A 549355-nucleotide genomic window follows, 5' to 3' on the forward strand; every position below is an offset into this window, starting at 1 on the left:
GTCCCCTAGTGCAAGGCTGTGCAGACTTGCTGGGATTACAGGCCGCAAACCCTCACACTGAGTAGTGCTTACATCAGTTGTTTTATAAATATTCATTTTATTTGAAAACTACACTCCTGGAAATTGAAATAAGAACACCGTGAATTCATTGTCTCAGGAAGGGGAAACTTTATTGACACATTCCTGGGGTCAGATACATCACATGATCACACTGACAGAACCACAGGCACATAGACACAGGCAACAGAGCATGCACAATGTCGGCACTAGTACAGTGTATATCCACCTTTTGCAGCAATGCAGGCTGCTATTCTCCCATGGAGACGATCGTAGAGATGCTGGATGTAGTCCTGTGGAACGGCTTGCCATGCCATTTCCACCTGGCGCCTCAGTTGGACCAGCTTTCGTGCTGGACGTGCAGACCGCGTGAGACGACGCTTCATCCAGTCCCAAACATGCTCAATGGGGGACAGATCCGGAGATCTTGCTGGCCAGGGTAGTTGACTTACACCTTCTAGAGCACGTTGGGTGGCACGGGATACATGCGGACGTGCATTGTCCTGTTGGAACAGCAAGTTCCCTTGCCGGTCTAGGAATGGTAGAACGATGGGTTCGATGACGGTTTGGATGTACCGTGCACTATTCAGTGTCCCCTCGACGATCACCAGTGGTGTACGGCCAGTGTAGGAGATCGCTCCCCACACCATGATGCCGGGTGTTGGCCCTGTGTGCCTCGGTCGTATGCAGTCCTGATTGTGGCGCTCACCTGCACGGCGCCAAACACGCATACGACCATCATTGGCACCAAGGCAGAAGCGACTCTCATCGCTGAAGACGACACGTCTCCATTCGTCCCTCCATTCACGCCTGTCGCGACACCACTGGAGGCGGGCTGCATGATGTTGGGGCGTGAGCGGAAGACGGCCTAACGGTGTGCGGGACCGTAGCCCAGCTTCATGGAGATGGTTGCGAATGGTCCTCGCCGATACCCCAGGAGCAACAGTGTCCCTAATTTGCTGGGAAGTGGCGGTGCGGTCCCCTACGGCACTGCGTAGCATCCTACGGTCTTGGCGTGCATCCGTGCGTCGCTGCGGTCCGGTCCCAGGTCGACGGGCACGTGCACCTTCCGCCGACCACTGGTGACAACATCGATGTACTGTGGAGACCTCACGCCCCACGTGTTGAGCAATTCGGCGGTACGTCCACCCGGCCTCCCGCATGCCCACTATACGCCCTCGCTCAAAGTCCGTCAACTGCACATACGGTTCACGTCCACGCTGTCGCGGCATGCTACCAGTGTTAAAGACTGCGATGGAGCTCCGTATGCCACGGCAAACTGGCTGACACTGACGGCGGCGGTGCACAAATGCTGCGCAGCTAGCGCCATTCGACGGCCAACACCGCGGTTCCTGGTGTGTCCGCTGTGCCGTGCGTGTGATCATTGCTTGTACAGCCCTCTCGCAGTGTCCGGAGCAAGTATGGTGGGTCTGACACACCGGTGTCAATGTGTTCTTTTTTCCATTTCCAGGAGTGTATAACTACAATTGTGTGTCTGTACAGAAGGAGTATTTACACAACTTAATATGAAAAATGACACACTATTGCTTTGATGTTTGTCTTAAATTTTGTTGTAGCTAAGTGTATAATTTGTTCTGAACTGTCAATAGTCAAGTGGTTGTTGTTAATTATGGGAAAGGTTTGTCCACAGATTTACAATGACCCAAAGAAGCAAGCGTATTTGGAGGTATTATGTAGAAATGACTTTTAATTGTTTCTATCAAAGCAATGATAAAAATTCAGCAGATTTGTTTCATTGAACTTACTGTGCAATGTATCATAGTTTTGCATGTCAATGAGCTCGAGTTGCGCCAGTTCTGGTGCATTTTCAGGTAAAATGGCAAAAGCTTTGCTGAACAAATCCAGCGATAGCTTTACCCTGTGAAAATCAGTGTAATAAGCCACGAACATCAATATCGCTTTACCAATTTTTTCATTGTATATACTCAAAAGTACTGCTATTGGGTTTCTGCAACTCAATTGTTATGGAAGTGTGCAAAGTTTAAAAATAATTTTCTATGAGAATAGTTAGAAGAGACCAGCAGATAAATAGGGGCCATCATCTGCGTACGTTTACAGTAGAGCACACAGTTTCAACAATGCCCCACGAACATGGGCACTCGCAAGCGCTCATCGCTTTGCATGCAATTTAGACTATCCTGCCAGGCAGTTCTGTTGCAAGTGTTCTCTACATGTGCGAGCCACTTGTGCACTTCCATCCACAGACACACGGCCAGACCAGTACTATCAAATGTGCTACAGCCTGGTTGTCTCTCTCTCGCTCTCTCTCTCTCTCTCTCTCTGACTCTGTGTGTGTGTGTGTGTGTGTGTGTGTGTGTGTGTGTGTGTGTGTGTGTGTGAGCGCACCAGTTGTTTGGTCACCGCTGCCACTTGAGCTGGAACAGCATCCACTAGATAGTTCAGATTCAGCTTCATCATCATGTGAACATCTCCTTTTTATTGGCACAAGGTGTATTAGATAAAAAAGAAAATGTCCTTGATTTTACAACGTTTGTTGCCAAACTTACTATCAGTTTATGTCCATAGAGTTCTTTTATACTTCAGAACTTGTTGAGACAATTAAGTGACCTAATAAAAGGTAACAAAAATGGAGAAAATAAGCCAGCATAGCAAAAAAGTCTCTAATTACTGGTTTGAAAGGAATCATTTTTATTAACATCCTCTCCAGTTAATCAAATAACTATATCATTTTGACAGGAACATAAAAAAATTACACTGTTGAGCCTGTGACAAGTATGAAAGTTACGACTGACGAGACTTTTTTCCACTGTCATGGACTTACTGCAGTCTCCGTGTATGGCCTCAACATCTGCCCTTAATGCTATTCCATCTAGAAAGTTACTAGCTTCACATGAGTCCTTACTATGTTTTCCATTGAACAAGTAATTTACAATTTTTTTGTTACTTGTTTTCCCTTGTCAGCACCTCAGCTGTGATTGCTTGGTGAGTGCTGCAAGCAGGCATTACTAAAATTAAATGATAACCAACAGTAGCAAATAGTGTTGTTGGAGTAACAATATTAAGCTCAAATAAATGTTTTATAACAGCAGAATTGACAGCAGCAGCACTATCGTCAAGAGCAGCAGAAGACCATTAAACTAAAATATCTGAATTGTTAAAAAAACATGTGCATGAAACATTAAGAGTCCTTAATAAATAAATAAATAACATGTGTCTCCCAGCCTGGTACAAATGTTCCGATTTTGGCAGTTTGCTTGTCAGTTTCACTACTTTTTTTAATTTAACCTCTTTGAGGTTGTGTATATGCTGTTCCACCACAGAAGAATCTAAGATCATTACCAGGAATTGAATCCAGGACATCTATGTCTGTAGTTAATAATACTGACCACTAGAACACGGAGGTGGCAAAGACTATAATGAAAACTAGTCAGGTATAGGTCCCCACTCAGAAATTTTCAACTATTTTTGAAGAAATTGATGCTTTGTTGTGCTATCTGTCAGACAGACAGAAGCAAATTATTGTTTTTGGGGATTTCAATATAAATTTTCTAAAAGAGTCTGATAGAAAGTTTGACTATGAAATATTACTTGGTTCTTACAATTTGACTTCAGTTATTGATTTTCCTACTCAGATGGTGCAGGAAAGCAGCACACTGATAGATAATGTTTTTATAGACCAAGATAAATTTAATCAAATAAAAACGTTTCCTGTTAAGAAAGGTCTGTCTGGTCATGATGCACACTTAGTTACAGTATACGACATAGCTCCATACAGTAATGCAAAACAGTTCTCCAATTAATGATTTAACAATTGAAAAATTTAGGGACAGCTTGCAACAGTTACACTGGGATGAGGTGCATAGGGAACCTGATGCTGATTTCAAGTTTAACCTGTTTCATGATACCTTTGGGAGTACATTTCAAAACAATTTCCCTAAGAAAACAGTGAAATATAATTGTAAGAAATCATCTAAAAAAACCATGGCTTACGAAAGAGATAAAAATAGTTTGTAAACAGAAAAGGGAAATGTATCCTATAGCTAGGAGGAATAATGATCCAGAAATAGTCAAACATTATAAAAACTACTTCACTGTATTAAGAAAAGTAATTAGAAAGTCCCAAAGTATGTGCATTATGTCTGAGATTATCACATTTGATAGTAAAATTAAAACAGTTTGCAATATTGGTAAGAGGGAAACAGGGGAACCAAGAGCACATGGAGACTGTATCACCCATTGGTATGCTTCGTGATCTCTCAAAGACTTGTGACAGTGTGAATCAGTGAAATTCTTCTAGATAAGCTTAAGCATTGTGGTATGAGTGGGACAGTGCACAAATGATTTAATTCATATTTAAGTGTAAGAATGCAAAAGGTTGAAATTAAGAGTACAGAGAGTCTGCAAAAATCAGCAGAGCCCTCTAACTGCGGAGGTATCAAGAATGGTGTCCCACAGGGTTCAGTCTTGGGTCCCTTGTTGTTCTTAATATATATTAATGACATGCCACTCTATATTCATGAAGATACAAAGCAAGTTTTTTTGTTGTTGATTCAAGTATAGTAATCACACCCAACAAACAAGAATCTGCCAAGCAAATTGTAAATAACGTCTTTCAGAAAACTTGAAAGTGGTTCTCTGCAGCTTGACTCTCACTAAATTTTGAGAAAACAGTATATATAGAATTCTGTACAGTCAACAGCATAACACCATTGATAAATAGAGACCATGAACAAAAGTATGTTACTGAGGCAGAATATTCATAATTTCTGGGTGTGTGCATTGGTGAGAAATTGAATTGGAAGAAACACATTGATACTCTGCTGAAATGGTTAGGTTGGTTGGTTGGTTTGGGGGATCAAAGGGACCAGACTGCTACGGTCATCGGTCCCGAAATGGTTAGGTTCAGCTACTTATGCTATTAGGGTTATTACAAATTTTGGTGATACAAACATATCAGTGAATTAGCCTACTATGACTATTTTCATTCACTGCTTTCGTACGGCATCATATTTTGGGGCAATTCACCATTAAGAGAAAAAGTATTCATTGCACAAAAGTATGTAATCAGAATAATAGCTGGAGTCCACCCAAGATCACCTTACCTTTCAGACATTTATTTAAGGGACTCGGGATACATATATTCACTTACGAAATTTGTTATTAATAACCCATCCCAGTTCAAAAATAACAGTTAATTGCGTAGCTACAAAACTAGAAGAAAGGATGATCTTGACTAGTCTGGTTTAAATCTGCCTTTGGCACAGAAAGGGGTGAATTATACTGCCACAAAAATCTGTGGTCATTTACAAAATAACATGAAAAGTCTGGCAGATAACCAACCAACATTTAAAAACAAATTAAAAGAATTTCTGAATGACAGCTCCTTCTACTCAATAGATGTATTTTTAGATATGTTGTAGTAACTGAAAAAAATTAATTATTTTTGTATAAAGAAAACTTATGTTAAAGTGACACATTCCACATCATTATGAAATGTTATATTTTTTATCTATGGAACAAGTATTAATGTATGTATAAGTTAAATCTCATTAACATGATGCACAACATCTTACTGCCAGAACTGATGCAAGAAATCGCTATATGATACAAGCAATCAGTTAATTATTGATTGATTGATTGATTTTTATTGTTGTAGAGACCTCAGAGATCATCTGAGGCATTACAAAAGTCAATATTACATAGTATAAATGTTACACAAATAATTACAAAAACAAGAAAAATATTACACAATATAAATATTACACAAATAATAATGGTACCTTCACACAAAAACAAAACAGAGAAACTTCTGGTACAAATTGATATTGCATAGTAAATGTAACCAATTACAGACTTACTGATATATAGGAGCATATAAAAACTGATCACAAAATGTAGTATTCTTTGCCTCCCTTAAAAATTCATCAGTTTCATAAATGCTGAGCTCAAGAAGAAATTCTTTTACTTTTTATTTGAATTGTTGAATTGGAAGATCCCTGATATGTTGGGGTATGGCATTAAAAATTTTTATGGACTTGTATAAGAAGCACTTTTGTGTTTTTTTAATAATTACATCAGAAAGAAACTAGGTCCTGCTTGTTTCTCGTGTTATAATTATGTCGCATGTCATACTTTTGATAACTCGGATAGTTTTCCTTAATATGCATTACACACTGTAGTATAAATATTGACGGCAGGGTCATAATCTGTAATTTAATACAAACAAAGGATCACTGTAAATTTTGGAATGGAAAGAGTAAATAGAAATAAATTCACCATGTTTGGTTTCCACATAAACAGATATGGCTTTTCTCAATGGTATGAACAAATAAAAAATACTAATTGTTACCAGTCAGTCTCAGAAAACTACTGATAGGTGGATGAAGAAAATAGAAGTCACAGGAGAAAAAATGATCAAGACAGTACCAACTACAATAGACCAATGAATACCAAAGAAAAATACCAAAATACCTAGGAAATAAAACCATGAAAACAGTACAAACTACAATTGAACAGTGGTTCAGGGTACTAAAAAGAGGAAATTTGAGGAAATAATGGCAATTTGGGCCAACCAATCACAAAAAAATAAGATATCAAGACAGTCATCAGTGCAATTATGAAACTCTTATCATTGCAACTGTGAACCTGTTACATGTCCATAATTTTGTCCCAATGAATGCAGAATCTTACACTGATAGACCGGAACATTATGACCACTGCCCACTGCAGGACCGGATGTCACCTAGAAGTGTTGTGAGCAGGCGCAGAAAGGAAACCGTATAGAAGGATCAGAGACAAATAAGTGTCATATTAGCAATGATAAAGGTGAAAAATGGGGAACTCTGCTGATATAATTGACTTCAACAAAGGGCAGAGTTTTATAGTCCTGCACCGAGGAACTAGCATCTTAGAAAGAGCAAAGCTGGTCCACACTTCATGTCTTACTGTCACGAGCAATTGAAAGTGGTCGAAAGACAGCGAAATCACGATCACCCTATAACACAGGAAAGGCAGCGATCTGTGGCAGATCTGATAACAGAGTACAGTGACGTTAGAAGTGTTAAGTATTCCAGAGCACTCTGTCCAATACATTGTAGAACATGGGGGTCTGCAGCAGGTTACCCCTAAGTGTTCCCATGTTGGCGCAATGACTTTATCAACTGATTTGTGTGGCACAGGATCATCAAGGTTGGGTCAATGGAAATACGAGGGCTATCCACAAAGTACATTACGTTTTGGAATTAAAAATAAATAAAGTACTGGAATTTTTTTTATTATATACAGATGAAAGCCACACTTAAATACTACTTTTCTACATAGTTGCCATTTAAATTAAGGCACTTATCATAGCGATGGCCGAGCTTGTAAATTCCTTCGTTGTAAAATTCGGCCGCCTGCGCCTTCAACCACGTGGTTACCTCTTCTTGAAGCTGTGCGTCATCATCAAAACGCTGCAGAGCCAACCACTTCTTCATTGCTGGGAATAAGTGGAAGTCACTCGGTGTCAGGTCGGGACTGTACGGCGGATGAGGAAACAACTCCCACTTAAAAGATTCGAGAACTTCACGAGGCATTTGCCGTGTGGGCCCGGGCGTTGTCGTGAATCGGCAAGATCTTTGAGCCCAACTTTCCCCTGCGCTTGTTTTGTATTGCTCTTCTGAGGTTGTGCAGAGTTTGGCAATACCTTTGGGAGTTTATTGTTGTGCCTCTCTCCAGGAAATCCACAAAAATCACACCTTTTCTGTCCCAAAAGACAGTCGCCATCACCTTCCTTGCTGACATTGTCTGCATGCATTTCTTGGGTTTCTGGGGGGAATTTATGTGCCCTGTAGTGGGACGAAATTGAAGCGTCACCCATCCACCAGTGTCAGCCCAGTTTGCAGGTGAATATAAGTTTAATTTAGTTTTGTTTATGTATTTTTGTAATATTTGTAATGGTTGTGAACTGTCTAAAGTTTTTGTATTTTTTTTTATGTTTCATGTACGGAGAGGGCGGCGCAACGAACGGAGACAGCATCTTCGCTGCCGGAACCAGAGAGAAAATTGCTGGCCACTATACGTCGTGGGTCGACAGCCAAAGAGCAACAGAAGATCCTGAAACCGAGTTGTTGCGTTGTGCTTCTAAAAATTTAAAATTAAGAATTTGTAATGTTTTGTACAACAATGATATCATAGGAAGTTTAATCTTATTGAAAATGTTAGTCTTGTCTCGTCAAGGCTCAGGTTCACGTCTGTATGTAGGAAGATAATAAACTAGTGGATGCTACTAAAGTTGAAATACGTTTTCCGAGGATTTATTTATGAAGAATTATGTGAGTGAATTAATAATATATTTGACAAGATTATTGAATTTTGACAGCGTTCATCGAGACTTTGAATCTCAAAAAGTTTATTCAATGTGGTTCTAATATCGATTAAATCAGATAACGTGTATCAATATAATTTCTGAGGAGAAACAAACGACATCTAAAATTGAAAAAGTTTACACAACCCAATTGGCCCGAGTGACGTAATTCTGTGCAAATGACTCAAATGATGTTTTACAGTTTCATTCAAGAACCATTCTGAGACAATTTAAAAAGAATATAAATAATTTTGAAGTGGGTTGTAACTGACGTAGGTGACGAAGTCTACACATGGTCAAATGTCGAAAGAAGATCATTTAAACAAATCTATACATCGTTACACTACAGCCCCCACTGCATTGACTGCAATTTTGTCTCGCAGTTCACACCCTTAAACCATGTTTCGTCACCAGTAACGATGCGATCGAATAATGAGTCGCCATCTTCCTCGTAAGCATCCAAAAACGTTAACGCTGCAGCTATTCGCTGATTTTTGTGAATCTCTGACAAGATTTTTGGTATCCATCTTGCACAAAACTTGTGGTAACCAAGCTTTTCGGTAATGATTTTGTGCAACAAACTTCATGAAATTTGTGGAAAACTCATAGAGAGTTCCGTTATTGTGAAATTACGGTTTTCACGGACCACGGTATCGACTTTATCGACAAGTTCGGCAGTCACTATGCTGGGTCTTCCACTTCGCTCTTCGTCGTGAATGTTAGTTTGGCCATTTTTAAATTTTATGACCCATTGACGCACTCCACCTTCAGTGATTATGTTGTCCCCATACACTTCACAAAGCTGCCGATAGATTTCTATCGGTGTACAGTTTTTTGCAGTCAGAAACCTTATTACAGCACGCACTTCACACTATTTTCAATTAACGCTGACATATCAAACTGTCACAGTAACTCAACCGAGTACATCATGAACCTCTCACTAGCAGGGCAGGATGCCGACTGAGCGGCAGAATGCCATAACACCAAGATGGCCGCGCTAGCCCCGCCCCTAACGGACACAAACGAAAACGTAATGTACTTTGTGGATAGCCCTCGTATGTTGCCTGTTCAGATCAATCATGTTTCTTGTTACACTAGGTTGATGGTCATGTCCAGATACGCTCTCCTCCAGGTGAATGGCTTCTCGAACCACGCCACACGTGCAGGCCAGCAGGGATAGTATTATGCCATGGGAGAATTTACGTGGACTTCCGTGAAGCCTGTGGTAGTAACCAGAGGTGCCATGATAGCTGTGGACTATGTGAATATTATTACTGATGATCTGCATCCCTTCATACTCGATACCTTCCTTCAGGGCTGATTGTCTGTGTCACAAGGCCAGAATTGTGCAACAGTGGTTTGAGGAACATGATTTTAAAACCATGCAGATGTCTTGGCCATCAAATTTGCCTAATCTGAACCCAACTGAACATATCTGGGACACTATTAGGCACCAACTCAGCGTCCTAAAACACCAGTCCATAATTTAAGTGAATTGCATGATATGTGTATCAACAACTGGTGGTAGATAGCTCTGGAAACCTACCAATGACTTGTTGAATTCGTGCCCTGCAAAATCACTGTAATATGGCATTCCAGAGGTGGACCGACATGCTTTTATGAAGCTGGTCAAAATGTCCTGGCTCATCATTGTATAAAATGTTATTATATTATAGTAATAATGTATTTATGTCAGAACTCAGTAGAGAATAACATCCAAGAATTTATAATCCAGAGAAATGCATCATTTGTAAAGCATACATCCAAAAATACGAGTACGTGAGTTGCGAAGTTAATTTAAGAAGTATAATAGCAGGAAACTCTCACAATTTTAAAGCAAAAATTCACAAACTATAACAACTGAAGTGTACATTCGCCATTATAAGCATATCAGGAACCCCTTGAGTGTGAGGATGCAAATGGTCAATGATGTTAATGGCATTCTACAGTGTTAACAGTGTTGCTGCAAAGCAGAGCAAAGAAAATGATAAACAAAGCAAGCATTGCATTATATCTACCACAACAGTTTTTGAAGTTGTCATTTCATCAGAAAGGAACCCAAGGAGTTTCACAGATTGAGAAAGAAGTGACAGATAAAATGTTGGCATTTCTGCAAGGTGAATCAGTGGAATGTGTGGTGTTGCATGTGCTCGACTGTGCAGACAATGTACACGAGGAGTACAATGACGACAATATGTGCTTAACGATTGAAAGTGATACTGAAACAGGTGCCGAACCATGCAGTTCCTCATCATTGTCGGACAGGGAGCCACAAATCCTGTCTGCAGTGAAAAGCAGTAAAGGACAATCACTGTCCAAGGAGTGGGTACTAAAAACAATTATGAATATGGAAGATCATCCACAGCACCCTGAAAAAAAAAACAATTATGAACAGTTCAAGTATGTCCACAGCAATATGCATAAGAAAAAACGCAGATGTTCAAGGGAGGACAAGGCACACTTGTTACAAAATCTGCTGTTTGCGTTTTTCAAGGATGCTCAATACAGTTTACAGAATGTGCATGATAGTGACCTACTGTGTCATGGACATCAAATTGCACGAAACATAGATTAGAGTGATTTCAAGGGAAGCAGCGGATGGTTGTCTAACTTCAAACTGTGCCACAGAATTGGAAAATGTAAGGTGACAAAATTTCAAGCAAAGCATCAACTTGATGGTGCACAGCAAACTGCGAAATTGGTCCAAAAATTTGTAAATGAAATAAACAAACTCGTTCAGTAAGGAATTTGTTTTCAGTTCCAGCCAATCAGGATTTGAAGAGGAAATGCTTGTGAAAGGACCCTGGAAATTATAGGTACCAAGAGAGTTGCATCAAGATCAACTAACATCAATGGATTAATGCATTCGTATACAGTTATGCCTACTGTTTGTTAATCTCGATGGTAAACTGGCTGAAAAGCTATTTATTGTGTTGTGAGAAGTTGAAGGTACTCTGCCGCCTATGGTTCTTTCTCACGTGCATGATCTTGCAAGGGCAGTAGGGAATATTTGTGTCACAGCAAGAAAGAGTGGGAAAATGGGTGTAAGAGAACTACAATTATAGTATGAGCACTGCTTTTGGCCAATAGCTTTTTGCTCGATTCTGCTCTACGTATAAAAATCATGCTTCTTTAGAGAAAACTATATCTCTTTAAAAAGTATGTGACATTGCAAGTCATGCCACCTGGAACCACTGGACAAATTCATCCACTGGATGTTTTTTTCCATACCTATAAAACACTGAAGAAGGGATTGGTTGATAGGGCTTTTTTCTGAGGCATCAAGGGATCACCAATTTAGCATTGGAGGGCAGCGTGGAGGGTAAAAATCGTAGAGGGAGACCAAGAGATGAATACACTAAGCAGATTCAGAAGGATGTAGGTTGCTGTAGGTACTGGGAGATGAAGAAGCTTGCACAGGGTAGAGTAGCATGGAGAGCTGCATCAAATCAATCTCTGGACTGAAGACCACAACAACAACATAAAACATATTGTTGCACTATCTGCAGCTCTGCCTTAAAGGATAGTCAGTTTCATGATAAACTCCATGACAGACTATTTCACATTCAGTTGCATGCCATCACACTCCATCAGTTCTCATCATCCCTTTATATCCATATCATTCTATATGTGTTCCTTCAAAGCTGATACCTAGCTGAGTGCCCTGCACAGTTGTAACTCCCAAGCCGTTTGCCTTCGATCTTGATGGTGACCTTTGTGGTCATAGTGGCACACCATTTTTTTCATTCGGTGTTAATGGTAAAAGTTAATGGTTCGTTCTGAACATTTCTTGAATGTTGACAAGATCCATTTCGTGAAGTGTAATACATACATCCCCTAGAAGGTCGATCTCTGCACCACCCAGACACACATTTTCTGTCACCCTCTTGATGCACATGGTGAGTAATTAGCATCTAATATTTTTTCTGTCATAATTGTCACAACAAATTCCAATGAGAATTACTAAAGATTGAACTCGCGACCTCGTACTCGAGGGGTTCCTTGCAAGTGTCATGACTATGACCACAGGCCAGCAGACTACAAGCCCCATTACCAACACGTAAATGAGGTGAATGCTGCTTCTTTCATCTACATCTACATCTATGTGATTACTCTGCTATTCACAATAAAGTGCCTGGCAGAGGGTTCAATGAACAACCTTCGTACTGTCTCTCTACTGTTCCACACTCAAACGGCACGCAGGAAAAACGAGCATTAAAATTTTTCCGTGTGAGCCCCGATTTCCCTTATTTTATTGTGATGATCATTTCTCCCTATGTAGGTGGATGCCAACAGAATGTTTTCACAATCGGAGGAGAAAACTGGTGATTGAAATTTCATGAGAAGATCTCGTCGCAACGAAAAACACCTTTGTTTTAATGATTGCCACTCCAATTCATGTATCATGTCAGTGACACTATCTCCCCTATTTCATGATAATACAAAACGAGCTGCCCTTCTTTGTACTGTTTCGACGTCATCCGTCGGATCCCACACTGCACAGCAATACTCCAGAGTAGGGGCGGACAAGCGTAGTGTAAGCAGTCTCTTTGGTAGACCGGATATTACTTCTGTTTTACTCGATGACTTTCCGTCTATTACTACGAACTGTGACCTTTCTGATAGGAAATCATGAATCCAGTCACACAACTGAGGCGATACTCTGTAGGCACGTAGTTTGATTAGAAGACGCTTGTGAGGAACGATGTCAAAAGCCTTCTGAAAATCTAAAAATATGGAATCAATTTGACATCCCCTGTCAGTAGCACTTATTACTTCATGAGTGTAAAGAGCTAGTTGTGTTTCACAAGAACGATATTTTCTGAATCCGTGCTGACTATATGTCAACCAATCATTTTCTTCGAGGTACATCATAATGCTCAAATACAGTATATGTTTTAAAACCCTACTGCAAATCGACGTTAGTGATATAGGCCTATAATTCAGAAGATTACTCCTACTTCCCTTTTTGGGTATTGGTGCGACTTGAGTAATTATCCAGTCTTTAGGTACGTATCTTTCTGCGAGCGAGTGGTTGTATATAATTGCTAAATATGGAGCTATTGTATCGGCATACTCTGGGAGGAACCTGACTGGTATACAATCTGGACCGGAGGCCTTGCCTTTATCAAGTGATTTAAGCTGCTTGTTACACCGAGGATATCTATTTCTATGTTTCTCATCTTGGCAGATGTTCTTGACTGGAATTCAGGAATATTTACTTTGTCTTCTTTGTTGAAGGAGTTTCGGAAAACCATGTTTAATAACTCTGCTTTAGTGACACTGTCATCAGTGACTTCACCGTTGTTATCGCACAGTGAATGTACTGGTTGTGTCTTGCCACTGGTGTGCTTTATGTATGACCAGAATCTCTTTGGGTTTTCTGTCAGATTTCGAGACAGAATTTCGTTGTGGAAATTATTAAAAGCATCTCGCATTGAAGTACACACCATATTTCGAACTTCTGTAAAACTTTGCCAATCTTGGGGATTTTGCGTTCTTTTAAATTTGGCATGCTTTTTTCGTTACTTCTGCAACAACGACCTGACCCGTTTTGTGTATCATGGGGGATCAGTACCATCACTTATTAATTTATGTGGTATATATCTCTCAATTGCTGTTGATACTATGTCTTTGAAAACATTCCACAACTTTTCTACACTTACATGATCAGATCGGTAGGAGTGGAGACCGTCTCTTAAAAAGGCGTTAAGAGCATTTTTATCAGCTTTTTTTAAATAGATATACTTTGCATTTCTTTTTGATGGTTGTAGGTGTTACGGTATTCAGCCTAGCAGTAGCTGCCTTGTGGTCACTAATTCCTGTATTCGTCACAACACTCACTATTTGTCCAGGATTATTTGTTGCTAAAGTATGCTTCCGCAAACATTTACGCTTTGAGTGGGCTCATGAACTAATTGCTCAAAATAATTTTCTGAGAAAGCATTCAGTACAATTTTGGATGATGTTTTATGCCTGCTGCTGGCTTTAAACGTATAATTTTTCCAGCATATTGAGGGTAGATTGAAGTCACCACCGACTATAATTGTATGAGCAGGGTACTTATTTGAAATGAGACTCAAGTTTTCTTTGAACTGTTCAGCAACTATGTCTTCTGAGTCAGGGGGTTGGTAAAACGATCCAATTAATAGTTTAGTCCAATTGTCAGGTATAACCTCTACCCATACTATTTCACATGAACTATCTACTTCAATTTCGCTACAAGGCAAACTACTTCTGACAGCAATAAATACTCCACCACCAACTGTATTTAATCTATCCTTTTTGAACACTGTTAGACCGTTTGAAAAAATTTCGGCTGAACTTATTTCCGGCTTTAGCCAGGTCTCTGTACCTACAACTATTTGAGCTTCAGTGCTTTCTATTAGGGCTTGGAGCTCTGGTTCTTTCCCAACACACCTACGACAATTTACAACTACAATACCAATTGTTTCTACAACTACCTTACTGTGTTTTACCTGCCCACTTTCTGACAGATGCCCCTTTTGTGCTTCCCTGAGACCCTCTAACCTAAAAAACCACCCACTCCCTTCCACACCGCCCCCGCTACCCGTGTACCCACCTCCTGTGTGTAGTGGACTCCTGACCTATTAACCAGAACCCGGAAACCCACCACCCGATGGCGCAAGTCAAGGAATCTGCAGCCTACACGGTCGCAGAACCGCCTGGGCCTCTATTCAGGCCCTCCACTCAGCTCTGCATCAAAGGACCACAGTCGGTTCTATCGGCGATGCTGCAGATGGTGAGCTCCGCCTTAATCTCGGAAGTAAGACTGGCAGTCTGAACCATTTCCGCTAGCCACCCGAGACCAGACAGAATCTGCTCCGATCCAAAGCGACACACGTCATTGGTACCGACATGAGCCACCACCTGCAGTTGGCTGCACCCTGTACTCTTCATGGCAGCCAGAAGCACCCTTTCCACATCCGGAATGACTCCCCCCGGGATGCACACAGAGTGCATACTGGCTTTCTTCCCCTCCTTGGCAGCCATGTTCCTAAGGGGCCCCATTACGCACCTAACATTGGAGCTCCCAACTTCCAGCAAACCCACCCTCTGTGAATGCCCAGACCTTGCAGGCCGAGAAGCTTCCTCTGGAATGGGGTGGACGACTGCATCTGGCTGAGAGACATCGCCAGCCACAGATAATGCCCGAAACCTGTTTGTCAAATGAACCGGGAGGCCCTACAATCGGCCCCACGGAAAATTTTTCGCTGCCTGCCAGACTTTGGAATTATCTCCCACTCGACCACGGGTGAGGGGTCAACCTCAGTGCAGGCAGTAGCCGGGGAGGTCACAGCAGTGGACCGACCAGAGGACATGTGGGATCTGCTCGACGTCCATCGCATCCCTGCATCCGATCCCCCACAGTGACACCCCTTGGCAGCAGCCTCAAGTTGTGTGACGGAAGCCAATGCAGCCTGAAGCTGTGAGCGAAGGGTAGCCAGCTCAGCCCACATCTGTACACAACAATCACAGTTCCTATCCATTGCTGCATTCTTCCTGTTTGAAGCTCGTAAAAAATATGTAACAAGCGAACGGTGTACTCACCTTAGTAGTAGCAGGAACTAGCGGTGCGCTCTCGCTGACGGTCTAACTGACAGACGAATCTGCATACATGCACAAATTGTCTTTGTATTTATATTACAAAAAATATTGTACAACATCAATAGTCAATGTCCTTTCAGACATGACATGCAGCCCCTTGCGTTATATATTACTACTGATCAGTATACAAAAACTACTAAATCTGAATTCAGGAGGGTAGTTAGTGGTAGTGAAATTATTAGTTTAGGAAACTCCACCAAGACATGAACTGGAGAGATGTATACAATGCCTACAATAGAAAGAAATATAACACATTTACTAACGTAGTCCTTACTGAATTTGGAAACTGTTTTCCTTAAAAATAACTAATATCAGACCACTGTCTCCAAAAAGCCATAAATGTCGATAGGAATAAAGTTATCTTGTGATATATAAAGGGAGCTGTTTGTAAATGAGAAACAGCTATGATATTGATGCTACAGCTCATTACAACACACAATACTGCAAAATATTAAAGATAAGCAACACAAAAATTGAAATACAGTAGTGCTAATTATAAGTCTTTATTATATACATACTGCACACTTCAGGAATTATTACAGGAAGCATAAAATGATCTGCATTGTCAAGTAAAAATGAATGATTACATACATGTGGAAAGCCATGCCTCACAAAAAAGATGAAAGTTTCCCTCCTCTTTCTGTGTTCCTTCCTCTTGTGTCATCATTTTCACAATATTGTTGTAGTTAGATAATCAAATTAATCATCTGCCATCCATTCTGTGATGTCTTATGCATCAACATCCTCACAGCCCAATATATTCTTGAGCAATTAAACAATATGCTTTCAGCACATGTAAATAGGGACACTATGGAGAGAGAGGAGGAGTTGCCATATATGTTAAAATTTATCATAGTGTAAGAAATTTAGAAACTAAAAAAAACATATAGAAGCATGTACATGAGAGCCTAAACTACATAATGGTGCTTTTATAATTGTAGCTGTGTGTAGGTTCCCATTGGGAAATTTTCAGCTATTTTTGAAAGACTTGGATTCTTTGTTGTGCTACCTGTCAGACAGACAGAAGCAGATTATCATATGTGGGGATTTCAATAAATATTTACTGAACGAGTCCAATAGAAAGTTTGACTTTAAGTATTACTCGGTTCTTTCAATTTGATGTCAGTTATTGATTTTCCTACTCAGGAACTACAGGAGAAAAACACGCTGATAGATAACGTTTTTTTAGACATGCTGATAGATAACGTTTTTATAGACCAAGATGAAGTTAGTCAAATAAATATGTTTTATGTTAAAAATGGTCTGTCCGATCACGATGCACATCTAGTTGCAGAATATGACATACAGTAATACGAAATAGTCCTCCAGATTAGAGATTGGATTAGATTAGATTAGTTTTTCATTCCATAGATCCTTGCTGAGGAGATCTTCATGGATGTGGAACACGTAAATTTTTTTAAAGCTGAAATAACAATACTAATAGTATGAGTATATACAAGACATCATTTGTTTCTATTAAAAAATTTGTCAATGGAGTAGAAGGAGCTGGCCACTAGTAAGTCTTCCGGGCTCCTTTTAAACTGATCTTTATTTGTAACTAAATTTTTTTATGTTTGCTGGCAAATTATTGAAGATGAGTGTTCCTGAGTAGTGGACCCCTTTTTGAACTAAAGTAAGTGCTTTTAAGTCCTTGTGCAGATCATTTTTGTTACTGGTGCTGTATGTATGAACTGAGCTGTTTGTTGGAAAAAGAGATATATTATTTCGGATAAATTTCATTAAGGAGTAAATACACTGAGAGGCAGTAGTTAGTACACCCAGTTCTTTGAAGAGGTTTCTACAGGACGTCTGTGAATTTACTCCACAAATAATACGTTTTACACGCTTTTGGACTCTGAAAACTTTTGTTTAACTTGAAGAGTTACCCCAAAATATTATACCATATGACATTATGGAATGAAAGTATGCAAGCTTTTTCATTTTTATGTTGCCTATGTCTGCTAACAATCGAATTGCAAGTACAGATTTGTTAAGGCATTTCTGCAGTTCTGTGGTGTGCTCCTGCCAACTGAATTAATTATCAAGTTGTAATCCCAGGAATTTGAGACTGTCAACCTCTTCTATCTGCTCATCTTTATACTTTATGCATATGCTGGGTGGAAACTTCTTACAGGTTCTGAATTGCATATAGTGAGTCTTTTCGAAGTTTAATATCAGTGAGTTGGCTTTAAACCATTTATTAATGTCCTTAAAAATATCATTAGCAGATCTTTCTAGAACTACACTCGACATACTATTTATTGCAATACTTGAGTCATCTGCAAGCAAAACGAACTCTGCTTCTGGCAGTGTAACTGATCAGAGATCATTAATGTACACAAGAAAAAGCACTGGCCCTAAGATGGATCCTTGTGGGACACCACATGTAGTTTCTTCCCATTCTGATGATGACTGATGACTTAATTCACTAGTCCCTTGCACTGACACCCTTTGTTTCCTGTTAGCGAGGTATGACTTGAACCATTTTGCAGCACTGCCCGTGACACCATAGAATTCTAATTTATTTAAAAGGATGTTGTGGTTCACACAATCAAATGCCTTTGACAAATCACAGAAAATACCTGCTGCTTGTAATTTGATTTTTAATGAATTAAGCACATTTTCACTGTAGGTGTACATAGCCTTCTCAATATCAGTACCCTTCAGAAATCCAAACTGTGTTTTTGATAATATGTTATTTGTGGTCAGATGGTTGAGAAGCTGCCTGTACATTACTTTTTCAAAAATTTTTGAGAATGCTGGAAAAAGTGAAATCAGTCTGTAGTTTGATGGCATCTCTTTATCCCCTTTCTTGAACAGAGGCTTAACATCTGCATATTTTAGCCAGTCAGGAAATGTCCCAGTTATAATTGACTGGTTACACAAGTAACTTAGAATTGTACTAAACTCACAAGAACATGCCTTAATTAACTTTATTGATATTTCATTGTAACCACTAGAATGCTTTGTTTTTAAAGATTTTATTATGGAAGTTATTTCTTTTGGTGAGGTGAGTGACATATTCATGTACCTGAAGCTATTTGTAAAGGCTAGTTTCAGATATTCAAGGGCATTATTCACTGATCCTGACAACCCCATTCTATCAGTAACAGATATAAAGTACTTGTTAAATAGATTTGCCACACTATGCCCATCGGTTACTAATGTGTCATCCACCCTTAATGCTATTTGCTCCTGTTCCTTTCTGGTTCTACCAGTCTGCTCTTTCACTATATCCCATATTGTTTTTATTTTGTTTCCTGACATTGCTATCTTCTTCTCGTAGTGCATTTGTTTAGATGTCTGAATTACTTGTTTTAATATTTTACAGTATTCCTTGTATTTAGCTAAATCATTAGCATTGGAGCTATTCTTGGTCCACAGGTACATTTTCCTTTTTGTCTTACAGGAAATCTTTATTCCTTCTGTAATCCATGGTTTTATTTTAGACTTCTGTTTAATTTGAGTAACTTTTAGAGGGAAACAGTTTTCAAACATGGTACTGACATTGTTGATGACTGTGTTATATTTTTCATTCATGTCATGAGCACTATAAACATCTTTCCAGTTCATATCTTTGAGCACAAGGAGCTGCATGTCATGATCTGATAGTCCATTTATTACAGGATGTTATGATATGATTTTGTTCCTTTGATTTGTCTATAAAAATGTGTGTTCAATTAACAATTTAACAATAGCAAATTTTAGAGACAGTATGCAACAGTTACACTGGGATGAGGAGTACAGGGAACCTGATGCTAATTTAACCTATTTCATGATACCTTTGGGAGTACATTTGAAAACCGTTTCCCTAAGGAAACAGTGAAATGTAATTGTAAGAAACTATCTAAAAAGCCATGGTTTACTAAAGGGATAAAAATATCTTGTAAACAGAAAAGGGAAATGTATATTACAGCCAGAAGGAGTGATGATCCAGAGACAGTCAAAAATTACAAAAACGACTGCACCGTATTAAAAAAAGTTATTAAAAAGTCCTAAAGTATGTGCATTGTGTCTGAGATTAGCACCTCAGAAAATAAAATTAAAACAATTTGGAATATTGTTAAAAGGGAAACACGGGCAACTGAGGACACAGGAAGACTGTATTTCTATCAAACTCAATGAAAAATTTGTTAACAAAAAGTCAGAAGTTGAAAACATCTTTAATAAACATTTTTAAGTGTTGTAGAGAAAATAAGATCCAGATATAGGGTACATCAGAAAATGCAAGGCAGTATATGGAGGGGGCAATACCTATGCAACGTGATTAAACTGAAATTCAAACCACCTCTTCTACTGAAATTAGGAAAATAATAAATTCACTCAAAAGTAAATGCTCACATGACATTGATGGCATTTCCAACAGAGTACTAATAACTTGTTCCCAACAAATATGTTAGATACTCAGCCACATATATAGTAGGTCACTGAAACAGGGCATTTTTTCCAGATAGACTGAAATATGCTATTGTTGAACTGTTGCATAAAAAGGGGAATAGGTCTGATGCTAACACCTACTGCTCAATTTCACTTCTGACAGCTTTATCCAAAATTCTTGAAAAGTAATGTATTCAAGAGTATCTTCACATATTTATACAATTGAAGTACTAACAAAATGTCAATTTGGTTTTCAGAAAAGCTTTATGACAGAAAATGCTCTATGTGCTTTCACTGATCAAATATTAAATGCTCTGAATAACTGAGCATCACCCATTGTGATGCTTTGTGATCTCTCAAAGGCTTGTAACAGTGTGAATCAGTGAGATTCTTCTAGATAAGCTTAAGCATTGTGGTATGAGTGGGACAGTGTGCAAGTGATATAATTCATATTTAACTGGAAGAATGCAAAAGGTTGAAATTAACAGTACAGATAGTCTCCAGAAATCAGTGGAGTCCTCAAACTGGGGAGGTATCAAGAATGGTATCCAACAGGGTTCAGTCTTGGGTCCCTTATTGTTCTTAATATATGTTAATGACTTGTCATTCTGTATTGATTGATTTTTTTTTTTTTTTTGCAGTCACACCAAACAATTCTACTGGAGAGGAAATCAGTAGCAGGTTTAGATGACGTATACTGAAAGACTGCATTAGCAGCATAAAAGAACCCTTAGCAGGCATTATAAATGAGTCGTTCCATCAGGTTGCTTCCCTAATTACCTAAAGATCTAAAGAACGCAAAAATTCTTCCCATAAAAAAAAAAAGGCGATACAGAAAATATAGAGAATTACAGACCAGTTTCATTGCTGTCTTCTTTTTCAAAAATAATGGAAACTATTATGAAAAACAGACTTATGGACTACTTAAAAAATACCAACTCCTATGCAAAGAACAATTTGGTTTCAGGACTGGAAAGGGAACAGAAGCAGCTATAGAAAAATTTACAAGAGTGGTTCTAGAAGCCATAGGTGAGGGAGAATAAGTAACAGGCATTTTCCTAGATCTCAGTAAAGCATTTGATACAGTTAACCATGAAATACTACTAGGTAAACTTGAAGCGCTAGGAATCAGGGGGGTTGAAAAAATGGTTTAAATCTTACCTTGTGGACAGAGTGCAGAGAGTGGAGATATCTAAAATTTCAAGTAGCTCAAATTATTTAGTGAAACATCTTTCAGATGAAGAATATTTGAACATTGGAGTACTTCAAGGGAATGTGTTAGGCCCAGTACTATTTCTTATTTACACTCCTGGAAATTCAAATAAGAACACCGTGAATTCATTGTCCCAGGAAGGGGAAACTTTATTGACACATTCCTGGGGTCAGATACATCACATGATCACACTGACAGAACCACAGGCACATAGACACAGGCAACAGAGCATGCACAATGTCGGCACTAGTACAGTGTATATCCACCTTTCGCAGCAATGCAGGCTGCTATTCTCCCATGGAGACGATCGTAGAGATGCTGGATGTAGTCCTGTGGAACGGCTTGCCATGCCATTTCCACCTGGCGCCTCAGTTGGACCAGCGTTCGTGCTGGACGTGCAGACCGCGTGAGACGACGCTTCATCCAGTCCCAAACATGCTCAATGGGGGACAGATCCGGAGATCTTGCTGGCCAGGGTAGTTGACTTACACCTTCTAGAGCACGTTGGGTGGCACGGGATACATGCGGACGTGCATTGTCCTGTTGGAACAGCAAGTTCCCTTGCCGGTCTAGGAATGGTAGAACGATGGGTTCGATGACGGTTTGGATGTACCGTGCACTATTCAGTGTCCCCTCGACGATCACCAGTGGTGTACGGCCAGTGTAGGAGATGGCTCCCCACACCATGATGCCGGGTGTTGGCCCTGTGTGCCTCGGTCGTATGCAGTCCTGATTGTGGCGCTCACCTGCACGGCGCCAAACACGCATACGACCATCATTGGCACCAAGGCAGAAGCGACTCTCATCGCTGAAGACGACACGTCTCCATTCGTCCAAGACGACACGTCTCCATTCGTCCCTCCATTCACGCCTGTCGCGACACCACTGGAGGCGGGCTGCACGACGTTGGGGCGTGAGCGGAAGACGGCCTAACGGTGTGCGGGACCGTAGTCCAGCTTCATGGAGATGGTTGCGAATGGTCCTCGCCGATACCCCAGGAGCAACAGTGTCCCTAATTTGCTGGGAAGTGGCGGTGCGGTCCCCAACGGCACTGCGTAGGATCCTACGGTCTTGGCGTGCATCCGTGCGTCGCTGCGGTCCGGTCCCAGGTCGACGGGCACGTGCACCTTCCGCCGACCACTGGCGACAACATCGATGTACTGTGGAGACCTCATGCCCCACGTGTTGAGCAATTCGGCGGTACGTCCACCCGGCCTCCCGCACGCCCACTATACGCCCTCGCTCAAAGTCCGTCAACTGCACATACGGTTCACGTCCACGCTGTCGCGGCATGCTACCAGTGTTAAAGACTGCGATGGAGCTCCGTATGCCACGGCAAACTGGCTGACACTGACGGCGGCGGTATACAAATGCTGCGCAGCTAGCACCATTCGACGGCCAACACCACGGTTCCTGGTGTGTCCGCTGTGCCGTGCGTGTGATCATTGCTTGTACAGCCCTCTCGCAGTGTCCGGAGCAAGTATGGTGGGTCTGACACACCGGTGTCAATGTGTTCTTTTTTCCATTTCCAGGAGTGTATATTAATGACTTCCCACGGTGGGTAATGCAAGGTGAAACAGTGTTATTTGCTGACTCCATGCGACACACATGCCTGTACCACTGTAATTTCTTCCTATCCATTACGTTATATATTCTTTCTTTTATTTCCATTCTCCTTATTATTTCGGTGTTCCTTATCTTCTCTTTGCAGGAGAGTCTCGCTGATCTTCTCCAGATGTCCATCTCTAGACCTTGTAATTTTTTAATGTGCTTCAGGGTAATTGTCCAGGTCTCCTTTCCATAAAGAACCACACTCTCCAATGTAGATTTGTATATTAATTTTTTAGTTCTACTCATTACATTCCTGCTCCATAAGACTGAGTTAAGCATCCCAACGAGCTTCCATCAGCTACTAATTCTTTTATTGATTTCTGACTCAGATTTTTCCTCAGTTTCTAAAATGTATCCCAAATAACAGAAAGTGTTTATCTTTTTGATTTCCTTTCCTTCAATGTATAGCTCATCTGAATCATTAGTCAAGGATTCTGCTTTTTGGTCATTAATCTTCAAACCCCAAGTTTTGTATGCTACTTCTAGTTGATTGCACATAGAATCCTCCCCATCTTGTGCTACTACTACTACTTGATCATCAGCAAACAATAAATGATGTAGGTAAACTCCATCTCTTATTTCCAATCCCATACTATTACATTTACGAGACCATGTTCTAAGGCTAATATCTATACAGGTTTTAAATAATGATGGTGACACGGGCCAGCCCTGTAAAAGGCCTTTGCTTGTTCTAAATTTCTGTGAAAGTTTATTACCAACTTTCACTTGGCAAATATTATCTTTATACATCTGTTGTGTTATTTTAATTAAGGAAGGGTTTATGTTTGCCATATGTAGTGCTCTCCAAAGTAATTTTCTTGGAACAGGGTGACAAAAAATATATAATTTAAACAGAAGCAAAAAAAAAGTTTGTTGTGAAGGGAGATTGGAACTGGAGACCATCATAAAATGTAGTTTCTAAGCTATGCATTTAATAAGAGAATTGACTTAGTATTAAGTATTGTTTTACACGCACCAGAGCTGTCTCATTTTCAGAGGCAACTATTTGGGATTTTTTGTTTTTTAAAATTCTGTCACACAGTTTTAGTACATGAAAGTCTGGCACAGACTTTCAGATCCTACAAATGTACATAAAGGAAATCGTGCAGGGACTGCCCAGGTTGCCTCGTCAGATAAAAGCTCATATGTACGCTGACAGTCATTAAATCTATATAAGCTGCTGTTTTACCAGGGTACGAATACATACAGAGCATCTAAGAAATCCAACAATAACTCAAATACATTTCAGGCGTTTCCAAAAGTCTGGTAAAGAATGACTAGAGCCTATAGTATATACTTTATCTTGTATCAAATTGACAAAGCCCATATCATTGTGAAATGATTTATGGTGAATAAAGATTCTTGATTCTATATACAGGGACTCTATACAGGCTCTCTAAGAATTAATTGCCAAGTGTGCCATCTAGTGGTAGCCTTAGGTACTGGGTGGCGTGACGTCATGAGCCACCACGAAAAAGGCCACGCTATGATCCCCAAAAAGCTCAGGAATTAATGCTGAGTAATTAGGTTCCTTTCACACTTAGCAATATTACACAACCGTTTGCTCGACAAAAGATCTGTATTCAAAGACTGGAAAGTAGCATAGGCCACACCAATATTCAGGAAAGATAGTAGGAGTAATCCACTAAATTAACGTCAATATGCAGCAGGATTTTGGAACACATATCATGTTCAAACATTATGAATTACCTCAAAGTCAAGGGTGTATTAACACACAGTCAACATGGATTTTGAAAACATCATTCTTGTGAAACACAACTAGCTCTTTATTCACATGAAGTGTAGAGTGCTATTGATTTAAAATTAATCAATATTTCTAGATTTTGAGAAGGCTTTTGACACTGCACCACACAAGCAACTTGTAGTGAAATTAAGTGCTTGTAAAATATTGTCTCAGTTATGTGATTGCATTTGTCATTTCCTGTCAGAGAAGTCACACTTCATAGTAATTGATGGAAAGTCATCAAGTAAAACAGAAGTGATTTCTGACATTCCACATGATAGTTTTATAGTTCCTCTGCTGTTTCTTATGTACAAACACGATTTACAAGACAATCTAAGATGCTGTCTTATGTTGTTTTCAGATCATGCTGTCGTTTATCGTCTAGTAAAATCATCAGAAGATCAAAACAAATTGCAAAACGATTTAGAAAACATATCTGTATCATTTGAAAATTGGAAATAGACCCTAAATAATGAAAAGTGTGAGGTCATCCACATGAATACTAAAAGTAATCCATTAAACATTAGTTACATGATAAATCAGTCAAATCTAAAGATCGTTAACTCAACTAAATACCTACGAATTACAATTACAAACATATTACATTAGATAGAAAACATTGTGGGGAAGGCAAACCAAAGACAGTGTTTTACTGGCAGAACACACAGGAAATGTAACAGATCTAGTAAAGGGACTGCATACAATATACTTATCCATCCTCTTTTGGTGTACTGCTGCATGGTCTGGGATTCTTAACAGATAGGACAGATGCACTACATTGAGAAAGTTCAAAGAAGGGCAGCACGCTTTGTATCATCACGAAATGGAAGAGAGAGTGTCATTGAAATGGTACCGGATTTGAGGTGGACATCATTGAAACAAAGGAGTGTTTTGCTGCGGCGGAACTTCTCATGAAATTTCAGTCACCCACTTTTTCCTCCGAATGTTAAATCACCCTACAGAGGGAGAAACGATCATCATAATAAAATAAGGAAAATCAGGGCTCACATGAAAAGATATAGGTGTTCGTTTTTTCCACACACTGTTTGAGAATGGAATAACAGAGAACTATTGTGAAGGTGGTTCGATGAACCCTCCGCCACACACTGAAATATGATTTGCAAAGTATCCATGTAGATGTACACTATGTGATGAAAAGTATCCGGACACCCCCAAAAACATACGTTTTTCATATTAGGTCCATTTTGCTGGCACCTACTGCCACGTACTCCATATCAGCGACCTCAGTAGTCATTAGACATCGTGAGAGAGCGGAATGGGGCACTCCACGGAGCTCACGAATTTCAAACGTGGTAAGGTGGTTGGGTGTCACTTGTGTCATACGTCTGCATGCGAGCGTTCTGCACTCTTAAACATCCATAAGTCCACTGTTCCCAATGTGATAGTGAAGTGGAAACGTGAAAGGACACGAACAGCACAAAAGCGTGCAGGCCGACCTCGTCTGTTGACTGAGGGTCGTAACGTGTAATAGGTAGACATCTATCCAGACCATCACACAGGAATTCAAAACTGCATCAGGATCCACTGCAAGTACTATGACAGTTAGGCGAGAGGTGAGAAAACAAGGATTTCATGGTCGAGTGGCTGCTCATAAGCCACACATCACGCCGGTAAATGCCAAATGACGCCTCGCTTGGTGTAAGGAGCGCAAACATTGGACGATTGAATGGTGGAAAAATGTTTGTGTGGAGTCACAAATCATGGTACACAATGTGGCAAACCGATGGCACGGTGTGGGTATGGCGAACACCTGGTGAATGTCATCTGCAGCGTGTGTAGTACCAACAGTAAAATTCGGAGGCAGTGGTGTTATAGTGTGGTCGTGTTTTTCATGGAGGGGACTGGCACCCCTTGTTGTTTTGCATGGCTCTATCACAGCACAGGCCTACATTGATGTTTTAAGCACCTTCTTGCTACCCACTGTTGAAGGGCAATTCAGGGAAGGCGACTGCATCTTTCAACATGATCGAGCACCTGTTCATAATGCATGGCCTGTGGTGGAGTGGTTACTAAATTCTTTGCATAAGAAGACCTTTTTCCGTAGAACATTTTCCCTAATGGCAAAAATATGCTGGAATTAAGCCTTTATATACAAAAGGAGATAAATCTACAGTATTTTCACTACTGCCAGTATTCTTAAAAAATTCAGTCAAGGTAATATACAAGCAGCTTCTTAACCAGCTGACAGCTAATAAAGTATCATCTGGATTCTTAAAGGTTCTGATATTGATAATTAAGAGAGTAGTTAATTCATTAGACAATAAATTGACAGGGTGGTGGTATATTTTATACTCTGTCAAAGGTATTTCACTATTTAAATTACAATGGCCTTTAATCAAATTAGAATGTGATGGTGTAACAGGAAATGGCATAAAATGGTTCAAAATGTATCTGTTTAATAGGACACAAAGGATAGAAGTAGGAAAGAGTCTTGTGTTAAGCTTTCAATCATCATCCAACAGGGAACTAATTATATGGCGTATCCCATGAGATTCCATTTTAAAACCCTTACTTTTTGTGTATATTAAAGAAATTCCATCAATCATATTAGCAGGGGCCATATTTGATACAAACACTGCAATAAATAACAAATCAATTACTGTGTTTGAAAGTGTGGATAATGTAATTTTGATGAACATTAATAAATGGTTCTTAGCAAATTGTTTCTCACTGAACTTTGAAATGACCCACTACATGCAGCTGAGAACATGTAAATGGTTTTCTCCCAGTATAAGCCTATATATGATGACAAATAGACAGAAGAAATTAACAGGGTTAAATTCTTGGGATTTTATGTTGATAAATTCAACTGGAAGGAGAATTCAGCAGAACAGCTGACACATCTAAACAAATCTTTATTTGCATCATGGATGTTGTTGGATATATGTGATATAAAAATAAAATAAAGGTGTCATACTTCAGTTATTTTTATTCAATAATGTCCTATGGGATAATTTTTTGGTGTTACTCAGCAAACCAAGTTACAGTTTTATTTCTAGTGTGAAGTCCTACAGAAGGCTGTTAAAGGAGCTGTGGAGGTGCTAACTACACTTTCTCAACATACATGTACCTTAATAAAATTTATCATAAATATCTCTCTTTCCAATGAGAGGTCAGATTAGAGATTAGATTAGATTAATACTTGTTCCATAGATCATGAATACGACACTTCGTAATGATGTGGAATGTGTCAGGTTAATAAAAGATGTCTGTACAAGATATTACATTACACAAAATATTGCATGACACTAATGTTTGGTTCCCCCCCCCCTCCCCCCCCCCCCTTAATTTATATCTAAAAATTCAGCCAATGAGAAGGAGTTGTAATCTAGAAATTCTTTTAATTTATTTTTAAATGTTAGTTGGCTATCTGTCAGGCTTTTGATGCTGTTTGGTAGATGACCAAAGATTTTTGTGGCAGCATAATTTACCCCTTTCTGTGCCAAAGTCAGATTTAACCCTGCATAGTGAAGATCATCCTTTCTCCTGGTGTTATAGCTATGCACACTGCTATTACTTTTGAACTGGGTTGGATTATTAACAACAAATTTCATAAGTGAATATATATACTGTGAGGATCCCTAGATCCTTAAATAGATGTCTGCAGGATGACCGTGGGTGGGCCCCAGCAATTATTCTGATTACACGTTTTTGAGCAATGAATACTTTCTACTCAACGATGAATTACCCCAGAATACGATGCCATACGAAAGCAGGGAATGAAAGTAGGCATAGTAAGCTAATTTACTGAGATTCTTATCACCAAAATTTGCAATAACTCTAATAGCATACGTAGCTGAACTCAGACGTTTCAGCAGACCATCAATGTGTTGCTTCCAGTTTAACCTCTCATCAATGGACACACCTAAAATTTTTGAAAATTCTACCTTAGCTACAGACTTCTGTTCAAAGTATATATTTATTACTGGAGTTGTGCCATTTACTGTACGGAACTGTATATACTGTGTTTTATCAAAATTTAAAGATAGTCCGTTTGCTGAGAACCACTCAATAATTTTGTGAAAAACATCATTTACAATTACATCACTTAGTTCTTGGCTTTTGGATGTTATTACTATAGTTGTATCATGAGCAAAAAGAACTAACTTTGCATCTTCATCAATGTGGAATGGTAAGTCATTGATGTATATCAAGAACAGTAAAGGACCTAAGACCGAACCCTGTGGGACCCCGTATTTGATATCCCCCCAGTTTGAGGAATCAGCTGTTGTTTTAACATTACATGAACCACTTATTTCAACTTTCTGCATTCTTCCAGTTAAGTATGAATTAAACCATTTGTGCACTGCCCCACTCAAACCATAATGATTTAGCTTATCTAAAAGAATTCCATGATTTACACAATCAAAGGCCTTTGAGAGATCACAAAAAATACCAATGGGTGATGTCCGGTTATTCAGAGCATTTAATATTTGATCAGTGAAAGGGTATATAGCATTTTCTGTTGAAAAGCCTTTCTGAAAACCAAACTGACATTTTGTTAGTACTTTATTTTGACAAATATGGGAGGCTACTCTTGAATACATTACTATCTCAAAAATTTTTGATAGAGTTGTCAGAAGAGAGATTGGGCGGTAGCTGTTGACATCCAACGTATCCCCCTCTTTATGCAATGGTTTTACAATGGCACATTTCAGTCTATAAGGGAAAACACCCTGCTCCAAAGAGCTATTACATACGTGGCTGAGAATCCTACTTATCTGTAGGGAACAAGGTCAGTTCATGGAATCTATACTGGAAACAAGTCACTTACTTTAGTCCAGAAAAGTTTGCACAATTCAGAAACACACATTTTCAATGACTTTCAAGCAGCCATAAAAAGCTTACCTTTAAATAAACTTCAGTTTTAGAGGAGCCTAAAAGATTTATTGGTGACCAACTCCTCCTGCTCTGATGGCGAATTTCTTAGAATCACTTTATGTATGTATTATTAATAACATCAAATAACTTGTGTCTTACATAAAATCTGTCTTGTGCATATTGTGTTTGATGATACATGGTTCCAGTGCCCAAAGAATTACCTTATTTACATCACTGTACATACATTTACATAAATCTGTGAAGTTTGTTATTACCTCATAAATAGTGTGTTTAAGATATTCTCTCTCTCTCTCTCTCTCTGCAAATATATATTATGTTACTTGTTTGATAACATGTTGTACATTCTTGAGAATCCCATCGGTATGGGTCCACGGAATAAAAAGTATATCTAATTTCATCTACACTAGTCCAAAGAGAATATCATCACTGAAGAAACAATACCACATAAGTAGTAAAACATGAATTTTATAGTAGAGACAAATACAAGCATATAATACCAGACATGTTTCATAGGGACACTAAATTTGTGTTGTAGTACTACAATGAAATTTCAGATAATGTCAAAAAGGGAAACAAAGAAAATTATTGTTAGAAAGCTCAAACACAGCATATAAACAGAACTGACTGAGTATTTATGGTAGGATATGTTACTTATGGGGTATTTGTTTCTCAGAGTTTCCTGTATGACTTACCAGTTATATGTTGTTTTGGTGCTGTAAAAGCTAGAAAAAAAAACATACTTTTTTTATTGAAAGAATCCATAGAAACAACTTAAAATACACAGACCATTCACATAGTTCTGATACTGTGTGTATACTTCTTCAGGGAAAAAAGTGAAGAATGTCATTCAAATAGAAACAAAGAACTGCATTGCACTGCCACTCCTGAAACACTGCATCCTAGATAATGTTTATCAGTATGGGATGTTGTCGTAATAGCAATGACAATCCTTAAGAATAATGGCTTGGCAAACATTTCCAAGAATTTTTCTCAGATGTCTTGGTATTTCTTGCCACACTTTATTGAAAGTGCACTGTAATAAATAATACCATTTGGATGGTCCTGTATCAGCCTCAGATCTGAAACTATAGGCCAATTTTTTCTTTTTTTTCCCAGCTCTTCCAGGCCTAATTGAGCCACACCTCTTTAGATGTCAAGGTGTATTGCCTAGCACGTGTAACTTCACGTCTGTTAAGCTTGAACTCGATGGGAGTGTGTGACCTTCCTTCAAAAACTTCTGCTTTTCCAATACCAGTACTCCAATATTAATAGCTTATCTTAAAAGAGCATCTGATTATATCAAGTTTCTGTTTTGACGTGTGCAGCCTTCAGAATACAAAACGACTTGGACAGCATTTTCCCTAACTGCTTTGGACAGGATTTCCAAGATACATGAGGCGCAACTTTCTACAACCAAGATCTTTTTGCAGTCTTACCTGTTCTTTACATTCTATGTGCTGCATCCACATTTTCAGTCATTTTTCTGAGCCTATAACAACACAAGTTGCAATGATCATTTATGGGGAGGGAGGGGGGAGGTAAGAATAGGCTATGATCAAGGTAAAGGTAAAGGTAACACGACTCAATGGTGGAGCCTTCTCCATATTAAATTTTTCCTTGTAGAGTCTATCAGCTATTGTCTGCATTGCAGAATAGGCTCAAGGTATGGCTTCCACAAGCATTTCCTGCAATAATGCGCTTGCAGTTTCAGGAGGCAGTCTAAAAATTCTTTTACGAAGGATCTCTTCATCTTTTTTCTCATTTGAGAATGTGATAATTACAAATAAGAGTTCACCCTATGTGTGGAATTATCCAGTCAATGTCGGACAATCAGCTCTTTAATCCCAAGAGTATTGTGAAACATCTTTTTGCATCCCTTGTTTTCCCATCTCATTTTTCAAATGATACATCAGTGTACCTTTTCTCGCAGACTCGCCACACATTTGATTGAAACTATGTTCACAGAACTGATTACATACATCATCTTTGACCCCATGACATTCCCCCTACTTTTTATTATATTTATAAATGATCTCCCTCTCTCTACGGAATATTGTAGATTCACCATTTTCACAGATGACACTACACTACTTATTGATAATTCAGTAGATAAACTTGAGGTAACAGCAAATAAGGTTTTAAATGAAACGGTGAACTGGTTCAACATTAATGGTCTTTCTTTAAATTACTGTAAAACAAACTACATTCAGTTCCACAAAACACCCAAAGATGAGGAAATAGTAGTAAAAATAGGTGAGCAGACAATAACCAGGGTAGATTCCTCAAAATACCTAGGCTTGCATATTGATAGCAAACTGAATTGGTCAAACCACATCGTGGCTCTATGCAAAAGACTAAGTTCAGCAACATACACATTGCGCATTGTTTCTTCTTATAGAAATATGGAAACCATGAAGTCAGCGTATTATGGTTACTTTCATGCAATTATGGCATTTGGAATTATATTTTGGGGAAATCAGTCACTGGCTAAAAAAGTACTGTGTGTACAAAAAAAGAGCCATAAGCATCATGTGTGGAGTCCATCCCAGAGCCACATGCAGGAATCTTTTTAAGAAGTTTGAAATACTTACGTCCACTGCGCAATATATATTCTCGTTGATGTGCTTCACAAGGAAAGAAAAATCCATCTTTAAGCTGAAAAGTGTATATCACAGACACAATACTAGAAGGAAACATGATATCCACTATGAACAGTTAAATCTAAGTATGGTGCAGAAAGGAGTCCATTTCAGTGGCTGTAAGATTTTTAATGCCCTCCCTTCAAGAATTAAGTGTTTGGTAGATGATGATCTCTTGTTTAAAAAAACCTTAAGGCAGTTCCTATTGCAAGGATCATTTTATACAATAGAAGAGTTCCTGAACTACAGTGCTTAACATTTCTTGTATTGTAAATTGCAAATGTATGCCCAAATTCGTATTTGTAATACCGAATATTTTTATTGTAAACATATATTTTGCAATATTTATTTCTCTGTAACACTTATTATTTTGTAATCTTTATCTATCTCTAAAATGTATTTTTTGTAGTGGGACCTAAGTTACTATTTACTGTTTTTTTGTTTTGTAATCTCTATCTATGTCTAAAATGTATTTTTTGTAGTGGGACCTAAGTTACTGTTTTTGTTTTGTTTCATGTATTACCATAAATTCTGGTCAATAGCTTGTAAAATTGACACATTCCATATCCTGTGATAGTGTCACAACATGGGTCACCAGAACAAGAGATAAATAAATATATAAATCCCAGAATGAGTTAAATTCTGACTGCCTATCTCCAGCAGAAAATCAATGACTCTTCCTTTGAATGGATTTCCAGCATCAGTACACCTCTGGCCTAATTTTCATGTCTCTCTTGCGGTATATTGAAAAATTGTGAACTTCAACTTTTTTATATCCAATATATGCTTGGCCATGCATTCTCAGAATTGTATTGGTGTTTTTCTTCCAATCTTCGGGGAAGAACATTGCACTTCCTTTTCCTGTCACTGCTTAAGTCACCATAAAATTCTTGGCCTCAATCTTCAGCATCCTTGCTTCCATCATATTCCAATAATTTATCTGAATTTTCTGATAAATAATGAGCATCACTGAGGAGCAATGAGTGTGAAAAGGTACTGTTGGCTGCAGTGGTAACTATGACTGCTACACCATTTTGAGCATTACTGGATGCAGTCAGCGAAGTTTCTACACACGCACATATATATGTCTGCCTGTGTGTGTGTATGTGCAGATGGATATGTGTGAGTGCGCGCCCAAGTGTATACCTGTCCTTTTTTCCCCCTAAGGTAAGTCTTTCCACTCCCAGAATTGGAATGACTCCTTACCCTCTCTCTTAAAACCCACATCCTTTCATCTTTCCCTCTCCTTCCCTCTTTCCTGATGAAGCAATCGTGGGTTGCAAAAGCCTGAATTTTGAGCGTGTGTTAGTGTTTGTTTGTGTGTCTATCAACATACCAATGCTTTTGTTTGGTAAGTTACATCATCTTATATATCAACTTAAGAGAAACAAACCTGAAGATCAAATTCATGCATTTACAGTAAAGATGATATCAATAATGTTGTTAGTGTGGTGGTCTGACTAACACCACGATACAGCAGCTGTAATACTATCAGGTTTCATAGTTTTAGTGGTTTGGTGGTAATGCCAGATAAATAATGAAACAATCATCTTACTAGTGTCAATCACCGTCGGAAAGGCATCTCTGCTTTCATTATCTACTTTCAGCCAAGATACTAGGAGATAGACAATAAGCAATAACAATGTGCAGTGGCTGTGCATGCTTTTGCATTTATGCAGTATTTCTTACCACATCAAAAACTCTTTTGTTCCATGGTATTTAGATTTACTTTTTCACTGTGTCACATACACAGTATCATTTTAGTTAATTTTCTTCGTAAATAATTACAAATTCTGTATTCTAGTGGCAAGAGCAGATGTGCTGAAAATCATGCATCTCAACCAACTGAAAAACGTGTAATCAACAATTTATCAGTTATGTGATATTCTTCAACAACAATATGTATCTGAATGATATAACACTTCGCCTGTGTTGTGGTTAATGCCAGTTACCCTCATTAGATGGGTCCTTCATTTCTTCCTGACCCATGGAAGTAGGCCATTTTACCTCCATTTTGAATATTAGGAAAGATTCTATATGCTCAAATAACTATCGTGTGTTCCTCTAACTAGTTTCAAAAAAGAGACAACAATAACAATAAAAAGTATGCAGTGAGTACTGTTGTGTTGCTAGTCTGTAAGTAGACTAGAGTTGATATGAGAGATGTTGAGATAACACGGAGAGAGATGTACTTGATCTTTTATGCAATAATCTCTAAAACCATTCCAAACAGAAAACCAAAAATATACAAAGAATATCTGTATTTTCCACTGGAACATTTATACAACCATAAAATAATGTATCTGAAATCCACATTACAATGTTACATTATAATTACTCAAAAATTACAATAATTTTCTCTTTAAATAACATTTAATCGAAACTTAGCATTATTTGTACAAATTTGTACCTTTGAGCAGGACCACTCACACAGTATTTTGCTTCTACACATTACTAAGAACTCCTGTAAATTTTTCAAAACTTACCACTGTACACAAAAATGACAGCAGTCTGGGCATGACATGACACAGCCGTTTGCTAAACTACTTATGGCAAATAAATTTAGAAAAGCCTGTCTCCAAAATACCGGTATGAATATAAGGCAGACAGAAACAAATTTCCATGTTAAATTTAAAAAGTGACAATAAAAAGGAATTCTAACAGATCATTAGTTAGGTATTACACATAAGCTTGTCATTGGAAGCAGCAGTTTGTTGTGCCATTTAACATCAATTCATGGGAAAAAATTGCACCACCTGATGAGAAAGAACAGCATAATAGTGGAATACACTATTTAACAGCACACTTATAAAAACAAACATTTAGTTCCTACAGTTTAAAAGTCAAGTGCCAAAACTAACATGAAATTCATTGAGTTTTGGAAGTAAATTATGTTTTTAATGTTAGAAGATCAGAAATATGTGTATTTACAATGTATTAAAATATATTTAAGAAAACTTTAACACAAAACAGAAGGATCCAAATATTGTAAATATACAAATGAAAACTGATATCCTGGTTTAGAATCATGAAAGTGTTGCTGAAAATTAATGTACAGTAGAAAAATACTTTTCTTGTTAGCTTCAGTACATTTAGATACAGAAATATACATTCTTTCTTTGTTAAATATAATCTTTGGTTCACAGATATTTACTGATAAATAAAAATAAATGTAACATACATTTTATAAAACGCAAACTTGGAACTGATTGTGCTGTCCTCAGTTTCCTACAAAATTTGTCTTTCTAGTATATCTTATGTTTAACATGAATGTACAGGATTGAAAAAGATTTATGAAATATAGGTACTTATAATTTTTCACACATGGGTTCAATTTTGAGTCACAATTAACTACATCACATCAGTTAGCAAGTGACACTAAAGGTAATATAGCTAAAGGCTTAAACTATCTGTTTAAAAAAATTGAAATAATATGACATCTGTATTTATAAAAAACCCATCATGAAGTTGACAGCTTCATAGTGCATAACATAGTTAATTCACAATACATGCTACACAGTCTAATTTGGAAAGCTGCGAAGATATGAAAAATTGAAAGCTGATACCAAAAAGCACGATTATTCAATAAATTTGGCAGAAAAGTGAAAGACAGGGTCATTAGCATTTCAACTTAAATGGCACTAAATGGATCACATATCAACAGAGCTATGATTAGAAACAGTGTCCACTCAAAATCACAATAAATAACTTAAATCATTTGTCTATGTGGAGATATAGCAGCTAACTTTGATGATTAATCACTAAAAACTGGAAAATTCTAATGCTGGATAACCTAGAATAATATGAAATAACTCGCAGCTGATTACAGCAGACAAACTAAAAGGATGCCGCAGTAATCATACAAACTCAAGTAAAAAAGAAGAAGCATAGAAAAGTACTAATCTCAATGACTAAAAATATCAAAATTTGTAATGGAATGGACAGGTATAAGGTGTAGGTGAATGAAAGAAGGGAGAAATTTTGATAAAATTCATTTTGAAAAAGGGCAATACACAAATTTGTTATTGTAATACTGAATATTATAATTGACTTCCTTCCTTTAAAAATTTAGATGGTGAATACACACAGAGAAACTTGAATATAAGTGAGTCACAATTTTACATATACAGTAATAAAAATAGCTCCAAATGAAACATAAATGCAGAAATACATATAACAAGATATGTAACAAATGTGAATTTTTGTACAATTAATATCGGCATAAAGAATTTTATAATATGCAGGTACAGCTCATCTTACAAAACTTGAATACTTCAGTGTTTTCAAATTTTCTTGGTAATACTAATGAAATCATTAAATATTCATATAATGTTATCATGATACGTCAGGTTCCAACAATATTTGTAATTATTATTACTATCATCATTATTATTGTTGTTTATTGGTATAACAAAAACTGACAGTTGTCATAATAAAAATAGTCCACCAATATGAAATAAAATGATGACCGTGTGCATAAAAGATGTGACATTCACTTTTCCCAAAATAACACTAAATGAGGAAATAAAAATTAAACAGCCAATTGTAAACGAATTACACACAATAACCATATCTTATACACCGGTTTAACAAAAACTAGCTCAATGTAAGATCCAATATGTTTAGTTATGTCATTCTTCATACCTTTGTAAGAAACATCACTCAAAAAAAGGCATAAAAATGAACAATCAAGTCAGAAAATTATTAAATTCACATAGAGATATAAAGGCTAGCCAATATTTATCTCTGCATAAGAACTGATGGATATGCTGATAAAAGCATTTAAAACAGATCATGGAACTAAGTTTCAACCCAAAAAGTGCCCCTCTAGGGATGATGAGAGAAACTGGTTGGGGCTTTATCTTTGCCTCCAATTTCAAATATGTCTGAGGAGAAGCATGTTAGAACTGTAAAGAAGCAACTAACCAATTTAAAATGGGCAACAATTTCTTAACACAACTACCAGACGAGCAACCAATAATGAATGCACAAAAAGCTGATAATACTTCCAACAGAATAATTTAATTGGATAGAAAAAATCTACTCACCAAGTGGCGGCAGAACACACACACACAAAAGAAGGTTGTAATTATGCAATCTTTTGGAACCAATGGCTCCTCCTTCAAGCAGAAGGGTTGAAGGGGAAGGAAGAGAGGTGAAGGAAAAGGACTGGGGAGGTCTGGGAAAATGGGTAGATTTTGGGAAAGTTACCCAGAACCGCAGGTCAGGGGAGTATTACCGCACAGGATGAGAAGGAAAGGACAATCAGTCTTTCCTTCTCATGCAGCGCAATAAGTCTCCCCTGACTCGTTGTTCTGGGTGGCTTTTCCAAAATCTACCCCTTTTCCTAGACCTCTCCAGTTGTTTTCTTTCACTCCTATTCCTTTCCCTTCTGCCTGAAGACGGAGCCACTGGCTCCGAAAGCTTGCATAATTACAACCTTCTTTTGTGTGTGTGTTCTGCTGCCACTTGGTGAGTAGATTTTTTTTATCCATCCAATTAAATGATTCTGCCAAAAATTCATTGTTTTTGATATTCCAATAGAATAAGTTTCAAGAGCAAAGATAATTGTAATCTGATTACTTTACGAACAACAAACTCTTACCTTCTTACAACGAGGGCATAACAGGTGGGTGAGACGGTCACAACTTAAGTTTCTTACATGTGAATGGTAAAATTATGGTAGTGATGCTAAAATTAGTATTGAAGATAAAGATGTAGCAAACTGATAACAGTAATAGTAGTAGTAATAATAATAATAATAATAATAATAATAATAACATAAAACCACTAATTTTGTAAAGAGATGTAATGTGTGAGGAAAGACAAAACTCATCATACAAATGTATATTAATCAGTGAATTGGAATATTATGTCAGTGATAGTTGTAGCTCAACTTTAAGTATGAAACCTTAGCTAAATGTCTCAAAACCTTATTTATGAGTTTATCAAGTCCTCACCAATTCTTTTGTTAGGTCAGTTGATGTCTTTCCATACACATTGAAATGGAAAATCCTTGGTGGAATAAAAAAAATAAATGGTAAGAATCCTTGGTGGAATAAAAAAAATAAATGGTAATTTTAAGTAATAACTGCCATAGTTCTGAACAAACAGAATAAGATGAGTAATAAATTACCTTTGAGTGTTGATTCATTCAAATAATATGAAAATGACATGGTTCTGTATATTCAGATTTGATTATCAATATAATTATGAGTATATTTCCCAGCAAAGTCTATGATACCACTATGGAAACGATACAACTCAAAAAGAGCTAGCCCCTATAACAAACATGACACTGAAGTCTTTATTATGATTGTATTGAAACTTACATTTTCCACTGCAAGTTTATTAAATTTTACGTCATTTCCTTTTGTACTGCATGCAAGCCACAACTGTTTTCATAGCCACAGCACCAAAACAAAGACAACAGGGGTGCATGTCACCATATGCATGTCTCATATTGGTGTTTTAAGATCTGTGGTTTAATTATAACAACAACACTTGTGAGTGTTTGTTGTATGTGGCAGATAAAGGAAGAAATTAACAGAATTGACACACACTTTGAGCAGCTTCTTTAAACTCTTTAAACCAATGAAAACTTCATCTATTAAATGCAGAAACCTCTCCTACTGGGTAAGTAGAAAATTAAACCCTACATTTTCAAACAATTACTGTTAAATAAAAATGAACTTTTAATTAAAATGTGTGTTTAAAAATAATCTATTATTTCTTTCTATTTCTATGAAGATATGTGCAGTAAGATGTATGTGAACTATTAATTGTATCGAGATTTTCACAAAACAATACTGGTAATAAGGCATCTTTTATGTATCTATCTAATTATTTCTGCCTAAAAATTACATTATAATGTTGTAAATACAACACACTGGCATTTTCACTCTATAAACATAAAAATATATGTCTCTAAAACAATGAACTGCAATGAAAATATAATTTATTAAATAAAATCATTTAAATGTTTTTTTTTCATTTTTGAAACAAATAATTTATAAATGCAAAAACATTTACACAAAATACGACAATTTTGTTTAACATTTTTTACTTCTTTAAAATGCATCATTATTCTTCAAACACACATCACTAATATATATGGAGCTCTTAAAATAGTATCACATACACACTGAAGAATGCATTCTCTCCCCCCCCCCCCCCCCCCCCCCCCCCCCTCTCTCTCTCTCTCTCTCTCTCTCTCTCTCTCTCTCTCTCTCTCTACCTGACACACACACACACACACACAATATGAACAATATCAAAACTATTTTGTTGCAATGGCAACAATGAGGACAATTGAGGATGCCATAATGTTCGCAACTGATATGTATTACTCTAGGATCACAGCATTAAATTAACTTATGTCAGAAGTGTGTACAGAAATGCCTTTAATTTCTGGACATATTTAAGACTCTTTCCAGGGACATTAAATGTTGAGATTACAAGAGAATAACTAATCTTGTCTTTTAATTTCACACTGACAAGTATATCCAAACAACATTCAATGTGTAAATAATTATACAGTCAACTTACACCACACAATCTTTCTTTCTTATACCATTCAATGTGTAAATAATTATACAGTCAACTTACACCACACAATCTTTCTTTCTTATACAATAGCACTTCACATATACTGAGAAAAAGTTAAATCCCCCCCCCCCCCCCCCCCCCCGTCTCAGCACATTAATGGCAGAGATTGGTGATATATGTTTAATATCAACAATTTCCTTCAACAGCAATCATTTATCTACCAAACACTATTAACAAAACAACAGTAATTCACATTACTCATAACATAAATACAGTAAAATGAGAATTACTTTTTGATAATTCTTTAACAGGTCCATAAAGTTTTTGATTAGTTCAACTAACAAAACTTCAGCATCCGCTTATTTACAAAATGTAATAATGAAGGGTGGAATCAATGAATATGTGATACTGGAGCTACGTAGTCGTCTATTAATTAAAAAAAGGTGATGTTATTCTGATCACACTGATTGGAGGCAGCACTTACTAACAACAATACTGAATACTCTACTTAGAGTACAATCTCTTATAAGTAAAGACTAGTGCCAGACTACATAATAACAATTAACTAATTGGTAATTTCAAATGAGGTCGTTTTGGTGGTGGTGTTGGTGGTGGAGTATTCCTGTCAGTTGGCTCAGGAATTCGAGGAGGCTGTAGGTAAACAAAAAGAAAAGAACATCAAAATTTTGCTAGCTCCAATCCAATTCAATCATGTATATGGAAATCCTATTTCACAAAGTTTTTACATACAACTATCATAATAATTCGTTTCTTGAAACCAATAAATCATTTTACTGACGATTTTATTTATGCTTTTCTTCTCTTGGTGCACTTCTGGTGAACTTTATTATGAAGCTTAAGTCATAAATGAAGAGAATTACTTCCACTTTACTGATTTGTGGAGGCAGGTCATTTACACATAGCAGTAACATACAAGTAGTAGTTATTTTCTGTATATGATTACTTGTATAAACTGATTAAATATCTTGTCGCAACTGTCCACTTTTCATTAGTTAGACATTAAGGATACTAGTTACTACCTGAATGTTCGACGTAATAAACTTTATGTTTCTCCAAAAGAACATTATGATTTGTGTTTTAAGTAGATAGCAGAAATTAATAACAATATGAATTCCTTTTTTTTATAGGGTAGCTAAACATTTCCATTGTTTATTTTTTCTTAAAAATACATTGTAAAAGTGATGCAGTGCGTACTTTATATGACAGGCTTTAAACTGTTTGTTTGAAAGATTACCAACCCCATGAGAGTTTTTCTTTATACATATTTAACTACTTTCTTAATTTCACATGAAGTTATTATACTGATGTAAAGCTGACTGGATCTTTGTAGTACTATGTGATGCTATAATTATTTTTATTTTGATCAGAATACACCATTTTCCTGCGTTGTTAAAGATGCTATTGTTATAAATGTTTGCTTTTGCATGTTACTATGGGCTGCTTGGCTATTTTCTTTAACAACTGAATTGTCCTCATGATTGACAGGCTTCCCAATTTCTGTTTGTACTAGGTCTCTTGTTGTTTTTACTGTACACTCAGGCTGATTAATTTTGTCTCATAACATTAGAATTTTGAACTTTTTGTAATTTTTTAAAAATTTGGCAGTAAATTTGTGATGTGAAGGCAGTCTGTGATTGTCTTATCCATTTTGTACCGGGTCTTTTATTGCAACATGGTGCTTTAACTTCCTTAATTATCCATGTCTTTAAGTTAAACACACAGGGGATCACACAAGGCATCCTCTGTGGGAGAAAAGGAAATGCCTTGTGACACACCACAAGCTTTAAAATATTATGTTATGATGAGTGGTAACAGTGCAGTATTATGTGATCACAGAACACTTTTGCACAAATTCAAGAGCAGAAATGAAAAGGTGGCAGACATAAAGTTTGAAATATACAATGGCTGTTTAGTGAAATAAATATATTACCCCAGCAATATTACAAATGATGCATTGTGAATAGAATCAAAATGTGGTTAGCAGGCAGTGAAAACTGGATAAGGAATTATCTGTCACAAGAACTGCAACTATAGTTGCAGAAACATCAAACAACACTGAGGACACCAATAACAGCTGTGGAGAGGTGACTCGTAATATCTGTGAGTAAGCAGCTGTGTGAAGAGTGTAACCATAACTGAGCAATAAAGGCCAAATGTGATGCAGAGGTGCATGAAGATGTATGTGCAAGAGGTCTCCAGATCAAAGTACGGGCAAGGTTCTGCCATACCAGAGTCAATGCATCAAGTAGAGAGAGCCACTAGAAGTAACATACAGCTAAATGATTTAAGTTATGGTTCAGAGCCACAGAGAGTGTGATGTTATAGACAAAGTAGTTTCAATAAAAGTTTTAATTGTAATCGAGTTTAAATTTTCTTTCACGTAGTGTACCCTTAAGTAAGGCTGAAGTAAGAAAGGGAAACCCTAAATTTATTGTATCTAATAAGGCACATTTTTGAGGATTGTAGCAAAAGGCCGAGGAACCTTTTAGAAATGGAAAAAAAGAATTGATTAAAAGCTTATTAAATTACTGAATGTATGTGTATAGAAAGGGAATGATATTGGCTGTATACCAAAACAGAAACGATTTATTAAACACAACAGAAAGACATGAAAAAGTACTGAAGTTAGTTGTTGATCAACTGAAAGATGAAAAAGACCAATTGGTGATATTGATACTGATTTGTCAAAAGATAGAAAAAGTTCCAAGACATGATGAACATTGATTCTAAAGTTGCATTTTTAGCAGAGAAAAGCCAGAGGGTTTTCATAGTATGCAAAGAGGAAACAGTCATAAGAATGACTGCATGTCGAGGAAAGTAAATCAACGCAAGACACAGTCCCTCACGAGAATTCCGAGGAAGGAGAAGGTAGAAGCCTATTTCCTACATGTTAAACTTGATGTAACATAAGAAAAAGTAGAAAAGAGAGCCATTAATATATATTTGTATCTAAATGTGAAAATGAAAAAATGATCAAAATGCAAATTTCACATACAAATGTGACTAGAGCCAAATTAACAGCATATAAAATTAGGACAATTTTTTTTTTCAATAAGTCAGTATTTGAAAGGAACCTAAGGTGGACATGACGCTGTACTCAGCTTCTTCAAGGAATATCATTTGATCTGGTGAGAGGATCGATAGGTTCTCTTTCCATAATTCGGTGGTTTGTAGGGAAAGTATTTGATGGAGATAAATGGGGAGGGTGCTGCAGTGGGCAGTGTAAAAGATTCATTTTGGCCTCTTGCAATGAACACTTCTTGTGGCTACTCACAAAGATCAAACAATGTAAACTCCATGTAGGAATATCAATAATGTAGGAGAAGATAGATTTCTACTTACCACAAAGATAACATGCTTAAGTTGCAGACAGGCACAATTGAAAGACACTTACATGTAATCTTTCAGCCACAGCCTTTGTCAGAAAAAGACAAACACCACCATTCATTCACACAAGCAAGCACGCCAGCAGCTCCGGCAAGAATGCCATCTGGCATTCTGGCCGTGCTGCTGGAGTTGGTGGCCATGTGTGCGTGTGGTGTGCTCACTCGAGTGAATGAGTGTTGCGTGTTTCTCTTATCCGACAAAGGCTGTGGCCAAAAACTTATGTGTAAGTGTCTTCTAATTGTGCCTGTCTGCTACTTAGCATGTTACCTTTACAGCAAGTACCAATCTACCATTACATTGTTAAGGAATAAAGCTCATTATCTGTTCTTCAACATAAGGTTGGAATTTACTGATGTTTATTCAAGTATACTGTGACAAAGCAAGTGGGATAATTTTAATTCCCCTCTTGTTTTGCCATCTGCCTCCTTAAATTTGTTTTGTTACTTGTAACTATTTACCATTAGCATAAGTGAATATCCCGCGTCCGGCCATCCTGATTTAGGTTTTCCGTGATTTCCCTAAATCGCTGCAGGCAATGCCGGGATGGTTCCTTTCAAAGGGCACGGCCGACTTCCTTCCCCGTCCTTCCCTAATCCGATGAGACCGATGACCTCGCTGTCTGGTCTCCTTCCCCCAACCAACCAACCAACCATAAGTGAATATTATCCGCATTTTCATAAAAGAGAACGATCGGCCCTCAGTTTTAAAGAATGTAACACCAGATCTTATTTTTTGTTTAGTTTTATGTATATAATTGATTTTCTAATTTATTTTGACTATTACTAGTTAGTATCTTTTATTATAGGTTGAAATCCGTAATTGTTTCGTAACTTAAATTGTATTGTTGGCATATAAACAAGTATAAATTCTGTAAAAATTGTAAACATTTGGAAGACAAAGTACTAGTAATCTTAAAGTATCTATTTAGCTCTATTCAAAACATGTTAGCAAAACCAGCCATCCATTAATTCCAAAGTAATTGACAGTTTTGTCAAAAGTATTGTACGCGTAACTATATTTGTTAATTTCATGATTTAAACAAACAATTCGCCACAAACCTCACAGTAGAAGAAACTGTTAAGAATATGCAATTTTTCGACGTATTCAGTTAATTGAGCGAGTTAAGTTTTAATTGTAATTTCTGCAAATTTAACTTTAAACAATGTGTAGTTTCAGCACCTATTAGTGTGATGATATATAAGGGCCCAATTTTTGGTCATGAGACAATCAGTCCACAGCCGAGTTTCTGACGAGTAACCTGTGCTGGTTAGAACAACAACAATGCTTCAAATTAACTGTGGAATAAGTGTTAAACAATTAGGCTGTGTGTAAAAACAGTGACGGTGTCTGCTCCATACGTACCTGATTATTCTTCAAGAACTGTGAACTTTGTGGTAAGTCTTCCCTGACTCGCAGCTGTGGGTGACTTTCCCAAAATCTACCCCTTTTTCTAGACCTCTTAAGCCCTTTTCCTTCACCCTTCTTCCTTCCCCTTCAACCCTTATGCCTGAAGAAGGAGCCACTGGCTCCGAAAGCTTGCCAATCTCAACAGTTTTAGGTGTCTGCTCTGCCATCACTTGGTGAGTGAGCTTTTTATATATCTGAATAAATAGTTTATCTAAAAACACAGATGATGTGACTTACCGAATGAAAGTGCTGGCAGGTCGATAGACACACAAACAAACACAAACATACACATGAAATTCAAGCTTTCGCAACAAACTGTTGCCTCATCAGGAAAGAGGGAAGGAGAGGGAAAGACGAAAGGATGTGGGTTTTAAGGGAGAGGGTAAGGAGTCATTCCAATCCTGGGAGTGGAAAGACTTACCTTAGGGGGAAAAAAGGACAGGTATACACTTGCGCGCGCACACACACATATCCATACCCCTTCTTTCCCCCTAAGGTAAGTCTTTCCGCTCCCAGGATTGGAATGACTCCTTACCCTCTCCCTTAAAACCCACATCCTTTCGTCTTTCCCTCTCCTTCCCTCTTTCCTGATGAGGCAACAGTTTGTTGGGAAAGCTTGAATTTCATGTGTATGTTTGTGTGTCTATCGACCTGCCAGCACTTTCGTTCAGTAAGTCACATCATCTGTGTTTTTAGATATATTTTTCCCACGTGGAATGTTTCCCTCTATTATATGAATAAATAGTTTTATCAATAATTCACTGTTTTCATGATTATGATGTAATTAACTTATAATAGTGGACTGTTAAATATATTTAAGCAGTATTTGGCAACTGACACATCACTCATCTATTTTTGCTAATCTATACAAAACTGTATGGTGGAAAGTTTCATTAAGAAATAGGGAGCTGCATTTGTCTTTAGTTGAGTGACTGTCTCCACATGAGCAAACAATGGTGCTGACACAGTTATAAAACACTTTAGCGAGCAGTAGGATAATGAAAAAAGAAAGAAAACCACACACACAGTTATGAGGGGTACAGGAAAACTCTCATATAAAGATGTTAATATTCAGATAGTTTACAAATACAGTAAAAGTGTTTCAAATGAAACAGTCAACTGAAGACACCTGAAGGCATCTGAGAGTATGCAAACACCAATTTGATATTATTTTGGCTGCCAATCCATCCACTAACATTAAGATTGAATTCAGATTATGTCTTAATCTTAGACAACTGTCTTGTCATAGTTTACTTTATTGCTAAAAAAGTGAAATTTGCATTATATTGTATGTTATCGCAATACACAGTCAGTATGTTTACCTCTGTGAAGTCTAATCAAATTTACAATTCTGAATAAACATAATATTATGGTATCCTGATTTGACCATTTCATAGTTACACAAGAAACAGCTACAAGATGATAGAACATGGGTTAAGACAGAGATTGGAAAACATCCAACAAATAGTTGACGACATTGGGTGCAAGTTCTACTCTGGGATGAATAGACTGGGGCAGGAGAGGAATTTGTGGTGAGTCACAGTAAGAGTATTAACGGAGGTATTAACAAAGAATCTTAGCTGTACCAATTCCAAATCAGAAGACCACCAGCTACCTGTTTCTTATTTAGCCTCAAATTAATGTATCCACCTGCAGGGACATCATCAGAAGAAAATAAACTAAAAGAATACTGATGTCTACTTGACAGCAACTCAAAGGTTATGACCACAGAGACATGATTCTCACAAGAGGTACCCCATGATACAACTTCACCAGGTACAAGTTACAGCACCATTATCATGGGTGAATAAGTGTGATATGGGTGAGTAAGTGTGATTACCATACAGAATAACTGCACAGAAAGAGCTGACACCACCTTTTGGAAAAGGACGGAATGCTACACACGGTAAAGATGGGGCGTTGATGTGCAGACAAGCACAACAACAAGACTGTTGCACATTGTAGCTTTTGGCCAAACCTTCTTCAGCAAAGAAGACACACACACATTATTCACACAAGCAAGCGCATCTCGCCCACACATGACCACTTTCATAGCAGCTCCGACCAGAATGTGACCAAACTGGAATGGGGCAGGGCAGGGGGGTAGCAGTGTACAGGTTGGGGAGAGGAGAGTACTGTAAGGTGGGACAGGCATGCAGGGACTCGAGACTACCAGGTGCAATGTCAGGAGATGGTGCATGTGTGTGTGTGTGTGGGGGGGGGGGGGGGGGAAGGAGAGGAGCAAAAAGGAGAGGAGCAGGGAAGGGGAAAGGATGGGCAGGTACACTGGCACAGGGTGAGAGAATGTGAAAAGGGAGGAAGTGATAGGACAAGGGGGCAGAATCCTTTGGGTGGAGGGTGTGGGGACAGTAGGTTACTGTAAGCTGGGGCCAGAATAATTTCAGGAGCAGAGAATTTGTTGTAAGGATTACTTCCATCTGCACAGTTCAGAAAATCTGGTGGTGGAGGGGAGGATCTGTGTGTCTCGTTAATGAAATAGCTACTGAAAACAAGTATGTGATATTCAGTTGGATGTTGTGCCACAGGGTGATCTTCTTTGCTCTTGGCCACAGTTTGGCAGTGTCTGTTCATCCTCCTCTACAGCTGTTTGGTAGTCATAGCCGTACGAAAAGCTGTGCAATGGCTGCAGCAGTGCTGGTATACAACATGGTTGCTTTCATAGGTGGCGCCACCTTTGAGGGGTAAGATAAGGCAGTGGCAGGACTGGGATACGAGGGGGTACCCCTTCTCTCCCTCCCCCCCCACCCCTTCCCAAAAATGGAATAACATTGCTGTGGGTGGAGCTTGTGTAGTATGCATTTCAGCCACTAGGCTTGTATACCGCAACTCATTGTCTGTTCAGTGCCACCTGAGTTGTCAACCTGGCTTGTTCTGTTCCTCTGTAGTGACTGTTTTTGCTAGCACTGTTTCGTTCTTGTTTGGTTTTTTGTAGTGGTTATTTCCATGCATGAAAAGGGGCATGAAAGGACACTCATTTGACAATACTGAAGAAGTCAAGAAAAAATCAAGGGAGGAGCTGGAAGCCATTTCTAAAGATGACTATAAAAAATGTTTTGAATAATGGAAGCCCAATTGGGACAAATGCATTAGCTGTAATGGAGAGTATTTTGAAGGGGATAAGGTTGTTTTTTAAACAATTTTAAAAGATATTTTAAAAATAATTTTTTGGGAAGGAGGGACACTCTAGTAGGATGTGCTGAACGGGTGGATTGGTCTGGTCTTGAACCTGGGTCTTCCACAGGGATATGATCCCTGTGGCAAGGAGATGGGATTGGGAGTACATAAGGATGGATTAGGACGTTGTGTAGGCAATGGAACCCCACTTTAGGAGGGGTAGGAAGGATCTTCATTTCAGGGCAAGATGACAAATAATCAAAGTCCTGATGAAGGAAGTGGTTCAGTTTTTCCAGTCCGGAGTGGTATTGGGTGATGAAGGAGGCAATCTTTTATAACTGGCTGTTGTGGGTGCTGGGAGAATTGGGGGTATGTGGGGAAATGGAACTAGAAATCTGTTTGTGGATTAGGTTCATGCGATAGTACCCATCTGTGAGGGTCTTTGTGAGACGTTCAGCATACTAGTCAAAAAATTTCTTGTCACTGGCAATACACCATCCTTGTGTGGTCAGGCTATATGTAAGAGATTTATTGATGTGGAAGGAGGTAATGTTAATGGTTGGTGTGTTTAATATGAACATAGGTGTGGATGGAGCCATCAGAGAGGAGGAGGTCAACATCTAGGAAGGTGGCTTGCTGGATTGAGAAGGACCAAGTGAAGAGGATGGGAGAGAAGGTGTTGTGGTTGTGATGGAATTAGGATAGGGCATCTTGGCCCCGAGCCCAGATCATGAAGATATCATCAATGAAACTGAACCAGACAAAGGTTTCCTCTAGATGGCCCCCAAACAGGTTGGCATAGGAGTGTGGATTGCAGGTGCCCATGGCTGTGCCAAATAATTGTTTGTATACCTTCCCTTCAAAGAGAAGTATTTGTGTGTTAGGGTAAAGTTAGTTAGGCAAATGAACAATGAGGTAGTGGGTGTGGAGTCTGAAGGATGTTGGGAAACATACTGTTCAATTGTGGCAACACCGTGGGCATGAGGGATGTTGGTGTATAGGGAAGTGGCATCTAGAGTGACTAGGAGATAAAGGGGTGAGGATGGCGAAGAGTCTGTGAAGGAAGTGGTTGGTATAGCTGATGTGGAAGGGTAGATCATGAAAATTTGCTGGAGTTGTTGATCAATGAGGTCTGAAATACTTTCAGTTGGGGCACAATAACCAGCTACAATGGGGCACCCAAGACTGTTGGGTTTGTGAATTTTTAGGGAAGTTTGTGGAAGGTAGGTGTGCAGGATCTCGTAGGGGTGAGGAGGGAAATAGATGCAGGGGAGAGGTTTTGGAGGAAGAGCCTAAGGCTTTAAGCGGGGCTTTTATTATTTGCTACCATGCCCTGAAATGAGGGCCATCCTACCCAAGATTCTTCCCACCCCTTCTAAAGTAATGTTCCATCACCCACCCATCCTCCACAACACCCTAATCCATCCCTATGTCGCTATCAACTCAAACTGCTTGCCACAGGTGTCATATCCATGCAGACGACCCAGCTGCAAGGGCTGCCTTATCCACCTAACCAGCACTTCCTATTCCAGTCTTGTCACTGGCTTATCTTACCCCATCAATGGCTGGGCCACCTATGAAAGCAACCATATTATATACCAGCTCTGGTACAACCACTGCACAGCTTTTTATATTGCTATGAATACCAACCAGCAGTCCACCGGGATAAATGGCCACCGCCAAACTGTGGCCAGGAGCAAAGTAGATTACCCTATGGCACAACATGCAGCTGAACATCACATACTTGATTTCAGTGGCTACTTCACTACCTGAGCCATATGGATCCTCTCCTTCACCATGAACATTTATGAACTGTGAAGGTGGGAGTTATCCTAGTAACATATTCTCTGCTCCTGAAGTAACCTGGACTTCAATCTATAGTAACCTACTGTCCCCACACCACCACCAAATGGTTTCTGCCCTCTCCTCTTCTTTTCTGCTCCTCTTTTTCTCCCCTCACATCCCATGTCCTGACACTGCATCAGCAGTATGTAGTTCTTGCACACCCCACAAGACAGAACTCTTCTCTCCTGCCATCAGCAACCCTCCGATCCCACCCCCTTCCCTGCCCTACTCCATACTGCTATTCAGGTGTCAATTTCATTCCAGTGGGAGTTGCCAGTGGAAACAGTCACGTGTGTGTGACATGTGCTTGGTTGTGTGAATGTGTATTTGTTCTCCTTGCTGAAGAAAGCTTTGGCCGAAAGCTATAACCTGTAACAGTCTTTTTTTGTGCCTGTTGTGGTGTGTAGGCATCTATCCTTTTCCTGATATTGTTGAAATTCCAATCTGGAGTTTCCACTGCTTGTCTTTATCTAAATATTGATATGTTAAAGGTGCCTGATCAAAAGAAACAAGCAAATAAGTTGATTATCTGTGTGTGAGTAAGAGAATTATCAGACATTTAAACCAAAATGGCCAGCCCATCATTTTAAACACGTCTCTTCTGAATACCATCCCAAGGAATGCAGCATCTCACTTAGCAAACAGTGAAACATCTCACTTAGCAAACAGTGAAACAACGTAAGTATTTAGTCTCCAAAGCAACTTGAGACCGGAGAGAACACAAAGCAAAATATACACTGCTTCATATGAAAGCGGATCAAATATAAGCAGGATTTTATTTTTTATTTAAATTCATTTATAGAAAAACTCAAGGCAATTATAATGTATTTTTCCACATAGTCTCCTGCTTTGGAAATGCGTTTGTCCCAGTGTATGGGCAGCTTTTTGATGTCCTCATCATAAAAAGAGCTGGGTAGTGTCACCAGCCAGATGGGCACGAAGTCTTCCACACTCAAATCATCTTCAAATCGTCGCCCTCCTAGAGCTTCTTTACGTGGTCCGAATAAACGGAAATCGCAGGGTGATAAGTCTGGGCGGTAAGGATGATAATCAAGTGTAGTCCAGTGCATTTCCTGTAGCTTGGAGATAAAGCTGCAGTATGGGGTCACATATTGTCATGAAGGATGACCTGTCAAATCAATTGGTCTTCTCATTTGCAGCGATATATAACTCTTGCCTTGTTCAACAGTTCACAGTATTAAGCAGAATTGATTGTGCATCACTCATGCAAAAAATCAATCAGCAGTATGCCTTGCTGATCAAAAAAAAATGGTTGAAAGAACCTTGTCAGCTGACAGTCGAGTCTTGGCTTTCACTGCTGCTGCCTCCCCTTTCCTCCGCCATTCCTTACTGGCTTGTTTGGATTATGGAGTGTAGTGGTGAACCCATGTTTCGTCACAGGTGACGATTCGACTCAAAAATGTGGCACCTTCTTCCGCAAACCTTGCTTTAAGCCTCTGACAGACCTCCAAATGTCTCAACTTCAGATTTTCAGTCAAACATTTAGGGACCCAACTGGAAAACACTTTACTGAACCGTAGGTCATTTACGGTGATTGCTTGACGGCTCCCTTAACTGATTCCAACTTTTTGTGCAATTTCTGATACTATAGCCCATCGATTGTTGTCAATAATGTCTTTAACAGCATGGATGTATTTGTCTGTAATGCTGGTCTGAGGACAGCGTACGTGTTGCTGATTTTCCACACATTCTTGTCCTTTCTTGAACTTTTTATGGCAGGCAAACACACACATCCTTGATCGTGTTTTCTCACCAAACTGTGCAAACAATATTTGGCAAATTTACGCCACTGTAACTCCTTCATGAGCAAGAAATTTGATAATTATGTGTTGCGCAATGGAGGGGTGCACCTGTTGCCCAGACATCATGAGCGTTGCTGACGAAATGGCAGGAAATATCTAACAGCACACTCTCCTCATTTCTAATGGTCCCGCCTAAGTGTAGCACAAGCGCGGGGCCAGTCCTACCAACTGTTGATGTTCAGAAACACAAATCCTGTTTACATTTGATTCCCCCTCATATTGGAATAAAATGTTAATGTTTTAAATCAATTTGTTAATTTACAATGTCATCAGCACCTTGTTTGAATGTTTGTAGATTTCTATCTCTTCACATACATTCATCATTAAACCTTTAGGTAATATGTGTAAAATTTTTATTGTTAACTCCATTCATTCCGCGTTGTGGTTATCATTCTTTAAGTGGTTGAAGAATGTATACAGACTATTTTTGCTAGTTCTCATGTGCTCTCAGTATCTGGATAGTTTTATGTCCTTGTGAAGTTTTGGTTATGTAGGTGTAGATCTTCTGTATACATGCATTACTATGTTTGGGTTGAAACCATTTTGTTGTGCTACATATCATAATGTTTCAAGTTATTTTTGTGTGGCAACTTGGTTTAGTGGTAAATTTGTATTCTGTTGACTGTACCTTGGAAGTATGCAGGCCTGTGTGCCTTTGGGTGGCATGAAATAGCATGTATGATGCCGTTAATTGTTGTGTGCTTTTTGTAAATTTCAAAAATGTGTGAATTATCGTTGTTAGGATTTTTAGGTCTAGGAAATTAATTGATTTGCTCATTTCTGTTTCCATTATGAAGTGCATTTTAGTATGTAGTTTATTTAGTGCTTCATGGATATGTTTGATTTAAAGTTCATCTCCACCTATAAGGACAAGTGTGTCATCCACATATCTAAAATAATAGATAATTTTCTTGTTTAGGGAATTTGCGGGAGCAAAAACTTTTTCTTCTAATGTATTCAAGAAAATATCTGCCCAGGTCCCAGAAATACTGTAACTCATGGCTACACTGTCTAATTAGGAGTATGTATTCAAAATAATTTTGCACTGTATTGAGTAGGCCTATTATTTCTAGCATGCCTGTGACTGAAATTTTTCAATATTGTGAGAGGTTATTCTTCATGACTGTAATTACCTCTTGGCCTGGTATAAAAGGTCTGTTCAAAGAATTCAGGAACCCTGTCCACAAAATTTTTCCTATGCTTACCTTTGCTTATTGTGCATGGTCTCCTTTGAAATAGTCTCCTCGACAACTAATTCATCGCTCTGTTTCCACTTCCAGAATCAGTCTTGGTATGTCTCTTGCTGGATCGTGTGAAGTGCTGTCTGCCAACTTTCTTTTATCTCATGTATCATTGCAAATCTTCATCCTTTCAATGGGGTTCTCATTCTCATCTGTGCATTCCGAAAGCTCTTCACAGACTGTGAGGCGAAGGTCTTTCTGGCCTTGACTCATGAGCCGTGGGATGAACTTCGCAGCAACACGATGAATTCCGAGATGCTGTGTCAGGATTTCATGACATGACCCAACTGAAACGTTACCATAACATTCTTCTGCAATCTCGATTGGCACATACAGTTTTGTTGACATTCCTGACATGAGCGTTGTCGGTAGACATCAAAGGGTGTCCTGCATGAGGATCATCTTTAACTTCTTCCTGGACATTCTTAAACTGTGCGAACCATTCATAACACTGAGTATGGCTTAAGCACTCATTACCATAGGCTTCCTGCATCTTTTGGTGTGTCTCTGAGAAGATTTTATTGAGTTTCAAGCAAAATTTAATGCAGACACACTGCTCCTCTAACTATGCCATCCTGAAATTTACAAACTCGTGGACACAATATTTTATTCAATACAACACCGAACAATAACTAACAGATGCACAACAATGACACTTCTGATAGTTACACATTAAACACAGGCTTATGCAGGGATTCCAACTGCATTTCGCTCCAACACACCATTGGCACAAAATTACGAATGTTCCAAATTTTTTGAACAGACCTTATATTTGTATACAGACTGGTAATATCAAAGGGTACTAGTTTGCCATTAGCTGGAATTCTAGTGTCCTTTATTTTTTGTGCTAGTAGATGAGAGTTTTTTTACATTGAATTTGGTATTGAATGTATATAATTTTTAGAGTAACATGTTCAGTTTCTTGCTGATAACGTAAGTGGGACTGTCAATACTGTTAACCACTGGCCGAGTTAGAATAAAGGTCATTGAAGTTTTGGTTGCCTATGTAGTTGTAGTATCCTCGAGTTAATTACAATACTTTGTCTTTTTCAAAATCTGTAAGTATATTGTTGCAACTTTTTATTAACTTTTTTTGTCTTTGATGCGTATTTGTTAGTAGGATCTCTAGGAATTTGATTTATGTTAGTTGTGAAAAGTCTTGTACTTTATTTATATAATCATTTTGATTGATTATAACGATGCTAGTGCCCTTGCCTGCCTCAAATTGCTATCGCTTGGTTTTCATTTGACTGTCCTTTATATACATAGACATTATTGTGTGACACTATAAGACAAAAATACTTCACCTACATCCCAAGAACTGACTGTGTTTACACTTAAATAGCTATTTATGTACTTCTAATGAACATCAAACGTTGGCAGTACTCAAATAATACATAACTGAAAACCTCTGTAAGTACAATCTCAACAGCAGGGGAACAGTTACTTCTCTTCCAATGAGTAAGAAGTGCTCTTCTTGTATGTTAAATGATGTTGAACTATTCTTGGTTAAATGGAGGTACCGATCTAATTATAGAGTAAAAAAAAAAAAAAAAAAACCGAAATGGCCCTGCATTCCAAAAATACTACCAAATGTATAAAAACACATATAACAAATTTTATTAACAGCAAAAAGATCTCAAAATGATAAAATTATAGAAAAGGCAGAAAATAAAATAAAAACAGCCGGGAGAGTCACTAAACAGGATAAAAATAGAAAAAAAGACAAAACAGGTAAACATACAATCACAGTGCAATGGTACCAAAATACATGATCCCAAAAAAATTGCAGACTTTTTGCAAATCAATATTTCAGCAACATAGCTAGTAAGCTACAACACAAATTTGACAAATTATGTTCGAAACACAATGATGTTGTGACCCACCACTTCAGAAGAAATAAACAATGTTGTCTGGAATCCAAAAAATATAACCTCAGCAGGTATAGAAGAAGTGCCAGTGTGCTTGCTGAAGGACTGTATAGACAGTATTGGAGATCCTTTAGCGCACATTATAAATGAATCATTCACCACAAGTTGCTTCCCAGAGGCATTAAAGCACGCAAAGTTCCTGCCCCTAGATACAAAACGAGACCCCAAAAATATAGAAAATTATAGGCCCATCATTTTCAAAAGTAATGGAAACCATAATGAAAATTAGCCTCATGGGGTATCTAACAAAGTATAATCTTCTGTGTAAAGAACAGTTTGGGTTCAGGTGTGGTAAAAGCACACAATCAGCTGTAGCTCATTTTACAAATGTTGTTCTGAAAGCACTAGATAAAGGAGATCATACAACAGGCATCTCCCTTGACTTCAGCAATGACTGCAATACACTAGACCGCACAGTTCTGTTAAATAAACTGGAAGCTCCAGGTATGAGGGGGGTATCAAATAACTGGTTTTGTTCATATCTAAAAAAACAGAGTGCAATGGTTAGAGATCTCTCAAACAAACTCCAAGCATACCATAAAACACCTTTCTGACCCAGAATACATTAATATTGGGACTCCCCCAAGGAAGTGTGCTTGACCCAATACTCTTCTCTTGATATACATCAATGATTTTTCCACAGAGTGTTAAACACGGTGAAACAGTATTGTTTGCTGGTGACAGTAAAATTCTAATCAGTGAAACATCACGAGGTGTACTACAGGACAAAGCTGAAGAAACACTCTTGCATGCATGTAAATGGGTAGGCAATAACAAATTAACTTTATATGTAAAAAGTATTAGTTTCCACATAAGCAGAAAAGTAAAAAACAATTCTTTAAAAGATGAATTCACAGAATGTGTATCACAAACAAAACTTCTAGAGATGCACGCTGAGCCATGATATCTTGGGAACCACGGATGAAGGGTATCAGACGGATGCCATATTCCTTGACTTCCAGAAAGCATTTGATTCGGTGCCCCACTGCAGACTCCTAACTAAGGTACGAGCATATGGGATTGGTTCCCAAATATGTGAGTAGCTCGAAGACTTCTTAAGTAATAGAACCCACTACGTTGTCCTCGATGGTGAGTGTTCATCGGAGGTGAGGGTATAATCTGGAGTGCCCCAGGGAAGTGTGGTAGACCCGCTGTTGTTTTCTATCTACATAAATGATCTTTTGGATAGGGTGGATAGAAATGTGCAACTGTTTGCTGATGATGCTGTGGTGTACGGGAAGGTGTCATTGTTGAGTGACTGTAGGAGGATACAAGATGACTTGGACAGGATTTGTGATTGCTGTAAACAATGGCCGCTAACTCTAAATATAGATAAATGTAAATTAATGCAGATGAATAGAAAAAAGAATCCCGTAATGTCTGAATACTCCATTAGTAGTGAAGCGCTAGACACAGTCACGCCGATTAAATATTTGGGCGTAACATTGCAGAGCGATATGAACTGGGACAAGCATGTAATGGCAATTGTGGGGAAGGTGGATGGTCGTCTTCGGTTCATTGGTAGAATTTTGGGAAAATGTGGTTCATCTGTAAAGGAGACCACTTATACAACACTAATATGACCTATTCTTGAGTACTGCTCAAGCGTTTGGGATCCTTATCAGGTTGGATTGAGGGAGGACATAGAAGCAATTCAGAGGTGATCTGCTAGATTTGTTACTGGTAGGTTTGATCATCATGCAAGTGTTACGGAAATGCTTCAGGAACTCGGGTGGGAGTCTCTGGAGGAAAGGAGGCGTTCTTTTCGTGAATCGCTACTGAGGAAATTTAGAGAACCAGAGCATTTGAGGCTGACTGCAGTACAATTTTACTGCCGCCAACTTACATTTCGCGGAAAGACCACAAAGATAAGATAAGAGAGATCAGGGCTCGTACAGAGGCATATAGGCAGTCATTTTTCCCTTGTTCTGTTTGGGAGTGGAACCGGGAGAGAAGATGCTTGTTGTGGTACGAGGTACCCTCTGTCACGCACCGTATTGTGGACTGCGGAGTATGTATGTAGATGTAGACTAAAATGGATCGAGCATGTTACTGCCCTTGGGAAATGAATAGCTTCAGCATGCTTTGCACTTAGAATAGCTCATGCACCAGAACAACATATTTTGCATATGTTCATAGTGTGATGAGTTATGGGATAATGTTCTGGGGAACAAATGAGCAGAACATACAAACAATATTTAAGCTATAAAAAAAGGACTGTACACTGCACTGAGTTGTTTAAAGCTATGGGAATCTTGACCGTTCCATGTGAGTACATTTTTCAAACAGTGATCCACACTAAAAAAAGACATAGATCAGAACCCCACGAACAGGTCTCTACACGAACATGGAACCAGATCCAGCTACCATTTGCATCTCATCAGTTGTAGAATTTTGGAACACTTATAATGTTCAAGTATAATGACTTTTCTGGAGACTAGAAATCTACTCTGTAGGAATCAGCATGGGTTTTGAAAAAAATGATTGTGTGAAACCCAACTCATGCTATTCGTCCATGCTATTCGAATTGATGTTCAAGCGGGTCATAGATACGTTATGTTGGGGACAGATCTGAGGATTTTGTTGACCACCGGAATACCTCAGCATCACTTAGACAGCTTATAGACACACGCGTCATGTCTGGACGAGTACTGTCTCGTTGATAAATTGCACCACGGTACTGTCACATGGGAGGCAACATACGGGGACGCAGGATGTCTGTGACGTACTGCTGTGCAGTCAGAATTCCATCACCTACTACCAGTCGCGATCTGAAGGCATACCCGATTGCTCCCCACATCACGATGCCAGGAGTAATACAGCTGTGCCTCTCCAAACATTCTAAGAATGGAATTTCTTCCCATGTTGTCGCGCGGGGTAGCCGCGTGGTCTAGGGGAGCCATGCCACGGTTCGTGCTGCTACCCCCCCCCCCACCCCCCCTCCCCACCCCCGAGATTCGAGTCCCCTCTCGGGCTTTGGTGTGTGTGTTGTCCTTAGCGTAAGTTAGTTTCAATTAGAGTAAGACCAAGGACTGAATACCTTAGGAAGGTTAAAATGGATGAGGATTGCAGTAAAGCAGAAATTATTCAGAGATGACGAGACTCAGACTGAATAACGTAGGACTGCTGTGCCAACCCAACTACTGAGTGAAGACTTCAACAACAGCAAGTGACATATGTTACTTTATTTACTTTCAGATATCTTGACCACACTTTTTATTATTTCCAAAATCGTCTTACGCATTTCGACATTCCGTCATTTTCAAAGGCTATAAAATGCAACACGAAATGTATGGAAAAGGGAGCAGGTCATCCCTGTTTTCAAGAAGGGACGTCGAACAGATGTGCAAACTATAGACCTATATCTCTAACGTCGATCAGTTGTAGAATTTTGGAACACGTATTATGTTCGAGTATAATGACTTTTCTGGAGACTATAAATCTACTCTGTAGGAATCAGCATGGGTTTCGAAAAAGACGGTCGTGTGAAACCCAGCTTGCGCTATTCGTCCACGAGACTCAGAGGGCCATAGACACGGGTTCCCAGGTAGATGCCGTGTTTCTTGATTTCCGCAAGGCGTTTGATACAGTTCCCCACAGTCATTTAATGGACAAAGTAAGAGCATATGGACTATCAGACCAATTGTGTCATTGGATTGAAGAGTTCCTAGATAAGTATCTCATTCTCAATGGAGAGAAGTCTTCCAAAGTAAGAGTGATTTCAGATGTGCCGCAGGTGAGTGTTGTAGGACCGTTGCTATTCACAATATATATAAATGACCTTGTGGATAACATCAGAAGTTCACTGAGGCTTTTGCGGATGATGCTGTAGTATATCGAGAAGTTGTAACAATGGAAAATTGTACTGAAATGCAGGAGGATCTGCAACGAGCTGACACATGGTGCAAGAAATGGCAATTGAATCTCAATGTAGACAAGTGTAATGTGCTGCGAATACATAGAAAGAAAGATCCTTTATCATTTAGCTACAATATAGGTCAGCAACTGGAAGCAGTTAATTCCATAAATTATCTGGGAACAGGCATTAGGAGTGATTTAAAATGGAATGACCATATAAAATTAATCGTCAGTAAAGCAGATGCAAGACTGAGATTCATTGGAAGAATCCTAAGGAAATGCAGTCCAAAAACAAAGGAATTAGGTTACAGTACACTAGTTCGCCCACTGCTTGAATACTGCTCACCGGTGTGGGATCCGTACCAGATAGGGTTGATAGAAGAGAGAGAGAAGATCCAATGGAGAGCAGCATGCTTCGTTACAGGATCATTTAGTAATTGCAAAAGCATTACGGAGATGATAGATAAACTCCAGTGGGAGAGACTGCAAGAGAGATGCTCAGTAACTCGGTACAGGCTTTTGTTGAAGTTTCGAGAACACCGAGGAGTCAAGCAGTATATTGCTCCCTCCTACATATATCTCATGAAGTGATCATGAGGATAAAATCAGAGGCATACTGACAATCTTTCTTTCCACAAACAATACGAGACTGGAATAGAAGGGAGAACCGATAGAGGTACTCGAGGTACCCTCTGCCACATACCATCAGGTGGCTTGTGGAGTATGGATGTAGATGTAGATGTCAATAGGGGAAAAAAAACCAAAATAGTGTGCTATATAATGGAACTGAACTGTGCAATTAACTATCTCAAGAGATCAAAGACAAAATTGAAATACATGCCTTCAGGAATACCTTAAAAATTATTTGTTAGGAAAGTGTTTTTATACCATAAAGGATTGTCTAAAATGATGTTAAATTTTGTTGACAATTACACTAATGATTAATAACTGCAATTAAGAGGCATTTTACAATATGTTCAATAGAACAGTGAAATGCAATGTCCAAATGGGTAACTCAGTAAGGCAAGAAATGTATGTATCTATTTATGTGTGTAATTGTGCACATTTATGTATCTCTATGCCTGTATTTTATTTATTTATGTGTTGACAACATCCGTACAGTTTACAATGTCTACAGATGGATAAACAAATAAATGACTTCATGGCCATAGCACCAACTGAATAGTCATGTCATTTAGACTCTTCCATAAATTAAACAGGCTAAGAAGTTCTAATGAAGCCATTTCTGACCAATTTATTGATACATATTATTATTCATGGTGTTTTAATAAGCTGAAAGGCAATATTTGACTAAATTTTCTTTTTGATCAATTACAACCCATTAATCACTGTCCAAGTTATATGTGGAGAATTTCTTTGTTCTATTTATTTGTAATTTGAAAATGTGCCCAGTCATTTAGCAGGTAAGGTAGAGTAGTGTAGAATCAGATTTCAAAGAGTACAAGTTATTTAATTTGCTAAAATAAAAATTAAACAACACTGACAAAGGTGTTAGAAAACATACAACAAAATAAAAGGTACCAATCATTCTAGATTCCAAAACCTTTGATTCTAAAATGAAAGAAAATTGCAAAAGGAAATATGATTATTTATGAACTATATAAGTAGGGAGCCAGACAGCAAAGCAGATTAAAAAGCATGAATAATTTAATTCCAGCAAGAAAACTTTAATAAGATGCAAGAAGCAGTCAGCAAGTCAGAAAAAGGGAAGTACAAACTTGAAATAGCAGCATCAATGAAACAATAATGAGTAGTTATGGGTAGCATTGGTGAAACAAATAAGGGCAGTGACAAAGAAGAAAAGAAGAAGAAGCAAACAGTTGAGAGGAAGTCACAGGAAAGAAAAGATATGAAACAAATTGTCTGTGGCCATCCATTCTGAGTGAAAACTTGATGTCTAAATTAATTTTTGTCATTAGTGGCAGCAGACTATGTGGTAAATGAGACGGACTCTTTGCCATAAGGACACTTGATCTACCGACATCCTGTTGTTAAATGTTTTGTAAAACATAACAGCAAGTATTTGTGTATCTGTTTCACCAATGACATAATCTAGATCCACCACCCCTCAATTAGTGCTTTTGAATCCTCGAGCTAAACACTAACTCTCCATCATGTTTTCGTTAATGCCAGTTTCCTCTTCTCTGATTTTCATTCCACAAAATTTCTTCCTTCCTTTCCAAACTTGCATACCACATTGTTGTTCTCACTAACTGCTTCTATTCCTACTCTTATTACCTCATCTGATGCTTGTGTAGAATTACTCTTTCCTTCTAATTACCTTTTGTCTTTGTTTCTGTCTTAATGTCTTTCTCAAATTATCACATAATACTCTCTCATTTGCAATAATATTAATATTTTATTTCTTTCATATTTACTACATTTTCAAGTAGCTCTCATCTTTAAGCTGAAAAATATCACAACATAAGAGAATTTTGGATTTTGAATGTTGTCTGTCTATCATTAGACCTATTCAATTCTTGTACTTTAAGTGTCTGCTAGTCTAGGGTTTCAAGAAACTTTAATATCTATACCCTTTGTTTTCTTGATGCCCATCTAATATGATGAAATAACTCTAGAAATACTGAGAAAAGTACTGATAGCTAGGGACTTACATTTTTTTTGTTACCCCATTCATGCTACAATTGTTTTCATTTTGGACTGGTAAGTGGATTCTCCTCTTCTGTTATCAATATTGCTAACAATCTTTATAGAGCACCAAAAATTAATTTTTGAAAATATAATGTAATTGGATAGATAAAAAAAATCTACTCACCAAGTGGTGGCAGGAGAAAACATACAAAGGGTGTTGAAATTTGCAAGCTTTCAAAGCCAGTGGCTCTTCTTCTGGCAGAAGGTTTGAAGGGGAAGGAAGAGAGGTGAAGGAAAAGGAATGGTGAGGTTTAGGAAATGGGGAGAGTTTGAAAAAGTCGCCCATAGCCCCGGGTCAGGGGAGACTTACCAGATGATATGAGAAAAAAAACTACTGATTGTTGGGGACTGCAGAAACTTAAAGGTGGAAGTAACGGTAATACACAACACAGAGATTACTGACAAAATGTTGTACATGAACTAATAAGAGTGGAAAGCTAAGTGCAATGTACTTATTAGAGATGGGAGAAGAGGAAGAGGAGGAGGAGGAAGAGGAAGAGGAGGAGGAGGAGGAGGAGGAGGAGGAGGAGGGGGATGGGGGTGGGAGGGAAATACACAGGTCAGAAAATAAAAGATATAGAAAACTAAAAGGGTATGAAGAAAGAAATAATTACTGAGAAGGTATGCTGAGACCAAAGAAATAAGTGTAAATTAAGGCCAGGTGGACGTTGAGAACTGAGGACATGTTGTAATGCCCGTTCCCACCTGTGGAGTTCTGAGAAACTGGTGTCTTTGGAAAGAATCTATATGGTATTGTGGTGAAACAGGAACTGAAGTCATTGCTGTCATTCATTACTGTCATACTGCAGAGTATGCTCTCCAAGAAGATATTGTGTGTTGCTGGTATACCCCTCTGCCTAAGCCCATTTGTCCCAACTGATAACTTGGTGGCAGTCGTGCCGATGTGAAAGGCCAAACAGTGTTTGCATAACAGCTGATACACGAGATGTCATTTCACAGGTGGTGCTTCCTTAGATAGTATATGTTTTACGAGCTACAGGGCTGGTATAGATGGTGGTAGAATGGTGCATAGGGCAAGTCTTACAGTGGAGACAGTCACAGGGGTAGGGGCAAAAGGAGCATAGGGTCTAACAAGGTTACTGCAGAGATTGGGAGGGCGACAAAAAGCTATGCTGGTTCTCGCCAGCCTGCTGGACTTTATTTTCTTAATGTATTTGGTCTCGGTATTTCTTCTTGGTAACTATTCCTTTCTCCACTCCTTTTTAGTTTCCTACATCTTTTATTTTCTCACCTGTCTATTTTTCCCCACTCCTTCACCTCAGATGTCTATCACGTATAATGCACTTAGCTTTCCACCATCATCAAGTCTTGCACGGTGTTTTGCCAGTAAGCTCTCTATGCCCCAATGGGTAGGAGGATCCTCGAATAATGTGCCTAAATAATTTGATAGTCGTGTCCAGTACTACGCGTGGTGGCAGAACGCCTCACGGGTCATCGTCAGGCGGAACTACACGGCGGGAGTACATTCAGGCGCGGCTTGCAAAACGTAATACAGCATCGTGCCCTTTAGCCAGTTGATTGCGTTTGTTCTGGTGGTGGGTAAGTAAACAGTATCTGGGTGTCAGAGTTCATCCAGCATGACAAGACCCTGGCTGTTGTCACAACAGGAATGCCAGCATATGTTGTATAAGGTAGCAGCAGCAGTCCCTCGTGGCACATGTCAAGCAGTGCATGTACGAATCAATATGACTGTGCAGTGCAAGCACAAAGGGGCATCTGTAAGATGGATGAAATGGAGGCACTGGCATGTGGATAATTTACTGTTCACCACCACGTACCACAAGGAACGAGCATACGTGGCCAGGTATGGGGTGTGGACAGCCTGCCACAACCTGCTCCAGTGGATTGTCGGGTGTTGTTGTTCGACTTTGCTGTGGGGTTGTCACGCTCGATAGACGCAGTAATAGTCTCTCGTGCTTGGCGCCCTCAGCACCACTAGGTACTCGGTCATAAGCTCTCAGATTTTCAAATCTCATCCGGCAAGTCTCTACTGACCCTGGGTTTTTGGCAGATTTTCTGAACTCGCTCCATTTCCTAAGCCTCACCAGTCCTTCCCCCTTCACCTCTCTTCCTTCCTCCACAACACTTCTGCCAGAAGAAGGGGCCACTAGCTCCAAAAGTTCAAAAATTTCAATATTTTTATACGCGTCTTCTCGTGCCGCTGCTTGGCGAGTAGATGAAGAATGTTTGTAATTATTCCTGCTTAGAGAACTATGGGAACAAGACAATTAATCATTATAATTATAAGACTAAATATACCTTTGGATCAACACGTGGGACAGATGGCAACGTATGTTTTGTCTCGGACTCAACTTCTCCTGTATCTGGGAGATTACAATAATCTGGCTCGTTGCGTACTTTCATTGGGAGAGGCGGCGGAACCATGTCCTCCTCACTCGCTGTGGAGTCTGTAGTACCTTCAGTGACAAATTCGTGCATTAAATACCACTTACAACATTTAGAAAGAAAGAACAATGATTACAGAATACAACATTATTAAACATGATAATTCAATAATAGAACATTTTTGCAAAATATAAAACCCAGCACATCAAGGACAGGTCTAGTTTTCATACATAGCAGAGTAACACATAAAAGGAGAGCTAACAATAATATTAAAAACTTTGATAAATTACAATGTTCATTATCACTGTTTCACTACCAACTGTAAGCAAAAACTGAAAAGAGGATGAAAGTTGTTAAGTGTTTGTTAATTCATTATTTTAATGTTTTTACATGATTTATTTGCTATTTAAGATACAAAATTGTGAATAAAATGCAACAGAATACAAATAACATCAATTATTATTATCATTATCATTTCACTGAAACCCACAAAACTCAGACAAGAGTAAGTGAGGTGGTTTACTTACTTTTAAATGCTTACAAAAATTGAATTATTTAGAAATAAAAGAGACTATTTGCCAAAAGGCAGATGTGCTGCATTGTTGTTAGGCACACAAATAAAAGATATGGAGCTTCGCTAGCGTTTGGAATGCACTGCATTTTTCCAGCTGTAGAAAGAACATGCATATGACTGGCAGTCAACTGAGCATAATGTAAGGAGACAGGTGTATGCATGTAGTGAGTGTGTGTGTGTGTGTGTGTGTGTGTGTGTGTGTGTGTGTGTGTGTGTGTGTGTTTACGTGCACATATTTCCTACAGATAGAAAAAAAAAGTGCATTCCGGAAGCTAGACAAGCTCCGTACCTTTTGTTTGTGTGCCTATCGACAACGCAGTGCTTCTAACTTTCACTGCGTCATCTCCTTTATTCCTAAATAATTTGTAATTTTCAACCAGAACTTTCTGAAATACTGAATTATTCATACTCGGAGCAATTTTAGCTAGTTCCTACTTCTAGATTTGAGTTGCTTTGAGTTTTCTTTGTGCACTTCCCCAAGCCATCTTCTTACAAACAATTCACTTGGAATTAGTTCTATAACATTTGATTTAAGAACTTGACAATTATGACTTTTCTGTAGTGTTTTGTCTTCATTTTCATTTCTATCCTTTTATAATATCGTGGTCCAAATAAGTGAGCGACTCTTCACATATTCAGTACATAGTTCCTTTGCAAGTGGCTGAATAAAATATCTTCTTCTGATCTCCTTTCCAGTAACAGCCCTGAATACAAGATATGCATTTAATCCTACTAGATCAAGAATATTGTAGGAGGGTACTGGAAATATTCTTGAGGAGGCCTCGACTGAATATTTCCTGGCCCCAAACTTTGTCATATTGTAATAACTTACACTCTTTGTGGAGTGTTTTCTAATTTAAATTTATAGTAACAGTAGGATGAAGGAAATGCATCACTAGCACATTTTTTCTTCCTTTCCTTGACAAACTGTCAAGGAAATATCATCATGTTTGATGATTTTTGATGAATAGAGAGGGCCCTTCAAAGACTTCAGAGCATGTGATATTTCTCCTATTGCTCTTTTTACTATTACTATGTTGGAAGTTGATTTTTCTTTCAGTTTCTTGGAAACTTTGAGGGAAGTGAAGAAATTATCTATATTAACGTTTCTGCCTTTGGACAGAAATGGTTCCATAAGCCACATCACTACACAGTCTCAAACCCTTTCACTACAGGATCATACAATATCCTTACCAAGATAAGGGAAACCATTGAGAATATACTAGCCATCAACTCCGAGAGCTAACCAGTACTTTTGTCCATACCTGTCAGGCTTCAAAGCCATGAACTATGTGAACAGGCACCTAGTTTTACTTAGGAAAAGTTGCTTGTCTATCATTATGTCAGATTCAGGATGGAACAATGACTTATTCTGAAAAGTATAGTTGCTACTCACCATATAGTGGAAGAGATTCTCTTACGTTTTGAGTGGCTGTAAGAAGTGGTGAAGGCTGTCAGTCTTGCTTGCAAGATGAAAGTAGAGCTCAGCGTAGTCAACAGGACCGATTGTGGATCTCTGGTAGAGAGCCGAGTGGAGGGTCTGAATAAAAGGCTCAAACAGTTCTGCAACTGTGTAGGTTGCAGATTCCTCGAATTGCATCATAGAGTGGCTAGATTTCAGGTTCTGGTCAATAGGTTAGGAGTCCACTACACGCAGGAGGCTGCTACACGAGTAGAATGGGCTGTGTGGCACGGACTGGTTGGTTTTTTAGTTTAGAGAAAACACAAAAAGGGCTTCAAACTCAAAGGATGAACGTAGATCCAGGAAGTATTGGTATGACAATTGTAAAATGTCATGGCTGTGTTGGGAAAGCACTAGAGCTCCAAGCACTAATTGAAAGCACTTATTCTCAAACTGTTATAGCCATTGAAAACTGGCTAAAGCTGGAGACAAGTTCAGCCAAAATTTTTGCGGAAGTTCTAACGGTGTTCAGAAAGGATAGGCTTAACACAGTTGGCTGTGGCGTGTTTGATGCTGTTGAAGTAGTTCACATTGTAGTGAAACTGAAACAGATAGTTCCTATGAGTTTGTATGGGTCATTCTTGGTAAACAGAATAAAATAATAACTGTATCCTTTTAACGACTTCCCAACTCGGATGATGCAATTTCTGAAAGAGTCAAAGAAAACTTGGGTCTAATTTCAAACACACAATTATAGTTGATGGCGACTTCAATTTACCCTCAATATATTGGTGAAAATACATGTTTAAATCCGGAGGATGACAAAAAATATTGTCCAAAACTGTGTAAATGCATTCTACAAAAATTATTTCAAGCAGTTAGTTCACGAGCCCTCTCGAAGAGTAAACAGTTGTCAAAACACACTTGACCTCTTAGCAACAAAATAATCCTGAGCTAATTACAAGCATCAAAATGGATACAGGAATTAGTGACCACAGTGTTGTCACAGCAAGAATGAATACTCTAACTTCAAAATCTTGCAAAAATAAATGAAAAATTACCTATGCACAAAAGCACGTTAAGTATACACTTGACGCCTTCCTGAGAGACAATCTCCACTCCTTCCAGATTAAAACTGTAAGTGTAGACCACATGTTGTTTGAATTCAAATAAATAGTAGGAACAGCAATAGAGAGACGTACATCAAATAAATTAACAAATGATGGAACTGATCCCCCTTGGCACACAGAATGGGTTGGAACACTACTGCAGAAACAATGTTAAAAGCAAGCCAAATTTAAATGAATTCGAATCTCCAAGATTGGCAATCTTTTACAGAAGCTCAAAATTTACCATCACCTTCAATGTGAAGTACTTATAATAGTTTCCACAGTGAAACTTCATCTGAAAACATGGCAGAAAATACAAGTAGATGTAAAATATGCTAGCGGCAAGACACAAGTCATGCCTTCTCTGCATGATAGCAATGGAAAAACTATTGATAACAGTGCTGCCAAAGCAGAGTTACTGAACACAGCTTTCCAAAATTTCTTCCTCCAAAAACACAAAGTAAATATTCCAGAACTCAAATCAACAACAGCTACCAACATGAGTAACTTAGAAGTAGATATCCTCGGAGTAGTGAAGCAACTTAAATCACTTAATAAAAGCAAGTCTTCCAGTTCAAATTGCATCCCAGTTAGGTTACTTTCAGGGTTTATTGCTGCACTAGGTCCACACTTAGCAATCATACTCAATCACTCGCTCTACAAAAGATCTGTACCCAAAGACTGGAAAGTTGCACAGGTCACACCAATATTCAACAAAGGCAGTAGGAGTAAGCCACTAAATTACAGGACCATATTGTTAACGTCAATATGCAGCAGGATTTTAGAACATATATTGCATTCGAATGTTATGAATTACCTTGAACACAATGGTCTATTAACAAACAGTCAACAAGCATTTAGAAAGCATAATTCATGTGAATTACAACTAACTCTTTACTCACCCAAAGTGGTGAGTGCTATTGACAAGGGATTTCAAATTGAATCCATATTTCTAATTTCCAGAACACTTTTGACACTGTACCACACAAGCGGATTGCAGTCACATTGCATACTTATGGAATATCGTCTCAGTTATGAGACTGGATTCATGATTTCCTGCTAGAGAGGTCACAGCTTGTAGTATGTGAAAAATAGTCACTGAGTAGAACATTAGTGATTTCTGGCATTCTACAAGATAGTTTTATAGACCCTCTCTTGTTCCCTATGTATATACACGATTTACAAGACAATCTGACCAGCCATCTTAGGTTGCTCCCAGATGATGCTGTTGTTTATCACTAGTAAAGTCATCAGAAGATCAAAACATATTGCAAAATGATTTAGAAAAGATATCTGTATGGTGTGATAATTGGTAATTGACCATAAATAATGAAAAGAGTGAGGTCATCCACATGAGTGCTAAGGGGAATATATATCAAGGCTGTAAATTCAATTAAATACTTAGGTATCACAATTATGAACTACTTAAATTGGAAAGAACACACAGAAAATGTGAGGAAGGCGAACCAAAGACTGTGCTATTGGCAGAACACTTAGAAGATGCAACAGATCTACTAAAGAGACTGCCTACACTACACTTGTCCATCCTCTTTTGGAGTAGAGAGAGAGTGTCACTGACTTGATGCTTGTAATTTGTAGAGTACCCATGAAGATGTAGATGTAGATGTTGATGTTGATGCTGAGTCATAGATAGGCACAACACAAAGACTGTTAAAAAAGTAACAGCCAACATGCCCTTCATTGGGATTAGGAGACAGACAGACACACACACACACACACACACACACACACAACACACACGACAACAGCCTTTGGCTGCAGTCTGGCCTCAGCAACCAGAGACTGCGGTACTGTGTGTGTGTGTGTGTGTGTGTGTGTGTGTGTGTGTGTGTGTGTGTGTGAATCCCGATGAAGGCCTTTTTGCCTGAAAACTTACTTGTTTGACAATATTTTTGTTGTGCCTGTTCATTTTTGACTCAGCATCTCCGCTATATGATAAGTAACAATTATCTTTCTCATAATAAGTTATTATATCAGATCCAGATTTGTAACATAGAGTGAAGTTTTGTATGAATTTGTTCCAAACAGCAGAAACCTTCGCAAAACATACAGAGCATATAGACTTCTTCTATTTCCACTCATGGTTTACATATAATATGGTATGCCCCAAGAGTGTGGCCATATCTGTGGAGGTCTCTAACTCCAGCTGTCCTTTCCTGGTAATCTGTGTGCCTCTGTTAAAGTACATTTCAAAATATTATATGTTTGATTATATAGTTGTCTATGAATAAGTGCCATGCACTTGATATTGCATTGCTGTTTGTTCACATCACAATAATAGAACAACAGTTAATTATTGCATCAAAAGGAAAATAGCTGAAGATTGGGAAGTACATATATAAAAACAGTTAGTTGTCAGATAAGGCAGAAAAAGACAAAAAAGAAGAAGAATAGGGCAATGATGTGCTGTTCTTTTCACAGTATTAAGAATTTCCAATACTCTTCTTTCTTATCTTTTACATCTTCTTTCTGATCTCTAAAAGGAGGGATTATGATTTCAAAAGTTCCAGTTCAGGTAATTATATTTTGTGCAGTTAAATGGATGTAACATGAGATGCAAATTCAGTATTTTATATAATTGTTTTGCTACCATTCATTTATTCTTTTAATGACACAGACAAATCTCTGACATATCCAGCTGCTCATATGTATTATTACTGCAAAATATGTGCCTTATAAGAGAATTTAAATAGTCTATTGGACTATCTCACTAAATATCTTAACAGCAGATTTCAATTTATGTATAATGCAGTTCATTTTTTTATTATATATTTAGGCACAGTGTTATCCTTGTTGCTCACAAAAATATTTTTTGTTAGATAATCTGGAACGGTTAATCACAATGTCAGAGCTCTATATGCACAGGGTGGCCAAATTTATATAGAATTAATTTCTGTTTCACATATTAAGGTAACTGTAGGTCACGCATTTTACACATGCACATATATAAGCACTGGGATAGATGCTTCAGTGGATTTCTAATCTGGGGTGCACACTGAAGACACTGTGAAAAAGTCTTAAAAAATCAAAATGTCAACCTGCATGCTTTTGGTAACAGCGTTTGCTGTTACATGGACCCTGTGCTGCTTGCTTTGTGCCACATTAAGAAACACAGTGACAGAGCAGAGAATGAACCAGATACATTCACTATCTTGAGTCACTGTCAGATATAGTATAGAAAGCTTTTAGTATATCTATTCATTAATGTGACTGGAAGTGTAAACATTCATTCAAGATTTTTGAAACAGTTTATGAATTTCTTTTGTGTTCCTATTTCAGTGGTAAAGTTGTGAAGGTTACTCCACCAGGCACGCACAGTTTTATGTTGTATTTTCATTTATTGGAGAATTAACGTAGGTATCTTTACTGTATAAATTCTCTATTACCATATATTTGAGTGACATAACTCTCTGCAACACTAATTGCTGTTCTTTATGATGTTCACCACAACACTAGTGTTATTGAGTGGTTACTTATAGAAATGAGATGATGGGAAACATTCATCACAAAGTGAAAAATGTGTTATACAGTTGGAGGTTAAATATGTGACTGTCACATATATATCAATGACACTGGAAATCAAGAAGGATGTATGAGCAAAATATCAACATAGTGGAGAGTTGAAAAAGGTCTGTACCAAAGGGCTTCTGGAGAGGTTGACATAGTGACAGACACCAATAGACAAGCCAAACTGTATGCAGAGAACCCTCAGCAGAGTATGATATTAGTAGAAATTTGCCATTCTTGCAAGGATTTTACAAGAGATGACAGAAGACTCCATCATATCAAACCTGAGTGTTAAGACACAACTTTGGCAGGAAGGTCACATTCCCACTTTTTTTAAAAAATCTTTTTCTTCTTGTTCTTGTTCTTGATGTCACACCATGCAAACTCAGATGCACTAAACTGTCCACTGTATTTGACCTTGCACAATGCTATTTCATTGGCATACTTTAATTCTTAACCAGAATGATATTTTAAGGCGATTCTACAATTCTAACAGCTGAGGTTAAAGTGCATTAGTGTAGAATTTTACTGCACTGCACAAAGGCTCTAATTCAAAGGTGATGTAAGGCAGTCAAAAACGTGCATGCTTTGTAAAGAAGTAATATACTGTTTTAAAGACATTCCTCAACAGTATGTGAAGATATGAGACAGTCAAAATCAAGATGCATGCGTAAAACATGTGCAACTTCTAGGATGACCCAAAACTTTGCCGATACCTTATTTATGATTTGTCTATAGAGAAATAGCAACATCATTGAGGAATGATATTTTCTAACATTAAAACCCCCCCATGAACCATGGACCTTGCCGTTGGTGGGGAGGCTTGCGTGCCTCAGCGATACAGATGGCCGTACCGTAGGTGCAACCACAACGGAGGGGTATCTGTTGAGAGGCCAAACAAACATGTGGTTCCTGAAGAGGGGCAGCAGCCTTTTCAGTAGTTGCAGGGGCAACAGTCTGGATGATTGACTGATCTGGCCCTGTAACATTAACCAAAACGGCCTTGCTGTGCTGGTACTGCGAACGGCCGAAAGCAGGGGGAAACTACAGCCGTAATTTTTCCCGAGGACATGCAGCTTTACTATATGATTAAATGATGATGGCGTCCTCTTGGGTAAAATATTCCGGAGGTAAAATAGTCCCCCATTCGGATCTCCGGGCGGGGACTACTCAAGAGGACGTCGTTATCAGGAGAAAGAAAACTGGCATTCTACGGATCGGAGCGTGGAATGTCAGATCCCTTAATCGGGCAGGTAGGTTAGAAAATTTAAAAAGGGAAATGGATAGGTTAAAGTTAGATATAGTGGGAATTAGTGAAGTTCGGTGGCAGGAGGAACAAGACTTTTGGTCAGGTGAATACAGGGTTATAAATACAAATTCAAATAGAGGTAATGCAGGAGTAGGTTTAATAATGAATAAAAAATAGGCGTGCGGGTAAGCTACTACAAACAGCATAGTGAACGCATTATTGTGGCCAAGATAGACACAAAGCCCATGCCTACTACAGTAGTACAAGTTTATATGCCAACTAGCTCTGCAGATGATGAAGAAATTGATGAAATGTATGACGAGATAAAAGAAATTATTCAGGTAGTGAAGGGAGACGAAAATTTAATAGTCAGGGGTGACTGGAATTCGTCAGTAGGAAAAGGGAGAGAAGGAAACATAGTAGGTGAATATGGATTGGGGGGAAGAAATGAAAGAGGAAGCCGCCTTGTAGAATTTTGCACAGAGCATAACTTAATCATAGCTAACACTTGGTTCAAGAATCATAAAAGAAGGTTGTATACCTGGAAGAATCCTGGAGATACTAAAAGGTATCAGATAGATTATATAATGGTAAGACAGAGATTTAGGAACCAGGTTTTAAATTGTAAGACATTTCCAGGGGCAGATGTGGATTCTGACCACAATCTATTGGTTATGAACTGCAGATTGAAACTGAAGAAACTGCAGAAAGGTGGGAATTTAAGGAAATGGGACCTGGATAAACTGAAAGAACCAGAGGTTGTAGAGAGTTTCAGGGAGAGCATAAGGGAACAATTGACAGGAATGGGGGAAAGAAATACAGTAGAAGAAGAATGGGTAGCTTTGAGGGATGAAGTAGTGAAGGCAGCAGAGGATCAAGTAGGTAAAAAGACGAGGGCTAATAGAAATCCTTGGGTAACAGAAGAAGTATTGAATTTAATTGATGAAAGGAGAAAATATAAAAATGCAGTAAATGAAGCAGGCAAAAAGGAATACAAACGTCTCAAAAATGAGATCGACAGGAAGTGCAAAATGGCTAAGCAGGGATGGCTAGAGGACAAATGTAAGGATGTAGAGGCTTGTCTCACTAGGGGTAAGATAGATACTGCCTACAGGAAAATTAAAGTGACCTTTGGAGAGAAGAGAACCACTTGTATGAATATCAAGAGCTCAGATGGCAACCCAGTTCTAAGCAAAGAAGGGAAGGCAGTAAGGTGGAAGGAGTATATCGAGGGTTTATACAAGGGCGATGTACTTGAGGACAATATTATGGAAATGGAAGAGGAGGTAGATGAAGATGAAATGGGAGATAAGATACTGTGTGAAGAGTTTGACAGAGCACTGAAAGACCTGAGTCGAAACAAGGCCCCGGGAGTAGACAACATTCCATTAGAACTACTGATGGCCTTGGGAGAGCCAGTCATGACAAAACTACCATCTGGTGAGCAAGATGTATGAGACAGGCGAAATACCCACAGACTTCAAGAAGAATATAATAATTCCAATCCCAAAGAAAGCAGGTGTTGACAGATGTGAAAATTACCGAACTATCAGTTTAATAAGTCACAGCTGCAAAATACTAACGCGAATTCTTTACAGACGAATGGAAAAACTAGTAGAAGCGGACCTCGGGGAAGATCAGTTTGGATTCCGTAGAAATGTTGGAACACGTGAGGCAATACTAACCTTACGACTTATCTTAGAAGAAAGATTAAGAAAAGGCAAACCTACGTTTCTAGCATTTGTAGACTTAGAGAAAGCTTTTGACAACATTAACTGGAATACTCTCTTTCAAATTCTGAAGGTGGCAGGGGTAAAATACAGGGAGCGAAAGGCTATTTACAATTTGTACAGAAGCCAGATGGCAGTTATAAGAGTCGAGGGGCATGAAAGGGAAGCAGTGGTTGGGAAGGGAGTGAGACAGGGTTGTAGCCTCTCCCCGATGCTATTCAATCTGTATATTGAGCAAGCAGTAAAGGAAACAAAAGAAAAGTTTGGAGTACGTATTAAAATTCATGGAGAAGAAGTAAAAACTTTGAGGTTCGCCGATGACATTGTAATTCTGTCAGAGACAGCAAAGGACTTGGAAGAGCAGTTGAACGGAATGGACAGTGTCTTGAAAGGAGGATATAAGATGAACATCAACAAAAGCAAAACGAGGATAATGGAATGTAGTCAAATTAAATCGGGTGATGCTGAGGGGATTAGATTAGGAAATGAGACACTTAAAGTAGTAAAGGAGTTTTGCTATTTAGGGAGTAAAATAACTGATGATGGTCGAAGTAGAGAGGATATAAAATTTAGACTGGCAATGGCAAGGAAATCGTTTCTGAAGAAGAGAAATTTGTTAACATCGAGTATAGATTTAAGTGTCAGGAAGTCGTTTCTGAAAGTATTTGTACGGAGTGTAGCCATGTATGGAAGTGAAACATGGACGATAACGAGTTTGGACAAGAAGAGAATAGAAGCTTTCGAAATGTGGTGCTACAGAAGAATGCTGAAGATAAGGTGGGTAGATCACATAACTAATGAGGAGGTATTGAATAGGATTGGGGAGAAGAGAAGTTTGTGGCACAACTTGACTAGAAGAAGGGATCGGTTGGTAGGACATGTTTTGAGGCATCAAGGAATCACAAATTTAGCATTGGAGGGCAGTGTGGAGGGTAAAAATCGTAGAGGGAGACCAAGAGATGAATACACTAAGCAGATTCAGAAGGATGTAGGTTGCAGTAAGTACTGGGAGATGAAGAAGCTTGCACAGGATAGAGTAGCATGGAGAGCTGCATCAAACCAGTCTCAGGACTGAAGACCACAACAACAACAACAACAACATTAAAACTAGCCGGCCGAAGTGGCCGCGCGGTTCTGGCGCTGCAGTCTGGAACCGCGAGACCGCTACGGTCGCAGGTTCGAATCCTGCCTCGGGCATGGATGTGTGTGATGTCCTTAGGTTAGTTAGGTTTAACTAGTTCTAAGTTCTAGGGGACTAATGACCTCAGCAGTTGAGTCCCATAGTGCTCAGAGCTATTTGAACATTAAAACTAAACCATGTGAAAGCTGAGAGACATAAACTGAGTCTGCATCTCGAATACAGTATGAATCTGTTATAATGTTTCATTCCAACAAACACATTACCGCAGTGTAAAGGAACTATTCTAGACGTTGAAGAATGTTTCACAGAGCTGTGAGAAAATGAATTCTGATGTCATGTACAGAAAGATGTAAATGTAGGTGAACAAGAATAATCCATTTTGGATTCAACTGCAAATGAAGGTTGAGTACCAAAAAATAAGAGCAAGCAGAAGTATCTTTATCTGTGTTTCAACAGATAGAAATTTTCTGTTTAACAATCACAGCAACTTAATTTACAAGTGATACAACCTTCAAAGTCACTCATGGCCTCTGTTTGTCAGAGCACCCAATACTTTTATCTTCTGCTTTCTTCTCATACGTTATTTGAGGCAGGCATCTTGAGCTCCAAAAACTCAAAATTCAGCATGAGCTTTTTATGTAACTGATGTCTATCCAAAAACCCAACAGTGATTTACAAATACGTTGGCTGTAATGTACATGAGTAGCCAGAAATCAAATCACTATGAAAAAGTCTGAAGGAAACAACAATGAGGAAATAATTAATAACAGCTACAATCATGAGACAGATCGAAGAATGGGCAGAGTAAGAAGAGATAAATACTAATAATAACAATATATATTTTAACATACCCACTGAATCACGATTGCTACTAGTTCCAGAGCTATTAAATTTGTAGCTTGTACCAAATTTTCCTGGTACAAACTGACCACTAGATGGTCGGCTTAATCTTCTTTCTCTTTCTACCTCTGACCGTAAAGGACGTTTTGGTGTGAGCTTGAACAAAGAATGCATATTTTACACATCGTGAGTAAAAGCACAACACAGAATGATGTGAACTACATGAGGTCAACAAAGTTGATTACATAAGAGAATAAATCACACAGGCACACAAAAGCATTTAGATTGTTGGTTGAGGGGAGCGGTTAGAGAGAGAATTTATTAACTTTACACACTTATATTTATTTGTTACAAAACACTCACAGGCGATTACAGACAACACAATGGAGGTTATTGAAACTGAGTTAATGTTCAGTCTAATGGTCAAAATATGAGAAGCATTTGTTACCATAAAAAGTACAGCCTACAATGCTATCTTAAGCATAATTAGAGGAATTTCACAATGTCTTAAACTTGTTTGTAAAACACTGAAAGTGACACGATTTATGTCAAAGACAAACTAAATACATAACAATAATGGAAATTGCTGGGTGTTTGTTATTTATTGCTAAACAGAACTAATCACAAATACACTAATATTTACACTAACTATTGTAAAAATATGTGGATGGGTTGGGTAGCACTTTCTGAAGGATTACATTAGGCATACATGAAAAGAACACTCAATGCTGAACATATCATCCTGCTGGCCATAAACATAGCATAATGCACCACTATGCATCACCTACAGCAAACATTCCACAAGACAAACTGCTGGAGTTTCAACAAGGCTGAATGGTAAGCCATACTGTATGAAACTGAAATTAACTTAAAATTACAGTTTATGCATGGTATTACGTTGCTACAGTGAGGTAAGTATAAAGGATGTGGATAAAGAAAATCAAAATGAGTCATGAGCATAGCTTTAGATAAGAGTGTAGCTTATTCTTGGGGCAGTAAGGAAAACTCAGATACAGATGTACTTTTGTGTGCTTCAGGAATTTGCTGAAATATGGTGCAGCACAAATTATGTACACAAAGTACTTTATACAGAATATCCGCAACGTCAAACAAAAGTCACCTTCAATTATAATGCATTTGCCAAGACAAACGTGGTAAACCAAATGACAGTAAATCCCCTGTCTTATGATTTGTGCTTCATTTTCTATCCTTTATGCACATAATGATACACAGGTAGTTGATGAAAGTATTTTTTCTGTGTAGTTTGTGCTTTTATTTTGAAATACTTTATTTCATTATGCCTGTCTAGCAGTTAAGTGAAGTCAGTCATCTGGGCCATACAAAGCTACATCACAATACAAACAGTTATTTTTATAGCATGATACATTCCATACATCATCAGTGGCAGGGATATCATGCACTTAGCTTTTCACTCTTCTTAACTCATGCACAATGTTTTAGTAGTAATCTCTGTCTTACATATTACCGTGTCTTCCATCTTTGAGCTCACAGGTTTTCAAATCTCATCCGATGCAGTCCCCAACAATGTCTTTCCTTCTCATCACGTATGGTATGTCTCCCTTGACCTGCGGTTCTGGGTGACTTTCCCGAAATCTACCCCTTTTCCTAGACCTCTCCAGTCCTTTTCCTTCACCCTTCTTCCTTCCACTTCAACCATTCTGCTTGAAGAAGGAGCCACTGGCTCCGAAAGCTTGCCAATCACAACAGTCTTTTTATGTGTGTGTTCTGCCACCGCTTGGTGAGTAGATTTTTTATCTGTCCAATTAAATAATTTTATCACAAATTGATTGTTTTCATTGTTATAATAAGAGTTTTGCTCAATCACAGTAGGCAGGGGCACAATTATCCAAGGTGAAAGTCCATATGTGAAATGGAGAAAGTGCAACCCTTATGCAAGTTATATAATTGACAGCACAAATAACAAACTAAAATACAATGGTATAGTTGTTAAATTGATTCTGTTTTAAGAATGTTGGTTATGCCATGTGTGTTTTTGCTTTAATAGTTAGGCTAACATATTTTACTGTGTAATGCATGTTGGCACACTGAGAAAACTTGCATAAGGGTTGTGCATTTTCCATTTTAAATATGGACTTCACTTCTGGGCTAGTTGTGCCTCTATCTGCTAAGACTGATTGTTGGGGACCGCACCGAACAAGATTTGAATACTCGAGAGCTTAAAAGTGGAAGACAGTATAATATGCAAGACAGAGATTACTGCCAAAACATCACGGATGAGATAATAAGAGTGAAAAGCTAAGCGTATTGTATGCTAGCTCTGGAAACAACAGTTCAAACAGCAGCACAAGCTCATGCAATAGCTGACATATCTGACACATCTACAATTACTTCCGACACTCCCAGCTTTCTAGCCAATCAGTGAAGCTCAACAGCACTGGCAAGTGTATCAAAAGCGTTTAGCGCTTCATATCCAGGCGAGTGACCTTAAGTGCCCTGCGCAACAGTGAGTCTTTCTATTATCAACAAACCCACAGCTCTATCGTCTCGTGCAAAAATTGGTCCCACTGTCTGACCCATCAAGTCTGACACTCACCATTATTCACTCTCTCCCGAGTTAACATTTTGCTACAAAAATGCATTTGGTGACTGCTCATTTAGAACCGCTTCAACACTGTAGGACAAAGTTGCTCAGTTATGCATCACAGATAGCAAACCTACAATGCCTTGGTAAAAAACGCAGGTTTACATTGTTCTTGTTCAAATGGCTCAAATGGCTCTGAGCACTATGGGACTTAACATCTTAGGTCATCAGTCCCCTAGAACTTAGAACTACTTAAACCTAACTAACCTAAGGACATCACACACATCCATGCCCGAGGCAATTGTTCTTATGGACTATCATACGCAAAATCATTAATACGTGATGTGGTAATTAGATAAGCAGTGGACAGTGAAGGGCTTTGCAGTGGCTGCACACTTTGGACATCATCATAGTAGCGCCCACTGCACTGGCATTCCACTTTACGTCCAATCATCGTGGGATGCCCGCATCCCTCCAGGAAAACCTACGTCATCTGTGTTGTCAAAAGAAAGACTTACCCGCAGCCACAACACAACACACCATCCGATCTCCACCGACGAATGCCAGTGATCGCTACCCATTTGCGGAGCCTGCAGAACAGCTTCATCAGAGATTGAAGCTAGGCTAGGAACTACTTTGCTATGCCAGGCACATTATCACAAATAGTTCCAGCATATACGTCTACCAACAGGCTTTATAAGACAGTGCACTGCTGACAAAAGGCAGTTTGATGCACCGCTTCAAAGGATACAGAGATGCCACCCCAGCAGCCACAAGCAGATACCTCTTCTAGCTGGCTGATCTCTTGGTATAGTCAATGAACCTCCTGACGTTGTACAACTTTTTGTGTTCACTCCCGTGAAGAGATGGGTCTTATTATTATTCTTTGTTATTTTGTAATCGATCCGCAGTTGGGATCGAGTCGGTTGTTCTTTTAGATATTGTATTATTATTTCATTTTGGTGAGTACAATAAATTGTTTTCAGACTTGTGGATGTCATTTTTTGTTCATCAGGTGACCTACCTCGGCCACATTTTGAGCGCTAATGGCATTTGACTGACGCTCCAGTATGTCGAGGTTATTCAGTGTTTACAGGTGATGTGCACCCCTCCTGTTGAGGTGCCAAGGCAGGGGTCCCACCCGACTTCCCCACTTCCGGGGCTCCGTGCCGCGCCCCCTGTGTTTCCGACGTTCGACAAATCCACTGTACCTCGGGGCAACTACGTGGCTCATTTGGAGCAACACTTTATTGCTTATGATGTCACTGGTAACGTTCGGCATCACACATTTTTCCTCACCTATGTGAGCCCAGAACTTCATCACCTTCTGCAACAGTTGCATCACAATACGGAACCTCATGCTCTCTCCTATGGGGCACTGGCCTCTAGCCTATTGGACTATTTTGACTCTCAGGTCCACGTGGTGGTGGCACATCACAAGTTTTTCTGTTGTCAGATGCTTCCCACACAGTCACACAGGTAATGGATGCTATACTGCAAGGTCTCTCCCATGACTGTCATTTTTTCTGTGGCAACCCCCACTGCAAGCAATCTTATGGTTCGGCACTCATTCTTGATGTGATTCTTGTCCATGCCCCTGATGATACATTATGGACTGATCTTCTGAAGCTGAAAGATCCCTCTTTAGACACCCGATTATCCATTATCCGCACTCACGAGCAGTCCTTTCGCTCTGCTTCCACGCTGCAGTCCCCGGTGCAGGTCTTCACAGCCCGCACCTCGCATTACCGGTTCCCATCACTGCAGCTGCTGCAGCGGTGCCGGGGGCCCCTCCTGAGGCCACACCTGCCCTCCAGGACCAGGGTGCTGATCCTCACCTGTGCAATTGGCAGCTGCAGCAGCATCAGCAACAACAGTTGCCCTCATGTAGTCAATGCTTTGTCACATATCAGAGGCAAGATTGCCACTTCTGGAGGGTGACCAGTTTGACCTACGGAAAGTAGGGTCACAGAGCCGAGGTTTGTCGGTCATCTCCACTGATGGCCATGGACCACACAGCTGTCGACGCCTCCAACTCTGTGTCGGATGAGATTTCCTCCGTACAGTCGGTTTTTCCACACACGATGGCAGTGATCACTCTGGCTGTACGGTTGAACAGCTCTCCTATCCCTTTTCAAGTGGATACGGTCTCCTCCGAGACCATCACCGATGGGGATTCCCACCGCCAGCTAGGTTCACCGCCACTTCGACCGTTCCATTCTTCTCGGAACAGCTACAGCAACGACGTCATCTGACTACAGAGGTGGTTCTCGGCTCGGGTCCAGTACCTCACTCACGATGTCACAGCCCGGGTTTCGGTCCTTGCCGCCCCCGAAGGACATCTTCCAGCTCAAGTCAGTCCTGGGTCATCTCAATTACTACCGCTGTTTCATCCCACATGCCGCAGCTCTGGTGAAAACCCATCACTCCCTCCTCTGTAAGAATGTTCCCTGGGAATGGTTGCCAGCTTGTGATAGAGCTTTCCACCGTCTGGAGCCTTCTCTCCTGATGCCGGCTTGCCTTGTCCCTTATGACCTCAACAAGCCTCTCATCTTGCCTGCCGATGCATCAGACTACGGTGTGGGGGCCGTCTTGTCAAACATCATTGACAGAGTCGAGTGCCTGGTGGCCTTCACCTCCAAAACGCTATCCCCGGCTCAGTGTAACTACAGCCAAATTGAGAAGGAGGCCTCGGCCATCATCTTTGGGTTTAAGAAATTCTACAATTTCATCTACGGCCATCGCTTCACCTTATACAAGGATCACAAGCTTCCAGTCTCGTTGTTTAGCACTACAGCCGCCATCCCCAAGAGGACCGCTCGCCGCCTCCAGTGCCGGGCATTATTCCTCGCGGAATATTCCTACGACATCTGTTTTCGGGCCACAGCTCTCGATGCGAATGCGGATCTTCTCTCTCGTCTCCCAGTGGGTGCTGACCCTGAGTTCGATGCTGCCCGGTTGCCAGTTCCCACCCGGATGTCGCCGCTGCTGCGGGAGTCGTCGATTTGCCACTGGATGCCAAGCTAGTCACACGGCAGAGGACCCGACGCTCCAGGTGCCGATGCACCACGTTCAGCACGGGTGGCCGTCAGGCCGTCACCGGCTGCTGCAGGCGGAGGCCCGGGGGTACTGGCACCGCCGCCAGGACCACCTGTCTGTCAGAGATGGGGTCCTCCTCATCTAGGGTGATCACGATCGCTGGCAGGTGGTGCTGCCGCCCTCCCTCCGCCTGTGGGTCTCGGAGCTCCAGCACACTGGTCATTGGGGGATCGTCCTGACGAAATGGCTTGCCTGCCAGCATGTCTACTGGAGGGGGACGGACGCTGCCATCGCCCGCACGGTCGCCTCGTGTCCCTCTCGTCAACAGCACCAGTCGGCGTCTCCTCGCCGCCTGTTCCCGTGGCCTCCTGCTACTTCTCCTAGGTCCCGTTTGCACTTAGATTTCACGGGCCCATTCCTCAACTCCTCCTGGTTTACCCTTGTGGACGCTGGCAGTGGGTTTCCTTACGTCTGTCGCACGTCCTCCGTGACCTCCGCCCGTACCGTCCAAACTCTTTCCTGCATATTTGCCACTGAGGGGCTTCCGGAGACGTTTGTGACCGGCAACGGCCCTCAGTTTAAATCTTCTGAATTTACCTCCTTCTGCACCTCCCAGGGCATCCGGTTGATTCATACTGCTTCCTTTCGTCCTTCATCTAACGGATTAGCCAAACAGTTTTTCCGGACAGTCAAAAGTCCAGATGTTGAAATTGTATCCCCAACACTCCCTGGATGATGCCCTTACCATCTTTCTTTCCTCCTGCCAATCCACTGCTCAGGAAGGATCATCCCCAGCTGTAAAACTTCACGGCCATTCTCAACGGTCCCCCTCGTCTCTCACTGTTTCCGTCTTCTCCTCGGCCAGCTCCTCCGCATTCGACACGGCCCCGTTATTCTCTACAGGATCCGGTCTGGGTGCCGGTGTTTAGCCGGCATCGTCCCCAGTGGGTCCCTGCCACGGTCTCACCGCTCATCGGCCGTGCTACGGCGGCAGTCACCCTCGACAGTGCCACAGTGTGCCGCAAGCGTACCGACCAGCTTCACTCGCGGCGTGGTCCACCACCGTCTCCTCTGCCGTCTCCAGGGCTGCCGGCCCTCGTGGCTGACGGTGCTCCTCTCCCCGCCCGACCGCCCACCGCCCCCACAGTTCACAACCCGTGTGGCCCCTCCAGCAGACAGCCCTACGTCCATGGAGGTGGATCCTGCACCTGCGACTGCCCCCCCCCCCCCCGCCCCCCCGGTCTCCTTTCGCCCACAGCCCCAGTGCCTGACATTGACATGAGCCTTCCACTCCCCCCCCCATGGGGGTGGAGGGTCTGCTGTGGCCCGGTAATTCGGATATTGTAACGCTTACTACATCGGCAACACACTTTATGTCCAACCGCCACGGGATGCTTGCATCACAGGGTGTATATTCACCAGGAAAACCTACGTCATACGTATTGTCAAAAGAAAGACTTACTGGTGGCCACAACACACCACCAGGTCTCCTCCAACAACCGCCAGGGACCACTACCCATTCACGGAGCCTGCAGAAAAGCTTCGCCAGAGGTTGCAGCTAGCCTAGGAACTACTTAGCTACACCAGGCATGTGTTCACAAATAGTTCCAGCTTTATAAGGTGGCGCACCACTGGAAAAAGGCAGTTAGAAGCACCGCTCAGAAGGATACCGAGCTGCTGACCTGGCAGCCGTGGCCAGAGCTGGCCGGTCTCTTGGTATAGTTGATGAACCTCTTGATGTTGCAGAACTGTTTGTGTTTGTTCCCTGTGAAGAGATGGGTCTTTTTTATTATTATTATTCTTTGTTATCGTGTCGATCCGCACTTGGATCGAGTCGGTTGTTCTTTTGGATATTGTATTATTGTTTCGTTTTAATGAGTCCGATAGATTGTTTTTGAACTTGTGTTTTCTGCCTTTCTATTCCACTGGCGCAGATACATCAGGCTCACTTTAAGCTTTACAGCAGTCAGATCCTGCTTTAGCTGAAGTTTTGCATACTGTTAGAGCTTTTGAGATTTCTCAAGCAGCTCAGGTTACCATTTCCATGGCTTTGTGATATCAGTACTGTCAACTCAATTGGCAAATGCTGCACGACCTAGTCTGGCTGATACTGAAACTGCAGTAACGTTGTGCAGTCCAGGTGTCAGTGGAGGGGCTCCCATTTGACTAGACTGAAATGAATCCCAGTTCCATAACAGTTTCTCCACCTGACTTTGGCGAAATTTTTGCATACCGCCCAGTTATCTTGACTGTTTTTCTTCACAGGCTAGATGTACTTGCCTACATTATATTGATGTATGTCAGCAGTGTTTTCACCAGGGTCACATAGCAGATGTTTTTCAAAGCCAGCCATACTATCAGCAATCCAGTGCACTGATGGAAATAAACAATATTACAGATGTTAGGATAGTACAACACCATCTTATGCTGTCAGCAACAGTTCGTGGTATTCACATTTTAGTCCTTTCTGATATAGGGGCCTCGGTCTCAATTATTAATCAGACTTTGTATCTCCGAATGCATTCTCCACTCTTAAAATCTTTGGCAGTTAAGCTGTGAACTTACTGTTACTAGACCATATAGTTCTGGAATTAATGTATAAGCAAGTAACCAAAACAATTCCTTTCTTTATAGTACCAGAAACCTCGATGGAAAATATTTTTGGCCCAGATACTTATTCAGCCTTTGGGTTTTCTCACCAACTCTCAGTTCAGGAAATTTAGAATACCATTTCGTTTGCAAAAGTGTCGTATTTGTGTCCCAATATGTACCCTTCCTTTCTACAGGCCTGAGACTGCTTTCTAATTTTTTTGCTTACATTACATTAAAAGAGTCAATAGTACCAAAATTTTCCCAAGCCCACCCAATACTTTTAGCCTTTTGGAATGAGGTTTAAGTAGAAATGCATTAGCATCGCTCAGAGGAGTGAAAAGTGTTATCTTCAATTCCTTATAGCAGATGGGCATCATTTTTAGACATATTCAGAAACCAGGTGGTGCATTCATTTTAGTGGGTACTTCAAAAAAATGGTAGATGCTCAGTTGACTGTGGACTCAGTGCCCCTTCTCCATCCTGATGACTTACTTTCAAAGTCAGCAAGGGTCATCTTTTCTCCAAGTTTGCTCTTTCGGAAGATTATTTTCAGCTTCCTTTGGATGAGGTTTCCAAAGCCATTCTAGTATTAAATACTTTTCATGGCATCTATCAATACAACATGTTATCTTACAGCATTGTTAGTGCTCCAGCAATATTTCAGAAATTTACAGAACATGCTATTGACAGTATTCCATAATGCACCAATTACTTGGATGATATAGTGGTCACAGGATAGAGTCAGAAGGGTCATATATTGAATTTCCAAGTGGATATTTTCCATGCTTTTGCAAGCAGCATTTAAGTGCTACTTGACAAAATGCTCATTTTTCATCTTTACATTAGTTATACACAGTACATCCTTAGCCACGATGGCTTTAAACTGACATCAGAGGATGTGGCACCCATTTCTCATTTTCCTGCATCAAATAAAGTAAAGGATCTGCAGATTTTTATCTGCAGGGTTACGTATTATGCCTGATTTATCTCCCAACACCACATTTGTTGACTTGATTGTGGAGAAGTGAGGGGTCCTTTACCAATGGTCCACAAGCTGTTGCTAAGCATTTCGTAAGCTGAAGCAACAACTCTAAGCTGATTATTACCTTGCCTTGTATTAGTCTCATTTATCTCTAGTGTTGGCCACGAACACAACGCTACATGGGGTCAGAACTTTTCTATCGCGTAAGTACCTGAATGGTTTGGAACAGCCTATGATATTCTTATCTGAGACCCTCACCATGGAACATGAAATTTATTCCCTGATAGAAAAGGACATTCACAATTATCTATGGTATCCAGAAGCTTCACAATTTCCTGTATGGCAACCAATTTCGTCTTGTCACAAATCATTAGTCGTTGTCCATATGTCAATGTGGCATGAGCAGACATCTCAGAGATTACAACTCTGGGCTCTTTTCTTATAGGATGCAGATGTGCTGTCATTGTTCTAACCTTTAAGCACTAATAATTTGCGTGGATATGCACAAGTAGAAACACTAGTGGGTTACATACTACTGACTCCGCATCTGTCATTCCACTGCCGTGCCGTGACATGCGGCCGGCGCTGTTCATAGCCAGGTGGCGCTCCCGCGCTCGGCCGAGCTGCGGAGCGCCTCTATCGCCGTGTTCGCGTACTAACGTAGTGGCACTTTTGAATGTCGTGGCACTGTCACAACAGTCATCATCACTAGTTTTGGGCCCTGATGATGAATTTCATAAACAAGAGAATGTCTAATTTATCATACTTTGTCATTGTCAAAATACTGTGCAAATATGGAAATACAAATTCGGATGAACACTTAGGAGTACACCATTAAGAGACTGTTTACTTTTACACTGAATTGGAACAGTTGGTGGAAGACGTTCCCATTGCTTCCAGAGACGTTGCAGCAGGAGTCACTCTGGAGACATCTTTGTCAGTTCATACAAACCAGCTGATTGGAGGCCCTTCCTCTGCCAGCATTTGCAGAACTTCATTGTTTCCTTACATGATGCCATGACCTTCATCTTTTCAAAGGTGGCTACTACTGAACTAAGGCGATCATCAATGTTGAGAGATGATTCCAGAGGTTATGCATTCCCAATATTGTGATTCTTGCATCAATGCCGTAGGGGCATTTCCAAAGTGAAGAATCTGCAAATAGTCAACAAGAATCTTGTGTACATGGCTCAGCACTGCCAAGCTAATCAGACCCAGCAACTAGCACTGCCCCAAGACTGCCATCCATTGTCCGCACCTACCCAGTCGTGGGATCAGGTGCGTGCAGATATTGTATGTCCATTCCGTGGGGGCCTGTGGTTGCCTGTAAATCATCAAAATGTGACAGATCACGGTGGAGAATACCGCTAAGGCCCTGACCACTGTTTTTTTATCTAAAAATTTCTTGTCGCTGATAATACACCACAATTTGCATCTGTTGCTGTCCAACAGTTTTGCATCCAGAATGGAATCAAGCATATTACTCATATCATTTCACCCCGCCTCTAATGACATGGTCAAAACCAGAAATACAGCTATACACCTAGTCCAGTAAACAAAGAAAAATCAGGGTAAAAAATTTGCGTAGTCACAAATTTAAATTACAGCACACTGGAATGAGGGAGTGTCATCGACAACATACCACAAATCCTGACCAGTGGATTGTGTGTGTGTGTGTGTGTGTGTGTGTGGAGGGGGGGGTTAAAGTAAAGGGTACAGTTTTAGGCTTTTCTTGAATTTCTAACAAACTGCAGCTGCTGGAGAAAATGTTTCCCAGTACATAATAGAACTACAGTAAATTTACCACGAAAAGTCCTGTTCATTCTGTCTCTTAGGAATAATAGTTACTAGAATGCAGGGGACAAAAAATTGCAGTTTATAAAAAATAGTGTTTTAATGGTATAAAATTAATGTTTATTGTTAAATAAAGTGGGTTAGTAACAAATATTAGATATGTATACGACATCTAAATGCAGCAGAACTGTATTAAGGTATAAATTTTGTTCTGGGGGTGTAACAGGGTGGAAGGGAGGGGGGGGGGGGGCGTTAGGTTAGAAGTTTGAGGGAAGGCAGATCCCCAGATTGTGGTCGTGCACTTCCCTCCTTCATAGGTCTGCAAATGAAGAGTGTGCGATCAATTATCCATTCTCTCTACCGGAGTATATCACAAAAAGCAATTACAGGCTAGTTCACAAAGTCATACCAACCCCTCCACTGCTCACCTTATGAATCACAGGTGATGCAGTATGCGCACATGCTGGTGGTTTTTATTTTCTGCAGAATGCATTTATTTATTTATTTATTTATTTATTTATTTCTTGTTCCATAGATCCAGTTAGTGAGTCAATCACAAGGATATTGAACGTGTCAAATTGTACAGGTTTCAATTTAAACTTACAATAAATACAAGGGCAATTCAATGCCAAACTGTACATAGTTAAAGTAAGACATACTATAAATACAGTAACAGATACAATGTCAGCTAGATAACATAACAACCGTTTAACAGAAAAAGTAGTTTCAAATAAAGGTTAAAGATAAGAGCACAAAGTTAAATCAGTTATTAGGCCTACAAGAGTAAATACTGGTACAGCCAATTTGTTGTTACAAACTGTAAGCTAATGCCCAAATGCACAATAAAATCAATTGAACTACTTCTAGACACAATAAGTTTAGTGATTAACACTACATGGAATACAGATATCAAAGAATGGAAATCCCAGGATGGAATAACAACAATATGAAAAGGAAATATTGTTACTCATCACATAGAGGAAGTGCTGAGTCACACACGGGCACAACCAAAAGACTGCTAAACTCTTAGACTTCGCACAAAAAAGTCTTCTTCAGAAGCAGAAGACACACACACACACACACACAAAATGGCTGTGTGCGAGTTTTCTGCTTTTGAAGCACTTTTTTGTCTCAAAGCTAAACATTTAGCAGTCTTTTCACACACACACACACAAAATGGCTGTGCGCGAGTTTTCTGCTTTTGAAGCACTTTTTTGTCTCAAAGCTAAACATTCAGCAGTCTTTTCATTGTGTCTGTCTGCAGTTCAATGCTTCCTCTATGTGGTGATTAGCAATGTATCCTTTTCATATTGCTGGAATGTAGATATGTGTTATTAATAATATATATGACGATAGTACCTGTTCCCGAAAGAACATTTACCGTGGATGACCATGCAGCTTTGCTAGAAATGAAATGATAATTAAATAGACACCCTAGCTGCAAACAGGCATTGATGTACTTCATTGGGGACATGTTGAAAATGTGTGCCCCAACCGGGACTCGAACCCGGGATCTCCTGCTTACATGGCAGACGCTCTATCCATCTGAGCCACTGCGGGCACAGATGGATAAAGCGTCTGCCATGTAAGCAGGAGATCCCGGGTTCGAGTCCCGGTCGGGGCACACATTTTCAACATGTCCCCAATGAAGTACATCAACGCCTGTTTGCAGCTAGGGTGTCTATTTAATTATCATGTTATTAATAATATGAATACAGATAGAATCTATGTAAATTCCTGCACAATGTCCTACACTGCCAGAGGGCAGTTGAGCCCTACTCACCCTGTGTGGCAGTTCCAGTGTTATACCAGGAAATGCACTTTCCCCTGCCACGAGTACTGCTTGATTTTCAGTTTATAGAGAGACTATAAGTCCCCAACAGTTCCTGTCCGGTTCTCTCATGTGAGTAGACAAAATTACTTCACTCAGCTCATGTTCATATAGTGGCGTTATTTTCAATTTATTTAGTGAGCACTTATTTGCTGTTGTCAAGTGATTTGTTACATAAGAAAATCTCCACAGCTGGAGCTGTCAGCTGTATCAAGCTGCAGAGCCCACCTAAGTGTAACGTGTTGGCAACATGCATTTGACAATGTTGACTTTATTGTCTCCACTATTAATAGCTGGAGTACTTTTTGTAGCACGAGGGACATAAAACGAGTCACATCGGCGTCTGCTCTCCCGAGATCTGAAGAGGCCGAGATCTTAAACTGGCTTCCTTTGCAACAGAAGTATGTCACCTCGCTGTTATGGAACTTCAAATATTTCGACATAAGTCACACATTGTATTACAGCAAATTACTGTTCTAAATTTGAACATGATCAATCCTGTTCCACCAGACATATTAACACACCTTGCAAGATACATTGTGGATGTGTGGCAAGGGACTCCAGTCAGTTAAGCCCAGTCTACAAGTGAGATTTATGCTATCTATCAGTAATGTCTATTTCTGCTGTCTATCAGTAATGCAGTTAATGATGGGACAAGTGTGGTAAGTTTTGGTCATTCATTAATTGACAACCAACTGACTACAATTCCCTGCAGCACTACACTCACAAATTAGGCACTTCTCAGTCATTGTTTACAGGGGCTTTTTTTCTCAATAAACTGAAAATAACTCTACTATATAAACACAAGCTCTGTTAAATAATTTTGTCTCCCTAAATGAGAGAACTAGACAGGAAATGGTAGGGAGGTCCAGCCTGCCTGTAAAGTGATAAACAAGCAACACTCCTGTTGGAGGAAATTGCCTTTCCCATAATACCACCAGAGCTGCTGTACAGAATGGCTAAGAATCAATTTTGACTCCAAAAGTGTAGAACAGTGTGCACAGATTTATGCACAGATTAACATCAAACACAAACTGAAATGAGTACATTTGCATGGCAACTGCTTTAACTCCACAGAATTTTTTTAAAAAAAGTATATAATGCACGTATGTATGTGTGTTTGACTGTAAAGTGCAAATCACTGTGCATAAAAGAGAATTACTGGTAGCAAAAAGTAATGAAAAATACTATCAAGTAATTGGTCAGTATGTTGTCATATTTTTCACTGTCAATGGGCATTATGGGTGTAGCTAACTTGCAATGAGAGACCGCATTTATGATCCATTGAACAAGCAAACAATTTTCTGTGAAAAACTCGAGGGAATGGTTACTGATAACCACCATTATCTTGACAGGCAACCCCACTGTCATTATAAGGCATTTTCCAATTTGTATTTTGAAAATGGCACAGGCTTACTTGTCAAAATATCAGAGTTCTTGAAGGATTTGTCCAGCTGCATTCTTGCAAGTTATCAGAGTATATACACTTAACTTCTCCTTGGGCAGTTCACTGAATGCAGTAATCTACTTATTTCATAGGATACAAATTCCTAATCAATAAATGCTAGGAAGTTCTCACATACTATGTATGTAATTACTATGTTGACAAACTTATTTTTTAAACCACAAGTCTTCAAACAAAAGCCTACATCATAATACTATCGTAACTGCTATCCAAATGTCCATTACCTAGAACTCCACGCCCTCCCCTCGCCACCTCTCCCCTACCACATAGCCTTTAACCCGTGCCCAAATTAATTCCATCGGGCTATACTGACAGAAATGTGTGAATACATGCAAAACTGTGTGACCACATTCACGTGCAAGAAGTGAAGATTGTATGTTCTGTCACATAACTTGTATGAATAAATGAGCTGAAGGAGTTTGGCATGAGTCTGGTTTATACTGAATGGAATATTTTTATTTTTAAGCCAATATCCACTTTCCTGGTGTTTGTACTTGGTGTTTTCTCTGTAATGTCTGAATGATAACTGGCACGATACATCACATGACTACCTTTGAAGCAAGAACTGTTCAGTGGGCCACTCCTTGAAATTGATAGTATCCATTTCTAAATGGGAGTCACAAACTAATAAAATACAAGTTTGCTCTCAGGAACAAAACCAGAAGAAGAGCGAGCATGCAGAATAATTGTCCGAGAACCTTTCGTAATGGGAACTTTCGAACCACCAGTACCATCACTCTTTTTCCAGCAGGTATTTCTGGTATGATTCTGATTCACCCATGTTTCATCATGGTAATACACAGTTGGAACTACCTGCTCCTCTTTATTGTGCATCTTTATAAGGTATGTGGTTTGTTCTGCATCTATCTCACTTCTTTCAATTATCTATCTCACTTCTTTCAATTAATCTATCTCACTTCTTTCAATTAATCTCTCTCTCTTCTCAACATATTTGAAGCCAATGCCTTCTAAAATTCTTTGCACTGACATAGCACTACTTTCAGAGCCAATTTTCTCATGCTTAATTGTAACAAGTTTTTGTGATGTTGGATATTTGTCATTTATTTATTTTCAGACATGGACCATTTTAAAATATTGTTGTCAAAATCATCAATTTGTGTTACAGGTTTCTTGTGATTCTGGTGGTTTCCAGGCTACATGCAACCAATGTTTCTGGAGGTTTCTATAGCTCTGACACTTTTGTTTACAATCCTCTCTACAGTTCTCTTGCTTACACCACAGGATTCTGCAGTCTGTTGTTGTGTCTTCAAATAAACACAGTAGTAGTTCTGCTTTCAAATTCACATTTGAAAAAGTTATATATGTGGTAAATAATCCCTCTCACTTGCTTGTGAAGCACTTCACATTTCTTGCCATAACTTGACATATATATTAGGAAATCACACTAACACATAGAACACATAGATACACGTTCACGGCTTTATTGCTACAAGAAAATAGCAACCAAAATTGGATGAATAATTTGGTTGTCACAAAGTGCAGCAACTGCTATTAGCATTATTGCAAATTTTGGTGATAAACTTGTGAGTAAATTAGCCTACTATGCTTACTTTCATTCACTACTTTTATATGGCATCATATTTTAGTGTAATTAATCATTCAGAGAAAAAGTATTCATTGCACAAAAGTGTGTAATTAAAACAATAGCTAGAGCCCACCCAAGATCATCTTGCAGACATTTATTTAAGGAACTAAGGGTCTTCACAGTACCTCCACAATACATATATTCACTTATGAATTTTGTTATTAATAACCCACCCCAGCTCAAAAACAATAGAGAAGTATGTAGCTACAACACCAAAAGAAAGGATTATCTTCACTATTCTGGGCTAAATCTGATTTTCACATGAAGGGATGAATCATACTGCCACAAAAGCCTTTGGTCATTTACAAAACTGCATTAAAATCTGACAGATAGCCAACCAGCACTTAAAAATACATTAAAAGCATTTCTGAATGACAACTCCTTTAACTCAATAGATGAATTTTTAGATATGAAGTGGTGATTGCAAAACAAAATATTAATTACTTAATTATATCACATAAAGAAATCTTATGTTAAAAGACATGTTCCAAATCGTTACAAAATGTCATACTCAGGATCTATGGAACAAGTATTAATGTAATGTAAAAGCACACATGCAGGTGAGGGATTCTTGCAGTCTAGCTGTAGGTCATGGCTGTCCTCTTGGAGAGAGTATGACTGTTATTGGCTGCTAGCGGTTAATGGAGGGGAATGCGCAGAACAGCTGAAAATTGGGCCTCCTTCATACGTGACGTGGACTTTAGTCCTCAAGAAAAAATAAGCAGGACTTTTTTTTGGAGAAAATTTAACGTAGTTTAATTTTATACTGGGATAAATTTTTGCTGGAAGCTGCAGTTTATGAGATATTCATGAAAAACACTCACACCTTAATGGGCAGGATTTTTGGTATGTTCTTCATGACACTACACCCCCCCCCCCCCCCCCCCCTACTACAGCACAAAAATTTGTGACTACATTTTGTCTTTTTTGACTCAGTTATCAACAATCAGAAGATGTTCAGCCCACAACACTCCTTCCTTTCTTCAGAGGGAGGGGGAATAGGCATAGTCCTGGGCAGGCACAGTATTCAGCCAGTTTTCCAAGGACACAAGAGAATTTAAGAGCCCTGCACACACTAAAAGACAGCTTTTCTCTCAGTGTTTCTAAAATTTATAAAATAGCTTGTGAATGTGGTGACAGTTACATTGGTCAATCAACATGAACAATTTTAGAACACTGCACAGAGCACTGACTGCACATTAAATATTGCAATTTCGACAAATCTGCTATTGTCAAACACAGCCTCATGAACAAACATACAATTATGTTTGATAAAACTGAAATATTATCCTGTGCATCAAACTATTGGGATTCTGTAATCAGAGAAGCTTTTGAGATCAGATTATGTAACAAGAACTTTGAGCTTGACAGTGGCTACATCGTTAGTGGTGCATGGAAATGGGTGTCTGATGCTGAAAGGTAACAAACAAAGCAATTTAGTCACCCACCATCTAACGGAATCAGCATCACTACCATTGTTCTTCAGTCACAGATACTGGCATAATCCCTGGTAGCATACAGAAGTTCCATGCTTTACGAAGTCACCATGACATAATTCAGCAGTACCTAATGTCCTACTGAAATCCAATCTCCTTTATTTATTTATTTATATACTTGTTCCATAGATCTGTACATGTGAGCAAGTCACTCAGATGTGGAACGTGTCAATATACATAATAAAATACATTGAATAAAGACATTGTTATAGTATTAATAACAGTGCACAAAAGTCATACTTATTAGCTTAAAAACTAATCAACATAAATGTGAAGATAGCAGTTTCATATTTAGGGCATTATTGCATTTATTTTAACCTTGAACAGTAATCAAGACTTCCCACTTTGGGTTTAAAAGTGACCCAAAAATGGAAATGAGAAAAACAGGAATTTTTACATTAGGGCATTATTACATTAGTTTAACAGTAAACAGTGTCAAAAAATTTAAAAACATCTTTCCAATCTGGGTTTTACTTATTTCTCTGAAAGAATTCCTCTAGTGAGTAAAGTGAGGTCTCAAGTAAATAATTTTTCAAGCTACGTTTAAATACTGATGTACTACTCCTTATACTTTTGATGCTGTTGGGTAGGGAATTGAAAATTTTTGTTCCAGCGTACTTTACCCCTTTCTGAATAAGTGTCAAGTTCTTTAACTTACAGTGGAAATCCTCTTTTCTTCTGGTGTTATGTTCATGATGTAGGCAATTCGTTTCATACAGAGTGGGGTTATTTATTATGAAGCACATCAGTGAATATATGTACTAAGATGTTGCTGTCAGTATTTCAAGTCATTTAAAAAGATTTCGACATGAGGTTCATGGGGGTACACCACAAATGATTCTTATTGCTCTTTTTTGTGCTGTGAGGATTTTCTTTGAGGCAGGTGTATTGCCCCAGAAGATGATGCCATAACACATGACTGAATGAAAATAGCCAAAGTAAGCTGACTTTGAGATGGTAATGTCATTGAAGCGTGACAAAATTCGTAAAGCAAATGTTGCCGACGTCAGCCATTTTTGTGTTTGTAGAACGTGATGTTCCCAGTTCAGCCTACTGTCTACGTATACGCCTAGGAATTTTGATAAGTACACTTGCTTTATCATCTGATCATTCTGTGTGATAACTTACACTGATGATGCAGTAAGTCACTGATGCTCAAAATGGACAAATCTAACATTGTAAGAATTCCACCAAGCATTTATTCAAAGTAAAAGTTGCTTGTCAAGAATGGATTAATTTCTATGGGTATTTTATGTAATTTATGTTGAAAACCACAAAACTGTTATTCATGGACAAGAAGCAACCAACACACTGAAGACATGTAATGAAGGTAAACCATACACTGTGATAATGTGTGTTAGCTGGAACAATGAATAAAGCAACGTATTTAAGTTACTTCACACACAGAACAACAATTGCAGGAAGATTAGTTATAATATGGGTAGACTAAAATGAATGAATGCTTTCAGCACAAATACATCATATACCGACCAAACAGGAAAAAAAGCATAAAAAGGGACAATACTGCAGAGATTCCAGCACACCAACACAGAAGAAAAGGCACACATATGAATGTTATATGCCAACATCTTCCCTCTGTGAGGTAAAGTAGATAAAAAATGCTTACATATGACTGAATTACCTCCTGATGCAATTCAAAAACTGGTGTAGTCCTGTTACTAACAGTATCCAGTTCCGATGTGTACCATTGACTTGCTGATTCACGCTTCTCTGCTTTATTACTAGTCCGACGTTTATCTTTCCCTTTATCTTTTTTGCTTTTCAAAGTCCCACCTGAAGCTTTGGCAAATATTGGACCACCAATTGTGGGAGATGTTACAGGCGTCTTACTAGCTGGTTGATGCATGCTTGTCGATCTGTGTAAACAAAATTGGGTTGCAACTTTATAATTATTGTTCATTCTGAAACTTCTTCTTTTTACATAAAATATATTTTTATTCATTTAATAACCATATTTCACTTAATTTTGCTCAAGAATAAGCCATAAGTCTAGGAAGAAGCACATAACGGTAATGTGCCACTTAAATATTTTCAGTGTATACCTCGTTCAACAATTAGTAACTTGCTACTAAATTGCTAAGTTGATGAATATATTCTATATCTCACGTAAATCTGTAATTTTTCCACCATCTAGAGTACTTGACTATTTTATTCAAAGAAATGTTATGCACAACAACACATTTATCCTTAATTTTGTCACATGTGTTTAAATATGAATATGGGCAAGTAATTAATTTGTGAACACAATTTCTTCTACATCGATGATAGTCCACTACATAATTAAGGCTACCCCTTTTATACAAGGTGAAGAATCAGTACATAATACCATTAAATAAATTATCTGTAATGATTTATAGTGTAATGACAAATTCATGACATCTGTAACACATTAGCTGAAGTTACAATAAAGGGTTCTAGAATGTGACAGGAAAATTATACTAATTAAGCACAGCCTTCTCTTTTCATTGATTAAGACTGACAACAGCACATTAACTGGATTATTGTAAATTATTATTTTCATTAGTAATCTCAAGCAAAATTTTATAAGAACTGGCTTACACAAACAGTGAAGCGCACTGCATAGAGTAAGAAATTATTTATGAACAGTCACATTCTTATATGTAGATATAGCATGCTTGCTAATCATGTACAAAGATTCTGCTTACAGGAACTATGATAAGCTGATGGAACAATCATTATGGAAACTACTAAACAGAAATAATAAAATCATCTACAGCCTGCAAGATTTGATTAGGTTAGGTACTTTGTTTATTCCACAAAGTCAGGCTTTGAAACAAATCAGAGGAATTTAATACAGTTTTCATATATAAAGTTAAACAATAATTGTCAAAACAAATACTTGCACAGTAAAGTACATAAAATAATTCTTATGCTATTGTAACCATCCACTGTCAACTGAAAAGAACTTACCATGCTTACATAATCAGGTCATGTTACTGGACTGACAATGAGCTGAAATCTAATTTTGAATAACACTCACATTATGTGACATCATTAGTAATACATACACTGCTTAGTTTCACTGAGCTGGAAGAGTTTGCTGCTGAGAAAAACTTCACATTTTTCTTAAACTGTAGGTAAGCTTTCCACAACTGATGACAAATTATTGAAAATGCGTATTTCTGAATAATTGACAGCTTACATTTTATACCAAAATAATCACCTAATAGTTTTTATGCAGACTGTTACCACCTTCATAATAATTTTGTGAAAATAGTTATTGGTTGGAAGTATGAATAATTAGGTTATTGAAATATCTTTGACGATTAAATAGCTAAAAAGCAGTAGTTAATATACACAATTTTTCAAAACAGGCTATGCAGAATTTCTTGGATTGAATACAAACTTAACTCCACGATCACTCTCTGGGCCTACACGATGCCTACCAGCTGCTGTGTCATCTTCTGCCGTATGACGTAATTCTGATGTGATGTAGAGGGGCGCGGGGTCAGTGCCCACTCTCCTGACCATTGTCGGCTTTCCACCCTCGGAGTCATTACTTTTCATTCAAGTAGTTTGTCAACTGGTAACATGACTGAATGGACCCTGTTCCAGTTCTAACACCAAGGTAACATCCCTGGGCCTTTGTGTGGCCATCAACCTGCTGATCACGCAGTTACATAATATTCTTTGATTCACAAAACATTTTCACTGTTCACCATTGATTTCAGACAGAATTACAAAAGACACAATCTTTGTTTAACAGTGTTAAGAAGTGTAGTATTAAATTCCATGCAGAAACCTGGTTGTGCATTCCTCCTCCTGTGGTACACCCAGGACAAACTGAGCAATGACACTAGGGATGGGAATATGAAAATTTCAACTATAAAAGCAAATCTTTTAAAATAACATTTAATGAGCTTCAACTCATCTTCCTTTACAATGATTCCTCTGAAAGTTCCATACTCATATTCAGAGTGTGCAGTGCATTCAACATTTCCTCAAGAATTTTTGAGTAATATCAAATACCATCGGCAGGTGGTAAACTTTGTAGAAGCTTTCTAGCACAGTCCTTTGAAGCCCCTAGCATGGTTAGTTCACAGCTTAGCTTCTCACAGGAAGCTATATGGCAAAGATCAGAAGAATAATTAAATGCAAATCCCACATTACTAGATCTGAAAAAGAATATTAAACTGAAGAATAAAAATGTGTGCATGAATTCCAATACTGGAAAGGAAGGAAAGTTTGAAATGGATTCTGTGTTACAGAATAGCTGGATATTTTTCAAGGAGCTCTTTGCGGAATGGAGGAGTGGCCATGTACACCAAAATATTTCTGGTAAAATACTGACCCTTAGACAATGTGACTAACAGCGTATTTTAAATACGACAGTATGCCATCTTAGACACTATATAACATTAAAACACTTGATAATGGCATTTTAAGCTGAAATCATGATCGTGTAAATATAACACTGCAAATAAAAAAACAGTCTAATGGCGGTACTGACTTTAAAGAAGTACTCTCCTTCTGACAATAATTTCAAATTTTTATTCACACCCCTCAAGTTAACTATTTTCCCTCCAGCATCACTTCATTGCATGAGGATTCAATGTTCACCTGCCAACTAGCATATCTTCAGTTGGAGCTCTGATGTCTTGCCTCTTTCAACTGCATCTTCAGTAACTTAAGTGTGATTTTTCAGTTAAAACCAAACAAATTAGTGTAATGCTGATATATGACAGTGTGAAATATTCAATAGGACATAGGAGCTGATTTAGTATCTGTTTAACAGTAGCACAAGCCCTAATCACTAAAACACAAAGAACAAAAATAATGAACTGCATGCCATTTACCTACCTGAAAGGTTTAACAACAGATAATGGTGCAAATTAATACTGTAAAAATCATTGGCAGACCATTATAAATACTTTCAGGCAATAAAAGATTATTGTTGTTTATGTTCTTCCATGTACACTACTGTAGACCAATACTGTTGTTTCAGTTACGATCAACCAATATTTGAATATAGCTCGCCAGTCTGGGATTTGTATCAGATAGGACTGATACAGGTAATACAGAAGATCCAAAGAACAGCAGTGTGTTTCATTACAGTTTCACTTAGGAAGTGTGAAAAGGTTGTGGAGATGCTCGGCCAACTCCAGCGGCAGACACTACAAGAGAGGCATTCTGCATCACAGTACGGTCTAAGACCATGGCGATAAAATCAGAAATGGAGGCGTAGCAGTAATCATTCTCCCTGAAAACTATATGTGCCATCAACAGGAAAAGAGGGAAGTGACACTGGTATACCACACACTGTAGGGTGACTTGCACAGTATAGGCATAGATGTAGAAGTCTTAACAAAAGTTACCATCAGTGTTCTTAGGTTGTCAAATTCTGTTTTGCAGCTGTCAACATTTGTAGCAAATTTTTATTTTTTCCTTAGTGAAGTTGAGTTACTCGTGTTGTAGACTGTTTATTTTTGATATAAATATACGATTTCACACACACACACACACACACACACACACACACACACACGAGGTGGACAAAAATATGGAAACATCAAAAACACAACACATTACCACAGCTAATACACTGTAGGAAAACCTCTGGCATTCAAAATAGCTTCCAGTCATCTCAGAATGGATAAATACACGTCCTGTATGGTTTTCAAGGAAATCTTATACCATTATTCATGCAAAATAGTGGTAATTTCAAATAACAATGATGAAAGTGGATAGTGATCACACGCCCTTCTCTTTAAAGTAGCCTACAAAGGCTTAATAATATTATTATTATATGGTGCTTGTGGTGGCCAGGGGACTGTGACAATTTATTACAGTGCTCATAAAACCTGTCCCAGACGATGTGACGATGTGAGCTGTGTGAATAGGAGCTCTATCATCTCCTAACACAGCATCACCAGTGGGGCGCACACTTTCTATCATGGGATGGACCAAATCAGCCAAAATACTCACATAATCTTTGGCAGTAACGCAACCTTAGAGTAACCACAGGGCCCTCAGAATACCATGATATGGTTGCCTGAATCATCACTGAACCCCTGCCATCTTTCAATCTTGGGATGCAAACTCAATCAGAAGTTGGAAACGTATGCAACAAGATTAAAACTGTGTGCCCGACTGAGACTCGAACTCGGGACCTTTGCCTTTCGCGGGCAAGTGCTCTACCATCTCAGCTACCGAAGCACGACTCATGCCCGGTACTCACAGCTTTATTTCTGCCAGTACTCGTCTCCTACCTTCCAAACTTTACAGAAACTGTCAAAATACTTTTTAGAAAACTTTGAATATTGGTGCCATCAAAACTGGCTAAACAAAATGTAACTAAAACCAAAATGAAGCAGTCTGAAACTAAATTGTTAGAATCAAGTAAAATAAAAATAACTTGCAATGATCAGTATACCATATAAACCAACCTTTGTTAAGTTCGTGGGCCTCAGTTTTGATAAAAATTTAACTGGAAAGTATGCATTGATTACTTACTAAATAAACTAAATAGCTTACCATTTGCAATGGGTATTTTGTCATGTGCCACAAATATTGACACCAGAAACATAATCTATCATTGCTACTTTGAGTCACTTATTTAGATGGTATAATATTCTGGGGAAATTCAGCAAATAATTAGGTTGATTGGTTGGTGGATTTAAAGGGGAAGGAGGGGTGGGATGGGGTGGGGGAAATTGCTTGGTCATCGGTCAATTAGGAATATGTGTGTTGCCAAACAATGAGAATTTTGTCAACTGTCATTAAAAAATTTAAAAATACTAAAATACTACCCCCCCCCCCATCCACACACAGAGTAAATAACTGAAGCCACGGTAATGATTGAAGCAGAAGAAATGAATTAAAATTTGTGCTGCACCTGGGACTCGAACCCAGGTCTTCTTGCTTACTAGGCAGAAATGCTAACCATTACACCACCACAGTACAATGGTCAACATTGTTGCATGAACTACCCAAGTTGAGTGCCCTCCCAAACACAAACTTAAATTCATATCCTCTGCTTGTTTTCCCTTACATTGTCACTATTGCCAGGGCTCTCCTACATTGGAATAGCACCCCAGCACTGGACGTAATGGGAAAGTCCTGTACCATAAGAGATCTTATAATTAAATGTTTCCCTGAGACATTCAAGTCCCTTCATTATCTACAATAATTGATAAAATCTTCTATGGTACAGGACTTTCCCATTATGTCCAATGCTGGCGTGCTATTCCAATGTAGGAGAGCCCTGGCAGTAGTGACAATGTAAGGGAAAACAAACAGAGGATATGAATTTAAGTTTGTGTTGGGGAGGGCACTCAACTTGGGTAGTTCGTGCAACAATGTTGACCATTGTACTGCAGTCATGTAATGGTTAGCATTTGTGCCCAGCAAGCAAGAAGACCCGGGTTTGAGTCCCGGCCACGGCACAAATTTTAATTCATTTCTTCCACTTTGATCATTATCATAGATAATAGAGAGACTTAAATGTGTCAGGGAAACATTTAATTATAAGATCTAACTGAAGCCATTTCAAAAAATCATTGTAACTAGTTTAACTGACATATCACAAAATTCAACACTTGTATGGAAAAACTCATAAGTATCATATTGTTGCAGCCACACTTGAGATTTCTGCCAAGAGAATGCAACAGTGAGCAGTTATGTAAGGTAGTGACAGGTGCTGAGAATGTGTATACTGTGCTTGGAATACATTCACATCAGACTGCCATAACAATGTAATGACACTTCAGAAATAGGCTCAACAAAGACCCACCAACTGCCAACTCCATTTGACAATGGTATGCACAGTTTAAAGCTTCTGGTTGCCTCTGCAATGGAAAATCAATGGGTCAGCCTGCAATAAGTGAAAAAAAAAAAAAAAAAAAAAAAAAAAAAAAAAAAAAAAAAAAAAAAACAGTTGACCAGGCACAAGCGAGTTGCCCCACGTAGCCCACAGAAATCCAAGAACAGAGCGAACAGAGAGTTGAACACACCACAATGACCATTGGGAGATTGTAAGGAAACAAATGAAACTAAAGCCTTATAACTTGCAATTGCTACAAGCTCTGACTCCGAATGACAAAGCCAGAAGCTTTGACTTTTCGGCACAGCTTCAACAGCTTATGGAAGAGGATGGGTTTGATTCACCAAAAGTCAACATGTTCTGCACAGTCTCGCAGCTTAAAGTTTACAGTCCAATTTTCTTCCGCAAAAAGGCATGAGACATGTGTCTGGACATGCTGGAAAATTGGCTCATGTCATAACTAGAAACCAACAGCAAGAACTTCATCTACCAACATGATGGTGCTTCACCCCATTTCCATTATGATGTTCAAGAATTCTTAAACAAGAAATTCAGAAACCAACTGATGGGGTTGATGATCAGAAATTCATGTCATCGTCTCCACTCTCTCCCAAACTCCATTGTGAGCTTGCATGAACAGTGCTTTTGAATGGACTGATAGGGACATGACGCACCAAATGTGAAAAGAACTTGACTATTGACTTGATATCTGTAGAATCAGTAGTGGGGCATATATGGAGCATGTGTAATATGTCAAATGAACTGAGTTGTTCTATGTGGGTGCAAAGCCCTGTGACAATATGTCAAGTAATATAGCTACAGCAAATCTGTGAAATTGCTTCACACATTTATAATGACCTTGTATTTTTTTTGTGTACTGAAAACTATAGTAAGTATTTGTGTAGCTGCATCTAGAAATGTATATAAAACACTGTGAATTTTTGTATTGCTTCTAAAATGTTCTCACTGTAAAAATTGAAATATCTCCTTTATATCAAATCAAAAGATTTGAAATTGTATGTAGCGAAATGAATAAATCACATGTCACAGTTCACATTCTACCTTATTTTTACTGATATCACTGTAATATTTGCTTTTAATGCAGTTAACAATGAATGGAAGAACTTCATAATGTAAGTTTGACACTAGGTCTAGAGATCAATAATTGATATGAGTGTTATAACAAGGTAAAATAATACACAATGAACACACTGAAAAGAAATTGCACACTGTAATTCAAAAAGCTAGTCTAGTTTTGGTGTTTTGTCTTTACAGCAGTTGAAGACAATCATTGGACTAACTCAAAAATAAATAAACAGGAGAATCACAATAATTTGAAGACCTATTGGTCAATATCTGACGACTGCAATGCACGGCAACATATCGAAGAGGCTGTTACCAAGAAATGGAGGCAACTGACTAATGTTGACGACTATCTTACACAAAGAAATATTATACACCCTTTGTAACTCTCTTTATAAAAGTTCTATGTAAAACAAATGATACACAGTTGTTTTACATGGTAATGATGTTGTTGTATGAGTTAAGTGCACCTGGAAATGAAGTCATTTGCACACCATAGATGCAGTATGAAAAGATCTCAAATAAGACATCCAAAATGTAAGAGCTGTTTGGTTAAATCAGTATAAATTGGCCAAAATCACCTCAAATATGGCAAATAGATAGCTGTGTATCACATGTGTCACACACTGATGGGTTGTGTCATAAAGGAAAACGTGTGTAGAATGACAATTCCCTACATGGAAGTAACATAATAGTTTTCATCCTACCATAGTGACTATTTTACACTGATTAAGTCAATTAGACTTACAATTTAAAGTAAGTACACAAATTTTGCAAGACACACTAAGAAAGCCAGAGAATTGTGAACATATATAAATATTTGCTTCATCCCCATGCAGAGAGCAGCTGTGTAGAGACAGAATGACTAATCTGCTGCTGTCGCTGCTGCAGCTACACAATAAAATCTACAGCATGGAGCCAAATGTCCCCACACACCTAGCACTGTCCACACAGTAGACATCAACTATGTGTATGACACATAGTGTGTGGCCAGTGAGCTAATACACACCCCATAGAAGAACCCCACAAATTAAAAACCATGGACTTTATATTGCAGACATTAAATTTCAGATATGATCATAATAATAATTCATTACCTTAGACCGTGCAATAGTTTCAAAATTGTACAAAGTGAAGTAACAAAATAATTTAATACGTGGGTGGTCAAAGTTTTAATCATCATCTTGAATAAAAAATAATTTTTTTTTTCTTTCCAGGTACATGTCTATGGTCCTGGCATAAATTGGAATCTCTCTCTCTCTCTCCTACCAAAATGGTATCCTATCACACACCCAACCTACACAACATTCTGATCCATCCCTTCACTACATCACTCCCACTCCTAACCTCTTACCACAGGAACCACAGCCCTTGTGGAAGACCCAGGTGCAAGATTTGTCCAATTCACCCACCTGACATGCCTTACTCCATTCCTGCCACTGGCTTATTCTATTCCATCGGAGGTAGGGCCACCTGTGAAAGCAACTTCCTCAAATACCAGCTCTACTGCAATTTCTGAACAACATTTTATGTGGACATGACCAACCAGCTGTCTGCCATAATGAGTGGCAACTGCCAAACTGTGCCCAAGAACAGAGTTGACCACCCACTGGCATAACACACTGCCGAGACCAACATACTCAAGTTCAATTGCTGCTTCACACCCCATGGCATCTGGATTCTTCCTTCCAGCACCAGTTTTCCTAAACTATATAGGTGGGAGTTATCCTTGCAACACATCTTTGCTCCCGTAATCCTCCTGACCTCAGTCTCCACTAATCTACTGTCCCCACATCCTTCACCTAACAGAGTTCCCTTGCCCTGTCCTGCCACTCCCTTCTAATCCACATCTCTACATTATCTCCATCGTGCCCGAACAAACTCATCGGCTGGTGGTGCTTGTACGTCACATGCTTAGCTCTGTGCCTCTGCCGCCCGTCCATCACACGTCTCTATTTTGGTACCTGCCATCTACCTCTGAGCAACTAGTTGCTTGTCTCCAACTCCTCCCCCTGCTTCCCACCTCTTTCTCCCTCCAGCTACCCTATGAGCCCTCACTCCAGTTCACCTACCAAATCACAATCCCCAGCACTGTGTATCCAGCCAGTGCAATGCACGTGTGCAAGGGTGTGTGTGTGTGTGTGTGTGTGTGTGTGTGTGTGTGTGTGTGTGTGTGTGTGTGTGTGTGTTTTGCAGTGCAGTCTGAAACTATGCCATTAACATACACTATTACAGAGCTATGTAAAATTACACATATTGTTTGTGATTGCATGCATTTCATTTTAAGAATTCCAATGTCACACCAAAGCCTATATAGCAACAACTATAATACCAGAAACTCAAAATGGTAAGTTGCTGTTAGACCCATGACTGACTGAAGTTACATTTCTATCTTCACTTCCTTATTTTTCAAAACCATTTTGAGTTTGTGGTGTTATGATTGTTCCTACGTAGGCTTTTGTGCAATATTGGAATTCTTAAAATGAAATGCATTTGGTCACAAACAATATGTGTATTTTTACATAGCTCTGTAATAGTGCATACTTTCAGATTGCGCTGCAATGATAATTTACTCATTCTAGGCCTTTCTCTTTTCCATGTGAACAGGCTTCTTTCACATCCAAGGTGTTTAGTTCAACAAGAAACGCCTCGGACACAATAGAATGCCATTTACTAAGTGAGCAGACATGCTTAGCAGTGAGTTAACTGTCACTGCAGTGCATTGCGAAAGACGTGTAATAATTTTGCTGATTCAGAATCCCTTATCACAAAGTGTAACAATTTACACAGAACGAAAGGTAAACAAAATGACCAGTATCCCTTAGAACAACACACTTAAATGTGCAGTATCTTAAAAATAAGCTCAATTTGCTCCAAGTGTTTGTGACAAGCTTTTGTGACACTTGATAGTAATAACAGAATGTGTACTACAAGTCAATAAAGTTGTGATTAACAAATTAGATGATTACGTATTAGCAGCTAGTTACTGCAAACAACAACATAGAAGGGGTGGCATGACAATATTTGTTAGTGAACATCTTTTACATAAAAGAATTTCATTTCTTGAAAAGTACACTAAAAATGGAACAACTGAAATGATTGGTATTGTGGTTGACATAAATATTCACTCAACTGGATAGCTAAACTGAAAGATACTGAGATGTACTGTCCACCATGTGATGATGCTTCATGCTATCCTGATAGACTTAACAGGACAATTTGGCAAACAGGCCCCACAGAGCTTAATAGAACTGGAGACTTAAATATTGATGCAAACTCCTGTAGGTATAACCTACACAAAACTGACAGATGTATTAAATTTGTATAATCTCAAAAATGTAGTAAGAAGTTCTGACACTAGGGTAACATATGAAGCACCAGTAAAAGTGATTATGTAACAGAAAGTACAGAGACAATGTAAATTGCCAGAGTGTTAACTTTCATAACTCAAATCACTATTGTCAGTTGCTGGAGTACTTAAGCTTTGCTGTACCAAAATCAGCTAAAATAATTGGAAAAAAAAAAAAAAAAAAAAAAAAAAAAAAAAAAAAAAAAAAAGATTCTGAGTAGCACCAATATCAGCTCCTCCAACATTAAGCTAGCAAAGGAGATGTGGAACACCATTTACCAAAGAGTCAAAAAGCAAACTGGATAAATTTTATAGGACTCTGTTTAGGCATTTTGACTACTACTGCTGCTTCCCACTAGATAAAAACATCCACCTAGTCTAATTAAGTTAAGGCAGAATACACATGAGGTTGACGTTAGGCATAAAGAAACAAAACTGCACACAGTTAAGGAAAAATACGTAGGCAACAAATTAAACCCACATGAAAATTTACGTAGGATATTTTATTTTCCATCTAAGAACAGAATACTCAGTAGAACATGAATCAAACAACAAAAACTTAAATATCTGCGCAGTACCCAGGATGAACTGGTACTTAAATATGAATTGTCTTCCTGGTCTCATACAGACAATTCGTTGCTGCGAAGGTGTGGGAGCCAGTGTGGACTGCTGTGCTGTGACTCCGTGACATCTCAATGTGTATTCTTCTGCTACATTATGCGCAGTGCACTCCAAACTGCGGTCCTTCTCTTCTGGTCGAATGTCATCATAGTTGGGTTCCAGTAAGACCCATGCTGGCTTTACTCTCTCTAAGGACACACTAATGGTTTTGTTCTTGTGCACGACATCTATAGTATTGGTGTTGCATCGTACTACTCAATAGAGTATATTGAGGTTGCAGTGGGGCTCTGAGTGCAGTTGAGTGAAACAAGACATGAGCACAGTCTACCAACGCCTTATATCCAAGAATTGGGCATTCACTGTGCCTAGATACTGTTGGTCTTCTCACTGTTTCCACATGACTGCAGATTTCACATATCAGTGATAAGAGATTTGTTAACATTGGTGATGAGGCAGTGCTTAGATAGTCAGCTGGGACACCCACGGTTCTCCATAAACCAATTCCGCCACTGAAGCTCGATGTCTGCCTTTTACATGGTCCGTAGTCCAAGGAGAAACAGAGGTAATGCGTCTCTTCATCTTCCTTGATGACACATGAGAAGTCCAACCGACATCCTATGCCACCTCTCTACCGTAACATTGCTTGCCGGATGGCAGCTTGTTGTATGGTGATATTGGAACCTGCAAAAGCTGTCAATTTCTTGAACAGGCTGGATTTGAACTGGCAGTTTTGATCAGTTGTGATATGAAGTGGGCACCCAAAGCAAGCTACCCAGTGAGAAACAAACGCCTCCACCACTATTTCCACTGCTTTGTCAGTGATCGGAATAACCTTCACTCATTTCACGGACATGCGCGAGTCTGTTGCCGGGTGTCTCTTTTAATTGAAGACCACACAAAACATAATGTCAGTGACTTGATCATGGCATTTGCCCCTGGGTATGCCAGACCACAAACACTGTCAAATGCCGCATTGCGAAATTGTTGTGTAATGTATGGGCACGGGTTCTGCCGTGCATATCGCACTGCCCGCCATTGGTATTAGCTCTAACTGTAACTCTGTTGTGTGGTCCATCAATAATTTCTGTAGCTCTAGATCTGCTTTCTGTGATGCCGCAACTTCTTCATAGTTCAGAAGTGCTGGCTATGCTGCAAACACGAGGAAAGTAATCTGCAACCACATTCTCCGCACCTCTGGTGTGCCTCATATCCGTGACGGACAAACCCCTGTGCCAAAACTGTCTCAGTGAGCAATTATCGCTGATGCTGCCAAAAGCTGAAACTATAGGTTTATGGTTGGTGAAAATTATTACTCGCCTGCCTTCAAGATATGGGCAGAAATGTCTGACACTTTCATTTATCGCAAACTCTCTATCCTATGCACTCCATTTTGGCTGTTGGAGTTGCGGCTTCTCTGAGAAGAGACTAAGAGGCTGCTGTTTGTCTAACTGTTGTTGCAAGGCTGCTTCAATTGCAACCTGACTGGTGTTTACTGCAATACTCATTGGTGCTGCAGGTATGGGGTGTGCAAACAAGACTGCCACTTCTAACATTCTTTGTGAATCTCTAAAGCTTTACTCATTTATAGTGTCCATTGCAGCTTTTGCTTTCCTTTATAATTCTTACATTCTTGCCAGCCAATGCATTCATAAGCAGTGCCTGGTTGTGGCAGTAATTCGCAAATGGTGACAGTAAAAGTTTAACATATCCAGGAAATGCCTAAGTTGTTTGTAGTCTGCAGGTTTAGGTAGATTTTGCAGCATATCTGTCTTCTCCAGCAATTGCTGCATACCATCGGCTGAAACTATATAGCTGAGAAAAGTTACTCGATTTCTGCGCATTGTGCACTTATGTTCATTTAAAACTACACTGTATGTATCCAGCCTCTGTCGTACCTCCTGAATATGTTTATCATGTAATTGTGCATTCTCTGAGAATATCAAAATATCATCCAGGTATGCATAACTGAAAGGTAACACCTGAAGCACCTCATCCTTAAATATTTGCCAAGATTGGGCCACATTTTTTAGTCCACATGGCATAAACAGAAATTCAAATATCCCAAAGGGTCTGATCAGTGCTGTCGTTGTCATATCAGCTGGAGCCACCAGAATCTGGTTGTATGTCTTATGACAATCCAGTAATCAGAACATTTTCGCACCTGCTACAGCACAGTAAATTCTTGAATGTTTGGTATGGGGTATTTACCTGGAATCATTCTCATGTTCAATCAGCATATCCTCCACAGGGACTCCATGTGCCATCTATCTTGCATCGTAGATGGAGAGGGGATGCCCAAGAGCGAGCTGTCTGGTCTTCTAATTACTCCTCAAAAATCACTTTCATCTCTGTTAATTACTCTGTCACTAATCTGTGGACACGTGTTGATATTGGCAGGCATGGTGTGGTGTGTATATAATGCACTGTATTGTGCTTCACTACTGGAGTCTTGATGGCTTCTTGCTGCAGAGAGAGTATCCCTGGGCTGCTCACTACTCCTATTACGATCTCGGCTCCACTGCACTTAGAACCTTTTATCATGCCCCTATGTGATCTGGTAGTAAGGTAGTTATTTGTCAAGTCCACAGTGATCACGAAATGAGACAAGAAATCTGTGCGTAAGATAGTCTGTAAAATATGTGCCACTTTATAAAGTTCCATTTGTAATTGGTAGACAAACCAATATCAACTGTGAGCTCTTTATAATAAGACATTTTTATGCTTGAATTGTTAACTGCTAGCAATTTCAAAGACTTGCTAGTGTCCTCTGTAAACGAGCTCGAACTCGCTTCCAAATCTGTGCCTATCATGAAGTTGGGACCTGGGAGTCTATCAACCACGTGTAATCTGTGCAGTGTTAGCTAATTCTCCACGATGTCACAAAACAGCCCTTATCTTGAATGTAAATGTTGCCACCTACAGTTGTCACCTGGTTTTTCATTCGTTTACGGCTGCCCTTCTCATTCGAGAATCCACAAGATTTTGTTTATCATGCAGCTCACGGCCTGAAACACCTGCGGTACCAGCAAAAATCATTGCTGTGAGCCTGATCCTGTTTGGAGTGTGACTGCATTTTGTTACTGGTGGAAGTTTGTCATTCCAAGTTATGGCCGAGAAGCCATCTTTTCCATCGTGGTTTGCAGCTGTCCGATCCCCTCAGTAGTGCATGGTTTTTATTAGGCCTGTAATTTGAAGCAGCACAGCTTCACATGAATTTTTCTAACTTCTCCAAAGAGTTACTATTGGCTTCCTTTGCAGAGGTAACCAATGATTTTGCTAGGGATGCTAAGAGCATCGGCTACAGGGTAGCGAAAGCTCTGTCTGGTATTTACAGCAACTTGTCTAGAGACTGTCATTCATATGTGATCAATGTTAGCTGAACTTAGTGAGGAAACTGTTGCCACCAGACATGTAGTAATAATTCATCGGGTATTATGCTTGAGTTGACTACAGGGCACAAATGTCTCCAAAATTCAGATGGACCTCTGCCCCCATGTTTCTCCTGTTACACACATGAGAAAGTCACTGCTCAGAAAATTTCATGCAGCGAGTGATCAATAATGTTTTAAGTGTGACATATGCCCGACAGAGTGGAGGATTTAGGCTCACATCGGAGACTATCGCTGTTGTCCTTCGATCCCAGTTGCTAATTGTGATAGTGAATTTTTCACAGTCTTCAGTTATGCACTGTTGCTCGGAGATATTCTCTAGTATTGCATACCATATGTCTGGTTGCGTAGGTGTGAATGGAGTTGTTAACTGCAGCCGTGGCACGGTTGATAATGACGCGTTCATATGCAAAAAATCTTCAGCACATATGTATTCTCATGTCGTGACTGCTAGTACCAAAACTAGTAAATTTATGGAATCTGTTCTCCTATCATCCTTCGGCATTGCAACCTCCAAAACCTCAATCTCTTGCTTTAGGCACTGTATCTCTTCATTTGTGGCTTGTATAAGTCTGTTAGCTTCTTCCACTAAACGTATCTGCCACACAATAATATCATTGTGAAAGTTGCTTTCTTCTCCCGGGTCACCAATTATATGGGCAACAAATTAAACCCACATATAAAATTACTTAGGACATTTTCTTTTCCCAATTCAGAACAGGATACTCAATAGAAGATGGGTCAAAGAATAAAAACTTAACTTTCTAACATTCGTTGCACTTGCATGGTGTAAATATACTGCACATCAATCGTTATTTCCGCATTCCCACAAGTATGCCCTATCTTCAAGGCAGATCTTTTACACTTGAGGAAAGAGGTAAACAATGATGCAATAGAGTACTGAACCAACACGGATAAGGCATCCTGGACACTAATCAATAAACATTGCAAAACCATCAGCAAGGTGCAAATTGAACCAGTCAGTATTAGGCATGAAGGCTGCCTACTTAAAGGTCCAAATACAACATGTAATTTATTCAATAAGCACTTTATCTCTTATTTTGACCAATCATCCTCCATTATAGATCTACAGGCTGAGAAGCCAAATAATATCACAAACTTTGCAGGGCTCAATTTTGTTGACATGAGTCAACAGAAGGTACTGAACACAACTCAAAAACTAAAGAACAAACTTTCATTTGGATGGGATGGTATCTCAAGTATGATGTTAAAGAAGTGTGCCAATGAAAGAATTCAACCCATTACCTATCTTACTTATTGTAGGATAAGTTGGAAAAAAAGATATCACAGAGCTTAAAAATAGGTGATTTTAGCGAAAAAGTGAAGCAAGGAAGAAATTTCAAATTACAAACCAATGTCACCAATCCCCACCTTCTGTAAAATACTGGAACTAGTTACCCTATCCCAACTCAGAGCTTACTTATCAAGTCTTGAAATGCTTACTGAATAACAACATGGATTTATGAAAGACCTAGCACACCCCTGTTGTTGTCAGTTTCTTCCATAAAGTCATACAGTAATATAGAACTGGGTATGCACAACACTGAAATATTTCCAAACCTGGGCAAAGCTTTTGACTCACTAAACCACTGACTTCTCTTTAAAAAACTGCAGCCATCCAATATCCATGATGCATCTATGAAATTTCAAGCGACATGCCTGATGAATTTGAAACCATGTATCAAACTTACATATGAAACTGATCATAAGGTTTTGGTTTTAAGTTGAAAAGTGATACAAGGAGGCCTCAAGGGTCAATTATTAGTCCTTTCCCTTTTCTTCGATATACATTAACGACATTATACATCTCATTAACTCACACGTTGTAATTTGTGCTTAAGACACATCAGTTTTATTCTACAGCAAAGACTATAAGGAAGTAGAATATTCAAAAACTAATAGGATATTAGAATTATGGACATATTTCGATGCTCAAGGACTAATGATCAATGTAAGTCAGTCCCAGCTGCTAATATTTGCACTTGGAAACTCGTAGTTCTCACGCATGAAAGATATTTGTGATAATGGTGGCGGAAGCAAACAGCTTTAAATTTCTAGGTTCCATCTGGACTAAGCCTTTGGTGGAATAACCTTATTAATGCTGTGTGTAATAAAGTCAGTAACAGCCTGTATCTTCTTAGGCAACTGTCCAAAATGGGGTCCACTCACACACTGAAAAATGTGTGTTATGGGACAATCTATCCCTATCTTAGGTACCACACAGAAACATGGGGTTGCACTGCAGATGTGAACCTTAACAGAGTACTGTTGCTGCCGTCAAACAAGTGGCTTAAGGATTATAAATGGACTGGGCTGTAAAGATTCTTGCCATACAGTTTTCATACAACACAAATATTTCACCATCTGCTTGTTGTACCACTATAATTTAAATACTTTTTTGCCTCCCAGAAAATTTAAGTAAATGGTTGGTTGGCCGATTTGGAGGAAGGTACCAAACACTGAGGTCATCGGTCCCTTTTGATGGGGAAGGAAGTCGGCCACGCACTTTCACAGGAACCACCACGGCATTGACCTGAAGCGATTTAGAGAAATCATGGAAAACCTAAATCAGGACGGCTGGACAGGGTTTTGAACCATCATCCTCCATAATGCGAGTCCAGTGTGCAACCTCGCTTGGTACTTAAGTAATTAAATGTAGTGATATACAACAACAACATCAGATCCAAAGGTAACTAGATAAAGAATGATATTACAAATGACATACCCGAACCCGTACACTAATGGGCTGATATGGTATAATAAGCTAGCAGAGTCCCTGAAAACTAATATAAAAAAAAACAATGTAAATCAGAATTAAAAAGAAAAAAAATAACTGAAAGATTTATGTATTCACTTAGCAACTTTAAAGCAGTGAACATTATGAGCCAAGTGATGTATTGTAACATAATGTACAGTATACTGTATATGCAAGTTAGTCATAAAATGTTTCAAGTTTAAAAAATTTTTTTTTTAATAAATCAACCACATTATTTTCTAAAATATAAAATTTATGATATGTGGTAAGCTAATGATTCTTGTTGTAATAATATATGTAAAGAATGTAATGTATTTTGATAGGCATTATTAGTTGTTGTAATTATTACCTGTAATAGTAAGAACTACATGTATCTGACATTTGTAACAGCCCAATGACTACATGAAAGAAATATCTAAAGAAATAGAGGAATACTTCTCATTTGATGTATAAGCACTTAACACATTACAGTACAGGTGAAATGTTTTCTGTATGTGAATTGACTGGGAGTAACTGGGTCTTCATATTTCTGCACGTCTGTAATTGCTACATATTTCAGCAGTTTTATTAATAGTACAACATGCCAAAGAAGACTCTTTTCAAGGTTTACCATGTGTAACCATCTGTAACATTAATGATCTACAAATTGTCACTACAATGATGGATGATGGAACAACGCGTTATCATAATAATGGAAGCACCTGAACATTATTAATATAACATTCAACAATGGAAACTCCAGGTTGGAATATCAACAATGTTGGAAAAGATAATGTAAATACGACACGTTAAGTTAAGCTGAAAACACATGTGTAAGTTAGTTTTAATTGGCACCTGTCTGCAACTTAACTTGTCATCTTTACAGTAAGTAGCAATCTGTCTTTTCTGACATTGTTGATATTTCAACCTGGAGTTTCCATTGCTTGATTTTGTTAAACAGCTTTTTCTCCATCTCACAACCTTGGGATGTTTTCCTTTGTTACTATTCCCTACTGTATTACTCTTCTCAGTGTCCGTTCTTTCTCTTCTTTCCTGTGTTTATTCACCGTCTTCCGAATCACATCGACTTCAGAGTCACACTGTATCAATGATCATACACACACAACTATTTGACAACGCTAAGTTGCCAATCGTATGTGTGAGGTGTGGTCGCTGGTGTAAATGAATGGTGTGTGTTTATCTTTCTTTTTCTGATGAAGGCTGTGGCCGAAAGCTTATGTGTAACTGTCTTAATTGTGCCTGTCTGAAGCTTAACATCTCATCTTTATGATAAGTAGTAATCCATTTTTCTTTACATTGTTACTATAACATTGAATGGCCTTAAGCTTGTGATTCCATGCAGGATGGACAAATACACCTGAGTGAATTATTTTTTAAAGGAATTTTCCAGTATCTGTTTAGCAATGTAGCACTTTGTTCCATTAGTGATGTCAAAGCATAAATATGAATCAGCTTCCCAAAGTTCTGACACCATACATGTTGCATTACCTTCACAGTATTTTGCAATTTTTTATTAGTACAGAATTTTAACTAAGAGCTACTGGACATCCATTAGTTTTTGACTAGTCCGTAAAACCCTTCAGATACAGTAATTTATATATGATGATATCAGTGATAAAGAGTGTATGACATGCATCTGGAAATAACGTTTTATATAAAAAGTTGAGAACAGGTAACTGCCAACCACACCCCTACAGATTAATGTGTTGACACATAAGCACACACAAGGTTCATAAGATACTCACTAAACAGAGAGAGAGAAAGAGAGAGAGAAATTCAAGAAATTTTGGGCGGGAGCAAAGGAGAGGGGTGGAGAGGGGTGGAGGGGGGAGGGGGGGGGGGAACATGCAAGTGAGGCTTCAAGCAATACTCAAGTAATTACAGTACATGCAGAAGTATTCTGGCAGATTTCTCCGCCTCCCCTGCCACCCACTCCCTTTGCAGTGTGTGTGTATGGGATACAAAAATGAATCGTGTTTTATTCATCTCATGACGTACATCTGCAATCCATTTAGTTTGTGTACAGGAGACAGTGATAACAGATGTCCACTAATACACTGTTGTTGTTGTTGTGGTCTTCAGTCCTGAGACTGGTTTGATGCAGCTCTCCATGCTACTCTATCCTGTGCAAGCTTCTTCATCTCCCAGTACCTACTGCAACCTACATCCTTCTGAATCTGCTTAGTGTATTGATCTCTTGGTCTCCCTCTACGATTTTTACCCTCCACGCTGCCCTCCAATGCTAAATTTGTGATCCCTTGATGCCTCAAAACATGTCCTACCAACCGATCCCTTCTTCTAGTCAAGTTGTGCCACAAACTTCTCTTCTCTCCAATCCTATTCAATACCTCCTCATTAGTTACGTGATCTACCCACCTTATCTTCAGCATTCTTCTGTAGCACCACATTTCGAAAGCTTCTATTCTCTTCTTGTCCAAACTAGTTATCGTCCATGTCTCACTTCCATACATGGCTACACTCCATACAAATACTTTCAGAAACGACTTCCTGACACTTAAATCTATACTCGATGTTAACAAATTTCTCTTCTTGAGAAACGCTTTCCTTGCCATTGCCAGTCTACATTTTATATCCTCTCTACTTCGACCATCATCGGTTATTTTACTCCCTAAATAGCAAAACTCCTTTACTACTTTAAGTGTCTCATTTCCTAATCTAATTCCCTCAGCATCACCCGACTTAATTTGACTACATTCCATTATCCTCGTTTTGCTTTTGTTGATGTTCATCTTATATCCTCCTTTCAAGACACTGTCCATTCCGTTCAACTGCTCTCGCAAGTCCTTTGCTGTCTCTGACAGAATTACAATGTCATCGGCGAACCTCAAAGTTTTTACTTCTTCTCCATGAATTTTAATACCTACTCCGAATTTTTCTTTTGTTTCCTTTACTGCTTGCTCAATATACAGATTGAATAACATCGGGGAGAGGCTACAACCCTGTCTCACTCCTTTCCCAACCACTGCTTCCCTTTCATGCCCCTCGACTCTTATAACTGCCATCTGGTTTCTGTACAAATTGTAAATAGCCTTTCGCTCCCTGTATTTTACCCCTGCCACCTTCAGAATTTGAAAGAGAGTATTCCAGTCAACATTGTCAAAAGCTTTCTCTAAGTCTACAAATGCTAGAAACGTAGGTTTGCCTTTTCTTAATCTTTCTTCCAAGGTAAGTCGTAAGGTCAGTATTGCCTCACGTATTCCAACATTCCTACGGAATCCAAACTAATACACTATACCCAGTGAATATAGCGTTACCACAAAGCAAGTACTGGCCCTAGGCAAACTGCATTCACTGACAACATGTACATTGTTCTCACCATCCATGTGGCCAATGCTAATGAAAATATGTCATTACTTTGGTCTCTTTCTCTCTCTCTCAAATATAAATATATGTTCTGCATTCTTTGACTCACTATTAACACTGCCTTAGTTAAAAAAAAATTATTTTTATCTTTCAATCTTCTCCAGATTCACACACACACTTTTGCCAGTCTTGTTTTAAATCAATCATTTTTGTCAAGACCCTATCCACTCATTTTTCTAAAATTTGTGAAAAATAACAGGAGAATGATTATTGAAGAAGGAAGGAAAGAAAGAAGATTAGAAAGAGTTTATTGTCCTATCAACAGCAAAGTAATTTGAGATGCAGCAAAAGCTTGGGTTACAAACGGATGGGGCAGAAAGTCAGCTATGCACTTTTCAAGATACCATCCCGACATTTGCCCCAGGTGATTTAGGGAAATCATGGAAAACCTAAATCTGGATGGCCAGACATGGGTATGATCCTTCATAATCCTGAATGCAATCCAGTATCGTAACCACTGCTCCACCTCTCTCAGAGTGATTATTGAAAATATAAAAACCAAAATCTGATTTTTTCCTTAATTAGAACAAATATTTTTTTTGGAATTACACGAATGACTCATGTCTTACTGCTGGAAGACAATGTGGACCCCAATACCACTGTCTGACAGCCTATAAATATTTCATCTACAGGTAAATGCAGGGACTTTAAGCTTGTAACATGGACAAAGTCAGTTTCTTGTCTGTATGTCTGCTTGGCCCTTTCCTTACAAGCAGAAGGTCAATAATTTCCAACTCGCTTAAAACTGACAGAAAAAGAAAATCACTTAGATTTTCTTCTGGGACATTTCCCTTCAGAATTCTTGCTCAGTGTTTGCTACGGAATGAAAGCATACCCCCGAGGTATGCATTGGTGATCATATTTTTCTAATCATCGACAGATCTCAGTAATACTATGGCTTCTCAAATGTATAGCTGACAAGTGAATGTTAAGGTATTTTGCATTTCTCATTGTTGATGAAGTTTTGGATAATTTACTTGTGGTAGCTAAATTATACATAAATTTAAAATTTGTTTGTCTAATGAACAAAAATTAAATATCTTTCAGAAAAGTTAAAAATGGTGAGTCTGTACTAAAACTTTCTAATGATTATGGGATGGGCATATAAACAGTGTGAGACTCGTACAAAAACAGTGGCCAGAGTGTTGAATTTTATATTCCTTAATCAGGTAGATAGCTTAGTAGTCCAGTAGGGTTAAAACTAAAAATTAGACAAATTGGAAATAATTACTACAAAAGGTTTTATTGTTTTAATGGCTTCATTTGTGCCCAATATGACTATCCTAGGTTTTCCCTCTTGGCGGAGTTGTGGAAAAGTGGTGGTGGTGGTGGGGGGGGGGGGGGGGGGGGCAAAAATGTACCCGAAAAAGGGGTATTTTTCGGTTTTGTGATTATATCTCATAAATGACTCACAATATCGAAAACATAGTGGAATTAAAAATTGTAGGGCATAAAATTCTGCATTGAATGAGACCATCCGCATATTTTTTGGACCATCCGTTTCAATACTAGTGCTCTTCAAAATTGGACCAATTTTACATGTTGATGAAAAATTTTCATTTTGACCTCTGTTTTTTAGTAATATCGTTGAAACTAACACATCTATGAATAAAGTGGTTTATACAAACGATATAGAGGAATAAATTCTGCATTTTATGAGACCAAAAGTGAAATGGACCACCCATTTCTGTACGGCTAAGTTTGTACTTTCATTGCTATGCATGTAAGGTACTTCACATTTACAAATCTAGGTCTCTAGATCAGTTTTATGCAGATAACTCAAAAATAACATTATCAGTAAAGATTGGAAAAAAAAAATTAAAAGAACTATTCAAAGTCAGGGGTAAACTCCATGACAAAAAATTTAAGGTCGACTTTGGCAGTCCCTTATTAAATGGCAAAGCCTTTTTGCACCTTGTTATTCTGCCTTTGTGTATATATTCTGCCTGGCAAGCCAGTGTAATAATGACAAAAGCGTATCTTTTGTAATTCCTAAGGTAATCGTCCAGAAAGTTACCTTAAAAAAATCAGAACACCACATTTGACCAAATTTGGAGGCAAATATATTTGTATAGGTCACCTCTGATTTTAATTTAACATGCACCATTAAAGAGACCTTTGGAGAAAAGAGAACCACTTGCATGAATATCAAGAGCTCAGATGGAAACCCAGTTCTAAGCAAAGAAGGGAAAGCAGAAAGGTGGAAGGAGTATATAGAGGGTCTATACAAGGGCGGTGTACTTGAGGACAATATTATGGAAATGGAAGAGGATGTAGATGAAGATGAAATGGGAGATACGATACTGCGTGAAGAGTTTGACAGAGCACTGAAAGACCTGAGTCGAAACAAGGCCCCGGGAGTAGACAACATTCCAGTAGAACTACTGACAGGCAAGATGTATGAGACAGGTGAAATACCCTCCCTCACATTTCAAGAACATAATAATTCCAATCCCACAGAAAGCAGGTGTTGACAGGTGTGAAAATTACTGAACTATCAGTTTAATAAGACACAGCTGCAAAATACTAACAAGAATTCTTTACAGACGAATGGAAAAACTGGTAGAAGCCAACCTCGGGGAAGATCAGTTTGGATTTCATAGAAATGTCGGAACACATGAGGCAATACTGACCCTACGACTTATCTTAGAAGATAAATTAGGAAAAGGCAAACCCACTTTTCTAGCATTTGTAGACTTAGAGAAAGCTTTTGGCAATGTTGACTGGAGTACTCTCTTTAAAATTCTGAAGGTGGCAGGGGTAAAATACAGGGAGCGAAAGGATATTTACAATTTGTACAGGAACCAGATGGCAGTTATAAGAGTCGAGGGACATGAAAGGGAAGCAGTGGTTGAGAAGGGAGTGAGACAGGGTTGTAGCCTTTCCGGGATGTTATTCAATCTGTATATTGAGCAAGCAGTAAAGGAAAGGAAAGAAAAGTTCAGAGTAGGTATTAAGATCCATGGGGATACTTAAAGTATTAATGGAGTTTTGCTATTTGGGGAGCAAAATAACTGATGATGGTCGAAGTAGAGAGGATATAAAATGTAGACTGCCAATGGCAAGGGAAGCATTTCTGAAGAAGAGAAATTTGTTAACATCGAGTATTGATTTAAGTGTCAGGAAGTCGTTTCTGAAAGTATTTGTATGGAGTGTAGTCATGTATGGAAGTGAAACATGGACAATAAATAGTTTAGACAAGAAGAGAATAGAAGCTTTCGAAATGTGGTGCTACAGAAGAATGCTGAAGATTAGATGGGTAGATCACATAACTAATGAGGAGGTATTGAATAGAATTGGGGAGAAGAGGAGTTTGTGGCACAACTTGACAAGAAGAAGGGACCGGTTGGCAGGGCATGTTCTGAGACATCAAGGGATCACCAATTTAGTACTGGAGGGCAGCGTGGAGGGTAAAAATCGTAGAGGGAGACCAAGAGATGAATACACTAAGCAGATTCAAAAGGATGTAGGCTGCAGTAGGTACTGGGAGATGAAGAGGCTTGCACAGGATAGAGTAGCATGGAGTGCTGCATCAAACCAGTCTCAGGACTGAAGACCACAACAACAACAACAACAACAACAATGCACCATTTGGAAATGCAGCTTTTGCTTTAGTAGAATACTGTGCACGATGTGAGTGCACAGTCACCAGGCGGCAGCATCCTGCATCCGCCCACTGGGCGACACAAGTTTATTGCTCTCTTGTCTATTGCTCAGTTCGTGCACATATCTTTTGCAATTTGGCTCTCACACATGTTATCCTCACAAGAATGAGTGACAGTGAGAGAACTGTTCAGCACCTTGAAGAGGCGTCTACCTCATCAAGTTCCTTGGAAACCCTTGATTATGAAACTTTGAAGCACATGTTTGCACAGAAACTTGGAGAGCTGGAGCTAAACGGTCCCACTGCCAAGTTATGGATTCTCTACTTCAACACGATTACTCTGACGAAGCAGTTCATTCGAGCTGAGAGGAGTGGCGACTGGGAACTGCACCTCACCACTGTTAAGAAAATGTTACCCTATTTTCGTGCCAGTGGACATTTTCTGTATGTTAAATCTGCACAGACGTATTTACAAGACATGATGAGCCTTGAAAAGAAAATATCAGAAGACTGTACACAGTTTGCACTCAAAGGCTGGTTTACTATCAGAAGGTCTGATAAGTTTTCGAGTGGGATACGGTCTGACATGAAGATTGGGCAAACACTAATTCGCTCGTTGAAAAGTACCGGAGGGCTCAGTCACGGTCGGGGCATTTCCGACAGTACTCGGAGTGGATGGATTCTGACCGTACCAACTGTTACTACAGTGACCCAGCAGGTTGAAGAGTTTTGTGGGGTATCACTCACTACCTCAGAGCAACATGTTGATGCGAGGGATGCCAGAGTTCAGCGTGACAATGCAGACCTTCAGCAATTTATTGAGAGCATTCAATCCCGTGATCCTTTTCCTGTTACTAAATTTGTTATGTCCATCAGCACAGGAATCGTCGGAGATGACACAATCGACTGTCACAGAGCCTTTGAAATGAGCAAATCCTCAATGCTCGCCCTAGTTGGTCAAACCTTTGACAACATCAAGTTTGTCCGAAAGAAAAGAGTGATGAGTATACAGGGATTTAAATCTAAGGTGACCATTCGTGGGGAGTATGTACCAGTGAACCCTGAAACGTTATTCCACTGGATAGCACTTCTCAGCTTAAAGAATTCTTCCGATATGAGCTGGCACCCTATCCTCCCTCTTTGTTCGATGCATCTGGAACGAGGAAGACTCACCAAGTGTTATGTGACTTGTTCACACCACTGAATGATGTAAACCTGGAAGAAGCAGCATTTGTCTTCGATGGTGGATTTCTTCTCCGCCAGCTTGTATGGAGGAATGGTGAAACATTCCAGTTAATACTAACGAAATACGTTGAATGTTTAAAAAGACAATACAGCGGACGTGTGACAAGTGTGGTGTTCGATGACTACCCAGCAGACCTGTCCACTGAGAGCATAAAATAAGCTGAGTGCCTCTACCGAAGCAAAACGCACACTACTCCTGAGGTCATCTTTACCGAGTTAATGATGGTGACTATGACTCAGGAGCAATTCCTTTCCAATGACAGAAATACAGCACGTCTCATTAGCTTGCTTATTTTGAGGCTTGAAGATGAAGCCTTCTCCATAAAGCAAGCTAATGAAGACGCTGACCACCTAATTGTTGCCAGAGAGCTTGAGGTATCACAGGAACATGAGAAGGTTGTGGTTGTTGGTGAGGATACAGACCTTCTCATCATGCTCAATGCCCTAGCCACACCATCAGCAAATATATATTTCTTGAAACCTGGAAGAGGAAAGACCTCATCAAAAGTATTTCGTTCCGGCAGTTTCAAACTGGCAAACAACATCAGAAGGTCACTCATATTTCTCCACATCATAAGTGGATGTGACACAACTTGAGCACTCTTCGGCCAGGGCAAGTAGAAGGTGGTCAATCTACTGGTCAAAAATAAATGTCTTCTGGAAGATATCAAACCTTTCTTAGAGCCTGACACTCAAGTTGAAGCTATTGTCAAAGCTGGCCTCCGATTTTTAACAACCCTCTACGGAGGTACGGCAGGAGACACTTTAGACAAATTGCGATTCGACTTGTTTTCCAAAGCGAATGTGAAATCCAGATTCACCCTAGCATCCCTACCAACTCGCCAGCATTGCTTGAGGACCTACTTACAAGTACAAATGTGGATAGGACACCAGATGGATCCACTCCTCTGGGGATGGCAGGCTTCAGAGTTTGGTCATGGCCCCATTCCTACCTCCAAAATACCAGCTCCACAGTCTCTTCTCTCAACAATTTCCTGCAAATGCAACAAGGGCTGTGCAGGTAGTTGTAGGTGTCAGAAGACTGGTATTAAGAGCTCATTAATTTGTGTCAACTGCAAGGGGAATTCATGCACTAACTCCCTCCAACCAGAGGAAACTGATGAACCAGATGTTGACGAAGACCTGGACTGTATATATGAGGTGACTAAAATTACCGACTTTGAGGAGCCGAGCGACAGGGCGTCGGACTTGGAAATAACAGACTTTGAGGAGCCGAGTGATACAATGACATTCAACAAAATTGGTCAAATGTTGACGTATGTGAAATCTGTGTACATACCTACTTTTGTCCTTTTCATCTCATACATTTATGTAAAATTCTGTAATTACGAAATATAATAACCACTACTTAACTTCAAGGAGTGTCTCTCTCTTCTTGCCTCCTTCATATCAGTTGAATGGGTATCACTATATTATATTGAGGGTTATGAATGGAGACCACGTATCTGACAAAAAACAAATTTTACAGGGGAGCTAAAAAATGTAACTTTTAATAAAAATTTTGATTGTTTTGATTTTTTTATTTAGAGAATAATCATGTATTACTCTCAGGTTGTGCAGTGTCGTTTTTGCACCATTTTGTTGTAACATATTTTTTTTTCACTTACAAGTTTTTTTGAGCCAGGACTTTTTCTGACATCTGTCAGACACAAGGTCTCAGTTCTTAACCCTCGATATATGAAAAACTTTTTTAATATTATTTTTCAAATTTTACAAAATTTTAATATTTTATTCTATTACTATATAAAATAAGTACAAGACAATGGGTTGCTACAGTTCTGTATTTAAAAGAGAGTACATAAGATTACTGAAGAACTACATTTGAAATTGTCTTCATTGATGATGAGAAATGGTCCAACTTTAATGAGGAGCTGTACACAAATGGGTGGTTCAATAAATTCACTTTTGGTTTCATCGAATGCAAAATTTATCTCTTCATATCTTTTTTATGAACGACATTATTGATAGGTGGGTTAGTTTCAACAATATTGCCAAAAAACAGAGGTTAGAATGAAAATTTTTCATGAACATGTAAAATTGGTCCAATTTCAAAGAGCACAGGCATGGAAATGGGTAATTCAAAAAAATGTGGATGGTCTCATTCAATGCAGAATTTCATGCCCTACAATTTTTAACTGGACTATGTTTTTGATATTGTTAGTCATTTACGAGATATAATCACAAAACCGAAAAAATACCCCCTCTTTGGGTACATTTTTACCCCCACCACTTTTCCACAACTCCACTGAGGGGGAAGACCTAGGATACTCATACTGGGACACAAACGAAGCCATTAAAACAATAAAACCTTTTGTATCAATTATTTCCAATTTGAATACTAATTCTACTGGGCTATAGAGAATATGAAAAGTGAAATGGATAGAGAAATTGCATGTCAAACAGAGGAGAATCCTCAGGAAGATCCTAGGCCTGGTAGAAGATGATGGGGAATTCAGAAGATGACATAACTCTGAGGTCTACAAACATATCGAGAGGCTCTCTGACTGTGCAAGAAAAAGAAGGGTAGCTTTCTATAGCCATATTGCAAAATTGCCTCCAAACAGACTGACCAACTGTCTGTTCACCTTCTGGCAAAACAAGAAGGTTTGCACCACTTGGCTGATAGAGACTGAAAGGGACATTAAAGAATTGGGAATAACTAATCTCCAGAACAGACAGTCTGTGAGACATACCCTGAAGGAGGTCCAAGGATTTCAGGCAAAGCCCCGAAGTAAAGGTACACCCTGGATAGAAGAAAGGAAGGAGTCACATCAGCAGAGGATGCGACAGTACTGGGCAAAGATCAAAGCCCAACAGTTGAACAAGCATGGTCCAAACAAGAAGAAGAAGAGGATGAAATGGATAGACTGAAGTGAAATACAGTGAGAACAGAAAAGTGTGGTGGCAGGAAGTACCTGATTTTTGGTCTGTTCAGTAAGGGTTATCAATACAAAAATCATATGCAGCTAATGCAGGGGTAGGTCTAATCAGGAATAAGAAAACAGGAATGCCTTTGAACTGCTATAAGCAACACAGTAAACACATTATCAGAGCCAACATGGAAATTAAGTGTTTCCGGACACATGTCCACATAATATCTTTTCTTTATTTGTGTGTGAGGAATGTTTCCTGAAAGTTTGGCCATACCTTTTTGTAACACCCTGTATATGGAATGGCCATGTATAAGAAAAAAGCTTTTAGACATTACTAGGGAAAGGGAAGGAGTGGCTGAAGATGAGAGGGGGGAATGCAACTCTATGAGAAGAATTTGAAAGCACACCGAAAGATTTAAGCGAAAACGAAGCACTCATAACAGACTACAGAATTGTTAACAACTTTGGGAGAAACAACCATGACAAAACGATCCTACCTGATATGCAAGATATAAGAGATAAGTGAAATACCATCAGGTGCGAATATTACCTAACTATCAGTATTATAGTCCTGGTTGAAAAATACTAATACAGAATGAAATTTTCACTCTGCAGCGGAGTGTGCACTGATATGAAACTTTCTGGCAGATTAAAACTGTGTGCCAGACCGAGACTCGAACTCGGAACCTTTGCCTTTCGCGGGCAAGTGCTCTACCAACTGAGCTACCCAAGCATGACTCACGCCCCGTCCTCACAGCTTCACTTCTGCCAGTATCTCATCTCCTACCTTCCAAACTTTACAGAAGCTCCCCTGCGAACCCTGCAGAACTAGCACTCCTGAAAGAAAGGATATTGTGGAGACATGGCTTAGCCACAGCCTGGGGTATGTTTCCAGAATGTATGTCTGCCAGCAAGTTTCAATACTAATACAAATTATTTTCGGGAGAATGGTTAATTGGTAGAAGCTGACCCATTGGAAGATTAGTTTACATTCCAGCAAAACCATAGGAATATGCGAGGCAATGCTGACCCACCCTGCATCTTCTCTTAGGAAAAGGCCAAAAAAGGAAAACTTACATTTAGAGCATTTGCAGATTTAGCAATAAGCTTTTGACTAAGTGGACTGGAAAACACACTTTGAAATTCTAGAGGCTGAGTGGATTAAATACAAGGAGTGAATGATTATCTTCAATGTGTACAGAAGCCAGATTGCAGTTATAAGAGTCTGGCAATGAAAGGGAGACAGTAGTTGAGAAAGAAGTGACAGAGGGTTGTAGTCAATCCCTCATGTTAGTCAACCTGTACCTCAAGCAAATAGTAAAGGAAACCGAGGAGACATTTGGATAGAAACTCGAAGTTCAGGGAGAAGAAATGAAAACTTTGAGGTTTCTAGATGACATAGTAATTCTGCCAGAGACAGCAAGGGACTTCGAAGAGCAGCAAAACAAAACAGATTCTGTCTTGAAAGTGGGTATAAGAGAAACTTCAATGGAAGTAAAACACAAATAATGAAATAATGTCATATTAATTAATGCCATTCTGAACTAATAATGTTAGATAGTGAGACTTTAAGAGCAATAAAGAGTTTTAGTATTTTGGAAACAAAATAACTGATGATGGCAGAAGTAAAGAGGATATAAAATGCAGAGTTACAATATTAAAAACAGATTTTCTAAATAAGTAAAAATACATTATCTAAATTGGAATAAATATGATCTGGCTGCGTGCAGCCATAATTGAATATAGACAATGGAGCAAGGACAGCAATCCATCACAAATCTGTCATTTTATTACAGTAGATCTAGATTTCAACTATTACATAGTCATCTTCAGCACATATAACAATAGGTGGTATTAGTCCAAAGTATAGCTTTGGATTAAGGTCACCTGCTGTTATACATATTGAAGATGACTGTGTAATAGTTGAAATGTAGGTTTGCTGTAATAAAATGATGGCTTTCATGACAACTTGCTGTTCTTTTCTCCATTGTAAATATGTACCATCAAGTATAAATTTAAATGTTAAGAAGCTTCTTCTGAATGTATTTGTCTGCAAAGTAGCATCCATAGAAGGAAATGTGGACAATAAACAGTTCGGAAACAGAGAGAGTATAAGATTTTGAAATGTCGGGTTAGAGAAGACAGCTGAGGATTAGATAAGTACATCAAGTAACTACAGAAAAGGTACTAATTGGAGATAAAAGAATTCAAGAATTTTATCAAACAATGGAAAATGAATGATGAAATGTAACAATTTTATGAAAAGGTTAGTTGCTATTCACCATACAGATACAGAAGAGGTGTGGACTTGCAGATAGGCACAACAAAAAGGCTGTCAGAAAGTGAGCTTTGGCCAACACAGCCTTCATTGAAAACACACACACACACACACACACACACACACACACACACACACACACACACACACACACAGTCTCTGGCTGTTGAAGCCGAACTCCTTTAACAGCCAAGAGTCTGTGGTAATGTGTGTGTGTGTGTGTGTGTGTGTGTGTGTGTGTAGGGAGAGAGAGGGGGTGGGGGGGGGGGGGGGGGAGAGAGAGAGAGAGAGAGAGAGAGAGAGAGAGAGATGTTTCAAAGTTTCAGTTCTTTCAGAACGCCATCGCTCATTTGTAAATTACAAACAGTTTATCATGCAGTCACAACAGGTCAAAAATGATTCTACATATTTAAAAAAAATTTACTCTCTTAACAGATTTCTTTTTTCCCCTCCATGCTGAAAATATATAGCAAAATGTAAACAATCTCCAATAACGCAAAAGATGCCAGCAACGAAACAAATTGGATTGTCCACTAAGTCAAATGCACTGAAAACTGACACAAGGGATTTAAGAACATGCAACAAGTCAAAGGAAAGTGCAATATGATAAGATAAAGTAAAAGAATGAATAGAGCAGTGCAGTTATAAAATACAAAGATGATGGGAGAGCTGGAACGATAAACAAATTACACTACGATGTCAAACGTTCCCTCACATACAGCCTCGGCATCCGAGGCAAATGTATTTGTTCGAATGCACACTCTTTACAGCAATACACCACCATTCTCGCCTCAGCCTTCACTGCACGTAATTACCCCACCAGCCTAGTTAAAAAGCAGATTTCCCAGGCCATCACATCCAATCATGGTACTGCTGATTCCTCCACATAATAGCTACGAAGCACACCGTTAGTGACTCAGTATTATCCTCGTCTGGAATGTGTTAACCAGCTACTTCGACAGGGCCATTACTTCCTAAAATCATGCCCTGAAATGAGATCCAATTTGTCTGAAATTTTGCCCACGACACCTGGAGTAGCTATCCATTGCCCTCCCAATCTCCACAATATTCTTGTCGGGACCTATGCTCCTTCTGCACCCATCACCCTGCCCTATGGCCCAACCCCTGTGACCGTCCACACTGAAAGACTTGCCCTATGCACCCTCCTGCCACCACCTACAATAGCCCTGTAACTGGCAAAACATATACTATCAAAGGGAGAGCCACCTGCGAAATGACACTTGTCACATATCAGCTATTATGTAAACACTGTTCAGCCTTCTACATCGGCATGAGTACCACCAAATTATCAATTAGGATGAATGGGCATAGGCAGAGGGTGTATACTGACAACTTGCAATATCTTGTTGCAGAGCATGCTCTACAACATGACATTTGTGACCTCGGTGCCTGTTTAACTGCATGCACCATCTGGATTCTTCCGTCAGACACCAGTTTCTCAGAACTCCGCAGGTGGGAACTTGCGCTACAACATGTCCTTGGTTCTTGCCACCCACCTGACCTTAATTTACATTAATTTCTTCCATCTCAGCATTTCTTCACAGTAACTAGTATTTTCTTCACTCCATTATATTTTTATATATCTTTCATTGTATTTCCCGTTTATTTTTCACCCCCCCCCCCCTCCCATGTCTGTTACGTACAATGCACTTAGCTGTTCACTCTTATTAACTAATGTATAATGTTTAAGCAGTAATCTCTGTCTTGCATATTATTCTGTCTTGCACCTTTAAGCTCTTAGGTTTTCAAATCATGTCCGATGCAGTCCCAGCAATCAGTGTTTCCTTCTCATCCTGTATGATAAGTCCCCCTGACCCACAGTTCTGTGTGACTTTCCCAAATTCTACCCCTTTTCCTAGACCTCTCCAGTCCTTTTCCTCACCCTTCTTCCTTCCCCTTCAACCTTTCTGCCTGAAGGAGGCATTGGCTCCAAAAGCTTGCCAGACACAACAGTCTTTCATGTGTGTGTTCTGCTGCTGCTTGGTGAGTAGATTTTTTATCTATCCAATTAAATAATATCAATATAATAGAGGGAAACATTCCACATGGGAAAAATATATCTAAAAACAAAGATAATGTGACTTACCGAACGAAAGTGCTGGCAGGTCGATAGACACACAAACAAACACAAACACACACACAAAATTCAAGCTTTCGCAACAAACTGTTGCCTCATCAGGAAAGAGGGAAGGAGAGGGAAAGACGAAAGGATGTGGGTTTTAAGGGAGAGGGTAAGGAGTCATTCCAATCCCGGGAGCGGAAAGACTTACCTTAGGGGGAAAAAGGACGGGTATACACTCGCACACACACACATATCCATCCACATATATACAGACACAAGCAGACACATTTAAAGACAAAGACATCTCTGCCCAAACTCTTTGTCTTTAAATGTGTCTGCTTGTGTCTGTATATATGTGGATGGATATGTGTGTGTGTGCGAGTGTATACCCGTCCTTTTTTCCCCCTAAGGTAAGTCTTTCCGCTCCCGGGATTGGAATGACTCCTTACCCTCTCCCTTAAAACCCACATCCTTTCGTCTTTCCCTCTCCTTCCCTCTTTCCTGAGGAGGCAACAGTTCAACAGTATGTTGCGAAAGCTTGAATTTTGTGTGTATGTTTGTGTGTCTGTCGACCTGCCAGGACTTTCATTTGGTAAGTCACATCATCTTTGTTTATATATATATATATATATATATATATATATATATATATATATATATAACAGAGGGAAACATTCCACGTGGAAAAAATATATATCTAAAAAGAAAGATGATGAGACTTACCAAACAAAAGCGCTGGCAGGTCGATAGACACACAAACAAACACAAATATACACACAAAATTCAAGCTTTCGCAACATACTGTTGAACTGTTGCCTCCTCAGGAAAGAGGGAAGGAGAGGGAAAGACGAAAGGATGTGGGTTTTAAGGGAGAGGGTAAGGAGTCATTCCAATCCCGGGAGCGGAAAGACTTACCTTAGGGGGAAAAAAGGACAGGTATACACTCGCACACACACACATTTCCATCCACACATACAGACACAAGCATATATATATATATATCATGGGGGACTAACTGGATGGGATGAGAAGGAAAGACTGATTGTTGGGGACACCCCAACAATTAGTCTTTCCTTCTCGTCCCATACAGAAGTCTCTCATGACCTGGGATTCTGGGCAACTTTTCCGAACTCTACCCCTTTTCCTAAACCGCTCCGACCCTTTTCCTTCACCCTTCTTCTTTCCACTTCGACCATTCTGCCAAGAGAAGGAGGCACTGGCTCCAAAAACTTGCATAAATAAAACATTTTTTTAAAAGTGTGTGTTCTCCTGCCGCTGCTTAGTGAATACATTTTTTTATCTATCTACTGACATTATACTGTCAAAAATTGATTATTTTCGTTGTTAAATTACAATATGAGGAACATTACTGGTGAATGAATTTGACTTAGGAAGAAGAGAGATGTTTGTATAGAGAGAATGTGGACACAGGAAAATACAGATATTAAAAGAAGAGTGTAGCAATATGAAAAGGATCAAAGACACGAACAGTGGAAAACTGATAAGAAAGTAGAAAACAGACTAAGAATGACATAAGCCAACCAAGTGATGAAGAATAAATTCCAGTTGTGCATTTCCAGCACATGTGTCCTACATGACATAATCACAACAATGGGCACTGAAACTTTTAATTGATTTTTACCATGAAGTCCCCCCCACCCTCCCTCCCACCCCCACCATTTCTCAAACATTTCATGCACTGATTTTTCTTTCTTTTTAATTTACTAACCTTCTTCATACTCCATGTCAATTTCTAACTGTATGAAAGCAGTCCATGATCTGTGCCTGGATAGCTCCATCAGTAAGAATATTGCCTGCAAAAGGCATGGTCCTGTGTATGAGTCCCATTCTCACATACAGTTTTAAGCTTCAAAAAATATATAGAAAGTGCACACATTGCTGAAGAGTGAAAAAGATTCATTCTGGAAATACATTCTACATTACATTTCTTTCATTACCATTATGCTCATTTCCTATTCACTTTCTCCTATGAGTCTACTGCCTTTTCCTTCACATTGCATTATTAACTGGTGTGCTTTCAAATACCACCTGTGTCATACTAATAAAATATTGGCCTTGCCACGTTTCTTTCCTTCAATATAGTATACCTGTAGTTGTGTTCTTCAATCTGAGGACCGGACTGTTGCAGCTCTCCATGGTGTGCAAACCACTTCTTCTCTGCATAACTACTGCAGCCTACATCCAATTAAACCTGCTAACTGCATTTAACATATCTAATACCCCACACTTTCATCTACTACCAAAATGACAATTCCTTGATGCCTCAAGATTGTTTTCTCCCAGTTGGATCCAGTACCCCTTCATTTGTTATGCAATCTACTCATCTAATCTTCAGCATTCTTTTGTAGTACAACAGATTAAAAACTTTTATTTTCCTGTTGTCTGATTTGCCTATTGTGCACATTACACTTCTGTAAAAGGCTACATCCAGAAAAATACCTTAGGAAAAGACTTCCTAACACCTAAGTATATATAAAATATTAACAAATTTCTCTTCTTCATAAATTCTTTTCTTGAAATAGCCAGTCTAAATTTTAAGTCTTCTCTATTTTGACTAGTATCAGTTATTTTGCTGTCAAAATAGTAAAACTCTTCTACTACTTTTAGTGTGGCTTTACTGATCTAATTCCCTTGGCATCACCTTACTCGTTTTGGCTACATTCCATTACCACTGTTTTGCTTTTATTTATGTTCATCTTTTCAAGATATTATCCATCCATTCAACTGCTCTTCTAAGTCCTTAGCCACCTCTGACTGAATCACAATGCCATCGGTGAGCCATAAATTTTTCGCTTTTATTCTATTTCCAAGTTTCTCCCTGGTTTACTTCACTGTTTGTTCAATTTACAGATTGACTAACAAGGTGACAGGCTACAAATTTCTCTCACTTCCTTCTTGACCACTGTTTCCCTCTCATACCCTTGATCTCTTATAACTGCAGTCTGGTTTCTGTACAAACTGTAAATGACCTTTCAGTCCCCATATTTGATCCCTGCTGTCTTCAAAACTCTAGTTCAGACTGTCTAAATCTTTCTCTAAATTTACAACAACCAAAGACGGAACTACTAATTCCAGAATTTCATGACTCTGCTGTGGGTAAAAAGGCTCTTTTTTCTATTTTCTGGAGGGTGCACTTGTCATTTTACACTTCTTAAAATTCTGGGTCATTATTGAACTACGTAACCAAAATACCTTTAAGGACATGAGACATTAAATCTCAGTATAGATCAGTAATCATTATTTCCAATACTTATTACATAAAAATAAATACTTCACTTTGTTTCACTACATTCACCAACAACAGAATTGGTGGTATACTGAAACAACAATGATCAGCACAAAGTACTCAAATAGAAATTTTAACTAAAGAAAGAGAAAAGTTAATGGAAATACATTCTTGACAAAAGTATAATGTCAACAAGTCCAGCATGCATGGAACACAGCTGTTAACTGCCTCAGTGTGATGAAAGTCCCAGAAGAAAGGAACCGTGTCCACTAGATGGAGACCTTTCAAGAAGATGTATGTTTCTATGTTTATTTAGGTTAACATTTCTCTTTCTGTTTTTAATTTTTATTTAACTATTCTGTGCTGATTTTGTTATTTCAGTGTACAGCAGTATCCAATGGTGGTGTGACCACAAGGAAATGCACATATTGATGGCATATGAATGATTGTGCAAGTAAGAATTTGGTGTACACTTATGTAGCTGGTACATATCCCCCAACCAGATATTCATATTCCTAAATCAAAACTGCTGCATTAGTATACCACTAACTTTTCATAAACACTGTCATACAAATTATTTCAGTTTAACAATATTAGCATAATCTCATTTGTCATCACACTTGGTTTATTTGTTTGAAAATTATTTTCAATCAATGACTGTTTTAATGAGCCAATTCCTGTCTTCCTCTACCCTTACAGTCGATGTTCTACTATAGTTCAACTTTGAGTTTTTTTCATATCACCATTAACTGAGAATAATGAGGATATGGCTAAAACAGTTATTTGCACAATTTATTCTTTTAAATGAGTGACAGTTTCCTCAAAATTTTAATAAAATATGTGAGCCTGTGACTTGTTTGCTATTCAGCTATGTTCTTGTGAGTGTGCCTTTTTCCAACCATTCATACTCTTTTCTCTACATGTGAAAGTTCATCTCTGACCTTACAGTCAAACGTTGGAATCAAAACATTATTATAAATCAAAAAATGGTAACATCATGGATCTTTGGTAACTGAAACTACTGGCACACATTAGTTTTGTCACCCACGCACTGTGCGCGTAGGGTGAGGAGGAGGGGAAGGGGGAGAGGGAGAGAGAAGCACATGCACTGAACACCTTTGTAAAATTTAGAACCAAATGAAGGATTTTTTTTCCACTAACAACCAATGTTACTAAGTGTATATGGATATGTGGTTCTCTTAATTGATAAAGGTCTACTTTATTTATCTTACTGGTATCTTATTCTCCACCACACTCCCTAAAAAATTTATACAAAAATGAAAATGATTAACTAGGCAATATTTCAAACAACAAACAAGACACGACCCCTCCCCCCCCCCGCACCCCCTTCACCCACACCCACTTGCGCATGTGCTTCTTCCCCCCCCCCTCCCCCCTCCTCTCCACTCATGCACAGTACAGCATTATTTGAAAAACTAGTTTAATGTCTTGCTTGACTGACAATGTTTCAGATTTACTGATGAAGTAGATGGGTTTGAAGTCATAGTTAAAAGTTATGTCCCATTGTACATTTCTGGATAAGTCAGTTCCAAGATCTGAGTAAGAGAAGAGCACACCACCTCCAATAGGTTAATACACAGTAAAGCACTGTGGTGATAAAAAAGGGAAAACATTGACATCATCCATCCCCTTGTTAGTAACAATTTACTTATTAAAGATGCTATTTTTTGTATATAACTTGTTAAAAAGATGTACTGCACTACTCAAATGACCATTTCACCAACTTTTGAAGATACATTAAAAAGAGTAAATTTGTTAAACAAAATGCTACTCATATGGTTATGCTCTGTATCTCTTTTTTTTTTTTTTACTGCAATTGCTATTTGCCTTTAAACCTTGTAAAGTCAGGTTCTGAAATGAAAAAAAGAAAGAGGGTTTGTTTCTTATAAGGATATGTTTATTTAGTTCTCAGTGTATATAAAAGGTACAAAATTTGTCCTTTGAGCACCAAATTTCAATAAAATACATAATTCCAATATTTTCACAGTACATGTTTTTCTGTGTTCAATTGCTAACTTGAACTTGCATGCATCCAGTTATACACCATACCACATACATTTTTCATTTTAAAACACTTCCAGTCTAAATAAAATATGTCATTTTCTAATGAAAATTTCTTCATTCAGGTGAGTTAGTATAGTAGCTGCAACAATAGCTCATTCTAAATAAGTTTTGTTTCCAGCATATTAAAATACGGAAAGAGCAAGAAATCAAATACCAACACCAGATCCTCACAACATTCATCAGTAAAACTACCCACACACTGTTAGTCAGGTACACAACAGTCTGAAAATTAATAATCTGAAGCAGATCTTGCAAGTAGAATAAAACTGGAAACTCAAAATTCTATATTTTTAATATATTACAGATTTCATATAGATAAAACTTGGCATCTCTGACAGAATAGTTTTTCATGAAACCCCCTAGCTTATATCATTCAGAGACACCTGATGTCTGTTACAATAATCTTACTTTCCAAATCTTTCATACACAACGTTTAAAAAAAAAAAACAGGAAATATATTTGCTCATAATAACATTATAGCTAATCTTGTGACTGAATAAATGGATTAATGTGTCTCAAAATTTCATTTAAGAATCTCTCAAAATGTGTTGTTAAGTTGTTCAACTTAGCAATCCACTTCTGGAAGGAAATTAAACATACTGGACTAGGTAAAAAGAAAATTCTAAAGAATACCACAGAACTAACAGGATTGCAGAAGGAACATAAGAAATGGTTACAGAAATTTTATAAATACACAGCTGAGCAGTAAGGGAGATACACAATTCCAAAATAACAAAGGTACTTGAAACTATGAACAAAGGAAAGTCACAAAATGGCACATGAGAGCTTTGGAGGATATACCTTGTCCCTTATATTTATTTCTACTACTTCTTTGCAGTACATGATGTTCTTATGTGGCTATTATTTCCCTTCCTCATAACCTGAACTATGATTCAACCTTTTCCTAAGCCTCAGCTGCAGAAAACAGCAGTAACACTGCCCCTCCCCCCCCCCCCCCCCCCCACTTTTATTTATTTATTTATTTTTTTTTTGTGAAAAGAAAAGCGAAGTTTTGAGACTACTGAAACATGTAATTTGTTCAGTATTTTCTCCTTGTTCATTACCGCAAATCTATTTGTAACAAGAATGGTTTCTCTGTACTCTGTTTATTTAGAGGAGGTATTCATTGAAATTTTATAACTGTTTTCACACTTCTTCATTGGTCTACTTATATACTTCCAAATTCTTGTATTTTTTAATCTGTTTTTTAATTATTGAATCTGGAATACAGTCATGTTAATTCAAAATTATTCCCCTTTACCAATACTTTTGAAGTCCTCTGTTTACGCAAAAGCTTCTTATGGCTACTGCTTTCAAACACTTGACCACTACCATTACCACTCTAAAGAAAGGTTTCATGTGCTTAATAATATTTTCTCTTTTCTGGGCGTCAAATATCTCTATAATACATGTCTATTAATAATTATTACAGTACTTTGAAACAATACCTGAAAAATACATTGTACTGACGTCTACACTGGGTTACGTTTCTGAAGAAAACATTAAAAAATAAGCATATAATACCGCACAGAAATATTGATGAGCAAGTGCTGATGTTTGTAATTTTTGACAAGAGGCTCAGAAAGACTTGTCCAAAGCATGTTATACCACTAAAATCCACATTTATATTTTCTGTTTTCTCAAGTAAAACGACACCTCCTACACTGTTACTGGGTGTCTGAGAAAAACACAAGAAATTTTGTTACTCCATTAAAACAGTTGAAGAAGAATATACTTTGAAAAAATGCAAGAATGTTGCTCAAAGATCAGTACACAATACGGATATCAAAGGTTGGTTCACACACAACTGTGATAAGACAGTGACACAACCTTCTCTGATTCCATCAGTGCTAACCTCATATTAAGACACAGGGTGTGGTGGGGGACTGTCCAATGCAAAATTAAGCAATGTTCTTCATTTTACACCTGAATGTTCCAGAAAAAAATTATTCTGCAAGACATAGGTGCTCTGTTCAATACATTATTGCAACTGAGGTGGTTTTTCCTCTTAAAAGATGCATGGTGCAACTTTATCCAAGCGATAATTTAGATGATGATAAGGATCACTTTAGCTACATTTTAGTCATGCCGGGAGGACATCAAAAAATACTTTTGATATTAAAACAAAAATTTAGACCTTACAATAGGTGGGTTCACCTTTTCCAGAACATACAGATCACATAATTTTGGCAAATTCAGCAAATTTCTCCAAAAATTTATTAAGAAATACAATACAAATACATACAATTACCTTGGTCAAAAAATGAATTTTAGGAGTGGGTTCATAAATATAAAATTCATATTTTCAAGGAGGAATCTATTACACCTGCATTTTGTGTAAGAGAAATATTCATTGAATATTGTAATTATGATGCTAAGTATCTGCACTGGTAAGGTAATACCTAGCTATGAGGAAATTTAAGTTTAAAATATAATGGGTTAAACAGATGGATAAACTTTAAAAATGTTAATAACCTTGCTTCATAAAATGTCACTTTTAATAAAGTAATAAGTAGTAACACAAAACAAACATGATTCATATAGTTTGTCTCTATTTCCACTTCAAGTTTGCTTCAGATAGAATTCTTAAAGTTCATGCCCATCTATTTTGAATCGGACAAACTGTACAGCCTTGGATACTACACACTGGCTCAATAAGATTTTCATCATTCACATTTCTGATGATAAATGAAACAACATACTACAAAATGAAATCTCAAACACTTCATAAGTAGCATTGTCATGAAAGAAAAATATTGTCCACAAGAAAGCCAACTATCATATAAAGGTGACGGCAACAACACTGTTACCATGGCATAGTAATGGAATATTGTTAACTGTGCAGAAAGAAGCACAGATTGATCTCAGTACTGTCACATCACGGTTGTGTGTGAACTGACCATAATGCAGTATAACTCGATTTGTCCACGTTTCAGTATATCCGTGACACTTCATAAAATATCTAAGTAATGATTATTTCACATTCTGTTGTGAATTCAGATGAGTTTCTCATTAACATTTGTGGAAGATGAAGTAAGCTTCATTTCAAACCACTAGATACAAACAGAACAAGAACTTTTGCTACCAGTTAATCAGAACTATTAAGTGTAGCAAGGCTAATGGGACTGGTAAAGGAAAATTTGTCATACCCTAAGTTTTCTCATGGTTCCTTAATTAAGTACAAAAGACAAATCAGAAGAGATGACAATGTTAAGATCAAAAATATGCCAAGATTAGAGAGAGGTAAAAGTCACTTAGATAATTAGGTCAGAATGATACGTAAGAGACATGGAAAATGTCATGTCACAGTCCTGATACTTGTGTTCCACTTCATGTAGTTTGGTAACACCTTAAAACTGACTACTAAGTTCAATTTTGACCTCTTTATCCTTAAGTCTTTCTGTTATCCTATCTGGCCTTTTTATTCCAATAAAGGAATCAATAGTTCAAAAACCATGATCCAGTGTTTATAAGTTTCTGCCGCTTGTGTTTTAGGTCATCCAATTTTGATGAATAGCTAATTAGCATTATTTTATTACATTATGTGTTCCTAATTTTGAGTACTTACATTAGCATTTTGAATCTATGGTTTACTTTCACTTTAAGGATAGAAAAACTTGTGATGAATGATACTTATATGACAATATGAAACAGGAAATGTTAACAGATTCTTAAGTTTTGCTATCTGAAATGTAGGGAAAGGAAAAAAGTTTTCAGCTAGAAAAATAGTGAATCCAATATGCACTGTAGAACAAAATTATAACATCTGCAGAGAGATAATTTAAGATATTCAAGAATATGCACTTAAGGAAACAGTCAATTAAAGACTAGTGGTGGAGAAATTTTCTTATTAGGAAAGGAGAGTGGTAGGAATTTTTTTCAAAACAAAAAGAGTTGTAAAATGATTCCTACTATATGCCCACATAAATTACATATCAAAGAAGCTAAGTTTCTTACATCTGCATTTCATTATGTTATACATTACTCATTAGTTTTGATACAAATAGGTTCTGAGCATGAAGAATTAAAAAATTGCTTTTAGCATTAGGTGTACTCCCCCCTCCCCGCTCTCGTTCCCCTCACCAAAAGAAGCGAAACAAATACAGATTAACACTTGTTAGTTTGTAGCTGTAGCAGTTAAGTCACCCTGTCACAGTATCTTTTTAGTAAGAAATCGTAAAGCAATAATGAAATGAAACAGTTACAACATTGCCATTGCCCTGGACATTTTTGAATAGCAGGGAAGATTGCTGTAGCAAGTACAGAAAAACTTGAAGAATCAGTTTAACTTTAAAGAAATTCATCTCCACAAATTCATTAATATAATTTTCAAATCTACAACATTAACTCAGAAAGTCTTATATGTTACAGGTACGAGTGACAGGCAGACAGTGCTTAACATTACTGGCTCGTACAAAGATTCTTGTCACGTTCATGTAATCGATGAAAGTAATGTAGGATACAAGCGACCAATTAAAATAGAGAGAAATGTTCATGTAATTTACAATGGTTAAAGGTCTGCATGGATGTGGGAATCCATAGATGCAGACATAGGCAGGTATGTCTGTGAATGTCCATAACCAAAATTACTTTTTGGTCAAAAGACAGTCTCAATATGTCATGATTTTTATTCACTTACATTACTTGTGATCAAAGAATGTGATTTCTTGAAGCAGCTCAGTACTTCAACAATCTCTTCTGTTTAAAAGTATTTTACATAATGTAATGTACATAGTGCACCTGCAGAATTAACAAAATTTAGTACGAAATTTCTTCTAACTAACTTGTCTCGAGCACAAATTAACAAAAAAAAGTTTCCGTGCTACTTTCAGGCACAAAGAGAAATGAGTTTACATTTGATATGATTGTTACTAGAGTATATACAGCTGTTGATTCACACCAAAGCATCAAATCTAAATGAATGGATTTCAGCAGACTAGAATAACCCAGGAGACACACAAAGATGCCATTAGAACTGTGGTATACTGAACAACTTGAAGTCTTGCACAAAATTTTAAAATCAACAAATGCAGATCAAAGACAAGTGGAAAATGAACTTATAGAAGAGGTGCAGATGGAGGCAGTATTTTGCTTTTCCATGCAGACCTCGTGTAACAACATACATATAAATGGCCAAAGAAAAAGAAAAGTAACATAGATGTTACTAATCTTCTACAAAAGGTAACGTAACAGAATAAACATAAACTTCCACTGAGTACCTCTTTCTGTGATACTAGGGTTGTCTGTAAATTAATAATCTGTGTAAAAAAATGTGTAAAATACGTATTATTTCCATGACAAGTAACTGAATACTACTACTAATACTACTATAATTATGATGATGATGAAGACAATGCAATATTATTTCACAAAAGTGCTGCAGACCAGTTTAACAAGTAATACGAAGAGCAAAATATAACCGTAGCTATCATCTGAAAAACTAGAACTACAAGCTGTCAACATACATCAAAACCTGTCCCTCAACCCCAACACACTGACAATTATCATATCATAAATTCAAAATACTCAGTTAATTTTTAGTTCAGAATGAAACTGCTTCATGAAAGAAATTGTATCAAAACAATATTTGGCACAACAAATCAATTAAAAATGTTTTACAGAAGCACCGTTCAAAATTATGTGGAGTAAGAAAGACACTGCTAGTGAATTATGACTCAAACAAATTACACTTACACTCAGAATTACAAACTTGAAATCCACAGATCACACACACACACACACACACACACACACACACACAAATATATACGTATGTTCTTACATTCACTGAATATAAAAATAGAGAGAGTCCTAACTAAATGTCAGCTTGTTTCTGTTAAAAGTTACAAAGGCCACAGAATTGGATTATTTTACACAAATCAGTCTGCAAAATGTCAGTCATAGTTTTGAAGGCACACTATACAATGTTTCCTATTCCTCTGGCATAGAATAAGGTATTAAAATAGGCTATGTTACATTTGGCATACTGACACTCAGTCTGAAAAAAAGTATGAAACAAACTGGTCACAAATTCCTCTGCTTCATACAACACATGATCATTCCAAACAACTTCTTCAAATTCAATGAGGCTGACATACTAGCATATCATGCAGGGGAAAAAAAAGACTGACTAGCTAAAAGAGAGAGAATCACTGAAACACTGTGAGAAATTTCACAGTATTTTCTATCTGACACGTAGTGAAACATATATTTAGAATTTGTAGTAAAGAAACAGTTACAAATGCATGAGGTAGCCAAATTTTGAGTGCAAAATGAAGACCAAAATTGATGTCTACTACAATATTAGTGACAATAATTGTTTACATATTTAAGTCAATGCCACTCAAATTAAAAAGCTCCAAGCTCACAAATACTTAACCATCCTCTTTTAATAGTAGCAGTCGATAGTGAAATATGATTTGTGAATCTCAGAATCTCAAATATGAACCATCAAAATTGGCAACTTCAGTTGCAGAAATGAAATATGAATTTAAAGATTATAAAAATTTAAAGAAAGATGAAATCTCTAACTATTCAACCACAAACCCATTCCATCAAAAGTGAGGCAATAAGGGACTCTGAAAGAAGTTTGTGTTTTGCCTTTTTAATATTTCACAGTCTTATCTCCTGGGGAAGAAGCCCTACCAACAAACAACATGAAATATGTTTCCCCATTGAAGGAAACAAAGGCACAAAAGTAAAATTGTATAACATACATAATAGTACCACACACACACACACACACACACACACACACACACACACACACCATGCAGCAGAACTAATTCGACTATGTGGTAAGTCACACTATCATTTCAAAAACTTCTAAACTGTGGTTTGTTTTGAAACATTTAACAGCTCTCAAAGCCTATTTCCTTTGTTCTTTGTTGCAGAACTGACTGATTTCATCAACATGGCTACTGAACAGGAGAAGGTGCAGCATCCAAATATGTGGCAATGGTACAACAAAGTTATTGATGCCCGTGTGGGATGGCACCACCAGTAGAAGCAAGCATAAAGAGGTGGTTCAAAAATTTAAGAGAGACAGTCACTGTCAAAGACCTTTGTCAGAGTGGACATCCTCCTGTGTCGCACGCATGTGTTGATGGACTACAAGGTGCATTTCAACACAGCTTCCAGTAGTTAATTCATCACACATCATGTGATTTGTAGAAAGCAAGACCAACTATCCATAATGTTACATATGCAGTTATGCCTTTTTACGTACAAACTACAAATGGTCCAAGCACTGCACCCACATGATCATTCTCTGCAGTATGCATCTGTATCTTGCGTGTTGCTCTCCATAGATGCTGAAAATGATTACCTCAAAAAGTGCCCATTTTCAGGTAACATAACATTCCACATTTCACTGCGAATTGCCACAAAATTACGATTTGTGACACAAAATCTCACACAGCACACATGAACCCATCCGTGACAGCCTGAAGCTTAATATTTGGTGTGACCGAAAGCATGCAGGTTGACAGGCCCACTTTTCTTCTCAGAGAAAACCATAAAGGGGCCCAGCCATCCATTATCTTTCAGTATGATAGTGCACTCTCATATCAGAGTTGGACCTTTGGGACTGAATGGCACATTTCCTTAGAGGTGGATGGGTTCTGATGGTCCCATTGCATGGCTCCCATGCACTCCCAATGTCATGCCACTGCACTTCTTTTTGTGGGAGTTACATCAAGGCTCATGTGTACACAACATCTGTCAATGACACTGTTACCCCTCGTGCAGGAGTCAATGGAGCAATCAGAGCCACTGATGCTGTAATGCTGATCCCTGCATAGGTAGAATTTGAATATCACCTTGACATTCTGTGACTGGCAAATGGAGCACACACTTCTGAGAGCTGCTAAACATTTAACAACAAAATATTATGCACTCATTTAACAAAAAAATATTATGCACTATCTCTAATAGTCTCCAAGTTATGATTTTTATGAAATGACAGCAGGACTTAGGGATGCCCCGTATCTTACAGCTACAGTCCTTAGCCAGAATACAAAGAAACCTGTAATGAATACTGCAAACTACCCTGCTTATGATTTTACAGGTCATGTGCATGCCACCACAAGTAACCTCAATAATGACAGAACAAGTCCTGGTACTGATGGAGCAACTGCATGCACTTTGTGAGCAGGTGGCAGCTATCTTTGGCACTGTAGTTAGTCATGTACGTAAGAAAGATGATATACTGGTGACTTCTGTGTTATGTCATATGGTTTGACAAGAATATAAAGCCAAGCTGTTGCCAGCGTTATAAAAGTAGTAACATGGGCAACAGGCATTAGGAAATCTAAGTGCGAACTGAGTTACAAGCTGAATTATAGTAACATGGGCAACAGGCATTAGGAAATCTAAGTGTGAACTGAGTTACAAGCTGAATTATAGTATCATCCTACCCATACTGCGGCCGAGGGCAACACTCATTTACAAAACAATCTTTAAATGCGAAAATGGGAGTTTGTTAATAGCTGGCAACACTATGGTGGCCCAAGAATGTTGCTTAAGAAGAGAAATTAGTTATTCACTTCCTAGTACCTTTTATAAGGCAGGACTTGATGCATTCGTGTGCTTAACAGATAAGTCCCTAATAACATTAGTAGCATGAAGCTTGATCTCCAGTGCAATCAAACTCTGGCCATCCATTTTATTTCAATTTTCTTTTATTTTCCTTTTCTTCCTTCAGTTTTTATTTATTTATTTTTGAGTAATCCACAATAACTGAAAGTTGTAATTAGCCCTCTGACATCAGCTTCTCTCTTGTAAATCCTTCTGCTTTTACATTTCATATGTAAAGGATCAACAATATTTTCCTGAAATGTTCTTGTTCTGTATCTTATCATCCTCTCTCCAATTTCCCTCATTGGCATCAATTTGATATTTAAAAGAATTATTATTGCTTCTAATGTTAGTGAACAGTCAAGACTTTAAATGTTCCCCTCTTCATTTCTTAATGACTAACTCTTGTATTTCTTATCTGAAGCTTCCATAACTGATTGTGTTGCCTACATATTATAAAACACATGATATTAATGTAACAATTTAGTTCTTTACTTGAATGACAGTTGACTTTTAGCACAGTTTTGGTTGTCATTGGGTGTGGTAACCACTAATGTTACTGTCACCATCGTGAAGATGTCAGTGTGATTATTGCTTTTTCTATCATTGAAGGACTTATAATTTATTTACCACTACATAAGGAGTTACTCTGATGAGAATAGTTTATCACTATTTTGAATTTTACAAATACTATTTCCTCGACCACGTTACTTCCAAATAATTCTCTCGATGTATTTTTGTTCAGTATTTCATACCATACACCACTGAAAAAAATACTTTTTCCACATATCAGTCTCTTTCTATGTTTGTTTATATCATTCTTTGTAAATCTCCATTCTGTCCCACGTTTTCTTTTTCCTTCTTACACTCTTTATAAAATACACATATTATGCAAGTTAATAATTTAAATTCTTCTATCTGTGGTGCAAAAAACTGACAGAAAACACAGAACAGGCTACATACAATTCCATGAAGCTGACAAATCAATAGAGATGAGGCCAGATGTGAAGACTGCAAAATCCCAAGAATATGTACTGCTTTCTTTTATTTTCCAATAAACAACTCTTTTTCTGAAGCAGTAATTTTTTTGTTATTAAGATAGTGTGCTTGCTCCTTTCTAATGGCAATGTCCTCCTCTGATTTGACCAAAGAGTGTTTTTTAATATTCTATTCATCACTGATAACTTCAACTATATGAAGAGTTAAAATTCATTTGGTCTAAAACAGTAACTATCATGATTGTTTGGTACATCTTTCTTTTCTTTTTGTAATCTCTGTTATGAAATCTGTTGAATGCCATTATATTCATCCACTTTAGAGAAATATTAAACTGAGTAAGGCAAGCCACCTATTTACAACTATGAAAAGTAATAAAATACTTAAACTAACACTCTGACAAAGTAAACATAGTCAGTATAAATTTTATCCTACTGATGACCAAAAGATATGTTAACAAACATCATTCCTCAAAAATAACAGTAACAATAACAACAACAACAAAATTTGCTGTCTTTTCATGCTACATAACTGGTACAGACTTTAATAAAAATGGAGTGCATACACATTTTGTTTAGCCCTTTGGCCTCAGTGCTCAATCATCCAACATTACTAAGCTTCAGAGATGTTCTGTGCAATCACTTATATTTTTTCAATCATCATATTCTTAGATATCATGATTGGTTATTTTACACATTACATTACAACAGAAGTGAAAGAGTTCTATATCACTTATTTAGTTCAACATATCAGAACTTTTTGCAGCCAAATTATAGCCCCAATCACTTATCAGAAGCAATTGATTTCCAATGTGGAGAAAAGACTTCCTGCCTCCCAATCACAGTAACTATGAGGGCTACAGAAAATGTACACACATAGTGTTTGGATAGTTAGTTACAAAATTTTTCCTGAAAAAATTTTGTTTAATGGGACAGTTATTGATGAACACAACATACAGTGTTATTACAATTCTACAGCAAAATAAATTAGTGGCAAATGCATATTTTAAACTTCTTCAGTTTGTTGAACCCCATTTTATCAATAACTGAGGGTTATATTTCTGCTAGCGAATAGCAGCTATCCAGTAATATATGCAGTTAGCTTTATGAAATTTTTAATGTAAATGTATCATGGCATTTCAGTTTGACTGCTTGAATACTGTTCTTTTTCTCAAAGTAGTAGAGGAAGAGGAGGAGAAAAAAGAAAAAGCCACTTATTATTAATGAAATCAAGTTATAGGCAATTTGTGTTACTTTTAAAAATGCCACATCAAATCATACCAACATAATTCTTTCAGAAATTGAAAATTCAATCTATAGTTTGTATTTCTGAAATGTGAACATTCATGTTAATTATAGTTCTTGTTGCAAGGATGATTACTTCTTAAAATAAAATGTAAATTATGTAAGATTACATACTGTTATGGCACAATCTTTTTTTCTCCATTTTCTTTGAATATAGCAAAGAAAGAAGCATAGTGTAGTCTACTTCGAATGATATGATATATATTCAACCTACCAATAACATGCTGCATTACTAAAATTAATTATGAGGACACTACTCCAATTCATTCAATTTTTTTTTACACAAAACCAAACATTAAATAGTGTACAAACTTCATAATTGTTGTTTAAACCTTTACCAGATATTAACAATAAATAAAATGTTAAACTGTTATTACAGAAAAAAACATTTACACATTCTCTGTAGAAATAACTACTTCACCAGCTGTCTCTTTCTTACAATAAAAGCCACAGAAACCTCAAGTTAGTATCAGAGAAACAGTACCACCACAGTAAGGCCTCATACACATGTGAAACAGATACACTAAATAATTTTACATAAAACTGTGATTAACAGTACTCTCTCATAATTTCAGTGCTTTTGCAACAAAACACTTAGATACAGAATGATTTGTTAGACAAAAAGATACTTTACAAACAATATTATTGACTACCTTGCATGTGTGTGGTTTAGTATCTTGAGAACAGTATGTGAAATGAAAGTTGCCAATTCATATACAATTAAACAGAGGAATACTTTTGTGCAGGAATAAGTAAGGTTTTGATTATTAGTGTGCCTGTAGCCACAGCCCACGAAAGGTGACGCAGTGGTGCCGATGATGTCATTCTTACCTTCCCAACGTGTTAGTGGAATTCATAGTTGAGAAGTTGAAAGTAGCGAAGCTTTTTAGTGAGGCAACTTGTGACCTGGTTAAACTGGAAACACGGGATCTACTGCCCCTGAGGAGAGCAGCAACATGCAAAACAGAGAAAGACCAAAGCTGACACCAAAGACAAATACTAACACACACAAAGAGGAAAGAAGTGATAGTAAAAAGTATAATTAGTAATGTATAAACAATTTGTAAGAATACATAACAGTTAATAGTAACAACATCAGAGATAACTGTTCCAACCATTTTGTTAAGCCACACCAATTATCAAAAAATACGTTAATATCTACTTTGTAATAGAAACAGGACACTTTATTCGCCCAAGCTGCACCTCTACAGTAGCAAAAATATCATTCTTTTGACAAAGATATAAACCACAAGGGGACAGAGCACCTGTATTACACATTTCCAAATAAAAACAAACAATGAGTATGCAATATGGACTACAAGAATATGAAAGAAGATAAGACTGCTGCTCACTACACAGAGGACATACTGATTGGCAAACAGGCACATTGAATGGAGATTGCTTGATGTGAGCAGTCCTCCATCAGATTTAGACACAACATACATGCACATTCCCACACCCGTAACTCAGACATTTACATGACCTCTGTCTTCTCCGGGCACTAAAACCTGACTATGTGATGAGCAGCAGTATTGGCTGGGACAGAAAATGGGGATACAGAAGAAGAGGCCTAAGGTTAGGAGGAAGAAGGATAGTAACAGGGTAGGGGTGGGAAAAGATGCTCTAGGGTTGCACATCGGATGTCGCAGAGACATAGAGGGGCGCAATGGTATCTCTATGCTTCTATCCTCTCCTGTTTTGCCACTACAGCACAGCCTACCAATGCTGCACCAAGCAGTCCACCATCCTGTCCCGGCCACATCTCTGCGCTCTCCCACAGGCACCACTAGAGCATCTTCCCCCATTCCTAACCTGCTCTCCCCGTACTACACCTCTTCTGTACCCTCACTACCTACCCCATCTTAGGTAGCTGCTCACTGGAGTCGCAGTCGGGTCTTGGTGACCGGAGACTATTAATCGTGGTCACGTATGTATCCTAGGGAAACATTCCACGTGGGAAAAATATATCTAAAAACAAAGATGATGTGACTTACCAAATGAAACTGCTGGCAGGTCGATAGACACACAAACAAACACAAAAATACACACAAAATTCAAGCTTTCGCAACAAACTGTTGCCTCATCAGGAAAGAGGGAAGCAGAGGGAAAGATGAAAGGATGTGGGTTTTAAGGGAGAGGGTAAGGAGTCATTCCAATCCCGGGATCGGAAAGACTTACCTTAGGGGGGAAAAAAGGACAGGTATACACTCGCGCGCGCACACACACATATCCATCCGCACATACACAGACACAAGCAGACATTTGTAAAGGCAAAGAGTTTGGGCAGAGATGTCAGTCGAGGCGGAAGTACTGAGGCAAAGATGTTATTGAAAGACAGGTGAGGTATGAGCGGCGGCAAATTGAAATTAGCAGAGATTGAGGCCTGGCGTATAACAAGAAGAGAGGATATACTGAAGGGCAAGTTCCCATCTCTGGAGTTCTGACAGGTTGGTGTCTGTGGGAAGTATCCAGATAACCCGGACGGTGTAACACTGTGCCAAGATGTGCTGGCCGTGCACCAAGGCACGTTTAGCCACAGGGTGATCCTCATTACCAACAAACACTGTCTGCCTGTGTCCATTCATGCGAATGGACAGTTTGTTGCTGGTCATTCCCACATAGAATGCGTCACAGTGTAGGCAGGTCAGTTGGTAGATCACGTGGGTGCTTTCACACGTGGCTCTGCCTTTGATTGTGTACACCTTCCGGGTTACAGGACTGGAGTAGGTGGTGGTGGGAGGGTGCATGGGACAGGTTTTACACCAAGGGCAGTTACAAGTGTAGGAGCCAGAGGGTAGGGAAGGTGGTTTGGGGATTTCATAGGGATGAACTAACAGGTTACGAAGGTTAGGCGGATGGCGGAAAGACACTCTTGGCAGAGTGGGGAGGATTTCATGGAGGATGGATCTCATTTCAGGGCAGGATTTGAGGAAGTCGTATCCCTGCTGGAGAGCCACATTCAGAGTCTGATCCAGTCCCGGAAAGTATCCTGTCACAAGTGGGGCACTTTTGGGGTTCTTGTGCGGGAGGTTCTGGGTTTGAGGAGATGAGGAAGTGGCTCTGGTTATTTGCTTCTGTACCAGGTCGGGAGGGTAGTTGCGGGATGCGAAAGCTGTTTTCAGGTTGTTGGTGTAATGGGTCAGTGATTCCGGACTGGAGCAGATTCGTTTGCCACGAAGACCTAGGCTGTAGGGAAGGGACCGTTTGATGTGGAATGGGTGGCAGCTGTCATAATGGAGGTACTGTTGCTTGTTGGTGGGTTTGATGTGGACGGACGTGTGAAGCTGGCCATTGGACAGGTGGAGGTCAACGTCAAGGAAAGTGGCATGGCATTTGGAGTAGGACCAGGTGAATCTGATGGAACCAAAGGAGTTGAGGTAGGTGTCCAGATCATGAAGATGTCATCAATAAATCTGTACCAAACTTTGGGTTTGCAGGCCTGGGTAATCAAGAAGGCTTCCTCTAAGCGACCCATGAATAGGTTGGCGTACGAGGGGCCCATCCTGGTGCCCATGGCTGTACCCTTTAATTGTTGGTATGTATGGCCTTCGAAAGTGAAGAAGTTGTGGGTCAGGATGAAGCTGGCTAAGGTAATAAGGAAATAGGTTTTAGGTAGCGTGGCAGGTGATCGGCGTGAAAGAAGTGCTCCATCGCAGTGAGGCCCTGGACGTGCGGAATATTTGTGTATAAGGAAGTGGCATTAATGGTTACAAGGATGGTTTCCAGGGCTAACAGACTGGGTAGGGATTCCAGGCGTTCGAGAAGGTGGTTGATGTCTTTGATGAAGGGTGGGAGACTGCATGTAATGGGTTGAAGGTGTTGATCTACGTAGGCAGAGATACGTTCTGTGGGGGCTTGGTAGCCAGCTACAATGGGGCGGCCGGGATGATTGGGTTTGTGAATTTTAGGAAGAAGGTAGAAGGTAGGGGAGCGGGGTGTTGGTGGGGTCAGGAGGCTGATGGAGTCAGGTGAAAGGTTTTGTAGGGGGCCTAAGGTTCTGAGGATTCCTTGAAGCTCCGCCTGGACATCAGGAATGGGATTACCTTGGCAAACTTTGTATGTAGTGTTGTCTGAAAGAGATATATATATATTAAAAAAAAAAAACAAAGATGATGTGACTTACCAAACGAAAGCACTGGCACGTCGATAGACACACAAACATACACACAAACTTCTAGCTTTCACGACCAACGGTTGCTTCGTCAGGAAAGAGGGAAGGAGAGGGAAAGACGAAAGGATGTGGGTTTTAAGTGAGAGGGTAAGGAGTCATTCCAATCCCGGGAGCGGAAAGACTTGCCTTGGGGGAAAAAAGGATAGGTATACACTCGCATTACCTCATTACCTTAGCCAGCTTCATCCTGACCCACAACTTCTTCACTTTTGAAGGCCAGACATACCAACAATTAAAGGGAACAGCCATGGGTACCAGGATGGCCCCCTTGTACGCCAACCTATTCATGGGTCGCTTAGAGGAAGCCTTCTTTGTTACCCAGGCCTGCAAACCCAAAGTTTGGTACAGATTTATTGATGACATCTTCATGATCTGGACACCTACCTCAACTCCTTTGGTTCCATCAGATTCACCTGGTCCTACTCCAAATGCCATGCCACTTTCCTTGACGTTGACCTCCACCTGTCCAATGGCCAGCTTCACACGTCCGTCCACATCAAACCCACCAACAAGCAACAGTACCTCCATTATGACAGCTGCCACCCATTCCACATCAAACGGTCCCTTCCCTACAGCCTAGGTCTTCGTGGCAAACGAATCTGCTCCAGTCCGGAATCCCTGAACCATTACACCAACAACCTGACAACAGCTTTCGCATCTCGCAACTACCCTCCCGACCTGGTACAGAAGCAAATAACCAGAGCCGCTTCCTCATCCCCTCGAACCCAGAAGCCCCCACAGAAGAACCACAAAAGTGCCCCACTTGTGACAGGATACTTTCCGGGACTGGACCAGACTCTGAATGTGGCTCTCCAGCAGGGATACGACTTCCTCAAATCCTGCCCTGAAATGAGATCCATCCTTCATGAAATCCTCCCCACTCCACCAAGAGTGTCTTTCCGCCGTCCAACTAACCTTTGTAACCTGTTAGTTCATCCCTATGAAATCCCCAAACCACCTTCCCTACCCTCTGGCTCCTACCCTTGTAACCGCCCCCGGTGTAAAACCTGCCCCATGCACCCTCCCACCACCACCTACTCCAGTCCTGTAACCCGGAAGGTGTACACGATCAAAGGCACAGCCACATGTGATAGCACCCACGTGATTTACCAACTGACCTGCCTACACTGTGATGCATTCTATGTGGGAATGACCAGCAACAAACTGTCCATTCGCATGAATGGACACAGGCAGACAGTGTTTGTTGGTAATGAGGATCAACCTGTGGCTAAACATGCCTTAGTGCACGGCCAGCACATCTTGGCACAGTGTTACACCGTCCGGGTTATCTGGATACTTCCCACCAACACCAACCTATCCGAACTCCGGAGATAGGAACTTGCTCTTCAATATATCCTCTCTTCCCATTACCCACCAGGCCTCAATCTCCGCTAATTTCAAGTTGCCGCCACTCATACCTCACCTGTCATTCAACATCATCTTTGCCTCTTCACTCCCGCTTCGACTGACATCTCTGCCCAAACTCTTTGTCTTTACATATGTCTGCTAGTGTGTGTATATGTGTGGATGGATAGGTGTGTGTGTGTGTGTGTGTGCGCGAGTGTATACCTGTCCTTTTTTCCCCCTAAGGTAAGTGTTTCCGCTCCCGGGATTGGAATGACTCCTTACCCTCTCCCTTAAAACCCACATCGTTTCGTCTTTCCCTCTCCTTCCCCTCTTTCCTGATGAGGCAACAGTTTGTTGCAAAAGCTTTAATTTTGTGTGTATGTTTGTGTTTGTTTGTGTGTCTGTCGACCTGCCAGCACTTTCATTTGGTAAGTCACATCATCTATGTTTTTAGATATGTGTGTGTGTGTGTGTGTGTGTGTGTGTTTTGTCTACATGTGACATAGGACTTACAGTCTGTCTGACAGCTGATTATATCAAGTAATCTTCTTTCAATGTGACTGTCCAGATAATTGTTTGGTCATGATATTATTATTTCATTCTCTTTTCAGAAACTTCATGAATGTCAAACATTTCAAATAGCAGTTATGGAAATAATGAAACATAAATAACTAGCAGCAACAAATAAAAACAGACATTGGATCACACATTTGGAAGTGAAGTTTTCCACCTTGAAAGGAGTTTCAAAAAGGCAGAATGCGTGAATGCAACAACATACTGAGGAAGAGGCCGAACACACACAAAACAATTCTGTGCTGGATTTTATTTACAGAAATGATACCGAATTTTGCTCACATCGCCATAATCACATAGAATACAAATTAATTCTGTAGCTCCAAGACAATCTGAGACACTGATTACATTTTTCCTCCTTTGATACAAAAGCAACTAACAAATACATTATTTATTATAAGTAGCAGAAAACTTTTCAGACTGTGTCATCAATAAAAATAAACACTGCAAAACAGCAACAAAGAATATAAAAGGAACTCTGGAATCAACAAGATTGTTTACAATGTATGTAAAGCACTGCACCTACAGACATCAAACTGGAAGAACTTATCGTGAAGTAATTGACTCTAAAACTGCGCAACGTTAGTATTATCACACACAAGGCAAATAGGCTGCACATTCACCAACAAAAAGTTATTAAAACACACTATTCAAAATTAGTATACGCCACAATGGACTCTTACTAACACTTAGCCTGCCTACATTATGTGCGACATATACCATATTCAAGTACACATTGAAAAATATATTGTCATCATCTGTCATGCACTGGTGAGTGAGTAGAAAAGACTGACGGCAGTGTACTAACAATTCAAGGCAGGTGCAGCCATCTATTAGATACTGGACAACTTCGAAGCCAAAAGATAAGAAGTACAAACTCAAACATCACATCGCCTCAGCCGAAGTGTCTATGAGATCTGCCTACCCATTATTACAAAAAACATGTCACAGCACATCATACATAAGATGTTATGTAGTTAATTATACTAATCAAGCACAAGTTTCATTATATTGATCTATTGCCAGATGGGGTTTTACGAGTCCCGGCCTAAATCTCATCCCGAAAGGGAAACTGGGTGGATAGATGGAAGAATCTTTAAGAGAAAACAATGCCAATTGTAGAAATATCCCTGTAGGTGCTGCTGTGAGGGCAGCAAATTAGGGTAAACTAAGAGTTCACTGACACTTTTAAGGCTTAATCATGTAAATATAAATATGAGGTTAAGGTAAACACATTGCACCAAAATATTACAGGGTTAAAAGATGAAGTCTATCTATATACTTCCTATTTGTTTTCATGAACTCTACAAACCATGGTGATGTAATATTGATTTCTGAGTATCATGTAACAACTGAAATTATACAGCTGAACATGGACGGATACAACTTAGCATTCTGTTACTCGAGATCATGTATGGGAGAAGAAGGATTTGCCACTATCATTAACAATGGATAAAAACTTTCTCAGATTTTGCAGTGTTTAGCATTTTGAAGTTTGTGCTGCAGATGTAGAAATTCACTGAAAGTTAACAGGAATAGTACAGGGCTCTAGCCAGGAATTTTTAATTATGATTTACACAACTTGATATGTTATTAGACTTTTTAACTTATAAACAAAGTTAAGTAATACTAATTGGAAATTTTAATTTACATTATGTAGAGAATAGCTATTCTAGAGTGATACTCGAGTCCCTCGTTGTTCTGTAAATACAGTTTTCTATCACAGCACTGGCTCCATCATATATACACCAAATTGCATTAAAATTATGAAGAAGGAAAAAGCATTACAGGAATCAGCAACACTGAATTGTAGGAATCAGTAGAGATGCTACTGGCCATATTTTATAGGCACAATTAAAGTTTTAGGAAACTTTAAGGGAAAGTAATAGAAAATCAATTGAGAAATTCAATAAGTACTATATTTCTAAAATACAGGATGTGAAGTTGTACACAAAACATCTGGTTTTGAAGAAAAATTAATTATTTTGTAACGGCATTCCAGGAAAATTCAACTAAGAAAACTAATAAATTATGAAACAGAAATGCTGGCCAGCACTTACCTTCCAAAGGTGAAATGTAATATAGAAATGCCAACTACACACATAAACATAAAAATACACATACTACTCAGCTTTTGGAACTGATGTTTCCTTTGAGAGGCTGGAGACAAGGATTTATAGGGAGAGGTTCAAAAGGAAGGGCAGGTCACTCAGACCCCAGGATGATGACAACCCACCTGTTGTGAGAACGAGGGCAGACAGCTGCCACTCCATTACGGATGAAATGTACAAATTTCATCTTTTAAGTATTACGCATATCCACACACAGCAGTTTGAAGAAATACACTGGATAAAGTGTTCTATAGTTTAGTTTACAGGGAGCAAAAGGCTATTTACAATTTACACAGAAACCAGATGGCAGTTATAAGAGCAGAGGGGCATGCAAGGGAAGCTGTGGTCAAGAAGGGAGTGAGACAAGGTTGTAGCCTATCCTCGATGTTCTTCAATCAGTATATTGAGCAAGAAATAAAGGGAATGAAAGAAAAGTTTGGAGCATGAATTAAAAGCCATGGACAGTGTCTTGAAAGGAGGATATAAGATGAATATGTAGTCTAATGAAGTCAGGTGATGCTGAGGGAATTAGATTAGGAACTGAGACATTTAAAGTAGTAGATGAGTTTTGCTATTTGGGGAGCAAAATAACTGATGATGGTTGAAGCAGACTGGCTGTGAAGGAGGGAAATTTGTTAACATCGAGTATAGACTTAAGTGTCAGGAACTCTTTTGTGAAAGTTTTTGTATGGAGTGTAGCCATGTATGGAAGTGAAACAAGGACAATAAATGGTTTAGACAAGAAGAGAATAGAAGCTTTCAAAAGCTGGTGCTACAGAAGAATATTGAAGATCAGATGGATAGACCATGTAAGTAATGAGGATGCACTGAAAAGAATTGGGGAGAAGAGGAAATTGTGGCACAAACTGACTAAAAGAAGAAACCAATTGGTAGGACACATTCTGAGGTATCAAGGAATCCCTAATTTAGTATTGGAGGGTATCGTGGAAGGTGAAAATAGTAGAGGTAGACCAAGAGATGAATACACTAACTACTGCAACCTACATCCTTCTGAATCTGCTTAATCAGAGATGAAGAAGCTTGCATAGGATAGAGTAGCTTGGAGAGCTGCATCAAACCAGTCTCTGGACTGAAGACAACAACAACAACAACAACACAGTTTAGGTGTTGTTGGCAGTCTAATCATTACAGTGATAATTTCTAGAGGCTGTAACTAACAACTAAAGAGCAGCAAATTAGCTAGTAAGTATTGGAAATGACCATGTGTTGATACATGCAATCCTGGAAGAAGTGCTTTTCTGCAAATCATCTATACATGAGTGGAAGCCTGTTTTCTTATTTGAATTATTTTCATTATCGACATTTCTTCATTATAATTAAATATACAAAAAAAGTAAAAATATTAGCAAAAATACAAAATCATAGCACTGAAAAAATAAGAGAAGTCTGTCAATTATTAAATATAACAACAGTTTGTGACTATATTATTAAAAGGATACATTGCTACTCACCAAATGGTGGAAATGTTAAGTCAGAGACAGGCACAACAAAAAGACTGCTAAACAAGTAAGCTTTCAGTCAAAAAGCCTTCTTCTGAATTAGACAAAAGACACACACACACACACACACACACACACACACACACACACACACAAAGGGTGTGTGTGACATTCAAGAAAGCTTTTTGGTTGAAAGCTTACTTCTTTTTATTGTACTTGTCTGTGACGCAACATCTCTACTATTTCATGAGTAACAATTTATCTTTTTCACAATATTGTCATTACTCCATCCTGCATTTTCCATCATTTTAAAAGTTCGTTACTGTTGACAGTAGTACTTTCAGGCTCATTTTTAAAACTCTATTTAGGATCTCAAAAACAAACTTTGTACAAAAAATTAATGCAGTCACAAATTAGTTGGAAAATTGCCACAACTGATTTTTTACTCACATTGACCTCATATAGTATACATGAGGTGAATGGCACATCCCTAAACTATGTGACTATCTCCTTTGCATTACTATTAGTTTAAATTTTAAACTGTATCAAATTTAGCCAAGACTACTGCAGGGTGCATAAGACTTTTGCAGCCTCATGACTATTTTGTACCTTGAACTTAAATTTTTCAAAGCTTTATTGTATTCTCTGTATACAGAACATATGTGCAAAATTTCATCAAGTTGGAGATGGTCAGCTGGAAACAAGTCCTAAAATTGAAACTTCCTGGCAGATTAAAACTGCGTGCCAGACTGGGACTCGAACTCGGGACCTCTGCCCAACTTTGACGGCGAAAACCTGGGACACAGCGTGTATCGAAAACCGACACACACGGACCGATACCTGCACAAACTGTCAAACCACCACCCGAGCCAGAAAAGAGGCATGATTAGTACGCTCGTAACGAGAGCAGGACGAATATGTGAGCCTCAACACCTCAAACGAGAAATGCAACACCTTGAAACTGTTCTGAGGAGCAATGGGTACTCCACAAATTACATTAGAAGTGTAACAGAGCTAAACACTCGACAAAGTAAGGAACCAGAAAAAGAAATGTTGGGTACGGCCTTTCTGCCATACATTCCCAGAGTGACGGACAGAATCGGCCGTATATTGCGCAAACACGGCGTAAAGACGATTTTCAAACCGACAAGGAAGATCAAAGAGTGTCTTAGATCGGCGAAGGAGAAAAGAGACCCACTTGCAATGTTGGGAATATACCGTATACCTTGCACATGCGGAAAAGTTTATGTCGGAATGACTGGACGATCCATTAACACCAGGATCAAAGAGCATAAGCGACATTGCAGGTTGGGGCAGGTGGAGAAATCGGCCGTGGCAGAGCACGCACTGAATGAGACCGACCACGTAATAAAATTCGCCGACACGGAAGTTCTGGCTGTAGAGAAGCACTATCACACGCGCTTGTTCAGAGAAGCTGTAGAAATCCAAAAACACGCGAACAGTTTCAACAAGAAAGAGGAAAGCCTTAAGGTAAACGGATCCTGGCTTCCCGTACTGCAGCGAACGACCGTCGCAGGTAGCAAGAGGAGAACCGCACCGGAAACGACCGCGGAGAAGCCCTCGGACGTTGGCGCGCCAGGTACATATAGTCTGCGGCCGCGAGCTCGCCTCCAGTTCACCACCGGCAATGGAGGGTGAAGCTTTGACAATGCCAGCCACTCGTGCTGGCGAAACGTCAGAAAAATCATTAGATGAACGTCGGCCAAAGAACCCGAGACAGAAGCCAATAGGCAGTTTGTCAACAAGTGGCCACGAAAGCCTTAACAATTTTGTACTTCCACTAAACTTCTAAAAGCCTGCTCCAATCAACTGTGTATAATTTCAGCCCACAAATTTACTGCTTCTATGATTTATGACTTCCCAGAGACAATGCTACAGTGAAGTTCCTCCATAAAAATGGACACACAACACAAGTCATTAAAAGTCACCTCACCTCTCTCAATCACATTCACAAAAGTCCTCAAAAAAGTACTGTATTCCAGAATTTTGAGGCATCTCAAACCTGAAAGAGTGTTTGGATTCCATAAATGTATGTCCACAATTGACACTGTGTTTTCTTTCACATATGAACCCTAAACAAAAAAAATGAAAGCAGTTGGTATATTTTGTGACCTTTCAGTGGCCTTCTACTATCACACCTCCAGAGGGCAGTGGGGAAATAGATAAAGTCCTGTCTTCATGACTAGAAGCAGAAAGGTAGTGTTGGATGTGATCACTAATGTGGGTGAAGGGGGTAAGAGTCCAAGTGGGGCACTGTACTCCACACAGTCTCCCAAGAATCTGTCCTTTGTCTATTGATTTTTCTCATTCCTTTGTGATACAAATCATGTAATTCCAGTATATTTGCTGATGATACTATGATTGTTATACACAACAAATGTTCCCTCAATTTAAAAGCTGATGCTAACAAATTACTCACAGAACTAACCTGGTTCAAAGCAAACTCACTCTCAATAAAACTGAGCAAAACAAATTATACCCAGTTTGGCCCCATCAGGAAATGCCACAGGACATGCTTACTGTACATGGCAGTCAGCAAACGCAAAGGGTACATTACACAAAATTCTCAGGATATCACATAGATAGCAGGCTTGGATGTGAATTTCATGTCCTCTATACCATACAAAGGTTGCCCTTGACTACTTTTGTCATTAGGAAATCTCACACATCGAAAATGGAATGATGGAAGACAAGATTTAATGTCCCATTGACAATAACATCATTCGAGAAGGAAGACAAGCTGGAGCAAAGAAGGAAATCATCCATGCCCTTTTCAAAGGAACGATCTTGGCATTTGCCTAGGGCAATTTAGTGAAATCTTGGAAAACCTAAAACTGGATGGCTGGACGGGAATTTGAAATGTCTTGTTTCTGAAAGTAATTCGAGGGTGATAACCACTGTGTCACCTAGCTTGGTCACAAATTGGAGACATCAGACACAAAGTCCACTTACTTTGGGTACTTCCATCATATTATATACTATGGAATTGTTTAAAGGGTAGTTCACCCACATCAAAGAAAATTTTTGTTTTGCAGAGATAGGTGGTTGAATGATGTGTAGCGTTCCCCTGAGTACCTCTGGTCGTAATGTTCTCAAGAAACTTGGGACACTTACCGCCACTTGTCAGCACACTTCGTCCACTATGAGATTCATGGCTGACAGCACTATGAGACCAATGATATATCATGATCATAATACAGAAGAAAATTTGACCTCCATAATGACTTCAAAAATCTAACCCAAGAAGAGGAAGGTGTACAGCATTCCAGTATTAAAATACTTAAGTCAATGCCAGGTAACAACAAAGGTCTACGTAGGGGCAACTATCAATAACATATGGATATATTTACTTGATAAACTTTTGTATTCATTACACAGAGTTTTTAACACATTCACACACTTTTCATTCATATCTTTTTGTTTGTTTGTAATGTATTTTTGTACAACATGGTACTCTGTGTAGGATGGTTTTTCCTACTTTGCTTCTGTTTTTCCTAGCTTCATATTTGTATTTTTCCTGTGACAGTTTTGCAAATTAACTGGATTTTGCCTTGTAACATGTGCTAAGTAATTTACATTTATATAATCTTTGACTTATTCCACATCCACCAGGCCTCAACCTCCGCTAATTTCAAGTTGCCGCCACTCATACCTCACCTGTCATTCAATAACATCTTTGCCTCTGTACTTCCGCCTCAACTGACTCTACCCAAACTCTTTGCCTTTGCCTTTGTCTTTGTCTTTGCATTTACATATCTTTGCCTTTACATATGTCTGCTTGTGTCTGTTATGTGTGGATGGATGTGTGTGTGTGTGTGTGTGTGTGTGTGTGTGTGTGTGTGCGCGCGCGCGAGAGAGAGAGAGAGAGAGAGTGTAAACCTGTCCCCCCCCCCCCCGCCCCCCCCCCTCCCCCAAGGCAATCAAATGAGTCGCATGTGCCTGCCACTATTGTAGTGATGCACTCTAGACATAGCGACACAAAGTCATACACATTTCCTCATTCACTAGTTTAAAAAACATTGATTTATTTAAATAATTTACACGAGGTGAAAATGAATTAGGTGCAAATTTGTGTCAAATGTAGAACAGCCTATCTGTAATAAACACATCACTAATAGTTATACCAATTTCAGTTAGAGCTGCAACAGCCTTACTCCTTTCATTCAATTTGAAATCTTGAGAATATTCATGTTTATAGTTGTAGAACTTATTACTGCACATACAAATCGCCCAAAACGTCATTCTAAAGCATAATTTCATGTTACTAAACCAGCATATTGTTAAACCTAATAACTGTAGCTGCAAGTGCTAAATTATTTCTTTGCTTTTAACCAACAGCTAATTTGTTGCATTAAAAAAAAATCACTGTCCCACAATTTCTTGAAAATGGAACAATTCTCAACTTTCCTTACAACTTCACTACTGTCATACCTCTCCCCAATTTTCCAAGTGTTACTTGCTAAGGTAGCACCTCTAAGCGAAATGCTGTCACAGAGAATGGTATCACCATAGGGTATTTCACTGAGACATAATACAGACTACCTATACATGAATTCAGAGGACTAGCAAACATTAAGATAAATGAAGTGGGAATTGTGTTCTTCAAAAGTATACTGAAAATTGTTTCTGTCCAAGTGAAAAGTATAATAAATTAGAGCAACATGCCTACCATACGTGCAATGTCTACACTTGAGACTTCAGAAAAGGGTAGGGGCACAAAACTTCATGAAGAAATAATCTTTCACCTATTATTTACTACAGAAAAAGATGGAGACAGGTTACATTACAAAATGGGGGCAAAGATAATAAAACTGGTTAAAAGATGGCACTACAATATAAATTATGGGAGTTCATTAATAACAGCAAACATTTGTTACAGAATATCTACATGCATGCCAATGAAATATGTGGAAGGTGGTCCACTGTACACAGAAACATCAACAAAAAATAATGTACATAAGAACTAGTTTATTTACATACTATTATTTCTTAGTGAGCAAATGAAGCAGGCAAATGGGAATACAGACATCTTAAACAACAAAACTAACAGGAAGTACAAAATGGCAAAGCAGCAATCGCTAGACGAGAAATGTCAGTATGCAGAACATGCATATCTAAGCGAAAGACAGATACTGCCCGTGGGAAAAGTAATGAGAACTTTGGAGATAAGACAAGCAGCTGTATGAATATCAAGAGCTCAGCTGAAAAACCAGAACTGAACAAAGAGGGGAAAGCTAAAAGGGGGAAGGCATATACAGAAGAGCTATACATGAGAAACAAACACAAAGGTAATATCATAGAAAAGAAGTAAGATGTAGATGAAGATGAGTTGGGAGATGTGATACAGACATAAGAATTTGTCTCTATGCCCAAGTCACTGAAGGGGCGTCAACTCAAAAGACTTGCACCAGGTGACCGGTCTACCCGACAGGAGGCCCTAGCCACACGAGATTTACCTAAGAATTTGTCAGAGCACTGAAAGATCTCAGTCAGAACACGGCCCATGGAGCAGATGAAATTTTCTCAGAATTACTGAAATCCTTGGGAGAACCAGCCACGAACAAAACTATCCCATCTGATAAGCGAGATATGTGAGAGAGTCAAAATAACCTCAGACTTCAAGAAGAATGTAACAATTCCAATTTTAAAGAAAGTAGGTGCTGACAGATGTGAATATTAGCAAACTTTCCAGTCAATAAGTTATGCTTGCAAAATACTGACATGAACTTACAGATGAACACAAAAACTGGTAGTAGCCGACTTCAGGGATGATAAGTTTGGGTTCTAGAGAAATGTAGGAACACACAAGACAATACTGACCCTGTATTTTTCCTTAGAGGATATTGACATTGTAGACTAGAATACACTATCTGAAATTCTGAAGGTGGCAGGAATAAAATACAGGGAGCGAAAGGTTATTTACAACTTCTATAGAAACAAGATGTCTGTATTCCCATAAGAGTCAAAGGACATGAAAGGGAAGCACTGGTTGAGATGGGAGTGAGACAGAATTGTAGCCTATCCCTGATGTTACTTAATATATAACTGAGCAACCAGTAAAGGAAAACTGAGCAAGCTGTAAAGGAAACCAAGGAGAAATTTTGAGAGTGAATTGAATTTCAGAGAGAAAAAAATCCTTTGAGGTTTGATAATGAAATTGTGATTCTGTCAGAGACAGCAAAGGATGTGGAACAGCAGCTGAATGGAATGGATAGTGTCTTGAAAAGAGGTTACCAAATCAGAATCAAAAAAAGTAAACAAAGTGTAATGGAATAGAACTGAATTAAAGCTGTTGATGCCAAAGGACTTTGATTAAGAAATGAGACACTGAAAATAGTGACTAACTTCTGCTATCTGGGCTGCAAAATAATTGATGATAATCAAAGTATAGAGCATATAAAATGCAGACTAGCAACAGCAATAAGTCATTTCTGAAAAAAACAGGAATTTTTTAACATCTGATATTAATTTTAAGTGTTAGGAAGCCTTTTTTGATGGTATTTGCCTTGTGCGTTTCTCATGGAAGTGAAACATGGACAATGACAAAAAGAGAATAGAGGCTTTTGATATATAATATTACAGAATAGTGCAGAAGATTATGTGAGTAGATTGAGTAACTAACAAGGAGGTACCGAACCAAATTGGGGGAGAAAAAATTTTAAGGGACAACTTGAAAAAAAGAAGAGATCAGTTTTTAAGACACATCTTGCAGCTTGAAGAAATTGTCAAGGTGATGATGCAGAGATGTGGCAGTAAAATTGTGGACAGAGCTTAAGGGATGAATACAGTAAGCTGGTTGGAATGGATGAAGGCTAAAGTAGTTAGTCAGAAATAAAGAGGCTTGCACAGGAGACAGTGCAGTGTGAACAACTGTGACAAACGAGTCTTCGGACTTGAGACTATGACAACTATGACGAGGATGACAACGAAGATAACAGCAACAAGATTACTTATTTCCTGAGACACTTCAACAATCACAATTAGATTAGCAATTACAAATAAAAATTTATGAACAACCAATTAAACAAAAAAAAAAAACTGAAAATTAAAGATCAATGTTTGGGTTTCCAGTCCCGCAACTGCTTTCGAGCCAAACTGATGCAGGTGTATGATGGAATTTGTGAATGCACACAAGGAACTCTACTGAAGGACTTGACGTTGTCTGTGCCGCCCTGCTGCAGTCACAACTTTGAGAGTCCCGCAATTCCCCCCAGCTGTAGAGAGTAGATGCTCTTCCTGTTCCACATCTGTTTTGGTCAAGTCTCTCCCATATGACATGGGGAAGACTGGGTTTCAGTCTGATAGTTTGATTTTCAATTTGCAAGAAGCTCTGCTGCCGTGATTTTCAAACGAATCATCTAAATTTATGAGAATATATATCTTTCACACACATGCATATACAACCTTGGGGCATAGTTTACAGTTCTCTTTAGATCACAGTTTTCAATTACTTTTCTCAAATGCTCAATATACCCCCCCCCCCCCCCTGCCCCCTCCCTCACCAGACATATGAAAAACATTCAGAAGATAGCCCAACGTGGTCCAACTTTGTCAAGTGCCTATGTTATTACATTCACTGCTGTAGTTATGAAGTGTCCAGTTCACATAAATTTGTTCAAAAGGGAGGCACACAGAGACTTCCCCACCTAAACAGACTACAGTGCAATGCAAGATCCGTATACCAATTACACTGTAGGAGCTTCAGTGACACACTCTCAACAAACATTACTCCACAGAGCTATAACTGAGCTGCACCTTTTGAAATGGAGAACTGAAAATGCCATTTGTTGCTGTGCTATAGTCATCTCAATTAAATGCACACTGAGAAATGAATGACGCAGCAGGAGCTAGCTGCACCAAGGAAGCCACCTACTACTTAGAACTGATGCCAAGGTAGACATTTAGTTTCAATGAATAAAGTAAAATCCATCCTGAGCTTGTGACTTCATTCGAGTAGAATATATATATACTGGTGAAATTGGTTCAGCTCACTGAAACTCCCATTATTGTCAAATATGTTGAAAATATTGGAGGAGGAAGAAAAAAAAAAAAAAAAAAAAAAAAAAAAAAAAAAAAAAAAAACACACAACCCCAAAGAACCCATTCATACAGTAAACCAAATGTCCAAATGTGTGTGTGTGTGTGTGTGTGTGTGTGTGTGTGTGTGTGTGTGTGTGTGTGTGCATACAGTGGAGGCACAGTTAGAGATGTTTTCTGAAATGGACTGACCTGCTCAGAGTCCCGACTGAACACAATGGAACACTTCTGGCACGAGTTACAATATTATGAAAAGAAAAGTTGCTACTCACCATATAGTGGAGATACTGAGTCACAGACAGGCACTACAAAAACAGTGTCACAAAGTAGCTTTTGGTCAGTATGGCTTTCATCAAAAATAGACGACACAAACACAAACACACACACACACCTGCAGTTACTGGCAACTGAAGCCACACTGTGAGCAGCAGCATCAGTGCATGATGGAAGTGGTGACTGGGTGGGGATAAGGAGGATGCTTGGGCGGGGAGGGGGAGGGAGAGTAGGGTGAGGGTGGTGGACACTGAAGAGCTGCTGGAGAGCACGCAGGGACAAGGTGGAGAGAGCGTAAGGCAGCTATGTGCAGTCGGGAGGTTAGACGGAGGGCAGAGGAGAGGTACATTGTGGGGGGGGGGGGTGTAAGCAGAAAAGGAGAGAAGTAAAAAGACTCAGTGCGATAGTGGAATGAGGGCTGTGTAGTGCTGGAATGGGAACAGGGAAGGGGCCGGATGGATGATGAAAAAGACTAATGACGGTTGAGGCCAGGAAGGTTCCAGGAACACAGTAGGATATATTGCAGGGAAAGTTCCCCCCTGTGCAATTCAGAAAGGCTGGTTGGCAGCATGCTCAGCAACAGGGTGGTCCACTTGTGTCTCGGCCACAGTTTGTGGGTGGCCATTCGTGCAGACAGACAGCTTGTCGGTTGTCATTCCCACACAGAATGCAGCACAGTGGTTGCAGCTGAGCTTGTAGATCAACGTGTCTCGTTTCACAGGTAGCGCTACCCTCGATGCGATAGGTGATGTTAGTGAGCGGGCCGGAGTAGGTGGTAGTGGGAGGATGTATGGGACAGGTCATGCATCTAGGTCTATTATAGGGATATGAGCCATGAGGTAAGGGGTTGGTAGCAGGGGTTGTGCAGGGATGGACAAGTATATTGTGTAGGTTCGGTGGACGGCAGAATACCACTGTGGGAGGGGTGGGAAGGATAGTGGGCAGGACATTTCTTATTTCAGGGCACAACGAGAGAGAGTCGAAACCCTGGCAGAGAATGCAATTCTGTTTATCCAGTCCTGGACGATAATGAGTTACGAGGGGAATGCTCCTGTGTGGCCAGACGGTAAGACTTTGGGAGATGATGGGAGACTGGAAAGACAAAGCAAGAGAGATTTGTTTTTGTACAAGGTTGGGAGGATAATGTGAAGGCTTCAGTGAGAACATCGATATATTTCGAGTGGGACTGCTCGTCACTGCAGATGCAACGACCGTGGGTGGCTAGGCTGTATGGAAGAGACTTGTTGGTATGGAATGGGTGGCAGCTGTTGAAGTGGAGGCATTGCTGATGGTTAGCAGGTTTCACATGGACAGAGGTACTGACGTAGCCATCTTTGAGGTGGAGGTCAGCATCTTAGAAGATGGCTTGTTGGGTTGAGCTAGAATGTCATCTTCACTCCAGACACCAGTATCCAACATCACATGTTCAGTGGTTCAGTTATTGATGAAGAATGTGCTTCCATTTCTCAACAGACATTCAGACACCATATTGGAAGTGTTCCCAGCATAGTTCAAGCCATCATAAAGGAGAAAGCTGGGCACAACCCATATTAATATCCACTAACAGATTTCCAGGTATTTTTGGGCAGATAGAGTTATGATACATAGCAGCCAAAAATTACGCTTATTTCATATTCTGTACAGGACTTACACACAATCTTCCTTCAAACAAACAAGCATCTTTTATTATTAGAGCTGCTGCCAATACCTCTTTTCTCCTTGTTATATACATTCAATGCAATGAGATTTCATAAAAACAGTTCTCAAAAACACTATGACTTCAACCAATACGGTTTCCAAAAATGACATAAGAGTGATCTACATGACATTTTTTACAAGAAAGTGAACACACAGTTTTTGAATGATGATCAAATCACTAGAACTGTCTTACAAACAATATTATGAAAAGGATAGCTGCTACTCTCCATACAGCGTACAGCAGAGATGTTGAGTTGCAGATAGGCACAACAAAAAGACTGTCAGAAAGTGAGCTTTCAGACAAGAAGGCCTTCATTGCAAATAGGCAAAACACACACACACACACACACACACACACACACACACACACACACAAATTTCTGTCTTATAAATGTACTTAATGTTCTGAGAACTACTATGTGTAGCACAGCATAGATGGCAGTTGCAGTTATTTAACAATTAGAACTCCCGTTAACTTCATTTATTATGATTAGTGCCGTTTGTGCTGCTTAAGAATGGCAATAAACCAGACATTGACAACTACAGAGGAATTTCTGTGCTATCATTTGCATCTTCTTGTTTTCCTTGCTTGCGCCTTTGTCCCCCATTGGTGCAGGGTCAGCATGATTATTGAAGGATTTGGCATGAATAATTTAATGGGTGGTTGGACGCTCTTCCTGAGTGTGCAAGACAAAACATGCATTCCCCAACTATCTGCGTGTAGGTTACACATGTCAAAGTGATCAAAAGTTTCCTAAATGTTTGTGAATCATGAAACTAAGGTGGGACTTCGGTATCAGCCCGGTTTTCACCGAATGGAACTTGGGAAACCACCAGAACACCCCATCCAGGCTGGCTGGCACACCAAGTCCTGTCATTAATCTGCCAGGTGAATTTGATCAGGGACCAGTGCAACTTCCCATCCTGGCTATCTGCAAAGCTATCCGGCTGAGTTTGCTACCAGTCTCATATAAAATACTTTTCTACACCAAAAAATGGAAAATCCATGATGGAATGTAACCTTATAATGAACAGGTTAGTTGGTACTCACCATAAAGCAGAGATGATGAGTCACAGATAGGCACAAAATAAGCTTTCGGCAACAAGGTCTTTCTCAAAAATTCGAGGGCAGTTCAATAAGTAATGCAACACATTTTTTTTCTCAGCCAATTTTGGTTGAAAAAACCGGAAATTTCTTGTGGAATATTTTCAAACATTCCCGCTTCGTCTCGTATAGTTTCATTGACTTCCGACAGGTGGCAGCGCTGTACGGAGCTGTTAAAATGGCGTCTAACGGATGTGCGTTGCAAACAACGGGCAGTGATCGAGTTTCTTTTGGCGGAAAACCAGGGCATCTCAGATATTCATAGGCGCTTGCAGAATGTCTACGGTGATCTGGCAGTGGACAAAAGCACGGTGAGTCATTGGGCAAAGCGTGTGTCATGATCGCCGCAAGGTCAAGCAAGACTGTCTGATCTCCCGCGTGCGGGCCGGCCGTGCACAGCTGTGACTCCTGCAATGGCGGAGCGTGCGAACACACTCGTTCGAAATGATCGACGGATCACCATCAAACAACTCAGTGCTCAACTTGACATCTCTGTTGGTAGTGCTGTCACAATTGTTCACCAGTTGGGATATTCAAAGGTTTGTTCCCGCTGGGTCCCTCGTTGTCTAACCGAACACCATAAAGAGCAAAGGAGAACTATCTGTGCGGAATTGCTTGCTCGTCATGTGGCTGAGGGTGACAATTTCTTGTCAAACATTGTTACAGGCGATGAAACATGGGTTCATCACTTCGAACCTGAAACAAAACGGCAATCAATGGAGTGGCGCCACACCCACTCCCCTACCAAGAAAAAGTTTAAAGCCATACCCTCAGCCGGTAAAGTCACGGTTACAGTCTTCTGGGACGCTGAAGGGGTTATTCTGTTCGATGTCCTTCCCCATGGTCAAACGATCAACTCTGAAGTGTATTGTGCTACTCTTCAGAAATTGAAGAAACGACTTCAGCGTGTTCGTAGGCACAAAAATCTGAACGAAGTTCTCCTTCTTCATGACAACGCAAGACCTCACACAAGTCTTCGCACCCGAGAGGAGCTCACAAAACTTCAGTGGACTGTTCTTCCTCATGCACCCTACAGCCCCAATCTCGCACCGTCGGATTTCCATATGTTTGGCCCAATGAAGGACAGAATCCATGGGACGCACTACGCGGATGATGAAGAAGTTATTGATGCAGTACGACGTTGGCTCCAACATCGACCAGTGGAATGGTACCGTGCAGGCATACAGGCCCTCATTTCAAGGTGGCATAAGGCCGTAGCATTGAATGGAGATTACGTTGAAAAATAGTGTTGTGTAGCTAAAAGATTGGGGAATAACCTGGTGTATTTCAATGCTGAATAAAACAACCCCTGTTTCAGAAAAAAAATGTGTTGCATTACTTATTGAACTGCCCTCGTAGATGTCGGACACACACACACACACACACACACAAATGCAACTGACACACACATGACCACAGTCTCTGACAGCTGAAGCCAGACTACGAGCATCAGCAGCAGTGCACAATGGAGAGGCAACTGGGTGGGGGGTAAGGAGGAGGCTGAGGTGAGGAGGGGGAGGGATAGGAGGGTAGGGGTGGGGGACAGTGAAGTGCTGCTGGTGAGTGTGCACAGATGAGGTGGAGAGTGGGTAGGGCAGCTAGGTGCAGTTGGGCAGTTAGACAATGGGGGAGAGAGGGGGGATAGCAGAAAAGGAGAGAATTAAAAAGCATGGGTGTGTTGGTGGAACAGAGGGTTGTGTAGTGCAGGAATGGGAAGAAAGAAGGGGCTAGATAGGTGAGGACAATGACTAATGAAGGTTGAGGCCATGAGGGTTACAGGAATGTAGGATGTATTGCAGGGAGAGTTCCCACCTACACAATTCAGAAAAGCTGGTGTTGGTGGGAAGGACCTGTATGGCACAGGCTGTGAAGCAGCCATTGAAATGGAGAATGTTGTGTTGGGTGGTGTGCTCACCAAGAGGGTAGTCCAGTTGTTTTATGGCCACTGTTTGTCGGTGGCCATTCGTGCGGACAGGCAGCTGTCGGTTGTCGTGCCCACATAGAATGCAGCACAATGGTTGCAGCTTAGCTTGTATATCACATGACTAGTTTCACGGGTAGCCCAGCTGTTGATAGGATAGGTGATGTTTGTGACACGACTGGAGTAGGTGGTGTGAAAGGATGTATGTGACAGGTCTTGCATCAAGGTCTATTACAGGGATATGAGCCATGAAGTAAGGTATTGGGAGCAGGGATTGCATAGGGAGGACAAGTATATTGTGTAGGTTCGGTGGACAGCAGAATACCACTGTGGGAGGGGTAGGAAGGATAGTGGGCAGAACATTTCTCATTTCAGGGCACAACCCTGGCATAAAATGTAATTCAGTTGCTCCAATCCCGGGTGGTACCGAGTTACGGGGGGAATGCTCCTCTGCGGCCCGACGGTGAGACTTAGGGAGGTGGTGTGAGACTGCTGGAAAGATAAGGCCAGGGGGATTTGCTTTTGTGCAAGCTTGGGAGGAGGATAATTACTGTCTGAAAAGGCCCGAGTGTGACCCTCAGTATATTTTCAGAAGGACCACACCTCACTGCAGATGTGACGGCCACAGGCAGCTGGGCGGTACGGAAGGGACTTCTCGGTATCGAGTGGGTGGCAGCTGCCGAAGTGGAAGTATTGCTGGTGGTTAATAGGTTTGATATGGACAGAGCTACTGAGGTAGTCATCTTTGAGGTGGAGGTCAACATCTAGGAAGGTGGCTCATTGGGTCGAGTAGGACCAGGTGAAGAAAATGCGGGAGAATGTGTCGAGGTTCTGGAGGAATGTGGATAGGATGTCCTCACTCTCGATCCAGATCGCAAAGATGTCATCAATGAATCTGAACCGGGTGAGGGGTTTAGGATTGTGGGTGTTTCCAAAAGATTGCTGTAGATGACCCGTGGACAGGTTGGCAGGTTGGCATAGTATGGTGTGAAGTGGGTGCCCATAGCTGTGACCCAGATTTATTTGTAGGTAATGCCTTCAAAGGAGAAGTAATTGTGGGTGAGCAAGTAATTGGTCATGGCAACTAGGAAGGAGGTTCTTGGTTTGGAATTTGCCATTTGTTGGGAGTGGTAGTATTCAATAGTGGTAAGGCCATGGGCATTATTACTGTTAGTATAAAGGGAGGTGGAATCAGTAGTGTTGAGCAGGGCACCATGTGGTAAAGGAACAGGAGCTGAGGAGAGCCAGTTGAAGAAATGGTTGGTATTTTTTATACAGGATGGTATGTTTCGGGTAACAGGCTGAAGGTATTGGTCTACAAGGGCAGAGGTTCTCTCATGGGGTATCCTGGATGGTTGGGTTTACGGACTTCAGGACTTCAGTAAGCATGTAGAAGGTAAGCGTGCAGGGAGTGGTAGGAGTGAGGAGTGAAATCATTCGTGTGATCTACAAGCTAAGCTGCATCCATTCTGATGCATTCTATGTGGGCATGACAACCAACAAGCTATCTGTCTGCATGAATGGCCAATGACAAACTGTGGCCAAGAAACAACTGGACTACCACATTGCTGAGCATGCTGCCCAACAAAACATTCTTCATTTCAATGACTGCTTCACAGCCTGTGCCACATGGATCCTTCCCACCAACACCAGCTTTTCTGAATTGTGCAGGTGGGAACTTTCCCTGCAATATATGCTACTTTTCCATAACCTTCCTGGCCTCAACATTCATTAGTCATTGTCCTCACCCATCTAGCCCCTCCCCTGTTCTCACCCCAGCACTACACAGCCCTCTACTCCACCAAGGCACCCAGTCTTTTTAATTCCCCCCTCTTCTACTATCCCCTCCCCTCTCCTCCACCCTCCGTCTAACCTCCTGGCTGCACCTTGCTGCCCTGCCCTCTCTCCATCTTATCTCTGCACACTCGCCAGGAGGCATTACAAAAGAGAGAGAGAAATTGAGACTAAGGGTCAAGAAGGTCTCTGAGAAAATAAAACATACAGTAAAACTACTGGTGTCAAATGGTCAGATGGGAGGGGGAAAGCTCATTCTGAGAAAATGAAATAGATTTGGAGAAGGATGAAGGAAAAGAGAACTATATAGTTATATCCAAAAACAAAGATGATGTGACTTACCAAAAGAAAGCACTGGCAGGTCGATAGACACACAAACAAACACAAACATACACACAAAATTCTGGCTTTCGCAGCCAACGGCTGCTTCGTCAGGAAAGAGGGAAGGAGATGGAAAGACGAAAGGATGTTGGTTTTATGGGAGAGGGTAAGGAGTCATTCCAATCCTGGGAGCGGAAAGACTTACCTTATATGTCTGCTTGTGTCTGTATATGTGTGGATGGATATGTGTGTGTGCGCGCGCGAGTGTATACCCGTCCTTTTTTCCCCCTAAGGTAAGTCTTTCCGCTCCCGGGATTGGAATGACTCCTTACCCTCTCCCTTAAAACCCACATCCTTTCGTCTTTCCCTCTCCTTCCCTCTTTCCTGACGAAGCATCCGTTGGTTGCGAAAGCTAGAATTTTGTGTGTATGTTTGTGTGTCTATCGACCTGCCAGCGCTTTCTTTTGGTAAGTCACATCATCTTTGTTTTTAGATATATTTTTCACACGTGGAATGTTTCCCTCTATTATATTCAGAACTATATAGTTATTTTGACATAATTCTTCGTTGGCCTGGACTGAAATTTTTTTTAAAAAAACCATCAGGCAACAACGAATAGGAAATAAATATCCTTCTACGTTTTGATGGTTCTGCTGCTAGACAATGTGTCACTCAATTAACTTTTATAATGAAATCTCCAACCGGAAAAACCCATAAGGAAAACACCACTGTTATTGTAGCTACTCTATAGCTCATTTTCCTCTACAGTTACACTGAAGCTCAGGAGGCAAGCAAGAAGAAGGGATCAATCTATACAATATGTATGTGGGGAATGGTAATTTGTGCAGTTTCATCACTGTCACTGATGGAACCACAGAATGAAGAAGAATTTAATGTGTAAGAAATGATATAGCAGCAATAGATATGAGCAATGCACAGCAGAAGCAAAGCTAGAGCCAGAAAAGAACTGCAAGCTTGGAGAAATCATTTCCTTGCTACAAAAATTGTTTCAATGACATTTGATTGAACACTAAGTACCTGATTTTTCACTGTAAAGCTTGACATGAAAGCAACTTGCAAACAAGTTCCTGCACATAAATTTGTAAAAAGCTAATTTCAGCTGAAAAAGTTGCAGTGGAGTTTTTCATTCATTAATGTTAATGTACGTTTTCAGTGCCCATGTACAAATAGAAAAGCATTACTTCTTTTATAAAATGCATTCACATATAAAAATAATGTTTTGAATAGTTTAGGTACTCACTCAGATGACGCCATGCTTGTTCCTGACAAACGATGAAGATCAATGGTCTGAGAAGTACCACTGAGCTGCCTTCTAGCTTGATTTTGCAGTGGTGTATCAAATTTAATATCACACACCTACAAAAAAAAGAGAAAGTGACTTTACAATAAAAATAAAAATGATCATTAACAATGTTACAACTGAAAATAAATGACTTATGGAAAATTGTCTTTTTGTACACCAGACATGAATTATTTGAGGGAAACCATTTTGTTCATCCCCATGGTACAAGAAACAAAGAAAATTTTATGTTTCCCACCCACTGCCTCAAGCTGTATTGCCAGGGTTTTCACTACATGGGAATGAAAAATTATTATAAATAAAAAGAAGCAAGTTAATGCAGATGCATTTAGGTCCACTTAAATGAAAGCCATATAAGGCACTGACAAGGAAATGTTATTGCTTGGTGGATGAATTCATTCAGAACAAACTGGAAATTTGAGCTGAATATAGTACGTTACATATTCCAAGAAATATTATTACAGTGTTTTCATTTATTTTAGTACTATAATTTATCAGTGCAAAAATCACTGTAAGACAATTCTGCAAATATGGTAAGTACCTCATTACCTCACAACTACGAGTTCCCATGGGCAAACTGAAGGCAAAAGCAAGTATCGGTAATAAAATGGAATTATTTGATTAAAAAAAAAAAAAAAAAAAAAAAAACCTCATTTTATAATGAATGACACTTAACTCTTACCTTCTTTCCATACTTTTCTTCAACATGACTTTGAATTTCAGAAAAGCAATCTTCCATCCTTTGCTGAATTGGTGCTAGAGATGGAGGAGCTCTCTGCCGATGGAGGGCAATAGCAATTTCTAAAAGCGGTACCTGATATGCTATCAAATCTTTCAACATTTTTACACTCGGGCCATCATCTGGATGACTTTCGAGGTACTCATCAGTGAAAAATGCCTGAAAACCATCAATAAATTAATTTAAATTACTGTTAAATTGGAGGCAAAACTAAATACATGATACAATGCAGTGAAATGTACTTCGAACGCTTCCAGCTTGCTTCACTTTGTTCAACAGCTAGTACTGGTAGCAGCAGAGAAAGAAAGAACTACGTATGTATCCATGGAAGACCCAGGACAGAACATTATTTGTCTATGAATACAAAAGCACGTGCTAAGTGGAAAGTTGCTGAACTTTTAGTCACATATATGACTGGCCTCCCCCACAAAACACACACACACACAATTTCAGCCATCAAAGACTCTGCTGGGGCTAGGCTGACACACCAAGATGCTTGTAGATGGTCACATGAGAATCTGAACTTACACAATTTTCCATCTTGGCTGCCCTTACACTATTATTCATTTTCTGGCAGGATTTAAATGCAACAACCATTTTATTATTGTTACATTGCACACATTACAAACACAAATGGCAATCAGTCATAGTAGTAAACACCGAAATACTGTGTAGATCTAGATATGATACATGAAACAAGAAATGTGTAATGGCAGCATGCTAGTTCAAGAAAACCTATGAAGTACAAGACAGGTACACAGTACATTTGTGAGTAGAAGGTTGCTAAAGCTTGGGATGGATCAGTAAAATAGTACTGTAAGGCTCACTGCTTGACTCTTGGCTAGGAGAGCATGATCATCAGCAAATCCCAAGCAGTTTAAACTTTTATAATATTTTGCACTTCCAATTCTTATGGTCTTTGAGTTATCTTCGTTCCATTCTCTCATTATACAATAAAGTGCAGATCTGAACAGTAATGGTGGTAGGGAGCAACCTTGTCTTAAGCCTGTTTTTACAAGGAATGGTTCAGAAATTACTCCTCAGAACTTGACTTTTGATTAAGTCTCAGTTAGAGTATGTTCTACTACTATAATTACATTTGGGTGGAGTCCTAGACTCCTTAGAATTTTTAGTACTGAAGGTCTATGGAGACAGTCCTATGTCTTTTTAAAGTGTACAAATGTTATTGCCAGATGTTTATTCCATTTCCTGTTTATATATTTAGCTTGCAGACATGGGATCATTTGAAACAAGGGCATGGTATAATGATAGACAGTTCACATGCTGGATATGGCGAAGAAAGTGTTTCTATGAAAAGATGATGACCCTAAAATGTGTGTACAAAAAACTGAGGATGTTGAGGATATCAGTCACATTCATGGAATAATAATTTATCCATACTACTCACAATGTGTGCATACTCAATAGCCACAAAATTACCGTGCCAGATTATAGAACAGACAATGGCTTCCAACCCAGAGACCTGAAAATTCACAGTTGATGGCTTGTGTTTTATTAATGGAGACAGACATAAGAGTTTAATGTACTGTTGATCAAATCCTTGGAGAAATATTTCACTCACAAAGTGGGATTCACACACAAGGTATAACAGAATTATCACAATCACTTTGTGTCAGTAGTTGCAAATCCAAGAGCAATCACTGAACCAAGGCATTAGATTGACTTAAGTTTCAGTGTGTGGCAAGAAACTATAGCTGACAAACTCAAGAGACCACGAACATCAAAAGGTGGTGTTGATCAACAACTTTTGCACGGCATATTACCCACACTAACGGAGGTTCTGAGAGTTCCGTACAAAATTAGTGCTGTATGCAGACAGTTCACCCATTACGGGAATCAAGAATTGCTACAATTTTTGCCTGTTATCTACATTGATACAGGTGAGATATCGGACCCAGGTATTCCAAGATTTTTTTGGGAATATTTTAATTTGAATAATATACAGTGGAACTTAGATTTTACATTTTTCGTGATTCTGCACCATAAATTCGTAGCCCCTGTGAAAAACCCATACCATCAAAGCAAAAAATTCCCCAATTTTACATTTCTTCTTAGTAAGATTTACCTTGATTCTAAGTTCTTACTTGATGTCTCACTCGACTTCATACCATTTTCTTCCTATTGAAATTTGATGTGAATGAACAAGTTATAAGTTTCAGAAAAGACTGATGGTTCGCACCACGGATGGTGGCGGAATTCAGGAAATACACTCCTGGAAATTGAAATAAGAACACCGTGAATTCATTGTCCCAGGAAGGGGAAACTTTATTGACACATTCCTGGGGTCAGATACATCACATGATCACACTGACAGAACCACAGGCACATAGACACAGGCAACAGAGCATGCACAATGTCGGCACTAGTACAGTGTATATCCACCTTTCGCAGCAATGCAGGCTGCTATTCTCCCATGGAGACGATCGTAGAGATGCTGGATGTAGTCCTGTGGAACGGCTTGCCATGCCATTTCCACCTGGCGCCTCAGTTGGACCAGCGTTCGTGCTGGACGTGCAGACCGCGTGAGACGACACTTCATCCAGTCCCAAACATGCTCAATGGGGGACAGATCCGGAGATCTTGCTGGCCAGGGTAGTTGACTTATACCTTCTAGAGCACGTTGGGTGGCACGGGATACATGCGGACGTGCATTGTCCTGTTGGAACAGCAAGTTCCCTTGCCGGTCTAGGAATGGTAGAACGATGGGTTCGATGACGGTTTGGATGTACCGTGCACTATTCAGTGTCCCCTCGACGATCACCAGTGGTGTACGGCCAGTGTAGGAGATCGCTCCCCACACCATGATGCCGGGTGTTGGCCCTGTGTGCCTCGGTCGTATGCAGTCCTGATTGTGGCGCTCACCTGCACGGCGCCAAACATGCATACGACCATCATTGGCACCAAGGCAGAAGCGACTCTCATCGCTGAAGACGACACGTCTCCATTCGTCCCTCCATTCACGCCTGTCGCGACACCACTGGAGGCGGGCTGCACGATGTTGGGGCGTGAGCGGAAGACGGCCTAACGGTGTGCGGGACCGTAGCCCAGCTTCATGGAGACGGTTGCGAATGGTCCTCACCGATACCCCAGGAGCAACAGTGTCCCTAATTTGCTGGGAAGTGGCGGTGCGGTCCCCTACGGCACTGCGTAGGATCCTACGGTCTTGGCGTGCACCCGTGCGTCGCTGCGGTCCGGTCCCAGGTCGACGGGCACGTGCACCTTCCGCCGACCACTGGCGACAACATCGATGTACTGTGGAGACCTCACGCCCCACGTGTTGAGCAATTCGGCGGTACGTCCACCCGGCCTCCCGCATGCCCACTATACGCCCTCGCTCAAAGTCCGTCAACTGCACATACGGTTCGCGTCCACGCTGTCGCGGCATGCTACCAGTGTTAAAGACTGCGATGGAGCTCCGTATGCCACGGCAAACTGGCTGACACTGACGGCGGCGGTGCACAAATGCTGCGCAGCTAGCGCCATTCGACGGCCAACACCGCGGTTCCTGGTGTGTCCGCTGTGCCGTGCGTGTGATCATTGCTTGTACAGCCCTCTCGCAGTGTCCGGAGCAAGTATGGTGGGTCTGACACACCGGTGTCAATGTGTTCTTTTTTCCATTTCCAGGAGTGTATTTTAGGCTGTTGTTGAGAAGGGACATGTGAGAGAGGGAATGCTGACTTAATCCATATCGGTGTTGCCAAAACAAGTTGCATCATTCAGCTTCGCTGTGCAATTATGATACAAGTACTGCTAGGTTGCAGCGGTAAAGGAAAAACAAGACAGTCAACGTGAAGTGTTGCGGACCGAGTCAACATGTGATGTAGGGGGCCCAGCCACCGCCTTTTCTTGTGCCACTTATAACTCAGTTCCATCTTTTTGCATGTATATCAACCATCAACCTCTTAAATGCAACACAGAGTCTTGAAGAATGTGCTCAGTCATAATTACAGGAACATCACTGATGAACCTTTAATTGGCTGCAACTTGTTCAAGTTGCCCAATAGCCACACCAACGCACGTAAAATGAGCTCGCCTAACGGATGTGTGGAGGGGAGGAGTGGCCCTTCAGTGATGGGATGCAGGTAGGGGTGAAAGCATTATGTGAAGTGTTGAACATATACTTTTTGTGCAAATAATGTGCTATGACAGAGATGGCAACAGTTGCATCAACTGTATATACTTCTCATGTACATACTTTGCACCGCACACACCACACAATGTAGATCATAAGGACTGGGAGCATTGAGAGAGAACATTAAGCGAAACTGTGGCACCTGTGCTTTCTTTCAAATTTACATTTTACACAGAGTAAGAAATTTACTGAGCCAACTTATAATAAATTTGTAACATCAATCAGGCAAGTAAACTCATTTTTTCACATCCCTGCTTCTCTCATCAAGCCTAAAATAACACTTTAGTGGCAGTGAGCATATGATGTGTGGCTCATAAGAAAAGCATTAAACTATAACAGCAATGGTGGCAAAGTGTACCGTTATGCAGATGTCCACATTTATGCTTATGATTCAACCATTTAGCTGCTGTGATGGTTTTGGTTTAATTCAACATGTGCATCAATTTTTGCTTTTTCCTGGATGAGCACAAAGGATGAGCTCTCAAAAACGCCAGTTTTGAACATATAATTTCTTGTCGTAGCATGTCGGAAAACAGCTCAATTATCTTGCACCCAGATACCAATTTCACTTTTTTGATGAGTTTTTACTTGCTGTTACACATCTGTGACTTTTTAAGAACTGATGAAATTCACTACCACAAATTAATGTATAAACATTGAATTGCACATTTAATTTCCTTCACTTGGACAGATTTTACACAAAGTATTGGAGAGGATTGCTATTTTTAATCAGATATGCCAATTATTACAATTGAAATTTCAAGGGAGTATGTTCCAGAAAGAATTAGACAACATGTAACTTCCTCCCAGATACGTCTTGTGAAATGACCACAATGAGAAAATTTGGTAAATTAGATCTAATACACCCGCATGCCATTCACCTAAGAAACAGGGATGAGAGGACCAGCTAGCATCCTTGCAATTGTGTGTGTGTGTGTGTGTGTGTGTGTGTGTGTGTGTGTGTGTGTGTGTGTGCGCGCGAGCAAGCGTGCACACGTGGAGAGGGGAGGGGTGGGGAGGGGGGGGGGGAGCCACGCACACATGGCGCTGTACTGGTTAGTCATGAAAAATGATGGACACTATCTGCATAATTTTCAGTTTTCAACCACTCTACACCTCAGCTGTAAGGTAAGTTGTTGCCTTTACTTCTTCTATTAAATGCAATATGCTTAGTTACTAATCAAGAAATGTAACAGAGATTATGGCTCCAGTAAGTGAAGTAACAACTAAGTTAGGCATGCTCTTTATTGGAAAATTAACCAAAAGTAGATATATTTCACACCATGTTTTGTACAAAAGCCAGTGTTATGAACATCATCACCACATGTCAGACTGTACAGCAGCTCCACTCCTGGCACTTATGCATATTTAAAAAATAAATAAATAAATAAATTTTCAGTTAATGTTTATAAATTTACAATTAATGATTAGGAATCTCGTGTTGCTTGCTGACAGCGTACCACAAAAACGTCAACCATAATTTTTAATTCAGAATTTAAAATTCACTGAAACAAGCGTATAATGATGAATAGTAAGATACACAAGTGATATGTTAGATTACAAGAAACTAACCTTTTCATAGTTGACGATTCCACCCATTACTTTTGCATCTACAATGCCCATAATCTTCATAGTTAATGGATTTAAATGCAAGGTGCTATCAGCTCTGTGAGCAACAATCAGATCTTTCAATGATTTGTTTGTGGCCTCCATTGTTTCAATAGCATTTTGTAATGGGCTCACATAATACACCTCTGCAGAAATAACAGGAAACCATTGCAGAATACCAGGAAATGGATAAGATGTGACAAGAACTGTTCTTTCAAGCCATAAGTTGGCAAATTCATTGTCAAGATCACCACTAGCTCCATCGCGTCTGTAGAAAGGTCTGCTGAACCTAAATTTCTGTACATCATTTACCCTGAAAATGAAATGTAAAGGGAATGAAGTGAGAAAACTAACCAATGGTTATTACAAACAGAAAGTCATAATGTACATTATTAATGATTTTCAGAAAAACAACTAAATTTGAATAACGGTGCCAGGAATGACAAAGGCCACCATATTGAGGTAGTGTTAAGCAATAGATAGTTATAAAAACAAGGTGCTGCTTAACACTTCCCTGTACACAACAGTAAGTAGCTGCCTTTTCTTACATCACATTTTTTATACAAAAAAGTATTTTCCATTGGGGTACCAATTATGAGATTTGAAAGCACAGTAGCATCTAGTAATAATGTCATATAAGTGTGACAACAAGAATTTTTTGAATGCCATGTAGCTACTTTCCATTTTGTGAGCTGGTTGTCATACAGTTTGATCAGTTTGCTGAAATAGTTTGTTAATTATCAACATTTAAAGATTTTTTTTGTGTGCACAGAAAAATGAATATGACCAGAGAACATTTCCAGGCTATGCTATTTTACGATTTTAAATCATCCTTAATACCTACACAATGTGAAGATCACCTTAAAATGCATCTGGCAAAGGACCCCTATCTAAGGCAACAATTTCTAGTTGGTACAATGAATTCAAAAGAGAATGACTTTTACTTAGTGATGAATTTCGTGAAGGTCACCCACTGATGAAAATATTGCAGCTGTTTGAGCATAGGTTGAAGAATATTGACGAACATCTTATGAATTTACTCAGGCAACACTGAGCTTTTGTATGAGTCAAATCCAAAATATTTGACATCAACAGTAAGATGTTAGAAAATTTTGTTGTCTATAGTGCAAAAAAACTCTGGAAAATTTTCAAGGTGTCACTTCAGATTTGCTTCAGAATATCATTATTTGTGGCAAATCTTTGATTTATTGTCATGACCCTGAAAGGTCAATTGGCTCAACAGATCTTTCAAACAGCACCTATTGCTGCAAAAGTCTTACAGATTATTGGTATTGGTAAGAAGATGGTAACTAGATTTTTTTCCTAGAATGGGCCATATTGCTACTACAGCACTAGAAAACAGTTCTACTGTTGCTGCAGATTGGTAAACAAATGACTATGTTATTTTATCCATGTTTGATCTTGTGAATTAGGCAGCCATTAATGACAAACAAATGTCTGTTGACTACAAATTTTTAAAAAATATGTAGAAAACACACGAAAGAAACAATAGAAACTCCAAGTTGGAGTAACAATGAACCTAGGGACAAGATCGATTGCTACTAACTATGACACATTAAGCTGCAGACAAGTACAATTAAAAACGCACTTACATATTAGCTTTTAGCCATAGTCTGTCAGAAAAAGAAAGGGAAACACACAAGAACTAATCCTTGTCTAATTTTCAGTGTCACCCCTGTAGTGCCCGAGACACCATCTCAATTCCTAACTTAGGCAGAAATACAGTGTCACCCTTAAAGTGCCCGAGACATACAGTCTGGATCATCACATCAGTTCCTAACATAGACAGAAATAATCAATGAAATTCACGAATTGTACAGCTCAGATACATTATTCTGCATTACAGCAAGCTCCCGATTATCCATGTTAATCAAGGCCTGAGATTACACGGATAATTGAAAAACATAAATAATCCAAAATACAGTTGTTTTTACCAGAAACTGCTACACATCACATTTGAATTGACTAGGTGTATTGTCCAGTGAAAAAACAGCCTTTTTCCCTTTCTTTCTTTCTTTTTCCCCTATTTGACAGCAACAAGTGACTTCAATTTGTTTCCACTCACTGAATTTCACAGAAATTGCTTTAACATGCTTACATTTGCTAGCATGTTCTTCAGTCTGAGAGGCTTAAGGTCACATGGGCACACCCTAACAATACAACCCAACCAGCATTGTAAATCTGGTCTAGGAGACAACTACCAGCATTGTAAATCTGGTCTGGGAGACAACTACTATATTCAAAGTAACCAAAGAACTGATCATAAAAATCATCAGCTGTGTCTTCATTAGCACAAACTTTCTCGCTCTTAACAGCAGCTTCTCATATCTTGTAGAAATGTTAAAACTGAGTCAGCAAATCTGATGAAGCATCTCTCCGAATTTTTCTATTAACAATGGACCTGATGCGGTGATGGCTGTCAACTTGGGTTGCAAAATTTATCAGCTTTTCTTCATTTATTTTTAAGTCTCTTACTGTATGCCTATCCCATAACCCAGAGAATTAATGCAGAGTCGCCATTTTCTAACTTATCTATACTTTTCAATTTATTTTTGAACATTAGAACACCACATTTGTGTTTATCTGTAATCTTCCTAACACATGTAAACTGCCTGTATCACCAGCAATAACAAGAAGAGTGAAATACATTAACAAACAATTTCAATGACCCACTGAACAAATTACAGTATTATCGAGATCTTTCAGCAACTAGAAAACTACCAATAAGAAAACCTAAATCATTTTATTTTACTATCAACTGCCAATGAGTTGGAAACTACCAATTTTTAGCTCTTAGCAAAAAGGCTAGGCAAATATACAGACAGGAAATTGTCCAAGAGTAGAGCCCCACATTTACCTGAAGGTGAAATGCGAAACACCAAGAAAATATTTCAGGAGTGTCAGATGAAGCGATTAGGATCCACATTATCTTCTGGTGATAAAAGATGTGTCACATCCATAATAGTGTATTCTCAATGAAAATATTCATTTTAATTATTACAGAATAATTCAAGCTGTGTTCTTTTATTTTTTTCAAAAATCACTGAACTATTCATGAATAAGCTACAAACTGGATAACTCGCACCTCAACAATTGTGAGTTTCTGTAGTTATGGAAGAACTGTATGCACTTAATGATTACATCACTGTTTTGTCAACAGATAATGTAAGTGGCTGAAAGACATACATCTCCTATGTATAATAAGAAATAAGCTGCATTTTTAGAACTCTACCTACATCTGGGAAAAAGCAACTTCATACTGCCTTGTACAAAGAGGAAAACAAATAGTTTGTTAAGTGACTGTGTAAAATTATTTTCAATTCACAGGTAGAACTCTATGCTACCAGTTAGAAGACATAATTATAATCAAAAAAAGGTGTCATTTACAAATATTTATAGATTCTGTTTATGATTTTCCTCAACTGCCCTACACCAAAAAAAGAAATTTTTTTGTTTCAACATCTCTGTCCATATTTTCTACATAATATTTTGCTTATGAGCATTAATTGCCTTTTTTATGATAAATTAATGGTACAGAGTCATGTGCAAAAATCAAACTGTTCAGCCATTAAACAAGCATCACCAAAAGAGAAAAATGGAGTCAAGTGCAGTCGCAAATTATAGCGTGATTTCAAAATTAAAAGACTGACTGGTGTTTTTTTAAACAGCTCTCTATTTCAATAATCAAGTAACTATTTTACTATGTACCTTCTCTGTTCTTTCAGCAGTCAGTTTGTCTGTGTACAGAAACAATCTATCTTGCTGCTATCTTTTTGCTGTTCAACAGTCAGTCATGCCTTTTTCTTAAACCAATCTCATCATTCCCAAAACACTATACGTCAATACCTACACTCCTACCACAAAAATTTCACCTACATAGCCAAACAATAGTTGCACATATATTTCTTCCTGTCTGGTTTCCCCTTTTGTATTGCTCCTCAAGTTCTCACATTAAAATGTTCCCTTCTCTTGCTGTAATCAATTTTTCCACTAATATCTGTTTACTTTACAGACTGATCAATCCCTTACCCTCAGCCACCTTGTCCTTGACAAAGATGACCATACCTTTCAGTTACACATAACTATCTTGGCAAACACTAGCTTTACTTCTCACTTGTCTTTCTTATTCCATATCTTCACGTCACTTGGTGATGTACTTACACATTTGGCTAGGTAGAACTGTTTCTGGTAATAACTTTACTACTTTTTTTCTCATCTTACAATGAAAGCATCTTTGTTCTCAACTGTTTCACCAAATGCCTCATCCTTATTTTACATGTGTTGGTCTTCACCTTAGCTTAGAAGCTTAGAACTGAGCCACACTTTTCAGTAAAAAAAAAAAAAAAAAAAAAAAAAAAAAAAAAAAAAAAAAAAAAAAATTCGACATCTCTCCCTTCTTTCTCACTTTCTTCTGTGTTTTTGAAGCCAACCTCAATGGCTTGCAAAAAGGCAGATTTGATACCATTTTCATTTTCTGTTTACAAAGTTAGAAAGTATTTCTTAACTATTCACAGACAACAATCTTCCATAATTTGACATACTATATATTTGTTGGATGAAGAAGATTACTTCAGTATAAAACAGATTTTTCTTTTTATACATATACTAGCTTAGTGCCCACTGCTTTGCTCGCGTAGATTGTATGGCCTGCAGAGATGTTTTTGTTTTTATTTAATCATATTTTTATGTTGTTTAGAAATTAAGACCACATAGGCATAGTCTTTTCTGACTGCACGAGCTTTAAAAATACTGTAGTAATTCTTTATTTTTCAAATAAAGGCTTTCACCCACTACTTCACCTTCATGGGGTTAAATTTCCAAAATTGCTTTAACACGCAATTTTGAAAAATTCCTTCTTAAATGACACCTACAGTATAAGATCCAAAGCTTCTGTAAATTTCTACTTTCTATCCTTAGGGGTTTGGGCTGCACAATGAGGAGTCAGTCAGTCAGTACATCACATTTTATATACAGAGAAGAGTGGTCTGCAGCTCAGTGGCTCTTCTGTTTTGAGATTGATGACCTATTCTCACACGTGTTATGAAGAAACATTAATACTATACAACAAAAGCAAGCAACTAACAGAGATAAATTTAATGTCAATCTCATTTTAAATACTTAATGAGAGTAACAAACATACCTGAAATACCGCATTATTTGATCACTGATTGCCTTGCCTGAAAACCTTTTCCGACGGTCATCCATCACTGGTTCCACTTTATTTATCTGAATATCTGAAGATTGATATTAAGGATTTATCAGTAAAGGCACATTCCTGTAACTTATAAGATTACATGTCATCTCACTGTGTGTTATTTGTCTGTTCTTACTTCTTCTCAATTCTAACATATGCCTGGAGATGAACATAATGGCCTACATGGGTTTGAAATGTCAACAAACAAACCATCAGCTATAATTTCATTTTTACATGTGTCTGTAGACTAGAAAATTTTTGTAAAGTATAATATGGTCCGTAGTAGGCTGTAATATTCTTTATTAATTAGCTGTTCACACAATTAAAAAATAATATTACAACCTACTATGGACTACATTTTCCTTTACAAAACATCAGCTACTTTCACATCTATACTTTGGTGTACACTGGTATTTAAGCCCATCCTATCACATACACAGGTTGTGTGTCAGTGCAACTCTCTGCCTACTTTTGAAATTTGGAGTAATTCTTTACAGGTTTTGTACAGTTCTTCTCTCAACTAAAATTGTTGAACATTTCTGTAATGCTCTCAGACTAACTAGATAACTCTAAATTCAATTGAAAAGGACTTCTTTGAATTTTCTCTTTCATGTCCATTATCACATACTTTAGTAAGCTTCTCATATAAAGTGAAGATTTGTCACAGATTTAGCTATAAAAACAAATTGCAGATGTTCCAAAGCAAGGCTTTATTTTCTGATATAGTTTGCTGCTTATCATCAAGTGGCAACAGACTATGACCAGAGAAGTTTTGTTACTGATGAGCAACTTTGAAACAGATATTATGGAAGAAGAGTGTGTTTCAAAAACAGAGTAACTGTCTTCTTTGACCGAGCAATTGTGACACAGTTGTATATAAAATCATATCATTGAATCATGAGATGTAGATAACCTAATTCCACCCGCCACCTTTTCAAATGCATTTCTGCCAATAAAGGAAATGTGCCATACATCGAGCACCAAAATGGTTAAAATTAACACGGGGACTTAGCATGTGTCAAATTATTATTATACATAGAATGAATATGGATGTTTTTCTCTCTTATTTGAGCTAAGCCAGGAACAGCTTCACTCACTCACTTTCTCACAAAATACTCTCAGCACAACACAGAAAATGGAAAACAGTCTTCATTAAGGGGACTGTGGCTGATACTCATTACATTAAGGTTTTATAATGGCGGTTAGCAAGCATACAGTTTTATATAATCTCTTCAGATGTCTAGTGGTGCAAGATCTGAATAACTGAAAAACAAAGAAAAAGCATGCAGATATTGTGCAATACTGGGATTTTAGCAAGTTACAATGACAAACTTTGGTTTTCATACTGTCACATCTGGGATTTTGATTTTCATGACAGAATATAGCTTTTTTTTTTTCTTTTTATTGCTAACCTATGGTTCACCTCTTACTAGGACTATCACATGTCAGTGGAATGGGAAACAAAACCTCTCACACCTCCTCATGTGATCACAACTGCAATTAGAACAACCTTAGAGCAATTTCTTAATAATACTAAACGATAGCTGCTGTACATTTATAAGAATTAAACAACATGGTTTCACATGACAGCAAGAAAAATTATATGCAAGGATACATTGATGTGGAGATTCAGTGATATCATCACTTGGTGCAGAAAGGCGATTCATGAGTTCCGCATTAGGTAACTGATTGATTGTACGACTAGAAAAATCACTTAACCTTTCATATTCCTTTCCTCTATATACAAATACCTGTAGGATGGAACACAAAATTAGTACCTCTTCCAAATGTCCTAGTAAGAATTATAACGAAACAGTAATAATTTTTACTGTGTTCTACGATATTTACCCCTGCGAGGTGCAAAACACTTACCTTATTTTGCAAGAAGGCAGGAAATCCCCGGCCATAGTATGCCACTCTAAAATATTCAGGTTCTGGTCTAATCTGCTTCATAATACTGTCGTAAAACTGTGACATACGCTGGTGTATACAACTTAGTTGTAAGTAATCGTATGTCTCTTCTTCGTACAAACTAATCAACTCTTTACATATACTCAATGCACTTTCCCACATCTACAAAGAAATCAAAAACTTTTAAAAGGACCTTTATAGTTTTATTACAGCATATAATTTTTCATTCAGTCTACACTAAACCACATGAAGCTTTAACTACTGATTATGTTTCACAACTTAATTAGATGTCTTGTACCAAATGCCCATATCTAATCAAAACAGAAACACCTTGTGCTTGATGACATCAAGGGCTGCTGTAAGCACAGTTAACACTACAGAAGTTAAAGAAGAAGCAGGGAAAAAAAAAAAAAATTACAAGTTGTGAACAACAAAGTGACCAATAATTACAGCTTTGTTAACAAAAGACACAGATACAGAGACACAGTTCTAAAGTAAAGAGGAACATGCGGGTAAGCAGTGGGGAGAAGAAAATCCAAAATCTAACAATGGAAACTCCAGGTAGAAATATCAACAATTTAGGAAAAGACAGATTGCTACTTACCATAAAGAAGACGCGCTAAGTTACAGACAGGCACAATTATAAGACACTGACAAAGATTTCAGCCACAGCCTCCATCAGCAAAAGAGCAACGTGCACCACTCATAAACACAAGCAAGCACAACTCGTGCACATATGACTGACAGCTCCAGTATCTCGGGCCCACGATGTTGCAGCTGGCAGTCATGTGTGCATGGGATGTGCATTCCTGTGTGTCTGAATGGTGTGTGTTTAACTGATGGAGGCTGTGGCTGAAAGCTTTATGTAAGTGTCTTTTGATTGTGCCTGTCTACAACTTTACTCGTCTTCTTTGCAGTAAGTAGGGATCAGTCTTCTCCTATATTGTTGACAATCTAGAATTTGTTACACAATAAATGCGTATTGAAACATTAGATATCCTGTCTTGAAGGCTGAATGCTCTGTCACAAACAGAAACAATGAATTCTCAGAAAAAAATAATGGGAATGAGTGTACGGCATCGTTGGCCGGGAGTCCCCTATTCGGGGAAGTTTGGCCACCAAGTGGAAGTCTTATTTCATTTGACGCCACATTCGGTGACTTGCATGCCAGTGATGAGAATGAAATGATGATGAGGACAATACAACACTCAGTTCCTGAATAGAGAAAATCTCGACCCTGGCTGGGAATTTAATCCGAGCCCGCTTGCATGGGAGGGGAGCATGTTACCACCCAGCTAAGCAGGTGGACTTGAATTCTCAGAGTTAAAGGAAACACAGAGGTGGAAGTGGAACTACATTAAGTGTTGTGTAAGTAATCTGAAAGCTAACTCTTACATAAATATTCATACAAAGACAACATTATAGAGAGAAAATTCTCCTAAACCTGTTGTAGAAAGATAAATGAAAGTGACTAGTTAGATTCAGATACATGTTTCAATTGATAGTCACTGTTATACTAATATAAGACACACATTAAAAATACAAGACTAGAGGGATGACCAGAAAAAAGTATCTTGAGGGATGAAATCCCATTATGGGCTTTTGCACAACCCAGTGTAAGGAAGAGGACTACTGAATTCTCAGTATGTTCAGAACCCTATATTGGGCATTTCCTAGCATAATGTTGTGGTCATTTATTGATAATAATCATATTAATATAGAAAGTGAAGCAGAGTTTTTATTTATTTTTCCCTGTTACTTGTTGCAGCCTGGTGCAACACTCTGTGTCTTTGTGATAGGTAAGTAGGTGTTCTGCTCTGCATCATATTGAGCTACAAATCTTATATTTATACTTCTCATTTAGGTTTACACAAAAATATCTATATGCAGAAAGTACAAACCTTGCCCTTATCAAAATAATGAATGATGTCATAGTAAAGGGCTTCCTTAAGTTCACGGTGTGTCTGACAAGTGGGATGGCGCAGACTGCGAAGCAACGGTGGCAGTGGCTCAGCTGACCATTTCAACAACTTACTGTGAAGCTTCAATGTAAATGCAGCCTCTGTATAGTTATCACATTCTAAATGCAGTTCGCACAATTTATTTACATAACGAATATACATTTCCTTCCTATTAATCTCACTGTAGAAATCCTGCAAAATACAAACATTCATGTTAAATATGATTAATTGCAATCTGTTCCCTATAGTTTAAGGTTATTCTATATTTCATTGAGCACATTCTCATCTTTCCCAGAAATGTAGTGAGACCATAACATGTACACTATGTGATCAAAAGCATCCGGACACCCCCACAAAATGGTTCAAATGGCTCTGAGCACTATGCGACTTAACTTCTGAGGTCATCAGTCCCCTAGAACTTAGAACTACTTAAACCTAACTAACCTAAGGACATCACACACATCCATGCCCGAGGCAGGATTCGAACCTGCGACCGTAGCGGTCCCTCGGCTCCAGACTGTAGCGCCTAGAACCGCACGGCCACACCGGCCGCCCCCCCCCCCCCCCCCAACCCTTACAAATATGTGTTCTTCATATTAGGTGTATTGCGCTGACACCTACTGCCAGATACTCCATATCAGCGACCTCAGTAGTCGTGACACATCGTGAGAGAGCAGAATGGTGCGCTCCACGTAACTCATGGACTTCAAGCTTTGTCAGGTGATTGGGTGTCACTTTTGTCATACATTCGTACGTGAGATTTCCACACTGCTAAACATCCCTAGGTCCACTGTTTCTGGTGTGACAGTCAAGTAGAAATGTGAAGGGACACATACAGAACAAAAGCGGACAGCCCGACCTCGTCTGTTCACTGACACAGACTGCCTACAATTGATGAGGGTCATAGTGTAATAGGTACACATCTATCCAGACCATCACACAAGAATTCCAAACTGCATCAGGATCCACTGCAAGTACTACAACAGTTAGGCGGGAGGTGAGAAAACTTGGATTTCGTGGTCGAGTGGCTGCTCATAAGCCGCACATCACACCGGTAAATGCCAAACGATACCTCTCTTGGTGTAACGAGTGTAAACATTGGACGATTAAACAGTGGAAAAATGTTGTGCGGAGTGACAAATCATGGTACACAATGTGGCAATCCGATGGCAGGGTGTGGGTATGGCAAACACCCGGTGGATGTCATCTGCCAGCGTCTGTAGTGTCAACAGTAAAATTCGGAGGCGGTGGTGTTACGGTGTGGTTGTGTTTTTCATGGAGGGGGCTTGCACCCCTTGTTGTTTTGTGTGGCACTATCACACCACGGGCCTACATTGATGTTTTAAGCACATTCTTGCTTTCCACTGTTGAAGAGCAATTCGAGGATGGTGGCTGCATCTTTCAGCACGATTAAGCACCTGTTCGTAATGCACGGCCTGTGGCAGAGTGGTTACACGACAATAACATCCCTGTAGTGGACTGTCCTGCACAGAGTCCTGACCTGAATCCTAAAGAACACCTCTGGGATGTTTTGGAACGCCGACTACATGCCAGGCCTTACCGACTGACATTCGTACCTCTCCTCAGTGCAGTACTCCAAGAAGAATGGGCTGCCATTCCCCAAGAAAGCTTCCCACACCTGACTGAACGTATGCCTGCGAGACTGGAAACTGTCGTCAAGGATAACGGTGGGCCAACACCGTATTTAATTCCAGCATTACCGATGAAGAGCACCATGAATTTTTAAGTCATTTTCAGCCAGGTGTCCAGATACTTTTGATTAGTGTTTTTCAAATAAAAAGTACAGAAGTGATAATAAAACATAGTTTTTTATTTTATTTTTTTATTTTCCTGTAGTATGGGTCCACAGCTTCTATAAATTTTTTAAAGAATTTCCTCCCACTTTCAGCTGTTTGAATTTTATTTTGTGATTGCAATTTTGGCATTAACCCATTTTCAGCCATCTACGAGCAGTAAAAACCTAACCACAAAGTTCACAACTCTTGAAGAATAAACAGGTACGTATGGAAACAGACAATGTCATTGTTTTCACACAAGGCCAGTTGGTGTAACACTTATTTCAGTGTTAAGTTGATGCACTGTTGTCATTTTAACCAACACACGTTACTCGTCTGAAACTTGGCCGTGGACTGACTGTCTCAGCATGAAAAATTGGGCCCTTATATATCATCACAATAATAGGTACGGAAACTACAAATTGTTTAAAGTTAAATTTACAGAAATTACAATTAAAACTTAACTCATTAAATTCACTGAAGACGTCGAAACTTTCCTTCCTTTTATCAGTTTCTCCTGCTATGAGGACTAAGCCAAATTATTTCTTTAAATGATGAAATTAACAGATATCATTACACAGACAATACTTTGGGCAAAAATATTAATTACTTTTGAATTAATTAAGGGCTGGCTTTGCTAACATGTTTTCAAACAGAGACAAATAGATCCTTTAGGAATGCTAGTGTTTCATGTCCCAAACGTTTACAATTAGTACAGAATTTATATTTGTTTATACATCAACAATATAATTTAAGTTATGAAACAATTACTGATAACAAAAGATACTAACTAGGAATAGTCAAAATAAATTATAAAATCACTTACATACATAAAACTAAGCACAAAATTAGATCTGGTGTTATATTCTTTAAAACTGGGGGCCAACCTTTGCAGATTATATTCACGTATGTTAATGGTACTTAATTCAAAATTGAAAAAGTTAATTTTAAGGGAGCACATGGCAAAACAAGAGGGGAAGTAAAAATATCCCAGCTCACTTCGTCACATCTGGGATTAACAGTAGGTAAAACCAGATTTGTAGTTTTTCAACATTCATATATGGTGTACTTCCAACATTTTGACATATTGGTTAATATTATGCAGAAATAACAATGTATAAGGGTTTAACCAAAAGCAAGGTTCCCAATGAGCTGCAGCCTCGAGGGAAAGTGCTAGGCTAAATCCGACAACAGTGCCAAGCGCAGTGGTTGCCCCACTCTCGAGCCCGCCCGTCCACAATTTGCTACGTTGTTCACTGTTGGCTTGGCAGCCATGAGAGATGGAAGTGTTGATCGCTGCTCCTGCCAAGTGCAAGGTTTGAGCAGTAATCTGGTTTCTCCACACAAGGAAGTTATCGCCCATGGAGATTCATTGGCAACTGACAGATTTATGGTGAAGAGTGCATGTCCATTCAGCACGTCCGCAAATGGTGCAGGGGTTTTGCTGATGGTTGCACGGAAGTTCACGATGAAGAATGGAGTGGAAGACTGCCAGTTTTGGATGAGATTATCCAGAAGATCAACAGTGAGCCTCTCAAAGATCAGAGGGTCACTGTCTGTGAAATTATTGAATGCATTTCTGAAGCTTCCAATGGCACAACTGAAAGAACTTTAACAGAAACGTTGGGTGTTCGCAAGGTGTGTGCTCGCTGGGTCCCCCAGATGCTGACTGACGGACACAAGGAGCAACGCCCTGACTGTGCTCGCAAGTTTCTTCAACTATGTGAGGGGGGAGGCAACAAGGAGAAGTTGTTGGACTCTATCACCACAGGAGATGAAACATGGGTGTTTCATTACACCATCCCCCCCAACAAAAAAAAAAGAGGGTTATGGCGACTGTGTTTAGGGATCGGAAGGGTGTACTCCTCATCGATTTCATGCAACCTGGGACGACAATAAACTCAGATAGATATTGTGAAACTTTGACCCAACTCCGGCGAGCAATCCAGAATCACCAGAGAGGACGTCTGACGGAGGGAGTAGTGCTTCTTCATGACAACACTCGACCCCCCGTTTCTCATGAAACTCAGGAGCTTTTGAAGAAATTTGGGTGGACTATTATGCCCCATCTCCCGTACAGCCTGGACTTAGCCCCCAGCGATTATAACCTCTTCCCCAAGCTAAAGGAACACTTAGGTGGCAAACGCTTCAAGAGCTGAGCAGAGGTCACACGCTTCCTCAACGGGTTGGCAGAAGACTACTTCGACTTAGGAAGACAAAAGCTGGAGCACTGTCTTCAAAAGTGTGTTGAAAAAAGAAAAAAAAGGAGACTATATTGAAAAATAGACAAAAGTAAGCTTTTCAACAATGTATAAATTAATAATAATAAACAATGTTTTCTATTTGTAAAAAATACGGGAAACTTACTTTTGATACAACCCTCGTAATATGCACAATTGCACATCAAAGAATAACTAGTCAGTGATACTACTCAATATTACATTTCATGTGCTGTAAACTGTCCACATTATGTTGTATTATGTTTTGTGGATGCTTGAAAACGGCTTAATGCCAAAACAGCAATTGAAAAATAAAATTCTAAAAGCTGAAAGCAAGATGAAATCCTTCAAATAACACAGTTTTTTATTCCTAATTCATTACTTAAGCCTATTTATTCATTATCATTACTGTTATAAACTGAAACAACATTGCAGTTTCCCTTCGGAAAGACCCTTAGCTGCCATTTCTACAGAACAGTATAACAGAGAAATAAGGCTCTAAATGTGAAAATAAGGTTGTCTTTGTAATCTACAGTATGACACTACCAATGGTGTGCATAATTTAAACATTAGTATTCTTTGAAAGACAAATGTCTGGAGATATATTTAATACTTGTAAGGTCATTAACATGCTTAATTAAATCTCAGACTGATATTCCAAACATGCACGTGTGCCTCCCCCTCCCCCACATACATATATTCACACACACACACACACACACACACACACACACACAGTAGCCAAGGGCCAAACGGACCACCCAACTCCACATGATGCAGCACACAACAATGTAGCTGACTTTCCTACTTGTTTCACAATCTGTTAACTGAAGGTTACTCCTCAAGACCATCTTTCCTCAATTTCTCAAGTAGGAGACAACCTAGAATGCATCCTTTGCACCAACAATTCCACTTGGACTCTATACACTTTTTTACTTTTCTACTATGTTGTCCTGTCCTGTTCTCTTTCACCTGCATCTTCCTTTCCTTCACTACATGTCCACCACCTTATCCCTGTACTATTTCTTATGTGTTTAATCTAGCGGACATGTACCTCGCCTCCTGCATACGTGCCCCCTCTCACTTCCTGTACACAATCTTCTCCATGCCCCCCCCCCCCCCCCCACAAACCCCCTTTCTCTCTACTGTCCCTTCTTCCTCCCCCTGCCCCCCCTTTCCAACTATCTGACACTGTAACCATGCAACTCTAACCCACCTCAGGCCTAGATTAAAATTTATGTAATTGGGTTGTAGCTCCCCCCTCCCAAATGTTACATTGTCATAAAATTACAAACATCTTCAGGGGATTAAATGTAGTACTGTCAAAAAAAAAAAAAAAAAAAAAAAAAAAAAAAAAAAAAAAAAAAAAAAACCACACAAACTATTCCTAGCTTTCATAACTATTAGATTCTTTCTTAGGGAGGAAAGGTGGATAGATTGGGAGAAGGTTATAAAGGAGGGCATGTCAAACATACTCCACAATGAGAGGGGGACACCCAACAAACTGATGGTTCCCTTTCATCCTAAAGTCTGAGTAACCCACCCTTCCTTTTTAACCTTACCATTTTTTGACTTTGAAAAAGCTAATTGTTCTGAAACCTAGTACCAGTTTTTTTTTCCACTTTTAAATGAGTCATCTTGTGAAAAATGATTTCACTTCCAGAAGGCAGTCAATTTCTCTCTTTGTAATTTTATCATTTTCACAATATAGTTACCATCTTATTTATTGTGTTGACAGCAGTTATTGAAATAATACTATTAACAGATACTAATAGAAATTTTCTGCTTTGCTTCAGGTGCAAAAGTAATATGGACTACCATAGGCAAAATCAATCAAAGCAAACTAAGCAAAATTCTTTATTTCAGTGTTTGGGAGAACTAATGTTCATACAGAGTTAACAAGATGAAGTTAAATCCTACAGCAACATCTACAGGTAATTTTACTGATTGCTGTGTAACTCCTTGGACATGCACAAGATTAAAACAAAAACACATTCTCTTCCTGGCATTAACAGATGTTACGATACATACCAGTAAATTCACAGTACAACTCATTCGGTTTTCCTTGTTTTCATCTGTTATAATACACCTGTATTCCAGCAACCGCTCCATCAGCCGAGCCACAGTATCTACAAATTTTGTACCCTGCAAAGAGTGTAACAAATACCATGTTGATATGCTGTTAATAATTTCAAACAAATAGTTAAGAAGACATTTTCTGCTGTGTTGACTGAAAAATACCCATAATCTATTAACCTAGTCACAGATGATTGTGCTCATAAACCTCTCTAGGTGTTTTACAATAAACATATTAACTATGTGTATGTTTTAATAATACACCATGTAAACTAATGGCAATGCAACCACTCACCTATAGCAGATCAATATGTAGAATTCTGTAACATACAACAGAAAAAAGCACTCACACTAGCTTCTGAGCACTAGCTTTTTTCCCCCCAACAATAGTACACACATCCATACATCGAACCAGACATACATCTAAAAGCACACTCCCATGGACACAGCAATACTAATTATTTATACTTGATTATTGAAAGCAGTTGCCTGAGCTGATGGAGGTGGAGGGGGCGAGGGTGGGGGGGAGACAAGGAAGGAGTAGCCGGAAAGAGGCAGGTCTTTTGACAGATGACCTCACGGTCACACAACAAGACGAAAAAAGTTACAGAGGGTACAACAAAAAGAGATTTAGGAAGACGGTGAGGTGGGGGTGGAGGGTGGCACTGCAGAGGGTGCAGACCTGAGAGGGAGGAGCTGAGGAGAGGGGGAAGAGGAGAGGAAAAAACGAGAGAAAGGTGTAGCTGAAGAGGGAAATGGAAGGGAGAGGGGTTAAAAAAGGAGAATGCCTATACAGTGGGGGGATGTGAGGAAGAGTAGTGGCAGAAGTAGCTGCACGATCTTGATGGACAAGGAGAGAGAAGGGAAAAGGCAACGTGAGGCTATGGGAACAGGTTAGCAGAGGACTAGACCATGGGAATTGCAAGAGTGCAGGATGTGTTGAACAGACAGTTCCCATCTTGTACGAGGTCTATTCAAAAAAACTCCGGAACATCGACCACGAAATTTTTCTACTCTTACCTTTTACTTAGTGTACAGGGTCTCCTTAGAAATACTCTCTTCCACAATTTATACATCGCTCCCAACTCCATTTCGACTACCGGAAGCAGTCTTGGTGTGCCTCTTTCTGGATCGCGTGAAGCGCCGTGTGTGAATTTTCTTTTATCTCATCTATCACTGCAAGCCTTCATCCTTTCAACACGTTTTTCAACTTCGGAAATAAAAAAAAAGTCCACATGGGCCAGGTCTGGAGAGTACGGAGGATGAGGCAGCACAGTGATTTCGTTTTTTGTGCAATAGTCATGCACCAACAGGAGTGAATGTGCAGGTGCGTCTTTGTGATGCAAGACCCATCAATTGTCTCACCACATTTCAGGCCATTTCCTTCTCACATTTTCTAACAGGTGTCCCAAGATGTCCCAATAGTACCATTGATTAACAGTTTATCCCTATGGCATGAAGTCATAATGAACTAATCCTCAAAGTCAAAAGAAAACTATCAGCAGGGCTCTGACATTTGACCTGACGTGACAAGCTTATTTTGGTCTTAGAGAAGCTTTTCTGAGCCACTGTGAAGGTTGAACCTTGGTTTCAACATCATAACCGTAGACCCACATTTCATCACCAGTTACGATTCTCTTAAGGTATATCTTGTTCTCATTTATGCGATCCAATAGCTCTTGTCAGATTGCGAGGTGAAGATCTTTATGGTCTTCACTCGTGAGCCATGGGACAAACCGGACAGGAACATGATGCGTTCCAAGATCCTGTGTCAGGATTTCAGACATGATCCAACTGAAATGTTATATTCTTCTGTGATCTCTCAGGCAGCCAGTCTTTGATTAGCATGCACAATTTCTCTGATGTTCCCGACATGAGCATCGTCAGTAGACATCGAAGGGTGTCTTGAACGAGGGTCATCTTTAACTTCCATCCGGCCATTTTTAAACTGTGTGATCCACTCGTAACACCGAGTACGGCTTAAGCACTCATCACCGTAGGCTTTCTTCATCATTGGGTGTGCCTCTGTAAAGCTTTTCTCGAGTTTCATACAAAATTTTATGCAGCCACGTTGCTCCTCTAAATCTGCCATCTCGAAATTAGCGAACTGTGTGACATGACATTCTACTCGATACAGCACTGAACAATAACTAACAGACATACACGTTGAAACTTCCGACAGTTACACATTATACACAGGCATGTGCAGGGATGCCAACTGCATTTTTTGCCGACACACCACTGATGCGAAATTGTGAATGTTCCGGAATTTTTTGCACAGACCTGTGTATACTGTGCTGAAAGCGAGTATCCAAATGGCCTGTGTACTGAAGCAGCTATTGAAGATATTTATGTTGCGGTGTGCAGCATGTTCTGCAACTGGTGGTCAAGTTTGCAGTTTGCCGCAGCTCGGTGGTGGCCATTAACTCACGTATACAGATGGTTACTCGTCATGCCCATGTAGTATGTTGTACAGTAATTGAAGCACAGCTGATACATAACATGGCTGCTGTCACATACTGCCTTGCCTTCTATTGGATAGGAAATGCATGTGACTGGACTTCAGGAGGAGATGGTGGGTGGGTGTACGGAACAGGTCTTGCACCTAGACGGACACAAGTGGAGGACCCATGGGGAATAGGATTGGGACGGAAAAGGACTGCACAAGGATATTCTGAAGGTTGCGTGGGCACGAGTGTGTGATTTTAGGTAGTATATCCCTCACCTTAGGGCACGACGTAAGGTGGTCGAAGCCCTGGTGGATGGAATGGTTGAGCTTCTCAAGACCAGGGTGATACTGAGGGATCAGAGGAGTGCTGAGCATTGGCTGGTTAACAGGTTTATCAGCATCAGAGGAGCAGATGACACAAGAGAATTGCTTATGGGTGGGCTGGATAGGATTGCATCTGTTAGTAAAGTTTCTGGTAAGGCTATTGGCATATTTCAACAACTCCTCCATTCTTCTGCAGATGTGGCATCCAAGGATGAGGAGGCTGTAAGGAAGAGTTGAGAAGGACGAGATGATGTGGATTTTGGAGCAGGTGTTGAAGTTATGGTAGAAAGAGCAAGGTTCATCCTTGCCATGTGGAAAGACCATGAAAAATCGTCAATTAATCTGAACCAGACAACAGGTTTTAGATTATGACTGCATAGGAAGGATTCCACCAGATGGCCCATAAGTAAGTTGGCACAGGATGGTGCTATGCAAATACCCATGGCAGTACTACAGATATGTTTAGAGATTTGGCCTACGAAAGTGGAATAACTGTGGGACAGGATGTGGTTGGCTAGGAGGATTAGGAGAGAAGTGGTGGGTTCGGTACCAGGAGGACATCGGGAAAGGTAGTGTTCCACGGTCGCTAGGCCACGGGAACGGTGTCGTCAGTGTACGAGGATGTCCCATTTGGAGTCTGGTGGTAACGGGACAGGAACTGTGGAGAGGTGGCCAACGAAGTGAGCAGTGTCTCGAATGTAGGATGGGGAGTTGTGGACAATAGTTTGGAGGTGTTGGTCAACAAAGGCAGAGGCCCGCTCTGTGGAAGCATTGTACCCAGCCACTAGGGGACGATCAGTAGGGAGACCTGTGAGGTTGGGTTTATGGAGTTTGAGGAATAGGTAAGAGGTAGTAGTGCATGGGGTTGCTGGTGTGAGGAGGGAGACGGATTCAGGTGTCAGGTTTTGAGATGGACCTAAGGCCTTGAGAAGTTGTTTGAGGCCATGTATGGAGTGGAGTATTTTCTTTGGCATTCCCCAAAAACTTTCCCCATCTTTTATGAAACACACTGCTCCAGAACATCCATTCTATAACAGTGTTGTTAACCTTTCTGATAAAGCTCTGACCCCTAAAGAAGTCTCAGTACCTTTTAAATGCCTCATCTTTAGCCCAAAATCTAATTTCAAGTACTTTTTAATGGCCTCACCTTCAGCCCCAAATCTAATCTCTATCACGCAGCACTTGTACAGGACACTATTTCGTTTACTTCTTCTTTGCAGTCAAAACAATTCTTCATAACACACCCCACTGATGACAACCAAATGAAACCACATACAGTACCTTCTTTACAACAGTTCCAACCTACTGCCACAAAAAAACTTTTTTTCAGGAAACTGCCAACAGCATCGATATAGTAAATAGTCTTCACGGGTTTGCCTCCGCATCACGTTGCGCAAATTCCACAATATATCCTCAGAGCAACTGTCCAACATCTTCAGGTGGTTCAATCTTCCTCGTGGCTAGGTACGAGTGACGGTATTCGAACACCGATGCCCGTTTTTAGAACATGCGCATGAAGAATGCGCAGCTGCGGAAATCGTGCATGCGCAGTGATTTACCATATTCAAACTCCCTCTCCTGAAAATCGCAGAACGGCTCTCCTGCACGTGCGCTGTGTACTGTGTTTGTCAACAGCGCGGCCACACGTTACGCACCAACGGCCATACTAGGCCAGTGTTATGACGGGCCTGTTATCAAAGAATCTTGATTTTCATGTCGTGATTTAATAGCAACCAATCCAGAGGAAAATTGTGGAACTCATCATGAAGAGATCGATTCCAGCAAAAGTTGCTAAGGGTTGGCGTCAACAGGCTGCAGTTCCTCCTAGACTCTATGGCCTACCCAAGATCCATAAGAATGGGGTGCCTCTCCGTCCGTCCCATTGTAAGTAACATAGGAGCATCTACTTATTTTGTTGCCGAATACCTGACATCACTATTGGGACCTCTCGTAGGCAAGTGTGACCATCACATTCGAAATTCTGAAGATTTCATAGGTCGCCTGAAAACCCTTAGAATGCAATCATTGGATCCGTTAGTAAGTTTCGATGTTGTGTCTTTATTTACAAAGGTGCCCTTGCAGGACTCTTCGGAGCTCATTAGCAACAAGTTTGAGGAGGACATAGTAGTATTATTCAAACACGTGCTTACTTCAATGTACTTCTCATTTCAAGACCAATATTTTGAACAAGTGGACGGTGTCGCCATGGGAAGCCCTCTGTCTCCCTTGGTGGCCAATTATTTTATGGAGGACTTTGAAGAAAAAGCACTACAGTCAGCCACTCTCAAACCCTCTTGTTTTCTGCCATATGTGGATGATACATTTGTGGTGTGGCCACATGGACTTGATACTCTACCTACATTTCTTCAGCATCTGAATTTGCCCCATCCAAATATAAACTTCACAATGGAAGTGGAAAAAGATGGTACTTTACCTTTTCTTGATGTCTTGGTACGGAGGAAAGCAGATGGAACCTCGGGACACAGCGTCTACCGCAAGGCAATGCATACAGATCTATATTTGCAGGCCACAAGCTGCCATCATCCTGCACAATGCGGTAGTGCATTACGTACCTTAGTTCATAGAGCACATGTGGTATCTGACCTTAGAGCCTGTCGAGTGAAATACAACCTTTGAAGACAGTGTTCCGACAAAACGGTTCTTCTGAGAGACAGAAATGTAATGCGTTCAGGCCCAGGTGAATTCAGTCTATGGAGCAGAATGAAGGTACAAAGACACCCACCACATTGGCCTTTTTGCTGTATTTTGGTGCCATGTCATCAAGAATCAGAAGTCTTCGGAAGATACGGAATTAAGTGTGTTTTTCAACCATCTGCAAAACTGAGAAACCTGTTGTGTTCGGTAAGGAAGCAATACATATCCGTATAGTCAACAATCTCATCAACAAGGATAGAGGATTTCAATTGAGCACAGCCTGGAACCCTGCATTGGCTGCTATTAAATCACGATGCAAAAATCAAGATTCTTTGATAATAGGCCCGTCATAACATTGGCCTAGTACGGCCATTGATGAGTAATGTCTGGCCACACTGTTGACAAAAACAGTGTACAGCGCACTTGGGGGAGAGCCGCTCTGCGATTTTTGGCAGAGGGAGTTTGAATATGACAAATCACTGCATGTGTGATTTCCGCAACTGCGCATTCTTCGTGCACATTTTCTAAAAACCGGCGTCGGTGTGCGGATACTGTCCGTTGTACCTGGCCACGATCAAGGTTGAACCACCTGAAGATTTCGGACAATTGCTCCGAGGAAATATTGTGGAATTAGCACAACATGATCCGGCGGCAAACCCGTGAAGACCATTTACAACACACCTGCCGGGAAAGCTTGAAGAGTCAGCATCGATATACTCACGGAAATGCATGATACACACTGTTCTGTCTTAAAAAAAATTATTCACTATTGGTTATGAAATGGATCATCTTCGCAGTGCTAGAACAAAAATGAAAGCAAAGTGAAAACTGTGAATCTCTAAACACATTACATTTTATGACACACAAACAAACACAAACATACACACAAAATTCAAGCTTTTGCAACAAACGGTTGCTTCATCAGGAAAGAGGGAAGCAGAGGGAAAGACAAAAGGATGTGGGTTTTAAGGGAGAGGGTAAGGAGTCATTCCAATCGCGGGAGCGGAAAGACTTACTTTAGGGGGAAAAAAGGACAGGTATACACTGGCACACACACACATATATCCATCCGCACATACACAGACACAAGCAGACATTTGTAAAGGCAAAGAGTTTGGGCAGAGATGTCAGTCGAGGCGGAAGTACAGAGGCAAAGATGTTGTTGAAAGACAGGTGAGGTATGAGCGGCGGCAAATTGAAATTAGCGGAGATTGAGGCCTGGTGGGAAACGGGAAGAGAGGATATATTGAAGAGCAAGTTCCCATCTCTGGAGTTCTGACAGGTTGGTGTTAGTGGTAAGTATCCAGATAACCCGGATGGTGTAACACTGTGCCAAGATGTGCTGGCCGTGCACCAAGGCATGTTTAGCCACAGGGTGATCCTCATTACCAACAAACACTGTCTGCCTGTGTCCATTCATGCGAATGGACAGTTTGTTGCTGGTCATTCCCACATAGAAAGCTTCCAGTGTAGGCAGGTCAGTTGGTAAATCACGTGGGTGCTTTTACATGTGGCTCTGCCTTTGATCGTGTACACCCTCCGGGTTACAGGACTGGAGTAGGTGGTGGTGGGAGGGTGCATGGGACAGGTTTTACACCGGGGGCGGTTACAAGGATAGGAGCCAGACGGTAGGGAAGGTGGTTTGGGGATTTCATAGGGATGAACTAAGAGGTTCCGAAGGTTAGGTGGATGGCGAAAATACACTCTTGGTGGAGTGGGGAGGATTTCATTGAGGATGGATCTCATTTCAGGGCAGGATTTGAGGAAGTCGTATCCCTGCTGGAGAGCCACATTCAGAGTCTGATCCAGTCCCAGAAAGTATCCTGTCACAAGTGGGGCACATTTGGGGTTCTTCTGTGGGAAGGTCCGGATTTGAGGAGATGAGGAAGTGGCTCTGGTTATTTGCTTCTGTACCAGGTCGGGAGGGTAGTTGCGGGATGCAAAAGCTGTTTTCAGGTTGTTGGTGTAATGGTTCAGGGACTCCGGACTGGAGCAGATTCGTTTGCCACGAAGACCTAGGCTGTAGGGAATGGACCGTTTGATGTGGAATGGGTGGCAGCTGTCATAATGGAGGTACTGTTGCTTGTTGGTGGGTTTGATGTGGACGGACGTGTGAAGCTGGCCATTGGACAGATGGAGGTCAACGTCAAGGAAAGTGGCATGGGATTTGGAGTAGGACCAGGTGAATCTGATGGAACCAAAGGAGTTGAGGTTGGAGAGGAAATTCTGGTGTTCTTCTTCACTGTGAGTCCAGATCATGAAGATGTCATCAATAAATCTGTACCAAACTTTGGGTTGGCAGGCCTGGGTAACCAAGAAGGCTTCCTCTAAGTGACCCATGAATAGGTTGGCGTACGAGGGGGCCATCCTGGTACCCATGGCTGTTCCCTTTAATTGTTGGTATGTCTGGCCACGAAAGTGAAGAAGTTGTGGGTCAGGATGAAGCTGGCTGAGGGACTGCGTCAGCTTTCAGACAACACTACATACAAAGTTTGCCAAGGTAATCCCATTCCTGATGTCCAGGTGGAGTTTCAAGGAATCCTCAGAACCTTAGGCCCCCTACAAAACCTTTCACCTGACTCCATCAACCTCCTGAGCCCACCAACACCCCGCACCCCTACCTTCTACCTAAAATTTAGAAACACAATCATCCCGGCCGTCCCATTGTAGCTGGTTACCAAGCCCCCACAGAACGTATCTCTGCCTACATAGATAAACACCTTCAACCCATTACATGCAGTCTCCCATCCTTCATCAAAGACACCAACCACTTTCTCGAACGCCTGGAATCCTTACCCAGTCTGTTACCCCCGTAAACCATCTTTGTAACCATTGATGCCACTTCCTTATACACAAATATTCCACACGTCCAGTGCCTCGCTGCGATGGAGCACTTCCTTTCAAGCCGATCACCTGCCACCCTACCTAAAACCTCTTTCCTCATTACCTTAGCTAGCTTCATCCTGACCCACAACTTCTTCACTTTCGAAGGCCAGACATACCAACAATTAAAGGGAACAGCCATGGGTACCAGGATGGCCCCCTTGTACGCCAACCTATTCATGGGTCACTTAGAGGAAGCCTTCGTGGTTACCCAGGCCTGCCAACCCAAAGTTTGGTACAGATTTATTGATGACATCTTCATGATCTGGACTCACAGTGAAGAAGAACACCAGAATTTCCTCTCCAACCTCAACTCCTTTGGTTCCATCAGATTCACCTGGTCCTACTCCAAATCCCATGACACTTTCCTTGACGTTGACCTCCACCTGTCCAATGGCCAGCTTCACACGTCCGTCCACATCAAACCCACCAACAAGCAACAGTACCTCCATTATGACAGCTGCCACCCATTCCACATCAAACGGTCCCTTCCCTACAGCCTAGGTCTTCGTGGCAAATGAATCTACTCCAGTCCGGAATCCCTGAACCATTACACCAACAACCTGAAAACAGCTTTCGCATCCCGCAACTACCCTCCCGACCTAGTACAGAAGCAAATAACCAGAGCCACTTCCTCATCTCCTCAAACCCAGAACCTCCCACAGAAGAACCCCAAAAGTGCCCCACTTGTGACAGGATACTTTCCGGGACTGGATCAGACTCTGAATGTGGCTCTCCAGCAGGGATACGACTTCCTCAAATCCTGCCCTGAAATGAGATCCATCCTTCAGGAAATCCTCCCCACTCCACCAAGAGTGTCTTTCCGCCATCCACCTAACCTTCGGAACCTCTTAGTTCATCCCTATGAAATCCCCAAACCACCTTCCCTACCCTCTGGCTCCTACCCTTGTAACTGCCCCTGGTGTAAAACCTGTCCCATGCACCCTCCCACCACCACCTACTCCAGTCCTGTAACCCGGAAGGCATACATAATCAAAGTCAGAGCCACGTGTGAAAGCACCCACGTGATTTACCAACTGACCTGCCTACACTGTGAAGCTTCCTATGTGGGAATGACCAGCAACAAACTGTCCATTCGCATGAATGGACACAGGCAGACAGTGTTTGTTGGTAATGAGGATCACCCTGTGGCTAAACATGCCTTGGTGCACGGCCAGCACATCTTGGCACAGTGTTACACCGTCCGGGTTATCTGGATACTTCCCACTAACACCAACCTGTCAGAACTCCAGAGATGGGAACTTGCCCTGCAGTATATCCTCTCTTCTCGATATCCGCCAGGCCTCAATCTCCGCTAATTTCAATTTGCCGCCGCTCATACCTCACCTGTCTTTCAACAACATCTTTGCCTCTGTACTTCCGCCTCGACTGACATCTCTGCCCAAACTCTTTGCCTTTACAAATGTCTGCTTGTGTCTGTGTATGTGCGGATGGATACGTGTGTGTGTGTGTGTGTGTGTGTGTGTGTGTGTGTGTGTGTGTGTATGTGTGTGTGTGTGCGCGCGCGCGCGCGCGAGTGTATACCTGTCCTTTTTTCCCCCCTAAGGTAAGTCTTTCCGCTCCCGGGATTGGAATGGTTCCTTACCCTCTCCCTTAAAACTCACATCCTTTCGTCTTTCCCTCTCCTTCCCTCTTTCCTGATGAAGCAACCGTTTGTTGCGAAAGCTTGAACTTGGTGTGTATGTTTGTGTGTCTATTGACCTGCCAGCACTTTCGTTTAGTAAGTCACATCATCTTTGTTTTTAGATACATTTTTCCCACGTGGAATGTCTCCCTCTATTATATTCATTGCATTTTATGAGAATTATTAGTCCGAAAAATTAAGTGTACTTACAAAAATATCTATTGTAACAACTTCACATGGCATACATGCTATTTAACCAGGAAAGTATACGCCATTGCTGACTTGAAAACGTAAGAAAGTTGATACTTAAAGCTATAACACAAGCTTAACCAAGCAGGAGTGAAACTGTTGCAAATGATTAATAATATATACAGGGTGTATCAAAGGATGGGGCAAACTTACACAGCTGAAAGCACACGATATTAGAAGCACAAATGTCAAGCAAACATGGGTTCTATAATGCGTACCTAAAGAGCTATGAGGCATTCTTGATTTTCAATATTGTGAAACAAACCTCTTCTACTGTAAGCTCTTTGCTTTCCATATTTTGGGAAGTGGTAGTATGGACCAAAGCAAGAAAAAAATCTCCACTAAACATGTGCTCTAAAATACATACCGTAGCAGCTACGAGCACCTGTTCATCTTCGGTGCTTTGGAACACAACTATTCTAATGAACAAGTGCTGATAACTTTTAAGGTATACCTTTTAGAGCACACGTTTACTGGAATTTTTTTCTTGTTTTCCCTAAATATTGAATGCAAAGAGCTTGCAGTAGAAGAGATGTGTTTCGCAATACTGAAAATATCTCATAGCTCTTAAGGTATGCATTTTAGAGCCCATGTTTACTTGAAATTCGTGCTCCTATTACCGTGTGGTTTCAGCCATGTAAGTTTGTGCCATCCTTTCTGATACACCCTTTATACACCACTGTTTGTGTCACGGGTACCAGGATTTCCTCACACCTCTATCCTCCCCTCTTTTTAAGCTCCTACACTTTTATGATGTAGAAATAATTTCACAGCTACGGTCATTTAGTTATGATCACAGATGTGTACATATTTTCTGATAGTTAAATTCACAGATTTTTTATACCGATGCTGTGGGATAATACAAAGTATTTTGGGCACATGCCAGGTTCAGATTATACATAAATTAATTCAATAAAATTGACTAGTGATTAATATGATAGAAGGGTCACATTTGTTGCAATAAAATGAATAATTACAGTTTTTAGAGAAGGAAAGTTGCTACTCACCATATAGTGGAGATGCTGAGTCGCGACAAGCACAACAAAAAGATTCACTCAATTATAGCTTTTGGCCATTAAGGCGTTTGTCAGCAATAGACGCACACGCACACACACACACACACACACACACACACACACACACACACTCTGAGATGAGGAATGTACTACCCAAAATCATATGCATATTTCCCTTGGGTTCTGCTTTCCATTGTCCATCCAACCAACAGAATATTCTTGTCCATCCCTTTTCCAACCCTACTCCCAATCCTACAACCAATGGGTCATTCCCTAGTGGTCGACCCAGGTGCAAGACCTGCCCCATATACCCTCCCACCACCTCCAACTGCAGTCCAGTCAGAGGCATTTCCTACCCAATAAAAGACAGGGCCATGTGTGAAAGCAGCCATGTTGCAAATACAGTGCAGCATTCTCCATGTGCACGACAAGTAACCAACCGTCTATTTGCATGAATGGTCACAATCAAATTGTGGAAAACTGCAAACTTGATCATCAAGTTGCTGAACATTCTGCACACAACAACACAAATGTCTTCAACAGTTGCTTCACTACACATGCCATCTGGATACTTGCTTCCAGCACAAGTTTCTCTGAACTACAAACTTGTGACTTTTCTGTCCAACAAATCCTGCTCTCTTGCAAGTCCCCTGGTCTAAACCTCTGATAATCTGCTCCCACTGTCTCACTTTGCCTTTTCCCTTCACTCTTCTGTCCGTAACACTCCTGCTCCATCCAGATCATACACTGCCTTCTCCCACCTTCACTGCCCCCCCCCCCCCCCTCTGCCGCCAATGTGGGTATTCTCTCTCTCTCTCTCTCTCTCTCTCTCTCTCTCTCTCTCTCTCTCTCTCTCTCCCCCCCCCCCCCTCCCTCCCTCAATCCTCTTCAACCCTTCTCCCTTTCCTCTCCCTCCCATTCTCCCTCATCTTCCCCTTCACCTTTCACTCTCCCCCCCCCTCATTTTTCCCTACAGTTTCTCCCCTCTCCCTACATTTATATTTGTTGCATCCGCTGTACATTTTTTGTCTTGTTGTGTAGCTGTGAAGTCATCTGTCCATAGACCTGCCTCTTTCTTGCCACCCCCTCCTTGTGTCCTTCCCTACTCCTCCCCACCTAGTCAGTTCAGGCAACTGCTTTCAATAATCAAGTCTATAATTAGTCTTGCAGTGGTCATTTGAGTGTGTGTTTGGGTGCCTGTCTGGTTTGGTGTGTCAATGTGAGTACAATTGTTGGATAAAGAGCTAGTGCTTGAAAGCTTGTGTGGATGCTGTTCTGTTGTGTGTTACTGTGCTCCATGTATTTATCACTGTCAGTGAGAGATTGCTTTTCCCTTATTTTATATATTGCTCTATCCAAGAATTTCAGTTATTGTTAATACTACCTAAGATAAACATATTAGCTATGAAACTTTCCAACCTATTAAAACTGTGTGGCACCACGGCACCTGGCCTCAAACTGCAACCACTGCATTTGACTCACACAATGACACACAGTTTTTCTGTATCAGGCAGTTACGTCACAGCATACACACTGCCTCATAGTGAAAACTTCATTTGGGATACAGAATAAGTGACACAGTTATAGTTCGTATTCCACTTTACACAAAGTGTGTTTGTTTATGTAACAGTTACAGAAATACCAACATCCATGCAAATGATGAGACATAAAATATTTTAAGACTATACAAAAGTATTAATATAGAATATTATGTTCTACTGTTGACGCAGCCACCTTTTATCATCCAACTACAAATCTGCAGCAGAATTATCCAACTGTTTCATTTTTTTTTTTTCTAATTTTTGGCAAACTCTAGAATAACTGTGGGCATATTCTTCCTATAAACAAAGTGCAAAGTCCACAGAACACTTTTGATATCAATTGTTAATTTGGATTCCTGACACTAGATTAATTGCATAATATGGTACTCTTTTGTGGTCAGCAAAACAATGCAATACTGCTTACAATATTCATTTTTTTCTTTTTTCCTTCACTCCTTTGTGTTTTTTTCAATTTTTTATTTTTGTGTGAGAGTAACTTTCCTCCTATACAACAAGCAAAACATTGTCATGTTCTTACAACTGTATGAAAATAGCAGTTTCAATAAAGAATTATGATTATGACACTCATACAACAGGCCATCCACAGCTATCTCCATATACAATTAAAAAAGACAATAATTAGGAAAAATGTTCTGTAATTGAATTATTCGACTTTTAGTTAATTATTTTCTTTATTGTTGTATATGCACATTCTACAAGATGGTTAATTGTATAACAAACTGGTTTCCAATAAAGAATAGTGATATGATGCTGTATGGATGTTATACCATAATTTAAAATTGCAAATCATTGTCTCCTCAAAATTTAAAGCTGCGAGATGAGGCGGTTAATCAAACGTTTGAAATTAGTTTTCCTGCTCCTACACTTAAATCTACATAACAAGCCAAGTAGTTTCGTATAATATAATACTTCATGTCCCCCTGCCCCATTCTCTTTTCTCCCTCTCTCATCTCTTTTTCTCTGATAATCATACTAAAATTAAGAATTTATCCTGAAAAGAAAGTATCTGCTAATGTTAATAACAGTATCTTAGCTTGTTATTTCCCCCTGAAATACTAAATGGTAATTTTCACTGAAAGAAGTTTGTGGTGTACTGGTAACATGTCGATTCTGCAGAATAACATATTCCACTTCTAACCACTTGAGCCAATGAAAGATGTTCATGGAAACCAGAAAGATTGTTTAGGTAGTTGTTAAGTGTGGAACATCCCACTGTGCATGCTCTGTTTGCCATATGTGCAGATGGGTGTAAAAGATCTCAGCTCAGAACACTGAGAAGGCACCACAGTAAGTGAGCATCTCCACCTGCTGGGGAGGCCCACTTATGCTTTGGCATTGTGGCTTAGTGGTGCCTTGGAAGTCATAGAGCAAAGGGCACAGGCAATAATGTCAACACACAACGATTGGTGATTATGCATGAGAACTGTTAGTCTTTAATGTGAAACCAGTAAATCAATGCATGTTGTGACCTTTTCTGAGCTACGAATTAAAAGAAATCTGTTTCATCCACAATTTAAATGAAGTTCTACAGTGGAAACATTGCTCTTATAATACAAAAGAGTTATCATAAAAGTGATCATGTCATTTTAGCAGTTTGAGTAGATCCGTGTTCTCCTTCAACATCACCCCTGCAAAAGGTTAGAGTCCACTGTCAAGAGGACATGTCACGGTCTGTTGGCACTGCACGGCAGGTCCACTACAGTGAATTATTTGAAGAATGGTGACCACAAGACATTTTTAAGATAAAAGTTGGTGCACACACACCAGTTGGGTGACATACCGTTCATGGAGTGGAACACATCATGCTACAAAAATCAGACCGTTACACTCCAGGTTTATAAACAGTGTCCAGTGTATACCAACAATCATGTTACAACTTACTGATATTATTAAGAGGAATAATCTAAACAGCCAGTTCAGATTTATTTAGTAGGCTACCTGTATTTCTTAAACAGACTGCCTCATGCACTTAGCCACTGTCCCATTTGTGTTCGCTAGTGTCCAATATCTTAGATAGTATAATACATTCAATTTTTGACTAAAATGTTACAAGCAGAACTTGACAACACTCTATTCTTTCAAAACATTACGAAGACATCACCATGTTTTCTTTGAATCCATTAAGTGCGGATCTGGTTTTACGACTGACATAGTATACATTGTCGACGTCTTCAAATTTAGCCCAGTACGCAGATTACCGATTACTTAAGGTCACTGAACTGGGATTTCGCTTAATAGAATCAGGTAACACTGATCGAATGTTTGAAAAAAATGTGGCATACATCATAAGCAAAATAGCCTTGCCGCTTAATTATATTGACATTTAGGCATTAAATTATTCTGATAAAACAGCTATCCACACCTTTGAACTGCAAAGTGGGATGGAAGACATGTGTGATGAGAACTGACATATACTGAAGTGCCAAAGAAACTGGTATAGGCATTTGTATTCAAATATAGAGATATGTAAACAGGCAGAATACAGCAGTGCGGTTGACAATGCCTATATGAGACAACAAGTGTCCAGAGCAGTTATTAGCTTACTGCTGTTACAATGGCACGTTATCAAGATTTAAATGAGTTTGAATGTGGTGTTATAGTCATCGCATAAGCGTGGGACAAAGCATCTCCGAGGTAGTGATGAAGTGAGGATTTTCCCGTGCAACCCTTTCACGAGCGTACCTTGAATATTAGGAATCCGGTAAAACATCAAATGTCCAACATCGCTGCAGCTCTTTCCTATGGTGAGCCAGAACTAGTCTGAACATTTTTGGTGGCACAGTTGTTTCATGCTGGTGAGGTGGGCACACCACAACTGTCCGCTCTGTCAATATGGGAAATTGCTGTTGGCAGCTACCCAGCTTAACTTTGCTCTCACCTGTCTACTTCTTGGCCTCCCGCTGTGTTACCAATGCTATTATTCATTTCTCCTTCCGTCAAAGGAGGATAGTTCAAGCTAAACCCTTCTGACAGCACCAGTTCACTGTGTGATCTCCCCAGCCATATTTACTGATTCACCATGCTTCCCTTCTTACCACACTCAACTGGTCCCATTCCTGAGGCTCTGTCATTAGGAATTGAGTCCTCTCACCTACCAAGTGATGTAGTATTTTGTGATTAACATGGCGTCAGATCACTCTTATCTTCATGTTTGTTAATTTAGCGGAATATTGGTATTAGACCTTTGTTTAGTGAAGCTCTAGGGGACAGGTGGGCAACTGGTCACCTGCAGGTAGGATCTGGCCCATGACTAGTTTCAATCCAGCCTGCAGAAGAAATTGGCAAGAGAGCAAGGTGCTCCACACTACTCTCTGCCCGGGACACTTTTTCAGATATTTCCACCAATGCTCAGCTTGCTACACGACTACTGCTTTTTACTGGCCATACAGTCTGTTAAAAGTTTTATTGAGCTCTGCTGTAATAGGTTTGAGGAGTTTCGGGCATTTCATATAGTTCTAACAACATACAATTTGTGCCTACCATTTGCTATGAAAGAAATGTCACACATAAGTTAAGGGGCCATCACATGTTGAATATTATTGTTAATACATCAATACAATGACCATCTGAGGATGAGTATTAGTGTATTGTCATCAGTAGAAATACTAACTAATGGTACTGATGCCAACCGAAATATTCTCGGTGTTACCAAAGCGTATTGAGCATGTAGGGGTGAGTATTAACCATTTGACAATTTGCCATTCTGTTATTTGCATTTTCCCAGTTTGGCTTTGATATAATACAGTGAACATATGATAAGATCATGTGATTTAGACTTTCAAACTTTTTTTTTTTTTTTTTTAATATATAGGTTTAATTTATTTAGTGTTAAAGAAACTACCAACGCTTATGCAGTCAGTAAAAAGTATTTTTCGACAACTATTTACAAAACACTTGCAAATAATGTTTGTGGATATTAACAAATTAAATTTCAAACTCTCGAAAGGCCTGCATGTGGTCAAAAATCACTGAATTACTCTTAATTTCTTGTTGAATGGGATCACCTATCTCAGTGCCGTATTTTGTTTTACTATTATTTCCTGTATTACCATTAGTAAGTAGTTCTTGTCAGGTGTGGATATACTGTATTGTTGCAACTGATAGAATTTATTATAAATTAGCTGCAATCAGTTGCCTTTATAGGCATTTATTATTCTGTGATGATGTTTCAAGATGCCTGGTATCCCATCTTCAGAATTTTATGAGCGCTATTCAGAAAGTAGGGAATGTTTTGGCATTTAAAAAATAAAATAAAATTTAAAAAAAACTAAGTATAAGAAATACAATTTATTATATACATCTGAAAGAGCGACTGACATACCACTTTTCCACATAGTCACCCAACACACAGGGGTACTTATCATAGCGGTGGACAAGCTTTGAAAGACCTTCGTCGTAAAATTCTGCCACCTGAGACTTCAACCAGTGAGTCACACTCACCTGGAGTTCCGTGTCATCATCAAAGTGCTGCGGTGCAAGCCAGTTCTTCATCTTGGGAAACAAGTGGAAGTAACTTGGTGCAAGATCGGGGCTGTAGGGCAGATGAGGGAAAATTTCCATTTGAATAAATTAAGGAGTTCTTTAGCGCAGTTTGCTGTGTGAGGTCGGGCACTGTCGTGCAAAAACCAAAATTTTGGATGTCAGCTTTCCTCGGCATTTTGAACTGCTCTTCCAAGGCTGTGCAAAGTTTGACAGTACCGAGCAGATTTTATGGTTGCTCCACGTTCGAGAAAATCAATAAGAAACACATCTTGCCTATCCCAAAACACTGTTGCCATCAACTTCCTTGCTGACAAGGTTAGCAAAAATTTTCTTGGTTTCTGTTGGGACCTTGTGTGCCCCCACTCCATGGACTAAAATTTTGTCTCGCAATTGATGTGTTTCACCAAAGTCTCATCACCGGTTACGATTCAATTCAGTAATGAATCACCATTTTTGTGGTAGGCCTCCACAAATGTCAACACTGTCCCCATTCGCTGTTCTTTATGGCGCTTTGTAAGCATTTTGGCCACCCATTGTGCAAAAAATTTGTGGCGGCCTAGCTTTGGAGTGACAATTTCATACAACAAAGTCTGAGAAACTTGTGGAAAAGAAAATGAAAGCTCCGTTATTGTGAAGCGACGGTTTTCACGAATCATTTCAACAACTTCAGCGACAAGATCGTCAGTCACAATGCTCGGGTGTCAACTCTTCTCTTCATCATGAACGTTGGTTCGGTCATTTTTAAACCGATTGCACCATTTCCGTATGGAACATTCACTCATTATATTGTTTCCATACACTTCGCACCGTTCATGATAAATTTCTGTAGGTTTTAGGTTTTTTGCCAACAAAAACCGTACCACAGACCACACTTCACAACTGGCAGGATTTTCGATTGCAGCACACATTTCAAATTCGAATATGGAAAAAACAAGATGCACAGAGACGTTCCTGCTCTCACGGATGGATGTCGACTGAGTTGCCAAGCATGCACATACAAAAATATAGGCGATCGGCACGCGCCTAGCAATGTCAGATGTAAACATTCCCTACTTTCTGAATAGCCCTCATACATTGATTTAAATATCATGAACATCGCTTTCTTTGCTAATGACGCTGCACAATTTTGAAATTAAAGTTTTTAAGGCAGCCATAATAAAACATCGTAAGTGAACAAACAATGTACATAATGCATAAATAAATGTAAACATCTGAAAATGGAAGTGAATGTACACTTGAAAACGTGTTTTGAGGCACAATTTGCTGGCACTGCATGTCAAGAAAGGAATGCCATTCATATCAGTGTGTTACCCCTTTAGCATTATCATCATGGACATTACAATCTAGACTTTATGTGATAGTTCAGCTGTTGTCGTGTCACATGACAAGGCAGTACTCAAGCTTAAGTAAGTACATAGATGAGGTTCATGGGTCACCAACGGTTGCCCATGCTTGCTCTGGGATACATATATTTTGTGCTCTAGTAGTGAATCTAGATGCTGTGACTTTAATTAAAGAATGAAGTGTCCTACCTCACAGAAAAATTAGTACATGGTGAATAACAAACTCCTTTTATTTTCTCCTAGCAAGATAACTGTGTGGAGCAGACAGCAATTTCATTAATGTAGATAATGTGTGTTAAATACATATCAGCGAATTGAGACTTTTCTTTTACCAATACCTCTGAGGACAATCATTATTAGTTGCTATTTTTATTGTGAACACCTACTAGATTGATAACCAACTGCTACACTTTTGCTATTAACATATAGTGGAAGGTTATTCCATTTTATAGCTGTGCCAAGAATTGAGATCGACTACATTTTTATAACCCTTAGCAATAAGTGCTTCTTTGCAACACTACAGAAAGTCAATTGCAACAGAGCCTCCCATAGTCTGTAGGTCCCCTATCCAGACAACCTGTCTTCCAATGGAATGTCTGGCGCTGTTTTGTAAATACTGTTAGCACCACTCCTTACAGAAGGGGGAAGGTCGCACAGGAAAGCAAGTCAGTCTGGGTATATTTTGGATTTCTTGAAAAATTGTATTTCAAATTTCATTTTCCTTCAATCTTTTAAGTACTCTCCCAGTACGATGCAAAAATGTTAACTGATGGGGAACATGGGAAGTGAACCACGTATGTGGTCACTGGAGAGTCTCTGAGGGGAGGGTGCAGCTGCTTTGCTCTCTCATACTTCAGCCAGAGTGGATGGCTTCAGCTGTCCACCTCTGGCCCTGCTCACCCAGGACCAGTCACCTGCCACTCGAATGTGAACCACCACCTCTCCCAGCTCCTATTCCTTTATTATTGTTGAGCAAACTCCTAGGATTTCAGTCCGTCATTTGCTCCACTCCCTGGTTAAGTGCTTTCTGTATTCCATATATGAGGAATATATCCTGAGTCCAATGAATTTTAACTCCATTATTTCACCACCTCCCTTCCAAGGCTCCCCCATCCCACTCCACATCCTGTAGAATCAACCAATTCCACTAATATCTGATAGTTTATTTCATTTTTTTTTTCAGTTACTCAGAGTAAAGAATACATATGACATGGCTATACACAAGTTACAGTGACTTAATCTAAGTTTGTAAACAATCATACAAATACTTACATGTATGTGTGAATGAGATATGCATGCAACAATAATAAAGTCAGAAATAAAAGTGTGTTACCTGATCATGCATTGTTGAATGATTTTTACATAATTCCATCATAATTTCATAGAACAGTTCCTTGTAGTGCTCATCACCCAGGCCACCCTCCACAAGAATGTCCAACTTGGCAATCATTTCATCTTCGAACTGCAGTTATAGACCAGACAAATCATCAGAAAAGATTGACTAACCATTGTATAAGAAATAAATAGAATAAACAATTTTACAAAACTCTACACGCTAATATTTTGGAGCAAAGTAGATACAACTAGAAATAAACAGCAAAAATCTTCTTCCAACACACATGTAATGGGCAATAACTGTCGATCAATACACTGAGGTAACAAAAGTCCACGGTGCGGACACATCATTTTTATTTTTTTTTTATTTTTTAATTGCTCACACATGTTGTTCAACCTTCAGTTTAGCACACGGTTACTTTAAATGTTCAAAATGTTCACCATTGGCAGCTATACACATAACAGAAAGATGAGTGGTTACCGCAACTACATCAGTCAAGGTTACAGTGGAAACCACTACACATGTCGCTGTAATCTCCTGGTGAAGTTCCTAAAGCGTGCACAGTTTACGTCGATAGACATTATCTTTCACAGTTCCCCACAAGTAAAAGTCCATAGGTGTTAGATCTGGTGACTGTGGAGAGAACTCAATGGGCCCTCTTTGTCCAGTCCAATGCCCCGGAAAATTGTCATCCGACAAAGCTTGTACGGCTAGGTGGTAGTGTGGTGGTGCCCCATCCTGTTGGTAGAAGACCTATTCATCAGCTCCATAAAGTGGATGTATACCTGGCAAAATTGATGTGCGTAACATTTCCAGATACACTTCTCCAGTGAAATCAGAGAAAAAGGGTCCTCCTAAGCGCCTAGATGATAGTCCGCACCCCACATGAACCCCTGGTAGATTGATCGCTTTATCCACATAAACATGTGGATTTACAGGTGTCCAGTACACACTGTGACGCCGATTCACAGTTCCATTAAGTTTACATTGTGCCTCGTCACTCCACACTATGTTCATCACAAGTTGTTCATCATCAGTTACCATTTGCTGATACCATTCGCAAAATTGCATTTGGCGATCAGGATCGTAATCATCATTAATTGCATGCAGTAATCGTGAAATGTAAACTTTCCACTTCGCAGCTTTCAGAATTCTTCACACACTTTTACTGCTAACCACCACTTTACGTGCACATTGCACAGCAGACTTCTGTGGAGAATTAACACGAGAGCCGACGAAGCAGGACTTGTAGCTGTATGCTGTCTTCCTGATCTTCCTTTGTGAATATCACAAATCGTTCCATGCAATTCACCCTCGTCAATGATGCGTTTAATTGTCAAGTGGGTTGGCAGTTCTGTTTCAAACTCGTGCTTCCATTGATGTTGCACTTCCAATGGCATTATCAAACTTGAAAAACCACTTCACAACACATTTTTGTTGCTCGAATGTCAAGTGTGCTCCAGCCATCTTGTTTTCTCAATACCGAGATGAAAGTACTAACATCTGTTGAGCCAAAGACCATACTAAAACACACTCTTAACTCAAATTGAATGACAATATCGATATCTCGATAGAGCCTGACAAAGAGAGTAAACATTTTTCTGGCGGACTCTGTATTGTCACAAAAGTACTAATATTATATTCATCTTGGATGACATTTAGCAGTAGTTGGTCATTTATCAAAATTCAGAACAGAACTAAGCACAAGCTTCCAAACCTGACCATACTAAAATGTTACTATTTGGACCATGCATTCAGGACAGAGAAGGTAGAATGACTGTAGAGAGATGGAAAATACCTTCGAATAATTGTAGGACTCAAAACACGTGGAAATGGTCACCCTGTATTACGAAGCAACGGAAACACTACATAAATATCCCAATACATTAGTCTATGACTTACTCTGGAAGAGAGGGGCCACATTTTCTTTGTGCATGTCAAAAAAAAAAAAAAAAGGGGGTGGGGGTGGGGGGAGCTGGACACAGCTTAAACAAAAAACTGTTGTATTTCAGCAAGAGAACGACCAAAAATAAATGGATACCTGACACTCAAAGATACCAAGAATGAATTGATATATCAAATGTATACATTCAAATTAGAAAAAAAAAATTCACAAAAAGAATCAACACATCTTCAAGATTTTAAAGATAAAAAATACAGAAAAGCCTTACTGAACCACCGAAAAGACAACATAGTTAAAGAATGTGTAGTATTGAGAAAAAAGAAAAAGAACACCAACAGAAATAATGAACTGTAAACAGTTATTCTATGTGGTCCAACGGTAGCTGAATCCAAATCAAGAAGAAAATGATACTATCGGCGAAAAACAGTTATGGACAGTTTGTACGACATTATTGGTGTTACTGTCTTTTCTTAATCAAAAGGGTTGTTTAATTGCTGTTGCTTTATTAGAATGCACATAATTTAAATTTTGGGGATACTATTTTATATTTGTCACGGTAGACATGTTTTCAAAATTTATCAAACTATATCTTACTAGAACATTGCTGATTTTGAAAATAGAATGGGGGTGTTCCACACATCGAGGAACACTGGAAACAGTAATGTCAGATAATGGTCCAAGTTTGGTTCAAAATCAATCATTTATTGCAAGGTCAGCAATAAAACACATTTTAATGATTGCTTACCACCTATCGAGTAATCCTGCATTGAGATGCACGAGAGAAATTGGTAGGGTGTGCAGAACTTACTGTAGTCACAAACACCATCTTGGATTAAGTGCATAATCAATTTTGAAGATTCAGTGACCAGTTTGCAACACTCATCCATGGGTTTTTCACCACATGAAATACTATTTGACATAAAACCAGCCAATCTTATAAAGGAATTATTTAAATTTCTAGACTTTAAATATATTTTTGTGCAAGAAAGAAGTGCCATTGTAAAAGAAACAAGCTGAATCACAAAAAAGAAAACATTATGCTAGAGTGAAAGTGACACAGTCAAAGACACGAGATTTGGTTTTAGCAATATATGGAAAAGAATACATTGCTACTCACCATAAAGATGACATGTTGACTTGCAGACAGGCACAACAAAAAGAATTAACACTTTTAGCTTTTGGCCAAACAATTCTTCAGAAAAGGAAACACAGACATGGGGAAATGGGGAGGAGGAAATGGAAGTGGAAAAGGAGAGGAGCACAGAAAGGTAAAGTCAGGGACATGAATAGAGAGATGATAAGACAGAGGGGGTGGAACTGTTGGGTGGAGGGTGTGGGGACAGTAGGTTACCATAGGTTACATCCGGGATGATTTTGGGTGTGGAGACTGTGTCGTAAGGACAACTTCCATTTGTGCAGTTCAGAAAAGCTACTAGTAGACGGGAGTATCCAGGTGGCCCAGGCTGTGAAGCAGCCACTGAAATCAAGCATGTTATGTTCAACTGATTGTTGTGCCACAGGGTCGTCTACTTTGCTCTAGGCCATTGTCTGGCTGTGGCTATTCATCCTGATGGACAGTTAGTTACTAGTCATAACAATATAAAAAGCTGTGCCCTGATTGCAGCAGATCTGACATGTGACATGGCTGCTGTCACAGGTGGCACTGCCTCTGATGGGTTAGGGTAAGCCGGAGACAGGACTGGAATAGGAAATGCAAGATGGCTGAATTGGGCAGGTTGTGCACCTGGATTGGAATTCGGTATTACCTACAAACAAATCTGGTGTACAGCTATGGGCACCCACATGGCACCATCCTATGCCAACTTATTCATGGTCCATCTAGAGGAAGCCCTCGTAAACACCCAGACTCCTAACCCATCACCTGGTTCAGATTCATTGACGACATCTTTGCTATCTGGATTGAAGGTGAAGACACCCTATCCACATTCCTCCAGAACCTCAACAACTTCTGTCCTATTTGCTTTACCTGGCCCTACTCAACCCAACAAGCCACCTTCCTAGTTGTTGACCTCCTCCTCAAAGATGGCTACATCAGTATCTCTGTCCATATCAAACCTACTAACCACCAGCAATACCTTCGCTTTGACAGCTGCCACCCGTTCCATACCAAGAAGTCCCTTCCATACAGCATAGCTACCTGTGGTCATCGCATCTGCAGTGACGAGCAGTCCCTCTCGAAATATACTGAGGCTCTCACAGAAGCCTAACTATCCTCCCAACCTTGACCATAACTATCCTCCCAACCTTGACCATAACTATCCTCCCAACCTTGTACAAAAACAAATCTCCTGTGCCTTATCTTTCCAGTCCCTCACCACCTCCAAAAGTACCACCATCTGGCCACAGAGGAGCATTCCCCTCAGTACCACCCAGGACTGGAACAACTGAATTACATTCTCCGCCAGAGTTTCAATTACCTCTTGTCGTGGCCTGAAATTAGAAATGTCCTGCCCACTCTCCTTTCCATCCCTCCCAAAGTGGTATTCTGCCATCCACCGAACCCTCGCAATATACTTGTCCATCCTTACACAGCCCCTGCTTCCAATCCCTTGCCACACATCTCATATTCCTGTAATAAACCTAGATGCAAGACCTGTCCCACACATACTCCCAACACCAGCTACTAAAGTCCAGTCACTGACATCACCTATCCCACCAAAGGCAGGGCTACCTGTGAAACCAGTCATGTGGTCTACAAGTTAAGCTGCAACCATGGTGCTGCATTCTAAGTAGGTATGACAACCGACAAGCTGTCTGTCCACATGAATGGCCACCGACAAATCATGGCCAAGAAACAAGTGGGCCATCCTGTTGAACACCCTGCCACACATGACATCCTTCATTTCAATGATTGCTGCATGGCCTGTGCCATATGGATCCTTCTCACCAACGACAGCTTTTCTGAATTGCACAGGTGCGAACTTTCCCTGCAATACAGCCTATATTCCTGTAACCCTCCTGGCCTCAAACTTCGTTAGTCACTTACCTCACCCATCCAGCCCCTTCCCTCTTCCCATTCCAGCACTACACAGCCGTCATTCCACCACCACACCTAGTCTTTTTCTTTATCTTCTTTTCTGCCTCTCCCTGTTCCCCCTTCCAACCTCTGCCCCGACCCTCCATCTAACCTGCAGCCCTTCACTGTCCGTCACCCCCACCATACTATCCCTCACCCTCCCCACCCCAGCTTCCTCCTTACCCCCACCCAGTCACCACTCCCATCGTGCACTGGTGTTGCTGCTCGCAGTGTTGTTTCAGTTGCCTGAGACTGCAGTTGTATCTGTACACCATCTCCCCTACATGGTGAGTAGCAACTTTCCTCCTCATAATATTGCAACAGCATCATTCTGTCATGTCTGCCTGTATTGTGCAGTTGGGGATGCACATGGAACATTTAATGTTGATTTTCAGGTTAGTTTAGGTATGGTGCGATTATTTAGCCACTCCAGTGTTCGTTATGGATGACACAAAGCATACACAAAAAGTATTACTTCAAAAAGTGTCAGAGAGGATATATATTTTCTACTAGGGACAGTCATAAGCACAAATAGCAGCCTCGTGTACCACTCACGCCAACATTGCCAGTTATCAGGATAGGCAAGGACTGCAGCATGAGGTGTAGGACACAGACAAATAGCACACTGGCGCACTCATGCGCGCACACAGACATAAAATTTTCTATTGTAGAGATGGATATTAAGGTACTATTTTCATGATGCTCTTAGGCAATTGTGAAATAAGGGTATTATGATGGAATGCTCAGATTGCTTCATGGATTATTATGATGTGTTACAGTTTTTGGATGACGATTGTTGTTGTTGTGGTCTTCAGTCCTGAGACTGGTTTGATGCAGCTCTCCATGCTACTCTATCCTGTGCAAGCTTCTTCATCTCCTAGTACCTACTGCTACCTACATCCATCTGAATCTGCTTAGTGTATTGATCTCTTGGTCTCCCTCTACGATTTTTACCCTCCACGCTGCCCTCCAATGCTAAATTTGTGATCCCTTGATGCCTCAAAACATGTCCTACCAACCGATCCCTTCTTCTAGTCAAGTTGTGCCACAAATTTCTCTTCTCCCCAATCCTATTCAATACCTCCTCATTAGTTACGTGATCTACCCACCTTATCTTCAGCATTCTTCTGTAGCACCACATTTTGAAAGCTTCTATTCTCTTCTTGTCCAAACTGGTTATCGTCCATGTTTCACTTCCATACATGGCTACACTCCATACAAATACTTTCAGAAACGACTTCCTGACACTTAAATCTATACTAGATGTTAACAAATTTCTCTTCTTCAGAAACGATTTCCTTGCCATTGCCAGTCTACATTTTATATCCTCTCTACTTCGACCATCATCAGTTATTTTACTCCATAAATAGCAAAACTCCTTTACTACTTTAAGTGTCTCATTTCCTAATCTAATCTCCTCAGCATCACCTGATTTAATTTGACTACATTCCATTATCCTCGTTTTGCTTTTGTTGATGTTCATTTATATCCTCCTTTCAAGACACTGTCCATTCCGTTCAACTGCTCTTCCAAGTCCTTTGCTGTCTCTGACAGAATTACAATGTCATTGGCGAACCTCAAAGTTTTTACTTCTTCTCCATGAATTTTAATACCTACTCTGAATTTTTCTTTTGTTTCCTTTACTGCTTGCTCAATATACAGATTGAATAACATCGGGGAGAGGCTACAACCCTGTCTCACTCCTTTCCCAACCACTGCTTCCCTTTCATGCCCCTCGACTCTTATAACTGCGATCTGGTTTCTGTACAAATTGTAAATAGCCTTTCGCTCCTTGTATTTTACCCCTGCCACCTTCAGAATTTGAAAGAGAGTATTCCAGTTAACGTTGTCAAAAGCTTTCTCTAAGTCTACAAATGCTAGAAACGTAGGTTTGCCTTTTCTTAATCTTTCTTCTAAGATAAGTCGTAAGGTTAGTATTGCCTCACGTGTTCCAACATTTCTACGGACTCCAAACTGATCTTCCCCGAGGTCCGCTTCTACCAGTTTTTCCATTCGTCTGTAAGAATTCGTGTTAGTATTTTGCAGCTGTGACTTATTAAACTGATAGTTCGGCAATTTTCACATCTGTCAACACCTGCTTTCTTTGGTATTGGAATTATTATATTCTTCTTGAAGTCTGTGGGTATTTCGCCTGTCTCATACATCTTGCTCACCAGATGGTAGAGTTTTGTCATGAGTGGCTCTCCCAAGGCCATCAGTAGTTCTAATGGAATGTTGTCTACTCCCGGGGCCTTGTTTCGACTCAGGTCTTTCAGTGCTCTGTCAAACTCTTCACGCAGTATCTTATCTCCCATTTCATCTTCATCTACATCCTCTTCCATTTCCATAATATTGTCCTCAAGTACATCGCCCTTGTATAAACCCTCTATACACTCCTTCCACCTTTCTGCCTTCCCTTCTTTGCTTAGAACTGGGTTGCCATCTGAGCTCTTGATATTCATACAAGTGGTTCTCTTCTCTCCAAAGGTCTCTTTAATTTTCCTGTAGGCAGTATCTATCTTACCCCTAGTGAGACAAGCCTTTACATCCCTACATTTGTCCTCTAGCCATCCCTGCTTAGCCATTTTGCATTTCCTGTCGATCTCATTTTTGAGATGTTTGTATTCCTTTTTGCCTGCTTCATTTACTGCATTTTTATATTTTCTCCTTTCATCAATTAAATTCAATATTTCTTCTGTTACCCAAGGATTTCTATTAGCCCTCGTCTTTTTACCTACTTGATCCTCTGCTGCCTTCACTACTTCATCCCTCAGAGCTACCCATTCTTCTTCTACTGTATTTCTTTCCCCCATTCCTGTCAATTGTTCCCTTATGCTCTCCCTGAAACTCTCTACAACCTCTGGTTCTTTCAGTTTATCCAGGTCCCATCTCCTTAAATTCCCACCTTTTTGCAGTTTCTTCAGTTTCAATCTGCAGTTCATAACCAATAGATTGTGGTCAGAATCCACATCTGCCCCTGGAAATGTCTTACAATTTAAAACCTGGTTCCTAAATCTCTGTCTTACCAATATATAATCTATCTGATACCTTTTAGTATCTCCAGGATTCTTCCAGGTATACAACCTTCTTTTATGATTATTGAACCAAGTGTTAGCTATGATTAAGTTATGCTCTGTGCAAAATTCTACAAGGCGGCTTCCTTTTTCATTTCTTCCCCCCAATCCATATTCACCTACTATGTTTCCTTCTCTCCCTTTTCCTACTGACAAATTCCAGTCACCCATGACTATTAAATTTTCGTCTCCCTTCACTACCTGAATAATTTCTTTTATCTCGTCATACATTTCATCAATTTCTTCATCATCTGCAGAGCTAGTTGGCATATAAACTTGTACTACTGTAGTAGGCATGGGCTTTGTGTCTATCTTGGCCACAATAATGCGTTCACTATGCTGTTTGTAGTAGCTAACCCGCACTCCTATTTTTTTATTCATTATTAAACCTACTCCTGCATTACCCCTATTTGATTTTGTATTTATAAATCTGTAATCACCTGACCAAAAGTCTTGTTCCTCCTGCCACCGAACTTCACTAATTCCCACTATATCTAACTTTAACCTATCCATTTCCCTTTTTAAATTTTCTAACCTACCTGCCCGATTAAGGGATCTGACATTCCACGCTCCGATCCGTAGAATGCCAGTTTTCTTTCTCCTGATAATGACGTCCTCTTGAGTAGTCCCCGCCCGGAGATCCGAATGAGGGACTATTTTACCTCCGGAATATTTTACCCAAGAGGACGCCATCATCATTTAATCATACAGTAAAGCTGCATGACGATTATTATTATTATATTTATTGTGTTAGATGGAAGAAGAGTACATTATATTGTGAGTAGAGTTGGAGTATGCTGAAGGATACGACAATGATGATGATGATGATGATGATGATGACAGGGTTAGGAATTTTTAAAGTCAAGAAAGATAGTGTGTGAGTGTGACTTCAGCTGCCAGAGACTCCGGTCATGTGTGTGTGTGTGTGTGTGTGTGTGTGTGTGTGTGTGTGTGTGTGTGTGTGCGCTGTCTATTTTTAACAAAGGCCTCATTGGCCAAAAGCTTATTTTGTGACAGTCTTTTCATTGTAACTATCTGCGACTCAGCATCTACACTATATGGTGAGTAGCAACTATCCATTGCACAGTATTGTTGAAAAGTAGTATACTGCATTAATTGAATAATATGGAATATATTTACAGAGAAGTATTTGTAACTTTGTGAGCAAATAAAAGCGTGGTCATCAACAAGAGAAAACATAGTGTGCTAGTTGTAGATCTGATAGTACTGTAATGTAAAGAAATTGTAATCTGATAATTACATTACTGCAAGCATGTGGAATACGCTCTCATGGCCTCTTTTCAGCTTTTAATTTTAGTGCTGGTTTTTTTTTTCCATTTACAACTAATGCTGCTTGACTTTACTGTTGTTCAATGGTGTGCATTTATATACGACTCCATTGTACAAACTCTTGTGTTTATTTAGTGTCGTGCATGAGAATGTTCAATCGAATATATCTGTTTATGAGTGTGCCTACTACCTTCTGCTTCTTTAAAACACTTTCTGGCCCCCCTCCTAACTTCCCACATAACTTTCTATATAGTACCTATCGTTTATTTCTGTTACAAAACCTCAACCTTTAATTTTAACATTCTTATATTCACTGTTCTTTAACTTTCCTTTTTTTCATTCCTTTAGTCTCTCAACCATATGATCATGAATCCCTGCCAATTCTAAAAATTCTCTTTTGCCCTATCTAACCTCGTCACACATCTTCTTTTTGAAATCTTGACTGGCACATGCTATTCCACCTAATGGGATCCATTAAAATGGACATTCTGAGCTGTCATCCATTCTACTGCAAAAACCTCTACTTTTCCCAATCCCATCAGTGATCTGGTCGCTCATCAGCACAAAATCCTAGGTCCATCCATACTTGAGAACCTACACTACTTCCCACAAATACTTCTACTCTGTAAGCACAGCTTGTTGTTATTGTTGTGGTCTTCAGTCCTGAGACTGGTTTGATGCAGCTCTCCATGCTACTTTATCCTGTGCAAGCTTCTTCATCTCCCAGTACCTACTGCAACCTACATCCTTCTGAATCTGCTTAGTGTATTCATCTCTTGGTCTCCCTCTACGATTTTTACCCTCCACGCTGCCCTCCAATGCTAAATTTGTGATCCCTTGATGCCTCAAAACAAGCACAGCTTCCTGAATGATATCTTCTTGCCCTTTAACAGTTGGAACAACATTCTCAGCAACGTCTGAGGAAGCTGTCGTAGCTACACCTGTCCTATGTCACCCCTCCCTCTCTCTCTCGCTCACACACACACACACACACACACACACACACACACACACACACAAAAATCCCTCACAGTTCTCCAACCATGCCTTGAAGACTTATTCCACTTTCTACATCCCCAAAAAACTTTCTCCACCCCTATGAAACACACTGTTCCTGAGCACCCATTGCATAACACTATTTCATCTACCTCTACGTCTATACTAAGCAAACCACCATGAGGCACATGGCAGAGGGTACACCTCATTGCACCAGTTATTAGGCTTTTTTCCTGTTCCATTCACACATGGAACAAAGGAAGAACAATTGTTTGAATGCCTCTGTGCATGCAGTAATTATTCCAATCTTATCATCATGATCCCTGTGCAAGCGATAAATATGTCTTTGTAATATATTCGCAGAGTTATCATTCAATGCTGGCTCCTGAAACTTTGTTAACAGACTTTCTCAGGATAGTTTATGTCTGTCTCCAAGAGTCTTCCACTTCAGTTCCTTCAGAATCTCTGTGACAGTCTCCCATTTATTAAACAAACCTGTTACCATTCATGCTGCCCCTCTCTGTATACGTTCAGTATCCGCTGTTAGTCCTATCTGGTACGGGTCCCAAACATTTGAGCAATATTCTAGGATGGATCGCATGAGTGATTTTTAAGCAGTCTCTTTTTGTAGACTGATTGCACTTCCCCAGTATTCTACCATAAACGAAAGTCGACCACCTGCTTTACCCACAACTGAACCTTAGTGATCATTTCATTTCATACCCCCCTATGAAGTGTTACACCCATATATTTGTATGAGTTGGCCATTTCCAACAGTGACTCATTGATATTAGAGTTATAGGATACTACATTTTTCCATTTTGTGAAGAGCACAATTTTACATTTTTGGACAGTTAGAGGATGTGGCAAATCTCTGCACCATGTTAAAATCTTCTCAAGATCTGACAATATTTATGCAGCTTCTCTCAGAAAGTACATTATAGATAACTGTTTCATTTGCAAAAGCCTGATTTTATTATTAATTTTGTTTGCATGGTCATTAATATACAACATAAACAGCAAGGGTCCCAACACACTTCCCTGGGGCACACCTGAAGTTACTTTTACATCTGTCGATGACACACTATCCAAAATAACATGTTGTGTCCTCCCTACCAAAAAGTCCTCAATCCAGTCGCAAATTTCACTTAATACCCCATATGATTGTACTTTTGACAATAAACATAGGTTCGGTACTGAGTCAATTGCTTTTCGAATGTCAAGAAACAGTGCATCTACCTTGTTGCCTTGATCCAAGGCTTTCAGTATGTCATGTCAAAAGTGTGAATTGCGTTAGAAGATTTTCTGAGATCTAACATAATGAGGTACCTTGAACAGAATGACCACCTCAATGTCAACCAGTGTGGTTTTTGAAGACATTGATCATAACATTCTGCAACAAATCAGTGTAAGGATATTGGACGGTAGTTTTGCCTTTTTCCAAGAACTGGGTACAATTCTTCTTTGAGGGATCTATTAGGGATTATAGTTAGAAGAGGGGCTAACTCAGCCGCAAATTCAGTATAGAATCTGACAGGGATGCTATCGGGACCTAGAGCTTTGTTCAGGTTTAACGATTTCAGCTGTTTCTAAACACCACTGACACTAATACTTATTTCACTCATCTTTCCAGTGCTCTTTCTTTGTAAAGGAATATTTGAAAATGGAGTTACTCATTTCAGCTTTTGCTCTGCTACCCTCAATTTTAGTTCCTGTCTCATTCACTAGAGACTGAACACTATCTTTGGTGTCACCAGCAACCTTTACATATGACCAGAATTTCTCTGGATTTTGTGAAATTTCATTTGACAATGTTCTGCTATGGTAGTCATGGAAGGCTTCATGATTTGCTCTCTTGACAGCCAAATCAAATTCATTCAGCACCTCTCTATCTATGCTTGGTGTTACACCTGTTATGCAGTAAACTCTGTTTCTTGAGAGGTTTCTTTACAATAACTGTACACCATGGAGTTACCCTCCCATTATGAACTGTTCTACTGGGTATATATCTATCCAGGGCATGGTCAACTATTCTTTTAAACTTGAGACAGAGTTCCTCCTTACATGCTGCTGACCTGTGCTGAATGTTTCGAGTTCCTGGCTTTACTAATTTTTTATCTAGTTTCCTGAATATACATATCTTTCTGCTTGTTTCAGTTGGACTTTGTACTTTGATAATCATTGCTGTCACAACTGTGTCACGGTCGCCGATACCAGTTTCGATGTGGACATCCTGAAAGAGGTCAGGTCTATTTGTTGCCATTAGATGCAATATATTTTCAACATGAGTGGGATTCCTAACTATCTGTCATCAATAGTTTTCAAAGAAGGCATTTAGTAAAGTTTGACAGAATGTCTTATCTCACCCGCTACTAACAAAATTGTAACTTTCTCAACTAATTGTTGGATGATAACAGTATGACTGGGGAACTTTCGTACAAGTGAAATGAGATTGTCTCTAAAGTTTTCTGTCACATAAGGAGATGAGTCTGGTGGGCGATAGATTGATCCAACTATCATCTTATATCTACACTTGGTACTAAGTCTTGGCCAAATGATCTCATATGCAGTTTCAATTTCTGTCTCAGTGGATTTGAGTTATTTGTCTACTGCGACAAATACTCCACCTCCATTTTCCAAATGCCTATCCTTCTGACATAAACATAAATTTTCCCCAAAAATCTCACTGCTATCAATTTCAGGTTCCAGCCAGCTTTCTGTACCTAGTATTATGTGAGCTTCACTACTTTTCATGAGCACTTCAAATTCTGGCACTTTGTTGTGAATGCTTTGGCAGTTTACCATTAGGATTTCAATACTCTCAATCTTACACTGGTACTTCTCGGTTTCCTACAGCTATCGTTATCTGGATTGGGTCAAGAGTCACCTAATCCAAAAAACCCTGGCGTGCTCCCCACACACAGTCAGCTACCTGAGCAGCAGCCTCTGATGTGTAGTTCACACCTGACCTATTTAGAGGGACGCTACAGTTATCAACCTCTCTACCATGAGCCTTGCAGAAGTCTCACACTTTATAAGGCCTCAAGCTATGGTCATGATGGACTTGTAAAGGTTGTTCTTTCCTTTACTCATTCCCTATAGAGGAAACATTCATTCTCCACACAACCCATTGCCAACATCCAACATAAATCATACATAGAATCTTGTTTGGAACAGTTCCAACCTTCCTCCACTTGTGATCCCTTTCCTCTTTCATCTAATCATCCCTGGTAACTTTTCAGAAATTCCTCACTTCTAACTAGAGATGGGCAAAACTGTTCTTTTCAGAGATTGGATCAGAACTGTTCACTCCCTGAAATGAATTAGCTCTTTTTCATGACTCACCACTCATTCACAACAGAAAATAAATGGAAGGCACATTGCCCTTTAAACTTGGTTTATTCCAGTACTATACCTGTATTTTGATCTTATTTGATCCAATTTTGAAGTAACACAGATAATGAGTAAGAATTTTGTATTGTTTATTGAAATTTCCACGATATGACAAAGTTTTTGATTATTGATTTATTTTGCACTAACGTGGTTTTTTGGGTGATCGGAAAATGTTGTAACTTGAGATTTACATTAACAATATATTTGGCTATAATGTATTAAAATTTCATTAACCTCGTACAAATACATCGCAAGCGATATAATTTTAAAGTGAACATTTCCTTCCAAAGACGCCTAAAATTGCAAAATCCGTACTACAATAAGAAAAAAATATATAAATTTGACTGTAAGACCAAAGTGCTGCATATAGCCTTCCGCAGAATAAAACAAGGAAAAATTGGTGTATCACTTTTGCTATATGTTTATCGGTTCGCTCGTAATTAAAGTGTAAATTCGAGTGACCATAATAAAAAACCCTATAGTAAGAGGAGCCATCAGGAACCTAATCTGATCAGTTTAAACAAATAAAAATAAAATAAAAACAAATGATGTATACATAACATAATAACGTAATATACATAGCGGTATTACTACGAAGAACAATATCCAGTAGAGACGAACTCCGATGCAGAGGCGCTGAGTCAAGCAGGTCGAGCCGCGAGCTGTATTACTGCGTGAGCTAAGAGCGCAGAGACCAGAGTGACACCTGAGTTGCTTTGCTCAACGCTCTGGCTAGAGTCAAGAAGGGTGGGGTGAGCGTTGAGCGGGCGAGTTCCGAGGGTGGGGGGGAGCGGTGAACAGCCACCACTCACCCGCTCGGAGACAAATCGTCCGCTCTCTTGCGAGCAGGTTGTTGCAAGTAGTTCTTATGTTCTCCGATAGGAGGCTCTCTGTCTTGTTGCTCGCATCAACCGCCCAGAGGGCAGGACGTGCGACTGAAACGATCGCTGACGGAGTTCAGGTGCGCCAGACACTGCACGCGACAGAGGAAGCACAGGGACGGCACGGCATGTGTGAAACACAAAATCCAATGGGGCACTGCACAACGCAGGCAGCCGAGGCAGAAGCAGGGCAGAGGCCGGCGCTGGCTGTGGTGTGTGGCGTGCGGTGTGCTCTGACCAGCAGAGGCGCCGCTGATATGCTCCGACTCTCTCTCTCTCTCTCTCTCTCTCTCTCTCTCTCTCTCTCTCTCTCTCTCTCTGCTGTCGGAAACGTTTGGAGCTACCGTTCTTTTTTTCTGAACCACTGATTGTTCACTCCTTTGAAAGATTCAACTCTATGAATTAGTTCAGGAGCGGATCCCCCATCTCTACTTCTAACCTGGCCTCACCTTCCTTTCCTAAATCTCTCCCTAGTAAGGCCAATGTCACTCCCATGGAACACACAGTTGTCAGTAACCTGACAAACATTCAGACCTTATCACCCCTCCCACAGACAAAGATTCCACCACAGTGATCTTGAATCATAGTGATTCTGTGGCTGAGGGTCTCCACCAACTTTCCAAAACTCCTGCATACAAACCTTACAACCACATACCCATCTGAATCACGCTACATGACATTCAGCAGCTCCTCAGGGCCTTCGATTCATCCCAAAACAGGATCTCTAAAACCATCCCTTTCCTCACACCAGCAATTAATGCACTATTAGTATTTACCTATTCCCCAAGCTCCACTAGCTCAATACCGCAGATCTCCCTACTGGTTGTACCACTGCAGTTGTGTACAATGCTCCCACAGAAAGACCCTCTTCATTTGTTGACCAACATCCCCAAACAACTGTCTACAGTCTCCCAACCTATTTTTAAGATGTTGCTCACTTTGTTCATTGCCTTTCCACAGTTCCTGTCCTGTTACCACCAGACTCCTTGTTCGTCACTGTGGATGTGACACCCTTATAAACCATAAAACAAACCATGGCATTGCAGCCATGCAACACATACCTTTTTTAATGCCCTCCTGGATACCAAACCGACTACTGTTCTCCAAACCCTCCTTGGCAAACACATCCTGACCCACAATTATTTCACTTTTGAAGGACAAATCTATAAACAAATCCATTGTAATGCCAGGGGTACTCACATGGCACCATCCTATGCAAACTTATACGAGGGGCGTTCAGAAAGTAAGCTCCGATTGGTCGCGAAATGGAAACGACTATGAAAATCCGATAAAGCTTTGCACAGATGTGTTGGGTAGTGTCTCTAGTATAACCCCAGTTAGCATCACGTCGCTCTTCTCATTTCTGAGCTCGCAGTGAGTGCGTAAAGATGTCTAGAAAATAGTGTCTGCCGCCAAGTACGAGGGCCTGGTGAGAAATTTCGCCTGAAGCTATGCAGCTAACATTACATAACTGTCGTGCTGTTTCTTCTTCAAGACAATTCTCAGCCGCATTCTGCAGGGGCAATGAAGATGCTCCTGCATCGTTTTCAAATGGAAATGTGAGATTACCCACAATACAGTCTGCAATTGTCTCCCCATGAGTTTCATCTCTGGTCACATGAACCGCTGCCTTTGAAGACAACATTTTGACACAGACAACGAGGTGTAGGCCAGCATGGAGAATTGGTGGAAAGCACTGGCGGCTGCCTTCTATGATGAGGCTATTGAAAAGTTGGTACAACGCTATGACAAAAGTCTAAGTCAGAACGGCGACTACGTAGAGAAGTAGCTGAAAGGTGTAGCTAATTGTTACAAGTAAAACATTTCTGATGTTCACTGTGGTTTCAATTTGGCAATCAATCGGAGCTTACTTTCTGAACAGGCCTTGTACATGGACCATGTGGAGGAATCCTCCCTATCCAGTCAACACCTAAAATCCTTTGTTGGGTTCAGAATCACTGATGTCATTTTCATGATCTGGTCTCGTGGCAAGGACAACATTTGCTCTTTCCTCCATAGCTTCAACACATATTCCCAAATCTGCTTCCCTTGATCCTTCTCAACTCACTGAGTCACCTTACTAGATGTCAATCTCCAACTCTCAGAAGGCTCCACAAATACATCTGCTCATATCAAGCACACCAACCTCAGTTTTTGACAGCTCTCACCCAATACGTGCCAGAAAGACTCTGCCTTACAGCCTCGTCACCCAAGGATGCTAAACCCACACTGGAAAGCATTTAAACGTTACCAGAGCCCTTATTGGCAGACAGTATCCTACCCAGCTCATCAATAAACAGATCTCCCATGCCATCTCCTCCTTTGATACCAGTAAACTAGTTAAACAATCACCAACCAGCACTCCTCCTCCAGTGACACTCTGTCTTTGAAAAGCTCAACCACATCGTCCACTAGGGATTCAACTACCTGTTGTTGTGCCATGAAGTGAAGGATATCCTACCCCAAAACCTAACCACATTCCCCAAAGTAGTGTTCTGCCACCTACCCTACAGAATATCCTTGTTTATCCCTATTCCAATCCTACTCGCAATCTTCAACCCATGGGTCCTTTCATTGTGGTCCAAAGTGCAAGATCTCTCCTATAGAACCATCTCATTTAATGTGAGCATGACATGCAACCAACTGCTTGCTTGTATGAATGGACACCACCAAACTGTGACAAACTGCAAACTTGGCCATCCAGTTGCCGAACATGTTGCACACCATAACACTAATTACTTCAACAGCTGCTTCACTATGCAAACCATTTGGATACTCCATTCCAGTGCTAGTTTCTCTGAACTATAGAAGTGGAAATTATCTCTCCAATATATCTTGCATTCTTGCAGTCTTCCTGACCTAAACCTTTGCTAATTTGTTTGCCTGCCACATCTTACCTTTTCTCACACACGCACACACACACACACACACACACACACACACACACACACACACACCCTTCTTTTCCATCCTACATGCTCTACCCTCTCAACTCCTTTCATCCTTGGGTGCAGCTACCTCACTCTATCCCACTTCCCCCTCCTTGTTTCATCAAGACCTTGGGCGTGTGCAGCTGAGTGTCTGCGTGGTTGAGTGTGAACTTTTTCTAGAGAAAGAGCAAGAGCTCGAAAGTTAATATAAATACTGTTTACTGTTGTGTGTTTCTACGGACCACGCATCAGTCAGCTACAGGTGAGTGGTTGACGTCCCTTTATTTTATATATTATTGCACCCAAGACTTTTCATTTTTGTTAACTGTAATGAAGAATGTACTAGAAGCTAGAAAGGCTGTTTTCACTTGTGAACTACTAAAAGGCTTTACTGAATTGATTTAATTGTCATTACCAGGTCATACATATGTTAAGAAGTACTCTTAAATGATTACTATTTGTAAATTGATTTATCTCAGTGCACTGTTATGGTTCTTTACACTCATCCAATGGAACGAGCACCAACTTAAGATTTTTCATGATATCAGTTTGTACATAAAAATGTAAGTATTTTCATACTTTTTTAGCTTTTTGCATTTAAACTTGCATAGACACTTGAATTCCAATTCAAAGTAGAGTATGTACCATTGTGAATTTAATAATCTGCTGAAACTCACTCCCCACTCCTCTCTCTCTCTTTCTTTCTTTTTTTCTCCTGTAAATACTGAATTAATCAAGTGTGTAAAGCTGCTCTACGCCTGAGAAGTTAAGTAGTAATTACAATTTCCACTAAACTTACAATTAAATTTGTCACATGTGTAGATACGAGGGGTGTTTGAAAAGTCCATACAAAAAAAAAAAAAACTACTTACGTGTTTGGGATAAACATTATTTTTATTTTTCGACATAGTCTCCTTTTAGAGTTATACACTTCGTCCAACACTGTTCTAATTTGTTGATCCCTTACGAATAAGAAGAATTGTCCAAGTCTGCAAAATAGCTATTAGTTGCTGCAGTAACCTCATCGTTTGAATAAAATCTTTGTCCCACCAACCATTTCTTCAAATTTGGGAACAAATAGTAGTCCGAGGGAGCCACGTCTGGAGAATAGGGGGGATGTGAAACGAGTTGGAATCCTATTTCGATTAATTTTGCGACCACAACTGCTGAGGTGTGTGCTGGTGCATTGTCATGATGGAAAAGGACTTTTTTGCGGTCCAATCGCCAGCATTTTCCTTGCAGTTCAGTTTTCAAACGGTCCAATAACGATGAATACTATGCATGGATTGGGGGGAAGAAATGAAAGAGGAAGCCGCCTTGTAGAATTTTGCACAGAGCATAACTTAATCATAGCTAACACTTAGTTCAAGAATCATAAAAGAAGGTTGTATACCTGGAAGAATCCTGGAGATACTAATAGGTATCAGATAGATTATATAATGGTAAGACAGAGATTTAGGAACCAGGTTTTAAATTGTAAGACATTTCCAGGGGCAGATGTGGATTCTGACCACAATCTATTGGTTATGAACTGCAGATTGAAACTGAAGAAACTGCAAAAAGGTGGGAATCTAAGGAGATGGGACCTGGATAAACTGAAAGAACCAGAGGTTGTAGAGAGTTTCAGGGAGAGCATAAGGGAACAATTGACAGGAATGGGGGAAAGAAATACAGTAGAAGAAAAATGGGTAGCTCTGAGGGATGAAGTAGTGAAGGCAGCAGAGGATCAAGTAGGTAAAAAGACGAGGGCTAATAGAAATCCTAGGGTAACAGAAGAAATATTGAATTTAATTGATGAAAGGAGAAAATATAAAAATGCAGTAAATGAAGCAGGCAAAAAGGAATACAAACGTCTCAAAAATGAGATCGACAGAAAGTGCAGTAAATGAAGCAGGCAAAAAGGAATACAAACGTCTCAAAAATGAGATCGACAGAAAGTGCAAAATGGCTAAGCAGGGATGGCTAGAGGACAAATGTAAGGATGTAGAGGCTTGTCTCACTAGGGGTAAGATAGATACTGCCTACAGGAAAATTAAAGAGACCTTTGGAGAGAAGAGAACCACTTGTATGAATATCAAGAGCTCAGATGGAAACCCAGTTCTAAGCAAAGAAGGGAAGGCAGAAAGGTGGAAGGAGTATATAGAGGGTTTATACAAGGGCGATGTACTTGAGGACAGTATTATGGAAATGGAAGAGGATGTAGATGAAGATGAAATGGGAGATAAGATACTGCGTGAAGAGTTTGACAGAGCACTGAAAGACCTGAGTCGAAACAAGGCCCCGGGAGTAGACAACATTCCATTAGAACTACTGATGGCCTTGGGAGAGCTACTCATGACAAAACTCTACCATCTGGTGAGCAAGATGTATGAGACAGGCGAAATACCCACAGACTTCAAGAAGAATATAATAATTCCAATACCAAAGAAAGCAGGTGTTGACAGATGTGAAAATTACCGAACTATCAGTTTAATAAGTCACAGCTGCAAAATACTAACACGAATTCTTTACAGACGAATGGAAAAACTGGTAGATGCGGACCTCGGGGAAGATCAGTTTGGATTCCGTAGAAATGTTGGAACACGTGAGGCAATACTAACCTTAAGACTTATCTTAGAAGAAAGATTAAGAAAAGGCAAACCTACGTTTCTAGCATTTGTAGACTTAGAGAAAGCTTTTGACAACGTTAACTGGAATACTCTCTTTCAAATTCTGAAGGTGGCAGGGGTTAAATACAGGGAGCGAAAGGCTATTTACAATTTGTACAGAAACCAGATCGCAGTTATAAGAGTCGAGGGGCATAAAAGGGAAGCAGTGGTTGGGAAAGGAGTGAGACAGGGTTGTAGCCTCTCCCCGATGTTATTCAATCTGTATATTGAGCAAGCAGTAAAGGAAACAAAAGAAAAATTCGGAGTAGGTATTAAAATTCATGGAGAAGAAGTAAAAACTTTGAGGTTCGCCGATGACATTGTAATTCTGTCAGAGACAGCAAAGGACTTGGAAGAGCAGTTGAACGGAATGGACAGTGTCTTGAAAGGAGGATATAAGATGAACACCAACAAAAGCAAAACGAGGATAATGGAATGTAGTCAAATTAAATCGGGTGATGCTGAGGGGATTAGATTAGGAAATGAGACACTTAAAGTAGTAAAGGAGTTTTGCTATTTAGGGAGTAAAATAACTGATGATGGTCGAAGTAGAGAGGATATAAAATGTAGACTGGCAATGGCAAGGAAATCATTTCTCAAGAAGAGAAATTTGTTAACATTGAGTATAGATTTAAGTGTCAGGAAGTCGTTTCTGAAAGTATTTGTGTGGAGTGTAGCCATGTATGGAAGTGAAACATGTACGATAACCAGTTTGGACAAGAAGAGAATAGAAGCTTTCGAAATGTGGTGCTACAGAAGAATGCTGAAGATAAGGTGGGTAGATCGCGTAACTAATGAGGAGGTATTGAATAGGATTGGGGAGAAGAGAAGTTTGTGGCACAACTTGACTAGAAGAAGGGATCGGTTGGTAGGACATGTTTTGAGGCATCAAGGGATCACAAATTTAGCATTGGAGGGCAGCGTGGAGGGTAAAAATCGTAGAGGGAGACCAAGGGATGAATACACTAAGCAGATTCAGAAGGATGTAGGTTGCAGTAGGTACTGGGAGATGAAGAAGCTTGCACAGGATAGAGTAGCATGGAGAGCTGCATCAAACCAGTCTCAGGACTGAAGACCACAACAACAACAAAAATATGCATCTGTAATAGTTTTACCCTTTTTCAGATCGTCGATGGGGATTATCCCCTGCGAATCCCAAAGACAGTCGCCATAGCCTTTCCAGCCGAAGGAATGGTCTTCGCCCGTTTTGGTGCAGTTTCTGCTTTGGTAACCCATTGTTTAGATTGTTGTTTGGTTTCAGGAGTGTAGTAATGTATCCATGTTTCATCCACAGTGACGAAACAACGCTTAAAATGTCCTGCGGATTCTACCTGAACAGCTGCAAAACATCCTTCAACACTACACACGATTCCGTTTTTGGTCAAGTGTGAGAAATCACGGAACCCATCTTGTGGATAGCTTTCTCATGTCCAAATTTTTATGCAAAATATTAAGTACCCATTCATTCGAGATGCCCATAGCACTAGCAATCTCATGCACCTTAACTCTTCTGTCATCCATCACCATATCATGTATTTTATCAATGATTTCTGGAGTCGTAACCTCCACAGGGTGTCCAGAACATTCAGCATCACTTGGGCCCATATGGCCACTCTGAAGATTTTTAAACCACTTATAAACTGTTCTAATCGAAGGTGCAGAGTCACTCTAATGTTTATTAAGCTTCTCTTTAGTCTCCTGAGGCATTCTGCCTTTCATAAAGTAATGTTTAATCACCACACGAAATTCTTTTTTGTCCATTTTTTGACAATCATTTAACTTCCTTGATTCACACGAACGCCAAACACAAAGAACTAGACCAATACGGCTGAAACTTGGTGTGCATTCTTTCCAAAGATGCTACTAACTAAACATGACCTCGATACACACTGGTGGTACCATCTCTCGGACTTTGCACAGACTTTTCAAATGCCCCTCGCATTTGTACTACTTAAATGGCTCACTGAGTATAAACATTTCCCACAGTGAACAAACTTCCAAGTTGAAGTTATGGTGTAAAATGATTTTAATTTGTTAGGAAGTTTCACAAATTTAGATCATAACTGTTCCCCCAAGTTTAACTACCACACGGAAGAATATCTTGACAGGTGATATTAGGTAGGGACATGTACCCTTTCATCTCCAATTCTAAATGTCAAATTATGTTCCATTTAGTGTAATCATAGGATAAGTAGACCTAAGCACAATTATGAAAATGACATTCATGTAGATACAGGAATATTTGAAAGATGTATTTGACATAATATCTTGGTAACATGTTCTATCTTACCTCACAAAAATTAGCCTTTATGTGGCTTGAATCACGTTTAGTATCACCAAAACTATCACTAGTATGACGAGATGAGTAGAATTCACATTGCATCATGTCAAAGAAAATGGGAATGGTTGCTTTGCGGAGCTCTGTTTCAGGAATAAGTGTCATTTCCAGAAATGGTCCAACGAGTCCAGGAACAAATTGTCTCTTGTACTGTCCTAAAATCAAAAGGAAATAATATTCATGAAAGGTAAATACCTAGCAGAATTGTATCATTTCTGTGTGAGAATATTTCTTATCAGTTACTTCCATGTCTACATGAATATTCAAATGCTTTATTTGTCCATCAAATTAAGAAATAAATAAATGCCAATCAAATCTTATTTTACATAAAATCATTTATTACAAACAAAAAGTAAAAATCGATCAACAGTTTGTGTTCATACAAATGTAACTGTTATTAATGTTACAACATTCCTCTCTGGTGAAACAAAAGTTCTCAGTTAATAGAATCAATTATGCAAAAACATGATTTTTCCTGATACCATTACATCAGCCAATGAGAATTTTTTGTATGGAATAGAATCTCTGAGGGTAACATACGGTGTGCATACTGTAAATACTAAGGCTCTCAACATTTGTGCAATAAGCAATAGTTTACAAGCTAAGTATAGTGTCTTACTGAAATTACTGAAGAATGTTTGCATCAAATTGCCCATCATGTCTACACTGAGCAGTTTGCTAACTATTATTTTCTTTTTTACGTAAATGACCCATCACTTGCTATTGATGTTCATTCAGTCTTATTTGCTGATGATATATCAGTTCTAATTGAAAATGAGGTATCTGAAAATATTCCAGAAAAAGCCAAAAATACTTTAAAAAACTCGAATCTTGGTTCTATCAAAATGGACTAAAACTAAATGTAACTAAAACCAAAATGACGCAATTTGAAGCTAAATCAGTAGAAAGGACTGAAATAAAGATAACTTGCAATGATCAGGATATCACAGAAGCAAACCACGTGAAGTTCTTAGGCCTAAATCTTGACAAAAATTTAAATTGGAAGGTACACATAGATTACTTAGCAAATAAACTGAACAACTTAGTATTTGTAATGTGTATTTTGTCAGGTAGGTGCCACAAACATGGATACCAGAAAGATAGTTTATCACTGCTACTTCGAGTCAGTGATTTGTTATGGCATAATCTTCTGGGGAAATTCAGCAAATGTCACTAGGCTCCTAGTATTACAAAAGAAAGTAATTAGAAAGATGTGTGTAGCAAAAAAATGGGAATCCTGTCTACCACTGTTAAAGGATTTAAAAATACTATCTATCCTCTCACTTCACACATATGGATGGTGGTGGTCCTATAAAAAAAAAAAAAAAAAAATCAACACACACTAGACACTTTCCGTTTTGACTACAACTACAGCACTTGCCACAGAGATAACTTCAAACTTCCAACACACCGTTTAAAACTTTATGCCCAAATGCCAGAGTATATGGGGTTAATAATTTTCAATAAAATAAAAGGCAGTAATATATTTAAGATGGAGCATGGTTCACTGAAAAGATTACTCTTTACTTTTCTGGTAGAAAAGTGTTATTAATCTGTCGATGAATTCATTGAGGACAGCTTCACAGTCTGAACAGAGGGATTGTATTACATGTATTATTTTATGTACATGTGTAGCTGTAACTTAGAAATGTAAAATATAATGTAAACTTTTGTATTTCTCCTAAAAAAGTGAAAAAAGATCCTTTAGTAAACCTTGACATGTCTCCTGTACATCAAATCAAATGATTTGAAAATTGTATGTAATGAGATGAATAAATCACATATCACATATGGCACATAGTTTCTTGCTCTAACAAATTTTGCTCGGTTCTGAAAATATTTCGTGGTAAAACTGGCTATAACATGAAAACAATGTCATTGTACAACAAGATATTGACTGTTTATACTTAAATAGCAAACAACTATTATCCTATGAAGTGAATTAACTGACTCTAAGCTAACCGCATGTGGAAATTCTGTGCTTTTAGGTAGCAATAATATCAAAGATCTACAACTTCACAGAATTAAACAGCCCTAAGTTGTGTTTTCTTCTCTGAAGTTGTCTTTTTTGATGCAACTGTCATCCCATAATGGTCGCTTCGCAAATTTTATATGCAAAAAAACTGAAGTATGCTATCATGATAAGCTACTTATCATCCCTTCTGGTTAACATAACCACAATATCTTGCATAAAACATATGTTAACCATCTTCTGCCGAATACATTTCAATCAGGCAGAATAGACAATGCTTCTACCTCTGATGGTTAAAAGCAGTTATGGCTTATGTGTTGCTCTTTTCGACTTCTTTGTAAGATCAATAACGTAAAGTTTGCAGACAAACTTTAGTTAATTTTATAACTAAAATTCTAGTAGGGAGGGGAAAAAAATAGAAAAGGCAACTGGTCTCCAACAGCCAATATATGTAAAGCAAATTGTAAATTGGGAAAATGCAGGGCCAGTTTAAGACCCAAGTGACACAAGCCGGCACTTAGGGCGCCAAGCTGAAAGAGGTGTCTGAAGTGTCACAACTGTAAGATTTCTATACACTACAAATCACAACTAGTTAGAGGGGGTACAAGGGATGCCCCAGTGAAAGATTTGTACGCAGTTAGTAAAGAGAAATGATATGTATGAGGGGAAAAGGGGGTGGGGGGGAGGGGGTAAATGATAAGTCGCTTGTGTGGAAAAATGTTCCCAAAATGACCCTAGGATGAAGATATGCACTTGAAAACTCATCAAATACTGCTGCAGATAAATGGCTCCTTATCATAATTAGTGCTTACTTGCTACTTATGTATAACGTCAATACAATATAATAAAGGATGTTAACTATCATTTGAAGAGGTACTTTTGCTTTAAATCAGTTGTGAGCCTTTTAAATTTTCTTTTATAGATGTTATTCATGATGCCTAACCATAATGCACTGAATTAGTTACAGTGCATCAATCATAAATCAAATATGAATCTTACTTACCTAAATTAAACCACATGCTGCGTATTTCAAATCCTGTCTCTCGCCTCATATCTTTATACCGGGCTACAATACGTGATCGCTTATTCTGCGAGAAGCTGTCTAGTTGCAAGGCTGGCTGGGTCAAGAAAGTAATAGCACAATGGAAAAAGTTATTCCAAGCCTGATGTTCAAATGGTTGAGAAAAATAATCTCGAATTGTGTGAGAGAAGAAGCGAAGAGACTTCAGAATAACACTGAAACAAAATATTTGAAAGTAAATTATGGTAACACAATTTTAAACAGAGTCATAATTTCACTATCAATAATGTTAGTACTGATACATAGTTAAGCATGTGGGACATTTCTCTGGCTTGAAATAAGTCAACAGCTTTTTCAACATCATCCAAATTATGAGACCAACAATAAATATTAAAACCAAATATATCAAAGTATGAGCTTTTAAAATTTTCTTTTATACATGTTATTCATCGTACCTCACCACAATGCAACTGTTCACAACATAATCAAAATATGAAAGCTTTCCATAATGAACTGAATTATCCATAATGCACTGAATTAGTTACAGTGCATCAATTTCAAACTGGATTGGAAAATAACTGAAGCACACATTAATTAAGAAACAGAAAATCAGAGTCTAACTGTTCTAACTTTTATGAGGGCATGGTGAAAAGTTATTAGCCTGGCACAAAGGTAGCACTAATATCAATGAAACTACATGTTTGTTTCACTAGTATAGATTGTGCAATAATGTCAGTCATGTCAGATTAATCTATAGAATAGTTTTATTTGCAAGACATTTTCAAGTGATGATGATCTGTCTCTTTCAATCAAATAGATTAACTAGAACCCTATCACCCTAAATTTATATTTTTGTGCACTGTTTCTGCTAATGAAAACTCATTCAAATCTGGTGAAGTTTTACAAGGAGTGTGGTCCTTCAGATATATGTCCTCACCATGGTCGTACTTCTCTTGAATATGACCCATGCGAAGCACATCCCAAAGCTGCAACCATGAATGAAAATACGAAGTATGGGCGCATTATGTCATTGTATTATCAGCAATTACAACAGTGAGAAAAAGCCTGCACTGAGGAAGGAAAAAGAAAGAAAGACACACAGAAATAGACAGATAGAGAGATAGAGAGAGAGAGAGAGAGAGAGAGAGAGTTTCACCAGGAAAGTACACCCACTCTCAGAGGAGCTTTGCCAATAGAAAAATTGAGTAATCTGAAGCACAAATTTTTAAGTCTCCACCCATTTATTTCCACATTAAAATATATTTGCAATAAAGACTAATAATGAGATTACGACAGCTACAGATAAGTATTTTGTAGATCATCCAGATTGGAACTCAGAATGGGATATACACACAGAAAAAATATTGCACAAAATGCACTGACATAAAAACGGACTACGTTGAAAAACTGCTTTTTTCAGCCTACAAAACAGTCTTTCACTGAAAACTTTTCACCTTACCATCACAATTAGATTTAAAGGAGGAGGAATAGGATCAAGGTAAAGACAGGGTAGGGTTTTATAGATGTTGACGGGAAGGTAGAAATCACTTCCCATCCTAAATCATAAAAGACACAAAGTGCAGGAAAGGAGAACAAAGAAATTATGAGCTAAGAGCTGAGACACAGGTTCTATGTTAGAACGAACATAAGATTAAATCAAACCTATGATTTGCAAGCTCAAACTTCGTTATGTAATAAGCCAAAAAATATTTACTACCACTTGGATTACTGGCTCAGCATGAGTTTTATTTTAACATTTGTAGAATGAGATTTTATAAGGAAACAATAAACAACTTAAAGCTTGCACCAGTAAGAATGGTGTAAAATGTAGGACGACCCCACCAATAGGCTTATCCCAGGCAGATAACGTAAGAAGCCTCATGAAAAATCACACACATACTGAACAGTTGTATTGTCTTAATCAATGTCTTTCAAAAAAATAGTGAGGCCAGAAAAAATGTCTTTGATAATTTCAACATCCTTCAAATTCTGGACAAATTCTTAGCGAAACACTTGACAGAGAAGCTGCCATAATATATTCATAAACATGCCTGACTATGAGCTTCATGCACACAAATGGAATGCAAAAATATTAATTTTGAGTGAAAAAAATACATTTTCCAAAGATGGTAATCACATCAAAAAGTTTGGACTATTATCTAAAGCTCAATAACAACACAAAAAAACTTTAATTTAAATACTAGTTTATGTATATCAATCCCTTTATACAAAACATCACAGGAGTCACATCAGCAAGTTAGTCATCTAATAGGTCTCAGTCACTGATAGTAAACTGTTCTTTGTATGTAATAAGAGACATTTGTTTTCAAAGTCATGCAGAGATTTAGAAAATGTAGCCCTATCAAAGATATGAATTTAGTGAAATTTCTATCTCAATGCTCTTAGCTCATGCAATCTAAAAACAATGTACACTACTGACACCGACACATTTCTGCACTGCCGCCTGTCTATCAATCAATTTAATGTACTTTCAATAGGGAAGTCATAAAGTCAAATAGCTATTTTTACAAAGATGGAAGAAGAAATTTACTGACATTGTTCAAAGGCATTTTCCTTGAAAAATTTGAAGAAACTATGGAAATGTGAATTAAAGTGATCTAGACTCCTACTTCAAAATTTCATTCATTTGCAAACTGTCGGATAAGAGATCTGACGACACACACAATCTCTGTGCATGAGCAACACCAATAGACATAAGTAACAGCACAAGATCACAATAATTCAATTCTATAGTACTAAGGAGAAACAGTTAGTGGATTATAAGCACACCTCTAGAACTAATTCACTCTCTGTATATTCCAAATATGAAAGACAAGAAATCAATTCTTTAATTATTCGAGTTGCACACTTCATTTTAAATAAACATTTCATTTTTAGTCTTATTAACATGAGACACTGGTCATTACAATAAAGAAAATTCTGGAATAGAAACGTCAAATTAGGAAGCAATCACTCACCAGCAGATGAATGACGAGTGGTACATAGACATACCTTAAGCTCAGAAAATAACACTAATAAATAAGTGCGTGCGCGTGCGCACTCCCATTTACTTGTTGATGCATCCATGCACCTATGTGCCACTCATCATTCGCCCGTGGCTGGGGAATGATTACTTTTTCTTCTTTCTTTTTCTTTGTTATATGCTTTTCTAGAGCAAGCCTTAGTTGATATATTTTACCTGTTTTGTAACATTATCATTTCACTCCAGTCTTTTGTATACACAGGCCTTGATACTAAATCTTTAAACACAAGCAAGATTTCCATTAAGAAATCCATAAGGTCTGTCTTGGTTTGGAAATGTGAAATGTAAACTTCGAAGTGGTGAGCTTTCATCTGACGAAATATAGAAATCATCACAGCAACTAAATTGCCCTGAAATAAAGAAATTAAGTTATTAGATTCAAGTTATTAATAAATTGTGAGATATGACCTAGCAATGCAGTCTTCAATTTTTGTCTGTGAAATTGAACTGCATTCTGGGGGGGGGGGATTTCTTTTTCGCCCAAATATCACAGACCACTCACTGCACAGGTTACCCCTTAAATGAACACTATCAGCTATAGAAATATACTGCTTTTGACAACAACGAACAAATATGCAGAACAATGAAACACTGAGATGCAATAAAATAAATGTTACTATCCACTAGAAGAATTCATAAATGACAACCTCAAAATTTGAGTGGGAGAGAGCAAGTATTTAGGACTGTTAATTTTTAAAAGTTTGTTACTTTTGAAGAAAAATTAGTAGTAGGTTAATTAAGTAATTATTAAGTACCATATATTATATTACTGACATTATAAGGGAAATTGCAAATCAGTTTTTGTGATTTGACAAGTCTCCTGAACATTAAGTCAATGGCTAGAAATTGTATGTTACGAGACAAACTTCTATTCTATAGCTTGCTTTACTAATTCTCAAATTTCATTTCTTGGGAAAGAAAGACACAGCAAATATATAATTATTTCAAAAATGTATTGGTGACTTCAGTGCCAATGTCAGGAAGCAGCAAATCAGCTAATATATAAACTGGAGAACTGGTAAGTTTAATTTAATAATAAAATTTGTTGCTTTTTTTCCAAATTCATGTGGCAGGAGCAATTAAGAGACTCTGCTACTTAACAGAATATTCTTTATGTCTGCAGTCATACCACAGCTGCTTCACAATTTTTTACAGGTATTACAAATCTACCTTAATAGCTACTGTGGACCCTTAATTACCTGGACTGAATTGGATAATCTGGAAATTTATAACAAAATTGGAAAGGCATGGGATAAATGCCATAAACACACAAGCATTATTGTTCTTTACTTGAAGCAGATAAATTATCATTATTTTCAGATAATTTTGACGACATTTTAAATGAATAAATTGAAACACATGTGGTGAAATAAGTACACACTTTCCTGTAGTTGCAAAGATGGATTGGAAGTAAGTTTTAATAACTTAGATGAAGTTGGGACAAATTCAAGGTTGGGACAATCAGTTCTTTTCCAGTTGTGCTTAATTGTGTGGCTCCATGGGTAGCTATGCACTGGCACACATGTAAAGGTCTGGGATTCAATATTCAGATGAGCTAAACAGTTCTATTCCTTGAGTTAAAGTCTGTGGTGAGAGAGAGAGAGAGAATGCTGCCACTATAGTCGAGTCAGTTTAAGGTGATCCCTGACAGTTGCAGAGGGCTGGGCAGCAGCTTCGCGCACCCACTTCAACTACTCATGTAGTGAGATTCTGTAAACACCTCTTTGGCAATGCATCAGTCATGTCACAGCTCCATTGATGGCCACTGTTTTCATCTGCAGCCATTTGCACTTCATAGCTGAAAGCTGGAAACAACACTGTCAAGCTGTCAGGGATCGTCTTATGCTGACTTGACTACAGGATGTTTTCTTCTCGTGTCACTTATTGCTTCTCTCAGATCTGGATATTACTTTCACATGTGAAAAATGCTAAGAATATGAGTTGGGATAGATTGCTACTCATCACACAGATAAAACGTTTATTGGCAGACAGACATATCTAAAAGTAGGCTAAGTTATTGGACAAAGTCCTTCATCAGATTTAGAAAAGCACACGCCTTGATAAACACTAAACTCACGCACACCACTCATACCCTGAAATGTGAAGTAGCTTCCCCACCATCTCCCCACACCTCCCCTCCCTACACAGTATTGCACTCCCAACTCAAACTTATCTGACCCTAATCCACTCCTGTTCCCAACCTCTTGCCTCATGGCACTGACCCCTGCAATAAACCTTTCCCACATGTCCTCCCACTCCATCTGTCACAGTCATCTCCTGCCACATCAAAACCAGGGCCAACTGTGGAACCAGCCATGTGATCCACCAACTCAGCAATGTCCATATGAATGGTCACTGCTGAACAGTTACACCACTCACTTGCTGAACATGACCTGTAAAACGATGTGCTTCACTTTACCGACTGCTTCACAGTCTGTGCCATCTGGATTCTTCCCAAGAAAAACGGTTTTTGTGAACTGCGCACGTGGTAGCTCCTCTACAACGTACCCCCCAGTCCTCTACCTTTTACTAGTCCCTGTCTTTCACTTACCCATCACCTTCCCTGATCCTGTTCCAACATTACATGCACCTTCTAGGTGCACCTAGCAGCTCTATCCTGTCCCCACCACATCCCTGCAGGTTCCCACAGGCAGCACTAGCGTCTTCCCCTACCCCTACCCTTCTATCCCTTCCCATCCACAGACAGGCCTCTTTCTTACCCTTATTGCTCACCGCAACTAGACTGCTGTTCACATTAGAGGCAGTTGCGGTTGGGCCTTACTGTCCAATGACAGAGGGCAGGCGTGTGTGAATTGGGCTCGAGTGAAAGTGAACAACGACTTTGCCCGAAAAGTTATATATTTCTAACATTATCTTTTATTTTGCCTGCCTGTGACTCGACACCTCCTCTATGTGGGGACTAGCAATCTTATCATTTCCATATTAAATGCCTCATTAGGCAGTCTAGTACACTCAGCATCTCGCACTGTCGAAAAACGAGATTAGATCGTGATTTGTCAGACCACACTATATACTAGGGTTGCCACATCTCCCATATTTTATGGGGTCTTCCATATTTTACCCATGTTAATGTTTTCCCTCATGTTTCATATAGTTTTACTTATTTATTTATGCTAATATTTCCATATATATGATATAATCCATAGCTATGATCCTATGAAAGTAGTTGTAATTAAATATTTTAAGTACTATCTACAGACATGAATTCCCATTAACTTTCAACCTAAGTAATTTCAAAATGTAAACATTTTAGAAAACCCTCATTATTTGCGTATACTTTTGTGCACAGTTGTATATAATTCCCTTCTTAATGAAAAACATAACACTAATGCCATGATGGGACCTTCTTGCCCATCATTTCCAAAATCTTCCATCTTTTTAGTTTGAAAGGCAAAGCTACTACATATGTCCAGACAGCTACTGCCCAGTTTGTGCGTTTTTTGGCCCACTGAAAGCATTCAGTTACATGTGCCATTGAAAGCGATAGCCTTTGCATGTCACCTGTCTCCAAATGTCCACCGAGTGCAGTTTGCTCCACCATGATTGCTCACAAAGTATTCAAAATGGAATAGCATTCTCTGAAGGCAGCAATTCCCATTAGGTTTCATGCCGATTGTCACTGACAAGGTGTGACATCTGTCTCCGGTCCCCACCAGCTAGGATGTCTTTATGGTCACTGTTCTTATGCCATGTTACACGGTTGTGAGTGGTACACCATTCCTTGTAGACACATTTGGACAATTCACGTTGATACACAAACAAACTGGGCAACTTTGTTCATAGTATGGTCATCGGTTTGTATAAACTCCGTATTTTCTTTCTGCCATTCTGTCACATATTCATATTGGTCCATTTTTCAGTGCTTACTCCATTAGACTGATTAACACATACATACCACATCACTGCATTGACTTACGTCAGCAGTGGAGGGTAAATGATTGCTTAGTAAAAGTTCTGCACCACCTATAGTGTTACACAGTGAACAGTTTGCTCTTTTAAGAGGATATCTAATATTTTTGCAGGCAGTCAACTGCGATTGACACAACTCCACATACTGACAAAGCACTTGGAAAACCAAATGTTTGAAGTTGGTTAAGTGATGTGCAAAAAACATCAGTATTCCAGCATCCACTTTCGAACTATGTCATTTTCTCTAAATAAACTTGCATTAGTGTGGTTTCTAGGCCTTGTGTTGCTTTTAAAAATAATTCCTAGGCATTTATTTTTCGTGTGGCTAATTATATGTAACAAACTTAACATGTATATCTAAAAACAAAGATGATATAAATTAATAGAGGGAAACATTCCATGTGGGAAAAATATATCTAAAAACAAAGATGATGTGACTTACCAAACGAAAGCGCTGGCACGTCGATAGACACACAAACAAACACAAACATACACACAAAATTCAAGCTTTCGCAACAAACTGTTGCCTCATCAGGAAAGAGGGAAGGAGAGGGAAAGACGAAAGGATGTGGGTTTTAAGGGAGAGGGTAAGGAGTCATTCCAATCCTGGGAGCGGAAAGACTTACCTTAGGGGGAAAGAAGGGGTATGGATATGTGTGTGTGCGCGCAAGTGTATATCTGTCCTTTTTTCCCCCTAAGGTAAGTCTTTCCACTCCCAGGATTGGAATGACTCCTTACCCTCTCCCTTAAAACCCACATCCTTTCGTCTTTCCCTCTCCTTCCCTCTTTCCTGATGAGGCAACAGTTTGTTGCGAAAGCTTGAATTTTGTGTGTATGTTTGTGTGTCTATCGACGTGCCAGCACTTTCGTTTGGTAAGTCACATCATCTTTGTTTTTAGATATAAAAACAAAGATGATGTGACTTACCACACGAAAGCGCTGGCACGTCGATAGATACACAAACAAACACAAACATACACACAAAATTCTAGCTTTCGCAACCAACGGTTGCCTCGTCAGGAAAGAGGGAAGGAGAGGGAAAGACGAAAGGATTTGGGTTTTAAGGGAAACTTAACATGTAGTAATACATACAAATAATTTTTGTAAAAACAACAACACATGTCACATGAATACACGATCAGTAGGCATTACTGAAATCATCATAATCTAGCCTATATCTGTAAAATAAGCCATTACAACATGTTTGTCCACAGCATGATTGTCCATTCAGATGAGCAGGAAGGGATAGGAAGGAAAGGCAGAGAAAATTGCCTGTGTGTCACAACTTTATTTTTTTTTTATTTTACCACGATATTTGTCCGATGATACTGATATCACTGGTGCTTCACTGATTCTGTAATCTTGTGAGATTTCTAGACGTTATCTTTCACTTTCCTGTAGAGTGGGTGCTGCAAACTTTCTGACTAATTATAACTGTGTATCAAAGCAACAATTGAATCCATATCATTGCTGTTCCACTCAAAGCACTCTGAATAGTTCCCCATAACTGCTGAAGCCTGCATTCATTTGAATCTGCTTACTGTAGTCAAGCCTTCGTCTCCCTCCACAAATTTTACCCTACACAATTATCTCCATGGCCGAATTGGTGAATCTTTTATGCTTTTAGCCAAGCTGTGTAACAAATTTCTTTTTTTACAAAATCCGATTAACTATTTCTTCATTAGCACAACTGTGCTGCAGAATGGAAATTCCTTCTGGAGATATCTTCACTAATTATTTGATCTATCAATCTAATCTTCAGCACTCTCCTGTGGCATCTAATTTCAAAAGCTTTTATTTTCTTCTTGTGTGAATTGTTTGTTTCTCAAGACACTTTGACCTTTGGAAAAATTTTCCTAACATTTAAATTTATATTTGATGTTAGCAAATTTCTTTTTTGCAGAAATACTTCTCTTGCTACTGTCCCTCTACATTTTATGTCCTCTCTACCTTGGTCGTCATCAGTTATTTTGCTGCTCAAATTGCAAAACTTGTCTATTGCTTTTAGTGAATGTAGACATAATTTACATAACTTAATAATGGCTATGAAATAACAAAGTAAAATTAATCTAGGTAGCAGAATAAACATTACAGAGTAATTTTAGGGGAGAGTTCTCCAACCATGGTGGTACTACTACCTTTGTGAAAGAGCAGATAAATTTCTGCATTGTCAATACTGAGGCTAAGATAAGATAAGATAAGATAAGATTATGACCTTCCTATTATTAAATTGTCAGAATATATTTCCATAATTATTTACATTTATCTCATGGAAATCTGTCAGTCTCCATGTGCAAACTACCGCACCAATATGTTAAATATGATGCCAGTGCTTTGTGGCGACTGCAACATTTTTTCAAAAGACAGCAATGCAAGAGAGATACTTTGATAAATGTGACCAACACATTCAATGTGATCCTCACAATATACTGCCCAGCAAGATCAACATTTTTGTACAGATTCATCACTGACCAAATGTTTATCACGAATAAAAGCTACAAATTCAGGGATTGTAGTTGTTAGGGGGTAAAATTGGAAAAGCATTTTCATTCAGAACAAGGTTGACAGCTTGTACAACAGTTTTAATAATTTCCTTCATAATTTTAATATAGCATTTCCTAATGGAATAAAAACATTAAAATCTTTGAACAACACTAATTGGGTAACTAAAGGCATACAAATTTTCAGTGGGAGAAACAGATTTCTGCAGCACTGTTATAAAAATATAGAGAAAGTGTACAAAAGAATCTATGATAGAGAAGTCAAAAAGACTAAAATTATACGGACTGACAATACTATAAGAAACTCAACATGTAAAGAGATCCATGTGGAGAGATATGGAGAAAGAAAGTTGTAGCTCAATACTAAAATGAAAGAATGTATCGTTAACACAAGACAGATCCAAAGCAACAGATCGAAACTCAGTTGTGAAAAAAATTTAATGATCCATTCACTAGCTAAACATCACACTCACGTTAACTATGAAGTACCAGTCCCACATTCTCCTGTAAATTGGTGATCTCAAAAGCCTCTATGTAAGCACATGAAAGCATAAGAAAAATTAAATCATTAAGTAATAAAATATCACTTGGCCTTGATGGAGTACCTGACTTCAGATTAAAAGCATGTGCTCACCACATAGCAATACCATTGGTAAAACTTTTCAGCCTCTCTTTAGAAACTAGTTTCTTTCCAGATGTTCTGAAAATAGAAAAAGTTTCACCAAAGCTAATAAAAGGTTATTCTGATAAACCAAACTACTGATTGGAGTCACACTTAAGTTCCTTTTAAAAAATTCTTACCGTCCAACAACACGGTTTCAGAAAGTCTAAATATTCACTAATAGCAATTTTTGAATTCTTTGATTGTACTTTGAAATTGTTCAACCAATACAAAATACCTGCTGATATTTTCTTTGGCCTTACAAAAGCCTTCAATATCTGGGACCACAAAATCTAGACGTAACCTGTGTAGCACATAGCTAGTTGTGTTCATATCTAAAAGACCATAAACTTCAGTATGAGATTAACATTCTGAATAAAACAAGAAACAATTCTTTCCTTTCACGTGAATTTCCTTCTCATCCTGTCCAGTAAGTCTTTCCCGAACCGGGATTCTGGGCGACTTTTCCGAACTCTGTCCCTTTCCCTAAATCTCTCGAGCCCTTTTCCTTCACTCCTCTTCCTTTCCCTTCAACCCTTCTGCCAGAAGAAGGAGCCACTGGCTCCGAAAGCTCACGTACGTGAAACTTTTTTTTTAATATGTGTGTTCTCCTGCCACTGCGTGGTGACTTGAATTTTTAGGCAATACTGTCAAAAATTGATTATTTTTTGTTGGAATAAAATACAGTGTATTCAGGACTCAGTGTTAGTACTGCTACTATTCTTGATTTATGTAGATGACCTTGTCGGATGTATGAGAGCCCCCAAAAACATAGGTGATGCCTGCATACTCCTCGCTGAATCCAGCCCAGAAACCTTGCAGTCAACAGTAAAAAGTTCTATAAAAATACTTTCAGAGTGGTTCCCCCAAATCATATTCATTGTAAATACTGTAAAAACTGTATGTGTCAACTTTCATTTATTTCCACCAGCTGGCCAAAATCAAATATTTCTGCCATCTAGCCAAAAACAAATTCACTGTAAATACTGTAAAAACTGTATGTATCAACTTTAATTTATTTCCATTATCAAGCCAAATTTATATTCAAGCAAGATTAAAAGCTGATCCTTCAGAAAATGTGTCACAAATTTTTTTGCATTTATGGGTTAACAGGACTTAAAATGGGACATACATTTCAGTAACTTGTTAAAGAACTCTCATCTGTGTTTTACTAAATTCATAACACATATCTACATTTGATTCTTTTACTGCACTACCAGTTTCAATTATAAACAATCCTGGCACCAGTATCATCACAATTGGACCATTAGTCACAAATACAGTTACAAAAATAAAATGTAAATGACAAAAACTGTAGTACTTACAAAACTCAAACAAAAACATTTTACATATTTTGTTTGAGTTTTGTAAATACTACAGTGTATTTCTCTTGTCATTTATATTTTATTTTTGTTACTGTAGTTACACTTATGGCATCTTCCAAATTTTGTTCAAGTTTCATGGTCCCTACATTGTGCTTCTCTTGTCATTTACATTTTATTTTCATGTTTGCAGTTACACTTCTGACTCACACTCCAATTATGATGATACAGATACCAGATGGTGGCTTGTAAACTGATAGTATAATAAAAGAACCAAATACAGCTTTGTGTTCAGAATTTTGTGAAAAATATTTACACTTAAGACTTCTGCCTGAAGCAAATGTTCTCATCTGTGTGCTATGGTGTAAGAACATTTAATTTTACAACAAGCAAAAACAACAGTACAGCAGGCATACTATTCACAGTTCCACTCTGTGCTCTGATGTGGAATCATTTTCTGGAGACACTCGTAGCATAAATGTTTTTAGCGCATAAAAAAAGCCCTAAAGGTAATTATGGCCTTAAAAAATTGAGTCTTATAAATTTCACTTTACTGAGCTTTATGTTCTGAATGTTCCATGCTCATACATTTATGAACCTGTCTTGTTCACCACGGACTACCTCCTCGTTACAGGCTGATTACTCCATAACAAGAAAGCAAACAAATATTGTACCAGAGGGCAATCAAATATAGACCAAACTCGTTCCAGAACATAAGAGTATACATCGGTGATACAGAAGCTACCAGAGGAAATAAAAATTGCTAGGTATCCAATAGTTAAAAAAATGTTTCTCATGTGTAAAAGAACTTCTAATATGTAAAAATAAATGTTAGTTAAATAATTATTGATAAACTTAGACATTAAGAATAGGTACCTAATTTCAATTTGTCTGTCCTTAAAAAATTACTGATAAAACTTCAATTGTAAAAATACGCACCTACTTATGTTCACTTCTTTTTTGCTGGTACTAAACACAACTACCCCATTTTGGCCTGCCCAGTATCAGTTGTACAAATATGTTCTATGATAAAACCAGACCAATAAAAAAATATCAATCAAAGTGCTTCATTTCCTAATCTAATTTCCTCCTCACAAACAGATTTAATTCAACAACATTCTGTCACCATCATTTTACTTTTGTTGATATTCATCTTATAACCTCTTCTCTAGATGCCATCCATTTTACTGAACTGTTCTTCCAAATACTTTGGCGTTCCTGACATAATTACAATGACACTGACAAACCTCAAAGTTTTAATTAATTCCCTCAGAACTTAAATTCCCCTTGGTTTCATTCACAGTTTGCATCGGCCATTTATTTAGATATGAATTTATTTCACCTGGAAAGATAAGAGACTCCAGGACCTCTCTTACTTGTAATCAGATATCCTACGTGAGTCAAAATTACAATTTGTATAGCATATGAGCAACATGCACTAATAATAATAATAATAATAATAATAATAATAATAATAATAATATACAAGAAGACGGCACTAGCTCCAAGATCTGGAAACTCCGATACCAAACCATCACAAAGAAAATCCATAAAATTCTCACAGAAATTATGGAATACAGAGAAAATTCCACAGGAATGGAAATGTGTGTTGATTCACCCACTCCAAAGAAAGGGCGACAAGACAAACCCTAATAACCACAGAGGTATCTCGTTATTATGGGCCACAAACAAACTTCTCTCCAAGGCATTACTCAACAGATTAGAACCACAAGCAGATACAAAGATAAGTGAACACCAAGCACGCTTCAGAAAAGGAAGGTCCCGTACTAAATATAACATGCAAATGCTCCTGAAGGTCTCATACAACAGACACCACATAGAAAATAAAATTTATGGACGAAATCTCAGACACATTCAAGATACATACAGGAGTCAGACAAGAAGTATATGGAACTTTCAGAAATCATCTTACGCCAAATCTGAGTATAAATGATTTGGTCATGCATCCAAATGTTGGACATACAGGATGTTACAAAAAGGTACGGCTAAACTTTCAGGAAACATTCCTCACACACAAATAAAGAAAAGATGTTATGTGGACATCTGTCCAGAAATGCTTAATTTCCATGTTAGAGCTCATTTTAGTTTCGTCAGTATGTACTGTACTTCCTCAATTCACTGCCAGTTGGCCCAATTGAAGGAAGGTAATGTTGACTTCGGTGCTTGTGTTGACATGCAACTCATTGCTCTACAGTACTAGCATCAAGCACATCAGCACGTAACGTCAACAGGTTATTGATTGGCGACTCCATAGTGTCCTGTGCACTACGACCAGATAATGTGTATACTTGAAAGGAGAGACAGCATTGGTCGTATATTTTTGTTTATTATCGCAAAATCGATTTTCTGTCACTTACTGACCATCTTCAGTGCTGTAATATATAACTTAAATTAGTAAGCACTGGTGTCAATAAGCTTACGGCGATCACATCGATTTTGCGATAATAAACAAAAATATACGACCAATGCTGTCTCTCCTTTCAAGTATCAACAAGTTAGTGTTCATCATGAAAGTGGTTTTGCAGTCAGTGCAATGTTTACAAATGCGGAGTTGGCAGATGCCCATTTGATGTATGGATTAGCGCGGGGCAATAGCCGTGGTGCGGTACATTTGTATCGAGACAGATTTCCAGAACGAAGAACAGGAAGACGTTCGAAGCAATTGATTGGCGTCTTAGGGAGCACGGAACATTCCAGCCTATGACTCGCGACTGGGGAAGACCTAGAATGACGAGGACACCTGCAATGGACAAGGCAATTCTTCATGCAGTTGACGATAACCCTAATGTCAGTGTCAGAGAAGTTGCTGCTGTACAAGGTAACGTTGACCACGTCACTGTATGGAGAGTGCTACGAGAGAACCAGTTGTTTCCGTACCATGTACAGCGTGTGCAGGCACTATCAGCAGCTGATTGGCCTTCCCGGGTACACTTCTGCGAATGGTTCATCCAACAATGTGTCAATCCTCATTTCAGTGCAAATGTTCTCTTTACGGATGAAGCTTCATTCCAACGTGATCAAATTGTAAATTTTCACAATCAACATGTGTGGGCTGACGAGAATCCGCACGCAATTTTGCAATCACGTCATCAACACAGATTTTCTGTGAACGTTTGGGCAGGCGTTATTGGTGATGTCTTGATTGGGCCCCATGTTCTTCCACCTATGCTCAATGGAGCACATTATCATGATGTCATACGGGATACTCTACCTGTGCTGCTAGAACATGTGCCTCTGCAAGTACGACACAACATGTGGTTCATGCATGATGGAGCTCCTGCACATTTCAGTCGAAGTGTTCGTACGCTTCTCAACAACAAATTCGGTGACCGATGGATTGGTAGAGGTGGACCAATTCCATGGCCTCCACGCTCTCCTGACCTCAACCCTCTTGACTTTCATTTATGGGGGCATTTGAAAGCTCTTGTCCATGCAACCCCGGTACCAAATGTAGAGACTCTTCGTGCTCATATTGTGGATGGCTGTGATACAATACACTATTCTCCAGGGCTGCATCAGAGCATCAGGGATTCCATGCGATGGAGGGTGGATGCATGTATCCTCGCTAACTGAGGACATTTTGTACATTTCCTGTAACAAAGTCTTTGAAGTCACACTGGTACATTCTGTTGCTGTGTGTTTCCATTCCATGATTAATGTGATTTGAAGAGAAGCAATAAAATCAACTCTAACATGGAAAGTAAGTGTTTCCGGACACATGTCCACATAACATATTTTCTTTCTTTGTGTGTGAGGAATGTTTCCTGAAAGTTTGGCCGTACCTTTTTGTAACACCCTGTATATCTTGAGTCACCTGGAATGTTCGCTATTGGTGTTGTGTTGAACTATATCACAGTAGTAAAAATTTGGTGGAGTAGACTAACTTATGTTTAATTTGGGGTGGAACTATTTTTCTAAAATTTTGGGTTGCACGCAGGCAAGAGAGAGAGAGAGATGTCCTACATGGTGCAACAGTTTGTTCTTCCCTCTTTACATGATCACCTACGATTATGCCAAGATCTTTTGCTGTTTCTTTGAAGTGAAGTATTGGAGGGACTGCCTAATGATTTTGTTGGCCAATCAACTTTTGGTATGATATAAAGACACTCTGTGACTTCTTAGGGTTCAGTTTCAGACCCATGTATCATGCCCGTCGTGATACTGAACCGAGATCACTTGAACCTGATATCGCAGCAGCAATTTTCTTAGGTCTGGCACTTGTATACAGCTGGATATCGTCAACATATGGTTGGTAGTGACAAGAGTGAACACAGATGAAGTATCACTGATACATAGTGAGAAAAGCAATGAACTGAGGTCTGAACCCCAAGTGTCTCCTACCTTCCAAACTTTACAGAAGCTCTCCTGAGAGGAAGTTTGGAAGGTAGGAGACGAGGTACTGGCAGAAGTAAAGCTGTGAGGGCGGGGCGTGAGTCGTGCTTGGGTAGCTCAGTTGGTAGAGCACTTGCCCGCGTAAGACAAAGGTCCTGAGTTTGAGTTTCGGCCCGGCACACAGTTTTCATCTGCCAGGAAGTTTCATATCAGCGCACACTCTGCTGCAGAGTGAAAATCTCATTCTAAATGAATCCATTCCCATGGCTGGCATGGAGTTGGCCAGGGGTACAGAGATGCCCTGCAAGCTGCCTGTGGTCGGGCACACTGCTTACAAGTCGCAACAAAACGGACAATTTTGTCATCAATCCCTGGTCAAAAAACGTGTCTCCTACCTAACAGTTTTGTGCACAAAACTCCCCAATGGCCCTGGTGAAGAAGGCGTAGAACCTCGCATCATAATATGGCAGATAATAATGATGATGATGATAGTCTGTGGGGTGCTCAACATCGTGGTCAACGCCCATACAAGTTCCAATCTTTCCATTTCCAGTCTTGCCACTATCCTAATGATGATGAGGACTACAAGTTTTCAATGACAGAGTGGGTAGAATCATTTGGTGAGATAACAATGAATAAAAAATAACTTCAGAATGACCATCCAATCTTAACTGGGACAAAAATTATGAAATGAATGCTGCTGTTAGGTTCTGGTTATTTTTTCATAAAATAATAATAAATAATGAACAAATTCAAGTTTAACTCAAAAAGGATAACCCCTTAGAATGATTAAAAAAAAGTGCTACTTCTTTAGCTGATATGCATCAATAAATGAAGATAAGAAGAAGAACCCAGTAAAATGTAGTAATCACCTCAAAAGAAATAACATCAGTTAATGCTTCTACTAGTATTCAGTTCAAAGCAGTCAATAAAAATTTCAGCAGTATGATGAAAGTTATATATCTTTAAGATTCATGACCAATAATTATAATTCTCAGTGTGTTATAAGATGCAAAGTTCCCCCAAATAGCACTGTGGTTCCAACTAAAATATGTCGTCATTTGGAATCTGTTCATGGCAAGGTCAAAGAAAAAATATGTTGCATTTATCTTTTGAAAGCACAATGAAATATTAAAATTAAATACATGTATGGTTCAAACAACAGTAACAGTAAAACAAAAAGCAACTTTGGCTTCTCCCTTAGTCAGATATAAAATAGCTTAAGGAGATGCAGACTATTCAAATTCAGAGAATCTTTTTAAACATTCCACTTTGGGAGGCTCTGATCTCACTTCCAAATGATAGTAGCTCAGTCCATCAGATATTTAGCAACCAATATAAAGAATGAACTAATTTATAATTCCAAACCATGCAAATTTTCATTACAAACAGATGAGTCTAACAGCACAGATGGGCTCCCATGATTAGCGATAATAATTCGGTATCAGCTTGAAAAGAAATTACTGGAAACTCTCCTTTTATACAGATCTCTACCAACACATAATACTGGAGTTGAAGCATTTGGTCTACTAAATTACTTGTATTATCTTGAGGAGAATAAAGTACCATGGGGGAACTGCACTGATATCAGTATCGACAGAGTGAAGGCCACGCATGGAATAATTAATAGAGCTGTACAGGTTATTAAAAATAGCATAAAAACTATTCTAGTAGCTACTGCCTGATCCATAGGAAGGCATCTGTTGCATTAAAATTATCCATCAGTTATAGCAATGCTCTTAATGTGACCATAAAATTTCAAAAACTTCAAAAAATCTCAGCCACTAAAAAATCTTTTCCAAACAACTGTGAGGACATGAGAAATTTACATACATCTTTCCTTTTTCATACTGGGGTCTCAAGAATGAGATGCATATTTTCTTTTCAGAATACAGTCCTGAACTGAAAGGTTGATTTTTTGATAGAAACTGACTTTTTCAAGGTGCCTTTTTAGGTAACAGGTTTACAAACATCAATGAACTTAATTTAAATCTTCAAGGCAAACAAAGTAGGGCACAAACTGAAGACTGAACCTTCAGTGTGAAACTTTAGTGGATACCACAAATGAAAGAGGTAATACGTTAGTTTAATTCATCAAGAAGAACAGTATGTTTGACCTTACGGCATTTTTCTAAAACAATGCCAGTAGTATATTATCTTGCCAAGGACCAAACAAAACAAAAATTAATTTTATTACATTTTGTCAAACAATAAATAATATGTTTTCACTCACCACTAATGGGCTGTCTCGGTCCATGGCTATCACAGTTTGTATAACAGTTCGTAAAACAGTCAGCATTATTTCTTTTATATCATGTATAGTGGTGCCAATGTCTGGTCGAAATAGAAGATCCATGATGTCACTGAGGATTTTCACGCACAGTTCAACCTGTCAAATAAAGATATGACTGCAATACAATTATGCACTAAACATGAAACTGTGACTGTCAGTAATGAGATTATGTTGCTATTTGGCTATTATGTGGATAGTGCTCCCAATAATTACTCATGAGTAGCAATGACAAACCACAATAGAATACAGCCAGAAAACTTCAGTAACTGGTATTATTAAATGTGACACAGTAATCAAATCTCATAACTGACAACAATCCAGGCAACTGTGGCGTTGAAATACAATGCATATGGAAATGCAGCTCTTATCATTAGTTCCAAAACATTAAAAGGTTAACCTGCTGTGTACTGGCAAACATTTCTGTTTAAAATAACATTTTATAAAAATAATTATTCAAGAATTGGCTGTAACTTACTTTTTACATATACAGCCACTGATTTAAAAATGAAACATGAATAATTTAAAAAATTTAACTGAAACATACTGATACTTTTAACATACTATAATTTACTCTCTCTCTAAAGCTGCTGTCTGGTAATTACCAAATTTATATGTTGCAGCTTGGTAACTTTGCAAGTAATACTAATAATAATTCCACGTCACTCCTTATTGCACAATAGTGATAGTCACTATGTATATGTGCTACAGAAACTTTATAAAATAATTAGCCAAGTTCTGACTTGTAAATATGCTTCCAACTAGAAGAGCCACCTAACAAATTTGTGTGCACTATGATTTTTATAGAAAATTAGCTCTATATAAAAATCCAGATGATACTCACCTGTGCCAGATCCTTTTTCAAGCACCTGTATGTAACAAAAACTCAGTTCAATAGTAATCTAACATATTTTAAAACCCTCTAATCACAGAATACACCGATCTACTCACTAACAATGGTGTTGGAAAGATTCAACATGAACTGCAGAATTAACAACTCAAGATATTTTATATTTTTACTAAGAATGTGCATTGAAACAGAGAAAACCACACACACACACGCACACACACACACACACACACACACACACACACACAGAGAGAGAGAGAGAGAGAGAGAGAGAGAGAGAGAGAGAGAATTTGCTTTACATTTTAAATTGTAAAACCTCACAAAGTTTATATCTGTGAATTAATTTATCTAAAATTTCAATGCTGCTATCATCACACATATCTTTAATTTTTAAAAAGCATACTTACAACATTTCCCTTAAAGTTGATTAGCTGTTTGCCAAGAATTTTAAAAGACCTCTATAGTAAGCATTTCACATAAAATAATATGGAGCACTATAGATCCACCACGACTGAATGCTGACAAGTGATGTGTGACCTAGATAAGTGAGAGACTCTAGCGTCAAAAGCCCCACACCCCTTTCCTCTCATTTACATACAAGCTTAACATTAAAGCAGGACCTGCAGCATTGAAAAATTTAGTTCGAATCTACCTGTTATTTGAATTATAAACAACTACTGCGATGATTTTTTTTTAGATTTTTGGAGTTGTAAAGAGTGCTATTAGTGACCATACTTTGCAATATGAATGCAATTAAAATTTTAAATTGAAAGAAAAAGTTAATTAAAAGTGATTTACTCATTTCCATCCACTCTTTCCATATACATACGTCTACCACCTTGAACATTAAACCTAAGCCTGCTAATACATCTTGTTCTTAAAATGCAAATGTTCCGACAGAAGGAATTAGATGAGTATTCGTGTATTGTGGCTACTTGATCCTTTATATGAGCCTGCCACCACGATAAAAACTAAAATTCTATACCTTATAATTTAGGCACAGTGGAATATAAAACAACATATATATCCATAATACACATTTGTTTCATTGTCACCAAAAATAAGTGGCATATCAGTAGACAAAATCAGTTGTTATGGTCATCATGATACAAAACACAGTCAGTTAAATTTGTACTGCACTAACACTATACACAGGTGTGTCATTTCTGTCACCATAGGGAATAACACGCTAGCTGGATAGTGACCTCTTCATACACATTAATTTATTTGCACATGTTCTGCTACCCAGCAGACTGTCATCTCCTTCTTATAAGTTGTAGCTTAAGGAAGGTGTTCTCTGCTGGGAACATACTGAATGGTTTGCTGTGGAATCAGGATGTCAAGCAATATGGGACTCCACATTTTGAAAACATCTCACGAGATCCAGTGATTCCACCGTCATGAATATATCTGAATTATAAGACAATGACCTCATTGTTCATTCAGAAAAAGGATACGAAAACTTGTCAAGGGCAAACCACAAAGCAGTTACTATCTAATGTAATCAGGAGATCAGTCTTTCTTGCACTCAGTTAAATCGAATATAATTGTGGGCTTCATTAGAAACTAGAGTTGGTGCTAAAGCTAGGTCTCAGTAAGGACTGATATTAGGGCAACATCAAATGTTACAAGATTCGTTTTTATGTCGTTCTCAAACGGATTTTTACTCATATGCAATTTGCAAGTGCCATTTCCAAAACTGGTAACTCAGCCAAGAGAATACCAGCAACTTTGGACCAGTCAAATACCGCTGGGCTTGATGCACTCGATTGTTAATAGTGGCTAACTAGCCTCACCACAGAGGCAAGGAATGGAGCTGATTGTGCCGGCACCTGTCAGCAAGCTTAGACTCTCCCTCATGGTGAGTGGCATCTATATCGTCAACTCTGAAGTTCTTGTTAATCAAAATGTGTGGTACCCATAAGCCAACACAGACCACATGAAGGCCTCATAAAACTGGAGCAGGCACATACTGTTGGTTCTTCAAGACCTGCGTTTGTAGCACTCCAAGATGCCCAGTGTCTTGAAGAACAATGGCTCCACATACCTCATATGTAGTAGAAAAGAGAGCTTGCCCAAAATTAGACCCCAAAATCTTACTGAAACTCACACTCAGAACAGTGTCAATAAACTTTCTATAGTGGTCAAGGTTTAGACTAAAGTACGTAGCATGGTGGAAGTAAACAAACAGCCACGTGGGATTAGCCAAGCGGTCTAAGGCATTGCAGTCATGGACTGTGCAGCTCGTCCTGGCGGAGGTTCGAGTCCTCCCTCGGGCATGGGTGAGTGTGTTTGTCCTTAGGATAATTTAGGTTAAGTAGTGTTAAGTAGTGTGTGGAAATGGAAGAGGATGAAGATGAAATGGGAGATAAGATACTGCGTGAAGAGTTTGACAGAGCACTGAAAGACCTGAGTCGAAACAAGGCCCCGGGAGTAGACAACAGTCCATTAGAACTACTGATGGCCTTGGGAGAGCCAGTCATGACAAAACTGCCAGTCATGACAAAACTCTACCATCTGGTGAGCAAGATGTATGAGACAGGCGAAATACCCACAGACTTCAAGAAGAATATAATAATTCCAATACCAAAGAAAGCAGGTGTTGACAGATGTGAAAATTTCCGAACTATCAGTTTAATAGGTCACAGCTGCAAAATACTAACGTGAATTCTTTACAGACGAATGGAAAAACTGGTAGAAGCGGACCTCGGGGAAGATCAGTTTGGATTCCGTAGAAATGTTGGAACACGTGAGGCAATACTAACCTTACGACTTATCTTAGAAGAAAGATTAAGAAAAGGCAAACCTACGTTTCTAGCATTTGTAGACTTAGAGAAAGCTTTTGACAACGTTAACTGGAATACTCTCTTTCAAATTCTGAAGGTGGCAGGGGTAAAATACAGGTAGCGAAAGGCTATTTACAATTTGTACAGAAACCAGATGGCAGTTATAAGAGTCGAGGGGCATGAAAGGGAAGCTGTGGTTGGGAAAGGAGTGAGACAGGGTTGTAGCCTCTCCCCGATGTTATTCAATCTGTATATTGAGCAAGCAGTAAAGGAAACAAAAGAAAAATTCGGAGTAGGTATTAAAATTCATGGAGAAGAAGTAAAAACTTTGAGGTTCGCCAATGACATTGTAATTCTGTCAGAGACAGCAAAGGACTTGGAAGAGCAGTTGAACGGAATGGACAGTGTCTTGAAAGGAGGATATAAGATGAACATCAACAAAAGCAAAACGAGGATAATGGAATGTAGTCAAATTAAGTCGGGTGATGCTGAGGGGATTAGATTAGGAAATGAGACACTTAAAGTAGTAAAGGAGTTTTGCTATTTAGGGAGTAAAATAACTGATGATGGTCGAAGTAGAGAGGATATAAAATGTAGACTGGCAATGGCAAGGAAATCGTTTCTGAAGAAGAGAAATTTGTTAACATCGAGTATAGATTTAAGTGTCAGGAAGTCGTTTCTGATAGTATTTGTATGGAGTGTAGCCATGTATGGAAGTGAAACATGGACGATAACCAGTTTGGACAAGAAGAGAATAGAAGCTTTCGAAATGTGGTGCTACAGAAGAATGCTGAAGATAAGGTGGGTAGATCACGTAACTAATGAGGAGGTATTGAATAGGATTGGGGAGAAGAGAAGTTTGTGGCACAACTTGACTAGAGGAAGGGATCGGTTGGTAGGACATGTTTTGAGGCATCAAGGGATCACAAATTTAGCATTGGAGGGCAGCGTGGAGGGTAAAAATCGTAGAGGGAGACCAAGAGATGAATACACTAAGCAGATTCAGAACGATGTAGGTTGCAGTAGGTACTGGGAGATGAAAAAGCTTGCACAGGATAGAGTAGCATGGAGAGCTGCATCAAACCAGTCTCAGGACTGAAGACCACAACAACAACAGTGTGTAAGCTTAGGGACTGATGACCTTAGCAGTTAAGTCCCATAAGATTTCACACACATTTGAACATTTTTGTAAACAAACACTACTCTCTGTCAGAAATTAGAAGTCAATGTGCAGTACCCCTACACAAAGCACTTTAGCAATGGATATGACTGCCAAAGTACAGTTTGTCTCCATATAGTACACAGACCTTCAAGGGATCAAAAAATATATTTACTAGGTGTTGTATGAGTAGGAAAGCCTGCTGTATAGTCACCTCCAGCACTGTCAGTTTACCAATAATGGAATAATATTTCCTAAACTCACTCTGGAAGTGAATAAGGAGCTGTTTGTAATTGAGAATTCCCGTAAGGCAGCTGCTCACTCTATACTCTTATTATATTCTTGTGCAGTTGGCACATGAACACCATACTAACAACTCAGGCATCTATGGTCATTCCCTGCTATCAGGTAGTAAGTATATTGATATCATTACTCTTGCAATGTCTTTAACTGTCCTAGTGAGATGTCAACATGGTATAACACAGGCCAATTCAGCTCTAATGCTCTAAAATGAACTGTGGAATACTCCTTGTCCAACAGATCCTGTTGCTCAAGATGAACAGACAGACAGACTCATACAGCAGCACCTAAAGATGTCAACTGCGGCTTAAGCAGTTGACATTACCCTAAAAAACAAATTATAGAGCAATGCTACATGAAAGGAATACAAAGTAAAGAAAATATTTAACAAAAAACTCCATTGCAGGTAAGTAATATGTCATTTGGCTTCTGAAATCTGTCATTTTCCTTTCCAAACAAGAGAATAATCTGCCTTGTTAATGGAGAGTATATTCTTCACTGCAAATTCCTCAATAAATTATATTTTCATTGTTTTTTATTGTCTTCATGGTCAAGAAAAAAGTTCATAACATTATATAGATCTCAAGATATACATAATCTGTATTGTATGTTTTATTTGCAAAAAGGTGCAATTTCAGTGTTTCATAATTAGATTTTACAAATCCACCTATGGAAAAAAAGACAGCTGAGCAATTTCATTTTTATGGTGTTCATTGCTTAGAGTTTTGTTTAAAAAATATTCATGGGCTAGTTTATCTTAGCTTGACAATTATCAATAGTGGTAACTTCTCGTAAATGTAAAGAAGTCACTGTACAAAAAATACGGTTAAATTTCCATTCCGCATTTCACGCTCAAAAATTACAGATTTTCAATGTGTCAAAGTATATTATGCTCTAAGGCAGCGTCATCACACAGAATATATTGTGTAGTTTATTTTTCTCGATAAAAAGAAATGTCTTCTTCTATTAAAGAGCCATAAGACGGTAATGGCTAGCCACATATGTTGGAGTAACTGCAGAACACAATGGTGAAAGTGAATGTTATTTTGATTTCACCAACTTCTAGCCTGGCAGCAGAAGGTATGGCAATAGGTTGATGCCATGTTCTTTGCCTTCCAGAAGACATTTGATACATCTGCACTGTCACTCAGTAAATAAAATACAAGTTTACAAGACATTACACCAATAAATGACACTTTTTAATAATGGACATTTATTTTCTCTCCTGGGCTACCTGTTTTTGAGAAGTTTTGCTCTATTAGATATGTGATAAATTATTCTGTTTTCAAGCCACCACTGCCGTGTGGAAGTATACATTCAAACTTTAAGTTTATAGCAACATACAAGGTGGGTTCCATAAACAATGTGACCAAATTCATAAATAATTTTTTATTCAATGTATTTGTACAAATAGTCAAAAATTTTCGAAATAGCACCCTCACCCTCCTGCATCAATACACTCCTGGAGGCAGTGTTTTCAATACTGGAAAACATTCTGTGGAATATTCTTTAGAGGTGATGTAACACGAGCCTGGATGTTTTCAGTCGTGTCTCAATGTTTCCCTTTCAGTGAGGGGGGGGGGGGGGGGTCTGAAATTTAGGTCAGAACTGTAGGGAGGATGAGGAAGCAAGAAATTTGTGACAATGAAGACACTGTGGCTTCGTTCGTTTTCATGATGCAGTTTCTACTCATCCTTGATGTTGTTTTGGCAATGGGTGAGCGTCCTTTTCAGTTTTTTGAGCTCTTTCAAACAGAAAGCTGCATTTACAGTACAGTGGTCCCAGTTGGTAGAAATTCAATGGTTCCAATGTCAAAGGTGACAATGAGCATGTTTTGACCCTAGGCCTGTTTATGCATGGACAGGCGACATTTGGATGTGCTACTCAGAACTCTTGTCTTATTGCCTTCACGCTATACATGATAATACATGGTCATCACCAGGGCTAACAAAGTTTAACAGTTTTGGATCATCTTCGCACATTTCCAAGAGTTCTTGGCACTGGAGCACTCACATGTCCATTCGTTCATCAGTCAACATTTTGTGGATTCTTGTGTTCAAATCTTCTGTTACAAAACAATAAACAGAGTTTTTTTTTTTTTTTTAAATCATGGTTAGAGTTTCTGCTATCAATTGAAGACTCAACCATTTGTCAGAATTCAAACAACCATGCACACACATCACATTTTTGCCAGTTTGGGAGGTTAATTGACATCTGCTGTGGGCATTGTCGGCGACCTCTTCTTGGCCCTCTCTGAACGACTTGTGCCATTGGATAACTTATAATTTGGACAAGTAGTCACTCTCGAAGGCTTGCTGAATTGATGGAAATGTTTCAACAGTGGTCTTCCCAAGTTTAATGCAAAATTGGATAGCATAACTTTGCTCCCAGAAACGATTCATGGCAAAGTTTCCTAACCTCAAAATGGGGTTCACGGGAATGCACGTCCTGACTCTCCAGCAGCTTGGTGGTGACTGATACCAGACACATTTTGAAGTTAACACCCTCCCTCTATCTAGCCCAGCAAGTTACAATGTGTCAGGAAACAATTGGTTGCATTTTTTATGGAATGCATCTTGTATTAAATTAAATACTTACCTTTCTTCATTATAATTACTTTTGAACATTAAAACTCAAATATAAAGCCTAAATATGTCTATCTGTGCTTCATGCAGTTCCTGATTCAGATGAGTTTGCCAAAGAGTACGATGTGATGGACAGCAACAAGAAACAGGTCCCACGGGGTGACCATTCAGGTATTCCTGTGCAACAGTCACTAGCATCTATTGATCATGGACAAACTCTGTAGACACTAACAGCAGACAAGAAGATATATGGTATCCACACCTTATCTAAGAACTTCAGCATCAAATATAAATCATTTCAGTAATCACAGTTCTTATTCCATCTTGGACTTTCATTGTTTGATCTAACCTTCTTAGTAAAGCAAAATATAACACTGGGAAAGGTATAAAAACCATTTTTCAGCACAATACTCCTTCACAGTGTTGGAACTATGAGCTATGCAACAGAAAACTTCTGCAAGTACCAACACCGATGTGATGACGTAAGTGATAACTGCAGCTGGCATGAGCACACTGTGATTGGGTTACTGAACAAAGAAAATGTGTTACTCAACTGAGTTAATCATTCCAGCTATAACATTATTCTCTGTATGTGGATGTCATGGTTCACTGTATTCAAGGAGAAAAACATCTTGACACATGCACTGTAAAAACCTGCAGGCATGTGGGGGCAACTACTATACTGGTACAATGGGGCTCATTCAGCTGAGCCTCTCTACCACATCTGGGTGTTGAATATGGCAATCCGAAAGGAATGGATTCCATTAACAATCTTGTTGATCACATGTATGCTTCCCCAAAGGACTAACATTTTAGCACAACTGTCCATCTCTCAAACTCAAAACTGTTCTCTAGCAGTTCAAGGAGCATGGTGACGAATTTCATTTGTTCTAATCCCCTGAGTCACCAGACATCCACAATACTGAATACATGCGTGTGATGTAATTGAGTTTCAACTTGGAAAACAAAAGACCCCTCTTTTAACAGAATGGATTTACGTGATGTATATTGGCATCTGCCACTTACATCTGGCAACAGAGAGACTTTGCAGAATCTATGCTATGAAGAATAAGCAGCTGCTTTACATTCAAATAGTGGACCTACGTGCTATGAGGAGGCACACAACAATGATCTGGCTGATCATTGTTTGTTACATAATGCCCCCCCGATTGTTTTTCATTGAAACAGCCAGCCTTCACAGATCTGAAGTGATGAAATTTAGTCTGAGTTTTTCCATGTAAGTTCACAATACACAATGAAAACTCGACTTCCTTGCATTACAGAGAAGAAAGAGAATACAATATAAAGATAGTTATTGTTATTGGTGTTGTTGTTGTTGTTGTTGTCGTCGTCGTCGTCGTCGTCGTCTTCTTCAGTCCGAGGGCTGGTTAGATGCAGCTCTCCACACTAGTGTATCCTGTGCAAAATACTTCATCTCTGAATAATTACTGCAACCTACATCCATTTGAACCTGCTTGTTGTACTCAAGCCTCAGTCTCCCTCTACAATTTTTACCCCCCACACTTCCTTCCATAACCAATTTGATGATTCCTTGTTGCCTCCTCAAGTATGTCCTATCCACAAATCACTTCTTTTGGCCAAGTTGTGCCATAACTTTCTTTTTTCCTCAGTTCAGTTCAGTACCATCTGATTAGTTACTCTGCCTACCCATCTAATCTTCAGCCTCCTCCTGTAGCACATTTCAAAAGCTTATATTCTTGTTTTGTCCATCTCCTCATTGTTACTTTTCACTTCCACACAATGCTACACTACAGAGAAATATCTTCAGAAAAGACATCCAAACACTTTAATTTGTATTCAGTGTTACCAAATTTCTCTTTTTCAGAAATACTTTTCTTGTTATGGCCAGTCTGCATTTTTTGCAGACTATCAAAACTCATCTACCACTTTCATTCCTCATTTGCTAATCTATTTCTCTCAGCATCATTCAGTTTAATTAAACTTCATTCAATTACCATTGTTTTACTTTTGTTGACATTCATTTCATAAGCTTTTTTCAAGACACTATCCTTTCCATTTATCTGCTCTTCCACATCTAGTGCTGTGTCTGACAGAAATACAATGTCATCAGCTTGACCTGAAATTTTATATTTCTTCTCCAGGAACTTTAATCCACATTCCATATTTCTCCTTTGTTTCTTTTACTGCTTGTTCAAGGTACAAATTGGTGGAGGGAGGGGGGGGGGGGATAGGGACAGGGATAGGCTATGACCCATTCTCGCTCCCTTTTCAACTACTACTTACCTTTTATGCCGTTCAACTCTTATAATTGCAGCCTGCTTTTTGTCTAGGTTGTAGATAACTTTTCATTCCGTGTATTTTACCATTTGTCTTTATTCAAGTGTGATATATAGCTACCATTTTCTTAATACTCTTCAATGAGATGAGCAAGTGAGGAGTGAACAGATACCATCAATGTTAGACTTTATGCTATATCTTGATTAAGTGGTAGACTTCACAAGTGACAGTTGGAAGTATATAATGTAATGGTTACTTCATTTCACTCTTTCATATGGTGGAATGCACACAACACAACATCTAAGCTTCACACTACAGTTTTTGAATCACCATTATCATCATCATCATCAGCAGCAGCAGCAGCAGCAGCAGCAGCAGCATACGCACACACACACTTCCAGCTTTACTGCTCCGGCGAACAGACTTTTTTGCTGAGTTTTTGATTGCAATGGAAAAACAATCCCAAACACAAAAACTTCAAGTTTTATTGCACTCAAGACAGCCCATTTGCTACTTTGGTCATGTTTGGCAAAGGACCACTGACTAACCCATACATAATAAAAATATTACAAGAAATAAACACGTTGACAAAGACTTGAAAGGTGGCAACTATTTTCTCAGTTTTGCTAAGTGAAAGCTTCTATTCAATAGAAACCAATGAACATGTCACATTAGTTTCATTAATAAAACATTAGGAAAATGAAAAAAGAAATTATAACTGTACACTCTCTCATCACAAACTGATATGAAATAGCTAAGTTTATCATACTACAATTTACTTCTTAATTTCTGAAAGTAACAAATTTAATTACATAGACCGAATACAGGACAAGGAAAGAAGAACGTAACATCAAACTGCAATGACCACCAACAGCAGCATTATCTCCTATTGAAGTTCAACATTTGTGTAATTTCACTTAAAGGTTAGATACAATGAACTACCTCTGAAATGTTTTCTAGGATTCTCATGTATGCTTTGTGATGATCAATATACAGTACAACTGGCAATAAATATCTATAAATGTTAAGAGTCTTCCAGAAACCCTCCCACCCTACACAAATTCTAAGAAAATACTCAGATTTCCAATATCCCTTTAAATAAGGATGACTCAAAAATTTCAAAGTGCATTAGAAACTGAGAAGTTAATGACAACTTAAAAGATATAAATCAACAAAAACAATTTACATACCTCTTCAGAACCTCGTTGTGAGCAGATGTACTGCTTGCTGGCTCCCAGCACCTTGGCAACCTTTGCATCAGACTTAGTCTTGTTGCGGTACTGAACTCCGCTGCGTCCCTGATAACAATGCTGTTGCTACACCCACCATACAAGGGACACAGAGAATTCGCACTCTCATCTGATTTTCAAGTCAAACAACACAGCAAAACAAACATACTTCCAAAGTGTTGCATTCAACACCAGATGTGTGTTCAATTGTCTGCAAGTGACTTTTGACGTCTAATAACTATCAATATTACAGTGAGTAAATCAACTTTGATTTCGGTATACTGTACAGTTGTTTGAACTACAGATTGTACACAGTTTAGAAAAATACAAGTATAAAAAGCATGCCATATTCTTCCACTGTTAGTGCAAGACTAATGCTACAATATACTGCTTCATGCTTGAATCCATTAGAAAACTAAAAATCAATATTAAACAAACTACCACAAATAATTTTTGAATGAAGCTTGTACAGATACTACAATCAATTAGTTCTTACACATAATACTAAATGGAGAATGCTCCAAGCACGATTTATAAAACAAAAAAGTAATGTCCTATGTAATGAACATCAAGGAATAATACGAACTGTTCTGTACAGCCAAAATTAGAAAAAAAAATCTGCATTCTCTATCACACAGGTTACAAAGCACAATAAACAGAAATCATAAGGGAAATGTTGCTTTCTGTTGTCTCATAAATGAACTAACTTATTTCAAATTCACAAATGTTAATTAGCATACAATCAAAATAAAATTGAAGATGAACAAAACATGTTCGAAATGCGTTGCATTATGTTAGATTAAGCATAAAATAAAAAGTGACTGGTAGCAGAAACTTGAAATAAATAATTTAATCACAGTCTGCTTTCTGCTTACTTCACTCAATCAAAGTTATACATATATTTTCACTGTAGTAAGGTCTATTTTTCAGCTGCCATACATTTACACATGATTCTTTATATACAGAATTTAAAACATTCGCTTTCCTTTTGCTGTCTTCCACTTCTTCACCAGATTGTTAATGAGGGAGTGAATATAAGACTTCAATGCACTTAGCAATTAGTGGCCTACACAATAGAATGCACTGGAGCTTCATTCTGTGCATTCAGCAACAGTATCAAAACCCTACAGACAGTTAGACTCCTAGAAAAGGGAACCTTGGTAGGAGCCTTCAAGCAGTCCAATTCTATCGATATAGGAATTCTCTTTAAGCAAAACCGCATTTTGTTTTGTCGATATTCAAATACTCTCAATCAGATGCCAGTGATAATTATTCTGGAGAGCAAACCGTATGGCACTAAAGAGGTCTCTGACATGCCTATTATGCTACTTTCAAGAGGTAACTCCAATTCTAGAAGGTCAGATATTTTACCAGCTGCAGTACCACCTGAATATGTGAATTGAATTTGGATTGTTGACCAACTCATCTTGGTGGGACTGCAACTGACAGAGTAAGTGGCAGTGCAGTCAAACTCTGTTAACAAAATTTAAAAATCGGGAACTAGCCCCTCAAAGATTACTTAACTGAAGAATTTTTTCCCAAACTCAACCATGTAATTCCAAGAACAATGTTGCAAGATTTTAGTAATAACAAAATTAGCCCAGTAGGCAACAAATGCTCCTTCTTGAGTGGCACAGGTAGTCTACTGGATTTGTGAAGACTAGGCTGAGATGCTATATCATAAATCAGATGAAATTGGAGTCTTCTGATCAACTGAAACCCATAAATATCAACATTTTTATTGGCATAATCGCCATTAACTTACCCCTAACACTGGGAAAACTCTTTAAATTAGGAGAAACACAAAAAAGAACACAAAAATCAAATTCTAGCATAGCACGAAACAAGACTGCCAAATGTTGTTGTTGTTGTTGTTGTCTTCAGTCCTGAGACTGGTTTGATGCAGCTCTCCATGCTTGTGCAAGCTTCTTCATCTCATCTCCCAGTACCTACTGCAACCTACATCCTTCTGAATCTGCTTAGTATATTCATCTCTTGGTCTCCCTCTACGATTTTTACCCTCCACGCTGCCCTCCAATACTAAATTGGTGATCCCTTGATGCCTCAGAACATGTCCTACCAACCGATCCCTTCTTCTGGTCAAGTTGTCTCACAAACTTCTCTTCTCCCCAATCCTATTCAATACTTCCTCATTAGTTATGTGATCTACCCATCTAATCTTCAGCATTCTTCTGTAGCACTACATTTCGAAAGCTTCTATTCTCTTCTTGTCCAAACTATTTAACGTCCATGTTTCACTTCCATACATGGCTACACTCCATACAAATACTTTCAGAAATGACTTCCTGACACTTAAATCTATACTCGATGTTAACAAATTTCTCTTCTTCAGAAACGCTTTCCTTGCCATTGCCAGTCTACATTTTATATCCTCTCTACTTCAACCATCATCAGTTATTTTACTCCCCAAATAGCAAAACTCCTTTACTACTTTAAGTGTCTCATTTCCTAATCTAATTCCCTCAGCATCACCCAACTTAATTCGAATACATTCCATTATCCTCGTTTTGCTTTTGTTGATGTTCATCTTATATCCTCCTTTCAAGACACTGTCCATTCCGTTCAACTGCTCTTCCAAGTCCTTTGCTGTCTCTGACAGAATTACAATGTCATCGGCGAACCTCAAAGTTTTTATTTCTTCTCCATGGATTTTAATACCTACTCCGAATTTTTCTTTTGTTTCCTTTACTGCTTGCTCAATATACAGATTGAATAACATCGGAGAGAGGCTACAACCCTATCTTACTCCCTTCCCAACCACTGCTTCCCTTTCATGCCCCTCAACTCTGATAACTGCCATCTGGTTTCTGTACAAATTATAAATAGCCTTTCGCTCCTTGTATTTTACCCCTGTTACCTTTAGAATTTGAAAGAGAGTATTCCAATCAACATTGTCAAAGGCTTTCTCTAAGTCTACAAATGCTAGAAATGTAGGTTTGCCTTTCCTTAATCTTTCTTCTAAGATAAGTCGTAAGGTCAGTATTGCCTCGCGTGTTCCAATATTTCACGGAATCCAAACTGATCTTCCCCGGGGTCAGCTTCTACCAGTTTTTCCATTCGTCTGTAAAGAATTTGCATAGTATATTGCAACTGTGGCTTATTAAACTGATAGTCCGGTAATTTACATATCTAACAACACCTGCTTTCTTTGGGATTGGAATTATTATAGTCTGCTTGAAGTCTGACGGTATTTCACCTGTCTCATACATCTTGCTCACCAGATGGTAGAGTTTTGTCAGGAATAGCTCTCCCAAGGCCGTCAGTAGTTTTAATGGAATGTTGTCTACTCCCGGGGCCTTGTTTCGACTCGTGTCTTTCAGTGCTCTGTCAAACTCTTCACGCAGTATCGTATCTCCCATTTCATCTTCATCTACATCCTCTTCCATTTCCATAATATTGTCCTCAAGTACATCGCCCTTGTATAGACCCTCTATATACTCCTTCAACCTTTCTGCTTCCCCTTCTTTGCTTGGAACTGAGTTTCCATCTGAGCTCTTGATATTCATACAAGTGGTTCTCTTTTCTCCAAAGGTCTCCTTAATTTTGCTGTAGGCAGTATGTATCTTACCCCTGGTGAGATAAGCCTCTACAGCCTTACATTTGTCCTTGAGCCATCCCTGCTTAGCCATTTTGCACTTCCTGTTGATCTCATTTTTGAGACGTTTGTATTCCTTTTTGCCTCCTTAATTTACTGCATTTTTATATTTTCTCCTTTCATCAATTAAATTCAATATTTCTTCTGTTACCCAAGGACTTTTATTAGCCCTCGTCCTTTTACCTATTTGATCCTCTGCTGCCTTCACTACTTCATCCCTCAAAGCTACCCATTCTTCTTCTACTGTATTTCTTTCCCCCATTCGTGAGAATTGTTCCCTTATGCTATCCCTGAAACTCTGTACAACCTCTGGTTTAGTCAGTTTATCCAGGTCCCATCTACCTAAATTCCCACCTTTTTGCAGTTTCTTCAGTTTTAATCTACAGTTCATAACCAATAGATTGTGGTCAGAGTCCACATCTGCCCCTGGAAATGTCTTACAATTTAAAATCTGGTTCCTAAATCTCTGTCTTACCATTATATAATCTATCTGAAATCTTCTAGTATCTCCAGGATTCTTCCATGTATACAACTTTCTTTTATGATTCTTGAACCAAGTGTTAGCTATGATTAAGTTATGCTTGTGCAAAATTCTACCAGACGGCTTCCTCTTTCATTTCTTACCCCCAATCCATATTCACCTACGTCATTTCCTTATCTCCCTTCTCCTACTCTCAAATTCCAGTCACCCATGACTACTAAATTTTCATCTCCCTTCACTACTTGAATAATTTCTTTTCTCTCGTCATACATTTCATCAATTTCTTCATCATCTACAGAGCTAGTTGGCATATGAACTGCCGAATGAAAACACACAATTCTGGAAATTACAAATAGTTCAAAAGTAAAATGGACAAAATAATCCTCAAAAAATGGTTCAAATGGCTCTGAGCACTATGGTCAACAGTCCCCTAGAACTTAGAACTACTTAAACCTTACTAACCTAAGGACATCACACAACACCCAGTCATCACGAGGCAGAGATAATTCCTGACCCTGCCGGGAATCAAACCCGGGAACCCGGGCGTGGGAGGCGAGAACGCTACCGCACAACCACGAGCTGCGGACTGAATCCTCAGAAACACACTGTCCGAGTTATGACCGGTTTCATAGGACAGTCTTTGTTCAACAATTGAGATAAAGCCTGTGAACAACAGATTTATGACAGTTTCGTTGAAATGAGGAGGGGGGGGGGGGGGGTGAATGCACGCATTAATGTACATATCATGATAAACCAAAACAAATAAGCCATGGAAAGTGCCAGAGAATATAACCTTCAAAATTCCAAATAATCATGTGAAAATTCCAGGTAGGAAAAAAAGATTGAATACAGGGAAATGGCGGCAAAATTCCATGGGTACAAATGGATGAATCAAAAAAGAAAGATACCGGTAGAGCTGTGTACAAATATAGCCTCAAAATTACAACTGATTTTTAGGAAAAACTTCATAACAAATAAAAATACTGGAATCAATCAACAAGAATGTAAGTGAATTCCATCCTAAATTTGATGGTAGTAAAATCCGGGCAATATAAAAACTCAAACACAAATTAATCAAAAATGCCCCCTGATCCTTTCCGATAGTGGAAAAAACATCCTTGCTGGAACGAAGATTGTTAACAGGTAGTAATATCTTGACACAAGGCATTCCAAACATGGATTAGCCACCAATGAAAAAAATTCACATGATATCCCCCTGGTAACTACAAAAAGCTTCAAAACTTGTTAAATAAACAACAAAACACTATGAGAACTGTTGATACCATGAGATCAAAAAACGTTAAAAGAAATTTTAATAATAAGGTAAAATATTTGACATAGTGTTCAAATTCCAGACAACCAGAAAACTGCAGTGACATATCCATTGATGTTAATAACTATACGAAGTTATAACTGATTGCCTTCTGTACGCAGTGTAATAAGAATTTGAAACAAACACTGAAGACTATCAAGCAGATTTAAAAATCAAATAGATCTTGCAAAGAACAAATTTTTGTACTGAAACTAATTCTCAGACATCAAAAATTTCATAAGCAAGTAATTCATACCTTTATAGATATTTTAAAATAATTTATAACTAAGTGGAATTTGAGTTTCTCTTTCAAATTCTGAAAGAACAAGTACTGGACCTCAAAACCACTGCAGCTGTTAATAAAACACTAAATAGAAGAAAATCTTAAGTGAAGTTCAGGGAAAAATTTTCAGAACATTTTAAAATTAAAACAGGAGTGAGACAATGTGATGGATTATCCATATTACTTTTCAACTGTGTCTCCCCTAAAGTAAACCATAAGTGACATAAACTAAGGCCAGAGCTAAAATTGATGAACCAGTCCAATTAGGAAGGATTGCTTAGTTTTTTCATACTACATGGCAAATAATTCTAAGTTAGAAAATATTATAAAAAATAATCACAAAAAATGCATCTCAAAATAGCAATCAAATGAGAATGTATTTGTGGGGCTGATACACGTTTTGAAACACAAAGGGAGAGACATTAAAAAAAGGAACGAAAGTAATCAGGAAAATTTAACATCCAAATTACTCAGAAGAAGGAACATACAGATTAATAACAATTAAAGAGATTGAAAATTATACAAACATTTATTCGGATACAAAAATGCATGACACAGTTCTATGGGCATATTAAGAGAATGGAAGCAACCAGATTAACTAGAAAGGTTGTGGACTTCTTAGACAAGTGTGCCACACTGACATTAAAGAGGAACAAAATCTCAGAAAGCAAAGGCACTGATATGCCAAATGGGCAAACAATCACTTGCTACCAGCCAGAAGCCTATAAATACTTAGGCATTTTGCAGTTGAACAATAACTAGCATAAGATTGTAAAATAGGAGTTGAGCAAACGCCAGGAAAAGTTTGAAAATCAACATGAATGGCAGCAATACCAGCGAGGCACTCAATAGCTGGGTCGTGCTCACCATCAGATGGACAGCAGGCATTGTGGTTTGGGCACTGGTACTGCCAGGTAATCTGGACAGGAAAACAAGGAAACACTCGATAATTCACCACGCAATCTACCCCACAGTGACATCGAAAGGATGTAGTTGCCTGGAAAAACAAACAGAAGAGGACTCTTGCAAATGAGGCGGACATTGGAAGTTGGCAGACCATGTAAAGACAGCAAAGAAACAGCTCTGATTAAAGTCAACAATAGAAAGCTTCTTCTGGTACGGCAAACCAAGAATCAATATTGGAAAGCTGTACTCTAATGCCAGACTGACGGCCTATGCAATAAAGTATTGCATAGCCAGTTTTTGGAGGAGATTGAAGGCAAAATATATAAAGAAAACACCAGGTCTGGGCTAACAAATGCAACTCTACAAAAGCAAACCGAGGATAATTGTATTATGCACAAGAACAAGCCATTACCATGGCTTCAAAACCAGAATCGTGAAATCTGGAAAAGATTCAAAGTGCAGACTATGCAAAGAGCTGACAAAAGAACTGTTCAAATCTTGAGCTGTTGCAAAATAACTGCTCAGACTAATTACAAGCAAAAGTACAACGATGAGCAACAAATGATCCATTGGAAATCATGCCAAAATTAATATCTGCTGGTGGCAAGGAATCAGTGAGATCACATGCTAGAAAAAGTCGAGAATGAACATGCCAAATCAATGTGGGACTAGTGACTTCAAACAGATCAAGTGCTGGAACAAGAGAGAGAGAGAGAGAGAGAGAGAGAGAGAGAGAGAGAGGGGGGGGGGGTGATAAATATCAGGCAATGCACTTCATTGCAGAGAAACATATCAGGGACTACATTCTTATGTTGTTGTTGTTGTTGTTGTTGTTGTGGTCTTCAGTCCTGAGACTGGTTTAATGCAGCTCTCCATGCTACTCTATCCTGTGCAAGCTTCTTCATCTCCCAGTACCTACTGCAACCTACATCCTTCTGAATCTGCTTAGTGTATTCATCTCTTGGTCTCCCTCTACGATTTTTACCCTCCACGCTGCCCTCCAATGCTAAATTTGTGATCCCTTGATGCCTCAAAACATGTCCTACCAACCGATCCCTTCTTCTAGTCAAGTTGTGCCACAAACTTCTCTTCTCCCCAATCCTATTCAGTACCTCCTCATTAGTTAAGTGATCTACCCACCTTATCTTCAGCATTCTTCTGTAGCACCACATTTCGAAAGTTTCTATTCTCTTCTTGTCCAAACTGGTTATCGTTCATGTTTCACTTCCATACATGGCTACACTCCATACAAATACTTTCAGAAATGACTTCCTGACACTTAAATCTATACTCGATGTTAACAAATTTCTCTTCTTCAGAAACGATTTCCTTGCCATTGCCAGTCTACATCTTATATCCTCTCTACTTCGACCATCATCAGTTATTTTACTCCCTAAATAGCAAAACTCCTTTACTACTTTAAGTGTCTCATTTCCTAATCTAATCCCCTCAGCATCATCCGATTTAATTTGACTACATTCCATTATCCTCGTTTTGCTTTTGTTGATGTTCATCTTATATCCTCCTTTCAAGACACTGTCCATTCCATTCAACTGCTCATCCAAGTCTTTTGCTGTCTCTGACAGATTTACAATGTCATCGGCGAACCTCAAAGGTTTTACTTCTTCTCCATGAATTTTAATACCTACTCCGAATTTTTCTTTTGTTTCCTTTACTGCTTGCTCAATATACAGATTGAATAACATCGGAGAGAGGCTACAACCCTGTCTCACTCCTTTCCCAACCACTGCTTCCCTTTCATGCCCCTCGACTCTTATAACTGCCATCTGGTTTCTGTACAAATTGTAAATAGCCTTTCGCTCCCTGTATTTTACCCCTGCCACCTTCAGAATTTGAAAGAGAGTATTCTAGTTAACATTGTCAAAAGCTTTCTCTAAGTCTACAAATGCTAGAAACGTAGGTTTACCTTTTCTTAATCTTTCTTCTAAGATAAGTCGTAAGGTTAGTATTGCCTCACATGTTCCAACATTTCTACGGAATCCAAACTGATCTTCCCCGAGGTCCGCTTCTACCAGTTTTTCCATTCGTCTGTAAAGAATTCGTGTTAGTATTTTGCAGCTGTGACTTATTAAACTGATAGTTCGGTAATTTTCACATCTGTCAACACCTGCTTTCTTTGGGATTGGAATTATTATATTCTTCTTGAAGTCTGAGGGTATTTCGCCTATCTCATACATCTTGCTCAACAGATGGTACAGTTTTGTCAGGACTGGCTCTCCCAAGGCCATCAGTAGTTCTAATGGAATGTTGTCTACTCCCGGGGCCTTGTTTTGACTTGGGTCTTTCAGTGCTCTGTCAAACTCTTCACGCAGTATCGTATCTCCCATTTCATCTTCATCTACATTCTCTTCCATTTCCATAATATTGTCCTCAAGTACATCGCCCTTGTATAAACCCTCTATATACTCCTTCCACCTTTCTGCCTTCCCTTCTTTGCTTAGAACTGGGTTGCCAACTGAGCTCTTGATATTCGTACAAGTGGTTCTCTTCTGTCCAAAGGTCTCTTTAATTTTCCTGTAGGCAGTATCTATCTTACCCCTAGTGAGACAAGCCTCTACATCCTTACATTTGTCCTCTAGCCATCCCTGCTTACCCATTTTGCACTTCATGTCGATCTCATTTTTGAGATGTTTGTATTCCTTTTTGCCTCCTTAATTTACTGCATTTTTATATTTTCTCCTTTCATCAATTAAATTCAATATTTCTTCTGTTACCCAAGGATTTCTATTAGCCCTCGTCTTTTTACCTACTTGATCCTCTGCTGCCTTCACTACTTCATCCGTCAGAGCTACCCATTCTTCTTCTACTGTATTTCTTTCCCCCATTCCTGTCAATTGTTCCCTTATGCTCCCTGAAACTCTCTACAACCTCTGGTTCTTTCAGTTTATCCAGTCCCATCTCCTTAAATTCCCACCTTTTTGCAGTTTCTTCAGTTTCAATCTGCAGTTCATAACCAATAGATTGTGGTCAGAATCCACATCTGCCCCTGGAAATGTCTTACAATTTAAAACCTGGTTCCTAAATCTCTGTCTTACCATTATATAATCTATCTGATACCTTTTAGTATCTCCAGAATTCTTCCAGGTATACAACCTTCTTTTATGATTCTTGAACCAAGTGTTAGCTATGATTAAGTTATGCTCTGTGCAAAATTCTACAAGGCGGCTTCCTCTTTCATTTCTTCCCCCCAATCCATATTCACCTACTATGTTTCCTTCTCTCCCTTTTCCTACTGACGAATTCCAGTCAACCATGACTATTAAATTTTCGTCTCCCTTCACTACCTGAATAATTTCTTTTATCTGGTCATACATTTCATCAATTTCTTCATCATCTGCAGAGCTAGTTGGCATATAAACTTGTACTACTGTAGTAGGCATGGACTTTGTGTCTATCTTGGCCACAATAATGCGTTCACTATGCTGTTTGTAGTAGCTAACCCGCACTCCTATTTTTTTATTCATTATTAAACCTACTCCTGCATTACCCCTATTTGATTTTGTATTTATAACCCTGTATTCACCTGACCAAAAGTCTTGTTCCTCCTGCCACCGAACTTCACTAATTCCCACTATATCTAACTTTAACCTATCCATTTCCCTTTTTAAATTTTCTAACCTACCTGCCCGATTAAGGGATCTGACATTCCACGCTCCGATCCGTAGAATGCCAGTTTTCTTTCTCCTGATAACGACATCCTCTTGAGTAGTCGCCGCCCGGAGATCCGAATGGGGGACTATTTTACCTCCAGAATATTTTACCCAAGAGGACGCCATCATCATTTAATCATACAGTAAAGCTGCATGTCCTCGGGAAAAATTATGGCTGTAGTTTTCCCTTGCTTTCAGCCGTTCGCAGTACCAGCACAGCAAGGCCGTTTTGGTTAATGTTACAAGGCCAGATCAGTCAATCATCCAGACTGTTGCCCCTGCAACTACTGAAAAGGCTGCTGCCCCTCTTCAGGAACCACATGTTTGTCTGGCCTCTCAACAGATACCCCTCCGTTGTGGTTGCACCTACGGTACGGCCATCTGTATCGCTGAGGCACGCAAGCCTCCCCACCAACGGCAAGGTCCATGGTTCATGGGGGAAGATTCTTATGTATGCTTTATTATAAACAAGGAAATTGAAACCAATATCACAGGGATTTAAGGAATCTCAAAAAAATAGCATGTCCTGTTTTGAAAATAGGCTAAACATATTCAATGGAAATCATTTATGTCTATGCACTAACATGCTCACATTTTAATTAGGAGGACAGTTGCAGAAGCTTAGAATGGATAGCAAATAGCATTACAAATTGATAAAGGGGGACTTCAATACTGAAGAATAATAAAATTAAATAATGATTCTTCAATAGAAAATGAAGACCATGATATGAGAATGTAGGCTTCTGCGGCCGGTGTCAAAGAACATGAAGTTTACTACTAAACATATTCCAGAAGGAATAGAACTTTTTTTGGCAAGGACCAAACTGAACTAAAAAAATTAATATCTTAATAAAAATAAAGGAATATGATTGTCCATACCATTTTCACATTCCAAGTTATTGACTTGAAAGATGAAGAGTAAAAAAATATATAAAACATTGGAAAGAAGTAAATTCATCAAAAGTCTACAAAATTCAAATGGCTCTAAGCACTATAGGACTTAACATCTGAGGTCATCAGTCCCCTAGACTTAGAACTACTTAAAGCTAACCAACCTAAGAACATCACATACATCCATGCCCAAGGCAGGATTCGAACCTGCGACCGTAGCAGCAGCACAGTTCCAGACTTAAGTGGCTAGAACCCCTCGGCCACAGCGGCCAGCAAAAGTCAACATATCTTAATTCTAAACTTTGAATGCTTGTATCAAAAGAAAATTCACTTGAGGAAACTGAAAAATTTCTAGCAGGCATAATGACTGGTGAGTACTTTAAAGAGGTATGTTTTAAAGTACACTGTAAAATCAATTAGACCCGTACTATTAGGTCCAAAACGTAGGCTGCCTTCCAAAACTTAGTGGGATTCTGAAAACTGTTTTAATCACCCAAGCAGGCTTCTAATATCAATAATCTGAGTTCAGATTTTTGAGTGGAGCTTCAGCCACAATGAAAAGAAAACCACCAACATTCCAGATTTTTTATGCCCCCACCCCCAAATTCCTCCAAAACTATGGGTAAAATCAAAAAAGCCAATGTTACCAAAAATGTAGAGCATCAAATTCTGCGTTGACTGAGTACCAGAATTTTGCCATTTGGTTGCATTTTCCTGCAAGAAAGCTACATCACAAACCAATAATTTTTTACACTTTTTTTGAAAAAAAGAAAAAATAAAGAAAGAGTATTATTTCATAACTATGAAATGTGCAACTGTGTTTCAAAAAGTCAAAGAGACACAATGTAGACAGTAAATAAATACTGCTATTATGAAATAGTATTTAAATCATGCAGTAAATGATCTACATTAATTTCTCTCTTTCCATTGTATGGTTTTTTCCAGTGTTCATTCTTATTTGTTTGCTTATCTGTTTATTCATTCTCTGCTGTTTGTTGCTTACTAATTGTCAGAAACATATGTTTTTGCTAGGGCGTGTTTTGTTGATGCCTCTACCAGGCATCACTCATCACTGATCATTGGTTGGTTACATTTGTCAGTGAAAGTCATGTTTTAGTGTTTTATTTGCAGTGAAAGTGGAGACAGTAGATGTCATCTCAGTGAAGGAGACAGGTATATGAATATTGATAGAGAGGAGAAGAGAGAAAGGATGGTAAACATGTTGGTTTGGTAAACTGTACCATTGTTGTTGTTCATGAAATGTGCAGGAAATTTTATTTAACTGACTGATATGCTTGACTGGACTGGAAAATGAGCCTCAAATTTATCTATTGTCATTTTAAACATTTGACTTTAAAACAAACTGTTTATTTTGTGGTGAAGATTGATCACAGGAGTACATGAAAAAAAAAAGAGACAAAGAAAACAATGCTGAAAAGAAATGTTGTTCATCACACAATAACAAAGACATTTCAACATTGTTAATGTAAATAGTGACAAAATGGAATGATGACTAGGCAACTAATGTCAATTTCAAGTTGGGCACAATGAAGATCCTATCTTAGGTAACATGGTAATTGTGCAAAAAGATTTTTCATATCTGATCTTGCTGTTCATAATACTGCTGGATGACCAAAAGATGACAAGGTATCAGCCTTTGTGAATTTCATTTGTGAGCATTTTGAAGCAAATGGGGATGAGGATCAGTTTCCACTTCAAAATGTTCTGAAGTATTATAATGGATACACCTAAACAATTGGAGCAGTACAAAAACAGCTATTTGAAAAATATGGTGAAGACTTGTTATTCACTTGAAAAATAAATCAACACAAAAAAACCATACTATGCTTTTGAAACACAGGCTAGTCCATCATACTTGACATGTGATATGAGGCAAGAGGGAAGACAAACAAAAAGAATGTATCAGAATTTTTGAAACTGCAACAGCCATAATATTGGAGGACATCAGAGCATGAGCTTATGAAGTTGAGACATATTTCCCTTCAGTCAAATTCTTGGATAAAGTTAAAAGTGACATTCCAGAATCACTGAAACTATTTCTTACCGGGGTCATGTGTCCAGAAAAGGAAGGAGACCATTCAACACTAAGGAGAAAAATTAGCCTCCTTGTGCATGCAGGTATTTCAGCTGCAAGGCTGAGATCCTTTGTTTCTAATATACAGCTAGATCTTTCGGAAATGATATGCCAAAAATATGGATAAAGGGATCTCATAGTCATGTTATCAGCCTGTGGATTCTGCAGTTCCTAAAATGATATAAGTTTGAAGTACCTAGTATGCAAAAAGCTATAAGAATTTCTCAAGACAACTATTATCAAGGTTGTGTTTGACAATGTGGTTGTAAATATTGATACCACTGAAGGAATAAACACTTTTCACACTACGGGTGGCATTTGATGTGTAACACCAAAGTCATCAATTTGTGCTGGAGTGCTGGTCCCATAACTGACAAACATTTCTCCACCAACTGCCTCAGAAAAATTTGCAACTATGCCTTAAGTTCAATTTCAGAGAAAAGACAGAGGACTGTTGAAAATATTGATATCTGGTATTAATAGTAAATGCTTCCAAACTAAAGCACAACTGTCAAATGATGAGCTGCTGAAATGGAAAGCAGTGACCAACATTCCAAGTTGGAAGGGATTTATGGAAGCAGTACACTCACATATAGTGCCTGCCATTTGTGAATTCCCTTCTCTCACCATATGATACTATACATGCTGCACTTTTGGCTGCAGCACAAAAATGCAAGGCACATAATGTGAAGATCTGCTTTGTGGCATCCAATGAACGGCGTTATAGAAGGGCTAGAGACACTGTCGCTTCCTTCATCCTAACACTGAGTTGGGATCTATCATTGTCTGCCTTGGAGGTTTTCATTTATTAATGTCTTTCATAGGAGCTATAGGATATATTATGGATGAAAGTGGGTTGCAGGAAGTGTTCAGTATCATCTGCAGAGTCGTATCTGCAAAGGAGATTATAACAGGACATGCCTACTTAAGAACTTTGCGGGATGCCTACTTAAGAGCTTTGCGGGATCAAATGTTTACACACCGGAGTTTGGTCCACATTATTTCATCAAAGCTCAGTCTAATGAAGGAAGAGCATTCAGCAGTGAAAACTATCCTTAATGACTAGGACACCAACAGTACGAATGTAGATTCATCATTGATTACAGCAATGTTCGAAATATTTTCTCAAAATGTTGAAGAAGCTGCTAACAATGGGGGTACAGTATGATTGTGGGTGCAGCACTGTAAAGAAATTTGTGAGAGTTGAGCACGGTGGAGATTGGGAATTACATTTGCATTGTATTAAGGACATATTTCCCTATTTTCATGCCAGTGGTTACTACTTTTAAGCAAAATCATGTTATTTATACTCACAAGGCATGACTGAATTGGAAACAAAACTTACTGGATAAGAATATGAGCTTTTTGTAACAAAGGGATGGTTCACCATAAGAATGCCAGAAAAAATGTTGGGCAGGAGTTTGGCCTGACAAGACAGCTGAACAAATATGAATACATACAATGAAGAGTAGTGGTGGATTTATACAGGATTGGCAGACAGCACTCTACCCAGATGGATTGCTTTGATGCCTATAGCTGTTGACACCATTGACCAAGCTGAAAACTATTGCAGTGTTTCATTTGCAACAACTGAGCAACATGTGGATGCCAGAAATTCAAGAATACAAAGAGATGAAGCAGAGGTCCAAAATTTGTACGACTGGTTTTTTGTCACAAGATCCTTTTCCTGTTTATTAGTGTGTAATGTCTATTAGCACTGGGATAACAGGTGATGAAAAGATCAATTCCCACAAAGGTGATGAAAATGGCAATTTGTGCAATCCAAAAATTATTGGCAGCAGCTCTGATAATTTGAAATTTTGAATAAGAACTCAAATCCTACCTCCACAGTGGATGAAATCTAACATCACAATGAAGGACAAGGTCATTCCCACCAACTCTGAAATGATTCTTTGTAGAATCACATTCCACAAAAAAAGTGCAATGAACAGCTTCAGTATTATTTTGAGTAAGAGTTGTCCCCATATATTCTACCTATATTTGACAATGCAGGGATGTGAAAGACACAAAAAGCTGTATTTTACAAGTTGTTTGATGCCTTTAAAGACCCAACTCACTTCAAAAAGAAAGATTTCATTGTAGTTGGAGAATTTCTATTGCATGGAGTAGCATGGGAGACAAGATAACTACTTTCTTCCATAATTTCAAAGTATGTAGATTACATCAAGTGTCAGTATGGCAGAAAAGTCATTACTGTGTTTCATGGATACCCTGATGGGACAACTTGAGCACGAAATCACCTGAGCGGTTGTACAGGGCCATCTTCTCATCACAAACAGTCACATTTAATGTAACAACATCAGTATCTTAGGGAATAGATTTGCTTCTATCGAACAAATAAAATAAACAGCACCTCATTTCTTTACTGAATGTATAACTTGAGAGTAAGCACTTCCATATTATGCACGTTGCTGAGGATGCCGTAATTGTAGCTTCTGCAGTTGACATTGTTCAGTACTCTGACGTGTTTTAGTTTGTGGACATCGACCTTTTTGCGATGCTGACCACTTCATCCCCAACATCCCAACATTTTTCTGCTAAAGTCGGTGAAAGGCAAACGACGCAATAGTTTACAGTCTCCTAAATCTCGAGCTGTCTCGAGTATCGAAAGTCAATATTCTGTACCTACATGCCTCAAGTGGGTGCAATGCGATTCCTTCATTTTTCCACAAAGAAAAACAAATTCCTGAAGGCACTGGAGATGAAAAACACCTGACTGAAAGCAGCAGAGATATTCAGCAATTCCAGTACTGCTGCTGATTAGACTGACGCTGCTGGACAGAGGTTCAGAGCAGTCTTGCTGGGAAGTTGAAACACCACCACCACCCACCAACAGGATTTCCTTCCAGCAAGCCAGGTAGGAACTTTGTGAACGATATGCCTCCATTGGTCTCTGTCCTGGTATAGCTTTTCCCTCTCCACTACATCCCATGTTACTCCTCTCCTCTTGAGATCTTCCTTAACCTGGTCTGTCCATCTCTTTCTAGGCCGCCCAATTGGTCTTATTCCCGGTACCTCCATCTCCAAATACTGGCACGGAGTTCGAGTCGGGTGCATTCGCTTCATGTGAACGAACCACTTCGACCTCAAAGCATTCATTTTCTCCTCTGTAGTCAATGTCACCTGCAGGTATCTCCTTACATAATCATTCCTGGCTCTGTCTCTCCTAGTTTTTTGTAGAGCTGACCTAAGGAACTTCATTTCCAATGCTTGTATTTGACTCTCTTCTCTCTTATTTATGACACAGGCCTCTTAGACTATACATCACGATTGGCACGAGAAAAGTTTTATACATGGTCTGTCTGGCTCTTTGAGGGATCTATTGTTCCCCTATTACTCCTTAACCCATGCTGTTGTTCCTCTAATTGGTGTTCTGGAATTTTCCACAATATTTTTTGTATGACCTTTTCCATTATCTTAAGGCAGTGTGATTCCTCAGTAGTTGGTGCATTTCTTTCTACTACCTTTCTTGAACAATGGTATTATAATTCCTTTTTTCAATTCATCTGGCACTTTGTTTTCTTTCCATATCACCCCAGCACCCGGTGTAACCATTGTATTCCGTGGATTCCTGTGGCTTTAATCATATCCACTGTCAGCTCATCTACTCCAGCTGCCTTCCCACTTTTCATCTGTTTCATGGAATTCTCGGTTTCTAACGAAGAGATTGGATCCTGCTCTTCCTATAATTCAATGACTTCAGTGTCACTTTCTTGCACACCTTCCCCATTCAGTAAGATTTTGAAATAATTCTTCATCTTCTCCGATACCTTCCATGCCCCTGATAAATCCCCATCCTGTGTTTCAATCGCTTTTATGTCTTCTCTATCAGATCTTTTACTTTTCAATAACCCATACAGCAGTTTTTGGTTCCCTTTGCTACCCTGCTCTAGTTTCTGGGCAAATATTTCCCAACTCTTCTCCTTTTCTTCTCTCACAATTCTCTTTGCTTAGAGTTTCTTGTGTCGGTATTCCTTCTCCAGTGTTGTCACCTTGTGTTCATCTTTTGGTACCAGCCCCTGGTTCTGATTTATTTTTTCAAACTCCATGGTTTTATTTGCCTTATTAAGTTTTTTAATTGCATCTTTTACTCTATCGTTCCACCAACTGGTTTCCTGGTCTTTCACTTTACCCTTTGTTTTGCCGCATATCTGCAGAGCTGTTAGCTATTGATGTTTTAAATAGGTTCCACTCTTCCTCTACTCTACCCCTTTCAGTTTTTGGCAATTTTTGTGCTACTAGATTTTGGAAACTTTTCTTATTTTCTTCTTCTTTCAACTTCCACTCCTTAATTTTTGGCATTCTTTGTACAGCATTCAAACTTTTCATCTTATAATTTAGATCGGCTACTAGTAACCTGTCAAGTGCTCACTTGGTATGACTTTAGTCTCCCTTACTTTTCCTCATTGCCATCCTTGCTGGTTGAGCAAGGAGTGGAAACAAAATATATAAACATATTGTGCAACATTTATGACACGTCTGTAGCATCTATCAACATTAGAAAAAACAAGTGCGAATTTCCCATTGGAAAAGGAATAAAGCAGGGCGATCCTATATCCCTGAAGTTATTTATAGCAGTTCTTGAGATGGCTATGTCCAAAATTATTTGGAACAACAGAGGAATAAGGATAAATGGCAAAAGGCTCACCAACCTCAGATTTGCTGATGATATAGTTGTCCTGGCTAACAGTAAGATGGAAATGCAGTCCTCTATAAAAGGCTTAACAGATCGTTGTCAGGAAGAAGGACTTAAAATAAATTACTCTAAAACTAAGGTTATGCATAATCAGTGGGTAGCTGCAGGACAAGTAACACTGAACGGCAACATCCTCACCAATGTTACAGAACATGTTTATCTGGGGCAAATAATTGTCACAAAAGGGGATTTGAAACCTGAAATTCTTCATCGAATTAAACTGGGTTGGAGGGCTTACGGAAGGAATGCAACAGTTTTCAAATCTAACATGCCAGTCTACTTAAAGAAGACAGTTTTTGATCAATGTGTCCTACCGGTTTTAATGTATGGGTGTAAAACTTGGACTTTAAATGAATTTTTCAAAAAGAAACTTAGAACTGCTCAGAGAGCTATGGAAAGGTCAATGTTAAGACTCACTCAGAAAGATCAACAGAAAAGCGAAGACATTCAAGCAATAACAGGAGTAAAAGATATTCTATAACGAGTTAAGCCTCTAAAATGGCAGTGGGCAGGACATATAGCAAGAACGAAGTATGGAAGGTGGACAAAAATCAGTTTTACAGTGGAGTCCCAAAGAAAAATGAAGATCACCAGGGAGACAACCTGATCACTGGGATAAGGAGCTCAGGAAAGTTGCGGGCTTCAACTGGCAGAAGACAGCAGCAGACAGAGATGCATGGAAAAACCTCTTAAAATGTATTTAATAACTTAAAGAGGCTACATCTTGTATAGATTGAATTAGATGAACAACAAATAAATAAATAAATAAAATTTTGCTCCAATTAATTTGTTTGTTAATACAGGGTATTTATAAATGAATATTAAGGTTTTAACGCTTCACAACATTTATTACATTAAACTTACAGTTACAAATGATATGTTAGTTGAAAGAGCAATTCACACAGCTTTACCAAGAAGCTTATAAATGTTCAATGTGAGCACCATTTGGAACATGGCACACATCAAGTTAATAGCCGAGTTCTACTGGATAGGCCGCAAGGGGCCCAATGACAGGGGTTGCTTTGCATGGCCTCCATGTTCACCCGACCTAACGCCATGCGATTTTTCCCTTTGGGACTTCATCATGCCTCCGCTACCAGCAGACATCCCTGAATTAAGAAACCAGATTGAAGCAGCTGTTGCTACAATCACTGAAGACACACTTAACATTTGGGAAGAACTTGGCTATAGACTTTGTGTGTGCCGTGTGACAAATGGTGCTCACATTGAACATTTATAAGGTTCTTGGTAAAACTGTTTTGAGTTGCTCTTTCATTTGACATATCATTTACAACTGTAAGTTTAATATAATAAATATTATAAAGCATTAAAATCCCAATACTCGTTTATAGTCTGTAACTGTCAGATTTGCCATCTCAGCCATATCTAGTAATCTTATGGCTACCTTGTTTCTTGAAGAATGTATTCTTCACTAAAAGATGATTCCTTATGCACAGATTTAGAATTTATTAACCCTCAATATTTCATCTTCCGTATCCAAAAGTGCCCATCACCTCCTCATATCCATTTCTATCCGTGCCAATCTGAGCATTCAGATCCCCAATTATCATAAAGTTATCTTCTCTTACTTAGTCTTCCAGTTCTTCAAGGAATTTCGTTTTTTCTTCCTCACTGCACCCTTGCTGAGGTGTGTACACTTTGAGTATGGTAAAACTATTTTTTTCCCCAAGTTCACACTTGCTCTAATTATCCTTTCACTTACAAAGTTCACATCTGTAACTGGGTCAAGGTCTTTGTGAAACACAAACCCCACTCCATTTTCTGCCTCTTTATTCTAACCCTACCAGTATAACTTGGTCTCACTCAATCCAAGGATATGAATCTTTCTTCTCTCCATCATGTCTACAATCTCTTCAGTCTTTCCTGTCACGATTATTACATTTAATGTTCCCACTCTCAACTTGCTTTTGTCTTTTTTGGGTTCTAGTTTCCTGTTCTTGTTTAGTGTATCTACTTGCATTCCTCAGTTTTTCTTCAGGCTGTGAAGAGCTGTCATTCGTTCCAGGAGAACAAGAAGTGCTGTCTACATTAGGTATTTTTAATCCGAGGCTCGTTCTTTGGTTAAAAGCAATAACAACTTTTTCTCATCTGCTGGTCTGCTGAGCCTAACACATCTGAGGATTTTCTTTCGGGGTTTACTCCCTCAGCCTTTGAAGATCCCTCTTCACCACAAGGCAGTGATTCCACTCCTCATTTGCCCTTAGGAAGGAAAGGGTGCCTCCTCCGCCAACTGCGCCATACCAAAGATGTTCTTCTCTGCCGTAGCTGTCGTTAAGGACTTCGCCATATCCCCGGCAATGGTTTGTTAATGGTAAGGAAAAAGGAGAGGTTTAGGATCGGATAGGTGATAAGCTAATGATAGGTCATTGTGGGACACACTTCATCTGGCTCTTCCCCTTTGGCCTGTCCGGCATGGGTGACCCTGCTGGTAGCTACACTACCGCTGGCATAGCACTCTGGATTCAGAGCACGCAAACCTCCTCGCCTGCATGGATAGTGCTATGTTAAGGCGGTGTCCCCTGAATTGAAACAAAGCCATTAAATGTGCTTTGCTATCACATCTTTGAAAAATGTATATCAAAGGCAACATTCAATCTTACTACTCAACAGCATTCTCTGAGAATATATTTTCAAGAGCAAGCTTAGAAAAACAACCCACTAAATCCGGTGCAATGGGGTTGGAAAGTTTCAAAATTTGCCCTCTTTCTAGTTCTCACTACTAATGAAGCACCATTTTTAGAACTGTTGAAAAATGTTTACTGCACATGCGGCACAGGGTCACACGGAGGTTGTTCCTACGGGAAAAATGGCATTAAATACACCACCTTTAGCAAACCGTGCAAAGGCTAATCCTGCACCAGTGCCCCAACTGATATCCCTAATACTGGCGTTGATGACAGTGGCACAGATAATGGCATTTTGGAAGCAGGAACTGGAGATTTCACCACAGATATGAATATAGAAGTAATGGAAGAATTGGGATTAATGTTATGTGGGCCCTCATCCTCCAAGTATGTAATGAAATAATACTGTAAAATTAAGGAAAACAGACTGTAGACAGCTAAACATTAATCTTTCACTGTAAGTAAAGATGCTGTGTTTTATTGTATTACTTAAACACAATATTATATAATCATATGTAACTCAGTTCATAGTTAACTGAATTAAGTTCTTTGTTCCTAATAAAACAATAATAAACTAAATATAATTATTTTCACTAATACTATTTGAAACACTTTTTTTTGTCCTTTAAATATTATTATTCTGCTAATTTCATATTTTTCAAAACTATGACCTGGATAATGTATAGATAAGAGATTATGTACCCCATAGCAAAAATAAAAAAGTCAAGACTGGAAAAATCCATTGAATTGAAAGTAGAACACTGATGTTTGTTTCTAATCATGTAATTTATATTTAAATAATGGCAATATTTACTTACCACCTATGTTTTTTGTCACTTCCCTTGACTTCATGAAAACACAATTTGATGCTCTACAACCTTACTCCCATAAAATTTCATGTCAAATTCTTCTGTTTCCAGATGCTGCATGTTTTATAGTGACAGAATATGTCTTTTGAAAAGAATAAGAAACTGCCGTATTCTAATGTAGTTTTTCTATAGGAAAATTTAAAGAAATACCAAAGTTTTGGTACTCAATCAATGAAGAATTTAATGCTCTACACTTTTGGTAATTTTGGCTATTCTGATTAAATGATAAGTTTCAGTGGAATTAAAAACACAGAATTATGCTGATTTTCTTTTCACCATGGCTGAAACTCCACTCAAAAATAACATCAAACCCAAATCCCAAATTACTTATATTAGAGGTTTACTTGAGTGATTAAAACAGTATCCAGTATTCCACTAATTTTAGGAAAGCAGAACTCTAACTTTCTTGGTCTAGCAGGGCAGATGATTACAATTACTGGATGATCAGCTGATCAGCAAAAAAAATAAATAAATGGAAAAGCAAAAATGAAGTGGATTGTTTTTGGTAAACTGTGTAAGAGTTTTCAAAATTAAGCTTAAAAACTGTCTGAACCAGAAAGTTCAGAATTAGTATTGTTGTTGAAACTTCCTGGCAGATTCATTCTAGTATTGTTGTTGTTGTCGATGATGATGATGATGATGAGCTGCTTAGTGTGAAGACTGCTTTGATGCTGTTCTTCATGCCAGTCTATCCTGGATAAGCCTCTTCATCACTGTGTAGCTTTTGCAATTACATTCATTTGAACCTGTTTACTGCATAGAAGCCTTGGTCTCCCTCTATGATTATTACTCCCCCCCCCCCCCCCCCCCACACACACACACACACAAATACTTCCCTTAACTACCAAACTGACTTTTCCTTGATGCCTCAGGACCTCTTATTTTAGACAAGATATGCCATAAAATTCTTCTCTCCATGATTCAATTCAGCACATCTTCATTAGTTATTTGATCTATCCAGAATTTGTTTTTTATTACCAGTTTTGACTTATGGTAGTCACACACGGACTTTAAATTCGAAAACAATTCAAGCTGAAGGTTGCTCAGTGCAAATGGTGAGATGCATTTTATAATTATGAAGAGAGACAGAGAAATACAAATGGACCAAGGAACAGACTTCAGTGGAATATGCTGTTAACTGAATGGATGACAGATGTAAGTAGGAATTTCTCTGCTGGACTCCAAGAAATATGCAAGAGGCATGACAACATTCTAATGAAAATTGGGTAGATGACACTACAAATATGCAGAAACAACGTGGATGTGTCTAGTGCTGATTATAATGCATCAAAAAGTCTAGAGGCGGTCTCTTACCTAGCAGATGACTTCAAATGGTGGTAGCTGCTGAAGATGACATATGAGCTTTAAAACACAATACAAAGAACAAGAGAGACCAGTGTGTGGCATCTTCAAAATATGGCTTGAAAGTTGCAAGAAGAATGTAATATTTGATTACTACATGTTTGACTTCAATCGGTAAAGTATTTTGAGGTCATTATACCCTTGACAATTGTGTGTTCACATTACCCTCTGCTTTCATAAAAATAACCAGCCGTCCTTATATAATGCTTTTTAGTTCCTCCAAAATAGGGGTTAGAAAGGAACACTTTTTTCCTCCTTTCTTTTGTTTCAGACTCTGACAGAGGAAGAATGAGAGACTGATCATGGAAACATTCAGCACCATTCAATAACGCAAAATTGTGGAAAAAGAATTGTCATACTATAAACATGGAAGTACTTCATGCAACAACCAGTATAAACACTGGTGAAGAACCTTAACTGTTTTCACTGCTAGAACAGCCGATGTCGACTTCAGTTAATGAAACACGAAAATGGAGTTGGTTATATGACTGACTTGCCACTGTTTAATCTTTTGCTTCAGGTTGTCATTGTTTAATCTCTGATTGATATTACAATAACAGTGAATACAGTGAAAATATGTTTTTATTGAAAGAAAGGTTAGTGCAGATGCCAACAGACATACTTTAAACAAACAATGTGGTAAGTGCAAAAATTTAAATCTTTTTTGTACGCGGAGAAGTGTGTTATCTACTTACAACAATATTATGAAAAAGGATAGATTGCCATTCACCACAAGAAGAGACAATGAGTCGCAGAGAGGCATCATGAAAAGGCTGTTAAACATTTTAACTTTCGTCCAAAAGGCCTTCTTCTGATGCAGAAATTACACACACATTCACAAAAGCACAACTCCTACACACATGACTACTGTGTCTGGCTGCTATGGTTAGTCGGGCCACAGTTGGCAGGGGCAGTGGTCAAGGTCACCCATTTCCTAGGCCAGATGTGGCCCCCACTCCCCACTCCCCCCCCCCCCCCCCAGCTGTTAAGAAAATAAAAAAATATATGTAGTCAAGCATTTTGCTTTCAAGAAAATGACTTAAAAGTCGGTATTACGTAGGATTTTAACAGGATCAGAACGAACTTTTTTATGGCTCCTTACAAGACAACATTTGTCTCCTGGAATGCGAAAAACACTCCAAAACCCAAGTCTATGCCCCCCCCCCCCCCACACACACACACAAACACACTCCAGTAAAGTAACATATGGACACTATTGATAGTGATCATTTGTGAGAGCGTGTTGTGCCTGTGTGTGTGTGTGGTTTCCATGTCAGAAGAGATCAGATCCTTTTGGCTGAAACCTATTGACTGTAGACTTTTCTACAGGCTATGGTGAATATGATGTCCTTTTTTTAAAAAAAAATTCTAAGTGACTGTAAACTTCGATCGGAAGAAATAAATTAGTATATCAGTCTTTTCATTATGCCTGCCTGCAACTCAATGACTCCTCTCTATAGTGAGCAGCAATATATCCTTGTCATAATACTGTTATTGTTCCATCCTGGAATTTCATTGTGTTGTAAATCCAATTAAAACAGTCTCAATATCTGTGAGTTAGTTCCATTCAGTTTTACTAGACTCACAGTATCTGGTTTGAAAATGACCTTTTGTTTCAAAGGTGTTGATTTTTCTGGCAGTGGCCTATGAACACTTCACACATGAAACTACTATTGCTGACACGTCTACACCCTCTATGCCTGAAAGTGATGCAACTAATCTAACAAAAACAAAGGAATTAAATCCTGTGTCAAATGAAAAACATTTGCACAACATAACTGCATCTGAAACTGCTAGTCCTGATGGTTCATTGTTTCCAGCACTGAAAGACTTCAACTGGTAAGCTGTTAAACATGTTGGTCACATTCTTTTGAATGTTGTTCTCCAGAACCCCAAAATGACATCCTTTTAAGACATTTTTCAATGTTGAAAAAAGGAAATAGTTTCAAGAACTCTGATCAGGTAAACAGAGGGGCTGTGGAACAACAGGCCTGCCTTTGAGGTCAAAAATTCCATGATTGAAGTGGCCATGTGATGGGATGTTGTCATGATGCAGCATCCACTTGTCTGCAATGTCCGGCCTCACTCGATTCACCCTTTTCCTGAGCCTCTCAGTTTGATGTATGGTGATATATAGATCATTTATGGCAAAGAAATATTTAAATTCTGACTTATCTATACCTATGAACCTATTACCAGGCCACCCAGGAGACAATGTAAAGTACTTACCCAATGAAAGTGCTGATGAATAATGTTACAGCATGAAAATTACAATTTACTTGAGATTTAAAGAGCTGTTTTGTCCTTCTCTACTATCGACCAAAACACACAATGATGATTCCATATAGAGAACAACTTCAAGTATTGTAACATACAGCATAGTATATCCCAAGAGCAAGTTCCTATTCTTCTGATTTTGTAGTTTTAGATGCAACAATAAACAATATAAGAAATAATGGCATGTTACTGATACTAATGACTATGCTGGGATAGATTACCAGCTGGTGGAACAGCAGAGCACAATTTCCAAGGGAAACAGTGCACGAGGGGGCAAACATCTGACCCAACAAAATGGGCTTGTAATATTCAAGAAACATCCAGGATACAAGAGAAACAATGCATTTCAACAACAGGGATACAACAGCCATGTAAATGTTGATAAAGAGGCTTTGACAAATTTACTGAACAAGGTCAAGAAAATATTTTCATGAAGTTTTAGAAACTTTCACTTAAGGCATAAAATCAACAAACAGCATGTACAGGAATACTCTAAGAAAACTTTTCAATCAAGAGAAGGGACTACAGCAGACGTTACTTTTGAAGACAATACTTCTAGCAAAAATCTAGCATGGAAACACTTCAGGTGTGACAGACAATGTATCTAAACACACTAACTTTGATCTCAATGAAATTTCAAGACACTGTTGAAAAGAAACTTACTAGTAATTCTGACATTTCTCTTGAAGACGGTAAAGGAAAGCATGAAAAACAAAAACACGTGCCAAAACAAACAAAACAAGGAATAATTAGTCAGATAGCCATGTTTCCTGCTCACTTTATTCATTATCTTCGAGATCATTTACGGCAAAGAAATATTTAAATTCTGACTTATCTATACCTATGAACCTATTACCAGGCCACCCAGGAGACAATGTAAAGTACTTACCCAATGAAAGTGCTGATGAATAATGTTACAGCATGAAAATTACAATTTACTTGAGATTTAAAGAGCTGTTTTGTCCTTCTCTACTATCGACCAAAACACACAATGATGATTTCATATAGAGAACAACTTCAAGTATTGTAACAAACAGCATTATTTAATACTGTTTCTTTCAGGAAGAAAGAAAGAAAAGAAAAGAGTGTTAATTGTGCGTTTATGGACGGTCAGTGTCGGGATCAGGGATTACGATTCCAGAAATAATTGATTGGTTGAAGTTCAATTGCACACAATCATGCAGGGCGAATTATAACCTTGAAATCGGTCGTGGATGTGTGCAGGTCAATTTCATGACAGGCTAGTAAGCGTCACGAGTGTGTCGCGGTATCGAGACTGCTTTCGTGCCGCCGATGGTTTGCTTTAAACTCGCAAAAATACAATTTACGCCAATTCTTAATTGTCGCGAAAGGGTAGAATATTTGATGAACCATTGTGGAGGATGTAAGTTTGGATAGAAAGATCATTTTCAAAATCCAGTTTAAATCCTGTTGAAAAAGTAGCCTAGCAACCCAAAAGCTCATACACGGTTATCAGCAGAAACAGTGTACTATTTTTCATGCACACGCTTACACTCTACATCGAGGTGTGGATGATTTCTGGGCATGAAATAAACATTTGAAAGCATTTGATTAAATAAAAAGAAAAATATAAAGAAGTTTATTCATATATTTTGTTATTTCATGAACAGTGATATTTTCTTATAGTGGTGTAGAGCCTTATGTATTATTAATATTGTGACAGACTTATCGCAAGTGCTCTCGTTACAAGTCGAGTTTCGGGCCTGATTAAGAGTAGCTGGTTCTTAAAGTCTCAAAGGTTAAGTGAAGAATAATATTATACTTAAATAATGCAGCATCGAAACGCACTATCTTAATACCATATAAAGCTAGCTATTCCGGAATCAGGTGATACTGTGGCCGTGTAGTTGTGTGTTGTCGACAACAAATAGGTAAACACTAACATAGTGTTTCTCAAGCTCTGATATCGACGAGGAAAAGAAGAGCCGACAACGACTACATACACGTATACATACACAAACGGTATACGTGGCGCCTTAACACAACGGACCTCATGGTATACACGGATCCTATTATCCCTAGATAACGAAACTGTTCAATAATCATTATCGATGTACATGTTCAAAGTTAATGCTCACCAAAATTTGATGTTAATACTCTTAATGCCACGCTAGTAATGGTGGAAGGTCTGTCCTGCGGCAACACGTGTAAATACGACATACGCAAACTGAGAATAAATCACTGAGGTCCTTCTGCAATTAACACATTACCACAATGTTAACTCATTGTTACGTGAATACCGAGTTACGTAATATGGCATCCAAGGTCATTCCTTGCAACTGCACAGATGTGAAGCGGCTTCCTACATGGAGTGCACGCTGATACAAATCTAGAAGAGAACTGGGGCCTGAATCCAGCTCACAGCGCTCTTATTTATATAGCCGCGGTGCGGACCGCTGAAAGCGCAGCTGATAAAATTTGCCTTCCTGACTAGCCGTTGGGGTTAGTAGAGCACCACTTCAAGTTACTCAATAATTAATTGCTTCATTCGCTGAAGGCCAATGAAGCTCTCAATTTAAATGTGCAATCAGCACACAGTTAAGTATCTATAATAAAATTCTGATGTGGCTGGATTAAATACTTTTGGCGAGAGAATGATTTTAGTTGCACTGCACACAATGGATGAGCTCTGAACTTGCCCTTTGGAGAGACGCTACAGCTATAGATTTATAGCTACCTTTGAAAACTTCTCACATCTTTGTTATTACAGCGTATCTCCATTCTACCTTAATGTACACATCCTTGCTTTATCTAATCACTTACTTAATCTACGTTGCTTCCGTACTTTTAGGACACAAAAACAGAAAATCATGAATTTCAACGAAAATATTACTCTGAGAGATCCAGCATGCTGTTTCCATTAAATTACAATGAAAAAGGAATTCGATATATAAAGTTTGAAGTTTCTAGCTCCTTCCTGTTGCGCCAACGATTTTTAAGTAAAACACCCAAATTTCGAAAACTGTCAAAGTTACTAAACTGAAACTGAACACATTATCATTTTAGCATCACTCCTGACATGCTATTAACTTTTCACATCATTTACTTTACTTTTAAGGTATTGTGCAACATTCATGATGTCATAGCTAGTTGCAGCGGACTAGGCTGGCACACAACGGAAAGCATATGAATTCTATATGGCATGAGTAGGCTGCTTCCCTACACACACAGTACTGCCAATGACAGAATGTGTAGACATCACTGACTCTTCAGTCACAATATTCATCAATCAATTAAGCCAGCCTTGACTCCAGATGAGACTCACACCAGTTCATAATTAGCACTGAGACACTCCCTATGATCTGCGTCTGATTCCATGAAGTCACTGGAAACATCAAGCCTCCCAACATAACAATCTCTGTCTCCAAATAAACCTGCAGTCACTATTCATTCTGGTCATCACAGTCTTGACCCTTGGGGAGAGAGGAGTGATGTAAACAGTAAACTTTCTGCAATACTTTATGCGTATTGTAGATTCTTTGATCATTGATGTCATCCTTGCACTTGAACAAATGCATGACATATAGACATTATTTGTAACTGGCTGTTATGTTATGCCATTAACTACTGTATTCTGTGTTGAATAAGTAATATTTCCAAACAACAGGAGAAACCACAGAAAAGGAGATGGCCTGATCCGCAGAAGAAAAACTGATCCTTGAGGTTTTCAAACTTAAAAGCTTCAATACAAAGAAAGAGCCTCAGATGATAAGTAATGGAACATGAACTAACTAGATGAGTCTAATCACAACACCCAAAACCAGCTATAGCATGTAAAACCTTCTATATTTTTGTTTTAACAAATATTTCTCACATCATACAAAGTTTTATACATCATTTTAGAATGATTTATTTTTATCTACATTTTACCCCCTTATGACAATATTCTGAAAAGCGTGAAAAGTGCAGATTGCTACTCACCATATAAAGGAGATGTTGATTCACAGATAGGAACAACAAAAAGACTATCAAACAAGTAAGCTTTTGACCACATCTGTCTTGGCAGCCAGACAGAGTGGTCATCTGTATGCGAGTTGCTTTTGTGTGAGTGTATGTATGCATGTTGTCCAATTCAGAGGAAGCTTACTTGTTTGGCAGTCTTTTTGCTGTGCCAATCTGTGACTCGACATCTCCGATATATGGTGAATAGCAATCTATCCTTTTCATAATATTCTCATTATTCCATCCAGGATTTTCCACGGAATTCACTTCCTTACTTTTTTTTCCTCCTCCCTCACATCTGCTGTCTGCCTTCCTTCATAAGTGGATTACTTTTACAGCCAAAGTTAATGTATACTTACTCTTTTCACAAACACCCCTATTTCAATAATTTGTAAGTAAACACTATTATTAGTTCCCACATGAAAGACTGCAATATATTCACATGACAGCTTCATTTTAATATACACATTCAAACATGAAACTTACATGCCACAATTAACACAGACTGCTAAATAATACATGCATACTTTCACCACAAGACAATCAACAAAAAAACATAAGCCCCAATACAAAAGACGAATGCATATTGTATGCAGCACGTGAAGACAAATTGAATAACTTAACATGTGTTTAAGTTATATACACCAGCCACCATAAATTTAACATGCCCCCGAATTAAGTCTGCAGGTCACAATTTTTTTGCAGAATTTTTAAAGCAAGTATTCACATTTTTAGTGCCACTTTCTTGTTGTAATTTTTCTGTTTATGTGATAATTATAAATAAAGACATTTTAAATTTTGTTTGAAGCAATAGCATATTATTCACATTAGCTAATAAGCACATTTTAGCTCTTTGCAGTAATAAACACAAGACTTTTAAACTGATAACAAAGCCACGTTAGGATAATAAAAGAGGAAGTGCACCATTTTCTGTGTCCCTTTATACCTGAATTATTCAAATTTCTCTGTTTCATTTGTGCATTCCATGAGAGAGCAGGCATGATGCTAATGAGTTGCCAAGGTCATGGGAACTATGGACAGCAAGCATAACATTATACACAAAAAGCAATCATTATGAACAGTAACATATTTCATCTCAGACAAAGAAACTTTGCAGATGTGCTGTAAAGCACTAAGGTTATATACAATAGAATACCACTTATCTTCTACAAAAGGAAGTCAGTTTTTGTTCCCACTGAAAAACATAATCCCGTCGGCTGCATGCCTATTTAACAGCATTCCTTTATAAATTAGAGGACAAATTATAATAATGACAATCTGACAGAGTTTTCATAGTGTGATTTGTGAAATGAATGTAATAAAGCACATTCACAAGGAATGGCAACCTTAAAGAAAACTTAAAACACACTGTTATTACAACTACAACTGGACACAACATTTTTCTCCCTTTCTATTGTTCCATTATTATTTCAAACTATGTGTAGGTCAGATGTTTATACAATACAACCCAAATAATGGTGACAATTTAAGTTTCATTTCAATATCTACAATCAATGGGCATACTACACACAACAAAATTACATATTTACTGTAAAATGTTGAACCCCTATATATAAACAAACTACTATAGGACTTCATGAAACATTCTTATAGTTATATAACACTTTGTGCACTACTAAAAGGTAAGTTAACTTTATCAAACAAGTGGTGGACTCAAAAACACTTAAAACCATGCTCTACCTAGAGCTACTATAACTATACAATAATCCAGGGGAAAACTTATACAAATATCAGAGATAAAAGTTTGTTTAACACAACACAGAAGTAATTGTAAAACAGTATCACAATCCTTACACACTAAAATTCTGAAGGGTGGGAGGAGAAATGGGAAAGATTACCGAGTGTGCCTACAACAAATCAATGGAAAACATTCATCCCAGTAAATCACTTTGTAAACGTAAAATATGCAGATACACTCCAAATTTAAGGTAAACAAGAATCCCGGCATCCAATAAAGTGCTTCTGATTCTTGCATAGAATGTGGAAAAGTGCAATAATTTTAACTGGTTGTACAAAAACTCTTTAAAAAAGTGCAAGCTGCCTATCACCGCTAATTGCCATTTTTCCCCATGTCACCTTCCAACATGATCCTAAAAGTGAGACACTTTTTAACTTTTACTTTATTTTTTACTAGTATATGTGATTTCTTTTCCCTTTCTCTGTCTATTTCTTTTAAGAAAGAAAGAAAAACTGTTTAACAACATGCATCTTTCCAAGACAATAAAATAGCATTCCACGTGCAGCATCATTCCAGAAAGTTATTACAGTCTACAAGTGAACTAGTTAATGCAGTTTCCTCTTATTATGGTGCAACAGATACCAGAAAGCTGCTGTTCTTTCTTAGAAACATAGCAACATTCACAGTCTGTACAGAAATTTATTAGGTTATTCCTAAATTTTAAAATTTTCTAAAAATCTCAGCAAAGAAATTATGCAATGGATGAAAACAAAGGCAGACTCCTCAAGTTTCTAGAACATATTTTGCAGTTGTCTGGTCTGGACAGACCAGACAACTGCAAAATATGTTCTAGAATCAGTAATACAACACAGATACATGTGACAACCCATTTCATCCAAAATGAACGTAAGCACATCTTGTCAAAAATTTCACTGCATCAGTAACATAGTTATGAAGACCCAAGGATTCTAAATTGAATGGAAGTACATTGCTACTATCTTCCACAAATCATCACAAAAGAAAGTCACAAGAGCTAAATGTGGATACTCGTAGATATTGTCGCCCAAATGTGGTATCAGGCATTTTTCTAAGACATTCTATGAAGTGGATCTTCTGTTGAAACAAAATATAGATATAAAAATGGACTCAGAATATGTTTTGAAATTTTGCATAGAACATTCACTCTATGCAGTATCTGTATACAAGGTGTGTAAGAAAAGTAATGAGACTGACAACACTACCAGTCATCTGGGAACGCTGTGTTGTTCCACTTGTGTAGAGATTAGATTTACTTTCATTCCAATTGATCCGTAGCGAGGAGGTCCTCCAGGATGTGGAACATGTAGATTGGTGTGTTCACCCCTTCCAGATGTTCTGTCTGAGTTTCAGCTCTGTACAGCTATCACGTGATTTTTGAGAGTGACATTAGTGAAGCTGTGTTTTTGTTGTGTCTTACGAAAATGGAACATCAGAATTTAGAGCAATGTTATGCCACCAAGTTTTGCGTTAAACTTACAGAACCCACGAGTGTGACATTTGAAACGTTGAAACCAGCCTATGAGGAACACACCCTATCCAGAGCACAAGTTTTTCGCTGGCACAAATTATTTTAGGAAGGTCAAGAACATGCTGGAGTTGAACCACATTCATGGAGACCTTCAGCTTAAAAAACCAATGAAAACATTGGATGTGTGCATGCTCTTGTGGGTTCACACCAATGTTTAACAATAAGGGTGACGAGTGAACTGTTAAACTTAAACACTTTCACCATACATCAAAATGAAAGGCTCAGGAAAAGGGTGAATCGAGTGAGGCCAGACATTGCAGACAAGTGGATGCTGCATCATGACAACATCCCATCACATGGCCACTTCAATCATGGAATTTTTGACCTCAAAGGCATGCCTGTTGTTCCACAGCCCCTCTATTCACCTGATCAGAGTTCTTGAGACTATTTCCTTTTTTCAAAATTGAAAAATGTCTTAAAAGGGTGTCATTTTGGGGTTCTGGAGAACAACATTCAAAGGAATGTGACCAACATGTTTCACAGCCTACCAGTTGAAGTCTTTCAGTGCTGCTACCAATACTGGGAACAATGACTTTGCCCGTGTATAGCTGCCACAGGGAACTACAGGGTTATTACAAATGATTGAAGCGATTTCACAGCTCTACAATAACTTTAATATTTGAGTTATTTTCACAATGCTTTGCACACACATACAAAAACTCAAAACGTTTTTTTAGGCATTCACAAATGTTCGATATGTGCCCCTTTAGTGATTCGGCAGACATCAAGCCGATAATCAAGTTCCTCCCACACTCGGCGCAGCACGTCCCCATCAATGAGTTCGAAAGCATCGTTGATGCGAGCTCGCAGTTCTGGCACGTTTCTTGGTAGAGCGGGTTTAAACACTGAATATTTCACATAAACCCACAGATAGAAATCGCATGGGGTTAAGTCGGGAGAGCGTGGAGGCCATGACATGAATTGCTGATCATGATCTCCACCACGACCAATCCATCAGTTTTCCAATCTCCAGTTTAAGAAATGCCGAACATCATGATGGAAGTGCGGTGGAGCACCATCCTGTTGAAAGATGAAGTTGGCGCTGTCGGTCTCCAGTTGTGGCACGAGCCAATTTTCCAGCATGTCCAGATACACGTGTCCTGTAACGTTTTTTTCGCAGAATAATAAGGGGCCGTAAACTTTAAACCGTGAGATTGCACAAAACACGTTAACTTTTGGGGAATTGCGAATTTGCTGCACGAATGCGTGAGGATTCTCTACTGCCCAGATTCGCACATTGTGTCTGTTCACTTCACCATTAAGAAAAAATGTTGCTTCATCACTGAAAACAAGTTTCGCACTGAACGCATCCTCTTCCATGAGCTGTTGCAACCGCGCCGAAAATTCAAAGCGTTTGACTTTGCCATCGGGTGTCAGGGCTTGTAGCAATTGTAAACGGTAAGGCTTCTGCTTTAGCCTTTTCCGTAAGATTTTCCAAACCGTCAGCTGTGGTACGTTTAGCTCCCTGCTTGTTTTATTCGTTGACTTCCGCAGGCTACGCATGAAACTTGCCCACACGCGTTCAACCGTTTCTTCGCTCACTGCAGGCCGACCCGTTGATTTCCCCTTACAGAGGCATCCATAAGCTTTAAAATGCGCATACCATCGCCGAATGGAGTTAGCAGTTGGTGGATCTTTGTTCAACTTCGTCCTGAAGTGTCGTTGCACTGTTATGACTGACTGATGTGAGTGCATTTCAAGCACGACATACGCTTTCTCGGCTCCTGTCGCCATTTTGTCTCACTGCGCTCTCGAGCGCTCTGGCGGCAGAAACCTGAAGTGCGGCTTCAGCCAAACAAAACTTTATGAGTTTTTCTACGTATCTGTAGTGTGTCGTGAACATATGTCAATGAATGGAGCTACAGTGAATTTATGAAATCGCTTCAATCATTTGTAATAGCCCTGTACTTTGAAGGGGACAGTACTGTTGTTTGAAGAAAATTAAAACTTTGGTAGGTAAAAAAACAAGGTCTCATTACTTTTCTAGACACCTCATATACTCGGTGGTCCCTTGAAGCTTTGTGATGACTTTAAAGTGTACATGCTTCATTTCAACTTCTCGTTGTTTCGGTCTGCAGTCCGAAGACTGGTTTGATGCAGCTCTCTGTGCTACTCTATCCTGTGCAAGCTTCTTCATCTCTCAGTAACTATTGCAATCCACATTCTTCTGAATCTGCTTAATGTATTCCCTCAAAATGATAAAATATTGTATCGCTGTTTAATCCTACATGCCAGAACAATCATCAATTATTACATCCCTTGCATTTCAAAATGGACATTCAAACAGTAGACCGTCCACATTTCCTCGCAAGAAAGACAATCAAACCGCTAATCTCCTCAAGCATCCAGCCAAGTCAGGTGGTCAAATTTCTATGATCTTTCAGCCATGTACTTCTTGCCCACTGTCAAGTGGTTTGATGCAGCTCTCCATGTAGCCTGTATATGCAAGCAGCACCAGCTCTGCATAATTACCTTTTTTTTTTTGTTTTAGGGTGCACAACTACAATGGTCATTAGCGCCCAGACTACGTTAGGAATGTACCGAGAGGCACAAGTTTAAAACAGCAACTAAAAGGGAAAACACGATAAAAGACAGATTGACAGGCATAGGATTAAAAAAACAGCATAATCAAATGTCCTTAGACAGGTTTGTCAAGTTGATAAAACAAAGAACGCGAGCAGCTGCTCCTGGGTCATCCACTAAAATGGAATCCGGAGTACATGGCAGGCCAAGATCAAGACTCAGTGTATTAAAATCCGGACAGGACGTCAAAATGTGGCAGACCGTCAGCAATTGCCCACATGGGCAGAACGGCGCCGGCGCAGCCGTCAGCAGATGGCGATGGCTGAACCGGCAGTGTCCAATTCGCAACCGGGCCAAAACGACCTCCTCCCGCCGAGAAGGGCGTGAGGAGGACGTCCAAGCTGCCGGAAGAGGTTTCAAGGCCCGAAGTTTGTTGTCCGTAAGTGCAGACCAATCGGCATGCCACAGCGATAAAATGCACCGACAAATGACCCTGCTACAATCTGATGAAGGGACACAACAAGAAGCTGTCCAAGGCTGGAGGACCGCAGCCTTGGCCGCGGCATCTGCAGCTTCGTTCCCAGGGATACCGACATGGCCAGGAACCCACATAAAGCTAACCGGAGAACCGTCGTCCACCAGCTGCTGAAGAGAGCATTGGATCCGGTGCACGAAAGGGTGAACCGGATACGAATCACTGAGGCTCTGGATGGCGCTCAGGGAATCGGAGCAGATGACATAAGCAGAATGTCGGTGGCAGCAGATGTAAAGAACAGCCTGGTAGAGGGCAAAGAGCTCAGCTGTGAAGACCGAACAATGGCCATGGAGCCAGTATTTCAAACTTTGTGTCCCGACAATAAAAGAACACCCGACCCCGTCATTGGTCTTAGAGCCATCTGTATAAATGAAGGTCATATTAATGAACTTCGAACGAAGTTTGACAAAGCGGGAGTGGTAGACCGAACCATGGGTAACCTCCTTTGGGAGCGAGCTGAGGTCAAGATGAACGCGAACCTGAGCCTGGAGCCAAGGTGGCGTGTGGCTCTCGCCCACTCGAAAGGTTGCAGGGAGTGAAAAATTAAGGTGTTGAAGGAGGCGACGAAAGCGAACTCCTGGGGGTAGCAAGGCAGAGACATACAACCCGTATTGACGGTCGAGAGAGTCGTCAAAAAAGGAACGATAAGACGGGTGGTCGGGCATTGACAGTAGCCGACAGGCATACTGACAAAGCAGTATATCACGCCGGTAGGTGAGTGGCAATTCACCGGCTTCAGCATGAAGACTCTCGACGGGACTAGTATAAAACTCTCCGATCGCAAGACGTAAACCCCGATGTTGTATGGAGTTGAGGCGGCGTAAGATGGACGGCCGTGCAGAGGAGTATACGAAGCTCCCATAATCCAGCTTGGAGCGGACGATCGACCGATATAGGCGAAGTAGGACGGTTCGATCCGCTCCCCACGACATACCACTGAGAACACGGAGGACATTTAGAGAGCGGGTACAACGGGCAGCCAAATATGACACATGTGGAGACCAGCTAAGTTTCCTGTCAAATGTAAGACCTAAAAATTTTGTTGTCTACACGAATGGGAGAGCAACAGGACCGAGTCGTAAGGACGGTGGGAGAAACTCTTTGTAGAAACCAGAAGTTAATACAGACCGTCTTCTCGGCAGAAAAACGGAAGCCATTGGCGACACTCCAGGAGTATAGACAGTCAAGAGAATGCTGAAGACAGCACTCCAGGAAACATGTATGCTGCGCGCTGCAATAGATGGTAAAATCGTCCACGAAAAGGGAGCCTGATACATCAGCTGGGAGGCAATCCATTATTGGATTGATCGCTATGGCGAAGAGAGCGACGCTCAAAACTGAGCCCTGTGGCACCCCATTCTCCTGGCAAAAAGTGTCTGACAGGACAGAACCCATACGTACCCTGAACTGTCGATCCATTAAAAAGGAACGAATAAAAAGAGGGAGGTGACCGCGGAGGCCCCATGTATGCATGGTGCGGAGAATGCCCGCCCACCAACAGGTGTCGTAAGCCTTCTCCAAATCAAAGAACACAGCCGCGGTCGGGCGCTTCCGCAAGAAGTTATTCATAATGAAGGTCGACAAGGTAACCAGATGGTCAACAGCAGAGCGGCGCCTACGAAATCCACATTGTACATTGGTAAGTAGGCGTCGAGATTCGAGCAGCCAAACCAAACGACAGTTAACCATTCGCTCCATCACCTTACAGACACAGCTGGTAAGCGAGATGGGTCGATAACTGGAAGGCAAGTGCTTGTCCTTCCCCAGCTTAGGAATCGGTACAACAATAGACTCTCGCCAGCATGCGGGAACATGTCCCTCAATCCAGATGCGATTATAAGTACGACGAAGGAAACCTTTACCCGCAGGAGAAAGGTTCTTCAGCATCTGAATATGAATAGAATCAGGCCCTGGAGCGGAGGACCGTGACCGGGCAAGTGCATTGTCAAGTTCCCGCATGGTGAATGGGGCATGATAACTTTCACGATTTGAGGAGCGGAAGTTAAGTGGCCTAGCCTCCTCTGCCTGTTTTCGGGGGAGGAAGGCAGGGTGGTAATGAGCAGAGGTCGAAACCTCTGCGAAAAAGTGGCCGAAGGCATTGGAGACATCCTCAGGGGCCACAAGGACATCATTCGTGACCGTCAAGCCAGAAACTGGTGAGTGGACCTTAGTGCCAGATAGCCGGCGCAGGCTACCCCAGGCAACAGAAGAAGGAGTAAAACTGTTGAAGGTGCTTGTGAAAGCAGCCCAGCTGGCTTTCTTTAATAATACGACGACACTGCGCACCTAATCGTTTATAAGTGATACAATTCGCCACTGTAGGGTGGCATTTAAAGCTGCGTAAGGCACGTCGACGAGCACGTAAAGCATCTCTACATGTCGCGGTCCACCAGGGGACCGGTACGCGACGTGGAGAAGATGTAGTGTGAGGGATGGAATATTCAGCAGCAGTGAGAATGACTTCCGTGAGGTGTGCGACCTGACTATCGCAGTTTGTGAAGGTTTGATCCTGAAAGGTCGCCCTGGAAGAGAAGAGCCCCCAGTCTGCTTTGGAGATGTTCCAACTAGTTGAGCACAGAGAGGGGGTTTGATGCAGGAGATGGATAACACACGGGAAGTGGTCGCTCGAATATGTGTCAGAAGGTGCATACCACTCAAACCGGCGTGCAAGTTGGGGAGTACATATAGAGAGGTCTAAACTGTAATAGGTGTGAGATGTGTCCGAAAGAAAAGTAGGGGCGCCAGTATTGAGGCGGACAAGATTGAGCTGGTTGAAAAGGTCTGCTAACAGGGAGCCCCTCGGGCAGGATGCTGGAGAGCCCCAAAGGGGATGGTGGGCATTGAAGTCTCCAGTTAACAAAAATGGTGCAGGTAGCTGAGCAATAATTTGCATCATGTCTGCCCTGGTAACGGCAGACGACAATGGAGTGTAAACGGTACAAATGGAAAATGTAAAAGTGAGGAGAGTAATTCGGACAGCAACTGCCTGCAGGCCGGTGTGCAATGGGATGGGATCATAGTAAATATCATCCCGGACCAGCAACATAACCCCTCCATGAGCCGGAATACCTGCCACAGGGGGTAGGTCAAACCGCACAGAGGTGTAGTGTGCCAAGGCAATTTGATCGCATGGGCGTAGCTTTGTTTCCTGGAGGGCTACGACGAGCGGACGGTGCAAGCGGAGCAGCAACTTCAAGTCCTCTCGGTTGGAGCGAATGCTGCGAATATTCCAGTGAATAAGTGCCATCGTGAGAAGAAAAAGAGAAAGAAGATGCAAGAAGGGATCACCTCGACGGCCGCTGAGGGCCTAGCTTCGAGCGAGCACTGCCGCCGCTGTCAGTAGGCGGACAGTCATCGTCCATTGGTTCTATAGGTTCATCGGTCATCTTGTTAAGATTGCTGGGAGGGGGAGCTTCCTCCACCGGTGAACGGCCAGATGTTCGGCTACCAGCGGTGCGGCCAGGCGAAAGGGATGACGGCCTGGGGCGGCAACCGCTGGGTGGCGCAGGAGAAGAAATGCGCCGTGGCGGAGAAGGAGAACTGTGCTGCCTATTAGCCTTCTTGGAAGGTCGTTTAGTGGAAGTACTGGTCGATGGCTGGGAGTTCGAGGTACGTAGGAAGTCTGCACGGGACGGTTCCTTCTTGAAGGCCCGTGCATCTGACTTCTGGGTCTTCGTCTTGGCAGAAGCTGATGAAGGTGCTTGTGTCTGTGGGGTGATGGGAGGAAGAGGAGACGTCGACCGCGCGATCTTAGCACTGGCCGAACGGACGACCGTAGTGCTGAAGGTCAGATCGCATGTCTGCGTCGCCACCTCCCTAGTAGTCTGAGGAGAGGCGAGGACAGTACTATATTTCCCCACTGGGAGCAGCGTGGGCTTCCTACTAGCAAATAGCTAGCGAGCAGACAAGGTGGACACTTTCTCTTTGACCCGAATCTCCTGTATACAGCGTTCTTCCTTGTAGATGGGACAGTCGTGGGAGGACGCTGCATGGTCACCCTGACAGTTCACACAATGAGTAGACGGAGGTGGACAGTCACCCACATGGGCATCCCAGCCACAAGTGACACATTTAGCCGCATTGGAACAAGACTGGCGAATGTGATTAAAATGCTGACACTGGTAGCAGCGCGTAGGTGTCGGGACATAGGGGCGAACAGAAATAACCTCGTAGCACGCTTTGATGCGCGACGGCAGCTGAACACTATCAAAGGTCAAGAAAAGTGTCCGGGTCGGTACAAGGTCATTGGTGACCTTTTTCATGACCCTATGGACAGCCGTCACGCCCTGCTCAGCGAGGAAAGACTGAATCTCCTCGTCAGTCAATCCGTCGAGTGATCTAGTATATACCACACCACGAGACGAATTCAAAGTGCGGTGAGCCTCCACCCGGACAGGGAATGTGCACAGGAGTGTGGCCCGAAGCAGTTTTTGTGCCTGAAAGGCGCTCTCAGTTTCTAGTAACAAGGTACCGTTACGCAACCTGGTACAAGACTTGACAGATCCGGCTATGGCATCTACGCCCTTCTGGATAACGAAAGGGTTGACAGAGGAAAAATCCTTTCTGTCCTCAGATCGAGAAACTACGAGGAACTGTGGGGCAGGCGGTAGTACTTTTGTCACTGGTGGCTGGTCAAGTTTCCGTTTTTGGGCAGAAGTCTAGAGAGAAGAAGAAGAGAAATGCATTGCGGAGGAATACTATGCATTCCACCTAGTCACTCTTCCACGTCCTTTGCTGCCTCTGATAGAATTACAATGTCATCAGCAAACCTCAAAGTGTCCCCCACCCTCCCCTCTCATCCTGAAATTTAATTCACTCTCCAAATTTTTCCTTGGCTTCCATTACTACTTGCTTTGGGTTCATGCTGAATAACATCAGGGATATGCTACAATCCTATCTCACTTCTTTCTCAACTACTACCTCCCTTTCATACCTCTCCACTCTTCTAACTGCCATCTGCTGTCCACACAAGTTGTAAATAACATTGCACATTCTGTGGTTCATTCCTGCTACCTTCAGAATTTCAAAAAGTGTATTTCAGTCAACACCGTCAAAAGCTTACTCTAAATCTACAGATGCTATACTTGTAAGTTTGTCTTTCTTTAATATATCTTCTAAGATAGGTCATAGCGTCAAGTATTGCCTCGCGTGTTCCTATATTTTCCAGAACCCAAACTGATCTTTCCCAAAATCAGCTTCTATCAGTTCTTCCATTTTGCTGTAAATACGGTATCAGTACTTTACAACTTACTTAACTGATAGTCTGTCAATATTCAAAATTTCAGCAACTGTTATTATTGGTACTGGTATTGGTATTGAAATTGGAATTACTCCATTCTTCTGTAAGTCTGAGGGTACTTCATCTGTCTTACATATCTTTCATTCCAGGTGGACGAGTTTTGTCATGGGTGGCTCCCACAAGAATCTCGATAAATCTGGAGGAATGTCATTTACTCCAGGGGATTTTTTTCAGCTTGGGTCTTTCAGCACACTGTCAAATTATTCTCGTTGTATCATATCTCCCATTTCATCCTCGTCTACTTCATCTTCCCTTTCTGTAATATTATCTTTTAAGTTCATTTCCCTTTTATAGCCTTCCATAAATTCGTTTCACCTTTCGGCTTTCCCTTCTTTGCTTTATACTGGCTTGCTATATGGACTCTTGATATTAAAACAGCTGCTTCTCTTTTCTCCTAAGGTCTTTTTAATTTGCCTATACACATCTATCTTTCCCCTACTTGTGCATGCTTCTACATCCTTGCATTTGTCCTCTACGCATTTCTGCTTAGCCATTTTGCACTTTCTGCAATTTCATTTTTTAGACATATATATTTACTTTTGCCTAATTTACTTGCTGCATTTTTATATTTTCTCCTTACACCAATTAAATTCAGTATCTCCCCTCTTATCCAAGAATCTCCACCTAGCCTTGTCTTTTTACCTATCCAAAACACTGCTGTAGCCACTATTTCATCTCTCAGACCTCCCCATTTGCCTTCTATTGTATTTCTTTCGACTATTCCAGTCTATTATTGCCTAATGCTTCCTCCGAAATTCTAACAATCTCCGGATCTTTAAATTTATCCGAGTCCCCTCTCCTTGATGTTCTACCTGTTCACAATTCCTTCAGGTGTAATCTGCAGTTCGTAACCAATAAATTGAGGTCAGAGCCCACATCTGCCCCTGGATATAGTGAGTGATTATCTTATACAAACAGCTATATTATTGACCATAATGTCAGGGACATTCAGTCCACTGTCACTTAAGACATTGTTTCTGGCATGCATCTGCCATAGTCAATACAACCTAAGTGCTTTCCAACACTATGATCTCAGTTTCTTCTTTTACAACACTGTGTCTGACAAAGATAATACAGACATCATCTTGGAACATGCAGAGAATGATGTGAAATTTGAACAGTGAAAATTCCCAATGACTGCATATTCATATGCCACAGTAGCTGTACAAGTAAATAGGTCATGATCATAATGTGCAGAAAATGCAATAGTGATTGACCAATAAACAGAACAGGTCTAATTGCTAAATCACCGAGTGCATTTCCTCTGTTGTAATAAAATGCAATTTTGTGGAACAAGGATGGTATAAAAGCAAGTCCTACATCATAACAATACTCATTACAATTGATATCTACACTTTATCAGAGTAACACAACACGCACCTACATTGCTGTAGATTTTGCTTCAGGAAAGTGGCAAAGCAGCCTCACAAACCAACTCCAATGGATTTGAGGTGTATTGCTTCAAACCAACAACAAATTTCAATCGTGGTTTTGAGGCTGAAAAGTTTATCAATAGGTCTCCTCATAATTACCTGGGTGAACCAGACCTCAGGTCTGAGGCAGGAAAGAACAATTGAAGAGCGCAATGTCTAGTAATATTCAGGGGTGTTCAAACCTACCCTCGCATGTAGGGCAGCTTTGTGTTTAAAATTTCAGTATTAAATGCAATTCTAAAACAGTTATCTGCAGTTTCAGCTGAAAATCCTGGAAAGTTTTCATGAGAACATTTAATCATCAGTCAAGTGGCATTCCAGATAGTAGATATTATTACCCCACCAAAAGAACTGAAGACCTGTCCAGGGTGGCAACATCATTATGTTTAAACCCCAAAAATACGGAGGTGATGTAGTAACAGCATAAACTCAAGAATTCTTACAAGAAGAGTGCTACAACATGCTACATGTCTATACCCCAAATTCAACCCTTTCCAGGAGCTGTCCTAATCACAGTCAGGTACTGGCTATACCAGTGCATAAGTGGGACTCTGTTATTGTCCTGAAAGCTTTAAGAACTCCTCCCCAAAAATATCATTACTATTTCACATATAACATTATTAAATGAATCAGTCGAAAAAAGAGAGGCGATAATTTCATAGCCAACTTTGAAACACTTGTATGAACAACAATCTGATTTATTCCAAACTACAATCCTAGATAAGAATCATTGGAATATTGAGCTAACTACTGTCACACACTATTATGGAAAAATAATAAGCTAATCAATCCGAAAGCTCTGTCACCTCTACATACCCCCTCAAAAGGAAATTTCTCAGTTTTTGTAAAATAGATCCAACAACACAGTAAGACGTAGCTTTCCAAATTTAATAAGTTATTCTTCAGTAAATGACTTCAGACAGACAGCATATTCTGTATACTATCAGGCTAATTCCAACCCTACTGCTCTTACATGGAATGTAGGTACTCTTATGAGCATAGCTGACTTACCCTAACTTGTATGTTTTATGGAAAACTACCTATGTTATATCATACATCACTTGCCACTGGTAATTATGAAGCAGAAGCTATGACTTGTCTTCATAGTTCATCCAATCTTTTTTCTGTTCTTCTAAGGAATAATGGATATGGTAGAAAGGCAGATTTAGAATGCAGATATTCATTGGACTACTTCCTTCAGTACTTTCAGAACCTTCATGTTTAAAAAACTGTAGATAATATTAAGTGAATTGCGCCAATCAGCCAGAAGCTGTCTGCATTTTATTTATTTATTTATATATTTCTTTTTGTATCCACTTATGCTTTTATATCGATAAAATATAAAAAATATCTACTACACATTGGTACTCAAATTTACTTCTCATCCACATGGGGCAACTTGTTCCATTTGCAGTTACGTTGCAATGAAGTGTTTGAATGCCCATTAAGCTTCTCAATGGTCTCAATCACCTTTCGTGTGGTAAAAGTTTTACAGGGTGTGTAAATAAAATTTCAAGAGTAATCTCAGAACAAAAAAAATGATTGAATACTTTCATACATCAGACTAAAATTCTTCAAAATAGGTGCCTTGAGAATCCACACACTGCTGCCAACAAGATTTCCACTGCTGGTAAGCTCCCTGGAACTCGTTAACAGGATAGCTGGTCAAAACACTCTCTGAAGCCTTTTGGACTGCTGTGACACTGTGAAACCGCTTCCCTTTCAGGTATCTCTTCATTGGAGGAAACAAAGAGAACTCACTGGGGGCAGGGTCGGGGCTACAGAGTGGCGGTGGCAGCATTGCCATGTTGAACAGGGTCAAAACTTCAGTGATGGTGAAGCAGGTGTGAATGGTCGCATTGTCATAGTGCAGCACCCAGTCATCTTTCTTCTCCGGGCGGACTCCATTCCTCAAACAGTGGAACACTCGAGTACAGTACTAACCATTGACAGTCTGTCCAGCAGGCACAAACTCTTTGTGGATCAATCGTTTTGCATCAAAAAAAGCAATGTGCATGTTTTTCACACGTGACTTGCTAATGCGGGCTATCTTCGGGTTTGGTGATGTGGAGGTGTGTCACTCTGAGCTTTGCCTCTTCGACTCTGGATCGTATTGGAAGACCCAGGTCTCATCACCAGTGGCCACTTTGTCCAAAAAAATCAGGCTCAGTTTGTAAACGTTCAAGCATTTCCAACGAAACAGCCAGGCGTCATTCCATCTGTCCATCCGAGAGCACTCTAGGGACAAGTTCCGCACACACTTTTCCCATCTTTGGTTCTTCTGTCACCAGCTGAAACACAGTTTGGTGATTCGAACCCACTTCATCTGCAATCATTCTGATGCTGAGATGTCAGTCACTGTTTATAACTTGATGCACTTTGGCCAGATTTTTGTCAGTACTGCTCGTTGAAGGTCTTCCAGAGCATTCGTCATCCTCCAAGTCTTCACCACCGTGTTTGAACCTCTTGTGCCGCACGAAAACCACGGCATGTGACACGGCATATTCTTTATAGGCCTCTTGAATCATTTTTAATATTTCTGTCCCAGTCTTGTTCAGTTTTACACAAAATTTGATCGAACACCACCGCTCCAAGAGGCGCTGCATTTTGGATGCTCCAATTTCTCGACAACGTTTCAAACCACACAATCCCTGCACTCGCGATGTTTTCACTCCAGCGTTTTGTTGGTGAATGTCGATGCTTGGCTCTCTTAGCCAACACGCCCCACCATCTGGTGCAGGTTGTGAGACTGGTCTGCAGGCACACTGTTACTCAGGAAAAAAAAATCAGTCTTGAAACTTTATTTACATATCCTGTATGTACCTCTACTGGACTCACTAACTGCAGCCAAAACATTTGCAGGCACGTATTTATTCGATCATAATATCCCCAAATTTCATCTTTCTGATAGCTAACGGGCCATCAATATTTATAACACATATAACTGTACTTGAGGTAAAGTTAGATCTGCAGATGAATGCTGCACAGTATTATTTCTTGACAGACAGTGATGTAGGTGAAAGATGATCTGTTGTTAATAAAGGCATCAACTGATATGGTACTTTATCATTCAACCCTTATGCAAACATGCAGTTTGCAGGTGCTTTCTCTATCCATTTCTAATTATATACCAAAACAAAAGCATAGTAAAAAAAAAGTCTTGCACATCATGACAGCTGGTTCCAAAAAATACAGCATTATTACAAAATTAAATCAGCTCAAATTAATCAATTGAATACACAAATTAAATTTCACTTTTATCAATATTCAGTGCCAAATGCTACTTACTTCATCTCTTGCTTCTAACAGCTCCTTAATCTGTGCTGTGATCACTGGCAAGAGAATTGCACGGCATTCTGACAGTAAGAATAATTTACTGTGCACAATGTCGTTTACTGTCATCATTTTCTGTTTTGTCAGACGGTTTGGTGGCAGTTTGTTGATAAGTTCTTTCAAAAGTTCACTGTAATGATATCGATGGGAAATCATCAACAAATTTAACAATTTTCAAGTGTATCAATTACATAATAAAAAAACTGTTACTACAATAACAAATACAATCAATTATTTATATACATTAACTATATCTTATATGTCAACAAATATTTAAACAGAAAATTCTCAACAAAGGTGTTAGAAATCTTCATGTGTAGTTGTATGTATTAACTTAAGTGTTTGACATCAGTATCAGTATTACACTATACTGTTTTTGGTACAATAAATTTCTTTTCGTTTCATATAACATATTTACGCAGTGAGCAATTAACACTTTGAAACAAGGTAACCACATTTACTTTTGTGAGCTTTCACATTTTTGTAGATATTTCTTTGGCAGTGCCATATCAATTGCTATGATTTCTGCAGGTAGAGTACACCACAAAGATTTTGTCACATCTTATTCAAGTTGCACCAGAGGACTACAGAAGTATTCATGAAAATATTTAGTCTACTATACTTCTATGGATTATCGTACAAATAATTTAGTAGTGTGTCGGATGTAATGATACTAATCCAAGTGGAAAATAAGGAGTCTAAGCCTGGGTTGAGGAAGGAGTGGTATCGGACAAATAACAAACACTGGAGAATGGTTGTGATATTTTTATCTCAGTTCATACAACAGTGACATTTAACTTTCAATTATTTAAATGATAAAGCAAGGGTACATAATTAGTCTGGTCATATCAAAGGAAACTTGGGATACAATCAGTTGCCTCCTCAGCACATTTCACCATCACTGTTAATTTTTAATCACAGATGAGATGTTGATTTGCAGAAAGGCTCTAAGAAAGGACAGTTACACATTAGTTTTCAGCCAAAGCACGGTCATGTGTGCATGAAGTGTGCTTGCTTGTGTGAATGAATGAATGAATGTGTGTGTGTGTGTGTGTGTGTGTGTGTGTGTGTGTGTGTGTGTGTGTTTCCTTTCCTGAAGAAGGCTTGGGTTGAAAGCTAATGAGTAATGTCTTTTTGTTGTGCCTGTCTGCAACTCAATGTGTCATCTTTATGGAGAGTAGCAATCTATCTCCTCCTTATATTGTAGTTGTCAGTTTATTTTCAAGTTTTACTATGGTGACTGTCAGACATTTCATACCACTGAGAAGGTTACCAAAAGTTTTGGTTGCAACATTAAGCACCCCATTTTGTGCTGTAGACAATCTTAATGTGGCAAATGAGTGACTCTTTTTCTGGTACTGTAATTATGTACATTACTGTTCTTTTTGAACTGTAGTGGATTATTTACAACAAACTTCATAATGGAATAAATATACTGTGAAGCAGTAATAAAAATGCCTAATTCTTTAAACAGATATCTGCAAAATGACTGCGGGTGAGCACCACATATTATTCTAACAGCACATTTTTGAGACATGAAAACTTTTTTTCTTGACGCCAAGTTATCCCAAAACATTACTCAATATGACATCACTGAATGAAACTATGCAATATGACATTACTGAATGAAAATATGCAAAATATGTCAACTTATTGCTTTGTCTCACCCCAAGATTTATAATTATTCTAAGAGTAAATGGGGCTGAACAATATGTTTTAGGAGTTCCAAAATGTGCTTTTTCCAGTTTAAATTCTCATCAGCATGGATATTTAAGAATTTTGAAGTTTCTACTCTATTTATTATTTCGTTGACAAGTTACCACACATACCATTGGTATAGTACATCTAGATACGCAGAACTGAATATGTTATGTCTTTTTTTAAATTGAGGGTGAGACCATTTGCGAAAACCAATCAATGACACTGTACAGAACACTGTTTACGATTTCTTCTAACGGTGTATGTATGCTTGGGTTGATTACAATACTAATGTCATCTGCACAGAGAACTAGTTCTCGCCGGCCCGTGTGGCTGAGTGGTTCTAGGTGCTTCAGTCTGGAACTGCGCGACCGCTACAGTCGCAGGTTCGAATCCTGCCTCAGGCATGGATGTGTCTGATGTCCTTAGGTTAGTTAGGTTTAAGTAGTTCTAAGTTCAAGGGGACTGATGACCTCAGATATTAAGTCCCATAGTGCTCAGAGCCATTTGAATCATTTGAAGAACTCGTTCTGCTTGCTGCATACTACATGGAAGATCATTTACATGTAAGAGAAACAAGAGTGGACCTTAAATTGGTCCCAGCGTGTTTAAGTTTTATGAAAATTCAACCGTTTATAAGAAAACCTAGGGCATGTGTTATGCCTTCAATTGTCACACAATGATCTTCCAGGACCATTTACCATATACGATGCAAAATGGCATCAGTAGTCAACTCCACAGGGTGACCAAACACTCCTTGTTGGTAAGTCTCTCACATCCTTTGTTCAGCTGCCATATCCAGCTCAACAATGATTTCTATGGAATATAGTTCACACCACATAAAAGACATGTTTCACATTCACTTGGTTCCCAAAAATTACACAAATTTGCACTGTTCTAGTCTGGGTAAACCCCTGCAACAAGCTTGCAATCTGCACTGATGGTAGTTAATCAGCTGTTGACTATGGCTATCTTTCACTCAACATGAGCTGCCACATTTTAGAACCACAAGGCTGCAAAATTTAAAATACTATGCAGTATTCTGCCATTTGTGACATATTTACTGACTCACCCTCATATTTCAATAGACTGCCAAAGTAAGAAACACAAAAATGCCCAGGAAAAGAATACAATACAATCATACAAGTCACTAAGCAATGAAATCAACAGGATGTGCAAAAATGCCAAACCAAAATGACACCAGGAAAAATGAAGCAGTCAAAAAGAAATGTTCATGAGAAGAATAGAGTCAGCTTTAAAAAAATCAAAATAATTTTTAGAGACTTTTAAACTCACAGTAGTCATCATTAATACAGCAAAAGTAATTCCACTGTGACACAAAGAGGAAAGCACAGATATGTGAAAAAAGTACACTGGGGGCCACTATGAAGGAGAGTAATTGTCTGCTAAAGTGATAGACGATGAAATGGATATATATTGGGAGGCTACAGGGGATCCAGTTTTAGTAAGCGCGCTATAGAAGTTTAGAAGACTTACCACCAAATAGGGCAGAAGAGAGAAATATCAGTTCTTTTGACATTTCTAGACCCTCTGGGAACTGACAAAAAAAAAGCATTACTTAAGTCTAAGTGTGGGATCAATAATACTGGAGACATCCTGTCCGACTTTCATAAAAATATAATCTACACAATTCCAAAGGTAGCAAGGGAAGATAAATGCAAGAACTATTGTACAGTCAGTTCGGTAGTTCTTGTGTTCTAGTTGCAGCCTTTCTCCTCCATTGTTCTACCTCAATATCAAAAAAATTAAGGTAATAGGAATGTTCAAAAGAGAGATTAAACTTCAGGGTGAAAGGATATCTATGACGATATTCATTGACGACATTGCTCTCTTCAAAGAAAGTGATGAAGAGTTACTTGAGCTGCTGAATGGAATCAATAGTCTATTGAATACAGAATATGGATTAGGTCCAGAAAGATATTTCTGAGCATATATATACCTAGAGCACAAGTGAAAAGGCTCCCTGCACAATCACGAGGAAAGGAATGGGAGGATTACACCAACTGCAAGAAGTAAAGAGATGATAAGACACCATGTAATAACTTCTATGGAGCTACAGGAAGCAGCAGAGGGTAAAAAATGTAGGAGAAGACAGGTCTTGGAATATATACAACCACTAAACCCCTGATTCTGTAAAGAATTGAACTCTCATGTACAAAATAGCTGCAAACTATCTGATGTTAAGTGTGTAAAACATTTTCTAAATGTTTGAAATTATGGTTAAAGTTTTTTTGCAAGTCCCTGGATGCGTATAGTCTGGGTAAATTGTACTCCATTTTAAGCACCAGCTAGTTTTTCACACATCTCAAAATTTATGCTCCGATATCTTCTGAATTGTGTGTTCTACAATTATATAATTTTGCAGGTTCATTCAGTGGTATACGTGGATACTGTCTGGAAAATATGTTGTGAACGGAGTACGCAGCAACGAAGTAAAAAAATTAAAACATCATGACTTACATGGCTATCTTACTGCATAAACAGCAAAAAATGTAGTAAGCGATAAACTTTTCTCCTTTGAGCAGTTTATGGGAGCATCATCAAGAAAAAGTTCTGCAAAGGTTTGAAATTATGTCTAAAGTCTGTTTCCAGTCACTAATTGCTCTCAGCCTCAAATAATTGATTTAGTTGTTTAGTTACATGTTCCGCAGATTATAAATTCTTTTATCGAAATGCTGTAGAACGAATAAGTTTATAGACTATGTATAGATGATTAGTGCTAATAGTAATACACACATTACTATTTTTAGTCCTGTTCATGCAACTGAACTCGTTTGTTTATTGTTATTATTGTTTATTATTATCCAGCTGTATGGTTGATGGATTACTTTAATAAGATCATTGAGGAGGGAAAGATTCCATCTGACTGGACATGTAGCACAACACTTCAAATTTGGAAGCAGAAGGGAAGTCCAGCTGAATGTAACAACTACCACCCAATATGCTTTCTGTCACACACCAGGAAAGTATTCGAGCACATCATCGATAAAAGGATCTGACAAGTTATCAGTCTCTCCATCAAGCAATGTGGATTCGTGAAGGTCTGTGGGATGACAGATGCTACCCGTGCAGCTCAACTGCTTATTCAAAAGCACTGTGAGAAGTCAAAACATCTACACTTTGCCTTTCTCGACCTCGAAAAGGCCTTCGACCTAGTGCCACACGCGTTAATTTGGCTTGCCCTGCGAGAGCACGGAGTACCTGAAGAGCTCATTAGGTGAGTCAGACTTTTCTACCAGAACTCGAAGAGCCGGGTACAGTCAGCTGCCAGACGACTTCCGTATTTCCTTGGGAGTTCATCAGGGATCTGCTCCCTCACCACTCCTATTTATCACTGTCACGGATACCGTCACAAGAAACCTGCAGAAAACCTCACCCTGTACATTACTGTATGCTGATGACGTGCTACTGGCCAGTGAAGATAAGAATGATCTACAACTTCAAATCCAAGCCCGGAATGACCGCCTCGCAGATGTAGGACTACAGCTCAATGTGTTGAAAACATTACCTTTCCACAGATTTAAATGACTCTGTAACCATCAGAATCAATGGTGTTGACCTCCCAACAGCAAGGACTTTTAAGTACCTGGGCTCGACAATTGCTGCCGATGGAAATCTCGGTGTAGAAATCTCCAACCGCCTTAGCAGCGCATGGCTCAAATGGTGTTCCGTTAATGGAGTACTACGTGACAAGAAAATTCCAAACAGGCTCAAACCAAAAGTATATCGATCAGTAATCCGTCCAGTTGCACTGTATGGGGGCTGAATGCTGGCCTTCAACAAAGGAAGTAGAGCAAAGACTTGTTGTTATGGAGATGAAAATGCTTAGGTGGTCATCAGGATTAACATTGAATGACCATGTCACAAATAATGGAAGCTCGCGGGCTATAAGGTGTTGCACCAATAGTAGACAAAACGAGAGAAAGCCACCTACGCTGGTACGGGCATGTCCTTAGAGCAGACGAGATAACAGTGGCAAAGACTAGTTTCAACCTAAATGGAAACAGGAAACGTCCAGCAGGACATCCAAGGCAGTGATAGCTTGATACCATGCGTGAAGACCTCAAGATCTCAGGCCTTCACCCTGATCAGGCTCAAGATCGCAACGAGCCAAAAAAGCAGACCCCGCCAGCACACGGGACAAATGCTAAGAAGAAGAAGAAGAAGAAGAAGAAGAAGAAGAAAATTATTATCATTGATTACTGACTACCATAAAAATTCATCAATGGAATAGAAGGAGTTGTTCAGGAGAAATGATTTTAAATTACCTGTCACACATTTCATGCCACTGGGCAAATGATCAAAAATTTTTGTTCCTGCATAATGAACTCCTTTCAGAGCCACTGACAGCTCTAACATAGGGTAATGAAGTTCACTTTTCCCTCTTGTGTTGTAGGTATGGATATGACTGTTGTTCTCAAATTATGATTTCTACCAAGGCCAAGTTTCAAACCTGGGCCTCCTGCTCACTACGCAAATGCGCTAAACTCTACACCACCCTGGCAACGGCTTTGCACGACAGCGCGGACTATCCTGGCAAACCTCCCTCTTCAATTCAAATTCCAAATTCCCACTCGTGCCTCAGCCCACTCGGTAATCCCTCTAAACTCCAACAGCATTGCAGAGGCTCTCCAACTCTACTGGAACAGCACCTAAGCATCACACGAAACGGGGCATCCTGCCTCAATACAGACGTAAGTGCGTTAATCAAATTAAATGACACTGTTCCAGATAACTTTTCAAGTTTCAATTATCTTTATCCCAGCCTCTTCCTCAATGCAATGCTGTTCAAGTTTAGGAGGAACACAAAGTGGGCTAGAGTGTGGATGAGAATTCGGCTTAAAGGGGGAGGAGTACTAGCGTAGTCCATGCAGATGTGCAACGCCTCGGCACCGGGACGAAGTAGCGGTTAGTGCATCTGTCTAGTGAGCTGGAGACCCGGTTTGAATCCCGGTCTTGGTACAAATTTTTGTTCTTCGCTTCAGTCTGCATCTATATATCACAGTTGTTTGAGATTGTCTCTAGGTCCGTACAGTTTCATCTGATTAAAGCACCTATACCTGGGTTTCAGACAGGTTTCCCCTGTTTCATTTGAAGCTGAGCTGCTATTCCAATACAGTTGGAGAGCCTCAGCAATGCTGTTCGAGTTTAGGAGGAATGCCAAGTTTGCTGAGCTGTGAACTGGAATTGGACTGAGGAGGGAGGCATTCTAGAGTTGCCCATGCAGTTGTGCAAAGCCACTGTATGTGGGTGGGACAGTGGTTAGTGTATCTGCCTAGTGAGCAGGACACCCACATTCAAATCCCGGTCTCGGCGCAAATTTTCATTCTTTGCTTCAGTCTGCACATATCCATCACAGATCTTTGAGACTTTGAAAGTTCTCTGGAGCCACATAGTTTCATTTGCTATAAATATAATCTGAATATTTGCAGGTGGCAAATTACGCTGCCTCGAGACTATAGTACACGGCTTCTAATAACTATAGTACTTGTCCTATTGTGTTACAGCTTCAACATAAGATTATACCTCTTAATAAGTTCATTATTTTTTTTTACCTGATCTGATCAGGTTCATCAGCCCGTCTCTTACATTGGACCGGGTATCACATATACAGTACTTTTTTAATCATTGTTCCCTAAGAAATAACAATTTTAATACTACGCTGCTGAAGCCACTAACAGTGATAATAGTAGTAGCAGTAGTAATAATCTTAATGATAACGGTAGATACAAAAAGAATTTATAGGTGTACAAAATAGATGTTTCCTGGTGAAGTAATAGCTGTGGTACGGAAATTTAAAGAGACTGCAACAATTAAGAACACTGGGAAATGAGGAGAATCAAGTAGGAAAGAAGAATGTATAAGGGTAACAAGTGCATAGACTGAGGTTCCTGCTACTTAGGAGGACTTCGAGAAAGTAGCTGAATGATGGAGTGGGACCGAAAGATTTTTGCTCTGGTGGTAATGGCCATTTCTGCAATGTTGTTCGGACAAGAGCCTTATGACTGAGGAGAGAGAGAGAGGGGATGGTGCATACTGATAAGACAGTAGAGAAGACAGAGGGTATGGAAATCTCTGCACTTGTATGCACACAACCAGGATAGCTGTGTATGTAATGCTGAAATACGATCAAAGATTCAAACATCACACGTATAATCAACACAGACTTTCATAACCAATTCCAGGTGCTGTGAGCTTTCCTGAGAAACGCCTTGCAAGATAACATCACAGTAATCAATAATTGATGGTATAAGTGTTTTACAAGTATGCTTTTCAGGTCAAGAGAGAAGGGCTTTTTATATTTTTGTAGGGCATGGAAAGATGCTGAAACCTTCTTGCACATTGCAATTGTGTGCTCAGTCCAGTTTAAATTTTCAAAATATTGTTACTGTTATTACAGCCTCTTTCTTACCCCACCCCATTGCCTCTCCGATCATGTGCTACTGTTCGTAGTCTGGCTTCAGCTGCCAGAGACTGTAGTCATGTATGTGTAAGTTGCATGTGTGTGTGTGTGTGTGTGTGTGTGTGTGTGTGTGTGTGAGATCTATTTTTGACAAAGGCCTTGTAGGCTGAAAGCTTATTTTGTGATAAGTCATTTTACTGTGTGTATCTGTGACTCAGCATCTCTGCTGTATGGTGAGTAGGGACTATACTTTTCATAGTCTTGTTACATTCCATCCTGGATTTTCCACTGTTTCGATTGCTCCTAGACCCTTTGGTGAAGGGGAGATATTTGTCCCATTTTGAGTTAAAGTGGTAAGGATTCCCAATACTTCGGGCCAATGCGACTAGAACGACCAATGAGTATCATTTTGGTTTTGGAAGAGTTGAGCTTTAACCATACATCCTGCACCCATTTAGATAGTGTACACAGGTAGGTATTTAGATTCTCAAAAGCTGTTTTCAGGCTCCTCCTGCTTCACCCCTCTTCCTTTCCCTTCAACCCTTCTGCCACAAGAAGGAGCCAATGGCTCTGAAAGCCTCAAATTTAGATATCTTTATATGTATGTTCTCCTGCCTCTAACTGCTGAGCAGACCTTTTTATGTATCCAGTTATATTATATTCTCTTACTATTTGCTTTATTACTGACGTAAGGTCTTGATGATGCTTTTAAAAGACTGTCATCGGTAAAAAATATATTAGCCTATCAAACATCTTTGGCCATACTCTTTTCTGGTTTGTCGCCTTGATGTTCTGGCATCATGTTATGTGTTACTCTGTCGTAATGATACCCTTTAAAAGGAGTGGTTCATAGCTGCACTCTGCCATGCCCTTCAAATGGCTCTGAGTGCTATGGGACTCAACTTCTGAGGTCATCAGTCGCCTAGAACTTAGAACTACTTAAATCTAAGTAACCTAAGAAAATCACACACATCCATGCGCGAGGCAGGATTCGAACCTGTGACCGTAGCGGTCACACGGCTCCAGACTGTAGTGCCTATAACTGCTCGGCCACTCCTGCCGGCTGCCATGCCCTTCATTGGATATGTAATGTTGTCAGCTTCCAGCATATTCACAAGGCTTAAACATTCTGTTTATTCGCCTAAACCACAAAGCGAGCAGCAGCACCAGTGCATGATGGGAATGGCGACTGGGTGGGGGAAAGGAGGAGGCTGGGGTGGGGAGGGGGAGCGATAGTATGATAGTATGGTGGGAATGGCTGACAGGGAACTGCTGTAGGTTGGGTGGCGGGCGGGGGAGAGGTGGGGGGGAGGGGGGGGCAGTGAAGGGGGAGGTGGGGAGGGGGGAGGGGGGAGGGGGGGAGGGGGGAGGGGGGAAGGGGAAAGGAGGGAGGGAAGTTGCGGATAAGGAGAGAAATAGAAAGAAAGAAATAAAAAATATATAATAAAATAAATAAAAAAAGACTGGGTGTGGTGGTGGAATGACAGTTGTGTAGTGCTGGAATGGGAGCAGCGAAGGGGCTGGATGGGTGAGGACAGCGACTAACGAAGCGACAACCTCCAGTTTTTCTAAAGTTATTGAAAATGCTGTGTATTTAAGGATAGTTGATCATTTTATATCACACGATTTGGTATCTAATATACAGCTCAACTTTAGAAGTCATTCAACAACTAAAAATGCTATATTCTGTTCTCTCTGTGAGGTACTGGAGGAGTTAAACAAAAGGTTTTCAACGTAAGGCATTTTTCGATTTAACTAAGGTGTTCGGTTGTGTTGATCACAAAATATTGCTCCAGAAGTTGGACCATTATGGAATATGGGGAGTAGCTCACAAATGGTTCGCCTCTTACTTTAGCAACAGACAGCAAAAGGTCATTATTGACAATGTTGAGAATAGCTGTGATGTGGGGTCTGAGTGGCGTACGATCAAGTGTGGGGTGCTCCATGGATCAGTGTTGGGGCCACTCCTGTTTCTTATTTATATAAATGACATGCTCTCTAGTATTATGGGTGACTCTAAAATATTTCTGTTTGCTGATGACACTAGCTTGGTAGTAAAGGATGTGGTGCGTAACATTCGCACTGTTGCAAATAATGCAGTTCATGACATAAGTTCATGGCTTGTAGAAAATAAATTAACACTAAACCACAGTAAGATTAAGTTTTGACATTTTCTAATTACTCAGTTTTTACAGCTTCTAACACACAATTCAACAAAACCCTGACATTTCAGTTTCACAGAATGGGCATATGATCAGTCTAACTGAACAGTTCAAATTTCTTGGTGTTCAGATACATAGTAAACTGTCATGAGAAGCTCACATTTAGGAACTTGTTCAATGACTTAATGCTGCCCCTTTTCTATTTGAATGGTATCTGAAGTAAGTGACAGTTCAACACGAGAAGTAATCTACTTTGCTTATTTTTATTTGCTTATGGCGTATGGTATTACATTTTGGAGTAACTCTTCCCATCCTCAAAGGATATTTTTGGCTCAGAAATGGGTGGTTTGGGCAATAAGTGCCACAAGTTTGCAAATCCCTTGTCGATCTTTGTTCACTAGTCTGGGTATTCTGACATTGGCCCTCAATATACAAATTCTTTATCATCATTTCTTGTTAACAATATCAGCTTATTCCCAATAATTTGCAGCTTTGACTCCGTTAATACCAGGCAGAAACCAAACCTGCATTTGGATTGGACTTCCTTGACCCTTGTGCAGAAACTGTCCAGTATACTGCTGCATCCATTTTCAACAAGCTACCACAAGAATTCAAATATCTTAGCAGTAATCCACACACTTTCAAACTGAAGCTGAAGAGTTTCCTCACGGGTCACTCATTCCATTCTGTCGAGGAGTTCCTTGAAAAATTAAGCCGATTCCAGTGTTATATTGTTGATTGTGTTTACATAAACTTATGGCTTGTCTTTTATTGGGATCGTAAACATTTTATTTTGTCTGTTATTACTTTTATGTTGTAATTTCTTGTACTGACATGTTCCAATACCTTGGAAATTTGCTCCTCAATTTGGTCCTATGGAAGGAGACATTTAAAATAAAAAATAAAATAACACACATATGGTTCACCCAAAACACATTTTTTTACAATTTCTTTATCAATCCACACTCTTTGCAATACAGTCAACTGCAAATTTGAAATTTGAATCATAAATATCCTGAATTCTCTAGTTTGTTGTTGTTGTCTCCCTTTCAGTTTACCACTAATTTTATTCCTTATTTAGAGAAAAACTGTGGCTGTCCTGCCATGTAAAATATCTGAATTGTGAGCAGAATAATGGTCACTACCTAAATGAAATGTCAACAATGTAAGATGGTTACACTGTAACCTCGTATACAATGATTGATTTCCAAACACTAGCAATATTGTATACAACATGGCGGCGAGTGAGTGACGTGAGTTAGCTCGGCTCTCAAGTTTACGTGAAATCTGGAGGTGCTTAAAGCAGTTAGGCTAGTCTACATATACTAAAGCCGTATACCTACTGCCAAGTGTCGTATTTTACATCACATACTGAGCACCAATTACACGGAATCGCACTTAAAATGGAAAAATCGCCAAACAACGCGCAGTGCAGCCGAGGGCCAGGCCGGAGACAGCGCAGGCGCGGAGTCCACACCGGGAGCTGCGGCCGCTCCGCCCGGCACCGCTGACATCACCGCACTCGTGAAGGCCGAGGTGAGGTGAGTGCCGCGCTGCAGGCTAAGGAGGCGCTCGGGCTCGTTGTTCAAACCATCACTGACACTGTCACTGCAGCAGTGACGGACAAAATACAGAAAACTCTGGAGGCGAATGCGAGCGAGACCCGTGCACTGGACACATCGTTAAAAGCAAGTGAAGAGAAAGCGCGACTGCTCGAACAGAAATTGATCGAGAAGACGGACGAGCTCGAACAATATCGGAGACGCAATAATCTCAGACTGCTCGGCATTCCAGAGAGCAGCAGAGAGAACACAGATGAACTAGTCATAAACCTTGTCCAAGAAAAGTTAGGCGTGCAGGTGACACTGAGTGACATTGACATAAGTCATAGAATGGGTCGTAGGTCACCAGGTTCTGCAAAACCGAGACCTATAATAGTGAAATTTGCGTCCTATAGGAAAAGATCTGAAATCTTCAGAGCAAAGAAGAATCTCGCGAAGTCGGGTCTGACAGTACGCGAGGATCTAACATCTGAAAGACTAAACATTTTGAAGAGAGCAATTTCGAAATTTGGGCTACAGAACGTATGGACAAATGACGGCAGGATAATGGTTAAGACCGAAAAAGGAAAGAGAACAATTTGCAGTGTTAATGAACTCAAAAGCCTGTGCGTTAGAAGCTAAATCGTGTCTAATCTTGCTGGCACTAACCTGTACGTTTATATTGTATACACTGTCAACCATAACTTAACTAATGTATTATCAAATTTTTCGTTTCTCCACATAACTATTTTTTATCTCTAATTGTTTTCTAATGTAATTTTGTTATTATTTGTATTATCAACTTTTCGTTTCTCCACATTTTCATCTCTAATTGTTTTCTCATGTAATGTTGTTAACTATTACATAAGGTAGTCTCATCCCCATCTTTAATTAGCAACCCACCATCATACTTTAGTTGTTATCCTCATAAGTGCAATTAATATCACACTCTACAGTTACGTGCAGATTACTACCGTAGTGTTTAGTGAAATTCCTTCCCCTGCCAGCCCACAGCTACTTCCAGAACCGTTGCAGACCTCGCTGACCTTGGCCGCAGTTCCCGTCGCCTCCCCGGGGACCCACCCCCTCCCCCTCTCAACCGCTCTCACTGCTCAGAACTGGGAGGACACTCCCTCACCCCCCTCTCCTTCACACGCCTTCCGCATTCCTCATGCCAGACCCTCTTGCCACCGCTAACCATGACCCGCAAACATCTGTCGGCAGTCTCCTTGGGCAATCAACACCCAAACGCACCAAGCTGCATTTTGCGCATGCAAATGTCCAATCTCTGCCAGCTCACTTCGACGAGTTCAAATATATATTTCAGTCTACTGATATACACATAATACTTTTGTGAGAGACTTGGCTGAAACCAAGTATTCCTACCTACAACTTCCGTAAACCTAGATGGCTATATCTTTCTCAGGCACGACAGATGCAAGAGACGAGGAGGCGGACTGGGGGCGTACATACGCTCTGATTTGTCACCTACTGTACCAAACACATCCCACAACAATGTAGATAAACAAGAGGAATATATATTCATAGATATCAAATCCTTTAACAGAAGGTGCTTAACATGTGTCCTTTACAAACCTCCTAAAGTAGGCGGGTTCACCTGCTTCGAAACTGCCCTCTCTAGTCTCGAATTGTCATATGAACATGTAATTATAGCAGGTGACACTAACATTAATTTTCTGCGCAATAGTCCTTCCACTGGGAAATTTAAGAGAATGCTTTCTTCCTCAAATATTATGCTACTTCAGCTGGCACCTACTCATCACACGACTACCAGTCACACTTTCATAGATATATTCGCAACGAAATCTCCAAACAGAATAATCCACACCTCTCAAATATCTGCGCCTGGCATGTCTACCCATGACATCATTTTCATGACGTATTCACTAGAATGTCCTAGAAAGAAACAAAAACTGTCTACATACAGATACTTCAAACGCATAGATTTGCCTGAACTCGAAACTGAGGCACAAGACATAGTTTGGGGGATGACCTATACTCCCCTCATGGACATAGTTTGGGGGATGACCTATACTCCCCTCATGGACATAGTTTGGGGGATGACCTATACTCCCCTCATGGACATAAATGAAAAACTCCAAGATTTCACCAACAAAATTACCCGACTATATGACAAATACGCTCCAATAAAGACCAGAAAAGTAAAAAGGAAACCTGCACCTTAGCTGACTGATGAACTAAAACAGCTCATGAATCTCAGAGACGCTGCACATCGAGCATACAAGATACACCCTACACCTGAAAATCACACTGTATACAAGCAGAAGCAAAACGAAGTCAGTCAAGCGGTGAGAAACGCTAAGCTCAGGCATGCCCGTACATTAGCTGACAATAGATGTAGACCAGACTGTGGAAAAATATCCGTAGTCTCGGTTTAGGCAAATTAAAAGTTGCAGAAAACCCATGGTCTCAGCTGAAGAACTAAACCGATTCTTCACATTACCCGCAAAAAAAAAACGGAGAATCATTGATTACTTCATGGGGATGAACGACTGTAGCAAAGAAAAATTCTATCTACGGCACTCACTTGCAATACTATCAAGAAAGCCATAATGCGGATTAGATCAGCATCTACTGGACATGATGGCACCACTATCCAGATGGTAAAACTTATTATTGATCAACTACTGCCCTCTATAACAGACATTTTCAGTGATTCATTAATCACAAGTGTTTTCCCTGAGGCCTGGAAACTGGGACAAATTAAGCCTCTGCTTAAAAAGGACATCGCCACAGCACCTTCTGACTACCACCCCATCTGCCTTCTTCCTGCACTATCAAAAGCATTAGAATATATAGTCCATGACCAGCTCACCAACTACCAAACTACTAACAACCTACTAGACAAATACCAATCAGGTTTCCGTAAACATCGAAACACAACATCCGCACTGATAAAGGTGACAGATGACCTGAAACTTGCCATGGACAGACAAGAAGCGACTATCATTTGCTTCTTAGATTTCAGCAAAGCATTTGATACTGTCGACTTCGACATCTTACTAGCCAAACTTAGCGGTCTAAATTTCTCACCAAGTGTAGTGCAATGGTTTTGCTCATACATGACGTCTCGTCAGCAACGCGTCCTGTCTGGGAATATAAAATCACAATGGCGGCAGGTAGTGTCAGGCGTTCCCCAAGGCTCAGTACTAGGTCCCATACTCTTCTCTCTGTATGTCAATGATGTGTCATCGGTTCAAACTTATTGCAAATATCATATGTATGCTGATGACCTTCAGTTGTATCTAAGTGCGAAACCAAGCAATCTTAAGAAAGCTATTGAAAATTTCAATACTGATCTCGATGCACTACCAAAATGGACACAGGACACAGGACTAAAACTAAACCCATCTAAAACCCAAGCGGTACTTGTTGGTCACTCTAAGCTCATTAGCCCAAAACATCGGGAATCCGTACCATCTCTTATCCTAAATGGAACAAATATTAACTTCTGTCCATCAGCAAAGAGTTTGGGAGTAACAATAGATGAAAATCTAAATGGGACAGAGCACGTAACTGTAGTGTGCAAAAAAGCATCAGCATCCCTTCATGTCCTACAAAATATAAAAAACTCTTTCCTTTCGATCTGAAAAAGAAATTAGTACAAACGCTTATACTCCCAATCATTAACTACAGCGATATTATCCTACAAGGCCTCTCTCAGGAAAATTCCTGACGTCTGGAACTGGTCAGGAATGCTTGCGTCCGATATATCTGTGACGTTCGACTTTTTGATCACATTTCACCAGCATATGCAAAACTGTCCTGGCTGCGTGCAGACAAACGCAGAGATTTCCATACACTCTGTCTCATTCACTGCCTTATAAATGTACACTGTCCCTCATATCTCTCCTCGTCCTTAACGCTCATGTCAGAACAACATGACAGAAACACACGTTCCCATCATAATAAAATCCTCTCCGTTCCACTGCATCGCTCAGTCACCTTCTACAAGTCCTTTACAGTAGCGGGAACCCGACTCTGGAATAGCCTCCCTCGTTATGGCTTCAAAAAATAGTTAATGACTTATCTACTTATGCAACAGTAATGCCTTGCTCTGTACATGAATGCACTTCACCTCATTACTTCCCTCTTTCCCCCTCCTTAAATCTCCCTTCCCCAAAACTCGCTATACTAGTAAACATCTACTTTACACACCAAGATATTAATGTACATCTGCACAAATCTTCAGAACTATTACCAATTTTTCTCATGTTTATCATTATTATTTGATTTTTTTTTACTGTTACTATTATTGCTTTTATCATAATTTGTATGTATAGCACCTGTTGTAAAAATACTGCCAGTACTTATTAGGTCTTAGTCATTACTCTTTATTCATACTGTGACTAGAGTAATCTAATTTTATTTAAACTATTTTCATGATGTAACTCTGATGTGTGAAACACTGGTCCGATGTAAGAGAGGGCCTGATGGCCCTAATCTGATCAGGTTAAATAAATAAATAAATATTGTTACTCCATTTCAGTCTGAAGAACAAACACTAGAGTTGCAGTTGATGTGAAAATATTTTTTGTGTCATGCCAGTAGGCCAGCTTCTAATTTTCCATGGTGAATTTTTTGGTAATATGTGCACCTTTTCATTTTAACCTGATATCATAAACAGAATTATTTTTTTGTGCAGAGTTCTGGCTGTTAGGTGTGCAATTTGTGCTTAATTTCTTATGACCAGCCCAAGGTAAGTGTTTAGAAATTGTTTATTGGCTAGCTCCAGCTGCTCATTTAGAATGCACTGGTGTGAACTGAGGACGTGAATATACAATTGCTCTAAGAGGTCCATTTTCTTGCCTTTGTTAGCGGTATGTTAACATCTGTAAGTAGTCATTAATATTAGAAACAGTGTCCACACTGATTCACGTGAATTTATTTAAATTTTTTAATCTAAAGGCACTCGTGTTCACAATATCTTATACTGAAGCTTCTGCCAGTCCATCCAAGAGAAAAGCTGGGGCACTGGTCACAAATTATTAATTCCCGATTTTTCAAGGCCTGCAGTGACGGCTTAGATGCTACAACGCATAGTGTAACTGGTGCAGAAACTTATTTTAATTCCCGTTCTTCAGAAAAGATTGGAAACTTGGTATTAGATTGTGCCTAGCATGGGAATGTAAGCAGATAGTTCTTTTCTGCCAAGGAGAAAGAAATCAATACCAGCAAAATTGAAGCCAAAAACAATGGCTATCGGCCACAAGTAATTGACTGCCTATATACGAGGTGCGGCAGAACCGACTGAGCAGTTTTAAGGAGCAATAAAAAGTAAATCTGGATGTATGAAGAAAAAATGTTTCTATTTTCTAAATTAGTACAATATACCACTGTACATTCATTTAGTTTTGAAAATAATGTCCTCAAGATGGCAGCCGTTAGTATGAATACATTGTTGTAGATGATCCCTGAAGTCTCGAGCAGCTCTTGCACACACACATGGGGTATGGCATTCACTTCGTCAATAATCCACTCTTTTAACTCTGGTAGGTTGTGAGGGCGACTTTTGAAAACCTTTTCCTTCAGATATCCCCAAAGAAAGTAGTCACAAATGCTCAAATTTGGTGACTGCGCAGGAGACCCGACATCACCCCTCAAAAAGATGAGGCGTCCCAGAAACATTTCTCCCAAAACATCAAGTGAAATTCGAGATATGTGAGCAGTAGCTCCATCCTGAACCACAAGTCCCCCAGTCCATGTTCTTCAACAATCTCATCCGTTCTGGGTTACAGAAAATTTTGCAACATTGAAACATAATGTGTGGAATTCACTGTCACGGCCAGTCCTTCCTCCTCAAAAAAGTAAGGGCCTGCCACACCAAATTGTGATAGGGCACACCACACTGTCACTTTAGGAGAATGCTGCGGTCTTTCATGAATAATTCAATGGTTATTTTCAGTCCAGTAGCTAAAGTTTTGCTTACCCACACACCCACTAAGATGAAAATGTGCCTTGTCACTAATAAAGAAAGCTCCATGCGGAGGGATCTGAGCAAGCATTTGCTCACACAGATTTTGACGGTTGGCGTAGTTTGCTGGGTGTAATTCTTGAGCGAGCATTATTTTGAAAGGATGGAACTTCAAATGATATTGCAGAATCCTTCTCAAACTGGGGTCTGAAATCTCCAATGCAACATCATATTGTCAAGCAGAACATTGTGGCGACTGTTGAACTGCTGTTCTCACCCACTGCACATTTTCTGGCATTCTGATGGATCTGCGTCGGCCATGTGTATCTATTCTTAGTGTGCTACCAGTTTCCTCCAATTGCCGAACCCAGGACCGAACTGTGTTTGCATTAGGAATGGCATTGTTGCATGAAATGTTGAAGTGTTGTCGAAAAGCTCGTCGTGTAGCAATGACAGATCTGTTGTTTTCATAATATGCGCAAACAGCAAAACCGAGATGTGCACCAGTCCAGACCGTGTCGGCTACTGAAAAGGGGTCAACAACTGAACAGAGGCAGACCACGTGCAACTGCCTACCCCCACCACAGCCCCACCGGTAATCGATAGTAACTGCTTACTCGGTTCTGCCGCAACCTGTATAAAATTAAAGCTAGTAAATCACCTGCAGTAAATTCATAACCACAAGCAGAAAGGGAATTATTTACATGCGTAATCTTCCTCAGCATAATCTCGTATTGAGTTGCCAATCTTTTCCAAAGGACAGAAGCTCAAATAATTTCTGTACCATTAACAGTGTGCAATGTAATGCCAAAAACAACAGTGTAGGCCTTGAAAAATCAAGAATTTACAAGACTGTTTGTAACAATTGCCTCGGCTTTTATCTTGGACAGACCGACAAAAGCTTCAGTATAAAATACTGTGAACAAATGAATGCCTTTAGATTTAAAAATTTATCAAAATCTGCAATAGCCATTAACATGAATCAATATGGACACGTGTTTTCTAACATTAATGATAACTTACAGACATTATATACTGTAGTACCCAAGTAACACATGAAACCAATCCGAGTAACACGTACATGGCTGTAGTCATAAACCTCTGAATAACAACAGAAATATGACTCTCCTGAATCCACGCTTTACAAGACACAGAACAACAGGTATGAATAGCACAACTGGATGAACATATAGAAGGACCATCAGTGCTGCCATACACGTATATATGTGTGCAAGTCTGCAACAGATTGTCCAGCAGAGTCGAAGGCCTGCTCAGCGCTTGATGACAGCACTGGAGACAGGATGCCATCACCATCTCTGCGCAGTCATCAGCAGGCAGGTCCCAGTGCGGAGAAAATGGGGCCGAACCCGACGGCGACAACGGCAGAGGCAACGATGACGAGGGGGCCGGTGGCGGCGGCTCGGCCGGAACGGGAGGCTGCGGCAACGGACCGAAGGCCGAAGACAGACCGGGGGCCGGCACTGGGAAGTTCAAATCTCTGGGCACCACACGTGGAAGAGGCAGCCGAAGAGATGGTGGCACCTCCGTAGCAGGTGACAACAGGCTTGAGGCGGCAGGTGGAGGGGCGTGCTGCAGTCACAGGGGCTGCACCTGTGAACCAGTAGCTTCCAGCAGCAAGCGGGGGCACAACTGATCGAAGTGGTGCAAAGCAGCCTCGAGGCCATATAGGTATCACAAAGACGGCATCCCCGGCAGCAGACAACAGTGGCCGGTATCCACGTGGGCCGGTGACCGAACCCTCGTGCCCACACTGGTGATTCCGGAGCAAAGTGGCCAGATGAACCCGACTGCGGCAAGTGCGGTGCAGGCCACAGAAGTTGGGGACGTGCGCCCGGCTGCCAGTTGTGAAGCAACTCGGCCGGTCTCCGATCCCCCATAGGCGTGAAGTGATAGGTGCTCAGAAATAGGAGAAGGGCGTCGTTTGGTGGAGAATCCACAAAAAACTTTTCATTTGGGACTTCAATGTATGCACTAGTCATTCCACCTCGCCATGTCATTGAGGGTGGAATGGCAGAGCCATAACATGACAAATGCCATGATGGGAACAAAACAGTTGAAAAGTGTGGGAAATGAACTGTGGCCCATAATCGGAAACTAAGGTAAGAGGCAAATGCCCAATAAAAACAAGCCTCGAAAGTGTACGAATTCTAACATCGGCCGAAGTCGACGCACACAGGGGAAAGTGAGAGAATTTATCCACAACCGAGAGCCAATAGGTATCAAAGCAGAAGTCTACATGGATGCATTCCAGTGGCTAGCACAGATTAGGCCAAGGACACCCTGGGAGCTGCCTGTTGTTGGGCACACTGCTCACAAGCCATGACAAAACACACAACTGCATCAAAAAACCCTGGCCAAAAACCATGTCAACTAGCTAAAAGTTTAGTGTGCAAAACTCCCCAATGGCTCTGTCGAGAAGGCATAAAACCTCGGACAGTAACACATCGGGAGTGTTCACTCTGGGAGAGAGGTCTCTTGTGAACAACAGTGAAACACTGTCGAAAACAGAGAGGCGATACCGTAAGGTAAAACAATTTTGCACGGGATCCAAAGCCCGACCTGTTTGTTTATCTGGCCAGCCACGTTGAACAAACTGGACCATCTGGCAAAGAACACAGTCGGCAGCAATGGCAGCTACTACGCACGAGCTCGTAATTGGGAAACCCTCGACCACGGCTCGCATTTCAATTACAAGATGGAAACAAAGCAATTCTTCACAATCAAACGGTCGAAATTGGATTTCGTAATTTTAACGAGACAAGAACAGTGCCCAGCACTGTAGGTGGAGTGCTGCACTGTCAGACAAGGTAGTTTGAGGATTAAACACGGAAACCAAGAGTTTATGGTCAGTAATGAGGTGAAACTTGGATCTACATGAAAGAACGTGAAATTTCCAGAGAGCCTAGGCTATGGCAAGAGCCTCTTTTTCCACCTGAGAGTAACGCTGCTGGGACTGAGTAAGAGATTTAGAGGTGAAAGGAACAGGTCGTTCAGCCAGTGGCATATCAGTGCAGTAGGACTGCACCGAGGCCATGCTGTGAGGCATCAGTCACCTCGACTAGGGGCTGGTTCAAACAGAACGTAGCTAAACAAGGGGCCGAGAGTAGTTTGGATGTCAACATTCGAAAAGCACATTCACAATGCGGGCTCCAGCAAAAAGGTATGTAACTGATGGGAAAATGTGGCCACCTCCGGCAGGAATTCATGGTAGTAGGATATCTTCCCTAGGAAAGCCTGAAGTGTCTTCGTGAATGGGGGAGGGGTAGGGAGGCAGTGGCACAGATGTAACAGTGGAGATGCAGTCTGGCAGAGGGCACACCACATTCTGCCTAACCTCAAATCCCAAATAAACAATAGAAAGATGAGAAAACTGAGATTTTGTGAGGTTACACCATAAGCCTGCGGATTGTAAGACAGAAAACAAAAGGCATAAATTTTTCAAGAGATCAGACATGGAGGGGCCCTTGACAACAATATCACACAAATAATTAAGCAACCCAAAGCAGGCATAGTCAGTGGCTCTAAAAATCATTAGAAAATAGCAGGGGTGCTAACCACACTAAAAGGAAGGTACAAATATTGTTGGACCCCAATAGGAGTATCCAAAACCAGAACTTGCCGAGATTCTTCGTCCGCAGGAATCTGAGGATAAGCTTTACAAAAATCAATTTCAGAAAAGTACTGGCCACCTGATATTTTTGCCAACAGTTTCTTCTGGCACGAGGGAGGATGTGTATCCACAATCGACTGCACGCTGACAGTAGTACTGGAGTCAGGACAGAAGCAAAGTTTCCCTGATGGCTTCCAAACTACAACCATTCACAAACCGTAACAGGTTGCACCAACCCCAAAGACTGAAGTCTGCCCGATTCTGTTTTCACTTGATCTTTCAGGGTGACAGGAATAGGACACACCCATCAAAAATGAGGCCGAGGAGTGGATTTCAAAGAAATATGAGCAGAAAATCTGTAACACACCATCCACCTTCAGAAAACGAGTCAGAAAACACCTCGCACAGCATTTCCAATCGAGAATGTAGTATCTGATTGCGCACAAGGTGAATTGTTTATGTGACAGAAAATCCAAATGCTGAGATGCGTCCATCCTAGCAAGTTCTCAACACCGACATCAGCAACCATCAAAAAATGGAATGAACCACTGACTTTTAAGAGACAGATGCCATAACTTGTTCCAACAGGACAATGCTCTGTTTATTATAATGGACCAACTTCTATGTGACCAGTGTCAACAGTGGTGTGCCTAAATTAACGTCGATTTGAGAATTCAATAACATGACTGCACCACCTTTGTTGACCTATAGCCACTAGGCGAAAAACACTTAACTCTATAAACAACTTGGGAGAAGTCACAAGTGTTGGAGTCATACAGTTTATGTACATGTCCACAACCATACGACACATGAAGACAAGGTGGCTTTTCTTCCTGAAAGCATAACAAGTAGCCCAGTACTTAGGGCACAGAAACGTTCCTGCCGGACAAAACAGAAAGAACAAGATCGAAACAGAGAATGCCGACACCGGTGCCGTGGTGGTTGCAGATGTTTTGACCGGCATTGATCAGCTTGGCATTTGGTCCACATGTTCACCACCACCACTGCTGCTTCCTCAAGCAAACTGTCTGTCATCCTAGAGGGCACATCTTGTGGCACTACTGCCGCTTCACCCCAGACTTCAATTTGGTCAACTGCTGCCTGGGAAACTTCGAGAGATTGTGCTATTTGCGAAATTTTTGCCAACAGGGGATTTTCACAAGAGTAAAGCCTTCTGGCGCACTTCCTTATCTGGATAATTGAGTCGTGCACTATGGAACCTACGTAAAAGTCATTATGGGGATCAGCAACAAATTGACACTTACGGGTAAGGCTGTGAAGTTGGGCTGCCCAGGCCCTGTATGACTGATTTGGTTTCTTGCAGCATCATTAGAATTTAACTCGTGCCACTATGACACGCATTTGTTTGTGACGGACAATAAACTGCACACATGATCAAAAGTAAGAGCTGCCGGTTCTTTTGAAGGGGCAAGCTGACACCTTAATTGATACACCTCAGGTGGAATCCACGAGAGAAAGAAGGCCTCGCACAAATTCGAGTCTGTCACACCGTAAACCAAAAAATGGTGCATGAGACTTTATTTGTAAGCTTCGCAATCCTCAGGTGAATCATCATATAGAGGAAAACTAGGTGGACGAACTGATGGAACGGTACCCTCTCTGTCGACGGAAGCCGACAAGATCGTCACGGCTGAAATAAGCTGTTCAATTAGGGCTGGTAGTGAGGCATCAATAGTGGCCAACTTGACGAAACAGCACTTAAAGATTGCATAAGCGGAAACCGTTCCAAACTTTTCACCATTTGTGTAGTAACACATGAAACCGATCTGAGTAACACAAATATGGCTGTATTCATAAATCTTTGAACAATATCAAAAATAAACCTCTCCGAGTCCACCCACAGATTACAAGACACAGAACAACTGTGTGAACGGTACAGCTCAAGGCTCTCACACACACTAGCACCAGGATGCGGCACTCGCCACTAACGGTGGCAAGAAGCTGGACCTCTCACAGGAGATCAATACATATAATCACAACCACAGTTCGCACCAGTGGCTTCTAAATGAGCAGCTGGAGCTAGCCAATAAACAATTTCTAAATACTTGCCTTGGGCTGGTCACAAGAAACAAAGCACGAATTGGACTCCTAAAAGTCAGAACCCTGCACAAAAAAATAAAACTGTTTATTATGTCAGTATAAAATTGTAAAAATAAAAACTGCCATGGTGAAAACGCGTTGCTCTCATCCCAACCTCCACCTTTTTAATTTTGTATTTACCTCAAGTAACTTGTAAAATGTAATGATAATCAAATGTATATATATATATATATATATATATATATATAAAAAGAAAGATGATGAGACTTACCAAACAAAAGCGCTGGCAGGTCGATAGACACACAAACAAACACAAATATACACACAAAATTCAAGCTTTCGCAACAAACTGTTGCCTCATCAGGAAAGAGGGAAGGAGAGGGAAAGACGAAAGGATGTGGGTTTTAAGGGGGAGGGTAAGGAGTCATTCCAATCCCGGGAGCGGAAAGACTTACCTTAGGGGGAAAAAAGGACAGGTATACACTCGCACACACACACATATCCATCCACACATACAGACACAAGCAGACATATTTAAAGACAAAGAGTTTGGGCAGAGATGTCAGTCGAGGTGGAAGAGTAGAGGCAAAGAAGTTGTTGAGAGACAGGTTATTTCATCAAAATTTCCCCTACAGTCCTTTGATAATAGCTTCACTCTTAAGAGTGGAAACATTTTTGTGTTAGTAATATGTTTCATTCTGTGCATCCCACATATCATCTTTGCTTTTTTACATCCTTGCTCAATAGAAAATGAATCTATGTATGTATCTTTGCTTAATGGACATTCTCTGGATTATAAACAAAAACATAAGAATATTATGAAGTGTGTAAATAGGAAGAATACGGTGCTGCGGTCAGCAATGCCTGTGTAAGACAATCAGTGTGTGGTGCAGTTGTTAGATCGGTTACTGCTGCTACAGCGGCAGGTTATCGAGATTAAGGTGAGTTTGAACGTGGTGTTATAGTCGGCGCATGAGCGATGGGACACAGCATTTCCGACGTAGCAATGAAGTGGGGTTTTTGCCCCCATGGCCATTTCGTGAGTATACTGTGAATATCCCAAATCCGGTAAAAAATTACATCTACCACATTGCAGTGGCCAGAAAAATATCCTGCAAGAATGGGACTGACGATGGGTGAAGAGAATTGTTCAACGTGACAGAAGTGCAACACTACTGCAAATTGCTGCAGATTTCAATGCTGGGCCATCAACAAGTGTCAGCATGCAAACCATTCAATGAAACATCATCAACATAGGCATGCAGAGCCAAAGACCCACTCGTGTACCCTTAATGACTTCATGACACAAAGCTTTACACCTTGCCTGGGCCTGTCACAAAAAAAAACACCAACATTGGACTGTCAATGATTGGCAACATGTTGCCTGGTCGGATGAGTCTCATTACAAATTCTATCGAGCGGATGGATGTGTAGGTGTATGGAGATAACCTCGTGAATCCAGGGATCCTGCATGTCAGCAGGAGACTGTTCAAGCTGGTGGAGGCTCTATAATTATGTGGGGCATGTGCAGTTGGAGTAATAGGGGACAAAAGACACATATAGTTACAAGTCTGACAGGTGACAGGGACATATGCATCCTGTCTGATCACCTGCATCCCTTCATGTCCAATTAACATTCCGACAGACTTGGACAATTCCAACAGGACAATGCAACACCCCACATGTCCAGAATTTCTACAGATTGGCTCCAGGAACACACTTCTGAGTTTAAACACTTCCACTGGCCACCAAACTCCCCAGACAGGAACATTATTGAGCATATCTGGGATGCCTTGCAACACGCTGTTCAGAAAAGAACTCCACCCCATCATACTCTTACAGATTTGTGGACAGCCCTGTAAGGTTTAAGGTGTCAATTCCCTCCAACACTATTTCAGACATTAGTCGAGTCCATGCCACGTCGTGTTGCGGCACTTCTGCGTGCTCGTGGGGGCCCTACACCATAAAAGGCAGGTGTACTAGTTTCTTACACCAGAACAAAACAAACCACCATCTACTGGAACTTATGTAGGTGAATAGAACTCTTTCACATTATACCTAAGTAAATGCAACCACTTTAGTGTGCTTTTATTAATGAAACAATGAAACAGACATACAGAAGGATGGACCAAACAACACTAACCAATAGACTTCTCAACTACTGGAAGAACAGGAAGACTGTGACACCAAGGCTGATAGAAGTCAAGAAAGATATCCAGCAACTGAACTTAACTGAAAGTGAGATTAGAAACCAAGCACTTCTCAGAAGGATACTAAAAGAAAAGAGGTTTCAGGACAGATCCCCTGTAAAAAGACCGGCGCCCTGTGGACAAAGGAGAGAAAGGAGAAACATAGCCAGAGAATGCGGGATTACCGGGCAAACATCAAGTCCCTCACCAGGCTGAAAAGTTGAATATTGTGGTCCTTAGCTGGCCCATTTGAAAGAAGAAGAAGAAACAATTTATAAAGTGGCACTAAATTTTCATATATCCTTGTGCAGTGCAGGAGCAGTCCACGTGCTGCTGATGAAAACATCTACCTAACTGATAATATTTGCCATCTGAAGGTGGTAGTACAAAACTGGTTTTGGCACTAAAATAAAACATTTTAAAAAGTATTTGTGGCTGGTTGCATTATTCACTAACTACAATTAACAGCCGCAAAGTTTACAAAAGATCTAACATGGATAAAACAACATGGTAGTATATTTCAAACTGAAAATGGTTGCTCTCATTTTTAGGTGAGAAAGAATAAAATAGTGATCCAAACAGTTAAAATAATGCAAAATATTTTCATTACATGAAAATTTAAATTGTGTATACCCTGTCCACTTCTCCGGTGATTTACTGTAATTTGCTGTTGAAAAGATATTGTTGTGAGACTGGAAGATGATCAGAATGGAGAAAACTCTTCAACTGAAAAGAGGCAGTGAAGGGCATGTGTTAGTGTGGAGTTACTGGCTGAAGCTGAAAATACTGCAATACTTGATATAATCCCTTTGTCTGTAAATCCATCTACCACTCAGCAACAAACGAAGCACTCTGTAAGAAGAGATCTCAAAAGAAATCAGTAGATGCCCTGCAAAAACCAATTTATGTAACTGGCTTAATGTAATGTACTTCCATGTTGGGGCAAGTTCTAATCGGATTAAAGATAGCCCCCTAGAAGGGGATACTTTTAGTAGAAATGCCTCTTCTGCAGCCATCTCTAGAATGTTTAAGTATGCACAGCAGAGGGATATTTTCTGAACCCATAGAGGTAATGACAGATGGATTCTATACTTCTTAAGACCTATTTGGCAAGCCTAACAAGTCTTTTTCCTGAACAGATTGTGGTGGCAATACTATGGTACACACGTTTCATAGGATACTTTACCAATCTGATAATGGTATCCATAATTGCTTCCCTTCATAAATTAAAGCATAAATTTTATTAAATGTATAGACGAGGACCTTTACTTTTCTTGGGCCTTAGATGCTACACTGGAATGTAATGGATTAGCACCATCACTCAATGCAGACAGATTTTACTACCAAGGTGAGCTGCATTCCTACACTAAACACAGACTATTTTATGGTGCGTGCTATAACACTACAGAACCTGTAGTCTACAGCAGCTCAATAGTTCTGAGACATAAAGATTGTGGACACTGTTAGATGTTGCTAATTAAAAATACTGTTGTCATTAGGCCATTTCTACAGCTGTAGCATGATGAACAGCATTGTTCCTAATGATAGCAGTTGAGGTTACATGTTATTTTCCTGACCCCAAGACATATTTCTGTACATAAGGGAAATGTTGCTGCCCATACTACAAAGCAAAATTTGTAAGGAGATGCAAACAGAAACAGAGAATAATTGTCCAGAAAAATTATCAGCTGTTCATAAGTGCTTTGGTTATGTCTCATTGATCAAACATATATCTGCTGGAAATGCAAGTTCCTAAATTACTCAACACATGAGGCACGAGTAACAAGAGCCACAATGTACACAATATACATTAAAAATATTAAAGTGACTATCATGGGCACCATGGGCAGGCTGTTAGCTGAAAGGCTGTGTGTCTCTGACGAAGGACACTGAAGTACCTTAATAGGAACTGAAAGAACAAATGGTCACGTGAGTCTCAACTTTAACATCGATGATTTGTCGAGATGGTAGCCTGTTAGTGAAGTGATATGTGCAGATTTGTCAGTAATATATGCATCACAATAGAATGGAAGTAGCATGTGTTTAGCTATCCTGAAGTTCTAAAGCTACAGGCATACACCCCCTTGTCAGCAATACTCTCAAATGGAATCAGTGAATACTGTGAAAGCTGTGAAAAGGTAATGAAAGCAAGTCATATGAATTATTATTTCCCATTAACAGGAATTTCAGCAGAATTTTAATACATAAAAGTGAAACACCTGGAGAGGTTGCTATTATGCTTCTTTTAATCACCACTGCAAACCCCATCATCCAGACTTTTAGAGAGGTGAATAATAAATCATCTCCACCAGGAACCTATCAGAAAAATAAAGTTTCTACACACTATGTGACTAAAAATCAAATAACACGTAGATTGTTGGATTTTTTTTTAATCATTTCTTAATTTATGGTTTCAAGCAATGGCACAAGAATGTAAGATTTAGATTCAACATTGGAAATCATTCTACTCCTAACTCCAAGTCCATCATGCTAAACACTATGTGATCAAAACTATCAAGACACCCTCAAAAACATATATTTTTCATATTAGGTGCATTGTGCTGCCATCTACTGCCAGGTACTCCATATCAGCAACCTCAGTAGTCATTAGACATCATGAGAGAGCAGAATGGGGCACTCTGCAGAACTCACGGTTCTTGAATGTGGTCAGGTGAGTGGGTGTCACTTGTGTCATACATCTGTACGCTAGATTTCCACACTCCTAAATATCCCTAGGTCCACTGTTTCCTATATGATAGTAAAGGGTGGGCCAACACCATATTAAATTTCAGCATTACTGATGGAGGCTACCACAAACTACATGACATAGTGTAGCATAAAGATGATGTGCTGACTGTGTACATTTTCCTGGCATATTAACAGATGAAATTCTTGTTGGGTTTTCAGCGGGATCAAACAGTCATCTGCACACAATACTTCCGCAGTCCACACGGTTGCTATCACCAGGTGAGAGAAGCTACGCCATTCTCGTCAATGACTGATTCAAACCGTGAATGACAGAACCTTTATATGCAGCAAAAATATGAAAGCACATTACCTCAGCGCATGTGCTTTCATATTTTCACTGCATATAAAGATACTGTCACTCGTCAGTTATCAGCAAGAGGGACTTATCTTTTCTCACCTGATGATGGCGGCCAGATGGACTGCGGAAAACTCCCAAGTTGAGCTCCGAGTTATTTATCGACTTGTCTGACGTCTGTGACACTTGTCTACACAGTGTCTTCCCTTCCCCATTTACTTTACCGAGTGAGGTGGTACAGTGGTCAGCACACTGGACTCGCATTCAGGAGTACGACTGTTCAATCCCGCGTCCGACCATCCCGAATTAGGTTTTCCGTGATTTTCCTAAAATCACTTCAGGCAAACACCGGGATGGTTCCTTTGACAGGGCACGGCCGACTTCCTTCGCCATCCTTCTCTAATCCGATGAGACCGATGACCTTGTTGTTTGGTCTCTTCCCCCAAATCAACCCAACCCATTTACTTTAATTTACTGGGACTGTTGTTCTAAGGCTCAAGAGCCCCTTCAGACATTTCAGGTTGGGCATTGCCCTGTTTAAGTTCTATGTTTCCACTGCTGGTGTATGAAAAGCCAACATAACATTAGAAAATACACATAGTTGTATCTCAACTACAATTATTATTAATGACATACTTTCACAAACACATGAGAGATCGATAATATTCACACACACACACACACACACACACACACACACACACACACACACACAGAAAGAGAGAGAGAGAGACTGATAACATTCACATATGCTGTACCTGAGTTGTGTTGCGCTGAAAACTTCAAGAATATCTGGTATTGTGGACGGAAGATACTTTAAGCAGGCACCTTGAACCAGCAGTGTGCTGTCCGTATTGTAACACATTAAGCTGGTTATGCTTTGCAACAACTGTTGCAGACAAGTTTCAAATTCTGCTTGGCCTTTTCCTTCATTCAACCTGAATAAAAACAAACACAAATTCATAACCAAGTGGAACTGCATTTAGTGAGATCTTCTTCCTGCATAAATACCTTATTTTTCTCATCAAAGATTTATTTAAGTTTTGTGTGCACTTACTATAAATATCAACAATAAAAGATAACTGCAGTGGTCTAAAGTTTTCTTGACAGGAGCAAGGAGGAACAGTGAAGGATGAAGGAGAAATGTGGTACACTGATTAACACATCCACACCTAAAGGGCCGAGTACATCTGTAAATGGGGTAAACATCAACACAATGACATTAAAGTCAATAAGAAATATATTTACAATGTGTGTCCAGACATACACAACAAAAATTCTCAGCCGAGATGCGTCTCTTCAGCAAGGATGCACACAAACATGAAACTATGTTGGAAGAGGATTCAGTGTTGTGCAAGTTCTTGAAATAATGTTTAATGTTATCAAAATCTGGGAACCATAAATATGAATTTCCCTAGTTTGTGAAACATAGAAATGTACTTTCAATTAGGATAATTACACCATAAAAATTCAAAGTCAGGTCATTGTGTGACAGACAAAATTAATATAATGCAGCACATTAAAAAGGTGTAGCACCACCTTAGGTACAGATAATGTGAATTGTGGCTTTTTAAGACACTGTGAATTAATATGAACATTTTATTGCAATATTATAGACGTTTACAACAGAGGAAGCAGCTCATAGTGTGTCCGAAAAAAAGCTGGTACTGTAAAATCACAACAGACAGCCACTACAGATAACCAGTCACTGTTGACAAGTGCAAATAATCCAGAATGAGATTTTCACTCTGCAGCAGAGTGTGCGCTGATATGAAACTTCCTGGCAGATTAAAACTGTGTGTCGGACCGAGACTCGAACTCGGGACCTTTGCCTTTCGCAGGCAAGTGCTCTACCATCTGAGCTACCTTAGCACGACTCACAACCCATCCTCACAGCTTCACTTCTGCCAGTACCTCGTCTCGTCTCCTACCTCCCAAACTTCACAGAAGCTCTTCTACGAACCTTGCAGAACTAGCACTCCTAGAAGAGGTAGGAGATGAGGTACTTGCAGAATTGAAGCTGTAAGGACGGGTCATGAGTCGTGCTTGGTTAGCTCAGATGGTAGAGCACTTGCCCGCGAAAGGCAAAGGTCCTGAGTTCGAGTCTCAATCTAGCACACAATTTAATCTGCCAGGAAGTTTCAGTGCAAATAATGTTTTCCTTTGCTTTTTTGCACTTCATACTCAAGCAAAAACTGTTGGGAAGCTTTTTTTGCCAACTATATTACTTCAGTACCAATTATGCGATTTTCAGATTCAGTTTTCCTAAGTTCTGAAGAGACCTACTTCTTGTTACCTACTTATCAATATCACTGTGATTATCTGTGTAAATGAATACTATGTTGGGGAAAAACAGTGATCATTAGTCGATCACTAAGTAAAGTATACCTCAAACAGATTAGAAGATAAGTTAATGGAGAAATTGTTTGACTGGAATTTGTATCAATAGTTATCTAGAATTAGTAGCTGCTGTAAGCAGCACAGTGTCCAGTGAGAATGGGAGCTGTTTTTCTGGTATTGTGGTGGTAAATTGTTTTCACTGCTTGATGACTAGGTTCTATGTTGATGATGAAATAGATGCTATGGTTAACGTTCCGCTGATTTACCTGCAAGTAGATATTTTGGAACTGTAGGAAGCACAGAATAGCATTATCTTCTACTTAAAGAACAGGCTGCTTTGTGTATCCACTACTTACTGGACCAAGTCTCTTTGGGATATTTATGTATAGTGAGACACTAATAACTGAAGTAGGAAAGTTTTTCTTTAGCTTGTAACAAATACGCTAAAATTAGCTGCGGAACTTGTTTAATTTTTAGAAAAGGTCAACAGTAGGTTGATTCGGGAAACACTAGCTAGTTAGTCTAAGACAGTGTCTATATACAAGGAAGGAAAAATAAAAAGTAAATTTTTTTCAGGATAAAACTCAAAGAGGGTATTCCATAAATTATTTTTCTAGTTACCCCAGAATATATTTCACACTTGATTGAAAAAGATAATAAACAGAAAATATGTTTTAATTTCCTCTGCAAAGACTGTAATGAAGTCAAAGCAGTTATTTAACTCAGAAGAAAACATACACTGCATGTACTGCTCTTAGCACTATATGAGAAGCAATTAAATCTGATAAGGGAAAGCAGTTATGCCATCAGATGTATGGTGTAAAACTTTATATAAAAGAAAAGGTTTTATATAAGGAAAAACCACCTTATAAATTACTAAATATGTAGGAGAAACCAGATATGAAGCAAGTTATCCATGACTGTAGCAGCATTGTTGGATTGTTGCTGCATTTGTACTGGCAAAGGAAGGATGATAAACGAAAAGAAACTTTTTCCATGGCTGATGACTAGGGATGATACTGATTAATTAATAATGAAGGAGATGTCTTAACTTACTACTGATTAGGGTGACACATAGATCTTTGTTTACATATTTTTTAAGAAATGAAAGAATGAGATTGGTACACGCTTGTAGTAGGTTCAGATAAAAAACACTGTAGTACTGTGCATCCCTTGACTTATTAGTTTTAGAGAAAGATGTGCAACAGATCCATAATAATAATAATAATAATAATAATAATCCCAGTACCCGAACGGCTACATTTCTATTACCTTATCTGAGCTTATATGTTTTTTATAAGGGTTGTTTGGTTTTCGTGGTGTATAATAAGCAGTGATAGAGTGGATAATAATTTTGGAGCGTTTATAAATTGTGACGTCTCTCAAACAATCTGATTTTGCTATCAGTAAAAGTGTATGAGTTGCTTTCAATACCTGATCAATATAGTAGTGACAGGGAACCCCAATGGGGCATCACAAAGTCAATTAATTGTCACTAAAAATGAATTCATGATTATGAGGCCTGCAACAAATTATCTTCAGTATGCAATCATGCCCTGTGATAATTCAGAGTTAAGTAGCTGAAATTAGGTCTTAGTGCTTGAAAACTTATTCATGTCATGGGAACATTTTTTCCAAGCATGACTACTAGATTCATGCACAAAATGATTACAGCAAATTTGGTTGTGGTCCATATTAGCTACTGGTACATTCTACAGCAACTATGGTGAGTAATCAATAGGTAAGAACATTGCATTTTACATCTACTTCTACAGCCACACTCTGCAAACCACTATAAAGTGCATTGCAGCAGGTATTTCCCATTATACCAATTATTAGGGCTTTTTTCCTGTTCCATTCACATATGGAGTCCTGGTAAGAATGACTGCTTAAATGCCTCTGTGTGCACTGTAATTAATCAAGCCTATAGGAGCAATACCTAGGAGGTTTTAGTATATTCCTAGACTAATCATATAAAAGTTGGTACTTGAAACTTTCTTTCACAGTATAGTTTGTGTCTATCTTTCAATATCTCCCAGTTCAGTTCTTTCAGAATCTCCAAGATGCTCTCCCATGGGTCAAACAAATGTATAACATTTCATTTTGCTCTTCTTTATATATGTTCAATATTGCTGTTAATCCTTTCTAGTATGGGTCTCAAACACTTGAGCAATATTGTAGGATGGGTCGCATGCTCTGTAAGCGATCTCCTTCAAAGACTTATTGCATTTCCCTAGTGTTCTGCAACAATGAACTGAAGTCTGCCATCTGCTTTTACTCACAACTGAACCTATGTGAGCATTTTATTTCACTTCTGCACACATTGTTACTCCTCTGCAAGTTGATCGATTCCAAACATTACTCATTGTCACTGTAGTAATAAGACAATATGTTTTCTAACATACATAGTTACATATTTCTGAACATTTAAAGCAATGGATCCAGGTGTGAATGCTGGTCCAGTACATAATTTTAATCTGTTGGGAAGTTTCAATATCTGGGGACTGATTCTATAATAATATTTTCAACAATGACACTGAAAAGATACTTTGAATTATAGACTCTGAATCCTAAATGTAAAATTCATCTTCTCTTGGCTGTTATTGGTATTTTCAGGTAAATCTGTCAGAACAGCACAATTTCCTAGCCACTGTAAAACAGTCTTACATTCTTTTTCCACAGAAAAACTTGCAACAAATATTTTTCTCACCACTTTAATTCAGTCGCACTTTTCTACTCTGGAGCTCTTTCTTGTATGTAGCTATCTTTTATTATTGTGGAACTAAACTGGAAAAAATGTTTCGAAAGGTGACGAACAAAGAATTGTAAGAAAATGAGCACAACAAATGGAAATTCAGTTCTTATTTTCTGTTTAAAAATTATAGCTATATATAAAAACAAAATCTACATGTTACAACTTACTCTGCAAAAAGCTGCCGTGATCGTACAACAAAACGCATGCAGTACTGTAAAGACTTCATTGTTCTCAACAACATGTCTTTGTCTTGACTATCTGTTGAACTGGCATTATCAATATGATACTTCAGAACAACAATCAATTTACTGTAAATGGTAAAAGCACAGAATTAATAAATGATGTATTGCAAGCAATAATATAATTACATATACTGGAGCATGAATATTAATAACAGATTCTTGTATTACCCAAAAGGTACACTGTAAACAACAATGCCAAAAATATGTGGAAAACTTCTGTCATTGGAAAAATTGTAACATGTATTGCATATGTAGTCCCAGAAAAGGAATAGATCTATAGTAGTGCAAGTAGATTTGAATGGAAATTATGCAAAGAAAGGGTAAAAGGTCAGGGCTGGGAGCAATATAAGATATACAAGCTAACATACAAGGTGTACATAAAGTCCAGGAACAATTTCAATTATTTATTGCACAAGAACAAAACATTGTACAGATATCATACATATGTCATTTTGAAGAGAAACTCTGGACGTTTTTTTCCATGTATACTGCCACAGCATAGTTTGGTCATTTGCCGATAGTCAACGCTAGTCACAAACATGGTGAGTTCAGGTGCGAAGCGAGATTTCTGTATGTTGAAGTTCATCAAATGGACTCCCCGATCACCAGATCTCACTCCGTGTGACTTTTTTCTGTTGGGACATGTTAAAGATCTAGTGCATGTACCGCCTCTACCATGTGATGTAGCAGAGCTCCAGTAGAGAAGCGACTGCCACGGTCGACGATGCCAAGCTGGGATGGGTATGGCAAGAATTCAATTACCATATTGACATCTTCCACTCATGGTTTGCATATCGAATGTTTGTAAAAACTTTCAGAGTTTCTATTCAAAATGCAATATGTATGACATCTGTACAGTGTTTGGTTTTTGTGCAATGAATAATTGAAAGTGTTCCCGGACTTTATGTACACCCTGTATTGCCAGCTCAGGGATGGAAAACAACTGGTAAAACTGTTTGAGTTGATAAAACAAAGAGAGAGTGAGGAAACAAATGAAAGGAGGAATAGGGAGTAGTGGCACTGAACGAATTTAAGTGAAAAATGGGAGAGCATACAGAAAGCAACACAACACACTAAAACAAAGAAAGCAGATAAAAAGTTTTTTTTTTTTTTTTTTGGTGTGTGTGTGGGTGTGGGGGGGGGGGATGTTTCGACTAAATGTTACAACACAACGAAGACAAAATAAAAAGCAAGTCGGGAAGGAGGAACATGGAATCAAGTTTTCCAAACAGATGATTGATGGGTGCCACAGATAGTACAGAGATGTTATATTACAGAGTTCAGGGACTGAGGGAAACATACCATCAGAATGAATCTGGCAAAGAAATACATGAAAAAGCCCAGGAGCAACTATTTGGAAACAGCCCCCACTGAAAAAGCAGATAAAGAAAGATACAGTTTCTTGTGTATAAAACTACAAACATAATGTACATCATTATTTATTTTCTCTAGAATAGTTACTTATGGTTTCCTGAAGCAGCTTTGTAACTTTTATTTCCCTTTAAAGTTTCCTACAATTTTCCACTATTCCAATGGCAGAATAGACCTCATTGCAACTGAGGTCATTACAAGCACAATGTTTTTCCATGTATTGTAGTTTATATAGACCTTTCTTTATAGAGCACTTGACTCATTTGACAGAAGTGTAGTGCAACTCGGTACTGATATTTTTTCTTAAACCACTTCCAGTTAATGCCAGGATGGTTCTACAAGCAAGTTTTAGTTATTCCTTGTCAATTTCGGATTAATTTAGCTACTGCTGTTTGAAATTACCTTTCTTGTACATGTGGCTTCCAAATCTAGCACTTCTTCTCTTCTTAATGGAGTCACAATTCCAACTCAAACATTGCTTGCAAATACAAAGGCTAAGTAAAATGAATTTGGCAAAATCTGCTATGCTTCTGCAGCAATGAAGATAAATTGGATGTATTGTAGAGTATATCATAAAATTGTTCTCTAATAACTGATCTGAGACACCTTTTAGAAATGTACACAAATGAATGACAGATGCAAATTATGATGAGGATGGCACATATTTGTTTGCCGATCTCCTTCAAGGTACAAATAGTTGTGATAAAGAATGTAACTGACTCATTTTATGGAGAATGGGAAAGAGGAACTAGTAATGGAAAAGATGACATAAATGACTACATGGCCAAGCACATGAAGGATTTTGCTGCATAATGATACGACCGAAATAACGATAATCAATGATTAACTGGGAAATGGAGTGGTGTATGTGAAGAAATGATAAGGAGGGTATACTTTATACAGAATAGTAGGATTTAGATAACAGGATGACAAGGGATAATACCATGATATTGGTGCACAACAAATTCTAAATAAATAACTTTTTTTCTTCAAGTGTTTACATTTACCCCATGATGGTAAGTGCTGGCTTGGCCATTATGTTTCTTTTAGTTTAACAGTTTGTCTTAATTATGGCAAAGATAACATATAACTCACTTATAGGCAAGAGTTGCACTGAAACTCTCTTGGATGTACAAGTCCAAAACTGGCTGGAAATGTTGGTACTTCCTGTCTGACACCAACCCAATAATAAAAAGCTGAAACAAAAATAAACTGGTGAGGGAATCACAAATTATATTAACAATGAATGATATAATATCACAAAACAACAAGGAGAATGTGAACTAAATTAATTGTTGTTGTTGTGATCTTCATTCCAGACACTGGTTTGATGCAGCTCTCGATACTACTTTATACTGTACAAGTTTCTTCACCTCCCAGTACCTACTGCAACCTACATCCTTCTGAATCTGCTTAGTGTATTCATCTCTTGGTTTCCCTCTACGATTTTTACCCTCCACGCTGCCCTCCAGTATTGAACTGGTGATCCCCTGATGCCCCAGAACATGTCCTACCAACCCATCCCGTCTTCTAGTCAAGTTGTGCCACTAATTTCTATTTTCCCTAATTCTATTCAGTACCTCCTCATTAGTTATGTGATCTACCCATCTAATCTTCAGCACTCTTCTATAGCACCACATTTCGAAAGCTTCTATTCTCTTCTTGTCTAAACTATTTATCGTCCATGTTTCACTTCCATACATGGCTACAACTTCCTGACATTAAAATCTATACTCAATGTTGACAAATTTCTCTTCTTCAGAAATGCTTTCCTTGCCATAGTGAGTCTGCATTTTATATCCTCTCTGCTTCGACCATCATCAGTTATTTTGCTCCCCAGATACCAAAACTCAACTACTACCTTAAGTGTCTCATTTCCTAATCTAATTCCCTCAGCATCACCCGACCTAATTCCAGTACATTCCAGTATCCTTGTTTTGCTTTTTTTGATGTTCATCTTATATCCTCCTTTCAAGAAACTGTCCATTCCATTCAACTGCTCTTCCAAGTCCTTTGCTGTCTCTGACAGAATTACAATGTCCTCAGCAGACCTCAAAGTTTTTACTTCTTCTCCATGGATTTTAATTCCTACTCTGAATTTTTCTTATGTTTCCTTTAATGCTTGTTCAATATACAGATTGAATAACATCGGGGAGAGGAAACAACCCTGTCTCACTCCCTTCCCAACCACTGCTTCCCTTTCATACCCCTCGATTATTATAACTGCCATTTGGTTTCTGTACAAATTGTAAGTAGCCTTTTGCTTTCTGTATTTTACATCTGCTAACTTCAGAATTTGAAAGAGAGTTTTTTGGTCAACATTGTCAATAGCTTTCTCTAAGTCTACCAATGCTAAAAACATGGGTTTGCCTTTCCTTAAACTATCTTCTACGAGAAGTCATAGGGTCAGTATTGCCTCGCATGTTCCAGAATTTCTACAGAATCCAAACTGATCTTCCCCGAGGTCCGCTTCTACCAGTTTTTCCATTCATCTGTAAAGAATTCGTGTGAGTATTTTGCAGCTGTGGCTTATTAAACTGATAGTTCGGTAATTTTCACATCTGTCAATACCTGCTTACTTTGGGATTGGAATTATTATATTCTTCTTGAAGTCTGAGGGTATTTCGCCTGTCTCGTACATCTTGCTCATCAGATGGTAGAGTTTTGTCAGGGCTGGCTCTCCTAAGGCTATCAGTAATTCTAATGGAATTTTGTCTACACCCGGGGTCTTGTTTCCACTTAGGTCTTTCAGTGCTCTGTCAAACTCTTCACACAGTACCATATCTCCCATTTCATCTTCATCTATATCCTCTTCCATTTCCATAATATTGTCCTCAAGAACATCGGCCCTGTATAGACCCTATATATATTCCTTCCCCCTTTCTGCTTATCCTTCTTTGCTTAGAACTGGGTTTCCATCTGAGCTGCTGATATTCATACAAGTGGTTCTCTTTTCTTCAAAGGTCTCTTTAATTTTCCAGTAGACAGTATCTATCTTACCCCTAGTAAGAAAAGCCTCTACAGCCTTACATTTGTCCTCTAGCCATCCCTGTTTAGCCATTTTGCATTTCCTGTTGATCTCATTTTTGAGATGTTTTATTCCTTTTTGCCTGCTTCATTTACTAAATTTTTATATTTTCTCCTTTCATCAATTAAATTCAGTATTTCTTCTGTTACCCAAGGATTTCTATTAGCCCTAATCTTTTTACCTACTTGATCCTATGGTGCTTTCACTATTTCATCTCTCAAAGCTACCCATTCTTCTTCTACTGTATTTCTTTCCCCCATTCTTGTCAATCATTCCCTAATGCTCTCCCTGAAACTCTCTACAACATCTGGTTCTTTCAATTTATCCAGGTCCCATTTCCTTAAATTCCCACCTTTCTGCAGTTTCTTCATTTGTAATCTACAGTTTATAACCAATAGATTGTGGTCAGAGTCCACATCTGCCCCTGGAAATGTATTACAATTTAAAACCTGGTTCCTAAATCTCTGTCTTACCATTATATAATCTATCTGAAGCCTGTCAGTATCTCCAGGCTTCTTCCATGTATACAACTTTCTTTTATGATTCTTGAACCAAGTGTTGGCTATGATTAAGTTATGCACTGTGCAGAATTCTACCAGGCAGCTTCCTCTTTCATTCCTTACCCCCATTCCATATTCACCTACTACGTTTCCTTCTCTTCCTTTTGCTACTATCGAATTCCAGTCACCCATGACTATTAAATTTTCGTCTCCCTTCACCATCTGAATAATTTCTTTTATCTCATCATACATTTTATCAGTCTCTTCATCTGCAGAGCTAGTTGGCATATAAACTTGTACTAGTGTGGCAGGCGTGGGCTTCGTATCTATCTTGCCCACAATAATGCGTTCGCTATGCTGTTTGTAGTAGCTTACCTGCATACTTATTTTTTTTTATTCATTATTAAACCTACTCCTGCATTACCCCTATTTGATTTTGTATTTATAGCCCTATATTCTCCTGACCAAAGTCTTGTTCCTCCTGCCACCGAACTTCACTAATTCCCACTATATCTAACTTTAACCTATCCATTTCCCTTTTTAAATTTTCTAACCTATCTGCCCGATTAAGGGATCTGACATTCCACGCTCTGACCCATAGAACGCCAATTTTCTTTCTCCTGACAACAACGTCCTCCTGAGCAGTCCCCGCCCTGAGATCCAAATGGGGGACTATTTTACCTCCGGAATATTTTACCCAAGAGGATGCCATCATCATTTAACCATAAAGTAAAGCTCCATGCCCGTGCAAAAAATCACAGCTGTAGTTTCCCCTAGATTTCAGCCGTTCGCAGTACCCGCACAGCAAGGCCGTTTTGGTTAGTGTTAGAAGGCCAAATCAGTCAATCATCCAGACTGTTGCCCCTGCAACTACTGGAAAGGCTGCTGCCCCTCTTCAGAAACCACATGTTTGTCTGGCCTCTCAACAGATACCCCTCCGTTGTGGTTACACCTACGGTACGGCTATCTGTATTGCTGAGGCACGCAAGCCTCCCCACCAACGCGCAAGGTCCATGATTATAGATACATGTTGGATGTCACTTCCTTTACTATATGAACTATGGTAATACCACTGTACTAAAATGTAAAAGAAGTACCTTACTTTTGATAATGTCACAATTTGGGAGCAACTAATTTTATATGACGATAGTATCTGTTCTCGAAAGAACAGTTACCGTTGATGACCTTGCAGCTTTGCTAGAAATGAAATGATAAGTAAATGGACACCCTAGCTGCAACAGGCGTTGATATACTTCACTGGGGACATGTTGAAAATGTGTGCCCCGACCGGGACTCGAACCCGGGATCTCCTGCTACATGGCAGACGCTCTATCCATCTGAGCCACCGAGGGCACAGAGGATAGTGCACCTGCAGGGACTTATCCCTTGCACGCTCCCCGTGGGACCCACATTCACAACATGTCCACACCACTACATTTGTAGTGCGCCTAATAGATGTTTGCCCATCATACTCATTACTCGTGGCAGATTGATTTACCAAGTCCCGTACATTCTCCATGTACTGCAATTGAATGTTATGAATTACCGCAAAAAAATTATTTGTAAGAAATAATCCATACATATTCAGAAAATATCGTTTTTGTGAAACACAACTAGCGCTTTATTCTCACAAAGTAATGAGTGTTACCGACAGGCGATGTGAAATTGTCCATATTTTTAGAGTCTCAGGCTTTTGGTACCATTCCTCACACATGATTTCTTATCAAACTGCATGCCTACAGAATATCGTCTCGGTTGTGCGGCTGGAGCCACGAATTCGTATCAGTAAGGTCGCACTAGAAAGTAACGCAACCTTGTAGATTGTTTGGAGATGATGCCGTCATTTACCATCTTGAAAACTTTTAAACACGATATCTGTATGATGAGAAAAGTGGCAATTGACTCTAAATAACAAAATATGAGAAGTCTTCAACTTGAGTACTAAAAGAAATCCACTAAATTTTGCTTGTATGAAAAATCGTACAAATCTAAAGGTTGAATCAAACAATTGAAAATCCAGGATGGAATAATGACAAAGTCATGAAAAGGATAGATTGTTACTCACTGTACAGTGGAGATATTGAGTCGTAGACAGGCACAACAAAAGAGTGATAAACAAGTAAGTTTTTGGCCAAAACACATTCTTTTGAAATATAGAACGCACACACCTTCATGCAAATACAACTGATACACACATGACCACTGTCTCTGCCTGCTGAAGCCAAATTGCGAGCAACAGCACATGATGGGAGTAATGAGGAGGCTGGGGCAGCGGATGGGCAGGGATAGCAGTGTAGGGGTGCTTGTGGGAGCATACAGGAATGAGGTGAGGAGAGGGTAAGGCAGTCAGGTGCAGTTGGGGAGTTTGATGGCGGGGGCCGCAGGGGGCAGAGGGAGCGGGAAAGGAGAGAAGTAAGAATATTGTGGGTGTGCTGGTGAACCAGAAGGCTGTGTAGGGCTGGAGTGGGAACAGGAGAGGGTATAGGTAGCTGAAGGACAGTGACAAACGAAGGCTGAAGCTGGAGGGGTTACGGCAATGTACGATATATTACAGGAAGAGGTCCCACCTGTGCAATTTGAGCTGTTGTCGGTAGGAAGGATCCACACGGCACGGGCTGTGAAGCAGTCATTGAATGAAAAACATTGTGTTTGGCAGCGTGTTCAGCAACTGGGGGGTCCAGCAGTGGCTAAGCCATGTCTCCACAATATCCTTTCTTTCAGGAGTGCTAGTTCTGCAAGGTTCGCAGGAGAGCTTCTGTAAAGTTTGGAAGGTAGGAGACGAGATACTGGCAGAAGTAAAGCTGTGAGGACCGGGCGTGAGTCGTGCTTCGGTAGCTCAGATGGTAGAGCACTTGCCTGCGAAAGGCAAAGGTCCCGCGTTCGAGTCTTGGTGTGGCACACAGTTTTAATCCGCCAGGAAGTTTCAGATAGCTTGTTTGTTGTCATGCCCACATACAACAAAGCACAGTGGTTGCAACTTAGCTTGTGAGTCACATGACTGCTTTCAAAGGTAGTCCTGAGTGTGGTGGGATAGTTGATGCTCGTGATGCAGACGGTGGTGGGAGGATGTATGGGAAAGGTCTTGCATCTATGTAATCACAAGGCTATGAGGCAAGAGGTTGAGAACAGGGGTTGAGTATGAATGGATGAGGTATTGTGTAGATTCGATGGCCAGTGGAATACCACTGTGGGAAGTGAAAGTACAATAGTGAGTAAGACATTCCTCATTTCAGGGTATGATGAGATGTAGTCTAAACTCTGGCACAGAGACCTGGTGGTATCGAGTCAAGAGGGGAATGCTCCTCTGTGGTCAGACGGTGGAACTTTGGGAGGTGGTAAGTGACTGGAGAGATAAGGCATGAGAGTCTGTTTCAGTACAAGGTTGGAAGGGTAATTACATCCTGTGAATGCCTCAGTGAGACCATTGGTGTATTCTGAGAGGGACTGCTTGTCACTACAGATGGGATGCCCACGGGTGGCTAGGCTGTGTGGAGGGGACTTCACGGTGTGGAATGGGTGGTGGCTGTCGAAGTGGAGGTATTGCTGGCGGTTGGTAGGTTTGATATGGATGGAGGTAGTAATATAACCATCTTTGAGGTGGGAGTCAACATTGAGAAAGATGACTTGTTGGATTGAGGAGGACCACATGAAGCAAATTGGCGAGAAGATGTTAAGGTTCTGGAGAAATGCGGACAGGGTGTCCTCACCCTCAATCCAGATCACCAAGGTGTCTTCAATGTACCTGAATCACGTGAGGGGTTTGACATTTTGGGTGGTTAAGAAGGATTCCTCTAGATAGTCCAAGAATAGGATGGCATACAACTGTGCCGTGCAGGTGCTCACTGCTGTACCCCAGAAGTGTTTGTAGGTGATGCCTTCAACGAAGAAGTAATTGTGGGTGAGGAAGTAGGTGGTCATAGTGGCCAGGAAGGAGCTTGTCGGTTTGGAATGCATCAGCCATAAGGGAAGGTAGTGTTCAACAGCAAAAAAGCCACAGGCATTAGGTATGATAGCATAAAGGGAGGAGATAAAAATGTAAATGTCGTGTGACTAGGGCCACCCGTTGGGTAGACCGTTCGCCGGGTGCAAGTCTTTCAATTTGACGCCACTTTGGCAACTTGCGCATCGATGGGGATGAAATGATTATGATTAGAACAACACAACACCCAGTCCCTGAGCGGAGAAAATCTCCGACCCAGCAGGGAATCGAACCTGGGCCCTTAGGATAGATATTCTGTTGTGCTGATCACTCAGCTACTGGAGGCAGACAGGGAGGTGGTGTCAATAGTAATAAGCAGGGCACCGTGTTGTATAGAAACAGGAACTGTGGAGAGTTGGGGGAGGAAATGGTTGGTACCTTTTACATAGTAGGGTAGATTGCAGATAATTGGCTAAAGTGTTGTCTATGAGAGCAGAGATTCTCCCAGTGAGAGCACAGTAATTAGTGAGGCAAGGTAACCGGCCACACACAATGAGGTGTCCTGGATGGTCAGGTTTATGGACTTAGGAAGCACGTACAAGGTAGGAGTCTGGGTAGTGGTAGAGCTGAGGAGAGTGATAGACTCCAGAGAGAGGTTCTTGAATGGGTCTAAGGATTTGAGGAGAGTCTGGAGATAGTGCTGGATTTCTGGAATGGGGTCACTGTGGCAGGGTTTGTAAGTGAACGAATCTTATAGCAGGAAGAGTCCTTCTGCTAGGTAATACTTGCAGATCAAAACAACATTGTTGTAGCCTTTGTTAGCAGATTAGTTTATAAGGTCGGGATCAGTTCTTAGGTGGTGGATAGTAGTTCTTCCTGTTGATATAAGGTGAACTTGCATATTGAGGGATTTGGGAAATGATGAGGAGGTAAGATTCAAGGTTAAGAAATTCTGGAAAGTTAACAGGGAATCTGTCCCTACAGTGATGTAGGGACAGTGGGGGTGAATCACAGCTAGATGGAGGAGTGAACTGAGTCAGGAAGGGTTGAGTCTGATTGGTATAGTTGGTGATATAGTTGAGTCTGATTGGTATAGGTGATGGCAAAATTGTGTTTCTACAGTAGGGACCGGGAGAAGGAGAGAAGGTCCTTACCAAGTGCAGCATGATAGAATTTGGGAGTGGGGCAAAAAGTAAGGCTTTGGGAAAGGACTGATACTTCTGTTGGACTAAGGATTTTGGAGGAAAGATTGATGATTGTGTTTTGAGTCTGCTTACATTCTGGAATCTATATGATGGTGGGAGCAAGTTTTTGATGGTGGGGTACATGTAGTAGGTCTGCAATACAGGACCTGTCAGCTATGAAGGGCTGTGGGGGAGGTTTGGAGACAGATGTGGTGGGTAGTGGTATTCCAAGGTTGGAGTAGAAGTGAACAGGTTGGAGATGTTTTTGAGGTGACATTGTGCATGCTAGAAGTTCCTGGAGGACAAAAGTTTCCAAATGTGAGACAAGATCCAGGAATTTGGGATTGCAAAGCAGGAGAATTTTATGGAGGGAGAGGAGATATTGCAAGGAGGTTCACGCATGATCTACATGGTTTTGCAGGACTATGTTGGTGAGGAGTGGTGAAACCTGGACAGATGGAGGTCATTGTGGAAGGAGAGGTTGGGAGGGGTTGCAGCCAGAGCTGAGTAATCTGTTGGTAAGGGCATTTGGGGGATTCCACTAGCCAAGCAACAAGAAACAGTATGTAGGACAGGATTCTGGCTAGGTATAAATAAATTCTTTCCTACTGGTACAGATACAAGGAACAAGATCCAGGGCAGAAGATAAAAATGCGTAAAAATACATAAACAACATGGAAATATGTGCGAAGTAATTCACAAAAATATGTCAAAATATGTGAAAAAGATCACAAAAAGAACAGAATAGATGAAATATGGTGAAACAATATGAAACATGAGGGAGTGGGCCGATAGTGAGAGGCAAAACGAATTAAAACTGATGTGAAAACACAGTGAGATCAATAATAAAAATAAATGAAAAAGATTATAATATAGGTTGCAGGTCAGTGGGTGGATATGTATGAAGAGGGGGGGACAGCAGATGTGACTAGATTAGGTGAGGTTAGTATGTGCGAACTGGAATAAGAGAGGAGAAAGAGTGGGGGGTGGGGAGATACTGGTAGGCTGAGGTACAAGTACATGTGGCACAGGAAGGTACAGAAAATAACACATGAAAATACAGGAGAGTAACACAGGAAGTGTGATCAATTTGAAAGTCTTGGATTAATGATATCTGTGGGAGTAATGTGAGACATGAGATGTGACACCAACAATTAGCACAGTCACATAGCTGTGTATTGTGTGCAGATGAGACGGTTGGTACAGTGTCGCTTGTAAGTCAGAGCATGTGGTGTGGTTTGTGTTGTGACTTGGCAAGACAGCCAAGCCACTACGAGGTGAAGCCGAAAGGCACGTGTTTAAGCTCACACAGGCTGGCGTGAGGTCTGGAACTGGACAAGGTAATTAATATAGCCAATAACGTACGTAGCTGCTGGAATACTTAACTTTAATCCATAATTGGTGAACATCGGTCTGACGGTACATGCATCACAAGATAAATAGCAATTGATAATGGCGCCTTGCTAGGTCGTAGCAAATGCTATGCTAACTATCGTCTCGGCAAATGAGAGCGTCATTTGTCAGTGAACCATCGCTAGCAAAGTCGGCTGTACAGCTGGGGCGAGTGCTAGGACGTCTCTCTAGACCTGCCATGTGGCGGCGCTCGGTCTGCAATCACTGACAGTGGCGACACGCGGGTCCGATGTATACTACCGGACCGCGGCCAATTTAAAGGCTACCACCTAGCAAGTGTGGTGTCTGGCGGTGACACCACAGTTTGGAAGGCAACATGTAAAACATAGGAAACAAGAGAAAAGAAAGGAAAGATAGTGAGTATAGTAATATGCTATAAAATAGAAACGAAGGGAAACAGCATGGGTTATGGGATGGAAGAAAAGTCATTAGGCAAACCAAACAATGGAAAATCCAGGATGGAACAATGACAATGTTATTGAAAGGATAGATTCCTACTCACCATATAGTAAAGATGTTGAGTCACAGAAAGGCACAATAAAAGACTGCTAAATAGGTAACTTTTCAGCCGAAAGGCTTTCTTCCGAGTTAGACAACATACATGCTCACACACACATTCTTGCAAACTCAACTCATAAATACACAACCACTGTCTCTGCTGCTGAAGCCAGTCTGCAAGCTACAGTGCATGATGGGAGTAGCAATCTAGGTAGTTATTAGGTTTTATATGAACGGAGGTACAGATGTAGCCATCTTTGAGGTGGAAGTCAACGTCGAGAAAGGTGGCTTATTGGGTTGAGGAGGACCAAATGAAGCGAACTGGGGAAAAGGTGTTGAGGTTCTGGAGGAATGTGGATGAGTGTGGTGGGATTCCATAAATTCAGCTGGACCTCCAGTCACTCCTCAAATCCTTGGGCCCAATGCTTAACCTCTCCTCGGAGTCTATCTCTCTCTTCACTCCTAGCACTCCCTGTACTCCTGCCTTCTACTTGCTTCCTGAAGTCCATATACCCAACCACACAGGATGTCCCAATGTGGCCAGTTACTGTGCCCCCACTGAGAGAATCTCCGCTCTCATAAATCAACTCCTTCAGCCTATTACCCGCAACCTACTCTCCTACATACAAGATACCAACCATTTTCTCCACTGACTCTTTATAGTACCTGTTCCTTTGGCACATGATGCCCTGCTTGTCACTACTGATGCCATCTCCTTTTACACTAATACCCCTAATGCCCAAGACCTTGCCGCTATTGAACATTATCTTTCCCAGCAGATGATGCAAGCCCAATGTTGTTGAAGCTGTAACTCTTTGTCAAGCAGTATATTCAAACACAATTTCAGAAATGCACCTTAATCCTGTCACTGTAGAAGAAATTCAAAAAAATCATCATGTCTCTAAAAAGTACGAACTCTGCAGGGGTTGATAATATATCTAGTAATTTATTGAAATATTCTTGTGTGTGGATAACGGACATTCTCCGTCATAATTTCAATGCTTCCCTTCAGAAAAGTGTTCCCAGTAAACTTAAGTATGCCATTGTGAAGCCCCTGTACAAAAAGAGCGATAAAGCTGAACTAACTAACTATTGACCTATCTCTTTGCTGCCAGCTTTCTCCAAAATTCTAGAAAAGCTAATACATGTAAGAATTACTGATCATATCATGAAGAATAGGGTTCTCAGCAAGAGCCAATTTGGTTTTCAAAAGGGCCGTTCAACAGAAGACGCAGTCTACACACTTGCAAATGAAGTCCTAGATACCCTTAATGAAAAAATGCTAGCACTTGGTGTCTTCTGTGATTTATCCAAAGCATTTGACGGTGTTCATCACCAGATTCTCTTGCAAAAAGCAAAATTAGTAGGAATAAGTGGTGTTGCAGGCAATTGGCTACAGTCGTACCTCCAAGACAGAAAACAAAAAGTTGTCTTGAATAGCTCGGGTGGAGTATGTGACACTTCCTCAGATTCTGAATGGAGTTCCATTACATGTGGAGTGCCTCAGGGCCCAATTCTTGGGCCACTATTATTCCTGATTTTTATAAATGATCTACCATCATGTACAAGCCTGCCGTGTAAATTTACAATATTTGCTGATGATACCACAATTTTTATGAGCAGTAGAACAGACAACAATCTTGCGGAACTTGTTAATCACATACTCTCAAGATGTGGTTAATTGGTTCAAGGTGAATGGTCTCTCATTAAATTCCAGTAAGACCAGCTTTATTCAATTCTGTACAAAAACAGAAGAAGAGAGAGAGATAACTGTGACATGTGGTAATCAACCAATAGTAAGAATGGAAACAACAAAATTTCTTGGAGTGCACATTGACAAGAAAATGAACTGGTCTTCACATATTATTGATCTCTGTAAGAGGCTTAGCTCTGCTACCTATGCTTTACGGGTTGTCACTTCACTTCATGTGTTGAACCTAGCACTGCAAAAGTGGCATACTATGGCTATTTTCATTCTCTCATTGAGTACGGAATTATTTTTTGGGGCAACCAGCCATTAGCAAGGAAAGTGTTCATTGCACAGAAGCGAGCTATAAGAATTATATGTAGATTGCACCCAAGAGACTCGTGTAGAAATAGTTTTCGTAAACTTAAAATATACACAACTACATGCCAATATACACTCCTGGAAATGGAAAAAAGAACACATTGACACCGGTGTGTCAGACCCACCATACTTGCTCCGGACACTGCGAGAGGGCTGTACAAGCAATGATCACACGCACGGCACAGCGGACACACCAGGAACCGCGGTGTTGGCCGTCGAATGGCGCTAGCTGCGCAGCATTTGTGCACCGCCGCCGTCAGTGTCAGCCAGTTTGCCGTGGCATACGGAGCTCCATCGCAGTCTTTAACACTGGTAGCATGCCGCGACAGCGTGGACGTGAACCGTATGTGCAGTTGACGGACTTTGAGCGAGGGCGTATAGTGGGCATGTGGGAGGCCGGGTGGACGTACCGCCGAATTGCTCAACACGTGGGGCGTGAGGTCTCCACAGTACATCGATGTTGTCGCCAGTGGTCGGCGGAAGGTGCACGTGCCCGTCGACCTGGGACCGGACCGCAGCGACGCACGGATGCACGCCAAGACCGTAGGATCCTACGCAGTGCCGTAGGGGACCGCACCGCCACTTCCCAGCAAATTAGGGACACTGTTGCTCCTGGGGTATCGGCGAGGACCATTCGCAACCGTCTCCATGAAGCTGGGCTACAGTCCCGCACACCGTTAGGCCGTCTTCCGCTCACGCCCCAACATCGTGCAGCCCGCCTCCAGTGGTGTTGCGACAGGCGTGAATGGAGGGACGAATGGAGACGTGTCGTCTTCAGCGATGAGAGTCGCTTCTGCCTTGGTGCTAATGATGGTCGTATGCGTGTTTGGCGCCGTGCAGGTGAGCGCCACAATCAGGACTGCATACGACCGAGGCACACAGGGCCAACACCCGGCATCATGGTGTGGGGAGCGATCTCCTACACTGGCCGTACACCACTGGTGATCGTCGAGGGGACACTGAATAGTGCACGGTACATCCAAACCGTCATCGAACCCATCGTTCTACCATTCCTAGACCGGCAAGGGAACTTGCTGTTCCAACAGGACAATGCACGTCCGCATGTATCCCGTGCCACCCAACGTGCTCTAGAAGGTGCAAGTCAACTACCCTGGCCAGCAAGATCTCTGGATCTGTCCCCCATTGAGCATGTTTGGGACTGGATGAAGCGTCGTCTCACGCGGTCTGCACGTCCAGCACGAACGCTGGTCCAACTGAGGCGCCAGGTGGAAATGGCATGGCAAGCCGTTCCACAGGACTACATCCAGCATCTCTACGATCGTCTCCATGGGAGAATAGCAGCCTGCATTGCTGCGAAAGGTGGATATACACTGTACTAGTGCCGACATTGTGCATGCTCTGTTGCCTGTGTCTATGTGCCTGTGGTTCTGTCAGTGTGATCATGTGATGTATTTGACCCCAGGAATGTGTCAATAAAGTTTCCCCTTCCTGGGACAATGAATTCACGGTGTTCCTATTTCAATTTCCAGGAGTGTATTTTTTCTCTCATGTGTTTTGTTTGTAAAAATAGAGAGATATTTCAACCAAACAGTAGTTATCATGAGCATAACACACGGAGGAAGAATGACATACACAGCGAGCTCAGAAATTTGAGCTTGGCACAAAAGGGTGTCCACTACACTGGAGCAAAACTCTTCAATGCTCTTCCTCCCGAAATAAAGGCAGATTCATAACAAGAGTAAGTTTAAGAAAGCACTAAAATATTTCTGCTAGAAAAAGCTTTTTACAGTCTAGATGAACTTTTAACTAAATTAATTGTAATATTTTAATACTACATAATACAAATTCACATAATGCCACTAAGAATGTTATTTAACCTGAGCTCTGTATCTGTGTGTGCTCTGTATCTGTTTTCTGTAGTGTTTTAATGATTCTAAAAAAATATGCATTTTCTTTTTCTGTATTGCTGCCCAAAGAATTTATGGTATAAATTTTTACATAATTATGTACTCAAATTTCTGTATATGCTATAAGATCATCAGATTGTATTTGTAAAAAACTTGCTCGTTCCACGTCCTTGTGTATCCAACACAGTTGGACCTTTGGAACATGAAATAAATCAAATCAACTCAAACTTACAACCTTCTTCCTGGTCACCAAGATTGACTATACCCTCACCCACAATGACTTCTCCTTTGAAGGCATCACCTACAAACAACTTGAGCTGCCAGATTTGGCAGTTATGTGTGTATGTGATGTGCTTGCTTGTGTGTATGAATGGTGTGTGTTTCTCTGTTTCCTTTTTGTTGATGATGGCTGTGGTAGAAAGCTTTGTGTAAGTGTCTCAATTGTGCCTGCCTGAAACTTAATGTGTCTTCTTTGTGGTAAGTAGCAATTTATCTTTTCCAACATTGTTTATATTCATATGTAGAGTTTCCATTGTTTGATAAAATCAGTAAGCATAGATTTCAACAAAGTGTCAGCTGTATCATGTGCAACAAATAGCAGATGACGAATCAACAGACACAGCTGTGAAAAATAATGACATTACCAAGGTAGGAAGTTCTATGTATACTACCAAGGAAGCACCTTGAGTGGACAAGGAGAGATATACTATACAACCTATTTCTGCTTGTTCTGTACTTCATCCAGTGGCAAGTACTAATGTACAGCATGTGACAGCACTACACTTACAAGAGAACTAGACTGTACACTACTGCTATCTTCCCTCCCTGCTTCTCAGGTGTGAACATGATGGTGCAGCAACTGTGGTCAAGTAATCAATTCATTTGGCAATGTAATAACTGACTGAATGTTTACAGCACATGCCTCAGGTGAGGCAAATGTGTGTGCACAGGTACCATTTTTCACTAATAAGACTATCTCATCAACATGTTCTAATGATGGACTTAGTTTCCTTTTTAGTTTGTATTGCATTGCACCATTTTGTTATCGACGGTTAGAAGAATGTCTACAAAATCTTATACACTATGCACAAAATAAAAAATGATTAGTAGCTTACCAGACATTCAAAAACCATATTGTCATAAAGCTCTGAATCAAAATTCTCCATCAAGATGTTGAATAGGGCATCCAGCACATCCTGCAGGAACTTGACTACTTCTTCTCCATCCACTTTCATTAAAGCTGCCAGACTGTCCTTGAGGCCCTCCGGATGACTTGCCCAGTTCAACAGGCCCAACAGGTCAACTAAATGATGCAAGTAAGCATTATCAGAGGTAATTACTGTCATAAAATTTCACACACATCTTTCAGACTATGAAAAATAGTTTCTACCTACAAAATTTTCAACAATTCCTATTAAGTTTATTATGTACTCAAGTATTAAGAAGAAACACAGTTGATTTGTATCTAAATACATCAGTCTTTTGTCTTCTACCTTCGTCCTTTAAACAGTGAGCAAGTGGAATCATTTAACTTAATCAACAAATGACTATTTTACAATTCAGGACTGTTCCTACAGAAACTCCAAACAAAATGTCATTTTCTTTGTGTCACAGACACCTTCTGCAATCTCCAGCCCCTCAAGCCACAACTCCTCTACAGCCCAGGTGGCTACTTGCAAATGTGTGTGACAAGAATGATATGTTTCTATCATTAATATAAAATTCACTAAGAATCATACGGACTACCTAATACTAACCTTAAGGAGGCACTCACAACAGCCAATAATAACACACACTAATACTGAAGCACACTTCCCTTCTTTAAGGACGAAACTGAAAGAATTTTCTGGGTGACTTGTTTCTACATCTGTCACATGTGTTCATCGATTCAATGAGAAATTATGACTCTTAGCTATCAACTATTCATTCTGAAATTCATTACATTGTATACAACAATTTTTGTTTAATATTAGAAACACATGATGAAATTCATTTTCTAGAAATGCAATTATTCAAAAATTTTAAATGCAATCAACAAATGTTGTAACAACACTTCATGCGGCCATGAGTAAATTTTTGAACACATTAGTTTATAGCCACTAGAAAACTTTCTCATCTTGCATACATACATGTCATCCCTCTGTTTTTATGCATGAATAAACCATCATCTACACAATAATAAAGCTCTTCAGTATTATATATTTGTTATGTTTGTTGTTAAGACAAAAAAGTTGCCAACAGGGCACCATCAGTGACAGGTGTTGAGGCTGTACGGACAGCAGTTGCCCAGCCACGCTGCCAGCACTGTCTCCTGGGGTAGAGAGACAGTCCAAGTATCGTCTCAAAGAAAATCGTGCTCTTCGACAAAATGGAAAAGAAAAGCATTGGTGTGATTTTATATGAATGGACTGTCTGTCTTTGTCCTGTTCAACTTGAGTTGTGTGATCAAGCTGAGAATGTACGTACCCCCTTGTAACTCAGACACTACATTTATAAGCAAGAAAAATAAATCATAAGATTTACTGTATGTGTGCCAGCACTTTATTCATCTAAATGTTTACAGCATATGTATCAAATAATTTATTTTGGTGATGCAAAATTTAAAATATTGAAACAACAGCAAGAGGTTGTAAGGTAGGGAATTCCTGAAGCAAGAAAGAAGAAAGATTAGTGTTTTATGGCCCCTCAACGGTGATGAGTGAAGGATATGGAAGGAAATCGGTCATGCCCTTTCAGAGGACCCATCCTGTCATTTGGCTTAAGTGATTTAAGGAAATCATAGTAAACCTAAATCTAGATGACTGGACAGAGATTTGAACTTTCATCGTAAATGTGAGTCCAGCTGAAGCAAGGAGGGGGGGGGGGGGGGGGGAGCTGCCAAATAAATTTGCAACTAACATCACTCTTTAATTAAAATCATGTTGTTCTACATTTATTTCAGAATTACATGGCATACTCTCAAATTTTGTTTCTGTAACTATTATTTCAAAATTTACTGTCACTTTCCATGTAGTATTTTCTTCTTCTAGTCTCAGTAAGTACTTACTCTTCATATTACAGTCTTCCAAGCTAATTGTTTCCATCAGTTCTCAGCTATTGCATATTTTCAGGTATATTATCATATCAACAACTGGTTGCACAGTAGCATCCTACTCCTATGCAGCTTCAGAAGAAAAAACTGGCCCTTTAAATTATTTTATTTTTTTCTTCAAAGAGTGAAAGGTTGTTATCCTGTAGCTAATCTCAACAACAATTAAGTTATAAGAGTAATAAATTACAATTGCTTGTATTAACATACCATTCTGTGTAAGCTTGGTTGAGCAAACATTTGTTTCAATTGTAAAACTGTCTTTCGAACTGAGCGAGAGACCTCCTGCGGCAGGTTTCTGTCCCTCAGTGAGCTGTATCCTTCTGCTGGGTAGTGACAAATATGCCAGCTCACTTTCTTCATACTTTTTATGATCAATCTGAAATGAAAGATCACAGTTAAACAGGTAAGGACACATTTTGCAGATAGACACACCAGCAATGTCAGAATATGAAATTAAGTACTGTGAAAAAGTAACTGCTTTATACCAAACTTATACAAATAATTTGTCTAAATGCTGTCTAATCACCAGCTTTATTAGTAATGTCTTGATGTGATAGTTACACAATGTAATCAAATTTCTGATTTCTGTTTTAATTACTACCTTACACTGTAACTACTAGTTTCCAGTTTTTTTAAATAATAGCTTTACTTGTCAAGCTCAATAGACAGTAATATTAAGTTCAATTAGATGAAGTCCTCCTCCTTGCAAAGTATGCACTTTTTTCATAATTGGAAAATGCATGGAAGTATATTAATTTTACAGTGCTAACTGTTAAAAATGGTCGCCACATGAGTCCCAAACTGATCTCAGACTCCATATTTTCGAATATTATTTGACAGTGTCTGCTTGCATCACGTGAACTATTTTGTTGAAGCTTGCTTACAATATGGAAGGTAAATTCCAAACATGTTTGCCTCCATGTTTCTTCAACTTTCATGTATATCAAAATCTCTAGAAATGGCAATGTGTCACTCTTGTCAGACACTGGTTGGTTGGTGAATCAGCATTGAACTAGAGCCAATCCATCAGCTCGCAAACTGATTATGTAAGTTGGTTACGGAAATATCTATGAACTCTGGTCTCCCCCCCCCCCCTTTAAATCGGCACAGTTTATGAACAGAGAGTTCCTCTTTAATGAATGCTGTCATGAAGACTTTTGTTTTCATATTTTGAGGCAGCTGCTTTTCACACGACGCAATGGATTCTACTGTGTAAAAGGTGTGAAAAACAAAGCAACTCTCTTTGCTCCAAAGTGCAATAATCCAAGAGAACTCATTTGTAAAACAACACAAAAATTTCCTCCAAAATTGTTGTGATATCTTTATTAGTTCAAAATCATAGTTTCAAAAATAAATAAAACAATGGGAAGCCCAGGATGGAATAACAACAATATGGAAAAGATAGGTTGCTACTAAACACAGAGAGCAGCCGCTGTCAGATAGAACAGACACTTAGTTGAACAGGCAGAAAGAAAAAAGAATACTAGAAATACTTAAGCTTTTCGACGAAGTCCTACCTCAAAAGTAACTCTCACCCATTCATACAGCAACAACAACATATCCACCATTCCAGTAACCCCTCTGGCCTTAACCTTCGTTACTACCTGTTCTCAACCTTTCTATCCCCCTCCCTGCTTCCATTACAATATGCACATTCCATCTAATCTTCTAATGCTACCACAAGTCCTTTTCATTTTTCTACTTCTCCCTCCCCCCACCCCACACAATGATACGCACCTAGTAGCCCTATCTTGTCCCCGCCACATCCCTACACACTCCCTCAGGTAGCACCAGCACTTTCCCCACAGCCCTCACACCACCTAATACCTCCTCCTTACCCTCACCACCCACTCCAGGAGACTGTTGCTCACGTCAGAAGCAGTTGTGCCCACAGACAGTAGCCATGAGAGTGTGAACTAAACAGATGTACAAACAAATAACTTTTAAAAGGCTTCAATCTGGCTGTAGAGGATGAGGAACCAGGTCCTCCTCGTCCTCCTCGTCCTCCTCCTCCTCCTCCTCCTCCTCCTCCCCCTCGCCACCTACCCCTCCCGCCCACACCGTCACCCCTCTAATTGCCCAATTAAAATGAAAATTACTTTCTTCATCAGCTTCTGAACCGTTACAGAAATTTCAAGGGTGCAAGTTTTGGATAAAGGCTAATAGCATTTATGTAAACATCAGAAACTGATTTGAGAATGCATGGGTGTCAAAGGCAATGCTTTTTTCTAGTTCAAAATAACAGTTCTTGCTTTTTTTATTAAAGACGGTTCAATAACATTCATAACACGTAATGAAATATTTTTGATAGATCTGAAAGACATTCACAAATAATTAGTATTTAGTGATGCTTTATTTACTTTTTCATATTTGTCCCATTTGAATCAAATACATTGGCTAAATAAAAAAAAATCACAACACCAAAAGATAATTAATGTAAAATAACGAAATGTCAGGAGTACATTTGCCTGGGTAACATATTTATGTGATTAACATTGCAAGGATGGCTAGAGGACAAATGTAAGGATGTAGAGGCTTATCTCACTAGGGGCAAGGTAGATACTGCCAACAGGAAAATTAAAGAGACCTTTGGAGAATAGAGAACCACTTGTATGAATATCAAGAGCTCAGATGGAAACCCAGTTCTAAGCAAAGAAGGGAAAGCAGAAAGGTGGAAGGAGTACATAGAGTGTCTATACAAGGGCGATGTACTTGAGAACAATATTATGGAAATGGAAGAGAATGTAGATGAAGATGAAATGGGAGATATGATACTGTGTGAAGAGTTTGACAGAGCACTAAAAGACCTGAGTCGAAACAAGGCCCCGGGAGTAGACAACATTCCTTTAGAACTACTGACGGCCTTGGGAGAGCCAGTCCTGAAAAACTCTACCATCTGGTGAGCAAGATGTATGAAACAGGCGAAATACCCTCAGACTTCAAGAAGAATGTAATAATTCCAATCCCAAAGAAAGCAGGTGTTGACAGATGTGAAAATTACCGAACTATCAGTTTAATAAGTCACAGCTGCAAAATACTAACGCGAATTCTTTACAGATGAATGGAAAAACTGGTAGAAGCCGACATTTGGGAAGATCATTTTGGATTCCGTAGAAATGTTGGAGCACGCGAGGCGATACTGACCCTACGACTTATCTTAGAAGAAAGATTAAGGAAAGGCAAACCCATGTTTTTAGCATTTTTGGACTTAGAGAAAGCTTTTGACAATGTTGACTGAAAAACTCTCTTTGAAAATCTGAAGTTGGCAGGGGTAAAATACAGGGAGTGAAATGCTATTTACAATTTGTACAGAAACCAGATGGCAGTTATAAGAGTCTAGGGGCACAAAAGGGAAGCAGTGGTTGGGAAGGGAGTGAGACAGGGTTGTAGCCTCTCCCCGATGTTATTCAATCTGTATATTGAGCAAGCAGTAAAGGAAACAAAAGAAAAATTCAGAGTAGGTATTAAAATCCATGGAGAAGAAATAGGGTGATGCTGAGGGAATTAGATTAGGAAATGAGACACTTAAAGTAGTAAAGGAGTTTTGCTATTTGGGGAGCAAACCAACTGATGATGGTCGAAGTAGAGAGTATATAAAATGTAGACTGGCAATGGCAAGGAAAGCGTTTCTGAAGAAGAGAAATTTGTTAACATCGAGTATAGATTTAAGTGTCAGGAAGTCGTTTCTGAAAGTATTTGCATGGAGTGTAGCCATGTATGGAAGTGAGACATGGACGATAAATAGTTTGAACAAGAAGAGAATAGAAGCTTTCGAAATGTGGTGCTACAGAAGAATGCTGAAGATTAGATGGGTAGAACACATAACTAATGAGGAGGTATTGAATAGAATTGGGGCGAAGAGGAGTTTGTGGCACAACTTGACTAGAAGAAGGCATCGGTTGGTAGGACATGTCCTGAAGCATAATGCTGGACGCAAGCTTGTAAATGTGCATGCACAGTGTTGTACAGGTGCCAGATGCCAGATTGTCAGATGGAGTTCCATGCCTGTTGGTCTTGGTCATTCAACAGAGGGACAATTCATGCTGATTGTGGAGTTGTCACACAGTGATGTACCACATGAGCTCGATTGGAGACAGACCTGTCGATTGAGCAAGCCAAGGCAACAAGTCGACACTCTGTAGAGCACGTTGGGTTGCAACAACTGTATGTTGTTAGTGTTATCCGGCAGCACAAAAGATCAAATCCCCACACTGACCTACAATTTTGCAGTCAGGGTGTGTGGGATAATCACAAGAGTACTCCTGCTATCTACGAAATCACACCTACGACCATAACTCCAAATGTAGGTCCAGAGTGCCTAGCACACAGACTGGTTGGTTGCAGGTCCTCAACTGGCCTCCTCCTAGCCAACACATGGGCGTCACTGGCACTCAGGTGGAAACAACTTTCATCAGAAAACATAACACACCTCCACCGTGTCCTCCAATCAGCTCTAGCTTGCTACCACTAAAGTAGAAAATGGTGATGGTTGGGGTTTAGTGGAATGCACACCACAGGGCATCTGGCTCGGAGTTGTCCTTGAAGCAACCAATTTGTAACAGTTGACTGCTTCACTGTGGTGCCAACTGCTGTTCAAATAGTTGCTGCAGATGCAGTACGATGCACCAGAGACATATGCTGAACATGATGGTCTACCCTGTCAGCAGTGCCATGTGGCCGTCTGGAGCCCAGCCTTCTTGTGAGCTTATATTCTTGTGACCACCACTGCCAGCAACTGTGTACAGTGGCTACATTCCTGCTAAGTCTTTCTGCAATATCAAAGAAGGAATATCCAGCTTCTTGTAGCCCTATTACATGACCTCTTTCAAAACTTTTTTTAAATTAAAAATAAAACTCCTCCAGCTGTACTTAAGATTTCATATTTATTTGGCAATTAGTTTCAACAGTGCGTCAACACCATCTTCGGGCCCTATATAACACACCATACATAAAACAAACAATGTGAGACACCAGTAGTCTGTGAGCTATTGTACAACATAAATATATTATAAACATATTATATAAAGGATGAATTCATTAAAAGTAGTTACATTCTGGTACCGCGTGCCGCGGAACTTTAATCAGCACCAGACTTCACGGACGTCAAATACCCATAGAGGTCTCTGCACCTGAGGTAAGCTGTGGCGGCGCGCTTCTCCTGGCCCGCTTTTAGTGTGAGGGCGCCGCAGTGGAACACGTGGTTCCAGCGGCCAATAGCGGCACCCCCGATAGCGTACTTAAGCGCCTGCCTCGCACTCAGCCAGCGAGTATAATCTCGTGTACGTCGGTTTACACCTCGCTTCGCACTAGACAGCTTACTTCCTTGTTCTGTGTACAAGTGGACGTGTTTGTTTCCTTGTTCGATCTTGTTGTATTCGTTCTGTCCTTCGTTTGTCGTGTACGTCCTCTCACGTTGTGTCGTTCTTCGCGGGCCTCTCCGTGGGTCCCGCCGCGCTTTCCGTCATTGCTACCCCGCGACTGTCCTGGTTGCAGTTACGACATACATTTCGTTCATTTTCACTATGATGCAATTTACCTCGACATTAGCAATTTATATGGTACAAACAAGTACAAATGAGGTTATATATACACAGTTATTTCCGTTATAGATCAATACTTATATATACCCCCATTTTCATTCAAATGTCTGGTATTGACCAATAACGGAAATAACCGTGTATATATAACTTCATTTGTACTTGTTTGTACCATATAAATTGCTAATGCCACGGTAGATTAGTGAAAATGAACGAAATGTAACTACTTTTAATGATTTCATCCTTTATATAATATGTTTATAATATGTTTATTTTGTACAATAGCTCACAGACTACTGATGTCTCACATTGTTTGTTTTATGTATGGTGTGTTATATAGGGCCTGAAGTTGGCTTTGACGCAACGTCGAAACTAGTAGCCAAATAAATATGAAATCTTAAGAACAGATGGAAGTGTTTCATTTTTAATAAAATTTACACCAGCTAATGTCCCACCATCATCAAATTTTAATATGGACGTACAAAGATCTTTCAAACTTGGTGAGGTGTTAATGATGGCTTTCTTTGCCACCTTAAAGGCATTCTTGATTAACATAACTAACACTCATGACCGTTGCAACATGTATTTAATGCAAACCTGATTTTCAGCCACATAGTGACACTATTGGCACTACACTTACGCAACTGCTACAAATTCTAGTAGACATCCATCTTTCAGATGTAGAAACATGCCTACCAATTTTTGTTTGTGCCGCACAATTCCTTCTTGGTGTTGCCATTTTTTTGCCAACAGTATACTTAATAATAAAAACATACTTACCTTGTAAACAAGTAATTCATGGAGTGAATCTTCCAATGTTGTGCCATTTTCCTGCATCAATGTAACATATGACATGGCAAATGGTTTCTCAGATTTGTCTTTGGCTTCAGTCGATGACCGATGTTTAAAAGTAAATTTCAAATGGCTCGCTTTGAATTCTTCTATTGGAATTGCTACTTTAAAAATCTCGCACCATCTTGGCCTATCTTCATGATAGTAGATCACAGAACGATACTCATTTAATGGTTCGACACCACCACCTAATGTTATAACACCCTGTGAAATTTAGGAGGCAAAAGGAATTTAGAAACTTCAACAAACATTGCAATAATCATGCTGAAATAATGTTTCAAAAATTGTTGACCAACTTACAGGAATGCTCTGACCTTTCTCATTGCAGACTTTTACAGTGACTTCAACATTTTTGTCAGTAGACTTGCTGCCTTTAGAAAATTCACCAGAAACAAGCATAAGGTACAGATCATTTCTAACATCACCGGGAAGAATTACTTCAGGAAAGCCCATTTTCCTGGCAACTGCAACATTACCAAGAACAAGATGAGGGTTCTCTTCTCTCACCTGCAAAATAATAAAAAATACAACAAACAAATTAATGTTACTTGTTCATAAACGAAAATTATAATGAAATACATCTCTAACAAATGATTGTACAAAGCAGTTAACCTTAGATTAACACAGAAAATTAGCTCAGATCAAGCCCAACATGGAAATCTGCATTGTATACATGTTAATTGTACGTTATATTGCCGTGAAGCAGGATCATCTTTACTGGCAAAGTTCTGCTGATCAAGTCCAAGTTCAACTGTGATTCTCAGTTCACAACCCAGAGGTATTAAAAAGACAATGATTTTGTTTGTGCAAATACAAGTTTAAAATAAATAATAAAGATGTTGTTATTAACAGACAAAAATGTTAAATAAATATGTGAATACGCCACCCTCCCATTGCTGAAGCTCGAAATATTTGTTTAGACGTGTAAGGTTAGTTCAAGAAATTATTGGCGATGAAAGTAATGAGTGCAAATAATAAATGACCTCATTACAATGCTTGGATATAGCTCATAATTAATGTGATTAGCTTTAGGTACTTTACAAACACTTTTCAGCAGCAATGTAAGAAAGGAAATTCAAAATATTTGCAGTGAAAATTTTAGAAAATTGAGTTCAAAAGCAGCCAATAATGACTGAACACCTCTTACAAGGATGTGCACAGCTGAAGACAGTACTGGATGGCAAAGTCTACAGGAAACCTTTATCCAGCAGTGGATATCAAACTGCTTACGATTATGATGGAGTGAAAATAATAAACAGACAAAATTAAGTAAGTATGGAAGCAACACAAGTAAAAAATGAAGCAGGAAGAAAGAATTTATGAACAAGAATAGGAGAACAGACATGGAGCATAGACAGAAACAATATATTGCTTCTGGAGGAGATTACAGGATCACTTGCACTGCTGAAAGGGCAGTTCTGTTTGGAAATAATTTTTTTTTTTTTTCCATTGACTGGTACTCACATTATTTTATTTTAGCATTTTCTTTTCTGCAGCTACTTTATCTTATCCTTATGTACTAATACCTCCCTTATCCCATCAGTCCTTATCAGTTCCTGTGTAAACTACTACTTCCTTCCACCACTCACAGGAACTCTTCCTGCATTCCACATGAGTCAAGTCACACACTACTAGGCAGCTGCCATCTCCATAGTTCTTTCTTCTGTATTATGCTCTTACTATAACTCTTCCCTCCGACAGTTTCCAATCATCCCAATTTCATGCTGCATTCTCAATTGTTATTTAGATCCCACTCAGAACATTCTAATATACCAATACATACAATAATATTAAGAAGAAGTACGAAAAGGGGGAGAAGGAAACATAGTAGGTGAATATGGATTGGGGGGGGAAGAAATGAAAGAGGAAGCCGTCTGGTAGAATTTTGCACAGAGCATAACTTAATCATAGCTAACACTTGGTTCAAGAATCATGAAAGAAGGTTGTATACATGGAAGAAGCCTGGAGATACTGACAGGTTTCAGATAGATTACATAATGGTAAGGCAGAGATTTAGGAACCAGGTTTTAAATTGTAAGACATTTCCAGGAGCAGATGTGGACTCTGACCACAATCTATTGGTTATGAACTGTAGATTAAAACTGAAGAAACTGCAAAAAGGTGGGAATTTAAGGAGATGGGACCTGGATAAACTGAAAGAACCAGAGGTTGTACAGAGTTTCAGGGAGAGCATAAGGGAACAATTGATAGGAATGGGGGAAATAAATACAGTAGAAGAAGAATGGGTAGCTTTGAGGGATGAAGTAGTGAAGGCAGCAGAGGATCAAATAGGTAAAAAGACGAGGGATAGTAGAAATCCTTGGGTAACAGAAGAAATACTGAATTTAATTGATGAAAGGAGAAAATATAAAAATGCAGTAAATGAAGGAATACAAACGTCTCAAAAACAAGATTGACAGGAACTGCAAAATTGCTAAGCAGGGATGGCTAAAGGACAAATGTAAGGATGTAGAGGGTTATCTCACTAGGGGTAAGATAGATATTGCCTACAGAAAAATTAAAGAGACCTTTGGAGAACAGAGAACCACTTGTATGAATATCAAGAGCTCAGATGGAAACCCAGTTCTAAGCAAAGAAGGGAAAGCAGAAAGGTGGAGGGAGTATATAGAGGGCCTATACAAGGGCAATGTACTTGAGGACAATATTATGGTAATGGAAGAGGATGTAGATGAAGATGAAATGAGAGATACGATACTGCGTGAAGAGTTTTTTTTGTGTGTGTGTGTGTGTGTGTGTGTGTGTGTGTGTGTGTGTTTCTTTCCGTCGTCTATTTTTTGACAAAGGCCTTGTTGGACAAAAGCTTATTTGTGACAGTCTTTTTGTTGCATCTATCTGTGACTCAGCATCTCCACTATATTGTGAATAGAAACTTTACTTTTCATAATATTAAAACAAAATTATTCATTTTCATTTTCCAAATGACACACTGCTTGGATTATCTTGACAAGGCACTAAATCATAATCTTTTGTCATTCCGTTATTGTTTGAGCTGTTATTTGAATAAATAGATAAGATCCAGTCAAATGTACCTGCTTAATGTCTCCATGAAGTAACTTCAGACTAATCCAAAGTCCGTGCCCTTTATGGTCTCTCTGAGGGACTTCTTTTAGCAGAAGTATTCGACGGAGCGTTCCATCTAAGTTATCACGTTCTGCACATCTGCAAAACAAAAATTTCTTTTTCACATGGTGTTTATCAAACATTTCCTAAGTTAGTCCAGATCATTTTTGGGGTTAATTAAAGAAGAGTTAATTGTTTCAAACATAGCAGTTAAAAGCAGGAAAACCTACATTTACTGATAAATAAGAGCAGACTTACTATTAATTTTTGGAACTGCAGTAATGATTTGCCAACAGCCCACGAGTGTCGGAGGCTGCACACACCAAGCAAATGTCAGGCAGTGCATCGAGCAGCTGTGTTGTGTGTCTCACCTACGTCCGGCAGTCACCTACGAGACGCTAAGCGCGCACTCCGCGCCGCCTTCGAGGTGGAAGGACGTGCTTTGCGTCAAATGTGCCACCGAAAATGGCGATTGCTGGTGTTGGGAGAAGAGGCGAATGCGTCTTCTGTCGTGCGACTACATTATAAAGACGCCAACGGCCATACCGTGTTGAATACACCGGTTCTCGTCCGATCACCGAAGTTAAGCAACAACGTCGGTACCCATATGGGTGACCGCCTGGGAACTCTGGCTGTCTTCGTTTTTTGCTTTTTACTCGCAACCCCTGCCAGCCCTCTTTCCATACCACCTTTCTGTTGTGACAAAGATACGCCCTTAAGCTTTTTAAACGACTGCTCCCCTGCTGTTACAAATATTTAATTACCTGATACAATTTCATGCTTTCTCCTTGTGACAAATAACTAAAGACTATTTGTTAGCTGCAACATTGTTCTATAAAAAACTTCAATCTTTCTACCAAAAGTTGAGATGTGCACAGTCAAATGTCTTTGAAAGATCACAAAATATCACTTGGTGGTATTCTGTATTTTCATGGATGTCAACTTTGGTGAGTGTATGTGTAAGTGGCATTCTTAGTATAGCATTCTTTCTCATTCTTTGTAATTTACTGAACATATATTTAATGAAGTTTCGGTATTTCAGTCAGGTGAACAAACTTCTTGTTTCAATATTCTGGCTGACAAGTATTCAGGCATCTTGAGGTGAGTGTTTTGCACTGGAGGCTGCTAGTTCACATTGCTAACTTTATACCAAAAAATGGTACAGAGATGCAGGTGCAGAGGCAGCTACTACATGAGTGCCCTCTGTTGAGTTTTGTGCCCTGTTTGAACACTGCCCCACCTATGACATGCAGGCACATGCATAATGGTAATACTACTTGTATGTTCTCTGTCAGAATGTGGGCTCACAGAGTTAAAAATTCAGGTGTCAAATAAATAAAATTAAGTATTGTTAGGCATCTCATTAGTCATAAAATATTTTCTTTCTAAAAAAAATGAAAGAAATCAACAGGTCCCACATCTTATTCAGTTGAAAGCCACCACCACGATTAATCAGACCTTCCGTCAAATGTATTTTCACCAATTTCTTAATAATTGAATCCCAGAAGGATATCACTGAGTCCAAGATTTTCTTGGCAGAAAAATCCGTACAATGCTAAGCTATGGCTGATTTACTGGGCTGCAAAAGGTGAGTGTGGCACTCACGTTCAATGAACCTTTCATGTACTGTGCGTATTGTTTCACCACACTGCCACTGCTTTGCCACACTACCACAGTATTCTCTAAATTCAGCAAAGCTTTTGACACTGTTAACTTTGACATATTGCTCAGAAAAATGCAACAGCTTAATTTCTCTGATAGTGCAATGAGATGGTTTGAAAGCTACTTAAAAGACAGACAGCAATGTGTTGTCTGCGTAAATGAAAAATCTTCCTGGAAACATGTTTCCTCGGGAGTGCCACAAGGATCAGTCTTAGGACCACTTTTGTTTTCTTTATATGTCAACGATATTTCGTCGGTTCTGTCCTCCTGTAAATATCATTTCTATGCCGACGACCTCCAGCTCTACCTAAGCGTCAGACCTGAAGATGTAAACACTGCAATCGCTCAGATGAACGATGATCTGTCTTCAGTAGGGACATGGGCGAAAAATCTGGGGCTTAAACTAAATGCAAAAAAGACGCAAGTAATCTTAATAGCCCATCAGAAATTAATAAGTTCAGATTCCCGCGAACGGCTACCTCCTATTCTGCTCGACGGTACTCCAATACCATATCAGACAACAGTGAAGAACTTGGGTGTAACTTTGGATGAGCATCTCAACTGGGCGGAGAATACAGTCGCAGTGTACCGAAAGACGTCTGCTTGTCTCTATGCTCTCAAAAAGTTTCGGAACATATTTCCACAGGACTTGAAACGCCAGCTCGTGCAAGCACTCGTTCTACCGAACCTCCACTATTGTGATGTGATTCAACAAGGCATGAGTAGTGAAAAAAAAAGACGGCTAGAGCTAACCATGAATGCCTGTGTGCGTTAGACCTGCAACATTCGCCGATACGATCATGTTAGTGCTTCATACTCCGAGCTAGGGTGGCTGCGGCCGGACAAATTGCGTGACTACCACACTCTATGTCTACTCCACCGACTCCTCGTCACGCAAGCACCCCAGTACCTTGCTTCAGAGATTAAAAACCTGTCATGTCATCATAATCGTAACACGAGGTCACTCTTATTTCGTATCCTAACTGTGCCCACTCACAAAACAAAAACTTTTGCAAACTCCTTCTCAGTTGCCGCTGTCTGCCTCTGGAACAAACTGCCCCTTACCTTGCGCAAAATTCAATCTCCTGCTGCTTTTAAGAAGAAGTTGAAGCATTTCCTACTATCATCCTCATAAAGTTCTCCACAAAATTAATGTACAAGGGCAATTCCCTCATCTGTCAAATAGCAAAGCTAGCGTCTCCTATCTTGCTCCTGAGATGCCTTCCTCTTCATCTATCTCTATTAGCCACGCAATCTTCTTTTCCTTTATATTTCCTTAATTATGTTTCATCATGTCTCTCTATTCTTCTCCTCCCTTCACCATGAGTCTCCCTCATACTCCCTGCTGCCAGCACTCCTATCTCAAATCTGTCTGTTCAATAATGTCTAATTATAACAGTACTTGTGATCTAAGAATATAAACTCTATATGTATGTATTTTTCCAGGTGTACCTTTCAAATTGTTTATTTCACTTTTTGTACTAGATGTAGTTTAACATGCCTACTAAAACATATGAATGTAAAATAAGTAGAATGCCTGGTTAGATGTAAGAGAGGGCCTGATGGCCCTAATCTTGCCAGGTTAAATAAATAAATAAATAAATAAATAAATTCCAGCCCTCCGCAATTTCAGATCACCCTTTATCAAACAGAGAAGAGCACAAATCTTTGTAGGTGCCTGGAAGATTACTTTGAAATAATGTTTCCTTAGGATTCTGCCCAATTTCAACGAAATATTGCCGAAATGTGGGAGGAATGTCATGGACTTGAACAGCTCCTTCTTCTCTTGATTTTGTGGGTGGTCATGTTTCTTCCTCCTTTTAAGCTGTTATTATCTTTCAGCACAGATTGTAAATGTTCCATTTCTTCTGCAAGACTGTCTCTCTATCACATGCAACATGTGCCCAACGCTCCAATGTTCGAAGGACCCCCATAATTTGTGACGGGTGATCACAGTTAGACACCTATAAATAGAGGTCTGTATGTGTGGGCTAACAGTAAATGGAATGCCCCAATGATCCATCCACTTTCCGACTGACCAAAATGTCCAGAAATGGTAGACAGCCATCCTCCTTCACTTCAGTCTTAAACAGGACATTCTCATGGATAGAATTCATATGCTGCAGAAAGCATGAGAGTTGTTCTTCACCGCAGCGTCACACTACAAAAGTATCACATCAACACATTGCCAGAAAACTTAAGTTCTGCCACATCAAAAGCCCTCTCCTGAAAGTCTTCCATACAGAAGTTTACTGCCAGAAGGGAGAGAGGACTACCCACAGCTACACTGCCAATTTGCTCCAAACATTTGTGATTCTTCAGTTTCTCCTGGCGTATTTCTTGTTTGAACAGTTCACGGGTGTACTGCCGGTCCATAGTGTCCAACGGGCACAATATTTCGGCAATCAGACATGTTGCCATCGTCAGGTGTGCTGACGAAAGCTCCTGAGGGCGGGCAGCCGTATTAAATCCCCTCCCCTCATGAGGCGTTCTCTCCGTGGTCCGCACCCGCACATCGGCAGTCGCTGAGACGCTAGCATCGGCGTCTGTGGTGGCCACATCCGCCCTAGTCGCCCATTCGTTTCCTTTGCTGAGCGTCTTTTTTAGACGGCGACTAGGGCGGATGAGGCAATTACACTGACGCCACCACAGACGCCGATGCTAGCGTCTCAGCGACTGCCGATGTGCGGGTGAGGACCACGGAGAGAATGCCTCGTGAGGGGAGGGGATTTAATACTGCTGCCCGCCCTCAGGAGCTAAGTTCGTCAGCGCACCTGACGATGGCGACATGTCTGATCGCTGAAATACTGTGTCCGTTGGACACTATGGACCAGCAGTACATCTGTGGACTGTTCTTGCTCCAAACATTCAGTGTTGAATGAAAAGTAGATTAAGGGAAGAGCATGATGAAACAGAGCTGTTATATCGGCTTTGAACTTACTGCCAATGAAACCACGGGTGGAAAGCCTTGGGAAGTGTAAGACAAAATCGAAGCTTACTAACAAGTCTGATTCACTGGGTTAAAGTGACATCAGGCTATTAATAAAATCACAAGAGTTGTGAGTATGATTAAAGCACTTTCGTGGGAAAGTCTCAATACAGAAGCAAGATTTCTAGCCAAGTTAAGTGTAAAGAGTGCCGATATTGTTCACAGTACGATGTAATAGAAGACTTTTTTGAATCTTCGGAACACCCTATAAACTCGGTGGAGCAGAGTTCTGAAGTCTTAATCTTTTTGCAGAAAAGAAGAATAATTCAACAACACTTTTTTTTTCTTTCTACTCCTCCTGTGGGTCTTTATCAATCTTTCAGTATATTAGTTTATCAAAAAACAAAGATGATGTGACTTACCAAACAAAAGTGCTGGCAGGTCGAAAGACACACAAACAAACACAAACATACACACAAAATTCAAGCTTTTGCAACAAACTGTTGCCTCATCAGGAAAGAGGGAAGGAGAGGGAAAGATGAAAGGATGTGGGTTTTAAGGGAGAGGGTAAGGAGTCGTATATAGGCGGGATAAAATAGTATAGCAGATTACGGTAAAAAGGAGAAGGTGAATACAAAGTGAAACTACTGGCAAAAACACAAAGAGAAAATAAGATGACAGGAAAGATTTCGAAAGGCAACAGTGACAATAACAAACGTAATTGTTGGGTTCAAATTAATGATATTAATATAATAGAGGGAAACATTCCACTCTCCCTTAAAACCCACATCCTTTCGTCTTTCCCTCTCCTTCCCTCTTTCCGGATGAGGCAAGTTTGTTGCGAAAGCTTGAATTTTGTGTGTATGTTTGTGTTTGTTTGTGTGTCTTTCAACCTGCCAGCGCTTTCGTTTGGTAAGTCACATCATCTTTGTTTTTTGATAAATTTTTCCCACGTGGAATGTTTCCCTCTATTATATTAATTTCAGTATATTAGTTCACTCAATAAGCTATAAAACTTCTGGTCATAGACGTAACATGGCAATAGCACAGTGACAATCCCCTCACCCAGCGAAAGGGCCACCATCTGAGGATCTCCTCACAACTTCTGCAGTGCAGCCCTTTCCACAGAGGAAACATTGCTCTTCTGCGGTGAAACTCTCATTAGTACATGACATGTTTCACACTTTATTTCTTCTACAGTGTCAATTGTATGAGGTCTAACAGCTTCCTCAACAACACTAATAAAATCAGTTAAAGGCAAGATTCTAGGTGTAAGTGAGAAGTTCAAGCCTTTCACAATCACGCACAATGTCACATTGTCTGAAACCTTATCTGTAAAACTTACCGAAGGGTGTCAGAAAGTATCTTCATCTTCTTGTGATAACATTGCCAATAGACAGGCAAATTTCGAATATTGTCTTGAAACAAGACTCCTTATGGACTCAGTCCAACTCTCAATTGCTATGCTTGCCCTATGTGTGATGAACTTCACAATGGTGGTCTTGATAAAATGTGTCACTCTGGCAAATGTTGGAATGAGGCCACTGTCCCAGCACTTCAGTAAAAAGCACAAAGAACTTTATCTCACTTGCATATTATGTACTTGCCCAACCTCCGAGTATATTGTTATTGCCAAAGTGGGATGTTATTCTAGAGTACATTCTCCTCTTCCTCCTTCCTTGCCTTTTCCCATTTCTTTATAGCGTCAGAATTGTTACATGGGTTTTGGCAATGTTAGTGACAGCTGGTGGCTTGGTGCATGGTGCCCTTCATGACACCACCACTCCGCCGCCGCCCCCCCCCCCCTCCTCCCTCCCCCCACTCCCCCTGTATGGAATTTCTCCATCTACCTACATTTAAAGTTAATCTCATGTTCAAGTAGTGAGACATGTTGTAAATGTTAGCATAGTGTGTATTTGAAATGGGATGTGGGTATTAGCCCAGCGTTTATCTAGCTTAAAAACCACATCCAGGCTGGCCAGCTCACTAGCACTCATTGTTAATCCACGAGGCAGATTCAATCTGTGGCACGCCTGCCAACTCAAATTCTGGATGCAATGCGCTAACATTCTAGGCTTTCCAGATGTGCCCTATTCTTGAGTACACTCATTACACAAATATTTTAGAAACTTTTGTCAGCAATGAGTAAGTTTCATTTTTTCATTTTTATCAAATTAAAACAAACTATTTACATTTTTAAATAAATTCTGTGATATGACAGGAAACATACAAAACAAAGATGTGAAAGAGAAGGAAAAGTCAACGCAAACACTTGATTTCATAAAAAACAATGGATAAGGAAGTGTCCAGAGCATCTTGTGTCTTTTAGAAGCTCACATTTTTATCAACTTTTCTCTTCCCCAGCACCTACAAGTTCCTGTTTTTCCCATTTCTTAATTTCTCCTGATGATGGAAACGTTAATGATTTTCAAAAGCTAAAGACTCAAGTACACTTGGCAGCTTGTGAGACTATTAGTTCTATTGTAACTTTTCTCAGCACCTTCTAAACACGCAAACTGTAGCATATCATTCCTGGCTGTGCCAACTGGCACACAATCTGCACTTTGTGGACACTGTAATGAAGCAAGCTGGGATAATTTTAATTCCCCTCTTGTTTTGCTATCTCCCTCCTTAAAAATTCATGTTGTTCTTGACGAATTACCATTAACACACGTGACTATAACCTGCATTTTCATTTTCATAAAATAGAAAGGTTGGCCCTCAGTTTTAAAGAATACAACACCAGATCCAATTTTGTGCCTAGTTCTATGTATGTAATTCATTTTATGTAATTTATTTTGACTATTCCTAGTTAGTATCTTTAATTATAGGGAGAAATGAGTAATTGTTTTGTAACTTAAATTCTACTGTTGACATATAACCAAATATAAATTCTGTACTAATTACAAACATTTGGAAGACGAAATACTAGTAATTTTAAAGTATCTGTTTGGCTCTATTCAAAAACATGTTAGCAAAATCGGCCCTGAATTAATGCCAAAGTAATTAACCGTTTTGGAAAAAGTATTGGTTATGTAATGGTATTTGTTAATTTCATGATTTAAACAAATAATTTGGCCTAACTCTTGCAGTATAAGAATTTTTGGTTTATTCAGTTAATGTAATGAGTTAAGTTTTAATTGCAATTTCTGTAAATTTAACTTCAAAAAATGTGTAGCTTCAGCACCTATTATTGTGATGATATATAAGGGCCTGATTTTTGGTCACGGGACAGTCAGTCCATGGCCGAGTTTCAGACGAGAAACCTGTGTTAATTAGAATGACAACACTGCTTCAACTTAACTGTGGAATAAGTGTTAAACAATTAGGCCATGTGTAAAAAACAATGACAGTGTCTGCTCAATACGTATCTTTCTATTCTTTAAGAACTGTAAACCTTGTGGTTAGGCTTTTACTGCTCGTAGATGTTCAATAGGAAACTATTGTGGCAGTATGTGGAGCTTTGCCTGTTAAAGATTAATTAGGCTTATCAAAAGGTAAACAATAGTGCACTGGCCTTATAAATGTGTATATGGGCGGGGGGGTTGTGAAAAGTGAAAGTAAAAGACAGTGAAACGCAACTGTGTATTTGTTGGCGACATTATTTACAGTAGTCAGTGTCCATATTAAAAACCCCATTTTTCATCCAGTGTAACAACGTAGTACACCAACACCGAGGACAGCAAATGAAGAAAATAAAAGCAGGTGGAACCACTACAACACTATAGCTGGTTTTACAGTATATGGTAGCAAGGGGGCTTTGTCCAGCCCGGAGGTGATGGGTAAGTTTTCCTGAAACCCTTCTAAATGGGTTGCAGTCATGGCCCACTATGCTTGCTTAACAAAAGAAACTTTAGGTGTTTTCTAGCACCCATTGCAAAGAATTTTAAAACATCCTAGTGGAACACATCTCTTTCTAGAGAGAATTAGTGGGAACAGGGACTGACCAATGCGAAAGTCTGCATTGTGCAGTGGAGGCTTATGCACCTGAAAGCATAAATGTTGAAATTATTTCATGGAGGTGCTAGGAGTAAATGAGGAAGACAGTCAGCAGCCCTCCTACATGTAGAAGGTGGGTCATGGGCACTGTAGGGCTCCTACTATGGAAAGCTAGGAAAAGTTCATAAGCATGTAGCCATGCACAGGCGTGGAATTCTGCATCAACTTTGTGTCACACATCAGCAATATGCCACATATGTCCGCTGCCAACCTGATGTTTCTGCTGTGCGAAGTCACCTACCTGTCGCCCGCAAGTGTGTCATCTCTGGTAGTTGTGTATACAAACAAGATGGGCACCACATGTCACGAAACTGTGCTGTATATGCCATTTGTACCGGGCTCTACCTGCAGGCACCAGCTATGCTTCAGTGCACTAGGAAATGGAGGCACTGCTGACAATGAACAAACACCATCTACACACCACACGGACAGAAACGAACTTCCGCCTACTGGGTACATAAGGCCGAGGCACAGCCTCGGCAGACCAGTTGCAGCTCGAGCTGTAGTTCAGTGCTGTGCAATCACCGAGACAAACAGGGTGCTCCACTGCCCTGCTTCGATCCATTGTCATGCGTACACGACTTCACATGGCCCAGTTCCTCATCGGACACTGCAATACGGCAATACGGTATGACACTTCTCACAGATCTGATACCTCATCAGCACACTTCGAGTTTGTTATTCCAAGTGATCGAATGATCTTTCAATTGTGGTTTTTGTAACAAAGATCACAGTGAATTTGTTTAGTTAATGAAACGGTTGTACGACAACTTCAGAATCATCTTTGAAAACGGCAAGCAACCACACACAAAGCACAGGACAGAAAAGCGATAATGAGTCATCCTCTCATGTGTGTTCATTCCTGCAGTTGTTTTCTCTTTTCTCGCCTGCTATACAGGACATTGGCAATGAAACTGTTTTCACATGTGGTTTATGGTTCTTGCCGCGTTAGTTTGCTGGCTCAGAGATCTTCCAGTGAATAAGCTTTTGCTTGTGAGTGCCCATTTGTTGCGATGGGGACAGTGTATTTCGGTTTATATTGTTGTCACACCCTATATTCAGTGGTATTAGTCACATTCTGCAGATCTTCTGATGATGTCTGTGCGTCAAAAGGGTTGTTTTCTGTTCATGTGTTGTTGTCAAAGGAATTCTCTAGTTGTTGCTGTTGGTCTATATTGTTTTCAATTGTTCCTTTTTTATATTTCTGTCACAGTCCAGTGTTATCTTTGTTTATGGATTGAGTGCGATTTTCCATTATCATGCCTGTCCCATCAGCTGAGCTGTCTTCGTCTAACACTGTTTGGTTGCAGCAGCAGCAAATTCAGAAACTGCTACAGGGCGTAGCTCACCTCACTCAGTTTTTGGCTACTACAGCCGTTTCTCGGCACACAGCCACTGAACCTGTGTCGCTTTTTCGAATGTTCGACAGTCAGAAAGATGACTGAGACCTGTACCGTTAACAGTTGGAGTTGCACTTTATGGCGTATGGCATACAAGGTATGCAACACAGCATCAATTTTCTTGCCAGTGTGGGTGCAGAAATTGAGTTTCTGTTGTCAGTTTCTTTCTGGCTCTCATCCAGAGGACACAAACCATGAATTGTAAGTTGGACACTTAAATGTACACTTTCACTATGTCAGTCTCCCCCAGCCACGCAACAGGCATGCCACGTACTTGGTTAATATCAGACAGTCTTTTTACTGTTTTCAAGTGAGCTTGTTCCTGAACAGGGTTCAGACAGGGCATCCATAAGTATTGTGTGTGGCAAGCTGGTCCACTTGCAGTCAGGTAGGTGGCAACACGGTTGGCATTCCATGTGGTACTGCACGTCTCGTTCCCAAAAATATATGATGGCAGTACAGTTACTCTCGGGCCAGCCCTTGGCTGCGACTCTCTCACCATTGGTGTAAGTTTTATCAGTGCCAGCTCTGTTATGGCTAGCCCTCCTTTTGGCATCACGCCTGTCGGTGCTGGCCCTCCTTTCCCAACTCAGACTGTCGGTGATGATGCCAGCTGTGTCATCAGTCCAGACATCACTGGCCCTCTTCTGGCCAGCACTTATGTAGTCACTCCGTCTGTCAGCGATGTCTTCAGTCCTGTCACCAATCCGGATATCACTATCCCTGTCTCAGCCAGCTGACGCATCGTCACCAACTGGGCCGAGAATGACTCCGGTCTGGTTTTCGCCCACCCTCTTCCGGCTGTCCCTCCTGACAGTGCCGAGCCTGTCAGTGATGACGTCATTCCTGTGGTCGGTCCCCATTTTGCTAGCCCTCCAACTGTTGCCAAATCTGTCTGTGATGACTGTGGTCCATTCGTCAGTCCTCACGCCAGTGGTCCTTCCTGTTCCAGCTGGCTCACCTGCCATTGCCTACCCTGTCTATGTCCACGCCAGCTGTCTTGCCAGTGTGTTCGTCACCACCTGTGCTGTGGGTGATCCTCTTACCACCGTTACCATTGCCATGTAAGTGGCCAGCCCAGTCATTCCCACTGGCATTGTCACGGTTGCCCGTGCAGCTATTCCCATCGCTGCTGTGAACCCTCCCACCAGCCCACTGTCTCGACCTGTGCTGCCAATTCCATTGCGTGTTCTTTTGGGTCCTGGGTTGCACTTTTTTTTCTGAAAGTTTCACTAACAGCCCAGCGGATGCCCAGCCTTCCCCCGCCAACTGTGACAGCCATTTGCTATTCCCTCTATCTTCACACACACAGCATGCCTTATTTTGTTGGGACAATCTTCATTGTTAAGTGTGGTTCACTTCTTCATTTTCGTGCAAGTGGCACTGAGCTTTTTCAGTTGTTCTGAAATGTTCTATTCTTGCACATCAGCTGCCAAGGGTCTACACCCCACGCTCAGTAGTCTTGATCATTGTATCTTGTACTCAGGGGTTTCTGTCAAGTCAAGGATTCTGACTTAATATATTGCTTTTGATTCTGTTCAGTGCTGTGAACTTCAACACCAGCTGTCTGTTCGTTATTCGTAGTGACTATGGAGGTTGCTCCCGTTGACGAAACAATGTCAAGGGAGACGGTTCGCCACTGACTGCTGCTGCCATTCGCCCGTGTGACTGGGCTGGTTCGATGCCTTCTTGTCAAGCTCAATCGCCTCCTCTGGCACCTGTGCCTTTGATGGCTCTTGCACCATCTCCCGTTTAAGTCCACACGCTGCACCCCAATCGGTCTTCAACAGCCATCCTGCCTGGCCATTCATGCCTCTTCTCATCCACCACGCCCAATGCCACTCCGCCCTTCTCACCACCGTCACAACACAGCAGCCACGGATGGCCTCCTTTGAGATGGCATTGTCATCTCCTTTCTCAGGGGGAATGGATGTTGTTTATCGGCTGTAGGCTGCATACGTTGCTGCCAGCCCTACATTTCTGCCGCGCAGAGTTGCCTGTCAGTCACCCGCAAATGTCTTTCCCCTGGTGGTTGCGTATACATACGAGACAATAAGCTGCCACTCGAATTCAAAAATCTTAGCAGTAATCCACACACTTTCAAATCGAAACTGAAGAGTTTCCTCATGGGTCACTCCTTCTATTCTGTCGAGGAGTTCCTTGAAAAATTAAGATGATTCTCATTGTATTGCTGATAGCGTTTGCTTAAACTTATGGACTGATTTTCTTTCAGGTTCATGAACATTTATTTTTATCTGTTATTACTTTTTATGTTGTAAGTTTATGTACTGACACGTTCCATGACCTTGGAGATTTGCTCCTCAATTTGGTCCTACGGAACTTGACATTTAAATAAATAAATAAAATAAGACAAGCATCACATGGTCATGACCCTGTGCTGCATATACACAGTATGTTCATAGGCCATTTGTACCAGGTCCCATCACCAGGCAGCAGCTATGCTTCAGAGCCGCATCCACACCAGGAAACCAGCAGCACTACTATCAAAGAACAAACCCCACACACACATCACATGGTCAGAAATGTACTTTCACCTGCTCCTGCTGGGTGTATAAGGTCAGGCACAGCCTCCACCAGGTCAGTCGCAGTTCGAGTCACAGTTCAATTCGCAATTCAAGTCGCAATTCAAGTCGCAGTTCGACTCTCAGTCCAATGCTGCGCAGTCACTGAGGCAAGCCAGGATAGTCCACTCTACTTTGCACCATTGTTGTGCCTGCGCTACTCGATGTGGCCCGGTTTCTCAATGGGTGCCGCCCTACAGCCATAAGGGATGACTCTTTCCGAAGATCTTATATCTCCATCAGTAAACTTTGTGTTTGTTATTTCAAGTGATCAAACAATTTATCACTTGTAGTTTTTGAGACAAACATCACTGTGAATTTGTGCTGTTAATAAAGTGTTTGTATTGAAACTTCAGAATCATCTCCGATCACAGCAGCAACCACATATTAAGTGCAGGATGGAAAACTTTGGATTTTTCTCAGCGAGTGCTCTAGTTTAGTGAGTGTGCACATGCTCAATAAGAAGTCTCTTATAAGAGAATGGAAGCAGTAGCTAGCTGGAGGCGATGTTAAATCAAAAGAACCTAACCTCTGAGTTTTTACCCTATGTTTATTCATATATACTAGAAAAAGTTATAGTTCCCATGATGGCAATATGAACAGTGAAACAATGCCCTAACTTATGACTTTGTAACTATAAAATAAGAATGCCATATTCTTGACTTAAAATTCACTATGCATTGAAGAATTTATGTAAAAAACAGGTATGAAAAAAACTGTGGAACGATGAAGATAGTACTGCACACTGATACAAAATCAGCTGCTTCATTTTTTGCTCTGTATACATAGCATTTGTGGTAGGATAATGCAATATACTGGGTCACTTATTTCTGAACAAAGGAACTGAAGCTGCAAAAATAAAATTAAAAGGCTTAAAGCACGCACGCACACGCACACACGCACACACACACAAAAAAGGAAAATAGGAATAGGGAAAGATAACAGGATATGGATGGGAGGAGAGAAGTGAATCCTGTTTGGTGTGGCACGCAGGCACTAGAAGGTGGCAGAACAAAGCTGCCACGCACTGTGTCTGGGGTCTGTGACAATGGGAGGGGGGAGGAAAGGAAAGTGCAAAGCAGAGGAATAGAGAAGGGGAAAAGATCAGTGGACGCAGTGGCAGACTGCTTTTCATCCCGTCCCTTCCACACAAAGTCTCTTGAGGGTGCGCCTGGCCTTCTAGTCCCTGCTCTCTTTGCCAGGCACTACCCACATGTCTCCCTGCACTCACACCCTGCTATCCCTCCCTTCGCCATCCATCTCCAGGCTGCCGCTTTTGCTCAGCACAGTTGCATTCAGGGCAGAGTGGCTGCAGATAACAATCATGCGTGCATGAGGTGTGCTTGCTTTTGTAAATGTGTGTGTCTTTCCTTTGTGAAGAAGGCTTTAGCTGAAAGCTCAATGTGTAACAGCCTTTTCGTTGTACCGGTCTGCAACTCAATCCATGCTTAGTAGCAGTCTGTCCTTTTCATTCTGCAGGATGGGTCATAAAGGACTTTAGAACTTTGGAATGATTTAGAAATTTATTAAGATAACTTACAGAATAGTCAGGTATGTCATTTTGTAGCAAACACCTTGAAGTTCCACATAAAAGTGTCAAGTGTCATTTTGGTTCAATGTGACTACCATTTGTGATGTGGCAAACTTCCCACTGTAATAAATTTCTCTGCGCACTCAATGCAGCAAATTGGGTGTAACTTGCGCAACGGCAACGTAGATTCAGTTTTTCGTGTCAGCTAAGTTGTTTGGTAGAGAAGGAACATACTAATGATCCTTAACGAAACCCCATACAAAGAACTCCAGTGGTGTCAAGTTTGGGGAGCAACATGGCTACACAATTAGTCCTTCACATCCAATCCGACTACAACCCATCTGAACAAAATTCTTGTGCCAGGAGTAAATTGTACACCTGCTAGAAAGTTCTTTACTGTATTTGCTGCAAAGTTTACACTGAATGATTGTTGTAGAGTTTGTTTCATGAAACCAAAACACACATCAAGCATGCTATACACTAGTGAAAGTAGCCATTTTAATTGTGCACGACTCTGGTGCTCCTGGTGGCAGAATGGGGCACTGATGTAGTATGTGAATAGAACTTTAGGTGATTTGTTACAAAATGACACATTTACCAATTGTGTAAGTTACCTCAATAAATTTGTAAATAATTCCCAAGCTGTAAAGCCGTATCTGACTTGATATTCTAACCTGGACTTTCCCTTGCACTGAGAAAGGACTGAAAAAAAACTAGGCACTTACTAGGTGAACTTGAAATTGTCAAGTGACAATGCTTATCAGTGAAATACTTACAACATATGATGACAATATTAGTGTTCAGTCCATGTCCATACATTAATCAAAGAAAATGATCAATCTTTAGTATATAATAGACTGTAGCACAGTCAGTCTGTGGTACTAATATTTCTTGTTTCCCCAATTACACCAGTGTCTTCACAAATTAATTACTCTAAACATCTTGAATGTGTTCTATTTTTCCTTTCCAAGTTTAACTAATTGATGCTTGTACAGGACAAATAAATAAACAATGGTTCTACACCAAGTAATATTTTGGTAGATAATGTCATTAAAACGCATAACCTCAGCACTACAAAGTTTGTTATATGGCTTCTGTATGGACTATTTATGAAGAATACATTTCCAAGCAGCATAAATATGTAACCATCTATTCATTCAATATTAATGTTAAGCTCTCTATGAGCTGGAGATACACCTCACAAACATCTGTCACTTCAGTTTTAATGAAAACATTATTAACCTTTCCTGTGGAGACTGCAGCACATACCTACATCTATACTGCAATTTATCTCAGAAACAGTGCAATGACAAGGCAGTAAAAATGCATTTTAAGATAAATAAATGCTAACAGAGGCAAAAAGTTCAGGAGAAGTAAAAAAATTTTTTTAAAAATGCCAAACTTTATAATGCTAATCCAAAAGTGACTTACTGCAGAAATGGAATGAAGTGGTGTTTCTCTTCATCACTTTCCATCTTTCCACAAAGGAAAAGGGTAATATCCATTGCAGCAACTCCCCAAGGCCTCCTCATACCTTCGGCATGTAGTTTCTTTGGTACTTGAGAGCTTCGACGATGATCGATATCCCTCACTTCCATCGCACCAATTCGAATGATATAGCAGACTAGATATACTTTTGATCTTGTCAGATCTCTACTACCCAGATCCTACAATCAGACACATTTAATTAGTCTCACTAACACACATACTTTCAAAATAACAATAGCTAATGGCTATTAAGATGACCTACAAATCCCCCCCCCCCCCCCCACAAGAGCAGCGAACATTCATCATCAACATGCAAGGTGTCAAAAATGATAGTGTATTCACTGTTTTCACAAGATAAATTATGTTACCACAATAGCATAAAAAAGAGCAGTATTCTTAATTTGCTCTCTTTTTAAAGGCATTTTGAAACAAACACACTGGCTTCCATTGTGGATTTGATCTCATATTTATTACAAATAAAGTTAGAGAAGTCATGCGGATGCTAGCTTCTAAGGTCAGACCAAGTTTATAAAAAAAAAAAATCTGGGTGTGTCTTAATGTAAAATAATGTGTTATTTTTGTCACAAATGCAAGAAATCTCCATCAGAGAGATTACATATACTACAGATATTATGCCAGTGCCTCTCTATATACACCATTGCATAATGCAATCTCCAGTCAGCTCCAAACTGGGATGCTGTGGAAACTACAAAATGAGACTGAAGCAGATTTCGGGAGGAGAAGGTGGGGGGGGGGGGGGGGGGCAGAGGAGGAAGCTGCAATGCTTTACTAATAGTTATATATAATTTAATATTGTTGGCCAATACTTGTGTACCAGATCAAAGACACCATCATGCAATAAAACTACAGTCACACTTGAACTACAAAAAATAACTTTGTCAAAAACTCACTGGTCAGTCTATGTGTTTGTCTACCTGTCGAATCTGACTTGTATTTTCTAAGTGGTGGTCAGTCCTCATACAAATCATTATGCTCCATTCTATAATATATGGAACAGTATGCCATGCTTGATACACTGGCAGCAATAGTTAAACATGGAAAGAGCCAATTTTAACACTCATCCTAATGGCTCATGATCTAGTAATAAGTTAAATTGGATTTCTGTCAGCATGTTTGGGTGCTGGTATAGGTAGATCTCCTTTTTCATGATTTTTAACAATACAGTTAAGAGGAATATAGATCTGCAACAGTCTATATCTGTAATTTTCCCTCTATTATTCCCATAATGATCTCAGAGCTTAAAATGTTTGAAAGCTGGAAAATGGCAATCTTTTAAAAACCATGCAGCACACAAGTCAAAATGGCTTCAGGTTGGATGCCTACACAATCTATGGCGTTCACGTTTTCCTAATTCCATAACACATCTCACACAAAAGCAAGGAAATGGCTAATTCTATTGCTAATACCAACTCTGTTTGTGTTGAGTAATGCAAGACTTTTCAAGAAATTTGGGATTAGCTACATAAAATTTACAATGTTTACTCAACTGATAAGATTATTCTGCTTAAACACAAGTTTTGTGATATTGTGTGGGAAGCAACTGGTGGTATACAGCACCATTTACCAAATTCAATGAAGTACAAACTCCACTTTCACTGTTAAAAAAGCCAACTGATGTTGGTGACCTTTGTGCACAATTTTTGCAAACTTTGAGCAAAGAGATAGATTGTATTTGTATTACATGGAATGATATACCTACTGAAGAAGAGACATGGAATAGGTTATAAACATTGTTTAAATTATAAACTGAGAACAACACATTCTGATGAAGAAAGTGGAGCTACAGCAATGATGTTGAAAATGAAGATTAACAAACAGTGACAAAGGTGTAAACAAACTTCATCTGCATCAGATGCTTTAAAAACGTTTCATTATAAAAGGAATGAAGACAGAAGACACTTTTTATGTGGTAAAGTAGGTCACTTATCAAAACAATGTACAAAAAGGGGCCATCGGCCAAATAAAAATGTATGCACAGACAACAGAGAAGACTGCTATATTGTTAACTAGTGTAACACAGTGTAAAATTTAAGATTCTTCAAAAACAAATAAAGAACTTTTATTAGCAAGAAGCAACATCTTTTCTGTAGATGTAAATCCACTGGGCTGCGATGAGTGTTACTTTGACAGTGGTGCAATACATCACATAACACATCAACATGACTGGTACACTACGCATGAACCATTTGAAACTCTAAAGCAGATGGATAGTGCCAAGAATGGCGTGCAAAATTAAAGCATTTGGTACAGGTCGAGTTGTCATATAGATATTCAATGGACAGAACAATATTTTGAAGATATTCGTTTTTGTCCTGATGGATCCTGTAATTTATTTTTGAATGGCATGAAAAAATGGGTATCTAATTTAACATTCTGTGTGCCAGGTTTTAAATGGTCTTGGTGTAAAGATAAAGACTGATAGTAGCTTTTCTGAAGGGTGTGTCTGTGCTAAATATCATTGGCCGGCATGTGGTGAAAAAGTGCAGAAACCCACTAAAGCTGGAGAATTACTTTATGCAGATTTTTGTTGACCAATGGAAGAAAATTATTAGCAGTTTCATTAATACTTTGTTGTTTTTAAGGACGGTTTTTCCAATTTCAGAATTTTGCAACACAAACGTGAAATTGAAGAAAAATTACCACTGTTCATTGAAATTCAAGTTGATGTTACCACGAAAGAATTACGTACAGACAATGGCAAGGAGTTCCACAGCAAAGATAAACATAAGTTTGTGGACTAAACTGGGATGACACATTTGATTACTCCACCATATCCTCAGCAGAACGGAGTTTCTGAGTGGGAAAATAGAATCCTTTGCGAGATGACATGTTCTTGGTGTTGCTCATGTGTGGTGATGCTGTTCTGGCTGCAACACACACTTTGAATTGAACTGGTCCCGCGAAGTTGAAAGGTGAAATGTCAACTGAAATATTTTTGAGGAAATGACATTTTGATAATTTTGTGATGTTTGGAATGGAATGCTATTCTTGGATTCCTAAATAAAAATTGAACAAGTCTGATGCTAAATCTTTGAAAGGATATGTGGTGGTAGTTATGATTGTGGATCCCATCATTTACATTCATGAAAAAAAAAAAAAAAGGCGCATGTATGTATGCAGAGGTTTAAAATTCAACTGCACACAATTACAAAAACCAGCTACTCAAGAGAATAAAAGAGCTGTTGATATATCAAATGTAGATGAAAATCAAAGCACAAATCACAACAGTATTTTGCTGAAAAATCAACTTACTGTAAATAGTACACGTAGATTATAAAGCTGATCTATATCTTTGGCAAGTCCTTCTTTGCTCCACCGCACTACGTAGTTCTCCGTGATTGCTTTGTTTGTATTCGCATCATACAGATTCATCAGTAACTCAGCATCTTCTGTCATTTTGCAAACAAAATTTCGAACTGATACAAACACAATGTGTGAATAATGAGTAACGACCTTTTGAGGTTTTTCACTTTCCATAGACTGAAAAGAAGAAGAAAAACATGAAATTAGTAAAGTACCACAAGCATATGAAATAAAAAATATAATTTTCATCTGAAAAAGGGAAACTCCTCAAAAGTTGTAGACTGAAAGTGACAAACATGTATAAATAAATCAAATTTAAGTATGAAGTAAAAGGCAAAAAATAACAAGTATTGGAAACTCCTCGAAAGATGTAGACTGAAAGTGACAAACATGTATAAATAAATCAAATTTAAGTATGAAGTAAAAGGCAAAAAATAACAAGTATTGGAAACTCCTCGAAAGATGTAGACTGAAAGTGACAAACATGTATAAATAAATCAAATTTAAGTATGAAGTAGAAGGCACATTGAAAAAATAGCAGCTGCCACTGTTGTTCCAGCTTTCTACTATGATCAGTGTAATTCTGTTGCTGTGACTGGTCAAATAATTTAGTGTCGTGTGGCTGGAATGTTGTCAGTCTCTTAAATGGTTACCAATGTGACAAACATTTGGCATGCAAAAACTGTGCTTTGATGATACAGGTCGTACTCGTTCACAACCCCCGCCCCTCCCCCCCGCATAAATTCTTCTCAGTATACCTGATCTCAATGCTATTTGACACACCTGGAACACCATCAATTGAGAACTGTGAACTTAGACCTAGTTTCATCACTCCCCATGCATTATATTCTCCATAGTAGCTATATTACACAAAAGCTTTGGTAATGTCATGCAAGAATATAATGAATGCAATGAATGGAAACCCTGTCAACTTTCCGAAATAATAGGATCATTAAACTGTTTTTGAAGCAAAAAATTTAATTAAGAGTTTGTGATAAACTTAAAGACACATCCACATTCGCTGTGGCATTCAAACCATCAGTGTTCTCCGAATATGTTAAGATTGGGTTTATCCCCTTTTAATTCTCCACTTGGAGGAAACGTGGTCAAATAATGCTTGATCCAAGATGTCTCTGTCAGCCTCTGAGACAAGCAGCTTGGGGCAATGTACTGCCTAGCACGTAAACAAGACAGGAAGATAAGGGTCCCCGAAACACATACCACAACCCGAGGCTACAAAAATGTTTCAATTTATGCAAACTCTGACCTTTACTGCATCCTTATTGATAAAGAAAGTGATTGAAGAAAGGACAGATGTCACTGGCTGACAATGTGTGATCTGGGACATCACACTGCTTTACCGATACCAGTGACCAGCATGTGGATGGCCCCACTAATGAAGCAGCCTTGCCCAAGGGTAGGCCTGAGCATTGGAATTGCAATTAAAATGCATTACTCTCCATACACTTGTGCCAATCTTCAATGAATTTCCATTCCCCACACTCTTTCTGCTCTCTGGAAATGCACTATACCACTTTGCTCTTTTGATTCAAAACTTCGAATTCTCTGTTTTCAACACTAATGAGTGCAGTAGATGGCCAGCATGTGCATGTGCTTGCTCTGTCATCACATGTGTATGCTCTCATGTCCCCTAGCAGCCAGTTTGGGAACTCAGCACTTTTATAGAGCCCACACCTTCTTCCTTAGGCAATGGCATTACAATCCCTTCAGCGGTTTTCATTTTACAGCCTCCAGCTCATTTCTTTCTGAGTGCCCTTTTATTCAAGTTATGCCATCGTGGATACTTAACTATTTTTTTCTGATCACACCTAAGATTTCCTTTTCATAAAATTCCTATATTTGGTTTCCAACTACAGTTACAAAAAATAGTCACCCATAACAACAACTCAAAAGTGTACAATGCCTCTTATCATATGGGCAGGTTAACTGTCAAGTGGTGTATGTCAAAAATTAATTTTGCTCTGGAGAAAGTTGGAAGTTTGCAGTTCATAATTACATCTATAAACTTTCTCTCACAATGTATAAATCTATTGTTGAAAGGTTTAAACCACCTCAAATGTAACACACACACACACACACACACACATAATTATGCAAATGCAACTCTCAGACACCTGACTGTTATCTCTGTCCATCAAGGTCAGGCTTCGAACAACTGCATCTGATGGGGGGAGCAGTCTGGATGGTGGAGGTAAGGAGGAGGCTGGGAAGGGGAGGGATAGCACGGTAGGGGTGGGGGAGGGTAAAGTGCTGCTTGTGCGAGCATAAGGTCTAAGAGATCTGTTTTTGCATGAGGTTGGGAGTGTAATTATGGTCTGGAAGGCCTCAGTGACACCCTTGGTATATTTTGGGAGGGATAACTCTTCGCTACAGATGCAACAGCCATGGGTGGCTAGGTTATATGATAGGGAATGAGTGGCAACTGTTGAAGTGGAGGTATTGGTGGTGGTTGGTGAGTTTCATATGGTCGAAGGTGCTGATGTAGCCGTCTTTGAGGCGGAGGTCAACATCAATGGGGGCAGCTTGTTGGAGTGAGGAGGAGCAGGTGAATCAAAGGTGGAGAAGGCGTTGAGGTTCTGGAGGAATGTGGATAGGGTGTCATCAACCTCGATCCAGATTATGAGAATGTCATCAATGAATCTGACCCAGGTGAGGGGTTTGGGATTCTAGGTATTTAGAAAGGATTCCTCTAGATGGTCCATGAATATGCTGGCACAGGATGGTGCCATGTGGAGGCCCATTGCCGTACCCCAGATTTGTTTGCAGGTAATGCCTTCAAAGGAGAAGTAATTGTGGGTGAGGATATAGTTGATCAGGAAGGTGACTGCAGATTTGAAATCTGTTGGACACTGGGAAAGGTGATAATGTTCAATAGTGGCAAGGCCATGGGCATTATGAATGTTAGTGTAAAGGGAGGTGGCATCAATAGTTATGAGCAGGGCACCATGTGATAAAGGAACAGGGAGAAGCAGTGGAGGAAATGTTGGTATCTTTTATATAGGATGGTAGGTTGTGAGTGATAGGCTTAAGGTGTTGGTCAATGAAAGCAGAGATTCTCTCAGTGGGGGCACAGTAACCTGCCATAATGGAGCATCCTGGGTTGTTTTTACTTCAGAAAGCATGTAGAAGGTAGGAGTGAGGGCAGTGGTAGAGATGAGGAGGGGGGGGGGGGGGGGGGGGATATATATAATAGAGGGAAACGTTCCACGTGGGAAAAATATATCTAAAAACAAAGCTGATGTAACTTACCAAATGAAAGCGTTGGTACATTGATAGAGACAATAACAAACACAAACACACACACAAAATACAAGCTTTTGCAACCCACAGTTGCTTCATCAGGAAAGAGGGAATTGGAGGGAAAGACGAAACGATATGGGTATTAAGGGAGAGGGTAAGGAGTCATTCCAATCCCGGGAGCGGAAAGCCTTACATTGGGGGGAAAAAGGAGACAGGTATACACTCGCGCACGCACACACACACACACACACACACACACACACACACACACACACACATAACAGACACAAGGAGACATATGTAAAGGCAAAGAGTTTGGGTAGAGATGTCAGTCGAGGCGGAAGTACAGAGGCAAAGATGTTATAGAATGACAGGTGAGGTATGAGCGGCGGCAACTTGAAATTAGCGGAGGTTGAGGCCTGGTGGATAATGGGAAGAGAGGATATATTGAAGGGCAAGTTCCCATCTCCGGAGTTCTGATACGTTGGTGTCAGTGGGAAGTATCCAGATAACACGGACAGTGTAACACTGTGCCAACATGTGCTGGCCGTGCACCAAGGCATGTTTAGCCACAGGTTGATCTTCATTACCAACAAACACTGTCTGCCTGTGTCCATTCATGCGAATGGACAGTTTGTTGCTGGTCATTCCCACATAGAAAGCTTCACAGTGTAGGCAGGTCAGTTGGTAAATCACGTGGGTGCTTCCACACGTGGCTCTGCCTTTGATCGTGTACACCTTCCGGGTTATAGGACAGGAGTAGGTGTGTATATATATATTCTTCATGATCTGGACTCACAGTGAAGAAGAACTCCAGAATTTCCTCTCCAACCTCAACTCCTTTGGTTCCATCAGATTCACCTGGTCCTACTCCAAATCCCATGCCACTTTCCTTGATGTTGACCTCCACCTGTCCAATGGCCAGCTTCACACGTCCGTCCACATCAAACCCACCAACAAGCAACAGTACCTCCATTACGACAGCTGCCACCCATTGCACATCAAATGGTCCCTTCCCTACAGCCTAGGTCTTCATGGCAAACGAATCTGCTCCAGTCCGGAATCCCTGAACCATTACACCAACAACCTGACAACAGCTTTCGCATCCCGCAACTACCCTCCCGACCTGGTACAGAAGCAAATAACCAGAGCCACTTCCTCATCCTCTCAAAACCAGAACCTCCCACAGAAGAACCACAAAAGTGCCCCACTTGAGACAGGATACTTTCCGGGACTGGATCAGATTCTGAATGTGGCTCTCCAGCAGGGATATGACTTCCTCAAATCCTGCCCTGAAATGAGATCCATCCTTCATGAAATCCTCCCCACTCCACCAAGAGTGTCTTTCCGCCGTCCACCTAACCTTCGTAACCTGTTAGTTCATCCCTATGAAATCCCCAAACCACCTTCCCTACCCTCTGGCTCCTACCCTTGTAACCGCCCCCGGTGTAAAACCTGTCCCATGCATCCTCCCACCACCACCTACTCCAGTCCTGTAACCCGGAAGGTGTACACGATCAAAGGCAGAGCCACGTGTGAAAGCACCCACGTGATCTACCAACTGACCTGCCTAAACTGTGTCGCATTCTATGTCGGAATGACCAGCAACAAACTGTCCATTCGCATGAATGGACACAGGCAGACAGTGTTTGTTGGTAATGAGGATCACCCTGTGGCTAAACATGCCTTGGTGCACGGCCAGCACATCTTGGCACAGTGTTACACCATCCGGGTTATCTGGATACTTCCCACTAACACCAACCTATCCGAACTCCGGAGATGGGAACTTGCTCTTCAATATATCCTCTCTTCCCGTTTCCCACCAGGCCTCAATCTCCGCTAATTTCAAGTTGCCGCCACTCATACCTCACCTGTCATTCAACACCTTTGCCTCTGCACTTCTGCCTCGACTGACATCTCTGCCCAAACTCTTTGTCTTTAAATATGTCTGCTTGTGTCTGTATATGTGTGGATGGATATGTGTGTGTGTGTGTGCGCGCGAGTGTATACCCGTCCTTTTTTCCCCCTAAGGTAAGTCTTTCCGCTCCCGGGATTGGAATGACTCCTTACCCTCTCCCTTAAAACCCACATCCTTTCGTCTTTCCCTCTCCTTCCCTCTTTCCTGATGAGGCAACAGTTTGTTGCGAAAGCTTGAATTCTGTGTGTATGTTTGTGTTTGTTTGTGTGTCTGTCGACCTGCCAGCACTTTCATTTGGTAAGGTCGATAGACACACAAACAAACACAAACACACACACAAAATTCAAGCTTTCGCAACAAACTGTTGCCTCATCAGGAAAGAGGGGAAGGAGATTGAAAAACGAAAGGATGTGGGTTTTAAGGGAGAGGGTAAGGAGTCATTCCAATCCCGGAAGCGGAAAGACTTACCTTAGGGGGAAAAAAGGACAGGTATACACTCGCACGCACACACACACACACATATCCATCCACACATATACAGACACAAGCAGACATATTTAAAGGCGAAGAGTTTGGGCAGAGATGTCAGTCGAGGTGGAAGTGAAGAGGCAAAGATGATGTTGAATGTCAGGTGAGGTATGAGTGGCGGCAACTTGAAATTAGCGGAGATTGAGGCCTGGTGGGAAACGGGAAGAGAGGATATATTGAAGAGCAAGTTCCCATCTCCGGAGTTCTGATAGGTTGGTGTTGGTGGGAAGTATCCAGATAACCCGGACAGTGTAACACTGTGCCAAGATGTGCTGGCCGTGCACCAAGGCATGTTTAGCCACAAGGTGATCCTCATTACCAACAAACACTGTCTGCCTGTGTCCATTCATGTGAATGGACAGTTTGTTGCTGGTCATTCCCACATAGAATGCATCACAGTGTAGGCAGGTCAGTTGGTAAATCACGTGGGTGCTTTCACATGTGGCTCTGCCTTTGATCGTAACCAACACCTTCTCACCTTTTTTCACACCAGATCTCCAGTTACTTTCCAGTCCACCTTTATCTCTCCCCCATATATTTCTATTTTCATTTTCATTTCAGCCTCATGTTACACTTTCCACCTTCTAATACCATGTCACCCTCCCAACACCCCCACAACGACCCCATTAAGTTTTATTTACATTCCCTCCGCAAACATGCCTTCGCCCTAGCCAGATTACGCTCCCACATTCTATTTTCTCAGGCTTGTCTGACATTTGGCATTACCCCCAAAGGCCTCACACTTAAAGTGCCCATCTCTGGCTGCAACCCTTCTTTCCATCAGTCCCTATACCAGTTCCAAACTGAACAATCCATTGCCCTCACCCACCTAATCCTTCACCTACACATCAACTCAGCCAATGAACACACCCGTCAACTCCTATCCTTAATAAAAGTACTTAATCTTTCCTCTCCCACATCCACACCGGCTGTTCAGAGCATCCTCCTACAGGCCAACCGTAAATTAGAAAAGCATGCCACCCTCCACCTCAAAAAACTATCCAATCTCCTGGTTTCCCACCTCCGGAAAGGCAACTCACTCACCCTTCACAACCTTTCCAGCAAACCTCAACCTCCTCTCATTGCACACCAACCCAGTCTCTCCCATCTACTCAATCTCCCACTTCCTGCTCCACTCCCTCCAAAACCTCAAAATTCCAATCAACACAATCTGGAACCACAACACCCTAATTCAGTAGTTAACCTTTCCTCCAAACCTCTCTCCCAATCCGAAACCTCTGTCCTATCCAAAGGCCTCACCTTCAGCCCCACTCCCAGATTCAACCAAACAGCCCTCGTCAAAGATTTACTGTCCTACACTCGTACTCTCTGCTAGAAATATCACTTTGCCACGAAGAAAAATGATCCTAATCCTACTCCTAATGATCCAACTCACCAAGACACCATCCAAATTGAACCCTGCCTGGAACAGTTCCGTCCTCCGTCGCAGCGGGACCCACCTCCTCTTCCTCAAAATCACCCTCTCCTAACCTTCCAGGAGTTCCTGACTTCCAGCCTTGCATCTCAATCCTCCTTAAAAAACCTTGATCCTACTCCCAACATCACCACTGCTGAATCCCAGGCTATCCGTGATCTGAAGGCTGACCGATCCATCGTCATTCTTCCGGCGGACAAGGTTTCCACGACCGTGGTACTTGATCGTCGGGAGTATGTGGCTGAGGGACTGCGTCAGCTTTCAGACAACACCACATACAAAGTTTGCCAAGGTAACCCCATTCCCGATGTCCAGGCGGAGCTTCAAGGAATCCTCAGAACCTTAGGCCCCCTGCAAAACCTTTCACCTGACTCCATCAACATCCTGACCCCACCAACACCCCGCACCCCTACCTTCTACCTTCTTCCTAAAATCCACAAACCCAATCATCCCGGCCACCCCATTGTGGCTGGTTACCAAGCCCCCACAGAACGTATCTCTGCCTACGTAGATCAACACCTTCAACCCATTACATGCAGTCTCCCATCCTTCATCAAACACACCAACCACTTTCTCGAACGCCTGGAATCCTTACCCAATCTGTTACCCCCGGAAACCATCCTTGTAACCATTGATGCCACTTCCTTATACACAAATATTCCGCACGTCCAGGGCCTCGCTGTGATGGAGCACTTCCTTTCACGCCGATCACCTGCCACCCTACCTAAAACCTCTTTCCTCATCACCTTAGCCAGCTTCATCCTAACCCACAACTTCTTCACTTTTGAAGGCCAGACATACCAACAATTAAAGGGAACAGCCATGGGTACCAGGATGGCCCCCCCCTCGTACGCCAACCTATTCATGGGTCGCTTAGAGGAAGCCTTCTTGGTTACCTAGGCCTGCCAACCCAAAGTTTGGTACAGATTTATTGATGACATCTTCATGATCTGGACTCACAGTGAAGAAGAACTCCAGAATTTCCTCTCCAACCTCAACTCCTTTGGTTCCATCAGATTCACCTGGTCCTACTCCAAATCCCATGCCACTTTCCTTGACGTTGACCTCCACCTGTCCAATGGCCAGCTTCACACGTCCATCCACATCAAACCCACCAACAAGCAACACTACCTGCATTATGACAGCTGCCACCCATTCCACATCAAACGGTCCCTTCCCTACAGCCTAGGTCTTCGTGGCAAACGAATCTGCTCCAGTCCGGAATCCCTGAACCATTACACCAACAACCTGACAACAGCTTTTGCATCTCGCAACTACCCTCTCGACCTGGTACAGAAGCAAATAACCAGAGCCACTTCCTCATCCCCTCGAACCCAGAATCCCCCACAGAAGAACCACAAAAGTGCCCCACTTGTGACAGGATACTTTCCGGGACTGGACCAGACTCTGAATGTGGCTCTCCAGCAGGGATACGACTTCCTCAAATCCTGCCCTGAAATGAGATCCATCCTTCATGAAATCCTCCCCACTCCACCAAGAGTGTCTTTCCGCCGTCCACCTAACCTTCGTAACCTCTTAGTTCATCCCTATGAAATCCCCAAACCACCTTCCCTACCCTCTGGCTCCTACCCTTGTAACTGCCCCCGGTGTAAAACCTGTCCCATGCACCCTCCCACCACCACCTACTCCAGTCCTGTAACCCGGAAGGTGTACACGATCAAAGGCAGAGCCACGTGTGAAAGCACCCACGTGATCTACCAACTGACCTGCCTAAACTGTGACGCATTCTATGTGGGAATGACCAGCACCAAACTGTCCATTCGCATGAATGGACACAGGCAGACAGTGTTTGTTGGTAATGAGGATCACCTTGTGGCTAAACATGCCTTGGTGCACGGCCAGCACATCTTGGCACAGTGTTACACCGTCCGGGTTATCTGGATACTTCCCACTAACACCAACCTATCCGAACTCCGGAGATGGGAACTTGCTCTTCAATATATCCTCTCTTCCTGTTACCCACCAGGCCTCAATCTCTGCTAATTTCAAGTTGCCGCCACTCATACCTCACCTGTCATTCAACATCATCTTTGCCTCTTCACTTCCGCCTCGACTGACATCTCTGCCCAAAGTCTTTGTCTTTAAATATGTCTGCTTGTGAGATGTCTGCTTGTCTGTGTATATATATATGTGTGTGTGTGTGTGTGTGTGTGTGTGTGTGTGTGTGTGTGTGTGTGTGTGTGTGTGCGCGCGCGCGCGCGCGAGTGTATACCCATCCTTTTTTCCCCCTAAGGTAAGTCTTTCCGCTCCCGGGATTGGAATGACTCCTTACCCTCTCCCTTAAAACCCACATCCTTTCATCTTTCCCTCTCCTTCCCTCTTTCCTGACGAAGCAACCGTTTGTTGCGAAAGCTAGAATTTTGTGTGTGTTTGTGTGTCTATCGACCTGCCAGCGCTTTTGTTTGGTAAGTCTCATCACTTTCTTTCTTTTTAGATATATTTTTTTCCACGTGGAATGTTTCCCTCTGTTATATATATATATATATATATATATATATATATATATATATATATATATATATATATATCTCCAAAAAGAAAGATGATGAGACTTACCAAACAAAAGCGCTGGCAGGTCGATAGACACACAAACAAACACAAATATACACACAAAATTCAAGCTTTCGCAACAAACTGTTGCCTCATCAGGAAAGAGGGGAAGGAGAGGGAAAGACGAAAGGATGTGGGTTTTAAGGGAGAGGATAAGGAGTCATTCCAATCCCGGGAGCGGAAAGACTTACCTTAGGGGGAAAAGGACCTGTCCTTTTTTCCCCCTAAGGTAAGTCTTTCCGCTCCCGGGATTGGAATGACTCCTTATCCTCTCCCTTAAAACCCACATCCTTTCGTCTTTCCCTCTCCTTCCGCTCTTTCCTGATGAGGCAACAGTTTGTTGCGAAAGCTTGAATTTTGTGTGTATATTTGTGTTTGTTTGTGTGTCTATCGACCTGCCAGCGCTTTTGTTTGGTAAGTCTCATCATCTTTCTTTTTGGATATATTTTTCCACGTGGAATGTTTCCCTCTGTTTATATATATATATATATATATATACCTTACCAAACGAAAGTGCTGGCAGGTCGATAGACACACAAACAAACACAAACATATACACAAAATTCAAGCTTTCGCAACAAACTGTTGCTTCATCAGGAAAGAGGGAAGGAGAGGGAAAGACGAAAGGATGTGGGTTTAAAGGGAGAGGGTAAGGAGTCATTCCAATCCCGGGAGCTGAAAGACTTACCTTAAGGGGAAAAAAAGAACAGGTATACACACACACACACACACACACACACACACACACACACACACACACACACACACATCTGCACATACACAGATAAGCAGACATTTGTAAAGGCAAAGAGTTTGGGCAGAGATGTCAGTCGAGGCGGAAGTACAGAGGCACAGATGTTGTTGAAAGACAGGTGAGGTGTGAGCGGCGGCAATACACGTGGAATGTTTCCCTCTATTATATTCATAATCTTACGTTATTCTTTCCCTAACACATTAAGAATAAGCTTGTGCTTCATTCTAAGCTTCATTTTCTCAAAGACATCCGGGGGTCCACCTTCATAGGTTGTATTTTGAGTAGTGGTGGTTGTGGTGGTGGTGGTGGTACCTCTGTCACTACTATCCTTCTACTCTATTCTGCTTTTTTCTTTCTTCCACTCCTTTTAGACATTTGACCCTAGGCACCCACATCTCAACCATTCTCTACACATCCTTACGATTTTAATCTTCTTTTCCATCAACCCTCTCTTGTAGATATTCCTCCTATGTTGTCCTCCCAACACTGATTTTCCAGTTTTCCCATTTTTATTACATCTGTTGAACTTTTTGCAAACTTCATTTCCATGGTTAGCAATTTAATTTTTTTACCTTTCCTTCATGATTAAGTTTCCTGCAGTATACAATAAAACTGGTGTCTAACATGTTTGTTATCGCACCTTGTTACTTTTTTGGAAGACTTCGTCATTACATGTCATTCATTGTCTAAAGAAACAGATAAGCTTGCAAAGTTATTTATAAATCCTACGTGGTCTTACACCCATTTAGAAGTCTCTGTTATGTGCTCCTATGTGGCTTTCTCCTAAAAACAATGAAAGTGCTAGAGGCTAACTGCAATACCTGTCTTACTTATGAAGGTCTATAAAGTGGTATAAAGTCAATTTTAATTTTTTTTTTTTTTTACTTGGGCTATTTAAGTCTACTAATCAATACATCAGATTCTGTGTAGCATCACAAGTAGTGACAATCTAATTCTTTACTTGTTTCCTACTCTGTGTTAAACTGTCCAATCTCTGTAATAAAGCTTGTAGAATATATATTTTTAGTGCATCATAATCTTTGTTATGATTAATATCCAATACTTCTTAAATGTAAATATAAACATATTTATCACTGATCAGAATACTTACTGCTTTCTTAATACGTTCTGTAGCCATCTCATGTTGCCTGTATAACTGAATGGTAGATGTTATGTCTGGACTCAAAATGTTACCATTCTTATCCCGCACAACCATATCTAAATCCAGCATTCTGCACAGAGAGACATGTTTAATGTAAGTAAAAAATTAGTGATTTAATTTTATTTGACTTATTTTTGACGCCTCAAAATAAATAAACCATTCTGTAATTATTTACACTGTGATTGTAAAATAGTCACAAAGGGAATTTCAACTTTAAGTTAGGAGGCATTAACAATTAAAAATAAAAGAATAAAGTTCTTACTTGTTCCCCATATCTATTTTGGAAGTAACTTGCTGTTTAAGTTCTTTAAGTTCATCAACGGGCAGAGTTCCTGACAAAATCTTGCTGCGGTACTGCAAAAGCTCAAGTATCTGATGTTCCACAGCTTTGAAGTTTTTGCTGTGCGTCTGGAAATATTAGTTACACATTCATTAAATTTTGCTATTGTGACATATGACTAAGATTAAGGTACTGTGAACCGTAATGTAACAACTTTGTTCTCATTTTTATTGAATTTTATCAATACAGAACTATGCATTCTTAACTTTCTTTTAAAGTAACTTATGTAAAACTTCAACTATCATATTATAATCATTACTACTGACTAATTGAAATAGATGATCTTCATCTGTCAAAATTAGGAAAGGTTCTCACAACAGATAATCTGCTCTTGAATGAAAGCAGCATTGCTCTCATGTTCCATAATTAACAAGGAAGGAGAAATGTTAAAAGTATAACATCATGTCACTGTGGGTGGAGCACTGGCTTAGACTGGACAATACTAAGACAAAAAATTGATCCTGGCTTCACTGACAATTCCCAGAAGTGATTTAGGAAAAAAAAAAAAAAAAAAAAAAACCACACACACACACACACACAGAACAGATGAATGGAGATTATTTGAATACCTCTTCTCCATCATGCGTGTTCCAAGCATTAAATCTTATGCTGCTTGCAGAGTAAAACTGTTTGTTTGACATTGGAGCAGACTTTCTTATAGAGAGTGGAACACCGATGCCTCAGCTACTTGGTGGGTTGCATGAGCATTGTCCATAAATTAAGATCTCCAATGCTTTTTCAGGTAGTAAATATCATTTTATTGCAAAATCAATTACCTATTCCGAAAGCTTGGACCTTTAGTTATTTTTCAACATAGTCCCCATCACAACTGAAGCGTTTTTTGGAGATGCTCAGAAAGCTTTTTCATATCTGTGTCACACCACTCTCCTGTCGACTCGTGCAGGAAGGGGCCTTCAGCTCTTCACCACTTGAGAATTTAATTCCCCCCCTCCCAAGTGTTGTCTCAAGCTGGGGAACAAATAGTAGTCACCGGGAGCCAAATCAGGGATGTATGGAGGATAGTCAATGATTTCCCACCCAAATTTGGTGATGAGATCTGTCATGGTGCAGGCGACATGAGGGTGGGCCTTGTCACGGTACAAACGAACTCCCTTTGTCAGCCGACTCCTCCTTTTGTTCTGTATAGCCTGGCAGAGCTCCATTGATGTTTCGTGGTACCTTATCACACTGGTTGTTGTACCTCTTTCCAGGCAGTCGACCAGCAGAGCGCCTTTCCTATCACAGAATACTGACGTCATCACCTTCCCTGCTGACGGGATTTGCTTGAATTTCTTGAAATTTGGAGAACTGAAATGCCGCCACTGTTTCGATTGTCCCTTAGTCTCTGGTGTGAAGTAGTGGTCTTAAATCTCCTCCCCGGTGACAACTGAACCCAGAAATTCCTCACCCCTCTTCCCAGTAACAGCGGAGAAATTTGCAGGCACTTTCAAAGTGCTTCTTTTTGTGTTCATCACTGAGCATCCACAGCACTTATCTGGCCTACACACTGTGATACTTCGAAATCTTGTCCATTGTAGTCTTACAGACATCCCCTATTAGTTCAGCAATCTCTCACATAGTCACATGCCAATCCAGAAGCAAAACATCTTCAACTTTCGTCACTATCTCATCCGAAACTGACGGTTGCCGCGGCCAGCCTCGTTGTGCACATTTGTATGGCCATCTGTGAACTTCCTACACCATTTACACACATTTTTAACATCCATACACTTTTCTCCACACACATCGGTCAACTGGCGATGGATTTCGATAGGGGCTGACCCCTTAAACCACAGAACTCTAATCACATAATGCAATTCACATTTGGCTGGAGCAACTATCTTCCCTTCCATCGTTACCGACTGCTACGCCAAGAACGAGCAACACAGACAGGTGGGGACTGGCAAGAATAGTGGTGTGGGGAAGCGAGGAACATGGCGCTGTTGTCAGATTTAAGCTAGCTCGCTACGTCCCGATGGGAGCTCATTGGAGATCTTACTTCATGGACAACCCCCGTAATAATAATCTGATCCACCCATTACCTACCTTATGTTTAGATACGTGTAATTTTGGTGGACCTTGAAAAGTACGCATTGCAGAGGATCCCATTATGTAGTCTGGTCACTTGTACTTTCAGTATATGTAATGAATGTTGATTGACAAATAAACTCTCTAGCATGGGTAATTGAGAGCAAAGTAAGAGGTGATTGGCGTAAGTAAAAACACATTTCAGTAGTTGTACATCAATCGGAAAACATCCTACAAAAAGTAAATTTTCTAAATGTTTTGCCTACTCTTGCCATAAAGAAATACTCATTTCCTTCCTATATTGACAACCAGTAGAAGAAAAACATAAGATAACAAAATAATAAATTAATACATTACCCTGTATAAGTTCTTCCATATTTGCCCCCATTCACGAAGAACAGAGGTTATTTCACTGACTACCTGGGGTTGGTTAAATACTTCACCATCAGTATTCCTGTTAAAAATTGTATTACAGTCAATTACTCAACTCAACTCAGACAATGCAAAATACTAACAAACAACCTTGCTACTAATTATTTAGAATAATTTATTAAGCCTGGCAAAAACTGTATCCATTAACAGAGTTCTGTGGTTTTAATACAGAAACTCTTTATTACGAATTGTCCTACAGTAAGTGTCATGCTATTCCCTACCCTACCCCCAACGGTGGACTGGCTCACCCAGGCAGCTACATACAGATACGCTGTTTAATATGTAATCTGACAAATGTAAATCATTTTGAATGTGATCCAGTATTACACATAAAATTAACATTTTACGTAAGCACTTAGCAATAAGATTAACATAAATGCACACATCTTATTTTTGTAATTCCTCCTTGTTACCAAAGTCTCATTTGGGAAGGGGAGGACATACATTTTTGACTGCTGAAGCAGTTTCCAGCTGATGAAAACTGTTATTCAAGTCTTTAATACCATTGTTGTGGTCTTCAGGCCAGATACTAGTTTGATGCAGCTCTCCATGCTACTCCATCCTGTGCAAGCCTCTTCATCTCCAAGTGACTACTGCAAGCTACATCCTTCTGAATTTGCTTAGTGTATTCATCTCTTGGTCTCCCTCTACGATTTTTACCCTCCACGCTGCCCTCCAATACTAAATTGGTGATCCCTTGATGCCTCAGAACACGTCGTACCAACCAATCCCTTTTCTTCTAGTCAAGTTGTGCCACAAATTCCTCTTCTCCCCAATTCTATTCAGTACCTCCTAATTAGTTACGTGATCTACCCATCTAATCTTCAGCATTCTTCTGTAGAACCACATTTCGAAAGCTTCTATTCTCTTCTTGTCTAAACTATTTATCGTCCACGTTTCACTTCCTTACATGGCTACACTTCATACAAATACTTTGAAAAGGACTTCATGAGACTTAACTTATACTCAATGTTAACAAATTTCTCTTTTTCAGAAATGCTTTCCCTGCCATAGTGAGTCTGCATTTTATATCCTCTCTGCTTCGACCATCATCAGTTATTTTGCTCCCCAAACAGCAAAACTCCTTTACTACTTTAAGTGTCTCATTTCCTAATCTAATTCCCTCAGCATCACCCAACTTAATTCGACTACATTCCATTATCCTAGTTTTGCTTTTGTTTATGTTAATCTTATACCCTCCTTTCAAGACACTGTCCATTCCGTTCAACTGCTCTTCCAGGTCCTTTGCTGTCTCCGACAGAATTACAATGTCATCAGCAGACCTCAATGTTTTTATTTCTTCTCCATGGATTTTAATTCCTACTCTGAATTTTTCTTTTGTTTCCTTTAATGCTTGCTCAATATACAGACTGAATAAGATCGGGGGCAGACCACAACCTTGTCTCAGTCCCTTCTCAATCGCTGCTTCCCTTTCATGCCCCTTGACTCTTATAACTGCCATTTGGTTTCTGCACAAATTGTAAATAGCCCTTTGCTCTCTGTATTTTACGTCTGCCACCTTCAGAATTTGAAAGAGAGTGTTCCAATCAACATTGTCAAACACTTCCTCTAAGTCTACAAATGCTAGAAACGTATGTTTGCCTTTCCTTAATCTTTCTTCTAAGATAAGTCGTAGGGTCAGTATTGCCTCACGTGTTCCAACATTTCTACGGAATCCAAACTGATCTTCCCCCGAGGTCGGCTTCTACCAGTTTTTCCATTTGTCTGTAAAATATTCGCGTTAGTATTTTGCAGCCATGACTTATTAAACTAATAGTTCGATAATTTTCACATCTGTCATCACCTGCTTTCTTTGGGATTGGAATTATTATATTCTTCTTGAAGTCTGAGGGTATTTCGTCTGTCTCATACATCTTGCTCACCAGATGGTAGAGTTTTGCCTGGACTGGCTCTCCCAAGGCTGTCAGTAGTTCCAATGGAATGTTATCTACTCCTGGGGCCTTGTTTCGACTCAGGTCTTTCAGTGCTCTGTCAGACTCTTCACGCAGTATCATATCTCCCATTTCATCTTCATCTACATCCTCTTCCATTTCCATAATATTGTCCTCAAGTACATCGCCCTTGTATAGACCCTCTATATACTCCTTCCACCTTTCTGCTTTCCCTTCTTTGCTTAGAACTGGGCTTCCATCTGAGCTCTTGATATTCATACAAGTGGCTCTCTTTTCTCCAAAGGTCTCTTTAATTTTCCTGTAGGCAGTATCTATCTTACCACTACTGATATATGCCTCTACCTCCTTACATTTGTCCTCTAGCCATCCCTGCTTAGCCATTTTGCACTTCCTGTTGATCTCATTTTTGAGACATTTGTATTCCTTTTTGCCTGCTTCATTTACTGCATTTCTATATTTTCTCCTTTCATCAGTTAAATTCAATATTTCTTCTGTTACCCAAGGATTTCTATTAGCCCTCGTCTTTTTACGTACTTGATCCTCTGCTGCCTTCACTATTTTATTCCTCAAAGCTACCCATTCTTATTCTACTGTATTCCATTCCCCCCATTCGTGTCAATTGTTCCCTTATTCTCCCCCTGAAACCCTCTACGACCTCTGGTTCTTTCAGTTTATCCAGGTCCCATCTCCTTAAATTCCTACCTTTCTGCTGTTTCTTCAGTTTTAATCTGCAGTTCATAACCAATTAATTGTGGTCAGAGTCCACATCTGCCCCCGGAAATGTCTTACAATTTAAAACCTGGTTCCTAAATCTCTGTCTAACCATTATATAATTAATCTGAAACCTTCCTGTGTCTCCAGGTCATGTGTACAACCTTCTCTCTTAATTCTTAAACCAAGTGTTAGCTATGGTTAAATTATGCTCTGTGCAAGATTCTCCCAGGCAGCTTCCCCTTTCATTCCTCACCCCCCAGTGCATATTCACCTACTACTTTTTCTTCTATTGAATTCCAGTCCCCCATGACTATTTAATTTTTGTCTCACTTAACTATCTGAATAATTTCTTTTATCACATCACACATTTCTTCAATCTCTTCATCACCTGAAGAACTAGATGGCCATAAAACTTGTAGTACTGTTGTAGGTGTGGGCTTCATGTCTATCTTGGCTACAACAATGTATTCACTATGTTGTTCATAGTAACTTATCCACGTTTCTATATTTTTATGCATTATTAAACCTACCCCTGCTTTACCCATATTTGTTTTGCACTTATAATCCTGTATTCACCTGTCTTCACTATGAAAATCATTAAAAGAGTTGATATGCTACAAGAGACACTTTTAGAAGGAACCTACCAGGTGTTAGCTCGAGTGAGGTATATGAGGCAATGGATGCAAACTCTAAATTTTATGTATTTGTAAGTACATTATCTTTATATTTAACGGTTATTTTCCAATGAAAACTGTTAAAAACAACACCAGTAGTTTGTCAAAGAAGCCTTGGAAAATAAAATACCTTGCAGTATCATGTATCAAGATAGAGATACTATACGAATGGTTCGGATAAGTAAAGCTGTTCAACCACTTTCATATTATTCTCTACTGATAAGAGTTATAGAAAATCAAAAAGCTTGCATGTCATGGCAAAGATTAAAAACTCTAAAAATAAAATCAAAACAATACGGATCATAGTTATAAGCAAAATACCAAAATCTATCTGGGAACAACCCAATCTAGTAACCAAAGATAATGACTAGGTGTTCCTTGACACCAAGTATGTATCTTCAAGAGAAAACATTACAGTTTATGCAACAATCAGTACCACAACCAGTCAGTCAATTCAAGGCCACTGTAACTTACTTCAAGGTTATAAGGAAAATAATTTACTTTCTTAGAAGCAAATTATTCTTATGGGGTTGATAACATTTCCAACAAAATATTAAAAGCTTGTTGTTGTGATATAGGTACTGTAATCAATATTTTAAGAATATTTTTCACGAACCATATCTCCTGAAAGAATAGAATATACCATTGTTAGACACCTGTTTAAGGAAAGTAGCAGGACAGGTATTAATCACTACAGACCTGTTTCATACTCACTAATATACAATTCTTGGTCAGCCACAATTGGGTTTCCACATGGACCTCTCCACTGAACATATGGTCTACATTTCACTGACATTTGTTCTATAAGTAACTGCTGACTTTTGTGAAGAAAGTATTTGTAAATTGGTTTACTTTGCAGACATTCATTCACTTATGACATACGGAATATTTTTCTCATGCAATTCTAAACATATTCACAAATTATTTATTGCACATAAACATGTTGTAAGGATAACATCTGGTGTTCATCCTCTAACTTCTTGTTAGCAACTGCTTACAAAATTAGGCAAACTAACAATAGCCCCACAATAGATTTACTCTGCCACAAACGTTTATTGTGAAGAACCAAGCACAAATCCAATATAATAGCACCATCCATTAATATAACACTAAGAACATAAACAGTCTCTATCAGCTGCAACTTAATCTTACTTTCGCAGAAAAAAGTACACAGCTATAAAAAATATTTGATCTCTTCCCTTGTGATTTAAAGCTGGTGGTATATAATGAAAGTTTTAAAAACAATTTACAATAATTTCTACGCGGCATCTCTTTCTACTCCATATGTGGGTTTCTGAGTAAATAATATCTCTACATGTCTAGATAAAATTTATCAAACTTATGAATGAAAAGCACACAAAATTGGTGTAATATTTTACAATAGTGTAGAATATTACACAAGAGGCATCTGTTTTTCCATTCATAATGTATAAACTATTCAACTAAGAACCAATACAATGGTCAGTTAATGCAATTTATCAAATTTAGTAGCAGACTGATATTAAAAATATCAAGTTATGTAAATAGCCAGCATGTACCCATGTTTTCAGAGAGAAAATGCACTTTATTTGTAAGCTTACTGGCATATTATACATCTTAATGGGTTGTCATGAATAAGATCCATGGAACATACCAAAAACTGAACTAATTAAACATTGCTACTGATAGGCTCTCATCACATTTAATGATTTGCTGTAAACATGACATATGACTGTACAAGTAAATGTGTCTTCTAAGGAATAGAATGAAACCCTCTTTGATTTTCCACAAAAAAATCTGCAATAAATAACCTGGTTTGGGCTTTTATAATGAAAAATGTATGAAATATGTCTACACGCCCACCCAATAAAACCATGCCAAACAAGAATGTAAGTAGTGTAAACAAATACACCTAACCATCCCACACCTGTCCAAAATTCAGACATATCAAGAGCACCAGAAGTATTCACCACATGGGATTCGGCAAGGTGCACAACAATGCAGCACTTGGGAACAGCTGTCACATCTCGATCACAGGTGTGAGCATTGAGACGGAAATACAAATATGTGATTCAGTTCTCTTGGAACACTATGCTTTGTTTGCTTTTTAAAACAATTTTACTTTTGGCAAAGCTCTGTGATGCAAAGAATTACTGAATCACTATCATTCACACTTCATTTTGGCTCATCAGTTGCCATAAGTGGATTATGAAAGGTGACAGAGTACATAAATAAAAAATGATCTTAGATAAATCATCTGACACATAACTGAGGGTGCTAGAAAACGGGCTGTTCCTCACACTATATTGCTGTTCTGTGAATACAGAGAAATATTACGATATGACATTTGTAACTGAAGCTGAGAAATGGTAGAACTTTGAGCAAAAAGTACTGTCATAATATGTTCAAGTGTCTGTGATACTCTGAGGACAAGTGTATTTGCAAATGAGACAATACCGCTACATTGTATTAAGAACTAATGAGTTGCAGCATCATGCAACAATTCAAAAGCAGACAAAAGATGGATGATGTTGAGGAAGACAAAGAGAGATCAGAAATCCACTAGCAACATAAAATATGGAAATATTTTTTTTTGTTAAGCTGCTCCTGCAGCTGTTGTCAATTGTGTGTTTAAGGAGACCAGACATCTTAGATAATCAGTCTCCTATTCACCCCTATGACAGAAAAAGTGTACCCCATCTATCCGCATCTCCCATCTATCTGCACCTAGAACAGAACTGACGTGCAAATGTGAGGATATTTTCTAAATGTTTGTGTAACATGTATCTGATGCAGGACATGAGTACCAGCCCAACATTCACTTAGGGGGATATGAAAAACTGCCTAAAAACCACATTGGGGATGGCCACCTCACCAACCCTCATTATTAAACCGTTAAGCATATTCGATACAGGTCGGGCTCGCAACACCATGTCTTGGAAGTGGTGCATTAATGTGCTTGGCTATGCAGGCAGATTTTTGTTATGCAGAGAGCTAAGCATTAAGTGAACACTTTCAACTATTAACAATTAGAGCTCTGTAAACTGAGAGAGCTATGTTTAAAAGTCAAAAATATAGTTCACATCTAAGGGTTATTACGATTACCCCTGTCTATACTTAAACGGAAATGTGATTTAAGTCGCTTATTGAGCAACTTGGTTTACTCGTACTAGACTGAGATAGTCAAGAACATATCATATTATAAGACGTTATAGTGACATATGCTAAAATCACTTTGTTCATTTATGAGTACTCAACTTTTAATTAAATGTCATAAAAAAACACTTATCTCGACAGAATCAAAAATTTTGATGTACAAGTGCATATTTTATTACTAATTAATAAAATCAAATGATTATGATTTTGACACTTAAATATATGATAGACTCACCCCAATTTTGTGCTGGCCATATCCTTAATATGGATATAGTTTTTAGGAAATATTCCGCGCAGTGCACGGTTCTTGGTTGTGTATCCAAAATACCACTCCCCATTTTCTTCCAAAATATTAACGGTCTCCCCAACAGAAAGCTTAATGCGATACGGTTTGTCCTCAAAGAAGTTGTGAATGGCTGAAAAAAAATTACAAGCAAAAATAACCCAGGACACTTTATGAGAAAGAATGGAAGATGAGATTAGAAGAAACAATGAAGAAAAACATGATTCATAGATATGTAGCAGTTTTTGTTCATGCCTTCCTACTATAAACATCCCTCCATTCCAGTTCTTATTGAACAGTTTCATAAAATACTCAATTTTTGCATTCTACCCTTCCTAGCTCAGACTTAGTGGAATTTGCATCCTTATAAATTCTAGCACTGTATATAAGTAAACACACATTATGGTGACAAGTCATCCATATCTACATCTATATCTATGCTTCACAAACCACCGTATGTGCACTGCATCAGTTATTGGGGTTTCTTCCATATAATTCATGTTTAGAGTGCGGGAGGAATGATTGCTTAAATGCCTCTGTATGTGCTGTAATTAATCTAATCTTTTCCTCGTGATCCCTTTGTGACCAAAGTGTAGAGGGTTCTAGTTTATTGCTAGAGTCATCATTTAAAGCCAGTTCTTGAAACTTCGTTTGTAGACTTTCTCAGGGCAGTTTGTGCCCACCTTCCAAGACTCTGCTAGTTCAGATTCTTCATCTCTGTTACACTTTCCCTCAGGTCAAATAAACATGTGACCATTCATGCTGCCCTTCTCTGTATACATTCAACACCTCTGCTAGTTCTATTTGGTTTGGGTCCCACACACTTGAGCAATATTCAAGTACAGGTCACATGAGTGATTTGTAAACAACATCCTTTGTAGACTGATTGCATTTCCCTAGTATTCAACAAATAAACTGAAGTCTACCATGGCTGAACCTATGTGGTCATTCCATTTTTCATATCCCTACAAAGTGCTACACCCAGATATTTGTATTAGTTGGCAAATTTCAACTGTTGCTCACTGATACTATAGTCTTAGGATAAGTTTTTCTCACTTTGTGAAGTGCAAAATTTTACATTTCTGAATGCTGAAAGCAAGTAGCTAATCTCTGCACCACTTTGAAATCTTATCAAGATATAACTGGATATTTATACAGCTTCTTTCATATAGCACTTCATTATAGATAACTGCACCATCTGTAGAAAGTCTGAAGTTGCTATTAATATTGTCCACAAAGTCATTAATATACAATGCGAACAGTAAGGGTCCCAATGCAGTTCCCTTGGGCACACCCTAAGTTACTTCTTCATCTGAAAATGATTCTCCGTTGAATATAAAAACACTGCATCCTCCCTTCCAAAAAATCCTTAATCCATATGATTGTACTTTTGACAATAAGCCTAGATGTGGTACTGACTCAAATGCTTTTCAGAAATCAGGAAATCCGAGTAGATTCTAGTTTCTTGCCTGCTGCAGCAAATATACAACATCAATTTCCTATTTGTCTATCAGTTTGATATTTTCCCCAAAAATCTCACTTCTATCGATTTCAAGTTTTAATCAGCTTTCTATACCTAGCATTATGTGATCGCTGCTTTTCACGAGTGCTTCGAACTCTGGTATTTTATTGTGAATGATTCAACAGTTAACTACTACGACTTCCATTTTCTGGACCAGGGTGGGGTGGGGTGGGGTGGGGTGGGGTGAGAGGGCATTCTTTTGGATTTTTTTACACTTATACTTCCTACAATGTCATTATCTGGACTGGGTTAAGAGTAGCCTAGTCCAAAAAGAACCCTGGTCTGCACCCCAGTGTCAGTAACCTCGGTAATAGACTCTACAGTTCTCAATCCTATAGTATAAGTCTACAAAGTCACAATCTAGCTTGTCACAGAACCTTTGAAGTCCCTGGTTCAGTCCTTCCATTGACTAAGAACCTGGGGGCCACAATTAGTTCTGGCAACAATGCCGCAAATTGTGAGCTTTGTTGAAATTCCATGCTGAAGGTCAGTATTCTCCACACTCTCCGCCAGTCATTGGAATGATCAACGTACAAACTCGGAGCCCAGGTGACAGGCATCATTCGTTCCAACATGTGCCACAGTCTGCAACTGGCTGCACCCTGTTCCTTCAATGGCATCCAGAATAGCCTCGTCAACATGTTGAATGAGGCCCTGAGGCATACACACTGAGTGCACCTGGTGTTCCTTCCTATCCAAATTTGTTTAGTAATACGATTTTGTTCATTAAAACCTGTGTATAAATGCAATATCAATGGCTGTTTTTGAGCAGTTAGGTATCCTAGTTGGACAGGAGGCAATATGAACTAAATTAAGTGATAATATCACTGACTGCAGTGAATTTTCACTGGAAGAGCCATCGGTTTTTCACCGTTTAAATACGCCAACAGAACTTAATGATGATTTATAAATAAATTTCTTGCACGTGATCAGTGCACAGTTACTATTATAAGGGATTTGTTGTGAAATTCTCTCTGTTACACAATTCCAGATATTGCTATCAGCAAAATTTATTACAAAGTTCCAGTGTTATTCATGTGCCTCTGCATATCCTACATAATCACTAGAGTTTCATTTTCTTCTTCAATACCAACAGCACTGCAATCACCCATGGAAAAAAAAACAACAAACATTATACCAAACACAGAGCTAAGCAACTCAATTACTTTTTACCCAAGGTATAAACCTTTACAAAAGGGTAAAACTACTGACAAGAGCATACGCTCTGGCAAGACTTGTTGGTGGGTGCATTTGGATGCCTGTGTGTGTGAATGTGTGTATTTTTGCTAGAGAAAGAGCACGGGCTTGAAAGCTAGAGTAAATACTGTTACAGCCATGAATTTCCAGAGTCTATACACAATTCATAAAAGATAGACAACTGGCATATGATGTACATACACTGTATGTCAAAATATGGGAAAAAAATTGAGTAATCACAAATTATTGCTGTGTTGTCCCATGTACAGATTCTCAAGCAGTTATTTTGTTTCTCACTAATATTTCATTCCCCTAATCCCAGTAGAAGTCCTACCTCTCTGCAGTACTTTAATATACACTGATCAGGCAGAACGTTATGACCACCTACCTAATGGCTGTTATGTCCACCTGTGGCACAGATAACAACAGCAACACGCCACGGCACGGAAACAACGAGGCCTCGGTATGTCACTGGAGGGAGCTGGCAACACATCTACACACTCAAGTGACCTAATCCCCATAAATTCTGGGGAGGGGCCGATGAGCTCTGATCCCACATTCAGTCACATCCCTGATGTGTTCAACTGGGTTCAGCTCTGAGGAGTTGGGGGGCCAGCACATTAACTGGAATTCGCCACTGTGTTCCTCGAACCACTCCATCATACTCCTGGCCTTGTGACACGGTGCATTACCCTGTTGAAAATGCCGCTGCCATGCCACTGTGACACACGATCGTCACGAAGGGTATACACGGCCTGCAACCAGTGTGCAATACTCTTTGGCCATCACGGTGCCTCGCACGAGCTCTACTGGATTGCGGATGCCCACGTGAATATCGCCAGAAAATAATGGAACTGCCGACATCTCGTCTCCGTCTCAAAGAACAGGTATCGAGGAGCCCTTACCCTAGAAGACGACAGACTCACACCTTCCCATTGGCACGATGAAGAAGGTACTGGGATTCGTCAGACCGTGCAACGCTCTGTCACTGTGCCAACGTCCAGTGCCAATGGTAATGTGCTCATTTCAGCACTGGCACATGCATGGGTCATTGGGTGCAGAGGCCCATTGTTCGGAGTGTTTGGTGCACTGTGTGTTCAGACACACTTGTAACCTGCCCAGCATTAAAGTCTGATGTCAGTTTCACCACAGTCCTGTTTTACTAGTCTGCCCAGACTACAGTGTCCGACATCTGTAATGAAGAGTGGCCACCAAACCCCATAACATTTGGACACGGTTTCCTATTGGTTTCACCACACGTTGAAGACACTCTCCACAGCGCTCCTCGAACATCCGACAAGTCGTGCAGTTTCCAAAATGCTCGTGCCAAGCCTCTGGGCCATCACAATCTCACGATCTGCCCTCGGTCAAACTCGGAGAGATTGCACACCTTCCACATTCTACACACAGACAGCTTGCTCACTGATACTACACGCAACACGTGTGTGTCCGATTAGACGTTATCCCTCGCCAGGTGACGCTGCTATCATCTGGACAGGTTTATATCAATAGTAGTCTTGGTGGTCATAATGTTCTGGATGATTAGTGTATGTGGCAACTTCTCCAGACATTCACTCAAAATTGAAGATAAGACTACCATCAAATCCAACCACCAATTCATTCACACATCAGTTCCTCAATACTACTACGAAGAACAGCTTTCAAGGATACAGAACAAGCCAAATATACATCGACAGCCACTGCACGCTACTTCTGCAAACGACACTAAAACAAATTATGACTAGTTCTAATCTATTCACACTGATAATTATGCTGTTTTTATTTAATATTTTGAACAAATTATTTATGTAACATTACACGGAACACTACGATCTGACTGTATACCGTGCTGGCTTAATAAAATCTGTTTGTATTAATCATTAAAGTTATGCAGAATTCAGATCCCCGAGTCCCAGTTTTCTCGTAAACTGTTGAAGGAGTATCTAATAAGGTATTCTTTTATCAGGCTTTTGACTAGCTGAGGACTTTCAATTTCTTTCCTGGCATCTTCTAGCAGTCTATTACAGACTTTTAAACCACGTCAACACCCTCGTCAGTAGGTCAATACAACGAGAGAGGGTTTTGTGCGTAAAACGTGCCGAACGAGGGTACTGAGAGATTCTACGTGAAACAGTGAGAAGTTTATTTAAATTTTATTTTTAATTTAATTTGTGACATAGCTTTCTGTATAGGCAAAAGTTAAATTTTACTGTGCTGAAAAAATTATCGAAATTACAAAATTTGTTGAGGAAATATAGTTAAACAAAAGTGACACTTCTGTAGATGAGAATGGAGAACAACACTGCCTCTTATATTGGTATCTATTTAAATTTAGGTTTCGAGTATTATCTTTCGGACGAACTTCAGTTTCCAAGAGAGGTACAATATTACATATGCAGCTAATTTATAAAAATAACTACGCATTTAGTGTCCCACCTGTGACAAAAAACATGAAAAAGATTACTCACTGTCTCAGCAATTATAGTAATTCTGTTTATTTTAGGTTAGGAGTGATGAAAACCAAGAAAACATCTAGTGACCCATAAAGCAGCATGTAATATTAAATTACCATGTATAAATGTTGAAAGTAATTATGTCCCACCAGTGACAGTTTTTTTTACCAAAATCTAAACCACTAAACGCTTCTTGACATTTTAAATTTATGTTAGTTGGTGTAACTGGTGCCTTATGGTTTACACTAATACTGACTTCTTATTTATTCAGAAAATGAGGAAAACAATGTCAGCTGAGCACATGAGAAAATTTTTTAGAAAAATTGTACAAAGACACCAGCAAATATAAAGAAGAATAAAAAGTAGAAGAAGAAGGAGAGAGGGAGAGGAGGGAGGGAGGGGATGGGGGGGAGGAGAAGGAGAAGATGGGAAACATGATGATAAAGGCACACTCCTGTGAAAAATTTTTAATTGATCATCACAAGAACAAAGCTGATACAATAAGAAAGAACAGACTTAAACTAAAACCAGTGCTTCCCACATGGGATCATATAAATGTCCACAGTCTCCTGGTAAAGCTGTTTCTTTGGTAAAGAAGGTGCTTCCTTCCAGACCTAAAAAAATCAGAAGTCGTAAAAAAAGCTTGTATGGGAAAGCCAGAATAAAAAGGTAGCAAAGCACATTTTCTTTGCAGACACAGATGATTATCTTTTCAAAATACAGATCTTTTTCACAAGTGATAAAATCAGCAGGCAAACACCTGGTACAAAGTGTATCTACCATCTACATGGATACTCGACAAATCACATTTAAGTGCCTGGCAGAGGGTTCATCAAACCACCTTCACAATTCTCTATTACTCCAATCTCGTATAACGCGCGGAAAGAATGAACACCTATATCTTTCCGTACGAGCTCTGATTTCCCTTATTATTTTATCATAGGTCAGTGTCAACAAAATATTTTCGCATTCGGAAGAGAAAGTAGGTGACTGAAATTTCGTGAGAAGATTCCGCCGCAACAAAAAACGCCTATCTTTTAATGATTTCCAGTCCAAATTCTTTATCATTTCTGTGACGCTCCTTCCCACATTTCGCGATAATACAAAACATGCTGCCTTTCATTGAACTTTTTTCATGTATTCTGTCAGTCCTACGATGTACTCCGTCAGTCCCACACCGCACAGCAGTAGTCTAAAAGAGGACGAACAAGTGTAGTGTAGGCAGTCTCCTTAGTAGGTCTGTTACATTTTCTAAGTGTCCTGCCAATAAAACGCAGCCTTTGGTTAGCCTTCCCCACTATATTTTCTGTGTGTTCCTTCCAATTTACATTGTCCGTAATTGTAATACCTAGGTGTTTAGTTGAATTTACGGCTTTCAGATTAGGCTGATTTATCGCATAACCAAAGTTTAATGAGTTCCTCTTAGTACTCATGTGGATTACCTCGCACTTTTCGTTATTTAGAGTCAACTGCCACTTTTCGCATCATTCAGATATTTTTTTCTAAATCGTTTTGCAGATTGTTTTGATCTTCTGATGACTTTATTAGGCGATAAACGACAGCATCATCTGCAAACAACCAAAGACGGCTGCTCAGATTGTCTCCCAAATCGTTTATATAGATAAGGAACATCAAAGGGCCTATAACACTACCTTGGGGAACGCCTGAAATCACTTCTGTTTTACTCGATGACTTTCCATCAGTTACTACGAACTGTGACCTCTCCGACAGGAAATCGCAAATCCAGTCACATAACTGAGACGATATTCCATAAGCACGCAATTTTACTACGAGCCGCTTGTGTGGTACGGCGTCAAAAGCCTTCCAGAAATCCAGGAATACGGAATCGATCTGAAATCCCTTGTCAATAGCACTCGGCACTTCATGTGAATAAAGAGCTAGTTGTGTTTCACAGGAACAATGTTTTCTAAACCCATGTTGACTGTGTGTCAATAGACCGTTTCCTTCGAGGCAATTCATAATGTTCGAACACAATATATGTTCTAAAATCCTGCTGTATATCGACGTTAACGATATGGGCCTGTAATTTAGTGGATTACTCCTACTACCTTCCTTGAATATTGGTGTGACATGTGCAACTTTCCAGTCTCTGGGTACGCATCTTACGTTGAGTGAATGGTTGTATATGATTGTTAAATATGGAGCTAATGCATCAGCATACTCCGAAAGGCACCTAGTTGGTATACAGTCTGGACCAGAAGACTTGCTTTTATTAAGTAATTTAAGTTGCTTACTCATGTTGGCAGATGTGTCTAGCCTATTGTAGATCCAGCAACTGGGAAAAAATTAGTTGCAGAAACATTACACGAACATGACAGGAAAGGAAGTATTTTTCAAGCAAGAAAATCCACATATTGTAATCAAGTTTTTCATCATAGACCCAATGTATCTTTACAGTTTCTAACATGAGTGATCAACTATCATTTCTCAATAACATGCAGACACATAACCTCCTAGAAGTTACAGGCTCAGAATTAGTTGTTGAAAAGATTGTGCCAAAAACATTTATTTAGGTGAAGCTTCAAACTGGAAGAACGAAATCAACAAAATACACGTATGTTGCATGGGCCGAGAGGCCATCCTCAGTCCATACAGGTGGTTGCTGGAAGTGGTGAAGGATGCCTCACATGTGGGGTGCAAGCAGAGCTAGTAATTTGCATCACTGGTCCCACAGCTGATCAGGTTCTTTTGGTTTGGAGCCATGTGGAGGGTCTCAACCAAAGGATTCTTGTCTCTGTGATGGTCTTCGCTGCAGATTTCTAGACCTGCATTATTGGTTAGGGATTTGTAGGTGTCCCCTTGATAGGGCAAGGGTGCACTACACCAAGAAAGCACCTACTCGGGTAGCGGAGTACTCGTCAAGTGCACATGAGGGTTTTTTAGGTTAGGCAGTAGTTTGAGGTACTCTAATGAACACTTGCCAGTCAGTGTCGCAATTTTATCAGGAAATTTTGAAGTACTTGTAACAAAGTTCCCGAATTTATTGCTCTCCAGGAAAGTTCTCGGGACCAAGAGCTGGCTAAAACCTGAAAAGGAAAGGTCTGAGGTATTTAGTGGCTCATGGAACGTATATCAGAAAGACAGACTAGATGCCATAGGCAGTTGACCAAAAATACTGTTTCTATTGAGGTTGAAGTTGAACATGACAGTGAAGTTATCTGATCATATACAGGGTGTTACAAAAAGGTACGGCCAAACTTTCAGGAAACATTCCTCACACACAAAGAAAGAAAATATGTTATGTGGACATGTGTCCGGAAATGCTTACTTTCCATGTTAGAACTCATTTTATTACTTCTCTTCAAATCACATTAATCATGGAATGGAAACACACAGCAACAGAACATACCAGCGTGACTTCAAACACTTTGTTACAGGAAATGTTCAAAATGTCCTCCCTTAGCGAGGATACATGCATCCACCCTCCATTGCATGGAATCCCTGATGCACTGATGCAGCCCTGGAGAATGGCATATTGTATCACAGCTGTCCACAATACGAGCACGAAGAGTCTCTGCATTTGGTACCGGGGTTACGTAGACAAGAGCTTTCAAATGCCCCATAAATGAAAGTCAAGAGGGTTGAGGTCAGGAGAGCGTGGAGGCCATGGAATTGGTCCGCCTCTACCAATCCATCGGTCACCGAATCTGTTGTTGAGAAGCGCACGGACACTTCGACTGAAATGTGCAGGAGCTTCATTGTACATGAACCACATGTTGTGTCGTACTTGTAAAGGCACATGTTCTAGCAGCACAGGTATGATGTATGAAATCATGATAATGTGCTCCAAGTACAGTACATACTGACGAAACTAAAATGAGCTCTAACATAGAAATTAAGCGTTTCCGGACACTTGTCCACATAACATCTTTTCTTTATTTGTGTGTGAGGAATGTTTCCTGAAAGTTTGGCCGTACCTTTTTGTAACACCCTGTATAACAAGTTTAGGTGAAACCAAGTTAACTGTTGGATGTTTTTACAGGCCACCAGATTCTGCTCTGACATATGTGGAGTCATTCAAAGAAAATCTATGGTCAGTAGTGCGTAAATACTCAGATCATGAAATACTAGTTGGAGGCGACTTTAACCAACCAAGTATAGACTAGATTGTCTATGGATTCACTGCATGGGGTACAGACAGACAGTAAGGCAGTCCACATGCAATGGAAATATCTTAGACCTTGTAGGTACAAACAGGCCAGACCTTATCGATAACATCAGTATAGAAATGGGATTAGCAATCATGATGTCATTATAGCAACTATTGTTATGAAAGTTAACAAACCAGTTACGAAGGATCGGTGAGTGTTTCTGCTATAAAAAGCAGATATGCAGCTGTTACCATTTTACTTTGACAGTGAACCGACATCATTTAGCTCCAGTAAGATGGATGTAGAGGAATTATAGGCAAAGTTTAAGCAGATTGTAAATCTTTGTCTGGAGAATTATGTGCCTAGTAAGAGGATTAAGGACGGACAAGACCCACCACAGTATAATACCGAGATTCAGAAAATGCTCAGGAAACAGGGGCTACTGCACTCTCAGTTCAAAGAGAACGCACATATGATGACAAGCAAAGTTTAGTAGAGATTTATGTGCCTATGAAAAGATCTATGCACAAAGCATACAACTACCACCATCATACCTTAGCAAAAGATCTGGCAAAGAACTTGAGAAAATTCTGGTCCTACATAAAAGCACTAAATGGGTCTTTTCTTGTTGACCAGGCTGGTGTGGCAGTTGAAATGAAAGCTGAAATTTTAAATTTCACATTCAAGGAATCATTCATGCAAGAGAATCGTACAATCATACGGTCATTTGACCATTCGGACAGACTCCTGTACGGATGACACACACTCCTGGAAATTGAAATAAGAACACCGTGAATTCATTGTCCCAGGAAGGGGAAACTTTATTGACACATTCCTGGGGTCAGATACATCACATGATCACACTGACAGAACCACAGGCACATAGACACAGGCAACAGAGCATGCACAATGTCGGCACTAGTACAGTGTATATCCACCTTTCGCAGCAATGCAGGCTGCTATTCTCCCATGGAGACGATCGTAGAGATGCTGGATGTAGTCCTGTGGAACGGCTTGCCATGCCATTTCCACCTGGCACCTCAGTTGGACCAGCGTTCGTGCTGGACGTGCAGACCGCGTGAGACGACGCTTCATCCAGTCCCAAACATGCTCAATGGGGGACAGATCCGGAGATCTTGCTGGCCAGGGTAGTTGACTTACACCTTCTAGAGCACGTTGGGTGGCACGGGATACATGCGGACGTGCATTGTCCTGTTGGAACAGCAAGTTCCCTTGCCGGTCTAGGAATGGTAGAACGATGGGTTCGATGACGGTTTGGATGTACCGTGCACTATTCAGTGTCCCCTCGACGATCACCAGTGGTGTACGGCCAGTGTAGGAGATCGCTCCCCACACCATGATGCCGGGTGTTGACCCTGTGTGCCTCGGTCGTATGCAGTCCTGATTGTGGCGCTCACCTGCACGGCGCCAAACACGCATACGACCATCATTGGCACCAAGGCAGAAGCGACTCTCATCGCTTAAGACGACACGTCTCCATTCGTCCCTCCATTCACGCCTGTCGCGACACCACTGGAGGCGGGCTGCACGATGTTGGGGCGTGAGCGGAAGACGGCCTAACGGTGTGCGGCACCGTAGCCCAGCTTCATGGAGACGGTTGCGAATGGTCCTCGCCGATACCCCAGGAGCAACAGTGTCCCTAATTTGCTGGGAAGTGGCGGTGCGGTCCCCTACGGCACTGCGTAGGATCCTACGGTCTTGGCGTGCATCCGTGCGTCGCTGCGGTCCGGTCCCAGGTCGACGGGCACGTGCACCTTCCGCCGACCACTGGCGACAACATCGATGTACTGTGGAGACCTCACGCCCCACGTGTTGAGCAATTCGGCGGTACGTCCACCCGGCCTCCCGCATGCCCACTATACGCCCTCGCTCAAAGTCCGTCAACTGCACATACGGTTCACGTCCACGCTGTCGCGGCATGCTACCAGTGTTAAAGACTGCGATGGAGCTCCGTATGCCACGGCAAACTGGCTGACACTGACGGCGGCGGTGCACACATGCTGCGCAGCTAGCGCCATTCGACGGCCAACACCGCGGTTCCTGGTGTGTCCGCTGTGCCGTGCGTGTGATCATTGCTTGTACAGCCCTCTCGCAGTGTCCGGAGCAAGTATGGTGGGTCTGACACACCGGTGTCAATGTGTTCTTTTTTCCATTTCCAGGAGTGTAGTAATAAGTATCCGTGGCATAGAGAACAACTAAAGGAGTTTAAAACAAATAAGTCACCAGGTCTGGATGGAATCCCAATTCAGTTTCTGTATTTGATGTCCCATTGACATTAGGGTCATTAGAGATGGAGAACAAGATCAGATTGCATCAAGGATGGGGAAGGAAAACAGCAGTGCCTTTTCAAAGAAACCATTCTGGCATTTGCCTGGAGAGCTTTAGGGAAAGTGCACTATGCCACCTCACTTGGTAATTCAATGTTTCAAAAAGCACTCCCCTAGAGCACTTGCCCCTTACCTATCTTGCATTCATCATGAATCTCTTATCCAGTGCTGGAAAAAAGCACAGGTGACTCAAGGGCAAAGGAGAGCCCTGCAGGATTACAGACCAATACCACTAACATCAGTTTGCTGCATAATCCTTGAACACCTTTTCAGTTTGACTATAATAAATTTTCTCGAGACCAAGAATCTTTATGTCCATGAATCAGCATGGTTTTAGAAAGCATCACTCATGTGAAGCTCAGCTTGTCCTTTTCTCACGTGGTATTCTAGGGTCATTCCACGTAAAAACATGCAATAATTCAAAGATTTGTAACACTCTATCTAAGATTTTCATAAAACTTTGCACACTTGCTTATACTTATAACATAGGAATTTCTGTAAAATCTTTTTGGCCTCAGACTGCAACTTTATTTTATACTGAATTTTAAATGTAGTGATATTCTGATACCTCAGGCATTTACGAAGCTTTTGATTTGGAATTTTTTTTCAGAAGTTAAGAAAGGCATACAGTTATCAGATATCCAGTTATTGAAGCAGTAAAGTTACAAAGAAAATTTTAAAAAAATATTAATTCATGTCAGTTTTCGATTTCAGAAAAATTGTGAGGATGTGGAAAAGTGCTTACATCACATTTCTCCAACCTGCTAGGAACCTGATTTTGGTGTTAAAAAATCCCCTAGATTGTCAGATTTTTAATGAAATAAAAATTTTAATGAGTCTTCTGCTAATTGACACACACATCTGAAATCAAAATACTTTTTGCTGTGATGGAAAGAGGTCATTTTAAGTAAGTTCATGCACTCACTGTCATGTGACTAATTCAGTAATTTCTTAAAGGCTGTAATATATTATTTGTGTTCAGCCAACCACCTGTTCACAGTGATAAAAAAGTGTTCTTAGACAGCAGTAGCTTGCTTGGAACCTTTACAGACATGAAAACAATGCAACAATTGCTGAAGTTGATTGTTGAGAATAACCGGCATGCAGCACTTAGTCTATTTGGCCTCAGATGCTCTTTGTCCTTCTGTGAGACAGGTCATATCTGTCTGTGGTGTGGCCCTGTCATTCCACTTGTATTAAGTATGTTTTAAGTGAATTAGTGCTCAGTTAATTGCAATGGCAAATGTGAATTCATGCACTGTTGGAAAATTACTAAAAACACTGCATCATTTGCCAATCTTTACCTTAGTAAAAACTCTACAAAAAAATAGAAGAGCTGACTGAAGACCAATGAGATTTGATATAGCTGCAATCCAATATAAGCTTTCCACAAGATCAAGAAAGTGCTTCTGTATGTGGACATCACAGATACTATTACTTAAAAAGTTTTTGCAAGTCATCAAAGAACTTGTGATCCTTTCAAAAAATACAGATAAACAGTTTAAAAAAAATCTTTGAGGCTAGTTTGCTCATATTTGTGTAAAAGATTAGGTGCTAAAAGAATCTACGTAAAACCAGCCCAAAACTTGTGTGCAACATATCGTAAGTTTTGTGAACAGAAAACTGATGTCAGTGATAGAAATGAAAGTGATACAAATGACCCAGAGGTGACATTTTATAAATCAGTACTAAAAAGTCAGAGTATTGAGGATGCAAATAAAACTTTACATGATTTGGGGTGCTCTCCCTTAAAACCTAAGGAATTTTCACCATTACAAACCTCTTTCTTGTGATTCTTTAGAGATTATAAGAGTAACTTTTGCTGAAAAGCCTTTCTTGATTTTTCATTCAATAAAAATGCCCCACAATGGACGTGCACTCGCCTTTTTTCATTCAATAAAAATGCCCCACAATGGATGTGCACTCACCCTCAACAAAGTTCTTTTGCAGCAGCTGCATATGATGACAGATGGTACTTTGCCTTTGTCAGAAATGTCTGATGATGAAGAAGAAGAAGAAGACGACGCTTTACTCCTTTTTCCTCCACCCACCTGGACCAGCAGTGTCATTTTTTTGGCCTGAGAAGGAAGACTCTTGTTTTGTGCCTTTAGAAAACATTTTACATGCTGCTGGTGTACCCAAATCAACATCATTAGGCAGAATGTATTACTTTAATGAAAAAGATATGAAGTTAACAGAACATATTTGTCACAGTGGATTAAAAGCAGAGATGCTCTTAAGAAGTTTCACTGATAGTTTCAAGAATCTTCAGTGATGATCATCTACATTTTAAATCAACATTAGTGTGGCTAGAATAATTGTGAAAAAGACACTAATTTGACACCCTAAATAAAGTTAATCTGTGTAATGAAATGTTTCAATTAAATTTAAAACTTTTGGCTCTGTACTTTCACAGGTAGCCTTACAATACGTTGTCAGTTTATATAATCTAATTTGAATGATCTGATATATGATGTGATATATGATAAATGAACATCCAATATCTACCAAACTTAAGCATGCTGCTTCTTTTTTCTTTTTTTAAAAAAGAAATATCAGAGTTTCAGTAAAAATAAATCTGGTATCAGCTGCCAGAAAGTATTTTACATATATAAAAAATCATTGTTTGGACCACAACAGCTTAAGCTGATTTTCTATAGATTCCCATAAGTCAAGAATAGTTTTTAATTTTTTTCCAGAAAAGTAAGTCCCTTCTGTGACATCTGGAAAAATACGACTGATGTGCTGAAAATAAGATACTTTCTATTATTATTATTATTATTATTATTATTATTATTATTATTATTATTATTTCTTTACTTTCTCAGACGTTAAGTCTGGTTAAAAATGGAAAGTGACGCGGACCTTGATCAAGCGTCACTTCCTTTTAACTGTACGGTATATGTCATATTGCATTTAGGAACTTTCGGGTAATTGAACATGTATCAATAATTACAGATTTCTGTAGTTGTATATATAAGTTTGGATGTAGCTGTATTGCATTGATGTACTGGTGGATATTGTGTGGTATGACTCCTGTAGTTGATAGTATAATTGGTATAATGTCAACTTGTCTCCTGATGCCACATGTCCTTGACTTCCTCAGCCAGTTTGATGTATTGTTCAATTTTTTCTCCTGTTTTCTTTTGTATATTTGTTGTATTGGGTATGGATATTTCGATTAGTTGCGTTACTTTCTTCTTTTCATTGGTGAGTATGATGTCAGGTTTGTTATGTGGTGTTGTTTTATCTGTTATAATGGTTCTGTTCCAGTATAATTTGTATTCATCATTCTCCAGTACATTTTGTGGTGCATACTTGTATGTGGGAACGTGTTGTTTTAAAAGTTTATGTTGTAAGGCAAGCTGTTGATGTATTATTTTTGCTACAATGTCATGTCTTCTGGGGTATTCTGTATTTGCTAGTGCTGTACATCCGCTTGTGATGTGATCTACTGTTTCCATTTGTTGTTTGCAAAGTCAGCATTTATCTGTTGTGGTATTGGGATCTTGAATAATATGCTTGCTGTAATATCTGGTGTTTATTGATTGATCCTGTATTGCAATCATGAATCCTTCCATCTCGCTGTATATATCGCCTTTTCTTAGCCATGTGTTGGATGCGTCTTGATCGATGTGTGGCTGTGTTAGATGATTCAGGTGCTTGCCATGTAGTGTTTTCTTTTTACAATTTACTTTCTTCGTATCTGTTGATGTTACGTGATCTAAAGGGTTGTAGAAGTGGTTATGAAATGGCAGTGGTGTAGCTGCTGTATTTATATGAGTGATTGCTTTGTGTATTTTGCTAGTTTCTGCTCGTTCTAGAAAGAATTTTCTTAAATTGTCTACCTGTCCATAATGTAGGTTTTTTATGTCGATAAATCCCCTTCCTCCTTCCTTTCTGCTTAATGTGAATCTTTCTGTTGCTGAATGTATGTGATGTATTCTATATTTGTGGCACTGTGATCGTGTAAGTGTATTGAGTGCTTCTAGGTCTGTGTTACTCCATTTCACTACTCCAAATGAGTAGGTCAATATTGGTATGGCATAAGTATTTATAGCTTTTGTCTTGTTTCTTGCTGTCAATTCTGTTTTCAGTATTTTTGTTAGTCTTTGTCTATATTTTTCTTTTAGTTCTTCTTTAATATTTGTATTATCTATTCCTATCTTTTGTCTGTATCCTAGGTATTTATAGGCATCTGTTTTTTCCATCGCTTCTATGGAGTCACTGTGGTTATTCAATATGTAATCTTCTTGTTTAGTGTGTTTTCCCTTGACTATGCTATTTTTCTTACATTTGTCTGTTCCAAAAGCCATATTTATATCATTGCTGAATACTTCTGTTATCTTTAGTAATTGGTTGAGTTGTTGATTGGTTGCTGCCAGTAGTTTTAGATCATCCATGTATAGCAAATGTGTGATTTTGTGTGGGTATGTTCCAGTAATATTATATCCATAATTTGTATTATTTAGCATGTTGGATAGTGGGTTCAGAGCAAGACAGAACCAGAAAGGACTTAATGAGTCTCCTTGGTATATTCCACGCTTAATCTGTATTGGCTGTGATGTGATATTATCTGAATTTGTTTGGATATTAAGTGTGGTTTTCCTGTTTTTCATTACTATGTTTAGAAACTGTATCAATTTAGGATCTACTTTGTATATTTCCAATATCTGTAGTAACCATGAGTGGGGTACACAATCAAAAGCTTTTTGGTAATCAATGTATGCGTAGTGCAGCGACCTTTGTTTAGTTTTAGCTTGATATGTCACCTCTGCATCTATTATCAGTTGCTCTTTACATCCTCGTGCTCCTTTGCAGCAGCCTTTTTGTTCTTCATTTATAATTTTGTTCTGTGTTGTATGTGTCATTAATTTCTGTGTAATGACTGAAGTTAATATTTTGTAGATTGTTGGTAGGCATGTTATGGGGCGATATTTAGCTGGGTTTGCTGTGTCTGCTTGATCTTTAGGTTTCAGATAAGTTATTCCATGTGTAAGTGTATCAGGGAATATATATGGGTCTGCAATGTAACTGTTAAATAATTTAGTTAGATGTGAATGTGTTGAGGTGAACTTCTTTAGCCAGAAATTTGCTATTTTATCATTTCCAGGGGCTTTCCAATTGTGCGTAGAATTAATTGCTCGGGTGACTTCATGTTGCAAAATTATCACTTCAGGCATTTGTGGTATCATCTTGTATGAGTCTGTTTGTGCTTGTATCCACCGTGCATGCCTGTTATGTTGTACCAGGTTTGACCATATGTTGCTCCAGAAGTGTTACATGTCTGTTATGTTTGGTGGATTGTCTATTTTTATGTGTGTGTTATCTATTGTTTGGTAAAATTTCTTTTGGTTTGTGTTGAATGTTTGGTTTTGTTTCCTTCTATTTTCACTTTTTTTGTATCTTCTAGGTCGTTTGGCCAATGCTTGTAACTTCTGCTTCTTTTCATCTAATTGCTCTATTGCTTCTTGTTGTGAGATTTTACCTAACCTTTTTCGTTTTTTGTCTGATATTTCATTTCTTATAAATTGTGTTAGCTGTCCGATGTCTTTTTTCAGTTTTTCTATTCTGATCTGTAGCCTGTGTTGCCATGCTGGTTTTGTGGGTTTCTTCTGTGTGTTGGTTGCTTCTGATCTCTGCCTAGTGTGTATATTTAGTGTAGTGAGTGCTCCTACATAAACCAGTAGTTGTAACTCTTCCATAGTTGTGTATTCATTTATTTTGTTGTGTATGATTGTGTTGATAGTTTTTATTGTTGTTTCGACTTGTGGGCTATTTGGTGGTCTATGCAAGAATGGTCTAATGTCTGTATTTGTGTCTTTGTATTCTATATATGTCAACTGAAATTTTTCTTCTATATCTAACATGTGTGTCACTTCGTGTTCTATTTGTGCTTGTGCTGGTGGCTGTCTTAAGATTTCGTTTTCCTCTGATTGTTTAATTGATGCGTGTTGTTCTTTGTTTGTTTGCTCTGGGATGTTTGAGTCCATTACTGTATTTTCTTCTTCTTCTAATTGCACATTATTTTGTTCCAGTATTTGTTGTACTTTTTGTTTGATGTTTTCTAATTCTGACTGGGGTATCCTGTTATTTTTTATTATTACACGGATCTGATCAGCTAGTCGCTGTTCTGTTAAAAATTTTAATTCCGGGTATCTGGTAATAAATGTAGTGTATACTTGTGATCTGTATCCAGTTGTGTTGGTTCCTAGGTTTGTTGCTTGGTAATAACAGAACATGAGGTGTCGATTAACTTCATCTGACCATCTCATCCTCTGTCTTTGTTTTCCTTCTAGGGTGGTTGCAGGAAGCATATCCTGCAAAACACCTCTATTTGGATTTAAATCATTTTCCAGTTGGCTAGCAGTGTCATTACCATTGTGGGCAGGCATAGGGTTCAAGCGTCGTCCCAGACCATGACGGCGCTTGTCCGAGGCTTCTTTAGTTCTGTCCTGAACCAAATAATCACACTAAAAGGGGGGTTAGCCCTATTAGTGGTTTGTTCTTTTCGTCGCCTTTTACGACTGGCAGAACATACCGGAGGCCTATTCTTTTCCCGGGCCTCCAAGGGGATTATTATTATTATTATTATTATTATTATTATTATTATTATTATTATTTCTTCTTTACTTTCTCAGACTTTTTAGAAGTCTGGTTAAGAATGGAGTGACGCGGACCTTTATCAAGCGTCACTTCCTTTTTGCTGTACGGTACATGTTATATTGCATTTAGGAACTTTCGGGTAATTGAACATGTATCAATAATTACGGATTTCTGTAATTGTATATATATGTTTGGATGTAGCTGTATTGCATTGATGTATTGGTGGATATTGTGTGGTATGACTCCTGTAGTTGATACTATAATTGGTATGATGTCAACTTTATCCTGATGCCACATGTCTTTGACTTCCTCAGCCAGTTGGATGTATTTTTCAATTTTTTCTCCTGTTTTCTTTTGTATATTTGTTGTATTGGGTATGGATATTTCGATTAATTGTGTTAATTTCTTCTTTTTATTGGTGAGTATGATGTCAGGTTTGTTATGTGGCGTTGTTTTATCTGTTATAATGGTTCTGTTCCAGTATAATTTGTATTCATCATTCTCCAGTACATTTTGTGGTGCATACTTGTATGTAGGAACGTGTTGTTTTATAAGTTTATGTTGTAAGGCAAGCTGTTGATGTATTATTTTTGCGACATTGTCATGTCTTCTGGGGTATTCTGTATTTGCTAGTATTGTACATCCGCTTGTGATGTGATCTACTGTTTCTATTTGTTGTTTACAAAGTCTGCATTTATCTGTTGTGGTATTGGGATCTTTAATAATATGCTTGCTGTAATACCTGGTGTTTATTGTTTGATCCTGTATTGCAATCATGAATCCTTCTGTCTCACTGTATATATTGCCTTTTCTTAGCCATGTGTTGGATGCGTCTTGATCGATGTGTGGCTGTGTTAGATGATACGGGTGCTTGCCATGTAGTGTTTTCTTTTTCCAATTTACTTTCTTCGTATTTGTTGATGTTATGTGATCTAAAGGGTTGTAGAAGTGGTTATGAAGTTGCAGTGGTGTAGCCGATGTATTTATATGAGTGATTGCCTTGTGTATTTTGCTAGTTTCTGCTCGTTCTAGAAAGAATTTTCTTAAATTGTCTACCTGTCCATAGTGTAGGTTTTTTATGTCGATAAATCCCCTTCCTCCTCCTTTTCTGCTTAATGTGAATCTTTCTGTTGCTGAATGTATGTGATGTATTCTATATTTGTGGCATTGTGATCGTGTAAGTGTATTGAGTGCTTCTAGGTCTGTGTTACTCCATTTCACTACTCCAAATGAGTAGGTCAATATTGGTATGGCATAAGTATTTATAGCTTTTGTCTTGTTTCTTGCTGTCAATTCTGTTTTCAGTATTTTTGTTAGTCTTTGTCTATATTTTTCTTTTAGTTCTTCTTTAATATTTGTATTATCTATTCCTATTTTTTGTCTGTATCCTAGATATTTATAGGCATTCGTTTTTTCCATCGCTTCTATGCAGTCGCTGTGGTTATCCAATATGTAATCTTCTTGTTTAGTGTGTTTTCCCTTGACTATGCTATTTTTCTTACATTTGTCTGTTCCAAAAGGCATACTTATATCATTGCTGAATACTTCTGTTATCTTTAGTAATTGGTTGAGTTGTCGATTTGTTGCTGCCAGTAGTTTTAGATCATCCATGTATAGCAAATGTGTGATTTTGTGTGGGTATGTTCCAGTAATATTGTATCCATAATTTGTATTATTTAGCATGTTGGATAGTGGGTTCAGAGCAAGGCAGAACCAGAAAGGACTTAATGAGTCTCCTTGGTATATTCCATGCTTAATCTGTATTGGCTGTGATGTGATATTATCTGAATTTGTTTGGATATTAAGTGTGGTTTTCCAGTTTTTCATTACTATGTTTAGGAACTGTATCAATTTAGGATCTACTTTGTATATTTCCAATATTTGTAGTAACCATGAGTGGGGTACACTATCAAAAGCTTTTTGGTAATCAATGTATGCGTAGTGTAGAGACCTTTGTTTAGTTTTAGCTTGATATGTCACCTCTGCATCTATTATCAGTTGCTCTTTACATCCTCGTGCTCCTTTGCAGCAGCCTTTTTGTTCTTCATTTATAATTTTGTTCTGTGTTGTATGTGTCATTAATTTCTGTGTAATGACTGAAGTTAATATTTTGTAGATTGTTGGTAGGCATGTTATGGGGCGATATTTAGCTGGGTTTGCTGTGTCTGCTTGATCTTTAGGTTTCAGATAAGTTATTCCATGTGTAAGTGTATCAGGGAATATGTATGGGTCTGCAATGTAACTGTTAAATAATTTAGTTAGATGTGAATGTGTTGAGGTGAACTTCTTTAGCCAGAAATTTGCTATTTTATCATTTCCAGGGGCTTTCCAATTGTGCGTAGAATTAATTGCTCGGGTGACTTCATGTTGCAAAATTATCACTTCAGGCATTTGTGGTATCATCTTGTATGAGTCTGTTTGTGCTTGTATCCACCGTGCATGCCTATTATGTTGTACCGGGTTTGACCATATGCTGCTCCAGAAGTGTTCCATGTCTCTTATGTTTGGTGGATTGTCTATTTTTATGTGTGTGTTATCTATTGTTTGGTAAAATTTCTTTTGGTTTGTGTTGAATGTTTGGTTTTGTTTCCTTCTATTTTCACTTTTTTTGTATCTTCTAAGTCGTTTCGCCAAAGCTTGTAATTTTTGCTTCTTTTCATCTAATTGCTCTATTGCTTCTTGTTGTGAGATTTTACCTAACCTTTTTCGTTTTTTGTCTGATATTTCATTTCTTATAAATTGTGTTAACTGTCCGATGTCTTTTCTCAGTTTTTCTATTCTGATCTGTAGCCTGTGTTGCCATGCTGGTTTTGTGGGTTTCTTCTGTGTGTTGGTTGGTTCTGATATCTGCCTAGTGTGTATATTTAGTGTAGTGAGTGCTCCTACATAAACCAGTAGTTTTAACTCTTCCATAGTTGTGTATTCATTTATTTTGTTGTGTATGATTGTGTTGATAGTTTTTATTGTTGTTTCGACTTGTGGGCTATTTGGTGGTCTATGCAAGAATGGTCTAATGTCTGTATTTGTGTCTTTGTATTCTATATATGTCAACTGAAATTTTTCTTCTATATCTAACATGTGTGTCACTTCGTGTTCTATTTGTGCTTGTGCTGGTGGCTGTCTTAAAATTTCATTTTCCTCTGATTGTTTAATTGATGCGTGTTGTTCTTTGTTTGTTTGCTCTGGGATGTTTGAGTCCATTACTGTATTTTCTTCTTCTTCTTCTAATTGCACATTATTTTGTTCCAGTATTTGTTGTACTTGTTGTTTGATGTTTTCTAATTCTGACTGGGGTATCCTGTTATTTTTTATTATTACACGAATCTGATCAGCTAGACGTTGTTCTGTTAAAAATTTTAATTCTGGGTATCTGGTAATAAATGTTGTGTATACTTGTGATCTGTATCCAGTTGTGTTGGTTCCTAGGTTTGTTGCTTGGTAATAACAGAACATGAGGTGTCGATTAACTTCATCTGACCATCTCATCCTCTGTCTTTGTTTTCCTTCTAGGGTGGTTGCAGGAAGCATATCCTGCAAAACACCTCTATTTGGATTTAAATCATTTTCCAGTTGGCTAGCGGTGTCATTACCATTGTGGGCGGGCATAGGGTTCAAGCGCCGTCCCCGACCATGACGGCGCTTGTCCGAGGCTTCTTTAGTTCTGTCCTGAACCAAGTAATCACACTAAAAGGGGGGTTAGCCCTATTAGTGGTTTGTTCTTTTCGTCGCCTTTTACGACTGGCAGAACATACCGGAGGCCTATTCTTTTCCCGGGCCTCCACGGGGTTATTATTATTATTATTATTATTATTATTATTATTTTTTCTTTACTTTCTCAGACGTTAAGTCTGGTTAAAAATGGAAAGTGACGCGGACCTTGATCAAGCGTCACTTCCTTTTAACTGTACGGTATATGTTATATTGCATTTAGGAACTTTCGGGTAATTGAACATGTATCAATAATTACAGATTTCTGTAATTGTATATATAAGTTTGGATGTAGCTGTATTGCATTGATGTACTGGTGGATATTGTGTGGTATGACTCCTGTAGTTGATAGTATAATTGGTATAATGTCAACTTTATCCTGATGCCACATGTCCTTGACTTCCTCAGCCAGTTGGATGTATTTTTCAATTTTTTCTCCGGTTTTCTTTTGTATATTTGTTGTATTGGGTATGGATATTTCGATTAGTTGTGTTAATTTCTTCTTTTTATTGGTGAGTATGATGTCAGGTTTGTTATGTGGTGTTGTTTTATCTGTTATAATCATTCTGTTCCAGTATAATTTGTATTCATCATTCTCCAGTACATTTTGTGGTGCATACTTGTATGTGGGAACGTGTTGTTTTATAAGTTTATGTTGTAAGGCAAGTTGTTGATGTATTATTTTTGCTACATTGTCATGTCTTCTGGGGTATTCTGTATTTGCTAGTATTGTACATCCACTTGTAATGTGATCTACCGTTTCTATTTGTTGTTTGCAAAGTCTGCATTTATCTGTTGTGGTATTGGGATCTTTAATAATATGCTTGCTATAATATCTGGTATTTATTGTTTGATCCTGTATTGCAATCATGAATCCTTCTGTCTCACTGTATATAATGCCTTTTCTTAGCCATGTGTTGGATGCGTCTTGATCGATGTGTGGCTGTGTTAGATGATACGGGTGCTTGCCATGAAGTGTTTTCTTTTTCCAATTTACTTTCTTCGTATTTGTTGATGTTATGTGATCTAAAGGGTTGTAGAAGTGGTTATGAAATTGCAGTGGTGTAGCCGATGTATTTATATGAGTGATTGCCTTGTGTATTTTGCTAGTTTCTGCTCGTTCTAGAAAGAATTTTCTTAAATTGTCTACCTGTCCATAATGTAGGCTTTTTATGTCGATAAATCCCCTTCCTCCTTCCTTTCTGCTTAATGTGAATCTTTCTGTTGCTGAATGTATGTGATGTATTCTATATTTGTGGCATTGTGATCGTGTAAGTGTATTGAGTGCTTCTAGGTCTGTGTTACTCCATTTCACTACTCCAAATGAGTAGGTCAATATTGGTATGGCATAAGTATTTATAGCTTTTGTCTTGTTTCTTGCTGTCAATTCTGTTTTCAGTATTTTTGTTAGTCTTTGTCTATATTTTTCTTTTAGTTCTTCTTTAATATTTGTATTATCGATTCCTATTTTTTGTCTGTATCCTAGATATTTATAGGCATCTGTTTTTTCCATCGCTTCTATGCAGTCGCTGTGGTTATCCAATATGTAATCTTCTTGTTTAGTGTGTTTTCCCTTGACTATGCTATTTTTCTTACATTTGTCTGTTCCAAAAGCCATACTTATATCATTGCTGAATACTTCTGTTATCTTTAGTAATTGGTTGAGTTGTTGATTTGTTGCTGCCAGTAGTTTTAGATCATCCATGTATAGCAAATGTGTGATTTTGTGTGGGTATGTTCCAGTAATATTGTATCCATAATTTGTATTATTTAGCATGTTGGATAGTGGGTTCAGAGCAAGGCAGAACCAGAAAGGACTTAATGAGTCTCCTTGGTATATTCCACGCTTAATCTGTATTGGCCGTGATGTGATATTATTAGAGTTAGTTTGGATATTAAGTGTGGTTTTCCAGTTTTTCATAACTATGTTTAGGAACTGTATCAATTTAGGATCTACTTTGTATATTTCCAATATCTGTAGTAACCATGAGTGGGGTACACAATCAAAAGCTTTTTGGTAATCAATGTATGCGTAGTGTAGTGACCTTTGTTTAGTTTTAGCTTGATATGTCACCTCTGCATCTATTATCAGTTGCTCTTTACATCCTCGTGCTCCTTTGCAACAGCCTTTTTGTTCTTCATTTATAATTTTGTTCTGTGTTGTATGTGTCATTAATTTCTGTGTAATGACTGAAGTTAATATTTTGTATATTGTTGGTAGGCATGTTATGGGACGATATTTAGCTGGGTTTGCTGTGTCTGCTTGATCTTTAGGTTTCAGATAGGTTATTCCATGTGTAAGTGTATCAGGGAATGTGTATGGGTCTGCAATGTAACTGTTAAATAATTTAGTTAGATGTGAATGTGTTGAGGTGAACTTCTTTAGCCAGAAATTTGCTATTTTATCATTTCCAGGGGCTTTCCAATTGTGCGTAGAATTAATTGCTCGGATGACTTCATGTTGCAAAATTATCACTTCAGGCATTTGTGGTATCATATTGTATGAGTCTGTTTCTGCTTGTATCCACCGTGCATGCCTGTTATGTTGTACCGGGTTTGACCATATGTTGCTCCAGAAGTGTTACATGTCTGTTATGTTTGGTGGATTGCCTATTTTAATGTGTGTGTTACCTATTGTCTGGTAAAATTTCTTTTGGTTTGTGTTGAATGTTTGGTTTTGTTTCCTTCTATTTTCACTTTTTTTGTATCTTCTAAGTCGTTTGGCCAATGCTTGTAACTTCTGCTTCTTTTCATCTAATTGCTCTATTGCTTCTTGTTGTGAGATTTTACCTAACCTTTTTCGTTTTTTGTCTGATATTTCCATTTCTTATAAATTGTGTTAGCTGTCCGATGTCTTTTCTCAGTTTTTCTATTCTGATCTGTAGCCTGTGTTGCCATGCTGGTTTTGTGGGTTTCTTCTGTGTGTTGGTTGGTTCTGATCTCTGTCTAGTGTGTATATTTAGTGTAGTGAGTGCTCCTACATAAACCAGTAGTTGTAACTCTTCCATTGTTGTATTTTCATTTATTTTGTTGTGTATGATTGTGTTGATAGTTGTTATTGTTGTTTCGACTTGTGGGTTATTTGGTGGTCTATGCAAGAATGGTCTAATGTCTGTATTTGTGTCTTTGTATTCTATATATGTCAGCTGAAATTTCTCTTCTATATCTAACATGTGTGTCACTTCGTGTTCTATTTGTGCTTGTTCTGGTGGCTGTCTTAAGATGTCGTTTTCCTCTGATTGTTTAATTGATGTGTGTTGTTCTTTGTTTGTTTGCTCTGGGATGTTTGAGTCCTTTACTCTATTTTCTTCTTCTTCTGTTTGCACATTATTTTGTTCCAGTATTTGTTGTACTTGTTGTTTGATGTTTTCTAATTCTGACTGGGGTATCCTGTTATTTTTGATTATTACACGGATCTGATCAGCTAGTCGTTGTTCTGTTAAAAAATTTAATTCTGGGTATCTGGTAATAAATGTTGTGTATACTTGTGATCTGTATCCAGTTGTGTTGGTTCCTAGGTTTGTTGCTTGGTAATAACAGAACATGAGGTGTCGATTAACTTCATATGACCATCTCATCCTCTGTCTTTGTTTTCCTTCTAGGGTGGTTGCAGGAAGCATATCCTGCAAAACACCTCTATTTGGATTTAAATCATTTTCCAGTTGGCTAGCAGTGTCGTTGCCATTGTGGGCGGGCATAGGGTTCAAGCGTCGTCCCCGACCATGAACCAAGTAATCACACTAAAAGGGGGGTTAGCCCTATTAGTGGTATGTTCTTTTCGTCGCCTTTTACGACTGGCAGAACATACCGGAGGCCTATTCTTTTCCCGGGCCTCCACGGGGTTTATTATTATTATTATTATTATTATTATTATTATTATTATTATTATTATTATTGTCTGCAGTAATACAAACCAAATGACAAACTTCAGTTGCGGCATTTACATTTGTAAACAATTTCCATTTTTTCCCCTCAAACTACATGAAGTATGTGGAGAAATTTTGCACTGACTATTGCCACGCAGAAAATAACACAAGCAGAAATAGTTTTGTTAAAATCTGAAGCAGTGGCTGTCAGGTATGAATGATCTTTCTTAGAATTACTTTTTTTCATCATAACACAAAGTATTGTGATTTCAGATTTATTTGTGTGTCCATTCTTAGAAAACTCATTAATAATTTCATTTTATTACAATGTGTACTGCCTTGGGAATTATTTAAGACCAATTATACATTCCCACCAGGTTGGAGAAATGTAATAAAAGCATTTTTCAATGTGTGGATACTTTCTCCAGAAATTGGAAAGTGACAAAAATTAAATTTTTTGTATAGTTCTTTGTATCTTCACTGCTTAAATAATTACAAGTCTGTTAAGTATGTACTTCTCTTAGCTTATGAAAAAAATTCCAAATCAAAAGCTTCATAAACACCTGAGTTATGTGTGTTTATGTAGGTAAGTACCATTTTGCATTGACATGGTTGCGGAGTACAGTTATCAGAATATCACATTTAAAATTCAATATGAAAAAAAGTTTTAATCTGAGTGCAAAAAGATTTTGTACAAGTTCTTGTGTTATAAGTATTATCAAATGTGCAAAGTTTCATGAAAATCTGAGATGATGGGTGACATGACCTGCATGATTTGACACAGAATGACCCACTGCAAACTATGGATGAAGGGCAACAGACAGGGTCCATATTTCTAGATTTCCAGAAATCGTTTGACACAGTGCTACACCACCAACTGTTAAGGAAGGTACGAGCATTCGGAATTAGTTCACAGATATGTGAGTGGTTTGAAGACTTCCTAAGTTACAGAACCCAGTATGTTGTCCCTGATGGTGGGTGTTCAACAGAGACAAGGGTACCATAGGGAGTGATCCATGGAAGTGTGATAAGACCACAGTTTTTCTCTATATACATAAATGTTTTTGCAGATAGGATGGGCAGCAATCCGCAGTTGTTTGCTGATGATACTCTGGTGTACGGTAAGCTGTCAAAGTTGTGTGACTGTAGGAAGATACAAGATGACTTAGACAAAATTTCCAGTTGGTGTGATGAATGGCAGCTAGTTCTACTATACAAAAATGTAAGTTAATGTGGATGAATAGGAAAAACAAACCTATAATGTTCAGATACAGCATTAGTAGTGTAAGCTCAACTGAGTCACATCATTTAATATCTGAGTATAATGCTGCAAACTGATATGAAATGGAACAAGCATGTGTTATGGTAGTGATTTCAACTTTGGATTATTTGGAGAATTCTAGGAAAGTGAGGTTCATCTGTAAAGGAGACCACATATAGGACGCTAGAGCGACCTATTCTTGAGTAGTGCTCAAGTGTTTGGGATCCATACCAAGTTGGATTACAGGAAGACATTGAAGCAATTCAGATTTGTTACTGGTAGGTTCGAACAATACACAAGTGTTAAGGACATGTTTCAGTAACTCAAATGGCAATCCCTGCAGGGAAGGTGACGTTCATTAGAGAAACACTACTGAGAAAATTTACAGAAGCAGCATTTGAAGCTGACTGCCACATGATTCTACTACCACAGATATACATTGCGCATAAGAATCACGAAGATAAAGTACAACAAATTAGGGTTCATACGGAGGCACATAGTCAATTGTTTTTCTCTCACTCTATTTGCAAGTGGAACAGAAAAGGAACGACTAGTACTGGTACGGGATACCGTCCACCACCGGCCATACAATGGATTGAGCAGTATCGGCTTGGATGTAGATACTGCAACTGTACAGAGAGCTGTTCAAAAAAATGGAGAAATACAGACTGTATGTATGAGACCTGTAGGGGACTCGGCAAAGGTGTTCCAAGTTGACGAGATTGGTGTATAATACACTGAATTTCAACAAGTTCTTGCTATTCTCCCAAATCCAGACATCAAACATGTTAGGAACACCTAATATTATGAGTTTTTAGGAAATTTAAACATTTCTGAAAGTGGGCCAGTAGTCAATTGCATAGTTCTTTTATAGTGATGGATTTTTTAAAGTTAACTAACTAGGTACTCAGGACTTTGAAGTAATAATGTATCGAAATTTATCTTATTTACACGTCATAATAAAACTTTCCTACAAGATTATTTAAATGGGAAGTGAGATCTAAATACATTAACTACTGATTCATCTAAAACTGATACAATTAAACAAATTTTAATTTATAAAAAAAATTCTGCTTCACATGAATCCCACCTACAACAATTCCCTGTCCCACTCATGACGATCTTTGACTGCAGTTTTTGTGAGTGAGTATTAGTAATTTAATGTATAAAATATGGTAAAGACAACCACTGACATAGTGCAGATCAATGTGTGGAGCACAGAAACACATAACAGAAAACAGCAATCTACACGCTTTCGAGCACTAGCTCTTTTTCTAACAACAGTACACACATTCACACACAACCACACAGACACTATGTGGTTTTGTGTGTGAATGCTGTTACCTGTTACGTGTTTCTTTGCTCCATACATCGATCCAATAAAGGTGAGTGGTTGCCTTTCCCTTATTTTACATGTTACTCAAACCAGGAATTTCTATTACTGTTATTAATGATGTAATATTTATTGATATTTCATTGTGTAGAAAATTGTTTTATTCGTGTAATTTCTATATTTTCAAAAGAAAGTAACTGCAGAATTCACACAGTCAACATTGAATGTTATGCCCATTTGCTGCCTCACCTATGACAAAATTTAGAAGATGATTAACAGCTCATTTTGTAAACTTCTGGTATTCAGATTATAAGGGAAGGTTAAATAACTATTCATATGATTTTTAATTTAGTTTCCGTGTATAATTTTTATTGTATTAGCTTTCAACTGCTGAAAAATGTAATCAACTGTCCCATCCATGGCAAAGGAATCCCCTTACTTTATTAGCTGTTCTGCATGTTGTCTCCATCTCAACGTTTTATCCTGATGGAGCCCAAAGGATTTTACACACCGTTTCCTTTAGTGCATGAGTAATGGTAGTAGCAAATCATTTTCGGTTGTTTGAAGTTGCATAATGCAAGTTTTTATGACAAAGACTTGAGCTGTTCACTCTGAACGAGTTGTTGGTCTGGTCAGTTGTCATCTGGGCTGTGTCTGGCAAGGTTAAGTTATGCTTATACCATCAGCAAGATAACAATTTTTGAAATAACCTTTACAGTATTCAAAAGGTCATTTATACAGTTCAGGCAGAAAAATTACTTTATAATGACCTAACAAACACTGCAGTCTTCTTGGGGGGTTGTATTTCTGGCATTAATGTATTGGCTGAGTGTGCAATGTCTAACAAAGTAGATTTCATGCCTCTGTATTTGTATAAATGCATGTTTGACCATCAGCTGCTTTTTTATTAACACCGAAATATCACCTGGTTTCAGTCACACACCATCTTCACGGATTAGGGTTAAAACAGTTTGGGCCACATCATCAAATCTGTCATTACTTAAATAATGACCACGTCTCATATGCAGAGTATGCCATGAATTCGGACAAACATACTAATACTATAGGTAAACAGAGCAGTACTGAAGAGAAGATCAGAGGTTTAAGTCTGTGGTCAGTCACAGTGCGAGCTTCAAGTTGTGCGAAGAAATACATAACACCGTTATACTTGCAACCAGTGCTCTATCATAGCCACTGCACTGATTGCATCTCATTGGGGAAAAAAGTTAAACAGTTGCTAATGTTGGCAAATTTGTTGGTGTAAAGCTTCAGCTACCGCTGTTCCAGTATCTTCTTCAACTACTGCCAGCGGCGCAGATGGCACTAGGCGAGTGAGCAACATTGCGATAGTTACTCATGTGAAGATCATGAAAAGCTTTTTCTGTCTCCAGGATGCACTTGAGGTGGTGTTGTATCCTCCAAGTGGATCTGTGAGCAGTGTTTGTAAGACTGCCACTGCTGGCAGGTGATGAAGACAAAAGTTAGAGTTCTAAGAAAACGCCATAATACTGCTTGTCTATCTGCTTCCAAAAGGCTCATACAGTTGCTGTCTTCTTTGGTAATATTCGAATGCTATCTGCTGAAACAGTTTGTCCTAAGAAGCTCTCGCCGACAATGTGCTGCTCTCCATTCCGTACTACATCCTAGTTACGCAGTCGCTGAGACAATTCCTGCACCTGCACATTTCATTCAAGTAGCTGTACATTTGGTAAAAACACCAGACTGTCATCAAGGTATGTGAAGCAAAACTGAAGCTCCAGTTTAACATTTCATCCAAAAAATGTTGCTACATCTGTGCGTTGTGTTCGAGACTCAATGCAATAAATAAAAATTGAAACAGGCCAAAGTGTGTATATACCCATCAACTTCGGGATGTAACAATGTATTTGGTTGTAAGTTTTGCAGCAGTTTATGATGCTTAAAACTTTTAAGCCAGCTAATGCACATGCAAAATCCTGATGCTTGGAATACAGCACCTATGTGGATGTACTGTGTTGTTTAATGTGCAGTAATCATCGCAGAGGAGCCATGAGCTGTCTTTCTTGTGAACGAGGTGAAAAAGTGAACACCAGGTGTTGTCCAATGGACGGACTCCCAGCTTGGAGTATTTCTTCAAATATGACCTTTGTTTTGGTAGGCGCTCAGGGAAATTCAGTGGACATGGTGCGAACCTGTTGGCCAGATGTGCTCCTGCCTGATGCACAGTGTTGTGCTCGATGCTGCCATGCTGTGCTAGTATCCATAAATGAGTCAGAGATTTCTTCTGTGGGTTGTAATGGGTGTTGGTGTTACTCTCTGTACTGTGCTGTTGGTGGAGTGTGCTCATATGCTGTTTACTGTGTTGCTGTCGTCTGTGTTCTGTAGCCGTGTGTTCCTCAAATTTGTCGTTAATGATTAGTGGGGAAGGAAGGTAGCACCTACTATAGGCGTCCCTGGTTCGATTCCTGGCCGAGTTGGGATTTTCTCTGACCAGGTTCAAATGGTTCAAATGGCTCTGAGCACTATGGGACTTAACTGCTGAGGTAATCAGTCCCCTAGAACTTAGAACTACTTAAACCTAACTAACCTAAGGACATCACACACATCCATGCCCGAGGCAGGATTCGAACCTGCGACCGTAGCAGTCGCGCAGTTCCACACTGTAGCGCCTAGAACCGCTCGGCCACTCCGGCCGGCTCTCTGACCAGGGACTGGGTGTTTGTGTTGTCCTCCTCCTTCCATCATCATTCATGAAAGTGGCTAGACTGGACTGTGCACAGATTGGGAAAGTGTACTTGCACTGATCGCCACGCAGTTTAGCGCCCCACAAACCACCACCACCACCACCACCACCACCCCCACCTACTATAGGCTTGGCAACTAAAAATATCCCCATGAAGGGTGTGTCAAAACACAAGTCGGTAGTCAGTACCATGTTGTCGTAGGTTGCGATTGCAGATTTGTTTACTGCTTTCAGATGCAAATGTTCACGTGGTTTATTGTTATGTGCCCACCGGGCTAGGATCATGCTGGCATCTAAGCCATTGTCAAACAGGTACGTGACGCCAGTGTGTCTGTCTGATACGTACAATTCCTCAGGTACGTACAATTCCTCAGGTCGCCGGTAATGTGTAGTGCGTCGGATTCGTAGCAGTTTCCTGCGTCCTCCCCATTGCTGCTGCGCTCGAGCCTCTCTCTTCAGCCTCTCTCAACAGTGGCGCGTAAACTGCGGGGCTATACGGCAACTCTCGGCGGTGGGGCGTGATGGCGGCGCAGTCCGATGTCGTCTCATCGGGCGAGTTCGGCGTCCGCCGGCTGACGCATCATCTGACGATGACGTCACGGTAACTGTTGCTGACGACTCCGTGTTGCATAATCACTGGCCACTTTTAGCAACTTGCGTGTTTGTTAATCGACGTGCATTCCCGATGCTACTTGTATTTGTGCCTTGCGTTGCCAAATGGGCAACAACACAGCGTTTGAAATCGTTATGGTGTCTACCACACCTCGTTGGCGCCAGTTAAATTCTGAAGGGATTTTGTCGCCCTTTTTTTCATTGTTAAAGCACTTGTCTTGGCCTTTGATTTGGTGATCTGTTGTAGCTAAAATTTAATTCAGTTTTTAATGCAAGGAAAGACTAATTAATTTAAAGATGTTGATGATGATGTTTGGTTTGTGGGTCGCTCTACTGCGCGGTTGTCAGCGCCAGTACAAATTCCCAACCTTTGCTCAGCACAATCTCGCCACTTTCATGAATGACGATGAAATGACGAGGACAACACATACATTCAGTCATCTCCAGATAATTAATTTAAAGAGACGGCTCTGAGCACTATGGGACTTAACTTCTAAGGTCATCAGTCCCCTAGAACTTAGAACTACTTAAACCTAACTAACCTAAGGACATCACACACATCCATGCCCGAGGCAGGATTCGAACCTGCGACCGTAGCGGCCGCGCGGTTCCAGACTGTAGCGCCTTTAACCGCTTGGCCACCCCGGCCGGCATTTAAAGAGATCCGCTTCAGTTGTGCTAATGATTATTGAAACCACGACCGGTTTCAAGATGTTAAAATTCTATCTTCAAATGTATAAAATTATTGTATTTGGTAAGGCATAACATGCGGTCGGATCAGTCAGTGAAAGGGTGACTTGGCGCTCTTGTACTGACTGGCCCGACTGTACGTTATGCCTTACCAAATACAATAATTTTATACACATGTAAAAACCGGTCTTGGTTGATTAATCATTAGAACAATTGTAGAGGATCTCTTAAAATTAATTAATCGTGCCCCTCAGTTCCGGTTGTCCTACGTACCAAACCATGTGCAAAGTAAGGCACACATGATGACATGGCGGGTGCACAATAATGTCTAACACCAACGCTATCGCCTGCTGGTCTAAACTGGTAATTTAAGTTGTTCATGATCGTGGGTAACTGTACACGCGAAAACAATTTCCGTGACCGCAAACCCAATTTGTGATCGACCAGGCACCATTGGCGGTGGCCGACGGATGGGCAGTTCCATCGCTCCTGGGTACTGTCGCAAGGTGGAATAAATTAAAGCAACTGTCAACATTTTCAAATCTGGCTTATCAGCACCATCTGGCTTAGTGGAAATATTAAATGTACGGTGGTACGTAGTTAGCATTGCCGTCTGCGTACGCTGAAACGAAGTTGGGCTGTGCACTGTTTTGCGTCCGGGTTTTTGCACAATGTCCATTTTTTGCGTTGCAAGAAAGGGGCAGCTCCAAAACCTGGATTTCACTGCGAATTTGTTGTGCCTCGCCGTTAATCGCGTGCAAATGTTTGGAAGTGTCTTCCACTGTCTTGTCACCGTATTTAACAACCCATACCTCATACTTGTCTCTCCGATGTCGGGAGTCATCAGCTATGTGGGTAAGGGTTACATACCACATAAAATAACGTACACAGAACTGAAGCGTACGCTCTTACTTTTTATTTCCAAGAACACAAATACTTAAACGAACACACAAAGCCGGCGTGGGTGGCCGAGCGGTTCTACGCGCTACAGCCTGGAACCGCGCGACCGCTACGGTCGCAGGTTCGAATACTGCCTCGGGCATGGATGTGTGTGATGTCCTTAGGTCAGTTAGGTTTAAGTAGTTCTACGTTCTAGGGGACTTATGACCTCAGAAGTTGAGTCTCATAGTGCTCAGAGCCATTTGAACACACAAATCGACAGTGACGGAGTAATTTCAATCATACCCTACGTTCAAGACGAAGTGACACACACTACAGTCGATTGCTGGATCATTATTTCCCAGACGCGAATCCGTCCACAATTGTTACGTCCGAATAATACATAACTTCCAGATGACTAAAACAGAATTTCGGAAACAGTTTGTTGCTGTCGTGTTCACATGTTAAGACTCGTGGCGGTTTCGCTAGACCAGTTAAATACCGGATTTCCGATCGTCGTCGTTTTACACATCAGTTGTTCCGATGCCCGGTTTAGTCAGCACAACGGCTGTTTCACTTTAATTAAATATCGGAGGCAGATGACTTTATGCTCAGTCTCATATTTCTACTTCACTGCACAGATAGTCACTCCTTCCAGAGCAGCCGAAAATTTTTAAACACAAGACGTAACATGACAACTCACGCACGTTTCAAAAAGCGTTGTTCGTTTACATGGGAATAAAACTCTACTGAGGAATGGGAAGTCCACTAGCATAACTTCATTCCATTTTAAGCAGGATACACTGAATTAAATAAGCTTGTTGAGGAAGAAACTAGGAGTTACAATGACAAATCCATTTACAACACTACAGTGGATTTATATTGCTCTATTACAACAGTGCGTTCTTTTTAAACGTTCCGACACATATCAAATAATTTATGTTACACAGCGTCAAAAGGTACATCACGAGATATCTATCTATATTATTGTGCGTTGCAGGCTAGTATCTGTAATATTGTTGTCTATAAACTTAGGGACTTTATGCACTGTTGAATAGTTTACCGTGTTGGTACAGCTCCATACCATTCTCACTTAATGAGGATATCCTGAATTCGGGAACATGGGCAGGCCCTCCAGCCGCCAGGCGAACTACGGCAGGCACAAACTTTTCACTCTGTTGCTGCTACATCTCCTCTTTACATAAAAACAAATACAATTTGGTGACTTCCTTATTAACACGAAGGTAATACACCGTTCAGTGTCCCAGCCCCACCTCCTATCTCCATCGTGTCACCACAACTCGTAATACTTTCGAGACAATATTGTACTAACTGCTGTTAGCGTAAGCAGAACATGTCAAGATGTAGCCTTTTATCGTAATTTATTAAGCAACTGGATACATCAGGTGAATACGTACTGCATGACAGAACATAAATGTTATTGCTAAAGAACATGGACCTTCTGCGCGTAAAAAAAAGGGTGAAAACCAAAATAAATACGGCGATTGCTTTGTTGTAAGGAATAAACAAGTCAATGACAAACATTTATGGCACAGAATGAATGAGCGCACCGATTAGCATATTGGTTAAAGAATTCATTGAAAACAATAAATTTTTTTTTCAAAATTTTAAAATACAGGGTGTTACAAAAAGGTACGGCCAAACTTTCAGGAAACATTCATCACACACAAAGAAAGAAAATATGTTATGTGGACATGTGTCCGGAAACGCTTAATTTCCATCTTAGAGCTCATTTTAGTTTCGTCAGTATGTACTGTACTTCCTGGATTCACCGCCAGTTGGCCCAATTGAAGGAAGGTAATGTTGACTTCGGTGCTTGTGTTGACATGCGACTCATTGCTCTACAGTACTAGCATCAAGCACATCAGTACGTAGCATCAACAGGTTAGTGTTCATCACCAACGTGGTTTTGCAAATGGCTCTGAGCACTATGGGACTTAACTTCTGAGATCATCAGCACCCTAGAACTTAGAACTACTTAAACCTAACTAACCTAAGGACATCACACACATCCATGCCCAAGGCAGGATTCGAACCTGCAGCCGTTGCAGCAGCGCGGTTCCAGACTGTAGCGCCTAGAACCGCTCGGCCACTCCTGCTGGCGTGGTTTTGCAGTCAGTGCAATGTTTACAAATGCGGAGTTGGCAGCTGCCCATTTGATGAATGGATTAGCACGGGGCAATAGCCGTGGCGCGGTACGTTTGTATCGAGACAGATTTCCAGAACGAAGGTCTCCCGACAGGAAGACGTTCGAAGAAATTGATCGGCGTCTTAGGGAGCACGGAACATTCCAGCCTATGACTCGCGACTGGGGAAGACCTAGAACGACGAGGACACCTGCAATGGACGAGGCAATTGTTCGTGCAGTTGACAATAACCCTAATGTCAGCGTCAGAGAAGTTGCTGCTGTACAAGGTAACGTTGACCACGTCACTGTATGGAGAGTGCTACGGGAGAACCAGTTGTTTCCGTACCATGTACAGCGTGTGCAGGCACTATCAGCAGCTGATTGGCCTTCCCGGGTACACTTCTGCGAATGGTTCATCCAACAATGTGTCAATCCTCATTTCAGTGCAAATGTTACGGATGAGGCTTCATTCCAACGTGATCAAATTGTAAATTTTCGCAATCAACATGTGTGGGCTGACGAGAATCCGCACGCAATTGCGCAATCACGTCATCAACACAGATTTTCTGTGAACGTTTCGGCAGGCATTGTTGGTGATGTCTTGATTGGGCCCCATGTTTTTCCACCTACGCTCAATGGAGCACGTTATCATGATTTCATACGGGATACTCTACCTGTGCTGCTAGAGCATGTGCCTTTACAAGTACGACACAACATGTGGTTCATGCACGATGGAACTCCTGCACATTTCAGTCGAAGTGTTCGTACGCTTCTCAACAACAGATTCGGTGACCGATGGATTGGTAGAGGCGGACCAATTCCATGGCCTCCAGGCTCTCCTGACCTCAACCCTCTTGACTTTCATTTATGGGGGCATTTGAAAGCTCTTGTCTACGCAACCCCGGTACCAAATGTAGAGACTCTTCGTGGTCGTATTGTGGACGGCTGTGATACAACACGCCATTCTCCAGGGCTGCATCAGCGCATCAGGGATTCCGTGCGACGGAGGGTGGATGCATGTATCCTCGCTAACGGAGGACATTTTGAACATTTCCTGTAACAAAGTGTTTGAAGTGACGCTGGTACGTTCTGTTGCTGTGTGTTTCCATTCCATGATTAATGTGATTTGAAGAGAAGTAATAAAATGAGCTCTAACATGGAAAGTAAGCGTTTCCGGACACATGTCCACATAACATATTTTCTTTCTATGTGTGTGAGGAATGTTTCCTGAAAGTTTGGCCGTACCTTTTTGTACCTGTATAAAGTACATGACTGTATTACAATATTTTCGAAAGGTGGACACAAAGTAACCTCCGCCGACGCTTGGTACTGCGAGGATTAAACATGGTACACCTACCACACAACAGCCTTTATTCCTGTCTCCTACAGCTATTCGAAATGGGTGAGCTATTACCAGTTCGCAAGACGACATCACTCACCACAGATTTCTTAATACTCACTACAGATATTTTAATAACAAATATTGGCTTATTCCCCAATACTATTCAGTGTTCCAACAAGTATTTTGTCCTCACGTTACCCAAATATTCTGGAGGTCCGAAAAGTGTTTGGTAGCAGTAACCGAAGAAAACCGAAAGAATTTCCGCAGTCACTATGGGAATAGAGCAGGTGTTGTGGAGAGGCTGAATTAAGATTCCCGTGTCGTCACATTAGTTTAGGTATTTCGTGATCCCCAAAATTCACAAGAAATGCTGGGATGTTTCCTCCATAAAACACGGTCGAACACGCTCCCTGTGCTTGTTAAAATAATGTTGTCCCTCTCTAATGACCCGTGGACTGTCGAGATAAATGAACAGCCATAACAGAATACATTGAAAGGCAATGTAATATCAATCAGATGTCCCTCCGAAGCAATGCTTGTAGGTCTGTGTTTCTTCTTCTTCTTCTTCTTCTTCTTCTTCTTTTCCACAAACGATTTTTTTGCCAGCCGCGCTACCCGGCCCCTAGACGGTCAAGAATACTGCACAATAATATTGTGGAATATTACTGACGTTCTCCCTACACTGCTCAATAATGCTGTGGTTCGGACTGCTGATGATAAAGACGCTGCTGCTTTGATGATTGCTCAACTTTGTTGCAAGCAGAAAAAAAGTGTGTCAAAGACCATTAAAGATCTCTCACGAAAACTTTAAAAAAACGATCATTTTGCGCGTTGATTGTCCAACATCTGATATAGTGCAGAACTGATTATCAACATACAAGGTGACAGTTACTGAAACACGTCACTACAGATATTCGGATTTAATTTATAACATGTTCAATATGCCTGCCATCATTGGCGACGATGTGGCGCACGAATAGCGAAATTCTGCATGACCCGCTTAAGTGTCGGAACATCGATGCAGTCGATGACCCCCACAATGGGTGTTTTCAGCTCAGCAGTAGTTTTGGGGTTATTACAATGCACCTTGTCTTTGAGAAAACTCACAAATCTGAAGAATATGCCGGCCAATCGTGACCCATGCCAGTGGCCTCTGGGTACCCCAGAGACCGGAATGCGGTCCCCAAAGTGCTCCTCCAGGACATCAAACATTCTCCTTCTCCGTCTTGCATGAACCACATCTTGTCGGAATCAGGATCACTTTAGATAATGGGGATGAAATCATATTCCTATACCTTCACGTACCGATTGGTAGTCACCGTGCCATCAAGGAATATCGCACCGATTATTCCGTGACTGGACATTGCATACCACACAAGCCACCCGTTGAAGCTGAAGGAGACTACTCGATCGCGAAATGGGGATTCTCAGTCCTCCAAATACGCAAATTTTGCTTACTGATGAACCCATCTAAATGAAAGTGGGCTTCGTCGCTAAACCAAACGATACCAATTCCCATTATGCCCCACGGCCAATCAAGCAGTTTGAATATCCTAAGGCAAACCGTTCAGACTTTATGACGATTTTATTTCATATAGTTCAATAATTGTCAGCCTGTAATTATAAAGGAAACCCCTCATCACACCCCTCTCAGATTTAGAGGTGAAATGGCCGTCAAAAACGGAACACAGATCAAACAAGAAAACTGGAAGAATGTGTGCTGAACTGTGAAAAGTGAAGCACAATAGACATAGTAAACGATCGAAGCTCAAGATGTGCAACATCGAGCGAGCAATGACGTCGTGTTGTGTGGTAACAGTGTTAGACTGCAGAGCGAGAGATCCGTGTTTAAATCTCCCTCGTGTCCCTTCTTTTTTCTTCTTCTTCTTTCTTCACAAATCTATGAACTGTCCGTCCGGTCACAGACGCGTCTTGGCAGTTGTTATACTACACACTGGTTGTACAATATGAGTCACGTGAAAAGAATATGCTACGGTCGCAAGTAAATGGGATGAAAAGTGAGAGCGGACGAAATTCACCAAGATCTCTCACCTAAATGAAAACAACAAATAAACGGGTGTGAACTATGTTACAACAAAGGAATTCGAGAGTCAAAACTTCCAAAACGAATCGCAAGAGTCACATGTGGTGGGCGTTACACCACGACAGACACAAATTTGAATACAGCGGACAGACAGTTCATAATTTTGTGAAGAAAAGAATGACGTACGAGAGAGATTTGAGCACGGTAGTCCAACACCGTAACCAACCACGACGCCATTCACTGTTTATATTTGGCAATTCAGCATACCTTCTTCCTGTTTCTATGCTTGATCTGTGTTCAGTTTTTGACGGGCTGCCCGATGAGACACCTTACCCCTAAATCTGAGGGGTGTGCGATGAGGAGCCCCCCCCCCCCTTCCTTGCCCGCTTCCCGCGCGGCCTATGCTCCCTCTTGTAAACAGGTGTACGGTGTTTTTGCTCATTACAAAATTCTTGCATACTTCTAGACGTGATTTCCGGTGATTCCGCTAAATCCAAATGTGGCACTATGTGGCTGATCTCAGGAAGACGATAGTAAGGCTTTAGCAATTGCTGTACAGTCGTTCGTTTGTTGTTCTAAGAACAGGATCGAAGTTATGTTACTGTAACAAATACAGAGAGGATAACCATCAGTTCTCTACGATATAAACTGTCTGTATCCAAACTGACCAACTCTTTTACATCAAAAACATAAATTTTCAAGTCTTTCATTGTCCCCTCTCGTCTGCTTAAATTTTCGCGGACGCTCAGATCCCCATATTCAAAACACAGAATACAATAATAAGAGGTAATTCCACCAAGTAAGTAAGTGTTTAACTGTTATGCCGCAATGCTATTCTTCCGAAGATTTTAAATTTACAAGTGCAGTGCCACCTTAAAGCATTTGATACAGGCTTATGGAAACATGTCATGAAATAATATGTACGCTAAACGATTATTTGCGGGTATGTAGAGTGTGTACCCACCCCCAAACACACACACACACACACACACACACACACACACATTTACTTTATTTTGCATTAATTATTTTTTGAAGAAAGAAAAAGACATTGACCTTGGTGGCATTTCCCTGTATTTTCTGAGTAACAAATCATTTACGATCCATTCTTAACATTTCTTTGGCGATTTATCTGTTAATAAATATGCAACCAGTCTTTTTTTACTATTTATTCAACCATGAGCATGTTTTCGAGCCACTGCAGGCTCATCGTCAGATGGAGGTGTTACAAGAACATTATGTTGTGGACCAAGTGTAACTACATGCAGATGCAGTGCTGATAAGAGATTTTATATTGATACCACAAGGCAGTGCACTGTAACTACCTAAAACATAAAAAGACTTTCGGGTTCGTAAACGTTTCGTCACCGATTATTACATTTCGGTCTACAGCACCAGCACTACATCTAGTTAGACTTGGTCCACAACATACATTATGTGCTTGTAACACCTCCATTTGATGATGGGGCTGCAGTGGCTCGAAAACATGTTCATGGCTGAATAAATCGTAAAAAAAGCGACTGGTTGCAAGTTTTTAATTACCAGATATATCGCCAATTTAAATCACAGTCGCAGTTCGTCATCCGCAATGGATATACTACTGAACTTAACATTTCTGTTTTTGTACCCATATGCCATATCCCACAATGCTGGCAATTATTTATACATTCCGAAGCACTCTAATCACAACGCTCTTCCGTCTAATTTGTAATCCGTTTTCAATGCCTTAACAACGAACAGTGCGCACAAAGATATCCAGTGTCTATAGCACGCACGAGACTGTCAAAGATATTGCGCAATACTGCCCACAGATGGCACAAAATTTCCGGACAGCGCAAAATATTTCAAAATTTTTTGATGTTCTCAATATAATTGCGTAATCTTTCAGTCTCACACCCACACGTTCAATAATACTGCGCTTCAAGAAATATTGCACTATATTACTGACCGTCTATGGTCCGCTGGCAAAGATATTACAAACTTCCGATAAAATCTATGAGTTCAATAATTGTTGGAAACAATTACGACACATTGTTTTACGTAAAAGTGAAATTTTTCAGTTCTAAGAAGTTCTTATATGCTTATTAAGCACGAAATGAAATATTCTGGGACATTAATTGCACCACTTTTAAGACGAAGAGGGAAGTACTCAAAGTCGGATTAGTTAATACGTTCAGAGGTGTATCAGTAGTCAACTGCCAATTTCCCTTATTTACGAACCGTAAGTAGCAAGTGATTAAGGCATAAATATTCTGCTTGTATTTCAAAATGTAGTTCGGGATCATATCGTTAAAATAGCCTTTACAGTTGTTTGCTAAATACGCAGAAATTGGAAGAGTAATAATAAATAAACACAGTAACTAAGAGAATAATAATAATAATAGAGTAATCTTATTTTTCTCCCTAAAGGAACTCTACAACAGAAAATAGCAGTGTAGTTATCGTGTACGTTCATTGCACTGAAACTAATAGAAGAGTGTAGAAATAAAAACGATGCGCTAAGTATTCGCATATTGTAGATACAATCCTAATATCTGGTGAATCTCTTAATAGGATTTTCCATATTTAAACAAGAAAATTGGCCTCTATTCTACTTGTTATCGTACTTAATAACCACTTTTTTCCAAAGCCTGCTTAACAAAACTTTCATGTGCATATCAAGGTTCCCAACAATGGGAGAATCGAGTATTACTTACGACACTACTGAATTTATATATTTACGTACAAACTTACTTAATAAATGTGAATAAACTGGGCATGGTTTGAGAAGAAGAAATCCTTATGTCAACCATCGTAGTCAGTTGTCAGTGTAGCTGCATGTGATGTTCCACATCTACACATGTTCTCTGAAGACCTGCTGAGAAGCGTATGGCAGACTGCTACGTTCCGCTGTACGTGAGGGCTTTACCCCGTTCCTCTCACTTCTGGATCGCTATAAGAATGACTGCTTAAATGCCGCTGTGCGCTGTAATTAATCTAATCTTGTCTCCGCATTCCGAACGGGAGCGGTACGTGCGCAGTTATAACACACTGAAGTGACAAAAGTCATGGGATACCTCCTAATAACGTGTCGGACCTATCTTTGCCCGGCGTAGCGCAGCGAGTCGACGTGACGCGCAAAAATATTGTGCCATGCGGCCACTACAGCCGTCCGTACTACCGAAAATGCCGGTGAAGGATTTTGTGCACTGACTGACCTCCCGACCATGTCCCATATACGTTCGATGGGATTCATGTCGGGCGATCTGGAAGACCAAATCATTCGTTCGAACTGTCCAGAATGTTCTTCAAATCAAACCAATCGCGAACAGTTGTGGCCCAATGATGTGGCGCGTTTTCATCCATGAAAATTCCTCCGTTGTTTGGGAACATGGATTCCATGAATAGCTGCAAATGGTCTCCAAGTAGCCGAACATAACCATTTCCATAACCAGAACCATCACCGGCTTGCACAGTCCCTTGTTGACAACTTGCGTCCATGGCTACATGGGGTCTGCGCCACACACCATCAGCTCTCACCAACTGAAATCAGGTCTCATCTGACCAGGACACGGTTTCCACTCGTCTATTGTCGAACAAAGTCCAGGAGAGGCGCTGCAGGCGATGTCGTGCTGTAAACAAAGGCACATGTCGGTCGCCTTGTTGCCATGGGTCATTAACGCCAAATTTCGCCGCACTGTCCTAACGGATATGTTCGTCGTACGTCTCACAATGATTTCTGCGGTTATTTCACGCACTGCTGCTTGTCTGTTAGCACTGACAACTCTATGCTGCTCTCGGTAGTTAAATGAAGGCCGTGGGCCACTGCGTTGTATGTGGTGAGATGTAACGCTTGAAATTTGATATTCTCGGCACACTCTTCACACTGTGGATCTCGGAATACTGAATTTCCTAACGATTTTCGAAGGGGAAAGTCCCGTGTGTGTAACTGCTCCAACTACCATTCCGCTTTCAAAGTCTGTTAATTGTGGCCATAATCATGGCTGATACCCTTTCACACGAATGACCTGAGTAGAAAATGACAGCTCCGCCAAAGCACTGCCCTTTTTTTTTACCTTGTGCACGCCATATGTGTTTGTACATATAGCTATCCCATGACTTTTATTACCTCAGCCTATTAGATTCATCACTTAAAGTTGGTTCTTTAAACTTTCCAAGTAGGTTCTATCTCCACTCGTCTGCCAGTTCAGTTCATTCGGCATCTTCGAGAAACACTCCCACGAGTCGACCAAGCGGTGCTGTCCTCCTTTGTATCTGTTCAATAGCTCCTTTTAGTCCTTCCTGATATGGGTCCAACATACTTTAGCAACACTGCAGGAAGGGTCACACGAGTGAGCAGATTGTAGACATAGCATTACCCCAGCATTCTACCAATGAATCACTGTGTCACCTGCTTTACATACAACTGAGGCTATGCGATCGCTCCATTTCGTGTCCTGTAAATTATTACACCCAAGTATTTCTATGAGTTGACAGTTCCAATAGTGACTCATTCATATTATTATCATAGGATACTTTACGTTTTCGTTTTGTGAACTGCACAATTTTACATTTCTGGACGTTTGAAGCAAACTGCCAACATTTGTGCCACTTTGAAACCTAGTAACGATCTGACTGAATATTTGCGAAGCTTCTTTCAGACAGTAGTTCATTATTGATACCTACACCGACTGCAAAATGTCTAAGGTTACTATTAATATTGTACGCAAGGTCCTTAATAAACAACATGAACAACACGGTTCCCAACACACTTCCTGGAGCACCACCAACCAATGTTACTTCTACACCTATCGCTGACTCTCCATACGAGCTAGCATGATGCTTCTTTCCTACCAAAAAATTCTCATTTCAGTCACAAATTTCGCTTGATACTCTATATGTTTGCACTTTGGATAATAATCGCAGATAGTCAAATGCTTTTTCGGAAATTGAGAAACACTGCGCCTACCTAATTGCTGAAATCCAAGTCTTTTAGTAAGTCATGGGAGAAAAGTGCTTGTTGGGTTTCACAAGCTCGTTGGTACGGGGGAGTTCGTCCCGTTCGAGATACTTCATTACGTCTCACAGTCAGCTCAGAATATGTTCTAAGACTCCATAACAAAAGTATGTCAGTGGTATTGGGGACCGTTGCTGCTACATTACATTTATCGTTTTCCATGGATCCTGGAGAGGAGTCTCTGGGATGTTCAAAGAGTATTTTCTTTTTTCTAATGCAGACAGAGTTATGAGCTATGATCGTTGTGAAGATATTCATCGATGGAGTAGAAGGAGGTGGTCAACAGGAAGTTCTTTAATTCACTCCGAAACCGACCTTTATCACTTACAAGACCTTTGATATGCTCTGGTAAGTTACTGAATATACGAGTACCCATGTATTTGACTCCTTTTTGTACTAATGTTAAGTTTTTAAAGTCCTTATACAAATTGTTTCTGATTATTCTGGTGTTACAATCATGTTTTGCACTATTTTGTGTAAAAAGAGATGTTGGAAATGACAAAGGACATCAATGAGAATATGTACTGATAAGTAGTAGTTAGAACACCAAGTTTCTTACGGAGGTCTCTGCATGATGATCTAGCACTGACACCAGATAAAATTCTAATGACTCGTTTCTGAATTTTGAAAATGTTCTCTTTGTGAGAGGAGTTTCCCCAAAAGATGATTCCATAATTCATTACTGAATGGAAGTAGGGCGAATAAACTAATTCTTCATTTTTAAATCACCTATTTTTGCTATCATGCGTATTGCAAATGTAGCTGAACTAAGGCGTTCCATTAAGCCTACAGTGTGAGTTTTCCAATTTAGGTTGTGGTCAATTTTGTAGCCCTAAAAATTTGACACTGTCTACAACTCTAATTTCATTGTTTGAATACATTATCCATATAAGGTCAGGCATACGGGTGTGACCTGTGCTTTCATATAACTACTGGAGACTGTTTCAGGTATCTACGGCAGATTATAATTAACAGAGGGGCTAATTCAGGTTTGTTCAGTTTTAACGATTTCAGCTATTTCTCAACGTACCAACAACTATTTCATTCTTCTTTTCATAAGTAGGCTACGAGAAATAAATTTGGGCACTGCTACAGGATTTTCCTTTGTAGAAGTACATTTGAGTTAAGCACTTTTCCTTGGTAGCCTCCATTTCCGTTCCTGTTTCGTCCGTAGGTGGCTGGTGCCATTAACAGCCTCTGCATGCGAGCAGAATTTTTTTTTGGATTTTGTGAAAGATCTTTCTGCAGTATTCCGAGTACTTGGAATGCCTCAAAGTAACTGTTGTTTCTGTACCGTATATCTGAATGACTGACAACTTGAGTAGCTAACGTTAATCCTTGTCAATATTATACTTTCAAAGAAAACTGTAATCGCTAACCAATCATTCATCTACGTCCATATTTTGCAAGCCCCAATGAACTGCACTTGTTATAGACTATCACATGAACAGTTCTCAACGGGTAGCGCACCAGACTACATAATGAATTTTCTTCACCAATTATCGATAGGTACTGAACCGATAGCCGGCCTGTGTGGCCGAGCGGTTCTAGGCGCTTCAGTCTGGAACCCCGCGACTACTACGTTCGCAGGTTCGAATCCTGCCTCGGACATGGATGTGTGTGATGTCCTTAGGTTAGTTAAGTTTAATTAGTTCAAAGTTCCAGGGGACTGCTGACCTCAGATGTTATGTCCCATAGTGCTCAGAGCCATTTGAACCATTTTTACTGAACCGATGCTTTTCCTAAGCTCAGAAACACCGAATCAAACTGCTTGGTTCTGTCTATGGCTAGTTCAAATGGTTCAAATGGCTCTGAGCACTATGGGACTCAACTGCTGAGGTCATTAGTCCCCTAGAACTTAGAACTAGTTAAACCTAACTAACCTAAGGACATCACAAATATCCATGCCCGAGGCAGGATTCGAACCTGCGACCGTAGCGGTCTTGCGGTTCCAGACTGCAGCGCCTTTAACCGCACGGCCACTTCGGTCTATGGCTAGTAGCGATAACACATGGAGGCTAGTTGAGTTCCGTGTGATAGGTGTTTTCATCAGGACTTTTGCTATTTATCACCGATACTGTCATTTTGTCCCAGCAAAATCTGGAATACTTTCAGATAAATTAGCACTTGCTACTGTTTGTAGCATCTGGTCATAAATTAAGCAAGTGCAGTTCATTTCGATGCACACAAGTGAGATGAAAATGCCCAATATGATTCAAATGTAGTCAGAGAGATAGTATGTCTCACTACCGAGCTTCTACCTTTAGTATCTATGGTCGAATTCATTTAGTATATTGGCGCACTCGTTCGGGTGCAGTGTTGGAGGGAACGACCGTGTGAACGTAGTGGACTGGTAGGCAAATGGGGGAATTCTGGAAAGCGGGAGCTTATCTACAAAGGAAGTCTCTGACAACACAACCACGCAACTGATCATACAAGGATATACGAATGCGGCTTAACGGATAAAACTCTAACAAGAACCCGCACAATTGATGAGAAACTTGTTTATTCGACAGAAGTGTAAAAAAAAAAAATGAGAAATCTATTCCAACAGGTGAAATTTACAAGGACCGCGTGTTCGTCACCCGTACAGATCCTGTTAAAGAAAAATTTAATTTGATTTCATGCAATAGTATAACTCACAGAAACTCCATCGGAAATGCGTGTCTCAGGCATCGAAAACATAAAACTATAGAAATCGGAACACGCAATGAAGCGTAGAAAGAATCATTTTCGCAGGGCATTACTGAAAGGAACAGGAAAAGGGGAAAAAAAAGAGACCTGTGTCGGTATGTTTCTCCTTAAAAGTCCGTAGATGATTTCCTGTTGCCACCCGTGTATAATGAAAGGAGTGGGGGGGAAGGAAGGGGAAAAAAATCAACTACAGGTCTCCTCCTCATACGGTAAAGAGTAGTGTGACTGAAGCCCAACAACACGAAGTTTGGATTCAATACTGCGGTACATTTGGATCTACTGTCTGGGATCTCACTGTCGAGGCACCAAGTCACAAACTTTTATTGTACATACTGATAAAACCAGTTCATGTGTATTATTCGTTTGGTTATGGTTCAGTTTCTGTAAAAATACTTGTTCTTATTACAAAGGTTGGATGTACAGTACCAGAGGACTTGCTGTCGTGTTTTTATGTGATGTTTACTTCTGGTTGCGATCTCCGTGCTTTGAAATGCTTTTTACATCTTGGCTGTCAATGTACGTGAACTTTTATATCCTCGCATAAGTAATGGATGTGTTGGTGCTATGTTGGAAGGATAGTGGGGACTTACTGCCCATATTGGAAACGTGCTATAAGTACAGGGTGGTTATTGCGCACTTCCGCCCCTTGAGAGTCATCGTAGAACAATGAAACTTTGTGGAAACATTTGTAAGGACATACGGAAGAGAGATAAGTAATAAATCATCGAAAGAAATACACTTTAATTTCCACATGAGGGATTACCATTTGTTGATCACGTACCGTGTTTATGTTGCAGGTTGCAAACGTTGCTCAATATGGCGACCGTCTGCATCCTCGACATCCTGGAAGTTTGTACGGAAACCATTTCATAGTTGTTCGCAGCACTTTTCGAACGGTGGACCGTGGGATGTTCAGCTGCCGGGACATCTCGTGGGCTGACTGAAGATCGCAATTGCGTTCAGCATTCTCTCAGCCACGGCAACAGTAACTTCTTCACAACCTGAGGCGCGATTAGCCGTCGGCTTCTCCCAGGGGCAATTCGAGTTAATTCCAACTTCCGAATCGTGTTCATCAACCCCGGTGCAGAAAGATCCTTTCGAGGAGCAGCAACATTATTGCTATTGTTTTGATAAAACATTTTCACGAGTAAAGCCCTGCTCACCTCGTACAGACCCAAGTTGACTGTCTGCAACTGTAATGCACCCTGATACTTCTACTTCAAACCTAGCTTTACCGGCACCCAACACTAACACTACTACTGACAATGCTAATCATGCAGCGCACAGTCTAAACATCATTTCTATAAAGTTGGATACGAATACGGATAATAGTTTTCCGTTTTTCTTGGTTCGTGGCTTGAGTCATACCTAAAGTAACGAAAGCAGACTTTAATGCTGAATGGCGCATCCAGAGCACCTGAGTGGGGGACCCTACACTGCGGTATGCCACAAAGCTCTGTTTTAGGTCCATTGTTATTTCTTATTATCATTAACGATCTCCCTCTTCGTTCCGATACAAAGAGTAAGTTTACCCTTTTTGCAGATGAAACTACAATTCTCGCTGATGAATTGTGGCAACAACTTGAACAAACTACGAACAAAGTTTTCACTGAAAGTTTAAATAGGTTTTGTTCAAATGGTCTCTCACTCAATGCAGATAAAAGGTTCCATAGTTCCATACACCACAATGAAATCTTGAAGAAATTTATATAAACTATAGTGATCAACCAACAAAAAAAGTTGAGGATACAAAATTCCTGGGTGCATATATAGATAGCAAATGTAATTGGTCAAGCCACATTTTTCCATCTTTCTAAAAGACTTAGCTCAGCAATATTTGCACTACAAATTATGGTTTCTGTGGCTGAAGCAGACACCATTATAGCTTCCTACTTTGGCTACTTTCATTCATTAATGTCGTATACTACTTTATTCTGGGGGAAGGAACCTCCCAGAGAAGTAAAATAAAAAAAAAAAAAAAATCACTGCGCAGAAAACAGCTATCAGAATAATGAGTGGTATCCATCACAGACACACTTGCAGGAATATGTTTCGAAAGATGGTTATCCTTACCTCCTCCTCATAGTAAATTTTTTCCTTGTTGATCCCTGTCGTAATAACTATTCTCTGTACAAAGACAACAACAAATATGACTACAACACAAGAACCAATAAAAGTTTGCTCACTGAATTGAAAAATCTAAAGCTGGTTCAAAAATGAGTTTATAACTCCAGCCTTTAGCTGTTTAATGCACTCCCACCAGATATCAAATCCTTTCACAAACATCTGCCTAAACTCAAATTCTGCAAGAGGAGCTAATACAGAAATCTTTTTATGCCAGGACCAGCCTCAGCGTGCCGAACTTCATGTGTGCAATATGTGTGGGCAGCGGGCGGGCAGAGGCCCGGGCTGTCTACTCGGCTTTCCTCGGTCCTTCAAAGTACCCGAAACAGCGCCACATTTCATGTAGCATTGCTGTGCGGCAGTTTGCGGTAGGCACAACTCGCTGAGAGGCAAAATCGTGGTGTCAGCACTGTTTACTCTTAGTCATTTGTTCGTGATATGGGGGACGTTCACAGGTCCAGCGGCTGTTTGCACAAAAAGATGCAGTTCAGCGATCTATCGTTACAAACCTTTAAAATAAACGGGAATGCCAGAAGAGAGGGATGAGAATTCTCAATTCGCACAAGTGACGGGTATTGCTTATTTGCTATGAAAGAAAATCACTATACCATGCAGAAAGAATTTAAATTTCTAGATGACAATGGAAGAGCAAAAAATTACTACGATCGGCAGGCAGGACTCATTGGTCTGTACATCAAGAAGCACTTTGCGCTAAATTTTCAGGCATGGAGCACCTTGAAATTGGTGGTACGAATAGTAAACTTCCTGAAGTCGCTATCATTATTCCATTTTCAGTTGCAACAGTTTTTAATGGAAATGAACGAAGAGTATGGAGACTTCATATATTACTGCAATGTGCGTTTAAGTCAAGGCGCAGGCCTGCGACGATTTTTCGATTTAAATCTCGCTATTGTTGAATTTCCCCCCAGCCACCTCCCTATAGCTCCCGTCCCTCATGTCACCACCCATGCTTCTCCCGCCGTTAAACGCCCTAGTGGCACCACCACCTCCTCCGCTCCCAAAAAGGCCCCGCCCCGTCCTCCTCCCCCCCCCCCCCACAGGATGCCATGGATGTCTCCCCGCCTGGCCCTGCTCCCTCCGCCTCCGCCTCCGCCTCCGCCTCCGCCTCCTCCTCCTCCTCCTCCTCCCCCCCTCTGCACACCTACTAGGGAGTACGTGGCTAGGGCCCCGAGCTGAGTCCTGTGGCATTGCTTCCTTTTACTTATGCCAGGCTCCTCACTTTTATATTTCTCTTGTTCTTTTCCGACCCTGACGCTTTTAGGTTTCGAGGGATAGGAGTCTTTCATTTTCCAACCTATACTTCTCATCCATAGGCAGCGTCTGTAATGCAGAGGAGCGGCGTGCCAAAGGCGTCTGTAGCCCATGTTAGGGGCGGCCTCGAAAGTTATATCGCCAATCCGTTCTGAAGAAAACAACCCCACGTTCGGATCTTCGGGTGGGAGCTGCGAGCTGCTTTAGTATCACAAAATCCAAAGTCTACAAAATGTGAGAAGCAATGCCTTCAAATCTGTACATACAACTGTCGTACGCCAATGGGAGATGACAGTTTAACGGAAACAGTAAAGGAGCTAGAGAAAATTAACTGTGACATCGTTGGTTGTGAAGTGCGCCGTAAAAAAAAAACGGCCTTGAATTCGGGGAATCTTGTATATTACTGTGGAGAACCAAATGGAAAATGAAATGGAGTCGGATTTTTAGTAAACAAAACTATTGTCGACAAGATAACAGCATTTCAAGCAGAATTGCACGCTTGGTCCTAAAAATATCAGACAGGTATAAGATCCAAATAGTTCCAGCATATGCACCTAGGTCTACTCCTTCACATGAAGAGATAGAATCTTGCTACGAATGTCTGAAGGAAATCTATGAGAAAGGCAGAGACTATTTTTATAAACTTATAATTTGAGACTTAAATGTCAATGTTGGAAGATACAAAGAAGGTGATTCAGTTGTTGGCAAATATGGAATAGACGAAAGAAATGATGGAGGTCACAGATTGGTACAATTTGCAGAACGCATGAAAACACCTATTATGAATAGGTTTTTCAAGAATCACCCAAGTCGCAAATGGACTTGGAAGAGTCCTAACTTTGAAGTGAAAAACGAGATAGACTTCATTCAGACCAATAAGACTCAAAACATTAAAGATGTCACTGCGTTAAACAGGTTCAAGACAAGCACTCATCAACGATTAGTAAGAGCAAGATTTGAATTTGACACATAATATGAAAGGTTAAAACTAATTAAACGAAGAAGTAAAATTTTAAATGTCAAAAATCTTGAACGGAAAGAGGAATTTCAAGGAAGAATTCAGAGAAAATTAAAAGAATGTGAAACAGAAGAAGTATCAAAGGTACTAATTACGACAGCCGAAGAAGTGGGTGGCTTATGTAAATCACAAAATCAACCCCAGAAACTGACAAATAAAACAACAGGTTTGATGGGCAAAAGAAGAAGAATGAAAGTTGATACTGACAAAGATAAGACAGACTATGCAGAGCTCTGCAAAGCTCTGAGAAAGAGCATCTACATCTACATCTACATCTATACTCCGCGAGCCACCTTACGGTGTGTGGCGGAGGGTACTTATTGTACCACTATCTGATCCCCCCTTCCCTGTTCCATTCACGAATTGTGCGTGGGAAGAACGACTGCTTGTAAGTCTCCGTATTTGCTCTAATTTCTCGGATCTTTTCGTTGTGATCATTACGCGAGATATATGTGGGCGGTAGTAATATGTTGCCCATCTCTTCCCGGAATGAAGACATCAGAAAGAATGAAGAAGACACGCTAAAAGCCAGTCTTGAGAATAGATCTAGTTTAAAGAAAGCCAAGCGAATGCTTACGATTGGAACGAATTAGCTAATAGCATTACACACATATCAAGGCCGAATTACAGACAAGAAAACAATACTTGAATATATTGGAAATTTCTATTCAGTAAAATCAATGATGATACCTTGATTCTAGACGAATCGTATGCTTCTGTCTCTCAAATTCCAGAAATACTCCCATCAGAAGTCAAACAAAGGGACTGCTCCAGGTAGTGATGACCCCCCCCCCCCCCCAGCCGATGTTCTAAAGCTGATGGATGAGGAATCCATAAAGCATAGCTAAGATATTTTCAGGTTTTCTTCACGTGGAACATTACCAGGAGACTGGAATAAAGCCAAAATAATTCTAATACATAAGAAAGATAGTACCAAAGATATAAAGATCAGCTTACTCTCCATAGTGTACAAAGTTTTCACTAGGATGCAGACTACCAGATGGAGCACTACACTCGACCGGGCTCAACCCATTGAACAAGCCAGTTTCCGATCGGGATTTAGCACAGTTGACCATATCTTCACGCTACGGCAAATAATTAGTAGAACAAATGAGTACCATCTACCCTTTTGCCTTGCTTTTATAGACTTTGAAAAGGCCTTTTATTCGATCAAGTCACCCAGCTATGTTTGCGGCTCTAAAAGAACAAGGAGTAGAACAGGGCTATATCAAAGTCCTACATAACATTTACAATACCTACACAGCCTCTGTGAGCGTTGCCGACGATACTGACGAATTTCCCATTGAAAAGGATATAAAGAAAGGTGATTCTGTAACTTCCAAACTTTTTTCAGCAGTTTTAGAAAAAGCCATGTCTAAATTGAATTGAGTAGAAAAGGTAATTCTAGTTCTCCGAAAAAGACTGAACAACTTGAGGTTTGCGGATGAAATTGTCCTACTTGCAAATGACATAGAAGAAATTCAAGTATTAGTTAACGAACTTGCATTAGTGTGCTTTGAGGTTGGACTAAAAATGAACATTGATAAAACCAACATAATGATCAATGAATGGACACCTGAGGGAAGTATATCAGTTGGAAGTACACAACTCCTAATAGTTACAGAAAATATCTATCTGGGTCAACTGATAAACATGAAAGGAGATTTAAAACCAGAAATATTATGTCGAATTAAACTGGGCTGGCAAGCTTATGAGAGGCATTATTCTAGACTGGAGCCCAATTTACCACAAAAGACCTAGAGGAAGACTACCAAACAGATGAGACAGAGATCTAAGGAAGAGAGTGGGATTCAATTGGCAACGGGAAGCTCAGGATCGGAAGAAATGGAAGGTGGCTGGCTCTGAGCACTATGGGACTTAACTTCTGAGGTCATGAGTCCCGTAGAACTTAGAACTACTTAAACCTAACTAACCTAAGGACATCACACACATCCATGCCCGGGGCAGGATTCGAACCTGCGACCGTAGCGGTCGCGCGGTTCCAGACTGTAGCGCCTAGAACCGCACGGCCACCTTGGCCGGCTGAAATGGAAGGTCTTACTGGGATGCTTTGTTACCGCCTACTCAAAGAGGTCGCATCATTAAGTGAAAGAACTGGGTGATGATGATGATGATGATTGTTGAATTTATGAAGTAAAAAGGAGGGCAGGAAAGAAAAGTAGAGTGGATTACAGACTTCGCATTTTAAGTAGACTTGACTGCACGTTGCTCACAGTAAGATTCTGCAAGGTAAATTCTGATTTGATGGGGATGCATCTAAAAAAAGAAAAGAAAAAATGTCGCGTTCTCGACGGGACACATTCTGACAAAGACAATCCAGTTAACTAAGGTCACTGGCGTTACAGAAAGCATGAGGTCTGAAGAATTCATATCGGCCTTGCAAAAATTAAAACGACAGTTTTATAAACGTTTTGAGGTAACTGTCAATCTTACATCTATTTTCGAGCTGTTTTCGAGACCGTTTGCCGTTTCAGTTGAAAGCGCCCCTGTGCATGTGTAGATTGACTGGCCTGCAAGGTAATTCCAGTTCTAATTACTAATATTTTTACGTTAAAACTGTCCGAGACGTCTACATTTCTTTTCTCACGTAGATTTACCATGTCTCCATAACGAGATTGCAAAAGTGTTACAATATTTCTATGGACATATTTGAGTGAAAGATCGTTTTTCGATTACGGAACTAAGTCAGTCAACATTATGTGACAACTTGGGCGCGAAACATTGTTAAATTGTCTGCGTCTGTTCCTATGCCGGCAGTTTGTACCACATAAAAATTATGTCTATGTTGTTGAGATACGTGAAATATGAACCAGGTCATATGCAGTACGACTGTACTGCCAGTTAAATGCGGCGCTATTTTTCCTCTTCCCCCTCAAAACGCTCAGACAGCGCGGAGGACCGAGCGAAGTGGCGCAGTGGTTAGACACTGGACTCGCATTCGGGAGGACGACGGTTCAATCCCGCGTCCGGTCATCCTGATTTAGGTTTCCGTGATTTCCCTAAATCGCTCCAGGCAAATGCCGGGATGGTTCCTTTCAAAGGGCACGGCCGACTTCCTTCCCTAATCCGATGAGACCGATGACCTCGCTGTCTGGTCTCCTTCCCCAAACCAACCAACCAACCAACCAACCAACCAACCAACCAACCAACCAACCAACCAGCGCGGAGGGGCGCTAGGGGAAATGTGAAACGAGGGTGAGCACTTTGCAACTGGGCCAGGGCACATCCCGCGAGCAGAATCTTGGCCACCCGTTTTATACAGTCGGTAAATTTTTGAGGGAAAATGAATACCACCACCAAACTTACAACTGTTTTACAAATATTTATATTAAGCTCTATCATAGACATTCAATTATTTGGCTTTTGGTATTCATGTATTTATTTATTGATTGATTGTACTACTTAGCTTAACGAAGTTTTTCCAAATTTACTTTTCTCCCCAATTTTATTCAGTACCTTTTCATTAATTATCCAATCTACCCAATTAATCTTCAGGTAATGGAATATCCAGGATAGAATAACAATGACACGGAAAGGATAGATTGCTATTTGCTATTCACCACCAACAGGAGGCACTTAGTCAGAGACAGGCACAATGAGAAAGAATGCTAGAAATATATTTGTAGTGTTATTTTTTCATTGTGCCTATCTGTAACTCCACTCCTCCTCCTTTCTATATTGCAGCAATTAATCTTCAGCATTCTTCTGTAGCACCACATTAAAAGCTTATATTGCTCTTCTCATCTCAACTGGCAATTGTTCAATTTTATCTTCCACTCAAAGCTATATTTCAGACAAATATGTTCAGGAAACATTCCCAACATTTAAATTTATATTCAATGCCACGAAAATTCTCTTTATCAGAAACACTTACTTTACTACTGACAGACTGCATATTATACACTCACTACTTTGGACATCATCAGTTATTTTGCTGCCAAAATAGGAAAATTCATCTACCATTTTTAGTCTCTCATTTCCTAATCCATTTCCCCTGCATAACCAAATTGAATTCAGCTACATTCCACTTCCATTGTTTTACTTTTGATGATGTTCATATTAGTCTCTCTTTAAAAGATACCATCCCATCCACCAACCGATCTTCCGAGCGTTTTGTGGTCTCGGACAGAATTACTATGCCACCAATAAACCCTGAAGTTTTCATTTTCTCTCCCTCCACTTTAAGTCCGCTCTAAATTTCTCCTTGATTTCTTTTACTGTTTGCTCAACATACAGGCAGAATAACACCAGATGTAGGCTATGAAATTGTCTCACTCAATTCTCAATATACACTGCTTCTGTTTCATATTCTTCAGGTCTTACGAGTGAACTGTGCTTTCTGCACAGGTTGCAGATAACCCTATATTTTATTCCTAATTCCTCCATAATTTCAAAGAGTGTTTTCCAGTCAACACACTCCGAAAGCTTTTTGTAAATCTACACGTCATAAACATGGTTTTGGTTTCCTTTAGTTGAGGGGTCAGTACTGAGTCATGTTCCCCTCATTTCTCCAGAACCCAAACTGATCTTCCCAGAGACCAGCTACCTGTTTTTCATTGTTCTGGGAACAATTCATGCCATGTTTTTCAAAACCACAATTCATTAAATTTTTAATTCACACCTGTTAGTAGCTACCTTCTTTGGTATCGGAATTATTGTCTTTAAGTCTGTCTCATATATCTTCTGTACCAGATGGAATTTTTTGTCATGGCTAATTCTTCCAAGGACCAAGCACTCCAAGAAAATTTTGTGTACTTCAGGTGCCCTGTTCATTCTAAGTATTGCAATGTTCTGCTAAATTCTTCTTGCACTGCCATATCTTTCACATCATTTATCTACTTCCTCTTTCCTTTCATTGATAATGTCTTTCTATATATCCCTTCCACTATTAAGTTGGTTGATCAGTTGGATTAAAAGAGGGGGAAAGGGACCAAACTATGAGGCCATCAGTCACTTGTTCCGAATAAAACAATGCCTCATGTGTGAGAATAAAACAAACAAGATTGACAACTCAAAATGGAATGAAAGGAAAAATTACAAGAATGATGAATGGCAAAAACATGTAAATGGACAAAAGGAAACAAGAAAACCACAGACATGCAAGAAATGGGATGAAGAGATTAAAACAACAAAGCAGATTACCATGGCTGGCTGACCACGAGAATAAAAAAAGAGAAGCCAGCCACTCTGCAACGCATTAAAACCTCCACCCTCGAAGCACTAGGGTGGAGGACACAGAGGGACAAAGGACATGTGCTAAAACTTAGATAAAATGATAAAACCCTCCCTAACGAATAAAACATAAAACTAAATCAGCCGATGAGGCATTATCAGATAAAAATAGCAGCAACGAGTCCGGCAACCCAAGATTCCGTTGCTGGGCAGTCAATGTGGGACAGTGCACCAGAATATGGGCCACTGTGAACCACAAGCTGCACCGACACCCAGGCGGGTCTTCACAGTGCAGGCGGTAACTGAGTCGCCCAAGTGTGGTCAATGCTGAGCTGGCAGAGGACAACCAATTCTCTGTGAGAGGCCCGCAAGGAAGTCTTCCACACATTCATAGTCTCCTTAATGACACGCAGTTCGTTGTGTGTACTGTTATGCCATTCCGTCCCCCAAAGCCGAAAAACTCTATGGCATAAGACAGAATGCATGTCAGGTTCAGAGGTGCCCATCTCCAGAAGTGGTTTCCGCGTAGCCTGTTTGGCCAGCCTATCGGCAAGTTCGTTGCCAGGGATGCCGACGTGTCCTGGGGTCCACACAAACACCACTGAACGACGGGACTGGTCCACGGCATAGATGGACTCCTGGATGGACGCTACCACAGGATGGCAAGGGTAGCACTGGTTGATAGCTTGTAGGCTGCTCAAGGAGTCAGTACACAGAAGAAATGATTCCCCGGGGCATGAACGGATATACTGAAGTGCACGAGAGATGGCCACCAGCTCTGCAGTGAATAGACTGCAGCCATAGGGCAAGGAATGCTGTTAAAAATGGCCTCTGTGGACGTAGGCGAAGCCAAGATGACCATCGGCCATCGAGCCTCAGGAACACATCAAGAATTGAGAGGAAGTGACAGAGCAACAGGAGTAACTGAGTCCTTAAGGTCATGTGAAAGGTCGAGATGAACCTGTGGCCTAGATGTACACCATGGAGGTGTATGCGGACGGGTGGACCTAGATGGGTGGTAAACGGAAGGACTCCAGTGCAGGCAGAAGGGGTCACACGCAAACTGCAATCGTTATCCCTTATCTTGGCTGCCGATGTGGGAGATGAATCGCCGCAGGTGGAAAAAGGAGACGGTAATTCGGATGCTCAGGACACCCACGAATGTGTGCAACTTAACTGGCGAGCAGTTGTGCATGCCTAACCTTTAATAGAGGGACTCCGGCTTCCACCAGGACAATGGTCACCGGACTCGTTCTGAAAGCTCCCATCACTAGGTGAACAGCACAGTGGTGCACTGGGTCGACTACACGCTATGCTGGGGGTGCCGCCGAACCATAAACCAGACTACCTTAGGCAAGGCAGGACTGAACAAGGGCTTTGTAGAGCTGCAGCAGAGTAAAGCGATCTGCACCCCAGTTGGTGTTGCTCAGGCAGCGGAGGGCATTGAGGTGCTGCCAGCACTTCTGCTTAAGCTGACAAAGGTGAGGTGGCCAAGTCAATTGGGTGTCAAAACACAGTCCTAAGAATCGATTTGTCTCCACTACAGTGAGTGGATTGTCATTAAGGTAAAGTTCTGGTTCCGGATGAACGGTACGATGCTGATGGAAGTGCACGACACATGACTTAGCAGCCGAAAACTGGAAGCCGTGGGCAAGAGCCCATGACTGCGCGTTATGGATGGCTCCCTGTAGGCATCGCTCAGCAACATCAGTACCGGTGGAGCAGTACGAAATGCAGAAGCCATCTGCATACAAAGAGGGTGAGACAGATGGCCCTACAGCTGCTGCTAGACCATTATTGGCCAGTAAAAATAGTGATACACTCAATACAGAGCCCTGCGGGACTCCATTCTACTGGGTACGGTGGGAACTATGGGAGGAACCAACTTGGACATGTAAAGTACGTAGCGACAGGATTCTGGATAAAAATTGGGAGCGGGCCTCCGAGATCCCACCTGTATAATGTGGCAAGGATATGATGTCGACAAGTGGTGTCATACGCTTTGTGTGGATCAAAAAAGAAGGCAACAAGGTGTTGGTGTCTGGAAAAGGCTGTTTGGATAGCAGACTTGAGGAACACAAGATTATAAGCGGTAGAGCAACTCTGGCGGAAGCCGCACTGACATGGTGCCAGTAGGCCATACGACTCCAGGACCCGACCCGACCCAACTGCCGACACACCATATGTTCCAGCAGCTTACAAACAACGTTGGTGAGGCGCTGATGGGCTGATAGCTAACCACATCAAGTGGGTTTTTACCGGGTCTGAGCACCGGAATGATGGTGCTCTCCCGCCATTGCGATGGAAAGACACCATCACACCAGATCCAGTTGAAGATCACAAGGAGATGGTGCTTGTAGTCATGCAAGAGATGTTCAATCAACTGGCTGTGGATCTGATCCAGCCCAGGAGCTGTGTCAGGAGCAATGTGCAAGTGCGCTGAGGAGCTCCCACTCCACAAATGGGATGTTATAGGGTTCACTGTGGTGTGCAATGAATGAGAGGACTTTTTCCTTTCCATCCGCTGTTCGAGGGTGCGATGCAGAGGCTCGAGCATAGTGCTCAGCAAAGTGCTCGGCAATCGCGTTTACGTCGGCAAATAGCATGATGTTGATGGTAATGCCAGGGATACCTGTTGGGGTCTGGTACCCAAAAAGAGGTCTACTCTTCATCCACACTTGGGAAGGTGACACACGGCACCCAATGGTCGACACATACCTCTCCCAACACTCTCGTTTCAGTCGTTTTATAAGCTGGCGTACATGGGCACGGAGCCGCCTAAAGGCTATCAGATGCTCTAGGGAAGGGTGCCGCTTATGTTGCTGGAGAGCTCACCGATGCTCTGTACTTACCTCAGCAGCTTCCAGCGACCACTAAGGGACTGTCTGTCACTGGGAGCAACCTTAAGGGCGAGGGATCGTGTTTTCTGCCACAGAATTAATTGTGGTAGTCACCTGCTCAACCATCACATCAATGTTACCGTGTGGGGGAGAGTCAACGGTGACATCAGAGGTGAAAGTTTCCCAGTCCACCTTGTTTAACACCCATGTGGGCAGGTGTCTGTGGGCTCGATGCCGGGGCCGTGACAGGAAGATGGTCACTACCACACAGGTCGTCATGTGCTCTCCAGTGGATAGATGAGAGAAGTCCTGGGCTGCAAATTGATAAATCAATGGCCAAGTAACTACCTCGAGCCACACTGAAATGTGTGGCGGCCCCAGTATTTAAAAGGCAGAGGTCGAACTGAGACAGTAAAGTTTTGACATCTCTGCCTTGGCCAGAAGCACAGTATCACCCCACAAGGGGTTATGAGCATTAAAATCTCCCAAAAGTAGGAAAGTTTTAGGGAGTTGATCAATCAGTGCAGCTAATACGTTCAGGGGTACTGCACCATGTGGAGAAAGGTACACATTGCAGACAGTTATTTCCTGTGTAGTCCATATTCTGACAGCCACAGCCTCAAGAGGGGTTTGAAGAGGCACAGTTTCACTACAGACTGAGTATAGGACATAAACGCAAACTCCAGCTGACACTCGATTATAGTCATTACGGTTCCTGTAATATCCCTTATAGCCGTGGAGGGAAGGGGTCAGCATTGCCGGGAACCAGGTTTCCTGGAGGGCAATGCAGAAAGCAGGTGTAAAGCTTAACAGCTGCCATAGCTCAACCAGTCAGTGGAAAAAAAGCCGCAATTCCCCTGGAGGATGACATCATCGTGAGACTGCACCGACTGTTTGCCTGAGCAGTCTATATCCATTGTGTCTGAGGGTCCGGTGAGATCCGGGACCTCAGCAGACACCAGAATCTCCACCCCATCCTCAGATGCAGAGCTTGTAGGTAGTTGTGGTGTGGGTGCCACCGCAAGTTCCTTGTTCTTGGGGATCTTCTTTTTCGATTTCTCGCGCTGTTCCTTGGGTTTCCCTGGCTGGGAGGACTTCACTGAATCAGTCTCCGGGACTGAAGACGAGCGTGAAGCCCTACAACCAGCTGCTTTCGGGCAGGCCCAGCTTGCTGAAACACGTGTGTTTCCCACCTTCTTTCACGGTTGTGAAACATGGATCCTTAAGGCCGGAGACAAACAGTATATTGATACATTCGAGCTCTGGTGCTGGCAAATGACACTGCACCTAAAATGGACCGAAAGGAGAATTAATGTGTCCATTATTAAGCAACTAAATATCTCCAGGCACCTTTCTTCTGGTGTCAGTCAAAAAATTCTCCAATCCTTTGGCCATATTGTAAGGAGGTATGGAGGAAATCTAGAGAAAATAATCTTGGAAGGAAAGGTTGAAGGCACGAGACCGAGGAGGAGAGCAGCAAGCAAGTGGATAGATCAAAACAAGAAGATCTCCATCCAATTCTTCAGCAGGCTCCAAGACAAGCTGGTAACAATCTGAATATAGATGCCCGATTCACAACACTCAGCAATGAGTATGACAACTTGTAATGATGATAATATTGAATTTAAAGGGACTGCACTACTTGGTTCTCTGTCCCTCAATCCACAGGAAAATCATGTAGAAAGATAAGAAATGAGAAAAGGAAAGTCGTCAGCTACAGGATCTGTGACCATGTTGTCATAGCTGAAAATAATGTGTGACAGTACCTTAGTTTTAATCAGACAGTTAAAACTGATATGAAACCCAAGCAGTCAGCCAGATAGCTAAAACTTGCATCTGGTCACTGAAGGATACACAAAGAAGAGTCATCACAGTCAGTACAACTAAAAATGGGGTGGAAAATGAAAATGCGGTGAGAAAATGCAGACTGTAAAGACTAGAAAGCTACTTACCTTAAACAGGTAGATAAATAAAATATGTACATAAAAAATTGAAAAAGCTTGACAGTAAGGAGGGAGAAAGTAGCCCGAGGGCACATGCCACAACGAGAGGTACTCCCTCTCACAACGATACCCGACACCGAACGTGCATTAAATTATATTGTATAATTTGCTTACCCTCAGGAAATGTAAGACTTTAGTAGCTGCCAACCCACTGTCTGCAAGCATCTGAGGTAGGGCGCACACAGGCTGAATGCTTATCTGAAATCGGCCAGCAAGGCATACTTTGCTGGGATATGGGCTACTGTGAGATTACCACCACAGCTGCACTGAGTGGCGTCCTCCTGATGCAAAAGGAATACGCGGTTAAGTGTCTTGTGCCCCGCACACAGTTAGTGAAGTGCTGCGGCATCTTTCTGAGGGGCCTGGAGAGAAGTATGCCACCTCAATGGTCCCCTCGATTGCTCTCAGCTTGTTGAAGGTCACTGTAGCCTGCTATTCGATATCTCAGGTGTTCAGAATCAGACACAGTTCCAATTGTAAGTCTGTGCCTGGTACTCCTAGTACAAGTTCATCTGCTAGGGTTGCTTTTTTAGTTAATTTGTCAATAAGTTCTTTTCTCAGAATACCCACATGGCTCAGTGTCCAGATGAATGTTACTGTCATTTTGTGGCTGTGGAGGTCAACTAAAAGGTCTTGGATGTTAGTGACCAAAAGGTTTTTGGGGTAGCACTGAGCTATGTCTTTTAAGCAGCTCAGGGTGTCAATACAAACCGGGAAGTCCTTAATGGCGAGACCTTTAATGTAGTACTGCTGAGCCTGCAGTGTATACACTGTATATACTCACCACAGAATACTTCTCGTGCTCCCTTCCATGTGCAAAAGCGTAACAAACACTGTCATTGATTTTCAATCCGTCCATGTAGATGCATGTTGAATATGGGTAGTCACAGAGACACAAACTGAATGCACATCTGAGAATTGAGGGGTCAACATTTTTCTTACGATCCAGAAGAGGTCCACCCGAATCTTATCACTTGGTACATACCACAGGGGATGCCCAGAGGGAATTCTATGTACACAGACAAGAGCAGACAGCTGGAAGTCCTCACAGAGAGCTTCTAATTGTATTCCAGCTGGTGTACCCATTTTTGGGTGATTTGTAATATTCCTCAAGCAATTTACCTTGAATTGGTGTACATATGGTAACCATGTTAACTGACTCAAATAAAAGGCCTAAAAATTGGAAAGTTTCAATGACTTCAAGTAACTGGTTACAGAGGTAAATGTTCTGTTTACAGATGCACAGTTCTGACTCAACAAAAGTACATGACACTAGTTTTCACAGATGAAAAATTGATATCCACAATTCAGAGCCCAATTATGTATCTTTTCTGTAGCCCCTCGAAGTTGGCACTATGTGGTGTGCAACGATGCAGCACTGTAATGCAGGCAAATGTCATTGACAGTGACGGTGATACTGTCACTGCAGTCACAATACCACCGATTGCAAACATGAAGAGGGTAATGCTCTGAATGTATTAGTTGCTATTTGGACCCAGAACAGCCAGAGGAACAGAAATTCTGGATAAAAATGGTCAGCAGCCCCAAAAGCCTCACTCACGCAGGTTGGACAGGATGTGATGGTACCAGGTGGTGTCATACACCTTCTGTAGTTCAAAGAAGGCAGCGATCAGGTACTGGCATTGCACAAAAGCATTGCGCACTACAGAGTTGAATCAGTTGGTCTGTCATGAACCAGAATTCCCAAAAACAGTTTCAAAACTACGATATATGTCCATGGCTTCCAGGCACAAACATTCTTGCAAATAATCTGCACGGCCTGTCTGTTTGAGAGATTGATCGATAATTACTCAAAATTCGAGGGCATTTTTCCTTCCTCAGGAAAGGGATAATAATACCCTCCCACCACTGGGGGGAAAACTCCCCTTCCCACAAAATACAAGTGGAAAACCCAAGGATGAGTTTGATGCTGTCATTGCTAAGGCGTTTAAGTGTTAAATTATGGATTTTATTGAGTCCAGAAACTGTGTCTTGACACTCTGCTAAAGTGCTGCAGAAGCTCCCATTCACTAAGTGGAACATTGTATGACACTAAACCTTGTGCAAGGAAGGACAAAGAATTTCACTCCACCAGGTGTTTCCAGATCAGAAATTAGGAAGGTAGTTACTGGATGTGGACATTTTGGTGAAGCTTGCCTTAAAATACTCAGCAACAGCCACTGGATCAGTATAGGTGTCGCCACTCAGGGAGATGCAAGGATCTACTGTAGACAATGGGTGGCCAAAAATGTGGCAGAGTTTAATCCATACTTGAGATGACTGGATGTGAGCTCTCACACAACACATACTGTTTCCAACACTCCTGCTTTCTCCTACTTCTTTATTAAATACCATGCCTTCACACAAAGTCTCTTGACTGCTATTAAGTGTTCCATAGGGGGCTGGCACTTTTGTCGAAGTTTCCTGCAACGCTCTCTGACAGCTGCAACTATTTCTTCAGAGCACCGTGGCTAACTTGCATTGGAGTTGAAAGCTTGCTAGTTGGCTTTTTGAAATGACCTACACGGTGCAAGTTCCATTGGTCGAAAAAGAGAGTGATAGGAAAATGGTCTCAGTTGCAGAGGTCACTAGGGACATACCACTGGATTAAGGGTGAGATGTGTGGGCTTCGGATTGTAATGTGTATGGCTGACTAAGATCACAGCTCCAGTGTTAAGGAAGCAGACTTCCAGTTCTGAAATTAACTGCTCTAGTAACTTGGCCCAGATCAAATGGAGCAGCAGAATTCACTTTAACTTTAAATTTATCCTTCTTGCCCATGTGAGGATTCAGTTTCTGTGAGAATTTTCCTGTCTTGACTTCTGCAACAGAAGAGGACCATTCTTTTCTATGGCCCACAGCCTGTGTCTCCACTGGCCACTGGCTGATGGTAGATTGCTGATCTGTTTTAACCCGGTAGGAGGGCACCTCGGTAGGTATCCGCTTCCCTGGTGAATCTGGATGAGGATGAGGCATCTCTGGCTGCACTGATGGCACGGTTATCACTAGTGTGGTGGGTGTGGTGATGAAGGGGGGCGGGGGGCTAGTGTACCATCCCCCAACTGTAAAACAGACATTCAGGTGTAGCTAGTACCTGAAGTTGGTGTCCGAGACCTTGTCACCGTGCTAGGTGTGAATTTTCACAAATTTTTGCAAAGTTTGACATCTTATCGATCAAGTGGAGTCATTTAAACTTTTTCTTAGTACCCTGATAAAACAGGCAATCATGAATTTCGTATTTCTGGATTTTCTTCTCTTCTTGGAAAGTGAACCCATCGGCACACGAGGGGGATGTTCTGGGCAGTTTAGACATGTAGGGAGTTGTTCACAATGGATGACATACGTCCAAACCTCTGGCACATAAAGCTCATTGGAGGAGAAAATTGAGCTCGACATCACATCTGTAAGCCATGATCTTAAGTTTCTCAGGCTAGGATGAAAGCTCCGGGGTCCACCCTTTTATCCTTAGGTCCTCTGGAGGCAATGAACAAAATGGATTCCATGTGGCTCTAGGTTAACACACAGTTATCCGTCTGTAGTGTATGATCCCAATGAAAGATGACACCTTCAAACCGGTTGAGTTTTTGGTAATGGATATATACCCAACCCTGTCACAGGTCTCAGGTGCCTGTGTTTGGTTAATATTCAACAATGATCCATTTCTCACCTTCTCTATTATTATGTCTTCTCCAAACCAGTCCTTAATATTTTCAACAAAAACGAAAAAAAACAGTCGCATTGTTGCAAAAGTTTCTCCATCAGCTCTGCAGGATACCAAGAACAGGGCAAACTGTCCATTTTCTAACCTACCTGCCCGATTAAGGGATCTGACATTCCACGCTCCGATCCGTAGAACACCAGTTTTCGTTCTCCTGATAACAACGTCCTCCCAGGTAGTCACCGCCCAGAGATCCGAATGGGGGACTATTTTACCTCCAGAATATTTTACCCAAGAGGACGCCATCATCATTTAACCATACAGTAAAGCTGCATGCCCTCGGGAAAAATTACGGCTGTAGTTTCTCCTTGCTTTCAGACGTTCGCAGTACCAGAACAGCAAGGCCATTTTGGTTAGTGTTACAAGGCCAGATCAGTCAATCATCCCGACTGTTGCCCCTTCAACTACTGAAAAGGCTGCTGACCCTCTTCAGGAACCACACATTTGTCTGGCCTCTCAAAAGATACCCCTCCATTGTGGTTGCACCTACGGTACGGCCATCTGTTTCGTTGAGGCACGCAAGGCTCCCCACCAACAGCAAGGCCCATGGTTCATGGGGATAATTTTAGGAAAAGTATGGTTCATCCATAAAGGAGACCGCATATAGAACATTAGTGCAACTTGAGTGTTTGGGATCTCCACCAGGTTGGGTTAAAGAAAGAAATCAGAACAAATCACAGGCAGGCTGCTAGATTTGCTATCGATATGGTCTATCAACATGTGAATATTATGGAGATGCTTCATGAATTCGAGTAAGAATCCCTGGAGGAAAGACAACATTCTATTCTTGGAACACATCTGAGAAAATTCAGAGAAACAGCAAATGAAGCTGACTGCAGCACAATTCTATGGCTGGCTATGTACATTTCACGTAAGGACCATGAAGTTAAGATAAGTGAAATTAGAGCTCATACACAAGCATATAGGCAGTGTTTTTCATTCATTTTATTTGTGAGTGGAACAGAAAAGGAAGTGAACGGTAGTGGTACAAGGTACACTCCGCCACACACCATACGGTAGCTTGCAGAAATGTACGTGGATGTAGCTGTAAGATTCTTTTCTTAAGAAAACAAATATGGCAGCTCATTCATCAGTAAAAATGGCAAAGTTCCACATTGTGGCCCTAGACAAGCCAATCAGGACCAAACAATCACTACATCATTCTCTGTCACAGGCATCATGGAATTTGGAGCATTTGGTATGAAAGCCATCTTCCCAGTTGCTGCCAGGTAACTTGACCTTTGGGCAGATATCAATCAGTCAAGTAGCTCCTTAGTTGGCCTCAAGAGGCTGACTGCATCTCATACTCGTCCATCAGGACACTAATCTAATAAGATACACACCAAAATCAAATTTTAAAGCGCAAAACATTTCTGAGAGCAGATGAGTACTTATTATAACTATTGTTTATAAACTGCATGTTAAAACTGAAGAAATTGCAGAAAAGTAAGAAATTAACTCGATGGGATCTGGATATACTGAAAGAACTTCTTGTTGTTTAGAGTTTCAAACAAGAAAAGCATAGCAGAAATCCTGGGAACACACACGAGATACTGAATTTAACTGATGAAGGAGAATATAAAACTGCAGCAGCCCTAAATGAAGCACATGAAAGGAAACACAGGTGTCTAAAAAATGAGACTGACAGTAAGTGCAAATTGGTTGACCAGAAATGGCTAGATGACAAATCCAAGGCTGTAAAAGCATGCATGATCAGGGGAAAGATAGATGCTGCTTACAGGAAAAATACAGAAACCTTTTTATAAAATTCAAAGACAAGATTTCAGATGGCAGGTCAGTACTGAACAAGGAAGGGAAGGCAGAATGGCAAAAGGAACGTATAAAAGGAAATGAGCTGGAAGATTACATTATCAAAAAATAAGATGAGAGATAGACACTGCTACAAAAATTTGACAGAGCACTCAAAATCTAACTTAAAACAAGGCACCTGGAGTTGACGACATTCACTAAGGTTTATGGAAATCCTTGGGGGGCCACCCATGAGAAAATCATTCCACCTGGTGTGAAAGGTGGCAGAACAGCAAAAATGTGTTTCAGGAAAAATCTAAATAATTCATTATTCCAAAACTGGCAGTTGCTGCCAGGTGTAAATATCACAGAATACTGACAGGAATTATTTACAGGAGAATGAAAAAACTGGTAGAAGCTGACCTTGGGGAGGATCAATTTAGATTCTGGAGAAACGTAAGAACACAAAGGGCAACACTGACCCCCATGACTTATCATAGAAGATAGCTTAAAGAAAGGCAAATTTACATTGATAGCGTTTGTGGATTTACAGAAAATGTCTGGCAGTGTGAACTGGACTGACCTCATTGAAATTCTGAAAGTGTCAGGCATAAAATACAGATAATGATAAGGCTATCTACAATCTGAACAGAAACCAAGACTGCAGTCATGAAAGGCAAGCAATATTAGGAAATCGTTTATGAATGTATCTGTCTGTAGTGTAACTTTATGTTAGAGTGAAACATGGATGATAAATAGGTCAAACAGAAAGAAACCAGACTTTGATATGTGGTGCTACAGAATAATGTTGAAGATCGGATGTGTAGATCAGGCAACTGATAAACTAATAAATTCTTGGGAAAAGAACATGATGAAAAGAAGATTGGCAGGACACATGCTGAGGCATCAGGGAATTGTCAATGTGATCATGGTGCGAAGAGTGAGGGGTGAGAACTGTAGAGGGAGACCTACACTCTGATACAGTAATCAGGTCCAAGTGGATATTGGTTGCAGTAGTTATAGAGAGACGAAGAGGCCTGCACAGTACAGCCTAGCACAGAGAGCTGCACCAACTCAGTCTTTGGGCTGAGACCCACAACAACAATGCAACCTCAGGGATTCCAAGAGAAGCCCAAAGCCATCAGCATAAAAAAAGTGCAAACAGGAACGTGTCATTAATAGCAAGCAATAAATTAAGTGTTATATTTTTTTCCCATGAATAATAGATTTACTGATTCAGACTGAATATTATAATGGCACTGAAGAAATCAAATACGCTCAGAGTATTCACAAGGCCAAAATGAACTTATAGATAAGATACCGTGTTTTAGGAACAAAATATTTCTCTAAGCGATCCTATTGGCAGATCACAAATTATATTAATAACAGTAGCTAGAATTTATATGATCCATATGATTTCTGGTTACAAACTAAACTCCAAACTCAATTCCTAATGAAGTTGTTAATTATAAGAGCAGTAGCAATAAAAACTCTTCTGCTTTCTTTTGGAATATCTTCACATCTCCAATTTCCTGCTTGCTACTTGCTGCAACATTGTGAACATGTTGATGTATCAGACAGTTCGGTGAGAGTGTCACGGTGCCTCCCCTCGATACATTGTTTGTGGTGACAAACTGATCTGCAGTGAATCCCTAGATCTAGGTTAGGCTGGAAGGCAGCAATTTAGTTGTGAGTGGATGAACACAAATAATGTTCCATAATTAACAAACTTTATGGAAAGAAATGGTAAACTACATTGCCAACAAATCTCCAACTGGTATATTGGTTTATATTATGTACATAGGTCTACATTGTACATCAATATGAAAAATGCAGCAAGGGGGACCTCTTACAGAAACATTAACCAAGAAAGTAAATAGCTTGTACTAGCAACCATCTATTGATATGGGTATAAAATGAAACAGATGAAGTAAGTACAGTAATAAGTAGCAAAGGATCACTGAAGCACAAAGTAGTGATGTAATATGAGACAGTCAAAAGCTTTTACAATTTGGCTTGCATTCATATGTCACACCCCTGCCTGTAGAGGAGAAAAGTTTCCAACTTTGAATTCCAAATCTGGATGAATTTACAGCACTAGAGAATACAGAAAAAGAAACGAGGCAAAGAGAAGAAGATAAGTTATCGTGACATTTTAATGAGTATGTCAGGTGGGGAGGGATGTCGGAGCTCAATTGTTGAGGGAGCACTAACATGCACTACAAAGGTCAAGGAAATAATTCACCAGCTGGAGACATTACTATAACAGAGCAAATGATATTGCTGTCATTGATGGTCAAACAAATGTTTTATATTATAGAACCTGAGAATAATAAAAGTTTTTCTTACAAAAATAATTAAGTATATCTATCATGGCAAAAGGCATAGGTGCAAAGTTTTGAATGGATATTTTCTATGATGTTCTGCACTATACAGTATGTCACTAATTTTAAACATAAAGTCAGAAATGTGGTTCTCACTCCAAGTATTTATTTTGTTTTGTTACATAAAATAATAAAGAAAGCTGCTGCAGACTGAGTACAACTATCAACCTGAATCAATAAACTAATCGACAAATGATATCTCGTTATGTGATAAGTAAGTCTAAACGGCTTTCTCGTCAATTACTGCATAACGCTCAGTGCATAAAGCATTTTTGTCAAACGTAAACAACAAACCAGGGACGCAGCAATTTGCCCTGAAACACACATTAAATCTCTATTGTAGGTTAATTTCTACGAACATCGTTATATTTTGGTCTGACTGATATTCGGCTAATGACATTCAACAAATGGTTCAAGTGAAGCAATCACCATAACCTGTTCAAAAAGTGGGCTTGGCCGCAGATGCGCAAGTGTAAACAACATTCAGCAAAACTGAATCGTGAAAAAAACTTACCCACTCCATATTTCTCGCTTTCTCTTACAGGATTCCACCCTCCCATTTCTTCAACTGTCAAGTCATATGCCGAAATTTATATACAGCTAGATAAAAAATATATATGTTATTGGTTCGCCCATCCGACGACCATATCATTTCCGCTCTACTGTTAAGGTAAAGCGAAATGACTGAACTCTGTCAAAACGGTTCTTTAAATTGCGTGTCGAGAATAGACAATCAGATACAAATAGTACAATTATTTAAGTTATATTAAAATTTAATATCTTTTTGTTTAATTTTAAGTTACATTCTTATGTATTATCTCTGTTATCGATCATACACGGTAAAGTACTGTCCATCACTTTATGATACTATCGTGAAGCTGGGCTACTTTGCCCCTGCATGTTGAACTTTGTTCAATTGTGATGGCTATAAAGTTTGTATGCTAGAAGATAATAAAAAAAGGGAAAAAACTTTGTTGAAACTCTGAAAGAAGAATCAGTCCTGCCTAGCACCTATTCTAATAAATATTTCGTAGCAGTTTTGATTCTATGCAACAGTTGACATTTCCTTTTGGCTCATACGTTTGAGTTATTCTGCCACTCGATATCTTGGATATTTTCTTCTTACAAAAGCTTTACTACTGTATTTTTGAAGTAAATTTTGTCAAGAAAAAACTGGTATTTTGCTACCAGACAACTTTTTAAACAGGAGACAAATGGCATTCATTTATGTGTAGAAATTAATTGTTGTCCAATATCATACCCACAGACGTGTAATCATCATGTTTCTATCTTCATTCTCACAGTGTAATTTTTTAGAGAAAACGTTTTCCTGTTTTCATTCTCACTGTGTAACTTTTTAGAGAGAACAATGTTTTGAAACTAGATATTTAGTAAGGAAAAATTAATTGTCCTATATGTACAATAAGAGATCCAAAGTATAAGTAAAAAATACAAATACAAAACATGTTATTTATCACTAGTGTTGCCAGCTCCGATTCTTTTTCAGGAGGTAGAGCTTAAAAATTTCGAAAGATATAGCAATAATTACGCAAGATATTCTGAAAAATACCTTCCGATTCTTTTTCGGGAGGTAGAGCTTAAAAATTTCGAAAGATATAGCAATAATTACACAAGATATTCTGAAAAACCCCCCATGAACCATGGACCTTGCCGTTGGTGGGGAGGCTTGCGTGCACAGCGATACAGATAGCCGTACCGTAGGTACAACCACAATGGAGAGGTATCTGTTGAGAGGCCAGACAAACGTGTGGTTCCTGAAGAGGGGCAGCAGCCTTTTCAGTAGTTGCAAGGGCAACAGTCTGGATGATTGACTGATCTGGCCTTGTAACAATAACCAAAACGGCCTTGCTGTGCTGGTACTGCGAACGGCTGAAAGCAAGGGGAAACTACGGCCGTAATTTTTCCCGAGGGCATGCAGTTTTACTGTATGATTAAATGATGATGGCGTCCTCTTGGGTAAAATATTCCGGAGGTAAAATAGTCCCCCATTCGGATCTCCGGGCGGGGACTACTCAAGAGGATGTCGTTATCAGGAGAAAGAAAACTGGCGTTCTACGGATCGGAGCGTGGAATGTCAGGTCCCTTAATCAGGCAGGTAGGTTAGAAAATTTGAAAAGGGAAATGGATAGGTTAAAGTTAGATATAGTGGGAATTAGTGAAGTTCGGTGGCAGGAGGAACAAGACTTCTGGTCAGGTGACTACAGGGTTATAAACACAAAGTCAAATAGGGGTAATGCAGGAGTAGGTTTAATAATGAATAGGAAAATAGGAATGCGGGTAAGCTACTACAAACAGCTTAGTGAACGCATTATTGTGGCCAAGATAGATACGAAGCCCACACCTACTACAGTAGTACAAGTTTATATACCAACTAGCTCTGCAGATGACGAAGAAATTGAAGAAATGTATGATGAAATAAAAGAAATTATTCAGATAGTGAAGGGAGACGAAAATTTAATAGTCATGGGTGACTGGAATTCGAGTGTAGGAAAAGGGAGAGAAGGAAACGTAGTAGGTGAATATGGATTGGGGCTAAGAAATGAAAGAGGAAGCCGCCTGGTAGAATTTTGCACAGAGCACAACTTAATCATAGCTAACACTTGGCTTAAGAATCATGATAGAAGGTTGTATACATGGAAGAACCCTGGAGATACTAAAAGGTATCAGATAGATTATATAATGGTAAGACAGAGATTTAGGAACCAGGTTTTAAATTGTAAGACATTTCCAGGGGCAGATGTGGATTGTGACCACAATCTATTGGTTATGACCTGTAGATTAAAACTGAAGAAACTGCAAAAAGGTGGGAATTTAAAGAGGTGGGACCTGGATAAACTGAAAGAACCAGAGGTTGTACAGAGTTTCAGGGAGAGCATAAGGGAACAATTGACAGGAATGGGGGAAAGAAATACAGTAGAAGAAGAATTGGTAGTTTTGAGGGATGAAGTAGTGAAGGCAGCAGAGGATCAAGTAGGTAAAAAGACGAGAGCTAGTAGAAATCCTTGGGTAACAGAAGAAATATTGAATTTAATTTATGAAAGGAGCAAATATAAAAATGCAGTAAATGAAGCAGGCAAAAAGGAATACAATGTCTCAAAATGAGATCGACAGGAAGTGCAAAATGGCTAAGCAGGGATGGCTAGAGGACAAATGTAAGGATGTAGAGGGTTATCTCACTAGGGGTAAGATAGATACTGCCTACAGGAAAATTAAAGAGACCTTTGGAGAGAAGAGAACCACTTGTATGAACATCAAGAGCTCAGATGGCAACCCAGTTCTAAGCAAAGAAGGGAAAGCAGAAAGGTGGAAGGAGTATATAGAGGTTCTATTCAAGGGCGATGTACTTGAGGACAATATTATGGAAATGGAAGAGGATGTAGATGAAGATGAAATGGGAGATACGATACTGCGTGAAGAGATTGACAGAGCACTGAAAGACCTGAGTCGAAACAAGGCCCCCGGAGTAGACAACATTCCATTGGAACTACTGACGGCCTTGGGAGAGCCAGTCCTGACAAAACTCTACCATCTGGTGAGCAAGATGTATGAAACTGGCGAAATACCCTCAGACTTCAAGAAGAATATAATAATTCCAATCCCAAAGAAAGCAGGTGTTGACAGATGTGAGAATTACCCAACAATCATTTTAATAAGCCACAGCTGCAAAATACTAACACGAATTCTTTACAGACGAATGGAAAAACTGGTAGAAGCCGACCTCGGGGAAGATCAGTTTGGATTCCGTAGAAATATGGGAACACGTGAGGCAATACTGAACTTACGACTTATTTTAGAAGCTAAATTAAGAAAGGGCAAACCTACATTTCTAGCTTTTGTAGAGTTAGAGAAAGTTCTTGACAATGTTGACTGGAATACTCTCTTTCAAATTCTAAAGGTGGCAGGGGTAAAATACAGGGAGCGAAAGGCTATTTACAATTTGTACAGAATCCAGATGGCAGTTATAAGAGTCGAGGGAAATGAAAGGGAAGCAGTGGTTGGGAAGGGAGTGAGACAGGGTTGTAGCCTCTCCCCAATGTTGTTCAATCTGTATATTGAGCAAGCAGTAAAGGAAACAAAAGAAAAGCTCAGTGTAGGAATTAAAATCCATGGAAAAGAAATAAAAACTTTAAGGTTCGCCGATTACATTGTAATTCTGTCAGAGGCAGCAAAGGACTTGGAAAAGCAGTTGAACAAAATGGACAGTGTGTTGAAAGAAGGATATAAGATGAATATCAACAAAAGCAAAATGAGGATAATGGAATGTAGTCGAATTAAGTCGGGTGATGCTGAGGGAATTAGATTAGTAAATGAGACACTTAAAGTAGTAAAGGAGTTTTGCTATTTAGGGAGTAAAATAACTGATGATGGTCGAAGTAGAGAGGATATAAACTGTAGACTGGCAATGGCAAGGAAAGCATTTCTGAAGAAGAGATTTTGTTAATGTCGAGTATAGATTTAAGTGTCAGGAAGTCGTTTCTGAAAGTATTTGTATGGAGTGTAGCCATGTATGGAAGTGAAACGTGGACAATAAATAGTTTGGACAAGAAGAGAATAGAAGCTTTCGAAATGTGGTGCTACAGAAGAACGCTGAAGATTAGATGGGTAGATCACATAACTAATGAGGAGGTACTGAGTAGGACTGGGGAGAAGAGGAGTTTGTGGCACAACTTGACTAGAAGAATGGATCGGTTGATAGGACATGTTCTGAGGCATCAAGGGATCACCAATTTAGTGTTGGAGGCCAGCGTGGAGGGTAAAAATCGTAGAGGGAGGCCAAGAGATGAATACACTAAGCAGATTCAGAAGGATGTAGGCAGCAGTACGTACTGGGAGATGAAGAAGCTTGCACAGGATAGACAAAGATAGATAGGATATAGTAGCATGGAGAGCTGCATCAAACCAGTCTCAGGCCTGAAGACCACAACAACTACAACAGGGTGTCATTACGTAACACTTCAGCAGTAGGCAATCAGACATCATCTGACTGGGAAGAAATTACATGTGATGTTCCCCAAGGTTCCATACTAGGTCCACTACTGTATATTAATGACCTGTCATCTGTTACATTACCAGATGCCAAGTTCGTCTTATTTGCAGATGATACAAACATTGCAATAAATAGTAAATCAAATATAAAATTTGGAACAGGCAGCTAATCAAATTTTTACTGACATTAAGAAGCTATTCATAGCCAATTCACTGTCATTAAACTTTGAAAAGTCCCATTATATGCAGTTCAGAACTTCCAAGAGATTTCCTTCTGGCGTGTGTATAAAACATGATGACATGGATATGGGAGAAGTTGAGAGTGTAAAATTCTTGGGATTACAACTTGATAATAAGTTCAATTGGGAGCAACATACTAACGAACTGCTAAAGCACCTAAACATGTCTGTGTTTGCAATGCGAATGATGTAAGACATAGGAGATATAAATATAAAAAAAAACTGGCATATTTTGCTTATTTTCACTCCATTATGTCATATGGTATCATACGCTCCTGGAAATGGAAAAAAGAACACATTGACACCGGTGTGTCAGACCCACCATACTTGCTCCGGACACTGCGAGAGGGCTGTACAAGCAATGATCACACGCACGGCACAGCGGACACACCAGGAACCGCGGTGTTGGCCGTCGAATGGCGCTAGCTGCGCAGCATTTGTGCACCGCCGCCGTCAGTGTCAGCCAGTTTGCCGTGGCATACGGAGCTCCATCGCAGTCTTTAACACTGGTAGCATGCCGCGACAGCGTGGACGTGAACCGTATGTGCAGTTGACGGACTTTGAGCGAGGGCGTATAGTGGGCATGCGGGAGGCCGGGCGGACGTACCGCCGAATTGCTCAACACGTGGGGCGTGAGGTCTCCACAGTACATCGATGTTGTCGCCAGTGGTCGGCGGAAGGTGCACGTGCCCGTCGACCTGGGACCGGACCGCAGCGACGCACGGATGCATGCCAAGACCGTAGGATCCTACGCAGTGCCGTAGGGGACCGCACCGCCACTTCCCAGCAAATTAGGGACACTGTTGCTCCTGGGGTATCGGCGAGGACCATTCGCAACCGTCTCCATGAAGCTGGGCTACGGTCCCGCACACCGTTAGGCCGTCTTCCGCTCACGCCCCAACATCGTGCAGCCCGCCTCCAGTGGTGTCGCGACAGGCGTGAATGGAGGGACGAATGGAGACGTGTCGTCTTCAGCGATGAGAGTCGCTTCTGCCTTGGTGCCAATGATGGTCGTATGCGTGTTTGGCGCCGTGCAGGTGAGCGCCACAATCAGGACTGCATACGACCGAGGCACACAGGGCCAACACCCGGCATCATGGTGTGGGGAGCGATCTCCTACACTGGCCGTACACCACTGGTGATCGTCGAGGGGACACTGAATAGTGCACGGTACATCCAAACCGTCATCGAACCCATCGTTCTACCATTCCTAGACCGGCAAGGGAACTTGCTGTTCCAACAGGACTATGTACGTCCGCATGTATCCCGTGCCACCCAACGTGCTCTAGAAGGTGTAAGTCAACTACCCTGGCCAGCAAGATCTCCAGATCTGTCCCCCATTGAGCATGTTTGGGACTGGATGAAGCGTCGTCTCACGCGGTCTGCACGTCCAGCACGAATGCTGGTCCAACTGAGGCGCCAGGTGGAAATGGCATGGCAAGCCGTTCCACAGGACTACATCCAGCATCTCTACGATCGTCTCCATGGGAGAATAGCAGCCTGCATTGCTGCGAAAGGTGGATATACACTGTACTAGTGCCGACATTGTGCATGCTCTGTTGCCTGTGTCTATGTGCCTGTGGTTCTGTCAGTGTGATCATGTGATGTATCTGACCCCAGGAATGTGTCAATAAAGTTTCCCCTTCCTGGGACAATGAATTCACGGTGTTCTTATTTCAATTTCCAGGAGTGTATTTTGGGGTGACTCCACAGAGTACAGAAGCGTATAATAAGAGTAATGAGTAGTGTAAATCCAAGAACATCACGTCGAAACCTATTCAAAAAATTGGGCATATTAACCACAGCTTCTCAGTATATTTACTCCTTAATGAAGTTTGTTGTAAATAATACATCTCTTTTTCCAACTAACTGCTTAGTACACAGTATCAATACTAGGAATAACAACAATATACATAAAGATTTAAAATCACTTACTCTAGCCCAGAAAGCAGTCCAGTATTCAGCAATGCATATTTTCAATAAGTTACCAGCAACCATTAAGAGTTTAGTTTCAGACAAGGCACAATTTAAACATAATTTAAAAGATTTTTTGGGTGCCAACTCCTTCTATTCCATCCATGAGTTTCTCAACAAGTGTAGTAGACCATTTTAATGAAAATTTATTATACTTTAATTTTTGTCAATACTTGGTTGTAACAGCCAAGTAAGAGATCGAAGTTTCCACGAAAGTGCATGCAACTGATTTGGCAGTGACTTTTTGTAGGAGAGTCGCTTCAACCCAACGAGACGTTCTATCGATGATCGAATGTGGCTAATGGAATCCGTCAGAAGCCATGAGGGGTCTAACAATGCCCAAATGGATGTGATGGAATCTCGTCTGGAGATCAGGAACTGTCTGACTTGTAGTTGGGTATGGTGGTTCGCTTTCGAATGTTGACATGCAAGCAACTCGGCACCCAGTGATGGCAGTCACACTTGACATTGGGCCACACAAACCTGTCTGTCAGTAATCATATGGGCTCTTTGAAGCCCAGGTGGCTAAGGTTGTGCGGCCTGACAGACAGTTGTTGGTGCATGATGAGAGGAACTACAGGCCATGGTCTGTCTTAAGGAACATCGCAGAAAAGTTTCATGTTAGTGGAGGGCAGAGTCCGATGTTTGATCTGCATGTTTGTAGTCATATTGTTGAGAAGATCTGTCTTTGATGATCCGGTCTTTCACTTACTTGGCTGCCATAAGTTCACAATCATATCGAAGGGATACACACAGATACGAGACAGATAATCAGCGATGATGTTATCTGTGGCATGGACATGGCGCACATCAGTAGTATACTGTACAATGAGGTCTAAGTGTCTGTAACATTGGGTGCTGGCATCCAGGAAGTGATTTCTAATACTGTGGACCAGTAATACCTGTTCGGTGTATATAGTCACCTGACATCATTCAATATCTTCTCAAAAATGTTTGACAATAGTGTACACTGCAAAAAGCTGACAGTTGAAGGCCAACCATTTAGACTGAGAGTGTGAAAGTTTCTTTGAGAAGAACGTAACAGTAGGGGTACTTCATCAACAACCTGCTGAAGTACCGCACCCACTGTGTAATCAGTTGCATCAATGGTGAGTGTGAGGTGAGCTTCCAGGTTGGGAGAGAGAGAGAGAGAGAGTGATGGCTTGCGGTAAGCTGTTCTTTGTTTTATGGGATGCCTCAGACATCTCCGCTGTCCAGACGATTTCCATCTTATCCTGCTTGCCCTTTCCTGGTAAGGTGTGTGCAATTGAATACTGAAGCTGGGCAACATGTGGGAGATGTCTGCAATAAAATTCAAGAATCCTAAGGAAACATGTCATGGTAAGTTTCAGGAAGAGGCAAGTTTTTAACAATGTCCATTCATTCGGTGATTGGATTAATGTCAGTAGCATTAAATGTGTGATGAAGAAATGTTACTTTGAATTGACGTAGCTGTGACTTGGCATCATTGGCAATAACACTATTCCGTTGCAGCACACCTAGAACTTGTTCTAGGTGAAGTGCATGCTCTTCTGGGGACTGAGAGAAAACCAAAATATCATCAAGATATATACAACAACGTAGGAAATGACAGAGGAGGCCTTCAATTAACTACTGTCACGTTTGAGCAGCATTCTTTAAACCAGAAGACTTAAAGAGGCACTCATAAAATCCGAATGGTGTTATGATGTCAGTCCTTTGTATATCAACAGGGTGCATCAGAATCTGTAGATACAGGCACTTGCAGTCGATGATGTTAAAAATTGTTGCATCTGTGAGGACATGCATAACGTCTTGAAAGTTTGCACAGTGTAGCTATCATGGAATTTTTTAGGCTTAAAAACACTGTAGTGACCACAAATTCTTGTTGTACTATCTTGAGAACAATTTTAATAAGTAACACTCAGGGGCTGTCGGATGGGCAGACAATAACTGCTTCTAAGAGTTCGTGAATGGCGTTTTTAGAGTTTTGTAAATCTATGGGAAACAGGTGACAAGGTTTGCGTCTGACGGGAGGACCATCTATTATCACAATCCTATGCATTGTATTGTCACGTACTGCATATTCATAAGCTGGGTGTGGGAGGTAACCAGGGCCAGTGCACTGTTTACTAACACTGCATGTAGTGATGTACTGACCTTGAGGTGTTCGTTGTTGTCAAGTGATGGCTGTGGCGAGGGCTGTGCTGAGACTGGTATGGAGGCAGGCCGCGAGAATGAGAGGGGATACCTGATCTGCAGCGGCTAGTTTGAAGTAATTTTTGCTGTTTCGTCTTTGCATGTGTCATGGTAGAATGCTTATGAAGTCCGGGCGTAGCTGCTACATGGGTGCGCCCTGTGAGGTGGCGTCCCACTTGCTACAGCTGGCCATTGTGACCCGAGCTCATTATTATGTGTGCATGTTGTTGCAAGTTTGATTTCTGATGCATTGATGCAGTGTCAGTGGTCGGAATTTTCACCATGCTCAGTTCCATGGGCATGATTATGCCCCATTTTTTTGTCATCAGTCTACTGACTGGTTTGATGCGGCCCGCCACGAATTCCTTTCTTGTGCTAACCTCTTCATCTAAGAGTAGCACTTGCAACCTACGTCCTCAATTATTTGCTTGACGTATTCCAATATCTGTCGTCCTCTACAGTTTTTGCCCTCTACAGCTCCCGCTAGTACCATGGAAGTCATTCCCTCATGTCTTAGCAGATGTCCTATCCTCCTGTCCCTTCTCCTTATCAGTGTTTTCCACATATTCCTTTCCTCTCCGATTCTGCATAGAACCTCCTCATTCCTTACCTTATCAGTCCACCTAATTTTCAACATTCGTCTATAGCACCAAATCTCAAATGCTTCGATTCTCTTCTGTTCCGGTTTTCCCACAGTCCATGTTTCACTACCCTACAATGCTGTACTCCAGACGTACATCCTCAGAAATTTCTTCCTCAAATTAAGGCTGGTATTTCATATTAGTAGACTTCTCTTGGCCAGAAATGCCTTTTTTGCCATAGCGAGTCTGCTTTTGATGTCCTCCTTGCTCCGTCCGTCATTGGTTATTTTACTGCCTACGTAGCAGAATTCCTCAACTTCATTGACTTCGTGACCATCAATCCTGATGTTAAGTTTCTCGCTGTTCTCATTTCTACTACTTCTCATTACCTTCGTCTTTCTCCGATTTACTCTCAAACCATACTGTGTACTCATTAGACTGTTCATTCCGTTCAGCAGATCATTTAATTCTTCTTCACTTTCACGCAGGATAGCAATGTCATCAGCGAATCGTATCATTGATATCCTTTCACCTTGTATTTTAATTCCACTCCTGAACCTTTCTTTTATTTCCATCATTGCTTCGTCGATGTACAGATTGAAGAGTAGGGGCGAAAGGCTACAGCCTTGTCTTACACCCTTCTTAATACGAGCACTTCTTTCTTGATCGTCCACTCTTATTATTACTTCTTGGTTGTTGTACATATTGTATATGACCCGTCTCTCCCTATAGTTTACCCCTACTTTTTTCAGAATCTCGAACAGCTTGCACCATTTTATATTGTCGAACGCTTTTTCCAGGTCGACAAATCCTATGAGAGTGTCTTGATTTTTCTTTAGCCTTGCTTCCATTATTAGCCGTAACGTCAGAATTGCCTCTCTCGTCCCTTTACTTTTCCTAAAGCCAAACTGATCGTCTCCTAGCGCATTCTCAATTTTCTTTTCCATTCTTCTGTATATTATTCTTGTAAGCAGCGTCGATGCATGAGCTGTTAAGCTGATTGTGCGATAATTCTCGCACTGGTCAGCTCTTGCCGTCTTCGGAATTGTGTGGATGATGCTTTTTCCGAAAGTCAGATGGTATGTCGCCAGACTCATATATTCTACACACCAACGTGAATAGTCGTTTTGTTGCCACTTCCCCCAATGATTTTAGAAATTCTCATGGAATGTTATCTATCCCTTCTGCCTTATTTGACTGTAAGTCCTCCAAAGCTCTTTTAAATTCCGATTCTAATACTGGATCCCCTATCTCTTCTAAATCGACTCCTGTTACTTCTTCTATCCCATCATACAAATCTTCACCCTCATAGAGGCTTTCAATGTATTCTTTCCACCTATCTGCTCTCTCCTCTGCATTTAACAGTGGAATTCCCATTGCACTCTTAATGTTACCACCGTTGCTTTTAATGTCACCAAAGGTTGTTTTGACTTTCATGTATGCTGAGTCTGTCCTTCCGACAATCATATCTTTTTCGATGTCCACATTTTTCCTGCAGCCATTTAGTCTTAGCTTCCCTACACTTCCTATTTATTTCATTCCTCAGCGACTTGTATTTCTGTATTCCTGATTTTCCCGGAACATGTTTGTACTTCCTCCTTTCATCAATCAACTGAAGTATTTCTTCTGTTACCCATGGTTTCTTCGCAGTTACCTTCTTTGTACCTATGTTTTCCTTCCCAACTTCTGTGATGGCCCTTTCTAGAGATGTCCATTCCTCTTCAACTGTACTGCCTACTGCGCTATTCCTTATTGCTGTATCTATAGCGTTTGAGAACTTCAAACGTATCTCGTCATTCCTTAGTACTTCCGTATCCCACTTCTTTGCGTATTGATTCTTCCTGACTAATGTCTTGAACTTCAGCCTACTCTTCATCACTACTATATTGTGATCTGAGTCTACATCTGCTCCTGGGTACGCCTTACAATCCAGTATCTGATTTCGGAATCTCTGTCTGACCATGATGTAATCTAATTGAAATCTTCCCGTATCTCCCGGCCTTCTCCAAGTATACCTCCTCCTCTTGTGATTCTTGAACAGGGTATTCGCTATTACTAGCTGAAACGTGTTACAGAACTCAATTAGTCTTTCTCCTCTTTCATTCCTTGTCCCAAGCCCATATTCTCCTGTAACCTTTTCTTCTACTCCTTCCCCTACAACTGCATTCCAGTCGCCCATGACTATTAGATTTTCGCCCCCCTTCACATACTGAATTACCCCTTCAATATCCTCATACACTTTCTCTATCTGTTCATCTTCAGCTTGCGACGTCGGCATGTATACCTGAACTATCATTGTCGGTGTTGGTCTGCTGTCGATTCTGATTAGAACAACCCGGTCACTGAACTGTTCACAGTAACACACCCTCTGTCCTACCTTTCTATTCATAACGAATCCTACACCTGTCATACCATTTTCTGCTGCTGTTGATATTACCCGATACTCATCTGACCAGAAATCCTTGTCTTCATTCCACTTCACTTCACTGACCCCTACTATATATAGATTGAGCCTTTGCATTTCCCTTTTCAGATTTTCTAGTTTCCCTACCACGTTCAAGCTTCTGACATTCCACGCCCCGACTCGTAGAACGTTATCCTTTCGTTGATTATTCAATCTTTTTCTCATGGTTGCCTCCCCCCTTACAGTGATGTAATCTAGGACAGAAATGAGGCCGGCCGCGGTGGTCTAGCGGTTCTAGGCGCGCAGTCCAGAACCGTGAGACTGCTACGGTCGCAGGTTCGAATCCTGCCACGGGTATGGATGTGTGTGATGTCCTTAGGTTAGTTAGGTTTAAGTAGTTCTAAGTTCTAGGGGACTGATGACCACAGCAGTTAAGTCCCATAGTGCTCAGAGCCATTTGAACAGAAATGAGGTCAGCATCAGTCATAATGTCATATGTACTTTAATTGCTTTACAGATCTATATTTCAACTGACATTTCAGCTATCATCAGTACATTATAAGTAATCATGTAGACTAAATGTAATTATAATGATGCATATTCCAATCTAACTCAGGCATGAACAAGCTTAGCATTAAAGTTGGAATAATGCTTGTACATGCCTGAAATTAGACTGGAATATGTTTCGTTATAATTACATTTAGTCTACATGACTACTTATAATGCACTAGTGATAGATGCACTGTCAATTGAAATCTAGATCTGCAATGCAAAGAAAAGACGGATGACACTACAACCAATGCTGACTTTCATTCTGTCGGGATTTTCCTAGCAACGTGTGAAGCAGTCAGCGTATTGCTGCTGAGTGGAGAGAATGCTTTGAGTCGTAAGACACATAGACTGATTGCTTCTGACGTAGACCCATAAGTAGAAATGCGTTTGATGGAATGAGGTATAGTGGATATAGCCCTAGAGAATCGTCCTTGAATCTGGGCCCCAGTAGTGTGGTGCATCGATACCACATGCACTATGTTGGGCAAAATATTTTGGTGGCATAGGAAGTCCATGCCGATAATAGGCTCGCACATGTCAATGACATAAAATGTCCAAATCTATAGCAAAACCAATGTAAGCTGGACGTGACGCTGTGGGTGAAGATTTCTGAGTCATCTGCCAAGTGTAGATTAATAACCGCTGATGGCTTGAAAGCTGCCATGCTCTGATAGGGCAGGAAACTTATATCTGAGCCCGCATCCATAAGGTAGTGTAGTTATGTCTTGAATGATGTCATCCATCCATGGGCACTGTAGAAGTGACATGAGCATATCCAACATGCGAGTGTGACAGGTGACTATGTTGTGTCGAGTGTGCTGAAGGGCACATTTCAGCCTGCAGAAGGCGTTTGGAAACTCACATGGTTTTTGACATTTTCGAGCTGTCCACCCGAAGGTAGTATGGAACCAGGAGAACGAAGGTCACGAAAAGTTTGACTGTGCCGTAGTCCCATGGCAGGGGTGGGGTGTTCTTACTGTGGCGAGTTGGAGCTGGACAGTGAGGTGTGACGTTACCAAGTTACATCGAGCTGGATCGACTGGCAGTGGTTGGCGTTGAAGATCATAGCACCTGTTTGCTACCTGATGTGCAATCGATGGTGACAGATTATGGGGAACATATAGTCGGTTAGCATGAGTCGTTTGTTGAGAGGTTCAGACTCATGCGTAATCATCGCTACTTGTGGTTCTGTCGGTAGTTTAACCAGGCATTGCGTTCATAGTACCATGTCTGGCATGAGGGCATGGTCGACAGTTGCCCAGAGATGTCGCCAGAGGTGTGACAGAGTGTTTTCGTGTAGCTGTTGATCGGAATAGCCTCCTGTAGTTGTTGTTCAGAGGTACATGAAAGGTGTTGTAGGAGCGCTAACTTCGGTGCATCGTACTTGTTTGATTGAGACGGTGACAGTATGACATCACTAATGATTTCTGTGTGACTCGCTAGATGGTACAGTAAAGTGACGTATTTAGAGTCATCATCAAGGACTCCTGTTGTCGTAAAAATATTGTCAGTCGTTGCAGACCACAAGATGGGGTTGTCGGCATCAAAAGGTGGCAATTTCATGCAAGTGCTGCCTTGTGGCACGCAAGGTGGCTGCCAATTGTGCACAAAGCTTCGTTTTTCGCAGCAAAATATGACTGGACGTTTGCATTTCACATTGCAGATGATGCAGGAAGCACACAATTTGCATCACACGTATGTTGCACTCAGTTTCGAATGGGAGCATTGCCCATGAATGCGCTATTCTCCAAATCTAAAAGCAGGTCCGTTATGTGAGACAACATGGCCAGTGATTGTTCGTGACACACGAATGATTGTTGCGGTGTGGTATGCAAACGGTCACAGAGCACAAACAACGTGGAAGGCATGGATGACGCGAAAATGTTCCTACAAGCACTATGGGGTAGTCGAACACCGTTGAGCTGCACTCACGGTGTGAGAATCGGTTCGAAAGTGGTAGGCATTGTTGATGTACCAAGGGTAAAATGATGTCAGTAGGGACGAATGTGCACTGGGTTATCAACATTGTTTGTGCACAGTGAGAACACGTTGTGGTGACGAAAAACGTCGAAAATTCGAAGAACTGCGTGTTTCATGGTTGACGTGGAGTCACCATTGTACATACGTAGATCGTAGTACGGGCCAGTTTTTACTGCAACCATAAAAAACGAATGCAGCAGATACATCTATGTACACTTCATTAGTCAACATAAATACATGCAAATACCTCAGACCGAGACTCATATCGCACTACTCTCACTCTGCGCAGTCCAAAGACCATTCTCTTCTCGTAGTGGAAGGCCTCTGGACACTGCGTCGAGATTCATACTTCCACGAGTATTTAGATGTAATGTCCCAAAGCGATTAAAATGGAACAAATATGTAAGGTCATTAGTAAGGAAGGGAAATGGTCGACTTCAGTTTATTGGGAAAATTTTAGGAAACTTTAGCTCATCTATGGTGCAGACGACTTATAGAACACTACTTCGAACCGTTTTTGAGTGTTGCTCGAGTGTCTGGGATCCCCACAAGGTCGTATTTAAGGAAGACATCAAAGAAATTCGGAGCCCTGCTGCTAGATGTGTTACTGGTAGTTTCTGTCAACACGCAAGTATTATACAAAACCTTCGTGAACTGAAATGAGAATCCCTGGAGAGATGACAAGATTCTTTTTGCAAAATAGTATTAACAAAATTGAGAGAATCAGCATTTGCGGATGACTGCGGGTCGATTCTACTACTACCGACATACACTTTGAGCAAGGTCTGCTAAGACAAGAGAAATTAGGGCTCATATGGTGAGCAAAATGTATGAGACAGGCAAAATACCCTCAGACTTCAAGAAGAACATAATAATTCCAGTCCCAAAGAAATCAGATGTTGACAGAAGTGAAAATTACCGAACTATCAGTTTAATAAGCCACGGCTGCAAAATACTAACACGAATACTTTACAGACGAATGGAAAAAATGGTAGAATCCAACCTTGGGGAAGATCAGTTTGGATTCCGTAGAAATGTTGGAACATGTGAGGCAATACTGACCCTACGACTTATCTTAGAAAATAGATTAAGGAAAGGCAAACTTACGTTTCTAGCATTTGTAGACTTAGAGAAAGCTTTTGACAATGTTGACTGGAAGACTCTCTTTCACATTCTGTAGGTGGCAGGGGTAAAATACAGGGAGCGAAAGGCTATTTACAATTTGTACAAAAACCAGATGGCAGTTATAAGAGTCGAGGGACATGCAAGGGTAGCAGTGGTTGGGAAGGGAGTGAGACAGGGTTGTAGCCTCTCCCCACTGTTATTCAATCTGTATATTGAGCAACCAGTAAAGGAAACAAAAGAAAAATTCAGTGTAGGAATTAAAATCCATGGAGAAGAAATAAAAACTTTAAGGTTCGCCAATGACATTGTAATTCTGTCAGAGACAGCAAAGGACTTGGAAGAACAGTTGAATGGAATGGACAGTGGAAGGAGGATATAAGGTGAATATCAACAAAAGCAAAACGAGGATAATGGAATCTGGTCGAATTAAGTCGGGCGATGCTGAGGGAATTAGATTAGGAAATGAGACACTTAAAGTAGTAAAGGAGTCTTGCTATTTGGGGAGCAAAATAACTGATGATGGTCAAAGTAGAGAGGATATAAAATGTAGACTCGCAATGGCAAGGAAAGCGTTTCTGAAGAGGAGAAATTTGTTAACATCGAGTATAGATTTACGGTACTTTGACAAATACAAAATCGAATGTAAAATTTAGGGGAGAGCTCTCAAAATCGTTTGAAATGAAGTCAGGTGTTCGACAGGGAGATGGTCTGTCACCTCTGCTTTTCAATTGTGTCTTGGAGAAGGTAGTTCGAGAATGGAGGAAGGCCATCAATACTAAAGGGATTCAACTAGGGAGAAATCCAAACAAGATCACTGTCGACTGTTTAGCCTTCGCAGATGACATGGCATTGATTACAGATTCACTAGACAATGCCCAAGAACAAATAAGAGAACTACAAAAACAAGCAGCCAAAGTAGGACTACAAATATCCTATGAAAAAACAAAGTTTATGACAAACATCTGTGATGCTCCTCAAAATATTGCAGTTGACAACAACACAATACACAAAACAGATTCCTTTAAATACCTAGGAGAGTGGATCACATACAATGCCAAAGAAAAGATAGCTATAGAAACTAGAGTGCACAAAGTGGAAAGAGTGTTTCATATGACCAAACACGAAATTAAGACACTACCAAACAGTGGCCAGACCTGAAGCTCTCTATGCGGCAGAAACACTTAAACTAACAAGAAATGGAGATCTTGAGAAACTAGAGAAGGTCGAAAGAAGAATTTTAAGGAAAATACTGGGAGCTAAAAGAAACGATAATGCTTAATACAGGTTAAGACCAAACAGAGAGCTATATCTGAAAACGGAGAAACTAACTGATGTAATGAGGAAGAGGAGACTACAGTTTTTTGGACATATATTCAGAATGGATAACTACAGACTAACCAAGCGGATATTCACATTACTCAATAGCTACAAATCCAAGCCAGCATGGTTCATAGGGCCTGAAATGGACATTGAAAATCCTGGAGTTACAATAGACACAATAGAAAACACAACACATTTCAGAAAGGCAGTTCAAAAGGCAGAATTTCAGGAGAGAAAGAAAATAACTAGACGAAAGTTGACTCAAGAAGAAAGGGAACAACACTCTAAAAGGATGAAGGAAATTTGGAAACTGAAGAAATCTAATACAATGAAGAGTAGCCAAAGTTGATTCATCGTACCCTCCAAATGGGTTATTCGAAAGAAGAAGAAGAAGATTTAAGTGTCAGGAAGTCGTTTCTGAAAGTATTTGTGTGGAGTGTAGCCAATTATGGAAGTGAAACATGGATGATAAATAGTTTGGACAAGAAGAGAATAGAAGCTTTCGAAATGTGGTGCTACAGAAGAATGCTGAAAATTAGATGGGTAATCACATAATTAATGAGGAGGTACTGAATAGAATTGGGACGAAGAGGAATTTGTGGCACAACTTGACTAGAAGAATGGATCGGTTGGTAGGACATGTTCTGAGACATCAAGGGATCACAAATTTTGTATTAGAGGGCAGCATGGAGGGTAAAAATCATAGAGGGAGACCTAGAGATGAATACACTGAGCAGATTCAGAAGGATGTAGGCTGCAGTAGGTACTGGGAGATGAAGAAGCTTGCACAGGATATAGTAGCATGGAGAGCTGCATCAAACAAGTCTCAGGACTGAAGACCACATCAACAACAACAACAACAACAATGGTGGCTTCTAGACAGTCGTTCTCCCCTGCTCCATTTGTAAGTAGAACAGGAAAGGCAATGTCTAGTGGTAGTGCAAGGTTCCTTCAGTCATGCACCATGTGGTGGCTCTTAGGGTGTATATGTAGATGCAAATGTACGAGGGCGTGTTTGAAAAGTCCGTGCAAAAGTAAAATCCACTTACGTGTTTGGGATAAACGTTTTTTATTTTTCGACATAGTCTCCTTTTAGACTTATACACTTCGTCCAACGCTGTTCTAATTTGTTGATCCCTTCCGAATAAAAGGAATTGTCCAAGTCTGCAAAATAGCTATTAGTTGCTGCAATCACCTCCTCATATGAATAAAATCTTCGCCCTGCCAGCCATTTCTTCAAATTGTGGAACAAATAGTAGTCCGAGGGAGCCAAGTCTGGAGAATAGGTGGGATGTGAAACGAATTGGAATCCCATTTCCATTAATTTTGCGACCACAACTGTTAAGGTGTGTGCTGGTGCATTGTCGTGATGGAAAAGGATTTTTTTATGGTCCAATCGCCAGCGTTTTTCTTGCAGCTCGGTTTTCAAACGGTCCAATAACGATGAATAATATTCACCTCTAATAGTTTTACCCTTCTCCAGATAGTCAATGAGGATTATGCCCTGCGAATCCCAAAAGACAGTCGTTATGACCTTTCCGACCGAAGGAATGGTCCATGCCTATTTTGGTGCAGATTCTCCCTTGGTAACCGATTGTTTCGATTATTGTTTGGTCTCAGGAGTATAGCAATGTATCCGTGTTTTATCCACAATGACGAAACGATGCTTAAAGTCTTCTGGAGCCTTCCTGAACAGCTGCAAACCATCCTTGCAACACTTCACACAATTCTGTTTTTGGTCAAGCGTGAGCAATCACAGAATCCATCTTGTGGATAGCTTGCTCATGTCCAAAGGTTTGTGCAAAATATTATGCACCCATTCATTTGAGATGCCCACAACACTAGCAATCTCTGTCATCCACCACCGATACGATGATATCGCAAATAGACAAATATCGCTGAACTTGGTGTGTGTTCTTTCCAAAGATGCTACTAACTAAACATGACACAATGGAAAATCCATTATGTAATAATGACAATGTTATGAAATGGGTAGTTGCTACTCACCATATAGCAGAGATACTGAATATATGTTGTCTAACTGTGATGAATGGCTGTTCGGCTGATAGCTTTGTTTGACAATCTTTTTGTTGTGCCTAACTGTGAATCAGCATCTCCACTATATGGTGAGTAGCAACTATCCTTTTTATAATATTGTCAATCATTGATCTTCCTTTTTTATTGCTGTGAGATGACGAAGTAATCCAGGTACAGTTATTGGTGTCAACTGGTTTTGTTGTTATAACAAGTGCTTGATTTGTGATGGTATACCATACTGATACCTCTAATATAAAACCATAAAAACAATTTTTTAAGGCCTTAATTTTAAAAAACCAGTTCCTGGTAGGTCACAGTACTGGTACTTATACTTTTTTACAAACCAAGAACTGGTCATAACTGTTGCTACTTCTACTTATTCCGTTTTTGAAAGATCATGTCATATCCAACAGGTCAATCCCAACTAAACATATCTACAAGAAACTGTCGTAAATACGAGTGTTCATTTTCATAGCCCATATGTACTCTCATAGACTGGTCAATCCGAAGTTAGAAGCAGAGGAGAGGTGATGGGTGGAAAGAATCAAAGAACTGAACACATGATAAATAAGAAGCTGTGTATCATTGGCTGAATGTGTTACAATTGACTCATTATACCTTATTCTAAACATACACACTGTGAATTTTTGATGAGGTTTCTAGGACAGATGAATATTCAGTATTTATTCATCCCATTCACATTCAGATTGTAGGAAGTCATGCAGTCAAAAGACTGGTTCAGTAACATCTGACTGCAAACCCAGAACTTCATGGGATATTTCCTCGCAACACGAGAGAAATGTAGGTACAAGTTGTAGTTGAGCAGAAGTATTAATTTGTCGCTAATAGGTATCACATTTATACCTAATACTGCTTATGTCTAACAGCTCACAGTAAGCCAATAAATTTTGAGTAATTGAATATATTATAACAAAACATTCAACATTCCATTCAGAGCCAATCACAAAATATTTAAATTTCATACTTTTCACAGTTTTACTTTTGATGAAATGTAAGCAACTCAGTTAAAAAGTATTATCCTTGGACCTATAATCATTGGTGGATGTATCAATAAACTCTTGTCAGAAGTGCATACACCCCCGTGCCTTCCAACACACACACACACACACACACACACACACACACACACACACACTCTATTTAACATTATGCAATGATTCTGTAACTACTTTCTCTGGGTGGGCATGGGAGCAGGGATTGTGAACAACACACATATAAAATGAGATGATATAACATATGTAAGAGACATAACTCCTTTTGCAATAAACAAATTTATTTTACGGCAGTTGTTTTTAACATATCATACTAAAAAATCACATTCATTGCAACAGTAACTCCAACACAAGAGATACAAGTGTTATCCACTTCAATAAACATAGTATAACAGTGGGTTTTCACAGTGGAATGTAAACTAGTTGACTTTCTTAAAGTGGATCTATGATACTACTATTGACAGTGGCATAACATTAATATATTAATTTGGCACTTTTGGTAAAATATAAAATAATGATCTTGGGTATTCGCCATGCCCTATCCTTAGTAGCCATCCCAGAAAATATAGTGTGGTGGCAGGTCACGTTTGGTTGTACAATCCTGTAGTTCTGGTGTGATACTGGATTTGCAATGTGTTTCTGAAAATAAATCAAAGATATACTGAATAAATTAGTGGATGTTTTATGACAGAACCTAGCAGTAATGAAAAGAACAAACATAAGTAGAATATAATCACTGCATGTCAAATTAGAAAAGAACTAAGTATGTACTGATTAGTAACATGAATTTTGCATGTAGAGCACACCACTCTGTCCCCAATGAGATACAACTCAACCTCAAATGAAGTACCTATGAGTAAAAACTCCTGCATTTGAACAAATATCAAGCTGTCAAAAGCTGAAGCACATATTCATCTAATCTGATCACATATTGCATCACATTGTAAGTTGGTGGATGGAGATAGTGACGCTAGAGTAGGTACATCTTCAAGGGATTAGGCATTCTCACAGCACCTTCACAATATATACATTTACTAATGTGGTGTCATATAAATAAATAATCACAATTTCAAAAGAATAGTGGTTTCTTCCACTCACTGGCAACAGTGACATCACCGAAAAACAAATATTCGCCCAAAAATCAAGAACATGAAATCCTCAAAATTTAACACAAAAAAATTACAAAAATGAAAACTAGTCCTGTTGTGACCTATATATCCTAAATGAAGACCTCAATATCAGTAACCCATACAGACCTAAAAACTCAACACAATTTTCACTTGACCTACAAAGCTCCAACAAAACCCTAGATATCACACTTTTGCTTACTCTATCTAAATCAAAGTTCTCGTTATAACAAACCAAATCGTGCTCAGATGACTAATATTGGAAATGTATTCTAACCAACGATGATATATCAGTACCCATGATACCTACCCATAACAATCCAATAATTACCGAACACTAACATGGAAATCCCGAAAATTCATGAAAACTTTCACCACCAGTTTCAATATACACAAACAACTCCACCTAATGCAACAAGCAATGAGCTACTCATAAATATCTGTATCTTCTTCACAACTGAAGAAAAGAGAAAAACATTAAACCTCCGACCACAACAAACTCAAGGCACTAATATTTCCAAACATAAAAATGAATCCATCAGGCAAAATACGCAAATTCAAAGTAACTCACCAGAAAGCCAGCAAAAATTCTTTCGATTACAACCTGAAACATTCAGTTCATATCAAACAACTCGCTAACAAACATCCAACACAAGAGAGTGGCACCAAATACTACAACACACAATCTACAAACACAAAGACTCAAAAACATCAAGGTTCACAATGACATCATAGGTCAAAGGATGGGTGTATCATCAGCACTTGACCTCGTGCAAATAACCTCACATTAACCTCAAGTAGGAAATAGCGATGAGGCAATGACTGCCAGTTGGTAAGAAAACAGGGCTAAATTATCAGAATGAAACTTAATTACTGTCAGAACATTTATTCAGAGTTTCAATCTTTTTGGTACAACCCAAAAAGGCCAGTACTGCCTGTTTTGCACTTAGGAGATCTTTCTCACTGTATTGGACCACAAACAGGACTGACAGCATACTTTTATTCAGTCTGTCCTACAGAATTTTCTTTCTAAGCAGCGCAGCTAAGATCTAAAAATTGTCCATTCTAACATTGAAATAATAATAATTACATCCTAAACCATTTACTCTCTAATGGAACTTATGATTGATAATAAACAGTGAATTTACTAGATACTGATTTGATTTACGAATTTTCTGACTGTCAGGCGAGAGATTCATATGAATCCATACCTGCTATTTCAGCATCTTGTTTTGCAAATAGAAATTTCCCACAGTATCTCCAGCTTGGCTGCCTTTCTCTTCCTGTTTTTAGCGAGTTTCATCGCTATATACTTCAGTGACTAAAAATAATGTTCAACAACTCCATTACTTAGCATCTCAACATGTTTAAAGGGAAGTTACCTTTGAAGAAGCCTTCCAACAGCCACTAAAACAGTACTAAGTTGCATACAACAAAGGTATGAAGCTAAATCTGCCGTTTAGAACGTTCATGATAACAACAGTACACGAGCAGCTTGAGTACATACGTCACAGTATTAAATGAATCTTATACATTTATGTTCTGTGGGAAAATACGATATTCCAACCACAATAATTTTAACCAATCAGCTTATTTGCCTCCCAGAATGCTAATGTATATCACTTTTCCTGTTTTCTCTTCAACAATTTTGCGTTCCATTTTTCGTTTCTTAGAAATCACAATAGCACAAACCTTATTGCTGAGTTACTACAACAATTCCATGCAGCATGTACCACCTCGTCGAAAACAATAACAAACACAGATTTCTGTGCCCACCAAAAATTTCGTCTTCAAAGATAATAATCTCAGCGCTTAAAACTGGATGTGGTAATGTCTGTGAACTACGTCACTTCCTGTGTTTCGCAGTCGCTAGAGTCTAGTGACCTCGATACGTGCCGGTGGTCCCATCTCTCAGACTTTGCACCGACTTTTCATACCCCCCTCGTACATGTAGACTGTGTACATATGACTAGTTTTGTCACTCGATCAATCGGCAGTTACATTGCAATTAGCTATAGATTATTAGTAATGCCTGGAGTTTACTGACATGCAGCATTCACGAGTATTTAATCCACAATATTGTGACTATAGAAATGTCATAATAGAATGAAGGCTTTCATGACAGAATGACATAGCTGCTCGTAAACCTTTCTGAGTTCACGAAAATCTTCTGTTCCTAACGTTTCGTCCAGAACTGCACTGGACATCTTCAGAGACGTTGCTCCTCCAATATCTGTCAGTCAGCAAGAATCAACGGAGGAGCAGCGCCCCTGGAGATTTCCAGTGCAGTTCTGAACGAAACGTTAGGGACAAAAGAGTTTTTTGGACCACGACCTCATACCGTGAGAGATTTACCAGCAGTATAGAAACGACAGTTTAATTTTGCATTTTTTGTCATTTAGGTACTGTACTTCATTTAATTTTTGAAGTATGACGTCATTATTAAAACTTTACTGCATTTCTTACGTTTTTGTGTTTAATGTGAATTTATTGCATAACTATTCATTCTTTTGATGTTGGCAAGAATGGAAAATGCATATGTCTCTCGGAAATATGCAACAGTGTTGCTCAAAACTGCATGTATTTATTTATTTCCTTATTTTATTCGTCATCCAAAAGATCTTACATGTGATATAGAGTTTGTCATTAGAATGTTTACTTGTAACACATCATAACTACGTATAGCATAACAAACAAGCAAAACAAATTACATACCCATAGTATATCAATAGATAACAGACACTTAGTACACAAAAAAAAAACATACTCATGACAAACATATGTAGGGCATACACAAATGTACTGGAACATTTAACAGAATTTTTATAAGTATTTTGTAATTTGAAAATACATTGAAATTACTTTAGATTATTGAAAGCAAGTAAACATTTCAATTTACTGTCTGAGACAGATATTCCTTGACAATGTAGAAGCATTTATCCATCAGAAATATTTTTACTTCATGCTTGTGTTTACTTTTGTCTTCCAGCTCTTTAATTTGGGATGGAAGAGCATTTAAAAGCTTCATTCCTAAGTTGCTCACCCGATCCTGACTTCTGGTGTTTGGTATGTAGGGAACATGGAAGTTCTTATAATGCCTTGTATCGGTATTATGGTTGAGACAGTTCCACAAGAAAATGTATGCCATTATCTATATTAAACAAAATACACTATTATAAATATTTGTTTACATGAAAATACAAGTTATTGCTTATTGCACAATTACCTGATAGTTAATCCGAGCTTGGCACCTTTTTGGCATGCTGTTCACAAGATTTTCTACATATTCTCTTGGTAACGATCTCCCTATCATCCTGATTTTATATGACAACTGCATACATACATACATACACATATACATAAATCCTTGTTCCATAGATCATGAATATGATGTGGAACATGTCACTTAAACATAGGTTTTCTTTACACAAAATGATTAATTATGTTATTTTATTTATTTATTTTATAGTTACTACTTAATATCTAAAAATTCATCTATTGAGTAGAAGGAGTTGTCATTTGGAAATTCTATTAATTTGCTTTTAAATGTTGGTTGGCTATCTGTCAGACTTTTAATACTATTTGGCAAATGACCAAAGATTTTTGTGGTTGCATAATTTATCCCTTTCTGTGCCAAAAGGAGATTTAATCCAAAATAGTGAATGTCATCATCTCTTCTATGTTGTAGCTTGTGCACTTCGCTGTTATTTTTGAATTGGAATGGGTTATTAACAACAAATTTCATATGTGAATATATGTATTGCGAAGGTACGACAAATTTCTTAAGTGAATATATGTATTGCGAATGTACTGTGAATATCATGAGTTCCTTAAATAAATGTCTGCAAGGTACTCTTGAGTCGGCTCCAGTTATTATTCTGATTACACACTTTTGTGCAATGAATACTTTCTCTCTTAATGATGAATTGCCCCGAAATATGATGCCATATCAAAGCAGTGAATGAAAATAGGCATAGTAGGATAATTTACTGATATGTTTATCACCAAAATTTGCAATAACCCTAGCAGCATAAGTAGCTGAACCTAACAGTTTCAGCAGATCATCGATGTGTTTCTCCCAATTCAATTTTTCATCAATGCACACACCCAGAAATTTTGAGTATTCTGCCATAGCAACAGACTTCCGTTCATAGTCTGAATTTATCAATGGTGTTATGCCATTTTTTTATTTATTTAATTTATTTATTTATTGATTTATTTAACCTGGCAAAATTAGGGCCATCAGGCCCTCTCTTACATCTAACCAGGCATACTACTTATTTTACATTCATGTGTTTTAGTAGGCATGTTAAAGTACATCTAGTAAAAGAAGTGAAATAAACAATTACAAAGGCACACCAGGAAAAATACATACATATAGAGTTTATATTCGTAGATCATAAGTACTGTTATAATTAGACATTATTGAAGAGACAGATTTTAGATAGGAGTGCTAGCAGCAGGGAGTATGAGGTACACTGATGGTGAAGGGAGGAGAAGAATAGAGAGACATGATGAAACACAATTAAGGAAATATAAAGCAAAAGAAGATTGCGTGGCTAATAGAGATAGATGAAGAGGAAGACATCACAGGAGCAAGATAGGAGACGCTAGCTTTGCTATTTGACAGATGAGAGGATTGGCCTTGTACATTAATTTTGTGGAGAACGTTATGAGGATGATAGTAGGAAATGCTTCAACTTCTTCTTAAAAGCAGCAGGAGATTGAATTTTGCGCAAGGTAAGGGGCAGTTTGTTCCAGACAGCGGCAACTGAGAAGGAGTTTGCAAAAGTTTTTGTTTTGTGAGTGGGCACAGCTAGGATACCAAATAAGAGTGACCTCGTGTTTCGATTATGATGGCATGACAGGTTTTTAATCTCAGAAGCAAGGTACTGGGGTGCTTGCACCACGAGGAGTCGGTGAAGTCGACATAGAGTGTGGTAGTCACGCAATTTGTCCGGCCACAGCCACCCTAGCTCGGAGTATGACGCACTAACATGATCATATCGGCGAATGTTGCAGGTCTAACGCACGCAGGCATTCACGGTTAGTTCTAGCCAACTTTTGTTTACACTACTCATGCCTTGTCGAATTACATCACAATAGTGGAGGTTCGGTAGAGCGAGTGCTTGCACGAGCTGGCGTTTCAAGTCCTGTGGAAATATGTTCCGAAAATTTTGAGAGCATAGAGACAAGGAGACGTCTTTCGGCACACTGCGACTGTATTCTCCACCCAGCTGAGATGCTCATCCAAAGTTACACCCAAGTTCTTAACTGTTTTCTGATATGGTATTGGAGTACCATCGAGCAGAATAGGAGGTAGCCATTCGCGGAAATCTGAACTTATTAATTTCTGATGGGCTATTAAGATTACTTGCGTCTTTTTTGCATTTAGTTTAAGCCCCCGTTTGTTCGCCCATGTCACTACTGAAGACAGATCATCATTCATCTGAGCGATTGCAGTGTTTACATCTTCAGGTCTGACGCTTAGGTAGAGCTGGAGGTCGTCGGCATAGAAATGATATTTACAGGAGGACAGAACCGACGAAATATCGTTGACATATAAAGAAAACAAAAGTGGTCCTAAGACTGATCCTTGTGGCACTCCTGAGGAAACATGTTTCCAGGAAGATTTTTCATTTACGCAGACAACACATTGCAGTCTGTCTTTCAAGTAGCTTTCAAACCATCTCATTGCACTATCTGAGAAATTAAGCTGTTGCATTTTTCTGAGCAATATGTCAAAGTTAACAGTGTCAAAAGCTTTGCTGAAGTCCAGTAGCCTCAATATTGTTGCCTTTCGATTGTCGATGGCATATTTCAGGTCATCAGTTACTTTAATTAGAGCAGTGTTTGTGTTGTGATGTTTACGGAAACTGGATTGAAATTTGTCATATAGGCTGAATTCATGCAGGTGTTCAGTGACTTGGTCATGAACAATATATTCAAGTGCTTTGGAAACAGCAGGCAGTATGCTAATTGGTCGGTAATCACTAGGCAGTTGCGGGGTTTTCGATCTTAGGGATGGGTCGAATTATGCTTCTTTTCCATGCAGTGGGGTATATTCCATTCACGAGGGAAAAATTAAATATGTCAGTTAAGAAAGGTACCAAGATATCGGCAACATTCTTAATCATGGTTATACCGATACTGTCGTTGCCTATTGCACCAGAAGAGATTCTCATTATTGCTTTTCTTCGCATATTTATTGTTACATGTTTTAGATGGAAGGTGTCGTTGTTAGTTATCCTGTTTGAGGATTCTTGTGGACGGTAATTATCAGCCGTGCGGGTATTCAGAGGTGCAGAGAAGAATTCATTTAATTCGTTAGCTGACACATGAAAAGTAGTTTCCGATTTTGCCTTTCCGACCCCCAAGCTATGGAGATTCTGCCATAGAGTCGTGGGTGTCAGATTGGTGCATACAAGGGAGCGAGCGTGCCTGATTTTAGCATTGCGAATGCATTGTTTCACTCCGTTCCGTAGCTTTCTATATTCTTCGAAACGCTCGGGTTTCGGATCTGCCTTGGAATGCCTGTGGGTAGCATCCCTATTAGTCATCATTTGACGCAATTCAGCTGTCAGCCATGGAGCAGGAGATTTTCTTACACGGATTGTGCGTACAGGTGCATGTTTCTCATAAAGGGCAGTGAGTTTATCGCCAAGTTCATTAATGTTGCCGTCGATTGTAGGTTCTCTGATTATTTGACGCCATGAGATTTCTGAGCAATCGGCTGTTAGAGCGTCAAGGTCAATACGTTTCATGTTCCTACAAGTTATGTAACGCGATTTGATCCTTGGGGGCTGCACAGAGTAGGCCAGGAATATTACATCATGTGCTGAGAGGCCAGGGGCCAATGTTTGACCAACATCTCTTACTTTGTCAGTCTGTTTCGTTGCGATTGCGTCTATAAGAGTATGACTGTGCGCCGTATGGTGTGTAGGTTGTAATGGAAGAATATTCATGCTATTGCAGAATTGTATAAGCTGTGTTCTATCAAAATTTAGTGAGAGTCCATTTGCAGAGAACCACTTAATAATTTTCCAAAAGACATTATTTGCAATTTCCTTGGCTGATTCTTGCTTGTTGGGTGTCATTACTATACTTGTATCATCAGCAAAAAGAACTAGCTTTGCATCTTCATGAATATAGAGTGGCAAGTCGTTAATTTATATTAAGAACGATAAGGGACCCAAGACTGAACCCTGTGGGACACCACTCTTGATATCTCCCCAGTTAGAGGACTCTGCTGGTTTTTGCAGATTATCTGTACTGTTAATTTCAACCTTCTGCATTCTTCCAGTTAAGTATGAATTAAACTATTTGTGCACTGTCCAACTCATACCCCAATACTTAAGCTTATCTAGAAGAATTTCATGATTCACGCAATCAAAAGCCTTTGAGAGATCACAAAATATCCCAATGGGTGATGTTCGGTTATTCAATGCATTTAATATTTGATCACTGAAGGCATATATAGCATTTTCTGTTGAAAAGCCTTTCTAAAAATCAAATTGACATTTTGTTAGTACTTCATTTTTACAAATATGTGATGCTACTCTTGAAAACATTACTTTTTCAAGAATTTTGGATAAAGCTGTGAGAAATAAGATTGGGCAGTAGTTGTTAGCGTCAGATCTATCCCCTTTCTTATGCAATGGTTTAACAATAGTATATTTCAGTCTGTCTGGAAATGTGCCCTGTTTCAGTGAGCTACCACATATGTGGCTGAGAATCCTACTTATTTGTTGGGAACCAGCTTTTAGTACTTTGATGGAAATTCCGTCAATTCCATGTGAGTGAATTTATTATTTTCCTAATTTCAGTAGAAGAGGTGGGTTGAATTTCAAATTTATCAAATTGCATAGGTACTGCCTCTTCCATATACTGCCTTGCATTTTCTAATGAATAGCTGGATCCTATCTTCTCAACAACCCTTAAAAAATGATTATTAAAAATGTTCTCCACTTCTGACTTCCTGTTAACAAACTTTTCATTGTCTTTGATAGAAGTACTGTGTTCCTCTGCTCTCAGTTGTCCTGTTTTCCTTTTCACAATATTCCAAATTGTTTTAATTTTATTATCAGATGTGCTAATCTCAGACATAATGCACATACTTCTGGACTTTTTAATAACTTTTCTTAATACAGTGCAGTATTTCTATAATGTTTCACTGTTTCAGGATCATTACTCCTCATAGCTCCCTGTACACCTCATCCCAGTCGAACTGTTGAAAACTTTCCCTAAAATTTTGAATTGTTAAATCGTTAATTGAGTGCACTATTTTGGAGGATTGTTTTGCATTACTCTATGGAGCTATATCATATACTGAAACTAGCTGTGCATCATGATCAGACAGGCCACTCTTAACAGGAAAAGTTTTTATTTGATTAAATTTATCTTGGTCTGTGAAAACATTATCTATCAGTGAGCTACCTTCCTGTACCACCCGAGTAGGAAAATCAAAAACTGATGTCAAATTGAAAGAACCAAGTAATATACTTCAAGGTCAATTTTCTACTGGATTCTTTCAGAAAAAATACGCCGAAATCCCCACAAACAATGGTTTGCTTTCCTCTGTCTGACAGACAGCACCACATAGAATCCACATTTTTCAAAAAGAGTTGAAAATTTCCCAATGGGGACCTATATATGGCTCCAATTATAAAAGTGCCATTATTTAGTTTAAGCTCACATGGACATGTTACTATACGTTGCTCTACACAAAATTTTTTAGTTCCCAAATTTTTCACACTAAGAGTGATTTTAACATGTACGGCAACTTCCCCTCTCTCCATAGTGTCTCTACTTACATGTGCTGGTAGCTTATATACACTTATATTTACCATTTCCATACCTGTGACTATATTATGTTGAGACAGGCACACTACATCTATTCCACCCTCAGTTTCTAAATCGTCTAAACAAACAAAAATCTCATCTACTTTGTTTTTAAGCCCCTGATATTCTGATGCAATATTAACATTATTTTTCACTGTACTGTTATCAGAATCTTGAAATATTTTCACATATCTAGTACCTGCTAGTGTGAATTTCTCATTAAGCTTAATTTCAATCAATGTAGAATGATTGGGCAGTGATCTTAGCCTAAAAAAGTGCTCCTATGAGTTTTAGTGCCCCCTTAAAGATTTTGCTATCATTCCAGGCAGTTTACCCTTCTCTTTCCTATTGAGATGCAGGCCATGTCTTGTGAAGTCCCACCTACCAATACCATCAACAGAAACCAAAACCTATACCTGACAACGTAGCTGCCTTAAGCAGCTGATGTAGCTCCATATTGACCCTCCTGACAGAACTTTCAATTGGGGCCAGTCATACCACATGAAAGCAGAAACCTGCAAGATCTGGCCCACACCTCTTCCATGGTTACTACCTAACAGCAGAACTTTCCTCCACTTTCTACTTTTTTTGCAACAATTGGTTTCCTAGTGAAAATCTGTTGATTGCTGACTATACGTACATCCACTTGAGCCTCTTCCTTAGCTGACTGAGGTAGCAAAGCAAATCTATTGTTTGTGCCTATGATGAAACTGTCAGATACTGTTCTGGCCCCTGTTCCTTGCTACCACTTCACGCCTGTCTTCACCCTCCTCCCCCCTTAACCACATCAGTTCCTCCCTAGCACTATCCAGTTAAACCTGAAGGGCTTTAGACTTACCTTCCTGTTCCGCTATTTTCCTATGAAATAAATATTGCCACATTTTTTCAGCGTTTAAATAGGCTGTAAATAAGTGTGAAGAGTCAAAACTGCAACCGACAAAATAAACCATTCAGATCTCACACTGTTTATTTATACACTGCGCAAAAGTGCATTGAGTACAGATTCGAGTCCTACCACAGATGTGGCTGCAGATGTCACATTAATATTATGGCGTACACTTTCCTGTGGAGCTGACTGTAGCTAGAGTTGATTAGAAGATTACAGTGACTTTTACTGATCATTTCGATTCATTTATATATATATATATATATATATATATATATATATATATATATATATAGTATTGTTAGTATCTTTGATTTTTACTGATCATTTCGAGTCATTTTTAAATATATATATATATATATATATGTATATATATATATATATATATATATATATATATATATATATAGTATCTTTAACTGTTTAAATAAGGGTCTAAAGTGTTTTTGTGATACGCTCTCAGTCCTGATGTGAACAGCTCTTTTTTGTACAATAAAAAATTCTTTTAATTTTGACTTGGTTTTGTCCCAAAAGCGTATGCCATAGCTTGCAACTGACTGAAAATAACCAAAGTTCAGAGCTCCAGTAAATTCTGGACTACATACCTGAGTTATTATTCTTAAGGCAGAGCATGCTGAACTGAGTTTCTGAGTAAGATACACAATAAGTTCGTTCCTGTTTAAATGTTGGTCAATCCGCACTCCCAGAAACTTTGTAATACACACCTTTCCAGCATCATGCACATATTTTCCTCTTGACACTCACTTCCATACGGTATAAAGTTAGCTTTTTTAGAATTTAAAGTCAGCTTTTTGAATAAAATCATGACTGTAAGTATGAGAGCACTTTTTCTCCCGTAGTATGCAATGATTATTTTATATTGCTAATTATGACACTTATATTATCTGCAAATAATACTATTTTGGTTGAGCTGTCTGGAACCTGTATATCGTTGATATAAATTAGAAACATCAATGGACCCAGGATCCTGGCCTGTGGAACACCTATTTCAGTTTGTTTTGACTCTGATATGAGTCTAAAATTATGAAAATTGTGAGAAGACTTGTGACCTGTTTTGCAGGTAGTTTCAAATGGCTCTAAGCACTATGGGACTTAGAACTACGTAAACCTAACTAACCTAAGGACACAGCACACATCCATACCCAAGGCAGGATTCGAACCTGCGATGGTAGCAGTCGCGTGGTTCTGGAGTGAAGCGCCTAGAACCGCTTGGCCACCGCGGCCGTCTTACAGGTAGGATTCAAACCATTTTTTGACATTACCCCTAATGCCTATTGCTTCAAGTTCTCCTAGTAGTATTTCATCGTAATTTAATTTCAAAACCATGTTTATTTAACTCCAAATTTCGTACTGTTTCTGTTGTGTAGTCCAGGATGGCTGTTTCTGTACTGTACCCTGCTCAAAAACCATGTTGACTGTTATTTGTTAGTTTATGTTTTTCTAGATATCTTGTGACCCTGGTTTTCATTATGGCCTCAAGTATTTTAGAAAAAGGGAAAAGGAGTGATATAGGTAAGTAATTTTCTGTGAGTCACCATTTTTGTATAGTGGTATGACTTTAGAGATTTTGTACACATCTTAACTTTAGAGATTCGTACGCACTGAAAATAAATGTATGGCTCATGTGTTTATTGTCATTGCCATGTCGCTCACTGTTATTAACTTTACCAGCTGGGTACTTCGTCCATAAATAAAATAGACTGGCCCTGACGTCATTTTAGTGGCTCCAACATCTCTGGGCTGAAGTCACGTGAATGTTGGCAAAACATGGTTGTTTCGTGTTTCGCTTATGGCTGTACTCAGCGTTTTGTCGGGGAAATGGCATTACATTTCACGTGTAAGTGTTTCTATGATAGTGCAGATGCGTTTATTGAAATCTGCTGAAGTGACTTTTATATGTTTTTTACACTTGAAATAGAGTATCACGTAGATTAAAGTGTTGAAAGTGGTGCCTGTAAAGTCAGACTCATATTACATTTTGGAAAGTATCTGTGATAATTCGGTTACAGAAGTAAGTATAATCGTTTCTCGTTCCTACTCATAGGTTCCATAAGGATGAAAACCGAAGGCAGCTTTGGATACAGGCCCTGAAACGGAAAAACTTTAAGCCATTTGCACATATGCGCCTTTGCTCGAAGCACTTCACGGAGAAGTGTTTTGATAGGTTAGTTATTATTTACAATGTATATCTATAATTTGTATTTACAGTGTCTGTCATTTTTAAACCTAGGCTCCAAAATTATTTTCTGAAATTGCAAAGTCTCACCTTTCATCTAAAATATCATTTTTTTAAACTGATAGTTTAAACTTTTGTAAAAATAGTGGGAACTGAACCTTTGAAGTGCACCTAAAATTGATACTCTAAAATGGACCTGCTCCTAAAGTAAACAATTTTGACACCTATAGTTGACATAATTCCCATAGCCCATTTTCTTTTATAAGTGACTAGAGCTCGAAACGGGGCGAATACAATGTTTAAAGTTTTGACACGAGCCCACTCTTACTGTTTAAAAGAATTTTAATGACATTTTACTATAATTGAAAGGCAGAGTGATTTATAGCATAACACATATTACGCATTGCGGACAATGTGTCTAAATGTTTTTAACGTATTAACTGCTGCTTACTAATGTAGGCTAACTACCACTGAGACGTTTGCAGCACACACATTGTCCCCAATGCGTAATATGTTTTATGCTATAAATCACTCTGCATTTCGACCAATAATTTGTAATGAGTTGGTTTCAATCAATCACGTACAGCTCTAATATGTAACCTTGACTACGCTGCGGATTTATCATGTCACCATAATACAGATTATTCGCATTTAAACCTTCTTTCTACATTTTATTCTGTTAACAGAAGTTTCATTCAAAAAATCTGGATTGATTTGACATTCCAAAACAACAGCTGAAGCCTGAAGGCAAGTCTGTATAAACACTGTAGCCAACGTGTGACGTCACTTACGTCAACAGAGTTGTTTACAGGTCTAGTCACCAGGCAGCGCTGTCACGCTTTCAGCCTTGTTGATGACGTCATGAAGTGATTCCTCGGGGCCGGCGAGAGCATGTCATGTTCAAAGAATATCCGCGTTTCGAAAACTACCAGCGATATTGGCTAGCGTGAGAGACAACGTCATGTCATGATGTGACGTCATGATTCCTCGGGGCCCACGAGACGCTTCTGCGCTGTCACACTTTCAGCCTTGTTGATGACGTCATAAAGCCATTCCTCGGGGCCCGCGAGACGCACGTTCTGCACAGCAAGGCCAGTCTACTAGTATCTATGGTCGAAGACTGGGTATTAAACAAAAAATATCGATATTTTGTGCTGTTATTTTACCAAACGCAATCGAATTTCAAGGGTCGAATTTATAGATTGGTTTTCGAAAGTGGAAATACCGTCACATGTTGGCTACAGTGTTTATACAGACTTGCCTTCAGGCTTCAGCTGTTGTTTTGGAATGAATACAGATTATTCGCATTTAAACCTTCTTTCTACATTTTATTCTGTTAACGGAAGCTTCATTCAAACAATCTGGATTGATTTGACATTCCAAAACAACAGCTGAAGCCTGAAGGCAAGTCTGTATAAACACTGTAGCCAACGTGTGATGTCACTTACGTCAACAGAGTTGTTTACAGGTCTAGTCACCAGGCAGCGCTGCCACGCTTTCAGCCTTGTTGATGACGTCATGAAGCGATTCCTCGGGGCCCGCGAGACGCACGTGTTTCAATCAATCACGTACGGCTCTAATATGTAACCTTGACTACACTGCGGATTTATCATGTCACCATAATACAGATTATTCGCATTTAAACCTTCTTTCTACATTTTATTCTGTTAACGGAAGCTTCATTCAAACAATCTGGATTGATTTGACATTCCAAAACAACAGCTGAAGCCTGAAGGCAAGTCTGTATAAACACTGTAGCCAACGTGTGACGTCACTCACGTCAACAGAGTTGTTTACAGGTCTAGTCACCAGGCAGCGCTGTCACACTTTCAGCCTTGTTGATGACGTCATGAAGCGATTCCTCGGGGCCCGCGAGACGCACGTTCTGCACAGCAAGGCCAGTCTACTAGTATCTATGGTCGAAGACTGGGTATTAAACAAAAAATATCGATATTTTGTGCTGTTATTTTACCAAACGCAATCGAATTTCAAGGGTCGAATTTGTAGATTCGTCTCCGAAAGTGGAAATATGAAAGTGCTCGCTCAATTTGTTGCAACAACTGTTAAACGTTGCAACAACTGTTAAACGATTTTAACTTCAAGCACTGGTTGTCCTTCAAGAGATATTCCCTCTCTCCTGAGAACACCCGCATGTTGACTATCATATTCGACAGTAGTTCTAAGATGGATATTCAGCAATTTTCGTACCTCTTCATTGAATGGGATTTCTTAAAGACAAAAATAGCGATTTATAAATTAATTATCCTTCTTATATCTTTAGTTCGAACTGCCAATAAAGTTTTTCATTACTCTAATTTATTTGCTAACTTACATTACATTTATTTATTTAATTTTTATGTCATTGATATTTTCAGGTCATACGGGTACTAGTGATCATTTTAGGTAGGGTCCAATAAAAGTCTGGACCGTTCGGTTACAGGCGCATTTTCGTATATGTGAACCAAATGAAGTGTCACTATGACCACTGCCCCCCTCCCCCTTTTATGGGCGTCCCTGGCCCGGATAGAGAGAGAGTTTTATGACGGCATCATTTGCTACCGCAGTCAACTCAAATGTTTTCTATCAGCTTTATGGCAGTAATAAGCGCCATAACCAAGAGTAAGATATGGCGTGGCCAAGAGGGCGTTAACTAACGTTAGTTTCACAATTAATGACGAAATAATTTTGTAATCTCATGATAAATGGATTTTGGTACACTTGCTAGTAGTTTATATCCATTACATGTTGTATGTTTTATCAAACAGAAATAGTTGTTAGGAGTGTTATTGTAGTGACTTTGGGTAGTACGATTTTAATTCCTTCATGCTCAGTACTGCTGTGCGTGCGTGGGACCATTGTCATGTCTTGCACATGTCTTGTACTAGCCCATGCTGTGGACCAAGAGAAGATGGTACTGCTTAGAGACTGCTGAAAGGGGCGATTTACAAGAGTTACCGACAGTGACCGATGGCAAGTGTGGGATGATTGTCATGTCAGCTTCCGGAGGATGCGGAAACAGCATCATCTCCAGAGGGAATTCTGTCTCTCCAATTTACAACACGCATCCTTCCCTCATGCTGCTAACGCCCCCGACTTTGGTCTACCGTAAAAATGTAAAATTGTGCAATTCATTAAATGCAAATCATAGCATTCTGTGATTCAATATTGCTGCAAACTATGCTGCATGCCTTATGGATTAGCAGTTAGTGACACAGGCTGTCATCATGCTGGTTGCTAGTTCAAAACCAATTACCAACAATTATTTGTTATTTAGTATTCATTATTTCTCGAAAGTTCTCTAAAGTTATTGTGTTTGTAATGCTCATATATTATTCAGTGTTCAATGACTGCATAAATAGTAGCATTCTCAGTCCGGGAGTTCAGTTCTTTTCTCAGTGTATCTCAGTGTTCGTAATAACATGCTTTTAGTTCTAAGTGTTGTATTTCACTGATAATCCTGTTTTTGTATTTGGACTTGATTCTAGTTAAACACGACATTGTTTGCTGGAGATGGTAGGTACTTCAAAACATCTACATAACCGTAGCTCCAATTAGGCAATGTAAAAGCCATTGGCTCCACAGACATGAAGCAGAATATAAGCAGTACATCATTCCCATACTTCATATATTCAAGAGACCAGCGTATTCCAAAACAGCAAAACAGTAATAACTCAGCTGGACATCAGACATCCATCAATGTTTTCCATAAACACTGGTCAAGACCCAACAAATGGAAGAAAGGATTTGACTGTGAGCCATCAAACACAACATGTGCGATGATACGGTGTGGTTGGGAAATGTGTAGTTTACTTGGATGGCAGAGCCCAGCAGTGGTTGGAGAACAACAAAGAGAAGCACAATAGTTGGTATAAAGTCAAAGAAACATTTGGTGACAATCAATAGCAAGTCCACTTAGCAGAATAATTCAAGAACAGGATCCAACATCATAGGGAAATGACACAGTTGTAAATACGGAATATTTTGACTCTATTTCACATTATGAATTTGAATATGACAGAAGCTGACAAAATCTCACACTTGATGAAAGGTGTTGCAGAAGACGCGTATCAAGCTCCTCTGGTCAAGGATATCACAGCGACAGGAGAATTCATCGAGTGTTGCCAGTGCATCAATGAAACGCAACAGAAAACAGTTGGATGAAAGAGGCATGACTGACTCCTAGATGTGGTCCCTATGGCAGTTGTGGAAGACCACCCTGGCTTCGCTTCTCTCTCATGCCAGAAAGTGAGAGAAAAGATATAGCAGTTTATGGCAGGTAGGAATTTCAGACCAAGTGTACAAGAGAGAGCACCCACGAATGTCGATCCCATATGTCACGAAGTAATAGAGAATGTTAGTGAAGAGGTGTAATGATATTTAGGACGAATCTCCACCATCAGGCGAAGTCACCATGAAGAATGGACTTGGCCAACTGGGACTAAAAGTCGCTACATCAAAGGGCAACTCACTATCCAATCAATGTGATATAATGGCCCACAGAAGGACAGACATTTGAAGGATGGAAGCAACACATTGACATGTTTTCACTAGGAATGCCGTGGATACATTGAAGAGAAAGAAGGTGTGCGTTCGACGACTGTTATGCCACAAAGACGTCAGTCATAGTAACAGTTCTCTTTGCACCAGTCAACTGCCGATGATTACAGCTGGTCTGAGGGATGAAGCTCATTGCTGTACCCTGGATGAGGTTACTTCTCAACATTTTGAACAGTTCTCCACTGCCTTAAAGAGGTACCGGGCACTAGCGTAGCTGCCAAATTCAGGAAAGCTAAATGAGAAACTGTTTATGGAGGTGGAGCCACCAAGATGTCAGGAAATCTCATTGACACCATCTTCAATGGCCCATCTTTTCGGGTGCCGATTTAGGGGCTTCCTTTTTTGTCACGTCAAATGCTTGTCTTCCCCGTTTCCATGTTACAAAAGCGATTATGCTGAAAGTCACAAATGGAAAATACGGCCAGCTGGCAGAATCATATATTGCAAGAATAACTATCAATGACAAAACGCAGATATTTGAATGTGCCACAGACATTTGAATGTGCGTTTTAGCAGAATGTAGTCGTAATGTTATTCTCAGTTGGAACTTCTTGCAGGCACCACAAGCAGTCATAGAGTATGGAAGATCAGAGCTCCAAACTGATGAAGCTATTCCAACAAGCACACGTAACAAAGACTGCTCTGGGCAGTTGTTAGCTATTAAATGCAATAAAGATGCTCATTTAAACTGTGAAGCTTTTGTGGACTGCAAAAAGCTACTAAGGCTCACAAAAGAAATCAACATGCTGGCAATGATCATAAATATTGTAGGCAAACAATGAGAACTTTGGATCACTAATTTTGCAAGCAGCCACAACTCAACCACAGAAGCCACCTTAGTGCCATTGGCAAAGAATCATGCACAACAACTACTACAGACAATGTGGAGGAGGAAACTACTATTGAAATGCAAGTAACATCTGGTCCAACCGAGGAACAATGTTGGAGGTGTTAGTTGTTCAGCACCACTTTTCAAATTCTTCCACATATGAAGTGCAAAAAAGACAGACCAAGTGGGAATACTGGAGATCATCCACCAATTAGCCAGTGATTGCCTAGGATGCCTCCTTTCAAGGACTTCAGTTCTGTTGTATGTTGGTGTTCATAACAAACGAGTTTTCAGTGCTAAATTTTTGTTTCATTGAAGGCCTTCTTTTTGGATATGGACTTTGGTTATGATGTGACAATATCAGTGTCACACATGCTCATTTGTAGGTAAAGAAGGTATCAGACTTCTGTTTGTTGGTAGCACACGGGAAAATGCTATCATCGTACAAAGGAGATTGCTTGCAAAATGCCCGTTCCACCCATCCTAGAAAATTGCTGAAGTATGTGTGACCCACACCAAATAGGACTGATCTTGAATGCGTTTGGAGGACAGCATGAATGCTCATAGTTTTAGCCTATTTGATCACAGAAGAGCTGAAAAATCTGGACTTGCAAACAGAAAGAAATTAACTCTCCTGTGAAAACCTACGTACAAAGTTTGAATTAATGTAGAATGTAGGAATAGACTGCAGCCCTCTACACTTCAAACCCAAGTAGGTTACATAGACAAGCATTTGTCCTTTCCACAACTTTTGTGAATGGATGAAAGAAACCATAACATGTAGTACAATTGGAAGTACCCTCTTCCATGTACCACGTAGTAGTTTCAGAATGTACTTGAAGGAAAAAAGAGAAAACTCATTTTTCCAATTACTTAATGTTCATTTAATAATAATAAAGTAAGTGACGCCAGAAACCATTTCCAGAAAGATAAGTGATTTAGACAGTAATATAATTTAGTTTAACGCCGACAACAAATTAAATACGTGCATTAGTGTATCGTTTAGTCTTGCCATTAAAGGTTTCACTTTTCTTTGCGTATTTTTTCAGAAAACACAAAAAGATCGTAACTTCGCGAAGTCGCGCTTAGGCTTAAATTTTGTAAACGTGTTTGTTTCTTGTTTCACGGTAATTTAACTAGTTTCTCGGTAACAAATAAGTAAACTACCGCAAATAGCATATAACTACATTGTTTTAATACAGATTTCAGAAAAACAGCGTAACTTTATATCAGAAACTTGCCTATATACATTTGTTTATAGGCCTAATTCTCGTAACGTTTTTGGAGAATCAAAGTTAAAGTATCTCGTTTAATTGTCCTTTTTTTCATTCCATCGAGTGAAATATATAATAAATAGCGTATACCTTCATTGTTTTAATACAGATCTCAGAAAAACAGCGGAATTTTAAATCAGAAACTTGCTTATATACATTTGTGAATAGGCTTAATTCTTGTAACGTCTTTTTTGATTTTCGGTAATTTAATTGATTTATTCTAGCTAAAGTATTATTTTTGCCATGAGTGAGAAGTGCCTGACTTGCCGTAGAATTGTTAGTTCCGGGGTTTGGTGTGATGGATGTAGTAGTTTTTTTCACTGGGGGGACTGCAGTGGCGTGGGTGTTGGGAAAGTGGATCAGGCTCATCAGTGGTTATGTAGGATTTGCAGCAGAGATAGGAAGATAGTGGAACAGGAGGGGAAAATTGCTGCCCTTCAGGCTGAGCTAGATCAGGCTAGGGAAGATCTGGACAGGTTAAGGAGGGAGAAGGGCAAAGAGAGGTGGGAAGTGGCAACAGGTAGCAGAAGGAACAGGCCTAGAACTAAGTCTGACAGTTTTGTGGTGAATGTCAAAAATAAGTTTGACCTGTTGCTTCAGTTAGAAACTGATGAGCCTCAAGCAGAGGTAGGTGTAGACAGGACACAACAAACTTTCAATAGGAAATTGAAAAAGAATGTAGGAAAGTTATCGAAAAGGAAGAAAGTTTTGTTGTTAGGCAGTTCTCATGCCAGAGGTGTAGGCCAACTTCTGCAGGAGGAATTAGGACCAGAATACCAGGTCACAAATTTTTTCAAACCAAGTGCTAGTCTGGATCAGGTGACAGAGGATTTAGGTTCACTCTGTAAAGGATTTACCAGGGAAGACACCGTGGTTATTGTGGGAGGGCCAGGGAACAGCATTGACAGAGATCCTGGGTACAGTATAGAGTGTGACCTGGTAAAGATTGCGTCGGCATCGAGACACACCAATGTTGAATTTGTATCTGTCCTGAGACGTCATGACCGGCCTCATTTGGACTCTTCTGTTGGGAGAGTTAATTTGGAGTTGGAACGGCTGCTTGGGTCGGGTGCGGGGGCTCATATTGGTGTGGTTCCTGTTGATTATCTCAGTAGGTGGGACTATACCAGGCACGGCCTACATCTCAACAGGAAAGGGAAGGGGAAACTGGCTGGGGTAATAGCAGGAAATTTAAGGGGGGGAGGCACTGCCATGAATGGTAAAATACCAGTGGTTACAGGTGTTGGAGCAGCACCTTTTTTAGGATAGGTAAGACAGAAAGATGTCAAGTTCTACGAGAGGTCAGGATTGAAACAAATCTTCAGTTTAGGAAAGAAATTAAACAGCACAATTCTAGCACATTGGATCACCAATCACAGCTATCAATTATAAATTTTCACCAATCACCAGAAATTTTATTTCCACCAAGTTGTAGCTCAGTCCTAGGTAATTGCATTGATGAATTAAAGTCACCCAACCCAGTTGACATAATCTGCCTCTCTGAACACCGTGTGACCACTGGTATAGGAACTAGGCCTAAGCACAATGAGAAACTCAGACAGGAGAGTACTGCAAATGTTAGAATAAGGAAAGGTTCTCATAAAGGTATAATTAAAAATAATGTAAGTATATTTCATCAAAATATTGGGAGTTTAAAGAATAAAGTAGATGAGCTTCTGGTTTGTTTAGAAGATTTAGAAGCTGAGAATGAAATAGATATACTATGCCTGTCTGAGCATCACATTGTTACTGATATGGATAAGGTAAATGTAAGTGGATATAAGCTCTCTGCACATGTAATGAGAGAAAATATGGAGAAAGGAGGAGTTGCCATATATGTCAAAAGTTATCATTGTGCAAAAAGTATAGAAACAAAAAAGTTTTGTGTAGAGAAACATATAGAAGCATGTGCCTGTGAGCTTAAATTAAATAAAGGCACATTTATAATTGTAACTGTATATAGGTCCCCATCAGGAAATTTTCATCTATTTCTGAAAAATTTGGACTCCTTGTTGTGCTATCTGTCAGACAGGGGGAAGCAAATTATTATTTGTGGGGACTTCAATGTAGATTCTCTGAAAGAGAGTAATAGGAAAAATGACCTTGAAGTATTACTCGGTTCTTTCAATTTGACACCCGTTATTGATTTTCCTACTCGGGTGGTAAAGGATAGCAGCTCACTGATAGATAACTTCTTTATAGACCAAGATAAGTTTAACCAGATAAATGCTCAGCCTGTTGAGAATGGTCTTTCTGATCATGGTGCACAGCTAGTTACAATATATGACATAGCTCCATTCAGCAATACTAAACAGTCCTCCAAAGTGGTACGTTCAGTCAACGATTTAACAATTGCAAATTTCAGGGAAAGCCTACAGCAGTTAGACTGGGATGAGGTGTACCGTGAACCTGATGCCAATTTAAAATATAATTTATTTCATGACATTTTTGTAAATGCATTTGAAAACTGCTTCCCCAAGAAAATAGTTAAATATACTCGTAAGAAACCTTGTAAGAAACCATGGCTTACTAAGGGTATAAAAATATCTTGTAACCGCAAAAGGGAAATGTATCTGACAGCAAGAAAGAGTAGTGACCCAGAAACTATCACAAATTATAAAAACTACTGTGTTATATTAAGAAAAGTTATTAAAAAATCCAGGAGTATGTGTATCATGTCTGAAATCAGCAACTCTGATAATAAAATTAAAACAATTTGGAATATTATTAAAAGAGAAACAGGTCAACCAAGAGCAGAGGAAGACAGTATTACCATCAAATTGAATGAAAACTTTACGAACAAAAAGTCAGAAGTTGAAAATATTTTTAATAATCATTTTCTAAATGTTGTGGATATAGTAGGATCCAGGTGTTCATTAGAAGATGCTAGGCTGTTAATGGAAGAGGCCATGCCTATGCAATTTGATACAATTGAAATCTCACCCACTTCTCCCTTTGAAATTAGGAAAATAATAAACTTGCTTAAAAGCAAAAACTCACATGGAATTGATGGCATTTCCAGCAAAATACTAAAAGCTTGTTCTCAACAGATAAGTAAGATTCTCAGCCACCTGTGTAATAGCTCTCTGGAACAGGGCATTTTCCCTGATAGACTGAAATATGCTATTGTTATACCTTTGCATAAAAAGGGGGATACATCTGATGTCAACAATTACCGTCCAATCTCCCTTCTAACAGCTTTATCCAAAATTTTTGAGAAAGTAATGTATTCAAGAGTAGCTTCACATATCTGTAAAAATGAAGTACTAACAAAATGTCAGTTTGGTTTTCAGAAAGGTTTTTCAACAGAAAATGCCATATATGCTTTCACCAGTAAAATTTTGAATGATCTGAATAACCGAACACCACCCATTGGGATTTTTTGTGATCTCTCAAAGGCTTTTGATTGTGTAAATCATGAAATTCTGCTAGACAAGCTCAAGTATTGTGGCATGAGTGGGACAGTGCACAAATGGTTTAATTCGTACCTAACTGGAAGAGTGCAGAAAGTTGAAATAAGTAGTTCTCGTAACATGCAAAGATCAACACATTCCTCAAACTGGGGAACTATCAAGAATGGGGTTCCACAAGGGTCAGTCTTGGGTCCTTTGTTGTTCTTAATATATGTTAATGACTTGCCATTCTATATTCATGAAGAGGCAAAGTTAGTTCTCTTTGCTGATGATACAAGTATAGTAATCACACCTGACAAACAAGAATTAACTGATGAAATTGTCAATACTGTCTTTCAGAAAATTACTAAGTGGTTCCTTGTAAACGGACTCTCACTGAATTTTGATAAGACACAGTACATACAGTTCCGTACAGTGAATGGTATGACGCCATTAATAAATATAGACCTTAATCAGAAGCATATAGCTAAGGTAGAATATTCCAAATTTTTAGGTGTGTCCATTGATGAGAGATTAAATTGGAAGAAACACATTGATGATCTGCTGAAACGTTTGAGTTCAGCTACTTATGCAATAAGGGTCATTGCAAATTTTGGTGATAAACATCTTAGTAAATTAGCTTACTACGCCTATTTTCACTCATTGCTTTCATATGGCATCATATTTTGGGGTAATTCATCACTGAGGAATAAAGTATTTATTGCACAAAAGCGTGTAATCAGAATAATAGCTGGAGTCCACCCAAGATCATCCTGCAGACATTTATTTAAGGATCTAGGGATATTCACAGTAGCTTCTCAGTATATATACTCTCTTATGAAATTTGTTATTAACAACCAAACCCAATTCAAAAGTAATAGCAGTGTGCATAACTACAATACTAGGAGAAAGGATGATCTTCACTATTCAAGATTAAATCTAACTTTGGCACAGAAAGGGGTGAATTATACTGGCACTAAAGTCTTTGGTCACTTACCAAATAGTATCAAAAGTCTGACAGATAACCAACAAGTATTTAAGAAGAAATTAAAAGAATTTCTGAATGACAACTCCTTCTACTCCATAGAGGAATTTTTAGATATAAATTAAGAAAAAAAAGAAAAAAATATTAAAAAAATAAAAATAAAAAATAAAGAAAAACAAAAAACACAAAAAAATAAAGTTGTTATATTAACTTAAGTACGTTGTTAAATTAACCTAATTATGTCATGTATTGGAAAATTCGACTCGTTCCACATCATTACGAAATATCGTATTCATGATCCATGGAACTAGTATTAATCTAATCTAATCTAATCTAATCTATTTGTCCATAATAACTTTACAGACTTGGACATCATCATTTTTTAAACATTTACAGCATTTATATCATGCCATCAATATAATGAAAGTGTATAAGCAGCACATTACATCTAACAGTCTCTCTTTATTGAAAGTAAGTTTGTTCATGATTAGACATTCCAAGAGCAGATCGATCAAAGTTCACTTTATAGTGTTGTGATGCTATCTCTTCAGTGGAGCCCAGTTAATAAATGATGTATCATCAGCATAGTTCTTTAGCTTTGAGTTTTGATACTGTGTTATGTCATCAATATACACAAGAAAAAAAATGGCACTAGAACACTTCCCTGCGAGACTCCAGAGCTGTGGGTCTTGTAAGTTTATTTCATTGTTAGGAACTTACCTTCATTCTTATAACATAGTTTATTTATCAACCTGACTTCGAGCTCAAAGGTGTGAACTTAGTTTCGTAAGTGTCAAACCAGTCTCAGGACTGAAGACAACAACAACAACTCTTCATATACCATAAGTTTCTAATTTGGGTAAAAGTACTCCATGATTCACAGAGTCAAAGGCCTTAGACAAATCTGGAAAAGTGCCAATAACTTTGATACTTTAATACAGTCTGTTTAACAGATTGTCCTGCTTGGAACCTGTGCTGTGAGTTGTTTAGTATGCTGTACTTATTGAAGAAAAGAGTCCATTTGGTCTAGCATTACAGTTTCAAAATAACTTGCCAAGCACTGAAATCAATTAAATTGGCCTGTTATTATTTATGTCAGTGGTTGCTCTCACTTGTTGTATCACAGTGAGTTTCAAAAATTCAGGAAACTTTCCCTGAACAGCTAAACTGTTTATTAAATCTTTTCAACTGGTTAGAATGCTTAGACAATTGTGTCTGATGCAGTGTTATGTGTTAATAACAACCCGATGGGAGTATTAATTTACTTTGGTGGTACTAACATCAGATACCTACATTTTCCAGCCGTGCATCAATCACGCGTAGCAGATCAGCAGATGTAGACTGTGGATGTCAAAGTCAGATATGAAAACCTAAATAAACAGCCTGAAGGAAAGATGATATGTTAAGTCTATCAGGGTTAAGAACTACGAAAGATGAGAGCTTTATCAAGCAAAAGCAGAAAGGGACCCAAGTGGAGTACAGGAAAAGCTATCGGTTCAGATATAGAAAAAAAATTACAAGTCAAACATTTGGTTGTAGTTTAGCAACAGAAATATATACTAGAAAGATCAGGATACCAGAAAAAATCACAACACAGGATTATAAAACTATTATACAGTTTCGTAAGATCAGAAGATCTGAAATCATTTTAACTTTCCAGTGTTGATATGACGACTGACAGGTCCCAAGTACTCTGTGATCCCCAAAAATTACACCCAAGAGTATTCAGTTTGGGGTATACTAAAAAATGAGTTATTCTGCCGAGATTCGTAATTGTGAGCATTTGAAGGAACGAATCCAGTCAAAATCTGAAAGTCTACAGGCCCAGAAGATTTGTTACAAAATGTAAATCAATGATGATGGCAAGATGCAGTGTTCGCTTAGGACAGCATGGGAATCACTTTGAGCATCTTTTATAGTTTGGTTGAACTCTAAATGTATTTTTGTTTTGGTACTAAATTTTTATTTCTCTTTGTTTAGTATTATTGCATTAAACACATTAAGGTCCACCCTACCATTTCCGCTTTCACCAGCAGGATTGCAGATGCTAGATTATTCCAGTCATTGTAGATAAGTGTGATGCACAGACACATTTGGTCAGGTTGGCGGTTGTGGTTCATCAGTGTGCACAGTAGCAGTCCCTGCCACCAACATTTGCCTACAGTTATTGCCAGCTGACATAAACCATCAGTTGCAGCCATTATTACTAGCTGCTACAAACGAGTGATCACTGAACAGTAACTGACAAGTGCCTAAGTGATATTCAAACCAAAGCCAGTCTTATAAACTGTTAAATACAGGAGTCCAGACTGAACATCTCTAACTAGATTATCGTCTTTCAGTGTGTTAGGTTAGATGAGCTTGTAACATTTTGTCTACAGTACCACACACAATTCATCATTCAAAGCTGAGTATTTAATTCTGCATAAACTATTTTAATAAATGCTACTTATTGTTTATCGTTGCATTCCCCACATTAATTGTTTTAGATGTATTGCCCTGTGATCACATTTGTTGCTAGTGTGCAAGGCAAGCTACCTTGTACAGCAACTAGTTTTCTGTAGTAGGAGGTTCACTTCCTAGATGTTAGGTATCACACTTCTTGTGGTGAATATGTAAAATTTGATACCTAATGACAGGAAGTAGTGACTCATCATCATTTCAGTATTTAAAAAGGGTGACAGAAAGAAGTGTACCAACTACAGATGTGTAAATCTTATTATCCCACTGATGAGAAATCTATGAGTGTATCAGTCAAGACTAAATAATCTATACTTGTGGAGAAACAACATGGCTTTAGACCTCAAAGACCAACTATTGACCCCATTTTAAACGTATGAATCCTCTGTGGTAATCTGTTGTGGTCTTCAGTCTGAAGACTGGTTTGATATAGCTATCCAAGCTGGTCTATCCTAGTCTCGTCACCTCTGCACGACTGCAACCTATATCTAACTGAACCAGCTTACTGCAGTCAGTACTTGGTCTCCCTCTAAAACTTTTATCCCTACACTTCCTTCTATTACCAACTTGATGACCCTTGATGCCTCAAGATGTGTCCAATTAATCAATCCCGTTTTTTAGTCCAAGCTGATCTATCCTAGTCTCATCATCTGTGTATAACAACTGCAATCTATGTCCAGCTGAACCTGCTTACTGCCGTCAATCCTTGGTCTCCCTCTAAAACATTTATCCTCACTCTTCATTATGTTACCAAATTGACGATTCCTTGATCCCTCAAGATGTCTCCAATCAATCAAGTCCTTTTTTTTTAGTCAAGTTGTGACACGAATTCTGTCTTCCCCCAATTCAATTCAGTACCACCTCATTGACTATCTGATCTAGCCGGCCAATCTACAGCATTCATCTGTAGCACCGCATTTCAAATACTTGTATTGTCTTCTTGTCCGAACTGTTTATCATGCATGTTTCACTTCTATGTAGTGCTACACTCCAGAAAATATCTTCAGAAATCCCCCTAACACTTAAATTTATATTTGCTGTTAACAAATTTCTCTTTTCCAGAATGTTTTTCTCACTATTGCCAGTCTGCATTTTACATCCTCTCTATTTTGACCATCATTAGTTGTTTTGCTGCCTATATAGCAAGCCTGATTGATTATTTTTAGTATCTCAGTTCCTACTCTAATTTCATCAGCATGGTATGGTTTAATTTAACTACATTTCATTATCATTGCCTTGTTGATGTTCATCCATAGCCCAATTATAATGTTTGCATTTGGTGCAGCTTCCCTCTGGCTCTGATATCCTTGTATTACCCACTCCCTCACACTTTGCAATATGAAAACTTCACTTGAATCACTACCTTTCTTCACTGTGGCAAACCAGCTGCTCTAAATGCTCATCTACCAACCTCCATGATGATATTAACAGATCATCATCCACTGTCTGCATTCTCATAATTATAGTCTCCGGAAGTCCTTGAATAAACATGTTTGATGCCACTTTACTCATTTATACTCACATTTTGTTTATAGCTTGTTGCAGCTGTGTCCAGTAATAAATTCAAACTCAGATTTATCTCATTTTGACTGTTGTCATTTACAATATTATAATAATTTCCATGTGTGGTGGTTTCTCATATCTCTTAATGTTTTTGACCTCTGCTAATAACTTTTTTTTTGCCTTTTTCTAATTTTCTTCTAGTTTTCCAATACTGTTATATAGATAATGTGGCATACATATATTGATGTTCCAAAAGTGTCCTCTCATAATCATTTACAGTATTGTTTACCTTATTCTTCTCCCTATACTGATTCCACTGATACCATTAATTTGGCTAGTTAAAGTTAACACAATAGTATAATATATGAAAAACTCCTGAGAGCTAATCAGCATAATTCCTGAAACTTTCTGGCAGATTAAAACTGTGTGCTGGACCAAGACTTGAAATTGGGACCTTTACCTTTTGGGAGCAAGTGCTCCACCACATGAACTACCCAAGCATGACTTTGATCCGGTCCTCACAGCCTTACTTCTGCCAGTACCTTGTCTCCTACCTTCCAGACTTCACAGAAGCTCTCCCACAAAACTTGTAGGACTAGCACTCATGGAAGGAAGGATATTGCAGATACAAGGATTAGCCACAGCCTGGGGGATGTTTCCACACTCCACTGCAGAGTGAAACTTTCATTCAGCATAATTCTTTATAATGTCCACACCAAGAGAAAGCTAAACATTCCAAATTTACGTGAAAGTTCTTTACATTACCAGAAACAAAATAATTGAAGAGATCATTGAAGTTGAAGTATATAAGCAGCCCCATTTTCCACCATAGATTTGGACTGAATTACTGTTAGATTCCAAACTATGACTACATACTCTTGTTACCTTAATTTTTCTATAGAATATGATAGACAGATTTAACTGATTAACTCACTAATTAATAATTTCATTTAATTTGCTATAATTTGCAATATGGTACTCATACTTGTAAACAAGGATTCACACGTCATTAAAGATGACAGTTGCCTCTGTATTTTTCTAATTTCTGACCAGCAACATTTTCTATAAGCCAGAATCAAATTAGTTATTGTAGTTCATCAAAAACAGTAAATTCCAACATAAGTGATTTTCAAAGCATTATGCAGTTTTCAAAATAACAATTTGTTTTTACAGCCTTTTCACATCACATTTCAGCTATAATTGGCAATTCACAGTTTGAGTATTCATGAGTAAGGCGGGTATTACACTATCAAATTTCTTTGTCAAAGATTTGATCAAACATGTGATTAAATTTTCCGTCAAATATATTTGACAAAGATCTTTGACGTAGCACTAGAAGGGGTATTACACTGTTATCAAATTTTTCGTCAAAGTTCAAGATGGCTGACAACAACTTGTTATTAACCGCAGCAGTTGCACGTACCGCAATTGCATTGTATGCGGAAAAGAAGTGGGGGGAAAAAGGAACCATACATATGAGGTTGACAGTCTTAAATTCCTGGGATTACAACTTGATAATAAATTCAGTTGGGAGGAGTACACCACAGAACTGCAGAAACGCCTTAACAAATCTGTATTTGCAATTCGAGTGTTAGCAGACATAGGCAACATAAAAATGAAAAAGCTTGCATACTTTGCCTACTCTCATTCCATAATGTCATATGGTATAATATTTTGGGGTAAATCTTCAAGTCAAACAAAAGTTTTCAGAGTCCAAAAGCGTGCAATACGTATTATTTGTGGAGTAAATTCACGGACGTCCTGCAGAAACCTCTTCAAAGAACTGGGTATACTAACTACTGCCTCTCAGTATATTTACTCCTTAATGAAATTTGTCCTAAATAATATATCTATTTTTCCAACAAACAACTCAGTTCATACATACAATACCAGGAACAAAAATGATCTGCACAAGGACTTAAAAGCACTTACTTTAGTTCAAAAAGGGGTCCACTACTCAGGAACACTCATCTTCAATAATTTGCCAGCAAACATAAAAAATTTAGTTACAAATAAAGATCAGTTTAAAAGGAGCCTGAAAGACTTACTAGTGGTCAACTCCTACTCCATTGACGAAATTTTTAATAGAAACAAATGATGTGTTTATTCATACTATTAGCATTGTTATTTCAGCTTAAAAAAATTGAAATGTTCCACATCCACGAGGATCTCCTCAGCGCGGATCTATGGAACGAAAAATTAATCTAATCTGAGTGAAACCGTGGGTTTTACGACGGCACGATAAAAGCATTCAACAAAACTTGTTGCGTGAGCTTACAGTGGAAGACGTCAAGTCGTACATCAATTACGTAAGAATAGATGAGCATACATTTCTGTATGTGCTCAGTGACGTGTATCCTCGTATCACAAAGCACAATATTCACTTAATAATTGCTACAGCTTCAGAAGACAGGCTCATTGTAACACTCCGATTCCTTGCTGCAGGAGAGGGTTGGGTTATGTTAGGTTAGGTTAGGATACGTCAGGTCAGGTCTCCAATCTTCTTAATCTATTTTTGTATTCAGGGTGCCTCACATTGTAAAGCGCCTCATCAGTTTCATACATCTCGATTAATTTTGTAGTTGTCGGCACACAGCAATTGCATTTACCGGCAATGTTTATAAAAACACTACAGACGACAGAAAGCTGCAGCGATGCTAGCGCTCCATGTGGTAACATGTCACATTGCAGTGAACAGAAGACAAGTGATTTCTTTGATCAAATCTACAGTGAGGCCCTAGATTTGATCAAATGTTGGACGACATTTGACAAAGTTCCTATTACACCATCAAATATCTTTGAAAAAGATTTTTGACAAAGATATTTGACAAAGAAATTTGATAGTGTAATACTGGCTAAGATCAGAGTTGGACGCACTCCTGGCTTTGACTTGTGCTGCAGTCATACACGTTCTGTGCACTGAAATATGCACACTGGCCATGGTAAAACTCAAGAAATCTATTGTTGAATTACTTCAGAGTGATATCTGTAGCATAAATTAATGAATAGTCTGGCTGACCTGTGTTCTGATTAAACTGTGTGGACTGCTATTATCACTGGATTGCACTACTGTTGGACTCAGTGATTTGTGTTATGGACTGACTTAACTGAACTACCTAAGTGCAATCGCCTTTAATGAATTACCTCAGGACAGTGCCAAGTTCAAACTGAGACATTTTTTGTGTAAATGTGGTGCTGCAATAAAACAAAATAATGTCACCACTGAACTGTGACTACTGATGGGCAACTGTAGGCTCTGGACTGGTATGTGCACTGATTGCTTCTAGCTTCATGGTGATCTGAGATTGGTGCTACTGAGGAGATAGTATGAAGAACAGGTCAGTTCCACTACAAGTGGAGTGTGTTGGTCTCAAACTTCACAGCAGATTAAAACTGTGTGCCACCTAGGGACTCGAATTTCTAACATAAGCCTTTTGTAGGAAAATAATCTACTGACTGAGCTACCTAGATACAATTCATGACCAGCCATCAGCCCTCACAGTTTTACTTCTAACAGAGAGGTACTAACAGAAGTAAAGATGAGAGGATGAGTCATGAGTTGTGCCTACATAGCTTAGTTGGAAGAGCATTTGCCAGTTAACGGCAAAAGTTCTGGGTTTCAGTCCTTGTCCGGCACACAGTTTCCATCTTCCAGGAAGTTTCTAATCGTTAAATCGTAACTTACAATAATATTAAGTGCTGTAATTTTCATAACTGATATTTGTACGTCAGCTTTGTGGACAATGCCAGTGACCTGTACATCTACTTGCTTATGAGTATCTCAGCACTGTTTTTGTATTGCTCCGTAAATGTCCTGAGAGATTAAAACTTCCACTGCAGCTTTCACAGTAGAAATTCGTACAACATTCTGAACATTCCAGAATGCAAACTTCACATTTTCTGTGCCCTGCAGAGTTCATATGGAATATTTTACTGAATAAGAGCAAACATATCCTTATTGCCTCCAAGTTTTAATTTCTTTGGCATCTTTCACATGAAATTCGATCTATTATCATATTAGCACACCTTACCAGAATTGAGTTCCTAAGAGCAAACAATACAATACCTGCAGTGACATCCAAACTATCTTCCAGATCCATAAGCTACAACAAACTGAACTTTTACTGCTTTGTTTGTGCCACTTAAGTACATAGTAGCACATGTGTAAGTCAACACTATTAATTACTGACATGAGTTATAAAAACTTGAAAATGTTCATAACAATCTGTCTGCAGAGACAGGTCGAGAATATAGAATCAGTGCGTAGTGGGGATGTCCGTGTTACTGATAAGTCGCATATATGTACAGTACTTAATAATCACTTTCTGAATATAGCAGGTGAACTAAATAGAAACCTAGTCCCAACAGTGAATCATATAGCGCTCTTAGAAAAAAGTGTTCCGAGACTGTTACCTGAAATGCTCCTCCATGATACTGACAAGAGGGAGAAGAATACTGAAGTATTGTTCCACTATGTTAGCTCAGTACTTAGCCATATCTGTAACTTTTCCTTTAGGAGTGGTCGGTTTCCTGACCGATTAAAGTACTCGGTAGTGAAGCCACTTTATAAAAAGGGAGACAGGGATAATGTTGACAACTACAGACCTATTTCTATGCCATCGGTGTTTGCTAAAGTTATTGAGAAGGTTGTATATACAAGGTTACTGCAGCATTTAAATTCACATAATTTGCTGTCAAATGTACAGTTTGGTTTTAGAAATGGCTTAACAACTGAAAATGCTATAGTCTCTTTTCTCTGTGAGGTTTTGGACGGATTAAATAAAAGGTTGCGAACGTTAGGTGTTTTCTTTGATTTAACGAAGGCTTTTGACTGTGTTGACCACAAAATATTACTGCAGAAGTTGGAACATTATGGAGTAAGGGGAGTAGCTTACAATTGGTTCGCCTCCTACTTTAAGAACAGAAAGCAGAAGGTAATCCTCCTCAATATTGAGAGTGGTAATGATGTTCAGTCCCAATGGGGCACTGTTAAATGGGGCGTTCCCCAAGGGTCGGTGCTGGGGCCACTGCTGTTTCTTATTTATATAAATGATATGCCTTCTAGTATTACAGGTGATTCAAAGATATTTCTGTTTGCTGATGACACCACCTTGGTAGTGAAGGATCTTGTGTGTAATATTGAAACATTATCAAATAATGTAGTTCATGATATAAGTTCGTGGCTTGTGGAAAATAATTTGATGCTAAATCACAGTAAGACACAGTTTTTACAGTTTCTAACTCACAATTCAACAAGAACTGACATTTTAATCAGACAGAATGGGCATGTTATAAGCGAGACGGAACAGTTCAAGTTCCTAGGCGTATGGATAGATAGTAAGTTGTTGTGGAAAGCCCATGTTCAGGATCTTGTTCAGAAACTAAATGCCGCTTTATTTACCATTAGAACAGTATCTGAAATAAGTGACATTTCAACACGAAAAGTAGTATACTTCGCATATTTTCATACGCTTATGTCATATGGTATTATTTTTTGGGGTAATTCTTCTGATTCAAAAAGGGTATTTTTGGCTCAAAAACGGGCTGTTCGAGCTATGTATGGTGTAAGTTCGAAAACCTCTTGTCGACCCCTATTCAATAGTCTGGGAATTTTGACATTGCCCTCACAGTATGTATTTTCTTTAATGTCGTTTGTTGTTAGCAATATTAGCTTATTCCCAAGAGTTAGCAGCTTTCATTCAGTTAATACTAGGCAGAAATCAAATCTGCATGTGGAATGCACTTCCTTGACTCTTGTGCAGAAAGGAGTGCAGTATTCTGCTGCATCCATTTTCAATAAGCTACCACAAGAACTCAAAAACCTTAGCAGTAGCCCAAACACTTTTAAGTCTAAACTGAAGAGTTTCCTCATGTCTCACTCCTTCTATTCTGTCGAGGAGCTCCTAGAAGAGCTAAAAAATTAAGCAAATTCCAGTGTTACATTCTTGATTTTCTTTATTTAAACTAACGGCTTGTCGCCTGAATATGTTTCTTATATTTCATTTCATTCTGTTTCTACAATTGTGTTATAATTTCATGTATTGACTCGTTCCATGACCATGGAGACTTCTCCTAAATGTGGTCCCACGGAACAATAAATAAATAAATAAATAAATCATTAAAATTAATTTAATTATTCTTTGGTTGCAGCTAGAATATGAATATTATGCATATGTATATGCTTTCATTCATCTAAAAGCACATCAAAATGAATATCAAGTTCACGGAGATATCAGCTAATATTTAAAAAAATAAAATGTCGTATGACTACAAATGTGATGGGACTTTAGTTGTGACTCGCCGATCGTTCAAAGTGCCACCGCGCAGTTACGCGCGTCCTCTACATGCGGCGCTGTCTGACAGATATGCAGCAGCCACGCCACCTAAGCGGCCAGCCAGCCAGCGGCCGCTAGACTTGGACTCAGTGCTAATTTGAATGTTACCGTGTTCACATGTTTTGCTTGGTCAACTTGCTCTGTGACTTACACGTGTTGTGTCATTTTGAAATATGTGTGTGTTTAACTTGACGTTATAACAATTGGTGATGAGGTAGTGGATTTTTTCCTTTTCATTGTTGACCCACAGGTTTCCATGGCTACTGATGAGCAACTATTGCAAGGTCTCATTGAACAGCAAACGCTTCTCACATCGGCGATTCGCGATTTCATCGCGGCGTCAAATGCGGGGCGTTTCTCGTCATTGGCTATACCTCCTTTTCCTCCTTACGATGAGACGGTGGAAGACTGGTCTGATTATGACAAACGTCTTCGACAGCACTTCTTGGCATTTCATGTCACGGACGAACAAACATGTAAGTCTCTGTTCCTTTCCTGGATTTCACCTCAAATGTATCGATTGTTGTCGCAATTGGCTCCTTTGAAAGATCCTGCATCTTTGTCTTTTCCTGAAATGTGCTCACTTCTGTCAGTATATTTTCATAAGCAAACGCATGTGGTAGCCTCTCGTGTTGCCTTTTATCGTTGTCAAAAACAACCGAATCAATCCTATCGCGCTTGGGCTGCTGAGCTTCACAGCCTCAGTCGAAAGTGTCAATTTGTTACTGACGTTCACAAAGAATACTACGCGGATTCCATGGTACAGGATGCTATTATCCGGTCGGCGCCCGACAAAGAAGTGAGGCAATGTGCCCTTCAGTTGGCAAACCCGACTCTAGATGAAGTCCTATCCATCGCGCAGTCTTTTGAAATTTCTCGCATCGCTGTAGCGCAAATAGAGGCGTGGGGTGACGTCAGGGACATACAACCGCTGTGCGCTGTTGACGACGTGTGCGGCGTATCACCGCCGGCCGACGTGGCCACAGTACGCTCCCACGTGCAGCCTCGGCCTAACCGTAAACAACCCTCTCAGAAACTACAGCAAAACCCCCGGCAACTTCCTTCATGTCCGCGGTGTTTTACAAAACATTTACGCGAGGATTGTCCCCAACGTTGGGCCGTGTGTCACAATTGCAAAAAGAAGGGTCATGTGTCTTCCGTTTGCAAATCCGACCGCATACATGATGTTCATGACTGTGACGCTGATTCTGATTCTGTGTTGTCTGTCAGTTGCACTTCTTCCCTTTCAGGGAAGTTATTCCTCACTGTCCAAATCCTTGGTCAGAATGTTCGCATGCAGGTGGATACTGGTTCTGCTGCCACTATCATTAATTTTCAGACGTATCTTCATTTGGGTTCTCCACTACTATCACCTGTCACTCGGCAATTACGGACATACAATAAACAGAAGATTTCTCTCTTGGGACAATTTAATGCGGAGGTATCTTACAAATACGTCGTTCGCACTGTTCCCATATTTGTGGTCGACCAGAAAAACACAGAAAATCTTTTTGGTTTTGATGCCATTTGCATTTTTGGGTTCTCCATAGATGCTGTCAATATCGTCTCTGATGCTATTCCTTATGCGCAATTGGATTCGTTGTCGACGACATTTTCGTCCCTTTTTTCTCCTGGGTTAGGCTGTGCAAATGACTTTGAAGCTCATATCATGCTCAAACCCACTGCTCGGCCTAAGTTTTTTCGGGCTCGGCCCATTCCTGTGACCCTTCGTGATCGGGTAAAACGGGAGTTGGATCGTCTCACTACTTCAGGGGTATTGCTTCCTGTCACTTCCAGTGAGTGGTCCTCTCCTGTCATCGTTGTTGCTACGCCCAGTGGTGATATTTTTCTCTGTGGCGATTTTAAAGCCACTGTAAATGCACAATGCCTCATCGACACTTATCGTATGCCCCGACCTGAAGAATTGTTCACTAAACTTGCGGGTGGCCAGTATTTTTCTAAAATTGACCTGTCAGAAGCTTATCATCAACTTCCTCTCGACGCTGCTTCCTGGCAGTTCCTGGTCCTTAACACGCCTTTTGGCCTCTATCAATACCAACGATTTCCATTTGGTGTGTCCAGTGCCCCTGCTCTCTTTCAGCGATTCTTGGAACAATTGTTGCTCATTGTCCCTGTGTGTATCAATTACATGGACGACATTGTTGTCACTGGCTCCACCACTGAAGAACATCTTCAAAGTCTCCGCACACTTTTTCATGTCTTACAGACTGCCGGTGTTAAGTGTAATCTTCAGAAATCACAATTTTTTCAGGCATCTATAACGTATTTGGGGTTTCAACTATCTTGGGATGGTATTCGTCTGCTTCAGCACACTGTCGCTGTGATCGATGCCCTTCCTTGCCCTACATCAGTTAAGGAACTGCAGGCCTTCTTGGGGAAAATATCATACTATCACAAGTTTTTACCGTCTGCTGCTTCAGTGGCTCAGCCGTTGCATCGCCTGTTGCATAAAAACGTGCCTTTTCACTGGTCCGCGTCATGCGATGCGGCTTTCCAGAAATTGAAGACTTTGCTGAAACAGGCCCCGTGGCTGGCTACTTATCGACCTGGTCAACATCTTGTTCTGGCCATGCACACCTCTCAATACGGGGTTGGTGCAGTCCTTGTGCACCGTTTTTCTGACGGTTCTGAACAACCCATTGCTTATGCCTCCAAAACGCTCACGGATGCCCAACAAAAGTATTCTCAAATTGAAAAAGAAGCTTTGGCCATTATTTATACTCTTCAAAAGTTTGGTGTTTTTCTCTATGGATCCAAATTTCATCTAGTTACGGATCATAAACCACTTGTTTCCTTGTTTCATGTCCGCAATTTGCCTCTTCCAAATTTTTGTGCTCGTCATGGCGTTATGCATGTCACGGCCCCTCCGTTCCATCCACAATCAAACGGTGGGGCTGAACGACTGGTCCACACATTTAAGGCTCAGATGCGGAAACTCCTGACTTCTTCTGCTGCTGATGATTCGCTTCTCCAATTTCTGGCTTCTTACCGTTTCACCCCCATGGGCAACCACAGCCCGGCTGAGCTCTTACATGGCAGACAGCCCCGCACGCTACTTCATCTTCTGCGGCCTTCCACCTCACGGCCGCGGGTGCCTTCGCTTGGCCGGTTCACCGCCGACGACCTTGTCTGGGTACGGGGATATGGCAGGCGGCCAAAATGGAGTCCGGGCCGCATCTTACAACGCCGTGGCCGATACTGTATGAAATCCAGAGGGACACTGGTGTTGCAGTGTGCGTCATTCGGACCAGCTTTGGCCTCATGTGCCGGCAACGCCTGTTCCGGATGCCGCTACACCACCTTCGGCTCTACCTGACGCTCGGGATACTGGCATCTCTCAATACTCACAACGCAGTCCTCTCACCATCATATCGGTGCCAGCACAAGAACTGATGCCAATACGAGACGTTCCCATGCAGGAACCAGATGACCACCATCTGTCGGAGCAACTCTACTCGCCTCTTTCTCCTACGGACGCCGACACATCGCCCATGTCTCCTGTTATATCAACCGGACTTGCCACAACGGGCAGATTGGTGCACGGGGCCCCAGCTGATTCGAACCTTACGTCTCCTGTCATCTCGACCCATTATCATCGGGGACACTTCCGTCCGTATGGGAAGTCTCCTCCCCGAGACTTTACGGCCAGTCAAACAACGCCTATGGACATTAGCAATCTACAGGCCACATACATCAAGACCAGTGCAACAATTTCAAAGGGGGGAAAAGTGTTGTGACTCGCCGATCATTCAAAGTGCCGCCGCACAATTACACGTGTCCTCTACATGCGGCGCTGTCTGCCAGCCATGCATCAGCCGCGCCACCTAAGCGGCCAGCCAGCCAGCGGCTGCTAGACTTGGACTCAGTGCTAATTTGAATGTTAGCGTGTTCACATATTTTGCTTGGTCAACTTGCTCTGTGACTTACACGTGTTGTGTCATTTTGAAATATATGTGTTCAACTTGACGTTATAACAACTTTATATTCTAATCTTCTTTCTTGTGTCCTACTCAAGTAACCCTTACTACAAACTCCATATTTCGGACACATCAAGAGAACAATTTTCAGTTCATTGATTGTGCTGTTTTCTATTGATTTTATTTACATTGTATCTTTATTGTATGTATTTATACAAGTTATGCTTGAACTATGTACAATTTGACTTGTTCCATATCCTTGGAATTCACTCGCTTCCAGGATCTATGGAACATGAAATAAATAAATAAATAAAAAAGTGGCCCTTCTCCTCATTTCAGAACCATCAATCCTCACCACCCTTACCTAAAACACTCAAGTTGTTGGAGTGCTCAGAAATAAAAAAAGGGATGTAGCTCATGCTAGCTTAAGTAACTAGACCTTTATTGATGCTGCAATGAAATATTTATTCAGATGAATGGCAAAAATCAGGTTACTCATCCTTCCGTTGGGAAGTGTTGATTTGATCGGACATTCCTTCTGAAGTTAAATGATGATGATGTGATGTTTGGTTTTTGGGGCACTCAACTGCGAGGTTATTAGTGCCCGTACAAATTCCCAACCTTTGCTCAGTCCAATCTCGCCACTTTCATGAATGATGATGAAATGATGAGGACAATACAAACACCCAGTCATCTCGGGCAGGTGAAAATCTCTGACCCCGCCGGGAATCACACCCGGGACCCTGAGCTTGGAAAGCGAGAATGCGACCGCAAGACCACGGCCTGCGGACTTCTGAAGTTAAGGCATCCCAAGTGGATAAAATATAGTGGAAAAATGCTTTAGTATTAGATAGATGAAGGAAGGCTTTGATATTTATAAAATCTGTAGCATTTTTTGGAGAGAACCACAGTCACTGCAGCTAACAGAAACAGTATAAAATAAGCCATCCTCAATCAAAGTTTCTAGTTTTTCATGGACGGTGACTAGTTCACTTACACTTACACACAGCAGTCATGTAAGTTTTCTGTGTTCAATTGAGATAACAAGAAATTTATGGACTGTACAGAACTTAACTACATTGGTAAAAACAGACATAATAGTAAAGTCTGAACACAGAATGGTTATATGCACAGGTAAAATAATCCAGACATATAAATGAAAGTATTTTGCTTTCTTTATTATTTCCATTACAACTGTAATTAACTGCATGGATTACAATAGTTATTCACTCAATGGAGAATGAATCCACAAATTCATTTCATTTATTTAGAAAATATGCAGTAATACACAAATGTCTTGCTTATAGACCCAAATTATGTTTCAGAGATGTCCGCAGCTCGTGGTCTTGCGGTAGCGTTCTCGCTTCTCGCGCATGGGGTCCCGGGTTCGATTCCCGGCGGGGTCAGGGATTTTTCTGTGCCTCGTGATGACTGGGTGTTGTGTGTTCATCATCATTTCATCATCATTGACTCGCAAGTCGCCGAAGTGGCGTCAACTAAAAAGGACTTGCAATACAGCGGCCGAACTTCCCTGCATGGGGCCTCCCGGCCAACAATGCCATACGATCATTTCATTTCATGTTTCAGAGATGACACGTTACCTCAGGCATTATTATAAAGGCTACTCTATTAAGTTTGAATGAAGCAGCACTGACTCATTTATTCTCACGAACACATGCAACAAGATTACAAAAAACTGAATATTGCATCAGCAGTCACATCTGATTTTTTGTGATCTCTCAAAGGCTTTTGACTGTGTAAATCATGAAATTCTGCTAGACAAGCTCAAGTATTGTGGCATGAGTGGGACAGTGCACAAATGGTTTAATTCATACCTAACTGGAAGAGTGCAGAAAGTTGAAATAAGCAGTTCTCATAATATGCAAAGATCAGCACATTCCTCAAACTGGGGAACTATCAAGAATGGGGTTCCACAAGGGTCAGTCTTGGGTCCTTTGTTGTTCTTAATATATATTAATGACTTGCCATTTTATATTCATGAAGAGGCAAAGTTAGTTCTCTTTGCTGATGATACAAGTATAGTAATCACACCTGACAAACAAGAATTAACGGATGAAATTGTCAATAATGTCTTTCAGAAAATTAATAAGTGGTTCCTTGTAAATGGACTCTCACTGAATTCTGATAAGACACAGTACGTACAGTTCCGTACAGTAAATGGTATGACACCATTAATAAATATAGACCTTAATCAGAAGCATATAGCTTAGGTAGAATATTCATATTTTTTAGGTGTGTCCACTGATGAGAAATTAAATTGTAAGAAACACATTGATGATCTGCTGAAACGTTTGAGTTCAGCTACTTATGCAATAAGGGTCATTGCAAATTTTGGTGGTAAACATCTTAGTAAATTAGCTTACTATGCCTATTTTCACTCATTGGTTGCATATGGCATCATATTTTGGGGTAATTCATCACCGAGGAATAAATTATTTATTGCACAAAAGCGTGTAATCAGAATAATAGCTGGAGTCCACCCAAGATCATCCTGCAGACATTTATTTAAGGATCTAGGGATATTCACAGTAGCTTCTCAGTATATATACTCTCTTATGAAATTTGTTATTAACAACCAAACTCAATTCAAAAGTAATAGCAGTGTGCAACTACAATACTAGGAGAAAGGATGATCTTCACTATTCAAGATTAAATCTAACTTTGGCACAGAAAGGGGTGAATTATACTGCCACTAAAGTCTTTGGTCACTAACCAAATAGTATCAAAAGTCTGACAGATAACCAACAAGTATTTAAGAAGAAATTAAAAGAATTTCTGAATGACAACTCCTTCTACTCCATAGAGGAATTTTTAGATATAAATTAAGAAAAAATAAAAAAACCAAACAAAAAAATTACAATTAAAAAAAGAAAAAATAAAAAGCATAAAAAAGTTGTTATATTAACTTAATTATGTTGTTAAATTAACTTAATTATGTCATGTATTGGAAAATTTGACTCGTTCCACATCATTACGAAATATCGTATTCATGATCCATGGAACTAGTATTAATCTAATCTAATCTAATCTGAATCAAAAGTAAATAAATGAGTGAGACCATATATTCTACCGATGTACTCAAGTTATACAACAGTGGCAGATGTAATTGACATGTACATCATCTCCTTCAGTGAGAATATAGAGGAACTATGACTCAAGTTTAAAATACTAGTTGACCATCTACTGATTAGATATGAACCCAGTAGAACACTTCACAATGGGAGAGAACCTCCATGGTATACAGTCACTGTAAGGAAACTAAAGAACAGAGACTACTGCATAGTAGGTGTAAAACAAGGCATAGGACTGTAGATAGAGAGATATTGAATGAAACATGTTTGGCTGGCAAGAGAGCAATGCGTGATGCCTTCAATGAGTACTGTAGCAGAATAATGACAAATGATATTTCACAAAACTGAAAGAAATTTTGGCCATATGGAAAGGCTGTTTGTGGCACTAAAGTTAGTGTTTGGTCCCTAGTGGATGAGACAGGAACTGAAACTGAGGTTAGCACAACAAAAGCTGAAATGCTTAACTCCATTTTCAGATGTTCCTGTAGAAAGGAAAACCTGGAGAATTGCCCCAATTTAATCCTCATGCAACAGAAAAGATGAATGAAACAAGTATTAGTGTCAGTGGTGTTGAGAAACAGCTGAAATTGTCAAAATTGACCAAAGCTCCAGGGCCCAAAGGAATCCCTGTCAGATTCTATAATGAATTTGTGGTTGAGGTAGCACCTTTCTAACCATAATGTATCATAGATCCCTTGAACAAAATACCATGCCCAGTTCTTGGAAAAAAGCATAGGTTGCACCAGTCTACAAGAAGGGCAGCAGAAGTGATCCACAAAACTACCGTCCAATATCCTTGACATCAGTTTGTTGTAGAATCTTAGAACATATTGGCTCTGAGCACTATGGGACTCAACGGCTGTGGTCATAAGTCTCCTAGAACTTAGAACTACTTAAACCTAACTAACCTAAGGACATCACACACATCCATGCCCGAGGCAGGATTCGAACCTGCGACCGTAGCAGTCGCACGGTTCCGGACTGCGTGCCTAGAACCGCGAGACCACCGCGGCCGGCTCTTAGAACATATTCTGAGTTCAAACATAATGAGGTATCTTGAACAGAATGACTTCCTCAATGCCAACCAGCATGGATTCTGAAAACATCAATTATGTGAAACCCAGCTCACACTTTTCTGACATGACATATTGAAAGTTTTGGATCAAAGCAATCAGGTAGATGCAGTGTTTCTGGATTTCTGAAAAGCATTTGACTCAGTATCATACCTATGCTTATTGTCAAATGTATTATTATTAGGTATCAAGTGAAATTTGTGACTGGATTGAGAACTTTTTGGTTGAGAGGATGCAGCATGTTACCTTGGATGAAGGGTCATCGTCAGATGTAGAAGTAACTTTAGGTGTACCACCAAGGAAGTGTGTTTGGATCTTTGCTGTTCATGTTGTGTATTAATGACCTTACAGACAATATTAATAGTAATCTCAGACTTTTTACACATGATGCAGCTATCTACAGGGCTATTACAAATGATTGAAGTGATTTCATAAATTCACTGTAGCTCCATTCATTGACATATGTCACAACACACTACAGACACGTAGAAAAACTCATAAAGTTTTGTTCGGCTGAAGCCGCACTTCAGGTTTCTGCCGCCAGAGCGCTCGGGAGCGCAGTGAGACAAAATGGCGACAGGAGCTGAGAAAGCGTATGTCGTGCTTGAAATGCACTCACATCAGTCAGTCATAACAGTGCAACAACACTTCAGGACGAAGTTCAACAAAGATCCACCAACTGCTAACTCCATTCGGCGATGGTATGCGCAGTTTAAAGCTTCTGGATGCCTCTGTAAGGGGAAATCAACGGGTCGGCCTGCAGTGAGCGAAGAAACTGTTGAACGCGTGCGGGCAAGTTTCACGCGTAGCCAGCGGAAGTCGACGAATAAAGCAAGCAGGGAGCTAAACGTACCACAGCTGACAGTTTGGAAAATCTTACGGAAAAGGCTAAAGCAGAAGCCTTACCGTTTACTATTGCTACAAGCCCTAACACCCGATGACAAAGTCAAACGCTTTTAATTTTCGGCGCGGTGGAGATCATGATCAGCAATTCATGTCATGGCCTCCACGCTCTCCCGAATTAACCCCATGCGATTTCTTTCTGTGGGGTTATGTGAAAGATTCAGTGTTTAAACCTCCTCTACCAAGAAACGTGCCAGAACTGCGAGCTCGCAACGACGATGCTTTCGAACTCATTGATGGGGACATGCTGCGCCGAGTGTGGGAGGAACTTGATTATCGGCTTGATGTCTACTGAATCACTAAAGGGGCACATATCAAACATTTGTGAATGCCTAAAAAAACTTTTTGAGTTTTTGTATGTGTGTGCAAAGCATTGTGAAAATATCTCAAATAATAAAGTTATTGTAGAGCTGTGAAATCGCTTCAGTCATTTGTAATAACCCTGTATAATGAAGTACTATATAAAAGAGGCTGCATAAATAGATTTCAAAGTGGTGCAAAGAATGGCAACTTGCTTTAAATGTTCAGAAATGTAAAATTGTGCATTTCACAAAAAAATGTAGTATGCTGAGACTATGATATCACTACGTCACTGTTGGAATTGACCAACTCATACAAATACCTGGGTGTAACACTCTGTAGGGATATGAAATGGAATAATCACACAGGTTCAGCCATGGGTAAACCAGGTGGTAGACTTTGGTTTATTGGGGAAGTGCAATCAGTCTACAAAGGAGAGTGCTTGTAAAATTTCACATGTGTCCAGTTCTAGAATATTGCTCAAGCGTGTGTGACCTGTACCAAATAGAATTAACAGGGGACACTGAACGTAAACATAGAAGGGCAGCATGTATGGTCACAGATTTGTTTGATCTGTGGGAGAGTATTACAGAGAATACTGTAGGCAGTGAACTGGAACACTCGTTGAAGATAGATGTAAACTATCCTGAGAAAGCACATCAAATTAAACATGTTTCAGCTGTCTAGTTTCCAAATTTATTTTATGTGGCTACCAGTTTCAGTGATTTACGACACCATCTTCAAGCCCTTGACCGATGTGTAGGAAGGTTCCACCTCGGTTCTGAGCGAAACAGTGGCCAGCAATACTGGTATTAGTATTCTGCTTGCTCTAGTAATCACTTCAACAATCATCTGTCAAGCTGGCAGAGGGTGGTTGAAGTGATTGTCAGAGCATGCAGAGATCTACTAATACCAGTACTGATGGCCCCTGTTTCGATCAGAACCGCGGTGGAACCTTCCTACACATTGGTCAGGGGTCTAAAGGTGGTGTAGTAAATTGCCATAACTGGTAGCCAAATAAAATAAGACTGGAAACTAGATGGCTGAAAAGTGTTTAATTTGACATCCTGTACTGAACAGCCGAGTCCCACAACCATCTCCGATAAGATGGAAAAACAGACATATCCTGATAAAGTCTTTTGACAAAGTTTCAAGAACGGACTTTAAATGATGACTCTAGGAATACACTACAGTCCTCTGTGTATCACTCTACAGGGATCATGAGGATGAGGTTTGAATGATTACTGCACACACAGAGGCAATCAAGCTATCATTCTTCCTGTGCTCCAAATGTGAATGAAATGGGAAGAAACCCTAATAACTGGTACAATGGATGTATCCTCTGCCATGCACCTCACAGTGGTTTGCAGAGTATAGATGTAGATGTATAATATTGTATTTATCAGTCTATTTACATAATCTTCATTTTTCTGAAATATATATTAATAAACAAACCTATAATGTTCCTTGCTCCTTCCTACGGTTCTTTGTTGCCAAGGTTGTAAGCCATTACTAATCAAAATACATCTAAAACTGTTCACGTACAAACAGTACACTATATTTGACACATAATGCTCCTAATTAAACATATTTTTCTTTTCTGATGAGCCAGATACATGCAAATAAAGAATATGCTTACGTGCCTTGAAACTGCGTATTAATAGCATAATGTACAGCAAAAAATAATCTTCATAATGATCTCAGACACACACACACACACACACACACACACACACACACACACTCACAAACTTGAAATGTTTTTCCTTTGTGGCAGAGATCACCCATACTAAAGCAAACTGATAATAATGATATAAACTTATATGCATCTTATGGGACAAGTAGGCCTATTGTATGATATGAATCAAGGCCATATGGTTTTCGGTAGTACTGTGTTTCTGCTGATATGAAATGCTTGAGAATCGCTGAGAAAAAGTTGACAGTGTAGCACTCCCTAAATACACAGTGAAGTATCTTGAGTAAAATGAATCTTGAGTAAAATGAATCTTGAGTAAAATGAATAAACATAGTTTTTAGGCATTTGCACTGAATGTAGAAATTATTCTCAGTATTTTAGAAGCAATAAAATTTACTTAATACCAATACTCCCGTAGATTAATCAATGCAACAAGTAAGATAACAGAGATAAAATATAAAAATTGAGGCTGACAAAGTCCTTAATGTCACATTAATGTGTCCTTACATGTGGAATTACTAAATAGAAGCAAAGAACACAAGTGCAGGTCAAAAGATCTGAGGGGAGATTTCGGGTTGGTTACACCAAACAACACCCATTTAGCAGTAGTTCATTTATTCACCTAAACATGTGCAAGGCTCACAAAGAACTGACATGGCGGAACAGACCAAAGACAATGCTGAGAGTCCAAAGATGATGCTCAGAGTCAAAAGACAAACACATATTGATGCTGCTGTTGACCTCATCGGCATCACATAGCCCCCCCCCCCCGGCCAGTATGGAGTACGGGAGCCGGACCACGTTCAGCTTGAAGCTTGACAGCGTCGTCGGGGAGCTGTGTGGGTAGAC

The 549355-nt window shown here is 39.8% G+C and overlaps 1 protein-coding gene and 2 non-coding genes across 3 annotated transcripts; all 3 read right to left on the reverse strand.

The window, feature by feature from the left end:
• Positions 1–40178: 40178 nt before the first annotated feature.
• Positions 40179–483357, reverse strand: LOC126253699 (dedicator of cytokinesis protein 1). The gene is made up of 35 exons (XM_049955225.1): positions 483223–483357; positions 413826–414006; positions 407080–407176; positions 404617–404762; positions 404304–404424; positions 392675–392902; positions 389345–389580; positions 373780–373909; positions 371030–371236; positions 370658–370933; positions 364548–364716; positions 362365–362552; positions 347867–347967; positions 345326–345466; positions 340822–341001; positions 311314–311488; positions 265843–265950; positions 254657–254812; positions 239813–240006; positions 236596–236828; positions 233573–233775; positions 211128–211256; positions 191142–191255; positions 185036–185287; positions 183096–183296; positions 182839–182974; positions 181170–181263; positions 175973–176321; positions 170191–170406; positions 169449–169564; positions 144187–144294; positions 94279–94513; positions 75280–75424; positions 63609–63766; positions 40179–40658 (listed from the first exon to the last, which is right to left on the reverse strand). Exons 1-35 carry the CDS (start codon positions 483266–483268, stop codon positions 40569–40571), a joined length of 5859 nt encoding a protein of 1952 aa, XP_049811182.1. The 5' UTR covers positions 483269–483357; the 3' UTR covers positions 40179–40568.
• Trnat-ugu (transfer RNA threonine (anticodon UGU)) lies at positions 87725–87799 on the reverse strand. The gene has a single exon. It is a non-coding gene; the product is annotated as a tRNA-Thr (tRNA).
• On the reverse strand, positions 99506–99578 carry Trnat-agu (transfer RNA threonine (anticodon AGU)). Its single transcript has one exon. It is a non-coding gene; the product is annotated as a tRNA-Thr (tRNA).
• Positions 483358–549355: the final 65998 nt, after the last annotated feature.

Source organism: Schistocerca nitens, chromosome 4, assembly GCF_023898315.1.
Source record: "Schistocerca nitens isolate TAMUIC-IGC-003100 chromosome 4, iqSchNite1.1, whole genome shotgun sequence".
Classification (NCBI taxonomy): domain Eukaryota; kingdom Metazoa; phylum Arthropoda; class Insecta; order Orthoptera; family Acrididae; genus Schistocerca; species Schistocerca nitens.

What these genes read in the sequence shown, in the direction of transcription:
- LOC126253699 (XM_049955225.1), bottom strand. Translation starts at nt 483,268, where the DNA reads ATGGGAGGGTGGAATCCTGTAAGAGAAAGCGAGAAATATGGAGTGG. An exon ending in ATGATAATGTTACAAAACAG is followed by an intron (nt 236,829 to 239,812) that starts GTAAAATATATC and finishes ATTTTGTTTCAG; the next exon opens with TGTTATTCTGAAGTCTCTTC. An exon ending in TAAAGGCTAATTTTTGTGAG is followed by an intron (nt 211,257 to 233,572) that starts GTAAGATAGAAC and finishes CTATAACTGCAG; the next exon opens with TTCGAAGATGAAATGATTGC.